The sequence below is a fragment of the Ovis aries genome, chromosome 7 (genome assembly GCF_016772045.2).
Source record: "Ovis aries strain OAR_USU_Benz2616 breed Rambouillet chromosome 7, ARS-UI_Ramb_v3.0, whole genome shotgun sequence".
NCBI lineage: Eukaryota > Metazoa > Chordata > Mammalia > Artiodactyla > Bovidae > Ovis > Ovis aries.
In genome coordinates this window covers 9,334,487-9,862,242 of record NC_056060.1, presented here as the reverse complement: position 1 = coordinate 9,862,242, position 527,756 = coordinate 9,334,487, and the positions used below count along the sequence as shown (strand labels likewise).

At 42.6% G+C, this 527,756-nt stretch overlaps 4 protein-coding genes and 2 long non-coding RNA genes across 24 annotated transcripts in view; 3 read left to right on the top strand and 3 right to left on the bottom strand.

The window, feature by feature from the left end:
• The first annotated feature begins 6,480 nt into the window (after positions 1–6,480).
• On the top strand, positions 6,481–34,682 carry LOC121819938 (uncharacterized). The gene is made up of 3 exons (XR_006060288.2): positions 6,481–6,585; positions 23,981–24,217; positions 28,439–34,682. It is a non-coding gene; the product is annotated as an uncharacterized LOC121819938 (long non-coding RNA).
• A 74,601-nt stretch (positions 34,683–109,283) lies between these two features.
• On the top strand, positions 109,284–279,112 carry LHFPL2 (LHFPL tetraspan subfamily member 2). Of its 15 annotated transcripts, XM_042252011.1 has the most exons (8): positions 109,284–109,361; positions 123,798–123,899; positions 176,977–177,140; positions 191,339–191,396; positions 206,854–206,956; positions 251,907–252,042; positions 254,477–255,091; positions 274,982–279,112. In XM_042252011.1, exons 7-8 carry the CDS (start codon positions 254,662–254,664, stop codon positions 275,236–275,238), a joined length of 687 nt encoding a protein of 228 aa, XP_042107945.1. In that variant the 5' UTR covers positions 109,284–109,361; positions 123,798–123,899; positions 176,977–177,140; positions 191,339–191,396; positions 206,854–206,956; positions 251,907–252,042; positions 254,477–254,661; the 3' UTR covers positions 275,239–279,112. The 15 variants fall into 15 exon arrangements, with proteins under 15 accessions (XP_042107945.1, XP_042107942.1, XP_060274750.1 ...); XM_042252008.1 differs by lacking the exon at positions 176,977–177,140; XM_060418767.1 differs by lacking the exon at positions 206,854–206,956.
• Positions 219,863–227,885, bottom strand: LOC121819937 (uncharacterized). The gene is made up of 3 exons (XR_006060287.2): positions 227,772–227,885; positions 221,267–223,043; positions 219,863–220,819 (listed from the first exon to the last, which is right to left on the bottom strand). It is a non-coding gene; the product is annotated as an uncharacterized LOC121819937 (long non-coding RNA).
• On the bottom strand, positions 260,871–409,260 carry SCAMP1 (secretory carrier membrane protein 1). 5 transcript variants are annotated; one of them, XM_027971482.2, is made up of 11 exons: positions 409,153–409,260; positions 370,073–370,150; positions 331,321–331,419; positions 330,236–330,344; positions 327,254–327,382; positions 322,448–322,607; positions 314,502–314,603; positions 311,786–311,903; positions 288,637–288,787; positions 282,005–282,103; positions 260,871–261,001 (listed from the first exon to the last, which is right to left on the bottom strand). In XM_027971482.2, the coding sequence occupies exons 1-10, from the start codon at positions 409,207–409,209 to the stop codon at positions 282,042–282,044; spliced, it is 1,065 nt and encodes a 354-aa protein (XP_027827283.1). In that variant the 5' UTR covers positions 409,210–409,260; the 3' UTR covers positions 260,871–261,001; positions 282,005–282,041. The 5 variants fall into 5 exon arrangements, with proteins under 5 accessions (XP_027827283.1, XP_060274747.1, XP_042107940.1 ...); XM_060418764.1 differs by lacking the exon at positions 288,637–288,787; XM_042252006.1 differs by lacking the exon at positions 370,073–370,150.
• An 11,672-nt stretch (positions 409,261–420,932) lies between these two features.
• On the bottom strand, positions 420,933–421,517 carry LOC101113072 (small ribosomal subunit protein eS10-like). The gene has a single exon (XM_042252005.1). It carries the CDS (start codon positions 421,475–421,477, stop codon positions 420,980–420,982), a length of 498 nt encoding a protein of 165 aa, XP_042107939.1. The 5' UTR covers positions 421,478–421,517; the 3' UTR covers positions 420,933–420,979.
• A 54,137-nt stretch (positions 421,518–475,654) lies between these two features.
• AP3B1 (adaptor related protein complex 3 subunit beta 1) overlaps positions 475,655–527,756 on the top strand; it is a 239,204-nt gene continuing 187,102 nt past the window's right edge. Inside the window, exons 1-3 of the mRNA XM_027971481.2 lie at positions 475,655–475,929; positions 503,636–503,711; positions 516,538–516,612. Of these exons, the coding sequence (XP_027827282.2) occupies positions 475,802–475,929; positions 503,636–503,711; positions 516,538–516,612 (279 nt within the window). The 5' untranslated portion in view covers positions 475,655–475,801. The remainder of the gene's footprint in view (positions 475,930–503,635; positions 503,712–516,537; positions 516,613–527,756) is intronic.

The following is a 527,756-nucleotide window of genomic DNA, read 5'->3' as shown; positions in this document are numbered from 1 at the left end:
CCAAAGACACACAATATCCTATTTTATCCTACAAAATTGGAGGAAGGTCAAGAGAGGGTAGGAGTAAATCTAAAGTGATAATAAGGGAATGTATTAGTTTTCTATTGCTGTATAATAAATTACCCCCAAATTTAACAGCTTAAAACAATGAAGATTTGTTATATTAAACATTGTATGAGAGTCAGAAGTTTAGGAGTGGTTTACCTGGGTGGTTCTGGCTCAGGGTCTCTCATGGAATCGTATTCAAGCAATTGTCTGGGGCGACATTCCTCTGAGTGGATCACAACAATCTGTGGAAAATTCTTGAAGAGGGGAATAACAGACCACCTTACCTGCCTCCTGAGAAACCTGTATGCAGGTCAAGAAGCAACAGTTAGAACCAGATATAGAACAACAGACTAGTTCAAAATTGGGAAAGGAGTACACCAAGACTATATTGTCCCCCTGCTTATTTAACTTCTATTCAGAGTACATCATGCAAAATGCCAGGCTGGATGAATCACAAGCTGGAATCAAGATTTCCAGGAGGAATATCAACAACCTCAGATATGCAGATGACACCACCCTAATGGCAGAAAGCAAAGAGGAACTAAAGAGCCTCTTGATAAGGGTGAAAGAGAAGAGTGAAAAAGCTGGCTTAAAACAGCATTCAGCAAACTAAGATCATAGCATCCAATCCCATCTCTTCATGGCAAATAGATGGGGGAAAAGTGAAAAAAATGACAGACTTTATTCTCTTGGGCTCCAAAATCACTGCAGATGGTAGCCATGAAATTAAAAGACGCTTGCTCCTTGGAAGAAAAGCTGTGACCAACACAGACAGCATATTAAAAAGCAGAGACATCACTTTGCTGACAAAGGTCTATATAGTCAGAGCTATGTTTCTTCCAGTAGTCATGTATGGATGTGAGAGTTGGGTCATATAGAAGGCTGAGTGCCGATAAATTGATGCTTTTGAACTGTGGTGCTGGAAAAGACTCTTGAGAGTCCCTTGGACAGCAAGGAGATCAAACCAATAAATCCTAAAGGAGATCAACCCTTTAGGATATTCATTTGAAGGAATGATGCTGAAGCTCCAATACTTTGGCCACCTGATGCAAAAAGCTACTTTGATGCTGGGAAAGACTGAAGACAGGAGGAGAAGGGGATGACAAAGGATGAGCTGTTTGGATGGGATCACTGACTCAATGGACAGGAATCTGAGCAAGTTCCAGGAGATGGTGAAGGACAGGGAAGTCTGGTGTGCTGCAGTCCGTGGGGGTCGCAAAGACTTGGACATGACTGAGCAACTGAGCAACAGTCCTCTGAAGGCTTGACTGGAGTTGGAGAACCCACTTCCAAGATGACACTCACAAGGCTCTTGGCTGGAGGCCTCAGTTCCCTGCTCTGTGGGCCTCTCCATGGGCTGAGTTATATTCTCACACATGGTAGCAAGCTTCCAGCAGAGCCAGAAATCCAAAGAGAGAAAGAGGGAGCTGCAGTACCTTTTATAACCTGGTCTCCAAAAGCGTGCACCATCTCCTCCACCTTTTTTCACTTCCTTAAAACCGAGTCACAAAGTCCAACCCATACACAGAGGAGAAGAATTAGGCTCTGCCTCTTAAAAGAAGTGTTCAATTTGGAAGTGGATACATTTGACACCACTACAGACAGCAGAGGAGAATGGGCACAGGTAACTTCCTGGGGAATAAAGTGTCGACCCAAGCCCACGTGCATTTAGCAAATGCTGCTATTTGAAGAGAAAGAGTAGAAAAAGCATCCAGCTTTGCTCTTTTGTGGCAGGATGACCATGGACCTTTTCTGTGCCTCACTTTTCCCTTGGTGACATGATGGGTTGGAGGAGATAATCCCTAACTTCTCTTACACCCCTAGCATTCAGAACCGTGCCTGGCACAGAGGAGATGTTCATTACATGTCAGCTGATTGACTCTCAACTGACTGAATTCTAATGCAAGGGTAAGAAATAATAGTGCTAAACATAGCCTGAAGCTGTGCTCAGTCTTTGAGAAAAGAACTGATCTGGTGATGGAAGGCAGCTCAGTGCTTTCCTTGTGGGGGAAGGATACTGACTAGGGAGGGAAACGCTGAAACTTACTAGGAATCAAAAAATTCTCTGTATCTTGATCTAGCGGTCTTTCCATGGGTGTATCCATATGTAAAAATGCACTGAGAGGTCTTGTATGCTTGATGCACTTTATGGTTTATATGTTACATGTAATTTAAGAGTGCTTTATAACAAAAATACCTGCCCTTAGAGCACAGAGCTCACTACCTACTTACCTACTAAGTCACCATAATGTACCTGGAACATACAAACATCTGTAAAAAACAAACAAACATTCTAAATAAGAAAATCTACTATTTAAAGAAGACTTTTGTGAATCCTTTTGGAAACACAAATTTAGGATTTTTTATTTACAAAACCTGAATACATCAATTTAGATTTCCTTGATGAAAGTGAAAGAGGAGAATGAAAAAGTTGGCTTAAAGCTCAACATTCAGAAAACTAAGACCAGGACATCTGGTCCCATCACTTCATGGGAAATAGATGGGGAAACAGTGGAAACAGTGTCAGACTTTATTTTTGGGGGCTCCAAAATCACTGCAGATGGTGATTACAGCTATGAAATTAAAAGATGCTTACTCCTTGGAAGGAAAGTTATGGCCAACCTAGATGGCATATTAAAAAGCAGAGACATTACTTTGCCAACAAAGGTCCGTCTAGTCGAGGCTATGGTTTTCCAGTAGTCGTGTATGGATGTGAGAGTTGGACTGTGAAGTAAGCTGAGTGCCGAAGAACTGATGCTTTTGAACTGTGGTGTTGGAGGAGACTCTTGAGGGTCCCTTGGACTGCAAGGAGATCCAACCAGTCCATCCTAAAGGAGATCAGTCCTGGGTGTTCTTTGGAAGGAATGATGCTAAAGCTGAAACTCCAGTACTTTGGCCACCTCATGCGAAGAGTTGACTCAATGGAAAAGGCTCCGATGCTGGGAGGGATTGGGGGCAGGAGGAAAAGGGGACGACAGAGGATGAGATGGCTGGATGGCATCACGGACTCGATGGACGTGAGTTTGAGTGAACTTCGGGAGTTGGTGATGGACAGGGAGGCCTGGCGTGCTGCGATTCATGAGGTTGCAAAGAGGTTGCAAAGAGTCGGACACGACTGAGTGACTGTACTGAACTGAACTGAAACTGACATTTGCTACCCTGAAGTCGTGACACCCTCGGATCGGTGCTGGGGGAGGCAGGTATAGAGTCTAGGAAATGGCACTAACTGAGGGTGTGGCTTGGGGCTTATTGTATTCTTTAGTACCAAGTTATTTCCAGCTCAACAATTTTTAAGAAAATTCCAGCCAACACTAAATGTATTCAAGTAGTAATTATCCTTCCCAATCACCACTTAAGCTTTAAAATCTATTTTTTGTCCAAGCGCAGAAGAGTTTTCACTTCGGTAGATTGGTTCATTTTCAGGCCGCTGAGAGACCAGTCTGCTCACTCTGTCTTCACCCCTTACTGATCACGGGAGCACGTGGGTTTGACTGACACGGATGTACCTGCCACATGCCTTTCATCTTTGCCCTGTTGCGGTGGGCACCACCCACCAGATGACACAAAGCAGCGGAGGAGAGCAGGGCTCACGCTGCCCTGGGCCTGATGTCAGGGCTCTGTGACCATCAGGAACCTGAAGAGACAGTTTCATTCCCAAACTAATTCACTCAGGGTAGCAATTGTTGAGCTTAAGATATTTCGTGTAATATCCTTTATTATTTTTCTGATAATAATCTTCATTTTAATCCCATTAGTGAAGAAGTATAGATGATCTCAGAATTGATATCCTAAAGGAGCATAACTTCCCCCCCAGCCCCACCCAGGTCTCAACAGAGGGCCTGGACGCAGAAGGGCTGGCGTGCTGTCAATCACATCACGAGGCAGCCACCAGCCTCTTATTCACACCAGGGTCTTGCAGAGCAGGGGGGATAAACATAAACACACATGTGCCACCCACGCCCCACCCGGGGTGAACAGGACTGACTGCAGTTTTATTTACATTAAATGAATCAAGTGAAAGCTTAGACTGCCCTTGCGCCAGGATGTTGTAGTTCTTGATGCTGGGCTCATTCACGTCCGCACCGTGACAGGTACTGGAGGCCGGGGCCAGGGCAGCTGATGGCAGCGGGGTGGTGCGGGGGCACTGAATCAGACCCCACTCCCAGGAAGCTCACCCGCCGGGGAGCCCAGGCGGAGCCCAGCAGACAGGAGGAGGACGGGGTCCTGGGCAGGCAGAAGGGAACTGGAGGGGCTCGCAGTCAGAGGTAGTGCTCCTCCGCGCCCGGCAAGGGAATTCATTTGACCTTAAATGTGAGCTGCTCATTTTTGTTCCACTAATGAGAGCAGTGAGTTTGCTCTATATAAATTATCTTTACATTTGATTAGAGGAGCCCCTGCTCTGCTAGGGAAAGCGCTGGTTTGGTATGAAAACATCATTGTGGGGGCTACACAAGAGGACCTCTGGGTTTTCCTGGTTCTTAAGCCAGGGCTTGAGTGAAAAGCTTTGGATTTAATGCATGCAAGTGATGGGCATATGCAGACTCCACATCCAGGAGGAGATGGGTCCTTTGCCGTGGGACCTGCCTGAGTTCTATTACCGAGGCCCAAAGGTACTCCTTCCCTGCAAAGACATGGCTCCCCGGCCAGCCAGAGCCAGGAGGGCGCACGCGGCACCTTGCGGTTCCCCTCAGATCTCTGTGGCCCCCATAGGCCCTTTCACTGCCGAATGTCTTAGCATGCTGCTGCCGCCGCCGCTGTTTCATCACTCCGTCGTGTCCAGATCTTTGTGGCCCCATGGACTGTAGCCCGCCAGGCTCCTCTGTCCCTGGGATTTCCCAGGCGAGAATACTGGAGTGGGGTGCCATTCCCTTCTCCAGGAGGTCCTCCCGACACAGGAATCAAAGCTGCATCTCCTGCTTGGCAGGCAGATCCTTCACCACTGAGCCACCTGGAAATACATGTCTTAACATGGTGCTTTTCCTGAAATTCACAAATCTTTACTAGAATAAATAATTTACAGGGATGCTTTTTTTTTTTTTTAACCAATGGGGTAAGGGGGAAACTAATGCAATGGGTTGTCATAAAAATACAATAATGCTCTTAATAAATACACACAGTAAGTACTCAGTAAATAAATAAATTGCTCTTAAATTAGCTCTCAGAACTGCTCCTGGCCTGGAAGGAAAGAGTATTGGAGAGTTACTAACTTTTGTAGCAAATGATTCCGTGTTACCCGTGCCAGGGCTGTGACTTTGGCAACCCTGGCCTGGAGACAAGGGAACTCCCCGAGGGCGGGCCCGCTGGTTCCCTGCGTGCCCAGGCCCCACAGGGGTGCTGGGCGACGCGCCACCTGACTGGTGACTACTGGTCCTCCCCGCCTGCCATTTCCTCCAAGAAGAATCACAGCTGCACACTTCTTCTCACAGTTTGTTTTGCTCGTGTGCCTGGAGACCCCAAAGCAAGGGAAGCATTCAAAACGAGATAAACGTATAAACACGAGAAGAAACCAACACACACATCCTCTGCAACACAGTTGGGAAATCACACGGGATCTGACCAAAGGAAGAAGCCAGGAAAGTCAATAAACAAGCTGGAGGAGACGCAGTGTACAGAGATGAAATGTTTAGAAGAAATAAACACTGAGAGGAGGGAAAAGAGGCAGCATGGAAGATCTCGCGTTAAAAAGTTTCCTAAGCCTCTATTTCCAGGATTGTATCTGAGGTCCCAGGGATCAGAAAGTCACCCTCCCAGGAGACTCTGTGTCACGAATGCCTCGAAATTTCTCCTCTCTGCCTCATAGCCCTCTCTCAGCCCCTCGGTGCCCACCTGGGCCTTGTTCTGGGTTGTGTAATTTTCAGGGATGCCATGTTTTTCTAGTTATTAAGGCAAGGCAGGGAATCAACCTTCCTTGAGGACACGCTGTATGCCAGACACCGTTTTTGACTTTTTACAATGGCTACCAAATTGCTCTCAGTAATATTTCATCGTGAGATAAATGGTTTTACTGAATTTGCATGAAGTCCCACAGCCAGTAGAGTTGGAACTGAAATCGAGTTTGCTTTTAAGAAGCCCCTACCCCCCTACTCTGTTTCTCTGTAACCTCTAGTCCCCAGGTTCCTTCCCGTCCCTGTGTCCTGTGCCTTTAAGGATCATTTGCAGACAGTCCTGTTCTGACTGTTTAGGGCTGAGGAGCCTCAGGTGAGTGACACTCAAAACTAGAGTCAGATGGTCAGCTCGGCACAGCGCTGGGATGCATGGAGGTCAGAGAAGGCTGTGAAGAGACAGGTACGGCAGTTCAGCAAGAGAGCTGTGAGAGTCAGAGGGTAAAAAGCTAACGGGAAGCTTAGAGAATAAAACACAGTTGAAAGGAATTGGAATTCCTCAGCCTGGAGAGGAAGTTTATTAATGTTTTTTCATATATTTTGCAGGAAAATCGCCTTCCCCCACGCAGGTCTCTGCGGCTGGTGACCGTCTTCCCAGTGAATGCACAGACAGAACCCACAGCACAGTGCCCAGAGGAGGAGAGGAGACCAACAGGTGGGTTCTCAAAACACCCTGAAGCTTCTGATGAGGGTGCTGGCTGGACCGTGGAATTTAACATCCTGTCTTGTTCTGTGACCAGCACTAGTTTCTGCATCAACTGGTCTCTAGTTACAGTCAGTTGCCATCTTGCTGAATGCTGGAAGGGGATGTGGTTCTCACTAGCAACCCTGAATACTGTCTTTTAAATAATGTTGGTAGAACCCCATTCCTTCTCTGTGTTTAGGGCTCTGAGATGAAGTATAACAAACACTTGGGAAACAGATACTCTGTAAAGTTCTGTTTGTAATGATTTCTCTTTGGGGTTTGGGATGAAAGAAGGTAATGCAGAGGTTAGCCTGTTTATGTGGACTTTCTTATGAGGAATATTGCTTTATGAGGATCTCGCCTTAAAAAGAGGAATGCAAATAATGACTGTGGTTCAGATGGTATATTTTGGTTTAAACTGTTACATAGAGAGCTCTGTGTTGGTCAGCAGGACCTGGTTAGAGACATGCTTTGATTTCTGTAGTTAATTAAACATTGTTGCCTTGAGTTAAAAGTTAAGTGGCTGAGCCATAGTAAATTATGCTCCCAACTCCTCTTACGGGCTGGGACGGAAAGATGTTCGTGAGAGGTCAATCTCTGCTTCTTATACAGCGGTGGGGGGCTGAAGGCAGGGTCTGGTCTGATGCTGAAGGAGGGCAGGGCTGCTGCGAGCTTTCAGGTCAAGTCATCGCACTGACCACCCCAGGGCATAGCCACCCCGTCACCACGCAGAGCCGAGTCAGGGTGTACTTAGTCCATCCCAGATGAGGAGGAAGGGCACTTTTGAGACAGGATGGCAGGGTGGAGTGAGCAGAGGTGCCATCACCCTCTTTTCCTTTGTCACTGATGTTTTACACAGAACACCAGTAGTGACTAGAGCTTGACCTTTTCCTAGTACTTAGTACCGTATGATTTCAAAATCCTCGCTGCTTTGACAGGCTTTAGAATGGTGCATTGTTTTGTCTTTCTTTCAGTGCCAGGAGATTGCACTTTCTCATATATTTATTGGTTCCTATGGCTCTTTTTTGAGTGGCCTGGTCTGGTCCCACTTCCTCCCCCCTCCAATTTCCCTGGCCCTGTCATGGGGGCGGAGAGGGGGGAGTGGGGTGGAACAGTAGCTCTAGCTGAGGTTCGTGCAAGGCAAAGCCAGCCTTTGGACCTGAACCATCATCTCAGCTGAAGCTGCCAGTCCTCCCGTTTCTAGGTGGTGAATTTCAAGTGGTCCTTGCTTTATCCTCTGTCTTTAGAACCATGTTAGGAGGCAGGTAAAAGAGGAGGAGAGGGGCAGGCAGGATCCTTTTCTTTTCTCATGGACAGAGCCAAACTGAGACTTGTGAGCACCCTCGGAAGGCTAATAATTTGGCGCTCTTCAAAGTGATGTTCTTTCAATATTGGAAATATTAATATTGGGATCGGAGCACTGGGGGAAGGGGCAGGGGGGTGCTGGAGAGGCAGGGTCACTGGCAGCTGCTCAGTCACGGCCCCTGTGACCCCAAACTCAGCAAGTCCAGCCCCAGTGGCATACCCCTCTTGGCAAAACCAAAGCCCTACAGGTGACTGGCTCTCCCTTCTCAGAGGCAGTTTAGCAACCCTTGGCTTCTTATAAAGCATACCACTTGGGGTGATCTCAACCCCCAAGGGCCATAGCCCACCCAACCCCACACAGAAGCAGATTCTGGCGACCACACCTGTCTTCCTGGCGACCAGGCTTTCATACCTTCGGACCCTCACCCAGGGGCTCGTCCATCCCTGAGTCTGGAGTTACTCTGACGGGAGCCCCGAAACCCCTTTCCTCCAAGCCAGCCTCAGCGGAGGAGGCCATGGCTCTCTGGATAAACAACTTACTATAACTGAAAACTCCCATTCCACTTTTAGCTTCTCCCTTTCCAGTATGAATAACCCCAGTGCCTTTCATCTGACTCTGCACTTCTGTCAGCTCTTCCAACCTGCCGGCACGCCCATGATTCCAGGCTTGACCCGGGCTGGTCTCCTGGCATCGTTCCCTCCCTCCTCTCTCTGCTCTTTGCTGGACTAGCTCATCTTTCAGGTGTAAACTTAAAGGTTTCATTCCCTGGGAAGGTGTTCCTCTCTGCTACACTGGAACTCTGTTCCGGACTTGCCCCTCTCCTGTGAAAGAGAACACCACACTTATTGCTATTCGTGTATAAATGTCTGTCTTCCCCACTAGGCGGACATCTCCTGTCTGGTTTGTTTCAGGGAACATCTTTGTCTTATCTAGCATGCTTGGCACTTAGACAGGACTCACTGAATGAATGTTCCGTTTGTTAAATTCAAAGGACATACCTTCTGATTTCAGGATGACCATGAAGTCCCTGACTTCAAAGAACAGCCCCCGTCCCCACCCCTCCCACCAACCTGCAGACCATGTTTACTCAGCCCGATGGCAGCCTCGCCCCACTGCCTGCTCCGAGGAAGCATGTGTCTGCAGCCTTGGCTATCTTCAAAGGGTTTTGTTTGGATCAGCTGGAAGGACTTCAGCACCTTCATCAAATCAGGATGAACATTACATTGTCCAGACTCCTCAGGCAGGTTTTGTTTACCCTGGGATCGCCTCCAAGATATCAGCTGATGGCTTCAAATGCTTTTTATGGCCTCACATTTGGACAGACTCAGATTTTCCTCCTTCATCTTTTAAACCTTCCCTAAGATTTTCTCCCTTCCTTTTTCAAGCTTTGTTGTAAATGCTTTTCCCCACGTGACTTTCCCTGCAGACCACTGGCTACGTAGCTTCCACCTAGTGCTGTGAAGTCCAGCGATGGCAGGGACTAGCTGCAAAGGGCAAGTGGCATGTTTGCTGATGCTCCTTAGTTATCCATCCATCTTTTCCCCGTTCACAGCGTGGAAGTTGGTGGTTTTTTGGTGCAGACACAGTGGAGGTAAACCAATGGTTTCCTGAAGGAAAGTGGAGTGGGAAATTTAATTTTAAGGTGGGGGTTGCGGTTAATAGAGATCCAAGTTCAGTCACCAAGTGCAGACTAGAATAGCATGAACCTCAGGGGAAAGTGTTAAGGCACACATATACTTAGGGGACTTCCCTGGAGGTCTAGTGGTTAAGACCCTGTGCTTCAGAAGGACACAGGTTCAATCCCTGGTCAGGTAACTAAGATTTTGCATGCTACTGGAAAACACACACACACAAGTATTTAAAATGCACACGTACATTTGATGGGCACCTACTATGTCTAGCATGTCTGGTAATGAAGATACATAAGCCATGGTCTTCACCCTCAAGAAGCCTACAGTGTTAAGACAGTGACAATGCCGAATGGTGAGTGCTGTGTGAAGGTACGGGAGGGTGGAGTCAAAGACAGGGAGAGTAGAACCATTTGGGTTGCATGCATGTCCCTGCCATGTGGCAATGGGACCTAGAAAGCCACTTTTAAAAAGCCTCAAGTCCCTGGGGCCCAAGGTCACAGGTATCTTCCTGGTTATCAAGATTGATTGGATAGCCTCATATTTTTCTCCCAGCTGGACTCAAACCAAGAGTCAGAAAACCACCCCCACACAATACCCCTGCCTCACATACTGATTACCTATTGCTGTGTAACAAATTACCACAAAATTACATGTAGAGAAAAAAAAAACTTACTATTTTAATACAAAGAATGTTGCCTATCATCCACTTATATAAAGATCAAGTCATTAGCACCGCGGTTGCTGATTGACAGTGTATACCACAAAAGAAATGCAGGATAAGGCACTTTGTGCTTTGGGGGAAAAGGCCCCTGAGAAAGTTAAATACGTCTCAGGAAAACTTGTTTTGTGAACCGGGATTCTTGCATCTTCCCATACTTAAAAGAGCATTGACATCATTAACTGAGATAACTCATTAGTAGCATCTGCTGAGATGTCTTCTTGATTGCATGTGCCCCTCAGCCAAAATCACAGAGAGACTGACCTTCCCCCGCTTCAGAGCAGCTCCTCAGAGCGATTGCAGAGGCCATCTCCCAGGCTATCTCCTCAGAAAGACTCAATTCACAGCTCTGACATGTTTTTAAAGTGGAATATAGTTGCTTTACAATGCTGTGTTTGTTCCTGCTGTACAACAAAGTTAATCGGCCACGTGTATACATATGTCCCCTCGTCCTTGGATTTCCATCCCGTTTAGGTCACCACTGAGCGTTGAGTAGAGTTCCCTGCGCTGTACAGTTACCTATTTTACACATGGTATATGTGTGCATGCTAGGTCGCTTCAGTCCTGTCAACTCTTTGCAACCCTATGGACTGTAGCCCGTCAGTTCCTCTGTCCATGGGGATTTTCCAGGCAAGGATACCAGAGTGGGTTGCCGTGCCCTCCTCCAAGAGATCTTCCCGACCCAGGGATCAAACCCACGTCTCTTGTGCCGCCTGCATTGGCGGGCAGGGTCTTTACCACTAGCACTACCTGGGAAGCCGAGTAGAGTATATATATGCCGATCCTGACCTCCCAGCCCATCCCAACCATCCCCCTCCTTGGCATCCATATCACAGCTCTTACATCGCTTCTTTACGTAGCCAACAATCCCCTCCCGTTTCTGAGGGTCAGGAATCTGGGTCCATCTTGCCCCAGGCCAAGGTTTCTCATGGGGTGGCCATCTTAATGAAGACGTGATTGAGCTGAGGAAGGAGAGTGGCAGGATTCAAGGGAGAGCTGAGGACCCACCTTAGACGCCATAATCTTTTACCACCTACTTTACCGGAAGTGACATCCATTACTTCCGCCACGTTCTGTGTGTTAGAAGTGAGTCACTAAATTCGGTCCATTCTCAAAAGGTGTGGTGCCAGGGGCAGGGATGCCGGGGGGCTATCTTTGAGGCTGCCCACTGTGCCCTCTCCCAGCCCTGTCTCCTCCCTTTTCTCGTTGCCACTTCCGGTTGTGGTGTGCTTATAGAAAGGACTGGTGGCTGCGTCCCTCTTTCCTCTGTGTCACCAAGAGTGGGGAATGGCCGTGCATCATGTCAGCGTGTCAGGTTGGATGTTGTGCTTGTACAGATGGGGGACCTAGAGGCCTTGGTGGGACTGGCAAAGCCTGCCTCACCAGAGGCCAACTACTGAATGGGAGGTGGAAAGTTTAGGAAGAGGTTGTTTCTGAATGTGTTTGGCTAGAGGAGAGTCATTTTTCAAATTATCACTTGACACCCCGATCTGTCCCTTGATGCTGCTAAGTCACCTACCGTATTATCAAGATCTACCATCCTGTGCCTCCTACCTCGAAGGCACAGGACTGAAGAGCTGACTTGCAGAAGAGTTCGGTTCCTCGTGCCATCTCAGGGCTAAGCCTTTCCCATGCGGTCACAGAGGCCAGACTGGCCTTGGTACCTTTCAGACCTTGTAAGCTCTGGCTCTGTGACGTGGCATAGTCCCTCTAGTGCCCAGTCATCCTTGTCTCCTATGAATTCCCTACCAGCTCAGTCTGTCCTTGTCACCATCTTGGCTGAGAAGCGCTTAAGTCACAGCTAATTCATGGGGGCAGGCATGCTTATCCTGGGGTTTGGTCTTTAAGCTCCATAGTTACAAGGTGCCATAGGGAACAACAGTTGTTATAACGCAATGGTGATTAATGAACTTACCCACCCCTCTTAAAAGGTGTCATGCAAATACCTCAACCCTAGTTAAACCAGCCTCCTTACTATGCAGCCGCTGCCTCCTCTTAGTCAGCAATCCTCCAGCTGATTTCCAGTGTGTTAAAAATGCCAAATAAGATGCAGATCAAATTCACTTTCATGAAGCTGGAGGGTAAACCCGCTAACAAAGGAGCTGGCAGAACTGGAGCCCATTAACAGCAGAGGGAAAATTGACAAGGATACTGACATAGACTCTTCAAAAGACGATGATTTGAATATCAAAGATGGGAGAAAGGCCCCAGGAAACTGATGAAACTCTGGAATATTTTTGCAAAAATATTCCTCTTTATCTTCCTGTCGTTGAATTTAAAATGAAGGAAGACATACTGCGTTATATAATTGTATCAAACAGTTAATGCCCAAGAAATACAACTCATTCTTTTGGTTAATCTAAGAATTAGTGCACAACTACACAAGTATATTTTATAAAATAGATAACATTTTGGTAATTTTTGGTTTTGTTCAAAGATGAAGTTCTAATCAAACCCGTTTCCTTACTATTTACTGTGACGTTTTAGGTAAGGTCAGTGACAGCAGTGATATGCGGCGGAAGGTAGAAAAGAAGAAAAAGGAATATTTTAAGCAGAGGCAACAGCTAACAGGATGTGGAATTGAACTTTTCCTGTTGTCTCAGGTGTTGGCTAGAGCTTCAAAGGTGAAGTCAATGTGTGGTAAGAATCCCCACATCTAAAATAGATGCTAAGGATATCCCGCAGGACTTGCAAAGAGGCAGCTAGAGGTTCCTAAGGAGTTCTTTGTCAGAGGAGCAAGCCGTGTTTTTTCCTTCCCTCCCCAGGGGAAAGGGGATCCAGCCACCCAAATCAAGCAAAGTGGGGAGACAAGGGAACCTCAGGGTTAGGGGTGCTTTGTAAGAAAGGGGGACAAACTTGCCTCTTCATTTCAGAGAAGCTTGTTGAGTGGTGAAAACACATCAACCTGCATAGTATTAACACTGCTACCAGAGGGGAGGGTGCTCAGGGTCGTGGGAGGGCTTGCCATGCGTCTCCTGGTGTTTGGGTATGAAGACTGACAAGCAGGAGGCTAGCTGGAGCTGGGTGGCAGGGTCATCCCCTCACCTTCACGGCTGTAGGGATAGCAAGATGCATCTTTGCCATTTGAAAGGCTAAGAGTAGAGGAATCCCATGCTTGCTTTAGTAATTAGAGGGCTACCGTCCAGGGAAGCGAGTGGGGGTGGGGGTTGAGCAGAGAGAGACTGAGAGAGAAGCTGGAGAATGCAGTGTGGCACGTCCACAGAGTGGCGGTGGGAGAAGGTATCTCGGAAGTCCCGTTAATATGCCCTGTGGAAGAGCTGGACTGAGGATGCAGGGACTCCAGACCCTCACACAAAGGCCGCACACAGTGCACACGTGAAACATGATGACCTCTGTCCCTTTGCTCTCATTTTTCCTCATCTGTTCAGCCCTGCTGCTGCTGCTGCTAAGTCACGTCAGTCGTGTCCAACTCTGTGCGACCCCATAGATGGCAGCCCACCAGGCTCCCCGTCCCTGGGATTCTCCAGGCAAGAACACTGGAGTGGGTTGCCATTTCCTTCTCCAATGCATGAAAGTGAAAAGTGAAAGGGAAGTCGCTCAGTCGTGTCTGACTCTTCGAGACCCCATGGACGGCAGCCTACCAGGCTCCTCTGTCCATGGGATTTTCCAGCAAGAGTACTGGAGTGGGATGCCACTGCCTTCTCCGCTGTTCAGCCCTAGAGGATCCCAAAGCGGGAGGGGGAGGGGGAGAGAGGAGAAGGATGAAGGAACAGGCCATGCACCCATCCCCACGGCAGAGTCTTTAACATTGCTATTGATTATTTTTGGCCGCCTGAGGTCTTCACTGTTGCATGCAGGCTTTCTCTGGCTGTGGTGCGTGGGGGCTACTCCCTTGTTGGGGTGCAGGGCCTTCTTATTGCGGTGGCTTCTCCTGTTGCGGCACATGGGCTCAGTTGCCTGGAAGCATGTGGAATCTTCCCATACCAGAGATCAAACCATTGTCCCCTGCATTGACAGGCAGACTCCCAACCAGTGGACCACTAGGGAAGTTCCTGACTGCAGTGTCTTAACCCCCATGTCAGACCCTAGCCAGAGGGAGGGAAAGTGAAAGTCTCTCAGTCCTTCTTTGCAACCCCCTGGAATTCCCCAGGCCAGAAGACTGGAGTGGGTAAACTTTCCCTCTTTTTCCAATGCAGGGATCAAACCCAGGTCTCCTGCATTGCGGGCAGGTTCTTTACCAGCTGAACCACAAGGGAAGCCCAAGAATACTGGAGTGGGTAGCCTATCCCTTTTCCAGCGGATCTTCCCGACCCAGGGATCAAACCAGGGTCTCTGGCATTGCAGGCGGCTTCTTTACCAACTGAGCTATCAGGGAAACCCAAAGAGGGAGGGAAGAAATGGTAAGGTGGAGGTGAGACTCAAGTTTGAGTGTATATCAGTGCTTTTAAGATTCTAAATTGGAACTGTTATGGTATCTGAAAGTGACTGAAGTTTTGAGATCCTCCTAGAGAAATCACCAAAAAACGAGAGAGTAGACACAGAGCTCACTTAAGGAGGGAAAAAAACACACACCCAAAAAACTGATGATGTGTTTGAGGAAGAGTAATATTCCAGTTTGCAACAGGGAAGTTTTTCTACTTCACAGATGTACTTACTCCTGGAATTTCATATCCAAGACAGCACTCCTCCTTGAAATAACACACTGTCTAGCAGGAAAACTGGAAAGAAAGCAAATGATTACAACTCATGTCATATGGGAATGTGCAGGGCACTATGTGAACACAGAGGAGGGCCACTAACCTGATCCTAGGGGCTAGGCAAGGTTTTTAATGAGGTGACAGCCTAGTTTTACAGAAAAGAAAGAGCTGAGCAGCAAAAGTGAGGAGTCTGGGGCGCAGAGAAAGATAGGTGGGGATGGGGGAGTGTTGAGTTGACTTTCAGTTGTGCTGGTCATGTGTCAACTGAGAAAAAGAATGCACAACCTAAAAATTGAGAATTATATAAGGCAGACTTTAAACTGGGAGGCAGCCTCTCAGAGAGCTCTGAGGGACTCCTCCAAAGAGATTAGGGAGGAGCCAAAATATTACAAACAAGGTCATCAGAATCAAATACTTACTGATAATGAAAGAAAAACTGAATATCCCAAGGAAATGAATTTAGCACTTTTCTGTATATGGGAAGATGCAGGAGTCTGGGCTGTTTGAAATCATTCCTGTGGTATGCACCGTAACCGTCTAGGCAGTATCCTGCTTTTCTCCTTGGTGAATCCCCCAAGGGTGCACAGCTGGGGGTGACTGAAGTGGCTGGTGGCTGCAACACCATCTGTTTACTGACACAGCAGGCAACATTTTTCACCCACGTGAGTGAATATGGAGCCCTGCCTGCGGACGACAGATGGTGATTTGGCAACTTCAGCCGAAAGCAGAGTTTGGAGTCCTGTGGGCGGGTCGCATGTTCCTAAACAAGCGCGGATAGAAAAGGCTGTGGATACAAGTTGGTCAGACTGGGGTGCACGTGAGAGTGTCTGCCCCCAGGACCTCAGCACCTCAATCCTGTTCTAGGACCCTGGGGCAGGTAGGGACCTGAAGACTATAGCCGAACAGGTGAATCCCCATGGAATGAATGTTCGAGGGCTTTAGCCCATGAACTCAAAAAGAGGACCCCTAGCCCAAGTGGCCTGGGCTTCAGTAATATGGCCACACAGACTCTCTGGACCACGATAGGCAGTTTTAAGGTTTAGATCCAACAGACTGAGTGCCCCCCTGTCTTCATCAGCTCTGGTGCAAGTCTTCATTCTGTCTTATCTCTTTCAGAGAGAGGCTAGGTGAACCCTAGAAAAGGCAGGCAGAAAAGATAAGGAAACAAAGAGAGGTTTATTCTGGTGCCTGGAGCATCGCTGATGAAAACTGAACCTTTATGGTGTGTGTTTTCCCAGCAGCAGGTGGCCTCTGGCTGACGCATTCCCCAGATATCCAGAAAGATAACCCTAAGAGGAGTCCAAGAGAAAGAAGGCACCAACTCCAAAGTGTGGGGCTCAAGAAAGGGTCTTGACTGTCACGTAACCGTGTGCCAAACAGTTTCCTTCTAAGAGTCAGAGAACTCCCAAGAGAGATCCCCAGTGTTTTGAGGAATGAACAGAGGAAGAAAAATGGGGCATGAAAGGGGAGAAAATGAAACAACAGGAGGGTGTGTTCCCATAGAAGTTGAGGGAAAGAGTTTAGAAAGTTGATGGATAGAAGAGCAGAAAAGTACCCATTGGATTTGGTGGTGTGGGGTGGTCACAGGCCACTGGGACAAAACCTGATCTAGGCCAGTGATGGATTCAGGAGCCCAAAGGCCCTGAGCTCAGGTCTGAATGAGATGTAAGGAGCTAGAGGGAAGGGGAAGCCCTTTCCTGAAGGCTGCCTATGAAGAAAAGGCACTGGTGTGAGAGACAAGTGCCCGTAGGACTGCAATGGCACGAAGGAGGGCTTTCTCTTTGGGAAATCTGAGAGCCCCTTTGAATGATGATGGGGAAGCGGGAAGGAAAGGTGGAAGAAACAAGTCGTGACTGACAAAACCAGCACTCAGGAAGCAAGGAGGGAGGGATCTAGAAGAGAACGGGTAATTAGTCCTAGATAACAACAGGGACAGCGTCTCACTAAGCTAGGGGAAGGGCAAAGGGCAGAGGAGATAGGGTGGGTATAGATAAATGATAACTGGAGGGCCAGAAAAGTTGGTGTTTGTTTGCTTTCCTGGTGGTGAATAACATATCAATGAAAGCACTTAATGCTTTCAAAATATTTGTGAAAATATTTCATTTAATCCTCCCTACAAACCAAACAAGCCCTCTGGTTGGTTCCAAATCTCGGTACACCCCCAGGGGTTCTATTACTCTTGGCTCTCACTTGGTGCTGTCTCCTCCCACATGGTGAGAACTCGCTCAGACTAATCCAACAATGTGGGGAAACCCAAACACTGGCCCTCTTACAGCTGCTGCCATTGAGGGACTCCAAACAACAATGGGTTCTTTTCTACCTTGCCTCTGTGCCACAAATTTCTTGCCATTCAGTGGCAACCTGCACCAGTGTGTTGGTGAACCAGCAGGCAGTTGGTATTCTGATCTGTTGCAAAAAAAAGCCTTGACAAAATCCAGATCTGTATTTGATGCGTGGTGCTACCTCTTGGCTATTCAATTCAGTCACTCAGTCGTGTCCAACTCTTTGCGACCCCATGAATTGCAGCACGCCAGGCCTCCCTGTCCATCACCAACTCCCGGAGTTCAGTCAGACTCACGCCCATCGAGTCAGTGATGCCATCCAGCCATCTTCTCCTCCGTTGTCCCCTTCTCCTCCTGCCCCAAATCCCTCCCCGCATCAGAGTCTTTTCCAATGAGTCAATTCTTCGCATGAGGTGGCCAAAGTACTGGAGCTTCAGCTTTAACATCATTCCTTCCAAAGAAATCCCAGGGTGGATCTCCTTCAGAATGGGCTGGTTGGATCTCCTTGCAGTCCAGGGGACTCTCAAGAGTCTTCTCCAACACCACAGTTCAAAAGCATTAATTCTTTGGTGCTCAGCCATCTTCACAGTCCAACTCTCACATCCATACATGACTACTGGAAAAACCATAGCCTTGACTAGACGGACCTTAGTTGGCAAAGTAATGTCTCTGCTTTTGAGGCTATAGTCAAGGAATATTCCGACTTAATGGGAGTTAAGACATGAGGTCTTAACTTGAAATGAGTTGAACTGAGGACACCTTGGTCAGTTACCCACTTCAGTTTCTTATAGCCTGTCAATGCTCAAAGAACCTGAGGCAGTAGCCATGCTCCATCAGTCTTACAGATTCCAAGCGGTTGTTAGGCCCACGGTCTTTATCCTGGACTTTCTCCCGGACTTTCTCCCATTCTCAGGCAGCACCGTTTCAACCATTTCTGCAGTCCCCTAGATATTCATGATGAGAAAGAGGGGAGAGGGGCAAAGTGAAAATTGCAAAGCAGGCGAAAGGCCGAGAATTGCATTGGATCAGAAGAGCGTCCCTGTGGCTATCAAGTCAGGTGACATCCATCTGCTTTTATGCCAGTGTTTTGTAGGCTACTCTGAAAGAGAAATTTTGAAAATGTTTTGAGCCATACTGGCATCATTTGACCAAAAAGTCACTTTTAAGACCAACGTTTATTGGAGTATGCTGCTAAGTCACGTCAGTCGTGTCCGACTCTGTGCGATCCCAAAGACGGCAGCCCACCAGGCTCCCCCGTCCCTGGGATTCTCCAGGCAAGAACACTGGAGTGGGTTGCCATTTCCTTCTCCAATGCATGAAAGTGAAAAGTGAAAGTGAAGTTGCTCAGTAGTGTCTGACTCTTCGCAACCCCATGGACTGCAGCCTGCCAGGCTTCTCCATCCATGGGAGTTTCCAGGCAAGAGTACTGGAGTGGGTCTCCAGTGCCTTCTCCGTTTTTGGAGTATATAGACATGTATTTGGGTTGTAGTTGTTATTTAGTTGCTAAGTTGTAGCTGACTCTCGTGGCCCCCTGGACTGTAACCAGCCAGGCTCCTTTGTGCCTGGAATTTCTCAGGCAAGAATACTGGAGTGCATTGCCGTTTCCTCCTCCAGGGGATCTTCCCAACCCAGGGATCAAACATGAGTCTCCTGTATTGCAGGCAGATTCTTTTACCACTGTGCCACCAGGGAAGCCCCACATTTGGGTTACACGTTCTGATACATTTGTTAAGAAGGTTCATTATTTTATGGTCATACTTTATGCAGTCTATCAAGCAGGACTCTGACTGTTAAAAATGAAGCTCTTCCAGCTGAGATGGAAAGATTTAATGTGGATTCAGTGTTCAACCTTGTGCCAAGTATCTTTACACTTTCCAGTCCAGAAGAAGATTGAGGCTTTTTGACATTATGAATCAACAGTGTGGTTAAAGGTCATAGGTTTAAATAATCTGACACAGTGTAGCTGTGATTTGTACATTCAAGAGGCAGATCCTTTTGACCCCAGAACATAGGTGAAACTGCTAATCCAGATATGGAAGCTCCAGAAAGCAAAATCACTCTGTTTTGAAGGTGGCTGTTTGCCTTTGTGGTGTGCTTTAATGTAAATCAAACAGGTTCACCATGTACCAACTAGGCAAGCAATAAAGCACAAGCTGGGACATTACACCTACTCAGGGAGACCGACCTGGTGATCCAGGGCAAGCAGCACAGGAGATCTTCCTGGCCTTCCCGCATCACCTCCTATCCTTTCTTTCACTCCCATCCATTTCGGCAGCCAACCTGGCAGTCTTTCGGCACTCATTCCAGGTGCCATGTTAAGCGCACTAGACCCAGACTTGAGCTCCTCCAGGCTTGGCCCTTAGGCGCAGTCCAGGCAGGATGGACACACTGCCTCTGGCCCTCTTACTCTTGGCTGTTTCAGGAACCACCTGTCAGTACCTCCACTGGACAAGGCGCAGTCTGTCTGGAAAATAGCCAATAACTGCAGTAGTCTGTAACTCCTGAGCGGAACTGTGGGCCCTGTGCAACAGGTGGGTTGTGGCAGAGAGCCAACAAAACACATTTCTCCAAAAATGTTGAGATCCTCAGCATCGTTGCTCTTTTATTTTAAGGAGATGTCTCCCCAAAGAGGCCCTTTTGAATGCTATCGTGTGGCTGGAGAAGTGCCTTTGTTCCCTGCCTTTTGCACTAAAAACCCACATAGGCTCATTTTACATTCATTAAGCTCCTGATATACGCACATCATCCCAAGTATGTCACTTGAAGTATGTCACTCTGATTCTCTCTGCTCCCTGAAAACCCTCCCCAGCTCCAGGGCAGAGCCGGTGCCACCCAGGCCCCATCTGCTTGGTGTCAAAAGCTCTTTCCCTCTCATGAAAACTTCACATGACCATAGGTTTGTGCTTTTTTCCTTCACTTTGGAAGAAGAGAAAAACATGCAGGGTAAGAACACTGTTGGGCTTCCCAAGTGGCTCAGTATTAAAAAAAAATCCACCTGCCAAGCAGGAGACGTGGGTTTGATCCCTGGGTCAGGAAGATCGCCTGGAGAAGGAAATGGCAACCCACTCCAGTATTCTTGCCTGGAAAATCCCCACGGACAAGAGGAGCCTGGTGGGCTATAGTCCATGGGGTTGCAAAGAGTTGGACACAACTAAAGAATAGGAGCAACAAAGGACACAGTTGTGTTGTCAGAGTGATTATTTGGCTTCTGGCTAACTCTTGATCTCATGGTGGGCAGAGAGAAGGCTTGGTAAAAATCAGCTGTGTTTCTCCTTTTTGTCAACTCAAGCTGGAAAAATGTAAACCAGCCAAGTCAGCAGAGCCTTTGCCCCCAAAGGAAGGCATTTATGGTATCGAAGAATATTTATTTGAGACATTTCAACCTGGATTTCCTGTGAATGAATTGGAAGCAAGTGAGTAGATAAGATCTGGATGGAACCAGACTCTCTCCATTCACACAGTTCATTAGAAACCAGTGCCCCTTTTTTGGAGGATGGGTCTGGGCCTTGGAAGAAACCCTGCACCAGAAACCCTTTGGGTGTGCCCTGGACTGAAATGCTGTTTCGCTGGTCTTCAGCCTTGGAGTGGGCATCAAGACTGGGTTAACACTTCAGAGTAGAGTCTGGCATAGCAAGGTTTTGTCCTCCAAAATTACGATGCTAATAATCCAAAGTAGACTGCGGTGGCAGCTCAGGCAGCCAGCCCTACCTTAACAACACAGAGACACAGAAACACATTTTATTTATAGTTTCTCTTGTGTTATATTTGATGGCCATTTCCTGTACAAAATAAAGACTGAGGCATACATCTTTTCATGCGTTTGTTAGCCATCAGTATGTCTTCTCTGGAGAAATGTCTATTTAGTTCTTTGGCCCCTTTTTTGATTGGGTCACTTATTTTTCTGGAATCGAGCTGCATGGGAACACATGTACACCTGTGGCGGATTCATGTCAATGTATGGCAAAACCAATACAGTATTGTAAAAAATAATAAATAAATAAAAATAAAGAGCAATAAAATAAACTACAAAAAAAATGAGGTACCATTTCATGCCAGTCAGAATGGCTGCTATCCAAAATGCTACAAGCAGTAAATGCTGGAGAAGGTGTGGAGAAAAGGGAACCAAACCCTCTTACACTGTTGGTGGGAATGCAAACTAGCACAGCCACTATGGAGAACAGTGCTAGGCATACACACTGAGGAAACCAGAATTGAAAGAGACATGTGTACCCCAATGTTCATCGCAGCACTGTTTATAACAGCCAGGACACGGAAGCAACCTAGATGTCCATCAGCAGACGAATGGATAAGAAAGCTGTGGTACATATACACAATGGAGTATTACTCAGCCATTAAAAAGAATACATTTGAATCAGTTCTAATGAGGTGGGTGAAACTGGAGCCTATTATACAGAGTGAAGTAAGTCAGAAAGAAAAACACCAATACAGCATACTAACACATATATATGGAATTTAGAAAGATGGTAACAATAACCCTGCAAAAGAGACACAGATGTATAGAACAGTCTTTTGGACTCTGTGGGAGAGGGTGAGGTGGGATGATTTGGGAGAATGGCATTAACGTGTACACCCATGGTGGATTCATGTTGATGTATGGCAAAACCAATACAATATTGTAAAGTAAAATAAATAAAAAGAATCAAATGGAAAAAAAAAAGACTGGGGCATAAACGTTTCTACTCATGATATGTGGTTCAAGACATGCTTAAAAGACTAAAGCTCATTTTGTTTGGACTCACACATCGATTACATTTCTAGCAGATGTAATATCCTGACTTTTCTCCATCTAAGTCAATCATACTTATGCATTTGGCACCTTCATGGAGGGCAGTGTTTCAGGTTGGCACGTGGAAGCCTTAGTTGGGCTCCTTGCTGTGGGGAAAGTTCATTAAGGAGACACAGAACTGTGTGATAAGTGCTGATGTCGGCAACTGACTTCAAAATGCATTTTTTAAAGCAGATGAATTGATAGGTAGACAGGATTTTTTAAAAAGTATTTGGTAACACATTTCTAGCAAAATGCTAATTGTGGAATCTACCTGATAGGTGTATGGGTGCTCACTGTACAATTTGCAACTTTTCTGTATGTTTGAAATTTTTTGTAATAAGACACTGGGGAGAAAAATCCATGTAGCTCTGGCCGCTGAAGAGAGCAAAGATGTTCTCTCAGCTCTCAGACTGGGAAGACCACAGGATATAATGATGTAGGTTTATTGAGTCCTCACTGCTCACTAAGCACTTTATGTGGACTATCTCATTTGCGCTCACAACCACCTATGAAGTACCATCCTCCTCACTTTATAGATGGGACAGCAAAAGCTCAGAAAGCATGAGATGCTTGTTTAGAGTCACATAGCTGGTAAGTATCAGGTTCAGGATTTGAACCCAGGTCTGCCTGCCTCCAGAACTCAAAGCTGTGATGAACGCACCACCCTTGAGCCCCAGATGTGAATGGCTGGTATGGTGCCTTGTGTTGGGAGGAAAGCATTTGATGCTTGGGGAAAGTGGGAGAAATGCCCCATGCTAGCCCTGCCTCCTCTTCTAATGGGTTTCAGATAGTTTTATTCTTTAATTGTCCTTTAATTAATAGACACCCAGACTGCCACCTGGGAATTTTATTCTGGCTTCATCTCTCTCACTTTTTTTTTTTTTTTCCTCACTTTAAGCAAGAAGTTGATTTAAACAACAAGTTGCTTGGCTTGAAAACTATATAGAATGCATTCCTTTTAGAGTAATTATCTCCAGTTGAGGACAGATTGTCCTACATATGACAGCTACAAACAAAAATGTTATCAAATTGCCTGTGGTTTTACAACAATAAGTGATAAAGTTCCACAACTGAACACACTGGGCAAGGACTTTTATTTCGTTTTTTGTTAAACAATGAAACAGCAAAAATAACTTACTGGAATATAAAGATAAGAGCTGAAGAAGCATGCTACTAATGCAAAAGGAGAATTTCCACAGAACTAGGAAGTCTTCCCCATCCCATCTCTGCTTGAAATTGATCAAAACCTACCATGGGCTATTCAATTTTTTAAAAATGCAGCGTGTTTATGCACATATGCCATTCCTAGATGTACAGTCAAAGAATAGGGAAAGGAAAATTAAATAGAGGAAATTGTTCTGCGGAAAGGATATGGTGGAAACAGATTGTGGTTTTCTAGTTGCGAACACACTCTTGGTCTGTAGGAACAAAGTTCTGGAGTCGAGTAGCAGGTTCCTTTTATTATTATTATTATTTTTTTTTTTTGGCTATGCTGGGTCTTGTTGCTGCTCGAGCTTTTCTCTAGTGCCCAGGCTTCTCATGACAGCGACTTCTCTCGCTGCGGAGCACGGGCACCGGGGCGCATGGGCTTTGGGAGTTGCGGCATACAGGCTCAGCAGCTGTGGCCCATGGGCTTGGAGGCTCCACCACACGTGGGATCCTCCTGAACAGGGGATTGAACCAGTGTCTCCTGCCTTGGCAGGTGGGTTCTTTACCACTGAGCCACAGAGAAGCCCAGAGTTTTCTTCTTAGTAGCCACCTCATTTGCATCTTCGCCCTCCATCTCCACCCGTGCAGGTGTGTCTGTTTCACTGACTGCTCATCAAATCAGAATCTGGTGTGTCTCCCCGAGAAAGCCTGGTGTTGACCACCAGCTTCCACTAGGTGGTATAAAAATGCCTCTTGACCTTAAACTGTGCCACAGAACCTGCCGCCTCCAGGTTAATGTCATCCTTGTGTTCAGTCTTCACTCTTTCCTTAGGCTTTTTATCCACCTTTGTGAGTGGCCGAGTCTCCTCGGCTGTCACTTCACGAGACGGGAGCAGAACCACGTTGAATGAGCACCATCTGCTTCTGTGCCCATGGCCCTCATGGAATTGCTTCCAGCTCTTTGTTGAAGAGATGAAATATGATGACACTCCCTGAATCGGATCCTTGCTGCAGTTTTCAGCTCTCTGGGCGTTCTCACTTCAAAGACCCTAAGCATCTCACGACTGAGGTATGAAGCCTTGCATGATGTCGAGGTAGGGGGTAGTGCCTGGCTGCCAGCCCTGGGTGCTGCTTCTCAGAGGGTCTGGGAATCCCTGCGCAGCCCTGGGGAGGCAGGAACACCAAGGCGAAGGAACTTAGGTCACACAAAATATGGTTGTCTTTCTCGGATTCCACTTGTTTGGGGAGTCTGTCCTCAATGTCCCCTTCCCTCTATCTTTTAAATGGAAGATATGAGGCTGCTTCCCAAAACCAGAGAAAAGGAATTCAAGACCATAGATGGCTTTCCCACTTGCACGCCAACAACTCTCTGAGCACCCCCACCACCCTGGAGTAGACAGCCAGAGAGAAGGTTTTAAAAACCAGCGCCAGGGAAAGCAGGGAAGGAATGTCTCGGGGCTGGGCCTCTGGGTCTTCCCTGAGCTTCTCCTCAGATAACCCCGAGGTCAGGCTGTCAAGGGAGCACTGCTGGGTTTTAATGCCCTCCAGGGACTCCGAGCCTAGGGTTCCAGCCAGCATTAGTGTTCTGATTTCTCAGGGAATGTATTTAGACTTCACTAGACTATTCAGTTTTAGGATGATGTGGGTAAGGCGTTGTGCACTTGGGGCTGAATACCAGCCTCTCTCATCCTGGCCTGAGATTCTCTGGCGGCATCTTCCCACCATTCTCCAAGGAAAGGTCAGGTCTAAGCCTGGCCCTTAGGCCCTTCGAAGTCGAAGCAATGGGGCATCAGACTGTAAAGGCTGTAAAAATGTTCAAAGGAATCTTAGACCATCTAACCCTCTCTGTCTTTTTTTAAACTGTAAAATATGCATGATGTAGAAGTTATCATTTGGCCATTTTGAAGTGTGCAATTCAGTCACACCAAATACATTCACAGTGTTCTTCAATCATCACCATTACTCATCTACAGAATTTGTTCAGCATCCCAAACTGGAACTCTGTACCCATTCAACAATACCCTCTTAAAAAAAGGAAATCAACCAAAGGAGCAGGGCTGACCAAATGTCATGCAGGTAGGACAAGGGTTTACAATATTGGGATCAAAAGCTCTGACACACCATCTGATTTCTTTCTTTTTGTTTTAAATTTGACTGCAGCAGGTCTTAGTTGCAGAATGTGGGATCTATTTTCCTGACCAGGGATCTAACCAGGCCTCCTGCATTGGGAGCAGAGTCTTAGCCACTGGACCACCAGGGATGTCCCCTGATTTCTTAAAACAGGATTTTATACACACACACATACACACACGCCTATATTCATCTAGCACTCAGTTCCTTGTTCAGGAAGCCACACTTCCGGAAGAATGCTGGCAAACAAGTATGTGTCCAAAAACAACAGACCGGATGATGGCAAGACACCTGGAAACCCCACCCCGTAGAGAGGAAAGGAGCTGGCAATGGGGGATTCAGGACAGTGATGGGTGTTGTCTTCAAAAGGGGGTTAACATGTGGTGTGGAAGAGGCTGGACTCACCTGGCTTCTGAGGGCAGGACCGGAGGAGCACACAGGGCAGCAGCTGGGCCATTTCTATGGAAACACCAAAGATCTCTCTAGTAATTCAGTCAGCTACGGCAGCAGGCAGCGGAGGCTGGGGGCCCCGGGTCACCTGCACCAACTCACTGGGGAGAGAATTTACGCAGCTGAGAAAGCATCCCTTCCAACTCAGACGTGTCATGCAGGAGTCGGATGATGGCATCTGAGCCCAGGGCCCGCGCTGGCACCCAGCCTAGCACCGTCCATGCTCTCCTGGGCCAGAGTCCTGAAACAAAGGCTTTGGAACCATTCTATAGAAGGTGTTCATAGTTTTAATTGATAACACAATCGGGCACAGCATAGAAGGTTTGGACTATGTACTCTTTGAACTATATGTAGCTTGTGACCTGTCATGAAATCAATATATTCAGCAATTTTTAAAAAATGAAATAGAATGAATAGAGTATATCAGAGTACAATACACAGGGTGGGATAAATATTAGGCATTTTTCTTTTTTTATTTGTTGTATTGAAGTATAATTGATTTACAATGCTGTGTTAGTTTCTGGTATACAGCAAAGTATTCAAAGCCTTCCGTTCAGCTTAGTTCAATTGCTCAGTCCTGTTGAACTCTTTGCGACCCCATGGATGGCAGCACTCCAGGTTTCCCTGTCCGTCACCAACTCCTGGACCTTACTCAAACTCATTTCCATCGCATCGGTGATGCCATCCAACCATCTCATCCTCTGTCGTCCCCTTCTCCTCCCGCCTTCAGTCTTTCCCAGCATCAGGGTCTTTTCCAATGAGTTGGTTCTTTGTATCAGGTGGCCAAAGTATTGGAGTTTCAGCTTCAGCATCAGTCCTTCAATGAATATTCAGGACTGATTTCCTTCAGGATTGACTGGTTGACTCTCAAAGCCTGCATATATATATACACATAGGTTTCCTCAATGACTCAGAGTGTAAAGAATCTGCCTGCAATGCAGGAGACACAAGTTTGATCCCTGCATCAGGAAGATCCCCTGGAGAAAGAAATGGCAACCCATTCCAGTATTCTTGCCTGAAAATTCCCAAGTACAGAGGATCCTGGTGGGTCCAAAGAGTCGCAAAGAGGTGAAAACAACTGAACACACAAACATATATATATATTCAGATTCTCTTCTATTGTAGATCATTACAAGATACTGAATATAATTCCCTGTGTAATACAGTAGAGCCTTGATGGATATCCATTCTACACATACTAGTTTGCATCTGCTGACTCCTGCCACCTTCCCCCCTTGGCAACCGCAAGTCTGCTCTTTATGTATGTAGGTCTGTTTTTCTCTTGTAGGTTAAGTTCATTTGTGTCACTTTTTAGATTCCACATATAAGTAATGTCATATGGTATCAGCATTTGTCTTTCTGATTTACTTCCCTTGGTATGATAATCTCTAAGTTCATCCATGTTGCTCCGAATGGCATCATTTCATACTTGTTTATGATTGAGGAGTATTCCATTGTATGTATGTATATATATGTATATACACATACATCACATCGTCTTTGTCCATCAGTAGTTTCCAAGAAATACTTTTGGTTATATTGTCTGTGAATGTGTGTGTATACAAGGTCAATGTAAAATCTATATTCTACCATACAGGTTTTGGCCACCTGATGCGAAGAACTGACTCATTGGGAAAGACCCTGATGCTGGGAAAGATTGAAGGCAGGAGGAGAAGGGGATGAGAGAGGATGAGATGGTTGGGTGGCATTACCGACTCAATGGACATGAGTTTGAGTAAGCTCCAGGAGTTGGTGATGGACAGGGAAGCCTGGCATACCGCAGGCCATGGGGTTGCAGAGAGTTGGACACAACTGAGCAACTGAACTGATCGACCATGGGTTTAATTTTCCCTAGTATAAAATTTTTAACTTAATGCAAAGCATAGAACAGATGTGCTAGAGTCTTAGAACTGGGTCACAAGTTGCTAGACAGGTCACACGCTAGATTAGAGAGGTAACAGTCTCCGCCAGGCAAGGCAGCTCTGACTGCTTGCTTTCTTGGCCCTGGACACAGTTACACTCATGTCTGTGGTCCTGCAGTTGGCCCCACAGGGTAACCAAGTGCTTGGCTGAGAGCAATCGAAAACCTCTGCACACCTGAGGAGCAGACAGAACAGCAGGTCTGACATTTTGTTAAAATCTTCCTTTCACACAAGGGACTAAAAATAAATTTTGATCCTCAGACAGTAATGAGAAGCAAACCCTGGAGACAGAAAACCAAGGGTTTTATGCAACCCTTCTTCCCCGTCTCCACAGAGATGCCCACACCTGTGTGCAATCGCTTTACTCTCTCTTCTCTTAAATCAGGGTCTTCTGTCTTCCTGGGACAGGACTGTGAGCACATATGCAGGGGGCTTTAATTAAAAGGGAACTGCCCAGAAAACAACAAAACTCTGTAAACCAATTATCCTTCAATAAAAATATAAATTAAAAAACGAGGGGAACTGCTAAGGACTCGAGAGGGTTTTGAATGGATAGGCATGTTATGGAGTGCAACATTTTGGACCACGATGCACAGGAGGATGTCTATGGTAAGACCAAGAGATATAATACACACACACACAATGTCTCCCAAACTAAAGGAAGCTGCTGCCAGATTTCCGCTGAATCCTTTCTGTAATGCAGACATGGTATAACAGATCTGTTTTTGTGTGTCCAACATCCCTTAACATATATGATTTCAGCATCCACCTTCCTCCACTTCCTACAGACAGTTGTTCCTGTCCTGCCGCCATTCCATGTGGTTGTCATGGGACTGCCTATCACAATGTCTTGCCCCATCTCTCTGGACTCGATGGCTGGTTCATGGAAAAGGCAACAGACCCAAGCTGGGCCAGTCAGGGGTTTTCCTTATATATTATAATAAAGCAGTAGGCAAGAACTCAGTTTTTCCCTATGGGAAAAGGAGAAGTTTTTTCCCATAGGGAGCTATAGGTTAGAGCTGCCTTTGGCCTCATTTTCCTCCAGCCGTGCAGAGGAAGACAGTGGACACAGTGATCTCTCAAGAACTCTGAGGACACTCTTGCTACTTTGGCCAGTTCTGCTGCCCAGCACCCAGCCTGCTTTACCTGCATGGACAGACAGATGGAGGAGCGGTGTGTGGTGGGGCAAGGGGTATTTGCTTGTTGCTTAGGCTAGTATGAGTTGCTTTCTGTAACTTACATCTGAAAGAGTTGCTTCAGCCTGCATATGATGACGCAGGTACAGGATTTAGAGTGACGACCTGTGTTTGAAGCTGAGAGCTGATTCTTCTTAACCGTGTTCAAGATATCTAACTTGTCCAGACCTCAGTCTCATCATCTGTACAGTATACAAGGTATTCATGAAGTTTAAATGAGCTAATTGTGTGAAAGTGCTTGTGTAATGAAAATGTCATCTGAATGTTAAAGTAATTACTAATCTAAGCGCCTTTCTCCAACAAACTAAAGGGGGGCTGGCAGTCTCCCTCATGACCCTCCCAGCCAATCCACTCTACCCGAAGGAACCACTGTTCTGACCCATGTCATTAGAGATTATCAGAAAACCTGTGTTTGAATACCAGTGCTGCTAATTAGTAACAGTATAACTAACTTCTTATCAGTATTATCATCAGTATTATCAACAGTATTATCATCAGTAAAATGGAGTTAATTTTAAAAGAAACACCTTTGGAGAGCAGTTGAAAAGTTTGCTAGGCTTTCTAATATAAGTTTTCCAACAAGGATCCTTATAATGTGGTCTGTTAAGGAATAAGTGGTTTATTTCTCTGCTATGAGACCATCGAGGGCAGGTGCTTGGGTTGGTGGGTGGCTTAGGCACCAGGTCTGATAGCGACTCGTGGATTTTAAGACCATTACAATCTGCATCAACTTAACCAACAGGAAAGGGGAGAAGAGCATGGAGGAGTTAGCTTCAGTTAAGTGTGGTTAACTGTTGCTCAGGGTCCATTAGTGGAGGCGTAGACATGTGAGCCCACCTGGCTCAAGGGAGGCTGGGAAATGTAGTCACAGGCTGGACAGCCATGTTCCAGCTACAACACTTGCCAGCCAAGAGGGGGAAAACGGATTTCAGAGGAGAGCTACTGCACAAGGAGTAAATAATTGCATTTAAGGTGTTTAGAATATTCCAGAACACAGGGTCATACCAAATATGAGCTGTTTAGCATTGTTAATTCTCATGCAGTAGAAAATTAAGAAAGTTTTTCCTCAAACTGCGCTACAAAATGGCTCTTTCTAGGAAAACTATTTCTCATCTCAAGATTATATTCCGCCAGGTTCTCTTGGCAGCTCTCGGCACATCACTCAACCCCTTCTCTCTAAGGGCCTCCATTTGTCTGCCCTGAAGAGCTTCTAAAATACTCCCTTGTGACAATCTTGAAAGAGCAGCTGTGGAGAAAGTCCAGCCTTGTCTGCTGGAAGGCCCCGTTTACTTATGGAATGAACTCAGACAAGCTGACAATTAATGATAAATGGATGTTAGACTTGTTACATTTCCCAGCCTAGTTTTAGCCAAATTATAAATTCATGCAAGCCAGTATGGAGATCCTGGGAACCTCTTTTGTTAACTTGGGCTCTGGCTACTCCTCTTCTGCTTGCAGACTTGTGGTGAAGAGGGGATGTGGTGGGCACCTGGCTATAAGAGGATGGCTGAGATTGATTGACAGTACGCTTTCTGATGTCGTAAATAATACAAGCCTCTGTCCCATTAGCCATGGAAATTTGCAGTAGGAAACTAATGAAGTCTTTAATTATCAAGTCCTAACTATTTAGTCTTCCAAGGAGACAGAGTTCCTAATAAATACTCTGGCAGAGGCCGTAAGCAGGGGGTGGGCTGTCTTGTGTAGCTGGATGTATGAGAGACCACCCACAAGGCTAGGAGGGCAGGCAGGCTGGAGTAGGGCTTGTTCATGACCTCAGCAGATGGGCTGCCAAGGAAACCAAACTCCCCCCAGCCCTTTACCCCACCCCCGGAACTGCCCAGACCCAGGGAGGAATTGGGTCTCGCTTGGGACAGCCCACCTGCACTTAGCTCATCCACAAACATTACCTGGTTCCTTAGCAACCTTGAGCATCTTTAGGAGTCATTCATTGGGCAGTTTCACCCATCAGCTGTGACTAGGACCTGACTTCTGCTTGTTACAGTTTCCAGCTGTGACCAAGCACAAGCATTGCTTGCAAAAGAAAAGAAAGGAGTGATTATCTCCCTTACTGGACTATAATGGAAGATGGGGGGAATCAGGAAGTGCTTCTTCCATCGAGCACTCTTATAAAAATGCCTGCAGGGTCGATATGTCTGGTTGGGGGATGGGGTGGGAGGAGGGACTGCCTGAAGCCACCACACGTACAGCGTCAAGTGGAGGCAATTCTCCTGATCATTTGGGCTAAAATTCTTTTACTGAAAGGTCCAGAAAGGTGCAGCTAGGTTACTTATCTTTATTTATTTCTAGGCTCACACTCCCACAAAATTACCTCAGTTTTCTGCTTCACTTCACTTGTCCAGCCAACCTACAGGGAAGTCAGTTAACTGCCTGGTTCCTTGTTCAGTCGCTAAGTCGTGTCTGACTCTTTGTGACCCTGAGGACTGCAGCATGCCAGGTTCATCTATCTCCCAGAGTTTGCTCAAATTCTTGTCCTTTGAGTTGGTGATGTCATCCAGCCATCTCATCTTCTGTCGACCCCTTCTTCTCCTGCCCTCAATCTTTCCCAGCACCAGGGTCTTTTCCAAAGTTCAAATCCCAAGTCTAAGAGCTGCTTCGAGAGGCAGCTACAGTGTTCAGGTCACCACAATGTCATCTTCCCTATCACGGAAGGGAGCAAGTGCCACCCAGGAGTAGGGGACCCCAAGAATGCGATATCGTCTGAGCACCAACAGCCAGATGGACACCACCTCAGATTTTCAAGGGAAGTACCAAAAGACAGAGGAAGCCCATACTAGAAGCTTCCAAAGCTGCTTCGGGTGGTATCCATAGAAACTGGAGAAAACAAAGGTAACAGTCAGCCCAACTTCAGGCTGTGGAGACAGTCCAGGGTGAGTCAGAGCTAATAAAAGTGCTCTGTAATGTCCCTGCACAAACTGTTGAGATGCTTGCAAGCCTCAGAGCATTTTCACTTTGGCCTGGAGCCCCAGAATCCATTCAGCTGGTGATTAATTGCAGGAAAGATCCTGGGAAATAGATCAGGAACTGAAAGTGGTTTGTATCAGTGTGATCATTAAAATTTGATCAAAAGCTGGACTTGGCTAGTTCCCTTTGGATGGCGTTTTCTGAAAGCAAGTTTGAAAAAGCCGTTCCCAGCCTTCCCACCATGAACTCTTCTTGAATTCCCAAGTCATATTTTGAGGCAACACTGTAGAGCAAAGCAGATGTGTGCGTCGGGAACTTTGTAGATGGCAATGTAGAAAGCAAAGAAATAAAAATAGTTTGAGTGTCAAAACAACCGGTAAAAATCAGAAGTCTTAGCAAAAATGCGTATGGTTGACTTATTTCTCTATATTAACAAGTAGTATAGAAGCAATGGTAAACTTATGGCCTTCCCAGATGGTTCAGTGGAAAAGAATTTGCATGCCAATATGGGAGATGTGGATTTGATCCCTGGGGGAAGATACCCTGAAGAAGGAAATGGCAACCCACTCCAGTATTCTTGCCTGGAAAATTCCATGGACAGGGGAACCTGGTGAGCTATATCCGTGGGGGTCTCAAAAGAGTCAGACAGGACTAAGTGACTAAACAGCAACAATGTTAACTTTGTTTCCTAGTTAGGTCTTTTAGAAGCTTGGACTTACAACATTTTCCCATAGTTACAGGGCCAAAGCTCCTTATGTTGTAGACAAGCTCCTTATATTGTAGACGTCATTACAGATGACAGTCACTCCAAAACCATCCCATCCATCCACCCTGAATCCACCCAATTTCACCTGATTGCACTGTTTTTGTTGCCCTTCTATCTATATCTGTGTCCTCTGATAGACTCCAACCAAGTTCATTTTGAGACAACTCTGGCTTTAGCTCAGCACTATGTCTTCAGTAGTGAAAGTGAAAGTCACTCAGTCATGTCAAACTCTTTGCAACACCATGGACTATAGTCCATGGAGTTCTCTAGGCCAGATTACTGGAGTGGGTAGCCTTTCCCTTCTCCAGGGGATCTTCCCAACCCAGGGATCAAACCCAGGTCTCCTGCATTGCAGGCAGATTCTTTACAAGTGAAGCCCAGGAATACTGGAGTGGGTAGCCTATCTCTTCTCCAGCAGATCTTCCTGACCCAGGAATCGAACCAGGGTCTCCTGCATTGTAGGCGGATTATTTACCAACTGAGCTATCAGGGAAGCCCATTCTATAAATACCTGTTTAAATAATGAAAAAAATGAATGGTCATTCAGTTTTTCAGCCCTTCCATAGGAATCTACACATTTAAACAGGAGAAAAATAAAACCCTAACTCCTGTTTTTATAGATATCTGTGTTCTCTTCTTCATGAATTTATCCCATGTTCTTCATAAAGCTATAGATTTCCACTGCTTCTGTTGGAAAATGCATTTTGGCTTCTAACCAGGATCTCAGGACACCCAAAACATGTTTATCCCACTCAAGGGTTCTTAATGAAGACAGTGGCTTTCTGCCTCCCCAACTGCTCTGGCAGACAGGATTCTTTCTTTCTTCTCTTTATATATGACCCCCTGCACTTAGTGCAAAAAAAAGGATGTCTCCTAGGGGGTCACAGAAGAAAGAAAGCCACCTACTCACATTCATAAGCACATGCTTGCATCCTGGGGAACATTCCTTAAGCGACAGATTCGTCTCCTAGGAACTGCTGCTTCCCTCCTTCCCTCTCCCCCTTTCCTTTCCTTTCCTTTCCTGTCTTTTCTCTTTTCTTCCTTCCCTCTTTCTTTTTCTTTTGTATGCCTTCAAATTGAAAATAAGGAAAATAAGACAGTTTTGAACTTTTCTCCTGTTCCAAAATCATTTAGAATGCTCAATTCCCAGTCTCTCCTACTCTGCACTCTGAGAGCCAAAAAGAAACAGGTATCACATCCACTTTGAGAGCACTGGTTTCTTTGCATTTTTTTTTTTTTTTCTTTCACACTGTTTCGTTTGTGTATTCCTGAGCTTTGCTCTTGCCATCTTGCAATATTGCAGAGACAGCTCTTTTCCATCTTGTGTTGCCATCAGGGAAGCTGCTGCCCTGGCAGTCTGGATTGTGGAGATGTGTAACTACTTAACTGTTAGGGGATGTTGGTGGCTAGCAGGAGGTTTGAAGATGGTAAAGGTAAGGGAAAGTCAGTTGGGGAGATAACAGGTAAAGACTGGTTTGCTTTGAAGGCAACACCTATTCATTTATATTATGTGAGAAATATTTAGCCAAAATAATATAAACAGTAAATATTAATTTAAACAAAGTATGCTATAACTATTTGGGAAGATGGGAGTAGAAAGAAAGGATATACTGGGAGTGGGGAGGGGAACATAAGAAGATTTTAGAATTGAATGTAGCTCCTCTATAATAGAAAGTCGATAGACAATGTCCAACATTTTAAAATCAAGAAATCTCCCCTCACTTTAATACATGACATTTTCATTCATTTCATGCAGTCCAAAATATTTGCTGATTTTTATTGTGACTTCTTCCTGGACACAGGGATTATTTAGAGGCATGTTTCTAAATTTCCACATATATGAAGGTTTTACAGTGTATTTTTGTTTCTGATTTCAGCTGCAATATTGTCAGAGAACATATGTTATATGACTTAAGTCCTTAAAAATTTGAGACTTGCTTTTTGACAGTATGTGATTGATCACCTTCTCCATACATGCTTGAAGGGAGGATGTACCCTGCAGTTGTTGAATACTCCATGTTGTTCATTAGATTATTTCTTAATCAAGTTGCCGCAGGCTTTTGTGTTCTTACTGATTTTTGTCTGCTTGTTCTATCAGTTACAAAGTATGCTTCTAAAACTTCCAGTAAAATAATATTTTTGACCATTCCTATTTAGTTCTGTCAGTTTTTGCTTTATATTTGGTCATATTCTTAAGGTGAATACAAATTTAGGGGTGTCCTATCTTTCTAACAAAATGTGCATTTTATCATTATTGTGTTCCCCTTATGGATATAGTTTACTATATCTGATATTAATAAAGCTATACCTACTTTCTTTTCATTGATATTTACATTATATTTCTTAATTCATCTTTTCCTTTCAACATTTCTGGATTTATATAGGTAATTCTTATAAACATAGTTTTTTAAAATAAGAGTTTAAGGATGTTTGACTATTGTCTCATTGCCTGATACACAGTTACTGCTATATTGGGGTTTGTTATTTTACTAAGTAATTTATTGTGGCTCTTATTTGGTCTACATTCTTTTTTCCCCCTCTTCTTTCTTTGTTTTTATTTTGAATTTTTCCCCAAGTTTTATTGAGAAATAATTGACATAAAGCACTGTGTAAGTTTAAGGTGTATGGCCTGATGGTTGATTTACAGATTTTGTGAAATGATTATAGGAGGTTTAGTTTACATTCACCATCTAATATAGATGCGTAAAGGAGGGAAATTTCTCTCTGTGATGAGAACTCTTAGCACTTAGTCTCTCAACAACATTCCTGTATTTGATACAACAGTGCTAACTATAGTTAAGTTGTACATAGCATCCCTAATACTTACATATCTTAAAACTGAAAGTTTATCCTTTTTGACCACCATCCTCCAATTCCTCCCTCCACTCACCCAACCAAAAATTGGACCCCTTTTTCTGTGCTAGGTATTTTATTTTTGTATTCCATATATAAAGGAGATCATACAATATTTGTCTTTCTCTATCAGCATTATTTCACTTAGTATGATGCCCTCAAGCTTCATCCCCGTTGTCACAAATGGCAGCACTTTAAAGATAATGCTCCCTTGTCTTTTGTTTTACATAACTTTATATTGCTGCTCTTAAACTCACTTGTCTGTCTCATTGTGGCACCTTGAGTGTTGCCTGTATTATAATCAGGATCAGTTTAAGATTTTTATCTTGTTTTACAAGTCTTACTATAATGTAACTAGGTGTGGTTTTCCTTTCTTTAAAAAATTATCTGATTGAGATCAGTAAGATGTGTTTAATATATGGCTTATTATCAGAGAAGGCAATGGCACCCCGACTCCAGCACTCTTGCCTGGAAAATCCATGGATGGAGGAGCCTGGTAGGCTGCAGTCCATGGGGTCGCGAAGAGTCAGACACAATTGAACGACTTCACTTTCACTTTTCACTTTCATGCGTTGGAGAAGGAAATGGCAACCCGCTCCAGTGTTCTTGCCTGGAGAATCCCAGGGATGGGGGAGCCTGGTGGGCTGCCATCTCTGGGGTCGCACAGAGTTGGACACGACTGAAGTGACTCAGCAGCAGTAGCAGCATGGCTTATTATCTGTCATCAGTTTTGAAAATTTCACATTATTTTCTCTAAATACTACATTTGCCTCATTTTCTCTCTCAATTTGTGATATCTTCTTATTGCATCTTTTATTTACCATTGTCTGTGTATTTACCATATGTCTGTGTACCATTAATTTATCTCTTCACAGTTCATTCTGCATTATTTGCCCTGACCTATCTGCCATTTCACTGATTGTCTCTCCATCTGTGTCGGAGCATTTGTTCAGTCCATCTACAGAGTTCTTCATTTCAGTTGCTAACTTTTTCCATTTTAAGATTTCCACTTGGTTCTTTCTTATAGTTTACAGCTCTTGACAAAAACTACTGGTCCATTCATTTGTCTCTCTGAACTTGGTGAACAGTTATATGAGGCTGATAATTGCCATATCTGAAGCTCCTGTGGGTCTGTTTCTTTGGTTTGTTGTTTCTGATTTTGTTTGTCTCAGGTTGTCTTATCATTGATTAGGCTATTTTTTTAAACTTTTTATCCTGTATTGGGGTATAGCTGATTAACAAACAATGTTGTGATAGTTTCAGGCAAACAGCAAAGGGAACCAGCCATGCACATACATGCGTCCACTCTCCACCAAACCTGCCGCCCACAGCTTTTTTTTTTTTTTTAATTAGGTGCCCAATGTTTTATTTGCCACATTGTCTGTGGAATATACTTTAGGTCTAGGGTGATACTTTCCTCTAGAGAGGCATGTCACCAACTGGTTTTACCTCCATCATTTTCAGAGATGAGCTCATTTGAAGTTGAGCTCCATTCCTTGTAAGGCGTTTCTGACTCCAGTTCACCCTTATTCCTAGAGTGTTCCCTTTGGGATCTTAATTTAGAATTCACCAGAGGTTCCCTTAGTGAGCATTAGGTTGGGCCCCTTAGTCCAATATGACTGTCAAAGAGTGACCTTCAGCCTTTCAGCCAGTTCCTTCAGAGTGGCCAAAGTCCCCAGCGCAAACCATCTCTGTGTGCTGGGTCATTCCTTGGCCTCTCCCCTCTAGCTAGGGAATTCTTTGCTGTCCTGATTCCTCTCAGGTGCCTCCAAGCAGACACTTGAAAATATTTACTTCTGCTCTTCTAATTTTCCTCAGTGGGTGTACTGGTTTAAATTGGTCTGTCCATCATTACCAGAATGTGAGCAATTAAAAAAGAAAAAAGAGTATAGAATCTACTTAATGATATCCTGTCATTATGTCACTGAGGTGTAAAAAGTATAGCTCAGTTCCAGGGTGGATTTATTCCATATCTACACCAACATTAGAGTATAAAAATTCTCTCTCTTGTATTAGAATCTAGGAAGAAAGCTGCCAAAATTAAAGTCACAATTTGGGAATTTCCAATTTTTTTCTTATGGTATGAAGTAAATGGATATAAGATCTCTCTCCTCTTTCAGTCTTCCACTCTAATTTTTAAACTTATTTAAGTATATCTCACAGAGTAATAATATGTAAATGTAGGCTTACATGAATTTTGGTTTGGCCTCTATTTTTTTTTTTTTTTTTAATTTGGCTGTGTTGGGTCTTTGTTGAGATACATGTGGCCTTTTGTTGCCATGCTCGAGCTCTGTAGTTGGAATCTTAGTTCCCCAACCAAGGCTTGAACCCACGTCTCCTGCACTGGAAAGTGGATTCTTAACCCCTGGACCACCAGAAAAGTCTCTTTGGCCTCTATTCTTTTAGGGAAAGTCTGAAAATGTTTTGATCCTTAAAAAACTCAAACTTCAAATTTTTTAATATCTTATGTTTCTGAGATTTCTCCTCCTTCCCATAGAGTAATGTATCTCCTTTCCCTCTGATGGCTTTCTTATGCCAGAATCCGAGGGAATCCTCACTTTAGAGGAACCAGCATCACGGTCATAAGAGCTGTAAAAGTGGAATTTAAAAAATTTAAAGCAGGCAGTGGTGTCTAAGGTCTGAGATGGCCAGAGTCCAATAAAACCATTGAGATTAACATGCACTGGAGCCGCTGGAATTTCTTGGGACTGAATAATTCCTAAGCTCAGTATCTTGTCAAAACAGATTGGAGAATGAATTTTGCTTGATGGACTTTCCAATTAAATAATCTTATGCACTATGCTTCCTCATAACTGCACCATTAGAATTGGATTAGAGCATCTGAGATTTCCTTTTTAAAGAACCAAGCCGTTTAGGGGCTTCCTAGCTGGCTCTGCCAATGGAGGAGACACAAGAGACACGGGTTCAGTCCCTGGGTTGGGAAGATCCCCTGGAGAAGGAAATGGTAACCCACTCCAGTATTCTTGCTTGGGACATCCCATGCACAGAGGAGTCTTGTAGTCTACAATCCATGGGGCCACAAAGAGTCAGACACGACCGACTCTTTGTGTACACACACACAAGCAAGATGTGTAGATTGAAAGATTTGGACTTGACAAGATTGCCCAATGAGATCTTGATACTCCCTTTACTGAGGTATGTACTGATAGATTAGAAGATCCTTCCAAGCAGATGATGGTTTCTTTCTATCATAGTAGATACCCCTAGTTAGGCGAGTGAGTAACTGACTGTAACTTCCTGAAGGAACTATTATTGGAATTAAAACATAACCATCCATACCGGAAATACTAGCTGACCACGTACAGAGATCAACGAATCCCAAAGTTGCCTATTCATTTTATTCATAAAACATTTATTGAGTACTTCCCATGTACCAGCTCTGGGAACAAAGCAGTAAAAAGTCAGACTTGGTCCTTGCCTAATGCGACTTATCGGAGAAGGCAATGGCACCCCACTCCAGTACTCTTGCCTGGAGAATCCCATGGACGGAGGAGCCTGGTGGGCTGCCGTCTATGGGGTCGCACAGAGTCGGACACGACTGAGCGACTTCACTTTCACTTTTCACTTTCATGCATTGGAGAAGGAAATGGCAACCCACTCCAGTGTTCTTGCCTGGAGAATCCCAGGGATGGGGGAGCCTGATAGAGTCAGACATGACTGAAGCAACTTAGCAGCAGCAGCAGCAATGGGACTTATGTTCTAATAGAAAAAATATGATAAGCACTTAACAGATAAGCAAAAGAATTGCATGGTGTGCTGTGTTATCAAAATAAATAAGCAGGGGGATATGAAAGAGAGTGTCCAGAGAGGCCACTTTAGATAAGAGGGTAGAGGAGAGTCTAAGGAAATCAATGGTGGCCTGAGGCATGAGATTGCACCCGTCATACAAGGATCTGGGGTAAAAGATGTCCAGGCAGAGGGAACAACCACTGGAAAAGGATTTGGAATAGTCTAGGCCCAGAAACGGAAAAGGCAATGGCACCCCACTCCAGTACTCTTGCCTGGAGAATCCCAGGGATGGGGGAGCCTGTTGGGCTGCCGTCTATGGAGTTGCACAGAGTCAGACACGACTGACGCGACTTAGCAGCAGCAGGCCCAGAAAGGAGGCCCCAGTAGAATGCAAGAAGACAGGAAAAAAATAAAGAGGTGTTGGAAAGATAGGCAGGAATTGGGTTTTTAGGGATCTAGAGATCTTTGTAAAGTTGTATATGAATCTGATTGTGAGTGAATATTTTCTCAATATGGATATGGATCCAATCAGTTCAGTTCAGTCACTCAGTTGTGTCTGACTCTGCAAGGCCATGGACTGCAGCACGCCAGGCTTCCCTCCGCATCACCAACTCCCGGAGTTTACTCAAACTCATGTCCATTGAGTCAGTGATGCCATCCAACCATCTCATCCTCTGTCATCCCCTTCTCCTCCTGCCTTCAATCTTTCCCAGCATCAGGATCTTTTCTAATGAGATCCTTCTTTGCATCGGGGGGCCAAAGTATTGGAGTTTCAGCTTCAACATCACTCCTTCCAATGAATATTCAGGACTGATTTCCCTTAAAATGGACTAGTTGGATCTCCTGGCAGTTCAAGGGACTCTCAAGAGTCTTCTCCAAAACCACAGATCAAAAGCATCCGTTCTTCAGTGCTCAGCTTTCTTTATAGTTCAACTCTCACATCCATACATGACTACTAGAAAAACCATAGCCTTGACTACATGGACCTTTGTTGGTAAAGTAATGTCTCTGCTTTTTAATATGCTGTCTAGGTTGGTCATAACTTTTCTTCCAAGGAGCAAGTGTCTTTTAATTTCATGGCTGTAGTCACCATCTGCACTGATTTTGGAGCCCCCAAAAATAAAGTCAGCCACTGTTTCCACTGTTTCCCCATCTATTTCCCATGAAGTGATGGGATAGATCCCATGATCTTAGTTTTCTGAATGTTGAGTTTTAAGCCAACTTTTTCACTCTTCTCTTTCACTTTCATCAAGAGGCTCTTTAGTTCTTCCTCACTTTCTGCCATCAGGGTGGTGTCATCTGCATTTCTGAGGTTATTGATATTTCTTCTGGCAGTCTTGATTCCAGCTTGTGTTTCATCCAGCCCAGCATTTCTCATGATGTACTCTGCATATAAGTTAAATAAGCAGGGTGACAATATACAGCCTTGATGTACTCCTTTTCCTATTTGGAACCAGTCTGTTGTTCCATGTCCAGTTCTAACAGTTGCTTCTTGACCTGCATATAGATTTCTCAAGAGGCAGGTCAGGTGGTCTGGTATTCCCATCTCTTTCAGAATTTTCCACAGTTTGTTGTGATGCACACAGTCAAAGGCTTTGGCATAGTCAATAAAGCAGAAATAGATGTTTTTCTGGAACTCTTGCTTTTTCGATGATCCAACAGATGTTGGCAATTTGATTTCTTGTTCCTCTGCCTTTTCTAAATCCAGCTTGAACATCTGGAAGTTCACAGTTCACATACTGTTGAAGCCTAGCTTGGAGAATTTTGAGCATTACTTTGCTAGCGTGTGAGATGAGTGCAGTTGTGCAGTAGTTTGAGCATTCTTTGGCATTGCCTTTCTTTGGGATTGGAATGAAAACTGACCTTTTCCAGTCCTGTGGCCACTGCTGAGTTTTCCAAATTTGCTGGCATATTGAGTGCAGCACTTTCACAGCATCATCTTTCAGGATTTGAAATAGCTCCACTGGAATTCCATCACCTCCACTAGCTTTGTTTGTAGTGATGCTTCCTAAGGCCCATCTGACTTCACATTCCAGGATGTCTGGCTCTAGGTGAGTGATCAAACCATCATGATTATCTGGGTCATGAAGATATTTTTTTGGTATAGTTCTGTGTATTTTTGCCACCTCTTCTTAATATCTTCTGCTTCTGTTAGGTCCCTACCATTATTGAGCCCATCTTTGCGTGAAATGTTCCCCTGGTATCTCTAATTTTCTTGAAGAGATCTCTAGTCTTTCCCATTCTATTGTTTTCCTCTATTTCTTTGCACTGATCACTGAGGAAGGCTTTCTTATCTCTCCTTGCTATTCTTTGGAACTTTGCATTCAAATGGGTCTATTTTTCCTTTTCTCCTTTGCCTTTTGCTTCTCTTCTTTTATCCTCCAGATAAGGCCAAGGAAATTTATCAGGATTGATCTTTCATAAACTGCCTAGAAGTCTGTATTCTATGTGAAAAGCACCAAATCACTAAACCCAAATTTAGGACACCTGGAGCACTGGCCTCAGCTGTGCTCTTCATAACAGGATCATGATGATGCCTGGCCAGTCCATTTCATGAAGCTCTTATCAAGTCTAGATGGACTGGCTCATATCAGAGCATGTCAACATGGAGAACTGCATGAATACATGCGGTTGTTCTTTTGATTCCTGGCACAATGTATCACCTGTAATGATCCTTTCAAAAAATGTCAGGGGCATAACAGGTCATCTGGGTGCTCTATCTTGGGTAAAGCAGAAAAGTCTGCCCACCTGCAGGGCTGCAGGAAGGATTAAATGGAGTCGCCTGCGTGTATGTGCTCCACGCAACACCCACCCTAGAGGCTGTGGCCTTCGCCTCCTACCTTTCTTGGTTCAGTGCCTTGGGTTCTCTTTTTATCTTTACTATGTCACTTCTGGTCCCCATGCCAAAAAGTACCTGTCTTTCCCTGATGAGTAGTGATTTGAGTATTATGTATCTTCTTTCGTAAAGTTTCTGTTCAAATAGTTTGCTTAGTTTCCCCCCTTCATTGGGTCATGTAGCATTTATTGTTGCTCTGTAAGATTTCTCTATATATTCTTGATATGGAGTTTGTTCTAATGCATGAAAGAAGTAATAAATAAAAGCTTGAAAGGCAAAAACAAAGCAAAACTTACCTGTTCCGTGACCCACGTTCTCATGATTCTTCTCTGTAAGGCAAAGAAGGATTCATTTATGATATTCCCACCAAATGATACCACTTAAATAAAATGCACTGGTTTCCAGAAAGACTAAACAATAACTTTAATTTGGAGACTATCAGGTACTGCAGACAGGGAAGGCAATAGCATCCCACTCCAGTACTCTTGCCTGGAAAATCCCATGGACAGAGGAGCCTGGTAGGCTGCCGTCCATGGGGTCACTACTACTCGGACATGACTGAGCGACTTCACTTTCCCTTTTCACTTTCATGCACTGGAGAAGGAAATGGCAACCCCCTCCAGTGTTCTTGCCTGGAGAATCCCAGGGACGGGGGAGCCTGGTGGGCTGCTATCTATGGGGTCGCACAGAGTTGGACACGACTAAAGTGACTCAGCAGCGGCAGCAGCAGCAGCAGGTACTGCAGAGAGGCTTCCCAGGTGGCTCAGTGGTAAAGAACTCACTTGCCAATGCAGGAAACACAAGAGACGTGGATTTGATCCCTGGGTTGGGAAGATCCCCTGGAGGAGGGCATGGCAACCCACTCCAGTATTCTTGCCTGGAGAATCCCATGGACAGAGGAGCCTGGTGGGCTACTGTTCGTAGGGCAGCAAAGAGTCAGGCACGACTGAAGCATCTTAGCACTCACAGCCTCACGCAGGTATTGCAGAAGTCATCAGTAAGACAGAGAGAGGGAGGATTCTGGATTTTCTGGACTCCCCAAATTATGTCCAATGTGCAGTTGTTGATTCTGACCATAAGTCCTGTTGAATTTCCCAGAATGTTAAACAAAATCGCCACAACATTGACTCTCTGTACATTTTCCCCCTCATTTGGGTCTTATTACCAATTCCAGGCCAGATTGCCCTCACTGACCTACTGCTCTAACACTCCCCACACCTCTTCCAACATTTTCAGCAGTTTTCCTCTTCCTTCCTGCCTCCCTCGAATACCTGTAACTAAGGTAACCATATATCCTAGGATGATCCTGGTTTCTACCTGTTTTTTCTGGCATAATTATCAATATACTGATCCTTCTTTTAAATGTGTGCTAGATTGGGAAGCAAATTACCTGGTAATCCTACCTGTAGCTGAATGAATTTGAGCGAAGCCTGCAGGCAAGTCTAGGGTGAGGAAAGAGAAAGAGCATGGCTAAAAAGCCAAGCTTAGAAGGCGCCAACCTGTGTCTACCCTGCAGCCCCATCCCTCATGCATTGGTGCCAGGCCAGCATTCACTGGCATCATACCAGGGATGAGACTAGCTCTCAGGAGAGATGTCTCAGAAGTAAACTAAAAGCAAGAGATTCCTAGAAATTAGAGGTAAAAAGATGCAAAAGACAATGGAGGATGGTTTTATGAGAGCGTCAAAAAGTTATCCACATCCCATGAGGATGCAGGAAGACAGGAATTGTGTTGCTTCAATTTTATCTCCATTACTGAGGGGGTGGTGAGGTGTACAACACCAGTGTCCTGGCTGATTCCTTTTGCTCTGTACCACTCAGGTGTTCCTGCTGAGGACCACAGAGGACTCGCCCTTACCAAGCAGGTTGCTTGGATTAGATTTGGTTGCCTGGACCAAAAGGCAGGCCCAGGGTCAGGTCCCATTTGTCACTTGGTGACCATGAGAATTATTTTGACTTTGATGGGCAAACTTTTCATCTGCAAAGTAAAGAGAGATAAACCAGATGGTCTCTAAGGCAATAGTTTAAAATATTTGTATATTGCTTAAAGAATTTGAAGAACTTTCTTCCTTAAGCAGTTTTACATTAATTTAAAATGTGAAAGTGAAAAGGCTGGCTTAAAACTCAACATTCAAAAAACTAAGATCATGGCATCTGGTCCTATCGATTCATGGCAAATAGATGGGAAAAAAGTGGAAACAGTGACAGACTTTATTTTCTTGGGCTCCAAAATTTCTGCAGATGGTGACTGCAGCCATGAAATTAAAAGATGCTTGCTCCTTGGAAGGAAATCAATGACAAGCCTAGACAGTGTATTGAAAAGCAGAGATATCACTTTACTGACAAAGGTCCATCTAGTCAAAACTAGGGTTTTTCCAGTAGTTATGTATGGATGTGAAAGTTGGACCATAAAGAAGCCTGAGCACCAAAGAATTGGTGCTTTTGAACTGTGAGGCTGGAGAAGACTCTTGAGAGTCCCTTGGACAGCAAGAAGATCAAACCAGTCAATCCTAGAGGAAATCAACCCTGAATATTCATTGGAAGGACTGAAGCTAAAGCTCCAGTACTTTGGCCACCTGATGTGAAGAACTGACTCACTGAAAAAGACCCTGATGCTGGGAAAGATTGAGGGCAGAAGAAGAAGGGGGAGACAGAGACTGAGATGGTTGGATGGCATCATTGACTCCATGGGCATGAATTTGGGCCAACTCCAGAAGTTAGTAAGGGACGGGGAAGCCTGATGTGCTGTACTTCATGGGGTTGCAAAGGGTTGGACACGACCAAGCAACTGAACAACAACAAAAATATTTCTTTAACACAAGATGTAATTTCCAACACATGATGGATATGGACATTTTATTAATAAAGGCCTTGTTACATTATTCTTTAAAATGTATCCAAATACCACAGCCATTTTATGCCCATATCATCTTTTTTGCCTCAAAAAATTATTATTTAATACATGGAAATTTTACATTGTCCCCGTTTCAATTTGAACTCATTTAAGTCTGTTTGTTGTTGTTTAGTCACTATGTTGCGTCTAATTCTTTGCAACCCCATGGATGGTAGGCCACCAGGCTCCTCTGTCCATGGGATTTCCCAGGCAAGAGCACTGGCGTGGTTTGCCGTTCCCTTCTCCAGACGATCTTGCCAACCCGGAGACTGAACCCACGTCTCCTGCATTGCAGGGGAATTCTCTCCCACTCAGCTATCTTAGAATACACTCATTTCGCTCCACTTCCCCAAAAGAATGTTACCCTTGGTATAATTATCTGTATGTTTGAAAGTTTTTTTAAAAAATCACACTATCACTCTTTGATGCAACAAAAGTATGTGAACACAATGAAAATTTTTAAATTTCCTGTGACTATAAATTTCAAAGGGTAAAAACAGTAAATTAACTCTAGATGGAGTTATCACTACAACTGTTTGACCGACTGAAATCATTAAACAAATAAGTAAAATTTTATTGGAAATGTTTCTCTTGGAAAGATGGATAGAGCTGCCTTAGGTTTTGAGCAAGTTATTTATGATTTAGTATAATTTATCAAATTAATTTTATTCCCCTCTCCCCTTTTTTTAAAGAAGTGCTGAGGAACATTCAGGCATGGCCTAAATCAAATCCCTTATGATTATACAGTGGAAGTGAGAAATAGATTTAAGACACTAGATCTGATATAGTGCCTGATAAACTATGGACGGAGTTCATGACATTGTACAGGAGACAGGGATCAAGACCAGCCCCAAGAAAATGAAATGCAAAAAAGCAAAATGGCTGTCTGAGGAGGCCTTACAAATAGCTGTGAAAAGACAGAAGCAAAAAGCAAAGGAGAAAAGGGAAGATATACCCATTTGAATTCAGAGTTCCAAAGAACAACAAGGAGAGATAAGAAAGCCTTCCTCAGTGATCAATGCAAAGAAGTAGAGGAAAACAATAGAATGGGAAAGACTAGAGAGCTATTCAAGAAAATTAGAGATATCAAGGGAACATTTCATGCAAAGATGGGCTCAGTAAAGGACAGAAATGCTATGGACCCAACAGAAGCAGAAGATATTAAGAAGAGGTGGCAAAAATACACAGAAGGTCTATACAAAAAAGATCTTCATGGCCAAGATAATCACGATGGTGTGATCACTCACCTAGAGCCAGACATCCTGGAATGTGAAGTCAAGTGGGCCTTAGGAAGCATCACTACAAACAAAGCTGTGGAGGTGATGGCATTCCAGTTGAGCTATTTCAACTCCTAAAAGATGATGCTGTGAAAGTGCTGCACTCAATATGCCAGCAAATTTGGAAAACTCAGCAGTGACCACAGGACTGGAAAAGGTCAGTTTTCATTCCAGTCCCAAAGAAAGGCAATGCCAAAGAATGCTCAAACTACCACACAATTGCACTCGTCTCACACGCTAGGAAAGTAATGCTCAAAATTCTCCAAGCCAAGCTTCAGCAATACATGAACCATGAACTTCCAGATGCTCAAGCTGGTTTTAGAAAAGGCAGAGGAACCAGAGATCAAATTGCCAACATCTGCTGGATCATGGAAAAAGCAAGAGAGTTCCAAAAAAGCATCTATTTCTGCTTTATTGACTATGCCGAAGCCTTTGACTGTGTTGATCACAATAAACTGTGGAAACCTCTGAAAGAGACAGGAATACCAGACCACCTGACCTGACTCTTGAGAAACTTGTATACAGGTCAGGAAGCACCAGTTAGAACTGGACATGGAACAACAGACTGGTTCCAAATAGGAAAAGGAGTACATCAAGGCTGTATGTTGTCACCCTGCTTATTTAACTTATATGCAGAGTACATCATGAGAAATGCTAGGCTGGACGAAGCACAAGCTGGAATCAAGACTGCCAGGAGAAATATCAATAACCTCAGATATGCAGATGACACCACCCTGATGGCAGAAAGTGAGGAAGAACTAAAGAGCCTCTTGATGAAAGTGAAAGAGTAGAGTGAAAAAGTTGGCTTAAAGCTCAACATTCAGAAAACGAAGATCATGGCATCTGGTCCCATCACTTCATGGGAAATAGATGGGAAACAGTGGAAACAGTGGCTGACTTTATTTTTGGGGGCTCCAAAATCAGTGCAGATGGTGACTGCAGCCATGAAATTAAAAGACACTTACTCCTTGGAAGGAAAGGTATGACCAACCTAGACAGCATATTAAAAAGCAGAGACATTACTTTGTCAACAAAGGTCTGTCTAGTCAAAGCTATGGTTTTTCCAGTAATCATATATGGATGTGAGAGTTGAACTTTAAAGAAATCTGAGCACCAAAGAATTGATGCTTTTGAACTGTGGTATTGGAGAAGACTCTTGAGAGTCCCTTGGACTGCAAGGAGATCCAACCAGTCCATTCTAAAGGAGATCAGTCCTGGGTGTTCATTGGAAGGACTGATGTTGAAGCTGAAACTCCAAATCTTTGGCCACCTGAGGCGAATAGCTGACTCATTGGAAAAGACCCTGATGCTGGGAAAGATTGAGGACAGGAGGAGAAGGGGACAAAAGAGGATGAGATAGTTGGATGGCATCACCGACTCAATGGACATGAGTTTGGGTGAACTCCAGGAGCTGGTGATGGACAGGGAGGCCTGGCTGCAGTTTATGGGGTTGCAAAGAGTCATACATGACTGAGCAACTGAACTGAACTGAGGAACATTATTTATATAAAAGCACTAGGAGGATTTTCCTTACGGCAATATCAGTCTTTGATTTGAAGTCCTGAATTATATGTAAAAAATAACCCTGTGATCCATTATTAAAAATAATTGTTAATGTTCTATCAGCTAACAACCCTATAGGTCATCTTTCAATTATTTTGAAAACAAATACTTGGAAAATACTTTTTACAAGAAATTAGACTTTCAAAAGTGTTTATTTCCTAACCTGTATTCACTTTCACATTCAGAAAACTAAGATCATGGCAACTGGTCCCATCACTTCATGCCAAATAGATAGGGAAACAGTGTCAGACTTTATATTTTTGGGCTCCAAAATCACTGCAGATTGTGACTGCAGCCATGAAAGTAAAAGACACTTGCTTACTCCTTGGAAGAAAAGTTATGAGCAACCTAGACAGCATATTGAAAAGCAGAGACATTACTTTGCCAACAAAGGTCCATCTACTCAAGGCTATGGTTTTTCTAGTAGTCATGTATGGATGTGAGAGTTGGACTGTGAAGAAAGCTGAGCACCGAAGAATTGATGGTTTTGAACTGTGGTGTTGGAGAAGACTCTTGAGAGTCCCTTGGACTGCAAGGAGATCCAACCAGTCCATTCTGAAGGAGATCAGTCCTGGGTGTTCTTTGGAAGGAATGATGCTAAAGCTGAAACTCCAGTACTTTGGCCACCTCATGCGAAGAGTTGACTCATTGGAAAAGGCTCTGATGCTGGGAGGGTTTGGGGGTGGGAGGAGAAGGGGACAACAGAGGATGAGATGGCTGAATGGCATCAGCGTCTCGATGGACGTGAGTGTGAGTAGACTCTGGGAGTTGGTGATGGACAGGGAGGCCTGGCATGCTGTGATTCATGGGGTCTCAAAGAGTTGGACACAACTGAGCGACTGAACTGAACTGATTCACTCTCTCAAAACCAACTCCGATATTTTGAATTGTTCTTTGGTTTGGTCTCCCAGGGGTCTTTCCTCTCTGGGGTAGCCCCCAGGATAAAATGCAGAACAGGTAAGAGTAACTTTTGTCAAGTGAGAACAGGACTGGGAGAAAAGAACTAAGAAAGTAGAGCCTGTCCAGCAAGGTACTTTCCCAGACAAATGAATTTTAGGCATGAGCTCTTGTATTCATTTTACATCTGGAAACTGATACCAACCTCCTAACCTGTGAATATAACCCGGAAAGAAAATCTTCCTGATCCTCAGGACCACATGCACCTCACTTTGAAGATCCAGTTCTAATATCTAAAGGTCTGGACAATGTTAAGTTCAATCAAAACAACTGAAAGAAAAAATGTTCAAGTTCATTTTATTTACTTATTTCTGATTAGGTAATGAGACATTGAGGCCTATACAGTAAATTTCCATATCCCACCCCCGCCCCCACCTGTCCGTCAGCCATCCATTCTTTTCTCCAAGCAATGGATGTCAAGCCGCCCTGTGTAATCTGTGGAGATGATCTCACATATTCATTCAGTTATGATCAGAGATAGTCTTTCCTTCCTCCTCTTTCACAATTGCTACTGTGCTCTACATACTGTCTGGTATCTTTTGTGTTGCTTTGCTTAGAAATTACACTGGAGATTTTTTTTTTTAATGTCATCGTATAAAAAATACCCTCATTCTTTACTGACTGAACAGTATTCCATTAAATGTTATAATTCACTTAAACAGGCCCTTATTGGTGTTCTTTTAGCTTGCTTCCAATATTATTTAAACAATACTGTGATAAATATATTGTACATACATTGCTTTGCATATGTGTGAATATATTCAATGAGGAACTTCTAAAACTGGAATGTCTGGTCCAGGGACCTGTGTATGTATTGATTTTAATTAGGCATTAGTAGTAAACTGCTCATCTCTGAGGAGGATGTGCCAATTTAATCTACCACCCGAAAGATGTGAGTGCCTGTCTTAGTTATCCCTAATTCTGTAACTATTCCTGTGACGAATCATCCCCAAACCTAGTGGCTTCCAACATCAGTAACCACTTCTTATCCTTTGTTTCTGCGGGTCTGGATGAGGTGTGACTTGGCTGGGTTGTCCTGGTTTGGGATCTCTTGGACGGTTGCATTCAGCTGGGAGCTGGGGTCATCTTGAAGACTTCCTCAGTCAAGCCTCTGGTGTGGGACTGAGGAGACATGAGCCCCAGGTGATGGGATCGTGGAGACCTCTCGTGTGTCTCCGTCCTTTGGGGTCTCTCTACATTGTCTCTCCCAATGTAGCCAGACTTCTTTCAGAAGCATCTGTCAGCGGACATTTGGTTGGTTTCCATGTCTTGCCGTCGTGGATAGTGCTGCTTTGAACATAGAGGTGCATGTATCTTTTTGAAATACAGTTTTGTCCAGATATATGCCCAGGAGTGGGATTGCTGGATCATACAACAACTCTATTTGTAATTTTTTGAAGATTATCCATACTGTTTTCATAGTGGTTACATCAACTTACATTGGTGACTTTTCCATGAAAAAATAATTTTATGTGTCTTTAATTAAATTTCACTTTTCTTTTAACCTTCTGGCTTTTTTGTCATATTTGGAAATTCTTCTCACTGTGAAACTAAGTGTCCCTTCCCGTGTTTTCTTCTGCTCTGTGTGTTTGTCTTGGCTTGGTTTCTACATTTTTACTTTTGATGCATTTAATATTAATTTTATTTTAAAGTGTGAAGTATGGACTAGAATGTCCTGCTTTCCAGTGGCTATCTAGTGCACTTGAAATGTTGCCCGTGTCGTGTTCATGAACTTTCCGTGTCGCCTCCTTCTGTCCCACTTGTTAGTGTGGGTCTTTATGTGATGGTCCTGCACTGTTTTAAATTTTATAGCCACATAATGTGTTTTAATATCTCATAGGACTACTTCCCCTTATTTATCATCTTCCTAATTATCTAGGCAATTCTTCCTAGTCTATTTTTCTGTGAAAACAATTTCTTAACTGCATGGTGATATTACCAGCCATGAAGCATGATTAGGCTGAGATATTTGGGATTTTTCTGCACATAAAAGAAGGAAATGGGAGGTAACTTGACATCTTAGGGGAAAAAAAAAAAAACAAAAAAAACAAAAACTGGCACTCAGAGAGACAATTTTGATCTCAAATCTGCAGAATAGCCTGTGGCCTTGCTCTAAGCCATGATGATACTTAAATAGGAATGACCCAGTGTGGTAAAGATTAATGAGGAAAAGAAAAATGCTAACCTTTTATAAGCTCACTTTCCTCTAGAGAATTTTAGTGTGCCAACTCTCAGGGTAACTGAATCTCTCTTAATGATTAGGAATCATGCAACATTTCTGATTGCTTGTCTGTGTTACTGTTTGGGTATAGTTTGCCAAAAAGCAAACTGTTCCTAAAAGCATGGTGAAGGGTAGTGTATGGTATTCAGTCTTTAGAGATTTTATTCACAAATATTGTGTTAGGTTTTCCGTATTTTTCAACAGACCAACGCATCTAATGAAAATGTCTTAGAAGTGCATTTTTGTTACTTTTCCGTTTCACTTTCAGGGTTGTAAACACTCACATTTCTGTGTTCTGACTAATGTACAACAACATTAAAAGCATAGAGCTTGGCTCTTATTGCAACTTTCTTACTGAAGGGATCAAAGGCACTTTGCTATTGTTCCTTCCTGTTCTCCTGGGATGCTGGGAGATGCTGCCGAGTCTCTTGCAGTGCACACTTGTAAAACGCCTTGGATTTGCAGAGGTTTTGCTATTATTATTTAACAATGGGTCTCAGGATTTCAGGATTTCTATCATGGGGGAAAAAAAAAAACAAAGCTCAAAAGTTCAAGAAAAGCACGAATAAAAAGCAAACAGAAACTGAAGATCTGAAAACCCTGTTGTATACTGAATTGCCTCTGTGCCTGTGTATGTGACCTTATTTGAAAAAGTAAGATCATTTTTAAGTTGTTTTTTTTTTAAATTGAGATGACTTGACATGTAACATTGTATAAGTGTAAGGTGTAAAACATGTTGATTTGATGCATGTATATATGGCAATGTGATTATCACTGTAGCTTCAGCTCATATCTCTATCACATTATATCATTATCATTTCTCTTTTGTAATGAGAACTTTGGAGATTTAGTCTCTTAGCGATTTTAAAGTATTTCATTCAGTACTATTGAATACTAGAAACAGGGTCATTGCAGATGTATTTTAAGTTTCTCAAGATGGCACCCCCCCTGGAGGAGGAAATGCAACCCACTCCAGTATTCTTGCTTGGAGAATTCTATGGACAGAGGAGCCTGGTGGGCTAAGGGGTCGCAAAGACTCGGACACAGCTGAGCGACAACAGCAAGATGACATCATCCTGCATTTAGAATGGACCCTAAATCCAACAACTGGTGTCCTGGTAAGAGAAAGGAGAGAAGGACTTAACACAGAGAGACACGGGAGAGAACGGTGTGGAGACAGAGGCAGAGGCTGGAATGGTGAGCTTATAAACCAAAAAATGCTAGCGACTTCTAGGCAGTGACCAAAAGCTAGAAGGCGGGCATGGACTGGGTCCTCCCTCAGGGCATCCAGAAAGAACCTGCGCTGCTGACGCCTTGATTCAGACTCCTGGTGTGCAGAACAGAATACGGTTCTATTATTTTAAGCCACCCAGCTTGTGGTAATTTGTTATTGGCTAAGAAAGGGAGTGGGGGGCAGACACAGGAAACCATATAGACCTTTCATCAAGAGAGGTTGAACAGAAAAGCTCAGGGTCTGTGAACTCAGTGAAACAGAAGAAACAGTCCGCAGTTTCCCCACCCCCCTCAGCTCCCCGCTATGCTCACCCCCAGAGCCCTGACTCTCTCTGCACACCTTAGATTTCCCCTCTGTGAGTCACTCTCCTCCAGGATCCTCTCTCTCTTCAAATTTTCCCCTGTGCCCAGACCTCCCCGTGGGCTCAGCTTACAGCAGAGCTTGCGAGCCTGTTCACAGCATGGTAGCAGGCAATAACATAGGGGTGTTGACCTTCTCAGGAATATTTGTATTCTTAAAGCGGTTAGACAGGGCTCGATCGAGAAGGAATTCTGTCTTCTGGAGGAATCTCTGGAATCACCGTGGGGCGGGGTGAATAATTTTGCAGAGGGTCTTCTCCCAGCCTCGGTCCTCCCTGCTTTCTCCCTGACACTGCTTCCCCAGGGATCCTGTTCTCTGTGGTTTCATCAGAGCAAATGAGGGACTCCAGCAAGTCCAGCTGGATGAATGCCCTTTTCAGGCCCAGCGCCCTGCAATGAGTGGAGGCCAGGGTGGGCCAGGCACAGTGACCCAAAGGTTAAGGCTTGTGGGGGGGGGGGTGCGCTGTGGAGAAACCGCTTTGAAGGAGGGGAGAACTTCCATGAGGGTCATGTGCGGGCAGAACTGGCTTCACAAAATTTTCAGGGCCCAGTACAAATTGAATGTAGGCCTGGGGTTCACACTCATTAAGGACGGCATGATGATGAGAGCTGAGCACTGAGCCGTGCAGGACCCTCTAAATGTGAGGCTCCACACATGCATGTGAGCTCACGAGGCTGACCCTGTGTGGCGGCCACCAAAAACTTTGAGTCAGAATTTGAAGGGCTGCGGTAACCTGGGTCACTGGGCATCTATTTGTGGACTCATTCCAGGAGCCATGTAGCACACAGAGATGCTGCCATCAGACACCAAAGACATGGGCTTGGCAAGGGGGCCTTGAGGAAGGCCCTCTGCAGGCTGCCCGGATGAGCTGGTATAGGTTACAGGGGAAAAGTAAAATAAACATGATCAGGTATTTAAAATCCTCCAGCAGGAAGGCCCCTGGTGACTGGGGGAGATCTTGTTTCTGGACCCTAGGGTTGTCTTGCCTCTGCAGGATACTCTTGCCTGACATGAGCTGGGGTGTGGGGGGTTGGGATGGGGAGTTTAGGGTGGGGGGAAGGTTAGGATGCTGATGCTGAGGGAGCTTACAAGGAAGGGGAGAGATTCGGCAGGAAAGAGATACATCTCAGGGAAGTGGAATTCTGTGTGGGTGATGTAAATACTCTGCTTCCACACCCCCTCCACCTGATGCCTACTCCACACCCTGGCAAATCTCCAGTAAAAGAATAGCTTCTCAGAAGTCTGTGGAGTGAGCTTTCTTTTGGGGGATAAAGAGAGGAGTTTAGTCCAGGTAAGAGTGGAGAGTTGAGGTGAGGGCTAGTGTAATTGTAGCCTTGTTAGCACAGAGGTAAGCTTCTGCAAAACTCACTGAATTGAAGGGGGGGCTCTGAGCTGAGCAGCCTTAGAACAATCACAGTGAAAAGATTTTGCCTTTCGTTTTGGTTCTTGAGCTTGGAAAACTCTGGAGGGGCGAACAAACGGCTGGGAGGCACAGTCTGGTTGGGGTGAGTTCAGCTCCTGGGAGGAGAAGAACGGGTACAGGACTGTTGACTTAGTTCTGGAAGACGGGGGAGGAGCTGGAAGAGAAGTGAAGTCTCAGGCTCCCTCCTGTCTGACACAGATAAGGCATTGAGAGTCCCTGGGGCTAAAGCCAGCCAATTTCTATCCTCCCACCGGACCAGCTTTGGGCTATTCCCTAACCAGATGCAAAATTGTTACACTGGCTCCTGGGTATTTTGCTGATGGGTATGACCTTATCATTTTCCTAGTCAATGAACCCTGGGAATTGACCTTTTAGTCTAGAAAGTGTTATCTCTGTAAAACTAGCTGTGGGTTGTGAGTACCTCTGATTTTAACTCACCTGCCCGACTGGTCTGAGGCCAGAGTACACGTTGTGGACTTTGTCAGTTCCAGAAATGAGCTCTAAGCCTATTTTCTTTCTCAAGTAGCACGAAAACTTTCTATTTGTCCAAGGGAAATGACCAACAATGTCCTACCTAAACAGGTTCTACAGATACCTCCAGATACAATGTGCCCCCTAAGCACCCCAAGAATGTGTCCACCAATGTTTAATTTCTATAAACAACACTGGTGTGAACAAAGGAGGATCCATGCTTGATGTTTGTCATTCTTGCGTGGGGTGGGGCAAGGTATTTCTAGTTACCTGCTTCACCTCTGAGCCGCCTTTCTGAGAAACACCACCCCTCTTACCGCTCTTCCAAACTAAAACCTTAGCTGACCTCAGCTCTGGTGAGATTCCCAGGCACGACCTACTTGCGCATGACAAAGAAAAAAAAAAGACACTTTTAACTCTTAGCTGGTAGTTTTCCCTCCTGTTCTCAAGCATAGAGTTAACTTAGGTATGTAATCTTCTGAAGCGATGACTTCAAATCTGCTATATGCACGTTGGTCTCCACTTACGGAATTGCTATTTATATTAATTTAAGCAGGTCAGAAAAATATTATAAACTCCTAAAATGTCATTTAGTACCAAAGTTTAAAATTATATGGTTTCCTTAAGCCACAAAAATAGAGCAATAGTAATACTTACTTTTAGGACTCTCTATTTTAAGTCAGGGTTGTATGTGGCATTTGATCTCTGGGAAGAGTTGTTAGTTGCTTCAAGTATTCTTTGCCTTTTTCATCCGTTAACACTTATCTCCCCATTCCAGCCCACCACTCCTGCTTGCCCCCCACCAAGAGCCAGCCTGCAGGAGGCCAGTGGTTTTATTCCATTGTTTAAAGAACTGAGTGAAATCAACCACTTGGGGACTCCATCCATCAAGTCCAGTGTTTGGGTTTGTTTTGTTTGGTAGATGAAAAAGCCCAAACTGGCTGTTTCCTGGTCCTTTATACATACCACTGTATGGAAACCAAGACCAAGCGTCCTCCCAAGAAATAACAGAAAATGGATAATTCTGTGAGCTAAGAAGGCTTCCCACTAAAGCCTGTTCTCCATCCTTCCCACCAAATTCTGCTCCAGTTCCATAGTCTCTAGCAGTGGAGGGCCAAGGAGCAGCCCCAGAAGCCAGGTCTGTTCATTCACTCATTCATTCTGACAAACATTTACCGAGCATCTACTATGTGCTGGGTCCTGTGGCTACAGATGTTGATGTGGAGGAAGAAAGTTCCAGAACTCACAAATCCTAGCACATGGATGTAAGGTCAATCCTGGAGAGAGAGAGTCTCAGAACCTTACGGCAAGGACACAGCCATTAACTGTCTCTGCTTCTACCCTCCAACCCACATCTATCCTGACAAGTGAATATGGCCAGTGGCGGAGGACTCTTCCTCATGCAAGACTATTCTTCCCGTCAGTCCCAGCTTTGGCCCCTAGAACTTCACAGAAGCACCATGCTACTTCTCCCCACAATCACCTTCTCCCGTTTGAAGGCAGCTGCCGTGTTGCTGGTGTTCCTCACACAATGTAAGGGTCAAAGATACTGGCCCACACTGCTGCGGCTGTGGCTGTCACGTCAGTCGTGTCCAACTCTGTGTGACCCCATAGACAGCAGCCCACCAGGCTCCTCTGTCCCTGGGATTCTCCAGGCAAGAACACTGGAGTGGGTTGCCATTGCCTTCTCCAATGCACACATGCATGCTAAGTCGCTTCAGTCGTGTCTGACTCTGTGCAACCCCATAGACGGCAGCCAACCAGGATCCCCCATCCCTGGGATTCTCCAGGCAAGAACACTGGAGTGGGTTGTCATTGCCTTCTCTAGGCCCATACTGAGACCAAGCTAATATACAGAAATGCCTGGGCTTTTCCAGAAACAGCTGGGGTGTCTCTACCCTAAGTCTGAATAAGACTGTGAAGATCCTATTAGGAATGAATTCACCCAAGGAGAGGAATAAGATTGAGGTGACCAATTTTACCCATCACCAAGGCTTGATCATTGAACAGCTCTGGGTCCTAAAACAGATTTTTAAAATACATAGGTGTTTGTGTGCACAAAAAAGGAATAAGACAAAATGGTGATTTTTTTTTTTTTCCTAGAGGTGGGATGATTTTTTATGTTTTCTCTATATTTTTAATTATTTTTAATTTTCTCTACAATAAATATATAAACCATACTAATAGAATAAAATTTTATTCAAAAAATAATGTAGAAACTAATTTTCCATAGTGATTGACTTATCTTCTCCTTTTCACTACAGAACAAAGGTCCTTTAGTTTATATAATAAATAACATTCATAAAATTCTGTTGATTAGCAAATATGCCTTGTAGAATTGTTTCTGTGTAATTTGTTGGTATTAGTCCTTACTCTCTCCATGTATATGACAGAAAACACCTAGCACCAGGTCCATAAAGATACTTTAAAAGACATTAATGACTTTCTTCAAACAAGCAGCCAGCAAATCTTCATTGGCATCTGTACAGTTTGAAAAAATAAACGTGTTAACCAGTCAGTCATGGCTGACTCTTTGCAACACCAGGGACTTTAGCCCATCAGGCTCCTCTATCCATGGGATTTCCCAGGCAAGAATACTGGAATGGGTTGCCATTTCCTTCTCCAGGGGATCTTCCCTACCCAGGGATTGAACATGGGTCTCCTGCATTGCAGGGAGATTCTTTACTGTCTGAGTCACCAGGGAAGCCCAGTTTGAAAACATAAAAGTAACCACCAATAAAAATCTATTTCTCCTAAAAGGTTGAAGAGGATCTCTTGGAGAAGGCCGGTGACCAAGACAAAATTAGGGCAAAATTTCTAGAGCAGTTAAGACTGCTTCTTAACACATAATCACATTCAACTAAAATTGCTTTTCAGAATTTTAAGAGATTTACAAAACTGATCAAAAACATTCACACGTGTGAAAATGACTGTCTAGAGAACTTGGGTTATAGTTACAGGACTTAAGGAAATAGTAACTCTATATTTTGCAACTGGTTATTGAATGCATGGGTTTCCTTGTAAGCGTCCTAATGCTTTCAAAACTGTGAATTCTGTTTTTCTTAATTCTGATGGTTTGATGGTCATCAGATTTTGTTGCTTTCTAATGTGATGGTAGTCACACAAACATGTGTGACATGTTTTCTATTCCACTACTGGGTTTAAGGTTACAGGGTGAAAACGGTCACAATAAGCCAGTCTTAAGGCTGGCCCACTTGAGATGCAGGTTTCCAGATGGGTCCTGGGATGGAATGGGGTCACCTTGGAAACCAGCGGCATTGAGAAGTTCAAAACAGAGAGGTTAGAAGTAAACCTGACTCACTGGCAGTTGATCAGTGGTCTTTGCTCTGGAAAATGCTCTTTAGCGTAACTGAAATAAATATTTCAAAACCGAGTAGAGTGAGGAAGACTGAAAAGGTTTAAGTTACTGCTCAAGGATTGTGATTTTATGGATCAGTTTTTCCTTTCTTCTCCAGCTCTAATTTAGTCTATATAATGATGGCCTTGTCACAGTTGCCATAGAAGTAACTAATTTAAATGGGACATGTTGAAGTGACTCTTGTGTTTTTGTGTGTTGTTGTTCAGTTGCTAAGTCCTGTCTAACTCTTTGCGACCCCCATGGCCTCCAGCACACCAGGCTTCCCTGTCTTCGTTATCTCCCGGAATTTGTTCAAACTCGTGTCCTTTGAGTCAGTGATGCTATCTAACCATCTCATCCTCTGCCGCCCCCTTCTCCTCCTGCCCTCAATCTTTCCCAGCTTCAGGGTCTTTTCCAGTGAGTCGGCCCTTTGCACCTGGTGGCCAAAGTATCGGAGCTTCAGCATCAGTCCTTCAAATGATTTCAAGCATCAAGTCCTTCAGGGTTGATTTCCTTATAGAAGAAAGTATAATATACATGAGGGATCCCTCTCACCTCAGGAGGAAGATGAGCTTAGGGAAAACAAACTTGGAAAGGCTGACTTTTTTGGCTTTGGGAAGACATGCTTGGGATCCTCCAAAATTAACTTGAAATGAAACCATGTTGTATTCTAGCTTGTGATGTCGTAGTTCACCCGCATGTTCATTTAAAGTCAATTCTCTGTTAGACACAAATTCTGCTGTGTGTTTCGGGGATCTTCTTGCTAGAAGCACAAGTTAGTGTCTAACACAATCTGAAATCAGACTGGCTTCAGATCCTAGCTTCATCACTTGCTAGCTGTGTGACCCTGAGAAAGTCAGTTAATCTCTCTATACTTTGGTTTTCCACAACTGTGAAAAGGAGATAATAAGAGTAGCTACCTCATACAACTGGTGTTAGGATGGACAGAATTAGGACACATGAAGCAGAGAGAAGAGTGCTCAGGGCACACCACGTAAAAACTTCTCTCCATGTTGTTGTTAAAATTAGCTCGCTCTTTCCAAAGTGTGTGAAACAATAAGAGTAACCACTGTTATTACTGTGACTTAGAGGAATGAATTCTTTATCAACTGCACTATCAGTTGGTAGCACAATTGATAGGGTCCTTATTTAACTTGTATGCAGAGGACATCATGGGAAATGCTGGGCTGGATGTAGCACAAGCTGGAATCAAGACTGCCGGGAGAAATATCAACCACCTCAGATATGCGTATGACACCACCCTTATGGCACAAAGTGAAGAGGAACTAAAAAGCCTCTTGATGAAAGTGAAAGAGGAGAATGAAAAAGTTGGCTTAAAGCTCAACATTCAGAAAACGAAGATCATGGCATCTGGTCCCATCACTTCATGGCAAATAGATGGGGAAACAGTGGAAATAGTGGCTGACTTTATTTTTCTGGGCTCCAAATTTACTACAGATGGTGACTGCAGCCATGAAATTAAAAGATGCTTACTCCTTGGAAGGAAAGCTATGACCAACCTAGATAGCATATTGAAAAGCAGAGACATTACTTTACCAACAAAGGTCTGTCTAGTCAAAGCTATCGTTTTTCCAGTAGTCATGTATGGATATGAGAGTTGGACTATAAGGAAAGCTGAGCACCAAAGAATTGATGCTTTTGAACTGTGGTGTTGGAGAAGAGTCTTGAGAGTCTCTTGGACTGCAAGGAGATCCAACCAGTCCATCCTAAAGAAAATTAGTCCTGAATATTCATTGGAAGGACTGATGTTGAAGCTGAAACTCCAATACTTTGGCCACCTGATGTGAAGAACTGACTCATTTGAAAAGACCTTGATGCTGGGAAAGATTGAGGGCAGGAGGAGAAGGGGACAACAGAGGATGAGGTGGTTGGATGGCATCACCAACTCAATGGACATGGGTTTGGGTGAACTCTGGGAGTTGGTGATGGACATTGAAGCTTGGTAGCTGTGGTTCATGGGGTCGCAAAGAGTCGGACATGACTGAGTGACTGAACTGAACTGAAAATCACTGCAGATGGTGACTGCAGCCATGAAATTAAAAGATGCTTACTCCTTGGAAGAAAAGTTATGACCTACCTAGACACCATATTAAAAAGTAGAGATGTTACTTTACCAACAAAGGTCCATCTAGTCAAAGCTATGGTTTTTCCAGTAGTCATGTATGGATGTGACAGTTGGACTATAAAGAAAGCTGAGTGCCAAAGAATTGATGCTTTTAAACTGTAGTGTTGAAGAAGAGTCTTGAGAGTCCCTTGGACTACAAGGAGATCTAACCAGTCCATCCTAAAGGAAATCAGTCCTGAATATTCATTGGAAGGACTGATGTTGAAGCTGAAACTCCAATACTTTGGCCACCTGATGTGAAGAACTGACTCATTCGAAAAGACCCTGATGCTGGGAAAAATTGAAGGCAAGAGGAGAAGGGGACAACAGAGGAGGAGATGGTTGGATGGCATCACCAACTCGATGGACATGAGTTTGAGTAAGCTCCAGGAGTTGGTGATTGACAGGGAAGCCTGGCATGCTGCAGTCTATGGGGTCGCAAAGAGTCAGACACAACTGAGCAACTGAACTGAACTGAAAGGGATGAATGGGCTTCCCTTTCATTGGTAAATGAATGGCTTTTTCATTGGTAAATTGGTGGCTCAGTGGTAAAGGATCCACCTGCCAATCCAGGAGATGAAGGTTTGATCCCTGGGTCAGAAAAATCCCCTGGAGGAGAAAATGGCATCCCACTCCAGTATTCTTGTCTGGGAAATCCCATGGACAGAGAAGCCTAGCAGGCTATAGTCCATGGAGTCAAAAAAGAATCAGACAAGACTTAGCAACTAAACAACAACAACAAAGGAATGAATATTCTTCCTGAAGTTTCTAATTTATTATCAAGTTGAAAATTTAGTGTTAGAGAGAATGTAACCCCATGTTTCTAAATTGTGAAGGTATTTGTTTCTCTACAGGTATCTTTTTCCTTTTATGTGGTTCATTTTAAATGTGACATATGTGACTTTTTAAATTTTTTTAAATTTTAATATTTCTTTCTGTTTATTTATGTACTTGACTGTGCTAGGTCTTAGTTGTCGCATGTGGGATCTAGTTCCCAGATAAGGGCTGGAACCCAGGCCCCCTGCACTGGGAGCAGGGAGTGGCTAAGACTCCACTGGACCACAAAGGAAGTCCCAATGTGACTTTTTTAAAGGGGCAATTGATGAATTCTTTACAGGGGAGAAAGGCTGGAAGCATATCAGTTTGTGTGTGTGTGTGTGTGTTTTTCTAAGACAATAAAACAGTGACTCTAAATGAGATTTTGATGTAAACCTTCTATAGCAATCACAGCACTTCCTATCATATTGTATTATCTTCCGGTTCACTCCAGTGTCCTGTGTACCAATTTTTCCTGCAGCTGTTTATTGGGTGTTGACACTGGAAAATCACCTACTCCCAGGAACCATTGGGTCTGCATTAAAATCTCTCTCTTCCCTGAGTGAGATGGTCTTATTTTTCTTTTGTTTGCTTTTATTCACTTTTCCTTTTATATTTTCATTTCCTTCAGGAGTTTCAGTGCAATTATTTTTTCCTCTTTCATTCCCTTTAACAGTTACTTGGTGTTTCCTACTTGTGGGCTACACTTACTGAATTGCGATGCTCTGCACCGCTTTGAAAGACCCGCATTTATTTTTCCTGTCCAGGTCATTTGTGCAAATCCTTAAAGTTAGAGAGTTAGTACTAATGACTGGTCAACTCTATTAATGCAGTCTCCCCTCTGCGAAAGTTTACTCTTCTGGTTCAAGGCCTTTTACTGCGAAGCTTGTTAAGAGCCTTTATTGCTTGAAGAAGGTGACTTTTGGAACCAAAAGATTTCCTGTTTATGCACAGAGCAGGGCCCAGTTGAACTCATGACAGTGCAGGCAGCTCCTGAGATTTGCCAAAGAGCTCTGAGTGGGATTCAAGAGGAACCATGACAGAGACTTAGAAGCTAGTGTCTGGAGTTGCCACGTCTCTGCTAGGAGTGTGAGAAAGCGCCCAGCTTAGAGTGGGGGACACTCAGTGCTGCCAATAGAGAAGGCTGCCCCAGCCTCAGGGTTCCAGCACGGCTGCTTTTGAGTCTGAAGGGGTGTTGGTTCTAGAAGAGGAAAAGTTACCCTCTTCAAAGTCTCCAGACTGTGTAGATTAAAAGCCAAGGACTGAGTTCCCGTAATTATGACTACAAAACAGACTTCCTGGGGCTTCCCTGGTGGCTCAGATGGTAAAGAATCTTCCTGCAATGCAGGAGACCTGGTTTCAATCCCTGGGTTGGGAAGATTCCCTGAAGGAGGGAAGGCATGGCAACCCACTCAGTATTGTTGCCTGGAAAATTCATTGACAGAGGAGCTTGGCGGGCTATGGCCCATGGGGTCACAGAGTTGGACATGACTGAGTGGCTAACATACCAGACAGACTATTGTTCTGAGCTCCTTTTCACACAAATAGTATTTATAGAAAATTCAGACTTCCGCAAATCCCTTCAGTGTCCACTAGGGTCTGGTGGGGTCCTAGCCTGTTCCTACTTAAGTGTGACACTTGTCACAGATCAGAGCAGGCCTGCAGGGACTCAAAGTTTTCTGTCCCCTGGTGAATTTTTAAACCCTATGCTATATCAAATGCTCCCTCTCTAAAGCTGTCTCTGTGGAATAACTGCTCACAATGCCAGCAAACTCTTGTCTCCAAGCAGGGGATCCCTTCCCGGGTTGGGGGGTGGGGTCCTAGAGGCTCAATTAACCACTGGAAGCTGCCTGATGAGGCAGAATCTCAGCAGGGAGGTCTGGAGAGGAGCCAGGACAAACCCAGCAGGCCTGGCCTCAGAGTGTCAAATTTCTGGGTCAGGAAGAACCAAACGAGGCAGTCACCCACACGGCCAAAGCAGCAGAACCAAGGAAAGAGTGTGCGTTTTCCATCATGCAGGAGGGAAGAAAGCCATGGGTTCATGACCAGCCCCCTGAAGGGGTCTCACTCAAGTCTTCAGAGGCATGTGACCCTGGAATGCCCACCCTCCTCCAGATTCTCCTAGAATGGCCCTGAATAAAGGTGGCATTGTCTGGCTTTTTGGTTCCCTGGCTCCACACCAGCCAGTCCCTTCCAATCAGCGCAGCCATTCCAGCTGGTAGGTGAGATATGGTGCTCTTCCAGTCTAGTCCTCCCAGGTTTGACACACGGGGTTAGTATGTGTTATTACTATTAAAGCCCACCACCAGTATTTTTACTGTCAACTGAAAAAACGCATGCAACCTAAAAGTTGAGAGTCATGTTTTTATCAGTGGAAATATTTAGGACTTCAAGCCCCAGAGGCAGCATCTCAAGTAACCCTGAAAGAACTGCTCCAGGAAGGTGAGGTGGGGAGCCAGGTTATATAGAAATTTTGCACAAAGGGAAGGTAGTCTGAATGTCAAAATATTATATATAGTAAATTAAAGAAAACCAGATATCTTAAGGAGTTTAGCATTTTTCCATGTGTGGGAGGATACGGGAGCCTGAGCTCACTGAAATCATTCCTTTGATATGCACCTCAGCTATCTGGGGCCAGTATCTTGTGCTTTCACATCCTACGTTTCCTCAGGACTCACCGTAGGGAGTGGCTGCAGTCGGACAGCTGTTACTTGGCAGGTGTTCTTTCCTTCCTGGGTTTCCTCAGAGCTCACCAGCTCATGTTGGAGGGCTGCAACCACTGATGACAGGGACATCCTTGCTTATTGATATGGCAGGAAATATTCCAGTTCTCACTTCTAACCAGACTCCAACTATACAATGATGGAGAAGAGCAAAAGACTCCATAAAGTTATCATGTCTTCCTCTTGTTAAAAGCCGTTTTCATCCTCATATGTTGACCTCACAATATTGCTTATCTCTTACCACAACATTTCTGCATAATGAATAATCACAAATCTCTATGACACATAAGGGTAACCAGTGTTTTGCCTGACTGTCCGGGGTGGTCAGTCAGTCATCTCTGGATGGGTGGCTCACACCTCTAAGAGTTGGCTAGCTTTGGCTGGGTGACTGAGCTGACTCAGTCCAGCAGGCTGGCCCATGCATGTTCTCATGGCGTGGAGGAGGAGCACAAGGGAAGGAGTGAAATCATGCAAGCCACTCTAACTTCTGTTTATGAGGCAATGCTATCATCCTACCAGCAAAATTAGTCCCCCACTCAAGCCCAGATTCAAGGAGCAGGGAAACACATTGCCCCTTTAGGGAGAGGGGCCACAAAGTAGCATGGCAAAAGGTGCTGGATGTAGGGAGGGTTTCAGATCCCACCACCATCCTGGTCTCAACTGATCTCAGCTATGATTCACTCCATAGAGAAGAAAAACTCCCACAATTGCAGCCCAACATGGTGATGAGTTACAGTCTACAAAGTCAAATCTTTGACCCCATGAATGATCTGGATAAAGATCACTTTGTTAGAGTGTTAATAAGAAATAGTTACCATAAAGTTGATTTTTTTTTTCCTTGTTTGTTTTGGATTTTTAGATGAGGGTTGGGAGGTAATTCTCCATGGATCTGTCTCATTTCTTCACGTCTTATGAGCAGGGCCACTAACTGCCATTTATTCCTAGTTGTATTTCCAAGTATGTGTCTATAGCGCAGAGCCTTGGAAGACAGAGTAGCTCCTGTGGAGCAGGGGGGCAGAGGGCAAATGTTTTCCTCTAGAGCAAAAGCCCGGCAGATCTCTTTATTGCCCATTATAAAATGTTCAAGCTCCCCTAGACCAGGATCTCTCAGTTATCACACAAACCACAGTATCTGCAGCGTTGCCCTGTTTCCCTCAACATTGCCCCTGTGGGATTTGGGGGTGGGGGTCTAGAGGTACCAGTGAGGATGTGAAGCTCACGCTGCTTGCAGTGCTATGACCCGACAGAATTCTTTGTCTCTGACTCAGGATTCTTCTGCCAGCATCTAGGAAACAAGCTACTTTGTTAGTTTGTAATTAGGGCGACACTCAGACACCTCATGATCCTTAACAAGTCAAGTAGAATCCTAACAGGCTGTTCCTGTATCTTGCTCCCAGGAACACCATGATCTACCAGCCACGGCTATGGAGCCCTCCCTATTGGCCAGAGCACCCTGACTGCTGCCTTGTTCTTGATGCCCACTATGGCAACGCTGCCTCCTTTGCTCTGATGGTTATCTGCCACCATCCCATCTGTTATTTCAGGATTCTGTCACTTCCATTGACACGAGGGAGCTCATTTCTATGACAGCATCTGCTACTATCGAGCCTGGTCCCTCCCAAGGACACCCCCCACCAAACTTCTCTAGGATGTCAGTGCTGCCCTCATCTGTACCCTTTATTGCTTAGTGAAGGGAACATTCCCTCAGCCTTCCTGAAGAATAGAACACACTGGTGGTTCCTATGGGCTTGCACAATAAATGCATTCTAACATTCCCACCAATCTGAACTTTCTGACCTCTTCATCAGCACAATGCCAAGGAAATTCAAACATTTCCGCCTCATTTCCTGTGGCCATTTTTGGATCCAAACTTCAAGGAGCTATCCCAGCCCTATATTAGGATCAGTCCTGGTTATCCTTTCCCAGGTTATGGGACAGGGCTCCTAAATCCATAAATTCTCCCCTCCAGCCTCATATTCTGTTCTTGCTACCAATTTTACCTCCTCCCTCCACCCCCATCTGATCCCTTTAAGATCCACCCCTTGTGTGATCCTTGGTTCCTCAGTTCATTTCAGTCGCTCAGTCGTGTCCGACTCTTTGCGACCCCATGAATCGCAGCACGCCAGGCCTGCCTGTCCACCACCAACTCCTGGAGTTCACCCAAACTCATGTCCATCGAGTCCGTGATGCCATCCAGCCATCTCATCCTCTGTCGTCCCCTTCTCCTCCTGCCCCAAATCCCTCCCAGCATCAGAGTCTTTTCTCGTGAGTCAACTCTTCGCATGAGGTGGCCAGAGTATTAATAACGGGGTCCTGCAATGTCTTTGGTGCGTAAGATTCTTACTCCTGGAGAAGGAGCTGTGTGTCTCAACTCACACTACGCTGGGACCTAATGTTCGTTATTGTTTGGAGACAGTGAAAGGAGGAGGGTAATCTTGAGGCACACAGATACCACGTGCATGTCTGTGCTCCTCTGCAGGCGGCGGGGCTTCAGAAGAGTGTAGTTCTCAGATCCCTGCTTCTCAGGCCCATCCATCCAAATCTCCCCAAACCAAATCTCAGGGTCTAACCTTTGTTTTCACCCTTGCATGACACACGAGATTTATTGAATCCCTGGATTAATTTCCTTTGCAGGTCTGTTCCTCTTATAACTATTTTGGGGCCAGTTTTGAGCACATTCTACCCAGCAACTTCTGGAGACCTTCTGGCCTTCATATCATACTTTTAGTTGATAGTTGGCTAATCTGAATCGCTTGTGTTGTTTTTTTGTGTGTGTGTGTGTGTGACTCCAGGAAGTTAAAATCAGGCCAGAGCCCTAATCTTTCTATTTCCATTACCCTCATTCCTGTCAAATGTTATAACTGCCATAGAACCCAGTGTTTGACCTTTTGCTTAGACCTATACAAGTAAGTCTTAGTGACCATGATGTGACCAAGTGTGAGGGGTTATCCCTGACACACTCCAAAATCCCATCTAGAGAGCCTGCTTTTTAGGACCACTGCTCCCAACTCTCTTAGCCATAGCTCCCTTAAAAGCAGAGTCTAAGCCAGTGAGTCAGCTGGATTTCTTGGGAGTGATCCCAAGGAGTAGGAGTGAGGAACGAGGGGAATAAAACTAGGAAGGAGGGAGAGAAAGCCAATAAAAGAATACAATGTATAACACTGTTCACCTCATCCCATTCCTATTAAACACTGTATAACATTCAATTGTTATGTCTTTAATATTTTGAGAAGAATATCCTTTCAGGTAATTTTGAATAGTTTTAATGAAGTTTCCATTTTTTGTCTTATTTAAAATTGCTATTCTGTTTGGGACTCTTTTTTCTTTCTATTTTTTGTTCACTTATTTTTAAGATCCAGAGTTGGTTTTTAAAAAATAGCTTCAACCATTTTCATAGTCATGCTTAAACATTACTAGTAGGATAAACACTGATACAACATTCCTAGAGAGCCTTTTGCAGTGTGTATTAGGAATTTAGAATGTTTCCATCTATTGAAATCTCTCTGAGACAAGCTGGACTTGGGGTCCTGGAACAGGGTAGGTTTCAGTGAGCCTGCCTGGCTTAGGGCTCTGGGTAATGTAGGATTGACTTTTCATGGCTGTGTGTGCTCAGGCGCTTTTCATGGCCAATTTCCCCTACTTTTTTTTTTTTTGTTAGTGATGTTTCAGGGCATTAGAAATTTTAAGCTTTTATCTGTTCAAACCTGTTGATTTTAGAAAGTCATTTTCCATCAGAAGTTAGAAAATTTCAACCATTTTTTTCTTCTAGTTTCCCCCACCCCCAAAGTTTTGATATTGTAAAACAATATAACTCCTGCACACATATAGAACCATATAAAAACCATATAAGAACCACATATTAAAACCTGGAATAATATCATGTGCTAGAGAGGTGGTGGAGAGACTGGACCTCTCATGGGCTACTGGTGGGAATGTGAGATGGTATGGGACCTCAGGAAAACAGGTTGTTAGTTTCTTAGATAACTGAAGATACAACCTGGCAATTGCATTCTTGGGCTTTATTCCAGAGAAATAAATTATGTTTACACAAAAACCTATATGCAGCTTTATTCATAATAGTGAAATACTGAAAGCAGCCCAAGTGTCATTCAGTCTGTGAGTAGGTGGACACACTGAGGTGCATCCATACATCAGAATAAATATTTTCAGCCATAGAAAGGAATAAACCATTGATGCCTACAACCAGATGGTCCTCACAGGCATCATTCTCAGGGGAAGGGACAATCCCTGGAGGTTGCCTGTGTAATCCTAACTCTGTATAACATTTTTGAGATGACAAAACTCTAAGACAGGGAACAGCCTAGTGCCTCTCAGGGGACAGGGATGGTGGTAGGCAGGGAGTAAAGGGTGTTGAGGAGCCTGGATGAGTAGAATGGTTGGGGATGAGCCAGAACATAGAGAGTTAACATGAAGGCGTTGTTTTGTGATGGTAGAGCAATTCTGTGCCTGGTTTATGGCGGTGCTTACATAATTCTATTCATGGGATAACAATGCATAGAAACACACACACAAAGGCAAGTTTAAAAAAATGGTGGAAACTAAGGATAGCCCATAGTCTGGTTTAACAGTAGCTTTTCATTATCAGTTTCCTGGTCTTAATCCTACAGCTATCAATGATGTCATAGGGAGAATCACTGGGAGAAGCTGGGTGAAAAGCTTCTACTCAGGGCTCTACTAATTTTGCAGCCTCCCATGAGTCTATAGTATTTTTCAAAATAAAAATTTGAAAAAGTAACACTTTAGTTAATCTGAAACTTATTTTATAAATGGTATGAGGTGAGACTCTGAATTGATTTATATCCACATGTTTGCCCAAGATACCACTAGTCTATCTTGACAAATACGTCCCTGCCCCAGTAATTCATGAAACCTCTTACAATTTTCACTAAACTCTTAAAAATACTGGAACCTCTTGCTAAGTTACCAAATCTCTGAATCTGTGTGTTCCTCATCCAAAGTCATACTGATTTAAGTGTTATGATTGTGTTTTAATAGCTGATAACACTCTTGATTCTTTCTCTCTCTAAGATGGTTTCTGAGTACTTACCATGATCCAGATATAGGACTAAGATCTTCACTTGGATTATAGCACTTAATCTTCCTGATACTCATATGAAGTAGGTTTTTTGAGAGGTTCAGGGAAATTTGGCCCTTACTCAGAATCACAGGCTAGTAAGCGGCAGAGCTAGGATTCAAGCCCAGCCCTGTAGGATTCCAAAGACTATTCTTTTAATTATTGTAACATACTGTTTCTTCTTTAAAAAAAAAATTGTTTCACTTGTTTATTCTTCTAGTTCAACTAGCAAAATCATACAGTCATGTTCTGAATAGAAACGGGTGTTTGGGTTGTGTATTCTCAAACGTCCTAATTTTGAGAAGAGTTGGACTGTGAAGAAGGCTGAGCGCCGAAGAATTGATGCTTTTGAACTGTGGTGTTGGAGAAGACTCTTGAGAGTCCCTTGGACTGCAAGGAGATCCAACCAGTCCATTCTGAAGGAGATCCACCCTGGGATTTCTTTGGAAGGAATGATGCTAAAGCTGAAACTCCAGTACTTTGGCCACTTCATGCGAAGAGTTGACTCACTGGAAAAGACTCTGATGTTGGGAGGGATTGGGGGCAGGAGGAGAAGGGGACGACAAAGGATAAGATGGCTGGATGGCATCACTGACTCAATGGGCGTGAATCTGAGTGAACTCCGGGAGTTGGTGATGGACAGGGAGGCCTGGGGTGCTGCGATTCATGGGGTCGCAAGGAGTCGGACACGACTGAGCAACTGAACTGAACTGAACTGAACTGAACATTTAGTCTTCCAGTGCAAGGTCATGACATTCAAATCTTACATCATTCAAAACAGCTTGATTTCAAAATTAAATATTTTTGAATAGGTAGTTCATGTTCAGGGTACAAATGTCAAAGGTACAAAAGGGTGCACAGTGACAGATAAGTCTCCATTCCCACCCCAACCCACTGTTACCAATCTCTTATTTGCCCTTCTAAAAATAAATTATGGAATTATAAGTGTACATGTGAACATAGTTTATACATACACACAGAATACTTTGCACCTTGATTTTTTTTTTCATTTAAAATATCTTAGACACTCTTCCAAACTAGTATATCGGGAGTTCCCTTATTCCTTCAATGCCTACATTGTTTTCCATTGACTGAGTACAATAAAATTTATTTCACCTGCCCTTCATTGATAGACATTAAGGCTTTCAGTTTTTTTCCTATTATAAATAATAAGAGCATCCTTGAACATACTTTATTTCACATATGTGCAAGAATGGCTGTATACTAAGGCCCTAAGAGTGAAATTTCTGGTTCAGTTATATGCAATTTGAATAGTGCTTTCCAATGCACTTTTAGAAACTTGAACAAATCTACATTACCACCAATAAGAGAGTGCCTGCTTTTCCAGAGCCCTTATCAAATTTTTTATCTTTGCCAATCTAAGTGAAAATAGTATTATAGTTTTAGTTTGCCATTCTTATAATACAAATAAGAGTGAGCCTCAGCTGTCAGTCATTTTCTTACTGATTTGTAAGAGCTTTTGTATATTAGAGGATTTTACCTTTTGCTTGTAATTTTAATTGCGTTTTCCCCTGTATTTTGTATTTTTTTTTTTACTTTTAAAATTTTGCTTTTGTAGAGGATTCACGATGCAGAAATTGTTTCTTCTCAAGTAGTCAAACCTGTCAATCTTGTTTTTCATGGTTTCAAAGCCTTGTGTCATATTTAGGCCTTCTGTACTCCTATATTATAAAATTAAAAGTCATCTATATTTCTTCTAGTAATTGTATGGTTCTTTTAACCCTTTCGTTTATCTAGAGTTTATTTTGTCTCTGTGTGGGTGACTACGCAGTTATTTCAACATCTTTTTTAAAGTGAGCCTGTTTTCTTTCCTGATTTGAAATGCCAACTGAGTCCCTTACACTAAATTTCTGTTTGTATTTGAGTCCATTTGTGGTCATGTTAATGGCTCACAGATGCGGTGATGGTGGAGAAATGGGCGGCTGCATACTTAGAGCTGGGGTGATGGCTCACTGGTTTGTGAACTGATTCACCTGCCAGTCAAGCAGGACTGTGTCCAGGACAATCGTTTGAAGGGAGAACGAAGAAATGGCTCACGAACACTCACCAGTTTCATCCCAGGCTGAGTCATCCTCGGTTCTTTCTTGCCTTGGATCCCCTGGATATTCAGGGAAGCAGGGGTCCTGTGTCTATCTAGAATTCAGAAGTCTTTCTGAGGTCATCTTATTCCTGATTTTCATGTGATGGGTCATTCTCGCATTGGTGAGCCTCTGTTTGTTGGGTCAGCTTTCTAGCCACACCTGTCCCTTCCTTGACCAGCCCAGCCCTGACTCCTCACATCCCACCCCTTACAGTAGTATGTGCAGTGGGGGTGGGCCGGCGGGGAGCAGAACAGGCATCCTTTCTCCCCTGGCTAAGCACATCTGCAGGCAGCCAGGGAGAGATCCTGCTTACACCACACCTCGGTTTTCCTTACCCAGCCCTCCTCCCTCTTAATGAAATGACTCACTCACATTTACTCTTGGTGGAGTATCTAGAATCTCATAACCTCCTAGCCTTCATTCCAGCTTGTTATCTTCCACAATGTTGCCTCACCCAATATTTGGAATAGAAAAACACAGGCAATGTGACAGCTTGGATATGAACTCGGTTCAGGGGAAAAAAACCAGTCATCTTTAATCTGATAAAAGATGTCTAACAGAATCCTACTGAGAATGGGGCAGGACATAATGGAATATTACCCAGCAATGAAAATAAGTGTATTACAGCTATGCAATAAAATAAGTAAGTCATTGAAACAATGTTGAGCAAATAAAATTCCCAGAACCTACATGTATAATAATATAGCAAATTTATAAAAATAGCTAAAATGAGCTAGATAGATATTTTATTAGTTGTTATTCAGTTGCTAAATCATGTCTGACCCTTTGCAACCCCATGAACTGCAGCACGCCAGTCTTCCCTGTCCTTCACTGTCTCCCATAATTTGCTCAAACTCATGTTTGAGTCGGTGATGCCATCCAAGCATCTCAGCCTTCTCCTCCTGCCTTCAGTCTTTCCCAGCATCAGGGTCTTTTCCAATGAATTGGCTCTTCACATCAGGTGGCCAAAGTATTGGAGCTTGAAGTATCTCCTTGAAGTCCAAGGGACTCTCAAGAGTCTTCTCCAGCATCACAGTTCAAAAGCATCGGTTCTTTGGCGCTCAGCCTAGTACATCTGTGTAAAATGTTATGTATGTTTATTCATTTCCTCTGGGTGTTGTAACAAATTACCACAAACTCGATGGCTTACAATAACAGATTAGCATTTTCTCACAGTCCTGGAGGCCAGAAGTCTGAAATTAGTCTCTCTGGTCTAAAATCAAGGTGTCAGCAGGCTATGCTTCCTCTAATGGCCCTAGGGAAAATATGGTTCCTTGCTTCCCCAGCTGCTTATGGCTGCCAGTATCCCTTAGCCACATCACTCCAATGCCTGCCTCCAAGCTCACACTGCTTTCTCCTCTCCTACAGTCAAAGCTCTAAGAGAGCTTTGCCTTCATTCTATCAGGACACTTGTGATTGTATCCAGGGCCAACCTGGATAATCCCAGCTGATCTCCCCATCTCAAGATCCTTAATTTAACCACATTGGGAAAGTCTTTACCATATAAGATAACAATCACAAGATTAGGATATCTTGGGGGTTCATTATTTAGCCTACCACTATTATATATACAATACATAATAATATTATATATTACATATGTGTGTACAGTTTCTTCCTAGAATGATAAATATTAAAACTACATTCAGGAAAGTGGTGCTGGGACAGGATTGTCCAGTCTGGTAAGAGCTGATTCTGTCCATCTCTTCCTAGCTCCACACTCAGTTACTCTAGCTTGGCATCTTGAAATCAGTCATGTGGAAGTATTTACATCCCAGAAATGAACAAGCGGTGTAGATGAGAGCTTTTCCCCCAGAGAACTGGTATATACTGTCAGGAGTATGATTACCCTCTTGGTGGGGAAGGCAAAGGAGTGAAGCTGGATACGGTAATGCTCCAGTTTTTAAGTTGGGTAGTGTGCTAACAGATGTTTGCCCTGTTGCCATGTTTTGAACATATATCTCTGTGTGTGTGTATGTGTACACACCCCTATGTAGAATATTGAATTTATAAATAAATTCAGGAGGAAAAAATGGAAGGTAGTAAGAAGTTTCTGATCTTTCAAAAAAAGAAAGAAACCTATACCAATTACTGGCAAAGAGGTGAAGATATTGGATTTTAGTGATTCCCATTACTAGTGGGAGTATAAAATAGTACAGCCAGTCTGGAAAATAGTATGGCAATTTCATAGAAAACTAAATACTCTCTTAGTATACAACCCAGCAATGGTGGTCCTGGAGATTTATCCCAAAGAAATGAAAATTTGTGTCCACATAAATTCTGGATGCAATGATCGTAGTAGCTTCATTGGAAATAGCTAAAATGGCCATTTCATACTCCAAAAAATCGGTAACAATCAAAATGCCCTTCAACAGGTTACTGGTTAAACATACTATTGTTTAATTATTGATAAATACAAAGACTTGGATGGACCTCAGAGCTATCGTGATGAGTGAAAAAAGAAATCCAATCATAAAATGTCACATATTGCGGCAGCCTGGGTGGAAGGGTTGTTGGGGAGAGCATGGATGCGCGTGTATGTGTGGCTGAGTCCCTGTGCTGTCCACCTGAAACTGTCACCACACTGTTAATCAGCTATACCCCAACACAAAATAAACAGGTTTTTAAAACATCACATATCGTAACAATCTATTTTATTCTCAAAATGACAAAGCATAGTGGTTGCAAGAGGTTAGGAACGGTAGGGAGAGACAGGTAGTGAGACTGTAACAGAGCAGGAGGAAGAGAAGAGGTGGGTAGCCAGAGGGAGACCTTTGCAGTAGTGGAATATTCAGTATCTCGATTGTTGGGATGGCCTCAGAAATCCATGTATATGTTACAATGGAATGAAGCTGTATATATATATATATATACATCTATGAGTGTGTGTTGTGCTAAGTCGCTTCAGTTGTGCCTGACTCTTTATGACCCCATCGACTGTAGCCCACCAGGCTTCTCTGTCCCTGGGATTCTCTAGGCAAGAATATTGGAAGGCGTTGCCATGCCCTCCTCCAGGGGATATATATCTATACACACACTTACACATAAACATATGCATTGTATTAATGTAATTTTCATGATTCTGCTACCATAATTACCTAAGATGTAGCCATTGAGAGAAACCAGGTGACAGAGACATGGAACCTCTTTTATTCTATCTTTGCAACCTCCTGTGAACCTGCAATTAAATTCATAAAAACTTACTAAAGGTAAAAGAAATGTAAATATTTTCAAAAGAAACAAGTGAAAAGTCGCCATTAATTTTATGCCTTCCCCAAAAAACTCAGCTCAAAACCTAACTTCTTTGCTAATATCTCCTTTGCTGTGTGCGTGCTAAGTCACGTCATGTCTGACTCTTTGTGACCCCGTGGACTGTAGCCCACCAGGCTCCTCCATCCATGGGATTCTCCAGACAAGAATACTGGAGTGGCTTGCCATTTCCTTCTCCAGGGGATCTTCCCGACCCCAGCAATTGAACATACATCTCTTGTGACTCCTGCATTGCAGGCAATTCTTTGCCACTGAGCCACTGGGGTTTTCCCCAAATCACCCTTCAGACTAGGGTGAGTTCCTAATTAGAGCATCCACCCCATGTCACCACTGAGCACCCCTCCTCCCTACGTGATCTCTTCTGAGAGCCATCATTTAAGATGCCTTTCATGTGTTTCTCCATCTCTCTGCTGTTTTTATATAACCTCTCTCTGGGTCCTTTTATCATGCCTTATCTTGAGCAAGCACCGCCACCCCTACCTCGGTCTCCCTAGGACAATCTGCTCATCAGCATGGGGAACAAACACAAAGGTTCTTCCTTATCCTGACCTGTGGGAAGTTTCCTTCTGCAGCCTGCTTTTAAGTGTCTGTCCCAGCCTGCCTCAACACCCTTCATCATACTGACCACTGGGGAGCAGGTTGAAAGTATTTTCTGACAAAAGTAGCTCACTGAGTTGTATTTCCTCCACTTTTATTATCACATTCTCGTTTTCCCTATCCAGCAGGTCAATAATTATTTTTTTCTCTTTTCTTGCAATAAATAAAAATTCCAGCCAGGATCAATAACATCCATGAATAGGCCAGGAAATTTCAACTTCGATAAACCAGGAGGTAGTTAACGGAGGAAGGACTTTCTGATCACAGGCTCTCAGCTTATAAAGAATCAGACTCTTGGAGGAGGAGAGCTTGCAACCGTCACACATCCTAGGGGGTGAGTCCTGGGACCAGGGAAACGTCAGCCTGCAATACTCCTGCCGCCATTTTCCCCTCAGTCATTTCTGCAGATTCCTGCTGGGAACAACAGCTATTGATGCGGTTTCAACTTCCTGCCGCCGAATCTTCTTTCTTTTTGTAAATTCATTTTTTGGTCTACATGCACAAAATTATATTGTATCACAAGATTTCAACAACACTCCTCCACTTTCCACTCCAGTCCCATTTCCCAAGGTGACAATTTTGAATTCTTTCAGTGTTTTTTCCTGATATTTGTCATACGTACACTGCTCTCATAGGCAAGTCAGTTTTAGACATACCCACATTATCTGTAGACTTTTTAACCAGTGGTAGAATGGGGATTGAACTTTCTTTCACTACCATCCCTCCTTCCCCTCCCCCAATACATTATAAAAATTTTTTTAATGTAATTGACATTTAGTTTGCAAACTTTTTAAAATTGGAGTATAATTGCTTTACAATGTATTAGTTTCTGCTGTGCAACAAAGTGAATCAGCTGTACGTGTGTGTATATATATCTCCCCTCCCTCTTGTGGGGAGCCTCCCGCTTCTCACATCACACCCTTCTAAGTCATCACAGAGCACCCTGTGCTATAGAGCAGCTTCCCACTATCTTTTTATACATGGTGGAATATATATGTCAATGCTACTCTCCCAGCTCATCCCACACTTTTCTTTCCCCATTGAGTCTACAAGTTCATTTTCTATGTCTGTGTCTCTATGCCTTCCCTGAAAATAGGGTCATCAGTACCATCTTTCTAGATGCCATATATATGCATTAATATATTTCTTTTTCTCTTTCTGACTTACTTTACTCTGTATCACAGACTCTAGCTCCACCCATACCACTACAGATGACCCAATTTTGTTCCTTTTCATGGATGAATAGTATTTCATTGTATATATGAACCATATCCCCTTTATCCATTCATCTGTTGATGGAGACATTTAGTTTTTATATTTTTACATTCTCAGCCAAGCTATGCAGTATAAGGTAATTATATTTCTTCTCTTTTATAATTTTTGTCTTATCTGTAGTTATTTGTCTCTCCTTTTTCTTAGTCTTGTAAATACGTCTCTGAATCTTTCTAGACTCTCCCACAAAACTGTCATAAATCCCTCTTAAAACAATTTTTCTCATGGTAAAGACAGGTTGTTCTAATCAGATTTTTTTTTTTTAAATCTGAAGATTTCCTTTTGGGAGCCTGAAGGGTTTCTCCCCTAAGATGGGCTGGCTGCTTTCTAGGCCTGATGAACAATCATTATTCTCAGACTGCCCTTCACTGCTCTCTTAACATTAGGTCCTGGACTAGCTGGATTCTTTGAGGAGAAGACTCTAAGACTGAGTTAAGTGATGTATTGAGGAGAGGGAAGAGTAGGGTGGAGAGGAGAGTGGTCTCATGGTGCTGTAGACCCAGCAGCGAGCCCACCAGCCCCTCAAGGAGCTGCGGTGCACTACCCCTTGAGAGGCCCCGTGGCAGCAGAAAGGCCGAGGTCCTGTCATTACCATCTTGCTCAGTCGGTGACCAGGGGCCACCTCAAGAAGAATGTAACCTTGGCTCAAAGCTGAAGCATAACCCAAAGGCTACTAGAGAGAGGCTGTCACCTAACCACCCTCCTTTCAGGCGAGCAGTAAGTCATTTCCTGAAGAGAGTCTGAGCAGCACATTTCCAGGTCTGCACTGATCCTGTTTTCTGAATCCCGTGCCTTCTCTTTCTCATTTCCCTCCCTCACTCATTTTGTTGGCGAACACTCTCATAGTTCCTCAGAACACTCAGAATGTAAAGTTTTTGAAAATTAGAATGTTTAAAATGTCATTGTCCTACCCTTGTACTTGATAATTTGGTTAGGTATGGAATTCCACATCTCTTTGCCTGATAATTCTGAAGTAAATGTAAGCTGATAACTGTTCTATTGACGTCTAGATTCTGATGTTGCTGTTGATAAATCTGATGCCCTTCTGTTTCCCACTTTCTGTAGTCTCACTTTTTTTTTTTTTTTACCAACTTTTTTTCTCTCTCTGGAAATTTTAGAATTTTTATTCCCAGCATAATTCCCACTGCAATTTAAAATGATGTGACTTGGTGAACCCTTTTTATTCATTAGGTTGATCACATAATGGGCATGTTGAATCTGGAGAATAATGCCATCATACACTGATATATTTTTAAAACTATTAAATAATTTTCTTTGCTTATTTTTTCCTCTTTTCTCTTCCTTGAGCATCTGTGAGTCAGAGGTAGAGCTTTCTGGATTTATCCTTTGTTTAAATCTTTTCTCTCTTACCACCTATCTTTTGTCTTTTTTCATCAACTCTCTAAAAGAGACTTTATCTTCCAATTTGTCCATTGAATTTTTAATTACAGCTGTCGTGGCTTTTATTTTCAAAGGTCTTTAAAAAAAAAAAAATCTAACTATTCCATTATAACATCCAGTTCCTGTTTCATAGACACAACATCTCCCATTTCTCTGAGGATGTTAGAGTTTTGTTTTGTTTCTTTTTAAAATTCTTGGTACTATCTCAACTTCCTCTAAGTTCCTTTCTCTCTTTTCCCCTCTTTGTCTGTTTCGTTCTCTTTCAGGTTGGAGGTTTTCCTCACGTATCTGATGGTCTTTAGTTATCTGATCAGGTTTAAGAGTGAGATCCTGTAGAGCTCATTGAAAGGTACAAACGTGGGGCTTGTTACATGTGAGGTTCCCCTCTGGGGAGACCAGGCGGCAAGCTGGTTGTGGCAGGCAGAATCTCCTAGCTATGGCATGTAGGAGCTAGTTCCCTGACTAGGAATAGAACCCAGGCCCTCTGAATTGGGAGCTTGGAGTCTTAGCCACTGGGCTACCAGGGAAGTCCCTGGACACCGATTTTTCTTCAGCCTCTGTTTTCAATAATACATCTCCCTCCCATTCCCCTAAGATCGAAGATGTGCTGGTATCCCAGAATGGGGAACTTCTTATGTTTACATTTTCCAGAGAATAAATATCTAGCTTCTAAACTAGAGGGTGGGAGTAAGAGGTAGTTGCCTACTGGGTGGGGGAGGGGAAGGGATGGGGCTTTATATTCTCTTTACACAGCTGTCAGCTAGTCCTGTTTTCATTTCCATTCTTAACTGACATCTTCTGTAATACCTAACACTCCAGTTCCGGAGACTTTCCACGGCTCTGCGGTATGAACGGGCCTGCTCCTCGCTGTGTCTCTCTCTGCCAGCACCTTCTTACATTTCCGCTTTCTCAGCTCTGCTATATCAGTCACTTCTATGTCCGCTTCTTCCAAAATTTTTATACCTTTAAGTGGCTGTCATCTTCTTTAATTTGGAATATATATATGTATTTGCTAAATATATCTTTACTAGTGCTTTTTCAGACAGAAGAGAGAAAAACGTGTGGATTTAATGTACCATGTTTAATTGAACACCCCTGACATGAGTTTCCAGTGGGTTTACAGGAAGACCACAGTAATTTCCCTTTAACTTTATTCCAATTCTTGCAGACGTTTGTGCATCCTTATGACACACTTAGGGGAAGCTGCAGTCCCAGTGTCCCATGACCATCTGATAATGTTGCTTCCTTGATCGTCCGGACATTACAGTTTGCTTCAAGCAGTGTGCGTGTCAGGCACAACCGTGGTTCAGTTATTTCCCCTGCTTTTTTGGAATGTACTTGGCCATGACTTTGTGATTTATTTTCAAGCTTTGGTATTAAGGGCGGAATGGGTGGAACAGGACTGAACACTGAAATATCATAACTTCCCTGTAGAAATTCACATCATAAGTCCCAGATTTTTAAACCCAAAAGCTGAAGGTTGGCTGCCTAGAGAGAGTAAATGTTTTCACAAAAGGAAAAGAATGATTATTTGCAAGCATAAAACTGTATGATTTACCTCTGCTAAGAGGCATAAAATTGCTCAGGGTGAAAAGGACATGAAACAGTGTCCAATCCAACCACTCGCACAGGGTTCAGAACCCCTCACACCCCACCATCCCTGTCAACCCGTAAAAGGAGGGTGGAGACTGTGCTGGAACTCTTCTGGTGGTGAAAATTGACTCTTCCTTTAGACAAACCTCGCACAGCTCTAACTGTTCTGACTTTTGCTATCTACCCCTTACTGAGCACCAATTATGAGCCTAGTTCTCTGCCATGAGCATTATGAATGTCTCATTTAATCCTCACCAGAGCCCTGGAAGTGTTATCATTCCCATTTTGCAGTTCAGAAAACTCAGGTAGACTGTTGGCCTAAGATCCCACAGCTAGTGAGTGGCAGGGCCAGCACAACAGTAGGCTCTCTGGTTGTAACTTCTCATTTTCCCTACTGGTTCTTCCTTTTGTCAAGCCCCAAATACCCACTCTCAATAGCTTTCACCCGCTGGGGCTATTTCTGTCCCTTGGGAGTGTAGAGGGAAAAACCTAACCTCTCTTCTGCATGAGCACTCTTCAGGTATTTCAAGATATTTATCTGATGTCCTTTCCACTCTAGGCTAAACCTTTCTCTAAAATAAAAAAAGAAGATGATGATGATTATAAGAAAGAGCAATATCTGTTTTAAAGGTATTAAATGTATTCTACCCTTTAGTTTCTGAGTTCTTTTCCTATTTGTGATGCTGAAGGGCTACTGGTTCATCCTCATAAGAAGGCATAAGTTGGATCTCTTCAGTGTGCAGTTGGAAAAGTTGCTCCTCAGAAAACAGCAATGACTCTTCCCCAAACTGATGGTTATAAAGGGCCATGATGGGCCTATAAATGCTGCATGCCTATGTGCTTAGCTGTGTCTGACTCTGCGACCCCCTGGAGCCCACGAGGCTCCTCTGTCCATAGAATTTCCCAGGCAAGAGTACTGGAATGGGTTGCCATTTACTTCTCCAAGGGATCTTCCCGACCCAGGGATCAAACCTGCATCTCTTGTATCTCCTGCATTGGCAGCTGGATTCTTTGCCACAGTGCCACCTGGGAAGCCCCCCACCCCCATATTAGCTGGAAACATCTAATACATCAGCCTCTGAAGTTGCACCAATCATAGCGGGATTCCCTCGGGAGGAGACCCAGATGAGTCTGGAGCAGTATTCATTGCTCATGAAAGGGGTTCTTAAATGGTTTTGTTGTGCACCCTAAAGTAACTTCAGATTGTAAACTGACATTGGACCCATGCCCGTATAAATTCCACCAGAGAGCCTGATTCCTTGGTTGCAAGTAGGATTGTTTTATGGTGCTGTTGCCCATATTTGCCTGATCATAAGTCCCTGGGGAGCTTATTTAAACTACAGAGTTCTGGACATCACCCCAGACCTCCCGAGTCAGAATCTGCAGGGGAAGGATCTGCAGTTTTAATAGGTCTTTCTAAGGGATCCTCATCATTACCAAGTTTGGAAAACGCTGTTCTGAGGAGCTCACTGCCTAAAATTCCATTCCTTGTCTTTAAAATTTGGCGAAGAAAAAGAGTTGAAAGAAAATTATGATGGTTAATTTTATGTGTTATATTGGCTGAGCCACCATGCCCAGATATGTGGTCCAACATTATTCTGGATGTTTCTGTGTGAGTGTTTTGGGATGAGATTAACATTTGGATCAGTTGACTTTGAGTAAAACAGAGTGCTCTCGATAACATAGGTAGGCCTCACCCAATCAGCCGAAGGCCTGAATAGAACAAAAACTGATTTCCCTACTGTGCATGCTAAGTCGCTTCAGTCATGTCCGACTCCTTGTGACCCTGTGGACTGTAGCCCACAAGGCTCCTCTGTCCATGGGATTCTCTAGGCCAGAATACTGGAGTGGGTTGACATTTCCTGCTCCAGGGGCTCTTCCCAACCCAGGGACCAAACCCGCATCTCTTCTGTGTCCTGCATTGGCAGGCGAATGCTTTGCTAGTGCCACCTGGGAAGCCTGGTCTCCCCAGAGCAAGAGTGAATTCTGCAGCAGATGGCCTTGAACTTGAAACTCAGGAAGGCTCTTCCCTGAGAGGGGCGGTAGACTACTTGAGAAGAGAAGAAATGAAGAGAGCTGTAGTATTCTTTGAAGCTGCAAGGGGAATTGAAAGGTAACTGTTGCTTAATGGGGGCTTCCCTGCTGGCTCAGTGGTAAAGAATCTGCCTGCAGTGCAGGAGATACAAGAGACACAAGTTTGATCCCTGGAGAAGGAAATGGCAACCCACCCCAGTATTCTTGCCTGGGAAATCCCATGGACAGAAGAGCCTGGTGGGCTACAGTATATGGGGTCGCAAGAGTCAGACATGACTTAGCGACTAAAACCATGTTGCTTTATGAGAGAACAGAAGAGCTGTAATAACCTGCTGTGATAACAACCGGTAACAAATACTTTTGGAAAGCAGCAGAAATAGAGACTAAGGCCTGTTTTTAATACTAGACTTGTTTTGACATCAAACTAACTGGAGGTATAATTTACACACAATAAAACTCATCCCTTTAAAGTAGAACATTGGACGGATTTTGATGAATGTATAAACTCATGCAAACACTATAAGAATCAAGATGCAGGATATTTCCATTAAACCTCGAGTTCCCTTCATCTCCTCTTTAGCCAGTTCCCTCTGCCAGCCGTGGCTCCTGGCAACAAGTGATTTATTTTCTGTTGGTATAGTTTTGTTTCTAGAATTCCATGTAAACAGAATCATATGGAATGTGGTTTTCTGTGTCTGGCTTCTTTTGTTTAGCATGATGCTTTCGAGATTCATCTAATCCTACCGTGTCTATCGATAGGTTTTCCTTTCTTTTGCTGTTCCATTGTATGGATATACCACAGTTTATCCATTCACCAGTTAATAGACATTTAGGTTGCTTCCAGTTTGGGGCTATTATGAATAATGCTGCTGTGAGTACTCCTACGGAGGTCTTGGTACAGACATGTGTTTTCATGTCTTTTGGGTAAATAGCCAGAGGTAAGATTGTGGTATTATATGTTAAGTGTAGATTTACCTTTACAGAAATTGACAAACTATTTTTCAATGGCTGTACTATTTTGCATTTGCAATTGCAGCGAGGTACTAAGGCTTTTTTGACAAAGACACGATGTAGACATGATATAAACAATCCGCTACAGACAGATCTACAAACACCTTTCTTTTGCTTCATCAGCAGAGACAAAGAATTCGCTTTGTAGAATGCACTGAACCTGGAATCAGACTGAGAGGGGTCAGTTACTGGATTCAACAATATTATTCCTCTAACTCTAGAAAAGTCACTCTATCTCCCTCATCTATAAAATAGAAACAATAATAGTTCCTTTCTGCTTAGGCATGTTGGAGGATTAAGCAAGAGAAAACACACGATGTACTTAATATAGAACCTGGTACATAAAAAGCAATTAGTACAGTTTTACTCTCATTATTCTCATATCTTCTTTGAAATAGTATTTGTTGCACCTAAGTTTAACTGTGTGAGAACATGGACTATGGATCTGACTTCTTTGGAGTTTCTTGTGGGTAATAATTTAGAATTCAAGAAAACCATAGGAAGCCAAAACAGATGTTTTGTCATTGAAAGAAGGTATTTTCCTGGCATGAAAAATGAACAAGTCTTTTTATATCCTGTCAAAACTTTCTGACTTCAGTTTCCCTAATCTGCAAAACGGGAATAATAATTCTTGCCCTGCCTCTCATGGGTTTGATGTGGAGATCAAAGTAAAAACTGAACATTAGAAAGTGTTAAGTGTCAAAGAAATATTTGCCACCAGTGATATTTTAGAAGAAAACTTTCGTAAGAGATGATTTAGTTAGAAATAGAGAATGGTGTCCTTTAAAAATGTTTCCTCTTTCCAATGTTACACTGGAAAAAATAAACTGTTAGTTGGGGGGAAACTGCAACAATAATGCCCTTATAGTGAAACTTGTAAGAAATTGGTACAAAGATCAAACTGCCCCATAGGTCCTAAGCTAGCACTGATGTCCCTCTGAAGAAAAAAGAACATCCTATACCTGACACCTTTCAAACTTACAGTAAGCTAATGAGCTGAATTCAACGTGGGCTTTTAGTGGCTACAGGAGAATGGTCTGTCTGTGTATCCAAACATCTGCTTTCAGTTGCTTGCTCAGATGACACATGAGTTTGAATATGCCGCTTGAAATCTTTTTTGGGAGACTATTAATTGCCTGAAAAAAAGCTGTTTACACAATGGTATTTTCTACAGTCAGAAAAGTTTTCATAGAAATAGAAATTATTTAATTTTCCATTAGAACTATGTGAGGACCAAAATATAAAGTACCAAGTTGCATTTGGGAACAGAGAGATAACCTGTATTCAGAATAGAAAAGAATTCATTGTGCCGTCCATAATTTATGAGCACCGCCAGGCAGTCAACCTAAGCATCTAAGTCCTGGTTTTTCTCTCAGGATCCAGATCTCAGGGTTTGGTGCTACCCGTCCTGCAGAGGAAGTCTAATTGCCCCTCATCTCCGCAACAGGAAGAGAGGAGAGAGGAAGGAACCTTTGACACAGCTGCCACTCAGCCTTATCTGGTGGATGTGGACTCTCAAATGCAAATACTTAGCATTTTTCATTCAATAAGGTGCTTTTTTTTCTTAACCAAAGTCAAAGCATTTATCATAAGTTATTATTAAAGCTCAGAGATAAGTGACATTGTACTTTTAATTGGTTAATGGATAAATATATTCAACCATTTTATTCCCCATATATTTTTAGTGTGGACCTTCTGATGTGGACATTCTGCTATTGTGTGGTCAGATATAGAACACATGGTTTACTCAGAAGTCAGCCTGAAATGATACCATTCAGAAGCATTCACTGAGTACCTATCTAACACAAAAATACTTAGAATTATCATGACAATGAAATATGATCATGTTTGTGAACATAACTAAATATATATATATGTCTTAATTTTATAGATGAGGAAACCAAGGCCCAGAAAAGTATCAATAAAATAACTTATCCAGCATCCCACAGCTAGTAAGCAGGACAAATAGAATTGAAAATCAGTTACTGTTATTTCGCTGCTGCCAAATAGTAGATATATAACCCAAATAACTCAGGGCATGAAAACTCTAGTAATACCATATTTTGACCTGTGACCACAAGAAAACTGCAGGAATACCTCAAGTGTTCTCCAAGAAAATCAACTTCAAAATTGGGACATGCATCTCAAATATCACTAGGTTCCTTAATATCCTAAATAGTTCTGTAATCTATAAACTTCTTTGTGAAAGTCACTCAGTCATGTCCTACTTTTTGTGACCCCATGGACTATAGTCCATGGAATTCTCCAGGACAGAAGAATGGAGTGGGTAGCCTTTCCCTTCTCCACGGGATCTTCCCAGGTCTTCCACATTGCAAGCAGATTCTTTACCAGCTGAGCCACAAGGGAAGCCCAAGAATATTGGAGGAGGTAGCCTACCCCTTCTCCAGTGGATCTTCCCAACCCAGGCATCAAACCAGGGTCTCCTGCATTGCAGGCGAATTCTTTACCAACTGAGCTATGAGGGAAGCCCATACAATTTTTTAATATTTCCTAAATTTATATCCTACTCCCAACCTAGAGTGTTCCTTGGAATAGGAAGTACCTTGTTTACTAGCAGTTGAGTTCTTCAGTATTCTTTTATATAAACCCAAAATATTTCTTTCACACTTGAGTGAATATTCCCCATTTCCAGTGTTCTGAATTTTGAGGCTCATATTATTTCCCTATCCACTCTTCCAGAATTTTGTAAAATGTGCTTGTATCTTCCTCCCTAATGAAGAATACTCGGGTTTTGAGTCTATATGAATCTTTCCTTCATAAGCAAGTCTCTTCCTTGTAGAAGTTGACTCTGAACATTCTGCAGATGAAAGAAAAGATAAAACCTGCCTACTTGCCCCCCTTTGCAGGCCTCCCCTTGTTGGACACGGGCTCCTTCCCTCTGTATCCTGCAGGTCTGCCTGAGGACGCCTGTTCCTCTCTCTTTTCACTCAAGAAATTTAAAACCAGTTAGAATTTAGAGTCTTTCTTGTCTTTCAGTGTTTCACACTGTTAACAGGGCAGAATATCCCCTACCTTTCTGATGAGTGCTAATATTTTAGCTTTAGAAAGATAGTACATTAAAAAAAAATTTTTTTTTTTTTCAGCAGAATCAAGCTAAGGATGTGAGAAAGAGAGAAAATGACCACTTTCTTCGGCAGTCAGAGGTTTTGTGCTACTGTATAGCACAGAGAACAATATTCAATATTCTATGATAAACCATAATGGAAAAGAATATTAAGAATATATACATTAATATATGTATAACTTTGCTGTACAGCAATAATTAATACTATAAATAAACTATACTTTAATTTTTTAAAACCTGAAAATACATAAAATTTTAAAAGAAAAAAGAATGTCCTATGGATCCCAAGTATGGCAGACATCAGAACCATCTGTAGATTCCTGGGTTCAGCCCCAGACCTAATGAATGAAGCTCTCTAGGCTAGAGTCCAGGAGTCTTCAGTTTAACTGGGCTCCCCCAGGACGATTCTGATGCAGGTGGTCAGAAGCCCTGCAGAGGTGTGATGCACTCAGAAAACCATTCTCTTCTGCAGAGAGGCAGTGCAGCTGATCTAAGACTAGCAGTATTCATGATCTCTCAATTGCGATAGAAAATTCCACTTAAAACTATGAGCAGTCTTAGGGGCTTTTGTTCTCCTGAATAGTCTAAAAACAAACTAGCAACAACAACAAGAAAAATAAAAACAAACCAGAAATATCTACCCACCGAATCTAATAAATGCAGCGGAAACAACAGCAACAGCTTCTTGCCCGCCCTTTGGAGAGAGTGGTTTAATAGAAAAAGAAATGGTTAGAGAGTGGGTTTCTCTTTCACGGGGCCTTTGGAAAACCTTTGGTTTTTGCCCTGAATGAGAAATGTTTAATGTCCACATGCACAATCAGTTAATTTCCAAAATGCCTTTCCCCTGGTCTAACTCAATTCAGATAACTGTGTTTGTCTGTGAGAAACCCTCAGGGAAAACATTCAGGCCAAATGATCTCATGCCTGGATTTTGCAAAACAATATGTGCACAAGAGCAGAATTTATATCATCATCGAATCCGTGCCATTCCCCAATCCAGCCCTGGGATATTCTTCAACAACGTGGCTTCTTTGCCATGTCTGAGTCACTTCCTAGGCCTGGATCCAGAACAGCCTGCAGACCCCTGGCCACCATGCAGGCCACATGAGGAAGCACTTCTGTACTATTTCTAGGAATAACATCTTTGAAAATTATTTAACACTTATCTCACGCATTTTGCTATCCCAGATGGTTTTAAGTGGGGGAGGAGGTTAGTGTGGCTGAACGTGGTATTTTATTTTTCCTCAAAATAATTTAAATTTTCTATTACATCTAACCGAGAGAAAAAACACAGGCGCACCATGGCAGTAATGACTATCCTTGGAGATCCTGGACTAGCCTCTTGGGGCAAAAATTCTGGAGATTTTGTTTACCACCTTGAGGGGATCAGCTGCCTCTGCATGAGTATCTCGGGGGACAAGTGGAATCCTTAGACTCTGCCTCTTTTCCAGGGAGATAGATGAAGCAGGAAATGTCGTCCTGGATAGAACCTCTGACCACAAACAATCGATATTAATACTCCTTGGCTTGGGTTTATCAGACTGCATCTTGGTGGTTGAACAATTTTGACATCATTTCCCTGGCTGTCGCCTCTGAAAGGACACATGGGTATATGTGGTCTATAGGTATATTGAAGACAGAAGTCAGGAAGAGTTACCCTATGCTCTGCCTCTGTGGAGGAGGCTACAGTTTCCAGACAGGCCTACTCAGAAGTGTCCTGGAGGCTGGTTTTGATCTCTGAAAGGAGGCACATCTAATCTGGGGACTGCAAGGTGAGACCTGTGAGCCCACACTTCCCCACACATTGCCTGTTCAAAGTACCTCTGTTGGCTTCGTAATAAGTTCTGAAAATTGAAAATTCATTTGAGTTGCTAGATCTCCTCTTGAAGAGGTTGAATAAGAATGAGTTGGGGCTAGCACCAACCTGATCCTATAACAATCAGGTATCAGCTCCTGCCGAAACCTCTTTCTGGTCACTGACCCTGCTTTGAGCCCTCATAGTCTAGGGCCATGCTGTCACCTCTGTTTGAGATCAGTGTTCTCTACCAGCCTCCCTGAAGGTAGGAACTGTGTGTCTTCACCAGGCGTGGCACATGGTCTTCACTCTATAATATCAACTGAATGAGCCCAGTTTCTTCCGTTATAACATGGGATTGATGGTGGTATTGCTGACCTTCTCACAGTGTCTGTGAGCATGAAGTGAGATAAGCCATGCCAAAATGTTGGTCAGCTATAAGGGACTGCACAAATGGAGGTCATTATAATAACTTGCAAGGAAGTGGGAGAGAAGTCCCAAAGAGGGACACACAAAGCTCACCATTTTGGATATTTTCCAGGGTCCTCTTCTCAGTGGTTACACTTTGAAGTCATTGCACACTGGGCTTTGTTCTGTCTTTATACCAAGATCTTTTGCTCTGTGTAAACCTGAAACGATTAACCCCATTGATGTTCCCAGAGCTCTTTTTTTTTAAATGAGTCACCAAAGGTAGGAAAATCAGATACTAATTTTCACAGAATCTGTTTGATAACTGCTTTGGTAGATGATTGCATTCATTGTTAAGGCTAAGAGCAAAAGGAAACTGAAGTGTCCTCATTATTCAAAAGGACCGAAATTGAGTGGGAGACAGTAACGCACTGTGTCATAGAAGAGATGCCAGTCACTTTTTCCCCATTCACAGCTGCTCAGTATGGAACGTGCCTCCCCTCCCAGCGCCATTCTCAGCTGTGTGGGCAGAGATGGAGAGCCATAGTTCAAACCTTCTCCCCTTAGAGAAGTAAAGGCATCATAGGGCTTTGCCATTTGCATTGTCAAGAACTGGAACGGAGACATCGAGGAAGTCTACCCTGGAAACGAAGGAGGAAGCCACGTTGTGCAGGCTTGAAGCGCTGGTGCCCGTCAAAGCAGAGAGAGGAGGGTGGGGGGCTTTGACCCTAATGCACCATTTTAGCAGGCCCTGGGTGTTTCCATTTCCATTGCCACCATGCCATGGTCCACTCTAAGAAAGGACCTGTCCTTCAAAAGGTAGCTGAAACATTATGAGCAGGAAGAGGATTAGAAAGCAACACACCTATGGTTAAAAAAGACAGAAAAAATAGAAAAAGAAATAGCACTTGTTTATGGTAAATGCTGAGCGTGCAACAATAAAGCAATAGAGATTTTTTGGGTATTCTGAATGGAATTTTTTGGCTGGTTTAAGTTCTTTAGAGACTAGTGATGCCGGTGCCTTATTATATTTGTTCAGTTTATGAAAAATAAATTGTCTGAGGTAAAAGCCAACCCCCTATGAATGGTAGAAAATGGAGGTGAAAAAAGGGCTCATGTCCATGATTAAAAGTGAGAAGATAAACAAAAGTGGTGACGAAGAAAAGGGGAAACGTTATTACCCAAGCTTGGCGTCTGTGCCGCTTCGTTTGTCCACACTCTGGAGTTGGTGGGAAGGATTTTGATGGGTGTGGGGTTGTCAGAGTTAGCTATGACATACACAGCTTTCTAAGTCATATTCATAATTGAGTTGTGCCTACTTAGAGATAATATTTCTCAAGAAAGAGTGATTCACAGGAAATCTGTATTGCTGTCCCAATGTGAATATAACACGTCAAGCTGGACTTACAAAACTTATATATGGTTTCTCTTTCTAGTCTAAGATTTCCCCAAGACCTTTGCTCTGCAGTAAAGTTTTCACTATTTTTGAAGATAAAGCTTCAAGGGTCCTCCTCTTTTATTCTAAGGTCCTCGAGTCTTTATTCATACTCATGCTTTCGTTTCCTTTGCTAGTCCTTAATCTTTTTTCTTCTGCTTCTTCCAAGTTTTGTATTATTTTTCACTTTTGCTTTTTTTGCTACCAACCTTCTTTTTGCTTTGTGGAAAATTTCTTTTTAGATTTTTTTTTCCGTTTAAAAAAAAAAAAAAAAAAAAGCCGGTCTTCTGTAAAGTGCAGTCAGGAAGAAAGAAGGTAATCTCCCTTCCTGTGTATCCACTTTGCTTGCTTTTCTGGCATAATCATCAAACTGTTGTGGTATTTCAGGCCCACCATGTATTAGAATAATAATGTGAAAAGTACAAAAGAACTGTAACCCCGAGGCCATTTGCAATGTGTTCATTCTGTAAGTACAAAGTCTAAGTGAGTTTGAATATCAGCTTATCTCAGATTCCCATTTGTTGTTCATTTAAGCAATAAATATATTCAATTTACTGCTCTAATCGTGTGCTGGCTGAACTCAATATCTGCCTGAACATTTGTGGTCCTTTTCCAAGTGTATTGCATTTCCATTCTCATGCTTCTTCATTGTGGTCCAAGGTTCTTCTTTACTTGCCAAACTGCATATTATGTGGGGAGATTGGTGGAGCTGGTGGTTTTCCTTTGGGCTACTTCTCTACTTTCATAAATAAAAAGTAAGCTGTGTAATACTCTCAGGCAGTAGGTAATCGAATCTATTTTTTTCTTTAATCAATTGCTCAGTGAGAGCCTACCCTGAGCCAGGCACTGTGCTTGATCCCGGGAATGCGGTGATCGCGATCACAGAAACAGTGACAACAGTGCCCCTGACCTCAGGATGCTCACAGTCTAGCAGGTGATCATGAAGAAAGCTGATGAGAAGGCTAGGGGGAAACTGCTAGAGGCCCGCTTCTACACCAACCCCAGAAAAGATGGCATTTTTCAGAAATTTACTTAGAAAATATTTTATTACATCTTCCTGAGGGTCATTCTGAACATAACTGTTAAATTTAAGATTATTTTTTTCTTGTTCTCAACAGCAGTGAAGACCCTTTGCTCAGCAGCCTCCTAAGGGGAACTCTCTCTGTTTTTTAGAGTAGCTATTAAGCTGCCTTCTTCTATTTTTCTATTATACCATTTATCTCTCAAAGGCCTTGTTTGTCAGGAGTTCTTACAGAGCTCATGGATATCGCCAAGCATCTCACTTGTCTCAAGGGGGTTTCCTTGACTCCAGAGAGAACAGAGCATTAAGCTATATCCTGAATAATAGCGGACAGCACTTTAAAAAGAGACTTTTTAAGGTGGGAAAGATGATGTTCTGGAAGTATAACATGCATTTTCGTTAAGATAATTCATTTGCGCCACTAGGTTAAAGGAGGTAAGAAGCCTTAAGTAATATATTTTTCATCAGAACTTCTACAGCCACAAATTATGCTAGGTTGTATGTAGCATTCAAAAGAAGTTTAATTCCTGACCTTATATAAACAAAAGGTATAATGATTATAAGCAGGGCTGTTGTTGCAGTCCTGTTATTAATGGCCTTTTGGAAACGTAATGGCTGACTCTATGTTTAAGCACTTAATACTACCTGGAATTTTATTGTTGTCTAGTCGCTAAATTGTGTATAACTCTTTTGAGACCTCATGGACTATAGCCTGCCAGGCTCTTCTGTCCATGGGATTTCCCAGGTAAGAACACTGGAGTGGATTGCCATTTCCTTCTCCAGGGGATCTTCCCAACCCAGGGATCAAACCTGCGTCTCCTGCACTGGCAAGTGGATTCTTTACCACTGAGCCATGAGGGAAGCCCAGTACCTGGAATCCTACAATGTTATATATGCCTTGGTTTCCACGATCTGTTTATACATTCACATCCCATCACCTCTTGAGGAAGCTTACCAATACATACAACAAGCCTAGTGCTTCTATTTGTTTGTGACACTCTTCAGGTTTTTCAAGGCAGCTTTTCTGCAAATCAGAAACCCCTTATTTTTCTTAAGAATTCCTTACATACTATCCTGGTTGCCTGCTTCCCAGTCCATTTTGACAATGAGTCCTGTGTTTCTTCCCTTGCTGTATCTCTTACATTGGTCCCTTCTTTCTTTCTCTTCCAACACCTTTACTTGTACTTCCATAAAAATTCACTACTACTCCCTAGACATGATCAGACAGTTGCAATTTGGGGAAACATAACAACATCAGGCTCATTTTTGTGAATGTCTTTTAGAGAACGTGGGATCAAAACAATGGGTGTCATCGCTGCCAATCATTCTGGGGCAGGATTCAACATGATATTTAGTTTTAGCTTCACCTGCAATTTGTGAAAGAGACACTTGTGGACACAGGAAAGTAACATACCTCTTCCAAGTCTAATTCTGTCAATTCTAGGCAGAGCAAGTGTATGCTGTAGAAACACTTCTATATTGCTTAGAACTTCTCCCTTCCTCAAAAAATCATCAGTGACATCCCCTCCTACCCCAATAGCATGAACTTCTAGGCTGTCTTTCAAGCACTAATATATACAGAAAATTAGTCTACATTTTTTCTTACCTGTCCTTCCAAGAATAAAAGCTCTGTGTTTTCCTCTTTGGTTAAAGCTGCTTCCTCCATCCAAAATGACTCCTGTCTTCTCTCTGCCTGGCAAACCCAATAATTCTCAACACTGATCACCTTATTCAATCACATGTGAAACTTTAAAAAAAAGGAAAAAGAAGACTTCGCCAAGTAGATCCCCACTTTGAGAGTAAAATCCAGCACATATATTTCTTTAAAATGCATTGAGCACCACTGCTGCTGCTGCTAAGTCACGTCAGTCGTGTCTGACTCTGTGCGAACCCATAGACGGCAGCCCACCAGGCTCCCCCGTCCCTGGGATTCTCCAGGCAAGAACACTGGAGTGGGTTGCCATTTCCTTCTCCAATGCATGAAAGTGAAACATGAAAGTGAAGTCGCTCAGTCGTGTCCGACTCCTTGCGACCCCATGGACTGCAGCCTACCAGGCTCCTCCGTCCATGGGATTGTCCAGGCAAGAGTACTAGAGTGGGGTGCCATTGCCTTCTCCTGAGAACCACTAGCCTGCCTAATTCATTAATATTCAGTTCAAATCCCACCTCTTCCGCGAAGACTTCCCTGACTATACCAGGGAATAAAGTCTTCTTGCTCGCCAGTTCATTAGATGGTATCTAACACAGCCTCACATGACCCTAAGTTAGCTCAGAAGCTTGTGGACCATGAAACCAAGTCTTACAACCTTCTATTCTCAGGCCACTAATGAAACTGAGTCCCTAAATCCAAGTTGCATTACTGAGTTTATGATTGATCTCTCTATTTGAAATTTTATTCCCTTTTGTGTCCCTCAGGATTGAGGAATATCAAAGAAAAGGAGTGGACTGAAACTGAGCTGGACCCTTTGGGGACTCACTGGGTACAAAAGCCCCCCATTTCTTGTTTGTAGGGGAAAGAAAGGCTTCAGTCTCCTAGGCCTTCTCCCAGTTCCACAGAGCAGACTCAGGCAGTTAATGATTAGAACACCAGAGTCATAGGACTCCTGGTTCCTCCTGAAGGAATATAGATAACAATCTCTGAATTGTTCGATAGAAGCTAGGACCCCACCCAAGTGGAGGATGATGACTGCATGGTGACCACAAGCACGTAGATCCCGGAGGGGCTGGAACCAGGAAGCTGAGATTCCGGAAACATCTCCCTGCTCCTGTAACAAAGAACAAAACTGACCCCATAGTGGATCTAGTCCTTCAGCCCTAACCCCTGAACCTTAATCATGCTTGGTCTGCACCTCTGTAAAGACTGTTGCCTCTAGCCTGAAATACACATAATAACCTATCCTCAAGGCTCTGACCTTTAAAGGTATAACACTCCCATTCATGTAGAGATAACAAGTTGCAGAACAGAGAATACTGTTTGTCTTGCTGGAGGCTTACAGAGCTATGTGGACAGCTACAAGAACCAAGAATTCCTGCACCAAGAACTTGGCCACATCCAGCCACACCCTCCTCCACTTTTAGTATAAAAGAAGCCTGAATTCTAACTCGGGCAAGAGAGTTCTTTGAAACATTAGTCCACCATCTTCCCAATCTGCTGGCTTTCCAAATGAAGTTGCAGTTCCTTGCCCCAGCACCTCATCTCTCAATTTATTGGCCTGTCCTATGGCATGAGCTTGGACTCAGCAATACTACCTCACTACCAACCAATCAGAAGAAGCTTCAAAGCTTTGATCCTCTCCCCTAACACCATATTTAGACACCCTTGCCTAAAGGTCACCAGAGAGTTCAGTTCTTTTGAGCATGAGCTGTCAGTTCTCTTTGCTTGACACCTTGCAAGTAAACTCTTATTTTGCTGTAGACACTCACTGAGCTTGGCTTTACGTGCTGCAGGCCCATGCACCCTTGCTTGGTAACACCAGCACAGCGTCTTACCACAGTCATCTCTGTAAATAGTTCCCAATTGTTTGCTACAGGCTGACGGCCATGTGTGACCATAAATACACATGGAGCATGTGTTGGAAGAAAATGAATGCTGGGGATCCAAGGCAGGGTGTGGGAGCAACAGGGAATTTTCTAACAACTTAATGTCCACAAACAAAGGCAAGCTGTATGCAAGTATGAGCTCAGTTTGGGCCTGGTGAGCCCAGAGTAGGGTCCTCAGAAGTGGGGTGAGGTGGAGAGAAAGTCCATGCAGAGTCTTAAAGAAACTGCAGTTTTGAGGTTTGGGGAGACAGCTTCCAACTGAAGAGAGGCTCCCCTCTGGCTCACACAAATAATTTTGTTACTAAATTAAGTCCTATGACCCTGCTCAGGCTCTAGCCCAGCTGAGGTTCTCTGCCTTGGCAGGGGAGGGTTTATTTTCCATTGGGGTTCAAGCAATCAGTAATGAAACTGAAGCTGAGATGGACAGAGCAACAAGATTTATTCACTGGCCAAAGCATGGAGAGGTGGGAACTAAGTTCACAGATCAACTTCTCACCCACCTGGTGAGACGAGTCTTTAAAGAGTAAAGACAGAGAAAGGAGTGAGGTCCATGATGGCAAGGGATATGCATAAGTCTATGCAGAAGAGGCGGAGCTTTTTCCAAAGGAGTGGGGTGCCACCCCCTTTTTATCCTTTATTTGGTCCTTAATGTCCAGTCATGGCTGCCAGGGGCTTCCCTCATAGCTCGACTGGTAAAGAATCTGCCTGCAATGAAGGAGACCCTGGTCTGATTTCTGGGTCAGGAAGATCTGCTGGAGAAGAGATAGGCTACCCACTCCAGTATTCTTGGGCTTCCCTTGTGGCTCAGCTGGTGAAGAATCCACCTGCAATGTGAGAGACCTGGGTTTGATCCCTGGGTTGGGAAGATCCCCTGGAGAAGGGAAAGACTACCCACTCCAGTATTCTGGCCTGGAGAATTTAATGGACTCTATAGTCCATTGGGTCACAAAGAGTCGGACGTGACCGAGCAACTTTCACCAACACTACCACCACCGTGGCTGGCAGTGGGTGTCATTTAATATGCTAATATTGTAAAATCAAGGCATAATGAAGCTCAGGGTCTGTTGGAGGTCATGTTTGTCACCGTCTTGGTCCCAGCTGGTTCCATCTGTTTGTTTGTGGCTTGCTCTCTTATCTCTGGACGCTTTAGCTTAAAGATTTATGTTAACTCCTGCTAAATGTGGGAGTTGGAGGATTTTGAGCAAAGACTTGGAGCAGCTCTGACAACAAGTTGAGTCTCCAGGGAGGGTTCAAAGATCTTAAAAGAGAGATTCCAGACTTGGATAGGGGGCTGGAAGGAAGGAGCAATACAGAAGAGGAGCTGTTTCAAGATGGAGCTGGAGGAGGATCCTGGGTGTAGGGGGAGAAGCAGGCCCGCCTCAGAGAGATGGGCCTTCTTGAGTTATGTTTTCACCATTCATGAGACAGTTGAAGTGCCAGACTCACATATTAATCGATTCCTTTCATCCCCTATCCTAGCTCCCAGGATAGTGAGGCATTTTAAAAATGGCAGAGCCAATATGCTTCAGTAAAGAAGCAGAGAGGGCCCACTGCGCGCGGGGTCCTGTCTGCTGGGAACCCCCTCTTTTCCAGCGGCTGTCCCCCACCCTGTGGACTTGCCCCAGGGAGGCCAGCCAGGCAGGAGCCTTTGGAAAGTTACCCAGAGAAAACTCTACAAAGAAACCTGTTTGGGAACGGCCTGGGGTGCCTGTTTCATCACCGACCCTTCCCTTCCTGTGATTCCACAAGTGATAGATAGTTTTTAAACAAAGAAACTAGATCTTTCCGACAACACATTCATCGAGACCTTCCCACCCTAGCACAGCTGGAGAAGTCCACCAGCCAGAACATTTGATTAGAAACAAATTAGGGAAACTCAATCTCCGGGCCCAAGGGTCCCTCTCGTTTCCACGGGTGGGTCTCAGGGTAGTAAGGATCCCTGAGGCCCCTCCACTCAGCCATCCAGAAGGAGGTCACCCAAATACCAGCATCTGTGCCTCCCTTCCTGCCCTGGAAATCCTCCATCTCCAGTCTTTTCCACTCGGTTCCCTGAACACTTGCTCTGCGGTGCTGGGGCAGCAGCTTCTAAAAGGAGACAGAGCCCACCACGTCCGGTGTGCCTGCTGGGAATGAGTCCTGAAGCTGCTCTGCATTGAGTTCATTTAAATGTCCATCCTCACAGCAACCCTGGGAGATGGGTGTTATAAGACCATCTTTAAAGGGTGAAAAACTCAAGCACTGAGAGGTTAAATACGATTCACCGCTGCTGTTCAGCCGCTCAGTCGTGTCCGACTCTTTGCAACCCCATGGACCGCAGCACGCCTGTCTTCTCTGTCCTTCACCATCTCCTGGAGCTTGCTCAAACTCATGTCCGTTGAGTCAGTGATGGCCATCCAACCATCGCATCCTTTGTTTTCCCCTTCTCCTCCTGCCTTCAATCCTTTCCAGCATCAGGGTCTTTTCTAGTGAGTCAGCTCTTTACATGTCCGCTGATATTTGGGAACAGGAAGAAAATGGGGGTTTCCAGCCCAAGGCTGTCTGGGTCGGATGAATGATATAACACTAGCTAAAATGTATCCAGCATTTATTACCTGCCAAACCTTGTTATAAGGCCTGGACATGTATCTCCTGGAGCTATTATCATTTCCTCTTTTCACCTAGGAAACTGAAGTACAAAGAGATTAACTAACTTGTCTAAGGTCACAGTTTTATGTGGCATGGCTGGGTTTGAACGTAGCCAAGTTGTCCAGGCGCCTCACTGCCGACAGGTCTGGGTCTTCCTTCCTCTGCTTGTCCCGTCTGCGCTTCCTCAGCCTGGTGGTAGAAGGTACTATGTATCAGCAATGCAGGACGTGTGGTGTGATAGGAAACTGAGGTGGTTTTTAAAGTGATTATTGAAATACATAGGGTCTTAACAGAGATGTTAAGAGATGTAAATCCATGAGGAGTCTCCAGTGGAACGTGCCCTCTGGGTTGATCACTAACAGACCTTACTTTGAGGAAGGGATTTAAAACTGGAATGAACAGAATTTTTACTATCAAGAGGAAATGCATAGGGAGTAGTGTGGTGGGGGCGGGGGGGTGGGGAGAAAGTGACAAGACTATCTCTATGGTCTAATTATATCTAAGGATGATCTCAATGATGTAGAATAATGCATAAAGGCAATGAAATAAATGAACTTGCAGTTTTCTTCTCAAAAAAGAGTTGCTGATTTTTTAAGTCAAGCAACAGGAAAGAAAAATCTTTCTTCTGATCTATGTTGTTGTCATTCCAAATAGTTCAGAGGATTTTTCAGCACCTGCTATCCCACTGACTCAGTGACCCAGGCGGCTGGGCTTTGTCCTGAGAAGTCTGCAGGCTGGTGCAGGCTGGCAGGGCTGTGAAGTCTTCCTCCACCACCTGGGAAAACAGCCTTAGCCCAGCCTGACTGGGCAAACTTTCAAAGTGGGCAGAGGTTTCTGTTGTAGAAAGGTTGGTAGGTAGAAAGTTTCACTTTCTACCATCTCCTTTCTGCATCCAGCTCCCATCACCCAGACAAATTTCTGGCCTATGGAAGGGATTTTCATGTTTGTAAAATAAAAGTACATCTCTCCCTGTCACTCAACACACAGGAGTCCTTAAAGGTGAACAACTCTATCACTAATCATTAATAAACTTACACATATTATTCATATCAAAATTAAATCAGTATCACATGCCTGCAAAGAAAAAAGTCTTACCACCTTCCAGTCTCACCTTTCTATTTTTTAACTTTTTCAAGATAAACTGATGGCTCTTAATATAGGAGTTGAATTGTCCGGTCCTGTCTTAACCCCACGTTTAACTTTTCGAGAAACTGCCAAACTGCATCATATTCCCATTCCAATCAGCAATGCCTGACAGTTTCTGTTCTCTAGGTCTTCACTAACGCTTATTTCCCCCTTTGCTTTTTATTGCCGTCATCCTAGTGGTATGAAGTGCTGTCTCATTATGGTTTTGATTTATATTTTCCTAATGATTAATGAGGGGCTTCCCTGGTGGCTCAAATGGTAAAGAATCTGCCTGCAATGTGGGAGACCTGGGTTTGATCCCTGAGTCAGGAAGATCCCCTGGAGAAGGTAATAGCAACCCACTCCAGCATTCTTACCTGAAGAATTCTATGGACAGAGGAGCCTGGTGGGTCCTGTAGTCCATGGGGTCGAAAAAAGTAGGACATGACTGAGTGACTAGCATTTTCACCTGAATGAATGATTAATGAGTTTGAGCATCCTTTTATGTGCTTCTTGGCCATTTGTCTGTCTTCTCGGGAGAAATGTCTATTCAGATCCTTCACGCATTTTTAATTGGGTTGTTTGTTGTTTTGCTATTGAGTTTTAAGAACTCTTTAAGGTTCTGGGTAGTAGACCTTTAAGCACAGAAGAGTTCATTTTTGATGAAATGTAACTTATCTGTTTTGCTTCTTTTGGCTGCCATATCTAATAAGCCATTGCAAATCCAAGCTCTGAAAGATTTACTCCCATGTTTTCTTCTAAGAATTTTATAGTTTTAACTCCTTATACTTAGGTCCTTGATCTATTTTGAATTCATTGTTTTACATGATGTGAAATACGGGTCCAACTCACCCTTCTACTCTGAGAAGTTACTGGAAATTGGTCATGAGACATTGAAGGGTAAGATTCAGGTCAGTAGACACTTGATCTCTTCTGTAACATCCCACTCAGCCAATCATTTCATCATCAGTTTGTCTCAATGGGGAATACAGTTTAACATAACTTCTTTCAAGACGTAAATAGAATGAAAACTAGAAATGGATCTTTTAAAAGCATTTCCCCTGATACATCCCCAGCAGCCAAGTGGTTAGGACTTTGCCTTCCAATGCAAGCGGCGCAGGTTCAATTCCGGGGCTGGAGAGCTAAGATCCCACATGCCTCACAGCCAGAAAACCAAACATAAAACAGAAAGAATATTGTAACAAATCCAATACTTTTAAAATGGTCCACATCAAAAAAAAAAAAAAAACTTAAAAAAATATTTCCTCACAATCCCATTCTAATATACATTGTTTGGTTAGGTTACTTTATTTGCAAAATGGTTTATAACTAAATCATGGTCCTGCTTAGGATTTTTAAAAGAAATTGTGAAATAAGAAACCAATGTTTGGTTTTCCCATTATACTACTATCTGAAATAGCTCAAGATAGTAACCGAACCATCACAGCTACATTTTGCACTTAGTAAAATGCTGTAAATTATTGTTAGTACTTTTCATAAAATTTCGTGAGATTTGAGGTTTAAAAAATATACTAAAACTTTGAGTTCATTAGAATTCAATGTATACATATATAAGCAAGCATTACTAAATGGCTTTATTTTACAGTATTGAGAACTCAGAGTGATTTCACAAGTCACTTCCTCGAAGAACACAGTAAACACACAATCTTTTAAATTAAAATGTTAGCAAGCTGCTGGCATTGCTACCTTCAAGCATTGGCAGATTTCCTTTCCTTACAATGTTGTGAGCTTGGAAGCTTTGGGAGGTGTTCTGAGCTGAGAGAAAGAGAAGCTATACTTCTGGACCACAGCCAGTTTCAAACAAAGAATAAGAAAGATTTAACAATTAGTTTTCTAAGTTTGAAATATTTCTCCTGCATTCCTTTTGTGTTATCAGTAAACATGGCAGTTGCTTTTGCTTTTGAGGTCTCCGAGCTTGAAATGCACTTTAAATAATTGTTTATTTTTGAACAGGCATATCATATTGTTTTTCTGTGCTGAAGTGGCTAGTTTCTATCAGGTCAAAGAAAGTTCAGGTTTCTAAGGATACTTTGCACTGACAGATAAAATCCCACATTAGAAGACACAGAGATGATGTCTGATGTAACTTTATTTTTAGAATATACTTATCGATTATTTTTTCATGTTAATTTTGATCCCATCAGCAGTCAATAAATGCATTAAGACTTGCACTGAAACTTTATTTTGAGAATCAATAATTCCATTAGGATTTGAGAGCCTTGTTTGGTTCACAAAATGAGGAAGGTTTCTAAAGTAGTATTTTGTATACGTGCAGAAGAACGACTCGGAAGATGGGAAATTTTCTTTTTACTTGTTATTAAGTTGTTGAATGAGTTTATAAGATGACGCCCATCAGGAATACTGATTTAGACCACTAGTAGATTTCACATGTCCCCATAATAAATGATGATGGTATTTGATTTCACCCAACCTGGATAAACTTCTAGAGAGAGTTTCCCAGCTTCTCTCAAACCCTGGATCGCAAAATCCCCTGGGAGAGTCTTTCCCACAGCCTGTTAGTTGACATTTTTCATTTGACTGGAAAGCACGCAGTACGCCAAGATTTATCAGCACTCTGCAATGTTACTGAGACAGAAACTGATCTCTTCTAGTGCCTGAAGGCTTATTCCTGGCTTGATTATCAAGGAAGGAAGAGCAGAGCCCAGCTTCAGCACCTGTTGGCAAAGGGAAGGTGTTGACACTGATCATTCGAGTTTCAGGAGGGAAGCTCTAGGGTTATCTGCGCTCTCCCACGCACAGGAAGGGTATGTCACATACACCACGCCTCCACTGTCGTCTGGGTGCTTGTCCCATGTGTGCCGCCTCTGTGCTGCACAGCCTGCCATGCATCCCCTCGCCTGAAGACCTGGAGGCCATCCTCGACTTCTTTTCCTTCACTGACCACCCAGTTGGTGCCGCAAGCCCGCTGCCATGTCAGACGTAGGTCTTCCTCCCTTCTCCTAAAAGATGGGTCTCTCCATTCCCGGTCTAGCTCTCATCCAATCCATCTCCTCACATGGAAGTCACAGCAAACTTTCTGGCCAAGATCCCAGCATTCCTGGGATTTAAAATCTGCAGTGGGTCCCTGGGGACGGCAGGTTGGACCTCGTACTATGACTCCTAGGATGTTAGTGGTCCCAGCGCCACCCGGCCTCTTCCCCCAGACAGCTTCTCACCCCTCCCTTTTCCTCTCTGAGAACCCTTAGTCGTGCACTCTCTGGGGCTTCAGAGCGCTTGGGCAGGCAGTATCCTCTGTCCCAAGTGGACTGCCTTCTGCCTTTCCCCCTGTGAACTCCTGCTCACTGGTGCAAACGAGGTCACGAGCCCCAGAGGATCTTCCATAACGCCCTCCCCTCTCCTCACCCGTTTCAGTGCGGCTGGGCTCCGTGGCAGCACTGTTTCTTGGTCCATGCATCAGCTGATGGATATTTGGGTTTCCACCTTTTGGCTACTATGAATAATACTGCTTGAACATTTGTATCCATGTTTTTTATGTGGACGTGTTTTTATTTCTCTCGGGTATGTAGCAAGAGGGAAATTTCTGGGTCATACGGTAATTCTATGTTCCGCCTTTTGAGAAACTATCAAACTGTTTCTCAACGTGGCTGCACCCCTCTGTGGAAGGCTGACAGTCTCCCCAGCAGCGTTTGAAAGTGTCACTCTCTCCATTTCCTGAGCACCACTTGTTAGCATCAGTCTTCTTTGCTATCCTGGCCTGTGTAGAGTGGTTTTCACTGGCATCTTCCCGATTACTAACAATATTGAGCATCTTTCTGGGTGCTTATTGGTCACTTGTATATATTCTTCACAAAAAATATCTATTTAGATTCTTTGCCCATTATTTTTATTATTGTCGACTTGTAAGCATTTCTATATATACTATGGATACTCACCCTGCGTCAGATACGTGTTTCGCAAAAATTTCAACCCAGTTCATGTTTGTTTCCTTTCTGCTTTCTTGATGTCTTCATTCACACAAAAGGTTTTAGTTATTATGAAGTACAACTTCTGTATTTTTTCTCTCTTGTTACTTGTGACGTTGGTGTCATATCTTAGAAGTTATTACCTAACCCAGGGTCATGAAGGTTTACTCCTATGTGTTCTTCTGGGAGTTTTATAGTTTTAGCTCTTACATTTAGGTGTATGATCCATTTTGAGCTAATATTTGGTATGGTGTGAGGTAGGGGTTCATAGTCATTGTTCATATTCATTGTATGTGGATATCCAGTTGTCCCAGCACCATTTTTAGAAAAGACTATCCTTTCCCTATTAAAATGTCTTCGCACTTTGTTGAAAATCAGTTCACCATAAATGTATTGCTGAACTTTCCAGTTTATTCCATTGCCTATATGCCTATCCTTATGGCAACGTTATAATGTTTTGATTTTCATGTCATTTTTATTTATTCTTAAGACCTCATTTATTTTTTTAATGAATTTATTTTTGGTTGTGCTGGTTCTCTGTTGCTGTGCAAGGACTTTCTCTGGTTGTGGTGAGTGGGGCTGCTTTTTGTTTGGGTGCACACACTTCTCACTGCAGTGAGAAGGAGCCTGCTCATCCTCTTAGCAAGGTGCACAGGCTCAGCAGTTGTGGAATGTGGACTTAGTTGCGCCACGGCATGTGGAATCTTCCTGCACCAGCGATAGAACCCACGTCCTCTGTCTTGGCAGGTGGATTCTTATCCACTGTACCACCAGGGAAGTCCTCATATTATTTTTAAAAAGCAGACTAGGAAAGCTATATATTGACAAGTTGGGAAGAGTGGTCTGAACTGGGAGAAGATTCTTTTTGCAGGAAAATCAATGTCAGAGGAGGAAATAAACATCTACGAAACTCCAGTACTTTGGCTACCTCGTGCGAAGAGTTGACTCATTGGAAAAGACTTTGATGCTGGGAGGGATTGGGGGCAGGAGAAGAAGGGGACGACAGAGGATGAGATGGCTGGATGGCATCACGGACTCAATGGATATGAGTCTGAGTGAACTCCGGGAGCTGGTGATGGACAGGGAGGCCTGGCGTGCTGCGATTCATGGGGTCACAAAGTCGGACACAACTGAGCGACTGAACTGAACTGAACTGAGCACTATTATGGGGCTTCTCTGGTGACTCAGATGGTAAAGAATCTGCCTGCAATGCAGGAGACCCAGGCTCAATCCCTGGGTTGGAAGATCCCCTAAGGAAGGGAATGGCACCCCACTCCAGTATTCTCGCCTGGAGAGTTCTATGGACAGAGGGGCTATTATAGGTTAGGCATTATAGTAGATACCTTACATACATTGTGATAACAATTGTGTAATTGTTGTAACATCCTCATACAATAGACAGTATCATCCTCATTTAAAGGCAAAGAAACTGAACTTTGAAGAGGTTTAGTAACTTGCTTAAATAATTTAGTAACTGGTGGAAGAAGTGGAATTTGTACACAGACGTCAAACCCATGGTCTTCTCATTATAAGCAGCTTTTCTTACCACACAGCTAGTGAACATAAAGCTGCATCTAAAGGCAGTGGAGGGACTTGAATTCATTAATATCAAACATTTTTCTCATGACACTCTAGGAAATTAAAGGAGTACTTGTAACTATTTTGAAACAGTTGTCTAACAGCTAAATTTCACAGGATATTTAAATAAATCACTCTTTGACTATAAAAATGAGCCTTGTGGTTTGCTTTAATTTATTCTCATTTATATGACTTCAAAAGTGTTGAACGTTATTTTGTATGATTAGCAGAGCACAATGCCATCCTATTGGAAAAAAAGTTAGAACTAATCTCAGCTATGTGGGTGGATTAGATTTGTCCTTAATTCTTGTTTTCATTGAAAACCTTCCCAAGGTTTTTCTGAAATGAACACAAGTCAGAGTTGTCAAATGAGTTCTGTATGAAATAATAGAAGAAAAAGAATTGAGAAAGATTTGTGAAGTCAATGAAGAAATGGCATTATTTTTTTGTATAATTCAGTTGATAGAGGGTCCTTTCTTTCTTTCTATTTTTATTTTCTTAAGCACAAGGAGTATCCTCTGGATCCCAGAGTCTGAGTAGAAGTTAAATTTAGACAATGCAGTCTCGGCCATGGCAGGAACACCATCCCGACAATGGTGACACCTCTTGTTAATTTCTGCCCTCTCTGCTCTGCAGGGCAAGAGCCTACTGCTTGCTCTCAGTGAAGATGCCACACCTGGATGTTAGACAGTTCAGTGTCACTGATGTAAGATTCCCAGGGCTCAATGCCTCTTAGAAGTTAGGGCCAGGAAAAAGTTTGTCTAAACTTAAGAACAACTATGATGCTTTTACCAGACCATGAGAACTATATTATTCATTGTACGTCATTCTTGTCTTGATCCTGGGAAGCCTAGAGCTAAATTTAATGTTCAACTATGGTAAATCAGAAGCAGCTTCCCTGGTGGCTCAGTGGTAAAGAATCTGCCTGCCAATGCAGGAGACGCAGGTTCAAAACCTGGGTCAGGAAGATCCCCTAGAAAAGGAAATGGCAACCCACTCCAGTATTCTTGCCTGGGAAATCCCATGGACAGAGGAGCCTCGTGGGCTACAGCCCATGGGGTCCCAAGAGAGTCGGACACAGCTTCATGACTAAACAACAATGGTAAACCAGGACCCTGGTAAGAGGATGTCCGACCTTCTTCTGTTGCTTTTAATAAGTTACTCCAGGGCCATGTACTCCAGAATACATGTTAGAAACCATAGTACTAAACATTTTTATTATCAATAGAAAATAATATATATTCTAACTCTAGCACTGTGTGAAAATAAAGTGCCCAACAGTCGGCTAGTTCTACAGGTACGCATGTTTGTTCTCCTTGTTTCCAGAAAGAGGATTTTAAAAGAAAGTAAAAGAAAAAACCTCTCTTATAGACCACGTTTTCAGATGGGAGATTAGCCGTTTTGGTCTGGGTTATATTAGGCACAAGTATTCTCTTCACAATGCAGAGAAACAGCAGTTGTTTCCTAAAATTCTCATTCTAGCTTAGTTATTAACTCATGATGGATATTTTCCAAATTTTATTGTAGGTACTAGTGATGGTAACAGTAAAACCTTACCTCTGAGAGGTTTTAAGAGCAACACATAATTCATAATCAAAAACATAAAGCTTCAGAAAGTACAAGTCAGCCACCAGATGCCCAGCATTGTTGTTAGAAAGGGCTACTGCATGCTTTTTCAGGGTGGTTTTATGCCATCATGAATACTGCAAGACAGCTAATCCCCCAAGCTTCTTTTTATTTTGTTCCTCGTCTGAGAAAGGTTTGTAATCCAGGAAAATGTCTGCAGGTGAAGATTCAGAGTGAATAAATGTTCAGTGAACTGAATTTGCCAGTTACCATGTTATTGAGCAGCTAAGAAGGTTGCAAGATTTGCATGCAACTTATCAAGTTCCATTGCAATAAAACGTTCTCAAATTTCCATATGGAAATTTCCACCTCACTTCAGGGGTAAGTTCAACTGGATGAGGGCCAGACGCATTTATTTATGACAGTGACGACATAATTGGAGGAAATAAACGAAGCACCTTTTTAGGTTAAGTTTTGCCAGAGTCACATGGAGTCTGGTTATGGAACTAGAAGCAGAAATTTTGGCTGTTATGTTAGCAGAAGTCAGCGGCAAATTAAAACTATTGCTTCATTTATAGAAGAAAGGAAGGCCTGGACGTAGATACTGTGGCCAGAAGATAAAACTGGCTGATAGCTCTTGGTTTTTACCAGAAGAGAGCAAAGGCCCAAAGATCTGTGTGTTTGCTTCTCTCATGCCTTCACTGTGGTGTATTTTCGGGGCCATGTTTCTCCTTGGCCTGAGTGTGGCTCCTTAACAGATGTGGGAGAGAAAAGGAAGACTTTTCTGCCGTTATTAGGATTTTCTCAGGAGCCCGATGGCCCTTTCTGTCTAACTTGGTCCCACTGGGAAACCCAGTATGTTCATCTGCATTTGTAATATTTGTTCTCAGTTGGAGACATTTTGCTATCCTCATTCAATAGATAGTCTAGCACCTTGATAAAGGGATTTCAGTAAAAAATAGGGATATTTCTCTTGTATTTACAGGCTTAATTTTTGCCCTTGACATAACGGCTAGTTGGAAGCAGAAACGGAAACATGACATTACTAAGTCCATTGGAGATTTTGGCTCTAGGTCATTCCTATGGCCCAAAAGATTGCTTCTGTCTGACATAAATCAGACAGCACTAATTTTAATTGACAGAGCCCTTTTAAGTTAGTAGAGATCCTCCAGATTGCCTTTTATCAATGTGTACTTGTCAAGGAAAATGGATTCTTAGAATTTCAGGTGGCTTCTCTGTATAATTAGATCTATGGAGTAAAAAGGCAGAAAGAAGATTAATTTTTCATTGGATCCCATGTTGGTAAACTCCAAGTTTGCTAGTTTCCTTGAAGATTCTCAGCTTATATTGTTTCATTTTTAATGTGATCTTCAAAAGACATGAGTTTCCAATTTTGTTTTGCACTGAAATCCTATGATCGCTACTATATGCTGTTTTAGGAAACAGCAAGCTCTTAGAATGGGGGTGGCGGTGGTGGTGGTGGTTTTGAGGGGTGGATTTTTATGGAGATGAATAGATGAACTTAATCAGTGTTCAGTGTGCTGACAACCATGAAAATATATCCAATATATCTGTCATAAATACATATTTTATTTACATCCCAAGCAGATTCATACACAGAAAAGGACAGGAAGTGTTCACACATGAAAAAAATCTAACTTTATGGATGCAAGTTACATTGAAAAAAGTGAAAACATTAGTCACTCAATAGTGTCCAAGTCTTTGTGACCCCATGGATAGCAGTCTACCAGGCTCCTCTGTCCATGGGATTCTCCAGGTAAGAATACTGGAGTGGGTAGCCATTCCGTTCTCCAGGGGATCTTCACGACCCAGGGGTTGAACTCAGGTCTCCTGTATTGCAGGCAGATTCTTTACCGTCTGAGCCACAAGGGTCAGATAAAATGTTTGGAGAAATGATCTGCACAGGCAAGTAAGTTCAGAATCACAACAATTCAGCCAGCACCAACTGAAATTTTACATTATGACCCAGTGGCTCATAATTATTTTCTTCCAAGGTCTCCTTGTCATGTGACCAAACATCGTAGATATTCTTTCATTTCTTATAATTTCCTGCTCCCTTATCTCCCAGTAAATATTTCTTTGGCTGAAGCGCATGATAGCAGCAGTATTCACAATAACCCAGTTCCTGCTATTGTTCTTTCCCCAGCTCTGCCTCTCCAGGGAACTTAGCAGGCACTTTCTTCTTGAACTGCACCTTTTTGTCTCTCTCTCCCTCTCTTTTCCCTCCCCTGCCTGTTCCTACTTTCTTGCTTCCTATTAAGCATAATTTATTTACTCTTCACATCCAAATGATCCTATCTATGGATACTTGCTTTGATTTTAGTCCAAGTGGCAACAAACATGGTTCTGAGAAAATCTTCTAGATTTCCCAGGTGGTTTTCCTGTGAATTCAACAACACAAGGTATAAAATAGGCGTAAACTCCCTTATTTACATGTTCCAGGAGATATTTGGAGAAGGTAATGATAACCCACTCCAGTGTTCTTGCCTGGAGAATCCCAGGGATGGAGGAGCCTGGTGGGCTGCCGTTTATGGGGTCGCACAGAGTCGGACACGATTGAAGCGACTTAGCAGCAGCAGCAGCAGCAGCAGCAGATATTTGCTGCATGAGACCCCGTGAAAGATACAAAGACTTGAGGCTCAACTCTAGCCTTCAAAGAGACTAAACTGTGCATGAGGCATCAGTTGAAGCACATACATATGAGACATAATACAACTCAATAAATGCAGGTCGTCCTGTGATGTCATGTTCAAGTGCTCACCATCCATGACAGTAAGTGTTTTTGTGGTTTTCTTTGTTCACTGATGCACTCACAGTGCTTGAAACAGTTGCTGGCATACAGTAAGTGCTCAACAGATGTGTGGAATGGAGTAGAATCTATCTTCTATGCATATAATTAAGTACAGTACAGTCTATTCCATTACCAGCATGTTTTATAATGAAAGCATATGTAATAGAAATTAACGCGTTCATGACTGTTAAGTAGGGAAAGGATGTTGGTACAATGGGGTGGTCATGTTGGTTCATATGCAATTGTTGCCAGCACCTTAGTATTTTGCACCATCAAGAAAGAGCAGCTACAGACAAAACATAGCAGAATTCCAGTTGTGGAGGACACACAGTGCTATGCCCGGTGCTCATTTGCTCTGTGTTCTCTCCCTTGAATTGGTTTGATCATGGGCTCTAACTTGGGAGGGTGAATTCACCTCTTATTTGTAGAACTTGTGCTTGTCTTCCTAACTCAGCAACCTCAAACAACTCTCCTTCCAATCTCTTCATTAGTTACCTCCATTGTTTTACAAAGTTCTGTATTAATGTTTACTGTAACATTTATTAGGACTAGAACAGGGCTCTTGAGTTCTGCTGGTATTTTTTGAGGGGGAGGGGAATGGGTTACTCTTTTTGTTAGCGCTCTGGTTGCAACCTTATATAGCTTCTGAGTTGTTTGTTTCTAATCCTATTTTGTTTATAAGCCTTGTTATCTCTAGTTTCAAAAATGGGAAGAACACACACATTTTAGAGAAGAAATGTGGTACTACACACTTCATTTTCAACAAAGATAAGTGGGATTTGGCTTTGGGAGAACATGAAAGACAGCATTCCAGTTCTGGCAAGAGTATCAGCAACTACTCCCACCTTCCATACAGTATGGAACCTTGGGGCACTGTCAGGGAGGATCTCCTTGCTTGTTAGAGTGCAAGGCTCCAAGGAGTGGATTGATGGGTGGTTTGAATGGAAAGTTTTTAAATAATTCAGAATTTTCTGTGCCAAAGTGCCCCTTAGAGCTTCTACAACAGGAAGTAGCCTGCCCAAATGTGCTGTGTGCTCAGTAATGTCTGACTCTGTGCGACCCCATGGATTGTAGGGTTGCACAGGATCCTCCGTCCATGGGGATTCTCCAGGTAAGAATACTGGAGGGGGTTGCCAGGCCCTCCTCCAGTGAATCTTCCCAACCCAGGGATTGAACCTGCGACTTTTGTGCCTCCTGTATTGGCAGGCAGATTCTAGGGCCACCTGGGCAGCCCAAAGCGGTGTTCTAGAACCATTAACCTGTAGCTAGAGGGGTGCATGTGGATGCCAGCACAAAGAAGGCCAGAGCAGGGAACTAGGGAGAAGACCACTGAAGCTATGAGGTCCCCAAACTGCAAGGATGAGGAAGGTGGCTGTGGACGTGGAAAGGACGTTAAAGGTGAAGAATCAATGGGAGTGGCTGTCGGCCATGGAGGAGCAAGGCCCCCAATTTACTTCTAGGGTCTGAATTCAGGCGACTAGTGGGTACCGATGACTCAGGTAAGAGGCTGAGGAGTTGACAGGAAAAAAAGACAAGAAGAGTTTGCCTGGCCAAATGCTCTGTGCCAAAGTCAAAATCACAAGGAATCTTGTCACCTTAATTTCTGACCATTTAACTCTGGGCTCTTTGCTCCCACTCTGGGGGCGTCAGTTCGTGAGTCCCCTCTCTGGACAAGGATGCCCTTCCAGACTACTAGATAAAGGGCCTTAGAAATTCACTCCGAAACCGTATTTTAAGTTCAGGGGAGGATGTTTCAGGATCTCAAGCAACCAATTGACGTATATTCTTTGTGGCTGTTTGCACTGAGTTTTCTGTCTTAGAAACTCACAGGGCAAGGAAATCGACGCGCGGATCCTCGGCTCCGGGAGGGGAAGGCGAGGATGGGGGGTCCAGGCACCCCCACCCCACCCTCCGACTTTGGATCCTCCAGGATCAGCGCACGGACAACCTTCCCACCTGGGGAACCGCTCCGGGAGCCCCAGGGCCAGCCGTCTCACCCCCGGCTCCGCGGTTCCCCGCCTCCCCCGGCCGGGCGGAGCGCGCTCTCCCGACTACTGGAGACGGCTTTCCGAAACCGCGCCGGGAGCTCCCCGGGCCCAGCCCGGGGGACCCTCGCCGGACTCGCCGTCGCCGCCCGACGGGCGCAGGGCCCGCTCCCAGGCCCCGGGGCCTCGCCCCGCCTGGCGGGGATCCCCTTGCGCCCACACCCCCCGGGGCCCCGCGGGACACCCCGCCCCGGAGGCCGGGCCTCGGCCGCCCGCCCCGCCCCACGCCGGGCGCGCCCCGGGCCCGACCCTCCCCGGACGCCGGCCGGGAGCGGGGCTCGGCGAGGGTGACTGGGCGGCGGCGCGCGGCCGGGCCCTGGGCGGCGAGGCGCGGCGGCCGCCTCCTCCCTCCGCCCCCGCCCCTCCGTCCCCTCCCAGCCTGCGAGCCCCGCGGCGGCCGAGGTCGGCGCTCTCGCCTCGCCGCCGCCGCCGCGCGCGCCCGGGACCCTCTCCCGCCCGCCCGCGCCCCCTGCGCCCGCCTCCTCCCTCCCCCCTGCGCCCGCCTCCTCCTCCTTCCCCGCGCGCCCGGCGGGGCCGGAGAGACCGAGAGGCGGCCGCGGGGACGCGTGGCGGGGAGCCGCGGCTCGGAGCCGAGGACGCCGAGCCGCGACCGGGTGAGTCGGGGCGGCGGGGCCCGCGCGGCGCCCGGCGCGGCGCCCGCCGAGCCCGCGCGGAGGGCGGCCCGGGGCCCGGGAGGCGCTGGCGGGACGGGTGCCGGACGCTGGGGAAGGAGGGAACGCCGCTTCGTCTCTGGCAGCCGCGACCGCCCGCCGCAGAAGTGGAAAAAAAGTTGTGCCTGGAAAGACGCTTTGCTGGGAAGTCGGCGCGAGCCCAGCGTTCTCGCCGCCGGCGGCGTGCGTCGGCCGGCGCGGGTCCCGGGTGCCGCTGACTGCGGACTCGGCGCCCGGGGCCGCCCGGTGGTCGCCCGCGCGGGCCTGGACTGCGGTGTGTGGGTCAAGCCGGCCGCAGACGTCAGCTGCTGCTCAGATCTGGGCTGCATTTTTGTGGGCAGCGCAGGGATCGGGGGTGAGGGCTGGAGGAGGGGGGAAGGAGGTGGGCGTGGAGGGGGAAGACCACGTCTGGGCGGGCTGGGCTGAGCTCAGGGATGGGGTAAAGGACCCGGGGAGACTCTTAGGGGTTTCTGGATGTTTTCAGGCACGAAGTTTGTGTGTACAATTCACCCCCTCCACCCCTTTCATTCAGCAGTGTAGGTCCTTTGAACTCAGAAGGGAGAAAGCGTTTCCTTCCGTCCTGTTCACCTTTTCTCTTGTTTCAGGAGGGTCATGAGTTTTATGAGAATCCTTCAGCTGGTTTCTTCAATGGGAGTAACTGAGAGGAAAGCCGAAGTCTTACCCCTCACCCCCATCCTCACTCCCAACCCGGGCCATTTCCTGTATTTTGCGGATCCTGTGATCCTGTGCGTGCATCTCGATTGCCATCAGTGACCCACATATAAAAGTAGACCTTCAGTCTGAAATCGCAAAGCGGCCTCTATAGACAAGTCTGTGTTGGAGCCAGAGCGGGCAGAGGTATGGGGGGCGGGGTGTGTTAGAGCCGGCCGGTGCGAGTTAAACCTGAGTAACCGAGTTGAGTTGCGAGAGACGTTTCTCTTCTGCACGTTGCTTTTGCTTCTCCCGTTGGCTTGAGCGCTCCACCGGCGCCAGGTTTGAGCGATGACGGATGCTAATTACCTCGGTATTGCTCTTTCCCGAGTATTCCTGACTCTTCGCTACGGGTCCTCTTTAAAAAAATGACTTCTCTCCTGCAAATATAAGAGATAGGAAACACATGCTGGTGGGTAGGGAGATGAAATGTTTTAAAGCTAGGGAAGAGAAAGAACAGCCAAGATTTTCATTTCATTTTGCTATCATACTGTGATAGACTTGTTATTAATCTTTGTCAGAGATCTGATTCTGAGAAAATAATGTTGGAGGAGTTTGAGGTAATACCGGATAAAATCCACTGTTACAATAATATTTTTCCTGAGTGGTCACACAGAGGACAGATCATGTGGGTTGTTGTGGTGTGTTTGCAAAGGGTGCAGCAAACATTTTACTCCAGGGAAAAAGACAGTGTGTCTTGCAGGATGGGAGTGGGGAGGGGAAATCGTTTATCTTCAGAGCAGTCCAATTAGGAAGAATAATTACACTGCAAATGAACATTCTTGAATCTAATATAATTTGCGTCAGGATACACAAACCAGTAATTTGTCTTTAGGAAGGAAAAAACGAATCTTTGTGGATTAGAACAAAACAAGTGCCTTCTGGAAAAAGTAATATATGCTGTGTATGCACATGGATGGGCCTCAGATGTGCCGATTGACTGACTGCAGAGATTTTACCCTCAGGCAGTGTTTAGGAAGGGCAGGGAGGAAAAGTCCAAGGTAGGAGAAGATAGAAAATATATAGAAAACGACCCATTTTTAATGCACAACATATACAGCTTCTTAACTTCTTTATTGGGCTTCCCAGGTGGTGCTAGTGGTAAAGAACAGGCTTGCCAATGCAGGAGACATAAGAGACACAGGTTCAATCCCTGGGTGGGGGAGATACCCTGAAGGAGGAAGTGGCAGCCGCTCCAGCGTTATTGCCTGGAGAATCCCCATGGATTGAGCAGCCTGGAGGGCTACAATCCATAGGCTTCAAAGAGTTGGACACAACTGAAACAACTAACAGAGACACACACTCACAAACACAACTTCTTTATTGCAAAGAAATTGACAAAATAGGAGACCAAAATATAGGAGATGCAGACTGGGACTGTTGGGTTCCCAGAGGTGTCACTTACTACCAGAACCCGGGACAAGTTATTTGATTTCTCTCAGCGTTGGTTTCTGTGTCTGTGAAATGATGATGATAAAGTTCAAGTCAAAGAATCACCTTGAAGTTTTAAATGTGATTATGTACTTTTATATAGAATCTAGGTAGGGTGGTGCATCACACTGAGTAAGTGCTTAGAAAATGTTTATGGTGTTTGTCTAGTACTTCAAATGCCCAGGAAAAAGCAGTGCCATTCAAAGAGGCAGGTTACCAGGATGCTTGATGGCTGGCCTCAGTTGAGGCTGTCCCTGTGCCCCCAGCAGCCCGCTGTCAGACACACTTGATCTTTCTAGAACGTACAGGCTGCATGCTCTTGGCCCCTCAGGTCAGCCTTTTCTGGGACTCCAGTTGTGAGGAGTGTATAGTGCAGGTTCGGTGTGGGTCTGAGGACCTGAGGCAGCTGTGGCCTGCAACTTCAGCCTCACTGCTCCCTTGCAAGGGCACCTTCTCAGGTCCCACCAAAGCAAATATAGACATTTATTTGAGGGGAAAAGGTGGACATGGTGTCTCTCTTGGGAATTCTAGAGCAATGTTTTCCTCAATGTTCATTGCTCTTAGAAAGATACAAATAGTAACCAAATACCTGATCTCAAGAATTTATTCCAAAAAGGACCTTCGAAGTATGTCTTGGGGTTAATAGTTCATTGCCCAGGTCTTCCTAAGGTTGTACCTAGTTGCTAAATGAACAAAAGACATTCTTAGCAAAACAGTAGTTTTGGAGCTGGGGAGCATATTGCTTTTCTAATTTGGGGGGAGGGGGGCGTGCCTGGTTGCTCATTCATCCGTTCTTTTATCCAGTCATTCGCAGATACCCAGTAAGCTCTCCGGTGGGCCAGGCTCTGTTCTGATGTCTGATAACAGAAACTAAGAGCAGGCCTCTCCACTCACAGAGCGCTCATGCGGGTTGGAGAAGCAGGCTCTGTGTGGGAAGGAGCTCTGGAAACTAGAGAAGCTCTCATTTTGTATCGGAGTGCCTGTGCTGGGCAAGCAGTGTGCTGGGCGCGCTACTCTTCCACAGGCCAGCCAGCTTGGAGGGAGGTGATCTGGCTGGGGATGGCGGCTGGTCTTACGGGTCCTCTACAGGGAGAAGGAAGAAAAGGGGGCCTGTTTCTTTCTGTGCTTTATAATAAGGTATGTGTCCTATTTGAGTAGAATCACCAGCCAGTATGCTAGGAGAACAAGTAGGGGTTTTACTCGGAAGTGAGACTTCACAGCCTTAAAAAGACAAAGAAGGAATCAAAGGTCCGATCTGATCATCAGCTTATAAAACCCAGATTGTGTTCAGGAGGAGCCTGGTCTGGTACTTAAATAGTTGACTCTGTATTGGCAGGCGGGTTGTTTAGCAGCACCTGGGAAGCTGACAGGAGGCAGGGCCGAGAGTAAAGGGAAGAGCGGATAGTTGGTCCCTCATGCACCTTCAAGGTTGCTTGTTTTCCCATTACTTTTAAGGTTACAGTAATACCTGGTACAATAAGAATGCATATGTCTGGAGTCTAAAGGCTTGACATGGTATAAGGTCATCAGGGCACTGAGAGTAGCTGCTTGGACTAGAGGCAAAGTTGTGTAGGGAAGTCCCTGCGGGCGTTGGATCTTGGATGCTGAGCTGAGGAGTCTGAGCTTCATCTTGAAAGCTGTATGGAAGATGGGGAATGAGCAGGTGAATTGACTTGTTGAAGCAGGTGATTGAAGTGATCAGACTGTGCGTTAGAAGGAACTCTAGGTGGGCTCGATGGCAAGAGGCCAGGGCTGGGAATAGCAGGTGAGCTGGAGGGCTCGTGTAGGAAACCTGGTGGGACTTGGTGAGGGAAGGTGGGAGAGGCCTGGAGAGGCGGACGACACTTCCTTACTAAGGGCTGGGCTCTTAGTAAGAGGGAGCCCAGGGTGACTGGACTGGGGCGTGGCGCCTTTCACTGAGGTGAGCAGCTATGGCGAGGAGGGATGAGTTCATTGACTCCACAGCTAGGCTGTGAGCCTTCTGGGGAGAGATGCCCACCAGAGCATTGGCTCCACAGGTAGGGAAGAGAAGTCTGGAAGTGGAGATGAAAGGTGGAGTCATTTTTACAGTAGTGGTCAGTGGTTGACTGGCCTCTTGAAGTTTACTGAACAGTGTTCAGGGTGAGAGTAATCTGTGTCCTTGTAACTGAATTTTTCTCTTTCATCCTTTCAGTTGGCCTAACAGGGGCTAATCAAGCCCTGACTTTGGCCTTCAGTGAGCAGACTCTTACTGGTGTTATTTTGCCGACTTGGTGAGATCTGTTTGTGTTGTTTTGAACCGAGATAGTCTAGAGGGATGTACATAGGAAGGCTCTGAGCGTATTTAGTAGCTAGGATGTACAGCTGATACATTTGATCATCCGTCACCCCCTGGACATCCACATATTCCAAATAGACTGTGTTCTTCCCAGAATTCCTCGGTCCAAACCCTGACGCCCATGGTGATGGTCTTTGGAGGCGGCATCTTGGGAAAGTAATGTGGTTTAGATGGGGTCATGAGGGTGGAGCCCCTGGGATGGGATTAGTGTCCTTCTTAAGAAGAGAGAGTCTGCAGGGAACTCAGGGGCTCTGTAACACACTGGAAGGGTGGGTGGGGAGGGAGATGGAAGGGAGGTTCGGGAGGCAGGGGACATGGGTGTAACTATGCCTGATTCTTGTTGATGTATGACAGAAAACCACAAGATTCTATAAAGCAATTATCCTTCAATTAAAAAATTTAAAAATAAAGAAGAAAAGAGTCTGGAACACACTCTTCCCACCGCAGTGGGACTGGTTATCTGCCAGGAGAAGGGTTTCTGTAGGCACCTTGAGACCTTGTATTGAATGCTTAGGGAGCTATTGTTTCCGTGTCTACCTGGGACAAGGCTTATCTGCCTCCTATTTTGAAGTTACCACGTGGCCCTAAGGGCTTCCTAGGTGGTTCTAGCGGTAAAGAACCTGCCTGCCAGTGCAGGAGACTCAAGAGATGTGGGTTTGAGCCCTGGATTGGAAAGATCCTCTGGAGTAGGAAATAGCAACCCAGTCCAATATTCTTGCCTGGAATATTCCATAGAGGAGCCTGGCGGGCTACAGTCTATGGGGTCACAAAGAGCTGGACAGGACTTAGCAGATACACAGTATGGCCCTCAAGAGGCTGTTAATTTGAATTTCATTTCATTTGTGTAATAAACATACATGTGCAAAGTAGGCCCCAGTGAAGACCTGTTAAAGGGCAGGCATGCTGTTGATTATTTAGCTGTTACTTCTCCTACTGGTGTGGGTTTAGGGTAGACTCAGTGGAATTATTAATCATCGTCAGTCTGATGACTGACATCATTCTGAAGGAGGTAGGCTAAAATTCTGATTATTTTGGACTCATGGAGTTACAGATGACTATTTTCTTTATTTTTCTGTTTTTCAGATTTATTAAAAAATAGCATGCTACCTTAAAAAAACCAGAACAAAACAGTTGTTGGTGTGTTTTTCTGTTCTTTGCGCAAAACAGCGTGTCGGCAGTTTTGGCCACAGCGCTGCATACCTCCTTACATCTGCGCTGTGTCCATGGCAAAGCCGGTCTGCATCTTTAAGAAGACTTGAAATTCCTATCTGTTGTAAATGTGGTTGTGGAGGGACATAACCAGGACTGTGTTAGGTGACCCAGGGCCAGAACGGGGCACCTTCCTCCCAATAGTAGGGAAGAACCCACTCCTTCCCGTCGGTTCCCTTTGTACGTTTCATAGACATGGTGAAGTGTGATCTGAGAGGCATTTCACTTCGATATCTAAATGTGTCTGATCGATATGTACCAAATTAAATATCTACCCGTATGTGTGTGTGTTAGTCACTCAGTTGTGTCCGACTCTTTGCGACCCCACGGACTGTAGCCCACCAGGCTCCTTTGTCCATGGGATTCTCCAGGCAGGAATACTGGAGTGGGTTGCCATTTCCTTCTCCAAAAAGGCTGATAAAAGTGTATAAAATCAAGATGATAGCCATACTTAGCAGCACAGTCGCAATAAAGCATCACTGAGATCTGAGGAAGTATTATCTTCTTAGGAGTTCTGCTTTGGACTGGGTTAGCTTGAGACAATGAATCACCCCAGTGTCCTAAGTCCATCAACAGGAACACAGATGCTCTATTTGTCATAAATATCTATTAAATCTTTTAAACTGACAGCTAGCCATGCCAAATTAAGAAGAATCTTGGCCCATGTTTTCCTTCTCTCCTGTTTTAATCAAGGCTGCTCAGGGCTAGCCCCCAGCCCGCCAGGCCTGTCTACCTATATATGTGTGTAAATATACTATACTGATGTGTGCATTTTGGTGTTTTTTTTTCTTTGTTTCTTTTTTCTTGTTTTCAGTTGTTTAGCAGAACTCAAGCCAGCAACGAGATCTTAAATATCCCTTTAGCATCAACCTCCTCACATTCCCGGGAAATTAAAGGGATTGTCCTTCCTCTACTGAGTCTATTGTTCAGCATTTTCTTTCTTTCCACACGGCGCTGTGTTGTCAAGGGCACCTGAAGTTCAAGCTTCCTTTCTCCCGAGGTGGGCTGCTGTTGGGCTGAATTTCACGTGTCGTTTTCTAATTTGGAGGCAGTTAGCCAGTTGTTTAAAGATGCCCATAAGTGCATAGACAGTAGTCTCTTTTAATCTTCAGATAAGCCGTGCACAATGCACTTATTACTCCAGACAAATTTACCTTTGAAAATTTTATAACTTTTTCTCACCCCTAGGAATCACATTTTCTGAAACTAGAAAGAATATGCTGGTCAATCTGGCAACTACAAACTTCCCAGTAGGCAGTGTTTCTGTGTGTATAAATGACTACCATTTGTATATGAAATAGACACTTAAGGAAAACACTGCTCACAACTTCAGAAACAGTCTAAAATCACATCCATCTTTTTTTTTTTTTTAACGGCTACCTGTGTATTTCTGGAGCTTCCCTGGTGGCTCAGGCAGTAGAGAATCTGCCTGCAGTACAAGAGACCACGTGCAGCGCAGGAGACCTGGGTTCGATCCCTGGGTTGGGAGGATCCCCGGGAGAAGGGAATGGTAACCCACGCCAGTAACTTGCCTGGAGAATCCCACAGACAGAGGAGCCTGGTGGGCTATAGTCCATTGGGTTGCAAGAGTTGGATGCTTACTGAGCAATGAAACCATCACACCATTCCTAGAAGAAGATTCTACACAGGGCAGTATGTCTAAACAGATGTTTACCCTGTCATTTGCTCATCCGTATAGTAGCCATTTTCAGGGCTTTTCTATACTGGAAGCTCATAATTTACTGACCTAATTACTGATCCTGCACAGATCCATGCTGTAATATGTACCCTGGTGTGCCTGCTTACACAGGTGACTGTAGGTCTTTTTGGAGTCAAATCCTTTTGGTAAACAGGTTGCTTAGGTTGTCTTTCTCTCTCTCTCTCTCTTTTTTTTTAAATGTGCTTTTCCCAGTTTGTGCTTGGATCTGTAGTTCTTTTCTTGATAAGTAAAGAAAGGGTGGCATCAAGCAGAGCTCAGCTGGTATGAGGGATATTTAAAACAGAAGCCAAAGCCATAAAGAGCGGTAGTCCGGTACAGAGGCCAGCCACGCTGAGAAGTAAGAACCCAAGAGGTGGCAGCCATGAAGTGTGACAGGTTGTGTATACACCTGTGTGGACAGGTGGCCGGGGGTCAGTTGAGGATAGTCCAGACACTATGCTACGCAGGGACCACTGCTCCCCTTGACCTATGGGCCCTATGTATGTTAGCTTTCTTAGCTACTCCATTAGTCAACAAAACTTGCGTTGAAAAAAAAATCTTTTATTTATTGAGCTGCATCGGGTCTTCATTGCAGTATGTCGGTGGGACCTAGAGAGCCCATGCTCCCTGACTAGGGATCGAACCTGGGCCTCCTGCATTGGGAGCGTGGAGTCTTAGCCACTGGACCACCAGGGAACTCCCCAACACTTGCATTAAAAAAAAAATTTTTTTTTAACCTTTTAAAATAGGAACTTAAAGTTTTTAAAATAAAACCTTTAAAATAAGAACGTAGATTTCCCCTAGCTTCCATACGTGTATTTGATTTTTAAAATCTTGACCGTAGGACTTCCCATTTCTTGTCAGCTTTCAGCTTTCTCATCCTGATGTGTTTGTTCAGCCTGCTCGATGATTCTGAGCTCTCGCCGGTCATCTGTCACGTCAGCCACCCCTCTGAGTTGAGTATCGTTCATTCAGGATGAATCCTCGATTCAGTCATTCCCCAGCCGTCCAAGGTTTTTGTGTCCTTTTCTGCCCCTGCTCTGTTCAGCCTCTCCTAGTCCTTCTCCTCGTAGTAACCAGGGGCGTGTTAGCCTTTGTAGGCAGCCAGAGGGCAGAGGGCTGGAGTCCGTGCCAAGATACAGAGGAAGCTAATCTGCTTGTGACCTCAACCTCATTAACATCGTGCTGGGACTGAGAGCCCGAGTTCCACAGTATTGTTTGACTTTGGCTTGTCTCTACTGACTTGCAGTCACGGGGTCCGTAGTCCTGCCTCTTCAGGGAGGCGGGCAGATGGAGGAGCCAGATGAGGATATAGGAGACGGTCAGTACTTGCCACCTCCTCAATGTTGGGCTTTGGATTGTCAGCTGTCACTGGGCTCTGCTGACAGTGATCTGGCCCTGAGACAAAGCGAGTCTGACAAGACTTGAGTAAGGATCGTGAGGAAGAAGGCCTCTTAGAGGCTGGAGCCCAAGTGGGTGGGCTGGTGAGCTGGGTATTCCCCAGGTGGGTGAAAGTCCCGATGGAGGCCCTCTCCAGGCTTTAAAGCAGGGCTTCTCAGACTTGAATGGACACAGGAAGAGCCTGGAATCTTGTTAGGTCTCAGATTCTGAGTAAGCAGGCCCAGGTGGGGCCTGGGATTCTGCTGGCATGATCCCGTCAGCCTGGCACTGCTGGTTCTGTGGAGCAGGTTTGGAGGAGCAAGGCCTCACATGAGACAGGGCCACAAGAAGGCTGCGGAATGGTCAGCTGGGGGCTGAGCCCTGTGAAGGCCCGAGCAGGAAGGCACGTGGGTCCTGATTGAGAGACTGATGCCTGCTTCTTTACTGGGACTGCCCTGAGGGCCCTCAGCCCTGTCTCTGCCAGTCTCTAACAGCCCCGAGCAGCTGTTCTGGGATTGCCTTCCACCCTCAGGGTGGGGAAGGAGGTTATGGATGGTCTTCCAGGTGGAATATGGTTAAGCTAAAAGAAGAGGTTTTAATTAAACTGATTTCCTCATTACTTGATTATGTTCCATAATTTTAAATACATAAAGAAGGCTCTAACTTCCTCCAATTAAGCCTGCCTTTTCTCACGGACCTTATCCCTTTGAATTTATATGACTACAATGTTTTAAAAAGTTACATATTGTTTGCTGTGGAATGTTACTTACGAAACTCACCTGACCCTCTGCTGGGTACCCCCTGGATGTGTTTCAGACCCCACCCTGGAGCTTTTAGTTGGTTGGTTTGGTACAGGTCCTTGGAATCTGAATTTTTTACAGACTCTCTGGATGGTTTTTATAATTGGGCAGGTTCTTGAAATCCCGCTTTCGAGGAACATCAGTGGAAACCTATCTATCTGAGCCTGTGTTATCAGCCATGTCTGGGGGCCTCCCTTACCTGCTCTTTTCTTGGCCTCTCAGATACTTGCTTGTGAAGGGCTGGCTTTTGTCCCACTGGACCCACTTCAGTTTTTATCTTGACACGTGTTACAGTAAGGCTCTTTCTAATCTTGGATAGGACCGAATCAGAGAGTCCTTTGTCAACAGTGTAAGAGTCTGTTCTGAAGCCGTTATTTTTAGGAAGGTGTTACAGATACTGATTATTAAATGCTTTGGGACATTCTTGGAGATACTGGGATATGCACTTCGGGCTTCTACAGAGAAAGGAATGTCCTGAGGCCGACTTCTCCCACACTCTCCCGTGCTTGGATTCAGACTCTGGAGATAATGTTAGCGTATTCCCTTCTTAAGTAAGCGCTGACCAGAAATGAATGGAGAAGGGTCCATCATCCTCCACAGAGTTTGGTTCTGACCCAGGCGAACTGACAGACTGAGGAGTTGGACTTTGCACATTATTGTGTTAATGTTAACCTCCATTTCTACCAAAGCAGGGTCTGTCTTCCCTCCACTGTAGGGGCAGGATCAGCTTATGAAACAAATGAAGTGGGAAATGGTCAGTGTGATGGGATTGGAGGAGTGTGGAAGGGGCTCTGTGTCCAAAAGCTGGAGTTCACTTACTGGCATACCTAGAATTTTACCATTAGAGGAATTTGGGTGAAATGGTTCTCTTTAAACATCCTATCCAACATGTAAGCATCCATAGAACAGGTACTACATTGATTACTTAGGCCTTAACAGGAAGTGAAGTGAATTGAAAGTCGCTCAGTTGTGTCTGACTCTTTGTAGCCGCTTGGAATTCTCCAGGCCAGAATACTGGAGTAGGTAGCTGTTCCCTCCTCCAGGGGCTCTTCCTGACTCAGGGATCGAACCCAGGTCTCCCACATTGCAGGCAGATTCTTTACCAGCTGAACCACCAGGGAAGCCCTGAACAGGAATAGTTTCATAAAATGCCAGCGAAGATAAGGGTGTGAAGAGAGTGGACTCTGATGGGGTGAACTGTGGGCACTGTGTGGGCGGAGCAGGGCTGGGACAGGGCTGTCAGGGGCGACTGGAGGGGCCATGCAGGGCAGCTCAGGTGTCCGGGGGAGCCCAGGATACCTGGGAGGGTGCTGGGCAGAAGTCATTCTCACTCACTCGATTTGTGTAAAATAGGGGCTTCACTGTCTCTGCACCTGGCACCCTTCTTTCTACCTAAGGTGGCCATGCCACATGCTCCTGACCAGTTGTAATGCAAACCAGATGATCCAGGCAGGAAAGTTAAGATTAAACACTGCAGTCGAGCCTGAGATTTTGTTGCACCCCGCCCCCCCTCCCCAGTCTATTAAATTTTGAGAGAGAAGTTCAGGTTATCAGGAGAACTTGGCCAGCAGCAGAAACCTTCCTGCCCCACCGAGGGCCGTTTGCCAGTCAGTTTTGAGGAGGGCTTGACTCTTCAGAGACCCCACGCCACCTGGAACGTACTTTAGGGTATAGTCTCTTGCTCTCATATCTGCAAACAATACTTACAGCTCCTGGCTGGCTAAAAGAAACTCTGAACCCAGCCCTTCTGGTGCCCAGCTGAAGCTTGTCTGAGTGGTTCGGATTTTCAGAACACAGTGGAGATGGCGGAGAGAGTCTTTTTCCCACACTGCTTGACCAACAGAGAAGTTACAAGTGTTGTTACATCCCAGGGACCAGAACTGTGGTAACGATGACGAAGACTGACCCGCTCCCCCACCGACAGCCATTTCCTGACGTTGCTACCCCCGGGGTCCCGTCCATATCCTCAGTTTGGGTATAGTGCGCCACATTTTAAGATTCACAAGATGGTCCTCTGTGTTTTGGGGCAGGAGCTCGAAAACACACAAAAATGAAGTTTTTCTTATCACAAATAAGATGCCTTGGTCTGCAAGGGATGATGGTTTACGGGTACCCAGCAAAGATGGGAACACAGCCTGTGGGTGTGAGAACGCACTGAGAAGCCTCTCCCAGCCGTTAGTTGCTCTGTGGCCTTGGGCAAGTCATTTCACTTGTTTGGGCAAGAGGAGGTGAGGGGATGAATCCAGGCCTGAAACTCTTATTCTGGTTGAGTCCATATGTTCATGTGGCCAGTCATTTATTTAACGCGCACTTAGTTGGCTACTTACAGAGCTTTACAGCCTTGGTGGGGAGATGGCGGAACAGTCGCTGTCTTCAGCGTGGCTGGCAGGGTGTGGAGGACAGGATGAACAGGCACGTGGGGCGTGTAAAAGGTCCTGACAGGTGCGGGCACCTGGTGGGCAGGGGCAAGTGAGGAGGTTGCCTCTCCCCGCCATCGCCACGCTGTTCTGAAAATCCGAACCACTCAGACAAGCTTCAGAAGGGCTGAGTTCAGAGTTTCTTTTAGCCAGCCAGGAGCTGTAAATATTGTTTGCAGATATGAGAAAGACTATATACCCTAAAGCACGTTCCAGGTGGCGTGGGGTCTCTGAAGAGTCAAGCCCTCCGCAACACTGATGGGAAATGGCCCTCAGAGGGGCAGGAAGGTTTCTGCTCTCCAAGTGAACCTGGAGAGCTGGAGTGTGCAGACGTGGGGTGCAGTCCCCAGGGAAGGCAGTGGGGATTTCTGCAGCGTTCCTTGTGTGCTGGGCGTGTGGGGTCTTTACTGGCCCCCGGACCACACTGGGTTCCTTGATCTGTTACAGGGCCCTGTGGCTTAGCCCCGTCTCTGTGGCCTTGCCCGGAGGGGCACCCCCCAGCAGCTGAGTGTAACTGAAGTGGGCAGCTCGTCCCCATGGTCTGGGTAGGCGTGAACATTGTTTTTATGTCTTGAACCCCATTTTTTGGCCTTTTATGAAGAAAAGTAAGGGCTATAGAAACATAAGGAAGCATGTGAGAATCTGCTTGCTCTTTACAGAAACTCTTTTTTTCTCTGGTGGGGAGGGGTTCATTTTTTTTCTTTCTTATAGAGAAGATAGATATTCAAAGAGAAAGGCAACAAATGGATCCCTTTTCAGCCTTGAATTATGTTATGGCTTGTAGGCCTGGGAGCTCTGTAACCACCGAGTTTGTTCCATACTCCAGAAAGAAACTCGACCCACGGGAGCTTTCTGGATAGCTTCACTGTTCCTTTTCTGGAGTGGTCAGATTCCCTGTCTGGAGGCTGGAGGAGAAACTTGTAGCTGGAGTTTCCTTTGCCTGAAACAAAGAAGGGCAGCAGAAGAGGGCCGGGCATCTCTCAGGGAAATGGAATTCTCCCAGAGCACCGGGTTCCCACCCGGAGGTGGGCCTGTGTGCTCCTCCCCTTGGTCCACAGGGCTAGGAACAGTTCTAAGCATCAGTAAAAGCCGCCTGTATATTTCCCTTTAAGCATAAATGGGCGTCACAGGCCCCGCAGAGTGCGAGGCCTTGCACATGGTGGCGCTGTTGAGGTAGCAGGCCAGGCCAGCTCTGTGCCCTGTGCTCTGGCCCCCCGGACGGGCACTGTCCCCCGCTTAGTGCTTGCTGCCTTGGGCAGAGCATCAGAATCACCTGGAGCCTGGTTAACCCACAGGGGCTGGGCCCCGCTTCCGGAGATGCGGAGTCTCTAGGTCTGGAGTCAGCGAGAGTTGGCTTTTCCGACATATCCCCAGGCGATACCGGAGCCACTGGCCTAAGGGCATGTCAAGAACCACTGGGACACCAGGCGTTCTTCCATTCCTGGAGGGTGTGTTGGGACAGGCAGATTGCGCCTGGCGGGGCGCCTGCCGGGTAGAGTCACCTAACCCTGGAGACGGCTGTAACTCAGCAGTGGTTCATGGAGGGAGCCCTGGCCCTGTCCTCTTGCCCCGGGGCCTTCTCTCCTGGTCAGCTCCGCAGCAGACCAGGGCCGTGGCATTTGTGATGTCTGAGGGGGGCATTCCTTACCTCCTTCCAGTTACTTCTCTCTGATGTTGCAGAGAGCTTTGACCATGCCACTCTGCAGGAGACCCTTCATGGGCTGCCCATTGGCCTTAAGAGCAAGTCCAACTCTGCTAAAGTGACCTCCATCTCCCTCTTGGGCTCTGCAATACTCCTTGTGCTTGTGAACTCCCTAGGTTCTCTTGCTTCTGGGCACCTCTTTTGCTGTTGGCTCTGCCTGGTATACTGTAGCCTGGTCAACTCTTGCTTATCAGACCTCAGCTTAGCCATCACCTGCTCCGGGGAGTGCCCTTTGACCTCTCTGGGATCAGCAGCTGCCTCTGCAAAGGCTGCACGTCATCTCCTATTCTCCGCACTTCAGCTCCTCTCAGCTGCATCAAGGTCCTGATTACTGCCCATTTACTTCCCCGACTCTGTGGCTTGTCAGCTCCCTGGGGGCAGGAGACCCACGCCATGGTCATTCATGTGACTCCAGGCTTGCCATGGTGCCCAGGCATTGAAGACCTTCTAGATCATTCTGTGAGATAGCCCTGGCCGGGGAGGAGACCAAGACACAACTGGGTTAGCGCCTGGCTTACCGTTACCCTCCCGCTGAGCTAAACACCAGGATTCTCACCCACTTCTCTGACCCGACCCCTTGGACTGGTGACGTTGGTCAGATTTTCTGCTCTGAGACCAAGGAGCCCTAGGCAGGGTCTGTGGGTCTTTACTGGGACTGTTCCAGGACTGGCGATTCCAAGGTAACGAAAAGGCCCTCTCCTGTTGTTTTTCAGGGAACCTGGGAAGCACACTTGAGTTCACAGCTGGCCTGTGGTTTTTACATCTCGTCAGGGACCACTCTCTTCACACCCTTATCTTCACTCCTCCCCATACAGGTAAGGGGTTGTTTCATTTTCAGGCTGCTTGTGGGAAAACTTGAGCCATGCCATGCACTCTGAGAACCACCCCATGCATTAAAAAGAAAACCCTTAAATATTTAAAGCAGCTCCCCTAAGAAAGGTATGAAGTGGTCACCGGCCCCATTGAGTTAGCTGGTGACAGTGTTGACTGACCTGCCTGGCTTTCTCCTGGGTGTTGCTGGCCACCCAGTACTCTTTGCTGGGCACCCTTCTCCTCTCCATTTGAGTTGGTAGTTTAGAACTCCTTTTCCTTGTTTAGAACTCAGCCCACATTCCACTTGTTATTATCAACTGTCTGAAGGAGAGGGTATTCGGAGCACAGTCCTTTCCAGCGGCCACCTCGCCGCCTCCCCTCACACAGCCCACAGCATGGGCCTGTGGGCAGCTCTGCTTTGCTTGTTTGAACACATCTTTTCCTCTGGTCTGTGAGTTCTTTTTGCTACCATTTCCCGTGGTTCCTGGCATGGAATAGACTTCTGGTGAATGAGTGAGTGTTCGTCTGAGAAGAAAAAATTGCCCTAGTAAACAAACCTGAGGCCCCAGCACCAAGAAGTGATACTGTATTCCCAAGCCAGTGAACTGAGGTGTAGAGTGCCTTTTTGGAGTCATTACATGGCTGTTTGCTCACATTACCACGGGTAATTGAGAATTTGTCATAATATGTTAAGTCAGCAGGAGTTTAGATTCTTAGCCCTGTTGAAAAGGATAAGAAGTCAGGAGTCTTTGTGTCAGTTGTCAGTAAGGTGTTAGCTGACAGCCTGGGGCCCTGAGCCGCAGTCCCCTTGGCTGCGGGAAGATTTCACCTGTCCTGCCCAGCAGCCTCTGGGAGCCCTGGGCAGCCTCGGGACTGAACCTGTAACTGATTTTATGGGCAGTAATGGGGGCAAACAATAGCTTTGACCAATTTACAACTCAGAGGAAATAAAAATATTTCTGAAGTGCAGTTTACATAATTTTGATAAAAAGTTTTAAATCCTGCATTTCCATGTCCCTCTTAGTACGCTGGGACCTTTGAGAGACACTCCAGTTGCCTGGAGGGGATTTTGCTTCACCATGCTGGTTGGGAGCAGCAACCCCCCCGGGCAGTGGTTCACTGCATCGGGAGCTGGAATGGGGCCTGGGTCCCTTCCAGAACTGACCAGTAGCTGAGTTCAGAGAAGCGAGGGTGGAGCTGGGCCGGGGGGAACCGAAATCTCACCAAAGACCACTTGCACGCATGTCTCAAGTGCTGGCTCCTGCCTGCTTATCCTGCCGCTGCATGAATGCTACTCACTGTCCCATCTTCCCAGTTGCTTGGTTTGGGTGTGTGCAGCGTGAACGCAAAGAGAAAGACATTGTCTTCTGGTTCCTGTGTGTGCTTTCCACAGCCTAGGAGAGGTGCGGGCCAACTAGCCCCATGCAGAAAAGCAGTCACGACACCGCGGTTTTTTCTACCTGGCGCTGAGCCCCATCCATATACAGCTGCCTGCGGGAGAGATCAGAGAAAGGCAAAGCAGTGCAGGGAGTTTGACTCTTACCTGAATCTGTTCATCGTCAAGGTTCTTAGGGCTTGAATAGAGGGAGGTTTCAGCTTTGCCCAGGGATCGCTCGTCTCCGTGGACTCCGGCTTGTCTGTTTTAACTTGAAAGATAAGTGAAGAAAACAATTACAGTTTAAAAGCCCAGATGTTAAAAATAAAAGCTGAGTATTAAAACATGAGTGAATGTTAGCTTTTTAGTAGGTTTTGGAATTTGAGATATTATCAACTGTTTGGTATTGCACTGTGCCTGCAGAAGCTGAGTGCAAGGTGGTGTGTGTGTCTCGGCTTCATGCTGCCAAACACATGGGGAGTGCTTATCAATTTATGGTAATAGCCACTCACTGAGTTTCATGGAGGTCTCTGATTCTCAGAGTGCCCCCTGTTTTCCGGTAACGATTCTAATTTGGCTAGAAAAACAAGTGAGGCAGATCAAGTCATCAGGCTACTGAGTTGGTCCCCTTCCACACACTGGTGTGGGTTCAGGCATGCTTCACAGAACTCTCTCATTGAATCTTTTTTTCTTTGGGGGGTAGGGGTGGGCGTGTCGCATATGGGATCCTAGTTCCCCAGCCAGGGATTGATCCCGACCGCCCCGCAGTGTGAGCGCAGGGTGTTAACCTCTGGATCACCAGAGAAGTCCCTCTCACTGAATCTTGACAACTCCACATCATCGTAATTTGAAAGTGCAAGTAGTAGTGATCGAGTTCCTGAATTTCCTTAGAGCATCTGAACTTTATGTTTCTTTCAATTCAGTGTTTACTCTTGGTCAAGTTTTGCTGAGGACTACTCGTGCCCCAGCAGGAGTACAGATTGCGTATCAGGACGCCTGCGTGCACGTGTGTTTAATGTAGCTGTTTTAGAGCTTGTCCTCGATCCAAAGACACTGTCCAGAGTGGGCCCCTTGTGTCCAGAGCAGACATTTGGGAGCAGTTGGAGCAAAGGCAGCTAGGGGACACAGCAACTGATCTGCTGGCCCCGGACTCCGCCCTCGTTAACCATGACCAGTGAGGTCCTTTGTTGCTGAAGAAAGTGCGAACCCAGACAGCGGCTGCTGACAGGCCCAGTCACACGACGGCACTTCCTCCCTTGGGTGTCTGATGTTTCCAGGTGAAGCCTTTAGCTTCAGGTGAGCCTTTATCTTATATTTTTCTAAAGAAGGAAAAATCTCTAAGATTAAGTTTCACTATAAATCTACAGCCAAGTTTTGACATCTCTGGGCAAGAGCTGGCTTTTTTCCCACTTCCAGTATATAACCGATGCATAATTTGGGAACCACTTTTTACTCTGATCAGAGCGCTTGTCAGCTGTGAGTTGTTAGCCCGTTTTATCTACCGTGGGAGTTCTGTTACTGATGTGAAAGGAAACTTATAAATACATGTTTCCCAGGAAACGCTGGTTTTAAAAGGGCTGGAGATGTTTTGATCACTCTCATGTCCTCCTCAGTTGTGAAATGACTGTTTTCTATTTCTTAGAGACTTTTTACAATGATGGATCTGAGTTGGAAGGAGGCCTTCCCATCAGTTCAGTTCAGTTCAGTTAGTCGAGTCCGACTTTTTGTGACTCCATGGATTGTGGCACATCAGTCTTCCCTGTCCATCTCCAACTCCTGGAGCTTGCTCAAACTCACATCCGTTGAATCAGTGATGCCATCCAACCATCTCATCCTTGGTCGTCCCCTTCTCCTCCTGCCTTCAGTCTTTCCCAGCATCGGGGTCTTTACTAGTGAGTCAGTTCTTTGCATAAGGTGGCCAAAGTATTGGAGTTTCAGCCTCAACATCAGTCCTTCCAATGAATACCCAGGACTGGTCTCCTTTAGGATGGACTGGTTGGATCTCCTTGCAGTCCAAGGGACTCTCAAGAGTCTTCTCCAACACCACAGTTCAAAAGCATCAATTTTTTGGTGCTCAGCTTTCTTCACAGTCCAACTCTCACATCATACATGCCTACTGGAAAATTATAGCCTTAACTAGACAGACCTTTGTTGGTAAAGTAATATCTGTGCTTTTTAATATGCTGTCTAAGTTGGTCACAGCTTTTCTTCCAAGGAGCGAGCATCTTTTAATTTCATGGCTGCAGTCACCATCTGCAGCGATTTTGGAGCCCCCCAAAACAAAGTCCGTCACTGTTTCCGTTGTTTCCCCATCTATTTGCCATGAAGTGATGGGACCGGATGCCATCATCGTAGTTTTCTGAATGTTGAGTTTTAAGCCAGCTTCTTCATTCTCCTCTTTCACTTTCAACAAGAGGCTGTTTAGTTCTTCGCTTTCTGCCATAATGGTGGTGTCCTCTGTGTATATGAGGTTATTGATATATCTCCCGGCAATCTTGATTCCAGCTTGTGCTTCATCCAGCCTGGCATTTCTCATGATGTACTCTGCATATAAATTAAATAAGCAGGGTGACAATATACAGCCTTGACGTACTCCTTTTCCTATTTGGAACTAGTCTGTTGTTCCATGTCCCTGACCTGTATACAGATTTCTCAGGAGGCAGGTCAGATGGTCTGGTATTCCCACCTCTTTCAGAATTTTTTCACAGTTTGTTGTGATCCACACAGGCAAAGGCTTTGGTGCAGTCAATAAAGCAGAAGTAGATGTTTTCCTGGAACTCTCTTACTTTCTGGATGATCCAATGGATGTTGGCAATTTGATCTCTGGTTCCTCTGCCTTTTCTAAATCCAGCTTGAACATCTGGAAGTTCATGGTTCATGTACTGTTGAAGCCTGGCTTAGAGAATTTTGAGCATTACTTTGCTAGTATGTGAGATGAGTACAATTGTGTGGTAGTTTGAACATTCTTTGGCATTGCCTTTCTTTGGGATTGGAATGAAAACTGACCTTTTCCAAAGTTCCAAAGAATAGCAAGGAGAGATAAGAAAGCCTTCCTCAGTGATCAATGCAAAGAAACAGAGGAAAACAATAGAATGAGAAAGACTAGAGATCTCTTCAAGAAAATTAGAGATACCAAGGGAACATTTCATGCAAAGATGGGCACAATGAAGGGCAGAGATGGTATAGGCCTAATAGAAGCAGAAGATATTAAGAAGAGGTGGCATGAATACACAGAACTATACAAAAAAAATCTTCATGACCCAGATAACCATGATGCAGGGATCACTCACCTGGAGCCAGACATCCTGGAATGCAAAGTCAAGTGGGCCTTAGGAAGCATCACCACAAACGAAGCTTTCACATAACTGGGTAATAAAAGTAACTTTTCCAGATAGGCAAAAGAGAGTGGAAAAGTTCTCAGCATTTTAAATGATTCTTCTCTGCAGCAGTCCCCGACATTTTTGGCCCCAGGGGCCAGTTTCACGGAGGACACGTTTCCCATGGACTAGGGACTGGGGGTGGGGTGGGTGTCAGGATGATTCAGGCACGTTACATTTACTGTGCACTTTATTTCTCTTATTACATCAGCTCCATCGCAGATCATCAGGCATTAGACCCTGGAGGTTTGGGACCCCTGCTACAGAGCACTTTTCGATGGAGCGGTTTCTGAGGCTTTCGGAATTCCCTTCTCTCAGATTCCTTCTTTAAAGCTAAAGGAAGCCGTGACTGGCTCCCTTTACACCAGAGACGTGGCACTGCTCTTTCCTCTCCTTTATTTCCTGGTGGGCAAGCCCTGCTGCTCACCTCGCCTGTGTTTTATCTGCCTGCCTGGGGTTGCTGCAGAGAAGTGCTGCTACCCTTTATGGCTACAATCTGAAAAAGAAAACAAACAGCCGAAGCTCCAGGAGTCCCAGCAGGCTGGTGGAAACCATTCTCATCCTCCTTGTTCCCGGGTTCAAAGTGCACTTCGCATTTTATGGGGGCGATCGGCCCTCCCACAGTGCTTGTTTAAGTGGGCCTGCCTTTGAGCCTGGTGGACAATTAACTGCACTGACCTCCTCTCACTTTAACCTTTCTGGCCAGGTTGCCCTTCCTGCTCTAGTGAGAAGCGGCTGCTGCCCCTTTGAGTGGAGCACCAGGCAGGGGTGGGGAAACATTTGATCCTCTTCAAAGGGGATGTCTCTGAAGCATGAAGATTGAACTGATTGTGACCCCACCGGACGGGGGAAGCAGAAGCGCCTTCTGGAGAACTGGCTGGGAGGAGGAAGCCGTCAATTACTAATCCCGTTGGCCGGTGGGGTCTTCAGGGTCTCATATCCGTTTGAAAGAGAATCAGGGTTGAAGGTAATAGAATAGGCCTTAAATTAGAGGAGCAGGGGGCCGTTTTTATCTAATTTTGTGGTTGTTACTGAGGGATAAAAGGCAGAGAAGATAATTTCATTAGCCCCTTTGAGATCTTTATCACGGGGCGGTGGCACTTGGGGATAGAGTTGAGCCTCACAGGGGCTGGCCAGTTCCCTCCTGGCCAACACAGAGCCCAATTTCCGTAGCACCGGCAGCCTTGGGGAAGCCCAGTGACCATTTAGGGCACCGTGGTCAGGAACAGTGTTTTCTGCTGCAAGTGAGCATGAGTGACTTCAGCTGACACAGGGCCCAGTGGACCATTTGACCCATCGCTGAGGCATGTGGTATTCACACTGAAAATACAGACATCTGCCCAACAAGGGAGCTTGTTCAGAGCTGGGATGGTGTCTTTAACTCTGAGGAAGGCTTGTCAGTTATCTGCTGTCGAGGTCGCTGCTTCAGAGCGTGACAGTGCTGGAGTTCCCACGGGCCGAGCAGTGTTTGGGTGCTGGGGGGTGAGCAGCACAGCAAGGCCGTGCCTTCTATTTGATGGGCCCTAGAGGCTGAAGCTCCAGTACTTTGGCCAGCTGACGTGAGCTGCCAACTCACTGGAAAAGACCCTGATGCTGGGAAGGATTGACGAGAAGGGGACGACGGAGGACAAGATGGTTGGATAGCCTCACTGACTCTTTAGTTAGCCCACTAAACTTGGGCAAACTCCGGGAGATGGTGAGGGACAGGGAAGCCTGGCATGCTGCAGTCCATGGGGGTGCAAAGAGCTGGACATGACTGAGTGACTGAACAACAGCACATTCTGTTCATGGTGTTCTTGCATTTCTACTGCTTCATAAAGGCCTTGCTGGGCAGGCAGGGATTTCTGTCCACGTTTCCAGACAGGAGCGAGGCAGGGAGGGGATGTGGATTTACCTTCATCTCTGGCAGGGAAGTGCAGGAACTGGGATTCTAGCCCTGGACCTCAGACGTTCAGATTAAGTCCTCCCTGACGGTAATGAGAAGAAATGGAAGAGGAGGAGGGGATGAATTATGCATCTTTGATTGCAATAGAGGGGAGAGAAAAGTGTGATGATCAGTAGATAGTTCTCTGCACCAACCACCAGCAGGCACCGTTCCCCCGGGCAGCCTGGCTTCTTTTTGAGGGTAAGCACAGGTGGACAGGGCAGAGAGGCTGGAGGGGGTGGGATAGGAAGGCTTTTTGTATGAAACAGTCCTAAGTAAAGTGTCCAGTAACATACGGAGACCCTGTGCATGTGATCAGAGAGGCCAGGACACCCATTGTTAGCATCACTGATTCGGGCTAATTTATTTCTGGGGCACAGCCTTTTCTGAGGGCTTCCCAGGTAGCTCAGCTGGTAAAGAATCTGCCTGCAATGCAGGGCACCCTGGTTTAATTCCTGGGTTGGGAAGTTCCCCTGGAGAAGTGATAGGTTACCCACTCCAGTGTTCTTGGACTTCCCTGGTGGCTCAGACGGTAGAGAATCTGCCTGCAATGTGGGAAACCTAGGTTCTATCCATGGGTTGGGAAGATCCCCTGGAGAAGGGAATGGTCTACTCACTCCAATATTCTGGCCTGGAGAATTTCAGGGAGAGGAGAGCCTGGCGGGCTACAGTCCACAGGGTCGCAAAGAGTCAGGCAGGACTGAGCAACTAAGCACAGCACAGCAGCCACATGCATCTTTATTTACACTCTTACTATCTTCAATCTGCTCACTTTCCGGTCTCCGGCTTCCCCTTCTCTACTGTAGACATTTCTGCTTAGTTTTGAACTTAGCTTGGAATAAAAAGAAAACTTCTATTAAGATGTGCTAATAAAAACCTTAACCACTAGTAAGCACCTTTAACCACACAGCTTCAGATTGTTTAATGGCTATAAAAATCTATCCCCACATTGATTGAAGAGCTGATATTTGCAAGTTGATCATGGAGACTGTGGATGCCTCCCTTTGTGGATGTGGTGCCCTTGGGAACTCCAGCCAATGTGTTCCTGAAATGTTATCTGAGGGGAATTCAGGGGGTGGGGGTGGGGTGAGGACAGAAGGTTTTCACTTGTTTCCCTAATGCTTCTCCGTATCCTATACAGATTATCTTTGCGCTGCAGTCCTCGGAGGCGGGAGCCCCCTCTCTTTGGCCATGCGCTCTTCCTTTCTTTCATTACTGTGGCTAATCAGAAGTTGGCCAGACTTTAGTGTCTCTTAAAATCCTTTCTCTCTGGCCGTGTCCAGGAAGTTGAAGTGCAGTGTCAGAAATGATACGAGTTGATGAAGAAGAAATAAACAGACCCAGGCAACACATGAAGAAGCCTTGGCCGCCCTGCTCCTGTTTTTCTATCGTTCTGATCTCAAGGAACCAGATTTCCTCCGCGTAGAAGGAACGCAGCCATGATCGCCCCTGTGCCAAGGAGCCTGAGCCGTGTCTGCCGTGGGTCTTCTAGATTAGGGCTGCACTCAGGCTCCTAAACTCTGGATGAAAATGCATCGTTTATGCTTGGCAGAGTGCGGAGAAGTCACACGTCTGCAGCCTGAGCTATATGAATATGGGGTAAAAATAGCATGTGTTCGGGGAAGCAGAACATTCCAGAATGCTTCGGTCCCCTCTTGGCACCAAAGGAGAGAATGGAGAATAGGAGAGCAGAGAGGGACTTGAAAGAGCTTCTTGTTCAAGCCTTTTAATTTCAGCTCAAGACACTGAATGGCTTGGCTAAACCTCTGTCCCTGCGTGTCTTGTTTGGACAGCTTCGTATCTTTGGTCCCCAGCATGTGATAGGTGCTTCACGGGCACTTGAGTGAATGATACATGTGAAGCTATGACTCCCAACTTCTAGTCTAGTGCTCCTTGAGATACTTTCATAGGCTGAAAAGTCTGTAAAAAATGGTGTCAAGTAGCTTGTACGTAGTTGAGACTTTCTTGAGATTACATGTAGAATAGAAAAGTGAGACGTAGCAAGATTAAACTGATTCCTTACAATCAGCAGTGCGGCGGAGGGGAAGACAGGCTTTCTCAGGCTCAGGGGTGGCTAGGAGGCAGGATGCCATGTGGTCGCCAGGGTGAGGGGGGCCCTGTGGAGGCTGTGGCCTCCCTGGCAGAGTCAGAACAGTGGTGGAAGTTGGGCTTGAAATCACCCCTCTACCCAAGAACAGTACTTGATGGCCAGAGCCCACCCTCCTTTTGTGGTTGTGTGGTTGTGTGTGTGTGTGTCTGTCTGTCTGTCTGTCTGTCTACATGGCACTGTGGGTGTGAGTGGAAGGTCCAGATACTTTGAGCGCTGCAGCCATAGGAGAAGCACTCAGTCTTCCACACTGATAGATGCCGTTGGCCAGTAAATCAGGCTGTCCACCACTCCCAGCCTTACTTTGAAAATTGCAGCCTTGCTGTCAGTGGCCCCAGCCAAGTAAACCAAACTGAGCAGTGTCACATGCCTAGAGACCCACGGTGGCAAGCATGCAGCTGCTCTCAGGCTTGTAATTCAAAGCATCATGATTCATTTATCTCCTTTGTTTAACGTCCCAGTTAAGTCACAGAGTTACCATTGGAAGGGGATTTTAAAATTTAGAGTAGTTTGTTGTTGATCAGTCACTAAGTCATGTCCAGCTCTGCAATCCCACGGACTGTAGCATGCTGGGCTCCCCTGTCCTTCAGCATCTCCCAGAGTTCGCTCAAACTCATGTCCATTGAATTGGTGATGCCGTCTAACCATCTCCCCTTCTGCCACCACCGTCTCTTCCTGCCCTCAATCCTTAGCAGGATCAGGATCTTTTCCAGGGTCTCTTCGCATCTGTTGGCCAAAGTATTGGAGCTTCAGCATCAGTCCTTGTGAAGAATATTCAGTGTTGATTTCCTTTAGGATTGACTGGTTTAATCTCCTTGCTGTCCAAGGGACTCTCAAGAGTCTTCTCCAACACCACAGTTCAAAAGCATCAATTCTTCAACACTCAGCCTTCTTTATGGTCCAACCCTCACACCCATACGTGACTACTGGAAAAACCATAGCTTTTGCTATATGCACCTTTGTTGGCCAAGTGATGTCTCTGCTTTTTAATATGCTGTCTAGCTTTGTCACAGCTTTCCTTCCAAGGAGCAAGTGTCTTTTAATTTCATGGCTGCAGTCACCATCTGCAGTGTTTTGGTTAATAGGAGATTAATTGAAGAAAAAAAGCTGCCAAAGAGAATTTTTAAGGTCAAGATATTTTGTTTGAATTCACGAACACTGGAGTGATGCTGTTGTTTACTGCTTGGTAAGTTTCATCCACACCTTCTGACACAGACTCCTGGTTTGGCTGGGTGTGTTTACACCTTTTTAAAATTGACCTCTAAGCTTCGTCGTGTGGCTTTGATACCAGGGGCAAGTGTGCTTCCTCTGAAACCCTTGGCACCTGACCAGTTCCACGTGGAATTTCTTTGCTGCCTCAGAGGGAGAGAGCACAGCTCCCTCTGAAAACCTGTTTCACCCAAAAGTTCCTTCACAGGCTCATGAGACGGGTATGAATGCTGGCTTCATGTGGCACCTCTTTGCTTCTGTTTAGGGAATGGGCTGCAGACATCCAGTCTCCTGGTGGGTCAGAAGACAAGGGGAGTCTAACCCTGATTGATGACTGCAGGAAGAATCTGCTGAGTTTTCAGCTTCTGCCCTGTTTTATAGATCACAGGGCTTATTGATCTAAAGCTGGCATGTGTTCTGCAGGCCAGAGGTGGGTCTGACTGGGTCTCCATAGCAGCAGGAAAAATGATGACCACTGGATAAGTTGTGTGGTCTTGAGTGAAAAGAGCAAATAATCTTGTACAGTGGCGTCAACCTTTACTTTGTTTTTTGGTGAAAGTCAGGCGTGAGGAAGTGATCTTGTGATAGTGCTGGCAGGATCTAGTGTTTGAACTTCTCGTGGAGGCTGTTCCTTGGCACTGGTACGGTTCTTTGTGATCTTGTTCTGCATTGTCCAATGTTAGCATAGCGCTTTGGCAGCGAACAGTAAATACTACACTCGAACCTGAAACATTCTATGTGAAAAACCATGCAAATTAAAAACAAATTCAATTCTTAAGAACACATATATGTTGATAAAAACAGTGTGTTTGGGACATCTGGTTTCTTGAATTCAGTTACATGTGGGGAAGCTTGATTATCCTCTGCAGGCTTCTTAAAAGTACACAGAAGAGCAAGATGAGAGTGCATGACTTCCTGGCTCTGAGCCTTGAGCTTTCATGAAGGGTCATTTAGAAAGCAAACCTTTTTGTAGAAAGGTGTTTTGGTACTGCCTATTGGTGAAGGCATACTTTTTGTTTATTTATTATTTTATTGCGTGTGACATTGTTTCAATTCAGTAGTTCTTTTTATCTTTCTTTTTTCCTTTTTCTTAGTAAGCAGTCTATGGGGATCTGTAACCACAATGACAAGAAAAGGACTGATGGAAGTTTATATAGTAGCATTCGTGTTTACAAAATTAAATGCTGAAATGCGATGGAATTCTGTATTCATAGGGTTCCAAATTGCTGTAAAAATTTAAAGTAATAAGATTGATTCATATTTGTGATTTTCTTATTGTAAAGTGAAACCATAGTATAGATACACTCATTAGTCACTCCCCAACTAGGTATAAATCATGTTAAGTGCAGTTTAATGGGGAGTAAGGGTGTAAGAAGCAAAGTTGGTAGTTCTTTTGCAAGCATCTTGCTTCTGTCTTTGTAACACAAATCAAATGGGTCTTTCATGAGCTCTTCTCTCTTTCTTCCATGTATGTGGCTGTTCAGTCTCCCAGTCATGTCTGACTCTTTGCGGCCCCATGGACTGCAGCATGCCAGGCCTCCCTGTCCCTCACCATCTCCCGGAGTTTGCCGAAGTTTATTATGTTCATTGCATTGGTGATGCCAGCCAGCCGTCTCATCCTCTGATGCCCTCTTCCATGTATACCTCTGTATTTTCTATAGGTTATTTCCTCTTCTGCCTTGCTGTCTCCTCAGAGCCAAGATTAAATCCCTGATCATCACTGCAGCTTCATTAGCCCCTGTTTATGAGGCCTCAACTGTAGGGTCTTCACGAGAGGACCAGGTTCTTCCTGAAGTTGGGCTGGGTTCCAGGGATGCCTGGGTCCATGTCTTTGAGTCCTTTCTGGATCCCAGTTGTACCTAGCAAGCAGCCTGGCTCACCTTGAATCACAAGGGCATGCATTTTCTGTAACCTAAACATGTTAATGATTAAACACACAGGATTAGATATTGTTTGGTGAGTGTGCAGCCCGTTTGAGGATTTTTACCAGTTTACAAGCACAAGAGAACTATATATCAGACTCTTTGGAGGCATGAGTGCTTGGGAGACAGCCCTTCTGAGCCCCAGGTTGCCCCAGGAGGAACGGGCTCTGTGTTTGGACAGGACCTGTGGTGGGGTGGGACCAGCCTTGAGTCAGGCAGGCCTGGGCTTCAGGCCCCATCTCCCACAGCCAGGATCTATGACCCCAGGCAAGTTACCGATCTCACCAGGCCTTAGTTTCCTTATCTGTGAAATGGAGATAATCATATGCTCACTGGGTAGAATTGTTATAATAATAAAGAAGGTAGCTTTCTGTAGGCAGAACTGGAACCCAGTAAGCAGTGGTTATCACCACTGTTGCTAATACAACAGGAACAAGTTTGACTTTAAGGGAATCCAAGAACTCTGGAAGTTTCTCCCAGATTGTTGGCCTCCTGTGTTGGTGCCCAAAACACTTGTGTAGCTGGCGTTTTAAGGCCCTTTCCACTCACCTCTGAGTTTCCTGGCGCTCCTTGTCTTGCTTGTCCAGCTTCTGTAAACCGGCCTCTCCCAGGGCCTCCTTTGCTTTAAGGATCAAAGGAGTTCTAGAGAATCTTGATGTGAGGTAGAATTAATGGTCATTTAAAAGCTGAGTTTGTCCTGTGGTCGGATTTGTTACTGGGTGTGTGTTCCTCTGGCGTGAGGCTCTTGCTCAGTGGCAATGTGTAGGACAGCTAAGGGTCTCCCTCCAGGAGGGGAAATCTTCATTGGAAAGGGGTTGCAGAATGCAAAAGTTTATAAAAAGTGTTTATGTTTGTCCTGGGAGAAGGGTAACACATCACAGGCCATTAACAGGCCTGGCTCACACTGCAGTGAGCACCAACCCAGCAATGTAATTTATTTCACTGAGGGAATTGTGGTTTTTCATGCCCTGGATAGGTATCACTGAAACCTTGTTTCAAGAGGAAAATAGCAATTAATGTTAGAAACAAGAACTACTAACCTTACAAATTTGTGGTGGAAGAGACCCAATAAAAATGACTATCAGAAGTTCCCCAAAGGTGAACATCAGCGTTTGTAAATAGTGTTTTCTCCCTGGTACGCTGACAGCTCTCGCTTTTTAAGTATAAACCAAAGTAGGACTGCCCCAAACAGAGCAGGGCGTGTGCGAATGTTCATGCAGGGAGGAAAGTCAGTCCAGGCTGTGGGCCGGGCAGGCAGGCATCTGTGCTGGCTTAGGGACAGGTGGCCGAGGACCGGCTGTGTTTGGTCAGATTAGGCCATGTCTATGTCACTGCTGCTATTGTTCCCCTGCTGGGAGATGGCAGATGGGAGAGGCCGTCCTGAAAGAGCGGCTCCTAATCTATAGCTCAGGGTTTGCTTGTACCCATGCATAAACATTTCAGCTCATTATTTTCAGAAACAAAAGACCAGAGCATATGGGAGCCCTTTGGTTCTGATTCATTTAAAGTTTGTTTTTTGGTTTGTCTGTCTGTAGTATTGCTGGGTCATCTAAATTAAAAGTGACTCTTAAAAATTAAGTGAAAAAAATGATTTCAAGATGAGAACTATGATTTTCCGACTTTGAAGAGAACTCTTTCCTTAAAATGACACTTTCCAGTGGAGCATGGCATCTGTGCATTTAGCTCATCGAAATTCAGCTTCCCATGCACAGTGCAAAAATAGGGGGGAGAGGAGTGATGATGAAAATGCCGCGGAGCTGCTAACAGTCTGCTCTGTTAGAGTAGGTGCTTTAGCGCAGCGGTCCCCAGCCTCCGGGATCTAAGGCCTGCCGATCTGAGGTGGAGCTGATTTAATAACAATAGAGGTGAGCTGTATGATAAATGCTGTGCACTTGAGTCATCCCCAGACCATCACCCCTGCCCACCACCAGTCCATGGAAAAAAATTGTCTTCCACGAAACTGGTCCCTGGTGCCGAAAAGATTGAGAGTTGCTGCTTTATAGATAGCAGGATTTCTCAGCCTCGCTGCCACGGGCACCTTTATGCTAAATCATTTCTTGGCTATGAGGCTGCCCTGTGTGTTGCAGGCTGTTTAGCATCATCCCCGGTCTCTGCCGACTAGAGGCTATCAGAACTCACTTCCCCTAGTTGTAAAGATCCAAACCATCTCCAGACATGGACCCTTGTCCTCTACGAGCCGGGAGCAGGAAGCGGGCAAAGGCAAGATCCTTTTGGCTGATAACCGATGCCTTGGAGTGAGAGTGTTAGAGATTGTTTTCCCTGTGTTGTTACCGAAGTGATCTGGGTTCCAGGTCCTCTGATGCATCATCTTGCCTTACTGGGTATGACTGGGTTAAAAGAAAATAAAAAGTGAGGCCTAATGAGTGTAAATTGCAAAGGGTAACTTGGAGAAACTGAGTTTACAGCATTAGGGATTGCATCTCAAGGGAGAGCAACCTCAGTGAAATCCAGAAGTTTCTGAAGGCCAAAACCTTATAAAGAAAAGCGATTGGTCCTTTTACAGAAATCCTTGCCTTGTCAGCTCAGAACTGACACTATTTCTTGGTAATAGTGGGGGCTCGTGGCCAATTTCTAACCCCAAGTCTGTTGATTGCATCTGGATAATGTCGCTGGGCTGTTTTTGACCGATTTTCTGAAAAACAGTCCTTCTGGTTCCTTTTTCTCAGGCTCAACATCCCCAAACAGGCAGTTCTGAAAGGATATGTTCAAGGCTCAGTGCCAACCACCTTTGTCAGAATCTTTGAATTATTTTTTTATACAAGTTCTGCCTTGTTGGTGGGAACACTGCTATTCAAGTCCTGAGCTGGCATGTAAGGGGTCTGCCCTGTGCAGAATGGCAGGTGCCCCAGAGGACAGTCCCAGCTAAACCCAGCCTTCCAGCCACCCCCGTCGACATGTAAATGAAGCAATATTGGACCCTCCAGACTAGCACATCCACCTGTTGCCTAAGGCCCCCGTTGCCATGTGGAATAGAAGCACCACATCAGCTGCTCCTTTCCCAGATTCCTGGCACAGAAAATGTGAGACACTATCAAAGTTGTTTAAATGACCCCTAAAAAATTAAACTGGGCTTCCCTGGTGGCTCAGCAGTAAAGAATCTACCTGGAGATGACTACCTTGGAATTCTTGCCACCATCCCCTCCTGGCTTTGTGATTTTTGTGCAAAATATCCTGGGAACCAATCCTTAGTCAGGATGGCTGCAAAGAAAACCTGAGAAAGGAGATTGGCATTTGCGAAGGGAATGGCAGAGTGGGGAAGAGAGGAATGGAGGGGAGCACGGAGGAGGAGGATGGGAGAGAGGTGGAGAGGTGACAGGCTGGAGGACGCTGTGACTGTTGGTCCCGGGAATCCACATCCCGACGCCAGCTGCACCAAGGGGAGTGCTCTCTGTCTCGCCATCTAGGGGAGCTACCTTCAGAGGGTCTTGCTGGCGTGTCACCCCACAACGTGGCAGAGGAGAGAAGGCAGGCTGAGGAAGGGGTTTGCTGGTTGTGTTTCTTGCTTATCCGTCGTTATGACTTCTCCGTTATTTGCATGTTTGGAACCAAGTGAGTGGTTCCCTATGTGTCAGAATATAGGTTCTTATAGGTTTTGAATCCAAATTGGATTTTTTTGTTTTGGGACAATCTGAGTTTTTTTGCATAAGGAAAGGGAAAAGGACTTCTCTTCTGTTGATTGGAGATTGTCTGGCAGGTCTTCATTTGAAATCTTGGGTTTAGAGTTTATGAAAGAACAGATTAAGAATGCCTACCATATATGGCTTTGTTTTTAGAAAACAGTGTTCTATTAGCTGCTGAGTCCTGATGACTTTTCAAACATTTGGGTTGGTCTTAGTCTAACTGCCAGTTTGACAGTGCAGCGTTGAGGCAGGAAAGGGAGGAAGTCTGGCACGTGTAGTCCTCTGGTCTCTCCTCCCTTTCTTCATCTGCCTTTGCTTTCTAACAGGTGTTTTTTGGTTTAAATTTCCTGATGTCCTTTTGATGTGCTTTTTCTGTATACTGAAATGGTTCTCAACTGAGTCAAACCTGAATGCTCTCCCCGTCCCCTCTCTATACCAGGGGTGTTTGGATCTGGAATGGGGATTTTAAGATCCCCACTTTCAGTAAATAGGGACCAGGAACCCTAAATATCTGCACTGGAATCCCTCCTGAAATGTTGATTAATACTGCCCGCATTGTACATGCAAGTCAAAGGCTCTTCCACAGTTTATGGTAGAGAAAGAATCTTGAACCTTGATTTATTAACTGACTAGCTAAGATAAAATAAGCTAGTGGGGTTTGAGTGGTTAAAAGGCAAGGCTTTGGAGCCAAATTGCCTAGATTTGAAACTAGCTCTAACATTTACCAGCTGGATGGTCTTTGGGAAGTTAACTGGCTCTAACATTTCCCAGCTGGGTGATCTTTGGGAAGTTAACCAGCTCTAATGTTTCCCAGCTGGGTGATCTTTGAGACACTAATTAAAGTCTCTGCTTCAATCCTCTCATCTGTAATTAGGGGGTTAATAATACTTCATAGGTTTTTGGGACAATTAAACAGGTTACAACAATACTTGGCATATTCTAAGTATTCAGTAGTTACTTCTTAAAACTCAGCATTCAAAACAGGAAGATCATGGCATCCAGTCCCATTACTTTATGGCAGATAGATGGAGAAAAGTGAAAACAGTGACAGATTTTATTTCTTGGGCTCCAAAATCACTCTGGACAGTGACTACAGCCACAAAATTAAAAGATGCTGCTCCTTGGAAGAAAAGCTGTGACAAACCTAGACAGCATATTAAAAAGCAGAGACATCACTTTACCAACAAAGGTCTGTATAGTCAAAGCTGTGGTTTTTCCTATAGTCAGGTACAGATGTAAGAGTTGGACCATAAGGAAGGCTGAGCACCAAAGAACTGATGCTTTCAAACTGTGGTGCTGAAGACACTTGAGAGTCCTGTGGACTGCAAGGAGATCAAAACAGTTAATCCTAAAGGAAGTCAACCCTGAATATTCATTAAAAGAGCTGATGCTGAAGCTCCAATACTTTGGCCACCTGATGCGAAGAGCCAACTCATTGGAAAAGACCCTGATGCTGGGAAAGATTGAGGGCAAGAAGAGAAGGGGGCAACAGAGAATGAGATGGTTGGATGGCATCACTGATTCAATTGACATGAGTTTGAGCAAGCTCCAGGAGATAGTGAAGAACAAGGAAGCCTGGCATGCTATAGTCCATGGGGTTGCAAAGAGTCCAACATGACTTAGCAACTGAACAACAATGACAGGTTACTTCTTTCTAATAGAAAACCATTCTAAATCATCTCAAGGCCTTCCCCCTATTCTTAAATCTTTTAGTCTGTTGTTTCCTTTTTCTAAATATGAGCTGTATTGATGTTCACATATTTATATTTGCAGAACCAATATGAATTTTACCACAATTTTAAGTTCAAATATAACAAACTGATTTAAGAGTATTTCTTAAAGACTTTTAATGAAATGGGTAGAGTCTTGCAATAGAAACAAAATTTGTATCCCAGATACCGTGGGAAGAACTTGTTCTAGATTTAGGATTGCTTTTCTAATTCTAGAGGTGGCGCTGGAGAGTACATTCTTTCTTCTTGAAATGAGTGGCTTTACCCAGAGCCTCAGATGTTCAGAGTATGGGCGTGTAATAATGAGCTTTCTTGACTTCCCCACCCTCCTGAGGAGATAAGAACCCTAGCCAGAGAAGATGGGTGGCTGTGAAAGTCGCTCAGCCTTTCCCTTCTCCAGGTGATCTTCCCAACCCAAGGATCGAACCCAGGTCTCCTGCATTGCAGGCGGATTCTTTACCAGCTGAGTCACAAGGGAAGCCCGAGAATTCTGAAGTGGGTAGCCTAATCCCTTCTCCAGCGGATCTGCCTAATCCAGGAATCACCAGGGCCTCCTGCATTGCAGGCGGGTTCTTTACCAGCTGAGCTATCAGGGAAGCCCAAAGGTGGGTAGCGCTGTTCTATAATGAGAGCATTTGTCTATTGGGCCTGCTTCCTTGGGAGTCCAGCTAGAAGTGGTGCCTGTGCACACCAGGCTGGTCTGCCCACAGCCTTGAGGGAGGGAGATGAGACGAGGCTCAGGCCAGGACTGTCCAGGCATAACTTACCCATGAAGGGTTCAAAAATTTAGAGCTAGACCCCGTCACCCACTGGTGTCTCTAGCATACCATTAGCAACCCAGTCGTCAGTCAGCAAGCTCTGTTTCTAGGTTCTGTTCTTCAGCTGTTGTAGAGCGCTCTCTGGCCACCTAAGAAAGAGGATGTTATTATTAAGTGGCATTTGCTTCATAGGCTCCGGGGAGGTTACTGACCCCAGGGCTCCCTTACAAAGGTAGCTGCTGACTCCTCCCAATTATTTCCCCAGTAACCCTTTAATTGTGATATTTAGTGCCTGTGATATTTAGCCCCATTTTGTACCTGATGAAACTGAGTCACAGGTTTGACAGCTCTCCCCCACAAGCTTCCTAAAAACTTCTTATGCCTAAACAGTTTTTCCTCACCCCAGACAATTCCATGCCCAAAAAGTTCCCCAAGACTGTATAACCGATAGTAGGAGAACTGGATTTTGGACCACATCTCTGCTTGATCCAAATCCTATTTAAAATCACTCCTTTGGTCTTTCTCTTAGTATGAAATAGATAGTCCAGTTACAAATGGATTAAGGAATTTGAAACTGAGAATAACCAGCAAGCACAGACAAATGGAAATCACTCAAGATAGGAGTGACTTTATGTAAACAGAAGACAGTAATAATTAGCATCTGTTTCGTGCCAGGTGCCACAACTTCCCTATGGAGTATTAGACCCATTTTATAGATGAGGCAATAGAGGCCCAGTGAGTATAAGTAGCCTGTGTAAATAACACAACCTGTAGGTGAAAAGAAGGGATATAAATTCTATTCTCACCACATGATACTGTGAAAAGGCTGGGAAGGTCTCATTGTCCCATCACTTCCGCTCCTAGAGTACATGGGAAAATCCTGGAATTCGTTCCCAGGAAAACCCAACATCTGTTCCAGGCTTTTCATTGTCATATGGAATCAACAGCCTTTACTTTGAATTCATTTTCCATCGGTGAAACTTACCCATGGCTAAAAAGAGAAATGTGGCTTCCCAGATGATGTTAGCGGTAAAGAACCCACCTACCAGTGCAGGAGACGTAAGAGACGCAGGTTCGATCCCTGGGTCAGGAAGATCCCCTGGAGAGGGAAATGGCAACCCACTCCAGTATTGTTGCCTGGGAAATCCCATGGATAGAGGAGCCCGGCTGACCACAGTCCGTGGGCTCGCAAAGAGTTGGACACAACTGAGGGTCTGAGCACAAAGAAAGAAATAGTCCACAAGGGGGAGGGAGAAGGCTGGCAAAGACGGCATGACCTCTAAGTTGTCGATTCCAGGAACTTGGCCTTGTTCCTCTGAAGAACCTGGAGAAGAGCCAGTGAGAATGGCGTTCTTTACACAGCAAATGCATCAGCTTCCGTGCATAGCTGCCTGTCCACTGAGCCACCCCATCCTTCTGGTACCTTATCTGCCCAGAGGGCCTGAGCATTGCCAGGCGTGCATGTGGTGGAGCTCACTGGGGAGGAGGAGCTGGGAGGTGTCTGTCTGTCCTCGAGCAGTTAGTGGGCCATCTGAGCATCATAAAGAATGGCCCTTTGCTCGGTCTAATTCATTAGGAAACCACTATCTCCCCAGCTCGTTTGGTGCCAGACTTGAGGGCGGTATAGACAGAAGACCAAGTGCTGCTATAAAATGGAGCCCAGTGCTTTTGATTCAGCCCTTGGCACCAGGCCTCTGAGCCATCATCATAGGAGCTGGTTTCATACAAGTAATTCTGGGTCCTGGGGCAAGGAATGAAATGGCAGCCTTTGTGTCGGGGAAATGTACCATGGGTAGGGAGTTGACTGCTTATTAGTTTACTCTTTCAGCCAAATTATTTTTGTTGCTGTTAAAAATTAATTTTAATAATTGCTTTTGGATCAAGCTGTTGAATAACTGAGCCAAGTTTTCACGCCCAATGAACTTTTATAGCAAACTCTCCTCTCTTTATGGGGTTATTATGAGGATGATATTTGTAAAGCACTTTAACTGCTTACCAGAAGGCTCTGGATAAATAGTGGTCATACTTTCAGAGTTTTGGAGGAATGGATCTCCAGTGGCATTCCAGTCCTAAAAGATGCAGATCCCCCTCTCCTACTAACCATTTGCTTTAGTGACGATTTTCCGATTCTTAACTTCTAAAGAGCCTTCTGTGCAAAAGACTGGGGTGATTTTTATATTTCCATAACTATATTCGACTGGTTTTTAAAAAATCTGTTGAAGAGGAAATGTTTTCAAAGTATCAAAGTTTGAATAGTAAGCAGATAGTTGGAAATGCTCCATTGTCAACGAACAGCCAACTTTGCATTAGTTTGTACAGAATGTCTAGTGAAAGCAGTGTCCATTACTTTAAAGGAATATATATTTTTTTCTTACTGTCCTCTTTTGCCTTTTGTCAGGAAAGACACCAAAACATAAAATTTGTTGACCTCTCGTACTGTGGGATTTTAAAGAATTAAGCACCTAGTGTGTGTATGTGTGTAAGGGTTTGTCTGTACCACATGTGGGGAGAACGGAATTAGAAAAAGACTCCTCTTTGTGGCCTTAGTACATTCTGAGTTTTAACAACAGATTTTTGTAAACCTCAAAGTTTGAGCTCCCACATGATCCATTATGCACACAGCAGCAGCTGTTAGGATTGTACAGAGTGAACCTTCGAGGGTATTCGTTCCCTGCTTAGAATCTTCCAGTCCTTTCCTACTGCATATAGGATGAAGTCCAAATTCATGAAGCAGCAATGTGATGGCTTTATGGTAGCCTGGGTAATAATCAATATGATGGCTTCATGGTAGCCTAGCCTATACACTAGTGAGTGAATCTTTATACAGTTTTTATGGCATATAGTATTATATTCATATTCACAATATAGTATTGGAAGCACTGTTACTTAAAAACATCTGTGATGATAGGCTGATATGCAGTTTCTCCATTTACGAGAGAGTCATGCTGTATTGTGATATAATTCTTTGAAAGCAAAGTTATAAATTGGTAAGAAAATAAACACATTATTAGTTTTATATTAAATATTACTCATCGTATACCTTTGTAAGTATAGACTAGAATCCACTTAAACGCATTCATGACCTACTTTACTGTTGCTGAATTTTTTTGATATTTCTGGGCTACATCGTTCATCTGAGTTTTTTAAATTGTCTCGAACCTCCAAAAAAGTTTCCAGTATGTTTCATTAAAAAAGAAAATCTGTATGTAGCTGAACCCATGCCGTTCAAACGCCTGTGCTGTTCAAGAGTCAACTGTGTTTGGTGGTGGGGGGGGGGGGGGTGCTCAGACAGCCTCCTCTCTGCTCTCTTCTTCTGCTACCTCCTGGTAAACCTTCATTGTAGCACCATCCCCTGCCTGGACGGGGCACATGCTGAGTACAGGGAACCCAGCTGGCATTTCCTGAACTAGGGCAGGAAGGTAGGCATTTGCTGGCAGGAGGCTGGTCTGGTGAGCTTGGGTGGGGCTGACCGGTGGTTGCTCTGCTCAGCCTCGGGTCCAGGCCCGTCTGGGATGATGACTGCAGCAGGGTGGGAGCTGCTAAGTCAGGGAGACGCTCCCGGGCCTGCAGGTCAGGCTGCGTCCATTCAGGGGACTTCTGATGTACGGTGGTGAATTTTCATCCTGTAAAAAAGGGTGACTGTTACCCTCTCCAGGAGAAAAGATTTTTTTTTTTGTATATTGATGACTTTTTATCACACACACCGCGCCCCCCCCCCCCCCCATGGAAGAAGCTTAATTTTCTGGTTTCTTTTCTGTTGTGTGTTTTTGTTTTTAAAGCTTAATGCAGAAAGTTCAAACAGTACATAAAAGTACAGGTAAAGGGCAAACCATGCCAAGTACTCACCTTATCAAGGTGATTATTGCCCATATTTCTTACGATTGTTAAACATAGGTACATACAACCTCAGATATATGAAACTATAAGGCATTGTTTCATTCTTTGCTTCACAATAAATTGTGGTAGTCTTGCCATGTCTATAAATTTAGCCACCTCCTTTTTAATATCTGAAGAATATTTTTTGTAATGAATGTGCTCTGGTTTATATATTAAGTCTCTTATAGATGGAATATTTTCCCTGTTATGAATAGTGCTCCATTAAACATCCTTGTACTCTCCTTCGCTGTCTCGCAGGGTGAATGGATTAAAACTACTGAGTCAAAGTATTTTGGGTTTTCATGTGGGTTAACTGACTACCATCAGAAAGGTTGAACCATTCTTTATTATCCCATAATGAAGGAAAGTCCTTGCTGACTTTCTTTGATGTTGTACATTAATGGATTTTATTAAATGACTGCATCATTTCCCAAACTTTTTAGCTACTTTTTTTTTCTTGGCAAATTTATTTGAGATAACCATTTAAGGAGAGATTTGTATGATGAAAATGAATGATTAATTCTGTAGCCTCAGTGGTTAAAAACCAAAAATGAATAGCCAGTGTACATTTGCCCTGATATTGTTTTCGTATGCAGTTATGTCTTTGGCTTGATATTAAGGAGTCTCTACATTGGAGGTTACGCAGTTAAAACAGTGCCCTTTTCCAGTCTTTAGTTTGGACAATCTGTCATGCTCCATATTTTCATGTTACTCCCAAAACTTTGCCAAAAAGACTGACAGTAGAAATAACAAATGCTATTTTGTAATTTGGTAGGGATTTTAAAAAGGAACTCTCAAGTTCTTCTTTGGAGGTATAATCTTCAGGTGAGTATTCTAGCATTTCTGCTAAGGAAGCACTGTGTTCATGATCGGCTCTGGTTTCTTCTTGAATGCTTTCTCTCTTCCTTTCCGCCTGTGAGTTTTCCCAGATCCGTGTGATTCATGACCTGTTGTTCTGCCTCTTTGAACTTTATCTCCTTGATCTCATTTGTCCATGCCCTGGTGTCACCTGAAACTTTTTACCAGTTCACTGATTAATTGCTTATCTTCTACACTTTCTTGAGTTCATCTAATGATAGGGATATCATGTATCTTCTTAAAAAGCTCTTTTTGGTGTGTGTTCTTTTACTGCCAGGAGTGATTTAACATTTGAAGTTCATTACGTGCTCCCTTCATCTGGGCCTTACACAGGTCCACAAACCACAGACTTTGGCCGTTGAGATTATTGCAACACCAGGGTGTAGGCACCTTTAGCTTAAGGGAAAAAACAATACCAACTTTGGTTGGTTGGACCCTTATTTGGAATTTGAACGGATGAGTTTTAAAGTGGTTTGAGAGAGGTTTTTTCCCTTAATGTCTTTTCTCCTCATTAGGTAAAGCCTTTCAAAGGAGCTAGACTTTTCATGTTGAATTTTGATGGCTAGTCTAGAATAAAATGGGAATGAGAGGTGGGAAACCAGAGGAAGGGAGTAACTTGGATGTACAAAAAAGACATTTTGGAGAAGGTCTTAGGAGCAAATATGGCAAATTTTATTGTAATTAAATGATCACTTATTTTTAAAGGTCTTTCTCATTAGAGTGGCAAGATATGAACCTATGGAAGCAGATGCCCAACAACTTTGGATGCAGATTCATAAAAGCTGTGGGTCTGTGATAGACTCAGTGGGGCTGCTGCCTTTTCACACCCAATGCTCAGGCTCCAGGGCAAATCAGGGTGCAGGGGACTTGCAGTGGAGCACACTGAATACATTGCTTGCGCGTCCATCTAACTAAATGACAGGGGTCTGGGCTGAAATTGACACTCTGACAGCTCATGTTGTTTTCCAGCAAACAGCTGGATTGCCCCAGTGTCTAAGCCTGCTCATGGTGAGCTGTATGAAAATGAATCTTTCAGGACACCAAGGTACTACCGAACCGTTCCTCCAGTGCTGTTTAATAACTCACACTCTTGGTGCAGTAAGTGGTAGTTAATTACCGAGTCTTTGATCCACTGGGGAACCATTTGGTAATTACTACTTCATTGCTGTTTAATAAACGTCTGTCTTGTGCATGAAGTAGCTCTGTGCAGTAATTCATGGCCTAGTCCCTAGTGGTGGGAAAAAGTCAATGCCTCTTCTAAGAATGCGCATCTGAAACCATCTCGGTCACTTCGGCATAAAGCAAGTAAATGTGCAGTAATATCTTTCAGTTGGTGCTATCTGTACTTTTGGATTTCATAAACTAGGTATTCTTTGAAACTGTTTCTGTTGTGGTGGTTGGTTGATTTTCAGTGTTTAGAGATATATTTAAGGTTGTTAAATTTTTGATTTTGTCCAAAAAAAAATTTTTTTTTTTTTTCCTGCTAAAGAAGCCTGAATTGAGAGCTTGTTGCCTAGGGCATTGTGGGTACTTGGCAAATACCTGTTGAGTTGAATGGAGTCATGCATTTTAGGACAGACTTTTTGCCGATGACTTTTTGCTGTTTATGTTTTTTTTTTCCTCTTTCATGAGAGCTCATACTGAAGATGGTAATTTTGTGAAATGTGTTCTTAAATGTCATTAACATTAAAGAAATTTCTCTTTATGTGGTGATGGTGAGGGTTAAATAGCAAATGTGAAAGCTTTGGAAGGGCCTCAAACCAGACCGTAAATGTAGGGTAATTAATATTGTCTCCTGACAATACTATGTAGAAATGATTGATCTTGGATTATTTGAAGTTCTGGAGAATTCTGAATTGTAGAGCTGATTAAAGATAACCCATCTGCAGGTTGTTGCATCTTGATTCCTGGGTAAAATTTATGATAGATCAAAGGAAGAAAATCTTGAAATAGATTTAATTAAAATTGATACTTTAAAAAAGGAACACAGTGGTTGCTGTTTTCTAGTGATGTTGCCCATCATAGAAGCCAGATATGTCATAAAATGACCCGTTTGAATTCTATTCAGTTTAGATTGTATTGTGGTCATGGTGGTGGAAATGGTGACATAAAAGATCCTGCAAATCCTGGTGAGTACTTTGAAGGATGGTGGAAGTAATAATTGACAGCTAGTGACATAGAGAAGTGGTCCATGAAACAGGTTCCAAGAATGGCTGATGCCCAGGTTGGAGCCATCTGTTTCCCAGATAGACGTCATCCTGTTTGGATACCGAGGGATACATCGGTGCATGTCTTGCTCCTAATGGCCACCCGCTTTTGAAGTTGCGTCGATTGCCTGGATGTCCTGTAGAATGTCTCGTTTTGTCAGCTAATCAACAGTTCATTGAAACACTTCATTAAACTCCTCTCTGTAATAATGTCTAAAACATAATTTAAACCCTAGGCAAACCAATGCTTCTGTCACCTGGCTTCAGAAGCCCATGAATGCAGGCAAAGCTGCGTTCTGCAGTGGGGCTGGAAAGGCTCTTCTTAGCCCAAAGATAATGGAAACTTCCCATCACATTTTCTGATAAAAGACATTTTAAGAGATGAGTTTTCAGATGCATTATTTTGTACAGGTTTGTTCAGCAAATTACTAATGTATGAATCTGTAAACACATTGATCAGATGTAAAATTAAGTACATTCTTGAGAAAATTCACCATGTCTTTAATCCTAGTGGTTTAGTGCTATGGTTTAAGTAAAGGGATTTAGAGAGTTCATAAGTGCAGGGAATAGAATAAACAAAAAGGATTGAAGGAGTGTGTCCTGAACAGCACTAAGGTAGAACCTCATTCCTCATGACTCTCCCCAGGGATTCTGTTGGCCTTATTGTGAAGCCAACCTTCAAGAAGCCACAGAGCAGAGATGTATTTTAATAAAACAAATTAAAAAATTAAATGGTCAGAGTGTACATGTGATGTTGGCATGAGTATAGGTTTCTTTGATCACATACTACTACTACTATTACTAAGTCGCTTCAGTCGTGTCTGACTCTGTGCGACCTCATGGACGGCAGCCCACCAGGCTCCCCCGTCCCTGGGATTCTCCAGGCAAGAACACTGCAGTGGGTTGCCATTTCCTTCTCCAATGTATGAAAGTGAAAAGTGAAAGTGAAGTTGCTCAGTCGTGTCCGACCTCAGCGACCCCATGGACTGCAGCCTTCCAGGCTCCTCTGTCCATGGGATTTTCCAGGCAAAAGTACTGGAGTGGGGTGCCATTGCCTTCTCCACTTTGATCACATAGCAACCTATTATTGGTCTCTGCTTTGACTTTCTGCAGTTTGTGTCTCTTCAGCAGCTTTATAGTCACTAGTCACCACCCTGCCACAGGTTGGATTCTCTCCTATCTGTCTCTGATTTCGATTCTGAGCTTCTGTTCACCTGAGATTGTTCTGTGGCTGGAAGTAGTGAGCAGGTACTACTGTATTTTAAATATGTAGCATTATTGTAATTTACATTCTGTATAGATGCACGGACCACGTTCAGCTCACTTTGAATAGCCCCTGTAAGAAGCTGACCCTTGAACAGTGAGGGAGGTAGGGGCACCAGTCCTCCATGCAATTGGGAATTTGAGTACAGTTGATAGCCCTCTGTGTCTCTGGTTCCTCCATATCTGCAGATTCAACCAATGAGGGATCATGTGGTACTGTGGTATTTACTACTGAAAAGCACTTCAAAATGCACTTCAAACCCGAGTTGTTCAGGGTCCAACCGTATTTCACCCTTTTGTGTCATAATCTGCTCCACTAGCCCATATTAGGGCATTGGAGTTCTTTTCAGTTTGAGGCTGGCATAAATAATTCTGCTGCAAACATTTTTCAGCAGATTGCCTTTCCCATTGGAGTCTGTTTTGAGGGATATTTCCCCAAGAGAAATGCCTCCTGGTAAAGGGTGTGGACTCATGTAGCTCTCCTGTGGCTTCCCATTTGCTTCAAGCACCCTCTGAGGAGATGTAATGAGAAAGAAAAAGATGACTGGAGGGAAAGGAGTTGTGTCTGAGGTTTGAAACCTTCGTATCTTGGTAAGAGCAGAGTTTTCAGATCTATGAATGGAGACTTTGCCTGCTGCCAACTGATTGATGAATTCGTTGGATGTAGCGGTTCAGAGCACAGGCTGTGGGTTCACCTGTTACCTCGCCCTCTGAGCCTCGGGTTTCCGTTTCATAAGCTGCATGTATGAACACCCACCTCCTTGTGGGTGGTGGTGAGGTTTAGATGAAGTGATGTGCTGTGAGGTGACTCGCTGGCAGAGGTCGGGCTCGTCCCCAGTGCTCAGTGAGTGAGAGCCGCTGTGCTGTGTCTGACTGCGGGCCTGGGGCAGCCGACCCCTGGGGTGGGGCTGATGGAGCATGCGCAGGTTGGTCCCGGAGTCCTTGGGCTCTCGGATTCTTCTTGGGTGTGTTCACTGAACTCCACGTCAGCTGCCTGGGCCAAGTCCTCATGCTGTGCCCCATTCTCAGGTTTGTGCATGAATGAACACAAGCGGGGAACGGTCTCTGTGGCTTTGAGCCCCCCACAGGGCTGACTCTAATAAGAGTATCAGCATCTCTATGTAGCCAACTTTTTATCACTCTTTTTTGGTACCATCATTTTTTGTTTGGTGAAAAAATGGGAAATTTGAGAAGGTTGAGTTCCTTTTAATCCTGCATTCTCTTAGCTCAAATGAAATGTCTTTAGAGAAGCTGGCAGATAAGAATTTTAAGTTCTAAGAAAATGTTGCACCTTTCTCTGTCTTGTGACATCTATAGGATTCTTTATACTTTAAAACCACCTAATTTTAAGTGTCCATGTCATTTGGGCCTTAATTTATCCCCCCCCCCCCCCCCCCCCCCGCCCACCCTCCTGTTTCCCTCGTTCATTGCCTTCAACATCCCCTCCAACCAACCATGGATGTCTTTTTGGATCAATGATTTGTCTTTCTTTCTGCGTGTCAGATACGCCTTCCTTTTCTGGATTTTAGTGGAATGTTTTTTAAATATGGTACCTTATTTCATTAATGTTTTGAGGGGAAGAGTCTAAACTAATGTGTTTTCTGCATGAATAAATTCTTTAGGAGCCGTTTTCAGCTTTTTGGTTTTAAGAGAGTTAAACCTCTCCACCCATTTCCTCCTTCACACTGAGGGTCCAGCTGCAACATTTACGTTCATTCAGAGGTGTTTAACTAGGGATGTGTGTTTCTCTACACCTGCGTTTCCACCAATGGAGAAACTGAAGCTCTGAGGAAAACGGCTTTAGCATGAGGAGGCTGAAAGCTGGGAAAGTGACCTCTGTCCCCTCCTCTGTGACGGCGTCCCTTCTTTCTCCAGCGAGTTAGCAAGGGCCATGGGGAGAACGCAGCCAACACAGGGGATTTCATCCTGGGTTGGTCTTCGCCCTGAGGAATATGTGTGAGGGGTTGGAAGACTTCTGTATCGTTTTCTTCTAAAACAGAGAATGAGATGGTTGGATGGTGTCACCGACTCAATGGACGTGAGTCCGAGCAACTCCCAGAAGATAGGACAGGGAAGGACAGGGAAGCCTGGCGTGCTGCAGTCCACGGGGTTGCAGAGTCAGACTCAACTTAGTGACTCAACAACAGCAACAGTCCTGTTGAATTCTTCGGTGGTGTGTGTTTGCTACACAGAGACGCTGATACTCTCATTAGCCTCAGTCACTCTCTGTCGGTTTTTGTTTAGTGTTTTGGCCATGCTGGCTCTTTGTGGCTGCGTGGGTTTCTCTCTAGTTGCGGTGCCCGGGCTTCTCACGGCAGCGGTGTCTCCTATTGCAGAACACAGGCTCTAGGCTTCAGTGGCTGTGGCTCCCAGGCTCTGGAACACAGGCTCGATAGCTGTGGTGCACGGGCCTAGTTGCTCCTTAGCATACGGGATCTTCCCAGACTGGGGATCGAACCCACACCTCCTGCATTGGCAGGCAGATTTTTACCACTGAGCCGCCAGGGAAGCCCCTCTCTGTTGGTTCTTAAGGAACTAACATCTGTCTCTTGGGGTTCTGCCTCCCTCACCAGGGCCCTTCACGGTGAGTCTTAATTCCTATACAGACCTGAGCAGAGGAATTCAGTGAGTGATCCACAACTCTGCACCCTCGGGACTGTCTGCTGTGGGAGCTGCCTTCTCTGCAGTTGTTTTGTAACCATGATAGACTCGTCTCAGCCTTGCACATCTCAGGGTAAAACAAATCGCCCGCTCAAGAGAAGGCATTTGACCTGTTACCTCACCCTCACAAAGGAGTCAAGGGTCCAAATATCTATCATCCTCACTGACACCTCGTCTCTCCTTTCATCACCAGACCAAATGGTAGGAGCTGTTCTACTTAATTGTGTTTTCACGGTTTTTCCTCCGAGGCTTCCCTGCTGCTGTTCTTGATCTCTCGGATGTGAGTGCCCTCCCAGCCTGCAGGGTCGGGCAAATGGCAGAACATGCTGGTCAAGTATTCAGCAGATTTAGCTGGGATTGCCTTTTACTTTTTGGTGTCTGGGAAGTTTCAGTTAATTTTTTTTTTCTTTTTTTAACAGCTAATTTAAGTTCAGACACTGGCTAAAATAGAATGTGGTCCTGGCCGCCTCCTAAGTTTATATTCCATTGTGGGAAGTATTTCCTCAGAACATTGACTTTAGTTACCAAGTTCCTAGTATTTTATTAGTAATCACTTTCTGAGGGAGTAAGTGTATTGTCTGCTTGAGTTCATTACTCATTTCTCTCTATGAAAGCTTTATGTTTGATTTTTGAAACTCATAGTAGAGAGGTTACTGGTTGACTTCGGTTGTAATTTTAACTTCTCATTTCCTAACCCGTCACCCCAAACTGAAGGACTTACTGATGAACTCTCACTCTGAGCTTGGATGTGATCATACATTGGGAGAAAAACATGAAGTAACAGTGTTTCTGTTACAGTTGGTATCTAGTTTGCTTACTTGACAAGAATATATCTAATTTTATTTGAAAGGCCTCACTTTTAAGTGAAAAACCTCACCTCGAAGTTTTCCAAACTCTTTGGAAATTTAGTAAGTGCAATGCTTTCAACTTTAGTCTTTCAGAATAATTTTCACATGTGGGAAAAGCTGCCTGTATTTTTTATCTCCTCTGTTTCCATAGGAAGCATCTCTTTCTGAAGAGTACCTTGCTTGTTCATTATTAATCTAATTAACTACTTAAAGTCACTATTAAGATTTGCTTGGCCACTTAACGTTTTCTTTTAGGCAGAGATTTGACTCTTGAGTAGTCACTTCAAAAATTCTGTCATTTCAGGCATTTGCTAAATAGAACTCCAGAAACTGCCAATAATTTGGGAGACAATTTGAAAAATCCCAGATTCAAGGACTAAGAAGCGTTAGAAAGGCTGAGGTGGTCACACATGCAGAAAGACATCTCATTTTCTGTGCCAGCTAACAAGCAGTCAAGATGCCAGAGCTAGGCAGTAAGCCTTGATGTTTCTTACCTATTTAACTGTTGGGTTGGCAGACAGAGCCTGTGTGGAGACATACGGCTTCTTCTTAATAAGTTCTCCCTGCTGTGAGGAGGGTTTTTCCCTAACATTTAATCTTGGGAAGTTTTTTAGCTTCCCTGGTGGCCCTGGTAGCTTACCAGATGGTAAAAGCGTCTGCTTGCAATGCGGGAGCCCCAGGTTCGATCTCTGGGTCGGGAAGATCCTCTGAAGAAGAAAATGGCAGCCCACTCCAGTATTCTTGCCTGGATAATTTCAGAGGAGCATCATAGTCTACAGTCCATGGGGTCGCAAAGAGTCAGACACGGCTGAGCGACTTCACTTTCACTTTTTTAATCTGTAGGGATCATGGAAGTCTCAAATAAAATCAATTTCTCAAAGCAGTTGAGAAAATAAAACTGTATCTGTAACCCTTGGGAGGGCAAGAGCACGGCCCTGTCAGAAAGGAGCCGCAGACCAGGATTGCCAGGCTGACAGACGCACCGACCGTTAGAGTGCGGCATTTCCTGTGACCTGTTGCTTGAAACACTAGGGATAACTGGACTTGGATTATGTAACAAGCTGGTTACTGAATTGACTGCATGTTCCAGTTTTGTGAATTGTGAGATTTCTTTCACGTTTGAGGGCTTTGCACAAATGTAATAATGCTAACCATGAAAACAAGATTCTTTTTTTTTTTTTTCTTTGACTTTGGAATATTATTTGAAATATAGAATACCTCATGAGATTCCTGGTTAAATGGTGGATAGACATTCATGGCTATCTTCTGTTTTCACTTGAGAATACTCAGGAGAGCACTATTCTAGTCGAACTCCACTAGAAAGCTTTCTCTACCAGAATGTGATGTGAGATAGATCTGTTTTGATCAAGTGATTCAATTGTTCTGCCGTGAAAATAAACTCATTGTGAGCATTGTGAGGCTGCCTTCACCCAGAAGTTCCCAAATTGTCTGTCTTCATGGTGCCCCAAGTGTCTTATTAATGTTTTCAAAAGAAATACCTAGCGGTTTTGTTTATTTAGTGGATAAGTACAAACAACCTAGTAAGTATTTATATCCTAACAACTTAGTTGCCATTTAAGAAAGTAATACAAATAAATTAGAAAAAATATATTTTTTTTTCTTTTTATAAAAGTTTTACATTTATTCTGTCTTAAATACCCACCATCATTCACTAGTGGGATGTACCACCCATTGGGCACTAAACCTTGGAATTAAATGGACACTCCTACCCTCATTTTTTATGCCCACTGATTTTCAGATATACTTGTTATCAAAGCAAAGCAATTGTTAAAAAAAAAAAAAAAACAGCCAATTTCACAGAGGGAATGTCATCAAAAGGAATACAGTACAATCTGTAAATTAACTTGAACTAGTCATTTCTACAGTGTCCAACATCTTACTGTGTTTTCTTTGAAAAATTGAAATACCCCTCCATCCTCCTGTGAATTCACTCTGGCTCACCAGTGCACCTTGGGACATACTGTGGGAAACCTGGTTTTAACCTGTATTTGTTCTCTACCACTAAGTTGGAGTTGCCTGAAAGAGCCTATGTATTTAACTTCATTATCCAAAAGTTGCTTTGCATTGTGTTTGTTGTCCGTTTTGGGTGAGCAACAAAAGCATTCCTAGACTTTGCCTCCTAGAAATTCTGATTCAGTATGTTTGGGATGAGTGGGTAGAACCCAGGTGTCTGTATTTTCAACAAGCTTGCCTGGCAATACTAACGCACATGAAATTTGGTAACCACAGAATTCTATTAGAAACCCTTTAAGTTCAGGGACCATGTTGCTTTTCACTTAAACCCCTTCTTATGCCTGCAATAGAGCACAATGTACCTTTGGCAAAACTTCATGGAATATATTTAACTTATTTATTGTCCGCTACTTCAGTTCTCTCTCCTTCCCAGCTTCCTTTGTTCCATGACCGCAGTTTTCCTTGTCTCCCCTGCCAGGTCCTTAGTCTCCCACACACATCCTTCCATCTTGTTGAATCAGTCACCTGTATCCTCTGAGATATACACTCAATGCATTTATCTCTATCCTTCCTTCCTTCCCTGGTAGCTCAGATGGTAAAGAATCTGCCTGCCAGTGCAGGAGACCCGGGATCCATCCCTGGGTCAGGAGGATCCTCTGGAGAAGGACATAGCAACCCACTCCAGTATTCGTGCCTGGAGAATCCCATGGACAGAGGAATCTGGTGGGCTACAGCCCATGGGGTCGCAAAGAGTCAGACACGATTGAGCAACTAACACTTCCTTACTTCTGTCCCACACCAAGAGATGTACATTTCCCAAAGTGGGGAAAACTCTGACTTTGGGAGAAAATTGAAAAATATTATATCTGTTGGGCTGGAAGAGAACTAACTAGATTATAATTTGGAAGCAAAAGTGCTTCTGTTTCAGAACTGAGGAAACACGGGGGAGAGATGTGAGGTACCCAAGGATATTCAGGGAGTGGAAAGCCACGCATGGGAAGGGCATCGTCTCCACACCAGGCCCACCTCATTTCCAGGGTGCTGCAGGAGCGTCTGTGAGTTTTCCAAGTCCCACTGAGAACTGGGCTTGGGAGTTTGTTTTGCTCAGACAGTTATCATGTTTAATATGTTAAACAATACCTTGTGATTTATTTATTTCAGTACTTACAAATTGAGTTTCCTTTTAAATATTTGAATTTTGATTTCATATGAGTTTTACAGACTGTGGAGTATGGACCACTTAGAGTCAATTTTAATGGGAAGAAAGCGGAGACTTGAACAGAAGAAACTACCCACAGTGTCAGAAAAAGAGGCCTCTGTCTTTTCTGGATGCTTAATTTATAAATTATATCCTAGCAGCCTCCGAATATGGGCTTTCCTGGTGGCTTAGCTGGTAAAGAATCTGCCCGCAATACGGGAGACCTGGGTTCGATCCCTGGCTTGGGAAGATCCCCTGGAGAAAGGAATGGCTACCCATTCCTCGTATTCTGGCCTAGAGAATTCCATGAACTGTACAGTCGGGGTCACAAACAGTTGGACACAACTGAGAGACTTTCACTTCACTTCACCTCACTTCGCTTGAGCATCCGTATATGGTTTGTTGACCAGCTAAGTGTTTTCCTGCTCAGAGGCTCTTTCTCCTTTGGATTCTTAGCTGAGGTCTGAATAGTCAGGCTCTGAGGGCCTAACTTCGGGACAGTTGAGACATGGCTATACTGGACATTTTTATGTTCCGAGCGACACCTTCACCCCTAGGCAGAATTGGGGTGCTTAGATAAGACTGTCAAGGATTGCCCAAGGAAGATCAGTGATTATACTATGTTTCTCTTGATTGCATTTCTGGTATATTTTAGAAGAGATAAGACCAACTCATGCGTAAAGGAAACTCTGGCACTGTGAAACTCATGAAAAATAGTCTTCAAACTTTTCATTTCCAGGGTTACTTCATTCAAATGTTAATCACTCATTCCTTGCATGCCTGCATGCTTCACTCTCTTACTCAGCAGCATCTAAATCTCTCTGAGAGGTCGTCTTTTGAGTGTTTCTCACCTCCTGTGAGATGATGCCAGCTCGGGCTTCCCTGGTGGCTCAGATGGTAAAGAATCTGCCTGCAATGTGGGAGACCTGGGTTCAATCCCTGGGTTGGGAAGATCCCATGGAGAAGGGAAAGGCTACCCACTCCAGTGTTCTTGCCTAGAGAATCCCATGGACAAAGGAGTCCGGTGCGCTACAGTCCATGGGGTCAAAAAGAGCTGGACACCAATAGGCGTCTAATGCACAGACACAGGTTATCTTAAGCTGGCCTGTGAGTCCTGGAAGCCCAGCCTTCTCTCTTGGGAAGTAATCTTGTAGCTGCGCATCTTTTCAATTCAATTTCAAATGCCTTCAAATGTAGACGTTATAATGATAGTGAAGGAAAAGCAGTATATAATTTGGGTGTCAAATGAAGTTGCTTGTAATTTATTATAATGCTCATGACCTGTTTCTTCAGCTCAGAATAGCTGGAGAATTGAGAATGCCATTAATTAATACCATGACTGGTAATTTACACCTGCCTTTCCTTCAGGCTACCCTTTCCCAGAGGTGCTTTTAAGGAAAAAATAATGTTACTTGATTTTGAGTGTCTTTTCCGGTTTTTCGTTGTCTGGAATCTCCTCCAAGGAAAGAGAGGCAATTTCAGAGAGAAGGAATGCCGTAGACTGTCCTGATGCCATCCTGAACGGCCAGGACTGCTCGGCATGCCTCTCGTTACTGAGACATCATCCATCACGATAGAAAGAGTGTGCAGATTCCAGACGGCAGAAATCCGTCCACTCGCTGCACTCGAGTTGCTTCAGGCACTGACGTGGCTTCAACTGCATTTGACCTGGTGCTTCGGATTCAAGCCAGTAGGTGACTCATTATTTCAGATGTTTGGTTTGTGTTCTTACAGTTGAAGCAGTCTGCAAGGAAAATAGAAAAGCCCGTTGTAAAAATAAGGTCTGTCTCCAGGAAGGAGAATCCCTGCGTCCTGACCAGGGGTGGGGTGTCCACACGGGACTCATCTGACTTGTTGTTTTACCTTAGATCCTGGTTTGAAGTGGTCCTGGCAGCTGTCCATTAGCGAGTGTGTTGGTGGCACTGCCGGCTGTGGTTACATTCTTTTCTAAACAGTATTTTTATGCCTTTATTTTTATTTTTGGCTGTGCTGAGTCTTTGTTGCTGCACACAGGCTTTTTGCTAGTTACAGCACACAAGCTTCTCTAGTTGGGGCTCCCAGGCTCTAGGTGCGGACTTCAGTAATCATGGCACGTGGGCTTAGCTGCCCGGTGGCACGTGGAATCTTCCTGGACCGGGCATCAGACTCTTGTCTCCTGAAGCCACAAGCAGATTCTTAACCACTGGACCACCAGTGAAGTCCTGGGGTTACACTCCTGATTGTGAGTTCAGAACGTGCTGGGTACCAAGGTGGCTATCTGGTGGCTGAGAAAGAGCCATTCACTCTGAGGATGGGCCAACCAGGTACCTGTGATCAGGCTCCACTCTAAGGGGGAACAGAGAGCTCATTCCAGTTCCAAGGGTTAACCTCATCAGATGGTTTCTCTCTGCACTTTGGGATATGATGTGCAATTACGTTCTTTCTTTGGTTATTGGAGGCTATCCATCTTCTATAGGTGATTTAGTAATTGTGGAATGTTAGCATCAAACTAAGACTTTTGTAAAATGTGGCTTTAAAAATTATCTTCAACCCTTGCATTTTGTTTTTAAATAAAACATTCGGCTAACTTATAAACTTGTCTTTTTTGTCTTGTCTTGGTTTTTAGCTGTCCCAGGGGAACACTTCAGAGAAATGATCAAATCTCTCCCCAGACAGTGTGGTATAGGAGCCGCTGTAGCACTGTAGCTATGAACTCACTGTTGCGTCCCATTGTAGACTTACAGCTTTTATTACTTTGTTACAGTGTTTTGGTTAATTTATTAGATGGTGACTGTGTGTCAGATGCTTGTTTTGAGAGCCTTCAGCTGGTCAAATAATAGCTTCTATCTATTGGTTATATGCCAGGAGCTTCATTTAATCCTCACAGGTACACTAGACAGCATAAATTATAGGTACAGTAAATAGCTTTTTCTCAGAGAGGTTAATTATGTCCAAGGTCACAGGCTAGTAAGTAAGAGCTATGAGTTAACATTTCACCCACACTGATGTGACTGGGAGTTTATCTCAACCAAAAGCTCTATTGCCTCTCCCCGTAAGAAAGAGGGGGCAGAGCTGCCACGCTGCCTCGTGTTGACCATCCACCAACCTCTCTCCTTGTCTTCTTGCAGAGGAGCAGGATAGCATAATGGTTAAGAGCAAGGACAGTGCCCGAGTCTCACACTGTCTAGCTCTTAACTCTTGGGCAAGCTCCCTAGCCTTTTTATGTCTTCCTTTCTCCATCAGTGGCTAAGATTGTGCCTGTGGTTCTGAGCCTCAAATAAATTAATGTCTATAAAGTGTTAACAGCTCACAGTAAGCAGTATGAGAGTATTTGCTATTCTTGTATATTATCCTGAGGTTCGGTTAGAATGAGAGATCATTCCCATCTCTCTTTTCCTGCCTCATCAAACACGTGGCCTTGGGCCAGTTCATGAGACTGCTTCAGAGCAGGGAGGATCGTGAATGGCCAGCTGCTGACGGACGCCCCCTCGACTGCAGTCCAGCCTTGACCTCCTGGGCCAGGTGTTCTCCCACGTTTTTCTGCTCATCCTTGGTCTGTCTGGTCTCTGGCGCGGTTGCCTGTTCTCCCCAAAACTGTGTGCGTCCTCAACCTCTACCGCACGTGCTATCAGCCCATCACGGCCCATCAACCACCGCGTGTCCCAGTCTGTCACCTGGACGTTTCAGCTCATGTGGACACCATGGCGTGTCATAAACTATGACCTCCTTGAGGTGAGGACCAAGTCTCAGAACCTTATAGAGCAGTTTTTTTAAAAGTATTTAATCATGGACGTGCTGTTGTTATGGGACCTCGGGGTAAAGGGAAAGGCGCCTGGGGGAGGCAGCATGTGGCCTTGAAGTCCCCGGGCCCGTCTTCCTCACCCGTGATGCTGCCAGGTAGAAGCGCATCACCAGGGTCCTAGGGCCTTGGGCTCTTGACTTCAGCTCTTCCCCCTTCCTTATTCAGGGAACCTGAGATCTTATTACCCACCGTGTTCAGGGCAGTGAAACAGTTATCGTCTGATTTCCACAAGGAAAGGAAGTGAGTCAGGCATTCCTGCTGCAGAAACTGTTTCTGGGAAAGGACTCCCTGGGAGGAGTGGTGGCCCAGCTCCTTGGATAGCTCCTTCAGCCCCACATAACTGCCAGAGGCTGGTGGGGACCTGGCACCACTGAGGAATGCCCCTCCCAGCCAGAAACCTTCAGTGATAGAAGGTGATACCACAAATGCCAAAACCAGCTGTGGAAACCTGGTTGTGTTGGTGTTTGCTTTAATTGTGGTAAAAAAAAAAAAAAAAAAAAGACATGTAACATAAAATTAACCATCTTAACATTTTTAAGTGGTATCATGTCCATCCTTTTTTTTTTTTTTTTTTTTTTTTGTTCAATAATCATCACCTTTGACTGCCAGTCCATTCTAAAGGAGATCAGCCCTGGGATTTCTTTGGAAGGAATGATGCTAAAGCTGAAACTCCAGTACTTTGGCCACCTCATGCGAAGAGTTGACTCACTGGAAAAGACTCTGATGCTGGGAGGGATTGGGGGCAGGAGGAGAAGGGGACGACAGAGGATGAGATGGCTGGATGGCATCACAGACTTGATGGACGTGAGTCTGAGTGAACTCCGGGAGATGGTGATGGACAGGGAGGCCTGGCGTGCTGCGATTCACGGGGTCACAGAGTCGGACACGGCTGAGCGACTGAACTGAACTGAATCATCACGACCAATCTCCAGAACTCATTCATCTGGTGAAACGGATACTCTGTACCCTTAAATGGGAGCCCCCCCATTCCTTGTCTCCCCAGCCCAAGCCAACCACCCTTCTGCTTTCTGTCTCTGTGATTGGACTACTCTAGAGACCTTGTATAAGAGGAATCTTATGGTATCCCCTTGTGACTTGCTTATTTCACTTAATAATGTCCTCATCAGTGCAGTTCAGTCACTCAGTCGTGTCCAACTCTTTTAGACCCCAGGAACTGCATGCCACACGCCAGGCTTCCCTGTTTATCACCAACTCCTGGAACTTACTTTGGCCTAAGTATTGGAGTTTTAGCTTCAGCATCAGTCCTCCAATGAATATTCAGTACTGATTTCTTTTAGGATTGACTGGTTGGATCTTCTTGCAGTCCAAGGGACTGTCAAGAGTCTTCTACAACACCACAGTTCAAAAGCATCAATTCTTCCGTGTTCAGCTTTCTTTATAGTCCAACTCTCACATCCATACATGACCACTGGAAAAACCATAGCCTTGACTAGACAGACCTTTGTTGGCAAAGTAACATTTCTGCTTTTTAATGTGCTGTCTAGGTTGGTCATAGCTTTTCTTCCAAGGAACAAGCGTCTTTTAATTTCATGGTTGCAGTCACCATCTGCAGTGATTTTGGAGCCCCCCAAAATAGTCTCTCACTGTTTCCATTGTTTCCCCATCTATTTGCCATGAAGTGATGGGACCAGATGCCATGATCTTAGTTTTCCGAATATTGAGCTTTAAGCCAACTTTTTCACTCTCCTCTTTCACTTTCATCAAGGGGCTCTCTAGTTCTTCTTCACTTTCTGCCATAAGGGTGGTGTCATCTGCATATCTGAGGTTATTGCTATTTCTCCCGGCAGTCTTGATTCCAGCTTGTGCTTCATCCAGCCCAGCATTTCTGATGATGTACTCTGCATATAAGTTAAATAAGCAGGGTGATAATATACAGCCTTGATGTATTCCTTTCCTGATTTGTAACCAGTCTGTTGTTCCATGTCCAGTTCTAACTGATGCTTCTTGACCTGCATACATATTTCTCAGGCATGTCAGATGGTCTGGTATTCCCATCTCTTTAAGAATTTTCCACAGTTTGTTGTGATCCACACAGTCAAGAGGCTTTGGTGTAGTCAATAAAGCAGAAGTAGATGTTTTTCTGGAACTCTCTTGCTTTTTCGATGATCCAGCGGATGTTGGCAATTTGATCTCTGGTTCCTCTGGCTTTTCTAAATCCAGCTTGAACATCTGGAAGTTCACGGTTCACATCCCCATAGTTCATCCATATTATAGCATATGTCAGAATTTCCTTCCTTTTTAAGGCTGAACAATATTCCATTGTGTGTATTGTATGTATGAACCACATTTTATTTATTCATTCATCTTTCCGTGGACTGTTGGATTGCCTGCACCTTTTGGCTATTGCAATGAATCTTGCTGTGAATATTGGTTCTTGTTCTGATAGAGCAGCAAGGACCCAGAAGTATATTCTGTTTTGACTGATTGTGTAAAGGAACCTCTGTTTATACAGCTTTGAATCTTTTTTGAAATTCAGAAAGAATAGCCACCCAGTTGTCAGGAGTAATCCGGCTAAGTGTGTGTTTCTGTGTACTTGGATTTTTCATTAAGTTGAGGGTTTAATGTAGATGAAATTAGAAGGGAAGAAGTGAAAGATGTTAAAAAAGAGAGGGCAGAGTCTCTTTGCCACACAACTGTGAAACTTTGTTAGAGAAAAAGGGGGAAAAGAGTCACTCCCCCCACAGAGCGGAGAATTCATGCTGTTTACCTGGAGAACTATTAACCACCCAGGAGATAAACCCTGGTTAGCTCTTCCTTTACAGAATTATTAGTGTGTCTTTAGTGAGGGGAATCCCCTCCACACAACTGGCTGCAGCTTGCAGAGGCTTCCTTCTGCCACATGAAGTGTTCATCCTCTCTCTCTCCTTGCTGGAGGTACGTCCCATCCTTCTTGAACTACTGGGACCGAATGCCTCACCATCTCTGGTTCTTCTGGTTTCTTCCAGAGTTCCCTGGCTGGAATGCTACCCCCGCAACGGCACCTTCCCTTTGGCCTCTAACTATAGGTCTGTGAAGTGAAGTCGCTCAGTCGTGTCTGACTCTTTGTGACCCCATGGACTGTAGCCTACCAGGCCCCTCTGTCCATGGGATTATCCAGGCAAGAATACTGGAGTGGGTTGCCATTTCCATCTCCAGGAAATCTTCCTTATCTCTCATTGCTATTCTTTGAAATTTTGCATTCAGTTGGGTATATTTTTCCCTTTCACCTTTGCCTGTGGCTTCTCTTCTTTTCTCAGCTATTTGTAAGGCCTCAGACAACCACCCTACTTTCTTGGATTTCTTTTTCTTGGGGATGGTTTTGGTCACAACCTCCTATACAATGTTAGGAACCTCCATCCAAGATCTAATCCCTTGAATCTATTCGTCACCTCCACTATTTGTTCTTTATATACTCACAAGACCAAGTCTTCACTACCTTATAAGCCCTTCACTTACCTTCCAAAGGACTTGGTTTTAACAATGCCAATTATTCCAAAAGAGTGTCTGTGTTTGACGCTTGTCAGAAAGAGCTTGTATAAGTGGGAGGGTAGAGATGATGATGGGAAGGATTATAGGGCCAAAAGGATTTGCAGGCATTTTGTTTGCATTGGTCTCAGAATTTCCATTGAACTGCAGGTTGTTATCCTGTTTCTATCCCAGCTCTTCAGCTCTGCCTTTCCCAGATGATTTCATTGAAAAGCAATGACGAATTATGACTTGTCTTTTCTGCTGGAGCCTTAACAGATAGTTTTTTCCCAACTGTAAACATTTTAGTCAGCGTTTTGTTTAGTGAGTCATTAATTCGATGAGGAAAATGTCCTAATAAAGATAAAGGAACTGTAAACTGTTTCAAAAGCTGCAGAGGGAAAAATGCTCAGGCCCTTGTAGGTCAACTGCTTCCTCTTGTTCCTTGCATTTTGTCTGTTGCTTGGTCATGGGAACAGACGGAGTTTTGGGGTTTATGTCCTCACTTGAATTCCCTTCTGTGAAGAACTTGGACATACATACCAAGTGTGGATGTCTGACTTCTGCAGAGTCTCTTTATGGACAGGGGCTGTATATGAGGTGATTGTTTTGAAAAATTGTTGTTTAGTTGCTGAGTTGTGTCTGACTCTTCGTGATCCCATGGACTGTAGCCTGCAAAGCTCCTCTGTTCATGGAATTTCCCATGCAAGAATACTGGAGTTGATTGCCATTTCCTTTTCAAGGGGATCTTCCCGACCCAGGGATCAAACCCACATCATTGGCTTTGGCAGGCATATTCTTACTGCTGAGCCAGCAGGGAATCCCCTTTATAAAAAACAGTCAATGAGATTTACCCCTTCCACCACAAACTAGCACATTAAATGTGTCACTAGGTTGGCATCGAGACATAATTGTTTCGGAGAAGGCAATGGCAAACCACCCCAGTACTCTTGTCTGGAAAATCCCATGGACGGGGGAGCCTGGTAGGCTGCAGTCCATGGGGTCGCAAAGAGTCAGACACAACTAAGCGACTTCACTTTCACTTTTCACTTTCATGCATTGGAGAAGGAAATGGCAACCCACTCCAGTGTTCTTGCCTGGAGAATCCCAGGGACAGGGGAGCCTGGTGGGCTGCCGTCTATGGAGTCGCACAGAGTCGGAGACTGAAGCGACTTAGCAGCAGCAACAGTACTCAGAAGTGTCATTAACTCCCAGGAATAGAGGGTCAGAGATCCTAAAATAGATCAAAGGCTAAAGAGACTAGGAAGCCTTCTCAGCTATAAACCTGAGATAGCATAAGGCAGAATCTGCATTCTTCATTTGTATGAAATTTTTCTGGGATTATTATGACCTTACATTCTTATAATGTTGGTAAGACTCAATATTCCAGCATGGATATAGCTATTTCTTGGTTTTATTTGAATGTTTAGTGAAGTGTAAACTTATTTCATGTGTTGTTTTTTTTTTTTTTTTACAGAAATGTATTGATCTTTATTAAATCCAAGGGTAAGCGTTATAGATGTTTAAAAAGCAACTATCCAGCAATGCTTCATTTAAATGTCAGGAGGCAGTTGTCTGTCTCTGTGACTCTCAGTCTTTCAGGAGGTAGACCCAATTGAAGACTGGAAAAGAAAAAATAACACACTCGAAACTTTCTTTGATAGAAAATTTGCTTGCAGTATTCATTAGTTGTAAAAATGTATGAAAAGGGAAAAATGAACTCTGTATAGTCAGTAAAAAATGAAAATCAAGAGGCACAGTAAATTGAGGGGCTAAGTACATTAGAAAGAACTTGGATTTTATTTTACTTATATAATCAGTTAATACCTTTATGTAAGTTCATATTTGCTGTCTTGCTAGGTACTTGTCAAAAGGAAACATGATGATCCAAAGATAACCTTTCATTACAACATACCTTTAAAAGTATTGCCCAATGTTTTGTTATCATTGACTGGGTCTTCCTGGACTATCCTTCTGCCCCCTGCCAAAAAAAATGTGGTACTAGGTATAATACCGCCATCTGTGTGAAGTTTGTGCATTTGTGTTCAGTTCAGTTCAGATGCTCAGTCGTGTCCGACTCTTTGCGACACCATAAATCGCAGCACAGATTGGTGCAAATGTGATTGTGGTTTCGGACGTTGAATTTTAAATTTTAAATCAATTTAAATTCAGCCTTCCAAGTCAATTCAGCCTTATAAATAGGCTGAAACGCATCTTTTTAAATCAAAATAAGAACGATGACAATCAACACGTTTTTGCCAACGAGAAATAAGTGTGTTCATTCCTCTGGCTTAAAAATTCATGTTTCGGGATTCAGTGAAATTTCGGAAAGCATCTTCTGCCTCCTGCTGGCTGCAGAAGAGTTTTTCCGTCAAAAAGTTCTTGAGATGCTTGAAAGAAGTAGTAGTCGGTTGGCAAGAGTTCAGGTGAATGTGGCGGGTGAGACGAAACTTCATAGCCCAGTTTGTTCAATTTCTGAAGCATCGGCTGTGTTAGCGTGGGGTTAGGGGTTGTTGTGGGGGAAAACCGGTGCCTTTCTGTTGACCACTGCTGGTTGCAGGCATTGTAGTTTCCTGTGAAGGAGTGAGTAAAAGTTGCCCGGTTGCATCCACTCTTTGCGACCCCATGGACTGTAGCCCCCCAGACTCCTCTGTCCGTAGGATTCCCCAGGCAAGAGTACTAGAGTGGGCAGCCATTCCCTTCTCCGTGCATCTCATCAGTGTGCTGAGCATACTTCTTAGATGTAATGGTTTCACTGGGATTCAGAAAGCTCTCAGGGATCAGACCAGCAGCAGATGACCGAACAGCAACCATGAGCTTCTTCTGATGCAAGCTTGGCTGTGAGAAGTGCTTTGGAGTTTCTTGGTTCAACCACTGAGCTGGTTATTGTATAAAATCCTATTTTTGTCGCGTGTCATAATCCAGTCAAGAAATGGTTTGCTGTTGTTGCATCTAGTAAGAGAATACTAGACACTGCAAAATGGTGATTTTTATGATTTTTGGTCAGCTCATGAGGCACCCACTTATCAAACTTTTTCACCTTTCTAATTTGCTTCCAAGGCTGAATGACTGTAATAGTCATTCACTGTAACAGTCAGCACTGAGTCTTTTGGCAGCTTCTTGTGTAGCTGTAAGAGAATCAGCTTTGATGATGGCTCTCAGTTGGTTGTTGTCAACTTCTGGTGGCCGGCCATTACACTCATCTTCAAGGTTCTCGTCTCCTTTGCAAAACTTCTTGAACCACCACTGCATTGTATGTTCATTAGCAGTTCCTGGGCCAAATGGTCGTTGATGTTGCGAGTTGTCTCTGCTGCTTTACAATCCATTTTGAACTCCAATAAGAAAATTGCTCAAATTTGCTTTTTGCCTAGCATCGTTTCCATAATCTAAAATACATATAAAATAAATAGCAAGTGATAAGTCATTAGCAAAACACATAAAGCAAGAAACAAGCTTTAAAATGATGTGTAACATAACCATATTTATTTAAGAATATATTCCAATATTAAATGGCAAATTTCAACAGTGCAGAATTGCAGATTACTTTTGCATCAGCCTAATATAATGCTGCAAGAGCATTTCATAGCAGACATGAGAAGCCAAATTTGATAACTGGTTAGCTGTCTTTCTAACTACATAGAATTATGAAATGCTCTTTGTGAGGTGTGATCTTGCAAACTACACAGGTTATATTCCGCCATGACACCCTGCAGGGGCTGGGTTTAATTCTGGACCCTTTTAACCCCTCATGATTGTCAAATAAACACATCTTTGGTATGACATGGGCTACACAGATGGCCAGGATTCCTGCATCCATTCAGCTGACAACTTTGTGTGCCGCTCCAGGCTGGCTGTCAGCTGGGTCCTTGGGCACGTGAGGTGAACTTGGAGAAGACAGGCAGGAGCCAGCAGGTGTGCTACCGCTGAGTCTACACAGGCTGGGCAGAGTGTGCCGCGGAGGTCTCCTCTCAGCACTCACCACTCCCTGCAGTAAAGGGGCTGGGAGGTGGGTCAGGACTAGGTACCAGCTGAGCTGGGCCTTGACTGCTGAAGTCCAAATCTAAAGCTGTTTTTCACTATAGCTTTTGAAACGTACTGCCCATATGAATTAGGTGACTTGGTCATTTTTTAGGAAACCTTTATTACACTCCCGCTTTGTATGCATATGGAAACAGTGCAGTGGAAAGCATAGTCAGGGCCTGACTTCGCATCCTGGTTGCCACCTAATAGCGACTTGACCTTTCTGGACTAAAGATGGAAAGGGATACTGAAATATGCGAGGTGTGTTGGTTCAGGGCATGAAATGAGGCGGCCGATGCAATGATCATTTTTAGTCGCTCTTCTTCCCTTAGCGCACCAAAGCTGAATACCTTAAAAAAGGTATTGTATTTTGAAAGGTGCCTGATGCAACCAAGAAAGAAGGCAAGGCTAATGACAGGATAATGAGAGTGACTCACCTTAGGCACCGTTTATTGTTTCTGGACTAAGTGCTTTCTTTACATTTCCCCATCTAATTCAGTAATTCAGACTTAGGCGCTGTTTCATCCCCACTTTACAGATGAGAAAAGTGAGGTGAGAGCAGTTCCATAACATGAATTAACTCTGCCAGTCTTGTTCCAGAGCTCTTAACTGTCAGAACGGAGCTTCCGAAGAGGACAGTGAGACGCTAATAACAGCACCTCATCCTTTAAGGAACACTTCTGTGTACCTTGTTATGTTTGTTCCTCATAAGGAAAAATAGGAGATGGCTAGAAGTGGGGTTTGGAGAAGGCGATGGCACCCCACTCCAGTACTCTTGCCTGGAGAATCCCATGGATGAAGGAGCCTGGTAGGCTGCAGTCCGTGGGGTCGCTGAGTCAGACACGACTGGGCGACTTCACTTTCACTTTTCACTTTCATGCACTGGAGAAGGAAATGGCTACCCACTCCAGTGTTCTTGCCTGGAGAATCCTGGGGACGGCGGAGCCTGGTGGGCTGCCGTCTATGGGGTCTCACGGAGTCGGACATGACTGAAGCGATTTAGCAGCAGTAGCAGCAGCAGCAGAAATGTGGTTAGAAGACTGATGGGAGGTGACTTGCTCAGTGTTACTGAATCCTTCCATGGCTGAATTGGTGCAAGAACGCTTCCTGCTTGATAATCTTGTGTTTACAGGATGAAGGTAGATCACTGCAGAAATCCTTTTAATAAGTGAATGCTGTTAAATGCTTCAAATACGGAACAGACTCAGGGAGGTTGCATGCATTGTTCAAAGTGTCACATGTCACTGTTGCCAGCATAATTAGAAAGGGCACGTCAGCCTCAGACCACACCGCTTCTGAGCAACCCAAGTGGAAGGGCTGGGAAGGACCAATGCAATCTGTCTTCCGGTCCCCTGGCTAGGGTGCCTCCTCAGGCCGCCTCCTGGCTTCCGAAGCTGTCATGGAAGAGCAGCCCTGGAGCAGGTTGCTGTGAGCACTTGCTGTGAGCCCCGGTTGCCTCCTGCTGCAACCAGAAGGGAGATGATAAGGGGCCTGTGTGGCGAGGATGGTACGGGCGGGCCGCCTTCTTCCCATGCTAATCATGCTTTCTGCAAATTGAAGGCTCAGCGCAATTTTAGAGAAAGCAAGAGAGAAAGGAAACCAAATATGGTTGGGCCAGGAGCCTTTTGGAATTATGTGGTGTTCTACCCTGTAGCTGGAGATTCAGTTTCAGATGCCTGTGATTATGGCCTTTGCAAACAGTTGTCAGAGAAATTCGTAAGACTTCCAAAGGCTGCGGAAGAGCAGATGTGGCATTAAATTTCAAGCGCAGTTACTCATAATAGCTTACATGTGGACCCGGAGTGTCCAGGATTCAGGCCTGAGTCCCTGTGACCAGGAGGTGTGGGATGTTGAGCAGAGGTGTCAGCATTTTCTGGTGGTCTTTTCCTGTTATGTCACTTATTCCCGGCCCACAGACCCTTACCAGTGGGAGAACTCTTCCATAACTGCTAGCTCACAGCGCCTAACACTGTCATCCCTTTGTCCTGTTTAATAAGAAGAGGCAACATGACTTCTTTGCCAACAGGCGTCAACCATGCCAGCAGATAGACTGTGGAAAGTGTGAGTCTCTGTGCTCAGTCGTGTCCAACTCTTTGCAACCCCAAGGACTATAGCCCACTAGGCTGCTCTGCCCATGGAATTTCCCAGGCAAGGATACTGGAGTGGGGAGCCATTTCCCACTCCAGGGGATCTTCCCAACCCAGGGATCAAACCTGCGGATTGGCAGGTGGATTCCTTACCGCTACTGCCACCTGAGCCTCTATCAGTTCAGTGCAGTCGCTCAGTCGTGTCTGACTCTTTGTGACCCCATGGACTGCAGCACGCCAGGCCTCCCTGTCCATCACCAACTCCCAGAGCCTGATGTCCATTGAGTTGATGATGCCATCCAACCATCTCTTCCTCTGTTGTCCCCTTCTCCTCCTGCCTTCAATCTTTCCCAGCATCAGGGTCTTTTCCAGTGAGTCAGGTCTTCGCATCAGGTGGCCAAAGTATTGGAGTTTCAACTTCAGCATCAGTCCTTCCAATGAATATTCAGGACTGATTTCCTTTAGGATGGACTGGTTGGATCTCCTTGCAGTCCAAGGGACTTTCAAGAGTCTTCTCCAACACCACAGTTCAAAAGCATCAATTCTTCGGTGCTCAGTGTTCTTTATGGTCCATCTCTGACATCTATACATGATTATTGGAAAACCCATAGCTTTAACTAGACAGACCTTTGTTGGCAAAGTAATGTCTCTGCTTTTTAATATGCTGTCTAGGTTGGTCACAGCTTTTCTTCCTAGGAGCAAGCATCTTTTAATTTCATGGCTGCAGTCACCATCTGCAGTGATTTTGGAGCCTAAGAAAGTCTGTCACTGTTTCCGTTGTTGCCCCATCTATTTGCCATGAAGTGATGGGACCAGATGCCATGATATTCATTTTCTGAATGTTGAGTTTTAAGCCAGCTTTTTTGCTCTCCTCTTTCACTTTCATCAGGAGGCTTCTCAGCTCTTCCTCACTTTCTGCCATGAGTCTCTATGGCCAACTTAAATTGGCTGTGCAACAGACATTGTCCCTTTGTTAGCAGAGTTTGAAGTATTCAGCCTTGCCTTGTTTAATATTTCTTTTCCACAGTTCAAATGGCAAGGACTTTAATGACTGTCGGAAATAACTTTATTTTATTATTAATAACGAAGGTCAAGATCAAAAGGATAAGGTGTAATTAGAATAAACCAGCAGTTGTTCTTTTTGAAGCAAAAGCTGCTAGATTTCTCCTTATCTCCAATAAAGAGGTAAGCTTACTGAGTTAAAAAATTTGAAGTGTTCATTAGGCAACAAAAACGATTAAAAAGAATATTCTAAGTCTTAGTATATATAAAAAGGATATTCTCATTCTTGTTATATTGAAACACCCTTCTCTAGAGCTTTTCAAATAGTAATTACTAGAAAACACAGTTTATCCTAGATTAAGTAAGTGGAGAACCCTAAACTGAGTGGTGGAATAGAATTTAAGGATCAACTCCTTTTTTTCCCCTATAAAACCTGGACATTTCTGCCATTGCTTTATTGAATGTGTCTGCCTGCTTTGTTGGGGATAGGAGCCGGGGAGGATGGGGCCTTGCACAGGCTCATGCCTGGAACACTTACACACTCCAAGTGGGAGTCTCTTTGCAGACTTGACTGCCCCAGTGCATCACTGTTTTGTGGTGACCGAGGAAGCAGAGACAGAGGCTGAGAGCCAGAAGCACACCAGCTCTGGGAAGCTCCGTGCACTGGGCTGCAGTTCCTGCGTTCAGACACTGCGGTTCCTCTGTACACTCGGCTTCTGCAAAACCAGATGGGGTGGCCCTCTTCTGTAAATGAGGCAGCAGGAAACCCAAGCGGATGACATGGAACAGCCGCCACCAGTACTTGCCTACTGCCTCATTGTTAGGAAACCGTCTCACTTAATCCTCACAGCTGCCCAGTGAGGTGGCATGTTGATGAGCCTGTGTTAGGAATAGCTGAGCTCTTAGAGGTTTGAGTCACTTGCCCCAGGAAAAGGAGACCGAAAGGGCAGCTTGTGACCACACGTGGTAATTATGTCCCCACACTGCAAGTAGTGAAGCCGGTACTTACCCCCAAGAGTCTGCCCTCCAGAGTTGATGCGGTTCCTTCTCCTTAGCTCCTTCAGAGAGGTACAGCCTTGGATGAAAATGGCCTTTCCATCCCTTCCACTTGAAGCTCTGACACTGGGAGCTTGTGTGAGAAGGGTCTGACCACAGGCCCCATCGGTAGCATGGAGTCAATAGCCTATCTCTGTGATTGTTGTAAGTGATCCAGGGAGACGAACGCAAGGGCTCAGTTCGTCCACGATGAGGAGGAGGAGGAGGTTTGTTGTAACTACTAAGGTCCTCAGTCCTCTTGAGGTTTGAGTTCTGGGAGATTCTGTCTCCCTTGATGAATGGCTGGGATGTTTCTACGCGGAACACTTATTTACTCCTGACCCTCTGGTACTGCACACACCCACAGTAGTTTCCTGGGGGCTAGTCTCCAGGGATCACAGCTTTAGAACCTCTTTCATCATCTGTTTCCTATTCATTCCACATACCCCCAGGTTCAAACTTTCAAGATTCTTCCACCTCGCCAAGCCATGGAGACAGCTGGGCCTCTGGTTCTTGCTCACCCTCATGGCTTTCTAAGGCCAGTGGGACTCATAGTCTCTGTCCAGAGCTAAGCTTTTAATTCATCCTTGAAAGATTTATGGAGCATTTTTGTCCCAAGCAGAACCAAATGCTTTATATCCCTGTGTGTCACTTAGCCAGGAGTGAACACATTATCCTCTTGTCTCATTTCCTAGAAACAGGTAGAGACAGGCCCACAGGAGGACCTAAGAGCTGAGGTCACACTGCTTCCCTCATTTGCATTGTCAACGAGAAGTACTTCCTGACAGATGCTGCTGTTCTTTTTAGCTTTCTCAAGAAGTTTTTCATCCTGGCTGTCTTTGCTTTCTCGTTTACTTATGGGAAGCTAAAAGAATATAGGAGGCTCTATCCCTAGTTTTTCAGTATTAATCTAAATTTTATGAAAATCCTAAACTGATCAGCTCCACCCTCCCCAACTGAAATCTCCTTGAGCTTAAAATGCCGTCTCCTTTTTCAAAGTCACCCTTCTTAACGGCTTGCCAAGAGTTCAGAATCATTTGGGCTGGATCATTTCAATATAAACTAAGACTAAAGATCTCTTATTTATCATCTAGAAGAAAAGCCATTTTTAAAACTGTCATTCCTTTCAGAAAAAAATGGAGAATGAAAAACTAAGCCATTGATATGACAGAAAAAATGAAAATTTGATGGAATGGGGAAAAATAAGTTGCCTTATTTTTAATTGTAGGGCTTCTGTTCATGCAAAGTGACCCAGGAATAAAGAAGTAGCCAGTTTGAGTTGAGCTAGATAAAGATGAACAGAAAAGTTGAAAACCATTGAGTTATTTGCCTTCTCATTTCCTTTTATTGCGAATGGAATGGGGCTTCTCAACCAGCATCTTCCTTCTGATTATTACAGATGAGGAAGCTTCAGGGACTTGCCTGATCTTTTACTTCACCTGAAGATCCCTGTTACAGTCGTTGATTAGATATGCTAAGCTGGAACATAAATAAAGTATTAAGTGAGATTCTAAGAGCAGTTTTTTAAGACTCCTACTAATCAGTCAGCCCCCTCAGTTAGCCAGTGTAAGTCACGCATCATGGTAGGCATTTCGACTTGGCTCGGTCCTGAAATCTGAAATTATTAACTGCGGCTCTAGTAGTTGCTCTGTTCTGACCCATGGTACAAGGAAATGGCCAGAGAGTAAAATGGCAAAATCCCTGAAGCTGGGACCCTTCATAAGCCTTTTTGCTTTGTTTGAGGCCAGTTTTCATCTTTTTTTTTTTTTTTTTTTTCAGTGTTAGCAGCTCAGTTGTGTCCAACTCTTTGTGACCTCATGGGCTGTATAGCCTGTCAGGCTCCTCTATCCATGGAATTCTTCAGACAAGAATACTGGAGTGGGTAGCCAGTCCCTTCTCCAGGGGATCTTCCCAACCCAGGGATCAAACCCAGTCTCCTGCTTTGCGGGCAGACTCTTTACCATCTGAGCGACTCAGATGCAAAAGGATGGAGGAAATAAATTACACTTTGGTACTGAGATTTGAGTTAATCTTTAGTATTATACCAAGTGTACCTTCTCAGAACGGTCTGCTTGAGACACAGCTTTCGTGAGTAAGCATTCTCCCAGATCATAGCATCTAGGTAGCAGAGAGCTGGCCCTGGAGTCTCTGAGCCCTCACAGTGCTCATGTATGTTATTAATGAATCTCATGATAATTTTGCCTTGTTAGAGGACCTGTGGGTAAGAAAAAGCATGATACCGGAAACCTAGCATGTAAGGCGGAGTGGAGAGTAATGGTGTCGGAAGCCTTGTACTAGGTGGTTCCCGGAGGAAATTGACAATGAAGTGAAGCTGTTCATATCACCCCTTGATCTCTTAGTGGAAGAAGGTACCCCAAGTGGAGGAAGAAGCCTCTGAAATATATATGACCCAAGCCATTCCCAAATGGGGATAAATGTTTCTATTTGAAATGGAACTGCCAAAAGCTCCATACCAGGAATCTTCTTTCTTACAAAAAAAATGAAATTATCAACTATTCCCTGGTTGTGGGCGATCAATTCCAAACCCTGCTAGAAAGAGTCTGAACTCAGCCTCATTTGGACTAGTTGGCAAAAGAGAAAAAAAAGGAGGTCTTTCTCCTCCTTCTTTCTGCCCCTTAGGTCATAGATTTTTCCTACTCTCTCATTGCTTTTGAAAAACTCCTTTTTCAAATAATAACATTTGAAATATTTGAAGTAATATTGCTTTTATTCTTTCTGTGATTGATGTCTTATCTTTGTCACAAAGGTTATGTGCTGGCATTCCTATCTTTACATTGATCCTGTAAAAAGGTGAAATGCAAACCGCCATGCCAGAGAAGCAACATAATTAATGTCTTTGTGATGCTGTCCAAGTTCTTGAGAAACTATTAGAACTGGATTATCTTGGTGTTTGCCAGTTGAGGTCAAGCCAACAACTCTACTTGTCTTTCTTTCCCAGAGGGCACGACAAGAAAAGACAGAAAAGTTCAAGGAATTAAAAACAGAGCTTTCATTAGGCTAGCATTTGAGGTCAGGTAAACATCTCTTTCGAGTTTCATTGAAAAATTCCAGGAGGCCAAGGGCAAAATCTCCAGAAGACTTGTTTCAAGGAGTATAGCTCAGTGGAATTTAAAATAATTTAGGAAATTTAGGAAACGTGAGTATGACATTTCTTAGGGGACATTTAGAAAAACAGAAGGAAAAGGACCCCAAACCCCCAAATTTCTTCTCATTTGAAAAGTGTGGAAGCCTGGGAATGATTTTCCAGGGTGACTAGGAGAGACCTCTTCATTGCACACGAGTTTCTTTCCAGAGCTCGCACAGTGTTCGTATATGTTATCGATGGATCGGGTGATAGTTTTGCCTGGTTATAGGACATATAGCTAAGAGGAAGCATGCTGAGATGGAGAGTAATCACGTCAGACACCTTGTACTGAATGATTCCTGGAAGGTGGTTCTTAAACTTGTGAATTTGAGTCATGAATGCAGACACCCGTGGAGCATATAGGGTCACCTGGGCAAAGAGAACAGCAAAACAACAAACCGCGCAGCCGTCCTTGTAACTCGGGCACACGTCCCGTGTGTGTGCTTTAGCCTATAGCAGAGTTCTTTGCGGTTCACTTTTGTGTTGTTCCAGTTACGCGTTTCAGGGTTCAGATGACATCTTTAACAAGAGCTAAGCTCTTGCTCAACTTTTTTTTATTAAGTTGAAAGCAACAGTCCCCTCTGACTCTGAAGGAAATATAAACCACAAGTCAGATGACCAGTGGAGATTGTGGAATTTCTGTCCCAGAGATCTTCAAAAGCAGAGCATGAAAGTTAGGTCACTTACCTAAGTCTGTTCGGGGGCTAACCAAGATGACACTTTGCAGAGTTCCAAGTTCATAAAACAACTCGTGTTAATATTCTTATGTCCGTAGAACACAAGGAAAATCAGTACTTAGTTCCATTATCTTTTTAAAGACTTATTTAAATTGTTGTGTGTAATACAGTTAACAACATTGTGTTAGTGTCAGGTGTACAGCAAAGTGACTCAGTTATGCATATACATGTATCCGCTCTTTTTTTCTTTTAGATTCTTTTCCTGTATAGGCCATTATAGAGTATTGAGTAAGTTCCGTGTGCTATACAGCAGGTTCTTAGTAGCTGTCTATTTTATTATATAGCAGTGTGTATATGTCAGCTCCAATCTCCCAATTTATCCTTCTGTTCCACTATCTTTTGGCTTCTTAAAAGTGTGTTGACTTTTCCATGCCCTGGAACGACTGTGTCTCTCATTTGTGTTGTAAGGCTAATGTTGCTTGTGGAAATTTGGGAGTGAGTAGGAGGGAGGAAGGAGGAAGTCCTTTTAGAAGATGACATTCGATCTTTTCAGAGAATGGCACTGGGAGGTCACTTGGCTTCTACAGAGCTGGCTTGCCTGAGCATATTAACAAACTCCCCAAAGAGCGGCGTTTAGCTTGAGGGCACTTCCTGTAAGGAACTGTTGCTTTACTAAATGATCAAGCTTGCTGGCTTTAAACAGTCTATAAAATGAGAAGAGGTTGGTTGGTTCATTGTCATTGGAAGCTGTTTAAACTCTACAAAGTTAAGAAGATAGTCGGAAACAAGATTTTTAAATCATCTAGCTCCACTGTGAGTCCATAATGACAAAAAAGAAAAAGTCAGAAAGTTGTCTTGTGGCATGCCAAACCACAGTGAGCATTGCTGTTGATGACTTGATGAATTCCCAGTGTCCCCGGGGCCCTCTGCTCTCTGCAGACTGCATCCAGCGCTAGCCTACCACGTGGTGATGAAGGAGCCTCCCTCCCGCCTACTCACCTTAAAGAGACACTGTTGAGCATCTGTAAAAAAAGAATTAGTTTCTTTAAAAATGGAAGAAGTTACAAGCCATTAAAGGTGCTGAGCAGACGGGAAAACAAAAGGTAAAATTGGAAGGATTTTGTGTGTGTGTGTGTGTGTGTGCCAGTAACTTGTGAAAACCTTTCATTCTCTTTTAGTGAAAATTTAACAATTTTAGGAAGGCTAATGTCCTGTGTGACTCTGTTTCTTAAAATTGTCCAGTCAGTGTAGCATGGATTTAATACATTCCTAGGGACCTAGGAACGAAAATATACTACCTTCCCTGTGTTTCACTTCTTTGTCTCTTTTGTTTGTCTTATTTTCTTGGATAGGCAAGAGTAAAGGAGAGAACGCTAAGTTATAACATTTGGTTTTAGTGCTGTTTTCTTGTTCCATTTTAAAAAGGACATATCCATTAAAGTAAGACCCTGTGTTTTGAGTTGTTTCTCTCTTTTAACTTTCCATTCATTTGAAGTTGGCTCTGCCTTGTGGTGGTTTTCCAGATGTTTGTTTATTTACAGTGAAACCCTTTCTTTCAAATGAAATCTTGTGTTTAACTAGAATATATGAAACAGAGAAAATATAGCTGTTCTTGGGGTCTCCCCTCAGCCTCCTCCCGTCTCCTGGTGCCTGAGGGTCCGGGTGGGCACCCCAGGGCCCGAGGAACCTGGTTTTTAATCCCCTGGCATGAGCACCGGTCTAGGAGAGAGTATGCAGTTTGCTGACCTCCAGCTTTGCCACCCAGACATTTTTTCCTCACTTCATTTCTCTAAGTTGCCTGCTTGGAAAAACAATGGCTTTGTATCCGAGCATCCCTGAGGTTCTTTCTGCCCTCCTAACAGCCAGCAGTTCTGAAGTGTACACAGAGCTCTGAGGCAGTGAAAAGGTCAGTGACTGAGGAATGCACACTCCGGAACGGGAGACCTGGCTCAAGGAAGGATTGTCCCGTGCCCGCGGGAAGGGTTCATGTAAAGGAGAGCACAGGAACCAGAAGTCAGGCAGCAGAAGAAATGTCTCTGAAGAGAGTGTTTTCTGGAGATTGCAGTGAGGCATCCTCTGACACACGGGCGTGGGAGCAGAGGGAGGGGTTTGGGCCAGGTGGGGGTTGCTGTTTAACCACTGACTGCAGTGGTAGGTCCTTGGCTATTAGAGCTTCCCAGGAAGCTAAGTGGTTAAGAATCCGCCTGCAAATGCGGAGATGCAGGTTCGATTCCTGCATCTTGGAAGATCCCCTAGAAGGGGAAATGGTGACCCACTCCAGTGTTCTTGCCTGGGAAATCCCATGGGCAGAGGAGCCTTGCGGGCTATGGTCCATGGGGTTGCAAAGAGTCAGACGCAACTGAGTGAGTAAGCACACATGCCCACACTAGGCTGTTGACAAATAAAATGATGTTCCCGCACTAGAGAAAATTCTGTCCTGTCACTGTGTGTGTGTGTGTTAGAAAATGCACTGAGGTCTAGTTAAAAAATCTGCAGCCAGTTAACACGTTTGGTTAAGAGAATGGGGATGGTGCGGCCAAGGTCAGGGTTCAGTCATTCGCTCGTGGGCCAGCTAACTGGGCAGGGCTCTGGAGCCAGACTGTACTTTTAACCCTGACCAGCTGCTCCTCACATGTGTGCCAGGGGTCACAGGGAGGGTCAGAGAGCCTGGAAGGATTTCTGAACTCAGCTTTTCCTCCCGGGACCTTGCAGGCAGGTCCTGGTCAGGGAGGGCTTGGTGTTTTATCTTGTGGGTAGGGGATGGGTTTGGGGGAGCACACAGTCTCCATCTTGAACAGCCTTGAAAATCTAAAATACTCTTTGTGAGCCAGGGTCTCAGTGAATTCTGACTGTGGGTCTTTCCAGTTTGAAGACAGAACTGTCAAGGCTAGGTTACAATAGAGATTACTGAAATAATGCTCTATAGTTCTTGTGACTGCCGGCCTCCTCCTCGTTTGGGAATTGGGAGAAGGGCTGGCATTAGAAAATAGATCTGTTTGTATTTTAACCCCTTGAAGCCCATTGTTCTCTGTAGCTGTTCTCATTTCTTCATTGAAACACCACTTTGTAATTAAAATTGAAGACACTTGGTTTTCATCTGTAAAAGAATAGCGTACAGGAATCTTATGCAAGTTGTTTTTAAAAATATGATTCCAGTGCTCACAGTTCCCCCAGAGAATGGTTCTGTATGAATAGATTTTACTACTAATTAAACACGGAACAGTTTCTCTTGTTTCTTAGCATAAATACAGTCACGTATGAAGCCTACATAGGATTTCATCTTTGCCGAGGGAAGCAGTTAGCTTCAACTGTCATTTGTTTTCTATGAAAGATAGAAAAAAACAAGTCATCTGAGCTAAAGTATCTCCAACACTTTTTTTGAGAAGAGACATGTTCATTTTTGTAAAAATTACAGAAATATAAACCTTGCTGCTGCTGCTGCTGCTAAGTCACTTCAGTCGTGTCCGACTCTGTGCGACCCCAGAGACGGCAGCCCACCAGGCTCCCCCGTCCCTAGGATTCTCCAGGCAAGAACACTGGAGTGGGTTGCCACTTCTCCGATACATGAAAGTGAAAAGTGAAAGTGAAGTCGCTCAGTCGTGTCCGACTCCTAGCAACCCCATGGACTGCAGCCCACCAGGCTCCTCCATCCATGGGATTTGCCAGGCAAGAGTACTGGAGTGGGGTGCCATTGCCTTCTCCAAGTATAAACCTTATGTACGTCTTAATCTCTGCACCAACCAGTCCTCACAGTAAATGGTCCTGCTCTCAAGCCAGTGGTGAAAATGCGTGTAAAAGTTATAATTTTAAGACATCTGTTGGTTTTTATCCCCAGAATTAATTTGTTTCAGGCCAGTGGCTTCCAAAGTGTTTGCTTTAATAGCGAGTGCTTTCAACAAACAAAATTTTCAGTGGAATTTTAACATTAAAAAATAAAAAGATAACCGCAGAGACACTGAGGTCCTGGCTGGGGACGCCCTCTTTCTCCTCCGCCCCGCCAGCGACACCCCAGGGCCCCGCGCCGAAGGACCCTCTGCAGCCGCGCTGGGGGCCGGCGCTTCACCCAGTGGCTTCAGGGGGTGTGTGTGTCGGTGTTGGGCCTCCCCCCGCCTCCTTGACTAACTCTTCTGAATGGCACACTCCTGGTGACGTCTGTGTCCCCAGCACCGACTCTGGGTGCTTATTTTTAGTTAAGCGACAGTTAGTCACAAACTTAAAAGCAAACCACCTAAACCAACCAGTGATTTTTTTTTTTCCTGTCCTGAAATTGGACCTTTCCACTTGACTCATCTTTTGAGTTTGGCTCAAATACCATATTTGTCACTCGTTTTTAGTCTGGGCCAGGAAGTTTTTTCTCCCAGTGAATTTACGTTCAAATCTGTAATAACAGTGCTTGTGGTAGGTTAGATGCTCACGTTCACCAACCTGGTAGGAATGAGCTTTTCGTCTTATGCCGCGTTCTGAGTAACTGTGTTCCTGCCTGCCTGCTTTCCGCTGTTAGAATAACATAATAATGCAGCACTAGTTCACACGGTGGGTAATGCTGGAGTATCTCTTAATCAGACTGATCAGACTGGAGTCACTCAGAATGCTACGCAAGGAAAAGAGCCCCCTCTAAATACACAGTTCTTGAATCAACGCTTTGAGAGTAGGGCGGCACTAAGGATTGTCGGTCTTAGTCTGACGAGTTGTTTGTATATTGCAAAGCATTTTTCGAGCGCCTTCTGTCTAGAGTAATTTGGCTAAGCCTGGAGGAGACAGACCAGCTATTTCACTTGTACTCACTCCCTTAGTATGCATCCCTGTAAGGTAGATGCTATTAATTTTATTTCTGTTTTAACTATACGATAGTCAGCTCTTCCCTTACCCTGGGATAACCTCACCCTTAACTATGACTTCAGTCACTCCTGATAATTTCCCAAATTCTGTGGACTGCTCTACACTCTTCAGTTCCTGCACTTTGCCTCCTGGCATCCCCCCTAATTGGCCACCGAACCAGTTACGGTTGGCCCTCCATACCCCTGTGTTTTGCATCCACAGATTCAACCAGCCTTGGGCTAAAACCTGCCAATACAGAGGGACAGCTATACTTCAGACTTGACAAGCCTCAAGGAGCAGATGGAGGCGACCCTCGTGTGATCTCCTTTTCCCCCTGAGTTTCTTGTCTTGATCCAGACATTACCATCTTCCTCTACGTGTGTCATCAACCGACACTAACTCACTCGGTCTCAGGTGCTAGTCCAGATATTAGGTGTCCATGTAGCACAGACTCAAGCTTTTTCAAGGTTTTGCTTTAATGGAGCTTGCACTTTAGTGGACAAACAACTAACTTAAAACAATAAAAAACTATATCTGTACCTATCTATCCGGAGAAACGTCAAGAACCTCAGATATGTGGCTGATACCACTCTAATGGCAGAAAGGAAAGAGGAACTAAAGAGTGAAAGAGCCAGCTTGAAACTAAATTTTAGAAAAACTAAGAGCATGGCATCCAGCCCCATTACTGCATGGCAGATAGAGGGGAAAAGGCGGAAGTAGGGGCAGATTTCCTCTCCTTGGGCTCTCAAATCACTGCAGATGGTGACTGCAGCCGTGAAATCAGAAGACAGTTGCTTCCTGGAAGGAAATCTATGACAAACCTAGACAGTGTTTTAAAAAGCAGAGACATTTCTCTGCCGACAAATGTCGTATAGTCAAGGCAGTGGTCTTCCCAGTGGTCACGTACAGTTGAGAGAGTTGGGCCATAAAGAAGGCAGAGCACCAAAGAATTGATGCCTTTGAACTGTGGTGCTGGAGAAGACTCCTGAAAGTCTCTTGGATAGCAAGGAGATCAAACCAGTCAATCTTAAGGGACATCAACCCTGAATACTCATTGGAAAGACTGATACTGAAGCTCAAAATCCAGTATTTTGGTCATCTGATGTGAATAGATGACTCATTGGAAAAGTCCCTGATGCTGGGAAAGATTGTGGGCAGAAGAAGAGGGCAATCAAAGGATGAGATGGCTGGATGGCATCACCAATAATTGGCATGAACTTGGTCAAACTTCAGAAGATCATGAGGGACAGAGAGGCGTGGCATGCTGCAGTCCATGGGGTCATAAGGGGTCGGACACGACCAGTCAACTGAACAGCAGCAATACCTATTTATCTAGACGTGTCTGTATCTACCCATTCATCCTTTTGTATGGATGGCTGTCAGGCAGTGGTGAGACACCTGGAGAGAAATACAGCAGGGTGAGGGTTTTGGAGACCACGGGATGTGTGTTGTACTCTTCAGCAAGCCTGGTCAGGGAAGGAGGTGGTATTTACACAGAGACTTGACTGAAGTGAGGGGATAAGCCATATGCGTATCTGTGATCCGGAGGCAGGCCTGACTCACCCTCTGTTAATCCTGGCTACTCAAGGACTGAGTCATAACCGTTTTTTTTAATGTTGCCCGAGCCGTAGCTTGTAACTGTTAGCCAGCAGATAGATGTACGTGGACCTGGGAACAGATAAGGAAATGATTATTACCCAGTGTGCTGGGTGTGGCACAGTCATGCCTAGAAGTCTGCATGGACTCTGAGAAGAAGCAGATGGGAAGAAGGCAAAGGCAAGAGTACGTTTAGAGTTGGTCTCGCAAAAGATTTACACTTGAGGTCGGTCTTGAGCGGAGTTCCACGTGTGGAGTTGGGGGATGGGGGCATATAGGGGTAAACAGGGACTGATTTGGAAGACATAGCATCAGATTTGGGGTCAAACCAGCCCACCAAGAAGGGGAGCACAGCACTGTGACTTGTGATGGGGAGTGGTCAGCAAACTTAGGACAGGTGACCTGGAAATAGGTGTGTGTTCTAAGAGGATAAATTCGTTAATCTGACCTTGAATGCTGTCCTTGGGAAAGAATAAAAGGGAGAAAGAATCTTGGGTTTTCCCCTTTCCCCCTTTCCCAGGTAACCCCGCACCAAGAATGTTCCTTCCCTATATCCCCCTTATCCGGTGTCCTTTTCTGATTTTTAAAGACAGCTTCAGCAAGCATTCGCTATCTGAGGCTATTGCAGAAGCCTCTGACAGCTTCACTGGAAGATCAGTCATTATGTGTTTTGGGAATAAACTCTGCTGTGTCGTGCCCCCAGGAAGGGACCTGGTGACGCCTGGAAGCTCGAGGGAAGGGAGGCGGGGCTGACCTTTGCTTCTGACCCAGGGTGAAGCTGTCTGGGAGGAAGGACAGGTTGTCTCTCTTAAGTGAAGGGACATGGGCTCTGGGGTCACCCTGGTCCTGGACACTCACTGGGAACGGGATGAATGTGCAGGGGGACCCTGCTGGAACGATCTGGTGTCTCCATATGCAGCTTTGGCATTATTTTGGTTTTACTGTGTTTGCCTTGCTTTGCTCTAATTTGTCAGGGCAGGTTTCCGCCACCTCCCACTTTAAGTTTTGTTTGGAAGACTTTATACAGTGATTCCATGACAAGAATTCTGGTGTATGTAATCGTTTTTATTCTTTATTACCAAATCTTTGCATTTCTCTGTGGCACGCAGGTTCGCCTGCTCAGGTAAGCAGAGCTGGTTGACGAGCTCAGATCGTCAGCATGCTTCCTTCCATCCCTCCCTGGAGTGCAGCTGCTGGGCTTCCTTCTTCCTTGGGGGCTGGTGGTTGTCATAAGCAGGCCTCGTTACATGGCTCCTCTGCCGAGGAGTGTTCAGTTCAGTCGCTCAGTCGTGTCCGACTCTTTGCGACCCCATGAATTGCAGCACGCCAGGCCTCCCTGTCCATCACCAACTCCCGGAGTTCACTCAGACTCACGTCCATCGAGTCAGTGATGCCATCCAGCCATCTCATCCTCTGTCGTCCCCTTCTCCTCCTGCCCCCAATCCCTCCCAGCATCAGAGTCTTTTCCAATGAGTCAACTCTTCGCATGAGGTGGCCAAAGTACTGGAGTTTCAGCTTTAGCATCATTCCTTCCAAAGAATACCCAGGGCTGATCAGTGTTAGGATTGACTTTTATTGATGTTATACTGTATGTTGCTGTGTGAGATTTAGTGCCATCATAAGCTTCCTAAAGAATATTTTATCAAAGGTTCATGTCCCCTTTGCTTTGTTGTGATATGGATTTTTACAGATTTCTCGAAATGTTTGTCCCTGAAACTGATGAAAGCTGTGTTGTACAGTTTTCATTCAGTTAATGTTTGAAGTGACTTTGTCCTCCAGCCTTCATTCAGAGGGGGTCCTCACTCCTGCCCTGGTGTCCCTGTCTGTGGGGTAAATGAAGATCCTTTTCATTGTCTCTGCACCACCAAAATCCCGTTACCTGCTCACTAAGGTCCAAGGTTTAGCAAAGCTCAAAGCCTTTGATTCTGAAGGCGGAAGCTTCAGGTACTAATGCCAGCAGTGACCCACGTACATTGTGGTGTAAGCCACAGTTCCCAGCCCTTCCTGCATTCAGGGTCTTGGGGGCGCACCAGCCCTTCCTGCAGGGTCTTGGGGGCACAGTGCCAGGGCATCTAGGCAGACGGTTACTAGCAGCACATGAGAGGAAGTCCTTTCCTGGAAAGTAGCAAATACAGCCTCGTTTTGGTCCCTTCAGTGCCTGGCAGATGCCTCCCCAGGTGCCCAGTAATTTCTGGGTGGAGAGTGGATAAAATAATGGACAGGTAAATGCTTCCGTGCACGTGTAAGATAATGAAAAGGGTAAGTATTTAAGCTGGGTTTTCAAAAGCAAACTATCCTATCAGTAGAGCTGTTTTGCTTAGAGACAGTCTCCTTTTCTCTGATTTCTTTCCTGTGTTTTTGGGTAATCACAAATCCTTTAAAGGAAAGGCATTTCCAGAATGGTGAGCTGGCCTGTTCTGATGGTGTATCAGCCCTACCCCTCAATGACCTTCACTTCTGTGATGGCGATGCCACGTGAGGATTTTCGAGAAGCATTCCTCGGGTCAAACAGGCTCATTCCTGGACTTCACAGGGTTTATCATTGAAGGCCAGCCTTGGAGCAGTGTCTTTACTTGCTGTACACATGCCTTGGCCTGTGTGAGTCCATATTACCCTCTTTGGAAAGCTTTTGAATGAGTAGACTTTCTTTATTTTGAGTTTAAATCTTGGCGTCTGTTTTTCAGAACACTAGTCTGTTATTACTTAAGGCTTATGCCCAGATTTGGAACGCAGGCTGCTAAGAAATGTCAAACAGAAAGGGCTTGTCAGCACTGATAGTCCAAGTTCGTCATGGGCTGCCTTTTGGCCTGGCATGTGCCCTGGGCGTGCTGTGCTCACCTGCCCACCTGTGATGACCTGGATCTGTCAGTCTGAAATGATCTGTTCTTGAGCAAGTGGTTGTTGGGGGTATTTGATGAGGTTTGCTCATTGCCAATGCCTGACTATATTCACAGCTGCTTTTCTCTTGCAAAATGATCATATGCCTATATGCAAGTTTAAAAATTAAACAAGAATATTAAGAGTAGTTGTCACTCAGAGGAGAGTTTTTCAGAATTAAGGGGCTCTTTAATTATGCACACCCTCCTCCACCACCTGTATTCTAAGGATATTCCAGGACAGAAGACATTCATGGAGGTTGGTCCAGACACTGATTTTTTTTTTTCTGCTTTTAATTGGAGGATAATTGCTTTAGAATATCTGTGTTGGTTTCTACCATACATTAACACAGATCGGCCGTAGGCGTTTGTCTGACCCCTCCCTCTTGAAACTCCCTCCCATCTCCCACCCCATCCCACCCCTCTGGGTTTTCACAGAGCACCTGATTGAGCTCCCTGCGTCACACAGCAAATTTCCACTGGCTGTCTAATTTTACGTATGGTAATGTATATGTTTCCGTGCCACCCTCTCAGTTCATCCCACCCTCTCCTTCCCTTCCTGTGTCCACAAGTCTGTATTCTATATCTGAGTCTCCATTGCTGCCCTGCAAAGATATATATGTATGTATATATATATATATATGTATATATATATATATATCTCCACATATATGCATTAATATATGATATTTGTCTTTCTCTTTCTTACTTCACTGTGTATAATAGACTCTAGGTTCATCCACCTCATTAGAACTGAGTCGAATGAATTCCTTTTAATGGCTGAGTAATACTCCATTGTGTACAGGTACCGCAACTTCTTTATCCATTCATCTGTCGATGGCCCTCTAGGTTGCTTCTGTGTCCTAGCTGTTGTAAACAGTGCTGCGATGCAGACAGCTGGTGTGTTGAGAATGTGCCCACCGAGGACCGCCCTGCGAGGCCAGTGTGACCATCACCCCCTGTTCTTCCATGCCCTCTGTGTCCTCTGGTGCCTCTGGGGCTTTCTCCACCTTCTGGAATCCTGCTGTCCCCTCTGCCTGATCACCTTCTCCATCCTATAAACCCAGTGTTCTGTCTTCCCCGTATCCTTTTTCTGATGATCTTTGGGACATTTTCCTAATGCAATCATCCATTGGTTTACACAGTAAACATTCCTGAAATGTGCCCCCTGCCTTGTGCTATGCTCAGTGTAGGAGATAAAATCCCAATAAGCTAGAGTTAATTTTATTCACAAGGTATGGTAGATTTATAACTGAATGTTGGGGAATGACCGACAGTCACGTGAATGGGCATAGCCTGGCTCTGCGTGCGTAGTAATAGCAGGCTTGGTGCGCAAACCTGTCGTGTTCAGAGGCAGTCTAATTGAGTCTCACTGGTTGCCGGCTCCTTGGTAGGCTATTTTGTGCTACCCAGATATTTTAAACCTTACCCTTTAAGAGCTTCATGTTGATGTCAGGACATTTGAATTGAGTCATTTCTCCTTCCTTAAGAGTAAAAGGAAGCTTCTGTGATGAACATTTGGCTTACAGTCTGTGAGGTCTTTGAAAACTTGAACTTCAGTCATTCCCTGTGTGGCTGAGTGATGGGGCAGGCATTGTAGAGGTTCAGGTTCCCAGCATTTCACATGATTTAACACAGTCCAGCCTTTGGCAATCTGCCACCCTCTCTACTTGGTAGACAGGTTATGAAATTTGACACTCTTACATCTTTCTTGGAAAACCTTGTAAGTTCAGCAGTCCTTCAACGGCTGACCCATTTCTGTTAAATTCCTGTTGTCAGACCCAAGTGTGAGGTTATCTCAGACCTGTTGTCAGAATAGTCAGTGCATTTCATTGACTTTTTTTAAAAAAAAACTATCAGCCTAGTCTTTGAGTGACAGTTTATACTTTGAACACAGAAACTGGACACTGCTCTTTGTGTTTACTATGCTGCCAGCAACTTTCCCTAAAATGTGAACCGAATTCCCCAAGCATGTATTATATCATCATAGCACAGTAAAGTAGGATTTAGACAATTCCTTTAGCTGACACATGGAAGCAGAGCCTCAGAGAAGTGTGTCTACCAAAAATACAGAGAACTTCTTTAGTGAGCTAGGAGGGGTGCTTTGTGAAATCGGTTGTTTAGACGGTAAAGTGTCTGCCTGCAATGCGGGAGACTGGGTTCGATTCCTGGGTCGGGAAGATCCCCTGGAGAAGGAAATGGCAATCCACTCCAGCACTCTTGCCTGGAAAATCCCATGGACGGAGGAGCCTGATAGGCTACGGTCCATGGGGTCGCAAAGAGTCGGACACGACTGAGCGGCTTCGCTTTAGCATATTTTGCTGTCAGTTAATCTGCTTTAGGATTCCCCTCCAGGCTTCACATCTTTGGGGCCATCATCGCCCCTGTCCTTGATAAATTAAGTATGAGGGTTGAAAAGCATCGTGTCTCGGTTGTTGCAATGCTTCTTGGTTGGAAAGACACTGGACTTGGCAGTCACAGGTCCTAGGTTGGAGCCCAGATTCTAGCGTTTACTGTGTGGTTCAACTTAAGTTGTTCAGATTCCTACTCTGTAAAGTGGGGATGATAAATAAGGTCTGCTCCCACCCCAACTCCAGCGACCTCTACTCCTACTGTGGATCAAGTGAGCAAATGAATTGCAAAGTGTCCTGTAACTTACGCAGTGCTCTGCTGTGGGAGCCCCGTTCTCGCCAAGGATGGGTTTTGTGAACTCCCGCAGGGTCCCTAAAATGCCTCTTTCTGCCAAGGACAGTTACTGAGGCTTTCCCTTCTATGGGTATCTGTGCTCACAAGCAGCTGCCTCTTCACCCACCCAGGGACAGCCTGGACCTCTCTGGGACAGCTGTTTCTGATGACATTGTTTCTTCAGTTAAGCTGAAACCCAGCCTCCTAACTTCCAAGATAATTTACACTTCTTGATTCTAGTTTTACAGAGTAACACGAAACAGTTCAAATCAGTGCACATGTCCAGTTGTAGAAATGTATAACTGAGAAGGGGTCTTAAACTCAGCTTCCTGTTTTTGGCAATTCAATTCAATAAATAAGAGCTGGGGCCTGTCACGTGGGTGCTGGCTCCAGCTCTGAAGGCAGCTATTGTTTCTCCTCCTGATCTCCGGAAGTGGAACCAAAGGGCAGGGGACCAAATGGGGATGAATGGGAAACAAGAGCTTTTAACTCCTTCATGTGCAAAAATATAGTGGTTTAATTTTTTCTTTCTTTGGAATTATTGCTAGAAGAATAATACCTGCATTTTTTGGGCTAGGAATAATTGAAATAGCTCAGTGGACTATTAATCTGCAAGTGGACTTACTGATGAGCAGTGTGACTTTGAGGAAGTCAGTCATTACTCTGCAGAATTAGTTTCCCTCAGGTTTAAAGTGGGACTAAAATTTTCTGCACTGCCTATATTATATTGCTGTTAGATATAATAATGTATGTGGATTCAAATATTCACTTCTATACGCCATGTAACTCTTGGAAAATTCTTTAAACTTCTCTTTGTCTGCTTCATCTTTTAAAAGAGCATTGGTTAGTATCTACTTTAGAGTTTTTGTGAGAAATAAATGAGTTAATTTCCATGAAGTACAATAGAGCAGTGCCTGACAGCTAATGTCTAACACATTAAATATTTTATGAACTTTTGAGGGCTCTGTGATATAACATTTTTTAGTCTACTGTGTTTTTTTTATAGCATCAAAAAATAAAAATAAACTGTAACATCTTGTTTACCAAGCAAATCTAGTAACAGAATTGGCATTGTTTATCTTTCTTATCACTTTGGTAATTTCACAAAATGTGACTTGGTTGTCAGAAAAGCCTTATCATGATATTGAAAGCTTACTCCCAAATACCTTACTTCTCTGGACCTCAGGCCAGATTTATGTATTACCGAAAAAGCCCTGATGCTGGGAATGATTGAAGGCGGGAGGAGAAGGGGGCAACAGAGGATGAGATGGTGGGATGGCATCACTAACTCGATGAGCATGAGTCTGAGTAAGCTCTGGGAGTTGGTGATGGACAGGGAGGCCTGGCGGGCTGCAGTCCCTGGGTTTGCAAAGAGTCGGACGCGACTGAGTGACTGAACTGAACTGATACATTACTGGAGGTGTTTTTTTCTTTGCGGTGTAAGTTTGGAAAACTTTAAGTGGGGATTGGGATGGTTTTAGGGGCGCTAGTAGTAAAAACCTTCCTACCAATGCAGGAGACGTAAGAGTCTCGGGTTCGACCTCTGGGTGGGGAAGATTGCCTCGAGGAGGGCCTGGCAACCCAGTCTAGAGTTCCTGCCCAGAGAATCCCCTTGGACAGAGGAGCCTGGTGGGCTACCTTCCAGGGTGTCATAAAGCGTCCGATGCGACTGAGCACGCAGGCTCAACTCTGCTTTCTCTGTGGCTGTTAGGGCCTCCAGAGTTCTGTCTTAACTGCCCAGAGCTTTGCTTGTGTAAAAATCTCTACAAAAGAGACTTTTAAATGTTATCTTTGATGGGAAAGTGTCCTAATTCAGGTATTTTTGTAACCCATTTCGCTTTTAGAGATAATGAAACATTGATCAAGAACTTCATTTCTAACAGACCCATTCATAATAATCCTAGTGGCTTATTTCACAGAAGCTATTTCCAGGTGAAAACACTGATCATGACTTCCCATGATGTTCCCTGAAGGGGTAAAATTAAACTGTGGGAAATGCTTGGAATTTAACTAGTAACTAACTTATAAAGAACCTTTTAAAGAAATCATAACTCCCCTAAGCTATTATATAACAAAAGACCTTATGAGTTCAGAATTCTTTTATGTGTGTATTTTTCTTAACTGAAACCCAAGGAGTATTATTAAGTATCTTCAAGTTTATAACTGAGCTAAAATGGTTTCTTTAGACTGAGGAGCCTTTGAGTCCCGTGCTGGCTCTCCAACCTCAGATCCAGTCTGGGTTAGTGTTGATGCTGCATCTGTTAACCTGTTATCTGGACGTGAGCTTTTACTCAGATGCTGTATTATGTTATAGTCCTACATGGCATGATTAGGGTAAACATTTTTAAACATACATAAAGCACAGGTTGGTTTTATCTGCTAGTCAGTTTCTTTTCCAGGCTTTTACATTAAGGTATGCCAGATTTCTATTTGGGGAGGTGATGAATAGACTACATAGAGAGAAGGGGTGCTTTCAAGGGACCACGTGGCAGAGGGAAAAGAGCGTGATTTGGAAGCCCTGCTTCTCTATGATACTAGGGAGACTTCTCTGCTGCTTTCATCATGTGTTAATGGACCTGCTCTCTGTCTGGAAAGGTTAGAATCTGGTGCCACACAGTCCTGGGTGTACAATAAATTCCCAACAAGTGGCAACTGTGACATTTTATGTTAGAAATTTGTTCCATTTATGTTTAATATTTCAAAGCAATGCTGAACGACATTTTGGTCTATTTTATGATCGTTCTAATGGGCTTATAATTTTCTAAGATTACCTAAAGACTTTGAGAACACCGAAAGGAATACTTGATTCTGAGATAAACTAATCATTAAAAATTCTTCTTCTATTTTCTGTGTTAGAGTTTTAATGACCCTTTTTCCATTTCTCCAGTCATTGACATCCTAGTGAATTTAGCTTTAAAAGAAGTTAGCAGAGTAAGCGAAAAGGATACAAAGTGCTGCCAGGATAGAGTCCTCAGTTATAATTTTCTGTGTCATCCTATAATTCATTTCTGGATTGTCTGGGCCTCTTGTGCTTGTTTATAAAATACCTTCAGCAGGTTGTGAAGGATGTCATAAAGCGTGTGTTCATGGACCTTCCTCACCGTCCTCTTAGCTTTTCTAGTTCTCCAGTGGTTTGGATCTTGTGTTAGCGCATCAGTGTTCTTAGGAAGGGGTGGCTTCTTTGTAATAACAAGCAAAACTTTATATGCATCCTGGGGACCTATATTTGAAACATCACATATTTTAATGAGATATAAAATTGCATGGTAAGTCTTCCTTGTGTGTTTAAAATAAAAAGTAATTCTGTGTTCGATTTGTTTCTCCAGGTGGCATTTTTCTGAAGTTGCTCATTGAGACTTCTCAGCATTTCTACAGATATAATAGGTGAGTCAATGAAATCAGATGCCCTTTCCAGGTGGGTAGCAACTTACTTCTTGAAAGAGGTACAGTGTTTCAAACTTTTGGGCCCTAGTTTTTTTTATTTTTGTTTTTTGCTAGATACACCACTTTGATGGACACACACGAATGTTGTAAAGGACTCTGTAAAGTTTCATAAATGCTATTAAGTTTAATGTTGTAAATTCCTTACTTCAGTCTGACATGGTTCGTTCTGTCACCATTTATAAACAAGTTTCAGGGCTCTTTATAATGGGAAAAGCTGGCTTTAGGTTGTCTTTCTTTTTGAGCTTCTCTGTGGACCATTCACCCTTTGTTATCATTTCTCTCTGAAAGGGGAAGAAGAGATGGCTAATTCAAATTACCCAATTGTATCACTTGAAGACAGCTTGGGTAGAGGATTTGCTTAAATAGAAGTTGAAAACAGTTGACTAACAATAAGTGATTTATTATTAACTCTATAGATTTTAACTTATAAACATCACTTTGAGAGAATATTAGTAACAATACTGAGGCTGAGTAACCTCCCACAAGATGCATTCAATGAAATCAAGACAGTGGAATAATAATCATCCTCAAAGACTTTGCTGTAGTCTGGTTCTCAGAGGGCAGATGCCTGTTCAACCTGGTCTACAGGGCAGGTCCCCGACCTCTGGGATCTAATGCCTGATGATCTGAGGTGGAGCTGATGCCATAATAATAGAAGAAAATGCACAGTAAATGTAATGCATTTGAATCATCCTGAAACTATTCCCACCCCCATACCTACCTTGGTGCATGGAAAAATTGTCTTCCATGAAACTGGTCCCTGGTGCCAGAAAGGTTGGAGACTGCTGCTCAAGGGTCCTTGCTCTTGTTATGAACTTCCGGGTGGGACTCAGGCCGAGGAGCCAGTGCTTGGTATGTATATGGGACTGACTGACACCCTGCCCAGGAGGGTCCACTGTGTGCAGGGGATTTGCGGAGTATTTTCACAGATATCATCTCATTTGTGGAAAGGTTATCTTTTTAGTTTTCTTGATTCTGGAGAAGGAAAAATTGCTGTTAATATCATGAATTGAAGTACTGATTTCTCAAATGTTCTTAAAACTGCCCTAAGGACTGCTGGTTGGGTTAGCTGGGGGAGCTTGGCTTGTTTTTCTGGTTCTTTGTTTCTTTAATGGAAACTGTAAGCTCTGATGAGTTACAGAATTATTTGAGAAAAGTTCCTGCTCATGGGAAAGCCAGGGCTGACCCAAGACAGGTGGGTGTCCTGTTGGCATTTTATCAAGCTGATAATCTTTAAATACCTGCTCTGTGTTTATTTGGTGGGGGTGGGAGAAACTGTCTATTAACAAAGACTACTAATGAAAAATACATACTTCTCCCTGAATGTTGAAAATAAGGGATTTATTACCTGTGCTGTTCTGAACCAGGTGTTCTGAAACCTGTTTAAAAGTTGGGTGATAGTAACTGTGTGCCATGCACCGCTCAGGTCCAGGTTTGCAGAGGCCTGCCAGCCAGGTGACATGGAGTTGGTGTGGGGCCTGCTTTTCCTCATGTGGCTCTGCGAGGGGAATATTCTCAGCAGAGACAGGCCTGTGCCGCTGAGGAGTGTTTATTTCCACTCAGAGGCACTGTCTCCTTGAGTGAAAACAGGTCTGGTTGCCATTTTGCCCATTATGTAAGGAGTCGAGTGTACCCCCAACTTAAGTGGCTCCGTGTTTCCGAGGTATTCCAATGATGATTTAAGACCCCTCTGTGAGTTGTCACTCTGGATCAGTGCCAGGCTGGCCTGTTCAGTCCAGCTCTGGGGAAAAGCCAATTCCATTCTGCCAGTGCCTTCAACAGCTAAGTTATGTATGCCCTTGAATTCCCCATCTCTGAAGATTTAACCAGATAAAACCAACCTGCTGTGTACCTCTCTTTTTGTTTTTTGAATTATGGATTCATCCTGTATAAATATATAAAATATTACCAAATCGGGGACATAAGAACAACCACTCTGATTAACAGCATCTGAATTACAAAGAAATCTGATCCTGCCTTCTGTTACCTATAATGACTCATGTTACATCAGCTTGGTGGAAGGTTCCTCTGAAGCAGAGAGAGTCTTTGTGGTTTGGGGAGAGCCTTGACATCAGGAGGCCCTAGGCTGAGACTCTACCTTGGCTGGACATAGATCTGGCTTAAAATTCCAACTGTGGTGCAAGCTGGCCATGTGACCGAAGACAGGCTTCTTTACCTGATGGAACTCTCATCTCTTCATGTGTGGAAGATTGAGCGCAGCAAAGATGGCAGTGTGTGTGGGTACACAGTAGATGGCAAGTACCCTGTGCCTGGCTCCTAATACCAGATGTCTTGGATGGAGGGTGGGGAGGTCAGCTCTGCCAGAGAGCTCCCGTGCCTCACTGGTAGAGTGAAAGCTGATCCCCACTCTCTTCTGCCCTGCCTACTCCAGGACAATTATGCAGAGCCTTTGTAAAGTAGGAACTCAGGGTATATGGTTGGAATGAGGGGGTTTCTAATGGCAGGCTTTTTTTTTTTTTTTTTTCAATCTAGTCAGAATTTCTGAGCTTGAATCCTAGATCTGCACTTTATCATTAGGTATATGACCTTGAATAAATTATTAACACCCTCTCTGGCTCTCATAGGACTGCTGTGAGATTAAATGATTGTGTGTAGAGCAGGATGTACGGAACGAGTACCTAGTGAATCTCAAGAAATGTGCCAATAACTTTGCCGGGATCCTTTTAGAAGGGAGGCAGCAAGGCCGACTCAGAAGACTACCCATGGTTTTAAAATGTCTCCAGTTTGAACCTCAGCTTCTTGGACTGCCTTTTCCATCATGCAAGGCTAGTCTAGACCAGGGAGGATCATCTTTGTCATGAATAGACTGAGAGTGACTGCATCCTGCCATGTGATACTCACTCGCTCAGAAGCAGGGAGCGTTGGGATTTGTTCTTCCTGGATTTTCTTCACAAGTAAACAGGTCTTTCCTCGTCCAGGGGAATTCTTACTAGAACTGACCAGATAAGCAAAGAGAAAGTTCTAGACCTGTATTGGCCAGTGTGGTGGCCGCATCTGGCTGTTGAGCCATTTGAAATATGGCTACTGTTGACTGAGGCACTGAATTTTTCATTTTATTTCATTTCCGTTCTTTTACTATTTAGAACTGATATTCAGTTATTGGTAAGCTTTTATGTATTTGTGGGAACAACTTGGGTGTCTGCTTTTCAACTGTGAATTTTACAAATCTAGATTAAGTGCTTCTGAGGAAAATTTAGTGCCTGAGCTGAGATGTGCTGTAAGTGCAAAATATATATTTTGAAGTATTAGAAAAAAATATGTCAGCATTTTAATACTTTTATATCGATTAGATATGAAAATGATAATATTTTGTTTATCTTGAGTTAATATTATTGCAGTTAATTCCTTTTTTTTTAACATTGCACCTAAAATTTCAAAATAATGTACGGCGTGCTCACATAATTCCATCGGACAACGCTGCTCCAGATGATCCTTGAAAGAACTGGATAATTTCTCATTTATTAAGTGAAGTACAGGGTTTTCCAATAGACTGCAGATTATGAAAGTGGCTTTTTTTTCTTCTTCTTCTTATTCTAAGATATTGTTTATAGTCTACCAAGTAACAAGCTTAGAGGAATTTTTTTAAATACTTAAAATTGGAAAGAAAAAACAAGGCGCCTAGCAGATGTGTTATCTGTACCTTATGTGATACAGGCTGAGGCTCTGTGTAGACGTCTTGGCTGTAGTCTTTCCCCTCCGCCTTCTTAAGAAATGAGGTAGGGAGACACAGCCACCTGCCAGAATATGAACCCAAACGCTGTTTTTCAGCTAAATATTCTCCTTCGTGGATGATTGTTGGCTCTACGCATGATGCTGATACCTTGTTCCCTGGGTCACATTTGGTCGTGCCCCAGGTCAGTTTAGGAACTGTCGTCCGGGAGGAGTCTGTGGCTTTCAGTTACCTGTAGCGAACAGCACTCTCTCCTCACTGCTGTCATTGAGTTGCTTGGTCGTGTCCAGCTCTTTGCGGCCCCATGGACCATAGACCACCAGGCTTCTCTGTCTGTGGGATTCTCTAGGCAAGAATACTGGAGTGGGTTCAATTCAGTTCAGTCACTCAGTCGTGTCCGACTCTTTGCAACCCCATGGACAGTGGACTGCAGCATGCCAGGCCTCCCTGTCCATCACCAACTCCTGGAGTCCACCCAAACTCATGTCCATTGAGTTGGTGATGCCATCCAACCATCTCATCCTCCGTTGTCCCCTTCTCCTCCTGCCCTCAATCTTTCCCAGCATCAGGGTCTTTTCAAATGAGCCAGCTCTTCACATCAGGTGGCCAGAGTATTGGAGTTTCAGCTTCAGCATCAGTCCTTCCAATGAACACCCAGGATTGATCTCCTTTAGGATGGACTGGTTGCATTTCCTTGCAGTCCAAGGGACTCTCAAGACTCTTCTCCAACACCACAGTTCAAAAGTATCAATTCTTCGGCGCTTAGATTTCTTTATAGTCCAGCTCTCACATCCATACATGACTACTGGAAAAACCATAGCCTTGACTAGATGGGCCTTTGTTGACAAAGTAATGTCTCTGCTTTTTATATGCTATCTAGATTGGTCATAATTTTCCTTCCAAAGAGTAAGCATCTTTCAATTTCATGGCTGCAGTCATCATCTGCAGTGATTTTGGAGCCCCCAAAAATAGTCTCTCACTGTTTCCACTGTTTCCCTGTCTATTTGCCATGAAGTGATGGGACCAGATGCCATGATCTTAGTTTCCTGAATGTTGAGCTTTAAGCCAACTTTTTCACTCTCCTCTTTCACTTTCATCAAGAGGCTCTTTAGTTATTCTTCACTTTCTGCCATAAGGGTGATGTCATCTGCCTATCTGAGGTTATTGACATTTCTCCTGGCAATCTTGATTCCAGCTTGTGCTTCATCCAGCCCAGCGTTTCTCATGATGTACTTTGCATATAAGTTAAATAAGCAGGGTGAAAATATATAGCTTTGACATACTCCTTTTCCTATTTGGAACCAGTCTGTTGTTCCATGACCAGATCTAACTGTTGCTTCCTGACCTGTATACAGGTTTCTCAAGAGGCAGGTCAGGTGGTCTGGAATTCCCAACTTTTTCAGAATTTTCCACATTTTATTGTGATCCACACAGTCAAAGGCTTTGGCATAGTCAATAGAGCAGAAATAGATGTTTTTCTGGAACTCTCTTGCTTTTTCGATGATCCAGCGGATGTTGGCAATTTGATCTCTGGTTCCTCTGCCTTTTCTAAAACCAGCTTGAACATCTGGAATTTCCTGGTTTACGTATTGCTGAAGCCTGGCTTGGAGAATTTTGAGCATTACTTTACTAGCGTGTGAGATGAGTGCAAGTGGAGTGGGTAGCCATTTCCTTTTCCAGGGGGTCTTCCCAATCCATGGATCGAACCTGAGTCTCCTGCTTGGCAGGCAGATTCTTTACCACTGAGCCCCCTGGGAAGCCCTGAAACATTCTAAATAAGCAGATAAAGTGATTGCCTCACTTACTGGACATCTCTAAACCTGAATGTTTAATTCTGTTTCTGTACCAGTTTAAGAGGTTTCTAAAAGGCATTTTTCTCGCTTATTCAATAAAGTAATAGACATAAATAGGAATTTGAAAGAAATGAATGAAAGCATTCCAACACAAACGTTAGATAGTTTCAACAAACATTTAGCCAGGAACTATGTCAGAAGCTTAACTGTCCTGGTCCTGTAGCACCAGAAATAGAAAGGGAGTGAGTGCTGGCTTGAAGTTTAGTTGTACTAGTTTTGCATGAAACATGAGAAGATAGTGCCATTAAAGTGATCAATACTCTGTCTCACGTTTATGCTCTTGGTGACACTGAAGTGTATTCTAAGAGGCGGGGGAGGAGGGTGTTAGATTCAGAGTCGTACTGGTCCGGGTTTGAGCCCCGGCTGTGTCACAGTGGGACAGGACTGGGGTTTCCAAACTTCCCTGATCATGTCCCTGTGTAGTCAGTGCCGACGACACCAGCCACTTTGCTTGTTAAAGTCTTTCCATTGTATTTACTTGATCTGTGACGCCAGCACCCGTCTGGTTAATACACACAGCGAGTACCTTGCTGTCTTCATACTTTGCCAGACTAAAGAAGTGAAGGAGAGTTTACTGTCCAGTACTGTAAACTCTCTCCAAGAATTAAGCAGGATTGATATTTATATATTAGATAGAAACCATTATCAAATTTTGTGAAGAATTGTCAGCTAAAGAAAGGTAGCTTTTCCTTGCAGAGGTTAACTGTTATGACATTGAGGTTTTTAAATTCCAATATTAGAATATATTAAGAGAATGCATTTCTGCCAGCAGCTCACAAACAGTTAATAGACAAGGAAAAGACTTAGTGAGAGAGGCTATAATAAGCCTTCTCTTCTTACTGAGGGTAGATTGGACATAATGTATGCTTTCTGAATAGAAAGTGATAAAGTATAAATAGACACTGGTTTGCAAGATTTAACAAAAGTAAATCAAAGTAATTAAATGCACTGAAGACTTAAACTGAGTGAAGTTCTTTCTCTATTTCTGTTACTCGCATGTTGACAAATTGTCTTTTTTTTTCCGGTAAGAAGTCTGGCTGTAGACAGCATGTGTGTCTGAAGAAGAGTCCTAAGCATTCTTCCCAGCAGGAAAGAATTCTTCCCTTTCTATGAAAAGCGGCTTCGCTGGGTAGACTATGAACCTCCTGAGGGCTAGTCTGAGTCTTTCATTGCTCTCTCTGTGCCCAGTACAATGTCTGATGCATGCTAGGTGCCAAGTGAGTGTTTGTTGGATGGGTGGAGGATAAATGATGGTTAGACTGTAGCGCTGATTCTGTGACATTCTCTGAAGGGAACTCTACTTCAGTACATTAGAGATGGCCCAGCACAGTGCCTGACACATGTTATGTACACAGTAAATGTTGGTGAAATGGAGGTATAATTGTGGGCCTAAGTATAGCTTCTAGTTTATAAAGGACTTTTGGAATATGACCTGTGTTTTTAAATATGTTTGTTTAATAATATGCTCATTACACAAAGTAGGGAATAATCCTTACTCTAGAAACAAAGAGTATAAATCACATAGGAAACAATAACTTTGACTACATTAAAAATGATGAACTTTATCAAAAGGCTATACAGAGAGTGAAAAGATAAAATATCTAACCCACTCATAAATTTACAAAGGAGACTATGTAAGGAAAGCCTGTGAATTAATAAGGAGGATAGGCTGACAAATGAAACAAAAATCCAGGAGTAGAGAAGGATGGTGAAATACTTCAACAGACACTTCATGAAGAGGAACCACAAGAAACCAGTAAAATGAAAATTTGCTCAACCTCGTGAGGAGTGCGAATACAAACCCCTCCATGAGACACAAACTCACTACCTGATAAGCAAAAAATTTTAAGTCTGATAATGGCAAGTCCTGATGAGCGTGTGGAACACCATGAACTCTCAGATACCAGTGGTGAGAATCAAATTATATTCACCCACTTTGTTGTTTGACTTTTACTGTTCTTTTTTTTTTTTAACTGAAAAAAAGTTGGCGTGCAGTATCTTGTTAGTTTCATGTAAACATCATGGTGGACCGCATTTTAAATACATTATGAGATGATCACCATGGCAAGTTCAGTAACCATCTGAATATAACCCATTTATGATTTGGGGAGCCAGGAAAGTTCTTTTAAGCAGAGAGGTGAGGTTGAACATTGAGAAGGCACCATGAGGGACTTCCTTGCTGGTCCACTGGTTAAGAATCCCCTTTGCAATGCAGGGGATCCCTGATGGGGGAACTAAGATCTCACATGCTGAGGAGCAACTAAGCCAGCTGTAGCTAAGTGATGAAGCACAGTCTGGAGGGTTGCGGGGGTGGAGGGAAGGGGAATGAGATTAGCTCTGGGCAGAGACTAGGCAACTCTGTGGCACAGAGAGGGTGGGGCTGCCATGGCTAAGAATGAAGTATTTACATGGAATAGATGTTAAGAGAATTCTCACAGGGTGGCTTCAGTTCTTTTGAGAAGTAGGAAGTTCATCTGCCCTGAGGAGAGGAGGTGAAGCCAGGGGTTAAAAGGAAGTGGAAAGGAACTCTTCTCTGTGCTGATGTGGCCGTCTTCCTGTGAATTCTGGTTCTTTGTCTGATGGATTATTCTACAGGGAATTCTGGTTCTCCACCTGATGGAACTGGTCCACAAGGACAATAAAGGTCTCACGTTAGTAGACATACAGTTTTTTTAAAACTTTTTATTTTATATTGGAGTATAGTTGGTAAATAATGTGATATTTTCAGGCAGACAGCAGAGGGACTCAGCCATACAATATAAACATAGAGTTTTGTTGATCAAGTGTCTAAGTCTATGAAAAAGGCTATTTGCAAATCCTCTAGTAAGTTGTTTTAGTTCCAACAGTACCTCTCTTGTCTGTTCTGTATCCAAGAAGAAATATCCCATCCTTATGCAGAAAGCTTTTCTACTTTAATGATCCACTCTTTAAATTGTTCCTTGAAAGGAAGGAGATGAACTGGCCTCAGGTGAATGAACATACTCTGGGATAGTGCAGACGCGTCTTCCTCATTGTCACTGTAAAATATTATGCAGCTTGTTAATACAGGTAAATAGTAGCCACACGCATTTTATGTATTTATTTTTATCATTTCCCATGTTAAGCCACAGCAGTCCATTCTTCCCACTGAAGAATGCAGTAACACAGCTCTGAAGTTCCAAGATGCTGCTCCCATAAGCACCCTCTCCACTCTCTGAAATTTTGTCATGATTTTCTCACAAAAGCTGACTTCTTCTGAATTAAATATTGATTTAATCTACAGTTCATTTTGGGTTGATTCAGTAACCAAAGCCAAGTGTTTGTGCTCTTTTTTCTCTCTTGGGCTCGCATGCTATTGGGGACTGCTAGTCATCCAGTGGACCTGTCCTTAGAGACACCAGCATCTCCTGAGCCACGGGCAGCATGTCACCAGATGGCATAGGGCCGGGGGGCCAGGCAACCTGGAAAGGTGGGACTGGCCCCGATCTCTGTATCTCGTGTTACCAGCCCAGGGCAGCCTGTGAAAAAGTCTTCATTGGCAACCTCAGGTGGACTTGGAAATGTACCTGATTTGGGTCCAAATTATACTATTTGCACAGCCAAGTTGTGTTAGGAAATGGACACTTCCTGTCATTAACTCACAGGTCATGAAGGCAAATATGACTGCAAATCCACTTTGGAAATCTAGTGTGGCTAATCTGAAAGAGCCGACTTCTCTCTTGTTGGTGCAGTGCCTCGTTTCTCTCTCCTTGCTTCTTTCTCAAGCTACATTTCCTATTCAGTTGACAGTCCATTCAGTCCATTTTTCTTCTACTATTCATGGAGTGACTGTGGGTTGGAAAGACACAGACCACTGGTGTGATGACCAACTGCGGTCACGGACTCCTCGTCACTGTTCAAGGTCAGCGTAGCCCATTTAGTGGCCGCTTATACCCCACATCGGGCTTCCCCGGTGGCTCAGTGGTAAAGAATCTGTCTGCCAGTGCAGGAGATATGAGAGATTCAGGTTTGATCCTCTGGAGAAGGAAACCCGCTCCAGTATTCTTGCCTGGGAAATCTCTTGGACAGAGGAGCCTGGCAGGCTATAGTCCATGGGGTTGCAAAGAGTTGCACACAACTGAGCAAATAACACGCCTTCCCTGGTGGCTCAGCTGGCAAAGAATCCGCCTGCAATGCGGGAGACCTGGGTTTGATCCCTGGGGTGGGAAGGTCCCCTGGTGAAGGGAACGGCTACCCACTCCAGTATTGTGGCCTGGAGAATTCCATGGACTGTATAGTCCATGGGTTCACACAGAGTCGGACATGAGCGACTAATACTTGGTACAGAGAAAGTCACTTGGGCAAAATGAGTTACATTTTTACCTAGCTGCTCTGATAGTCTGTTTTATGCTTGTATTAATATGTTTATATCATATGCACAACTCAAAGCAAAGATGGGTTTTATCTGCTTGAAGGTCACATCCCAGTCTTTCTTGTGCTTTTGAACACTGGTGTACTCTTGAAGCCAAGCAATAGCCTTAATATACATAACTCTTTTTTTTTTTTAAAGGGAAACTTTGTATTTTATATTGGAGTATAGCCAGTTAACAGTATTGTGATATTAATAGTTTCAGGTGGACAGCCAAGGGACTCAGCCATCTTATGCCCTTGTGGTTGGACTAGAATTGCCAGAGAATGTTTATATGTGTTTTTCTCCTGATTATCAGAATAATCCACATTCATACAGCAAAGTATAAGCAAGAAGGGAAAAAACCCCAGTTCCCCTGGGTGTCTCCACTGCCAGTGTAAAGGCCAAGTTTTCTTTTTGTGCATTCTTTTCTTCACATAACTGAACACTTACTCTGCATACAACTTTATATTCAGTTACTTTTTTGTTTAATATTATGAGCATTTCCCCATATCATAAAAAGTTTGTCTACAATTTCAATGGTTGAATATTCTGTCTTAGGGTATATATTTAAATCATTTTAATCTTTTGTTTTTGACAATCAAGGCATTTTCTGTTTTTTGAAGGTGTTGATTATCCTTTTAGAGACATAAGTTCAGTTTGTAAAATCTATCCAGGAAAGTTGGGCTCTCATTGGCATTATAAGAGAGTAATTACCTTGGCACACCCTAGAGGTGATCAGATCTTTAAATCTTGCCGCTTTGGGAATTGAGAATGGTATGTCATTTCAAATTTTACTGTTTTTACTACCAATAAAATTGATTGTTTTTCGTAAGTAGAAGAGTTTTTTTTCTCTCTCTCTGCCTTTTGTGATTGTTCACTTATGGTTCTTTTCAGGTCAAATTGTCATTTATGACAGTTGGGACATCTGTAATTTTTTTCCATTTTCCTAGAAGGATATATTGGAATGCGTAACTTTGAGTCTAGTGTCTTCTCACTAATAGTGTTAGCTGCTTAAGTCGTGTCCAACTCTTTGAGATCCTGTGGACTATAGCCTGCCAGGTTCTTCTGCCCATGGGATTTCCCAGACAAGAATACTGGAATGAGTAGCCATTCCCTTCTCCAGAAGATCTTCCCAACCCAGCGATCAAACCCAAATCTCTTACATTGCAGGCAGACTCTGCAGGCAGACTCTTTACCCTCTGAGACACCAGGGAAGCCTGTTAACTGCACACAAAATTGGCCATATTTGAGGGGAAATCAAGTGTGGAAGTGTCAAAGAGAGTACACTCCGGGGTAGTGATGTGGCTTGTCAGTTGTGACAGTCAGCATCCGGAAGCAGCTCTACGTAGTGAGCACGTGTCTCCCCCAGCCCCCAGGCCTGTGGCCACCACACTGCGCCCAGTCCAGGCAGCCCTGGAATAATGCCTGTTGACAGAGCAATAATGAACACACAGTATGTTGGCCCATGAGGCTTACCTGCTCTGTGTCTGCTCATGCTGCTTCTCAGGCTCTTTGACTGACTTTTCCTGCTTGCTCCTTAGGTCTGTTTGCAGGCAGTCTTTGACCCCTTTCTCTCCTGCATCTTCCTGCAGTCTCCAAATTCTCTAGCCTGCTCCATGCCTTTAGCCACAGTCCACAGGCCAAACCTCCCCAGTCCAAACCCCTCTTCCAGGCTGCAGACCCATGTAGCCTCCTGCCTGTGGGGGGTCTCCCCCTGGTGTGAGTTTCCTCTGTAAATTGAGGGATAATTGCTTTACAGTTTTGTGTTAGTTTCTGTTGTTCAACAGTATGAATCAGCTTTAAGTATGCATATATCCCCCCCCCTCCCCACTCCTTTGAGCCTCCTTCCCACCCTCTCCTATCCTCCCCTCTCGGTTGTCGCAGAGCACCAGGCTGAGCTCCCTGTGTTAAGACAGCAGGTTCCCATTAGCTATCTATTTTATAAATGATAGTCTGTATATGTCCATTCAAAGTCACTCAGTCGTGTCTGACTCTTTGCACCCCCATGGACTGTATAGTTCCTGGAATTCTCCAGGCCAGAATGCTGGAGTGGGTGGCCTTTCTCTTCTCCAGGGGATCTTCCCAACCCAGGGATCGAATCTAGGTCTCCCACATTGCAGGCAGATTCTTTACCAGCTGAGCCACAAGGGAAGCTCTACAATACTGGAGTGGGTAGCCTATCCCTTCTCCAGCGGATCTTCCCAACTCAGGAATCGAACCGGGGTCTCCTGCATTGCAGGGGGATTCTTTACCCACTGAGCTACCAGGGAAGAAGCTCCTGTATTTGTCCACGCTACTGTCAATTCATCCTGCCCTCTCCTTCCCCCACTGCATCCACAAGCTCACTCTCTGCACCTGTATCTGTATCCCTTTCCTGCATCAGGACCATGTTAGGAACCCTGCTGCTTCACTGGCACTTCTAATGCAGTGTGCCCCCAAGTGGACCTGTTCCCTTTCCCTGACTGGCCCTATCCCTGGATTCTCTCTTTGGGTACAAAGACCTCCACTTCATCCCCCATGCCAGACACCTGGGAGCATCTTGAGACCCTGCTTTTCCCTCACTGACAACACTCCATGGGTTACATGAGATTCCAATTCCTGCTGCCTCCTCCCTATCCTTCTTCTGGACCCCTCTTACCCTGCCCTAGCTGAGATTTCATGCTGTGAATGAATGATATATGCTTTCTCAGTTAGAGACAGTCTTTAAAAATAAATAAGTCAGGTTTTTAAAAAAATAAGATTGATGTTTTTCAGGGCATAGCATTGTAACAGAATATTTACTCTTTGTATGAAGTAAATCATCCTCCATTAATTTATCTTTTATAGAAATGTGAATTCTTCACCTACCTGCTTGGCTTAAAGCAAACTACACTTTGAATAATGTCTAACACATATTAGTCAAGTGAGAGGCCCTGGGCATTATTCTCTAAATAAAGTGTTTTTGACTTGAGGGTTTGACATTTTTTCTTTGGGTCTTAATTATTTCCATATTCCATGTGTATTATTTTCCTGTAATATTGGAATTATCCTTTTTAGCTAGCTTTTCGACTTCACCTCCCAGGCAAGAAATACAGTTATTTTAATAAGATTCTTTGAGGGAGTAAAATTAATATTTTGGAGAATGAAAATAATGGTGAGTTATCTCCCAAAGATTGAAAGACTGTTACAATAGCAAAATATCCTTACCCAGGGGTAGTTTTTTTTTTCAGGGTTTATTGAAAATATGGTGCTGGGAAGAATAAAAGGAAATTTAATACCATGGAATCTGGAAACAACCACTGAAATCCAATCTTTTGAACACATATGATACACTAATTCCCAGAGATTTAAGACAGCTCCATTTGCTTCCCGAGGCTGTCAGGCTCCTTATGACCAAGACACGGAAATGTTCTTCAGCACGAATATGCCATGATGATATTTTATTTACTGTGAATATTGACCATACATGAATATGGGATGTCCTGGGGTTCTGCCTTCCCTTGTCAATATCAGGTTGCCTCCTTGTTGGTACTTTTCCTTAGGTCTGGTTCCCCCAGTACAGATCCTGAGACAAAGATTTAAACACAAGTAGGCTACCTTGGAGCTTATCCTGAAAAGCATTTTTAGTGGACTAGGCACATGAGGCGGGGAGAAGAAAGCCAAGAAGAGGGTGCTCTTGAGCACGTTGCTCAATCCCTGGTGAATTCTAAGAAACAGTCTTCAGAAACTCCCATCTGCGGGGCCGGAACACTGGCATATGTCTCCTCCAGCCCACAGGCGTCCTTGCGAGCTGCTCCCAAGGCCAGAGCTTAAGGTCCGCTTCTTGCAGGGGTCAGAGGAAAACCATCGGGGGAAGGTCCCGAGTCCTTGCTGTTTGCACGTGTGGGAGAGGGTGCTGAGGCGGGTACGACTAGGGCACCAACAGTGTGTGCTGATTTAACCTCCTTTTTGTTGTTGTTGTTGAAATAAAATTCCAGGTTCTTAGTGGGCAACGTTGTTTCATGGATGGACGAGGTTGCTTGAGACGGTCATAGACAAAGCACAGGCGGAGACTGTCAGCAGAAAGCACTTAAGTCATGTCAGTGCCTGATCGATGTCAGGGTGGATTTGAAAAATACCGGAAATTAGCTACTGTTTTTGAAATGGGGAAGGGAAGATGTAGAGGGAATCTCTGCAAGGTATCTAGATGTTGTTCCTAAAATAACATATCATGCCTTAGTCACAAAGGTTGTGATAAGCCGTTAACGGGAACAAATGGAACAGATGGATTGTCCAGGCTCCTCAGAGGGTCGTGGTTTCCTCAGTGCTAATCAGCCTACAGAATTATAGTTAGGCCCATAGGAAATTACAGTATTTTTTCCATGCACTCAGATCTGGAAGAAAACAAAACTCTGACGGAAATCTGTGGCCAGCCAAGCGTGAACGAGGCCACCTTCATTACTTGGGGAAATTCCTGGGGAAAAAAAAAGGTGGAATCCAGCGCTTAGTGGACCTTAAAAAGAATCCTCTGCTTCGTGTCCGTCTGTCCTGTTCTGTTACACAGCAGTATTGGTGGCACATCCTAACATGGAAAGTAGGTCCTAGCAGCTTCCTGGCTGTTCCGTTGGTGTCATCCAGGGGATGCAGGCACAAGGTCTTGATACCACGAGGTATCTGATTACTTAGACCTGTTTGGTGATGGTGGAGTAGCAGCGTATTCCTGCCCTGAAAGACCCCACCCCCCACCCCCACCAGTGTAGCCGTGCAACCAGCAGAGAAGTAGCTGACAAAGGAAGGAGCACTTAATCCTGCTGCTTAGGGAGGCCTCCCAGAGCCGTGGCTTTGGACTTGGCCTTAGAGATGACTCGGTTTCACCCAGGGATGTAGGAGGAGAAGGACAGCCCAGGTGGAGACCATGAGGGCGAAGGCACGGAGCCTGAAGGTGCAGAACGTGGTCAGGCAGCCAGGACTGGTTGCTGAGTGCCGTTCTGTAGGCAGGCAGAAGTCAGCCTGTGAGCATCCGTTCTGCAGGCAGGCAGAAGTCAGCCTGTGAGCATCCGTCCCCCCTGCCAGTGCCATCTCCCCTCACCAGTGTCAACAGGTGTCCCCCACGCAGTCACACCATTTCTGTCGGCCCATGTGCATGTCCCCGTCAAACATCCTGCTCTTGTGGAAGCAGCTTAGGTGCAGGATGATGGATGGAGCTTATAGAACCTGTGCGAGGTCCAAAATGCCATCAGTGCAGCCTCCTGGCAGTGAAACCTACATCTTGTGCTAAGCGGCTGGTTAGTGATCCTTGTAAGGCCTGTGAATGCCTTGTTGAAGGGGAAATTGACATGCTTCATGCAGGTGGTCAATATTATCCATAAAATATGCTGTTTATCCTTTCTTTGCCACGTCTTCTCTGTCAGCCCATCCAGCCCCAAGTGTGCCACATTTCCGAGTTCTAAACATCTAGCTATATTTACCAGTATATGGAATTAGTGGTGCTTATTTTTTCCCTGATTTCTTCCCTTTTCTCTACAGGTTGTCTCACGGGCATTAGCATGTCGGTGCTTTGGGGTATGCTCCAGGGGCACACTTGCTCTTAGAATCCTTTAGTATGTGGATTGAGGAAAGGAACAAAACAGTAAGTTGGCCTCAGGTTGTCCCTCTTATTACATTTAACAGTTTAATCCAATTAGTTGTCATTTTTGTCTCATTTCCAATGGAGTAGCTACCTGGTTGAGGGGAAAAGAACTCAATGTGGTGTCCAGGCTCTGGGGACATTTCTCAGGGTGAATTAGGAGCAAGAGCTGAAAATGATTCCCAAACACTTCACTAGGAGCCCCAGGGAAAGTCTATTGAAGACCATCCCACCGATTCTAGACTGACTGACCTCTGGCTGCTCAAGTTAAAAATTACATACAGTTCAGCCACTCTCAAAAAGGCTCTTTAAGTGGCTTTTCTACAGAATTGCCCTAAACAGTCACCTTGTTTATTTCTTAAACTGATGAGTGTCCTCATGATTCTTTTCCCTTAGGAATTTCCACTTCCTCTTTTATCACTCATAGAATGTTTTTTCCCATGGAATTCCCCATTCCTCTGTAGATTCACTTTTATTCCATCCTTTGAAACTGCATTCAGGCTTCCAGGCGATGTTTCCCTGATGATTTCAGAGCATAAGATGAAGATTTAAAAGTGTTTGATGCCAAAGAGAGAAATGTTAGGGCCTCTAGAGTCTGATTTAGTAAATTGGGCCCCGGCTGCCATGTATCTTTGGGTGAGTCATTGTCCTTTAGTGAATGAATGTTACAAGAATCGAATGTAAGAAGTGGACCTAGCAGCCAGACACACAAATCCTTCTCTCTACCCCTTGTCCATCCATATCCCCAGCACAAGAGAAAAAGCAAAATTAAATAGGATGTGTGTTCAGTCTTGTACTTAGCATCCAGTTTGCAGCATGCCTTCACTGTGCCCTGGCACGCTTCTCCTTGTGCGGGGACTGGGATGGGTCCAGTCATTGAATCTGGGGAGATTGCTCTTGTCATTTCCAAGCTGGTAAGCGCTGTCAACCTACCAGCTCTAAATCTTGATTTGACCTGGCCTTGCCTGTATAAATCTCACCCACTGTTGAGATCATCATAGTCTAATGGCCAACAGATTCATTGTTTCCATACCATAACCATCAAAAGCTGCCAAGTTTTGAGGATGGATGAGCTTTTCTTTCTGCTGGAGTAGAAAACTCTATGGGAGGGTACAGATCAGGGGCTGTACATAAGTAGAGTAGTTCTTGAGTGGTTCATTAGTTCCTTGTGGAAGACTATTGGTTATGCTGTTTTCACTGAGTTTTAGGGTTGTGGAAGTTAAGCAGCATGAACCCCAACATCCATTCTGTAGGAATCCGGGCTTTTGTCGATGCTCGAAAATACTATATCTGAAGGTGAAGACCCCAAACCTTTGTGCATCAACTTTGAGAAAAACTGTTTAGGATTAATCAAAATGATTTTGAGTGGAAGTTTCTCCATGGTTAATGACCTGAAAGATAATTGTGGTGACCTTCAGAGTTATGACCTCAACTCAGGGCTTGAGGTACTATGTGCCCCTTCCACATATTAGAGAGTATTTTGGACATGTGCCGTTTCTGGGATGTTTCAAAAGACATCAAGACAAAGTACGTTGGGCTTAATCCACCTGCCAGTGCAGGAGACATGGGTTCGATCCCTGAGCCGGGAAGATCCCTGTGCCGTGGAGCAACGAGGTCTGTGTGCCACGACTGCTGAGCCTGTACTGCAGAGCCCAGGAGCCACAGGCGCTGAGCCCTCGTGCTGCACCTCCTGGAGCCTGTGGTCATCTACAGAGGAAGCCGCTGCACCGAGAGGTCCACGTTCTGTGACTAGAGAGAGCCCAGGCAGCAGTGAAGACCCAGCACAGTCAAATAAATAAATACATAATTTTTATTTATTATTATTATTTTTAATAAATAGATAATTTTTAAAAGGCTAGTTACGCTCAACTAAAACTGTTCCCCAAATCCAGGATTCATGACCACACTTTCCAAAATGGTGTTCTAGGTTCCTTTGCTTCTGTAAATGTGTTTGTTCATTGTCAATCAACGTTAAACGGGATTTATTCTTATTGTGGGACCTCTCAGAGACTTTACCGGGTTAATGGGTACTGTGGCGTGTGGGAGAAGGTGATGGCACCCCACTCCAGTACTCTTGCCTGGAAAATCCCTTGGACGGAGGAGCATAGTAGGGTGCAGTCCATGGGGTCGCTAAGAGTCGGACACGACTGAGCGACTTCACTTTCAGTTTTCACTTTCATGCATTGGAGAAGGAAATGGCAACCCACTCCGGTGTTCTTGCCTGGAGAATCCCAGGGACAGGGGAGCCTGGTGGGCTGCCGTCTCTGGGGTCGCACAGAGTCGGATACAACTGAAGTGACTTAGCAGTAGCAAGCAGCAGTGGCGTCTCAGGGGTGGCATACAGCATTCGGCATTTGTCCTGGGGCCCCTTTGATCTGCAAGCACCTGCAGACCGCCTCCCAGAACTCACACCACTGTGACACGGTGGGGGAGACGCTGACGTGTGGTAGATGGGCTCAGATTTCTCTAGCTCTCCCATCCAGAACTGGAGCCGTTTCCCTACCCCTTGAGTCTGAGATGGCCTTCTGACTTGCCAGGAGTGACAGCCGCACCCCAAGTGTGGTGTGAGTCCCAGAGTCCAGATCTCTAGAAGCCCTGCCGCCTCACGTTTGCCCTCTTGGGGCTTCGCCCTGAAACCTCCACATGAGGAAGCTGGTCTGACCTGCAAGAGGAGGAGAGGCTAGTCAGGGGAGAGCTGAGGTGTCCCCATTACCTGCCAGCTGTGTGACTGGAGCCTCTCAGACCTTTGGCACAGCTGACCCAACTGAGAACAGTGCGTGAGTGAGGCTAGGCAACTCATGGGGTCGTGAGAAGCGTTACGTCATTGTTGTTTTAAGCCACTAAATGTTGAGGCGCTTTGTTACACACCCACAGTCAACAGACACACCAACATAAGCAGTAGCACCCAATAAAACCTTTGAAACAAGACCGAAAAGATACGGTTGTTTATCTAATCAGATACTTCCTAAGAAAGTTTTACAGCTTCAAACTAAATTTCTGGACAGGGATTTTCCAGAAGCCCGAGTCACGTGAACAGTTAACAAGAACCTAATGTGCGTGGCATGTGAGTCACGGCACCAGGAAGTGGTACCTAATCAGAGAAGGCACGGCCTCAGGAAGGTTAGAGGGGCTGACGGCCGGTGGAGCCCCCACCCAACGCTCTGCCGACGGCTGGGCCGACAGCTCTCTCTGAAGGTGACTGGTGTCACTGAGGGCTCGATTTTCCAGCTTAGTGATTAGATTCCAGCAGACATCTGCTCCGCCCGCCGACCAGCTGTGGGGATGTGAGACCTTGCCAGCATTCCCAGCATCGAGCGGGTGTAATTATTCCTGGCTCCGCGGAGCAAATGTGATTAGCAGATGTCGAAGGGGCCCGTTTTTGGCAGGCCCTGGTGAGGTGTGGAAATGGACGCGGCCTGGGTGCTGCCGCCTGCCGTGGCCTGACTGCAGAGGGCCCGGGCCTGGTGGCGCCGGGTCCTGGGCCGTCACCGCCACCGTCCTCTCAGCGCCCCAAGGCCAGGTCGGGCCGTGGACAGGGTGGTCTGGGGCTGCAGGCCTCGCACCCTGCAGCAGGGGGCCGCAGGCAGAGCCATGTCCATCTTAAGACGCTCCAGCTGGAGGACCGTGACAGTTGCACCAAGGCCGTGCTGGCCGCAGTGAGCTGGGGAGAAGCAGAAGGACGCGAGAGCCACGGGAGGCTGGGGCTGGAGAAGCCTGTCCCTTCGTCACGGCCAGATGGCTCCCCGGGAAGCTCCGGAGCGCTTTGTAAAATCTGCTTCCGCGTGACTCAGGCTGGGAGTCTTGCAGCCTTTCCCTAGGGAGAAGGGCTGGCTTCTTCGGTGGAGGAAGGACATGCCTCACAATTGGCTGGGACCTCTCGCTGGTTGGCTGCAGCCTCATCCCTCCTGGCCAGTTCCCCTCAGACCACCCTGGACTAGTCCCCTCTCCCCGCTGCCTTCCCACAGTTATGTGTCTGCTGGCTTCCGCTGAGCAGCCATGCAGCGGAGGGGGAGGCGGGGGGGACTGCCTCCCAGTCTTGAGTTTCTAAAGCCATGACTTTCTCCAGCGGCTTCAGTATTCTCATCCCCTGCGCAGACTCTCTCTCTCATCTCTCGTCCCCATTGCACGGCATATGTATGAACGTTGTGCTGGGAACTCATAGGCACTGTGAGGAGTATATATTCCACCATGGCCATGTCATTTTCATTGAAAGTTCTGTGTAGTTTTTGTTACATTCGATTGACCCTGGTTTATATGTCATGCCCTGTGTGTGTGTGTTCGTCGCTTGGTCGTGTCTGACTCTTCGCGACCCCATGGACTGTAGCCCGCCAGGCTCCTCTGTTCGTGGGATTCTCCAGGCAAGAATACTGGAGCGGGTTGCCATTGCCTCCTCCAGGAGATCTTCCCGACCCAGGGACCGAACCCGGGTCTGCTGCATTGCAGGTAGATTCTTTACCATCTGGTCAACCAGGGAAGCCTGTCACGGCCTAATGGGTACAAAAAACTCCAAGTGGAAGTTGGCTCCGCAGAAGCTGGTTCCCTAGTTTCCGTGTGGACATGGTGGTCCCAGTGCCCTTCTTTCAGTGATTGATGTGTCTCAGGTGTAAGTCAGCAAAACAGAAAATCAGGCCGCGTGCCTCGCAGACCATCACCACATTAGGGACAGTGGGTAGGCGAGGGATCGTGGTTGTGTGCGTCTCTGACTTTGCTGTCACTGATAAGGCTGGGAGGAGAGAAGCTGGAGCTCCGCCTTGAGATTCTTCAAGGTCAGGCCATGTGGTGTTTGAAGGCCGTGAGGAGAGTTGCCAGAGCAATTTAGATCCGAGTTTTTCTGAGCATGTGCCAGAGTGCGGCAGTTCCTGGGAGCATTTTAGGGGCTCCCTGGAGGTAATGGTCGTGATGGGAGCAAGGTGGCCCTAGTCAGCCTCTTACTTTTTAATCAACATGCTCTGCTTTGATCTGTCTCATACACAGAACTAGAGTTGCTTGTCAGATTCCTTTTGATAAATCATGTTCTGTGGTCAGAAGAAAGTTTGCAAACCGCAGGTTCAGAGGACTGACTTCTAGTAAAAACAAACACAGAGAGAAGCCTCTTTAGCCAAGCAAGTGATGATTACATTTCTGGGATCTGCATAGATCAATCCACAGACATTTGGAAGCAGCGAAAAAGCAAAGAACTAAACAAATACATGTTTCTGGGTAACTACTATGTCACCAGGAAACTTAGTCAATATAAACAGAGCGTGCAGACTGTGACCTCTAAATGGCAAGGGGAACAGGAGGCCAATTCTAGTCATCAGTCATCATCATCTAGTCATCAGGTGACTCTGCCAGGTTGTCATTCTTGAGTAAACCCCGGTGAGTCCAGGGCTGAAGCTTAGGAAGAGTCATGTGATAAAAGCAACCATTATTGAGAGCTTTCCACTGGCTGAGCGCTGTGCCTTGGATACAGGTCTGTGCCACTAAATGTAGGTTCTATTCTCCCCATTCCACATATGGGTAAACTGAGGCTCGGAGACTGAGTTGTTTCCCCAAGGTCACATAGCTGATAAAGTAATGGAGCTGGGGACAGGGCCCTTTGGCGGGAGTTATGTCCGTCGGTGTTCTGCTGTATTGCTTCTCTCTGTTAGTCCCTTTTTTAATTTTTATGTTTGTGTGGGTTTTCCACCCTAATGGTTTTGCTAAGTAGAGTACCTAAGGATACCTAGTTTGAAAAATGTCTTTCTTGTCATACTTACTATACAACTACATGATCAACCCTCTCCAAGTTTGCTGCATATAAAGTTGACATGTGGTGTTGCATATACATGCCCCTCACTGGGAAAAATAAAAGAATGTAGAGGAAAGGAGCCAAAGGGCTAACCTTCCCTGTGTGTACTAACGCTAAGCAGGCATGTGCAGCCCTGGAAGTGTGTGTTTGTGCCTGAATTTGACGGCTCACAGTCACCCACAGTTTTATCGGTGCAGGAGAAATTAGAATTCTTGTAGCCACAGCAGCAGGTAGCGTTGCTAAGGCAGATGGGAAACTTTTGCACAAGTTTTAAGTTCTTAAATGTCGGATGTTTCTCTCGAATGGCAGTGTGCTTCTCCAGCTCCTCTTCTGTATCATGGCCTTAGCAAAGGCTGGGGAAGGATAGTCTTTGGGAGGGTATGTTCTTCTCTCACTTGGTGCCCTTCCAAACGTGCACGAACCTATTCCTTATTCCTCCCAGGAACCAGATGCTTCCAGTGAGAGGGCTAGGTTCTGCTGAAACTTCTCTCCCGTCCCTTGACTCTGTTGGAGCGAGGTAGGTCCCCTAAAGAGTGAATTTAACAGGCATTTAGTTTTATTTTTATAGGTGCATTTGGGAAAGCTGGAACTGTTTGAGAAACTATTTTACAGCACATCCAGGTGGCTTGCACACTCGGCCCTATGCATCACACCAGAACAAGACTGAAGCTTGTCCTGCATTTCTCTTGGAGAGCCAGCGAGGCACCCCCACCTCGGGAGAAACATGAGCTCGTGTGGGTGCTAGGACGTATTGAGCAACAACTCTCTCAAGCCACCAGGGCCCCATTTGCCTAGCAGAAATTTATGAGCAGGTCCTAGTGGCTCACAGAAGTTCGTTTTTCTTTCCCAAGTGCCTCATGCACTTCCTGAAAGTCATGTTTTCATCGAAAGATTTGCTGTACTGGATTGTTCCAGAGACACACCTGAGAAGTCCCACTCTTGATGCCGTAGCAGATGAGGATGACTTTGCTGAGATAAGGCCTCAGATGTGGCCTCCTGATGGGGAATGTGTTGGTTAAAGGGGATGTGGAGAAAAAATTGCTACATAACAGGTATCTGGCTGATCTAACAGAACCTAAGGTCTTGCAGATGGTGGTAGAGCTGGGCGTGGGGAGCCAGCACAGCTTGGACCTGAATGGTTGTGAGAGTTCCTCACAGTGACGGGCAGCTTGTCAGTGGTTTCCAAAACATCTGTCTCAAAGAGGGCGGTTGAAATTCCTACTGGGGAGTGTTTCCAGTCATTGTCCATGAGAAACGAGAGTGACTGGGAGTAATTGAAACACAGATCAAGAGGAAATGAGTCTGTGCTCCACTTGGGATTACAATGCAGATGAATTCCATATTTTGGTTAGGGAATGTTTTAAAAGGGAAGACGAGAAAAAAAGCTTCGAGTCTGACCAGGTTACTAAAAAGCAGACGGAGACGAAATTTAATGTTGGCTGAAGCAGCCACTTCAGTTTGCTGTTCTTGTGTTCCAGGTGTATGTGTGTATGTTCTGGGGTGTGTGTGGTGTGCGTGTGTTCTGGGGTGTGTGCGTGTTTGCAAGAAAATGGCCCAGGACTTACTGGCGTGCTTTTTCCGCCCTTGGCCCTACAGCCCCACCAAGATGCCCTGACCTCACCCACACGAACAGTTTTAAAACTGCTGTAGTCAGCAGAGCTGTGGCTCTTCTCTGCTTCTGCCCAAGTCAGTGACTTGAAGATTCAAACGAATGCCGTAGCCCCCCTTATCCACGGGGACATGTTCCAAGACTGCCTGTGGATCCCTGAAGCCTCGGGCTATACCAGGCCTGATATGTTCTGTGTTTTTCCCACACAAGCATGCACGATAAAGTTTAATTCACAAATTAGGCATGGTAAGAGATTAACAGCAATAATTAATAATAAAATAGAGCACTTATTAATAATATACTGTAATAAAAGTCATGGGAACGTGGTTTCTTTCTGTCAGAATACCTTCTTGTACAGAGTTAATGATTTTTCCATCTTAACTAAGCACTCATCATGAGCTGTGTCTGCAACTTTTGCAGTTTGAGGCGCTGCAGCAAACCTAGCACAGACTTCTTTTTCCTTCATGACTTCGTGGCTAGAAGGTTCATTCTTACTGAATATTAGCAACCACAGCATATGCATTTTTCTCTTAATGAGAACTTTCATCTTTTCACTTAAAGAAGTCTTTCCCGGCTTTTCTTTGGTGGATCCGAATTGGCAGAATCCCTGTTCTTCCCTGTGGGGCCACAGCTTAGTGATATAGGAGGGTGACTTGAGCACAAACACTGAGGTGCGTCTGACAGTCACAGCAAGGCCACTACGTGACCAATGGGCGGGACAGGCTGGACTAGACAGTGATGTGTGTCCCGGGAGGGATGGAGGAAGACTGTGCCAGATTCCGTCACATGGCCCAGGGGCAGAATTGAAAGCTTGTGAACTGTTTATTTCTGAAATTTTTCATTTAATATTTTCAGACCACGGTTGACTGTGGGTAGCAAACCACAAAAAAATGAAACCATGGGTAAGAGGGACTACTATCATATGTATTCATCCTATTGACAGAAATCACAACTCAGATTTTCCTGAGTTAACTATCAGAAAATGTCTATTGATTTTGATTTAGAGATTTTCTTTCTCTACTCTGTCCTCTCTGTATCAGCCATGGACTGGAAGTGCCAATTTACTCTGTAAATTCACTCTGTTCACGATGTGCAACTTCCGATGATTCCAAACCAAAGGCCTGAGCTCTGTTTTGCCCACTGAGGAGTCATCCGACAGGTGGTCATGAGATACGAGCTGCGTGTACCAAATGCCATGCGAGGATGGAATAGTGAGCAGGGGAGACGCACGCTGCCCCTGCCTTCCTGGAGGGCACGGTCTGCAGCCTCTCACAGCCTGGGGTCTGGGCACTAAGGAAACCGTGCACCCAGAAGAGAGCCACGCAGGGAGCCGGGCGGGGCTGAGGACCTGGAGCCCCTTTTTTGGGTGTCTCCTCATGGCTCCCCTGGTGCTGATGGGTGGTGGTCAGTGATTTTCCAAATCCCCCCTCCTCAGGCCCCTCCGGCTCCCCAGTCAGTGGGCAGTGGTGTCAGCCCCTCAGGACCACCAGGGACGGGGAGGGCTCGCCACCCGTCCCTCCCACGGCCTGGGCCTGCCTCCAGCTACAAAGGCCACCTCCAGAGTCACCTCCTCTGGCCTCTGTTCACCGACAACCAAGCCGCCGGGGCTTGCTGCATCCTCCTGCGTCTTGTCCTGGTTGTCACTGTGCGGCTCTCCCTGCCACCTCCTCTTCCAGCTGTGTGGACCCGAAGGTGACCTGACGGCTGAGGGAGGGTTCGCTCTTGGTGGCCTCCCTGCCGCATCGCAAGGCCAGGGTAGGGCTGCAGAAAGAGCTGCACCTGCTCCTAGCCCTGTGCCCCCATGCCCAGGAGGCCAGGCCTGGCAGCCGGCAGTCTCTTGTGGACAGGGCCGAGGGCAGGGCCATCCCGCCCCACTCTTTCTCAGAGGGGCAGTGAGATGGGTGGGAAGTCCGGAGCGCACAGGCGGAAGGAGCTGAGACCAGGGTCCCGGCACCTGCCCCGGCCCCTGCATGTGGGACAGCGCTGTAGGGAGGCGCTGGGGTGTGGGCTGAGCAGACCCTGCGTGCACGGCCCCGTGCAGTGTGACGCTGAGTCAGATGAGGATGCAGAGGTAATGTGCAGACGGGCCAGTAAGGGAGAAAAACTGCTCTTCCATCAGCCTGCCCTGGAAAGTGCAGTGCGTCCAAAGGACTCCAGTCAGGCCTGGGCCCCTCGGTGCAGGAAACAGGCTAAAGAGAAAGGCTTCCTGGAGGAGAGGGCATTCGAGGTAGACCTAGAACCACAGCTGGGAGGGGGATGCTCGGAGACGAAGGGTCAGGAGATGACAGCGTCCAGCGGAGTGCAGGCGGGAACCCCGCCCCAAGGGGCGATTCCTGGAAGGTCCCGGGACACAGTTTACAGTTTACAAGTGGCCTTTGCCAGTAGACTTCACACTCCACAAAGGGACGGGGGCCAGGGGGTCGGCAGCTCTGAAAAAATGGGTGTGTTTGTTCCCCATTCAGAAACCCAAGCCTCTCAAGGGACCATGCTGGAGGAAGTGTGCTCTGGGTTAACGTGAGGCCCCGACGAGATTGTTAGCTTTTCTTTCCCTGATGGCCAGTCAGAGCCATCACACAATGCTGGAGGATTTATTTCCAAAGGATATGGAGGTAGTTGGACAAAAGCCTAACTACAATGGGTTTTGTTTTTTTTTTTTAAACATCCAAGGTCACAGCTATTAAATTTCTGTAACTTAAGGATTCTGGAATTACAAATGGCTTGCCTCCTAAAATGGGCCCTTGTCATAATTCAAACTCAGAGCATTCCTATGTTGTTTCTTCTACAGAAATACAGTTTTTAATGCGGGGGAGCTGCTATTTTTTTGTTTTCTTGAGCTAAGCTTGGTGGCTCTAGTTCTCGCCGTCGGTCGGCTCGGTGGACACAAGGCAGAGACTGCCCTCACTGCAGGAAGTTTGCGTGTTCTCAGCAGCTCTCTTTAATTATGTCCATTTTCCTGCCGTGCACGTCTGAACTGTGAGTTCTCTTTTCTCTGGGGTTTGCAGCACGGTTTACTTTTTATGTTTTTCCCCCTTTTGAGTGTTACTCGATCCCCAGTCCCCAGAAGGCCAAGACCTGTTTTAGTAACTGATTGATCAGGTGCTAGGCCGGTGACCCTGCGGGAGTTTATGGACAGGACCCCTGGCTCCTTTCCCAGGGACTCTGTGACTGGCCCAGCCATGCGCGCGACACAGAGTGTTCTCCATGTGGCGGTAAAGGGGGCTTAATCCGTGGGGGCTCTGGGACCTCCCCTAGTGGCTCTTGTGTCTCAGGCCTGCACTCAGGGGCCACTTGGGAGGAGTGTGAAAAGTCAAAGAAAACAGCCCTCGGCCTCTGGTCAGAGTGTTCATAGTTTGTCATCAATGAATACTTGAGAGGCACTCGCCCCTCTCTCTCTAGTTCCCCCAAAGCTTTCTCTCTCCCATCTTCACTGCTGGCCAGTGGAGAAGTCCTGTTAGACGGTTTCTTTCAGAGCAGCTGATTTAGAGTCTGTCCTGTGAGCCACTGCCTCCGGGACGGATCTGGGCTGAAGTGGAGGTGATGGATGGCTGGGGAGGTGAGGGCCTCGACTCCCTGGAGAAGTGGGGGTGGTAGATGGCTGGGACGTGGGAGCCCAGACTCCTTGGCGATACCTCAAGCAGTTAATCAAGAGATGTACTTCCTCTCAGTAGGGGTTCAGGGATTTTCTGTTCCCTTGTTATTTTTTTCTTTTCTAATGTTTTTTTTTTTTTAATTTGGTAAAAGTCACATAATATAAAACATAGTAATATTGTAAAGTAATTAGCCTCCAATTAAAATAAAAAACCACAGTATTTTAACCATATTTACCTCTATGTTTCAGGGGCACTAAGTACATTCACACTGTTACGCAACTCTCACCATCATTCATCTCCTGAAATTTTTTATCTTCCTAAACAGAATCTCTGTCCCCATTAGACACTACGTCCACACTCTCCCACCCCCACCCCTGTCATCTACGGTTTACTTTCTGTCTCCATGAATTTTATTCTAGGTGCCTCCTATAAGTGGACTCAAATAATATCTGTCTGCACCTAATGTATATTGTAATGCATTTTTAATGCTAACTCAGTATATGTCCTACAAACAGATTGTATCTTCTTTTCTTTCCCCCTATGTATACTGTGGTTTCTCATTAGTTATCCACTTAATACACAGTAATGTATATACGTCAATCCCAATCTCCCGATTTATCCCACCCGTCCCTTCTTCCCTTGGTATCCTTTTTTGTTCTCTACATATGTGTCTCTCTGCTTTGCATATAGATTCACCTATACAATTTTGTATAGGTAATTCTGCATATGTGTAATTCCACATATGTGCATTACTATACCATCTTTGATCTGCAAGGAGATCAAGCCAGTTCATCCTAAAGGAAATCAGTCCTGAATATTCACTGGAAGGACTGATGCTGAAGCTGAAGCTCCAGTCCTTTGGCCACCTGATGCAAAGAACTGACTCACTGGAAAAGACCCTGATTCTGGGAAAGATTGAAGGCATGAGGAGAAGGGGACGATGGCATCACCGACTCGATGGACGTGAGTTTGAGCAAGCTCCGGGAGTTGGTGATGGACAGGGAAGCCTGGCGTGCATGCAGTCTCAGAGTCGGACACAAAACTGAGTGACTGAACTGAACTGATACCATGTTTGTTTTTCTCTGTCTGACTTATTTCACTTTCTATGACAGTCTCTAGGTCCATCCATGTTCCTTTGTTTTTAATGCTAACATTCAGGCCATTTTCCCTCATTGACACCTCAGGTAGGCTCAGAAAGGCTTCCGTGATTCCCTCTGGTGAGGCTAGGGGTCAGCACTGTTCCCTCACCAGAGACACAGGGAAGTCACAGTCCTTTTGGGTCTTCCTTGTTGCTGAAGGCCAAGGATGTGGGACATCCTCCCTGGTCCCCATAGTAAGGTAGCGGCTGCCTTCCAGGCCTGCATGGTTTGTTCAGACAAGTAGACTATTCCAAATCAGTCCCAGAGAGCCACTTCAAAAAGATCACCGTCTGCCCCACGGAGGAAGAGCTTGTTGTCAAGGGCTGCTGTTAAAACAGTGAATTTGGGAGCTGCTTTAATGTGCCACTTAGCAGTCAAGGCTGGTTATGTAGCAACAGCAGCAGCAGCAGCAGTGGGTGTTTGAATAAGTGCCGTGACCACAGGTGCCAGGAATGATCCCAGGCACCTCTGTTTCCTCCCCATCTTAAGGAGACTAAAAATGGCCAGGGCGGTTCTCTTCCCAGCCAGTTCCCACTGGTGACCACCAGGCCCTCTGCCTCCTACAGGCTGTGAGTGAGAGGCCACTTGTGGTTCCTGAAAAGAATGGCTGAGGCCAAGGTCTGTGGCCTGTTGTGACTGATATTTTAGAACTGAAAAGAGGAACTTGCATGGGAGCTTGCATTGCTTTTGGAAAGACACATGTTTCTTCCATCAGTTTTGCTGTGTTGGCAGACAGAATGTTGCAAACTCAGAGATCATCGTCAGTCCCTTTTTAAGGAAACAAACAAGACCATGACCCAATTCAGTCCCTTTTCATTTATCTTACAGTGTATGGCTCAAACATTACCAAAGAAAGCTGGACGGGCTCCATTTCATAGTTCAGTTAACATGAAACATGTCTCTTAGCACACAAGGGGCCAGTTACGGATGGGCATGGTGTGTATTATGTTTGCTATGTGCCTAGCACTTCACTGGTGCAAAACAAATGCCAAGAAAGGTCTGTTTTTCCTGAAACAAGGAAACTGTTGTGTATGAATATATGTGTAGGTGCAGGTACTTTTAAAAGCACCTTCTGTTTGCGACACAGTGTGCTAATCCCTTTAGAGGCCACGTCGTTTCTCTATATGCAACATGGAGAGAGCCTTAACTGCTGAGCTGTGTGGTCCTCACCAAGTGCAGTGTAAGATCAGGGCAGAGAGAGCTTTGTGTGGATTGGAATGGAATTTTAAAATATACCTTATTAACTTCAAAGGCAGACATATGGAAATGCTAATAACTTTTTTAAAAAGCAAAATGTTTGGCTGGTGTGTGTAGAAGCTGTGAGTGGGGGTGCGGAAAGTGCTGGGTGTGGCTGTGTGGTTTTAGGGCTCCATTCCACAGGCCCACATCCTCTGCCCCTGATGTGGGCCGCCTGTCCCGACGCCAACCCCCAGGGGCTGCAGCCCCTCTTTTCCTCCCTTAGGTGTCACTGCAGAGGGTGCAAAAGCTGAGCCTTCTCTGGGGAGTGGGATGGTCAGAGGTGGTGGCGGTGGTGTTTGGTCGCACAGCCGTGTCTGACTCTTTGCGACCCCAGGTACTGCAGCCTGCCAGGCTCCTCTGTCCATGGGATTTCTCAGAGAAGAATGCTGGAGTGGGTTGCCATTTCTTACTTCAGGGGACCTTCCCAACCGAGGGCTAGAATCCACGTCTCCTGTCTCCTGAAGGCTGGTTCTTTACTGCTGAGCGGTGTTGGGTCAGCAAATCTTTATTGAGTGCCAACTGTGTATAATGAAGGGGAATAGCCACTTTTATTAAGTGCTTGGGTATGCAGAGTCCTGTATGAAGCCTTGTGCACACAAATGTTAACTGCCCACGATAACTCGGTGGAGTGCTGAGGTAAGTGCTCCTCAGTTCAGGAGAGAGAGTGGCTTGCCTAGGGTCATCACACTGCCACTGAATGGCAGGGCTAGCCTTTGGACTAGGTTACAGACAGGATTGTGTCTCCTGGTGAGATGGTGCCGGGCACCAAACAACGCAGGATTCACGGCGTGTGGTCACAGACCTCAGCAATCTGTGGATCTTGAACAGGAACCCTGTGAAAATCACGCTGCACATGCCCCTCTCCCCAGGCATATGGAGAAGGGGAAACTGTGTCACCACCGGGATCATATGAAGAAAGGGAAATAAGGAAAAGGGCAAACTGCCAATACGGGCGGGGTGGCTTACCTTCAGAATGAGTCCAGAGAGTTGAATGTGAAGATGGGCGCCGTGGGCAATGGTTCTGGTTGATTTTGGAAACATAGTCACGCAGTCAGGTAGGCAGCTGAAGGAGTGAAACGGGCTGCTGTACCATGAGGCAGTACGGACTGGTAGAGACTGGGGGAAACTGGGGAATCTGTGCCCTGTCTAAAGAGAACAGCCACTACCCAGCTCCAGTGATCTGTTGTCCTGCGGAAATGTAAGTCCAGTATTGCCAGTGTACTGATCTTCTCCCCCGAAAGAAAAGCCAAAAATTTGAATTTTTACCTTGTCTTTCAACTTTGAATGTTTGCTGCTACTTTTTAAACATTTAATGGGTTGGCTGTTGTATGTAAGCCTCCAGTTTTTGAACTCTATGAGAGAACAGGAATAGAAGTGGGGGTGTGGACGTTGGGAGTCCCAAGACAGCAGACCAGGAGTAGCAGGTGCATCTCACCTCAGGCCCACCTGGCCCCAGTGTTTCTCACACTCGAGTGTGCATGCGAGTCCCCTAGGGTCCTGGTCAAGTGTGCATCCTGGCTTAGGAATACAGGGGTTGGGGTGGGGGGGGGTCTGTTGAAAAGATTCTAGGCTTAGTGGGGAAAGGCACTGTGATAAATGAATGCCTTCTACTCTGAGCAAAGGAAAGGGAAATGACTTGACATACTTTCCATCCCTGTAATACAACAAGGTGATAAAGTCAGTTGTGTGTTTCTGGTCATTTCCAGGGTTCCCCTAAAAAGTCAGAATTTGAGAACACAGCTCAGTCAGAAGCTTTTGAATTTTACACCCTTCCTTACTTGCATAGAGTCCTCCATGTAAGAACTTGGATTCATCTCTCTGTCTTCTGGGAAACTGGGATAAGACTATCAGACTTGCAACTGGGTGGGATACAAAGAGACTTAACTGATTGGCCCTCTCTTCCTTGTGCTGCATTTTGAGGATAAAGGCTGTGTCTTGCATGTGTTGGTGTTCTGTTACTTCCACATGGCCTTGGCGTCCCTTCAGCATGGGGTCCATGGTGGGAGGAAAGGGTGGGTGCCGAGGAAATTGCTTTGAGCAGAAATCATCTTGTTTCCATTCACTTAGAGCTGTTCTTGGAGCCCTCGTTAGGTCCCCTGCCTGCGTTCAGTGCCCTTGGAATTGCATGCCAGGAAACAAGATGCTCTTTCTAATTGGGCAAGTGGGAGGAGAGGGACTGGGTGAGCCAGGATGGGCTGGCAGTTGACACCTAAAAATAGATCTTTTTCCTCATGAATAAACATGTTTGAGGGGCAAAATGCCGTGCATATTTCTAGCCATCCCAGACAGGTCAGCAAAGGAGGCCAACAGGCCCAAGGTACAGCCAGCCAGGTGGGTGGAATGCCAGCCAGAATGAGGTTGCCATGACAACAGGGCCCCTTGGAGAAAGCTTCAGAGGCCTCCAGGGAGTGCAGGCCGGCCTCAGATCTGAAGCCAAAGTGTGTGTGCAAGTGGGATGTGAGAGTGTGAGGGTGGGAGGGGACAGGGCTTGGCCAGCGCGTCTTAGACTTTACGCGCCTGTGAATGTCAGTGTGGATTCTGATTCAGGACTTCTGGCTGGGGTCTGAGGTTCCTCAGGTCTAACACGCTCCCAGGGGCTGCTGAGGATGCTGGTCAAGAGAGCACACTTTGAGGGTCAGAGGATTCCAATCCACCGTGGTCTTCAGGACTCTGAGGCAGGGCGAAGGCACACAGGCAGGGGAGTTACCCCACTCCATTTGTATCCTCTTATGTTTGGCCTGAGCTAAAAAAAAAAAAAAAAAAAAAAAAGCAAGTGCTTTGACAGCTGTTTCTCATCATACTGAGATGTTTTCCTTGCCTGGTGATGGTGGTGACACTTTAGAGTAACAACAAAATTGAGTGTGTGTATTATACTTTTGCTGGTTGAAATGCATATGGTTGGGCAGACTCTAAATATTGTCTGTGTAACAATTCAGTAAAATGCAGCCTGTGTTAGTTGGTGTATCTCTGAGCCTCTTCTGAAATAATGGAGCAGATTTTAGCAACATTTTAAGAGCCAAAGAAGAGCTCAGGCATTAGATCTGGGAGATGAAAAGTCATTTTGATAATTTAAAACCTTGGATGAGAATGTAGGTCACTTGCCCTATGCAGGGGAACACAGCCATTCCTTGGGAGGCCGGGGTCCTTATCGCATCTCTCGGAGAACGAGCGTGATGGCTGTGTGTGGAAGTGGCGGCACTGTCTGTTGGCAAGACCGTGGCCAAGTTGTGCCTGAATAATAAGTAGCATCCTTCCCCGCACCCTGTGTGTTGGTCCCATGTCCTCTCAGTCTTCCAGTGATCCAGTTTGCTCCCCTTGCCTGTTTTCAGGCTATGACATGAGTCTGTTACTGGCATGGGCTCCTCGTGAACTGTAGCAAAGTCTGGCTGTGGAAGCCGACACGGGGCGACCTTCATAGAAGGAAGCCCAGCAAGCGCCCTCTTCGTGGGTCTTTTGATCCACTTCCGCTTCCCTCAAGGGAGGATGCTGAAGTCCCTTCCCAGGGTATCAGCAGTCTGTCTGGTAATTACAACTCTGAGGCTGCAGGGCTCCAGCTTTGATCTTGATTGTGTTCCAGAGATGATTATCTCTCTGTGTCAGGATCCAGAGCCCGTTGTCTTGGGGAAATGCTGTGATCAGGCCCACCCACCAAAGGAGCCGATAGCCTGCCTGCCCCTAGGGATGAAATCCAGTGGGCAGTAGCCACGATGTGTCCGTGGTGACCCATAGACACCCCCAGCCAGGCTTGGCAGGGGAGCGAGGGCTCGGCCTTCCCAGTTCCTGCCTGGGGGCCCCAGGCTGGACGGCCGGGGCAGGGGGGGCTGTGGGCTGGCAGCGGGGTGGACGGGCGCGAGCTCTGTGTGTGATTTCCTCTCCTGATCCCATCAGGTTCCCGTGGCTCTGGGAAGCTCTGGTGGGGACCCCAGGGCTTTGTGCATCTCCACCCTTCCCCACCAGTCCTGCCGGCCGCTGTAGACAGTCCCCGCCATGCTTTTGGGAACATGAGACTCGCAGGAGCAGGGACTAAGATGGGGTCTCAGCACCAGAGGGGTCCAGAGTGGGCTTTCTGAGGGTCATCTTCACCTCGGTTCCCCCCACTGTCATGTGCTCAGGGTGTAAGTTAAGTGGGAGGCCAGGCTCCGTGCATGTGGGTACCAAGTGTCCCACTTCAGCTCAGGACCGTCTCTGTGATTCCTTGGCAGAACTGCCTTCTCTGCGACCCCATGCTTTTATGTCTGACCCTCTGCTGTGTCCCAGGACTCAGAAGAAGCCTCGTTTCACTTTGTGGGATACAGAGAACTATCATGTAATGGGACGGGGGTGGGGGGCAGCAGTCCTGGGATGCTAGAAAAATGTGTTGTTTTTTTCTTTCCCTTTCACTCCTGTGAAGTTGATGGCTTTTCTTACCACATTCCAGCACACTTGTTACACTTGAAACTAAAATGCCATGAAAGCTTTTAAGTTTTTGCCATGAACTTAGAGTACAGGGTGAAAAACAATATTCTGAGATTTGAAAAGCTTAAGTCGAGGCGGCTGTGTGATTTTGGCAGTGTTTCCTTACATGAACTCCCTGCACCTCATCTCAGCCTCTACCTCCCCCGTCATGGTTTGGCAGAAACGGCAAGTTTTTGCCAGAGTGGAGGGGCATGGCCAAGGCCTACTTGGGCAGAGGGGGCCCTGGGGCCCAAGCTTAGGCCCTACGGATCTGCACCCATTTTAGTAACATGGGAAGTAGGGAAGATGGACCCTACATCTGGTTCTGCCTTTGTGTTCCTATTTTTCTTTGAATCCAAAGGATGGCCGGGAAAGAACAGCCAGCAGTCACACCGTGTGTGAGTCAGTACGGGGGGGATGGGTGAGGAGAGCGACGGGGAATCACTGAGTCATGGGCACTGGAGCTGCAAGAGTCCTCCCCCCGCAACAGCTCCTTCGTAACCGCCTCACTTATGGAGGCGCCACGGAGCCCCTGGAAGAGCAGAGGACCCGCCCAGGGACACACCTGACCGGAGACAGGTGCTGGAGGAGGAGCAGATTCCCGGACTCACAGTCCAGTGCTCCAGCGTGATTCCCAGGATCCGCTCACTTGCCTGTCTGGCCTGTGTCCCCGAGCACGCTGCTGGTTCCAGACCTGGGCCACTGCCCTTGCCTGCTCTCCCAGCCTCTGACCCCTAGACAGCCTCTCTGCTTTCCCTCCAGGAGGGTCTGCAGGGTAACATAATGATGGGGCTCTGGTTCCTGGAGAGGCCCCACTGGGAGCCTCTGGGGCAGACTGACCAGCGTCCTCGTCTTGCCCTCCTCTCCCTCCACCAGCATCCAGCGTCAGGCAGTGGTTTGGCTGCAGCCGCCCAGCTTCTGCCTCCTAGGATGCCCCCGAGCAGTGCGGGATACTGCTGCCCCGCACTGAGGCTGGGTGAGGAGCAGCCCCGCCAAGGCTCACAGTGGGGGCCGTGGGGTCTGTATCCCCGGCCAGGCTGCACCGGTCTCGGGGCCTCCACTCATTTCTTGCTCTGAGAGCCTCTCTGGCCTTTTTTCCCCTCCCTTTCTTTCTTAGAACAATGGCTTAAAATCTAAGGCAGTGACTGCAGGTTTGGAAGGGAATGGTGGACCTGGGGCTTAAAAAATTTAATAAAACAGCCTTAGTTCTGGGAATGAAAAGAAACAATTTAAGGTGTTGATAAATGCTTGGCAGAGTTCTTTTCCTCTTTTCAGAGCTGATCCTGCAGATTAGGGTTTTGGCACATGGCTTATTACTTAACAACCCACACAAGCAGAGAGAAATGTGAATGATGCCCTTTTTTTCTTTTCTTCTGCTGAAAAGGGGGCTCTGACCTTGGAATACGAGCCTTTAGTTTAAGCACTGACATCTTTCCAGCCAGAGTGGGCTTTTTCCTCTTATTTCCTTTGTTGGAGGAGATTGAAAAGTTAACGCTTTTACTTACCTTTCCCAGGGTGTCCCACACCTCCCAGCTCCCACACTCTCATAATGTTAACAGTACATTTACAAACTAATACTTATATTGTTCATTCTGATTTATTCTCATATACATTTTTCACATGTCTTCTAAGATATGTCACAGGCCAACACTTTGTTCATTTGGTTTGAATTACTCTCGTACCTGATGGCGCAAAGTGTCATTTGTTTAAAAATGATTCAATCACTCAGTCATGTCCGACTCTTTGCTACCCCGTGGACTGTAGCTCGCCAGCCTCCTCTGTCCATGGAACTTTCCAGGCAAGGATACTGGGGCAGGTTGCCATTTCCTTCTCCAGGGGACCTTCCCAGCCCAGGAATCGAACCTGCATCTCTTGCACTGGCAGGAGAATTCTTTGCCACTGAGCCACCAGGGAAGCCAGCTCATGGTCAGTGTGCCCCGGGGTATCTTCATATACAAATGTGCCTCTTGTGGGGGAATGTGAAAGAAGTCTTCTCAGACCTTGGTTTTTGAAAGGATGAACTGCACTGAGTTAGACCTAAGTTAATTTTCCCTGTAGTTGACTGGTGAATGCCTGAACATCCAAGGAAGGACAGAATTTGTCTCCTGGACCCCATTGGTAAGGGTGTATGTGGCCTCAGTGAAGGAGAGAACAGGAGATGAGCCTCTGAAGTCAGCTGAGGTGCGGCCCAGGCTACACAGCACCGGGTCTACACCGAAACAGAGCTCATTTAGCACCCTTGGCCTAACTCAGAGCGTCTGCTTGTCAGCACACAAGCAAGTCTGCTGTCGTCCTGCTCACTATCAGGGGAAATACTACTAGTCCACGTCTTTCCCTGAATATTCGCCTCTGTAATTACTTGGAAAACCAGTGAAATGGTCCTCACCGTAGTAGACTGACCCTAGAGTCATTTGGATGGAAACTCTGGTGTTTTGGTTTAAAAGATGCAAAGAGAGAGATCTAACTGAGGTGGTGGTGGTACCTCCCAAAACAGCCTCTTCTAACTGGTTTTCTCATTGGGTTTAGCTGTTTTGTTTAGGTTTTTCTCCCTTTTTTTCTATGTATTCCTAGTGTAATTGAACTTGTAACAACATGGGCTTGAGCTGCGTGTGGATATTTTTCAGTAGTAAGACTGTAGTATTGCAGAGTCCCCAGTAGGTTGAATCCTTGGATGTGCGGGGACCATGAATACACAGGGCTGACTTTAACACAGGTGTGTGGTTCAAGGGTTGAGAACTGCACTCGTCAGGTAGTTGAGACGCACTGCATGCTTTAATCTAAGAGCTTTGCTGTTTCCAGGTGATAAGCAGGTCCTGAGACAGGTGGGTCAGGTGGTGTGTGTGTGTGCGTGCGTGCGTGCTTTGCTCAGCTGTGTCTGACTCTTTTGCAACCCACTGAACTGTAACCAGGCTCCTCTGTCCATGGGATGTTCCAGGCAAGAATACTGGAGTGGGTTGCCATTTCCTCCTCCAGGGAATCCTCCCAACCCAGAGATTAAGCCCACTTCTGTCTCCTGCGTCGCAGGAGGATTCTTTACCCGCTAAGCCATCAGATGTTAGCTTCATGATGCTGTCCGGGACCCAGGCTCCTTCTGCGCCACTCTCTCTAGCACAGCACTGTTCATTCTTGAAGTCCCCATCAGAACCTTTCTGGTCACATTCCCCAGCCAGAGAGGAACCTGTGCCAAAGCTGAGTCAGGTCCTTTGTTTTTTTTTTCAGGATTTTTTTTTTTTGGTTTTGGTTTCTTCAGGGTTTGTGTTTTTTTTTTTTTTTTTTTTTTAGGTATAATTAACAAGTGAAGTTCTAATAATATATTTAAGGTTGCAGTGTGATGATTTCATATACATTTTTCATTGTGAAAGGATTCTCACTATTAACACATTCATCACCTCACAAAGTTTTTTGTTTTGCCTTTTGGGGGGGGGTTAAAAATGTTTTTGATAAGAGAGCCAGATCCTTTTTAATACCTTTTCCAGAAAATGTTCCCCATTTTGTCCACTTAAATCTCATTGGCTACTCCATCTGCAAAAAGAGGCTGAGAAATGTGGATTTTTTTTTTTTTTAGCTAGGCACATTGCCAACTCCCACCCCACCCCTACCCCATGCCGTAGTGTTTCTTTCAGGGTTAGGAATCAGGTGAGGCAAATTAAGCATTTTCTGTCAGTGTAAAATGTAAGGAAGTACCAAAAACCTCAGTAATCAAGGTAAATGATGTCTTAATGCAATGTTACAGTACCATATTAGAGCCTGAGGCAAAAGAAAAAATTGATCATGCTGATCCAATCTTTATTTAAAATTTTTATGTTTTTTCATTTGTTGTTGTTCAGTTGCTCACTCATGCCCAACTGTTTGCGACCCCATAGACTGCAGCTCGCCAGGCTTCCCTGTCCTTCCCCAACTCCTGGAGCGTGCTCAAACTCATGTCCATTGAGTCGGTGTTGTCATCCAACCATCTCATCCTCTGTGCCTCCCCTTCTCCTCCTGCCTTCAATGTTTCCCAGCATCAGGGTCTTTTCTAATGAGTCGGCTCTTCCCATCAGGCGGCCAAAGTATTGGAGCTTCAGCTTCAGCATCAGTCCTTCCAATGAATATTCAGGACTGATCTCCTTTAGGATGGACTGGTTGGATCTCCTTGCAGTCCAAGGGACCCTCAAGAGTCTTCTCCAACACCTCAGTTCAAAAGCATCAATTCTTTGGCTCTCAGCCTTCTTTATGGTCCAACGCTCACATCCATACAATATTTTACATTGTTGCTTATTAAAATATTCATCAAGATTAATAAGTTTTTTGGCATCCCCTTTAATTTTGTGCTCAAGTGTCTTGCTCTCCTCACCCCAGTCCCAGCCAGTTTTCTTAGTGAAGAAGAGGAGAATAGATACTGGGTAGGAACCAGTCCCTGCCAAGGAGAGACCCCATTGCTCAACTATATCCTTACCTCCTTCCCCACTGCTGACGGAGTGAGTGAACTCATGCTGGGGGAGCATTGTTGGCAGGGCTGCAGGGAGCCATATTCCCACAACCCAAGAACTGCTGACAAACACCCCAGTCTTTTGGGAGTAGACTTATAGTAGCACTTGTATATCTGTAGGTAGAATTCTCAGATGAGTATAGATGCCATTGCTGACCAAGAATGAGTGTGTGTGATCAGAGGGGTCACTTTGGGATCCATGTGGCAATAATGACCTCATAAAGGATGGGCCCTCACTGGGAGAGAAATTAATAAACACATCACATCAGAGGAGAACTGTCCAGCTCCTCACTATGTGGTCACACCTCTCAGAATCAATGAATCTGGTTCAACTTGATTTCATGTTGATATACTGCTTTCTACAAGGAGTATTGGAGAAGGGTAACCTCCCTTGTGGCTCAGCTGGCAAAGAATCCATCTGCAATGTGGGAGAGCTGGGTTCTATCCCTGGCTTGGGAAGATCCCCTGAAGGAGGAAATGGCAACCCACTCCATTATTCTGGCCTAGAAAATCCTATGGACAGAGGAGCCTGGTGGGCTACAGTCCATGGGGTCGCAAAGAGTCAGATGTGACTGAATGACTAACGCTACTACTGCTAGCCAAGGTCACAGTCGGCCGTAGGTTGACTCCGCGATGTGGAACCCTGGATACAGAGGAACTGAGGACATGGAGGTTTGGCCACAAGTTATACTTGGATTTTCTGACCGTGCAGAGGAAAACCTCCTGTGTTGTTGAAGTGTAAACTGCAATTTGATTATTAGTTTAGAATTTTAAAAATAATTTTAAACAATCATCTAGAATTTCAGAGAAGCTCATTTTAAATTTCATGACAAAATCATTTGTAGTTTTAGAAGAGCTCTACTGATAGAATTTAGTTATGAATTGGAATGCCCTTGAATACGTATATCAAAAATGAAATGTCTAGTAAAAATAAAAGCCATAAGTGGATCTTATGGCTTAATGTGATATAGTCAGGAAAAATAGGATGATACTCTCCCTTTTTGGTAATGCTTCTGCCTTAGACAAAATGGCATGCAAAAATGTACTGTATGGGGATTGAAACCACTTTATTTCTTTCCCCCTTTCTTCTAGCTTCCAGAAACTTCAGGTAGATTTTTAAAAATTATTTTTACAAATTGTTAAATGAATAAGTACCTAAAACAGACAAGTGCTTTGGGAAGTGTTGCTGCCTTCACAGGACTGATTTTTACAGGGATATTAAAAAAAACATTTTGTGGCTCTGATTCATACCCTGATGCTCATATAAATTCTTGCATTGCAGAAATGTGTGATTCAGTCTGTCAGATGATTCCCCTTCCTGAGACTGTAGTCTTGTGAAAATTCAGCAATTTGTTTCACAAATCCTTTCATCTGCCTCCTTGTGTAATGCTTTCTGTTTTTAAAGCTGTGAGCATCTTATCACCCAGCCCCACACCGGCCTTGCTGCATGGCCTGGCTCCATCCTACACTAAGCCCTGTTGCCCGCAGACTGTAAAACGCTTTTCAGAGGCGCTCTGTGGCTTCACGCTTCAGGGAAAGCACTCTACTTTGTCAGTTCTTTTCAACCTTTCACAGGAATGCTGTGACAGTGAAATGGAGACATCAGGAAAAGTACTTTTCAGTTCTTAAGAAGACACCTGCTGTAGGAGTCCGGGTGTTGGCAAAGGCAGACAGTTAATTTTAAGGTATGAAGGGGTTGTCTTTGATAGGACTCTGCCAATTAACATTTGGTTGTCTGTGTCCAGTTGAAGAATGAATTGCTAAAACACAATTTTTCAAATTGTGTTAGCATTAGACTGGTTACTTTAGAAGTGTCTTTGTTGTTAGTATTTATTAGCTCTTCCAAGTGTGAACACTGTGTCTTGGACCTTGGAGGGGATGCTCTGTATTTATTGGTTCGATTAAATGGCCCATGCCACAGTTTCTCCTTCCATGAAGCAGGATCCTAGTGCTTAGCTGAAAGCTGAGGGAGGAAGATGAGCTGCAGTGCGTGTGTGGTCCTTGATTAGCCCCGCAACTGCTGCTTTATAAAGCCCACGAATGGCACCATGACTTTGAGTTCCTGCTGCCTGAACATGTTCTGCACCAAATACACAGACATGGCAGTGAGTTGCAAAGAATGTGGTAAAGGACGGTGAGAGCGTGAAGCAGGGAGCATGCAAGCAGGGCTGAGTTAGGACCATTGTATCGATTTTGTACTCTGCCACACCAGATACAGTTCTGAGGCTGAATGCCTACTTGAAAAAATGTGCGGGGTTAAACCTGTCAGGATTTTCTGTTTCTGGGAGCGCAGTTACACTAAAGAGCCACCCGACTGTAGAAGATGGTGGTGTTTCAGAGATCAGCTGTCATCGTAAAAGGTCCTGGCAGCTGTCAGGTTCAGAAAATAAAGAAAGAGGGTTATCAGAACTGAAAAACAAGAGAAATGGAAAGCAGAGATTGATGATACTGGGTGTTGCAGTTCCTATCCATGCTTCCTGTCTTCAGGACTTGGGACAGGAAATGTTGGTGACACTTCACATTCTCTTCCACGCAGTTCACCCAACATCATGGATCTGAATAAATAAAGCTGGCGGGGGAGGGAGGGAAGGTAGATGGAGTGAAATAGATGATTTTTCCAGTTGAATGACATTGGTCAATTTCTCTTTTGATGAGACTAAAAACTGTTGCAATAATCAAATTCAAAAATGTTACCACCTTTTTTCTTTCCTTTCTATGTGACTGAAGTAAACTCTAAAATCCTTCATTCCTCAGCGCTGCTCGAAGTACAGTGAGGCTGGCCATCCTTACTCATTTTTAGGCAGAGGACTTTTTGTATCAAATTTGGGAACACAAAAAGGGTCAGGTAAAAATCACATGGTGGGAAGCTGATCCAAATTTTGATCCTTTTTGAATTAAAAATTGTCCTGAGCACGGAGAGCGGACTGCACCTCCTGGAGGGCAGTCAGAAAGTCACATTGCCATTTCGCAGCCTTCCTCATGGCTGAGCTCTCCTGGACTTCTCACGTGAACTTTCGAAAAGTCTCAGCATTAAGAGCTTCCCTGAAGCTGATCTTGAGCATCTTGCATCCTGATTTCCAGACAGATCTGAGTTAAAAACATGGTAACGGACTCCGTTTGTTTTCCTGTCTCCAAGGTGTTTGGCCCCATGTTCCTCCTCCCAGCCCCAGTGGGAGGGGAACACTTTAGTTACTCACTGACAGGAATGAGCTCTGGAAACTTGACCAAATGTTGGCCGGGGAAGCCCAGTTCCCCCTCAAGCAGGACTAAATGTTTCCCAAATTAATTCTGACAAAGTGAGTTTAGAGTCAGCTTTCTGGAGTTTCTCACAATGATTTAGGGTATTTTAAGTCAACAGTGTGTTGGCTCTTTTTCCAGGGTCTAACCCCTACTACCTGTTGGGAGCTTCATTAGTGTCAAATACTTTTCTTTCTAAGCTGGCTGTGGGAGGTTTTATCATGTAAAAATTTCCCTGGAATGTAAATGCCCTATGATGTCTTTGGTTTGATGTTGGGGTCAAATGCAGGCCACTGTGTGACCTTCCTTCTGCAAAGAATGGAGGCTTGTTTTGCTTTGCTCATTTGGTTCTCAGCATGCATTCAACCGGCAATAACACAATAGTGTATAGCGGTAAAAATCACTTGCCTCCATGGGGTTTTTGGGTGGACAAGACTTGGGATCAGAAGATTATGGATGTGTGGGCGCGTGGTCTCATGTTAATGTGTGTAGCCGTCAACGCTGGGCACAAGCCTACTACTATTCTGGGTTATTTATTTTACTTTAATGAGTGCACTTGAATGACATAATAATAGACAACTGCATGTTCTTGAGTTATAAGTAAATCATGGTCAGAAAAAGACAGTGAAGAGGGTGTCTCACTAAATATTTCCAGGCTTTGTCTCGCAAAGGCTTGGTGGTGTTTCGGAGTGGCTAATTAGGAGATAGATCCAATTTCGTGCTGCCTTCTCTGTGACTCAGATGACCGATGGAAATAGCTTATTTCAGACTTCGGCTACCGGATACAGTCACTGGCTATTTCCAAACCCAAGATGTTTGGATACTGATTGAGTCACAGTGTTTGCGTTCTGACTGTTCCATCAAACCCAGGCCTTGTGGGAAGCGCCGATGACATGGGCTGGGTTGGAGAGGCGACGGTCTGTTCCTGGCCACTGAGCCAGCCCCGGGGCTGAGGGGGGCTGCTGTCCCAGTGGCGCTGTTCTCGCCCAGCAGTGTGAGGTCTGCCTGTCCCACTGAGGGGGCCAGGGCACAGTTGGTGGGAGACATCCTGGTCTGAAGCTCCTGATCCCTCCTCTCAAGGGCAGGGGCCTCGGGGCAGCCCTGGGGCGCTGTCACCTTTCTCAGCAGGCTTGGCGGTGTTGCCCAAATGAGCTGAACAACAGCTTCTGGCAGAGAACAAGGCTCCAGTGCTCGCCTCTCCCCACTTCCTCAGCATCTGCTCCTGTTACTTTGCCTTGCTGCTTCAACTTAGGACTGTCTCTCCCCTCCCAGTGACTAGCTATCACTATTTAGGTACTGACTGCAAGGAGATCCAACCAGTCCATTCTAAAGGAGATCAGTCCCGGGTGTTCATTGGAAGGACTGATGCTGAAGCTGAAACTCCAATACTTTGGCCACCTCATGCGAAGAGTTGACTCATTGGAAAAGACTCTGATGCTGGGAGGGATTGGGGGCAGGAGGAGAAGGGGACGACAGAGGATGAGATGACTGGATGGCATCACCGACTCGATGCACATGAGTCTGAGTGAACTCCAGGAGTTGGTGATGGACAGGGAGGCCTGGCATGCTGTGATTCATGGGGTCGCAAAGAGTCGGACACAACTGAGTGACTGAACTGAACTGAACTGAGCTCTTACCATGGGACACCCCTCCCCACCCCACCCCCCCAGATTCATCATCGTTTGTGGCCTAAGTTGGTTTCTAAAGGTGTGAATTTTCACCTTTCCCCCTTTGTGTCAGGATGTTTCCCTTTGGTCTGTAGCTATTTTTTTCATTTCTTTTCTTTTCCCTTGATACCTACCCCCCTTTCATCCCCACAGGGATTAAAGCAACTGGATTTCCATCAAGGTTAGTATCGTGGTGGTTGTGTTCCTAACATTCTAGCCCTAAGTGCCCTTGGAAAGACTGTTCAGATGTGGGCAGTTTGTTCTTACCCAGTTGTCAAATGACCTGCTCAGTTCTGTCTTCCAAGGTCAAGGGAGTACAACTCTCGTTTTTAACAATATTGCTGCCATTTCCTAAAAGCTTATTGTGTGTCAGGCTCTGTGCCAAATATTTAACATTTATTTTCCCATTTAATCTTCATATCAATCTTATGAAGTAGATAGTGTCAATTTTAAAAAAATGCACAATGTAAGAGTTTCAAGTTAAATTTTATTTGGGGCAAAATGAGGACTGCAGCCTGGGAGACAGCACCTCAGAGAGCTGAGAGACTGCTCCAAAGAGACAGAGGGAAAGGTCAGTATATAAATTATTCTGGTAAAGCGGGGAGTACATGTGATCAAGCACATTTGTTATTAGGAGGTTTCTACTACTCTTGTGAAGCTTCTGCTAGTCACAAGCAACAGTCATCACCATGAAGGATTTTAGTGCTTCTGTGGACCTCATGTCCACATGCAAGAACTGGGCTCATAAAATCAGCTCCTGAGAATATGCAACTCTCTGAAGACCTGTCCTGCCAGTTTTCCCAGAGCACAGATGCCTCACTGCTGCTCTCCACCCTGAACTCCTTCAGGGGGTGTTGAGGTCAGCCGCTGCAGCAGCACATGACTTAATCCTTGCAGAGGTGAAAGGCAAGCAACCAAGTGCCAGTTTGTAGTTGACAGTATTATTGTCTGCATTTTGCAGCTGGAGAAATTAAGGCACAGGAAAGTTGGTTATTTGCCCAGCTTCATTCTGCTAGTATGTGCCATTCGCCAGGACTTGGATCTCATCTCAGTCTAGACCTATGCCTTAACCACCTTCCAGGGCCAAATTGTCTTCCAGGGCATACGTCAGAATCTAAAGATAGTTTATATTGTCCCAACCAGGAGGATGCTACTGGCATATAGTGGGAAGAGGTTAATGCTTGGGTGCTCGGTCACTCAGTCCTGTCCCACCCTTTGTGACTCCATGGACTGTAGTCAGCCAGGCTCCTCTGTCTGTGGGATTCTCCAGGCAAGAATACTGGAGTGGGTTGCCATTTCCTCCTCCAGGGCATCTCCCCAATCCAGGGATCAGATACGTGTCTCCTGTGTCTCCTGCATTGGCAGGCAGGCAGGCGGGTTCTTTACCACTGAGGCTAGGGATACAGCTAAACATCCTCCAGCCTATAAGACAAAGAATTCTGTAGCACCAAATGTCAGAAGTGCCGAGGTTGAGAAACCCTGTTATAGACAGAGCAGACCATTTGTGTTGAACAGTTAAGGGGAACCATCCAGGTGATATTCTGAAACTTCAGTTATTTCAGGAAATATTCCTTGTTTGCATAGTTTTAAGAACTATTTTTAAATTGCTCCATGGGCAGAAAATATATGTAACTGTTTACAGGGAGAAAAGACTTCATGAAATTCCCAACTTTTGAAATGCAGAGGAGGTCTACAAATTTCTTTATCTCTGCTGTGATTTGGTTATTGGAATCGAGCGTGCCGTTTGGTAATTACATCAGACAGTTTGACTTTGGTACCCACTTAGAGGTGTTATACACATAAATTCTCTGCTAGATGTCAGCAGGAAGTTTGAAAATTGTGAATTGTGGTATCGTGGCCTCTTTTGGGTCTCACGAATGGGTGAGGCTCCTGTGGTCCTACAGGCCACGTGCACAAAGCCCCACAGAGCAGGCGGGGAGGGCGCCAGCTGGCGAGGCAGGGTCCGCAGGCTGCCTGCACATTCCGTGTGGAGCGGTCCTCCCAGCGTTAATCACGGCCTTCTGTCTCTGTGTTCCAGTCACGTGCTTGGCCCCTCTGCTCAGCAGGCAAAACCAAGAGTTCCCAGTTGGAGAAGTTTAAGGTCTTCCTGTTTGTCTGATACTCCTGGCAGAGAAAACGTCCACATCTGTGCATTGTCCACCCGTTTCCTTCCCCGAGCCCCGCTCCGCACGCCCCCAGCAGCCTCGAAGCGCCGTATTGTTCCCATTCTTCCTCATCTTGACCTTGTGCTAACTGCCTATTTATTGTAATGACTCCTCAGATAAGGTACTTCTTGGGACTTTTTTTTAGTAAATGCTTACTAGGGCCAGGAAATTGAGGAGCTAGCTAAAACGCAGTGCACAGCACTTTGAAGTGCATCTCAGACCACAGTGAAACGGACCAGCGCCCGCTCAGCTGTCTCTTTACCTCTTTTCTAGGTTTGTGTGTGTGTTTCCTGGGTCGTGAACACCCCTTTGGGCGTTGGTCTCTGCAGATGACGGCCACCTGTGACCAGCTCCCTCCACCTTGCCCTCCAGGACACATGGTCACCTCGTTCTTCCCCCTTGGCCTGGCCCTCCATCCCTTTTGCAATTTTTTCGTGTCCCCGGGGCCTTGCTCCACACCATCACTCAGGAGGCCTCATCCAGACCCCTGACATCCCTGGTGCCCCAGGTGCCCCAGGGCCTGGTGCACGCCCTGGTGAGGTCCGCAGAGACCACTAGTGCTCCTCCGCCCGGGCTAGACTTGTGATCTCGCCCAGCCTGTCCCTCCTCCCAGATTCTGGCTCCAGGGAATGGAAACGTTCGAGCAGTTGTACAGAAATCTGGGAGTGCTCCTTGACTCCTCTTCCCAGCAACCTCCAGGGCCAGTTAGTCTCTTGAGTCTTACTGTCTTTTTGAACATTTTCTCAAAACCACCCTCTCCAATGCAGTAGTTCTCTGGCCCGTTCCCTTCTTGCTTGGACCCCTGCCAGGGCTTCCCACTGGCCATCCTGGCTCTGCACAGGTGTGGCCCTTCCACATCGCTGGCAGCAGTCTGCTGGATGGGGTGGGGGGCAGTGGCCCCCATTGCACAGACCTGTGGGTCCTTGGCTCCCGCTGAGCCTGTGTGCAAGCTCTGTGTGCAAGGGGCACGTGCTTATCCCTGCCTTTCCTTGCCTGCCCCTCACAGGGGTCCATGGAAATTATCGCTAAGTAGCCTATAATAGAAACGGGGACAAGTTTTACTTGAGCCACACTGAGGATGACAGCCCCGTGGTTGCTCAGATAACCAAGGAGCTGTCCTAGAGAAGCATGATTTTCAGCACGGGGTCATAACTTGTCATAGCAAAGAACGTCAAACAACTCAGAGGTGCAATCCTTCAAGGTTTAAAAGAACAGGTCAGCATGCACACAGCAAGTCAGCATGGCCTTGCCACTGAGAATCCCTTAGAAAGGGATTCTTATCATTGAAGGAGAACCAGCACTGGCGTCCTAGGAAGAGAGGCATTTCATCTTTATTTTTAACATGGACATGCTTTTCTCTTGGTCATGGGATCCTTTCCTTTAATAATTAAAGCAGATGTATGATGTGTGTTTGACGGGCCACCAGCAGGCTGTTTTAGTTAGCATAGAATTTGAGTGAAATCATGTGTAAGCCAGAACAACTTCCCCATATCCAGTATGTGAACATTTCTTCCTCACAGGGGTCCTAGAGATGAGTTCTCTAAAATGCAAGCCGGATAGTGTTACTTTTTTGGCTGAAAACACTGTAGGGGCACCTCACTGTAGCGGACAACACGGAGTGCAGAGTCCCAAGCGTAACTCATCCGGTCCCTCTCGGGATGATTCCTGCTCACTCCTCCTGCCGCGTTCCTGCCTGTCCTTCCCACCCCCACCCCAGGCTTCGGCTTCAAGGGATGACCCTGATCCTGGCAGACCCTGTGCTTGACATTTGCCCCCAGCGGGCTTCTCTCCTCCAGGTAGAACTGGGTGCCCCTCTTTGCTGCTTCAGTGGCACCAAGGGCTCTGTGCTGGGCCCACCTGCCGACTTCCCTGTTGCCCTGCTGGCCTGGGACCCCTCTGAGGATGGAGAGCCATCATTTTGGTGTCCAAGCACTGGTCCCAAACCAGGCACATGGACGTACTTCAGAAGCCACCGTCGTTGGTATGTGAATGGGATCTGTCTTTCAGACCTGAGAGCATGTGGTTTCTGAGAAATGAACACTACCAGCCAGGCTACTTCAACTTTGCCTTCTTTCTGATGGGGCAGTTAGGGGACCCGTAGACACCGAATGTCTTACCTAAGATGAAAAACTTGTCTTTTGTTTTAACTGGAGGACAGTTGCTTGGCAATGTTGTGGTCTCTGCCTGACATCAGCGCGGATCAGTCACACTTCTTAACCGCATCCGTTGGAGCCCCTTCCTTCCTCTCCTAAAAAAGTCCCATGTGGTCAGGAGTGGAGAGAGAATTTAGTGGGAGGGGATAGCTCGAAAAAAAAGGTTGCAAATTCCTTTTGGGACCACACTTTGTACCCTCAGACTCTTCCCCTGGTGTGGTCATTTAATTTTTTCCTGAGCCAAATTGATACATATTTATCCGGTACAGACTTTGAGTGATAATGACTTCTATCAACAGTGGTTTTTCCTTTTTTTTATGCAAAAGAGAATATCATGCTCTGGAAGCGGCAAGGGGCAAAGCAGACCCACCAGTATCACCCCACTAGCCTCCTAAAACCGTCCTGGCTTGATGTCAGTGTTTATCTCTGACACGTTTTTCTCTTACAACTGCCAGAACTCCATGTGTCCCAAGGGTTTCTTTCTTGATCGAATTTGGATCAGAAAGCCACACTCACTTAACAGTCATCCTAGTTCCTTGAAATCATTATAAAAATTTACAAATAACCCTGTAAGTTAAAAAGTGAATTTGAATGGATAAGGGGGCTGTTAGAGCATAAAGTTAATTTTCATTCTTCTGTTTAAAATTCATCATGCTAAATAGCTAGCAGATATGCCTGAATTAACAAGCATTCACCCTTTCAGCCATCAGTTCTACGTAAATGTACAAAAAAAAAAAAAAAAAGAGGATTATCAGCTACTTCTGTTTCGCTCAGGACATAAGCAGTGTCGGCATGATCTAGCCCTTTAGTTTTCTTTTAAGAAGTGTTTTTAATGCCAGCATCCAGGGTTGTCCAACAGAAGCAGAAAAATTCTAGCCTTTCTCCACCCCAACTGTGACCCTCCCTTTTGAACTAATGATGGGTTTACTTTGCAGTTATTATAGTCCTGATAAAAACCTTATCATGGTTTCCTCACGGTTCTCCCTGATCTGGTGCTGCCCCACCCACCAGAGCACTCCTCTGTGGTGAGTCCCATTCCTTTTGGCCTTGGTCTTTCTTAATGTCTCTGTGTTTCCTGATTCCAACTTTAATGACATTTCCATGAGGCCAGTAGGAGTATCTTTGTGTCTCCTCCCAACCCAACCTCCCAGCCTCCTTTCCCTGCCTGTTCCCTGCACACCTTGGACTGTCAGATCTTGGACAAGGACACCTGCCTGGTCTTACCTCTTTAGAGCTTCAGCGCTTAGTTCAATGCAAGTTAGCAGTTGCTAATCGCCGTGATAACGCACAGTAACAGGAGTTCTCCAGGCTGGGAAGACCACAGTATGCGACTCCTTTTTAAGCGCTTTCGTTCCAGCAGATGTTTAATGAGCATTATTTTCAAAAAAGAATGGGGAGTAATGACGTAAGAACAGAGGAAAAATCCAGAAATCAAATATTCTGGGTCCTGGGAAAATAGCTATTTTTGCAGTACTGGGTGCAGTTTCACCGAGTGCCTCAGCCATTCGTTGCTTCTGTTCCTTGAAGCCTCTGGGCCCTTGGCTTCTTGGCAGGTGGGTTAGGGTGGTGGGGCGGGTGGTGTGTCTGAGCTCGCACACAGCCATCAGCTCGTCACCCACCCACGCAGAGTGGCCTTAGAAGGGCTGCACTTTTCTTCCTGCTCCATCACAGAGGCCGAATCCATGAAGCTCAGCCCTCGCTTTTGAGAATGGCCACCTCCGCTAAAGGGCAGCTTGGAATAAAGGTCAGGAAGTTAGGAGGAGTGAAACTGGACATGTTTATGAGGGTTACTCTTGTTGACATAGCTTTCTTCTCACAGTCTTCCTCTGCAATTTAGGATGTGTGTGGTTGACTGCCAAATAATTTCTTACCAGAACCTCCCTGTAATGAGACCAGTTTTACCAAATCTTGGTAAAATATTGCCTTTGACAGCACTGAGACCAAAATTTTAAAAAGAAAATTTAATCCATCCATGATCTCATTGACAGTACCAAGTAAAATTGAAAATCACTTTAAATTAATGTCAGCGCAGCAGCTTCATCTCCAGGCTGTTGGGTTGGAGTGCTGAATTTTTAAATATCATTTGAATCATTTCAAATGATCCTAACAAAACAAGACATTTTATTAGATCATTAATAAGAATACTTACCAGAAGTAAGTGCCCCTTGGATGGATGTAAATCAGCCTTCTGGGGCTGTTTATAACTGATGAGAGAATTGCACTGCTTGACTTTAATAATTCACCCAGGAACAGAGAATAAACAGCAGCAAACAGTAATTTTATGGGACAGTTTTGTACGGTTCATGTTTTGAAATAAAAGGGCTATGACTTGACTCCTGCCTGAAACCAAAGCAGTTAGAAAGGACTCCCTCATGCTGTTGGCATCTCCAAGTGGGGAACTTGTTCTCAGATGCATTTGTTAATCAGTTGGCACCCTTCTTGCCATAAATAAGGAGCCAAAATATAAACACTTTAAATAGTGACTACAGCTTTGTGTTCTATCATGTCCTTTGGCATATGGCTATGAAATTCTTTATAACCAATCATCTTACTTGTCTAGAACAGAAGCCGCAGTATCTGAGAAAGGAAGGAGCCTGTATGTGACTGTGATTTTTCTAAACCGAGTACAGGTTCTTTCATTGCTGGCTCCATGTCTGCAGCTAAGGGTAGCGAGGGCCTCGTTTTCAGCTGGTAGCCTAAAGACTGGAGTGGAGACTGCCCTGATGTTGACCAAATATGATAATAGTAATAATTCCTACCACCTACTGAATATTTAAAATCATACTTGCTTTATATGCACGTATTTTTAATCCTTATAACACCCTTTGAGGTATATCCTTTGAACACCCACACTTCATTGCTGAAAGACACAGAGCTACAGGTACAGACAGGGTGATAGTATTGAAACAGATCTTTTGTGCCCTTTTTATACCCGTTTGTATCCTTTATGCTATAGAACACTTCTTACATGGAGAAAATTGGTGTTTGATGGTGAAACTACTTACCCCCAGGCCAGGTGGGCCCTAAGGAATATCTAATCGGGGAAAGGAGTGCCCTCCCTGACCTCACAGGTGGCCATGCTGGTGTGGGGTGTGGGGGTGGGGAGGCCGGGTCCTGCTCCAGGAAGTCTACCGCACCTGCCCGGCGCGCTTTCCTTTTGCCAAGCACTTTTTAAGTTTATTACTTCCTTGGTTGCCTTCACAACAAGCCTGTGTGGTAGGTTCTATTAGTACCCTCAGTTTACAGACCCAGGAACTGAGGTACAGTGCCACCGCTGGGCCCAAGGTCACTGCCTAGCAAGTGCCAGAACTGGGATTCAAGTCCAGACAGTCTGGCTCCAGATGGAATCACTCCCCAAGGTGCCTTTCTGGATGAGCTCACTGGCTGGAAGGGTGGGGCAGCGGGTTTGGTAGCAGTCTTGGGAGAGTGACTGTCGAGTCCACGCTCATCCTGTACATGAGCCTGAGAGACCTCCCCCCAGTTCCTGCCCACATTTTCTGCCGGGACCCAGAGCGGTCAGCCACCCTGCTCATGCGGGCCTGGCACGTGTGACGAGGAGAAAGGGACTTTCTCCACCCCATCTGGGTGTCGTCTCACGAGGCCGGAGGTCATCAGAGCCGTGGGAAACGTTTGATGTGAGGAAGCCTGTTAGCTGTAAACACTTCGGAGAAACACGTGTCAGCACCCAGGGGTGCTCCTTTTTCTAACCTAACCAGAACTCGGTCTTCTTTTTCCCTCCTCCAATTGCCTGGAGCTCCCTTGCCAAGCACCTTTCTGTTTCTGAGCCACGTGGGTTTAAAAGGGAGGCACCCACTCCAGCCTGGCACACTGGGGAGGCTGGGGCAGGAGTCCCTGGCAGCCTCCAGAGTCCAGGGCACTGGACACGTGCGTCATCCAGGACCGGCTTCCTCTCTGCCCACCTTCCTTAGCAGCCCTTCCAGGTGAGCATCTGGGGTTGGGGTGTCTCAGGGACGTGAAGCTAAAGCCCTTTGTGTTCCCAGCCTCTCCAGCACTTTCATTTTTGTTCTGAAATGGCTTGGTCCTCTGACCTGTACTGTCTTCTTCTGAGTTCATTTCTGTTTATGAGGCTGCACTGCTGTTAGAAGCTATGACAATAAGTCCCTGTTCCCAGAAAGAGTACTGCATCTCATGAACAAGGACAAGGGTTCAGCCTGGCAGAACGGGGTTTTCTGTGACCAGCTTGAACTTTGATCTTCACTGACTTCATCTGGGCCGCTGTGAGCAGAGCTCGCTGGGCCGCCGCCCCCCGCCTGGCACGTTCCTGCGTCCTCAGGCCAAGCCAGTTTCGCCTGCCTTTGAGGGTGTTTCTGAATGTACGAGGATCTGAAGCTGCTGGCAGCTTTATGTTGAACTTGCTTTTTCTCGAAGAGTGTGGCATCCCTTTGGGAGCTACACTTAAGCTCGTCTGTTTTCAAAACACCGTCTGAATCCTAAATGTCTGGGGAATTCCTCTAGTTAATAAATGAAGGAAGCTTAAACTGGTCTACGGTTTTGAATTTGACATTCTCAGGGGAAGTTGAAAAATGCTGTGTGGCTTGATCTCTGGCTGTGAAGTCACTGAGACAGACAGTGTGGGATGAACTGGGTGCGGATGCAATGCACAAATCTATCTTGCTGACTTTTTAGATGTTAAAAAAATCTGACCTTACAAATGTGTGTGAATGTGTATCTATATGGGTGTGTCTGTGTATGTGTACATTCCTCATCACACAGTATTTCATGGGTCTTAAACATTTGAGAGAAGTAAGGCACTAGAGAGGGGAGCTTTTGATATGTAAGTAAAGAGCCATGTGTGTGAATATCCTCTTGTATGTGTGTGTGTGTGTTTTAATTGCAGATGCATTCAGCACATAAACAGTGAGTTTGAACATTTGAGTGATACTCTTAGAAATATGAACATAGCCTGCAATAGCCTTTGACTCTACTTTAAGTCACTCAGAAAGTTTCTAAAATTCATGAACAGTGTTGGTTAGAAGCAGAAGTAACCTCAGTGAGAATATAAAAGATTTTCTGTTTGTTTTTAAGGTGAGCAGTGGCTAGCATTGTCTTAGTCCCTGGGTAAATCGCAAATTAGATCTTGGTTTTTAAGGATACAGGTTATTTTACATCGTTAGGCCCAGTTCACTGATAATGAACTTCAGTGGGTAATTAGAAACGTGTCATTCTGCTGAGAGCTTTGCCAATAAACCCAATGACAGCTGCAAGGCTTGCAGTGTTTGCATTGATGGGCTTCTGGGTGAAGGTCGCTGCCATTGCGAGTTGCTCCTGCCCTGTGCCCCTGAGAAGTTCTGGGCTGTCGGCCTTTGGGCTGGCAGCCCTGTCTGTGCATCGTGCAGCTGGCCGGTCCCCTGGGCCACGCCGGGATGAGGTTTCCGCTGCCCTTGTGCTCACACCCATCACCTCCTTAACGGCTGCTTGGAACCCTGGCACTGAGGCCCAGCTTGAACATTAACCGCCGCCGTTGCTTCTGTCAGTAGCACTCACGGGTCAGGTTTTCAGGGCCAGTGGAGGTGCAAGGAAAGAAAACCATTTCTGCCATTCTTTAACCACCTGTGGCTATTTCCAGATTAACAGTTTTGTCTACTACTAGTTTCTGAGCTTGTAAGATGATGCCACGTATGTATGTGTGTGTATCTCTATATATACATGGTTCAAAAAGAGGTGATGCCTAACTCAAAACAGCTGTATCTTTAAAGGGACAGGCGTGCTCACTGTTAGCTGATGCTCACCTTCCTCATAGAAGCTACCAGTGTTTTACCCCTAATGCTCCACGGTCTTTCCCCCCATCTCCGAAATGACTGTATTCCTAGAGGGACTATTTGGAGTCTCACGATGGAGATGGCCTGAAACCAGTTAAAACTGTGGTCAAGGCCACTTCTCTCCTGCGAGCCGCTCCTTCTGCCTCGCGCCCTGTGGGCTGAGCTTTTCACTCTCCGCACTGCCTGCCCGGCCACTGTTCCTTCCTGTTCCCAGCCAGAGGCCCAGGCTGTCGGCCATCCCCACTGCTCTCCTCTGGTCTCTCGCCCCTCGGTTCATGGATACCTCACTCCGGCCGCACGCACTCCCTTCCCAGGAAAGACCTCTGTCCCGGGCCGACGCCTGGTACCAGCGGGCCCTGGAGGTGTCTCCTGAGCTGCCAGCCTGGCCAAGCCTCCTGCAGGCGGAGCTCAGAGCTCTCTTCTTGTGCCTGTTAGAAGCACACTTCCGAGCTGCCATCCTAGCTGGCAGCTGCACAAGGTGACTGGACCCACCCCAGGATGCAAGAAATAGGAGCAGAGAAGGAAAGGGAGGCAGCGTGAGCGAGTCAGGACTCTCTGGTCAGAGGCTCGGAGAAGCGCCTGGTGGGGAAAGTGGTTCTTGCAGCTGTGGCGCTCAGGGTCCCTTCTCATTGACCTCATTTGCTCAGTAGGGGTTGTTTCTTCTTTCTTGGTACTTCCATGCATTAACCCTAAGATAAATATATGAAGAAAGTAAACTTTTTATTGAGGCAGTCTGCCTTGTTTAATTGTACAGTGAAGGCTGCTGAGATAGTTGCCCGTCTTTAATGGGGCTTCCCTGGTGCCTCAGTGGTTGGGAATCCGCCTGCCAATGCAGGAGATGCAGGTTGGATCCCTGGGTCAGAAGATCCCATGGAGGAGGGCGTGGCAGCCCACTCCAGTATTCTTGTCTGGAGAATCTCCATGGACAGAGGAGCCTGGCGGGCTACAGGCCGTGGGGTCGCAGAGTCGGACACGACTGAGTGACTAACACACACGCAATGCGGGTCACGAGATGACTTTTATTGCTGTCCAACTGCAAACTTCTTTGCCGTGTCTATCATAGAGGACGGTGGAGTTGAATGTATCTCGACAACAAAGACAGAATGGATGGGCCCTGGCTCTGCCAGGAGCTCGGCCCTCGGAGGAAGTTGGGTTGTGTGTGACCTTAAAATCTCAGCATTGGCAAGCACAGGGGTTTGGTTTTTTTCAGCCACGCCACTTGTCCGCCAAGGGTCAGCTGTTCCTCTGCTTCATGTTGTCAGGGACTCAGGCTGTCAGAGAGGTCTCATCTGGGATTGTTCTTATTTCATGAGAGAGAGAAGCGAGCTGGACAACAGAGCACCCCCTCCCCCAAGCCCTTCTGCACAGAAGTGGTATGTGTCTCTTCTACCCACGCTACATTGGCTGAACGAGTCCCATGATCTGGTCTCATGCCAGTGGGGTCGGGAAATATTATCTTCCTCCAAGAAGAGACATGATATTTGAAAGAATAATACATCCTTTCACAAGAGCTTTCCCGGAAGCTTCCAGTCAGGAGGCGACTCTTGTTCTACTTGATTCTTGAGTTTACTTGGTGTTTTATGGGTTTGTGTGAGAGGCTCAGAGGTAACCGACCACATAATCCTCTTCGTTGATTGTGTTTGGGTTTTCGTAAGCTGCTGGAAGGGAACCTGGCTGATGGCCGTGTGTCTTGTGAACAATCAGCTATTCTTTCTGCCTCTGTGCAGAGGAGACGGGAAAGCCTGCTGTTGCTGTCTGAATGAACATCCAAACTCCCTGATGCTGGGGCCACTGCCCAGCTGTCACTTAGATGAGCCAGAAGCCCATCCTCTAAGGGTTATTGATTCTCAGGGTTGGGTCACGGGGGCAGAGGACTTGGCAGTCTCCCTTCTATTGACACCAGAGAGTTCATGAAGCAGGAAGTATCTTGATTTTATATGTAAGTTCTTATAAGCTTTTTGGTTTTCACCCTTTGTTACTTTGTCCATTAAAACTCTCTGCTTTCTTTTATTTTTTTATTTTTATTTTTTAAAAAGGGGGGTGGAGTCTCCATTGCAGGATGCAGGCGTTCTCTAGCTGCAGCATGTGGGGACTGCTCCCTAGATGCAGTGTGCAGGCTTCTCCTGTTGCAGAGCATGAGCTCTCGAGCGTGCGGGCTTCAGTGGTTGCAACACACCAGCTTCAGGAATTGTGGCACACGGGCTTAGTTGCCCTGCAGCACGTGGGATCTTAGTTCCCTGATCAGGGATCGAACCTCCATCCCCTGCATTAAAAGGTGGGTTCTTAACTACTGGACCACCAGGAAAGTCCCCAAACTCTGTGCTTTCTTATTGATCCTGAAAATATGGGTGAGGCTCACTTAAGGGCTCATATTTTTCCAGAATTCATTATGATATGAAAAACACTTTCTGTTTAAACTTATATATAACAGGGACATTGAAAGGAAGCTCTTGAAGCTCAAGTTCTGATTCCACTTAAACCTGAAGCCTTTAACATCCCACAGTGCGTGCAGGGCATAAGCCCCCGGCTAGTAGGATCTTGACTGAATCGCACCTTAGAGTCTACTGTGGAAGTTGGTTCTCCAGTCACTCCTGCTGGACAGAAACAGAAAGCAGGCTAAAGGAAGAGTATCACATTTTCTGAAAGGTCTCCTCAACCTCCTAGAGGTTTTTAGATGCTGATATTTGTGGAAAGAAAAAAAGTTATGAAATGTCTAAGTGGGCTTGAAAAATCTTAAAGAACAGATCATTTAGAAACTGGGACCGGATAGGTGGACCTGTTGACCTTGGTTGCTGACGCCTCAGGACAGAGTATAAAAATGACTCCTCCAGAAACCTGTGCTCAGAAAGCAGATTGACTGGGTACAGAGGAGTTGAAGTGGGCATTAAGGAAGAAATATCTGACTGGCCCGGAATGGGGGATTAAAAAACAAACTTGACTTGAGCAACTCCTCACCAAGTGCTCCAGACCCAGATAAAAAGAGGCTTGCTGAGGTGTTCTGGAGAGTGGAGTCTCCGCTTCTCCGGGGGGCTGGGGCGGGGCACCAAGCAGCTGAAACCACCACTGGGATCAGCAGGAGAGAGAACCACCTACAGAGGGGAGCTGAGCTGGGGTCAGTAAGACCTGGAATGCCTAAGATTACTTAGGTCCACTTGGTAGGTTCCTTGAGATTCCCTGACATTTGCTGCGGGCACAGCCACCTGAGCATGTCCTGAGTGGCCAGCCCAAGTCTAGAGGAGGAGAGTTCGAGAGGAAACCATGTGGCCAAGCGAAGTTTCGAGAAGCCCCATTTTGCCATTTGTAGAGATTACTGAAAACAAAGACTGGTTTCCACGTGTGGTCCAGAGAAACTGCCAGGACCCCAGGAGAGGCAGGGTCAAGGTTTTGTCGATGCTGGCCAGTTGGAGTCCGTGTCCTGTCAGCCTGACACCTTGGACAGCCTGATACAGATCAGCTTGGACCTTTAACAAACTTTAGAAAAACAAGTGAAAGTGTACTTAATTTAGTGAAGGCTATGCATGACCATCCAGATGATAGAACTTGACTTACTCTTCAGAGCGGATGTTTCTAAAGTATGAGGGTTTAGAGCTCTGTTCTTAAGTTGCACCTGCAAATATGAAAACTGCAGGAAGCTCCCCACGTGGGCTCTCACCATCCACGCCACTGACTGGCTCTGGCAAGGGGAGAGGCCTGTGATACTGGCCTCCTTGACCTCTGCCCGCTAGATACCAGTAGCACCCCTCCCCACCCCAAGCTGTGATAACCAACAATGTCTCTAGACATTGCCAAAGTTCCCTGCAAGGCAGGGAGGGCATAGTCGCCCCCCCCCACCCCAAGTTGAGAGATTGCCCACAGAGTCAGAGGTGGGATGTGGGGGCTAGTTATCCCTGAGGAAAGGGTGTTGGCGGCCAGGAGGAGGTGTGAGCCTGTTGAGACCGTAACTTAAGAAACGGTGTAATTTCTAGGGTAGTTGGACCCTCTTCTTCAATAGAGTCAAGGCGTCTGCATCTCCATAGTGTATATTAGGGAGTAACCAGGGCAAGTGAGAGTTTGCAGACTTCTTTGGTAGCTGATTTAAAACAAAAAAAAACCATGCAAGGTGCTGAGCTGTTCACACCAGCACTGTCCCATCAGCTCTCACTCTGCTTTGTGCTCTGAAGAGGAGGTACTGATGGATGGGGGCCCCTTGCCACAGGAGGGTTCCTGGACAGCCTGTGAGCAAGGGGCTGGAGGTCGAGGGGACAGCTGGCTGCCCTGCAGAATCTCTCGTTCCTGCCCTCGTGTGGCTTCGTGAGCTGTGCAGGGGATGCACGTCTGCCTCTGCCCTGGTGCGCTGGGCCATGCACGTCCTCACCCTTCTCCGCGGCCTCAGCAGCCCTGCCCCATCCAGACCCCAGCCCAGCACCACGCAGACTCTCGTGCAGGCGGACCTCACCGCGTCTGAGACCTTCCAGCTGACTGACTCTCAGAATTCAGTGTGTAAAGAATCTCCTGGGGGCTTGTTAGAGACGCAGTTCTGGCAGCCCCTCCAGAAAGTTTGGTTCAGTGTGTGGGAGCTGGGAACTTATGCACTTTGAAACAGGTGGCCCATATCCCCCTCTGGGGGGGGCCGGGGACCACACTCTTCGAATCAGCGCTCTAGAGGGTCTTTCTAACTTTTGGAAGGCAACAGCACATAAATTCTACTTTCCTAATTCTCTTATCCTTCCAGAAGATACTGGGCGGGAGGCCACGGTGCTGAGCCTCTGTGGGACTCGTATATCTGAGGGAGGTGGTAATAATGAACGTGGACATTGGCCAAGAATCTACCAGCGATGTGGGAGTAAAATACAGCCTGCTCCAAAGTTGTATTGATTATTTGGGCCACATGGGTCAGTGTAGTAAATTTATTATTAATCATAGGAGCTCATATTTTTTTAGTACTTACTGAACCACAGATACTGTGTAAAGTTCCTTTGGTAAAGAATTTGTTTAGCTTCCAGGATGGCAGCCCTCAAAACAGAGCTTCTTAACTGTGACATCAGAACCACCTCCCCCCACACACCATCCCAGGAGCTCTTGAAAAAAGAGGGTCCTAATGGGGTGGGGGGGTGGAGGAGATTCAAGACGGAGGGGACACGTGCACACTTCGGCTGACGCATGTTGCTGTAAGGCAGAAACCAACACCACACTGTAAAGCAATCATCCTCCAATCAAGATTAAATTCAAAAAAAACAAAGTTAAGAAATATTCAAAACTCAAAAGAAAAAGAAACTAGAGTTCTGGACTTCCTTGCTGGGCAAGGGATTAAGAAGCCACCTGCCTATCCGGGAGCCACAGGTTCGATCCCTGGTCCGGGAAGATTCCACCTGCCTCAGAGCAACTAAGCCCAGGAGCCGCGACTACTGAGCCTGAGCTCTAGAGCCCGTAAGGCACAACTGATGAGCCTGTGAGCCTCAACTAGAGGCTCTCCAAGAAGAGGAACCGCTGCAGTGCGAAGCCCGCCCACCGCAGCTAGAGTAGCCCCTGCTCACCGCAGCTAGAGAAGGCAGCAACGGAGACCCAGCACAGCCATAAACGAACAACAATAACAAAGAGAGTCCTACCCAGAGCAGCTTTCTGCTCACTTCCTCACCAAAATCTGGATCTTACGAGGCCTGGAGAGGACCGGACAGTCTGTCCTGTTTTTGTCTCTTTCTGTGCACACGCACATAACACTTACACGTGTGTATACACAGATGTGTGTGTCAAGTTCCTCTGATTCTGAGGTGTAGCCTCACTCATATTCCTCCCAAATGGGATGCAGCAGGAATTACACAGCATCACCTGTGAAGGATTCTTGCCAAAAATGTTTAAGCTGAATCTAAACGAGCCTTTAGATTTAATTTCCTTTTTCTCTGTGATAGAGGATAGAGGCATCATGAGGAAACAGACAGATCAGATTGCTGGGTATCCTGTAAGACAATTGGCCTGGTATCTTCCAATAAGTCAGCATCAAGGGAAAAAAAAAATAAAGGCAGGACAGGGTAGGTTAGGGATGTAAGGAATGACTATTTTTTGACTAAAAACAATTAAAGACATAATTAAGAGTGATGCATGAGCCTTGATTGCGTCATGGTTTTAAGAAAACAGCTATAAAAATTGGGGCAGAGTAGGGAAATTTGAGTCTGGACCGGGCTTACGGATATAAGGAAATTATTGGCAGTTTTCTTGGGTGTGTTAATTTTATTGTAGTTATGTAGGAGAATGTCCTCATTTTTAGGAGGTCTATGTAGAAGTGTTTAGGGGTGAAGCATCAGGGCATCTGTAACTCGTTTTCCAACGGTCCAGGGGGAAAATGTGTGTGTGTGAGTGTGTGTACTGTCGGTGGAACAGACAGGGCAGCGTGTAAACCAGTGTTCAGCCCACAGCGCTCGCTGTCCACTTTCTTCACCTTCTGTCTACGCTGGCAGATTGTCTTAATGAAGTTGAAACGCAGCACCCAGGTAAGTGAGGCGGTGCTGTTCTCCAAAGCGTGGTTTGCATGGCCCCCTTCTTGGGCATCACTGCTGGCGTGACGGTGGAGAGTGTGGGCATGCCAGGCAGCTGCGGATGCCAGCTCTGCTCCCCACTGTCCCACCGAGGCAGCATTGATGCCAGGCTACTCGGTCTGCCCCACCTTTCTAGAGGCTCTGGCCTTTGCTCCCAAGCTTCCAGACTGTAATCTCTTAGGGCAGTTCTGCCCGAACGCACTCTCTTCCCTTCTCACTGACAGCAGGAAGCTGCCAAGGAAAGGACCCCGTTCAGCTCTGCTGATACCGCCCCCTTCCTTTGAATGGTAGGGATCTGTGGAGAGGTGTGCCGACACCCGTGGACCAACCATCTGTCACTCCTCTTGGTTCTGTTTTCTGACTGTGGTATATTACTCTAGGTTGCTGCCAAAGTCTCATTTATTTAGGGTTGTTGTTTTTTGTTTGTTTGTTTGTTTGTTTTTTATCCTTTGCTAAGAGGCTCTTCTCTGTGGACTAGCATAATTTTCCGAAAGTCGGAGGGCTGTCCACGTTATCCACAAACAGCAGGGATGTGGTAGTAAGCCAAGCATCCTGGAGGGGACGTGTGTTTAGTGGCCGGTAGAGAGAAGATGTTTACATGGAAGCTCAGCAAGGGTCTGGTCTCATTATGTGATCTTTGGAGGAGTGGGAGTCGCAGTGAACAGCAGGGAGGGCTTTGAAGGAGCGCTGTGCCGAATCCCGGGGTTACCGAGATCTGTATCCTGGATCCTGTTCCCCGTTGCTGTCGCTGTTATCTCAGTGCACGCCTTCCCCGCGGGGGCATTTTACAGAGCACGGAGCACTGTAGAAGCCCCTTAGTGCCCTTCCCCTGACCCAAGGACTTTTCTTGGATCCTCAGGAAAGCCAGCTTTTGTCAGCCTTGGATATCATGGCTATTCCTGTAAAGTAGTCATTAGCAGACTTGCTGAGGAGACCAAAGCATCTTATCTCCCTTTTCCAAACAGAAAAGTGAAGGCCTCATTGCAGCCACTCTGGTGTGGCTGCAACAATCTGGTATGGTGGAGGGGGACTTGTTTTAGCACAGATGGACAGGGAACTGAATTTTCTGAATTTACACACAGGGCTCCTTGAATAATTCTGCCTTAAATTTGGCAAGAACCATTGCTAAGAACCGTGCTAAGCCTAAATGTGCCTTCTCCCCTTTCCTGAAGTTTCACATCCTTTCTTTTTAGAAGTTGCAGCCTAATCCCACCCCTGGCTCGAAGCTGACTTTGCTGAGCAGGACATTGCACATCTGGCATCTTCATTAAGATCCCAGTCACCTGAGAGGCTGAAGCAGAGTCTGAGGTTCTACAGGAGGACAAATATGTAAAGGTTTTATTTTCACATTGAAGAAGCGCCACCAAACAGTAGAGGGCAGGGATTGACAACTGGGGGCCAGTAAACTGGCTTCCTGTTCAAATGGGGAGCTTCCCAGGTGGCGCTAGTGGTAAGAACCCACCTGCCAATGCAGGACACACGAGAGATGTGGATTTGACCCCTGGAGGATCTCTGGAGGAGAGCGTCGCAACCCCTCCAGTATCCTTGCCTGGAGAATCCCACAGGGGGCTGCAGTCCATGGGGTCGCAACAGGGCTGGACACAGCTGAGCAGGCCAGAGAATCAAATGGGAAAGCTGCATAGAGCTTCTTTTTCTAACAAGCAGACTCTCCGCCTGTGAATTAGAGGTGTTTGTAAGCCTGGTGGGTGGGAACTGTTTGGATGAAGTGGGGCTTCCTCGTGGGAGTCATCCTAGCTTGTTTTCTTGTTCTCTTTTGAAATGATCGCTTTCATTATACACAGATCTCCTCCAGAGCTCTTTTGCGTTGGTAACTTCTTACTCAAAAGCCATTTCTATTCGGTAATACGGGATGAGAGGGTAAGAATGACCGAATGAGAATAGATTATACTTCTGGCCTCATGCTAAGTTATTTTCCCCAGCTGAGTTTGTCAGCTGTGTTAGGCAGTAGGGAAACAGGAAGTAAGACCCAGGACCTCACCCTCAAAGCCCACCAGGGAAGCCTGGACACCAGGAGTGACCTCATCCATCTCTAAATAGCCTGGGCTTCATCTTCCTCTATGTGTAAGCGCCAAGCTTCAGTTACCACTGAGCACTTCCACTGGCTAAACCATTGTCTGTCCAGTCTCAGCCCTGTTAGGGGAAAAACTGTTGAGGCAAAGGCGTTGATGTTTACTGAGCAGTTACTGTGCCAGGCACTTTCACTGTTCTCGCTTCATTCTCACAACGGTGCCATCAGGCAGGGGCCCCTCTCTTTCTCCACGTGGTCCATGAGGGAGCTGACAGCAAAGGTTCCGAGAAGTTAGATGCCGTGTGTCCAGGAACCTTTGTGGTGCAACACACCATCTCTCCCTTCCCCAGTGCGATAAACACACCTGCACACACTTGCACATGTGACAGTTAAGTTCCTCTGTTCCTAGCTTTGCACTAGCTAATTTCTCAAAACAGCATCTTGCGTAAGTGTTAAATCCACTGTTTTATAAGTCATCACCGCTCACTAGGCTGTGAGCCAGCATGGTGGTGAAGCTTTGACACCCACTCCCTTCTTCCCCCACTTCCTCTCTCCTCCATAACTCCCTGCCCAGCCATGGCCCACATGCCGCCAGGCTCTCTGTAATTCTTAGGGAGTTGACGTGACCTGGGTTAATAAGTAATCATTCAGAATAGAGCCATGCGCCCAGATGTCCATTGCAAGCTGTGGGATTTTCCTGACCTCAGGGGAGGGGGGGCCATGGGGAGAGGCAGGAAGATGGGGCTGTGAGGAGCCCTGCGGCCCATTTCAGGGTTCAGGCCTCCCTGAAGGAGGTTTGAGCTGTTAGAGCAGGGCCCTCTGGTAATGAAGCCAGCCGTTTGTCCTTGGGAACAGAATGAGGCCTTGTGAGATCAGAAACAATGGGCATGTTGAGTTTCAGACCTGGTGTGAACCGAAGCTCGGGCAGAGGCCCTGTGATGGACTGGGACAGTTCAAGGGACGCATTCTTCACTAGCAAGGCTCTGTTGTCAACACGTCCCCTAAGTAATGATACTTAGTCAACGGTCATTAATGCCCCGTTTCAAATAATTCCCGCAAGTGAGTAAGTCAACAGTTCTTGGAGTTTTGTTTTTTTTTCTTCCTCTTCTTCACATTTTAACTTCTGTAGTTTGTCTAAAAATCACCCCATGAGAAATGCATGAAAAATAAGTTTGCGTGGCAAAGTTTTATTATTTATCATGGCATTATTTTCCTTTTAAATTCTCCATTACCTCTGAAGCAAACACTTCCTCCTGTGTTTCTGATAGTACGTTGATTCCCAGACAGTAAAATCGGGAGTTGCAAAAGCTGCTAATAAGTACAAGCTTTTCATACAAATTTGGCAAATTCGGCTCATCTAGTACCAAGTCCTGTAAACTTCTAAATCGCGGCTCGTCCGTGGACACAGCTCCCTAGCAGCCCATTTTGATCCGTCCGAATGCAGCCTGTGCAGCTGGACTTTTTCTAGTAAGATGAGACGGAGCAGGAGCGGCGTCCCAAGAGCACACAACCCCGGCCGGAGCCTGGCGCGGGTGGGTGAGCAGTGCAGCCTAGAGATAAGGGGCACCGCAGACGCTTCTGGGAGCGCCCTGGAAACAGACCGGCCAGCTCGCGGGGCCGGGGCAGCGTGTTGGCGGGCGCGGCGCCCCTGGGGTCCCGAGCCGCCAGGGGGCGGGCGGCCGGGGGGCAGGGCGGGGCTGGCGCGGCTCACCGCCCTCCTCTGTCTCTCCGCAGGTGAGGCTGCGGCCGCCGAGCCGCGACATGGCAGCATGACAGCCCCGGAGCGCGCTGCCCGAGGACGCCGGGACGAGGGAGCCCCCGCCTGAGCCGCCTTCCCGCGCCCTCCCCGCTGCCGCGGCGCGGCTCGCTGCGCTTGCTCACCCCTGGGACGCCCGCCTCCCTCCGCCTTGAGCATCAATATGTGTCATGTCATTGTCACCTGTCGCTCGATGCTCTGGACCCTCCTGAGTATTGTGGTGGCGTTCGCCGAGCTCATCGCCTTCATGAGCGCAGACTGGCTGATCGGGAAAGCCAAGCCCCGCAGCGGCGCCGAGCCGGGCGAGCAGGGCGCGGGCACCCCGGAGCCCTACCACCCCACGCTGGGCATCTACGCCCGCTGCATCCGGAACCCCGGCGTGCAGCACCTCCCGCGCGAGACGCTGTGCGGGCCCTACGCTGAGAGCTTCGGCGAGATCGCCAGCGGCTTCTGGCAGGCCACCGCTATTTTCTTAGCCGTGGGCATCTTCATTCTGTGCACTGTGGCCCTGGTGTCTGTCTTCACCATGTGTGTGCAGAGCATCATGAAGAAAAGCATCTTCAACGTCTGTGGGCTGCTGCAAGGAATCGCAGGTAAGCGTGCGCGGAGGGGAGGGGCCCTGGGAGTGGCCCTAGGGTGCCACTGCGTGTGGGCGGCATGCCCACGGCTGACTCCTTTGCTGCGTGCGTCTTTAGGAGCGCGGTCTTCTCTCCGGGGCTAGGCAGCAGCCACGCGCTGCCCTCATCGCTCCCTTTGCCCTGTATCACTCCCCTAAAGCAAAGGCAAGGCTGTTTGTTCTCTGCTCTCCCCTGCTCATCCTCTTAGCCTGTATCCCCTGGTTCTAGTTGCTGGGTTTTGTTTGAGAAAGCTGCCATGGGGCTTGGCTTTCCCGATCAGCCAGTCTGCGCGCATAAGGCAATGAGCTCTGCAAACAAATGAGCTCCTACTTTTTGCTTTTCCCACTAAATTAAAAGCATGCTTTCTGCCCTCGGGCGTCCAGGGAGGAATTGCGGTGAAGGAAGCCCCCTGCAGTGGACTGTGTCCCGGGACCACTGTAAGGGAGGGGCAGTCATTCCCAGGCAGTGAGCCGGGCGCTGCCACCCACCCCGCCCCCACCTCCCCCATCCCCGCGCGGGATGATTTCAGCTTTGGGCGGGGAGGACGCCAGCCGGGAGGGAATTAGTATCCGCTGCTCTGTGTTTAATAACGGTTCTGGTTTAAACTGACTGTCTCCTGGAGCCTGACAGAATGTTCTGTGCACTGGGATCAGAAATTACACACTAACTCTGCCACTTTCTGGGAGTTTCTCACTAATGAGCTTGTTAGAAGTGGGTGGAAAGAGAAGTGTGAGCGCCTTGCAGAGATCCCAGAGGGCAGGCTGTGAGCACCCAGGAGACTCCCATGGCCACCAGCATTTTCAGACTGTCCCGTGCGGGGTTAAAAAGTGAATCTGAAAAAAAAAAAGTGAATCTGGAACCAAGAAGGTTATCGGTCTGTCCACACTCAAGGGACTTGTTCTGGGTGGCAGACACACTACACCCCCACACACCAGAGTTTGAAGACATCCTCAGGAAGCAGAGGAATAGATTCTTGCTTTGATTCTCAAGAGAAAAATCCACTTTTTAAACACTGCAACCAAAGTATTTCTTAATCTGAAGCCTGACGGGAGAAACAGCAGGCCACCCCCACCTGTCATTGAAGGGCTCATCCTGCAGCTGTGAGCCGGGGCTGCAGATGGTGCGGATAAGCACTGGGCCTGGCGCGAGGCCTGTGAAGAAGCAGACCCTGAAGGAAGCAGCTCTCCCCTGCTTTATGGCGAACTCTTGAGCTCAGCAGGGCAGGCTTCCAAACAAACGGGTCCAACAACTGTTTTTCCCCAAACCCAGCTGATAAGGTGTTTTCCTTGCCCAGACCTTAGGAGCCCTATGTGTGCATGTTGGGGAGAGGGGAGAGGGCCCGGAGGAATGATGGAGGACCTGCGCCACACTCCTGCTGCTTTTGTGTGGGGGATACACTCGTGACCGGTCTCAGGACCCCCATCTCTTTCTCTGCCAGGACCAGCCGTACCATGGGAGACCCAGGCACTCACAGGCACTCAGGGAATTTGGGAGGCCAGGATTCTGATTTTCAGCTTTGCTACTGACTTGCACTTTCACTCGAGATAAATGCACCCACTTCTCTGGATGTTGGCATTCCTCTTCTTAAAGATCAAGAGATTGGAAAATATAATCTGATGTTGGAGTTTTGCTTCTGTGAAACTCATTGTCCTCCTTTTGATTGACTTCTCAGATCTGACATTCATCCCCTTTGGCTTGGCGTTTCACCTTCCAAAAATGTTCAGTAAGCTCAGTTTCCATACTGGATCATCTTTGTCTTGTCAGAGAAATGTCCCTGCTTTATTCCCCGAGGCACACAGAGCCTCAGGGGTGTGCGTGTGTGTGTGTGTGTGTGTGTGTGTGTGTGTTAAAACTTTTGCTGAGGAGTGTTACCAAAGTGCTACCAAAGCTTTTTGAAAAGTCAAAATAAACAGGTAGATGAAGGGAAGCCAATTTACACAAAGTATCAATCCTGTTGAAGCGCCTTCGTTGACCAGAGTTGTTGTTTCTGCTCAGTTTGCACGACTGTGGTGTATTTGCTCATCTCCTGTGACTTCATGACTTTATTATGAGTTTTATCAATATGCTGGAATGCAGATACGACTTCTGGTTTGTCATCCCTAGAGAAACTCACTGCCTTTCACCCAAGGGATAGCCATTTATAGTAGGGTGGGACATCTTGGGAGGCACCATCACAATCAGTCTTTTGCAATCAGTTTGCAGATTATAGATATCCTTCAGTCTCAGAGACTGTTTACCTGCAGTTTTTAATAAGGTGTTGTTCCAGTAAACTTTAGTCTCTAAGAATGTGGATTACTCCACCAAGGCTTTGGTGCTCTTGTTTGCTATTTCACATAAATGGCAAGAGTGTTCATCTTGGCACAGAGATGAGTACATATTTTAGGTATTATTCATACACTCCAATGAGTTATTCTTGACGTTTCTCTTTCTCTCCGTATCAGGCCTCTAGGAAGAAGGGCTGGGGAGAAGGGAGTACCAACCCAAGACACTGGTCTACTGGTCACCTGTCTCGCAGGAGTCTTGATTCTCTAAAAGCTTGCTCCTCATTTCTTTCACTCATGTTCCCCATGCACACATGAGGCATCTCAGAATGCCTGAAATTGCCAACAACTGGCTGAAGGCAAAGATTCCTGTACAGTTAGGTCCTGCCTCTCTAGGGACCACTGGTCTAAGGCTAAGAAAAGGGGTTTCTCTTCACCACCCAGCCCAGCAGCACCCCTCTGAGAAGAAATCAAGGGAAAGATGAACCGAACGTTTGCTGGTCAGCTGGCTCCCTCGTGGTGGGCGGGGGCCACATCTGTTAGGGAGTTCCAGTGGTCTCTTTCTCCTCTAATAAGAGGTCCCCACCAGACAGTGCAAGCCAACGTCAATGGCAGATGTGGCCCTTGAATCTGTGGCTCAGAGAGTTGCCCCCGAGTGTCTGAAGCAGCCCACTGGCTTTCTGTCCTCTTGGCCGGTCTGTAAGGGGATCTGGTCAGGCCCCGGCCTCAGCCAAGGACTTGCTACAGCTGTGAGCATCAGTCTCGCCTCTCCCTACATGCCCTCTCTCAACCCTGCATCTGTTCAACATTGAAACCAATGGTGAGACAGGAGGCTGGTGCCAGAGCAACCAAAGGATTCTTTAGAAATATACTCAGACTGTGTTTGTTCTTACAACTTGCATTTTGGCAAAAAGGACATTTTATTTTGTAAAATGTAACTGGGTGAAAAATTATATGCTATCATATATTAGGAGATCAAACCAGCCAATCCTAAAGAATATCAACCCTGAATATTCAATGGGAGGACTGATGCTGAAGCTCCAATAATCTGGCCACCTGATGTGAAGAGCTGACTCATTGGAAAAGACCCTGATGCTAGGAAAGATTAAAGGCAGGAGGAAAAGGGGGTGGCAGAGGATGAGATGGCTGGATGGCATCACCGACTCAATGGACATGAGTTTGAGCAAACTCCGGGAGATAGTTGAAGGACAGGGAAGCCTAGCGTGCTGCAGTCCATGGGGTCGCAAAGAGTCGGGCATGACTGAGCAACTGAACAACAACAATATATTCCTTTACTATGCCTAATCTTAAAGGCCAAAGGCTTGCAGAGCTGTCACTGTTCAGAGTGTAACATAAGTCATCAAAATCTTAGTATTTTGATTTTAGAACTTGGGTGTAAAAGAATATACCTCGGTGAAAAATCTCAAAATCTGAGTTACTTAAAAAAAGCTATTGACTATTAAGCTAATCCAGATGGCAGGATTTGCCCTTACGGCCTCATCTCGGGGTGACACCCAGCCGACACTTCCAAAATGCTCATGCACAAATGCCCTGGCTGTTCAGAGTTTTCTCTCTGCAGCAGTTGGAACTCAAGCCTCTCCTGGCCCTGGATCAGCCCTGACCTCACCTTGAAGTGTCTGTGAAATGTTGACCAGTTTTCTCACTTGGAAAATGGATTTAGCAGTAGAACCTATCTCAGGGTTGTTTTGAGGATTAAATCAGATCATATATGAGAGAGGCTTTTAAGCACAGTGTTTGGCACATGGTAAATAGTAAGTGGTAGCTACATGATGATTATAAAAGTATTTATGCTTTCTTGGCAGGTTTTTAGTATGTTTTTCTGTGTTCCTTAAAAGTTGCTGCATTCTAAGAAATAGAGGTGTCTTTAGAATTGGCCTGGTTCTGTTGAAACCCAGTGTGACCGCATCGTCTCAAGTCATTCCCTGGCCCTTTGTTGGCTGCCTCTGGGAACTGAAGAGCCCAGAGCAGCCCTGTGACTCTCCCATCCCTCTGGTGTCCTCAGGCCGGTTTCTGAAAGCTGAATTGATAGGACAACACAGAACTTCCTCCTCTCACTCCTCTTCCCCTGACAAGAACATTCTCCCCATCCTTCCTTTCTGGAGGCAGCTTCTAGCCGTTGAGTCCTGGTTGCAGGAGGCTTCTCAGGCTCCCCTTGCAGGATAAATCACAGGCTGCCTGGTCTTCACTGGGTGAGGGCTCGCCTGGAACTTGGCAGAGCCACCAGCACACGTCAGTCCATAGCCCTCTGGGATTCATTACAAAAGCTGGGGAATCGGCCAGCAGGGTCGTTTTCGCCAGCTGCCTTCCTTAGGCTGTGACCTGGATGTGGTCCACAGCAAAAGCGTAGAATGCAAAGATCCAAGTTTTCCATGACCGCATCAAGCAGTGTGGGTTTGGAAATACACGTAGGGCCCTCTTAGCAGCCTGTGGAATCCCCAGTGACTCAGGTTTGGGATGGAGCCACGACGATGAGCTCAGGAGCGGGCCCGCTGGCCCCGGCCTGGGCTGTTCCCCTGGGGTGGCCACAAGGCGTGACTAGCGCGGGAGCTGCTGGCCGGGCTGCCTGCTGGCTTCAGGTTCCCTTCACAGACTCTGTGCCACTTCGTGTCTTGTTGGCTCTCCCGCTTTGCAGTCCCTGTAGCCCTCTGCCTGCACCCATTTCAGCCCAGCAGGATGGCTCCAGCAAGCTGCCCACCCACTGGCTGGCTGGATGGCTGTGGGACCATGCACGCAGGCACCGCTCCCTGCCGTGGGAGCTCCAGGCCTGCTGCGCGGGTTCAGTTTCCTTGGAGGTGAGCCATGATTGAGGGGGAAGGAGGACAATGTGAAAAAAGATGGGAAAGGAGTAAAAGAAGAATCTCAGAAGACAAGCGGAGGGTTTTGTCCGTGCTGACTGGAGAGTGGCTTTGGAGTAGTCCGGGCCGCGTAAGGAGGTCGGGGTTGTCATGTGAGATCCGCCGTGATTGCTGTCTGGGGCTTGGCATTCTCACTGCGGTTTTTCACAGGGTGAAAGCTAACCTTAGCATCAGGAAGATAACCATGACTCAGCCTGACTGCAGCATCCATTCTGATGTATACCCTGCCCTACCTGTTCACTCCCAGTGACCAAGTCAGTCACTGGCAAGGAGAGAGATAAGAACAAGGGTTTGGGAAGCATGGGGAAGAGGGGAAGAGATCCCTGACTGTCTCAGAGCCACTTTTCACCTGCTTTTCTCCGAGAAGGTAGTGTGACCTTGATTGCCTGACTTCAAGACATCTTCACAGAAAAGGCAGGAGGGAAGTCAAGGGGGCACCCCCTGCTTCTCCTGAGAACGAGGCCCCAGTAGACCTGGCTGTCAGAGGCGGCTCTGAATTGCTGGCTCTCCAGTCAGAATGCCTCCACCGGAAGTGGGGTCTAACCCTTCTATATCTGAGTCATTTTAAGAGGACCACATGTAATGATTCATCCACCTTGAGGAAAAGGCAGGCCAGAATTAAATTTCAATTCAAGGATCTTTTATTTAATGCCTGCTAAATACAAAGACCCCTAGACTCAGGTCTACAATTTCTTGAGTTTCTCTGCTCCCAAGCCATATTAGAGAGTCATTGCTTCAGAAGCTGAACCCTAGAAAAGCAAACAAAAAATATCATCACATATAAAGGGAAGAAAAGAGTTCAGCTGTATCGTTAGAGGAAAAACTACTGCCTAAGAGCAAGTGGACCAAACAGGTATTAATTTGAAAAATCAGTTGGAAACACTAGAAGAAAATCGCAAACTCTCTTTAAATTCAGATAGAATATGCAGTTGATACACAAATGAAGTATTTTGCTATGGTAACCACTTAATTGTAGACAAATAATCTTGGGAGCCATGGTGATCTGTGTTCCAATTCCAGTAACAAATCATCACTTAAGTATGACTCTGAATATTTACACAGGTGGTTCAGGCACTGTTCTAAAAGCTTGATGCAGCCGTGGGGGTGTTCTAAGTTCTGATGTCACTTCAGAAGTAGTCTGCATCTCCTCTGAAGACTTCTCTGTGCTCAAGCACAGCACAGTTATGAGTTTGGATGTTGCATAGAGGCTTCCTGGTGGTTTTACTAATTAGCTCACAATCCACAATCTCTTTTTTTTTTTTTCAAAGATAGCCACTAGTACAGATGAAACCTAAACCACACACATTGAGAAACAAAGTCAATATTAAAAACTTCAAACCAAAATACTTAGTGGTTATATGTGTTCAGAGTTTAGAGGGCAACATCAGGGCCGTGGTGTTGAAAAGATGGCACCTGCTTGGTTGCAGGGATTATTTAACATTATCTGGACCCCCCAAAATCTTTAGTAGACATGAAATTTAAATTACTGTCCTGAAAATTTCAGAGCTCAATAACTACATTTTTATAGTCTCTTGTATTCTGCTATAAACTGCATTTTATTTTTTGTGGCAGCTTAAGTTGTAAGTGTATTCTGGTTATAGTCAAATAGCAGCTCTTTCTAATCCTACATGTTGGATGAATAATTTATCAAGAAATATTTTATGAACTTCTCCCAGTTGCACAGACACAGTTTAGGAAACACCTCACTTGGAATGCAAGGTAAAGTATTATCACTAACTCATGGGAAGGAATAATCTCACTAAATTACTTTGCTGGGCTGCATTTAAACAGTAAAAGTTAAAGCTTTAGAAACTACCAATGAAGTAATTTGCATAGAAGCGCGAATCATTGCTGAGGAAGGCTTAGGGAGGCTTCAGTGTGGGAGAAACTCATCTTTCTCATGGGTTGTTTCACCACATATTCTAGGGGCATCTGACAACTCTTAATTGATGGTCATTAATTTTGAGTAATTATAGAAGAAACTTCCTCTGGGGGGCTTGGCTGCAAGGTCTTGGTATGACAGCTACGCTCTGATTGTCTTCCAGAGAATTCTCTTTATTGCTCTGTCATCCGTTCTCCAGCCCCCACACTGGAAGAATATTTTTCTTGCCAATTATAATTCCATGGAAGTGTTTTTAGTAGAAAACACGTGCCCTACTAGACTCCTGCAGGGAGATGGTGTAAGCATTAGCAGAAGCTTTAAGTAAAAAATTACCCACACCCTATCCTTCACTTGTTCTCTCCTTCCCATCAGAAAACCTTGTTGGTTAAAAGCCTCTAATGTTATTGATCATATACTAAAATAACATGTCGGTATCATCTACTCTAAGACACTGGTTATCAGCTGAAAACGCTTTTCATTACCAGTGAACCCTCTGACCTCTTATTTCTGATCTGGCCTTCAGAGCAGAGTTTTTAAATGTCAAAGTTGGGTCCAGTCTAGTTTATCCATAAACCCTTGAAACTTTAAAATGAGATGCAGTGAAAACAGATTTATATTCTGAATGCCAAAGCGATGGAATTCAGAGCCTCTTTACACTCTACCTTTTTATTTGTGCAGTCAACAAACGGGCTTTTCAGAGAGGTGTCCCCATCCTAACTCAGACCTGCCTCTCTCTCTTTCTCAAACACACACACACACACACACCGCCCCCCCCCCCCCACCCCCGCCCCCCAGCAGCCTCTCACTGCCTTGGAACCAATACCAGTCCACTCCGCTAAGGTTTTGTCAGTTAAAAAGAAAAACAATGCACAGTGTGAGTTAAGTTTATTTGTGGTAAAATGAGGACTGCAGCCTGGGAGACAGCACCTCAGACAGCTCTGAGGAACTGCTCCGCAGAGGTAGGGGAGGGCCAGTATTCGTGACTTTGGTGAAGTGGGATGTATGCGGGCCAGCACGCATTTTTGCACAAGGTTGCTGCTAGTCTGGTGAAGGTTGCCGCTAGTCATGAGGAACAGATGTCTCTGTTAGTGAATTTATTGCTTTTCTAGATAAGAGATACAGGAATCGGGGCCCATAAAATCTCCTGAAAATGTCACAGAGTGCTTCGTTCCCAGTCTCCACCCTGAACTCCTGTCAGAGGGTGGTGACGGCTGGCAGCTGCAGTGGCTTAGTGACTTCATCCTTGTAGAGTCAGACGGCAGATGACAGTTTTTAGTTTCCACTAGTCATCAACAAAAATGAGAAAACTAAGGACAGTGTTGTAAGATTTCATGGTGCTATATGTGTTCAACTTAAAGACCTGTCCTTTATTCTTAGGTTGCATCCTTTACCCTTTTTTGTTAAAATGCCCTTTTTCATGAAATGATAGTAAGAGGAGATAGTGGTGTTTTTAGTGTCCATGTTCGCAACAGAAGAAATACTGACTCCCAGTAACTTTCATGGCTCTTGTGTTACTGTCCGAGGTCCTAAAGTGTGGGAACGACTCTTCTAGAATATGAGCAAGGAATGAGGCCTGCTGCATACACATGAGATGCTCAATAACTGTTGTCCACTGACAGAAACAGAGTCTGTTCTGTGTTCACTAATCTGTGCTAGAAACTATGAGTTTCTTGGGATTTTGAAAGAGTAAAGGTTGTGGTAAATGCTGCGAAGTCTCAATCCTAGCATGAACTCTGCCCTCCTAGACAGCTAGAGCATAAATAGTAATTAATGCAGTCATCATCCAAAGAACCAGTAAGAATCATTTCAGAGCTGGCTGTCACTAAAACCAAGTTCTGTTTGGGCTTTATAGAATAAGTTGTCATTGAAAAATTGAAAAACCTTAGTGGGCAATGTGATTTCAAAAGTAGAGATTCACCCAAGGGGGCATTCATGGGCAGAAGCCCTTGATTTGTGGGATGGCTAACGCTTTGTTGTGTTATACTGGTGTATGAATGCTGCTTGGAGAGCCCTGGCTCTGAATGGCCAAGAGGCACTTTGGTGCGGAGGACAGTGTCCGGGCACCTGGAGAAGTCATGCAGGCCGGGGTAGCATTGCTAACTTAGTGCTGGGGCTTGGGAGGCAAGGACCTGAGTTCTCCTTGGGTGGCAGACCCCAGGGGGCCCATCCTGGTGTATGTAGTTGTCGTAAGCAAGATTTCATGAGAGTCTGATGCGTTAGATTGAGAGCAGCACTCCCTGAATGCAGACACTGGCAGAAAGCAGGTCTCTTGTTAACAGAGGATTAACTGAACCTGATGCGTGCAGGTAGTGGTGCAAGGGTTCAGGGTTAGGTGGTCAAGACAGAGCTCCTCAGCTCTGTTCCGTGAATTAAGAAGGGCTGCTTGGAGGAGGGGAGATGGTTAAACCCGCTTGCACGAGCAAGGATGTGATTTGGAGGCTGTCTGACCATGCTCTTGGTGCTCGACTTTGTGTAATCAGCTGTAAGTGTCTCTCCTGGAAGGTTCGTAGGACATGGTTTTCTGTGGATCATTTTGTGGATGGCGTTAGTATCCCAGGCGGATGTGCAGTTTCAGATGGCTCCCAAGCACACAGACTCTAAGAGCAAAGACTGAAATGTAAGCAGGTTATACAGCTTACATTTTCTCCCTCTCGTCCGATGGGTTTTGTGCTTTATTTCCAGTTTTCTGCTCACACAGATTCTGCAGGAGGGCATCATAGCGAACACTGTGCTGCTTCGACCTTTTCATCGGTTTTCTTTCTAGAATTTTTTTTTTTTTGGCCAATGACAGCCATTCCAAGGTGGCATCTGTACTGCAGTAAGGAGGCTGATGACACTCAGATTGCAATGTAAGACAAGGTGTGGATGCACATCCTTTATCTGGTTGCCATCTTGCTGTAGGGTTGTCAGGTCAGCCTGCCTGACGCTAGGCAAGCCTTCCCCTCCTCGTCATACCTCGACAGCAGGCCTGTGGTGTTTCCACTTGATAAGCGCTTGTCACATGCTCCTGAATGTCTCACAGGTGTAAGCAAGCCGGCTTTTGAGGATTCAGCAACCTCCCCTCCTCAGTTGGACAGGGTTCGCAGTAAAGCAGCAGCCAAGGGTGATGGCTCCGGAGTGGGCCACGGAGCACTGCCGCCTGGATGTGAGTCCCAGCTCCACCATCGATTAGTGGTGTAACCTTACCTAATCCCTCTCTGTGCCTTGGTTTCCTTATCTGTCAAATGATGAGATTAATAGTACCCACCTTAGTTCTCTCAAGGACTGAATGAGTTCTATGTAAGGGGCTCGGCTGGTGCCTGGCACCTTGTAGTGCTTAGTGAGTGTTAACTGCTGCCATAGTCACTACGGTGGTAACAGTTGCATAGCTTCCCTGGTGGCTCAGAGGGTAAAGCATCTGCCTGCAATGCGGGAGACCCGGGTTCAATCCCTGGGTAGGGAAGATCCCCTGGAGAAGGAAATGGCAGCCCACTCTGGTACTCTTGCCTGGAAAATCCCATGGACAAAGAAGCCTGGTAGGCTACAGTCCATGGGGTCGCAAAGAGTCGGGCACAACTGAGCGACTTCACTTTCACTTCACTTTCTTTCATAATTACTGTAACAATTATCATTCCGATCATTAAGGGGTTCTAATCACCTGTATAAACCTCCACCTTTCAAGTATTAGTTGCAAATGTGGAAAATAGAGGGAGGGTGTTTACAGCTTAAACTCCATGTCATCTTTGTTTGGAATCTACCATTTTTACCATAGCAGATCTTTCCAAAAGGTTCTTCCAAATATGAGACTAGGAAGGAAATGGGAATCACAAATGACCTGTGAAGTCGGTCAGCAGCATAGCATGTGCAAGGGGCTGTGTCATAGGCACTGAGTGTGAGTTTGAAGTGGATGTGGAGACAGAAGCCAAGAAGCAGAACACTCCTCCCTGCTCTCCGGTTTACAGTCCAGCGGGAGTTCATCTCAGCCAAAAGTATGTACTTGGAGGCATCCGAGAGACCTTGGAACCAGTGCTCCTCTTTTATGGGACAAATGCATGTTATGTCACAGTAAGAGTCCTGGTTTTTCTTTCGGTGTCCAGGTAGTTGGTAACCATTTCCTTGTTTTTATTTAAACATTTTACGCACGAAATTGAGCTGCCGCTCTTAAAGCAGAGTGTAAGGGGCCTAGTTCAGCCTTGCCTCGGCAACTGTGGAAGCATGACTACAGGGAGTGTGCAGAGTCCTTGCACGTGGGGAGCAGGCCCTTTCAGGCGGCCCTCTCTGGGAAGGGAAGGGCTAGATGGCAAGCTCGGTGGGTGGACAGCCGGGTGGGCTGACAGTGCCCCCCTCCAAGCAGTCTTAGTTCCGGACAGTGTGCCCTGGGGTGTGATGCAAGTGAAAAGATCCCCAGCTAACAACAGTGGGTGACTTTCCAATAGCTATTAGTGACTGCCAAAATGACTTCCAGCTTTGGAAAAAATGAAAATGTAGGCAGAAAGGAGAGGTAAGCGCACAGATCAAAGTTAGCTGTTAACTAGCAGGCCTAGGGCTTGTCGCGTGTCACTCCAGCGTCAACTGTTGGACCGCATGATGGTCCCGGATTTAGAGTTACGTGAGCACGTGTGTTACCCTCGCAGGGGCAGGGCATCATCTCTCCTCCCTTGCCCCACTGGCCCCCTCCATCGGAGGCTGATCTGCGGCACTGCCCTCAGGGCCAGGGGGTTGTCCCTGGGCCGTGGGCGGGTCCCCCTCCCTGCCTTCGGTGCCAGCACTCTCTGCTGGCCTCTCCACTCCCCGGGCTCGTGCTGCTGGCCACTACCTCACGGCTTCTGCGAGCTGAGTGCTCCACCGCCCTCATCTCCCCTCACCCCCACCGCCACCTGCCGTCTCGCCGAACTTCTCCAGGTTCACCCCTGCGCTGCTCCTCTGCTCCCTGCTGGCCCCCTGGGCAGTGCCCACGTCAGCCTCAGCGCATCTTTACAGGTGTCGTGGCTGCAGCCAAGCATAGTTGGAAACAGTTTCAGAGTCTTGAGGCTAAATGATCTCTAGATTAATGAAGACTCATCACACTTAATTGACTTAATGCGGTTTTTTTTTTTCACGTGATCTCTCAATAGAGATCTATTTTTTGTAGCCAGAAGGGAGATTTTCAACACTTGCAGTCTCATGATTTGGTCCCTTCACATGTTTCATTAGTAAATGTGGCTGGTGTGCTGTTGGCCAGAATTGCCAACCCCTAGGATTCATGTTATTGAATGAAGCTTTTCCTGCAACCATTTTAAAAGCTTGGCAAGAACTTAAAATGGCTTCATTTTAAAATGTAACAAATCTACATCACAGCACTCTATCTTTTCGTTCATCCAACAAATATTTACTGAATGCCTATTACATGTCAGACACTGCTCCAGGCAATTGGGACACATAAAGAATAAACTGCACAAAGTTCTCTGTCCTCCTGGGCTTTACATTCAAGCTGGTGGCGACAGGCAACAAACCAAATAATTATATAGTACGTTAAAAAGCGACGGGTGCTATGGAAGGAACGAACAAAAAGCCAGGGCAAGACAGGCTGGGTGTGCTGGAGTGAAGGGGGGCGGGTAAACTGCAGTATTAAATAGGGTCTCAGGGCAGGATTCAGTGAGAGGAGATTCAACCCAAGACCTTTAAGGAGATGCAGGAGTTAGCCATGTGGGCAGTCAAGAAGTGCTCTCCTGGCCAAGGAACAGCTAGAATGGAGGCCAGTGGGCTCTGCCAGTGGAGGAAAGTGGGCTCGAGGAGAAGGGCTGGTGTCAGAGATGATTCGAAGATTTCTGACCTGAGCAGCTCTGGAATGGGACTCCCGTTTACTGAGATGAAGCCCATGGGACAAAGACCGGGTTTTGAAGTGGGGAGCAGGAATCAGGAGTTAGGTTTGGACATAGTTTTCAAGCACCGTGTTAGCATCCAAGTGGGCATCAAGTGGGCAGTTGCATATGCAACTCTGGCGCTAACATTAAGATCAGGGTTCAGGAGATGGCAGCCCAGAGGCGGCACCTAAAGCTGTGGGATCGAGTGTGATCAACAAGGAGAATGCAGAAGACTGGGCCTTGGGCCCTCCAGTGTTCAGAGACTGGAAAGGGGAGGAGGAACCGAGACGGGACAGTCAGCAGGCCTTCCCACCTTGGGTTTCCTTTAATCCAGTGTTGTCAGAACTTGTGGACTGAAGCTGTCACCCCCAATAAGCCTGGAATGCTCTCTGAGCTGTGTCTCAGAGTGGGGCTGGGACGCCGGGAACCAGTCATTCTCCTGTCTGATTGGTCTTGTTATAGAGATGCCAGCCTGGGCACGAGGTGAAGGGGCAGGGGCTGCCTCCTGGCAATGTGCGCAGTGCGAGAAGCTCGCTCAACAGACTGGCGTTTAGCTAGAGTCACAGGGCAGGCCTGGTAGGGATAAACATAACCAGGTGGAGTTTGGGGGTTTTTTTGAGCTATGTTGAATGGGAAATCAATGTTTGATAGTTAGATGGTTTCCTGCTAGGTTCTTAAATGAGTCAGTGGCTGTTTGAAAGCCAGAAATAAATTGAACTCTTGACCTCTGTTACCCAAGGTTAACTGTGACACACCCATCAGAGGTTTATGGTAAATGCAGAGATAAAATTGTGGCAGAAATCCAGAAAGAGCCAGCCTTTCTGCCCTCATGGGGCTCAGAGTCCTGCTAGGGCACTGCTCTGTCCCAGGGCTGAGAATAAAGCCTGCTACTTACTAGGCAGCTCAGTAAATTGAGTTGAATAAGTACACAAAAGAAACACAATGAAGAGCTGAAGAAGGGTGTGCAAGGGGCAGTGGGAACACAGAGAAGACCATTCTGGCAGGAAGTGGTGACAGATGTCACACAGGTAACATGAGAGCCAGGGTGTAGGGTGGGGGGTGGGTATTTCCAGGGGGATGAGTGCCCAAGGGGTCAGCATGAGTGACACCCCTTGTTTGGGGAGTGGGCACTCCCCAGGATGACCTAGTTGGAGCCCACATCTATTGAATGAAGCTATGTCTGCTAGGCCCTGTCTGCTGTGAGCTCTCCAGAGATACTAGGTTATTTCAGAGCTTTAGAATGAACATGTTACAATCTAGTGGTGGCTGAGTGGGCATCCTTTCCTGGGGGCTTCTCCACACTGCCGGTGGCAGTAACAGATGGCCATCTTTCCTTCCTGTCCTTAGAAAATTTTCTCCGCGAACTGAGGTCTAGTCGGTCTTTTCTATTTGGTCTGGAAGCCTGCCTGAGGAGGAAGCAGGAATATGATGGCCAAAGGCGCACTTGCTATTCCGCACAATAACGAGCGCGTTAGTGCTGGTTCTCCCTGCCGGGCCAGGGAAGAGGGCCTCCTTCTCAACAGGCAGCGGGTGACCACAAAAGGCAGGCTGCCTGGAGCCCGTCCCTCGGCCAGCAGGTGTGAAAGGGGGTGGTGGTCCCGTGACAGAGCCGCGGGAGGGCTGGCACTGACGCGGCAGGGAGACTGGGAGGCCTTCCCCACGCTTCCCCCACAGGCCGTGGGCAGCGTCGCAGACTCGGCTCCCCCGTTCCAATAGCATCCCCTGCTCTTAACGCTGGAGGTGGCCATCTTCAGACCAAGTAAAACATTTTTATTTTATTGTATTCAGCAGCTCCTGGTCTTTCCAAAACTGGGGGCTTGGCAGGATTATGGAGGTTTTCCCCCCTACCTAAGGGATTTGATTTCAGGGCAGCAGTAAGAAAATTCCCTAAGATATATAATTTTGTGGCTGGTCTAATCATAGCCAGTGCTGACTGTTGATCAGGACGACTATGGCTTCACTTTTCCCAGCGTGCTTCATTCATTTTCTTTTTAGCACCTTCTTTGTTTTAGGCACTGGAAACTCAGCCAGGAGAACCAGCTCCTACCCTCTCCTTTTTAGAGCTCATGAAGTCTAATTATTTAAGTTAAACCAGAGCCATGTGTGTATGTTGCCCACAGACTAGAAATTTCTCTGTAGCAGGCTAGAACTGCTGGGTATCCAGGTTGAGTCTGAAAGCTCCTTCTAGGTCAGGGAAACTATTACTAAAATGCCACAGGGACACGGTGGATGTTGCATTGTGGCTGCTGGTACCCATGACAGCCAGCATCCTATGGCAGGCTTCAGTAATCTGTCAGGGCTGTCTCTAACCTGGGCTGGGGTAGCATCTGCAAGGTAGTCCAAGTGACTGACCATCATTTCCGTTAATGTCTTTCTTCCCCAGATAAGGCTGAGTCACCCCCCAGTGACCCCACGGTGAGCAGTCTGGCACCTTCTAGTCCTCCTGGCACAAGGAACTGAGAGGCTGTTAGAGAAAAGACGGGCTGCAAGGGGGAGGGTCTCCAGGTTGGGGAGAATCGTGCCTACTTGGGTACCATCCCCCGAGTGGGGCTGCTGCAGGGGATACCACCTCTCTGAACTGCTAGGTTGCCTGTAGCCATGGGAGTTGTCTTGAGCAGTTGTCCAGCATCATCCTCGATGCCTTTCCTCCCCCTCCCAGCTGGGCCTGCTGCAGCTCAGCCAGGCCCCAGGAAGAGAGGCCAGTCAGAAGAAAAGCAGACGCCCACTCGCCTAGTCCCGTTTTCTCTGTCACCCTCCAAACCCACGCACACACTGAAGGTGTGATGCGGTAAAAAGCAAGGGCATGGAAAGGCCCCCGAGACGGGCTGGCCTCGCTGCAGGAGCTGCTGTTTCTTAATACTTCCAAGGGGGAGAGACCAGTTCCTGGCGTGGCTCTTATGTGAAACTCAGTCCAGAGCACACCTCGCCGGGGGTCCCTGGGGCACTCCAGAGCGAGGATGAGGGGAGCCACGCCACATCTGCCGCAGACTTGGTGTATGTCTTACGGCGTGTCTTGCCTGTGGTCTGATGTGCCCATTCTGTCTCCGTAGCTGGTGTCATCAACCCTATTTGCACTCTGAGGCACATGTCTACGTCTAGCCCCTGGGGTTCACAGGCCTTGGACGGGCAGTGTGACAGGGGAAGCCAACCCACCAGGATTCTGCATCTCTTTTCCTGCTGGGGTGGTTCATGCTTGTTGACTGGCATCTGCCAGAGTTACGGTACTCTTTCTCCTCCAGGGCACTGTGGTTCGGAAAAACTCTACTGCAGAACAAGCTGCCCTGACATTAGTAATATTTTATTAAGAGTCTACTCTATGGCAGGCTTCCCTGGTGGTACAGAGGTTAAAGCGTCTGCCTGCAATGTGGGAGACCCAGGACCGATCCCTGGGTTGGGAAGATCCCCTGGAGAAGGAAATGGCAACCCACTGCAGTATTCTTTCCTGGAGAATCCCGTGGATGGAGGAGCTTGGTGGGCTACAGTCCACAGGTCACAAAGAGTCGGACACGACTGAGCGACTTCACTTCACTATGGCAGGCACTGTGCTGAACCCTGGCTTTCTAGTAGTAAATCAGATGTTCAAAAATCCCTGCCCTTGTGGAGTTTAGTTTAGAATGGAGATGGAATAACAGTCAAAATAAGTTGAAATATCAGGTTGAGCCACAAGAAACCACCATTTTTGTAGGTTAAAAAAAAATTTTGACAAATAGTTTCATGTGACTCAAGGTAATAGATTGTTACTAAGAAATGCTAAGGAAAACTACCAAAGCAGGGAACAGGGATAGCAAGTCAGGGGAAGGGAAGCGGTTGAAACTGTGAGTAGGTGGGACCTGAAGACAAGGAGGCGTCATCCGAGGGGAGTATGGCGAGAGCAAAGGCTGGAGCAGGCAGCGGGGGTGAGAGGTGGGCGACAGAGAGCCGACACAGAGGACCGCAGGGCTATGGAGTTTACTCAGAGCTGGGGAACCGTTACGGGCTTCTCGAGAATTTTACTCGGAGGCAAGAGAACCTGCTGGCCTGATGGCTGTGAGTAGGGGACACTTGTTAGCACCTGGGGACCGGTGCCCCAGGAGCAGTGGGGAGTCAGGACCTTGGGAAGTGAGAAGCCTATGTAGCCACCTGAATCACGAAGCTTTCTGGAATTCCTCTGGTAGAAGAGTCTTTTCTAAATACCTAGAGGGATGACAAACGTCTCTTCTCACTCACCTGAGGGCCGGTGGTTTTCTCTCGCACTCAGACAGTCGTGTCTGTTCACGGCACTGATCATGCTCCGTTCGGCCCTGTTGTGTGCAAGGAGCAGAATCCTCGCAGCCAGGCCGCCCAGGTTGGGACACACGTCATGTGCACTGGGGGGCTCACAGATGTACCAGAGCCACTTCCTGTCATCCACCTGGGGGGAACTGCCCTGTGGGCTTATAATCAAGCTGAGGCTTTCAAAAGACTCTTAAGCATGGCACCCTTTTATGACAGTCTCCCTGCTGCTCACAGATGGATTGGCCAATAGCAACCACAGGGTTTTGAGTAGGCCTGAAGCACTTGAGGAACCTCACCTGAGCTACCAGTAAGGGAACAGCTCAGGAGAAGTACAGGGGTAAATGTACTTGACTGTGCTGAAAAAAAAAAAGGGGGTCCGATGATACTAGAAGAAGAATTATTTATCTTAAAACTTCCCAGAAGGATGTGCGATAGCCACATGACTGTGCATCCTACAAAGAGGCAGACACAACTGAGCAACTGAACAAGCCAGAGCCCAGCACAGGGTAGCAGAGCTGCTAGGTGACAGCAGATCCTGCTTGCCCCAGCCCCTTCATATTAACATGCATTCATTTACTAATTGGACTTAAGCCACGTAATACAAATGATGAGTGCAGTTAATAATTGGAGCCACAATTCAAATACACACACTGGCCTTTTAAACGAAAGAGCAGGTAATGCTCCCTTGCCCCCGGCTGCATGCCTCTGCGTCCTGATACAGTCCCAGTGAGGGGGGACTCCTGTTCCCAAGGCAGTAACTCAGGACCTGAGGGAGGAGACTTCCCAGGTTCCCTGTGCCTGGGGTAAGGTTTCCTAGGGAACAAGGTGGGGATTAATCAGGATTTCTTATAGGCCTTAGAGATACAAAGGGCTTCCCTGGTGGCTCAGAGGTTAAAGCGTCTGCCTGCAATGCAGGAGACCTGGGTTGGATCCCTGGGTCGGGACGATCCCCTGGAGAAGGAAATGGCAACCACTCCAGTATTCTTGCCTCGAGAATCCCATGGACGGAGGAGCCTGGTGGGCTACAGTCCACGGGGTCACAAAGAGTTGGACACGCTGAGCGACTTCACATAGAGACACAAAAGAATTAGCTCAGTCATCCTACATTCCCCCAGCTGGGTTACATCTGTTCAGATGGAGAGTCCTTTATTCTTTCAAGGGTATTATTTTGTAGCCTGGCCTTTCCCCTGACTATTAAGTTAGTTGCTTGGTCACGTCCCCATGGATGCCATGCGACCCCATGGACTGTAGCCCACCAGGTTCCTCTGTCCATGGGATTCTCCAGGCAAGAATACTGGAATGGGTTGCCGTTTCCTTCTCCAGGTCAGTAAAGGTAGGGAAAGAGAATTGAAAGTCAAGCTTAAATTAGGATACAACTGCTATTCCAGTGTATCTAAAACACAGGTCTTTTTGTCTATGAATTAATAATCTTGGTTATATAGATATCATTTGTCAAAGAAAACTGTCTTTTCTTGCTGCATATAGCATAGGCCAAAAAGTTCGTTTGGGTTTTCATACCATCAAACGGGAAAACACGAATGAGCTTTTTGGCCAACCCAACAGAATAAAGCCATCATCTTCTTGCAGCATCCTTTCTGCCAAGAAAGTGTTGCTGGGTACGCTTTGGGGTCCCTCAGTTTTCTTTGTCATCTTGGGGCCTGGACTTCCCTATAAACAGCTTCTGCTGTGTGAGGGGGAAGCAGGCAAGGCACCCTGCCCCACCGCGGCCCCGGGCTGGCAGGGGAGGTGACTCTTGGTTACACAGTGAGCAGTAAAGCTGCAGGGACAGAAAAATAGTGGACCCTTAGTGTGTCAGTGTGGTGGGATCAGCAGAATGGAAACAGCTTCTTAGTGTCTACTCAAAGCTGCACTTACTTAAAAGCAATCAGACAAAAAATTCTCATCAAGTTTGCATGTGGTTTCAGAATGTCTATGTAAATATAGAAATCACTGTCCTAGGTATGAGGTTGGTTGCTGGCGAATGCCAACAAACTGACCCCTCGTGGGCTTATCTTTAAAGCATGACAGCCAAGTTAAGATCTGGTCTCTTGCATTTAACTCTTGTTCTCTGTGAATTCTCTTAGAATTCACATATTTTCTGCCTAAAGCCAGACAGTAAACATTTTAGATTTTTGCAGGCCGCAGGGCCTATGCCGCCCCCCTCACTGTGCTGTTCCTGCACTGCCACGGGCAGTCCATAAATGAACAGGCATAGCTGTGTGTCAGTAAAACTTTACTTATAAAAACAAGGCCCCACTTGACCTTAGTTTGCCAACCTCTGCCTTACGGCAAGACGAGCCCTATGAGAGAAAGTAGTAACAGAGTCACCTGCTTTCCTAGAAGAGAAATTACTAGTGGGTTCACAGTCTGACATGTACATACGAGGCTAAAGTGAAAGTCACTTATCGTGTCCGACTCTCTTTGCAACTGCATGGACTACACAGTCCATGGAATTCTCCAGGCCAGAATACTGGATCTTTCCAACCCAGGGATCGAACCCAGGTCTCCAGCCTTGCAGGTGGATTTTTTACTAGCTTCCATAAAGGAAGCCCCGAGGCTAAAAGTATTCCCAATAAAGTGACTGTCTTGGTCAGGCCAGGTGAGTTGCACAGAACAGTACTGACACTCGCTGAGTCTGGCCCTGGAAGCAGACTCAGTATCGTTCCACTACTGCAGCCCGGACCCCAGAGCGGGCACATCAAATAGCCAGCACACAGCACCGCCACTCACTCGCCACGGGGATTTCATCTGCTCTCTCTTCTGCCCTGCAGGCCTCTTCCTCATCCTGGGCCTGATACTCTACCCCGCTGGCTGGGGCTGTCAGAAGGCCATAGGCTACTGCGGACACTACGCATCGGCCTACAAACCCGGAGACTGCTCGCTGGGCTGGGCCTTCTACACCGCCATCGGGGGCACGGTGCTCACCTTCATCTGCGCTGTCTTCTCTGCCCAAGCGGAGATCGCCACCTCCAGTGACAAAGTACAGGAAGAAATCGAAGAGGGGAAGAACCTCATCTGCCTCCTTTAGTTTGGAAGAGACATCAACGCCGTTTTCTTGCTCGCCGTAACCTTGTGAAACACTTCACCTCTGGTTCCGTCATTTGGGTCAAGTGAAGAACTAGCCTTTACCTACCGAAGCCACATTCCACAGCCTCCCAGGACCGACGGCAGGCTGCGTCCAGCCACGCCGAGCACTGCACGTGAGGGCCACAGTGCAAACTGTAAGAGATGGAACGAGGAAACCGCACACAAGCCCTGGCGTGGAGTTGCGTTCCGTCGGACCCCATCTCCCCACCAAAGCTCAATGAAGGATGACGATCGGAACCAGGAAAGCAACAGGTCTCTGGTGACAGAAGAGGCCGCAGGCCGGGTCTGCGGGCGGTTTTAGACGTGTTCCTGCACAGGCTGCACGCCTGCGGGCATCTCTGCCTCAGAGTGAGGCTGGGGGTGGAGGGGCTTTGTTTCCTCTGGTTCCTTCACACTGTCTCCTCTGGGGTCCACAGTGAAGACCGTACATTTACCGGGGACATGACGTGCACTACAGGGCACACACCAAGACACTGCCTCTTGCTTAGCTGACCTGAGTGGTCAGCAGGGACAGTGTGGAATTCTACTGTGGGACTTACTCTAGACTGAACTCCAGAGTCAGGTGGGTCTGCTGAACTGTCACTCTGAGAGTCTAGAAATTTGAGGAGAGAAAGGATGAGGACCTGTCCCACTGTGAGAATAAGACAGAATCCCATTAGTAGAGACAGTCACTCCACTTCCCAGGCATAGCATCAGTACTGGCCCAGTCTCCTCTGCCACCAGAAATCCCGAGTCGTTCCCCAAGGGCTAGGACTGCGCTTTAACTGCCGGGGGAAACCTCACTGTTTCCTCCTTCCAGGGACCCAGGTCTCCAGGCTGCTGCGGCTCACTCAGAGTGTGTGTCCGAATCTCAGCCCTTGCAGGGAGACCTTTCCCCACCGTGCAGTAACCAAGCAGCACTCAGCTGTGTTCCCGCCCCCGGCAGCAGCAGATGACAAGGGACTGGTCACAGGAGTTACGCTCCTCTAGTTCCTGGTGTGGGTCCTGGACGCAGACTCAGATAACATTAAATTGCTCTAACCAGTGAGTTTACAGCAAAGGCTTCATTCTCAGGAAAGCATAGAGTAGAAGGTTCATGCAAAAATGAGAGCTCAACCAAGCTCCCAGCGCCTGCCTACAACTGTTTACAGAAAGAATGAACACCACTATTAAAAAGGATCCAGGGCTTTTAATCTAGTTTCCATAAGTCACCAATATGACTGATCCAGGAAGATGGCATTAGCCATCACTTCAGCCTTACCCTGGAATGATCAAAGGGGCCGAAAGGAACCTAGTCGGGTATCACCCTGAACTTCAAAATTGCAGGCTGCTACAGAAGCACTTCCTTACAGCTTAAGCAAATGGGATGGATCTACCAAATTTCTGGAAGGATTAAAAGTATGGGTCGCTATAGGCTTATGAATCTGCTTACTTGAGGGCTTGCTTTGTTTTGAAAATTTAACAAACAACTAATGAACCTTGTTTGGGCGAGGTATTGTGTGCTAAGTGCCACCAGGCATAGAAGAATCCTGATTCAGATTTTAAAACCGTGCCCTGAGTGAATCATCTTAAAGCTGGGTGAGTCTGAAAACCATGCCTTGCTGCAGAACGAGTAATTGCTTTATATTAACACATAGATGGGATGGAGAACTAAAGTTTTATTCCAGGCTGGCCGTCGGCCTGTTCCAGAAACCATCTTATCTCACAGATTACGACCTAGAGGGCAGGAGAGTATGGGTGGGGAACCGGCCTTTAATGAGTTCACCACTCTTAGACCAAAACTCAGAATGAGCCAAGTATACATCTGTGGCTCTTTCGAAAAGCAAAGGGGTGCATATGTGTGCTCACGGCAGCCTGCCATCCGGACTCGGGAAACGAGACCCGTGTCCGACATCACACAGAAGTAGGTGATGGTGGCCACCGGACAGGGCTCCTGTCCCTGTCGGATAGGGACGCACAAAGTCCTGATACCAGCATACGCATCCCTTTTTAACACTAGGAGATTAATTCTTTTTAAAAATTGTAAAAATAAAGTTCCCTCCACCAGGCAAATAATCTTGATTAAAAATAATACACATTTTTTTCCCCACAAGATTCACTTTTCCTTCTATACAACATAGAGAATCTATGTTATAATGCTGAGTTTACACTCTCACTCTCCTCTCAGAAGAGTCATAAGCCTAGAGGATCCCCTGAGCAGGTCCATCATCTTTACTGCCCAATTGCTTTTCCACTAAGATGGGGGTGGAGATACATCCCTAGATCACTCTAATAACAAGTCATAAGTGAAAACGTGCCCACTCTTGGCCAGAAGAAAGTCAGCTGACAGTGTTTACTTCATTGGTCTGAATGTCGCAGAAGACAAAAACAGTACATGCACACATACACAAAACCCCGCACCACTAAAAACTGCTTCAAACACTGATTTGTCAGGCAGAGCACAGATGCAGTCTCTCTAGGAGAGAAAGAGTGAACAGGTAAACGTGGGCCTTTTGAACCTGCAAGTCCCTTTAGCCAGGCTTCAGTTGGGATAAATGGAATATCAAAATCTTGCTAGCCTAGATGAAAACTGCATGGCTGTTTAAAAACCACTGAATGGGAGGAATGTGTTAGATTGAAAACAATCAGACAATCGACCTACATCTATTTTTCTAATAAATTTCTATCAATCACATAATTGCCTCCGTCTAAAAATCTAATATACCTGGACCATCACTACTACCAGAAAAAGTCGTATTTATTTTTCGCTGCATTTGTGCTTCAAGTTTTGTGATGGGGCTGGGCTTCTCAATGAACTCCAAGAAGGCAGAAATGTTTGCTTTGGATTCTGTGGATTCTTTAAACCTGTGTGCTAATTCAACAATTTACATGAATTGTGTAAGCGTTTTTGTATACTTATCAAACATCTGTGGTGTAATGATCTTTGTTAAACATGTATTCTGTAAAGTGCCATAGTCCTTTTTTTTAAATGTGTGTAGCATATTTAAAATATATATATATATTATACATACACGAGTCTGTGTGAGAGATGTGCAATAACAAAGGTGTATGTATGTTCTGATTTTTTGGGAACTGGACAGGAGTCAGGACAGAGACTGTTTCTGTTTTGGCAAAGGAGAGTTAAAACATTTTGCCTTCATGGCCTAGTCATTAACCCAGAACAATTCTGATGCTACACAGACCTATGTGAAGAAAAGACTGGTATGAACTCATCTTTCCCTGGGCCTACATTAAAATAATCATTAGAGGTATGTGAAAAGGTAAGCCAGCAAGCCAGGCCCAGGTGATGCTGGTCTGTCATGTGAAATGTGAAGCTGCCATGTTGCCTTTTCTCTTAGCGTGATAACTAGTAGCTGGTACATAATCACTAAGGAGCTATTTCTTAACCTGCTTTGATAGACCAAGTTAATGCTAGACCACTATTTAAGGGCTAATCTCACACCTTAGCCATAAGGGTCTGCTTAGAACAGACCTCTCTGTGCAATAACATATGGCCCCTGGAAATCCCAGGCCTGCATTTGTACTGGGGCAGCACAAGAAAGGCACAACTGGGATTTCTTCTGAGACTGTGGTGAAACGCCTTCCAAGGTTGGGGGGGGTCATGAGGTGCTCCGGAGGAACTTGGCACCACTTGATATTATTCAACAGCCACTTGAGCCAAATGTAAAACTGTGTTACCGCTGACGGACTCAATCAGAGCCTTCGAATTTCCGGTCATCCTGTTGTAAACTAATACATTATTTGTCTAGCATTGATTAGGTTCCTGTGCATATGTATTTTCACCACATGCTCCCTACCCTCCCCAGATATGAATTAAACCAGATTTTGCAAACTTATTCTGATTCTCTCAGTCTCATTATACTGTTTAAATATGATGTGTATAATCTGATCAAGAAAATATCTACCAAATTTTAAACATTAACATATGTGATACTGGTGATAAGATATTCAAGTATTTTAACTCTGCCATTCACTAATAACATATATACACCTACCTGATGTTAGCTTTAACTTGAAGTATATATTTCTTCCCCTGAGAAGCACTGATGTAATTATAAATAGGAAAAAAAAATTTAAAACCCTCTCATATGCTATATAGTTATCTAAGTTTTGAAGAAACATGGAAATACTTCAAAGCATTGTGACTATAATGTAAAGAAATGTGTGAAGTGAAGTCACTCAGTCGTGTCCGGGTCTTTGCGACCCCATGGACTGTATGTAGCCCACCAGGCTCCTCCCTCCATGGGATTCTCCAGGCAAGAGTACTGGAGTGGGTTGCCATTTCCTTCTCCAGGGGATCTTCCCGACCCAGGGATCAAACCCAGGTCTCCAGCATTCCAGGCAGATGCTTTAACCTCTACAACAAGGGAAAAGTCAACTGAAGGACACATTCTCCTCTTCCAACAAGAATACCACAATTAAAGGCCAATCATGGAGCAATACACCTCCACATTTCCTGAAGGTAATCCTGCCCATAAAAAGCTTCATCTAGAAACAGGACTCCACTTCATAAACTCAAGACCCGAACAACCCTTTTCATAAACTCTTATTCAACTCTCCGTATCATGTGAAGAACTTAGAACATAAAAAAATAGCTTTATTTTCTTGATCTAGGGCCTGTGACAGCTGGACCTACTGTATGCTTTGGCTTCTAGGCATTCGAGACATTTTAACATTCCTGACATGTGCCAGACTTCTAATAGGAATCAACATTAAAAGCTGACAAAATTACCCAAATCAATAAAGGCAAGTTTTTTTCAAACAAATTACAATCTAAATAATCCAAGTGAAATTGGACATTTTCAGTTGCTTTCTCAGCTGTTATTACATCTTTTTCAAAAATTAATCCATAAGAGAAAGGACCCTGACTTTAAATTTCAGCATAGGCTGGGCAACCCATACCTGCGCTTTGCATTTCACACTGAGTTTTTGCCTAGCAGTTTTGCTACCAGCTTGATCTTCCGTGTCTTGATCCTCCTGGAACACACTGCATTCAACTCACTCCTAGCTCTCCTTAGAAATCTCTGCTTAACATAATAACAGTCTTGACTATCCTGGACATTTCCTTTAAGGGAGCTATTTCAGCAGTTTCCAATAATTCAGTACCTTTTTTTAACTCCCAAATACTAAAGGGTAAGAGCCGCAAAGCAGGTTTCTAGCCTCCTCTCCAAAGCAGCCAGTACCTGTCTTCATCTCAGGACCCCACTGGTTGCCTAGTCACACAGTTGTGGCCTCTGCAGGTGCCCCTGCTATCTTCACTGCAGCTTCCTCCTCACCCTGGAGAGTTCTCCAAGATAAGTCTTTAAGACATGACCTGCTCACTTTGCTTAGACACACAGGATGTAAACAAAAGCATAAATGAATAAGAGGAAGTAGTAAAACCACATGGAAAAGAAAAATTAATCAAATAACTTGTGGCTCTTAGTAGCTCTTTGACTTTTTATAGTCAAATATCCTGAAAAATCTAGTATCTATAAAGCAGTCCACCAAGGGCATATGTTTGGGAGAAACCACTAAACTTTATCCTTAAGAGAAGGAAGCCCGAATGAAGGCAGGAGATAGTGAAGACAATGAAGAGACCGTTAGGGAGAAAGAAGCAACAGCTTGGGGACTGATTAGAAGCAGTTCGGGGAGTAGGGGAAGGAGTCTAAGATGGCTTCCACTGGGCAGAACGCGGTGCCTTCACCTAGATCAGGAATCCAGCAGGGACTGGGACAGTGAAGGCATGAAGGTTCAGCCTAGGCTGCCAACGTGAAGTCCCATGTGCAGCTAGAAATACACGGTGGAGAGAAGACCAGCTGGGTGGCAGAGACTTGGGAGTCTTCAACATGGACAGGCAGTAAGAATTTTTAACCTTTATACATGTTTTATGGGCTGGTACTGTGCTAAGCACTTCTTTTTAATTCATTTATTCATTAAAACCGTATGAGTAGAAACTAATATCCTCATTTTATAGATATATTAACTTTCACCCAAGTAACAACTGAGGTTAAGTAATTTATCCCACATGAAAAAGCTGGTAAGCGGCAAAGCCCAAGTTCAAATACAGGTTTGACACCAAAGACTACATTCTCCAACAGCTGTAGTTTCTTTCTACCCATAAGAGAGTGAGAAAACAAATACAAACCCCAAGAAGACAGCAACATCTCTGCATACTAAACTCTTAGAAAAACTTCCAAATTTAACTCCAAAAAAGCCACACCATAAGATGACAACTGATGGAAACACTGCTCCCTTTCAGAGAAAAACCTGGTAACCCTTCATACTTTCCAAGGTGACAACATGTATCTCAATTTGCCCCATCTAGAGAACAGCGTTGAAAATTCATCAAGTATACGACAGCGACAAAGAATGATAGTTTTATTATAAACAATCTGTATCTAGCACAGGGAACTATAGTCAATATCCTGGGATAAACCATATGGGAAAAGAATATTTTTTTAAAATGTGTGTAACTGAGTCACTTTGCTGTACAGCAGAAATAAAAACAAAATTGTACTTTTCAACTATACTTCCATTAAAAAATTTATAAATAATCTCTCATCCAGAATAAGCAGCCATTATGATTACATAAGGGGCCTATTTTCTTCATAGCTAATATGACAGTTAAATAAGGATTTGTTTTCAACTTAAGTTTCTCCAAACACACACACACCCCACCACACACACATGCCAAGGACCACTGAGGAAGCCAGCACTGCTGTGAGGAGCAGGCAGCAGGTACTTACCCACATGCTGTGGAGGCAGGCCTTGGTCTGGAGATTTTCAAAAATACACGCTGTACTTTTTTTCTTGATTACTGAATTGTTTTCTAGAGTCCACTGTCCCTAAAGGATGGATATGAGTTACTGGAAATGTGAAAGATGCAAAGGAGAGAACTGGCACCAGGAGAGAGGTGGCACCAGGTAGTAGTAGCAACCCCACACTTGGCACGAGTCGGGGCCCGCGCCTGGCTGCCTCTCCCCTGCCACCACCACCGCTCACTGAGTGACTGGGGTAATTTCCTATTCCTCTATAACAGGGCCCAGTAACAAATTCCAGCACAGGCTTGGTGTAAGGATTAAGTAACCGACTTAAGTGAAGCATTTAGTATAGTTTCTGATATATAAAAAGTCCCCAGTGGTATGTTATTTTTACAAAAAAGTTAAAAGAATCTTCTGTCCAGACTAATATCATTTAGAGTTGATCTTTAAAATGAAGTGTTGTCCTAGAAATTGTGAAGAATAACATAACCTGTTGTTAAACCCAATCTAGTTTTTACCTAGAGAGCCTCAATGGATTGGCTACCTTGGCCAGCAATTTTTTTTCCATCCTGTACTAGTCATCTTTAGCTTAGGGCTTCCAGCAAGTGGAAGATTCCTCTGTAGAAACAAGATACATGGCCACTCCTATTTATAAACAAGGAGTATCCGCTGAGCCCATCATCTGTGGGAAACCAGAATGCTCAGAAAACCTTCTGACTATTTGTTAAAGCCTACTGATGGCAAAGCCTTCTTAGAAAAGGAACATCCAATCACAGGACAGTGTAAATAAAGATGGAGTTGGAGGCATAAATTGATACAATTTTCTGGAGAGCAATTTGGCAATGCACATCAAAGATCATAAAAATCTATACTTATGCTTTGACCAAGCATACTGTCCTAAGGAAAGAACACAGGCTTGGGTCCGCAATTTAGCAATAATACATTCCTTGGTAAGTTATTTATAATAAAAAAAAAAAAAAAGTGAAATTCAGAACCTAAAACAGTAACAGGACTTTGAAAACTAACATGTGATACACGCATATAGAGCCGCTGTTACAGAGCTAATTCATCAACAGGAATATAAATATTCAACATATTTATACCAGAATTGGAAAAAAAGATTACAAACCATTGTGCAAGTTAAAATTCTCAAGTAAAAAGTCTCAGGAAATCGACTCAAGGTAGCTCAGAGAGAAAAGGCTAAGAATGTTACTTGGAGAATGTAATATCCAGCTAACCAAATAGGGGTGACCAGTAAGGCTCACAAGGGACACAGAAAGCTGTCGAGGCCTTTTCTAGGTCCTTCATCCTACTTCTTTTGTGCGTCTGCCTCCTTCTCCGCTTTCATCACACATCAGTTTTCTAGTAACTCAAAGTCTTGGCAGAATATGATTATCCACATGGCCCAACTCTGAAACAGCATGATTCTAGACAAACCTACTTTCAGAGTAAAAATTTAATGAGCCATATATGAGTCCACTATGGCCAGGTGACATCCGGTGCCAATGTGGTCTTCAGGGGTCCAAAGAAATGGGGTTTGTGAAAGCTAGACAGACATCCTTAAAAGACCAATTACAGGCTGTAGAGGGAAATCTTATTTCTTAATATTAGGGGAAAAAGTGGTCTTCCTGGAAAATTAACGGAAAGAAATGAACCAAATTTTAACAGTACCTATTTGTGGGTATAAAATTATGAACCACTGTAACTCCTTTTGCTGTAAATATTTTTTTTATTTATATGAAATGTAATTTTAATTTTATAAGTAAGTTAAACTAGCAGGTCATTATGATATAATACCGAGTGAGGGAAAAACAGGATAAAAATTCCCATTATTTATATCCCTTAACTGTATAAAATATGTATGTATACAAAAAGAATGGAAAAAATACAGTAAACATTAACAGTGGTATCTCTAGATGATAAAAATTACGTATTTTTATTTTCTCACTTACTTTCCATATTTTTCAGTAGTCCTACAACAGATACATATTTCTCTCATACTAGAAAAAAATTAGTTGGAGGGATGTGTATGCCCAGGGGGCTCAGTTTTTGTGTAGGAGACAATAATGTGGTAGGAACTTCTGTAACCACCAGAAGAAAAACAGTTATTTGGGGCATTTTCTTCCTAGCTCCCAAACACCTGAATAATAATATAAACTGTCACGGTAACAACTACTCATGACCATGATTTATCTTGAGAATTACTGGCCCACAAAATGTTTTAAGAGTTCTGGAGGAATTCTAGGATTAAAGCTAAGTACTATAAAACAAAGAATTAAATAAAACGTGCATTCTATGGTTCTACAAATTCAACTGTTTAAATGTACAAACGATAATAGTCAACAGATGAAACACTATAAGGCAGAAGAGGATTAACGACTTTCTATCTCCAGTGAAGATGGAATGGGTTTAGTGGCAGAAGAATTTTAACTGCACCATCAGCCATGCCAACTCCAGAAAGTTATGAGCTGAAAAATAAATGAAGATTTAGATAAAATTTAACACTCACTGCGCTGTTACATGCTGACTCCTATGTCCCTTGCCATTTGAAAACATAAACAGTGCCGATGAAAATTCTCTAAGTTGAAGCCTTTGTCTTATCAAAACCACATAGTTAAACTATAAATATGAAGCCCATAAGAAGGCTAAGAACACTAGAGGGGAGCCTTTCCCTATTTTGCTAGAATCTTCTAATCAAGGACATCTATTGTATTTGTCTAGGATAGATTAGAGGCAACATCTGGCTGGCTTAGAAATTTTTTACAGATTCCTTTCTATCTTTCTATAGATTGTGATAAATCTTAAATTTTAAAAATACTCATTCTTACAAAAAGCATGCTGTTGTATAAAATGTACCCTAAAATTCTGGTAGAAATACTTCACTTTCCATAATATTTAACCACTGAGATACAACCTCTTAGTTTAATAAACAAGTATTAGAAACAATGCTAGTGTTTTAAAACATACGGTTCTACTCTAAATAAATTTATACTATGGTACTTGAAAAATCTACCAAAGTACAGATTTTTAAACGTCCTCGATTATTTTTACATTAACCGCTTTTATTTCACCTCCAAAGTTCTTAATCACAAGGAATCAGCAAGTTCCTTTAAACACTTAGCTTAAGGGAAAAATGAAAGAAGATACAGTGAAGTGGCGAGTGACAGCACAACTCTAATAAGGGAAAACGGCGCAAAAAGGTAACAGGCTCTGTATATAAATAATGTCGGTTTTTACCAATAAAAATACAAAATTAGGTGCTAATGCCAGTGTTTTCAGAAAAAGATAAAGCAACAACTATAAAAAGCATTATGTACTACAAATGATTTACAGAAACTAAAACTTAATTAAACATAAACTCCCTCTAAAATGCAAACCATACGTTATATCAACATGATTTACAAAAGGCCTATATCCAATGAAAATCCAAAGTCACTTTTAGGTAACACCCAGAAAACTGAAAATGCTGTTCCTATTTTAATTTAACGTGAATTTCTCAAATAAGGTTCACCATGAACACTTTTTTTTAGACTATATTTTTTATATTCTCTTTAGATAATCAAATGAAAAATCCAACAATACACAAATTGGTACTTTCATCAGTACATAAAACAACAGGTAGTGAGGTTAGGGAACAGAAAACAAGTCCAATCAAGTCAACACAATACTAGTACAGAGGCGTCCATGAGAACCCGCAAGGAGAGGTCTGGGCCACAACACAGGTTTTCTATTTTGAATCTAGCTTCTAGTCTGTGTATTTTGACCTTAAAGTGGTCAAGCTATTTAGTGAATCTCATGTTCCACTACCTACAAAGGTCTAAAGCAACAGAAAAACTGTCATGTCATTTAAAAACATCAAATGTGGTATTTCTATATACATTGAGCCCTCTGTATAATTACTGCCTCTGAAGTGCTAATACAGTATTTAAAATTACACAAACAAACATCCAGTAAAGAGCATTTTATTTTATGACACTCTGTGTTAATACAATAAATATACAAAACTTCCAAACCACTGAAAACATGCAACATTAGAGGGACAGATGGAGGGCATTTATATAGGACCATGACAATCACCATGATGGCAGCGCAATATCACTCGTTGACAAAATATACACACATCCTTAAATAATCCGAGTTCCAAATTAAAACCACTGAGCAATGATTTTCCAGTGTTCAAACTTTCGTTTGAAATAAAATAGCCAAAACAGTACTACAAACTGAAAGCTGACGTGGCTCCTTACACTGTGAAGACCATTTCATGATTGCGATACTGGGTAATGCTAACATTAAATATGAACCACTAACAAATGCCAATCTTTTACTGAGTGCAAATGTGACTATTTACTAATAATCGTTAAGAGAATAGAGATTATAAGAATTAAAAACCCCTCTACCTTATCAAACTGTTAGCAATGCTATCTTTTTAATGCACATTTATGTTTTTAAAAAACATTTTTCTCTTTATAAGCTTGTATTAACCCAAATAACTGGAATTTAAAACAACACTTCCGCCATCCAAACAAAAAAAGGTACTGTTGGTTGTAATTATTCTTTGCTACTTAGCAATAGAGGATTTCTACAGAACTGAGAGAAGCATTCATAATTCTTGAAGAAAAGTATTGATATCTCAGTATTCTTCAAAAGTCTCTATGATAAAGTTTTCATCTGTAGTTTAAGGAGAAACAAAAGGAACTTGAAAGATAATGACAGACCTAAGTGCTTTTGTTGTATTTTGTGGTTAATGTTTTGAATATTTGTAAAATCCACACTCAACAAAGCATACTGATAAAACATTTTTCAGTAAGATTATAGGCTCTAAAAAACTTGAATGGGCTTATTTAGTTGAGAAAGTAGAGATTATCACTGATCAGAAATATTCATAAAAACAGCTTTAAATTCATACTCTGAATCCTATCTTCATCAGAATAAAAGAAATATCTTCCAAGTATATTACTTCAATAAAGTCCCAAATAAATCAAACGTAAACACCATCAGGATGAATCTGAGTTATATCTAGCATCACACAAAGCTTCTTTCATAAATAGGAGAATTTACCATCCCACCTCTAGGATGAAACTCATTTTAACTCTAAATTTGGGGGGAAGAATAAAAATAATTTAACCACTTACACCCATCTGATTTTTTAGCATCAAATAATATAATCCAACCAACTACCTTTCCTTAAAATCAAATTGCATAAAACATACTCATTATTCTGCAATCTGTGGTTTGCTGATGACTTCCAAAACAACAGTACCATGACTTTACAAGTTGTCTTCGAGGCATTTAATCAGTTATTTAAAAATGATTCAAAGTTTCAACCCAAGTATACTATAAGAATGAAGTCCTGTGCTGCACAGTAACAATTTTAACATGATTATGCTCATAATTAATGCATTCAACTATATCTGTATTTTCTTGTTTGGTTCAAGTTAAATGTTTTATTTTTTTCTATTGCTACAGATTTTAGTGTGTTCAGTGTGTCTCAAAAATTCAAAGACTGAGGTGCATTAGGGATTCAAGTCTAGTGAAGTACCGGGGTCTTTTTAATGACAACCAGACATGAGAGGCTAAAAAAAAAGTATCTTAAATACTGTTATGTTCTTTTAGGACATGGAGTTAGGCTAGACTTTAACACCTCTGTTAAAAAGTACACAAGCATACCCCAAAAGAGAGCTGCCAAACACAAGCTCAGTTCAATTAAAAAGAGTAGCCACAAGAATATACCAAAGTTTCCAAACAGTAATATTTTACTATGGCATGAACACTGAAAATTAAAAACAAAAAGGTATTATCATCACTACATCCTATTCCACCAATTATCTACTTTTTGGATAATGCACTGCATATTATATTATGTCCTCATACTACATCCCAGAACATTTTTATTGAAAAGAAAGTATTATAGAAAATCATTTCTATGATTCTATAAACAACTCCCCAATCCTACAACCCTAAGCAGTGCATAACCCAAAATACTAATTCTTTTAAGAAACATGGTATCCATGCAAGATCAGAGATTGAATATCAAAATATCAACTACTCTAAATAAAGAAAATAAAAAGATAAAATTTACATTATCTGCTTTGAAACACACACAGGCTCTTCACTGGTGACTGAAACTGCTAAAAAGCAAGCCAATTTAAAAGTCCCTAAATCTCTGATGTCCTATTTCTTTCAATATAAATAAGGAAAAGGAATGAAGCATTGCTTTACTGCTCAAATGTGTAATTTTTATGTCTAAGATTCTTGAAAGAAGAACTGCAGCAAGTACTAAGTGCATTTTTTAATAAGTGCCATTTTAATTTCAGTGTGTCACCACTGAAATAATTCGCTGAATATTCATCCCCCAAAAAATATGGAGAATATTTATTTTGTATGTAATATTTTTTCTGCAAGGGGCATTGAACTATTGAGAAACTGTCAGGTAAATAATAAGACGAGGAAGTTTTTCTGGTTTTAGCCCATGCACAAGAGATTAGGAAATACACGTGCTGTGTGTACTGTGTGTTTGGAACAACAACAACAAAAATTTATAGAATACAGTAACTAGAGAAAAAAGTACAATCAAAAGGTAACAGTGCATTGTCGGAAGACTCTCTAAATTTGGTTACCCTTGAACGCATTCTGAGCTGCACTGCTTGCTGCAGTTGAAGCTGCATTTGCGGCTGCAGTCTGGACAGTTTTGTTGGACATCACACCTGTTGCAAACTCTTGCTGGGCCTTCTCAAAACTAGCACCTGTTGTGCGATACAGTCCATGCACCTAGGGAGGCACAAAAAGTGGGAGAAGATGAGCGGTGACCGTACGTGTTCACTTTCAACAGCTCTTCAGTCACTCTCAACGTGACTCGGAGATACACAGACTGGATGTGAGGCAGGACTCCTAAGATCAAGGGCATCAGCCCCAACACTGGAACACAACACTGCATGTAAATATTTTCTTAAAACAGATTTTCCCTTTTTATCCACAATGCAGAAGAGATAATTATGTCTATGCCAAAGCAAGAATAATTAAAAAAAAAAAACAAACAGCTTAACCAAAAGTAAAAAGCTATGCTTTCCACTGTACCAAGTTATGATATTTACAGTCTTAAAAAGACTGGTTTAAACAAAACAAATCCCTTAGGACTATACAGTGGAAATGGCAAATCGATTCAAGGGATTAGATCTGATAAGAGTACCTGAAGAACTATAGATGGAGGTTGTATAGCAATGATGAAAACCATCCCCAAGAAAAAGAAATTAAAAAGACGAAGTGGTTGTCTGAGAAGGCCTTACAAACAGCTATGAAAAGAAGAGAAGCGAAAGGCAAAAGAGAAAAGGAAAGGTATACACTTCCAAATGCAGTTACAAAGAACAGTAAGGAGAGATAGGAAAGCAGTCCTAAGTCAACAATGCAAAGAAATAGAGGAAAACAATAGAATGGGAAACACTAGCGATCTCTTCAAGAAAGTTAGAAATACCAAGGGAACTTTTCATGCAAAGATGGGCACAATAAAGGACAGAAATGATAATAACAAAAGCAGAAGATATTAATAAGAGGTGGAAAGAATACACAGAAGAACTATATGAAAAAGATCTTAATGACCCAGATAACCACGATGGTGTGATCACTCACCTAGAGCCAGATATCCTGGAGTGTGAAGTCAAACAGGCCTTATGAAGCATCACTACAAACAAAGCTAGTGGAGGTGATGGAATTCCAGTTAAGCTATTTTAAATCCTAAAAGACGATGCTGTGAAAGTGTTGCACTCAATATGCCAATAAATTTGGAAAACTCAGCAGTGGCCATAGGACTGGAAAAGGTCAGTTTTCATTTCAATACCAAAGAAGGGCAATGTCAAAGAATGTCCAAACTACTGCACCACTGCACTCATTTCACATGCTAGCAAGGTCATGCTGAAAATCCTTCAAGTTCAGTGCACTTCAGTTGCTCAGTTGTGTCTGACTCTGCAACCCCATGACTGCAGCACACCAGGCCTCCCTGTCCATCACCAACTCCTGGAGTTCACTCAAACTCATGTCCACTGAGTCAGCGATGCCATCCAACCATCTCATCCTCTGTCATTCCATTATCCTCCCGCCTTCAATCTTTCCCAGCATCAGGGTCTTTTCCAATGAGTCAGTTCTTCACATCATATAGCCAAGGTATTGGAGTTTCAGCTTCAGCATCAGTTCTTCTGATGAATATTCAGGACTGAGTTCCTTTAGGATGGACTGGTTGGATCTCCTTGCTGTCCAAGGGACTCTCAAGAGTTTTTCCAACACCACAGTTCAAAAGCATCAATTCTTCAGTGCTCAAGTTTCTTTATAGTCCAACTCTCACATCCAAACATGACTACTGGAAAAATCATAGCTTTGACTGGATGGACCTCTGTTGACAAAGAATTGTCTCTGCTTTTTAATAAGCTGTCAAGGTTAGTCATAACTTTTCTTGCAAGGAACAAGCATCTTTTAATTTCATGGCTGTAGTCACCATCTGCAGTGAGTTTGGAGCCCCCAAAAATAAAGTCTCTCACTGTTTCCACCATTTCCCATCTATTTCCCATGAAGTGATGGGATGGATGCCATGATGATAGTTTTCTGAATGTTGAGTTTTAAGCCAGCTTTTTTGCTCTCCTCTTTCAGTTTCATCATGAGGCTCTTTAGTTCTTCTTCTCTTTCTGCCATAAGGGTGGTGTCATCTGCATAGCTGAAGTTATTGATATTTCCCCCGGCAATCTTGATTCCAGCTTGTGCTTCATCCAGTCCAGCATTTCTCTTAATGTACTCTGCATATAAGCTAAAGAAGCAGGGTGACAACAGCCTTGACATACTCCTTTCCAGATCTGGAACCAGTCTGTTGTTCCATGTCCAGTTCTAACTGTTTTTTCCTGACCAGCATACAGATTTCACAGAAGGCAGGTCAGGTGGTCTGGTATTCCCATCTCCTGAAGAATTTTCCACACTATGTTGTAATCCACACAGTCAAAGGCTTTGGCATAGTTAATAAAGCAGAAGCAGATATTTTTCTAGAACTCTCTCGCTTTTTCAGTGATCCAACAGATGCTGGCAATTTGATCTCTGGTTCCGCTGCCTTTTCTAAAACCAGCTTGAACATCTGGAAGCTCACAGTTCATGTTGAACTGCTGAAGCCTGCCTTGGAGAACTTTGAGCATTACTCTGCTAGCGTGTGAGATGAGTGCAATCATCATCTGAGCATTCTTTGGCACTGCCTTTCTTTGGGATTGGAATGAAAACTGACCTTTTCCAGTCCTGTGGCCACTGCTTAGTTTTCCAAATTTGCTGACATATTAGTGCAACACTTTCACAGCATCATCTTTTAGGATTTGAAACAGCTCAACTGGAATTCCATCACCTCCACTAGCTTTGTTCATAGCAATGCTTCCTAAGGCCCACTTGATTTTACATTCCAAGATGTCTGGCTCTAGGTGAGTGATCACACTATCGTGGTTATCTGGGTCATTACGATCTTTTTTGTATAGTTCTTCTGTGGATTCTATCCACCTCTTCTTAATATCTTCTGCTTTTGTTAGTATCATTTCTGTCCTTTATTGTGCCCATCTTTGCATGAAAAGTTCTCTTGGTATTTCTAACTTTCTTGATGAGATCTCTAGTGTTTCCCATTCTATTATTTTCCTCTATTTCTTCACAATGATCACTGAGGAAGGCTTTCTTATCTCTCCTTGCTATTCTCTGGAATTCTGCATTCATTATGGTATACCTTTCCTTTTCTCCTTTGTCTTTCACTTCTGTTCTTTTCATAGTTGTTTGTAAGGCCTCCTCAGACAACCATTTTGCCTTTTTGCATTTCTTTTTCTTGGGAATGGTCTTGATCACTGCCTCCTGTACAATGTCACAAACTTCTGTCCATGGTTCTTCAGGCTCTCTATGAGATCTAATCCCTTGAATCTGTTTATCAATCCACTGTAAAGTTGGAAGGGATTTGATTTAGGTCATACCTGAATGGCCTAGTGGTTTTCCCTACTTTCTTCAATTTAAGTCTGAATTTGGCAATAAGAAGTTCATGATCTGAGCCACATTCAGCTCCCAGACTGTTTTTGCTGACTGTATAGTTTCTCCATCTTTTGCTGCAAAGAATATAATCAATCTGATTTTGGTACTGACCATCTGGTGATGTTCATGTGTAGAGTCTTCCCTTGTGTTATTGGAAGAAGGTGTTTGCTATGACCAGTGCATTGTCTTGGTAAAACTCTGCTAACCTTTGCCCTGTTTCATTCTGTACTCTAAGGTCAAACTTGCCAATTACTCCAGGAGAAGGCAATGGCACCCTACTCCAGTACTCTTGCCTGGAAAATCCTATGGAAGGAGGAGCCTGGTAGGCTGCAGTCCATGGGGTCGCTAAGAGTCAGATACGACTAAGTGACTTCACTTTCACTTTTCACTTTCATGCATTGAAGAAGGAAATGGCAACCCACTCCAGTGTTCTTGCCTGAAGAATCCCAGGGACGGGGGAGCCTGGTGGGCTGCCGTCTATGGGGTCGCACAGAGTCGGACACGACTGAAGTGACTTAGCAGCAGCAGCCAGGTATTTCTTGACTTCCTGTTTTGCATTCCAGTCCCTTATAATGAAAAGGACATCTTTTGGGGGTGTTAGTTCTAGAAGACCTTGTAGGTCTTCATAGAACCATTCAACTTCAGCTTCTTCAGCATTACTGGTCTGGGCATAGACTTGGATTACTGTGATACTGAATGGCTTGCCTTGGAAACCAAGAGAGATCATTCTGTCATTTTTGAGACTGCATCCAAGTACTGCATTTTGGACTCTTTTGTTGACTATGACTATCCATTTCTTCTAAGGGATTCTTGCCCACAGTGGTAGATATAATGGTCATCTGAGTTTCATTCACCCATTCCAGTCCCTCTTTGGTCACTGATTCCTAAAATGTGTACGTTCACCCTTGCCATCTCCTGTTTGACCACTTCCAATTTGCCTTGATTCATGGACCTAACATTCCAGGTTCCTATGCTATTGCTCTTAACAGCATCAGACTTTACTTCCATCACCACACATCTACAACTGGGTGTATTTTTTCCTTTGGCTCCATCTCTTCATTCTTTCTGGAGGTAGTTCTCCACTGATCTCCAGATGCACCTACCAACCTATGGAGTTCATCTTTCAGTGTCCTATCTTTTTGCCTTTTTATACTGTTCATGGGGTTTTCAAGGCAAGAATAGTGACCCTTCTCCAGTGGACCACATTTTGTCAGAACTTTCCACCATGACCCATCTATCTTGGGTGGCCCTAAACTGCATGGCTCATAGTTTCATTGAGTTAGACAAGGCTGCTATCCATGTGATCAGATTGGTTAGTTTTCCATGACTGTAGTTTTCAGTCTGTCTTCTGCAAAATTGCGTTTAGAACCAAACCCCATACTCACCAGAGATGCTTGGAGGGTTCAAACATAACTTGTGTGCACCAGGACCCAGAGACCCCACAGAGACTGAGACAGAACTGCGTTTGGGTATCTCCTGAGGAGGTACGAGTTGGGAGTGGACTGCTGCAGGGGCAGGGGCCCTGGGTGCAGTAGACCTGGGTGTGGCATAAGCCCTCCTGGAGGAGGTCGCCACTAACCCACCATAGAGCCGCCAGAACTTACACAGGACTGGGGAAACAGACTCTTGGAGGGCACAAACAGAACCCTGTGTGCACCAGGACCCAGGAGAAGGGAGCAGTGACCCCACAAGAGACTGCCCCAGACCTGCCCGTGAGGGTCCAGGAGTCCCTGGCGGAGGCGTGGGTGGGCGGTGGCCGGCTGCAGGGCTGGGGGCCCTGAGTGCAGCAGTGCGTGCATGGGGCCTTCTGAAGGAGGCCGCCACTATCTTCACTACCTCCACCAGAGTTTGGCCTCAGGTCAAATAACAGGGAGGGAACACAGCCCTTCCCTTCAACAGAAAATGGATTAAAGATTTATTGAACATGGCCCCGCCCATCAGAACAAGACTCAGTTTCCCACTCAGTCAGTCACTCCTATCAGAAAGCTTCCATAAGCCTCTTATCCTTCTCCATTGGAGGGCAGACAGACTGAAAACCACAATCACAGAAAACTAACCAATCCTTCAAGTTAGGCTTCAACAGTACGTGAACTGAAAACTTCCAGATGTACAAGCTGGATTTAGAAAAGGCAGAGGAACCAGAGATCAAATTGCCAACATTCGCTGGATAATAGAAAAAGCAAGAGAATTCCAGAAAAACATCCACTTTTGATTTATTGACTACAGTAAAGCCTTTGACTGTGTAGAATGCAACAAACTGTGGAAAATTCTTTAAGAGATGGGAATACCACACCACCTTACCTGCCTCCTGAGAAACCTATATGCAGGTCAAGAAGCAACAGTTAAAACCGAACATGGAACAACAGACTGGTTCAAAATTAGGAAAGAAGTTTGTCAAGGCTGTATATTGTCACCCCATTTATTTAACTTATATGCAGAGTACATCATGTGAAATGCCATGCTGGATGAATCACAAGCTGAAATCAAGATTGTCAGGAAACATATCAATAACCTCAGACATGTGGATGACACCACTCTTATGGCAGAAAGTGAAGAGGAACTAAAGAGTCTCTTAATGAGGATAAAAGAGGAGAGTGGAAATGCTGGCTTAAAATTCAACATTCAAAAAACTAAGATCATGGCATCACTTCATGGCAAATAGATGGGGAAACAATGGAAACAGTGACAGACTATACTTTCTCGGGCTCCAAAATCCCTATGGGCTGTGACTGTAGCCATGAAATTCAAAGATGCTTGCTCCTTGGAAGCAAAGTTAAGACAAACCTAGGTAAAAAGCAGAGACATTACTTCACCAGCAAAGGTCTATACAGTCAAAGCTACGGTTTTTCCAGTAGTCACGTATGGATGTGAGAGTTGGACTATAAAGAAAGCTGAATGCCGAAGAATTGATGGTTTTGAACTGTGGTGTTGGAGAAGACTCTTGAGAGTCCCTTGGACTGCAAGGAGATCCAACCAGTCCATCCTAAAGGAAATCAGTCCTGAATATTCATTGGAAGGACTGATGCTGAAGCTCCAATACTTTGGCCACATGATGCAAAGAACTGACACATTGGAAAAGACCCTGATGCTGGGAAAGATTGAAGGCGGGAGAGGGGGACAACAGAGGATGAGATGGTTGGATGGCATCACCGACTCAATGGACATGAGTTTGAGCTAACTCCAAGAGATAGGGAAGGACAGGGAAGTCTGGCATGCTGTAGTCCATGAGGTCACAAAGGGTCAGACACGACTGCGCAACTGAACAACAAAAAACATAACGAGACATTCTGACTTCAATACATTAACTTACTACCCAAGACTATGCCAAGAAAATAATACCTTACCTATTCCTATGTTGTCTACATATACACCACTGACCCTATATATCAAATTGTATCATTTTATCATTTAATGTACCATGCAATATGTATATCCTTAAAGATACTTCTGCTATTCACTCTGTACACTATTAAACATTTTTGTGTATGGTCAGGTCTTAAAGGATTTAAAAAGAAATACTTCTGAGAACTATCTGTCCATAGTGATTCTTCACTCAAATCTTAGATTCTTACAAGCAGGGTTCAAAAATACTCTATTAGCATCTCTTTCTAAGATGCATAAACTATGAAGCACATCAATCCATAACATCAGCCACTCAATCTAACACAAATTTGAGAAAGGAAATAACAACAGAACGTATTGGGACAAATGTTTATTTATTACATGGCTACAAACCCGGGGGGAAGAAAGATGAGACAGAAAAGTGGACTTGTAATTACACTGCCTTGTGATTAAGGCCTAAGTTAGAAGCCTGACTAGAACGTCATCAGAGCAGGCTTGGAGGATGGGGGCAGTGCACCCAGCCCTTTCTCCAAGCTCAGAGACACAGCAACTGGTAATTGTGGCCAAGTGCAGAGTGAGGGAAAGGAGGAGGAGTCAAATGCTTTCAAGTTAAGCTTAGACACCGAGACACTGTTTCAAGAGAATAGAGAGGACAGGTTGTTTTAGTAGGGAGAGCAGACACTAAGTTCTAAGCATTCAGCCACTGCACAAATGTTTACTGAATACCTACTATAAGACTGCCATGACAGACAGGTGAAAATTTGGTTGGAAGCTAGACAGAAATGGACTAGAGACAGGGACTTGGAAACCAATGGCACATAAGTGGTAGCTGCAACTCTGACGTCAGCTAACTGCGCATGGTGAGAGAACACAGGACGCAGAAACGAAAGGAAATCAAGGACTGAAGCCTGTTACCGCACCTATACTGAAGACAGACTCCTAACAACAAGAAATGACTAGGAGAGGAATGAGAAAAGCCAGGGATCTTTCCACAGACGCCAAGGGAAGAACGCAGTTAAGGAATGGAGAGCTGTTAGGGGAATAAAGGGGTAAAAGCCCCCAGGTCTTCTGATACAGTAGCGGAAGCAAATGCCATATTACTATGGATCAAAGTACTAAAGACTCGGAGAAAAAGAGCACTGACAAATACCTATACGGTGAATCTTAAAATTCTTTTAGTACCAAGGCAGTGTCATAAATATGGCACTATTTTTATTCCTTTCCAAACCAAGTTTTTTTATAAAAAAAAATAAATGTACAGATAAATCACTACACCTATGTTCAAGAAATTTATCTCATAATGAATACGTATAATTACATCCTACAAATTAAATGTATTACAGAAATCTAATAAACCTTTTTCACTTATCTGTCTTTCCCCTTTATCCTCCCCCTGCCCTCAATTTATGGGCATGTAATTAACAAACATTTGTTCTAACTTGCTTATTCCTTTTTTCAAATTTATATTAAATTGAGTGGCTGATATTACATCCTAGTGGACTTTATGGTTTAATTACTTAAAATGTAACTCATAGCCCCACAGAGCAGAGCGGGAAAAGAGAGGTAGGAATAACACATTTCTCAAGGATCTGTATTTGTACAGACCCAGGGAGCCACCTAGAGGGAAAACAGTACCTACGTTTCGCGCACAATGCTCAAATACTGCATTAAATCCACGATATCCATGTGAAGGGGTGTTTCCTCATTTCAGTGTCCCAGCAAGATGATGGGCTACTTATAAGGTTCAACATCTCAAAAAGCTCACCATTTCCCTGTTATGTTTCAGTGAAACCTATTAATAACATACTCCTTAAGAAGTCGGGAACACAACTTTAAGATAAAGCAATGTAATTAAAAACAAAAACTGAACAACTGAAATACTTGCTATTTCTTCTGCTTATGAGAACTGCACTACCCTACATATTTAGTCCTAGGAATATCACAGAAAAGACACTAGATTTTATACCTACTGATTCTACTACTTTCTACAGGGCTGGACACCACTGAAAACATCAAGTTTACTTCCAATACAACAAAGAATACTTCTTATCTCTCAGAGCTTTCCTGAGGATCAAATGAGAACATGCTAGACGAGTAAAACGCAAAATGAACTTCGAAATGTCTGCCAAAGTGTCACATTCATGCCGAGTCGCTTCGGTCGTGTCCGACTCTTTTTGGACTGTAGCCTGCCAAGCGCCTCTCTCTGTCCACGGCATTCTCTGGAGTGGGTTGCCATGCCCTCCTCCAGGGAACCTTCCCGACCCAGGGATCAAACTCGCGTCTCTTATGTCTCCTGCTTTGGCAGGTGGGTTCTTGACCACTAGTGCCACCTGAGAAGTGCAACATGTGAGACATAGCTCCAGAAAGAATTCTGCATCCCTCACTTCAAAAATGTCTTAGTGTACAACGTGGCTGAATGACACACAAAGTATTATATACTGCTGAAATTTTAAAAATCATGGTACTTTGTTTAAACAAAACAATTCACATGTATTATTTCTGGAACACCATGTCAAGAAACTATCTTCTTGGGTGGCAGAGAAGGAAAATGCTGAGCTCATCTTCTCCCACAGGCGAACCCAACTTAGAGCTACTACTCATGAGAAATACCTGAAGACTAGCAGAAAAGATCTATCAAAACTAAAGATACAAAGAAGGAGGCAAATGAAGACGGGTAATAGAGGCACAGATGCAGTACAGTCAAGGCCTAAAACCCTGGGTGGGTGACCTGTAAACGGGAGGATAATTAGAATCACAGAGATTCTCCCTGAGAAGTGAGGTGGTCCAGTCCCACACTGGGTTCCTGAACAGGGAAGTTGAGCCCCCAGAACTTTGGGCTTTGAAGGCCAGCAAGGCTTGCTTTCTGAGGAGCCAGAGGGCTGCAGGAAACGGAGCTGCTGATGTTGTTCAGTCGCTCAGTCGTGTCCGACTCTTTGTGACCCCATGCTTCCCTGTCCTTCACTATCCTATCTTCTGGAATTTGTTCCAATTCAGGTCCACCAAATCACTGACGTTATCTAACCATCTCATCCTCTGCCTCTCCCTTCTTCTTTTGCCTTCAATCTTTCCAAGCATCAGGGTCTTCTCCAATGAGTCAGCTCTTTGCATCAGGTGGCCAAGGTACTGGAGCTTTAGCTTCAGGATCAGTCCTTCCAATGAATATTCAGGGTTGATTTCCTTTAGGATTGATTGGTTTGATCTCCTTGCTGTCCAAAGGACTCTCAAACGTCTTCTCCAGCACCACAATTTGAAAGCATCCATTCTTCGGTGCTCAGCCTTCTTTATGGTCCAACTCTCACATCCATACATGACTACTGGAAAAACCGAAACTTTGACTACACACACCTTTGTTAGCAAAGTAACGTCTCTGCTTTTTAATAAGCTGTCTAGGTTGGTCATAGCTTTTCTTCCAAGGGGCAAGCATCTGAATTTCATGGCTGAAGTCACCATCTGCAGTGATTTTGGAGTTCAAGAAAAGAAAATCTCTTACAGCTTTCACTTCTTCCCCTTCTATTTGCCATGAAGTGATGGGACTGGATGCCATGATCTTAGTTTTCTGAATGTTGAATTTTAAGCCAGCTTTTTCACTCTCCTCTTTCATCCTCATTAAGAGGCTCTTTCGTTCCCTTTCACTTTCTGCCTTTAGAGTAGTAACATCTGCATATCTGAGGTTGTTGATAGCTCTCCCAGCAAAGAGACTTCACTCTTAAAAAGCTCACACAAAACGCCACCTGGTTTGAGACCCAGGGCAGAAGAAGTAATCTGAAAAGAGCCTGCGTGGGACCCACTTGGAGAGCCTCCTGGAGACACAGGAGGCAACTGGAACTCACCCTGGGGACACAGACACTGGTGGCAGCCAATTTGGGGAACTTGTGCCACCACGAGGACACTGGTAATAGAAAATGCCAGTTTGGAATCTTCCTTCTTGCTTATCAGGGCTGGGACCTGACCCCACCCACCAATCTGTCAGCACCAGAACGAGGGCACCTCAGGCCAAACTTCTAAGAGGTGGACCCAGCCTAATGCACCACCAGGCCAGAAGCCACAGACTCCTCTGAGCCCCCAGGTAACTCAGGACCCAGGCCCACAAACCACTGATTGACATTGTTAGGTAGGTAGAATAGGGAAAAGGAGTCCAAAATGGCAGTGGCTAAAAGACAAGGAAGGGAAAAGCCCACGAAAATAGAACAAAAGAAGGTCCGAGGACCAGAGTGAAGACTTCAGGCAGAACAAACAGCACTCTTGGCTAAGCCCAATTTGCAAAAAGGAGGAGCCAAAGCGCTTTCTCTCTCCCTCTCCCGTGTGCGTGTGCTCTCTCTCTTTCTCTCTCTCTCCCGTCCTCCCCAACGTGCTCCTCCACTCTCTTCTCTTCAAGTCTTTGGGTTGGCATGCCCTCACACTTCGAGGATGGATTCTCCTGCTATCTTCTAAATAAAATAGAGGTGTAACACTGATTTGTCTGAGAGCTATAACACGGTTTGTCCAAGACCCGAGAGCTGTGACGCGCCGAGGGCTTTAATGTCCGTCACTCCAAATCTTTGTTGTGACGAGACAAAGAACCGAGGAACATACACTCGCGTGACAACATCAACCCCCAGATCTCCACAGCCATGCAGTCAAAGACACCAGAGCTTAAGTCCATCCTCCACTGACACAGCGCTAGCCTGTGGGACCCCCTGTATCCTGGCCCCATCCACAAAACAGGCTGACTCTAGGTTTAGGATGCCCTTGTTCTGCAAAGACCTAGGACCCACCTACATTCACCAGTGGTCCAGCACCAGCCCCAAGACTCAGACTCATGCAGCAAAGGGCAGTCACCAGACCTGGGACTCCTTGGGCTCCAACCCCACCCAAAAGAGGGCCAACACCAGCTTCTGAAAACTATGCACCTGGCAAACAGCTATGTCAGAAACTGGCCCCATCCACCAGAAGGCCAACATGGGATCTCGGACACCCAGCATACAAACCAGCCACCATGACACACACCTCTACCCAACAGAGGGCCAGCACTAGCCCTGAGACCCCCGGGGCTTCGTAATGGCCCACCAGTGGCTGACAGCCTCGACACAAGGCAAGGCACAGCAACCAACCAGACTGAGGGCCGGCCGTGTCTACCAGACTGCCCACAGTAGTCAGTATACAACAATGAAAGGGCCCGTGCGACCCACATAGAGGGCCACCCCCGATCACACAGCCCTGGTGATCAGTGGGGAGTGCCCTGCCGGGGCAGGTAGGATCTTTCCTACACAACACCACTTCTCTAAGATCAGGAAATGTAACACACCTACCAACCTACCAAATACAGAGAAAGGAAGACAGATGTTAGCCAAAGCAAGGTGATGGAGGAATGTGTTTCAACAGTATGATAAAACCTCAAAGGAAGAAATAAGCAAAGTGGAGAAAGGCAATCTCCACAAAAAATAACTTAAGGTAATGATCACAATAAAGAATGTAGGGCAGTGATAAGATTAACAAAGAGTTAGAAAGTACAAAGAGTAATCAAACAGAGCTGGAGATACAGTAACTGAAATTAAAGCTACACTACAAGGAATGAGCAGTGGGTTAGATGATGAGGGGACAAATCAGAGAACATGAAGAGAGAGCAGTGGAATCCCTCATACAGAACAGAAAAAAAAAAAGAATTTTAAAAAATGAGGACAGTTAAAAGATCTTGAAATCAACATCAAACACACTAACATTCACTTCATAGAGGTCCCTTTCACAGATGGTAAAAAGAAAAAAGGGGGCAGAGAACATATTTGAAGACATAATAGCTGAAAACTTCCCTTCTCTGGAAAAGGAAACAGACATCTGGGTCAAAGTACAGAGAGCCAGATAGGCCTAAAGAGGACTAGGAAGACACACTGTAATTAAAATAGCGAAAGTCAAGATAAAACAGTATTAAAAGCAACAAGGGAAAAGAAACAAGTTACATACAAGGAAACGCCCATAAGGCTATCAGCTTCCTTTTTAAGAGAAACTCTACAGTGGAGGGAACAGCACAACACGTTGGAAGTGATGAATGGGACAAACGCAACCAAGACTGCTCACCAAGGGTTTCCTCCCCATTTGAAGGAGAGACCAAACATTTTACAGACACGCAAAAGCTGAAAGAATTCAACACCACAAAACCAGATTTATAAGAAATGTCAGAGACTTCTCAAAGCAGAAAAGGCCACTACTAGAAATACAAAAATTACCAAAGGAAAAATCTCACTGGCAAAGACAAGCATAAAGGTTAACCATAAATTAACCACTTATACAGCCAGTAAAGCTTAAAAGACAAAAGCAGAAAAATTATCCATATCCACAATCATTAGCTAAGGAATATGAGAAATAAGATGTAAAATATGATGTAAATGTGATGGATTGGGAGAGTAAAATTTCAGAGTTGTTAAAATGTGTTCAAACTTATATAGATTGCTATATATAAACCTCTTAGTAACAACAAACCAAAAGTGTATAATTGATACACCCAAGAAAGAGAGAAAGGAATTAAAACATAACACTAAAGATAGTCATTAAATCACAAAGGAAGAGAGCAAAGGAAAGAAATTACAAAAATTATTCAGAAAAACAATTAACACAATGCCAGTAAGAACATACCTATCAGTAATTATTTTAAACATAAACAGACTAAATGGTCCAATCGAAAGACAAAGCAGCTGACTGAACACAAAAATAAGACTCATATATATTCCGTCTACAAGAGATTCACTTTAGACCTAAGTAACACACATGGGCTGAAAGTGAGGAGATGGAAAAAGGCATTCCTTGCAAACAAAAGTGGAAAAGCTGGAGGAGCAATACTTGTATCAGAACAGATGTTAAAACAAACAGTAACAAAAGACAAAAAAGGACATTACATAAGGATCAAGAGTTCAATCCAGAAACAGATGTAACAGTTGGAAATATATATGCACCCAACATAGGAGCCTAAATATGCAAAGTATTACAACATGAGAGACCTGGGTTCGATCCCTGGGTTGGGAAGATTCCCTGGAGAAGGAAATGGCAATCCACTCCAGTACTCTTGCCTTGAAAATCCCATGGATAGAGGAGCTTGGTGCAGGCTACTATCCATGGGGTCGCAAAGAGTCGGGCACGACTGAGCAACTTCACTTTCACTTTCACATACAGCACTAACACACATAAAGAGAAATTTGACATCAACCCAATATTAGGAGCAAACTTTACCACCCTACTTACATCAACGGACAGAAAATCAGTAAGGTAACACTGGCCTTAACACAATAGACCAAATGAAGTTAATAAATATATAGAAAGGATTCTATCCAAAGTAGCAGAATCACATTCTTTTCAAATGCACTAGGGACATTCTCCAGGATAGTTCACATGTTAGGCTATAAAGCAAGTCACAGTAAACTTGAGAAAGCTGGAATCATATCAAACATCTCTTCTGACCACAATGCTGTAAGACTAGACATCAGCTACAAGGATAAAATGCAAAGACCACAAACACACGGAGACTAAACAACATGCTACTAACCAAGCAATGGGCCACTGAAGAAATCACAGAGGAAATTAAAAAACAGCTGAAGAAACAGGAAACCACTATGATTCAAAATTTATAGAAAGCAGCAAAAGAAGTTTTGAACAGTGGAATTCATAGTGATAAAAGTCTTATACAGAAAACTGGTGATATCAAGGGAATATTTCATGCAAGGATGGCACAATACAGGGCAGAAAGAGTAAGGACCCAACAGAAGCAGAAGAGAAGAAGAAGAGGTGGCAAGAACACAAAAGAACTGTACAGAAAAAGGTCTTATTGACCAGATAACCACAGTGGTGTGGTCACTCACCTAGAGCCAGACATCCTGGAATACGAAGTCAAGTGGGCCTTAGAAAGGTTTACTACGAACAAAACTAGTGGAGGTGATGGAATTCCAGTTGAGCTATTTCAAATCCTGAAAGATGATGCTGTGAGAGTACTGCACTCAATACGCTAGCAAATTTGGAAAACTCAGCAGTGGCCACAGGACTGGAAAAGGTCAGTTTTCATTTGAATCCCAAAGAAGGGCAATGCCAGAGAATGTATAAACTACCATACAGTTGCTCTCATTTCACATGCTAGCAAGGTAATGCTCAAAATCCTTCAAGCTAGGCTTCAGCAGAATGTGAACTGAGAACTTCCAGCTGTTCAAGCTGGATTTAGAAAAGGCAGAGAACCCAGAGATCAAATCGCCAACATTCGCTGGATCATAGAAAAAGCAAGAGAATTCCAGAAAAACAGCCACTTCTGCATTACACACTACGCTAAAGCTTTTGAGTATGTGGGTCACAATAAACGCTGGAAAATTCTTTAAGAAATGGGAATACCAGACCACCTTATTGAGAAACCTGTAAGTGGGTCAAGAAGCAACAGTTAGAACAGGACATGGTTCCAAACTGGGAAAGGAGTATCACAAAGATATATATTTCATCCTGTTTGTTTATCGTATATGCAGAGTTCAGTTCAGTTCAGTCACTCAGTCATGTCTGACTCTTTGAGACCCCGTGGCGTCCCTGTCCATCACCAACTCCCAGCGCTTGCTCAAACTCATGTCCACTGAGTCAGTGATGCCATCCAACCAACTCATCCTTTGTCATCCCCTTCTCCTCCTGCCTTCAATCCTTCCCAGCATCAGGCTCTTTTCCAGTGAGTCAGTTCTTCACATCAGGTGACCAAAGTATTGGAGCTTCAGCTTCAGCATCAGTCCTTCCAATGAATATTCAGGACTGATTTCCTTTAGGATGGACTGGTTGGATCTCCCTGCAGTCCAAGGGACTCTCAAGAGCCTTCTCCAACACCACAGTTCAAAAGTATCAATTTTTCAGTGCTCATACATGCAAAGTACATCAGGCAAAATACAAGGCTAGATGATTCACAAGATAAAATCAAGACTGCCAGAAGAAATATCAACAACCTCAGATATACAGATAATACCACTCTAATGGCAGAAAGTGAAGAGGAACAAAAGAGCCTCTTGATGAAAGTGAAAAGAGGAGAGTGAAAAACCTGGCTTGAAACTTAACATTCAAAAAACTAAGATCGTGGCATCCAGAACCATCACTTTGTGGCAAACAGATGGGGGAAAAAGTGGAAGCAGTGACAGATTTTATTTTCTTGGACTCCAAAATCACTGCAGATGGTGACTGCTATGGCAAACCGAGACAGCTTATTAGAAAGCTGAGACATCTCTTTGCTGACAAAAGTCCCTACAGTCAAAGCTATGATTTTTCCAGCAGTCAGGTACAGATGTGAGTTGGACCATAAAGAAGGACGGGCACCACAGAATTGATGCTTTCAAACTGTGTTGCTGGAGAAGGCTCTTGAGAGTCCCTTGGACTGCAAGGAGATCAAACCAGTCAACGCTAAAGGAAATCAACCCTGAATATTCACTGGAAGGACGGATGCTAAAGCTAAAGCGCTAATACTTCGGCCACCTGATGCAGAGCTGACTCACTGGAAAAGACCCTGATGCTGGGAAAAACTGAAGGCAGAAGGAAAAGGGGGTGGCAGAGGATGAGATGGTTAATAGCACCACTGACTCAATGGACATGAATTTGCACATACTCCTGGAGACAGTGGAGGATAGAGGAGCCTGGTGGGCTGCAGTCAATGGGGTCGCAAAGAGTTGGACACAACTTAGTAACTGAACAACAACAAACAACAGAAAATAAAAGAGTATTTGCAAAACAGACATTTTTGTATAGAAAAAAAATTAAATGCTTTAAAACTTATTTTTCAAAGAAATGAAATAACCTTTTCTAAAATTCTTCTGAAGTACAAAAAGTCACTATTAACAATCATTTTATTAATATGGATGAGGTACATTAACAATTGAAGAAATAACCATTCAAAACTAGGGCCCAAAGGAAATACAAGTTATGTTTTATGTATTTATCTCTTCCACACTAAATTATTCTAGCTTTTATATCAATTAAAGGAAAGGGGAAATTTTGTATTCCCTTAATATACAATCTCCTATGACTCATCCATTTGTTATTTGACCCATAATTAGTATTTAATTCTTTGAATAGTCTACTCTAAAAACATGAGCCTATAAAAAAATACTGCTTGGGAATAACCTAAAAGAAACTGTTCCTTTATCTATAAAGAGGTACAAGAGAAGATATTCTTGCATTTCAATTATTTTATATTTAGATTAAAAGATGACACTACAGGGAAAACAAAGATCCCACAGTGCTCATGCTTGGCACTTTAGACACGAGTGATTATAGCTAACTCCAAATAATGTGAGATTTCAGAGTACCAACAAAAGTTATAAAAATTGTATTCATTGTCAATGAAATGAAAATATACCACAGATCACGGTTCACCTGGTGCTGGAGACACAGAATAGCCTAATAAAAAGAAACTAACTCTTCTAGAGCCAAAACTGTGCATAGATAACTTTTAGAGGGCATTAACTGCTTATGAAAAGCCTGACCCCTAGTGGTTATAAACTATGGCCACATACCCCCTCAAAGGACTTTTTTTTTTAAAGATACAGTGTCTAGTACAGCCATTATGGAGAACAGTGTGGAGATTCCTTAAAAAAACTGAAAACAGATCTGCCATATGACCCAGCAATCCCACTTCTGGGCATATACACCGAGGAAACCAGAATTGAAAGAGACACGTGTACCCCAATGTTCATCGCAGCACTGTTTATAATAGCCAAGACATGGAAGCAACCTAGATGTCCATCAGCAGACGAATGGATACGAAAGCTGTGGTACATATACACAATGGAGTATTACTCAGCCATTAAAAAGAATACATTTGAATCAGTTCTAATGAGGTGGATGAAATGAGCCTATTATACAGAGTAAAGTAAGCCAGAAAGAAAAACACCAATACAGTATACTAACACATATATATGGAATTTAGAAAGATGGTAACAATAACCCTGTATGCGAGACAGCAAAAGAGACACAGATGTATGGAACAGACTTTTGGACTCTGTGGGAGAGGGAGAGGGTGGGATGGTTTGGGAGAATGGCATTGAAACATGTATACTATCATGTAAGAAACAAATCACCAGTCCAGGTTCAATGCAGGATACAGCATGCTTGGGGCTGGTGCACTGGGATGACCCAGAGAGATGGTGTGAGGAGGAACGGAGGGGGGTTCAGGATTGGGAACTCATGTATACCCATGGCGGATTCATGTTGATGTATGGCAAAACCAATACAGTATTGTAAAGTAAAATAAAGTAAAATTTTAAAAAATAACAATAAAAAATAAAGCAGTAAAAAAAGATACAGTGTGGGGAATGCAGTCAATAATAAACTGTCTTTGTATCATGAGAGACGGCAGTTAGACTTCTTACGATGATCATTTCGACACATACAGAAATAACGGATCACCATGTTGTACACCAGAAACACACACAGTGCTACAGGTCAATTATACTTCAAAACAAACTCACTCATAGAAAAAGATGTCAAATTTGAGGTTATATGAGCAGGGCTGGGGTTGGGGGGGGGGCTGGATGATTCAATCTCCCCTTCAAAAGGTACCGATTTCAAGATATAACATACGTAAGTACTAGAGATGCAATGTACAACATGGAAAATATAACGTCAAGGCTGTATATTGTCACCCTGCTTATTCAACTTATATGCAGAGCACATCATGAAAAACGCTGGGCTGGAAGAAACACAAGCTGGAATCAAGATCGCTGGGAGAAACATCAATAACCTCAGATAAACAGACGGCACAACCCTTACGGCAGAAAGTGAAGAGGAGCTAAAAAGCCTCTTGATGAAAGTGAAAGAGGAGAGTGAAAAAGTTGACTTAAAGCTCAACATTCAGAAAACGAAGATCATGGCATCCACTTCCTTTACTTCTTGGCAGATAGATGGGGAAACAGTGGAAACAGTGGCTGACTTTGTTTTGGGGGACTCCAAAATCACTGCAGATGGTGATTGCAGCCATGAAATTAAAAGATGCTTACTCCTTCGAAGGAAAGTTATGACCAACCTAGACAGCTTATTAAAAAGCAGAGACACTACTTTGTCAACAAAAGTCCATCAATGGTTTTTCCAGTAATCATGTATGGATGCCAGAGTGGGACAATAAAGAAAGCTGAGCACCAAAGAAATGATGCTTTTGAACTGTGGTGTTGGAGAAGACTCTTGAGAGTCCCTTGGACTGCAAGAAGATCCAACCAGTCCATCCTAAAGGAGATCAGTCCGTGCTGTTCACTGGAAGGACTGATGTTGAAGCTGAAACTCCAATCCTTTGGCCACCTGATGCGAAGAGCTGACACATTTGAAAACTCCCTGATGCTGGGAAAGATTGAGGACAAGAGGAGAAGGGGATGACAGAGGATGAGATGGTTGGATGGCATCACCAACTCGATGGACATGAGTTTGGGTAAATTCCGGGAGTTGATGATAGACAGGGAGGCCTGGTGTGCTGCATGCGGTTCATGGGGTTGCAAAGAGTCGGACGCAACTGAGCAACTGAACCAAACTGTATATTATACATGAAAACTGTCAAGAGTAAATCCTAAGAGCTCTCATCACAAGGGAAAATCTTTAAAGCTTTTTATTTTGTACTTATATAAGATGATGGATGTTTGCTATACTTATTGAATCACTTCATGATATATGTAAGTGTGCTGTACCATGCTTACATATATGCATATATATGTATATGTAAGTGTACAAACCATTATGCTGCACACCTTAAACTGACATAAAGCTGTATGTCATTTATATCTCAATGAAACTGAAAGGGAAGGAAAAAACAGCAAGTTTTGAGCAAGCATGGAAAAGAAAATAAAAAGAAAAATCAGGTGCTTTCATTGGATCTCAACTGCTATTAAATTAAGAGAAATTCTTGCCATTACAAATAAGAAATCTGGCCAAACTATAATTATCTCCATTTATTATACTTCATAAAATCATCTCAATTTAAATTCCTTATTTTACAAAGAATACGAAACTGGAACCAGGTCTTGCAAGAGTGCTTGTAAGTCTTCGATTGACAGAGCAGCCCAGAGGTCAAGGATGCCATGCACAAAACTGAGACAAAGGAGTGTCCAGGACGGGCTGAAGAAGCCAAGCAGCACACCGCAAGTGGAGTAGAAAGTCCAGCTCCAGCAGCGCTGTGAAAGGCCACCCCAGCCCCACGACCACAACCACCACCTCATTTCCCAGCATGAGGTTCACTTTCAAAAAGCTTCAAAGTGCTGGGTTTGTTTGGGATTATTTTTGTTTTATAGATTAATATAGTAACTATACAAAAAGTGGACTGAAGGAAGTGGGGTATGAGTTATTTGTAAAAACCATTTCTGGGTTAGCTGAGGTTGGAAATGGAAAAGAAGAGAGAATGATGGAGCAGACACCAAGACAGTGTCTAAGACAGTGACTAAAAGGTCATGGAAGCACTGACAAGCACCGCCGTAAGTGTTAAACGCAATCACATGAGAAAGTACTCAGAATCTCCCATTCACAACTGGCACTCAATAAATTTTCTTTTTAAAACACTGCTTGAGATAAATTCTGCATACTATACAATTCAGCCTTGTAAAGTATACCATTCAATGGTTTTTAGTATATTCAGTGTTGTGAATATATGTGTGTATACATACAATCTAATTTTAGAACATTTTCATCACCTCCAAAAAGGAAATTCTATAACCGTCTGAGGGTCAGGGAAGCCTGGCGTGCTGCAGTCCGTGGGGTTGCGAGGAGCCAGACACAACTTGGCGACTGAGCAATACCTGTTTGCAGTCACCCTCCAGCCCAGCCCTAGACATTTCACGTAAATGGAATCATGCAATATGTGGCACTAACAAATGTTTCTTTGAATATGAACTGGAATTTCTGGAAGTTCTGCTAGTTCTGAAAAGAGGATGAGTTTATGGTGCATTACTGTGAGACAATGGCACCAATCAACCAGAGCAGGGCACAGTCACCTGAAGGTGCCACTAAACGGCTGGGTAAAGCACTCTTTCACCTCCAAGACCCTAGGCCACGCGGGTGGGGAGAGACTGAAACAACGCAGAAGGCTGAAGTCCCCAAGGGAAAAGAGCCTGCACAGCAAAAGCACAGAGCGCAGAGAACTGACTGCCCTGGAGACGACTTTTACTTATGAGCGGAACGAAGAAATGGAGGCGGAAGACTAGTCTCAGAGGCAGGAGAATCAGGACATAATTAAGACAGCTGAGGAAGAGGGGCCACCTGCCACCCAGAAGGCTTCCGAGTCCGAGGAGGAGGAAAACGGAATTAGTAACTTCAGAAAGCAGAGTTTCAATAGTTATGCATATGTATGTCTAAAAGGGAGTAAAAGCTTAAATGTAGGAAAATATGGACAGGAAGAATATAGCCTAAGTTTCACAGTTTTGAGAAGGATTAAAGGCAAACATACAAGCCAAATATTTCAAGAATGCAGTTTTCCTAAATAAAAGGTACAGTTATTTCTATGCAATCCTTGTATACATTCTAAGTTACTAGAGAGTAAATTAAAGGAAAAACAATGTTATTTTAATGTGAGACACATCAAAAAGTATCATTTTAAAACAGAGGTGTTATTCACAAGGTTTCTATACCATGTTGGAACATGTGGGATCTAGGAAAATGGTACAGATGAACCAATTTCCAGGGTGGGACTAGAGACGCAGACAGACAGAAGGGGCGTGTGGACACAGCAGGGGAAGGGGAGAGTGTGACAAACCGGGAGATTGGGAGTGACACACACACACTACCACGTGTACGACACACACGTGGGAAGCTGGCGCACAGCACAGGGGTCTCAGCTTGGTGCTGTGACGACCTAGAGGGGCGGAGGGAGGCCAAGAGCGAGGGGACGTATGTGCACACAGAGCTGATTCACTTCCCTGTACACCAGAAACTAGCACAGCATTGTAAAGCAGTTATACATCCATAAAGTAGAAATGTATATTAATATATGTCTAATGTATTAGATGATGTAATAATATAGCAAGGAGATCCAACCAGTCCATCCTAAGGGAAATCAGTCCTGAATATTCTTTGGAAGGACTGATGCTGAAGCTGAAACTCTAATACTCTGGCCACCTGATGCAAAGAACTGACTCATTGGTAAAGACCCTGATGCTGGGAAAGATTGAAGGCAGGAGGAGAAGAAGGGGATGACAGAGGATGAGATGGTTGGATGGCATCACCAACTTGATGGACCTGAGTTTGAGTAAGCTCCAGGAGTTGCTGATGGACAGGGAAGCCTGGCGGCTGCAGTCCATGGGATCAAAAAGAGTCAGACACTACTAAGCAACTGAACTGAACTGAACTACATATCTAAAACACAGTAAAACTTCATATAAAATAAAAACAATTATTTTTTTCCCCTACCCTATGTAATCATTTTTTAAGGCAATAAAAACAGCCATGGGAATTCTATAGGAGGAAAGTCATCCTTCAGTATTTGTGGGGTATTGGTTCCATGATATCCCTTACCCTCACACAAAAGGGTACCAAAAATCTAAGGATGTTCTCAAGTCCCCTATACGAAGTGGGGCAGTATTTGCATATAACCTATGTACATCCTCCCTGTATGTATACTTGAAATCACCTCTAGATTACTTATATACTCTAATACAATGTAAACAGTTATTAAGCCAATTAGGTAGTATCTAAATAGTTGCCGATGTGGAGCAAATTCAAGTTTTGCTTTTTGGAACTTTCTGGAATTTTTTCCTCTAATATTTTCAATTTACAGTTACTCAAATTAGAGGATATGGAACCTGTGGCTATAGAGGGCCAACTGTATAGCTAACTGGGATTTTTACTAAAACCAAAATTCAATCTGTATTACAGCCTGAATCTGTTACCAGCTCACTTTATACTCTTAGGTAAAATAATTTAGCATTTTCAAATTTTAAATACAAATAAAACGTATGCACTACACACAGAATGGTTACTTCTATTTATTAACTGAGCTACTATGCCACGTTCAAAAAAAGAAATCAGAATATACAGAAAGATAACAAGTTTTTTAAATGAGGTTGATTCTTTAATCAATACAAGAAGGTTTCGGTTAATAAAAGTTTAAAATACTCCTTTTTTACAGGAAGTTTAAAATGTGATGCAATTTTCTAAAATTTATCTATGTATAACCCTTTTTTTTTGGGGGGGGGGGGCCTCACCATTCAGCATACAGGATCTTCCTCAACCAGGGATTGAACCCACGCCCCCTGCGCTAGGAGCAGTCTTAACCACTGGACCACCAGGGACGCCCATTCTATACATAACTTTTAATTGTGAAAAGTAATCTTCGGAGAGCAAACTTGCATAAGAACAACAATAAAATGACTTGAGGTTACACTAAATTAACAAGATGGGAAAATGAGAACTGAATATCAGGTTCACTAAAAAAATTTACAGACATAATGAAACTTCACTTACCTTTTTAAACATAACTAGTGAGATGACTGCTGATGCTGTGAAAAGTGCTGCTATAATTATCATCATGATTCCAACAGGAATACTTTTGTTGAGACCAGTAAGGGATGAAATCCAACCACTATAAAATTTTTAAAAAGTACAATTAGGCAAATAAGTTAACACACAATTTTAAAAACAATCACATAATAACTAACACATATTCAGCACTTATGAGCCAGGCAACATTTTAGTTCTCTGTATGCATTAACTCATTTAATTCTCACAACCCCTTATGATATATGTTATATTTAATCCCTATTTCACAGATGAGAAACTGAGTCACCAAGATTATCCAGTGACTTGCCCAAGGCCACACAGCTAATAAAAACAGCACAGTCTGAATTCAAACCTAAGCACCAAAATCCAGAGCCTTAAATATGAACACAAGATTTTACATTTTTTAAAACTGAGTTCATTATAATTTTTTTAAGTTTATTTTAAATTCTGTTTAATTATGTAAGAAAATATTTGAGAACCACATATTCAACAAAGAGCTAGCATTCAAAATATATAAAGTAAAGTTGTGTCTGACTCTTTGCGACCACATGGACTGTAGCCCACCAAGCTCCTCCATCCATGGGATTTTCCAGGCAAGAATGCCGGAGTGGATTGCCATTCCCTTCTCCAGGGGATCTTCAAGAACCTTCAAATCTCAACCTTAAAAGTAAATCTTTAAAATTAAAAAAATTTCAATTAGAAAGTAGAAGAGACAGTTCACCAAGAGGATATAAAGATGGCAAACAAGCACAAAAAAGATAAAACATAAGACATTAGAGAAATAAATATTAAAACCGCAGTGTGACATCACTACACAGCTATCAGAATGGCTTGGAAAAAAAAATGAGTGACAACACCAGAGTCTGGTGAAGATGTGGCGCTGAAGCACTCCTATGTTGTTGCTGGAACTGTAAAATGGTGCAGCTATTCTGGTGAACACTGTCTGGAAAATAGTTTTTTAAAAACACTAAACACGGAACTCCCTGGCAGTGCAGTGGTTAGGACTCTGCACTCTCACTGGTTTAATCCCTTGTTAGGGAACAGCCCCAGGGGGGTAAAAATCATTTTCAAATAAATAAATACAAATAAAAAACATGCAACTTCTATATGAACCAGCAATTTCACTCTTCTTCTTGGGTACTTATCACAGAGAAATGAAAATTTATGTTCACACAAAAGCTTGTTCATGAATGTTTATAGCAGAATAGCCCCAAACTAGGAACAATCCAAGGTCCTTCAACTGGAGAATGGTTAAACAAACTGTGGTCTATCCATACCATATGCTCTTCAGCAATGAAAAGGGATAACTACTCATAGACACAACAACCTGGATGGATCTCCAGAGTATTATGCTTAGTGAAGAAAACTAAAGGCTACATACTGTATGCATCCATTCGTATAACATACTTGAGGGGTCAAGCAGATCAGTGACTGCTAGTGTTAAGGAGGGAAGTGAGTGTGGCAATAAACAGCAGAATAAAGGATCTTTTGGTGATGAAAATATCCTCTGTCTTTACTGTATCAATGTCAAGATCTTGATTTTGATACTATACCATAGCTTTACAATTATGTTACCACTGGGGAAAACTGAATAAAGGATACTTGGGGATCTCTCATTATTTCTTACAGAGTCTGTGACTCAACAATTATCTCAGAATAAACAGCTTAATTTTTTAACGTCTGCTGAATTACATGAGATCTATCTTATAACAGGTCACCTTGTATGCAACCTCAGTAGCAGATTCCTGTGCGCTATTTGGTCACCTCACATGCCTCTATGCTCAGTTTTAACACTTCTTCCTAAGTCTGTACTAAAAAGCAAAAGAAATTATTTTGGCTTCATTATAAATAAAAAAGCACTGTTAACATAAACAGTGTGTTTCTTAATTAAACATTTAAAACATCTCCTTTCCGTCAAATGCTAAAGACTAAAAATTTTTAAATGATAATGAACACTACTTTTTCTGACTTAAAATGCCCTAATAAATTATATGCATGTATATGTGCTCGTTAGATCTGCAAAGCTATCAACAGCTGTCTGACCTTCAGTGTCTACTCTAATTCAGTAGTCACATACTACATTCAAGTCTTCAAATACACTCTAGTTACATGATCAGTTTGTAGCAAAGTTGCTTTGTATATGCTTTTAGCTTACAAAAATTCAACTGTATGCAACAGTTATGAGAAAGAGAGGGATGATTTTATAAATATGTATTCTTCTATGTACCATTTCACCCAAAGAACGTTGGCTCCAGAGTATCTGAAGAGAGACATAAAATTGATTACCTTCTAACTGGGGTCTAAACAGTCTCAGTTCCTGAGGGGCCCCCACTGAGCGAGCATTTCGCCATACTAAGAATGAGCCTATTGTTTAAAGACAGATCCTAAGCAAGCATGCAGTGACTCTACTTCTCAGACATGTGCGTGTGTGTTTGCAGGTATGTGTCTAGGAAAATGCATGTTTACATACCTAAAATAGCACTTTACACAGAACAAGTACTCTTTTCTTAAATTCCTTCAAAGGTTAGTCCTTAGGAAATTTTTTAATTGCTTTTTTAAATATTTGTTTACTTTAGCTAATCTGGTTTTTCTATGTCAAATACTTTTTAGGAATTCAAAAATTATATGAAGATATTAGAAGATGAGATTATAACTAGAGTAATTAAAGTAAATGACTTACCAGTTACCCCAATTATGAAATCCTGCAGCCTGGAGTACATGTACAGCAAACTGACAAATATAGACGAAAAAGAATACAAAGAATCTGAATGAACTGTCACTCCTGTTTTTAAAAACAAAGGGGGAAAGAAGGGGAGTAGGGAGAAAAAGAAAGGGAAAATGTCATCATTTTTCTCAATATTTTTACATTCACATGTAGACTGACATAAAAAATTAAAAAAACATTTTAAAAAGTATCAGTGGCAACTACCTGAACTGTCTACCCAAATGCTAGACAATGTTATTATTCTCACCAATTTCCAACTGCACCACAAAATATCTTGGCAAAAGAAAAATTATTTTGTTTTCATTTTTTATTAAATAGCTTCACTGAATTATAATTAACATATAATAAACTGCAAGTGTTTAAAATATACACTTCTGAAAGGTTTGACTTAAGTATATAACCATGAACATTTTCTAATCAAAACAGTGAACATAGTCCAAAGTTTTGTGTACCTGGTTAATTCCTCCCTCCCCACCCACTGCTTTCTGTCACAACAGTTACATATTTTAAGAGTTCCATTTAAATGGGATCATATAGTATATATTTTTTCCTTGTCTGCCTGCTTTCATTCAGCACAGTTATTTTCCAATTCACTCATGCTGTTGCCATGTAACGAAAGTCCGTTCCTCTTCACTGCTGAGTAGTATTCCACTGCACAGTATGCTAGTTAACCTATTCATTCATCTGCTGGTGGACAGTTAGACTGTTCATGGTTTCTCCTTCTACAAATAAAGCTGCCATGGACATTCATGTATATGTCCACATACGAACACTTATTTTTTTTCCTGGTAAATAATTACCTAGAAGTGGAATGGCTAGAACCCACGTTAGAGATAAGTTTAACTTTTTAAGAAACTGTAAAATTGTTTTTCAAAGTTGTTGTTCTACTTCATATTCTCAATGGGAGTATATGAGAATTCCAGTACCTCCACATTAAGACTTCACACAATCAATTCCTTAAATTTTAGCCATTCTAAGAGTTATACAGCGGTAACTCAATTTAAATTTGCATTTCCCTAATAACTAATGTTGAGCACATTTTCATCCACATTTTCGTCATCATACATCTCCTGTGGCGAACTATCAAAATATTTTTACAAGGTTTTAATTTCCTTTTTCCCCTTACTGTTGAGTTTTGTGAGTTTGAATATACAGGTCTTTTTATCAGATAAATGCTTTGCAGAATTTTCTCCCAGATTGTGCCTTTTTATTCTCTTAAGGATGCCTTTTAAAGAACAAAGTTTTATCTTTTTATGGACTCAAATTTATCAATTTGCCCTTTTATGAACCTTGATTTTATTGTTTTATCTAAGAAATCTGTGCCAAAGATACAAAGATTTTTTTCTTGTTTTCTCAAGAAGTTTTATATTTGTTGGTTTAACATTATGTCCCCTTTTTGAGTTAAGCTTTAAGATAAAGTATGAGGGATGGATTAAAGTTCTTTTATTACACATATAAATGCAATTATTCCAGTATCATTTCTTAAAAAGACTGTTCTTTCTGCACTACATTACCTTTGTACCTTTCTTAAAAAAATCACTTATCTATATATGGGTGGGTTTATTTCTGGACACTCTGTCTCATTCTTCTATTTGTCAACCTTTATGTCAGTATCACACCATCATGATTGCTTAAGTTTTCTAGAATGTCTTCAAATTAGGTATGTTAATCCTCCAGTTTTGCTTTTCAAAGTCTTTTTTCGAAGTTGTTTTGGCTATGCTAGGCTATTACATTTCTATATATCTTTTAGAATCACCTGGTTCATTTCTATAAAACAACCTAACGGGATTTTTATAGGGACTGCACTGAGTCTATAGATCCATTTGGGGAGAATTCACACCATATAATAATGCTGAGTCTTCCAATCCATTAACAAGGTGTATCTCTCATTTACATTTTCTACATAGATGATTACATCATCTGTGAATAAAGTCAGTTTACTCCTTCCTTTCTACTGTGAGGCTTCTTACTTGGTTTTCTGACCTGTTTATACTGGTGAGAACCTCTACTACAAAGTTTAAAGTAAGTGGTGAGAATAAACATCTTTATCTTGTTCTTGATCTTAAACAGAAAGCTTTTAGTCCTTCACCATTAAGTATGATGTTAAATGTTAGTTTTTCATAGATGCCCTTTATCAAGTTGAGACAGTTACCTTTTATTCTAACTTTGAGTGTTTTTATCATGAAAGTGAAGCTTTTTGGATTTTGTCAAATGTTTCTTTCGCATCAATTAAGATGATCATATGGTGAATTCCGATACCTAATTTTCTAATCTTAAACCGATCTTGAATTCCTAGAATTAGCTACTCACTTGATTGCAACACAATATCTTTAAACATACACAACATCTTTAAATACAGAAGTTGATTCTTTGGCAAGATTTTCAACTGTCCAAAGTTTACTCCATTTCTGCTCATCCCAGTGACTATTCCAACCCCAAAACACATTTTTGGAAGTCTTCATTAGGGAAGATTTGTCCCTTCTGCTTCATTTATTTAACAATCATTTATTTATATTAATATGAGCATGGCTCATACATATATAAGTTCTTTCTTCTTATTAATGTTTTTGCTTTGTTACCTGTGTACCAAGAAACCAGAGTATCAGACTGGTTAAAATGATATATGTAACATATACTCTGAAGAGAGTTTCATAAATAGAATAATGTCCAAAGGCATCACAACAGCTACTTCAGTTACCTAACAGGGATCTTTCTAGTTAGTTCCAAACTCACAGATAAATTCTAGAAGCTGAATCTACCTAATAAAACCTCTAAGAAATTTTTACAAGGTACAGAATATGTTTTAAAAAGTAAGCCTCTTCAATAGGTGGTGCTGGGAAAACTGAAAAAGCTACAAGTGAAAGAATGAAAAGAGAGCACTTCCTAACATCATAAACAAAAATAAACTCAAAATGGATTAAAGACTTAAATGTAAGGCAGAAACTATAAAGCTCTCATAGAGGAAAATAAAGGAAGTACACTCTTCAACATGCATCATAAGATCCTCTTTGAAATAAAAATAAACAAATGGGACTTAAGCTTAAAAGTTTCACAGCAAAGCAAACTATAAATAAGATTAAAAGACAACCCTCAGAGTAGAAGAAAATAATAGCAAACAAAACAACCAACAAAGGATTAATCTCCAGAATATATAAGCAGTTCATACAGATCACATCAGGAAAACAAAGAGCCCAATCAAAAAATGGGCAAAAGACTTAAACAGACATTTCTCCAAAGAAGACATACAGATGGCTAATAAGCACACAAAAAGATGTTCAACATCGTCCAGCGTTAGAGAAATGCAAATCAAAACTACACTGAAGAATCACCTCACACCAGTCAGAATGGCCATCATCAAAAAATCTACAAACAACAAATGCTGGAGAGGGTGTGGAGAAAAGGGAACCCTCTTGCACCACTGGTGGGAATGTAAATCAATACAGCCACTATGGAAGACAGTATGGAGATTTCTTTAAAAAACAGGAATAAAACTACCATATGACGCAACAATCCTACTACAGGGCATATACCCTGAGGAAACCATTAACTGAAAAAGACATATGTATCCCAATGTAAAATGCAGCACTATTTACAACAGCAAAGACACAGAAGCAACCTGATGTCCACTGACGAATGAATGGATAAAGAAGCCGCGGTATATTTATACAATGGAATATTACTCAGCCATAAAAGGAATGCATTTGAGTCAGTTCTAATGAGGTGGATGAACCTGGTGCCTATCATACAGAGTGAAGTCAGAAAAACAAGTATCATATTTTAATGCATAATCCAGAAAGACGGCATTGATGAGCCTATTTGCAGGGCAGCAATGAGACACAGACATAGAGAAAAGACTTCCGGACACGGGAGGGGGAAGGAGAGGGTGGGGCAAATGGAGAGAGTAACATAGAAACATATGCACTACCATACACAAAATAGATAGCCAGTGAGAATTTGCTATCATGATGCAGGAGCTCAAACCTGGTACTCTGTGACAACTTGCGGGAGTTGGGGGGGGGGGGGTAGGAGGAGGGAAGGAGGTTCAAGAGGGAGGGGACATATGTATACCTGTGGCTAATTCATGTTGATGCATGGCAGAAACCAACACAATACTGTAGAGCAATTATCCTTCGATTAAAAATAAATTTAAAAAATATAAACATTAAGCTGTCCTAATAAAAGGAAAGTATTTCTAAAATATTGCTCTCAAATAGTCATGAAGGAATGTAAAGACTGGTTCGCCTTCCTTCTTTATGCGTAAGCTGCTGCTGTTGCTGTTTAGTCACTAAGTCCTGTCCAACTCTCTTTGCGACCCCATGAACCGTAGCCTGCCAGGCTTCTCTGTTCATGGGATTTCCCAAGCAAGAATAGTGGGGTCGGTTGCATTTCCTCCTCCAGGGGATACTACAACCAAGGGATTGAACCTGTGTCTCCTGCACTGGCAGGTAGATTCTTCACCGCTGAGCTACCAAGGAAGCTCCCATATGTATAGCTCAGTTCAGTTCAGTTGCTCAGTTGTGTTCAACTCTTTGCGACCCCATGAATTGCAGCACGCCAGGCCTCCCTATCCATCACCAACTTCCGGAGTTCACTCAGATTCATGTCCACCGAGTCCGTGATGCCATCCAGCCATCTCAGCCTCGGTCGTCCCCTTCTTCTCCTGCCCTCAATCCCTCCCAGCATCAGAGTCTTTCCCAATGAGTCAACTCTTCGCATGAGGTGGCCAGAGTACTGGAGTTTCAGCTTTAGCATCATTCCATCCAAAGAAATCCCAGGACTGATCTCCTTCAGAATGGACTGGTTGGATCTCCTTGCAGTCCAAGGGACTCTCAAGAGTCTTCTCCAACACCACAGTTCAAAAGCATCAATTCTTTGGCGCTCAGCCTTCTTCACAGTCCAACTCTCACATCCATACATGACTACTGGAAAAACCATAGCCTTGACTAGATGGACCTTAGTTGGCAAAGTAATGTCTCTGCTTTTGAATATGCTATCTAGGATGGTCATAACTTTTCTTCCAAGGAATAAGTGTCTTTTAATTTCATGGCTGCAGTCACCATCTGCAGTGATTTTGGAGCCCAAAAAAATAAAGTCTGACACTGTTTCCACTGTTTCCCCATCTATTTCCCATGCAGTGATGGGACCGGATGCCATGATCTTCGTTTTCTGAATGTTGAGCTTTAAGTCAACTTTTTCACTCTCCTCTTTCACTTTCATCAAGAGGCTTTTTAGTTCCTCTTTACTTTCTGCCATAAGGGTGGTGTCATCTGCATATCTGAGGTTATTGATATTTCTCCCAGCAATCTTGATTCCAGCTTGTGCTTCTTTCAGTCCAGTGTTTCTCTCTCTCTTTCTACATAGAAGTTAAATAAGCAGGGTGACAATATACAACCTTGATGTACTCCTTTTCCTATTTGGAACCAGTCTATTGTTCCATGTCCAGTTCTAACTGTTGCTTCCTGACCTGCATACAGGTTTCTCAAGAGGCAGGTCAGCTGGTCTGATATTCCCATCTCTTTCAGAATTTTCCACAGTTTATTGTGATCCACACAAATGCTTTGGCATAGTCAATAAAGCAGAAATAAATGTTTTTCTAGAACTCTCTTGCTTTTTTGATGATCCAGCGAATGTTGGCAATTTGATCTCTGGTTCTTCTGCCTTTTCTAAAACCAGCTTGAACATCAGGAAGTTCACGGTTCACGTATTGCTGAAGCCTGGCTTGGAGAATTTTGAGCGTTACTTTACTAGCATGTGAGATGAGTGCAATTGTGCGGTAGTTTGAGCATTCTTTGGCATTGCCTTTCTTTGGGATTGAAATGAAAACTGACCTTTTCCAGTCCTGCGGCCACTCCTGAGTTTTCCAAATTTGCTGGCATATTGAGTGCAGCACTTTCATAGCATCATCTTTCAGGATTTTAAATATATGTATAGTTAGTTCATATAAAAGCACAGCTATGAAATGAGTTTTACTATCTTCTTGTCCAGAAAGAAAAAAGTTGGTTGATCAAATGAGGCAGACAAATTCTATAGAGAAATATGTTTAGCCTCCTTAAATAGTAAAAGTAGAAAGATGCACAGCTAGTATACTACATTGATGAAACAGAAACCTCAGAGTCTGTCGTTTTTTCTACTTTTACTATTTAAGGAAGCTAAACATATTTTTTAATAGACTTTGTTTCTTTCATTTGATCGACCCATCTTTCTGTTTCTGGACAACAAGACAGTAAAATTAATCTCATATACACTTACTACACTAATATAAATGAGTATTTTTAAATCACTTCAATTTATAGCACTTAGAGAGCTATAAATTCCACATGCCAGCACTTACTGAACTATCTGGACTTTAACTTCCAAGAGTGTACAAATCTTCCTCTATGTAATCTATCCAAATTATTACAAAGGTAAAATCAGTCTAATTCTAATTTTCAAACAGTTGTTCTGTTTTTAACTATACAAAGAGTTACTTAAAATATACTTCCTCACTTCAAAACAATATAGAAAAGTGATTCTGACTTCCCCGTGAAAACAATTTTACAATACTAGTTGCAATTCCCTGCCAAAAGCCTAAAATTTATTAAAGACCTGTATGCTAAAAAACTGAGGTAGTTTTTGACAACCAATCTGTTATTTTCCATTAGATCCAAAGATTCCTTCCTTCCGCCCATATATTTTTTTCCCTTCATTCCATTTCTAACCAATTTAGTTTTCTGTTGCACGACACTTTTTTCTCCAAATTCCCTAATCTTCCCCATTTCCTTCCTTTTCATTTTCGGTTTCCATGTTTTCATTTCTAATTCCATTTGGCAAGAGTTTGGGGGACTGAGAAGAGCAGAGGTGGGGGAGGCGGTGATACACATTCTGGATAATCAACGATAGTTTTTGTTGAAAAGGAAAATAAGTTAAACAACTGAATGTAGCCCTCTAATTTCTCTAATACATCGTCTGCACAATACACGCCTATTTCATAGTAATGTTGCTCCATGTGCATGCGAGCTGAAAAAGGTTTGTCATTCATAAACGAGTTTACTCAAATAAAAAGTAAGCCGATCGACAACTGAATGCATGGACTCATCTAAGGCTAGCATCTAAATCAGCATTCCCCAATGTTTATTTTCTGAAGCAATAAAAGATACCTCACATACAGACACATATAATGGTTTCACGGTTACACCACAAAGCACACTAAGCTCTTAAAGAAACCTAAGAAATTCTGAAATGAAGAAACTTATTTAGTTTTATTATCCCACTTAACTTCCCAAACTTAAGCTAATGAGCATTTTTTCCTACAACACTTAGTAACAGCCCATAGAACACGCACTTAGGAAATGTTTATCCTACCCATTCATTAAAATATATCATGCAAAATAGTATACTTAATCTTACAGTCTAAATGGTTTTAAAATGTCACTGCCTTTTGAAAAATCAAAAATGAATTTACACAGAAAATAATTACCAAGTTGCTAGGTAAAGTGACTCACTTTAAATATTACCTTAGCTAGGTTACCCAGATCCATTTAAAAAATTAGGATTAATCACCACTTTTGACTTTTTTTTGAAGGCAAAAATAGGAATAAAATATTCTTATGGAAAAGAATCTTTCACAAATATTAAGACTTAAGTTTGTTCTCATTTTCCCCTCATTCATTTTCATGTTTGGTCTTTTTTCTCAAGTGGGAGAAAAGAACAGGATATTGTTAGTTACAAGGTCGAATGAACATACAGCAAGTTAGAGATGGGCTTAATACACAGAGACGTTATATATGGACTTTTCTGAAGGTATACTGTACAATAATAAAAAGCTTGAAACATGAACATATGTCACTTTTACCTTTAAGGTGTACTACAAATTATTTACTTCACAGGTTTAAAGAGCACATGATAAAGTACACACATTTTACCTGAAAGCTCCGTAAAGTGGTCTGTACCAACAGACAAATGAACAAGGAGTAAAAAGTAAGAACCACAGGATACTCAATCCAAAATCAACCCCTCTTGGAGGATCAACACAAAACCAAGCCAAGCATCCGAAGATATTTAGAAACAGTGTTACAGCATGGACTGTGGAATTAAAAAACAAAACAGAAAAGAAATGTTTATGTTCAATGTATGTATTCATTTAACAGAAACTATCATTGAAAAAAGACTTCCTAAAAGCACATATAGTCTACCCCATTTCCATTTAGTATTTTTCAAAACATTGCTGTTTTTTACACGTTTGATTTGAAAACAGAGTATTCACAGGAAAAGGAGTTCTAATACATGCACTGTTTGGCAAAAATTCTTTTGGCCCTTTCCTAATGGGCAATTACACTGCTAAACCAGAGAAGCACGACCTCAAGGGCTTCTTCCCTAAGAAGGAAACATGTGATGTATCTCTTGATCCAAGGCCCAAGCAGGAAAGTAGTGGCTGCCAGGAAAAGAACCAGGACTTGAGAAGAAAAAGATCCTACACTTAGAACTATAATTTTTATAGCACAGGGCTGCAGGCTCCTCCCAGCATGAATTACACAAGAGAATACTAGAGAAGTGCCCTGTGCAATCTCATTGTAACATTTTTAAGCAATAAAATTAATTAGAATGACTGGACTGAAACTACTACTACAGTAGAAACTTCCAGTGACTACACAGTCAATCTATAAGGATTATTAACTCATTTTCATAAAGTTGCCCATTTTCTAAAGTCCTGGCATTAAAAACAGTGTTTTGGTAAGGGATTACATTTATTTCAAAAAAAGTAAAGTTTACAATGATGCACTTGACCTACTTTGGCAGATCATTCTTTTTGTTAATACAAATAGACCTTGGCAAACTCTTCCTATAATCTTAATAATTACTTTGCCTGACAGACCAAAACCCAAAAATCTGAGTAACATCTAAGAACACTATTATCCTAAAGAATATTGACCCATTATAACTAGTAACTTTTTTAAAGGATTTTTTTAAAATTTATTCACAGGCTGAATTTTTCAATAAGAAATAAACCATTTCAAAAGTTAAAGTACTGTTTAATGTAAATTATCAGTACAGTAAAAATATGTTAACAAACTACTACCTTAATTAAAAACAACAAATGGTAAACCTAGTGAATATAAATTTAAAAAATACATTTTCAACATACATTAAAAAAGCTTTAAAATTTCTTTAAATTATTAATCAAAAAATTGATAGTTAATGAAGTAAGATATACACAAATTCCAGGGTGCCTCTAAATTTGCCTTTATCTAACAACCAGATAAATACACAAATGCTAGGGAAGGAGAGCAAGCCCCAGAGGAAGAATGAAAATACATGGGTTTGAGTGACATATACTGAGCTAAGCAACCTCCGTGCATTTCAGGTTTTCAACTGAAGAAGGGCACAAGCCCTTCCAACTTTAAAATTCCATCCCATTCTACCACACAGGAAAGACTCTTACTTATTCCCATTAGGATTCCTAAGTCATGAAAACTAGCTTATAATAAATTTACTCAAAATCCTTGGCCTCAAAATAAAAGTAGTTCTGTTAAGGGCTTAAAAACAGAATTTGAGATATTGTGTGATATTATTCTGTAATATTAAATGGAATCCAACTGCCTAAAACCATTATAAATGTTCAGAACATTAAGTCAAATTTCAACCTCTAAAGAAGTAACTTTTTAAGGTTTATCCCCTAATCTGTTTAAGAAAAAAAGACAGAATATACGGGTATGTGTATTTTAAAGCTCACAAAAATTCTTTTCAGAATAGATTAAAATGTCAATTAAATTTTGTGTAATCTATTAAAATTTTTTCTATATGTTTTCATAGTAACCAGCAACTATGATCATTTGTATCCCAATGAAGAGTAAAACATGTAGGTCTACTTACTAAACAATCAGTCCTCTTACACAGAGACCAAAAAAAAACACACAGAAGGTCTAGGTAAAGTGAAATGCACGATTCTATGTTGTTAATTTCAATCCAACTTCAGTCCACTTGATGGATTTCAATTGTGGGTAAAATACTTAAGAAATTTTAGGCCGTTTTGTTTATATTATTCGCAAGTTGAATGATCCTCCTTCTTATAAAATTTCTATTTGCTTTATTAAGCACTCAAATCTGGTATTAGTGGACCTAAATTTGCAACCATCATTGGAATAGTCTTCTTGCTAAGTCCTGCATTACAATATAAGATACCTAAAATAAACAATTTTAGGACAGTATATTATCTTTTTCAATAAATGGTCTTTAACGTAGCTGATGTTTTTAAATTTTCTTTTTCTTTTCTTCTTTAAATTCAAGAGTATAGTCAAAAAGAGGTTGAGATTAATTTCATATTGGTATTTCTAATTGCTTCAGTTCCTTTATAGAGATTACTTGCCTTAAGAAAAGTACCATTGAAAGCATATCTTCATCATATTTGAGTTTAAAATGTAAATTACTTCTTTATTTTGGTACCTTGTAGGTGGCATAACATGGGAATCTAAACTCTGGGATCTAGAATCAAGCCATCTGAATCCAACTTTACTTGCTGAGTAATCTTGGGCAAGTTAGTCAGATTCTCTAAGCTTTAGTTTCTCAAACTATAAAGCTAGATAATATAATACCTGCTTCATAGTGTGGTTTTAAGATTTAATAATGTAATATATATACAGTGATTAGCTCTGTGCTTCGCACAAAGTAAATCCTGGATAAATGTTATCTTTTGTTAGAATTATTATTACAGTGTGATAATATTCTCCAGGCCAGAATACTGGAGTGGGTAGCCTTTCCCTTCTCCAGGGTATCTTCTCAACCCAGGGATCAAACTCACATCTCCTGCATTGCAGGCGGATTCTTTACCAACTAAGCTATCAGGGAAGCCCATTACATTGTGAAAGCATTAGTCAACTCCAAAATCAGTAACAAGCTAGACTTCTTGAAAATAACTTACTAAAACAGCCTATATCTTATGAAATTGAGAGACATTACTAAGCTAGCACTAGATCGTACTTTGTTGCAGATAGTTTTTTCAAATCAGAACCTTAAATGGATGGAATACAGATCTACCAACTGAACAGGGTTGGGAAAAACTATAGCCAACTATGTTATTCGTAAGAACCTCACAAAGTTATATGTAACTAGGACAAAACAGACCTATTTTGAAACAATCAGCACTGGTAAGTGAAAGGGAAGTGAAGTCACTCAGTCGTGTCCGACTCTTTGCGACCCGTGGACTGTAGCCCACCAAGCTCCTCTGTCCATGGGATTCTCCAGGCAAGAATACTGGAGTGGGTTGCCATTTCCTTCTCCAGCACTGGTAAAGCAGTTAACTATTCGGTTAAAATTCATCATCTTCCCCATTCAATCTATATTTACCAAATTCCCTATAGAATTTTCTTCCAACACCCATCTCCCCTATCTAAAACAGATTTTTTCACTAATAAGTCGAAGAACTTATACTTAAAACGCTAGGCCAATGTGCTGTGCTTAGTCGCTCAGTCGTGTCTGACTCTTTGAGACCCCATGCACTGTACCCCGCCAGGCTCCTCTGTCCATGAGGATTCTCCAGGCAAGAATACTGGAGTGGGTTGCCATGTCCTCCTCCAGGGGATCTTCCCAACCCAGAGATCAATCCCACACTGCAAACGGATTCTTTACCATCTGAGCCACCAGGGAAGCCCAATTATTTTAATCTGCATATATTTAATGATATATTGATCAAATAAAATATGAGTTGTTAGTATGGACAGATATGGAATCAAAACCTTTAATAAAAATTTGTAGCACTACTGACAGGATTAACCAAAGAAGTCAGATTGACAACATAATCTCAAAAGAAACTAAAAACAAGAGTTAAACATGTACTATCCATAAGGGGTCACTTCTCACATTCCAAAGCAACCTCGCAATGCTGCTGAAAGATTTTTAGGAAAATGATCTCATATATTTGGTGGAGAGAGGCTCCTTAATCATACAGTAAGAACACACAAATTTTCTCCAACAAGAATGTACTCCACAATGCATTTATTAACTCAGCAGTTGTGCAAGTAAGAAGTCATGGCAGCTACCTCTCCTACCAAAACAATGATGTCAAATGGGGCTAAGACTGCTGTTTGGAATAAAAATAAAACAATAAGTGGGAATTCTGTGTACATACAAAAACTGGTAACAGTTTGACATTTAGTTTTAATATTCCATGTGCTGTAATTATATCCAAAGTATTGTGAACATCACATCCTAAAATGTATGTCCTACTGTTCTATTTAATGAAATATCCAGTGTCAATTCAGCACTTTCAATAATAAAAGTGTTCCTCTCCACTTGAAAGTGAACAGTAAATAGTGCTCAAAGCTCGAAGAGAAATAATTTATAATATTTCAACAGTTTAAGCCCTTTTATAAGATAGTCTAATGCTTTACAGCTTTCATTTGCATAAAATCCTACAAATAATTATTTCAAAGGATTATTACCTAGATAAGATTTTTCAGAGAAAAAGGATCACTGCAAAATTCCACCATATGATAGGGAAGTCCCTTCCTCAAAAGAATGCCAGTTCTCAGTACACAGACCTTCCTCAGATAAGAACTTAGACCGCCACATACTGCACAATTCTGAAGTAACTAAACGTCTGTGTCACTCAAATTTAAAATATCCATAGGAAAGGACCAATTAATGATGCGACCTTAATATATGAGTTTAAGGTAGATTTTTGACAATAAAATATAAACACTTTCAAACAAATATATAATTTATTCTATACTCACACATCCATAAGTAGTACATAATCTTTACTGTTTTTTGGAATTCTACAGGGATATCTACAGAAAAATCCTGATAAAAACAAGGGCCAACAGGAAAATTGTCAGGAAGAGGTGGCCAATTGTTTTTTCTGCCTGCAAAAAAAAAAAAAAGAAAGTTATTTATATAAGTACAAATATTGCTATTCTTTTTGCATGTAATTATTCGTTTCATAATAAAGACTATTATCTATTCTTTTAACAGTTTAAAAATATAACACTGTAATATCTACATTCCTACAACTCTGAAAACCAAGCTTTCTATTTTTAAAATTTTTCCCAGAATATCAATTAGATGGTAAAATAATTTTCCAGTGTCATACCACTTATGTAAGTTGAAACAACAAAAGAAAAAAAGGGCATAGGGACATATGCTATGACTCTTCCCTAAAAAGAGAGTTATTTCAAAGTCCTAAGACTCTGGCTCTCACATGAAACCCATGCAGATTTTAAGTCTCTACCATTTCCTCCTCAGTATCTACGATCTTTAAATATAATTCCTAACCCACATAAAGAGGCAAAATCTGCTTTTAAACTTTTCAGTTTTCTTCTGTTAACTCCATGAAGAAACACAAGCTAACTAATACCAAAGAACCAAATTTGGAAATCTCCAAGTCTGGAAAGAATGTCAAAAGGAGAGATGTAAGAAAAGCATAAAAATATGTGAAAACTACATGAAGCAATCATGAGAAAGAAGTTAAGGAATTACAGCACCTTCAAAACCCAGAGAAAAAAATTCCAATTGTAAGGAGAAAAAATGTGTCTATATACAGAAATTAGACCGAAAATAGGGCTTGGGAAGTGGCAGAGAGACTGGGGAGATAAAAAACTAAAGAAGTCAAAACATTGAAAACAAAGAGTAAAAACAGCACCTAAAGGCCATTTTCTCATTTTACATATCATATCCCACACTCATAAATTCGATTTTACATACTTTTTCATAGATGAGGAAAATTTTCATAGTGGGAAAAAAGCATCCTCTATTTCTGATTCTTCCCAACATGCCTCCACTGTTTTATCACTCCTTTCAAACTTTATATAGTTCACACATCTCTCAGACAAGTCTCACACTACTTGAGAAGCTGAGAACCGGAGTAAAGAACAGAGGCTCTGAAACTAGAAGTACTTACACATCCATTGTCTAGGAGACCTTGAACAACTTATTCAACCTCCTGAAGACTCTGTTTCTACACTCATAAAGTGAGAACAACTTACCACCCTTCCTATATTGTACTGAGGATGAAATGAGTTAACAGATGAAAAGTACTTAAATGTATAACCTACAGCAATTCCCTTAATTTCTCACACTTCATTACTATTTCATTTACTAAAACATCTCTCATAGAAGCAATCTGTATTAGTCAAAGTTAAGGGAACAGGACAGATTTTTGTTACATGAATTTTAGAAACACTGATCTCAATTAAACTTTTAGTTCCTCCTTTCACAGATGCTGTCTCTGATGTTGCAAGCAAGAAATGGCCCAGGATAAATGTGTCCTCCTGAGGCCCTTGTTGTTGTTCAGTCACTCAGTCGTGTCCAACTCTGCAACTCCATGGGCTGTGGCATGCCAGGCTTCCCTGTCCTTCACCATCTCCCAGAGCTTGCTCAAACTCATGTCCATTGAGTCAGTGATGCCATCCAACCATCTCGTCCTCTGTCGTCCCCTTCTCCTCCTGCCTTCCATCTTTCCCAGCATCAGGGTCTTTCCTAAAGAGACAGCTCTTCACATCAGGTGTATCGGAGCTTTAGCATCAGTCCTTCCAAGGAATATTCAGGGTTGATTTCCTTTAGGATTAACTGGCTGGATCTCTGTGCAGAGTCTCCTCCAACACCACAGTTTAAAAGCATCAATTCTTTGGTGCTCAGCCTTCTTTATGGTCCAACTCTCACATCCATGCACAACTACTGGGAAAACCATAGCTTTGACTGGATAGACCTTTGTTGGCAAAGTAATGTCTCTGCTTTTTAATTGTCATAGCCTTTTTAGTATGAAAAGGCAAAGAAATATGACATGAGGCCCTAGACTTATAGTCTAAGATAAGGAAAAAACAAGCAGTATATTATCACTCTCCTAATACTGTCAATGCCATAACTATCCAGACATGTTCACAGTAATTTGTCTAGCTCTCTCATCCCTTCGTATCAGAGACTTTCTAGCTCTCCCTAAGCTCTCCTTTGAACTGACTGACCTTGGCAGTCACAGCCTGAATGGATTTCACATCAAATAATCAATTCGCCTCTTAGTTATTTCTTTGTTGTTGCTGTGTCTGCTAAGTTGTGTCCGACTCATTTGAGATCTGATGAACTATAGCCCACCAGGCTCCTCTGTCCATGGGATTCTCCAGGCAATAATACTGGCGCGGGTTGCCATTTCCTTCTCCAGGGGATCTTCCTGACCCAGGAATCAAACCCACATCTCCTGCACTGGCACACAGATTCTTTACCACTGAACCACCAGGGAAGTTACTTATTTGGCACCATCAAAATACCCAGGCTTCCTAGAGTCACCATAGGTGTTATTTTTTAAACCCGGTTTTGACATATATAGATATACTTGTGAGGATAGGGGCAGATTAACTTGCAATTGGTCTGAATAAACCAGAAGTTACCAGCTAAATGCAGTCAAACATAGGGTACACTCCCATGTACGCACAAAGCTTCAGTAGACCCAGCTGAAGGTCCAAGTGCAGAATGAAAGGCTCCTGATTTACAATAAAGTAAAACCATATTTTCATTCACTTGTGAAGAGTCTAACACTGTTCTAATCTATTAAAATACTGCAAATCAGCCGAGATCAGAGAACTACAGAGTATCAAGCAGGAAGTCTGCCATATCTGATCTCCTTGATAGAATAACAGGGCAGAGTTTTATCTACGGACCGAATGACCTACGGCTGGTGCAGGCCTGTTAAGGAGGTTATTTTTATTTCAAACATCTTTGGACACTACCATGTTGACTGAGGTTCTGCATTTCTCGTTCTCGACGGTCTAACTCTGCCGCTTTTCTTTCTAGTTCTTCCTGGCGCTTAAGAAGCTCAGCTTGGGCCAAGGCATGTTCCTAAACAGAAAATAAGGGAACACCTTGTCAGAAGTGGAAAATACAGTAATATTTCTCCTTCTACTATACTCCTACTTCTCTACTATGCTAGAAACTTAATTCAACTACTATTCCACAATAGAGGAATTCACTGAAGATTACAGTTTCAAAAAATATTATGGAACTATTTGGCCCATTTTGGCCTTCTGGTTATGAAAATAACCCTCAATAGGAATGTTGGGCCCATTAGGACAAGAAAAAATTCTCTCAGTAAGAGAAGTTATAATCCTAAGGTAATTGGGAAAATGAAATTAAGGGGAACCGTGGCTAAATCAGAACGAGGGACAGAGACAGAACAGTTGAGGAAAAGGGACGAATAGAGAAAAGGCCAACTGAATTTAGCTCTTACGACTTGGATTAGATGGTACCTAAGGTTCCCAGTGCAGGAATACTATATAATTCCTTATATTTTACAAGATAATGAGGTACAAGGAAGATATGGTTAAGAAATTCAGGTTTATAAATCCATCTGCCTTTATGTAATACCAGGCATCTTATTCATCTCCTCTTTTCTTGGTATTTTTGCCACCTTCTATTGACTACCAATATACTTTGCTTAGCCATCCTAACTTTCTTCCAATAATATCTATCTGATCTTATCATTGTTACTGTAATGGAATTGTGTATTAAAAAGTGAGACCAAAAGCAATAAAAATTTCACTACACAAGTTATACACCAAGATGACAGGAATTCAATAGCTGCTAATAATGGAGCAAAGCAAATCAATACTTTGAAAATGAGGTATGAGTATTATAGGGCTGAGAAACTACTAGCCCAGCTTCAAAAGTGAGTTAAAAATTAAACAAGAAGGATCAGTCAACTATACTCCAATAAAATTAATAAGGAACACTATATAAAGAAGTATTTTGCTCTAAAAGCAAATGTTATTGATATTATAATTTCCCATATGAATTAACACATGTAACATGAACTAACCTTTGCAATCTGTGTATAAGCTGGATGTTCCTCTGTTGGCTTCATTATTGCTGGCTGTGTACTGGGTACATTAGGCATTTTCACATTACCCGGTGGAGGCTAGGAAGATTAAGGACAAATTAAATAACATAGAAACCCAACTTCAACTTCTTTCAAAAAGTATATCAATAAAAACCAAAATGCCGAGAACTGCCTCACTTGCTCCCCTAACTTCTTATAATCAAGTGTGTGGTAATGAGCTACTTAAGAGTTTCATCTCCATTTTCTCAAATTTGTTCATTTCTTAACTCTTCAGTTTGGCTGCTACTTCCAGCACTACACCACTGGCACTCTCCTCCAGGACACTGTACATTAAAAACAAAATGAAAACAAAAATCCTGCAAGTATGTCTTTTTAGTAAGATACAGATAGCACCAAACTGAAGAATTCATCCCAAGGTTAACTGTTCACTAGGTTAACTGTCCACTCTTTCCATCTAATAAAGTTATGTTCCAGTGACCCTAAAAAGTAAATAGGAACAGTATTGGCAGAACCCCAGTAATACTCCTTGAAAAGAATCAGAGGGAAGACATTAGGGAGATGGAACATACACTGCACAGCTCCACTCTGCCAATGAGGACCAACAGTATGTGAAAGTAGCTACAACTTCAAAAAGTAGGTAGATATCTACAAGTAGGGAATTGGTTACATTACTGTATACACATACAATGCAGTCATCAAAAGGAATGAGTTAGCTCTACAGAAGAATGCCCTTTAAATACTAAATGAAATAAAGCCAACTACAGACCAGCTTGCATAGGACCAATTTTTTTTCTTTTATGAAAACAGTTGTATATGTCCAACTTTTTTATGAACACAGTTATATATGTCCAGAAAAATATCTAGAATGTCCCAGCAACCTATCAAAGAGATTTGTACCTTTTGCTTTATACATTCTCTATTAATTGCCTTCTCTCACTATACTACTTTTTCATCAGTCAAAAAATAATTGTAGATATTTTATAAAACAGCCACAAGAAAAAGAGGACAAGAAAGAGAAGAAGAAAAAAAGAAAACAAAACATACAAGCAAGCAGCTGCAGAGAGAAGTTCAATGATCAGAAGAACTATTAAACTTGAAGACACCACCCATGCAGCTTAATTTTACTCTGACACAGCAAACAGCAGCCCTAAAAAGGAAGCCAGACACAACCAAAGATATAAATGGAATACATCTGACTCTAAAATTCCTATGGAAATGTCAAGAGCTAAGAATAGGTCAAACAATTCTGAAGATGATGAAGGTAGGCAGACCTGTAATATCAAGACTTAATATAGAGAGGAGACAAGATAGCAGAAGAGCAGGTGGACAGGGAGTACATCCTTCTCCATGGACACATCAAGAAAACACATTCAGATACAGAAGATCTTGCAGAACACCAGCTAAGAGCTGGCAGGAGCCCCTGACCACCAGAAAGGAAATATAAATCCAAGCAAAACTCAGCAGAATGAAGGAAGGTGGGGAAAAAGAGAAGAGTAAGCAGGACTGGACCTGCACCCAAGGGGTGGGGGAACTGGAGCAGGGGTCAGATTGATACATTAGAGCAACTGTTTAGGACACAAGGGTAGCATTTGAGGCCGTTGGAAGAGTGCAGCAGCTGACCTGTGACCGTCTGAATGGAGTGAGATCCACAAAGCCAATCCTCGCCACAGTCCTACATACCCTGGAAAGGGACAGAAGTCCCCTGGAATGCATGGTGGCTGAGAGCAGGAGCTTATGGGTTGGAGAGGAATCTCACGGCAAAGTATACTGTTGACTGCAAGGAGATGGCCCAAGGGGACATGAGGGAGAAGACTGCAGTGGTCAATGCCTTTGGAAGAAACCTAGGCAATGATGGAGTCAAGGCAATACTTCTGAGTCACTCACAGGGGGTGGAGCCATCACCAGAGCCTCTCTCCCTCCATATTCCAGCACATGCAGCTGACCAAAAAAGACCCCAGAGAGGGTGGCCCTTTAAGTGCCTGACGCAGTAAGCAACAGAGAAGGACCTTTGAATACCAGATGCCAGGGGCTAGAAAAAGACTCTACTAGAGCCATAGTTCCTGCACCTAAGGCTGCTGGCGCCCCTACACACCTGGCACTGCCAGACTCCCCACAGCCCAAGCAGCTGTGCCACCTCCATGCTCAATCCTTACTGGGCCAGAGTTTCCAGAGGCTAGAAAAAATCCTAAGGGTCCCACATCTCCTGTGCCTGTGGTTACCAGATCCCCTCTGTACTTGGCCCTACCAGGGTCCCTGCTATCCAAGCATTTGGGTCACCTCCATACCTGGTACTCAGTGGGCAGACCCAAGTCCTCCAGGGCAAACTCCTGTGGATAAGCCACATGCGGCTGTTGTTCAGCTGCTAAGTTGTGTCTGACTCTTTGCAACCCCATGAAGAACAGCATGCCTTTACTATCTCCCGAGGTTTGCTCAAACTCATGTTCATTGAGTCAATGATGCCATCTACCTATGTCATCCTCTGTAGCCCCATTCTCCTCTAGCACTCAGTCTTTCACAACATCAGGGTCTTTTCCAATGAGTCAGCTCTTCACACAACATAACCAAAGTATTCCTTGGAGCTTCAGGGTCAGCATCAGTCCTTCCAATGAATATTCAATGTTGGTTTCCTTTAGGAATGACTGGTTTGATCTCTCTGCTGTCCAAGGGACTCTAAAGAGTCTTCTCCAGCACCACAGTTTCAAAGCATCAAAAATTAAGGAATCAATCCCATTTACCATTGCAACAGAAAGAACAAAGTACTTGGGAATAAACCTACTTAAGGAGACAAAAGAGCTGTATACAAAAAAATGATAAGACACTGATGAAAGAAATCAAAGACAACAAAAACAGATGGAGAGATATTCCATGTTCCTGGGTTGGAAGAATCAATATTGTGAAAATGAAGAGACTACCAAAAGCAATCTCCAGACTCAATGCAATTGCTCTCAAATTACCAATGGCATTTTTCACAGAGCTAGAACAAAAAACTTCACAATTCGTATGGAAACACAAGAGACCCCCTAATAGCCCAAGTAATCTTGAGAAAGAAGAATGGAGCTGGAGGAATCAATCTTCCTGACTTTAGACTATACTACAAAGCTACAGTCATCGAGACAGTATGGTACAGGGACAAAAATCAGAAATATATATCTATGCAACAAGATAGAAAGGCCAAAGATAAACGCACACACTTATGGGCACCTTATCCTTGACAAAGGAGGCAAGAATATACAAAGGCAAAAATACAGTCTCTTCAGTAAGTAGTACTGGGAAAATTGGACAGCTATGTGTAAAAAAAATGAAATTAGACTATTTCCTAACAACATACACAGACAAACTCAAAATGGATTAAAGATTTATATCTAAGACCACAAACTATAAACTCTTAGAGGAAAACATAGGCAGAACACTCTATGACATAAATCACAGCAAGATCCTCTACTACCCACCTTCCGGGGTAATGGAAAAAAAAATTAACAAATGAGACCTAATTAAACTTGAAAGTTTTTGCATGGGAAAGGAAACTGCAAACAAAGTGAAAAGACAACCCTCAGAATGGAAGAAAATAATGGCAAATGAAATAACTGACAAAGGATTAATCTCCAAACTTTACAAGCAGCTCATGCAGCTCAATACGAGAAACAAACAGCCCAATCGAAAAGTGGGCAGAAGACCTAAACAAACATTTCTCCAAAGAAGACAAACAGATGGCTAATAAACACATGAAAAGATGCTCAACATCACTCATCATTAGTGAAATGCAAATCAAAACTACAATGAGGTATCTCCTCACATCAGTCAGAATGGCCATCATCAAAAAAAAATCTATGAACAATAAATGCTGGAGAGCATGTGGAGAAAAGGGAACCCTCTTGCACTCTTGGTGGGAATGTAACTATACAGCCACTATAGAGTCCTTACAAAATTAAGACTGAAACTACCATGTGACCTAACAATCCTACCACCGGGCACATACCCTGAGAACCCATAGAAAAAGACACAGGTATCCCAATGTTTACCTCAACACTATCTACAACAGCTAGGACATGGAAGCAGTCCAGATGCCCACCACAGATGAACAGAAGCTGTGGAACAGATATATAGAGGAATATTACTCAACCAAAAGAAGAATGCATCTGAGTGGGTTCTAATAAAGTAGATGAACCTAGAGCCTATTATACAGAGTGAAGTAAGTCAGAAAAATAAATATCACAAATTAATGCATATATATGGAATCTAGAAAGATGGTGCTGATGAACTCATTTGTACAGCAGCAATGGAGATGCAGACACAGGAACAGACTTGTGGACACGGGCAGGGTGGAAGGAGGGAGGGGGATGAATGAAGAGTACCATGAAAACATATACACTACCACACGTAAAACAGACAGCCACTGGGGATTTGCTGGATGTTCAGGGAGCTCAAACCAGTGCTCTGAGACAATCTAGAGGGGTGGGATGGGGTGGGAGGTGAGAGGGAGGTTCAAGAGGGAGAGGACATATGTATGTATACCTGTGGCTGATTCATGCTGATGCACAGCAGAAACCAGCATAATCTTATAAAGCAACTATCCTTCAATTAAAAATAAATTTAAAAAAAAAACGACTTAACGTAGAGACATCCCTAGTGATCCAATGGTTGAGAATCTGCCTGCTGTTTTGAGGGACATGGGCTCAATTCCAGGTCCAGGAGGATCCCACATGTCACATGGCAACTAAGCCTGTGCACCACAACCACTGAAGCCTGTGTGCCTGAGAGCCCATGCTCCTCAACAAAAGCAGCCTCCAAAATGAAAATCCCAAGCACTGCAACTAGAGAGCAGCTGCCACGCCAACTAGAGAAAGCCCATGAGCAGCAACGAAGATCCAGTGCAACCAAAAAAATAGTAATTTTTTTTTTAAAGAAAAAGATTCAATATGGTAATAAACAGTGTGGTACAGATGCCAAAGACATAGAAAACACCAATATACAGCAGGGAAACAGAAATAAATCCTGTAAAACTTGATACCTAATAGAAGTCATACCACAAAACAGTGGAGAAATAATGTATTAGTCACTAACGAGCTGAGACAACTAGTTAACCAGATGGAATAATTAAACTAGATTTCCACTTGATATCACATACAAATACATAAAAAGCAGAGATTTTGCTGACAAAGGTTCATCTAGTCAAAGCTATCATTTTTTCATAGTCAGGTGTGGATGTGAGAGTTGGACCATGAAGAAGGCCGAGCACGGAAGAATTGATGCTTTTGAATTGCGGTGCTGGAGAAGACTCTTGAGAGTCCCTTGGACTGCAAGGAGATCCAAGCAGTCAGTCCTAAAGGAAATCAATCCTGAATAGTCATTGGAAGGACTGATGCTAAAGCTCCAATACTCTGGCCACCTGATGTGAAGAGTCGACTCATTAGGAAAGACCCTGATACTGGGAAAGATCAAAGCCAGGAGAAGGGGATGACAGAGGACGAGATGGTTGGATGGCATCACTGACTCAATGGACATGAGCTTGAGCAAGCTCTGGGAGATGGTGAAAGACAGGGAAGTCTGGCATGCTGCAGTCCATGGGGTCACCAAGAGTCGGACATGACTAAGCAATTGAACAACAATCACAAACAAAAATAAATTCTATGTGGATCAATTACGTAAAGGTGAAAAAACAAAATTTAAACACTTTTAGGAGGGAATGCAAACCACTCCAGTATACTTGCCATGAGAACCCCATGAGCTGCATAAAAAAGCAAAAATATGTAATACCAAAAAATGAATCCCCCAGGTCGGAATGTGTCCAATATACTATTGGGTAAGAGGGGAGGACAACTACTAACAGCTCCAGAATGAAGAGGCTGGGCCAAAGTGAAGATGATGCTCAGCTGCAGATGTGTCTGGTGATGAAAGTTAAAATCCAGTGTTCCACAGGAACCTGGAATGTTAAATCCATGAATCAAGGTAAATTGGACATGGTCAAGCAGGAGATAGCAAGAGTAAACATAGACATCCTAGGAGTCAGTGATCTAAAATGGATGGGAATGAGTGAATTTAAATCAGATAACCATTATGTCTACTCTGTGGGCAGGAATCCCTCAGAAGAAATGGGGTAGCCATCATGGTCAACAGAAGAGTCTGAAATGCAGTACCTGGATGCAGTCTCAAAAACAACAGAATAATCTCAGTTCATTTCCAAGGCAAACCATTCAATATCACAGTAATTCAAGCCTATGCTGAAGAAGCTGATCAGTTCTATGAAGACCTAGAAGACCTCCTAGAACTAATACCAAAACAAAAATATGTCCTTTTCATTATAGGGGACTGGAATGCCAAAGCAGGACGTCAAGAGATACCTGGAGTAACAGGCAAGTTTGGCCTTGGGGTACAAAATGAAGTAGGTCAAAAGCTAACAGAATACTGCCAAGAGAATGCAGTGGTCATAGCAAACACCCACTTTCAACAACAAAAGAGATGACTTTACACATGAACAGCATCAAATGGTTAACATCAAAGTCAGATTGATTACATTCGTTGTAGCCAAAGATGGAGAAGCTGTTCTACAGACAGCAGAAACAGAGCTGGAGCTGACTGAGGCTCAGATCATCAGCTTCTCATAGCAAAATTCAGGCTTAAACTAAAGAAAGTGGGGAAAACCACAAGGCTAGCCAGGTACAACTTAAATCAAATCCCCTATGAATATATAGTAGAAGTGACAAAGAGAGTCAAGGGATTAGAGCTAGTAAACAGAGTGCCTGAAGAACAAAGGTCCATAGTATTGTACAGGAGGCAGTGAACAAAACCATCCCAAAGGAAAACCAAAGTGAGAAGGCAAAACTGTTGTCTGAGGAGGCTTTACAAATAGCTGAAGAGAGAAGAGAAGTGAAAAAGCAACAGAGAAAGGTGAAGGTAGACCAACTAAGTTCCAGAGAACAGCAAGGAGAGACAAGAAGGCCTTCTTCAATAGCGCAAAGAAATAGAGGAGAACCACAGAACGGGAGAAGACCAGCGATCTCTTCAAGAAAACTGCAACTATCAAAGGAACATTTCATTCAAAGATGGACACAATAAAGGACAGAAGCAGTAAAGACCTAATAGACGAGATCAGGAGATGGAAAGAATGCACAGAAGAACAGTATGGAAAATATCTTAATGACCCAGATAACAATGTTGGTGTGGTCACTTACCCAGAGCCAGACATTAATGAAGTCAAGTGGGCCTTAGGAAGCACTGCTATCAATAAAGTTAGTGGAGGCTGTGATGGATTTCCAGCAGAGCTATTTAAAATTTTAAAAAGATGGTGCCACTGAAGTGCTACACTCAATATCCAAAGTGCTACCAAATTTGGAAAACCTAGCAGTGGCCACAGGACTGAAAAAGGTCAATCCTCATCCCAGTTCCCAAGAAGGGCAGTATGAAAGAATGTTCAAACCATTGGACAACTACACTCATCTCCCACGCTAGTGAGGTTATGCTCAAAATCCTGCACAATGGGCTTCAGCATTATTTGAATTGAGAACTTCCAGACGTTCAAGTGGAGCGTTGAAAAGGCAGAGGAAACAGAGATCAAACTGCCAACATTTGCTGGATCAGAGACAAAGCAAGGGAATTCCAGAAAAACATCCACCTCTGTTTCATTGACTTTACTAAAGCCTTTGAATATGTGGATCATAACAAACTGTAGAAAACTCTTAAAGAGATGGAAATACCACACCATCGTACCTGTACCTGCATTTGGGTCAAGATGAAACAGTTAGAACCCTGTATGGAAAAACTGACTGGTTCAGGATTGAGAAAGGAGTGTGATGACAAGGTTACTTATGGTCACCCTGCTTACTGAACTTATAGGCAGAGCATGTAAGAAACACCAGGATGGATGAGTTACAAGCTGGAATCAAGACTGCCGAGAAAAATACCAACAATCTCAGATATGTGGATGATACCACTCTAATGGAAGAAAATGAAGAGGAAATAAAGAACATCTCAATGAGATAGAGGACAGAGAGTGAAAAAGCTGGCATAAAACTCAATATTAAAAAAAACTAAGATCATGGCATCTGGTTCTATCACTTCATGGCAAACAGAAGGGAAAAAGGTGGAAGTAGTGACAGATTTCCTCTTCTTGGATTTGGAAAGCACTGTAGATGGTGACTGGAGCCATGAAATTAGAAGACAATTGCTTCTTGGCAGGAAAGCTATGAAAAGCTGAACGCTGTGTTAAACATATCACTTTGCCAACAAAGGTCCCTATAGTCAAGGTTATGGTCTTTCCAGTAGTCACATATGGTTGTGAGAGCTGGACCATAAAGAAGGCAAAGAGCTGAAGAATAGATGATTTCGAACTGTAATGCTGGAGAAGACTCTTGAGAGCTCCGTGGAAAGCAAGGAGATGAAACCAGTGAACCCTAAAGGTAATCAACCCTGAATACTCATTGGAAGGACTGATGCTGAAGCTGAAGCTCTAATACTTTGGCCACCTGATGTGAACAGTTGACTCACTGGAAAAGACCTTGATGCTAGAGAATACTGAGGGCAGGAGAATGGGACAACAAAGTTCAGATGGTTGGATGGCACCACCAATACAATCAACATGAACTTGGGCAAACGCTGGGAGACAGTAAGGGACCAGGAAGCCTGGAATGCTGCCGTCCATGAGGTCACAAAGAGTCAGAAAAGATTTGGCAAATGAAAAACAAAAAGCAAAAAAATATACATGAATATTTTCATGAATTCAAAGCATGTAGAGCTTCTGAAATATATAAGCTATAGAAATTTTTGTGTATCCTGTCTATGATGTATTGAAAGTGAGTAAAGCAGCCTGATCACTCACCTAGAGCCAGACACCCTGGAATGTGAAGTCAAGTGGGCCTTAGAAAGCATCACTATGAACAAAGCTAGTGGAGGTGATGGAATTCCAGTTGAGCTATTTCAAATACTGAAAGATGATGCTGTGAAAGTGCTGTACTCAATATGCCAGCAAATTTGGAAAACTCAGCAGTGGCCACAGGACTGGAAAAGGTCAGTTTTCATTCCAATCCCAAAGAAAGGCAATGCCAAAGAATGCTCAAACGACTGCACAATTGCACTCAACTCACATGCTAGTAAAGTAATGTTCAAAATTCTCCAAGCCAGGCTTCAGCAATACGTGAACCGTGAAATTCCAGATGTTCAAGCTGGTTTTAGAAAGGCAGAGGAACCAGAGATCAAATTGCCAACATCTGCTGAATCATGGAAAAAGCAAGAGAGTTCCAGAAAAACATCTATTTCTGCTTTATTGACTATGCCAAAGCCTTTGACTGTGTAGATCACAACAAACTGTGGAAAATTCTGAAAGAGAGGGGAATACCAGACCACCTGACCTGTCTCTTAAGAAACCTTCTTGAGAAGCAACAGTTAGAACTGGACATGGAACAACAGACTGGTTCCAAATAGGAAAAGGAGTACGTCAAGGCTGTATATTGTCACCCTGCTTATTTAACTTATATGCAGAGTACATCATGAGAAACGCTGGGCTGGAAGAAGCACAAGCTGGAATCAAGTCTGCTGGGAGAAATATCAATAACCTCAGATATGCAGATGACACCACCCTTATGGCAGAAAGTGAAGAGGAACTAAAGAGCCTCTTGATGAAAGTGAAAGAGGAGAGTGAAAAAGTTGGCTTAAAGCTCAACATTCAGAAAACGAAGATCATGGCATCTGGCCCCATCACTTCATGGGAAATAGATGGGGAAACAGGGGAAATAGTGTCAGATTTTATTTTTCTGGGCTCCAAAATTACTGCAGATGGTGATTGCAGCCATGAAATTAAAAGACGCTTACTCTTTGAAAGGAAAGTTATGTTCAACCTAGACAGCATATTAGAAAGTACAGACATTACTTTGCTGACTAAGGTCCATCTAGTCAAGGCTATGGTTTTTCCTGTGGTCATGTAGGGATGTGAGAGTTTGACTGTGAAGAAAGCTGAGCACCGAAGAATTGATGCTTTTGAACTGTGGTGTTGGAGAAGACTCTTGAGAGTCCCTTGGACTGCAAGGAGATCCAACCAGTCCATTCTAAAGGAGATTAGTCCTGGGTGTTCACTGGAAGGACTGATGCTAAAGCTGCAACTCCAATACTTTGGCCATCTCATGCAAAGAGTTGACTCATTGGAAAAGACCCTGAAGCTGGGAGGGACTGGGGGCAGGAGGAGATGGGGATGACAGAGGATGAGATGGCTGGATGGCATCACCGACTCAATGGACATGAGTTTGAGTGAACTCAGGGAGTTGGTGATGGACAGGGAGGCCTGGAGTGCCATGATTCATGGTGTCACAAAGAGTCAGACACGACTGAGTGACTGAACTGGAACTGGACTGGACTGGAAAGCAGCCTAGAACTCATAAATGATCAATGAGTATTTGTAAAATTAAGGTGGTAGCTGTTCAGTAGCTCAATCATGTCCGACTCTTTGCAACCCCATGGACTACAGCACGCCAGGCTTCCTTGTCCATCACTATCTCCCAGGGCTTGCTCAAACTCATGACCATTGAGTCAGTGATGCCACCCAATCATCTCATTCTCTGTCATCCCCTTCTCCTCCTGCCTCCAATCTTTCACAACATCAGGGTCTTTTCTAATGAATCGGCTCTTCAAATCAGTGGCCAAAGTAGTTCTTCCAATGAATATTCAGGATTGATTTCCTTTAGGATTGACTGGTTGAGCTCCTTATAGTTGAAGGACTTTCAAGAGTCTTCTCCAACACCACAGTTCAAAAGCCGATCAATTGTTCGGCTTTTAGACAAAGAATAAGGTTAGCAAATACATAAACCATAAAGTTAATATTAACAAATTCAGCTATACTGAAATACAGTAACAAGGCGAAAAGTCAATCACAAACTGGGAAAAACTGGTTACAACAGACTTCACCAAAAATACCTGCTGCTCAGAATACAGGAAGAACTGTTACAAATCCATAAAGATACAAACTACTAACAGAAAAATAGGCAAAATATGCGAACAGACAATACCAAGAAGAGAAAACAGGAATGGCCAATAAAACTATGAACTAACGGTTTAACATCACTAGTAATCAAGAAATATAAAAACAGTGACATACCATTCCAAAACCATGAGATAGGAAAATGTAAAGCCTGAAGTACCAAACTTTGTAATTACAGTGTATACACAGTGGTATAAAAATTAAAGCATATGATAGAGAAGCTTTCCAAATCAGTGGGAAAGAAAAGATACTGATAAATGGCGCTAGGATAATTATTTAAATATTTGGGAGAAAAAAAATCAGATCCATACCCCACCAGAATAAATTCCAAATGAATTCAAGTTCAATGTAAAAAGGAAAAAAAGAAACTATAAAGATACTAGAAATAGTACAAGTACATAGAATATAGATGACCACCTGATCTTGGCTTGGAGAAAAGCCACAGAGTAAAGATTCGTGAGAAATCACAATGAAAAGAAAATACACCTGACAACATAAAAATTTAGAGCTCCGATGATATAAAGCATTTCACAGATGAGTTTAAGACAAGATCTAAATGATACACAACTATAGACAATTAGTTAATATTTTTCATTATGTACAAATCAGTACAAAATAGAGGAGCATGTTATGGGGGGAAATGCATTTTAAATATCCTTAACCAGGCTGCTTACACAAAAGAAATACAAAGAGAAAATAAATATATTCAAAATGTCAACCTCATTAATAATCAAAAAAATGCAAATTTCACCAAACATTTTTTACATGATTATTACCATAAGACTATCAACATATTTTGGAAAAGATGTGACAAAATGGATATTTCTCACACCCTGATATTGGGAATATAAACTAGCTCATAAAATAATCCCGGAGACAATTTGATATTATGTTTAAGAGCCACTGAAGTATTTATACCCTAGGACCCATAAACAGCTACTACTAAAAAACAGTATACAGAAATAAAACAAGGTATGCACAAATACATGTATGCCAAAATGCTCCCTACAGCATTATTTATAAAAGCAAAAAAGTCAGAAATATACCCAAATGTCCAATAATATATAAAATGTAGATAAATTGATAAATTATGATCCATTCATAGGACAGTATATTATGAAGCTATTTAAAAATTCTGAAAGAATAATGAAATGAGGAAAGCTTCTACACGGAAGTCATAAAACAAAACTGTATATGCAGTATAATCTCAATTTCTGATTTTAAAATGCATCAGTATACCAACAGTGATAATTTCTGACTAGTGGAATTTAAAGTTTTCTTGTAATTTTTTATCTCCATTATAATTTTTATCACAAGATATGTATTCTCTAGTCTAGCTGCCTATTCCCTGACTCCAATATTTCATATTAGTAGGCAGAAAAACTGACACTGATCAATCCTGACTGTTCAACTAGAAAATCAGAGCCCTGAAGCATCACCCTCTTGGTTTAATGAGTAGCAACAACGAAACAGTGACCAAATAAAATGCCTGACAAAGTTAGTTTGGCAGCTCAATTCAGAAAAATCATACAAGAAATTATTAAAGAATTCACCCTGGTGAAACTACAGTATAAATTCTTTTTTAAAAAATTAATTATTTTTTATTGAAGGATAATTGCTTTACAGAATTTTGCTGTTTTCTGTCAAACCTAAACATGAATCAGCCATAGGTATCCATATATCTCCTCCCTTTTGAACCTCCCTCCCATCTTCCTCCCTACCCCACCCCTCTAGGTTGATACAGAGCCCCTGTTTAAGTTTCCCAAGACATACAGCAAATTCCCTTGGCTAGCTATTTTACAGTGATGGACAGAGAGGCCTGGGGTGCTGTGATTCATGGGGTCGAAAAGAGTTGGACATGACCGAGAGACTAAACTGAACTGAATGTAAGTTCAGTTACTCTTTGCATGTTACTCTTTGCATACATCTAACCCGCTCCTTCCCTCTCCCCATGTCAAGAAGTCTATTCTCTATGCTTCTCTACTGTTGCCCTGTAAATAAATTCTTTAGTACCATTTTTCTAGATTCTGTACATATGTGTTAGAAAACAGTATTTATCTTTCTCTTTCTGACCCACTTCACTCTGTATAATAGGTTCTAGGTTGATCCACCTCATTAGAACTGACTCAAATGTGTCCCTTTTTATGGCTGAGTAATATTCCATTGTGTATATATACAACTTCTTCATCCATTCATTTGTCGATGGACATCTAAGTGGCTTCCATACTCTAGCTATTATAAATAGTGCTGCAATGAACAATGGGATACATGTGTCTCTTTCAATTTTGGTTTCCCCAGGGTATATGCCTAGGAGTGGAATTGCTGGGTCATATGGTGGTTTTATTCCCAGTTTCTTAAGGAATCTCCATACCGTCTTCCATAGCAGGTTTATCAATTTACATTCCCACCAACAGTGCAAGAGTGTTCCCTTTTCTCCACACCCTCTCTAGCGTTTATTGTTTGTAGACTTTTTGATGAGTGCCATTCTGACCAGTGTGAGGTGATATCTCATGAAACTACAGAATAAATTCTTTACTGCTTTAAGTAACAAATGAAGTATTAAGTATAATGAAGGTAAAAATGAAGGCTGGTTTAGAGATCAGTTCAGTTCAGTCACTCAGTCGTGTCCAACTCTTTGCAACCCTATGAATCGCAGCACGCGATTCCAGCTTGTGCTTCTTCCAGTCCAGCGTTTCTCATGACGTACTCTGCATAGAAGTTAAATAAGCAGGTGACAATATATAGCCTTGACGTATTCCTTTTCCTATTTGGAACCAGTCTGTTGTTCCATGTCCAGTTCTAACTGGTGCTTCCTGACCTGCATACAGATTTCTCAAGAGGCAGGTCAGGTGGTCTGGTATTCCCATCTCTTTCAGAATTTTTCAGTTTGTTGTGATCCACACAGTCAAAGGCTTTGGCATAGTCAATAAAGCAGAAATAAATGTTTTTCTGGAACTCTCTTGCTTTTTCCATGATCCAGCGGATGTTGGCAATTTGATCTCTGGTTCCTCTGCCTTTTCTAAAACCAGCTTGAACATCTGGAATTTCACGGTTCACGTATTGCTGAAGCCTGGCTTGGAGAATTTTGAGCATTACTTCACTAGCGTGTGAGATGAGTGCAATTGTGTGGTAGTTTGAGCATTCTTTGGCATTGCCTTTCTTTGGGACTGGAATGAAAACTGACCTTTTCCAGTCCTGTGGCCACTGCTGAGTTTTCCAAATTTGCTGGCATATTGAGTACAGCACTTTCATAGCATCATCTTTCAGGATTTGAAAGAGCTCTACTGGAATTCCATCAACTCCACTAGCTTTGTTCGTAGTGATGCTTTCTAAGGCCCACTTGACTTCACATTCCAGGATGTCTGGCTCTAGATGAGTGATCACACCATTGTGATTATCCGGGTCGTGAAGATCCTTTTTGTACAGTTCTTCTGTGTATTCTTGCCATCTCTTTTTAATATCTTCTGCTTCTGTTAGGTCCATACCATTTCTGTCCTTTATCAAGCCCATCTTTGCATGAAATGTTCCCTTGGTTTCTCTAATTTTCTTGAAGAGATCTCTAGTCTTTCTCATTCTCTTGTTTTCCTCTATTTCTTTGCACTGATCACTGAAGAAGGCTTTCTTATCTCTTCTTGCTATTCTTTGAAACTCTGCATTCAGATGCTTGTATCTTTCCTTTTCTCCTTTGCTTTTTGCCTCTCTCCTTTTCACAGCTATTTGTAAGGCTTCCCCAGACAGCCACTTTGCTTTTTTGCATTTCTTTTCCATGGGGATGGTCTTGATCCCTGTCTCCTGTACAATGTCACGAACCTCATTCCATAGTTCATCAGGCATTCTATCTATCAGATCTAGGCCCTTGAAGCTATTTCTCACTTCCACTGTATAATCATAAGGGATTTGATTGAGGTCATACCTGAATGGTCTAGCGGTTTTCCCTATTTTCTTCAATTTGAGTCTGAATTTGGTAATAAGGAGTTCATGATCTGAGCCACAGTCAGCTCCTGGTCTTGTTTTTGTTGCCTGTATAGAGCTTCTCCATCTTTTGCTGCAGAGAATATAATCAATCTGATTTCAGTGTTGACCATCTGGTGATGTCCATGTGTAGAGTCTTCTCTTGTGTTGTTGGAAGAGGGTGTTTGCTATGACCAGTGCATTTTCTTGACAAAACTCTATTAGTCTTTGCCCTGCTTCATTCCACATTCCAAGGCCAAATTTGCCTGTTACCCCAGGTGTTTCTTGACTTCCTACTTTTGCATTCCAGTCCCCTATAATGAAAAGGACATCTTTTTTGAGTGTTCATTCTAAAAGGTCTTGTAGGTCTTCATAGAACCTTTCAACTTCAGCTTCTTCAGCATTACTGGTTGGGGCATAGACTTGAATTACTGTGATACTGAATGGTTTGCCTTGGAAACGAACAGAGATCATTCTGTCGTTTTTGAGATTGCATCCAAGTACTGCATTTCGGACTCTTCTGTTGACCATGATGGCTACTCCATTTCTTCTAAGGGATTCTTGCCCACAGTATTAGATGTAATGGTCATCTTAGTTACATTCACCCATTCCAGTCCATTTTAGTTCACTGATTCCTAGAATGGCGACATTCACTCTTGCCATCTCCTGTTTGACCACTTCCAATTTGCCTTGATTCATGGACCTGACATTCCAGGTTCCTATACAATATTGCTCTTTACAGCATCAGACCTTGCTTCTATCACCAGTCATATCCACAGCTGGGTATTGTTTTTGCTTTGGCTCCAACCCTTCATTCTTTCTGGAGTTATTTCTCCACTGACCTCCAATAGCATATTGGGCACCTACTGACCTGGGGAGTACCTCTTTCAGTATCCTATCATTTTGCCTTTTCATACTGTTCATGGAGTTCTCAAGGCAAGAATACTGAAGTGGTTTGCCATTCCCTTCTCCAGTGGACCACAATCTGTCAGACCTCTCCACCATGACCCACCCGTCTTGGGTTGCCCCATGGGCATGGCTTAGTTTCATTGAGTTAGACAAGGCTGTGGTCCTAGTGTGATTAGATTGACTAGTTTTCTGTGAGTATCTTTCAGTGTGTCTGCCCTCTGATGCCCTCTTGCAACACCTACTATCTTACTTGAATTTCTCTTACCTTGAGCGTGGGGTATCTCTTCACGGCTGCTCCAGCAAAGCACAGCCACTGCTCCTTACCTTGGATGAGGGGTATCTCCTCCCGCCGCCCTTCCTGACCTTCACCGTGGGATGGCTCCTCTAGGCCCTCCTGTGCCCCCACAGCCACCACTCCTTGGATGTGGGGTTGCCCCTCCCGGCCGCTGCCCCTAGCCTTAGGCGTGGGGTTGCTGCTCCCGGTCACTGCCCTGGCCTTGGGCATGGGGTTGCTCCTTCCTGCTACCACCCTTGGCCTCGGGCGCCAACCCTCCCTTGGGCGTGGGGTTGCCCCTCCCGGCCATCGCCCCCGACCTCGGATGCGGGGTAGCCCCTCTTGGCCGCCACCCCTGACCTCGGACACCGGGTAGCTCCTCTTTGCCGTTCCTGCGCCGTCGCTGCCTGGCACTCTAGGCCACCCCCTGACCTCAGACGTGGGGTAGCTCTTGGCCACGCTTAGTGCACCGGCCCGCCGCCGCCACCTGCGCTTAGTGTTTAGAGCTAGTATTTTATATATCTGAGGTAATAGTTGCTGAGGGTATAGCAATGATGAGAAGTGCTGGAGAAGCACAAATCTCTAATAATACTAACATTAACCTGATGTATCCCAATAATTTCTTCAAATTTGTCAATGCTAGCTAAATCTCTACCCAGCTCTGGAACCAGTATTTTCATCAGCCACAATATGCGTGATTAGCCACCTCAAGCTGAGTATAGCTCTTGTCATTATTAACAACCTGCTCTGATAATGGCTCCAAATTCTTTTCCAACTTTTCACATCTGCACATATGAATAAAAAGAAAAGTAAAACAATCCACTCAACATTTTCATTTACAGCCAACACAGCAGAACGCATTTGTAGAGACACCTCTGATTTGCAATACCTAAAAATACTGTTCAAAATTGGGAAGGGAGTGCATCAAGGCTGCATATTACCACCCTGCTTACTTAACTTATATGCAGAGTACATCATGAGAAATGCTGGGCTGGATGAATCACCAGATGGAATCAAGCTTCCTGGGAGAAATATCAATAACTTCAGATATGTAGACCTTATGGCAGAAAGTGAAGAAGAACTAAAGTGCCTCTTGATGAAAGTGAAAGAAAAGAGTGAAAAAGCTGGCTTAAAACTCAACATTCCAGCTATACTACAAAGTAACAGTCACCAAGACAGTATGGTACTGGCACAAAGACAGAAATATAGATCAATGGAACAAAATAGAAAGCCCAGAGATAAATCCATGCACCTATGGACACCTTATCTTTGACAAAGGAGCCAAGGATATACAGTGGAGAAAAGACAATCTCTTTAACAAGTGGTGCTGGGAAAACTGGTCAACCACTTGTAAAAGAATGAAACTAGAACACTTTCTAACACCATACACAAAAATAAACTCAAAATGCATTAAAGATCTAAATCTAAGACCAGGAACTATAAAATTCCTAGAGGAAAACAAAGGTAAAACACTCTGACGTAAATCACAGCAGGATCCTCTATGACCCACCTCCCAGAATAATGGAAATAAAAGCAAAAATAAACAAATGGGACCTAATTAAACTTAAAACCTTTTGCACAACAAAGGAAACTATAAGCAAGGTGAAAAGACAGCCTTCAGAATGGGAGAAAATAATAGCAAATGAAGCAACTGGCAAAGAATTAATCTCAAAAATATACAAGCAGCTTGTACAGCTCAATACCAGAAAAAGAAATGACCCAATCAAAAAATGGGCCAAAGAATTAAACAGACATTTCTCCAAAGAAGTCATACAGATGGCTAACAAAAACATGAAAAGATGCTCAACATCACTCATTATCAGAGAAATGCAAATCAAAACCACAATGAGGTGCCATCTCACGCCAGTCAGAATGGATGCTATCAAAAAGTCTAAAAACAATAAATGCTGGAGAGGATTGGAGAAAAAGGAACCCTCTTACATTGTTGGTGGGAATGCGAACTAACACAGCCACTATGGAGAACAGTGTAGAGATTCCTTTAAAAACTGGAAAAAGAATTGCCATACAACCCAGCAATACCACTGCTGGGCAAACATACCGAGGAAATCAGAATTGAAAGAGACACATGTACCCCATGTTCATTGCAGCACTGTTTACAATACCCAGGACATGGAAGCAACCTAGATATCCATCGGCAGACGAATGGGTAAGAAAGCTGTGGTACATATACATAATGGAATATTACTCAACCATTTAAACGAATGTATTCGATCAGTTCTAATGAGGTGGATGAAACTGGAGCCTATTATACAGAGTGAAGTAAGTCAGAAAGAAAAACACCAATACAGTATATTAACACATATATATGGAATTTAGAAAGATGGCAATGATGACCCTATATGCGAGACAGCAAAAGAGACACAGATGTAAAGAACAGACTTTTGGACTCTGTGGGAGAAGGTGAGGGTGGGATGATTTGAGAGAATAGCATTGAAACATGTATATTATCATATGTGAAACAGATCACCAGTCCAGGTTCAATCCATGAGGCAGGGTGCTCAGGGCTGGTGTGCTGGGATGACCCTGAGGGATGGGATGGGGAGGGAGGTAGGAGGGTGGGTCAGGATGGGGAACACATGTACACCCATGGCTGATTCATGTGAATGTATGGCAAAAACCACCACAATACTGTAAAGTAATTAGCCTCCAATTAATATAAATTAAAAAAAAAAACCCTCAACATTCCAAAAACTAAGATGGCATCCAGTCCCATCACTTCATGGCTAACAGATGGGGGAAAAAATGGAAACAGTGACAGACTATTCTCTTGGGCTCCAAAATCACTGAGGATAGTGATTACAGCCAGGAAATTAAAAGATGCTTGCTCCTTGGAAGAAAAGCTATGACAAACCTAGACAGCATATTAAAAAGCAGATTGATCACTTTGCCAACAAAGGTCTGTATAGTCAAAACTACAGTTTTTCCAATAGTGATGTACAGATGTGAAAGCTGGACCATAAAGAAAGCTGAGTGCCAAAGCACTGATGCTTTTGAATTGTGGTGCTGGAGAAGATGTGGGAGTTTCTTGGGCTGCAGGGAGATCAAACCAGTCAATCCTAAAGGAAATCAACCCTGAATATTCACTGATGAAGGACTGATGCTAAAGCTGAATCTCCAATAATTTGGCCACCTGATGTGAACAACCAACTCATTGGAAAAGACCCTGAAGCTGGGAAAAACTCAGATCAGGAGAAGGGGGTGACACAGAATGAGATGGTTGGATGGTATCATCAACTCAATGGACATGAATCTGAGCAAACTTCAGGAGACAGTGAAGGACAGGGAAGACTGGCATGTTGCAGTCCATGGGTTGCAAAGAGTTGGACACGACTGAGCAACTGAACAGGAATAACAAAAATCCTGAATCAAATTTCATTTAAATAATATTATAAATACCTGACTAAGCTAACACGAAATCCTGAGAGGCCAGAAAGTAGATAAAACTGTGAATCCAAACAAAGAAGAGCCTTGATGTCATCTCATTAACAAAATCACTAGAATTCAATAAACTAGAGACAAAGCTTGGGAGTCCATGCAAGGTAAAAATCAATCTGAGATCACTACGTAAAGCCAGGACTTCTAAAAAGCCAACATTCTCAGTGGACAAGCAAAAGAGCAGCTTCACAAAAAAGAAACGGTATAAATACTTGCCTCTCTTGCTCTTGACTCTGCATAGGAAAGGAAAAAATAAAAATAAAAATCTTCCTCAAGAACTAGTAATCCTAAACTGCCACGCTGAAAACTTGAGGCCATGTTTCACACTACAGACAAAATATTCCAAGTTGAAATTTTCATTTCAAGATAATCTAGGTTTGCAAGTATCTGGCAAAAGTAGAGGAACACACTTTAGAACTAAGCTTCAAAGAATTTTCACAGCTCAACCTCCAAGTAACTTTGACTCCTTATTTAAATACAGAAGGAAGCAAGTCATCATGAGCAAAGATCTACAGATCCACAAACTAAAAAGTAAGACGAGAGATACTGGAATAATACAAATGGAACTTACAGAAATGAAAACTATAATAATTAAAATTATAAATTTAATAGACAAAAATGAAACAGCAGACTACACAAAGATGAAGTGATAATTAGGGAAATGGAACTGGGTCTAAAGAAACTGCACAGAATGTAGTAGAAAGACAAGGGGGCAAAGGAAAATGTGAAACATTAGGAGAAATGAGAAGAGAGTGGGAAGATGTGATCAAGAGTTCCACAGGAAGCGAACAGAGAAAATGAGGGAGAATCAGTGTTCAAAGGAATCGTGAGGACACTAATACTTGGACTCCAAACTCCAAAATCTACACCAGGTTTTTTAAAAGCTAAGAGCTAGACACGCTAGAGTGGAAGAGCAAACCGGAAGAGACCTTAAAACCACAAAAACCACGGAGGTGTGACCAAGACGAGAGAGGAGGACGACCTTCAGCTCACCTCCTCCCATGAGCACCGCCAAAGTGGCAACTATCTACACACCAGCTCTTGAAGAAACGACCTGAAGGCCAGCAGAGACCTTCTGCAACTAAAGATACAGAGATGGACCACAACAAAACATGGAGAAGGGGCGGAGCTGCGGTATAGTCAAGACCCACAACCCTGCGTAGGCAACCCACAAACAGAAGGACAAGCACAACTGCAGAGGTTCTTCCCAAGGAGTGAGGTGACCCAGCCCCACCTCAGGTGCCCCACCGTGAGGGTCCTGCACTGGGAGGACAAGCCCCAAGAACATTCGGGGCCAGCAGGGCTCACTTTCAGGACAGGCAGAGGGCCGCAGCAAACAGACTCCTCTCTCAAAGGACTCACACAAAATGTCACCTGCTCCAAGACCCAGGGCAGAAGCAGCAACCTGAAAGCCAGAGAGTTAATTCCTAGGCTGGTTGATAAGAAGTCCGGGGGCCCACCCCCACGCGGAGGAGGAGAAATGGGTCCAGGGCTCTTGAGGAGGAGAAAAAGACAACTTTTTCTCCTACAGTGCTTTGTTACTTTTCTTTAAGCTCAGAGCTAATGATTACAACAAAACAACTCATCCTAGGGTCTGTTTCTCCTTAAGCTCTGCACCAATGACTAGTATAACAACAATGTATCTTGCTTGAGGACATGTTTCTCCTTCTTAACAAGAACCTTCTGTCTTAATCCTATCTTAAGACGGTATGTTGTGGGAGTGGGTCTGGTAAGACCTTTCTACTGTTAGTTCTAATCTTGTTAATTTAAGATGTGTGTTGTGGTCTGGTAAAAGTATATAAGGCCTTGATAAAGACTGGGGAGTGGGGGCATTCTCTGCCCCCTTCTGATGTCTATGTCAGAAGCTTTCTCTGTCCTTTCTCACTGTAATAAAACTTCTAACACACAAGAGCTCTGAGGATTCAAGCCTGGTCCCTGGTCCCAAAGCTAAATCTTCTTCAGAGATCAAGAATCCAACATCGTTCACTATAAGCTATCAAAAGGAGACTGGGTCAGACCCACTTACTCCTAGAAGAGCCTTCCAGAGTGAGGGGAGGCAACTGGGCCTCACCCTGGGGATACAGATGCTGATGGCAGCCGTTTGGGGGAACGCACTGTATGGTTTCCCAGTGGTCATGTATGGATGTGAGAGCTGGACTATAAAGAAAGCTGAGCGCTGAAGAATTGATGCTTTTGAACTGTGGTGCTAGAGTAGACTCTTGAAAGTCTTGGACTACAAGGAGATCCAACCAGTCCATCCTAAAGGAAATCAGTCCTGGGTGTTCATTGGAAGGACTGATGTTGAAGCTGAAATTCCAATACTTTGGCCACCTGATGTGAAGAGCTGTCTCATTTGAGAAGATCCTGATGCTGGGAAAGATTGAGGGCACGAGGAGAAGGGGGTGACAGAGGATGAGATGGTTGGATAGCATCACCGACTCGATGGACATGGGTTTGGATGAACTCCGGGAGTTGGTGATGGACAGGGAGGCCTGGCGTGCTGCGATTCATGGAGTCTCAAAGAGCTGGACATGACTGAGCAACTGAACTGAACTATATCATCCTATCACGAGGACACTGGTGCTGGCAAGCACCATATCTCTGGCTGCTTAGTGTCAGCACCTGGACCTGCCCACCAGCAGGCCAGCTGCCCTAGGGCCCCCGCAGTCCCAGCTGCCATGGGACACAGACAAGTTCACCATAAGGCCCAGAAACATCAGCAGATGAATGGATAAAGAAGATGTGGTACATAAAACCATGGAATATTACTTGGTCATAAAAAAGAATGCAATCTTGCCATCTGCGACATGGACAGACCTAGAGGCTGTTGTGCTAAGTGAAACAAGTCAGTCAGAGAAAGATAAATACTGTGTGAGTTCACTTGTATGTGGAATCTCAAAAATGAAACAACTGAACATACAAAATAAAATCGAAACAGACTCATAAATACAGAGAACAGGTAGCTGCCAGAGAGGAGAGGGGAAAGACAAAAATAGGTCAGGGAGATTAAGAGGCATGAACTTCCAGTTACAAAGAATAAGGGTCAGGGTATAAAACGTAGAGTGGGGCAGCCAGTCAATAACTATGCAATAACTTCATGCGGTGACAGATGTTAACTAGACCTACTGTGGTGAACATTTAATACTGAACCACTACACTGTATAATAGGAACTAAAGTAGTGTTGTAGGTCCAATGTATTTCAAAAACAAACTCATAAAAAAGAGATCAGATTTGTGGTTGCCAGTAAAGGGGGGTGGTGAGGAACTGGATAAAAGTAGTTTAAAGGTACAAACTTCCAGTTACAAATAAGTACAAGGGATGTTATGTACAACACGATAAACATAAGTAACACTGCCGCAGGCTATAGATGAAAGCTGCTAGAGTAAATCCCAAGAATTCTCTTCATAAGGAAAAAAATATTTTTTCTATTTCTTTCACTTGGCATCTATTTGAGATGAATGTTTACTAAATTTGATGTGTTAATCACTGCATGATATGTCTTTTTTTTTTTGGCTGCACCACATGCAGGATCTTAGTTCCCCAACTAGGGATTGAACCCTGCATTGGCAGCACAGAGTCCTAACCACTGGACCACCAGGGAACTCCTATAAGTCAAATCATGCTGTACAGTGTCATAAGTCAAAGTGAAACAAAGAGTTAGTCATGCAGTCGTGCGACTCTTTGCGACCCCATGGAATGTAGCCCACAAGGCTCCTCTGTCCATGGGATTCTCCATGCAAGAATACTGGAGTGGGGTGCCACTTCCTCCTCCAAGGGATCTTCCCACCCCAGGAGTGAACTCGGGTCTCTCGCATTGCAGGCAGACTCTTTATCGACTGAGCCACCAAGGAAGCCATATGCCAACTGTATCTCAATAAAACTGGAAGAAGAAGGAGGGGGAAAAACAAGAAAGACACAATGCCTGCACAAAGGGATGCCAGTAAGAGCGCACCATTTCTCAATAGCAACAAGGGGAGCCCAGGTAGAAGGTGCCAAGTTGATGAGAGGAAGTAACTGTCAATGTCAACCTCCAAATCCACTGAAATTAGCTTCTGAGAACCAATGTGAAATAATAAATAGTTATAAATATTAAAAGAGCTTCTACTGTTAGGTAGGAAGTTTGGCATGAGCAATGAGGGATGGCCTAGCGGAAAAGGAGGCTAGCTGATCTCTAAACCCAGACTCTGCCCAGGACAGCCCACAGTGGATACAAACTAACCACAGGGGCTTCCTCAAGTGACCTTAGGCAGCTAGGAGCCCATTAACTTCATATTCTAGACATATATACATCTGATTATAACAGACTGAATTATAAGAAGACATGCACAGCAGAGTCTGCTGTTAGGTAACTTGGAACTGTCAATCGGCCTTGAGTGTATGCCCATTTGCATTCCCTTTCTTGATTGGTGGTGGGTACAAGTCCTATTTTGCACAGGGCACAACCAAAGGAGGAGACAGGAAGTATAAAAAAAGGGAAGCTGAACCGGATTGTGATGAGGACTCCTTTGGGGTTGGCCTGCTTCTATGTCTTCAGAGTGTTTGTTTAATAAAAGATCTATCTGCTTGAGCTATAACTGAACTGTAACTTGTCTGTTGTTTTAAAACCTTTTAGCCTGTTCTTCCAAATTTTTGTTGCAATGAGACAAGAACCAAGGGAGAGAAATAAACGAACCTGACACTACCAACAGACCCTCACTAAAGGAACTCCTATTTTTAGGAATAGGAAAACTAGTACCAGAAGGAATATTTGAGATGCAGGAAGTAGCATCTTTCTGCCTCACTGGACACTTCTGAGTATATCATCTTCATTTTATACGCATCAAAACTGAAGATACAGAAGGAAAGTCAACCTATCTGTAGAAAAAAAAAAAATCCTCTAGTGCGCCTGGACACGGTAACCTCTTCTCCTGAAACTGTGTCACTGCTGCAGCAGCCTCTAGGAAAGCCTGAAGTGTTGGGAAAAGTGCAGCAGGTCCAAAGATGGAGAGAAAGAAAGAACTTTAGAGAAGCCAGAGAACAGGAGAGTCATGTTGGGTGCAGAGCTCTGGCCAGAGCAAGGCCATACACCCTTCTCCCATGGAGGATGAAATTCCACATAGTAAGAATAAACTAGGTTTCTTAAATCTTTGTAAAAGTTATAATTCTCTTATAATTTATATGGTTGTTGTTTCATATTTTAACACAAATTACACATCTACATTTGCCTATCGTGTGGCTTTGGAGATCTCAACCAGGACCAACAGATAAAAATTATAGAAAGACATATTTTCAGTAAGTAGAATTAAGAACATTATGATGATCACAGAACTACAACTTTGGAGAGACTTTTCTGTTATACAGTGAGCTCTTTGCATCAGAAATTCCAAAGGTGTTTCATTATTAAATAAATGAGTATATAAGATCCCTTTAAGGCATGGGAGGCCTACAAGCTGTCCTTATCATGCATAAAAAAATAATGCTCATTTTTTTGGTTTCTTTCCAGTGTTTGAAACATTTATTCAAGAAAATTTCTCCTTCCTTTTTCTGGCTCTTTCTCTTCCATCTGTGAGCCAATAACATTTCTAAGTATACTCATATCTAAAGCAATGTTTCTTTACATGTTCATAGATCTCCTGCATCAGAAAGCCCCAGTGCTCACTGAAAATGCAAACTCTAGGCCCCAGTATAGTAGACAGCTTGATTCAAAAACTCAGGGGTTGAAGAGATGGGGTTTGTGTTTTCAAGGTGCTCACATTTAACGTGAGCTCTCCATGATGATCCTTATACCCCCTGAAATTTGAGAAATCCTCTCTGAGGGAACAAAAGTTTACCAGTTCTGTAAACCACTGTCTATTCTTTCACCTAATGGAGAGAATGCCAAAAGAAACCTAAAACTGTGCAGCCTCCTCTGATTTTATCAGTCTCTGACGGAGCAGACAGAACTGACTGAGGCATGCCCAACACAGATTCTCTTGTTATTATGGGAGGTGAAAATTAAACATGCCAATGTCAGAATCAGAATAAGTAGAAATCATTTTTTCACAATATATGACCATTTTAAAACAAGGTTTTTAAAGATTAGAGTAACTGAGGGAGGTGGTATTATAATAGGAGAAAAGAAGGGATATACAAGAATGAGAGCTTTCAAAGAGAGAAAGGCACATAAAAGAAGAGAGGTGTGGCGAGACATATTCATTCATCAAACATTCACTGATCAATTACAACGTGCCACAAACAATTACAGACACTTGGGAGACATTAATGAACGTAACAGGCAAACATCCCTACCATCAGGAGCCTACATGCTAGCAATGGAAGATAAACAACACATATGAATACGTATGTATAAAATTAAATACATTATAGAGTATTTTAGAAGGCAGTAAATTTTACGGAACAAAAACTGAATAGGATAAAGGGGTCATGGAAAGTTGAGTAGGGATAATTTTACAAAGGTGGCTGCTGCTGCTGCTAAGTCGCTTCAGTCGTGTCCAACTCTCTGGGGAAGCCAATATGCAAGCAAAGACTTTATGGAAGTGAAGAAGTCAGCTCTGCAGATACCTGGGGGAAGACCATTTAAGGCAGAAGGAACAGCCAATACAAAGTCAGGAGAAGGACTAAGGCAGGCCAGAGTGCTGGGAAAGAATATCCAGGGAAGGGGTGAGAGATGCTACAGACTAGGTCATACGCTATGTTAAGGGTATCTGGTTTTACTTTGAAGAAAATCGAAAGCTAGTGAAGAACTTGAAGCAGGAGTCTGAAATGATCAACTTTTTCCCAAGGGATCTCACTGGCTACTGAACCAGAAACAGATTAAAGGTGGAAGGAGGGAGACTAGTCAAGAAACCACCATTGTAGCAATCCAGGCAAGGAAAGATGGCAGCTCAAGCCAAGTAGTGGCTATGGAAACCAGGCATCAGATCTGTATGTATCTGAAAGAGAGAGCCAACAGGATTCCTGGACAGAAATGTGACGTGTAAGGAAACGGAAATAATGAAATACCACCAAGGTATTCACCTAAGTAACTAACAGGATAGAAATAAGAAAGACTGAAAATGAGCAGGATTCCAGTGAGGGGGCTCAGTTCAGTACTGGATAAGTTGAATTTGCAATTTCTAAGACAGCCATGGCAGACGTATCTAGTACACAGCTGAATACATGAATGTGGGGTTCAGAACAGAGGTCTGTGCATTTACAGATGTAAATTTGGGAGTCATCAACACAAAGATGGTATTTAAAGCTATAAGATTTGATGAAATAACGATCTGAATGATCAAAGAGAAGAGAAGCAAAGTCTGGCACACTTCAATACTGGGGCACACTTCAATACTGCGGGTAAAGGATCAGGGAAAGGCGAGAAATTAGCAAAGGAGACAGAGAATGAAAAACAAGTGTTCTGAAAGCCACAGGAAGAAAGTTTACTAAGAATGAGATAGTGATCAGTTGTCAGAGCTGTTGATAGATGGGGAATAAGGGTGAAAATTCACCACCGGATTTAGCAATGTGGAAGTCACTGGCTACTTTGACAAATGCGTTTCGGTGGAGTGTAGGGAGCAAAAGCCTTACTGAAATATTTTTAGGAGAAGGGCTTGCAGGATGAAAAAAAAAGAAAGCAGACAACTTTTTAGAGGAGTTTTGCAGCAAATGGGAGCAGGAAAAGTTTTTCAGGAACAGAGATGTGAGAATTAGACTTGAAAAGGAAACGAAATCAAGGTAAAGTTTTGTTACAAAGTTACAGTAATCAAGAGAGTGTGAGACTGGTATAAGGACAGACACAGAAAATTAAATTGAATTTACAGTCCCCAAATATGCTCTTATATTGACAATCAATTGATGCTCATCAAGAGGGTCAAAATAATCCAATGGGGAAGAAAAGTCTTTTCAACAAATGGTGCCAGAACAAGTGGACAGCGACAGGCAAAAGAAAGAAGCTGGCGATCTATCTCATACCATCCACGAAAATTAATTCAAAACGGACCATAAACCTAAATGTAGGCACTAAAACTATACAACTCTTAGAAGGGATCTGAGAGTAACCTTCATGACCTTCAGTTAGGCAATGGCTTCTTACATATGACAACAAAAACAGAAGCAACGAAACAGAAAATAGACAAATCTCACATGAAAATTTAAAACTTGTGTGTGTCAAAGAACACTGTCAAAAAAATGAAAAAAGGGACTTCCCTGGCTGTCCAGTGCTTAACACTCTAATTACGAAGCGGGGGTTGTGGGTTCCATCCCCCATAAACAAACCTAGACGGCGCTTTAAAAAGCAGAGACATTACTTTGCCGACAAAAGTCCGTATAGTCAAAGCTATGGTTTTTCCAGGGGTCATGTATGAATGTGAGAGTTGGACCATAAAGGCTGAGTGTGGAATTGATGCTTTCAAACTGTGGTACTGGAGAAGACTTGAGAGTCTCCCTTGGGCTGCAAGAAACCAAATCAGCAAATCCTAAAGGAAATCAACCCTGAATATTCACTAAAAAGAATGATGATGAAGTTGAAGCTCGAATACTTTGGCCACCTGATGTGAAGAGCCAACTCATTGGAAAAGACATTGATGCTCGGAAAGATGGAGGGCAAGAGGAGAAGGGGACAACAGAGGCCAAAATGGTTGGACGGCATCACCAACTCAATGAACGTAAGTTTGAGCAAACTTTGGGAGATGGTGACGGACAGGGAAGCCTGGCATGCTGAAGTCCACAGGGTTGCAAAGAGCCAGACATGACTGAGCAAATGAACAACAACAAGCTCCATGTCTGCTACGCCTGTGGGCACTAGCTCCTGTGCATGCCTGGTGCTGCCAGGGTCCCGGGCCATCCAAGCAGCTGCACCACTTCCAGACCAAGTCCTCCAGGGCAGCCTCGGGAGCAGAGTCTATGGACGACTCACATACAGAGGTGGGGAAAACCACAACTGAACTCCAGGGGCAGTGTGGCTAAGGAAGAGGATCAACATTTCCATGAGCTGTACAAGCTGCGGATTAAACCCACATGGTCAATTTGGCAAACTCTTTGTCCATCTCAGTCTTAGTTCAGTCGCTCAGTCAGATCCAACTCTGCGACCCCATGGACTGCAGCACATCAGGCTTCCCTGTCCATCACCAACTCCCAGAGCTTGCTCAGACTCATTTCCATCGAATCTTTAATGCTATCCAACCATCTCATCCTCTGTCATCCCTTTCTCCTCCTGCCTTCAATCTTTCCCAGCATCAGGGTCTTTTCCAATGAGTCAGTCCTTCGCATTAGGTGGCCAAAGTACTGGAGCTTCAGCTTCAGCATCAGTCCTTCCAATGAATATTCAGCATTGATTTCCTTTAGGATTGACTGGTTTGATTATCCTCGCAGTCCAAGGGACTCTCAAGAGTTTTCTCCAACACTACAGTTCAAAAGCATCAATTCTTTGGCACTCAGCTTTCCTTATGGTCCAGCTCTCACATCCATACACGACTACTAGAAAAACCATGCTTTGACTACATGGACCTTTGGTGACAAAGTAATGTCTCTGCTTCCTAATATGCTGTCTAGGTTGATCATAGCTTTTCTTCCAAGAGGCAAGCGTCTTTGAATTTCATGGCTGCAGTCACCATCTGCAGTGATTTTGGGGCCCCCAAAAATAAAATCTCTCACTGTTTCCATTATTTCCCCATCTATTTGCCATGAAGTGATGGGATCAGATGCCATGATCTTAGTTTTCTGAATACTGAGATTTAAGCCAGCTTTTTCACTCTCCTCTTTCACTTTCATCTTTAGTTCCTCTTCACTTTCTGCCATAAGGGTGGTGTCATCTGCATATCTGAGGTTACTGATATTTCTCCCGGCAATCTTGATTTCAGCTTGTACTTCCTCCAGCCCAGCATTTCTCATGATGTACTCTGCATATAAATTAAATAAGCAGGGTGACAATATACAGCCTTGATGTACTCCTTTCCCAATTTGGAACCAGTCCATTGTTTTATGTCTGGTTCTAACTGCTTCTTGGCCTGCAACCAGATTTCTCAGGAGGCAGGTAAGGTGATCTGGTATTCCCACCTGTTGAAGAAATTTCCACAGTTTGTTGTGATCCACACAGTCAAAGGCTTTGGCATAATCAATAAAGCAGAAGTAGATGTTTTTCTGTAACTCTCTTGCTTTTTCTATCTGTGCCTATGGAATACATAGAAGGACAATCAAAGTTCCCACGAAAGGAAAACACCCTAGCTCTGGCCGCTGTGGTCTTTGGAGGCAAGAACACACAAGCGTAGGGCCAGATTAGAGTCTGAGCTGTCCTCACAGCACTGCAGAGGCCAGCCCAGTAGTGGAGGGCATCCTAGGGAGGCAGAGGTGAACTGCCCTTCATGGCAAGGGCAAGGAAACTGCAGCTGAGATCCGAGAAAAACATTTATTATTATTCTTATATTTTGATTTGTTCTGTAATTGGTTCTGGATTTTTTCTTCTTTTTTCCTCTGATGCTGTGGTTGTTGATTTCATTATTAACCGTATTTAAGCTTTGGAGAACTTTTTTAAACCACATTTTTTATTTCCTTTATATTCTTCTAACTCTAGTTTGGCTCTCTGCAGTCCTGTGGGTTTTTTTCTTTTTCCTTTTTAAAATTTTTGTTTTTCTACGATACATAGAAAACCCTAAATATACTATCAGAAAATTACTAGAGATAATCAATAAATTTAATAAAGTTGTATGATCAATATCAACAAAATCAACACACAGAAATCACTTTTATACAGAATATATAGAAATCACATTTCTATACTTTAACAAACAAAAATCATAAAGAGAAATTAAGGAATCAATCCCTTTTGCCATTGCAACCAAAAGAATAAAATACCTAGGAATAAACCTACCTAAGGAGACAAAAGAACTGTATACAGAAAACCGTAGGACACTCATGAAAGAAATCAAAGATGACATCAACAGATGGAGAGCGATTCTATTTTCCTGGGTTGGAAGGATCAATATAGTGAAAATGACTAGACTACGAAAAGCAATCTACAGATTCAATACAATCCCTATCAAATTAGCAACGACATCTGTCACAGAACTAGAACAAAAAATTTCACAATTTATATGGAAAGACAAGAGACTCTGAATAACCAAAGCAATCTTGAGAAAGAAGAACAGAGCTGGAGGAATCAACCTTCCTGACTTCAGAATACACTACAAAGCTACAGTCATCAAGACAGTATGGTACAGGCACAAAAACAGAAATATACACCAATGCAACAACATAGAAAGCCCTGAGATAAACCCACACACCAATGGGCACCTTATCCTTAACAAAGGAGGCAAGAATATACAATGGAGAAAAGAGAGTCTCTTCAGTAAGTAGTGCTGGTAAAACTGGACAGCTACATGTAAAAGAAGGAAATTAAAACACTTCACAACACCATACAAAAAGATAAACTCGAAAATAAGTGTAAAATCAGAAACCATAAAACTCTTAGAGGAAAACGTAAGCATAACATTCTATGACATAAATCACAGCAAGATCCTCTATGAACCACCTCCAAGAGTAGTGGGGAAAAAAAAAAAAACAAGTGGGACCTAATTAAATCTAAAAGTTTTTGCACAGCAAAGGAAACTATAAACAAGGTGAAAAGACAGTCCTCAGAATGGGAGAAAATAATAGCAAATGAAACAACTGACAAAAAATTAATCTCCAAAATATACAAGCAGCTCAGGCAGCTCAATATAAAACAAACAAACAACCCAATTAAAGAGTGGACAGAAGATCTAAGCATACATTTCTCCAAAGAAGACATACAGATGGCTAATAAACACATGAAAAGATGTTCAAAATTGCGCAGGATTAGAGAAATGCAAGTCAAAACTACAATGAGATATCACCTCACACTGCTCAGAATAGCCATTATCAAAACAATAAATACAATGAAAACAATAAATACAAACAATAAACAATAAATGCTAGAGAGGGTGTGGAGAAGACAGAACTCTTGCACTGCTTGTGGGAATGCAAATTAAATGTAAAATGTAAGTAAATGTAAACCACTATGGAGGACAGTACAGAGATTCTTAATAAACTAGAAATAAAAGTACCACATAACCCAACAATCCCACTACTGGGCATACACCCTGAGAGAACCATAACTGAAAAAGACACATTATCCCAATGTTCATTGCAGCACTATTTACAAGAGCAAGGACATGGAAGCAACCTAAGGGTCCATCAACAGATGAATGGATAATGAAGCTATGGTACATATACACAATGGAATATTACTGAGCCATAAAAAAGGAACGCATCTGAGTCAGTCCTAATGAGCTGGATGAACCTATCTGCAGGGCAGCAATGGAGATGCAGACATAGAGAACAGACTTTCAAACACAGAGTCAGGGAAAGAGAGAGTGGAACAAATGGAGAGAGCAGCATGGAAACATATACACTACTATGCGTAAACAGAGAGCCAGTGAGAATTTGCTGTGTGACTCCGGGAGCTCGACCCAGTGCTCTGTGACAACGCAGAGGGTGAGATGGGGGGGAGGCGGGAGGGTGGTTCCAAAAGGAGGGGACATATGTTTACCTGTGACTGATTCGTGTTGGTGTACGCAGAAACCAACACAATACTGTAAAGCAACTATCCATCAATTAAAAATAAAAAATTTTTTAAATTACAAAATACAAACAGCATTAGAAAGAGTAATAGTGAACCAAGAAGGAAACTTAAGAAAATGAAAAAAAAAAAATAGAGAAATAAGAGGCAATAATTCAGGGAGCAGTAGATGACACGCACAATAAGTCCTGGGACCCAATTATAATCTAATGACATGAGATTCAAATGATGACATGGAATATTTTTCATAGAAAGGAGGAAGACTGTCTAGAAGTAGCAACTAGAAATCAAGACAACACATACCCAAATTTTATGCCAGCTGTCTGAGAATAGTGAGAGAAGAAGCAGCTGGTTTTTGAGAAGGTTACAGGGGAAGCAGTGTCCTCATAGAAAGGCCAGGGCAAAGGATGAAACATTTGGAGAAAAACATAAAGATATAGGGGATTTTGGTGAAGTTGGACTCTGACTTCCAGAGAGCACAAGTAAAGTTTCAGGAATTAAGGAAACAGAAGGGTTCAGAATCAGTAATGTACAAAAGCATCATGAGGATTAAAATCCAAGAGATGAGAAAGAGTCTAGGGCCTCCTGTAGAGAATGACATAAATGAGAATCAAGGACATAGTGAGACTGGTCCTGATAAACTTAGAGTAGTCAAGTGTGGAGGGCAGGCAGGGATAAGTGTTCTGAAGGCTCCTTCTAAATGGGCATGAAGAGATATGAAGTCATACAGTCTTAACCCTAATGTGCCATCTTATTCCCAAGTGTGGCATACAAAACCTAAGATGAACCTCAGTGATTCTCCCCTCCTCATGTTCATGTCTTAATATAATACCCTCTCCTTGAGTGTATGCATGACCTGTGATATGCTTCTAATCAACAGAGTATGGTAACAATGACAGGTACCATTCCCTTGATTACATTATATAATAGAGGTACTCTATTTTAGTGTAACAGTGTGAGAAACTCTGCAGACTCTCTGAAATGAGTGGCCACGGTGGGGAAGCCCCTGTGGCAAGAAACCATGCAGCCTCTAGGAACTGTGGACAGCATCAAGGGCCTGGGGGTGGTCTCCAGCTGATAGCCAGCCAACAGCCAGGGCCCGTAGCCATAGAACCACAAGGATATTAATTCTGCCAACAACCTGAGTGAGCATGGAAACGATCTTTCCCGTCAAGCCTTTGGATGAGAATGGAGCCCAGACAACACCTTGATCACAATCTTGTGAAACCCTGAACAAATGACCCAGTTAAGCTGTGTCCAAACTCCCGACCTATAGAAACGATAAAATAATAAATGTGTGCTTTTTCAAGCTGCTAAGTCTGTAGTAATTTGTTACATAACAGTAGAAAATGAATATATCTACTATGAGAGATTCATCTTGACCCATTAAAGGAGGTGAGGATAGTCTAGGGGAGCCAGGCTTATGACCACACAGTACCTCTTTACTCCATTAGGTCTAGGGGAGGTCATCTCAATGGGGTTGTGAGTCAGAAAGTAAATGACTTTAGCTGGAGCAAACAGCACATTGGAAGATAAGATTTAAAAGACAGTCAAGGGGAGAAGTCTGATGAGACTTTCTACTTTCTGCTCAATTTTTCTACAAACCTAAAACTGCTCTAAAAAGTAAACTAATAAAATTTTTTTTAAAAAAAGATACTGTGCTTAGTCGCTCAGTGGTTTCCAACTCTTTGAGATTCCATGGACTGCAGACCACCAGGCTCCTCTGTCCATGGGAATTCTCCAGGCAAGAATACTGGAATGGGTTGCCATGCCCTCCTCTTCTTCACAACCAAGGGATCGAACCCAGATCTCCCACATTGCAGGTGGATTCTTTAACATCTGAGCCACCAGCAAAGCCCAAGAATACTGGAGTTGGTAGTGTATCCCTTCTCCAGGGGATCTTCCCAACCTAGGAACTGATCCAGGGTCTCCTGCATTGCAAGCAGATTCTTTACCAGCTGAGCTACCAGGGAAGCAAAAAATGTACTTGGCATTCGTTATTCTTAACCCCATGAAATGTAGCCTGCCAGGCTCCTCTGTCCATGTAATTTTCCAGGGAAGAATACTGGAGTGGGTAGCCGTTCCCTTCTCCAGGGGATCTTCCCAACCCAGGGATCAAACCTGGGTCTCCCGTATGACACATTTCTAAGGAGTGAAGACCTAATCTGAACTCGGCCTTAAAAAAAAATAATTCTAGTCACAGCCAAAAAAAAAAAAAAAGAAAAGATTTGAAGAGAAACTAGAGACAGGTAAGTAGATAGGCCATTGTATTATCTCACATGAGTACCTGAATTAGGACAGTTTAGTAGGAACGAAAAGGACAGACACATAATCTCTCCTGCAGGTATAAATGACAGGATGTGGCTACTGATTAGATGTAGGATAAGAAGCAGTTTGAGACAAAGACTCAGGTGCTTCCAGCCAATGACACTAGAAGGCAATAGTTATCATTAAATGAGACTAGAAACAAAGAAGGTTCCAGAAGGGACAGATTATGAGCTCCAAAAAAGAAGCAAAGGAGAAAGAAAAAAAAATTTACAGAAATGTATGCCAAAAGAAAATTAAAAGTTATTACAGTATAAAAATTGCTTTTGCAGTATTAAAAATAGGTAAACTACTATATACTATCGAGTCAGTTCCTAGAGCTAAAATTTTAATCCATTATCAGAAGAAAAGTTGACATTAGAAATTATTTAACTCAAATCTTCCTCTCTAGTTCCACTGTTACACATTTGGGGGGAAAAGAATGCACAAACAGATAGCTAAAGGGAAGTTGTGTATAGAGCAGGGAGCTCAACCTGGTATTCTGCAACAAGCAAGAGCGGTGGGATCTGGTGGGAGGTAGGAGGGAGGTTCTAGGCCAAGAGGGAGGGGACATGTGGATATCTATGGCCGAGTCATGTAGATGTATGGCAGAAACCAACACAACACTGTAAAGCAATTATCATTCAATTAAAAATAAATTTAAAAAAAAAAAAGCCCAAAGAGGTTAGATGGCTTCCTAAAGGTAGCAACTAATTAGTGGCAGGGACTAGATTAGAATCCAGGTCTTATGATTCTCAGTCTATTCCATGTCCTGAATTGACTTAGTAAGAAGCAGTTCCTACTTACATAAATCAATTACCTATGTCCTTTATGGTCAGAAATGACCACCTGAGCATGCCAGTACTTGGAATTTTCTTCTCTTGGTTCTGCTGCAGATCTTGCTGCTTTATGTGACAGAAATCATAAATACCAACAACTAGCAGAACAGGAAGGAACCAAACAGCCTATCCCTGAAGGAAAACAGCATGACGGTAAACGAGGCCGTGAGAAACGGCACTGAGGATTTTACCAACAGTGCCCCACTCCCTCCACACACAGATAGCGCTGTCTCCACACCCACACTTCAATGCGCGCCAGAAGAAATCCTGTCTGAAGCCATGAATGCCGCCACCGGTGGGTGAAGCTAGCTGAGGATCAAGTGGCAACAGGCATTTTAAACTGTTGCCTAATTTAAAAGGAAAACATTCCCCCTAAATATGTAACAATTCTCAAGGATGAACTAATTCTTCTAGTAATTTATATATTAAGTTTTAGAGGGTAAGCCAGGGAACCCATCATACTCAACATAATACCAGAGGTAAACTGCATTTTGAGTTCAAACAAAAAAAATTATTTCATAACCAAAGACTACCCTCCACTTCATAGCACATCTCAATTCAGACTACCACATTTACAGTATACTGCCAACCCTCAGTCTAAAAACCACATGGTATTTTATGAGGACCCCTTTCTCTGAAATTATATACAGCATGAATACAATACAAATTATTTAAATATTTATTACTTTCCTTAAAGTTTCCATTCAAACAGAAAACTAACTAAATATAAAAGGAAACCTAAAAAGAAAAATAAGAAAGACAGGAACTTTCCAAAGTCTTAACAAAGCTATACACTAATTCTGCTAAAGGATCTTCCTACTTGGCCTCAAGTAGTTCACCACACCCTTATGCAACAATCTAGAAGATTGCTTCACTTTCACAAATATTTTTCTATGACAAATATGGATAACAACAATCCACTAAAATAGTATTTGGAGTTCTAAAATATCACTTAAACCAATTATCCAAGTACACCTGCTCTGTCTTAGAAAATAGTCCCAGCTGCAGAAAAGGAGGGGAAACAAATTTCTAAAATCATACATTATGAAACAAAAGAATTCTGAAATTTTAAATTATTTCACCTGTGTTTTCCACAGTGTAAAAAGTTCAGTGCAAAATGCATCAGTGCTCTAACATCAATAATTTTCTTGGTTCTGACACTATATCATTGCTCATCAAATCTAAGAGAAGTTTCATTGTAAGCTGGCTGTTCTTCATTGCCTAGCTATTCTTCCAGAAAATCTTTCCTTGACTGTAAAGTCTTAAACATTTAAAATCATAATTTACATTTTTTTTCCTGGATTTATCTTCTTTGTGTAATTTTTAAAAATCCCAATTAGGTGAGAAAATTTCCATGACCAAGACTATACCTGCTATTTCTTAGGCATCTGCCTCTAAAGACAGCACTAGCAAAATGGAAAAGGCAAAAGCTTTAAAAAAAAAAAAAAAAAAAGATGAGTTATGTAAACCAGTTCTGCCACTTACTAGCTAGATGACTTGTGTGTGTGCTTCAGTTTCTTTATCAGTGAAAGGAAACAGAAAATATCCATGTTCAATGCTGTCATAAGAATTCGATAACATGGGTAAAAGCACAGGGCACCAAGTAGACAACTTGTTGAAGAACACTACTATTAACATTACCACAGAGAATAATCTAAAACGGCTACTGTAAAACGGTGACACATATTTTTTGCTAGTAAAGTCTTCCCAAAAAGTATATAAAAATCTCTCTTTATTCATCCCCAGCAAATTTTAACAGTCATTCAAATCTCTACCCTCCAGAAATCATGTTAGAAGAATTACATACAGTGGAATAAAATATACCAGGCTCTTTTTCTTCCTTTCAACTGCTACCAAGTTGCAATCTTGTACTTTTTCACAGTTTTGTATAAGGTTGTGTCATATGACATTGCTATATTTACATGTCAACACTGGTCAACTGATTGGTCATTTCACAGGGTTCAATACGAAACTGACAGGCTCAATGAAAATTTAATGATCTCAGCCTGGGCTGCAGTTGCTACACAAAAACAGAGGCTGTTAAAATAAATGAGGACTTTGAAATAAAGTGAAATTTAAAAGTTCATCCTCCTTTTAGGGCTTTTATCTTGCACAAAGTTCTTCCTAAAACTAAAAAGTTAATACACCATGAAGATATTTCCAAGCAAAACCCTATATGATCTTCCAGAATTATTTTCTAGATTATGAAAAATATGATCTTCAGGAAGAGATGATGAAGTAAGGCTCTTTATGCTGACATGTAAATGCAAGCACGGAACTGAAGAACTTCAATACCTTTAACAGGATGACTAAAATTTCAGGAGCTAACAACGTTTAAAACTAAGGGCTTCATGAGTGTGATATTTAAGCTAAAGGCTCAAATACAGGAGACAAAATTATTTGCCAGAGAATTTTTGAAAGAGAATTCTCAACCTATCTTCTGCTGCTGCTACTGCTGCTAAGTCGCTTCAGTCATGTCCGATCTGTGCAACCCCACAGACAGAAGCCCACCAGGCTCCCCCATCCCTGGGATTCTCCAGGCAAGAACACTGGAGTGGGTTGCCATTTCCTTCTCCAGTGCATGAAAGTGAAAAATGAAAGGGAAGTCGCTCAGTCATGTCCGACTCTTCGCGACCCCATGGACTGCAGCCTACCAGGCTCCTCCATCCATGGAATTTTCCAGGCGAGAGTACTTCAGTAGTCCTCATAACTGGCTCACAATAAAAGTATCTAAAGGATGAAAGGGAAAACAAAAAACTGCCTTATGAGGGATTAGGGCCCTAACAGACACTGTAATAAAGTTGCCCAGCTGCTTCTAACATGCATTCAAGGTAGAGAACCCTGTCCTGAGGGTTTTTTCCATACTCCTTCATTTTATAAACCAAGACTTCATTTTAAGAAGATTAGGTTTCTAGGCCGGTTAAAGTTCCAGAGATTCTAGTCTACCAGAGGAGAAGGCTAGTCTTATTCAGAATCACCTAATTCAGATGACAATCATACAAATATTAACGGTACTGTTTTGTACAAACATCTCTGTAAGAAAATATCACCCTGTATTACCATGAAAACAACATGTATAGCAAAAAATCTCCCCTGTTAAAAAAACTGTAGCAATACTAACATATTAGAGGGTTTATTGGAGAAGGCAATGGCAACCCACTCCAGTACTCTTGCCTGGAAAATCCCATGGACGGAGGAGCCTGGTAGGCTGCCATCCATGAGGTCGCAAAGAGTCGGACACGACTGAAGCAACTTAGCAGCAGCAGAGGGTTTATTAGAAATTTGTAGAACCATCATGGTATTTTCAATTACTTGGAATATTCCTTTTTTTTTTTTTTTTAAAGAACTTGCTAAATTCTAAATAAAACACTAATAGCTTGTTTTATATAAATTAAACAATCAACTTAAAAGAAACCATAACTGAGCTATAAATCCCATTTAATTTCATTTTAATATTTAAAAGTAGTCCAATTAAGAATAGTCTTACTGTTCTAGAATCTGAGAATGGATTGTATTCATCAAGTCCTGGTGGGACATTTCTTGTCACTTGTGTAACTGATGGGTCCTGGAATAAAATTCAAAGGAGAAAAAAAGGTTACTTATCCTTTAAGACACATTTATATTTACAAAGCATTTGCTTTATCTGTACGTTTGGTCACCCCGTTAAGCTAACAGAGGAAAATAAAGAAGATTATCAGATTTACTCAGTTCCATTTCCACAAAGTTGAAATTTAAACCCACAGCCCTCACACCGTCAAAGAAAAAGAAATGAAAACTATGTTAGATGCAAATCAACTGCTAGCTATTACTGAAAGAACGAAAATAAACCACTTCTTAACAGCTGTGTGGAACCAAGTGCATGTTAGCAAATCTTGAGTAAATCCATCCCTTCCTTTGGGCTCCACAAAGAGTTCATGTCCCCTTTTTCTTGAAAAGAATATCTTCAGTTTTCCCTACTGCAGATCTAGGTACCACAGTACAAATCAGTGTCACATACAGGCACCACCTAGAGTGTTCAAGATTAAGCCTCTCTTACTCGTTTTATTCTACAAAACGCTTCTCTACGACTGTAGCTTATACTGAGCCACGTGATCCTGGACTGTCTCCCTTTTCCAAGTGTTACCACCACAGTCTCCCAGCTTTTCAAACCTTAATACTAGGCTTTCATATAAATAATTGAATCACAAAATCCTAGTTGTTCTATTTCTCTTGACTGTGAAATGTAAGACACTAATATAATGAACATCTCAACAAAACTGACTACAAAATTAATATGAAAGGCAAGTGCAAACCATAATGTTCAGCCTCATCAGCCTTTGCGCATGTTAGTCACAAGCGTTTGCATTCATCAGAATCAAACGAAACACACACTGCTGCACCCTACTCCCAGAGTTTCCGACTCAGTATGTCTGGGCTGGGACCTGAGAATCTGCAGTTCTAACAAATTCCCAGGTGATGCTGCTGGTGGTCCCCACTGCTCCCTTGCCTACACTGTTCCTTCTCTAATCCATCGTCCTCAACAATGCCAAAATTACCTTTCAAAAATGTAAAGCTGATCTTCTCCTCCCCCTCCTCCAATCCCTCCGCTCTGCCCCTTATCCATTTCAGATTCTTAGAGACTCTCAACTATAAAATACAGCTTCCTCAAAATGAGACACAAGGCTTCTGACTATCTGAACTAGCCCTTGCCTACCTTCCAGCTTTATCAACTCTTATAACCATCCTCACCTTGCCAATCCTTCTCCCTTAACCAAACAAAGCAAGCTACTGTATAAAAAGCCTCACACTTGACAATAACCAAGTGGTAAAGATAAATTAAAAGTACAGCACAAATGAAAAAGGCTTTAGGTTTGCTCAACAATAAAATGGGAAGGAGGGGATGAAATCACTCTACTTCTCAGGGTTTCCCTCCCAAGTTTATTTAAAAATGACTAGAAAGATTATCAAGAGTGGATGTGTGCTTCAGGGGGAAAATTAAGAAAAAAGGAAACGAGTATTTTGATAAAATTTTTGATCAAGTTGACATTGCTGTGCTTAAAATTTGGAAGTGGGTTCAGGGTCAAAGAGTGGAGACCTAGCAAATCTGGATGGTCCAGCTGCAGTCATGATGCCCAGCCCACCACCATCCACCACAAAACCAGGTGACCTGAGTCCTCAGACACCATGTGCTTCCTCAGCACTGCGTCCTCAGGCAGTAGTACTCTTCCAGGCACAGTCAGCCTGGCAATCTCCTCCTCTTCCTTAAACACTCAACCCGAAGACTATCTCATATGCTAACCAGTAATCTTCCTGATACCTGCCTGATAACCCAGTCACTCCGTCGCAATCTCAGTGTTTCCATAGAACTTGGCATTTACTTCCATTAGCATTGATTTCACTGAACCATGACGAGCTTCATGCAAGTCTTTTTTCCCCAAATTAGACTGTGACATCTTTGAATACAAGAAATTGGTAAATAGGTGTTTATGATGCTGTGAAAGTGCTGCACTCAATATGTCAGCAAATTTGGAAAACTCAGCAGTGGCCACAGGACTGGAAAAGGTCAGTTTTCATTCCAATCCCAAAGAAAGGCAATGCCAAAGAATGCTCAAGCTACCGCACAATTGCACTTATCTCACACACTAGTAAAGTAATGCTCAAAATTCTCCAAGCCAGGCTTCAGCAATACGTGAACCATGAACTTCCAGATGTTCAAGCTGGTTTTAGTAAAGGCAGAGGAACCAGAGATCAAATTGCCAACATCCACTGGATCATCGAAAAAGCAAGAGAGTTCCAGAAAAACATCTATTTCTGCTTTATTGACTATGCCCATGCCTTTGACTGTGTGGATCACAATAAACTGGAGAATTCTGAAAGAGATGGGAATACCAGACCACCTAACCTGCCTCTTGAGAAACCTGTATGCAGATCAGGAAGCAACAATTAGAACTGGACATGGAACAACAGACTGGTTCCAAATAGGAAAAGGAGTACGTCAAGGCTGTATATTGTCACCCTGCTTATTTAACTTCTATGCAAAGTACATCATGAGAAACGATGGGCTGGAAGAAGCACAAGCTGGAATCAAGACTGCCGGGAGAAATATCAATAACCTCAGATATGCAGATGACACCACCCTTATGGCAGAAAGTGAGGAAGAACTAGAGAGCCTCCTGAAAGTGAAAGAGGAGAGTGAAAAAGTTGGCTTAAAGCTCAACATTCAGAAAACTAAGATCATGGCATCCAGTCCCATCACTTCATGGCAAATAGATGGAGAAACAGTGGAAACAGTGGCTGACTTTATTTGGGGGGGGGGGGAACCTCCAAAATCACTGCAGATGGTGACTGCAGCCATGAAATTAAAAGACACTTACTCCTTGGAAGGCAAGTTATGACCAATCTAGACAGCATGTTCCTCAGTATTAAAAAGCAGAGACATTACTTTGCTAACAAAGGTCTGTCTATTCAAGGCTATGGTTTTTCCAGTAGTCATGTATGGATGTGAGAGTTGGAGTATAAAGAAAGCTGAGCACCAAAGAATTGATGCTTTTGAACTGTGGTGCTGGAGAAGACTCTTGAGAGTCCCTTAGACTGCAAGGAGATCTAACCAGTCAGTCCTAAAGGAGATCAGTCCTGGGTGTTCATTGGAAGGACTGATAATGAAGCTGAAACTCCAATACGTTGGCCCCCTGATATGAAGAATCAACTCATTGGAAAAGACCCTGATGCTGGCAAAGACTGAAGGCAGGAGGAGAAGGGGACGACAGAGGATGAGATGGTTGGATGGCATCACTGACATGATGGAGATGAGTTTGAGTAGGCTCTGGGAGTTGCTAATGGACAGGGATGCCTGGTGGGCTGCAGTCCATGGAGTCGCAAAGAGTCGGTCAGACACAACTGAGTGACTGAACTGACTGGGGGAGTGCACCTTCACTGAATTTCAACTGATTCCCTCCATCATGCTTCATGTTGGACCTTCTCAATCACTGCCACATATAACCTCACAGGAAGATCAAAACCTGGCAAGAAATTACTTTCACCTTCAGCTAGACATAGGGACATTAATTCAGCAACAGTTTCTTTGGGACCTCCCTAGTGGTAAGACTCCACACTTTCACCACAGGGGGTACCGGTTCAATCCCTGGTTGTGGAAAAAGATCCCACATGCCACATGGTATGGCCGAAAATAATGGGAATAGTTTCTTCAATAAACATTTTTTGTGAATAATCAACCTCAGTGTCTTCTCAGTATATATATCATCCTCAAGCTAAATAATAGTCTAAAAACACAAAAGACTCCATGGATGATTATGTATAACGTACATTATGTATGTACTTACTATATCTGCTAACACTTAATAAGTTTGGGTTTCCTGATTAACATTCAAAAGTTTCTGTATCTTAGGTGCTTGTTCAAAAGCAGAAAGAGGACTCGTCTAGGAATTGGAAACTCAGTTCACTGGAAATGACTAGCCTCTGCAACCTTAAGCAAGTCACCTAAACTCTCGTCTCATAAGTAAAATAGGAGAAATATGATATATGATCACCCTGGTCAGTTGAAGCTCTGAAATGTTATGCTAGACTTTAAGTCTTCATTGTTCGGAAAGCTAACTGCCTGTATTTAAGCCTCCCCACCGTACTAGTAAAAAGAGGTAAACACTAAACAAGGCATTTCATATTTCTACGTGACTCAGTTTTTTCATCAGTAAGATATCACATAGTTCACGAACCACTGCATGTAAAATGACTGGTACAGTTCCTGCACACGGACAACACTTGAGTGACAGCTTAGGCTGTTATCATTATTACCAACAAGAAAAGAAGAGTCAAACAAAATAAGCGGTCCATCTTCTATTAACTGTGGTATCAAGAAAGGATAGAGCACCCTACGTAATGAACAGGCCAAAAACCGTCCACAGCCACCCTCTGAGGAAAGCAGTGACCGGAGTCCTCCACCCAGTCACTGTGCCATGTGCCCCAGCAGCTCAGCGGCATGCCAAAGGGGGAAGAATTGGCCTCTGTGCCAACGGCAGCCATTTTTAGAACCGGACATGAGGGAGCCCGGCAGACCCCTACACAAGTGGCTCTGCCTGGATACTACTCATCAATTCAATGAGGGCTTGTTCATTGAGGCACTTGAATGAGACATAAAGACGGTACTGCAGTTAGCAGCAGAAGCTGCCACTAGTCACAGTACAGAGAGACAGAAGTGAAGTCATAAGAAGGTGGCCAGAAAAGGCTAAGGGGAATGGCATTTACCAGAGTTGCCAAGGAGCCACTCAAGCAAAAACGTGGCCCACAGAGCTGCTCTTCTTCTGGCTGACGGGGAACGACTGGTGTTAGAGAAGTCTTCACACATTCCTACAGACCCCCAGGAAGACCACAGGAAGGAGAGAAAAGGAAGACACGTCAGAGGGGCAGAAGAGGCAAAAAAGTCTGGAGAGGTCAGCCCCCTAGCCTTCACTCAAGTCAGTGAAGCTCAATTCTCCTATGTCTTTTAACTACAGATTTCGTGTGAAAAGGGTTTCCACGGGTTGGCAGGAGGGAGGTCAAGGGCAGGGACTGAGGAGACACCATGTGAGCTCCCAGAAACTGTCTCATCCCAACAGCAGACACTGACTGTGTTGGGCTTCCTTCCCTCCCCAGAATCCAAAGAAAAATCCTCCATCACCTGAGGTAACCTGAGCATGTCTCCATGCCTTAAAACCAGCACAGGCGGAACCAATGCTCTTGGCCATTTTGTGTTCTATTAAAACTTTACATAAGAACAGTTTACTTTCATTAAGATTTTATATTTAAATAAAATCTTCTGAGTGAGAAAGATTTTAATAAGTATTACCATTTACTGATGCCAAGTATACATTCTGGTCTCAGACATACTTACTGATCCAAACTGCTGCTAAATCACTTTTTTTAACTGAAGTTGATTTACAATGTTGTGTCAACTTCTGTAGAGCAAAGTGCTCTAGTTACACACACACATGTATATTCTTTTCCACTATGGTTTAGCACAGGATTTAGTTTCCAGTACTATACAGTAGAATCTTGTTGTTTATCCATTCCATACTTAATAGAAAAGACCCCAATGCTGGAAAAGACTGGAAGCAAAAGAGAAGAGGGTGGCAGAGGATGAGATGGTTAGATAGCATTACTGGCTCAGCAGACACGACTTTGAGCAAACTCTGGCAGATACTGAAGGACAGGGGAGCCTGGCTGTGCTGCAATCCACAGAGTCATAAACAGTTGGGCACAACTTACCGATTGAACAACAAATATAACAGCTTACATCCGCTAACCCCAACCTCCCACTCCATCCCTCTCCCAACCCCCACCCCCTTGGCAACCACAAGTCAGCTCTCTATCACTTCTTAATTGAATTCTACTTTCACCTTTTCTCTCCCTTCTAAGGAGATGGAGGAGGATACAACTCTAGTCTTTATTTTCTTTTCTTAGTGACAGATATGTCCCACAGTTGTAAAGTTCAAGGCAACTTGACAAAACCTATGCAAAAAAAAAAAATCTCTTTATATACAAGTTTCATCTCTTCCTGTCTTTTCTCTGGATTACCCTATCAGTTATCCTTTTCTCTTATATGTTCATCTTCTTCTTCTCAACAGGACACCTCACATCTACACTTTAAGTCTCAATCATCTTTAAAATGCACACAAGCACAGAAAAACAAAACCATTCCTTCAATCACCCTCAAGCTACAACTATAAAGCCCCCTTCTTTCTATGCACTTCTCATCTCCCACCCACACACCCTCCCATCGGGGGCTGTATTTTTCCAGTGTAAACTGCAATAGCCTTCCCACTATCTCTCCGCCCTGTGACACCTTCCCCAGTCTATTATTCACAGTGAACCAAGAAGAGCTTCTCAAAATACAAACTTGCTCATGTCACACCTACAGATCTGATGAATGTGAAGAGAACAAATGTATACTAAATTTGGTTTACTCTCTCAATCATCTAAGAGCATATCTTAGACCTATGAAAACTTACAAGTCTTTGGGAATGAAAAATGAATAGTGAAATAATTTATGGGATAGAGATTGCAAATATGGGTAAATTTTCATCATCCACATAAGTGACTGCTACAGCATGAAGAGAAGCTTTAAACCAGCGATAACTACTGCCGTTCTTCTATCACACACAGCTAAAGCCCACTATTGTTCTAATACTACATTTTACTTACCTAGACCTATGTCATATAATGCAGTGGCCACTAGCCACATGTAGCTCTTGAAATGTATCTAGTCCAAACTGAAATGTGCGCAGAGTATAAAACACATGATATTTCTGATTTTGAAGCACAAAACAATGTAAAATATCATTAACAATTGTTAGGTCGATTATATGTTGAAAGAGAGTTTGTACATATGAAGTTAAATAAAATGTATTATTAAAATTAATTTCACCTGATTTCTTCTCATATACCTTCTACAAAATTTTAATTTACACATGTGGCACAAATAATATTCCAACTGAATGGTGCTGATCTAGCCATTATAATTTACTCAAGAATGGCTAAAATTTCACTTTCATTCATTTGGGAAAATTCAATTATGTCACAAAAAGGAAAGCAATACACTCAGATTTAAAACTAAATTTCCTTAAAGTTTTTCAAAATTATAAAAAATGGTAAGAGACCTAATCAGACCTAATCTCAAGCCAATGTTTTTATACAACACAGTAGCAGACTTCCAATATGCTTTTCCACTGTCCTCACATTTCATGAGATACCAGAAGATAATGATTTGAATATTTTTAATAATTTTGAAAAAATTAATAGTTACAATTCTATCAAGGAAACCTATGGGAAACTGAAGAAGGCTAAAGCAAAGACAGACCAAAGGAGAGAGAAAAAATTCATCTAGTTTAGCACAGTACTAGACTCTTTAATTATCTCGTGTAATCCTCAGAACACAACCCTATGACTTTCACTCTATATCCTTTCTTTCACTGCTGAGAACACTAGCTCAGAGATACTTAAGCAATTTGCCCAAAATCATACGGCTAACAAGTGATGAGGTCAAGGATTCAATTTCAAATCTCACTCCAAAGACCAAGTTTTTAGAAGAAAAGCTAATAAAGGATACAAATTGGTGTTTCAAATATGTCCTCAAAAGAAAAGGGCTGAATTAAATACTGCATTGCTCCGCAAAACTCTGCCTAATCCAATCAATATTACACACTGGACTAGGCAACTTGATTAAGAAATGCCCAAGCTAAGAGCTGTAAGAGGTGCTACCTTCAGAGAGTAAAAATTTTTTTTTCCTACTCTATACCTCTCAGAGCTACTAGAATCATACGAATTTAAAAGACACTGAGAGCGAGGAGGAAGAATTATCGTTAGGTACTACAAGAGAAGTCATTAAAAATCTCAGCAAAACTCTGAAACAACATTTAGCAAAACTTTTATAACTCATTATAAGGAGTGCTTAATAATCACTGGGAATTATTCAATAAATCATGATAGTGAAAAGTTAATATTCATTTTCACTGTCAGTCATGAAAATCTTAAACTTGAGATTCAAAACTCATTTTTATAGACCAAGTCACTCCTCAATAAATTAGAAACAATTGAAGCAAACACATCCAAGCAAATATACCTCATAAATGCAAATTAAAAGTTAAAAACCCAAACCTTAAACTGCACTTTTTGTCCATGTTAACACTAGCATTAAGTGCCAAAAATATCATTTCATTTCTAGCCCCTCTGTATGCTAAAGGAAGAATGCTTTGGAAACACTATTTCTGAATATACTGTTCGCTGTGTAGTCACTCAGTCATGGTCCTCTTTGCAGCTCCATGGACTGCAGCATGCCAGGCTTCCCTGAACTTCACTATCTCCTGAGTCATATAATTTAGTGAAAATTTCATCTGGATAATTAATGATGTATGGAAACAATGAAATGGTTGAATGGCATCATTGACTCAATGGACATGAATCTGAGCAGACTCTGGGAGATCGTGAAGGACAGGGACCCTGACCTACTGCAGTCTATGGGGTCACAAAGAGTCAGACATGACTGAGCAACTGAACAAAAAGGGACTTAAATAATCTAGAATGCAAGAAACTATTTCTTAATCCAGAACTATTTCTCAATCCACATGTGCATGCTAAGTCAATTTGTGACCCCATTTACTGTAGCCCATCAGGTTCCTCTATCCATGGGATTCTCCAGGCAAGAACACTGGAGTAGGTTGCCATGCCCTTTTTCAAGAGATCTTCCCAACCCAGGGATTGAACCCATGTCTCTTCCAACTCCTGCACTGGCAGGCAGGTTCTCTACTGCTGGCACTACCTGAGAAGTCCACAGTCAAAATGAAATTAAGAGATGTGTTCTCTCTTTGTTCTATTTTATACTGTCAACAACATTCTGAGCAGGAACTAACAGAAACCTCACATTATCCTTCTTAAAGCCATTAGGGGAACAGTGTTCATCAAATTCTTTAATTCCTAACTAAACTTAAAACTACAGAATGGGAAAGACTAGAGATCTCTTCAAGAGAATCAGAGATACAAAGATGGGCACAATAAAAGACAGAAATGGTATGGACCTAACAAAAGCAGAAGATATTAAGAAGAGGTGGCAAGAATACGCAGAACTGTACAAAAAAGATCTTCATGACCCAGATAACCACAATGGTATGATCACTCACCTAGAGCCAGATCCTAGAATGTGAAGTCAAGTGGGCCTTAGGAAGCAGCACTATGAACAAAGCTAGCAGAGGTGATGGAATTCCAGCTGAGCTATTTCAAATCCTGAAAGATGATGCTGTGAAAGTGCTGCACTCAATATGCCAGCAAATATGGAAAACTCAGCAGTGGCCACAGGACTGGAAAAGGTCACTTTTCATTCCAATCCCAAGATTGGAAAAGCAGTGCCAAAGAATGCTCAGACTACCACACAACTGCACTCATCTCTGTGTCTGAATTTTCCCATCTACAAGATGAGGGAGTAACATCTAAGCCTTACGCCTCAGACTCTGCACTTAGGGGAACAGAGGCTACAATACTGACCAATCCCTCTTTTTCCTTCAAAGCATTTAGTTGCACATGATGTCTCCCAACTCAAGCGTGGCTCCTTGACATGAGTGATTGCTCCATCTTTGCGTCCCTGGTAACTAGCACAGGATCTACTGCAGTGCCTGATTCCTTTCAGCACTCCATGTATTTTTGGCTAATAATCCACTCTTATTCCATCTTCAATGTAAAAATCTCTTGAAAACAACTGAATTTAAAACACTTTATTCTCTAATACAGTCACAGCAATTACATAAAAACTTTAGGTAACTATAAAGACCTGATCAAACTGGCAAATGCTACAGTTTAAATATAATGGTTGGGGTACACGTGTCTCTTTCAATTCTGGTTTCCTCGGTGTGTATGCCCAGAAGTGGGATTGCTGGGTCATAAGGCAGTTCTAGTTCCAGTTTTTTAAGGAATCTCCACACTGTTCTCCATAGTGGCTGTACTAATTTGCATTCCCACCAACAGTGTAAGAGGGTTCCCTATTCTCCACACCCTCTCCAGCATTTACTGCTTGTAGACTTTTGGATCGCAGCCATTCTGACTGGTGTGAGATGGTACCTCATTGTGGTCTTGATTTGCATTTCTCTGATAATGAGTGATGTTGAGCATCTTTTCATGTGTTTGTTAGCCATCCATATGTCTTCTTTGGGGAAATGTCTATTTAGTTCTTTAGCCCATTTTTTGATTGGGCCATTTATTTTTCTGGAATTGAGCTGCAGGAGTTGCTTGTATATTTTTGAGATTAGTTGTTTGTCAGTTGCTTCATTTGCTATTATTTTCTCTCATTCCGAAGGCTGTCTTTTCACCTTGCTTATAGTTTCCTTTGTTGTGCAGAAGCTTTTAATTTTAATTAGATCCCATTTGTTTATTTTTGCTTTTATTTCCAGTATTCTGGGAGGTGGATCATAGAGGATCCTGCTGTGATTTATGTCAGAGAGTGTTTTGCTTATGTTCTCCTCTAGGAGTTTTATAGTTTCTGGTCTTACACTGGAGCCGATTATACAGAGTGAAGTAAGCCAGAAAGAAAAACACCAATACAGTATATGAACACATATATATGGAATTTAGAAAGATGGTAATGATAACCCTATATGCGAGACAGCAAAAGAGACACAGATGTATAGAAAAGAATTTTGGACTCTGTGGGAGAGGGAGAGAGTGGGATGATTTGGGAGAATGGCATTGAAACATGTATACTATCATGTAAGAAACGAATCGCTAGTCTAGGTTCGATACAGGATACAGGATGCTTGGGGCTGGTGCACGGGGATGACCCAGAGAGATGATATGGGGAGGGTGGTGGGAGGGGGGTTCAGGGTTGGGAACTCATGTACACCTGTGGTGGATTCATGTCAATGTATGGCAAAACCAATACAGTATTGTAAAGTAAAAAAATAAAAATTTTTTTAAAAAAAGAGAGAAAGGAAACAATTTAAAAAAGCAAGTTTAAAAATGAGAATTAAAAAAAATAAAAATTAAAAAAACAGAAAAACATAAATAAATAAATATACTGGTTGTTAAAGACTGAGATAATGTATGCGTATGTCTGAGTCCCTTCTCTGTTCACCTGAAACCAGCACAATACTGTTGACTGGCTCTTCCGTGAAACAAAATTTTCAGTGTTAAAAAAAAAAAAAGACTGAGAATATGTTTGGCTTGTTTTTAAAATTATGCCATTGGATCCACTCAGTCACATGAACCATCTAACCAAAATCATAGAAAATAATCCACTGGCAAAAGAATTAGATGCTTTATTGACAAATGCTATGAGATATCTCTCAAGTAAAGGGTCCTCAAACTCCAAATTCCATATTTATTATGTGGCATCATATTTGAGCTACATGAACTATATGAAAGCTCGTCAAAAGAAGACAGAATGTCTAAAGATAGAGCAGTGGTAAGAAACCTAAACAAATGACTTTTTAGACCACAGTAAAGCACTGAACACTTAGAGCATATCAAAGTATTCTACATCTATAATAAATCCCTAAGAGTTAAAAAAGTTAAGTAACTTTAAGTAACTGATACCTTTAACTATACACAAAAATTAACTTAAAATGAACCAAAGCCTAAATACATACACTAAAATTATAAAACTCTTAGAAGAAAACACAGAAGAGAATCTTCATGACCTTGGATTAGACAATGGTTTCTGAGATATAACACCAAAACCACAAGCAACAACAAAAAAATATACAATTGAGCTTCATCAAGATTTAAAACTTTCCTGCTGAAAAGTAAACCAAGAAAGTTTAAGAAAAAAACTACAAAATGGAACAAAATTTTCACATATTATGTATTTGAGAAGTAATTTGTATCTAGAATATATTTTAAAAACTTTCTCTCAAAAAGACAATTTTTAAATGGGCAAAGGATCCAAATAGACATTTTTCTAAAGAAACTATACAAATGGCCACTAAGTACAGGAAAAGTCACTCAACATTACTAATAGGGAAATGCAAATCGTAATGAGATACCACTTCACACTACTAGAATGACTACAATAAAAAAGAAAGTATTGGCAAGGATGTTTTAAAAAAGGAAGTTAAAGGGAAAATAAAAAAAGAAACTAGAATCCTCATACTCCACAGTAAGAATGTAAAATGGTACAGCCTTTTAGTAAAATAGCTTGGCAATTAGCAAATGACCAGGTAATTTGACTCCTAGGTACATATCCATCAGTTCAGTTTAGTCCCTGAGTCACGTCCAACTCTTCACACCCCACAGACAGCAGCATGCCAGGCCTCCCTGTCCATCACCTACTCCCGGAGCTTGCTCACACTCATGTCCATCAAGGTGGTGATGCCATCCGACCACCTCGTCCTCTGTCATCCCTCTCTTTTCCTGCCTTCAATCTTTCCCAGCATCAGGGTCTCTTCAAATGAGACAGTTCTTCACATCAAGTGGCCAAAGTATTGGAGCTTCAGCTTCAGCATCAGCCCTTCCAATGAATATTTAGGACTGATTTCCTTTAGGATGGACTGGTTTGATCTCGAAGTCCAAGGGACTCTCAAGAGTCTTCTCCAACACCACAGTTCAAATGTATCAGTTCTTTGGCACCGAGGTCCCTGGTGTCTCAGATGGTAAAGAATCAGTCTGCAGTACGGAAGACCTGGGTTCAGTCCTTGAGTTGGGAGGATCCCCTGGAGGAAGGCATGGCAACCCACTCCAATAGTCTTGCCCAGAGAACCCTGATGGACAGAGGAGTCTGGTGGCCCACAGTCCATGTGTGTCAGACTCGCAAAGAGTCCAACACGACTGAGCGACTGAACACAGCACAGCTTTCTTTATAGTCCAACATCCATACATGACTACTAGAAAAACCACAGCTTTGACTAGATGGACCTTTGTTGGCAAAGTAATGTCACTGCTTTTTAATATGCTCTCTAGGTTGATCATAGCTTTTCTTCCAAGGAACAGTTGTCTTTTAATTTCACGGCTACAGTCAACCATCTGAAGTGATTTTGGAGCGTGAGAAAATAAAGTCTATCACTGTTTCCCCATCTATTTGCCATGAAGTGATGGGACTGGATGCTGTGATCTTAGTTTTTTGAATGCTGAGTTTTAAGCCAACTTTTTCACTCTCCTCTTTCACTTTCATCAAGAGGCTCTTTAGTTCCTCTTTGCTTTCTGCCATAAGATTAGTGTTATCTGCAATATCTGAGGTTACTGATATTTCTTCCGGCAATCTTGATTCCAGCTTGTGCTTCATCCAGGCCGGCATTTTGCATGATGTACTTTGCATGTAAGTTAAATAAGCAGGATGACAATATATAGCCTTGCCATACTCCTTACCCGATTTGGAACCAGTCTGTTGTTCCATGTCCAGTCCTAACTGTTGTTTCTTGTCTTGCATACAGATTTCTCAGGAGGCAGGTAAGGTGGTCTGGTATTCCCATCTCTTGAAGAATTTTCCACAATCTGTTGTAATCCATACAGTCAAAGGAAGCAGATGTAGATGAAGCAATGTAGAAGCCAATGAAGCAGAAGTAGATGTTTTTCTGGAATTCTCTTACTTCTTCTATGATCCGATGTATGTTGGCAATTTGATCTCTAGTTCCTCTGTCTTTTCTAAATCCAGCTTGAATGTCTGCAAGTTTCTCAGTTCACATACTACTGAAGCCTAGCTTGGAGAATTTTGAGCATTACTTTGCTAGTGTGTGAAATGAGTGTAATTGTGCGGTAGTCTGAACATTCTTTGACACTACCTTTCTCTGGGATTGGAATGAAAACTGACCTTTTTCAGTCCTGTGGCTACTGCTGAGTTTTCCAAATTTGCTGGCATATTGAGTGCAGCACTTTCACAGCATCATCTTTGAGGATTTTAAATGGCTCAACTGGAATTCCATCACTTCCACTAGCTTTGTTCATAGTGATGCTTCCTAAGGGCCACTTAGACTTCACACTCCAAGATGCCTGGCTATAGGTGAGTGATCACACCATTGTGGTTATCTGAGTCACGAAGATCTCTTTTGTATAGTTCTTCTGTGTATTTGTATTCTTGCCATCTCTTCTTAACATCTCTGCTTCTGTTAGGTCAATACCATTTCTGTCCTTTATTGTGCCCATCTCTGCATGAAATGTTTCCTTTGTATCTCTAATTTTCTTGAAGAGATCTCTAGTCTTTCCCATTCCATTGTTTTCCTCTATTTCTTTGCACTGTTGACTTAGGAAGGCTTTCTTATCTCTCCTTGCTATTCTTTGGAACACATATCCATATATCCACATAAAAACTTGTACAAATATTCACAGCAGCATGATTCCTACCAGCCAAAAGTGGAAACAAGCCAAACTTATATCAACTGATGAATGTACAAACAAAATGTAGCATATCCATGCAATGGAATTATAATTTGACAATAAAAAGAAATGAATTTCTGATATGTGCTATAATATGAATGAAACTTAAACACATGATACTGTCAGTCATAAAAGACTACATTTTTTACAATTCCATTTATATGAAATGTCCAGAGAGAATATCAGTGGCTGCCTAGTGCTGGAGAAGTTGGGAGGGAAATGGGTAATGACTATGAAAGGTCATGAGATTTCTTTTCAGAGTGATAAAAACGTTCTAAAATTGATAGTGATGACACACAACTGTGAATACACTAAAAATCACTAAATTGTACCCATTAAATTGCTTAACAGTATGATACAGCTTCCCTGGTGGCTCAGAGGTTAAAGCATCTGCCTGCAATGTGGGAGACCTGGGTTCAATCCCTGGGTCAGGAAGATCCCCTGGAGAAGGAAATGGCAACCCACTCCAGTGTTCTTGCCTGGAGAATCCCATGGATGGGGGAGCCTGGTGGGCTGCAGTCCACAGGGTTGCAAAGAGTCGGACACAACTGAATGACTTCACTTCACTTCTTCATAGTACATTAATTATATCTTAAAGTTGTTTTTAAAAAGATAATCAGTTGTAACATTTCTTGGAAGAAACGTCGCCAACCAGCTATAGATCCACATGCAGGGCTTTCCTGGTGGTCTAGTGGTTAAAAATCCACCGAGCAATGCAGGGGACATGGGTTTAATCCCTGGTCCGGGAAGATCCCACAAGCTGTGGGGCAATCAAGTCCTTGCACCATAACTACTGAGTCCACACACTGCAACTACTGAAGCCCACATGTCCTAGGGCCCGTTCTCAGCATCACAAGAGATGCCACTGAAACGAGAGGGCACGTACCACAATGAAGAGAAGCTCCAGATCACTGCAACTAGACAATGCACACATGGCAAAGAAGACCCACCACGGCCATAAATAAGAAACAAGCCTTTTTTAAAAAACCCACGTCTTCAAAATCTAAATACCAAATCACTCAGCACCCTTATTAACTACAGAACACTCATTAGGAAAGAAGTGAAAAAGAGATTGAGAGGAGATCTGGCTCTCAGAGACTACAATGATCCCAGAGTTTGCGTACTTACAAACTGGATACTTTATTTTAGCATCCTACTCTTTGGAATCATGAAAATTTCTTATGAAATTTGAGAAACTGGGTAGCTAAAAGAGCTAGATGCCCATCAAAAATGCACTGAAGTATACAGACATAAAAAGAAAAAGGACAATGGCAAAAAACAGGAAAATATTTGATCATATTTGTTCAACTGACTTGTGGGCTCAAATGACTACTAATGAATGAGCCACTGAACTAATATCCTAAGGATGGGATGACATCCCTTATTTTCAATAAACTCTCAAGAGATTTTTGAACCAAAAAAAGTTTGTTTTGTCATATATACTGGTTCTGCACCAAGATTAATGAGTTTTCTGTCATTCATATTAAATACTGAAATAGCAACACAATTACCACTAAATGTGGCCAGCAAATACCCACAAACAAATTTTTAAATGTCTTAGTAGTTTGGTCATATTACAGGCAGTCTTTGAGAAGGAAATGGCAACCTACTCCAGTATTTTTGCCTGGAGATTCCCATGGACAGAGGAAGCTGGTGGGCTACAGTCCGTGGCGTCCATGGGGTCACATAGTCAGACACAACTTAGCAACTGAGCACACACACATAGGCAGTCAACTTTCAAATGTAGCTTTTCCACCTCAAATATATGTTGTAAGGAACATTTTCTTAAGAAATGAGTTCTGGCTAAATAAATAACCTACTCTTGCTAACTTAGTGGTTAGGCTCTTCAGACCAGCAAATCCAAATCTACAACAATATATCCACGGGGAGAAAATGTTCAGCATTCCAACTGTTACACCAGAGATTCATCCTGCCAGCTTCCCACGACTTCAAAAGGTAATCATAAGCACAACTTTAGAAACTATTTAGCCTCTAATATAATTTTAAAAAAAAATTAGATAGCCTTTTAAAAAATCAACATTAAACAACCAAGTTTACAACTTTTCACCATTTAAACAAAGTTTGCACCACAAGGTAATTTGTCATAAAAATAAAATGAACTCTCATTATTATTCTCAGGTCAAGTTGTGATATATAATAGCTTCTAAAATTTCCATGCTTTGTAAGACAACCAGTAATTTCTATGTTTTGTTTTTGTTGCTATTTCTGTTAATACCAAAAGTTTCAGTTCAGTTCAGTCGCTCGTGTCCAGCTCTTTGTGACCCCATGAATCGCGGCACGCCAGGCCTCCCTGTCCATCACCAACTCCCAGAGTTCACTCAAACTCATGTCCATCGAGTTGGTGATGCCATCCAGCCATCTCAGCCTCTGTCGTCCCCTTCTCCTCCTGCCCCCAATCCCTCCCAGCATCACAGTCTTTTCCAATGAGTCAACTCTTCGCATGAGGTGGCCAAAGTACTGGAGCTTCAGCTTTAGCATCATTCCTTCCAAAGAACAGCCAGGGCTGATCTCCTTTAGAATGGACTGGTTGGATCTCCTTGCAGTCCAAGGGACACTCAAGAGTCTTCTCCAACAAAAGTTTTAAAGTTAATAAAAATTAGAGTCTGCCTTAGAAAATATAGGCAATTTAGGGATAAAATAAAGGAGAAGAATAAGTAATCACATGTTGTAACCAAAGAGAAATTTGCACCATTATTTATTTCCTTTATCTGTTATTTTAAGAGCTTATCTTTGTCTTAATTCAAAAGCAAAATCCTGTAACTATAAGAAGTGTAAAAAAAAAAAATCAAGTAAATATGGAAAGCAGAAAAATTAAGCAATTTTCCTAAGGTCACCTAGCTAGGAGGTGGACAAGCAAATTTAGGCTGCCTGGCTCCAATGCCACCCTTTTACCTACTCCCCTGGACCACCTCTGTAGGTTTCACTAACTCTTTCCTCTAAGCCCCCAGCACTGGGGTAAGAACACATAAATATTTGCCTGCAATACATACAGTTCACGGAACATTTTCTTACGAACTCAACTCTAAATGGTGGTTAAGCTCCCCTGAGATTCAAATATAAACATTTCCATACTTTTTTTTAATCAAGTAGAGAAAGCATGTAACACTCTTTTGAAGTTTAGGAAATACATTAATTACACTTTTATAATATGCCCCTTACTTGTAAGCAATTCACTAAAGTTTATGACTACTTGAGATGCCAAAAATTAGGCATGGGCCATAAATAAAACCACAAGACTGGCTAAATCAAGCTAAAACAAGCATAAACTACTTTGGGAAAATAGTAAAATTACGCTAGTAAATTTACACAAGTATGCCAGCCCCAGCCATGACTGGCCCGTATTCTTGATCTTCTTTTCCTATCACCTACCACCTCCCACATATATCCCACATCACTATATGAGAATTCTAACCACCACTGGAGGATTCTTGCAGACAAAATGACTGCCAGCAGCATATACACAACTCTATCTTTGCTTATTTCTCTTGAACAAAGAAACATCCAATACTTGTTGAGTATATACTGTTCGTATGATATGCACTGTTCTGTCTGATAAGCAAAAATCTTTAACAGCTACATATACTGAATTATTGCTTTCAAATGTCTAATTTACTTTTCTTCAATTAACAATCAAGTTAAAATGATCAATATATACTTATCACAAATCCTTTCTTCCTAGTTTGATCTCAACAAAAGTCAGTGTTTGATCTCAGCAATACTCAAAATGCACAACATATTTATAATTTACACTTATTCCTTGCTTTATTCTTTTAAGAGGTTCTAACAGTTTTGCTGATATAAAAAACATTTCAGTAATTCATCTGTACTCTAACAGAAGTCTCTTATAAAGAAAAAAATGTATCAAGTTGGTAATATTGATATATTCATAATTACATTCTAAAAACAAGTGTAAAACTCATTATTATACTTTTTTTAAGTTTTGAAACAAGCAGAGATTAGAAACAGTTGTAACACTAGTTCTATTGATTTGGGAAGATTAGCAAGCTAATAGATAGATACACACACACACACACACATACACACACACTCACTCTAGGGACTTCAGCAGGTTCTTGGGAGCCATTCTGCATGAAATATGAAGGGCTTTTTAACAAAAATACTTCATTTCTTTTGCAAAAACATAGACTATGAATAAAGTTTTACAACAAGGGTGACAAGATCATTCAAAGGGGAAAGAACAGCCTGTTCAACAAATGATGTTGGAACAACTGGATATCCACATTCAAAACAACGAAGTTGGACCTTACTTCACACCCAACACAAAAATTAACACAAAATCAATCATAAAGCTAAACGTAAGAGCTAAAACTATAAAACTTCTTGAAGAAAACTGGGATAAATGTTCACGACCTGAGGTCTGACAAAGGACTCTTAGATACAATATCAAAGCAAAGAATCTAAATATAGATAATTTGGGGGGATGGTCCTAAGATGGCAGAGGAATAGGTCGGGGAGACCACTTTCTCCCCCACAAATTCATCAAAGAACATTTAAACGCTGAGTAAATTCCACAAAACAACTTCTGAATGCCAGCAGAGGACACAGGGACCCAGAAAAGCAACCCACTGTCTTCGAAAGGAGGTAGGGAAAATATAAAAGACCAAAAAAGAGACCAAAGAGGTAGGGAGGGAGCTCCGTCCCGGGAAGGGAGTCTTAAAAAGAGAAGTTTCCAAACACCAGGAAACACTCTCACTGCCGAGTCTGTGGCGAGCCTTGGAAGCACAGAGGGCAACATAACAGGGAGGAAAAATAATTAAAACCCACAGATTATGAGCCCAATGGTAACTCCTCCAGCAGAGAAGCAGCGCAGATGCCTGCATCCGCCACTAGCAAGCGGGGGCTGGGCAGGGAGGCTCGGGCTGCATTGCTTAGAGTAAGGATCTGGCCTGAATGTCCCAAGGGCAATCTGAGCGAACTAACTTGGGCTAGCAAACCACACTGTGAAATAGCTACCACGGGAAAAGCCCAAAGACACTGCAAGGCCCACGCACAGAACAAAGGACTGAACAGAACTAGCCGGCTGCAGACCATCCCCCTCCAGTGACAGGCAGCCAGCACCAGAAGGGGGCAACTGCAGCCCCAGAGAGACATTATCTACCAAACTGCAAGCAGGCATCTTTGCTAAGAATTCTTGGGGTTCTGGACAGTCAACATCTGCCTGAGAAGGTGTGCCGGTTGTACACCCAGAAAACCATGCGGCAGGGACGGGGGAAGCGATAAGTCACAGCAACCGCGCTCGCCAAACACCTCATCACCTGAGCTGCTCGGACCTGGGAAGGGCACGATACGCAGGCCCAACCGAGTCTGCGCCTCTGAGGACTTCCCGAGTGCCTGAACCTGAGTGGCTTAGACCTGGGAGGTGCATGCAGCCCAGGGCTGGCCTCAGACGGTTCCCGGAGGAGCAACCTGGAGCCTGAGCGGTGTGGGTAGGAAGGGTACACGCGCTGTGAGCGGGGGCAGGCCCAGTGTGGCTGAGGCACTGCGAGCACACGCCAGTGCTATTTGTTTGCAGCGTCCCTCCCTCCCCACAGCGGGACTGAACACGTGAGCCTAAAAAAAGTGTCCACCAGCACCCCCTTTGTGTCAGTCAGGGCAGAAATCAGTCACTGAAGAGACCAGCAAACAGAAGAAGCTAAAACAGAGGGAACCGCCTTGGAAGTGGCAGGTGCAATAGATTAAAACCCTGTCGTTAGTACCAACAGCATAGAAAGAGGCCTACAGATCTTGAGAAATATAAGCCGGACCAAGGAACTATCTGAAAATGAACTGACCCCACAATACCCACAACACCACCAGAGAAAGTCCTAGATATATTTTTACTATCTTTATGATCATTCTTTTTAAATTTTTAAAAAATTTTAAGTCCTCTATTACTCCTTTAATTTTCACTTTTATAACCTACTATTACTTTGCAAAAAAAAAAAAAAGACCCTATTTTTTAAAGCAAACTTCATATATATATATTTAATAATTTTTGTGACTTTGGTTTTTTTTCTCTTTCTTTTTTTCCTTCTTTTCTTTAATATTGTATTTCTGAAATTCCGAACTCTACTCTAGATTTTAACCTTTGCTTTTTGGTATTTGTTATCAATTTTGTACCTTTAAGAACCCAATCTTTAGTACCCATTTTTACTTGGGAGTGAGATTACTGGCTTGACTGCTCTCTCCCCCTTTGGACTCTCCTTTTTCTCCACCAGATCGCCTGTGTCTCCTCCCTATCCCCTCTCTTCTCTACCCAACTCTGAATTTCTGTGTTCCACACGGTGGAGAACACTTAGGGAACTGATTACTGGCTGGATCTGTCTCTCTCCTTTTGATTCCCCCCTTTTATGCTCCTGGCCACCTCTATCGCCTTCCTCCCTCTTCTCTGTATAACTCCGTGAACATCTCTGAGCAGTCCAGTTGTGAAGTGCACATAAGGAAGCAATTACTGGCTAGCTTGCTTTCTCCTCTACTGATTCCACCTCATCTCATTCAGGTCAACTCTAACTCCCTCCTCCCTCTTCTCTTCTCCATGTAACTCTGTGAACCTCTCTGGGTGTCCCTCACTGTGGAGAAACTTTTTCATCTTTAACCTAGATGTTTTATCAACGGTGCTGTATAGATGGAGATGTCTTGAGACTACCGTAAAAATAAGACTGAAAACCAGAGGCAGGAGGCTTAAAACACTGAGAACACCAGAGAACTCCTGAATCCAGGGAACATTAATTGACAGGAGCTCATCAAACGCCTCCATACCTACACTGAAACCAAGCACCACCCAAGGGCCAACAAGTTCCAGAGCAAGACATACCACACAAATTCTCCAGCAACACAGGAACACAGCCCTGAGCTCCAAAATACAGGCTGCCCAAAGTTACTCCAAAACCACTGACATCTCGTAACTCATTACTGGACACTTTATTGCACTCCAGAGAGAAGAAATCCAGCTCCACCCAACAGAACACCAACACAAGCTTCCCTAACCAAGAAACTTTGACAAGCCACCTGTACAACCCCACCCACAGCAAGGAAACTCCACAATAAAGAGAACTCCACAAACCGCCAGAATACAGAAAGGACACCCCAAACTCAGCAATATAAACAAGATAAAGAGACAGAGGAATACCCAGCAGGTAAAGGAACAGGATAAATGACCACAAATGACCACCAAACCAAACAAAAGAGGAAGAGATCGGGAATCTACCTGAGAAAGAATTCCAAATAATGATAGTGAAAATTATCCAAAATCTTCAAATCAAAATGGAATCACAGATAAATACCCTGGAGACAAGGATTGAGAAGATGCAAGAAAGGTTTAACAAGGACCTAGAAGAAATAAAAAGGAGTCAATATATAATGAATAATGCAATAGATGAGATCAGAAACACTCTGGAGACAACAAATAGTAGAATAACAGAGGCAGAAGATAGGATTAGTAAATTAGAAGACAGAATGGTAGAAATAAATGAATCAGAGAGGAAACAAGAAAAACGAATTAAAAGAAATGAGGACAATCTCAGAGACCTCCAGGACAGTGTTAAATGCCCCAACATTCAAATCATAGGAGTCCCAGAAGAAGAAGACAAAAAGAAAGACCATGAGAAAATACTTGAGGAGATAATAGTCGAAAACTTCCCTAAAATGGGGAAGGAAATAATCACCCAAGTCCAAGAAACCCAGAGAGTCCCAAACAGGATAAACCCAAGGCGAAACACCCCAAGACACATATTAATCAAATTAACAAGATCAAACACAAAGAGCAAATATTAAAAGCAGCAAGGGAAAAACAACAAATAACACACAAGGGGATTCCCATAAGGATAACAGCTGATCTTTCAATAGAAACTCTTCAAGCCAGGAGGAAATGGCAAGACATACTTAAAGTGATGAAAGAAAATAACCTACAGCCCAGATCACTGTACCCAGCAAGGATCTCATTCAAATACGAAGGAGAAATCAAAAGCTTTACAGACAAGCAAAAGCTGAGAGAATTCACCACCACCAAACCAGCCCTCCAACAAATGCTAAAGGATATCCTCTAGACAGGAAACACAAAACAGGTGTATAAACTCAAACCCAAAACAATAAAGTAAATGGCAACAGGATCATCCTTATCAATAATTACCTTAAACGTAAATGGGTTGAATGCCCCAACCAAAAGACAAAGACTGGCTGAATGGATACAAAACAAGACCCCTATATATGCCGTCTACAAGAGACCCACCTCAAAACAGGTGACACACACAGACTGAAAGTGAAGGGCTGGAAAAAGATTTTCCATGCAAATAGAGACCAAAAGAAAGCAGGAGTAGCAATACTCATATCAGATAAAATAGACTTTAAAACAAAGGCTGTGAAAAGAGACAAAGAAGGACACTACATAATGATCAAAGGATTAATCCAAGAAGAAAATATAACAATTATAAATATATATGCACCCAACATAGGAGCACCACAATATGTAAGACAAATGCTAACAAGTATGAAAGGGGAAATTAATAATAACACAATAATAGTGGGAGACTTTAATACCCTACTCACACCTATGGACAAATCAACTAAACAGAAATTAACAAGGAAACACAAACTTTAAACGATACAATAGACCAGTTATACCTAATTGATATCTATAGGACATTTCACCCCAAAACAATTAATTTCACCGTTTTCTCAAGCGCACATGGAACCTTCTCCAGGATAGATCACATCCTGGGCCATAAATCTAGCCTTGGTAAATTCAAAAAAATTGAAATCATTCCAAGCATCTTTTCTGACCACAATGCAGTAAGATTAGATCTCAATTACAGGAGAAAAACTATTAAAAATGCCAACATATGGAGGCTGAACAACACATTTCTGAATAACCAACAAATCACAGAAGAAATAAAAAAAGAAATCGAAATATGCATAGAAATGAATGAAAATAAAAACACAACAACCCCAAACCTGTGGGACACTGTAAAAGCAGTGCTAAGAGGAAAGTTCATAGCAATACAGGCATACCTCAAGAAACAAGGAAAAAGGTCAAATAAATAACCTAACTCGGCACCTAAAGCAACTAGAAAAGGAAGAAATGGAGAACCCCAGGGTTAGTAGAAGGAAAGAAATCTTAAAAATTGGGGCAGAAATAAATACAAAAGAAACAAAAGAGACCACAAAGCCAAAAGCTGGTTCTTTGAAAGGATAAATAAAATTGATAAACCATTAGCCAGACTCATCAAAAATCAAAGGGAGAAAAACCAAATCAATAAAATTAGAAATGAAAATGCAGAGATCACAACAGACAACACAGAAATACAAAGGATCATAAGAGACTACTATCAGCAATTATATGCCAATAAAATGGACAACGTGGAAGAAATGGACAAATTCTTAGAAAAGTACAACTTTCCAAAACTGAACCAGGAAGAAATAGAAAATCTTAACAGACCCATCACAAGCACGGAAATTGAAACTGTAATCAGAAATCTTCCAGCAAACAAAAGCTCAGGTCCAGACAGCTTCACAGCTGAATTCTACCAAAAATTTCGAGAAGAGCTAACACCTATCCTACTCAAACTCTTCCAGAAATTGCAGAGGAAGGTAAACTTCCAAACTCATTCTATGAGGCCACCATCACCCTAATACCAAAACCTGACAAAGATGCCACAAAAAAAGAAAACTACAGGCCAATATCACTGATGAACATGGATGCCAAAATCCTCAACAAAATTCTAGCAATCAGAATCCAACAACACATTAAAAAGATCATACACCATGACCAAGTGGGCTTTATCCCAGGGATGCAAGGATTCTTCAATATCCACAAATCAATCAATGTAATACACCACATTAACAAAATTGAAAAATAAAAGCCATATGATTATCTCAATAGATGCAGAGAAGGCCTTTGACAAAATTCAACATCCATTTACGATAAAAACTCTCCAGAGAGCAGGAATAGAAGGAACATACCTCAACATAATAAAAGCTATATATGACAAACCCACAGCAAACATTATCCTCAATGGTGAAAAATTGAAAGCATTTCCCCTAAAGTCAGGAATAAGACAAGGGTGCCCACTTTCACCGCTACTATTCAACATAGTTCTGGAAGTTTTGGCCACAGCAATCAGAGCAGAAAAAGAAATAAAAGGAATCCAAATTGGAAAAGAAGAAGTAAAACTCTCACTGTTTGCAGATGACATGATCCTCTACATAGAAAACCCTAAAGACTCCACCAGAAAATTACTAGAGCTACTCAATGAATATAGTAAAGTTGCAGGATATAAAATCAACATTCAGAAATCCCTTGCATTCCTATACACTAATAATGAGAAAGTAGAAAAAGAAATTAAGGAAACAATTCTATTCACCATTGCAATGAAAATAATAAAATACTTAGGAATATATCTACCTAAAGAAACAAAAGACCTATATATAGAAAACTAGAAAACACTGGTGAAAGAAATCAAAGAGGACAGTAATAGATGGAGAAATATACCATGTTCAGGGATCAGAAGAATCAATATAGTGAAAATGAGTATACTACCCAAAGCAATTTATAGATTCAGTGCAATCCCTATCAAGCTACCAATGGTATTTTTCACAGAGCTAGAACAAATAATTTCACGATTTGTATGGAAATACAAAAAACCTTGAATAGCCAAAGCAATCTTGAGAAAGAAGAATGGAACTGGAGGAATCAACCTGCCTGACTTCAGGCTCTACTACGAAGCCACAGTCATCAAGACAGTATGGTAGTGGCACAAAGACAGAAATATAGATCAATGGAACAAAATAGAAAGCCCAGAGATAAATCCACACACCTATGGACACCGTATCTTCGACAAAGGAGGCAAGAATATACAATGGATTAAAGACAATGTCTTTAACAAGTGGTGCTGGGAAAACTGGTCAACCACTTGTAAAAGAATGAAACTAGAACACTTTCTAACACCACACACAAAAATACACTCAAAATGGATTAAAGATCTAAATGTAAGAATCTATAAAACTATAAACTATAGTTTATATAAACTATAAAACTCCTAGAGAACATAGGCAAAACACTCTCAGACATATATCACAGCAGGATCCTCCATGACCCACCTCCCAGAATATTGGAAATAAAAGCAAAAATAAACAAATGGGATCTAATTAAAATTAAAAGCTTCCACACAACAAAGGAAACTATAAGCAAGGTGAAAAGACAGCCTTCGGAATGAGAGAAAATAATAGCAAATGAAGCAACTGACAAACAACTAATCTCAAAAATATACAAGCAACTCCTGCAGCTCAAGTCCAGAAAAATAAATGACCCAATCAAAAAATGGGCTAAAGAACTAAATAGACATTTCCCCAAAGAAGACATACGGATGGCTAACAAACACATGAGAAGATGCTCAACATCACTCATTATCAGAAAAATGCAAATCAAGACCACAATGAGGTACCATTTCACACCAGTCTGAATGGCTGCGATCCAGAAGTTTACAGCAATAAATGCTGGAGAGGGTGTGGAGAAAAGGGAACCCTCTTACACTGTTGGTGGGAATGCAAACTAGTACAACCACTATGCAAAACAGTGTGGAGATTCCTTAAAAACTGGAAACAGAACTGCCTTATGACCCAGCAATCCCACTGCTGGGCGTACACACCAAGGAAACCAGAATTGAAAGAGACACGTGCACCCTAATGTTCATCGCAGCACTGTTTATAATAGCCAAGACATGGAAGCAACCTAGATGTCCATCAGCAGATGAATGGATAAGAAAGCTGTGGTACATATACACAATGGAGTATTACTCAGCCATTAAAAAGAATACATTTGAATCAGTTCTAATGAGGTGGATGAAACTGGAGCCTATTATACAGAGTGAAGTAAGCCAGAAAGAAAAATACCAATACAGTATACTAATACTTATATATGTAATCTAGAAAGATGGCAACGATAACCCTGTATGAGAGACAGCAAAAGAGACACAGAGGTATAGAACAGTCTTTTGGACTCTGTGGGAGAGGGAGAGGGTGGGATGACTTGGGATAATGGCATTGAAACATGTATAATATCATGTATGAAATGAATCGCCAGTCCAGGTTTGATGCATGATACTGGATGCTTGGGGCTGGTGCACTGAGACGACCCAGAGGGATGGTACAGGGAGGGAGGAGGGAGCAGGGTTCAGGATGGGGAACACGTGTATACCTGTGGCGGATTCATGTTGATGTATGGCAAAACCAATACAGTATTGTAAAGTAATTAACCTCAAAATAAAATAAATTTATATTTTAAAAGTAATTTAAAAATAGATATAGATAATTTGGACTTAATCAGAATTTAGAATTTTTGTGCCTCAAAGAACATTAACAAAAAAGTAACCAACAAAATGGGAGAAAACACTTGTAAATCATTTATCTGCATAAAGAACTTAAATCCAGAATATATTTTTTAAAAGTCTCTTACAATTCAATGAAAGACAACCAAATTTTGAAATAGGCAAAGGATATGAACAGACATTTCTCCAAAGATAATATACAAATGGCCGATAAGCACATAAAAATACATTGAACATGATATGACAACATGCAAGCCAAAACCAAAATGAGATTCTTCACATTCACTAGGATGGCGAGAATTATTAACAGGTAACAAGCGTTGATTAGGACGTAGGGAAAGTGGAATCCTCATACACTGCCGGCAGGAATATATACGAAATGGTGCAGCCACTTTGAAAAACTGTCTGGCTATTCCTCAAAGGATTCAATATATTTACCACAAGCCCCAGAGATTCTACTCCCAGGTATACACTCAAGAAAATTAATACAAATGTTCAAACAAAAACTTGTACATGGATGTTTATAGCAGCATTATTCATAATACTCAAAAGGTAGAAACAACTCAAATATCCATCAGCTGATGAACTGGCATTACTAATTCATACAAGTACCCAAATCCAAACACCAGAAAGATTACTGGATTGCTCTCTGCACACGTTTATGAGGACTTCTTGTGGCATTTCTTGCACGGGGAAGGGGATTTGGTACAAAGTCAAATCCAGCCAACCTCCACATTGTCTTTTATGTTCCACACCTATGAAACATTGGGAAATTTCCTTCTTGTGATTTAAAAACACCTCATAGTGTCTGAATTTTCATTACCACCAAAAACTGAGTACAACCTTAACTGTATCATGACAACCTATATTCTATCATTTATATCTGTATTCAGTCTAGATACAGGCTTAATTCAATCATGATTTTGGTTAGATGTTACTTTGCATTTACCTGAAAGCAATTCTGCTTGAAAGAAACGGACTCTGCATACAAAGAAAGATTCCATGTTTCACAAAGGCTGGAATTCTTCAAAACATGGCAATATCTCTTGTAGTTCAAGAGCAGCTCTAATAAGGACTGGGGTTCTATAAAATTACCTCAGAAGCCCTGGTCATATGATTCCTACTCCGATGCTTCATGATTAAGATAATTTGGCTCTCTTCTCATGTCTTTCCATAGTTATCCCCACTACTTTATTGCTGTAACTTTTTCTCTGTGCTCTCAGTTCATGTTCTTAAGAGAAAAAGCTCAGTTAACTATCACTGTTCTTGCTGGGGCAAAATCTTTAGACCAAGAGCTCTTATCTGTTCCTGATCAGCCCAAAAACCTGCTTCTGCTGAGCCTTTGATAAGATCAGTCAGCTAGAGCCAGCATGGCAAGCATCATGCAATAAAGGAGATGACCGCCTCGGGGGAAGCAGTCACTTCAGGCTGCTCCCTCGGTAGATGCTGGGACACAGAGCATAACAACATCCTAGAACATAAACCCTCTTCTCTGAGATGACCAGACTCAAGTCCAATATCCGATATATTAAAACATGAAAGAATTTATGCATTCACAAATGGTCCATAAGTGTATAAAAATGTAACAGAGACTTTTAAAATGAGGGGGGAAAAACTTGAAACACGAAAATCTCTGCCTTAGCACCTGTGATAAGTCGTTCAAATTCTGCAAGAATTCCTTAAAGTGCTCAGGAACTCCATACCTAAAAAGCATTGTCAGACTATTCTAATACATTTTTTTTTTACATCTTTCAGTTCAGTTCAGGTCAGTTGCTCAGTTGTGTCCGCCTCTTTGCGACCCCATGAATCCCAGCACACCAGGCCTCCCTGTCCTTCACCAACTCCCGGAGTTCACTCAGACTCACGTCCATCAAGTCAGTGATGCCATCCAGACATCTCAGCCTCTGTTGTCCCCTTCTCCTCCTGCCCCCAATCCCTCCCAGCATCACAGTCTTTTCCAATGAGTCAACTCTTCGCATGAGGTGGCCAAAGTATTGGAGTTTCAGCTTTAGCATCAATCCTTCCAAAGAACACCCAGGGCTGATCTCCTTCAGAATGGACTGGTTGGATCTCCTTGCAATCCAAGGGACTCTCAAGAGTCTTTTCCAACACCACAGTTCAGAAGCATCAATTCTTTGGTGCTCAACCTTCTTCACAGTCCAACTCTCACATCCATACATGACTACTGGAAAACCATAGCCTTGACTAGATGGACCTTAGTCGGCAAAGTAATGTCTCTGCTTTTGAATATGCTATCTAGGTTGGTCATAACTTTTCTTCCAAGGAGTAAGCGTCTTTTAATTTCATGGCTGCAATTACCATCTGCAGTGATTTTGGAGCCCAAAAAAATAAAGTCTGACACTGTTTCCACTGTTTCCTCATCTATTTCCCAAGGAGTGATGGGACGGGATGCCATGATCTTCGTTTTCTGAATGTTGAGCTTTAAGCCAACTTTTCACTCTCCTCTTTCACTTTCATCAAGAGGCTTTTTCATTCCTCTTCACTTTCTGCCATAAGGGTGGTGCCATCTGCATATCTAAGGCTATTGATATTTCTCCCGGCAATCTTGATTCCAGCTTGTGTTTCTTCCAGCCCAGCGTTTCTCATGATGTACTCTGCATATAAGTTAAATAAGCAGGGTGACAATATACAGCCTTGACGCACTCCTTTTCCTATTTGGAACCAGTCTGTTGTTCTATGTCCAGTTCTAACTGTTGCTTTCTGACCTGCATACAGATTTCTCAAGAGGCAGGTCAGGTGGTCTGGTATTCCCATCTCTCTCAGAATTTTCCACAATTTATTGTGATCCACACAGTCAAAGGCTTTGCCATAGTCAATAAAGCAGAAATAGATGTTTTTCTGGAACTCTCTTGCTTTTTCCATGATCCAGCAGATGTTGGCAATTTGATCTCTGGTTCCTCTGCCTTTTCTAAATCCAGCTTGAACATCAGAAGTTCACGGTTCATATATTGTTGAACCCTGGCTTGGATAATTTTGACTTTACTAGCGTGTGAGATGAGTGCAATTGTTTGGTAGTTTGAGCATTCTTTAGGTTAGGACTAAATCTATTTTCACATAAACTCTGGCATTTGGCCTTTTTTCTGAAGCAAGAACAAATTTATTCGCTCAACCAACTAAGAATCCTTCAAGTGTCTATATATCGCAAATTTCCCTTTAGCCTTCTGTAGACTAAACCCATTGAATAAACTTACATTATCCTTCCGAGGACTTGATTCCAGACGCATGATCATTCTGACTTCCTCCTAGGCACAACCTATCTTGCTCAACCACTCTTTAAATATGTACTTGAAACTGAAAGCAATACTCATTGGATGGACAAAAACGAACACTGTAGGCTCACTTTTAAGAACTGGTAACTAACTACATTAATCCAATATATGTCGGGAGCCGCATCAGGCATTACTGACAAAATGGAGGCACGGCCCCAACCCCCTCTCTTTGTCCCACAGGCACGGACCCAGGATGAAGGAGTTGTGATTCCACAAGGAGTTAGTCCTTGTGATTCTGACTTGTTTTTTCCTTTCCTCAGCTGAGCTGACTGAAAAGGAATATTAAGGTGCTTATTTTTCTTGAGAGGAGCATGAGAAGGCACAAAGCCTTCTGCAGCTGTGCTCAGAAAATAATTCATAAAGTTAGTCATTGACATTTGTTCAAGGACTTTTACAAAAGAGGGTTCCAGGATGAGCACATAGGCCGCAGCTTGAGGCCACGGGAGGGATTGCTATCTGAAGCCTATTTATGAGGAAAATGTTTATGGCAAAGGAGTTTACTCAATTTAAGGCTCAGAAATTAAAATAGTTAGAACTTGAAGATTTAAGGAATGTTGTAATGTTAGCATATTTTACTATAGCTTATAGAGGTTAGGAATTTTAGAGATACTATAGCTAGAATCCTTTTTAAGAGAGAGTGAGCTCAGGATGTTAGGGGCAAACAGGATTTGGAAAGATAAGAAATAAACTGAGGAATGTAGCATGAGTTACAATGTAATCACAAGTTAACTATAGTACACATAGGAAGTAAATAGTAGATGGTAAAGCTGATTCCCAGAGATTCGCTGAAGCAGGAACTCTGTTTGAAGAGCAACAATGATTTATGAAGATAATAAATCTGGGTGAGGGGGAACTGAAAATGTCAAAGTGAAGTCGCTCAGTCATGTCCGACTCTTTGCGACCCCATGGACTGTAGAGGCTCCTCCGTCCATGGGATTCTCCAGGCAAGAGTGCTGGAGTGGATTGCCATTTCCTTCTTCAGGGGATCTTCCCGACCCAGGAATTGAACCCGGGTCTCCTGCATTGCAGGCAGACGCTTTACCATCTGAGCCACCAATGAAGCCCTCTGACCTAATGCTTTTGTAAAAGTATACAAGAAAATCTTAAAGTTGAAATAAATAGGCAGTCCAGGAAAACTGAGAGGCTGTCTCGTTACTCGCCGACACGGTTCCTCCCTTCAGGTTGAACCCCTGGCTGCTGGAGCTGGACTCTGGCAAATACATATTTTTCAAGAACCACTTAACACTGTGATTCATATAAAGAAAATACCCAGTAAATTTCCTGGATCTTCATTCAACACTACTAAAACATTAAATACACTCCAAAAGACCTTTTGGTGGGAGGCAACATCAGCAGAAGAACAGTTTATATTTAAAAATTCTCACAATCACATTTTCTGTTACAACTATTGTTAAAAGCAAGGACCAAAATATTACAAAACACTAGTTTCGTCATTTAGTTATTGTGAGAGATGCCCCACCCACCCTAACCGCCTGAAAGCTTTCACTGGCCGTAGGAGACACTCACTCTAGATAAAAGGTTTCCACATATCTTTAGAGTATTGATCATAGCACCCTGACACTCTACCCTAAATAAAGAAGACTGTCTCAAAAAGAATTATGGATGTGTTTTACAGGATAGTTTGAATCTGCATAAGATGAACAAGAGACTAGATCTGATATACAGAGTGCCTGAAGAACTATCACCAGAGGTTGGTAAAACTGTACAGCAGACAGTAATCAAAACCATTCCCAAGAAAAACCAATGAAAAAGGCAAACTGGTTGTCTGAGGAGGACTTACAAATAGTTGAGAAAAGAAGAGAAGTTAGAGGCAAAGGAGAAAAGAAAAGATATACCTATCTGAATGCAGAGTTCCAAAGAATAGCAAGGAGAGATAAGAAAGACTTCCTAAGTCAACAATGAAAAGAAATATAGGAAAACAATAGAATGGGAAAGACAAGCGATCTCTTTAAGAAAATAAGAGATACCAAGGGAACATTTTATGTAAATATGTGCACAATAAAGAACAGAAACAGTAGGGACCTAACAAAAGCAGAAGATATTAAGAAGAGGTGACAAGAATACACAGAAGAACTATATAAAAAAGATCTTCATGACCCAAATAACCACGATGGTGTGATCACTCACCTAGAGCCAGACATCCTGGAGTGTGAAGTTAAGGGGGCCTTAGGAAGCACTTCCCTGGTGGCTCAGATGGTAAAGCATCTGTCTACAATGTGGGAGACCCTGGTTTGATCCCTGGGTTAGGAAGATTCCCTGGAGAAGGAAATGGCAATCTACTCCAGGACTATTGCCTGGAAAATCCCACGGACAGAGGAGCCTGGTAGTCTACAGCCCATGGGGTCGCAAAGAGTCGGACACGACTGAGCGACTTCACTTCACTTCTTAGGAAGCATTATTACCAACAAAGCTAGTGGAGGTGATAGAATTCCAACTGAGCTATTTCAAATCCTCAAAGATAATGCTGTGAAAGTGCTGCACTCAATATGCCAGCAAATTTGGAAAACTCAGCAGTAGCCACAGGACTGAAAAAGGTCAATCCAATCCCAAAGAAAGGTAGTGTCAAAGAATGCTCAAACTTCCGCACAATTGCGCTCATTTCACACACTAGCAAAGTAATGCTCAAAATTCTCCAAGCCAGACTTCAACAGTACATGAACCAAGAAATTCCAGATGTTCAAGGTGGATTTAGAAAAGGCAGAGGAAACAGAGATCAAATTGCCAGCACCCAATGGATCATCAAAAAAGCAAGAGAATTCCAGAAAAACTTGTAATTCTCCTTCATTGACTTAGACTTTGTGCGGACCACAACAAACTGTGGAAAATTCTTCAAGAGATAGAAATACCAGACCACCTTTTCTGCCTCCTGAGAAATCTGTATGCAGGTCAAGAAGCAACAGTTAAAATCGGATATGGAACAACTAACTGGTTCCAAATTGGGAAAGGAGTATGTCAGGCTGTATATTGTCACCCTGCTTATTTAATTTATATGCAGAGTACATCATGAGAAATGCTGGGCTGGAGAAAGTACAAGCTGAAATCAAGATTGCTGGGAGAAATATCAATAACCTCAGATATGCAGATGACACCACCCTTATGGCAGAAAGTGAAGAGGAACTAAAGAGCCTCTTGATGAAAGTGAAAGAGGAGAGTGAAAAAGCTGACTTAAAAATCAACATTCAAAAAAATAAGATCATGGCATCTGGTCCCATCACTTCATGGGAAATAGATGGGAAATAATGGAAACAGTGACAGACTTTTTTCTCTTGGGCCCCAAAATCACTTCAGATAGTGACTGCAGCCATGAAATTAAAAGACGCTTGCTCCTTGAAGAAAAGCTATGACCAACCTAGACAGCATATTAAAAAGCAGAGACATTACTTTGCCGACAAAGGTCCATATAGTCAAAGTTATGATTTTTTCGGTAGTCATGTATGGATGTGGGAGTTGGACCATAAAGGAGGCTGAGCACTGAAGAATGGATGCTTTTTAACTGTGGTGCTAGTGAACACTTTTGAAAGTCCCTTAAACTACAAGGAGATCAAATCAGTCCATTCTAAAGGAAATCAATCCTGAATATTCATCAGAAGGACTGATGAAGAAGCTGAAGTTCCAATACTTTTGGCCACCTGATGCAAAGGGCCAACTCATTAGAAAAGACCCTGATGCTGGGAAAGATTGAAGGCAGGAGAAGAAGGGGACAACAGAGGATAAGATGGTTGGATGGCATCACTGACTCAATGGACATGAGTTTGACCAGGCTCCAGGAGATGATGAAGGACACTGAGGCCTGGCATGTTGCAGTCCATGGGGTTGCAGTCACAGAGTTGGACACAACTGAGCAAATGAACAACAAGATGAACAAAATTGTCAACAGAGTTGTACCAGCGTGGACTAAAAGAAACAATTTCAAATTGAAGAGAGTTTTTTGGACTCCTAATTGTCATTGAGAAGGAAGCAGATTGAAAAATACTACTCAGTCACAAATGGATAATTCACAGAAAAGAAGGGCTTCTTAAAGGGTAAAGCCAAAAGCAGAAGAAGATTAAAGATTAGGAAATATTTCCAAGGTAATAGAAATGGGCCCTAATCAAAGAACGTGCATTGCCCCCAAAGCAGGGGACCCCAACTAATGAGCCTAGCTCGATTTTATACTTGCTATTCACACCAGGGGGCTTCAAAGATGGCTCAGTGCTAAAGAATCTGCCTGCTAATGGAGGAGGCACAGGTTGGATCCCTGATAGGGAAGATCCCCTGGAGAAGGCAATGGCAACCCACTCCAGTACTCTTGCCTGGGAAATCCCATGGACAGAGGAGCCTGGTAGGCTACAGTCCACGGGGTCACAAAGAGTCAGACATGACTGAGCATGCACACACATCTTACCAGAGCCTGCGATGTGCCTCCCACTCCTCCTCCATATGGTGGGAGTTCTACTGATGTTATTCTGTACGTGTCTCACCATTTTACACTGGGTTTATCTTTTCAGTTCCCAGGTCTATATCAAGAGGGACACAGTTCCTTTCATCAAGAAGTGAAGTCTCATCCTCCCAACTCCTTTTTTTAATCTGGACTGTTTTGTGGCTTGTTTTCTAGCAGAAGTGAAATGACTCAAGAAGCCTTGTGGCTTTCACTCTTTTCCTCTTGAAACACTGCTGCTACCATGAAAAGAGGCCAGACTACTCCTAGCAGAGGCCACATGAAAGAGAACCTATTTTGCGCCCACTATAGCCCCAGGTAACCGCAAAGACATCTTATACTACCCAACCCTAGCCAAGCTGCCAGATGACTGAAGGCACATGAGTGACTCTAGACAATAACATTTAAAAACAAACTGCCCAGCTGAATCTAACTCAACAAAATACTGAACACATAAATGTTGTTTTAAGCCACTACATTTTGGGATTACAGGCAATCATCCCTTAGTACAGAAGCAGGGATTGGTTTCAGGAGCCCCTTTGGATACTAAAATCCACAGATGTCAAGTCCCTTATTTAAGCTAGTGTTATGCAGTTGGCCTCCAAATTCAAGGATTTTGCATGTACTGAATATTTGCTACACAGCAATAAATAACTGCTGCTGCTGCTAAGTTGCTTCAGTCGTGTCTGACCCTGTGTGACCCCACAGACTGCAGCCCACCAGGCTCCCCTGTCCCTGGGATTCTCCAGGCAAGAATACTGGAGTGGGTTGCCATTTCCTTCTCCAATGCATGAAAGTGAAGTTGCTCAGTCATGTCCGGCTCTTTAGTGACCCCATGGACTGCAGCCTACCAGGCTCCTCCATCCATGGGATTTTCCAGGCAAGAGTACTGGAGTGGGCTGCCATTGCTTTCTCCATAGATAACTGAGAGAGGTAAATAAAATAATGATGCATCTTTATTTGATGAAATATAATCAGCAGCTCAATGGAAGCTTTTTAAAAAATACCGACCTTAGGAAAACAGTGGGAACTCATGCAGTTGACATGAACATAAAATACCATAAACCATAAATTACTACCAATATGTCTCTGATTAATGCTGAAAGATAATGTTTCCAGTTAGACTACCACAGAAAAATTCCTTACAGTCCTTTTCTAGTGCGATCCAGTCTTAACATTTTAAATGGATAAAAGTGCTATCCACTTACTTTAAATGACAACAAAATGGGTAACATTCGTGAATTATGGGCCTCTTTTTAAGACAAGGTTTTCGATTTCCAACTTCAAATAAACTCTTAGGATACCACTGGTATTACTGAAACTAAAAAGACAAATAAGAACATTGAATTGTAGGTCGTTTTAAATAGATTATTTCAATAGAGTAGAATTAATTTTTGAGGTTAAAATAAAGTGGACAGTTGCTCAATTTTATAACAGAGATATTTTTATTGGGGAGGAAGCATGTGTAGTGACAAAGCACTAGAATTCAGACAACCTGCGTCTGATCTAGTAGAACGAAGCAAAGCAAATATTTTTGACTTTGATTCCTCAGTCATGACCCACCAAACAGCTTCTAACAGCATTCTAGGAGACTCAAAGGGAATATGAATTTCACAAAATTAATAAGCAAAAATAAAATGGTTAACTATAAATACAGTCCCTTGAATTACTATTAATACTAATTATTATCTAATTAAAGCCACCTTGCTTTGAGTAGTTATAACTCACTAAATGTATGTTCACTTAATCCTATTAACAATCTTATGAAGAAGGTACTATTACTATATTCTACCTAACAGTAAACTAAGGTATAGAGGCTAAGCAACTTTCCAAGGTTTTGCAGCTGGCCTGTCGGAGACAAAGCCAGAATCAAACACAGTGTTTTTGTTTTTAACTCTCTAGCCAAAATTTTTAAATACAACATGAGACCCTCAAGTTCCAGCACCAAACACAACACAACAATTCTGATGTCAGAACTGTAAACAAGCAAGATTATATAGTGCCATCAGCAACAGGGCAAGAGTCAGGTGATCTAAATTCGAATGCCAATTCCGCACTACCCACACATGGATGTAAGACAATGGGCAACTTAGCAATTTAGCAGTGGAAATCAAGTAGTTTTAAATCAAGAAGAAATTAGGATGGCTGACAAATGTGAAATACATATATTTTTCAAATATTAACTTTATTTTTGAATACTAAAATATTTCAAATATCGAAAATAAGAACAGGTTTGTAAGGAAAGTTGATGATAAGGTAACACAAAAATGAATCTGGGAATGTTTTATATTTAAGTAGTGAGAGTCACTCAGTCGTGTCCGACTCTCTGTGACCCCATGGACTATACAGCCCGTGGAATTCTCCAGACCAGAATACTGGAGTGGGTAGCCTTTCCCTTCTCCAGGGGATCTTCCCAACCCAGGGATCGAACCCAGGTCTCCCAAATTGCAGGCATATTTTTTACCAGCTGAGGCAAATGCTATTTCAAAAATCAGCATTTACATGAAAGGAAACCAACAGTAGCAAGAAAAAAAGAATATGCTATAAACGTAAACTTTTACTTTGAAAAGAAAAAGGGCAGCTTAAATGGAAAGATAAAAGGTCAGGTACACAATGACGAAACAGTCAACGAAAATAGATAAAGGTGTACTACCAAGTCCCCTTTACGCCTGAATTGATGTATCCTTTGAAGAATTTTATGAACCTAAATAATCATTGTCCTCTGAATGCATCCACTTATAAAGAACATGAATGGTTTATAATTTTATGCCACAACGAATGAGTATTTAAAGCTACTTTTGGGTTTAGAATTGCTACAGCAACCTTAAGTACTGCAGAAGAGGAAAGTGTCATGGAAACATTAATGTGACGAAAAAGTAGTCTATACTCACTGCCCTGTGGTGACCTAAATAGGAAGGAAATACAAAAAAGAATATATGTATGCATATAGCTGATTTACTTTGCTACACAGCAGAAACTAACACTGTAAAGCAACTATAGTCCAGTGAAGATTAGTAATTAAAAAAAAGCAGTCTGGGCTAAAAAGGCAACATTGTCTTGCCCTAACAAGAGAATCAGCTACCTAATAAAAGCCAGGAAACGGAACAGAATAATAGAAAATAGCAAAATGGTCAGATGCTAAATAAACAGCATCAATGAATTGTCTGAATAAGGAAGAGCTGACAGGTTCTCTGTGTTATACCTCAAAATATTCTAAAATACCCATTTGGCAAGTTATGAGATGTCACTTCAGAATGCCTATGATTAAACAATAATCTCATTTTCCACAACATGGAATGATGGAATACTAAATACTAATTTCTAGGGGGAAAAAAAAATTCTCCTCAAAGTACAACCATATTATCTCTAAAACCTGAAAGTTTCAGGCTAGGTGTATAGAATTTTCTTAGGTGATATTAGAGGCAAAGAATAGCTGACTAAGTCCATTCTACATTTCTACAGAGTAAGTCAAACTGTCGATGACAACCAGAATCATTTATTTAAGATAATCCTCCATGAAATTATCAGGCGATCATCAGGGAAGGAGTGTTTCTCCTTTTCTAGAATTCTTAATAAAACCAGGAGTAAAAAGAAAAGATGTCAACTCAACAAGCCAGAAAAGTGATCCTTGTATGACCACAAATTGTTACTGCTGTATTGATACATATGCAGGAAAATTAAAGAACCAACTTCAAGAAATAGTCAGAAACAAATTACACGTGCTAAACAAATGCGATCACTAAGAAACCTGGAGTGGTACTTTTCAGAAAGATAGTTCCTTTGACGCTGCATTAATTCAGGCGCAGATAATGAACGTCTTAGCCACCTTCCTTTACCCTAAGCCAAGCCCTTGGGAAGCTGGAATCCACAAGGCAGACTCCAAGAAGGAAAGAAGCTCACGGTGGAAATGCTATCCTCACAGAGCCCAGAAAACAGCTGACGCCCCAGGAGCTTGGAAAATATCCCGTTTACCTTACTAAGAGCGCTTAGAAAGGAAGACGATCGTCCACGTGCACTATTGTTTTCCAGGTGTGTTTATTTATCTGTAACTTAGGCTTTGATATCAGTACCTCGAACCTCAGGCAAACGGTGGGGAGGAGGAATGGCAGCGCCGCGTGTGGTACCCGTGCGCAACACAAGTTTAGAAAATAAAAACAAAACCCTTTTTAAAAATTACATTGTACTCGGTGCCCTCACCTCTCCTCCACAGCACTGCCATCACCCCCACGCAGCTCCCCGCGGCCGCCGCCTCGGGTCCCCATGACAACCCCTCCCGAGGGCGAGCCCCCTTCTGCTGCGGCGTGCTGGCCCTCGGCCCGGCCCGGCCGCGCCGGCCTGGCAGGTGACAAGCCCACCGGCCTGGCAGGTGACAAGTCCACCTGCTCCGGGCGCTCGCCCGCCCGGCTCCCGGGAGGCGGGCCGGGAACCCCGCAGCCTCGGGAGCCCCCACTCCCGGGCCAGGGCACGACCCTCTCCGGTCGGGGGCCAGGGGCAGTCCGGCCGCATGGAGAGCTCGGGAGGTCCCACTCTGACCCCCACACGAGTGACACGGGGGCCGCAGCGGCCCCGCGCCTCGGGCTCCCGGGCTGAGTAGCGGGCGCCGCGGGCGCGAAGGAAACTTGTCGGTTTACACAAACAACGACGCGTCACGGCGGCGGGAGATGCTGGGGACGACGCTCACCTTGAAAGGGTTGTTGAGGTCCGGGTCGGCAAACGGGTTACTGTCGAAGTCCGACATCTCGCGCTCGGCGTCACCCACCCGACCCAGGCGGCGAGAGAGAGATGGGGCGAGGCCGCCGCCCCCTGCGCGCTCACGTCGCCGCCGCCGCCGCGCAGATCCGGGGGCGGTTCGCGAGGCCGCCCGGCAGGCCGCGCCACTGAGCATGCCCGGTGCGGCGGGCCGCCGGCGCCGCGCCGCCTTCGCGGCCCCGGTCCTCCCGGCCGCGTCCCGCGATCCGGGCTTTCGCGGCGGCCTAGTAGCGACGAGGGGCTGGGGGGCGGGGCGCGAGCCGAGGTGCTCGGGGCTAAGCGCCCTGCCGAGGCACGGCGTTTGAATGAGCGGGGCGTCTCTCTGGACAGGGTTGTATTACTGGTTTAAAATCGGCCCCTGAGGCCGAGCGTAACTTAGGGGAGAGGTCGCACGTAGCGGGTAAGAAAAAGATACACTGAGCTCACGTCTCCAGGCTAGAAAGGCAGCTCGGGACGCAGGCTACACACCTCGGGAAGGAGTGGCTACTTCATGGGCGCAGAGGAGCGGGGGAACCTGTCTCCAAAGACAACTCCCCGTGACGCCCAGTCCTCGCTGATGAATTTCACACACCCTTGACCCCACCTGGGAATCCCAGCCTTCAGGTTTCTCCGCCCCTGGGTTGCTGCCAAGTTACGGAGACCAGCCTCGATGCCACCGATCTGGACTGGCTCGGCGGAGGTTTGAGGACGAGTCAATACCAGGGTCTGGCCCTTTCTACCATCCTCCAGAATCTGCAAAATGGCTACGTCTCCGGAAATGATCGCTGGGTGGCACAGGTCCAGAGATCAAGGCCTTCAAGTTCATCTACTAGATGACAAACAGATGCTGTCTTTGTTTTCATTCAGACCTTTGGGGGCAAAATATACACCTCTGATTTCCTAGTCACTACCCAACACCAGTGGAGAAGGGCATGGCAACTCGCTCCAGTATTCTTACCTGAAGAATCCCATGGACAGAGGAGCCTTGTGGGTTAGAGTCCACGGGGTCCGAAGCGACTTAGCACGTACGCACACACCCAACACCAGAGATTACAAAAAATGAGTATGATATGAAATTTATTTGTATCATGTGTTGTCTCACCCCTGAACTTAATGAAAGGGCATCTCTGCGTTATTCCCTTCTCACCTTCCTTTTGCTCTAACAGCAAAACACTTGGCAGACCAAGCTGGAAAAAGCCAAAATTATTTCACTTGGAAGGAACTAGAGTTGGTTTTCTCGGTCTTCCTGCACTATTCAAAGTCAGGTAAGAAATGGCTTCTCCCCACTGTGAAAATACTAGCTAGTGACAATAAACAAAAAACACATTTGCTGTAATCTCTTTGTTGGGATCCAGGTTGGGATACTCCAGTGTTCTTGCCTGGAGAATCCAAGGGATGGGGGTGCCTGGTGGGCTGCCATCTCTGGGGTCGCAGAGTCGGACACAACTGAAGCGACTTAGCAGCAGCAGCAGCAGCAGGTTGGGATATATGACAAGCTTCTCGACAGCAAACTAGGACTGTCAACTGGTAAGTGACAACAGACCAGAATGATCATGGCAGAACTGCAAGACTGTGGGCATGGGAGACAGCATGCAATCTATTGTACTTGGACTCATCCTCAGCAGCTCCCAGGAGTCTATAGCTCAGTGCTCAAAACATGTGGAGTTCAAATCCCAATTTTAATACTACTTGTGCTACACACTTCACCTCTCTGAGTTTGTAAAGGGTTATTTAAGACTTATTTAAAATAAGATAGAGAACAGTTCAGTTCAGTCACTCAGTCGTGTCCGACTCTTTGCGACCCATGAATCGCAGCACACCAGGCCTCCCTGTCCATCACCAACTCCCGGAGTTCACTCAGACTCACGTCCATCGAGTCAGTGATGCCATCCAACCATCTCAGCCTCTGTCGTCCCCTTCTCCTCCTGCCCCCAATCCCTCCCAGCATCAGAGTCTTTTCCAGTGAGTCAACTCTTCACATGAGGTGGCCAAAGTACTGGAGTTTCAGCTTTAGCATCGTTCCTTCCAAAGAAATCCCAGGGTTGATCTCCTTCAGAATGGACTGGCTGGATCTCCTTGCAGTCCAAGGGACTCTCAAGAGTCTTCTCCAACACCACAGTTCAAAAGCATCAATTCTTCTTCGCTCAGCCTTCTTCACAGTCCACCTCTCACATTCATATATGACCACTGGAAAAACCATAGCCTTGACTAGACGGACCTTTGTTGGCAAAGTAATGTCTCTGCTTTTAAATATGCTGTCTAGGTTGGTGCCTAACAAATACTGTTGAATGTGTGAAAATGCTAAGGGGACCCAGTCCATCTTTCTTAAATACTTTTCCTCATCATGCCTGAGCATGGATTGACTTCTCTCACCACGTTGGCCCTCACTCCCTTCACCTGTCCTTCAAATGACTCAAGTAATCAGCAGCTGTTTATGATGCATCTACTATGTTCCAAGATGAAGGAGATCAGCTGAGTCTGCATTTCTGGATGGAAATTTCCAACTATGCTGTGTTTACACCTGATGATATTAGCACTTAATGCAAAATTTTACAGATTTCACTGGTACAGAATCACTTGGAATATTTGTTAATGATACAGACTCCCACCTCTCTGTATCACCTATGCCTAAGATTGGCTTTACAATAGGGGCCATGGATCCGCATTTTTAAAAACTTAACTGTAGGGAAAATTGCTCTACAATGTTGTGTTGCTTTCTGCCTTACAGTGCAAACCAGCCGTAGTTATACATATATCACCTCCCTCTTGGGCTTCCCTGGTGGCTCAGACTGTAAAGAATCTGCCTACAGTGCGGGAGATCTGGGTTCCATTCCTGGGTTGGGAAGAGTCCTTGGAGGAGAGCATGGCAATCCACGCCAGTATTCTTGCCTGGAAATCCCCATGGACAGAGGAGCCTGGTGGGCTGCAGTCCATCGGGTCACAAAGAGTCGGACACAACTGAGAGACTAAAAACAGCACAGCACCTCCCTCTTGACCTTCCCTCCCTTCCGCCTATCCTACCCCTCTCAGGCATCACAAAGCACCAGACTGGGCCTCCCTGTGTTATATAGCAACTTCTCACCAGCTATCTATTTTACACATGGTAGTATATATATATCGATGCTACTTTTTCCATTCATCCCACTCTTACATATTTATTCTATTTTTAAATGCCTTTACATATGACTATATTCTTTTGCATAAATACATAAATGGGTTCATAGCATACTCACTAATGTTTTTAACCTTTTTAAAATTTTTTTCTCTTTTGTTTTCCTTCCTCTCTATTCTCATAATACTGTGTATCTACAAGCACACAATGTAACTCACATAATCATATGCAAACATAATACATATTCATACAGGTATGCTTATACATAATCATACAGAATTTTGGTATTGTCTTGAAAAAAAGGATCTTTTTTTTTTTTTTTTTTGCGAATAGTTTTTCTCACTCAACAGTAGTTTTTCAGTGAGATGGGCATTGACAAAGAGACAATCTATGGTTTCTTACCCCAGTACACCACATAAATATTTGTCTCTTTTTATGTGTACTATGAAGGTGAAAAGTGCTGGGAAGCATGCTGCTGCTGCTGCTGCTAAGTCACTTCAGTCGTGTCCAACTCTGTGCGACCCCATAGATGGCCTCCCACCAGGCTCCCCCATCCCTGGGATTCTCCAGGCAAGAACACTGGAGTGGGTTGCCAGTTTCTTCTCCAATGCATGAAGGTGGAAAGTGAAAGTGAAGTCACTCAGTCGTGTCTGACTCTTAGCGACCCCATGGACTGCAGCCTACCAGGCTCCTCCATCTACGGGATTTTCCAGGCAAGAGTACTAGAGTGGGTTGCCATCGCCTTCTCCAGCTGGGAAGCATAGCTTAATGGAAATACCTCCAAATCAACAAGTATACATCTATTTATTCTTCCTAACAGTTACAAAATCAGTATAAAGGACCCCAGGTGATTCTGTTAGAGGTGATACAATGACCATACTTCAAGGACAATGATAAAAAGATATTCAGACATATGGTCCACAGGTGAGCGTGTTAGTACCTTTCATGAAATTTAGAATCACAGGCTATGAGAACTGAAAGAACCTTTAGCCCCTCTCAAGACCAAAGAAGAAATTCAGTTTGAACATTTAAGTCATTTGCCTCAGTTACAAAGGAAGTGAATGGAAGAACTAGAAACAGAGGTCAAATCTATCAAATCACATTTCAGACATTAAATGGATAGATTTGGTTGGTACTGTTTCATAGAGGAAGAAGAATGCTATGTGCAAGGTAGAGAGAAAGCATACAGGAGGCTTTATTTGTTGGAGTAGTTCATTTTCTAGGAAGGATGGACAGGTGCTTACACACACTCAGTTGTGCTCGACACTGGAGCCCCACCAGGCTTCTCTGTCCATAGAATTTTCCAGGCAAAAATACTGGAGTGGGTTGCCATTTCCTTCTCCCGGGAATCTTCCCAACCCAGGGATCGAATCTCCCTCTCTTGTGCTTCCTGCACTGCAAGAAGATTCTTTATACCACGGCCCCACCTGATAGAGCAAATGAAGAGTCCGACTAGTTGCTCTGGCATAAATCAGCTCTGTGACCTTGATCATATCAGTTCACTTCTCTGACCTGAGTTTCCACGCTAGTCAACAAGTACTTACTGAGCACCTACTGAGTGGTGAATATTGTATTAGATAGTGGAGATAAAGCAGTGAACAAGTTGTAAGGATAGGGAGGTCTATTCCCAAGAAACTTTGTAAACCTAGAAGGCCCAGAATAGGGCTAAATGATATCTCAGGTCCTTTTATTTTTCCCCCCAAACCTGTGCTCCCAGCGTTGGAAGCACAGAGTCAACCAATGGACCACCAGAAAAGTCCCTCGTGTCCTTTAAACAGCTCTAACATCCTATTAAGGGGCTTCCCAGAGGCTCAATGGTAAAGAATCTGCCTGCCAATGCAGGAGACAGGAGATGCGGGTTCAGTTCCTGGGTCTGGAATGTCCCCTGAAGAAGGAAGTGGAAATCCACTCCAGTATTCTTGCCTGGGAAATCCCATAGACAAAGGAGTCTGGCAGGCTATAGTCCATAGGGTTGCAAAGCATTGGACATGGCTAAGCACACACACAACATTCTGCTAATCAGTATTCTTTTAATTTCTGTCCATGACCCTTTAATTTCTGTCCATTCGTTTAGTTTCTGTCATACTGCGTCATCATACCGCTTCTCCCTTAGCCTGACACATTTAACCTGTGAATCCTTTGGACAAGGACTTAGTCTGAATTCCATGTTTCCTGTACTGACACCTGGAGAGTATTGAGAAGACAGGTTGGAAACTTGTATTTCCAACCTCAAAAGTTTCACTGGACTCTCAGTTCACAAATGGGTTAGAATTGAAACCCATCATCTCTTGCAGAAGACTCAGTCTCCAGCCGCGCTGCTGGGTCCCCTGCTACTAACACCAACCACACACCCACAGGAGCATACGTGGCCTCTGTTCAGCCACCAGCTATACTTCAAGAAGGTATCAAAGGAGGTGAAGGTGCTGTGTGGTAGGCCTGATAATAGTCCCTCAAAGATGTTAACATTCTACTCATTGTCACTTTCCATGGCAAAAGGGACTTTACAGATACATTTAAGGTTAAGGACTTGAGATGGGGAGATTATACTGCAATATCCAGGCAGACCCAATGGAATCACATGAGTCCTTAAAAGTGGAAGAGGAAAGCAGGAAAATTGTCAGTTTTGAAGATGGAGAAAGGAGGTCATGAGCCAAGGCATGTGAATGGCCTCTAGCAGCTGGGGACAGCTCTCAGCTAACAGCCAAGGAAATGGAGACATCCATCCTAAAACCATGAGGATAAATTCTATCAACAACCTTAGCGAGCAAGGAGATGATTCTTCCTGAGAGTGTCCAAAAAGGGATTCAGCCTCAACAACACCTTGAATTATAGCCTCATGAGACCCATAGACGTATTCATTCACATCACCATCCATTTTCTATCTTACAGCCTTCTAAGCTCACCACCTAAGCTAAATTCATCCCAATCAGCTCTCTCCTATCACCATTTCTGTGATTCAACAGGCTGAATGGTCTGAGTATCCTTAAGATAATTATATCATAGTGGCATTCTCTTACGATTTATTGCATCAAGTATTGTATAATATGGGAACACAATAAACTTAGCAAAAACAAATGTATGCTTTGAGTCTCCATTTACCTATGACTACATGCACATACAGTCCTGGGTACTAAGAATGTCCATTTCCCACTCAGTTCTCGCCTGTCAAAGTCCAACCAATCCTTCATGGTCAATCTCAAATACCATGCCCTGAACAAATCTTTACTGGCTATCCCCAATCCAGACTTGTTTCTACCTTCCCATAGTATCTAAACAATTGTGTATCTGTTTCACAACTCACCATATACCATCTCCTATAGGTATAAAGTTAGTATTGATACATGCCCAGCATATATGGTAGTTATTGATATTTGGATCACATGAATATATCTGTCTCTCTCCATGATGTGAGCTTCTGAATGCAGGGAGAAATTCCATCTTTATATTATGTACAGAGTCAAGCACAGCATCTTGTTCAAAGAAGATACTCAAGAAATAATTGTGGGTTTACTGCTAAAATGTCTTAGCTTATAAAGGAGATTGCCACCTAATATCTTTGGTCAGAGTAAGTCCAAATATAAAATTAAGAGTAAGCATTTTAGTAGTCAGTACAAACAGAATAGTGCAGCTACTGTGATAAAGTCTTCTGGACTGAAAATCTGAACTCTAAACAATGACTTCATAGAAAGACTATGGAATCATTTCAACCAGTATGGACCAAAGAGATGCAAGAACTAACTGTGGTGCTCATCTTATTACCTAAAATAGTCTAAATAAGAACAGTATTGTGAAAATTATTCTCATTTTGCAAGAAAGAAAGATAGAATTGCATATATGTATACATTATGTAAGGCCTCCTCAGACAGCCATTTTGCTTTTTTGCATTTCTTTTCCATAGGGATGGTCTTGATTCCTGTCTCCTGTACAATGTCACAAACCTCCGTCCATAGTGATCCAGTCCCTTAAATCTATTTCTCACTTCCACCGTATAATCATAAGGGATTTGATTTAGGTCATACCTGAATCGTCTAGTGGTTTTCCCCACATTCTTCAATTTAAGTCTGAATTTGGCAATAAGGAGTTCATGATCTGAGCCACAGTCAGCTCCTGGTCTTGTTTTTGTTGACTGTATAGAGCTTCTCCATCTTTGGCTGCAAAGAATATAATCAATCTGCTTTCAGTGTTGACCATCTGGTGATGTCCATGTGTACAGTCTTCTCTTGTGTTGTTGGAAGAGAGTGTTTGCTATGACCAGTGTGTTCTCTTGGCAAAAACTCTGTTAGCCTTTGCCCTGCTGCATTCTGTACTCCAAAGCCAAATTTGCCTGTTATTCCAGGTGTTTCTTTACTTCCTACTTTTGCATTCCAGTCCCCTATAATGAAAAGGACATCTTTTTTGGGTGTTAGTTCTAAAAGGTCTTGTAGGTCTTCATAGAATGGAGGCCTCACAAATAGCTGTGAAAAGAAGAGAAGCGAAAAGCAAAGGAGAAAAGGAAAGATATAAGCATCTGAGTGCAGAGTTTCAAAGAATAGCGAGGAGAGATAAGAAAGCTTTCCTCAGTGATCAATGCAAAGAAATAGAGGAAAACAACAGAATGGGAAAGACTAGAGATCTCTTCAAGAAAATTAGAGATACCAAGGGAACATTTCATGCAAAGATGGGCTCGATAAAGGACAGAAATGGGATGGACCTAACAGAAGCAGAAGATATTAAGAAGAGGTGGCAAGAATACACAGGAGAACTGTACAAAAAAGAGCTCATGACCCAGATAATCATGATGGTGTGATCACTCACCTAGAGCAAGACATCCTGGAATGGGAAGTCAAGTGGGCCTCCACTATGAACAAAGCTAATGGAGGTGATGGCATTCCAGTTGAGCTATTTCAAATCCTGAAAGATGATGCTGTGAAAGTGCTGCACTCAATATGCCAGCAAATATGGAAAACTCAGCAGTGGCCACAGGACTGGAAAAGGTCAGTTTTCATTCCAGTCCCAAAGAAAGGCAATGCCAAAGAATGCTCAAACTACCACACAATTGCACTCATCTCACATGCTAGTAAAGTAATGCTCAAAATTCTCCAAGCCAGGCTTCAGCAATACATGAACCGTGAACTTCCAGATGTTCAAGCTGGTTTTAGAAAAGGCAGAGGAACCAGAGATCAAATTGCCAACATCCAATGGATCATCGAAAAAGCAAAAGAGTTCCAGAGAAACATCTATTTCTGCTTTATTGACTATGCCAAAGCCTTTGACTGTGTGGATCACAACAAACTGTGGAAAATTCTGAAAGAGATGGGAATAACAGACCACCTGACCTGCCTCTTGAGAAACCTATATGCAGGTTAGGAAGCAACAGTTAGAACTGGACATGGAACAACAGACTGGTTCCAAATAGGAAAAGGAGTACATCAAGGCTGTATATTGTCACCCTGCTTATTTAACTTCTATGCAGAGTACATCATGAGAAACGCTGGGCTGGAAGAAACACAAGCTGGAATCAAGATCGCCGGGAGAAATATCAATAACCTCAGAAATGCAGAGGACACCACCCTTACGGCAGAAAGTGAAGAGGAACTAAATAGCCTCTTGATGAAAGAGAAGAGTGAAAACGTTGGCTTAAAGCTCAACATTCAGGAAACTTAGATCATGGCATCTAGTCCAATCACTTCATAGGCAATAGTTGGGGAAACAGTGGAAACAGTGTCAGACTTTATTTTGGGGGGCTCCAAAATCACTGCAGATGGTGATTGCAGCCATGAAATTAAAAGACTCTTACTCCTTGGAAGGAAAGTTATGACCAACCTAGATAGCATATTAAAAAGCAGAGATATTATCTTGCCAACAAAGGTCCATCTAGTCAAGGCTATGGTTTTTCCTGTGGTCATGTATGGATGTGAGAGTTTGACTGTGAAGAAAGCTGAGTGCCAAAGAATTGATGCTTTTGAACTGTGGTGTTGGAGAAGACTCTTTGAGAGTCCCTTGGACTGCAAGGAGACCCAACCAGTCCATTCTAAAGGAGATCAGTCCTAGGTGTTCTTTGGAAGGACTGATGCTAAAGCTGAAACTCCAATACTTTGGCCACCTGATGGGAAGAGTTGACTCATTGAAAAAGACCCTGATGCTGGGAGGGATTGGGGCAGGAGGAGAAGGGGACGACAGAGGCTGAGATGGCTGGATGGCATCACTGCCTCGATGGACATGAGTCTGAGTGAACTCTGGGAGTTGGTGATGGACTGGATGGCCTGGCGTGCTGCGATTCATGGGGTCGCAAAGAGACGGACAGGACTGAGAGACTGAACTGAACTGATACGTTACGTAACATACAATGTATGTGTGCGTGTGCACATGTGCTCGTTCATGTCTGACTCTTTGCAACCCTATAAACAAAAGCCCGCCAGGTTGCTCTGTCCATGGGAGTCTGCAGACGAGAAAATCTGAGTGGGTTGCCATTTCCTACTCCAGGGGATCTTCCCCAACCACCGATCGAACCCATACCTCTTGCATCTCCTGCATTGGCAGGCAGGTTATTTATTATTAGTGCCACCTGGGAAGCCCAAAGAACACATATTTATATAACTAAATAGTAAGGAGGCATTTACCGATAATCATATTTAAAATACTATTTTTAAAAAGGAAAATAGTCTTATAGTGAAATACATAAACTATACAGTAAATTATATTCTATATAGTGTATAGTATAATATATATAGTAAATTATATAGTAATAGTAAAATATATGCATGTATACCAATACATAGTTATGTATAATAATATGTAGTAATATATATAGTAACATATAAATATAGTAAAACAGTAAAGGAAGTATTACAGTCCTGTGACTTCTTTGGACATTTGATTTGTTCTTGTGTGAACAGACAAATTTATCTAGGTACATTTTCAGAAAACTGATTTTTTTCCATGAACCATGAATTGTATAATCGTACTTGATATGACCTAAAGTCTATGCAATTACATAAAAGTCTTCAAAGCAAGGACAGTTTATAATTCTTAGACTGCAAATTAGGCATAGATTTTCAGGAGGAAATAAAAGAGGAAATAATCAGAGCAATCTAACACATTTTCTGATCTCCTGAAAGAAATACCCCAATCTGATTATTAGGCCTTTAAGGCAAGAATAGTTGCTCTCAGGTTCTCCCTATATCTAATGCTGAGAATTTTAAGAAATCAGATTTATTTGAAATGGCTATTTTCTTCCTTGTCTCATGAGTAGAGAGGGTAGAGACAGCTAAAATTTCTTAAATGCCTGGTCTATGTCAAGCACTGAGACACTGGAGGCTCAACAGACATTTTCTCATATGCAACATGTCTTTGGGAGGTAAGTGTTATTATTTCCATTTTACAAATGAGAAAATGAAAACTCAGAGAGGCGAGTGGATCTGAAACTTCTCTGAAGAATTATGTTGAGAACTAGAGGCTTCCTATCTGGGAGTTTTTCTTTCTTGTCCTCACATGCTGCGTTAAGCTTTATCGTATTATGCAAATGAAGAAGTCCGTGTTGGCGCTTTTTTTTTTTTTTTTTTTTTAAGAAGTGGCATAATCTTGTTGGTTCATTAAACAGGCCATCGTAACTCATGCTTTCCAGTATCCAACTACCAGATGACCAGGGGCAGGGACACAATGGCAGGGGTATGGATAACCATAGTCACAGTGTCTGAGTCCAAGAACCTGCACTTTCACCCAACCCCCACTGGGTAACTTCCTTCATCTGCCCAATTGATGGGGCACCTGCCATGGTTGGCCTCTCCCGTTTGCGGCCTCAGGAATTTTGATGCTCTGCCTGCCTCTTGGAATGGTTTTAGGCTCTAGAGCTGAGAAAATACAGCAGTTAATGTTGTTCTTGCCATTAACGCAGGCCTCTAATATTCTCCAGATGCCTTGGTCAAAGCACTGGGTTTTCCTGGAGAATGGGCCTTCCAGGAAGTCTCTCCTAATCTTAGAGTTTTGTTTTTTCTTTTTACAATGATTTGACAAATCACGGCTTTTTCCTCTGACCCTCTCTTTAAATTTTCACAGTCCTTCTCTCATGGAACCTGGCGCACATTCTCCGAGGAGCTTGGTTACAAAACAGTAGAAAACCACACACAGTGTTGCAAGCAAACTGTCCTTTTATCCATGACCGCAACTATTATCTCTAGACCTTCTCCTACCTTGAAGTATCCTCTCTGATCCAGGGTTGGTTTCAAAGGTCAAAGCATAGCACTCTTCCTATTCTTAGTTCTGAAATCTTCTTAGTCTGAGAGCTGAGTATTAGCTCCAACTTCTCATCATTCACTCCTCTAAAAAGTCCAGAAAGGCTCAGACAAGTAAAAGTCGTGCACATAACAGGAGATATGCAAAGTACCTCTATTATATCATCCCAGAACTATCTCATACTGAGCTATAGTTAAAGACATTGGAAACACTTATCTTTTAACTATCAATTTCTAATTTCTCCCTTTCCTTGGCTCCTGCAATAGTCTCTCCTGGAAACTCCTACCCAGGGTGTTAATTACCCCATCCTCTGCAAAACAAGAGAACTCTGTGTATATCTTCATCATCTACAGATATTAGATGCTTTAAGATGCTACAGAAAAACCCCATGAACTTTTTTTTTTTTTAACTTTTTCTGTTTACAGGTTTATTCAACATAAAACAACCCCTTTCAACTTTACTGAGGTGGCTGACCACGTCCACGACCAAATCCGCCTCTAAACTGGAATTCAGTTGCTGACCCAGCTCCGGCCTCGGCTTTCTTGTCGGCACCAGGGGGCACGGCGCTTCGTCTGTAGGTGTCTCCGTCGGCTTCCCCTCGCGTGAGTCTTGCAGGTCGCTCTCCCTCCAGACCTTTGGGCCGTGGCCGGCCAGTCTCAGGACGGCTGCGGCGCAGGGTGGCGGGCACGATCTCAGGGGGCAGGTGGAGGTAATCACGGAGATACTGGATGCCCTCGTTGGTGAGGTACCAGTAGAAACGTCTCCAGGCAAACTGTTCCTTCACATAGCCTCGTGACTTGAGAGACTGCATGGCTTTCATGATGTGAAGATTGGGCACATTCTCGTCTGCCAGCTCCGGGTGCTTGGGCATGTGGACATCCTTCTTGGCCACCATCACCCCCTCCTTAAAAAGGAGTTCATAAATGGCAATCCTGTTCTTCTTGGGCATCAACATCGCGACGGTTGCTGTGTCCGGGGCCGGCGCTGGAAAGGCCCCATGAACTTTTTGGCCAACTCGATATTACTGACTCAATGGACATGAGTTTGACCAAACTCTAGGAGATGATGATCAGAGAAGCCTGGCATGCTGCAGTCCATGGGATCTCAAAGAATCACACATGACTTAGCAACTGGACAGCAACAAAAATATTACTTTGTACTGGTACTACCAGAATCGGGTTCTATCAAAATCGGAATCTGTGAGTACATGTAGCCTGTTGGTATTCCCAGGAAGCCAGAGTGAGAGAGAGGAACAATGAGACAGACAAAGAGAGAAAGTCAGGTGAGGTGAGGTGAAGTCGCTCAGTCGTGTCCGACTCTTTGCGACCCTGTGGACTGTAACCTACTAGGCTTCTCCGTCCATGGGATTCTCCAGGCAAGAATACTGGAGTGGATTGCCATTTCCTTCTCCAGGGGATCTTCCCAACCCAGGGATCAAACCCAGGTCTCCCGCATTGGAGGCAGATGCTTTAACCTCTGAGCCACCAGGGAAGGCAGTAAAGGAAGAATCATTATGCAGTTTACAACTGTGGGTAACTGGGGCTGAATTCCAGTGGGAATTGGTTGGGATTTTCTGTGGGGCATTCAACACACACACACACACACACACACACCATATGCATTCAAGTAGCTTTAAAACTGAGACAGTGGTGAGGAGCCTTTAACATGCTTGGTTACTGTCTACCACAGCTCAAGTCAGAGGTGGCCAAAGGAATATGACCTGGGCATCAACCATCTCTGTAAGACCTGACACATCGTTGTCTTTTTTTTAGATTATATATCCCTCCGGGGCACACACCACATCTTGATCATTCACAGCCTTGATACCCAGAACAGTATCTGGTATAATCTGAAAACTAAATGATTGCATGAATAGATGTATAAATAGGGTTAAAAAAGAAATTTCGCTCACGTGAGGTTGGCACTCACCTAACAGCTTTTCTGATCTCTTTGTATCACTTGGCTTGTTAATAACAGTTTTTACCATACCTGCTGAAGCTTTGCCATAGCTGCTACATTTTATCATAGTACATAAAAACTGTAGGGAAAATTTCTAAAGAGATTTGTTTAAGAACAATGAAATTTCTAGATAAAAATTTTTTTTAATTATTTCTCTTCTTATTGCCTGCTTTGTCACCCACTTTTCACTGTAAAGGGCAACAGGAAAAAGTGGTCATGAAATAAAAACAGAAAACGTCTACTCGGTTAGGCAAGATTCCAAAGAAACTAATCATGTTTTCACAAGGGTATTAAACCAGTTTCCTGATTAAATTGTAGTTTGGTACACAAATGAATTTGAAAACTAAACTCAATGGAGATTTAGTGATGTGAGATTGTAATCAAGTCCAGTAATTTCTAAACCAGTGGAGTGAGGGTCCCAGAGCATTAGCTCAAGTTGAGAAGTTGAGAACTCAGACAGGTCTCAACACGTCAGGGTGGCCTGTAGATGGGCTCACCAGAGCACAGCTTTAAGAGGACTGAAGGAACATCTTGGGAAGAATAGTGGGAGATGTTGACAGCCAGCCCCTGGGCCTGAGGCCCTGACCCCACTGGGGAGCAGAAAGTATTCCTTTATCCTCTGACAGGCAATGTACTTGGTGGGGAAAGTGTTCTGCCCAGGGGAGGGGATGGGAGAACCCACGGCTGAGGTCTGAGAAGGAGGACAAATCTGGATACAGCAGGAGACAGAGCACTTGATTGCCTTCCCATGCAGCCCTCAGAAACTCATGCTCAATTCCTAGGGAGAGAAAATCTGTAATAGAGAGGAAACTAAATAAAGAGCTATTATCACTAGAAATGCAGCAAGATACTGAGAAGAGATAGCTCTGTGTCACATGAGGAAAGAAAGAAGCTCACTTCAGAACCAAGAACCTTGCCAATATTGGAGGAATGGAGAGAAGGGATCAGGCTGAGCAACAGGAAGGCAACGTCATGGACTTCTTAGCAGAAGAAGAGGGAGGTCAGGATGGAATGAACTACAGAGAAAAGTAGTAACATCAAGATGAGAGGGTGGAAGCCTTCAGGCCATCAGTAGGAGGCAGAGCTGATATTAAAACCACACCTTCTGACTTCTGGGTGGCAGAATCATAAAGGAGCTCTTCCCATCCTCTATCCCTGTGACTATTCACCTCAGGCCAAACCGCACTGCCCGAGACCATCACTGCTTACTAGACAACACTGATTTCTTTTTCCTTATGTGGAAATCTTCTGGAAACTCACTTTGATTAAACATACAAATAAGACATAGTAATAAATATTTCGTAGTAATTGTCAGTTCAGTTCAGTTCAGTTCAGTCGCTCAGTCGTGTCCGACTCTGCGACCCCATGAATCGCAGCACGCCAGGCCTCCCTGTCCATCACCAACTCCCGGAGTTCACTCAGACTCAAAGTAAAGAAAAATTTAAGCAATAGAGCTTATTTGACTTGATTATTAAATTTAATTCATATGTAAATGCGTTTCTGTGTTAAGTCACTTCAGTTGTGTCTGACTCTTTGTAACTCCATGAACTGTAGCCCGCCAGGCTCCCCTGTCCTTGGGATTCTCCAGGCAAGAATACTGGAGTGGGTTGCCATGCTCTCCTCCAGGGTATTTTCCTGACCTGGGGATTGAATCTGTGTCTCTTATGTCTCCTGCCCTGGGAGGCAGGTTCTTTACCACTAGCACCACCTGGGAAGCCCTCATATGTAAATACATATCTTTAATTATATAAGCAATTGATATTTATTAGAAGAAAAGTTCTGAATTACCCTATCTGCTTGCATAGATTAAAAAAAATAAATTTGAAGTGACATTATGGTTCATTATCCCACCAAGAAATAAAAATATTATTTGAGAACACAGAAATGAAGTGGTTTAGCATGCATGCATTTAAAACTGAAGATAAATGGTTAAATCAACAATGTTAAATCCATGCAAGGACTATTACATAACCATCAAAATGTTTTCTTTAAATGTGTAATAACATGGAAAAACAAGTATAATAATGAGTGGGGGAAAGCTGAGATATTATTGAATATAAACTGTAGAGATACAACTTCATTTTTACAACCTAAAATTGAAAGATAGATGAGACATGGACTATTTCTTCCTTTACTTTACTTTCTATTTATTCAATAACTATCCATTATGTTGCTAACTTGAAAACAGGTTCAGGAGAAAGAACATGACTTCAGTTCAGTTCAGTCGCTCAGTCGTATCCTACTCTTTGCGACCCCATGAACCACAGCACACTAGGCCTCCCTGTCCATCACCAACTCCCAGAGTTCACCCAAACCCATGTCCATTGAGTCGGTGATGCCATCCAACCATCTCCTCCTCTGTCGTCCCCTTCTCCTCCTGCCCTCAATCTTTCAAATGAGTCAGCTCTTCACATCAGGTGGCCAAAGTACTGGAGTTTCAGCCTCAACATCAGTCTTTGCAACGAATATTCAGGACTGAGTTCCTTTAGGATGGACTGGTTGTACATCCTTGCAGTCCAAGGGACTCTCAAGAGTCTGCTCCAACACCCCAGTTCAAAAGCATCAATTCTTTGGCACTCAGCTTTCTTCACAGTCAAACTCTCACATCCATACATGACCACAGGAAAAACCATAGCCTTGACTAGATGGACCTTTGCTGGCAAAGTAATGTCTCTGCTTTTCAATATGCTATCTAGGTTGGTCATAACTTTCCTTCCAAGGAGTAAGAGTCTTTTAATTTCATGGCTGCAATCACCATCTGCAGTGATTTTGGAGACCCCAAAATAAAGTCTGACACTGTTTCCACTGTTTCCCCATCTATTTCCTATGAAGTGATATGACCAGATGCCATGATCTAAGTTTTCTGAATGTTGAGCTTTAAGCCAACTTTTTCACTCTCCTCTTTCACTTTCATCAAGAGGCTCTTTAGTTCTTCACTTTCTGCCATAAGGGTGGTGTCCTCTGCATATCTGAGGTTATTGATATTTCTCCTGGCAATCTTGATTCCAGCTTGTGCTTCTTCCAGCCCAGCGTTTCTCATGATGTACTCTGCATAGAAGTTAAATAAGCAGGGTGACAATATACAGCCTTGATGTACTCCTTTTCCTATTTGGAACCAGTCTGTTGTTCCATGTCCAGTTCTAACTGTTGCTTCCTAACCTGCATATAGGTTTCTCAAGGGGCAGATCAGGTGGTCTGGTATTCCCATCTCTTTCAATTTTCTACAGTTTATTGTGATCCACACAGTCAAAGGCTTTGGCCTAGTCAATAAAGCAGAAATAGATGTTTCTCTGGAACTCTTTTGCTTTTTCGATGATCCATTGGATGTTGGCAATTTGATCTCTGGTTCCTCTGCCTTTTCTAAAACCAGCTTGAACATCTGGAAGTTCATGGTTCACATATTGCTGAAGCCTGGCTTGGAGAATTTTGAGCATTACTTTACTAGCGTGTGAGATGAGTGCAATTGTGTGGTAGTTTGAGCATTCTTTGGCATTGCCCTTCTTTGGGATTGGAATGAAAACTGACCTTTTCCAGTCCTGTGGCCACTGCTGAGTTTTCCATATTTGCTGGCATATTGAGTGTAGCACTTTCACAGCATCATCTTTCAGGATTTGAAATAGCTCAACTGGAATGCCATCACCTCCACTAGCTTTGTTCGTAGTGATGCTTTCTAAGGCCCACTTGATTTCCCATTCCAGGATGTCTGGCTCTAGGTGAGTAATTATGCCATCATGATTATCTTGGTCATGAAGATCTTTTCTGTACAGTTCTCCTGTGTATTCTTGCCACCTCTTCTTAATATCTTCTGCTTCTGGTTGGTCCATACCATTTCTGTCCTTTATCAAGCCCATCTTTGCATGAAATGTTCCCTTGGTCTCTCTAATTTTCTTGAAGAGATCTCTAGTCTTTCCCATTCTGTTGTTTTCCTCTATCTTTGCATTGATCACTGAGGAAGGTTTTCATATCTCTCCTTGCTATTCTTTGAAACTCTGCATTCAAATGCTTAAGTGTGTAAAAAATCCCAAATCTTCACAGGGCCCAGATTTGAAAAAATTACTTTACAGATCTGGAATAAACTGTTTTGAATAAATAACTTTCTGCCTTAGTTTGAAAATCACTTTTTTCCCCCCTGCATTTTCTGGAACAAATATGTGAAAGATTGGAGCACATGTGTGCCTGGCAGTTATCTTGTTGAAAGGAGGCCCTCAATAAACATTTATTGATGGCATGCGAAGTCCCTACTACCTACTCTTTCCCAAAACTTAATCACTCTACTCTGTGTGAAGCAAAACAATGTTCAGAAGTTTAATCCGTCTTAGCAAAGAGACTCCCTATGTATCATCCCTTTTCTTACCAGTATTATTTGCCTGTGAATATCTTAGGACCAGACATTGATACTGGCATTCATTATATTTTAAGTTTTTAGTTAATTTTTTGTCAATAGATACAAAAAGTCTTCTGGAAAGTGACCTACATCATAACCAATAGGACTGTCTTTGTTTAGGGGCAAGCTGGCCATATCAGAGAGATCAGCCATGTGATTTGAGTCACACAGTATCCATTGACCTGGAGACTGAGTTCAACCACAGAAGCAAAAAATCAATCAATTATGCCTATGGAATAAAGTTCCAGTAAAACTCTGGACACCAAAACGCAAGCAATCTTCCCCGGCAGTACTCCCTGCATATTGTCAGATGTCAGTGCTGGGAGGTTAATGAGTCATCACTCCAGGGGACAGCACAACAAGAGCTTTGTGTCTGGAGCTCTTCCAAACTGTGCCTATGAATCTCTTCCTTTTGCTGGTTTTTATCTGTGTCATTTCCCTGTAATAAACCATAATCATGAGTATAATAAGTTTCAGTGAGTTCTATGAATTGTTCTAAGGAGTGATCAAACCCGAGGATGATTTTAGGAACCCCCTCAGACTTTCAGTTGGCGTCAGAACTGAGCACAGTCTTAAGGACTGTGCCCCGAAACTTTACCACTTCGGCAACTCCAGGCATGTGGGTAATATGCAAACAAATGGGCGTGACTGGGCTTGGCCCTCGGGTTGGCCAACCCCCCATTAAAATATCTGGACAACATAAGTTCTGCACATGTGTTTTGCTGTAAGGCATGTATAATGTATGTATGTGTTGAGTCGCTCAGTCATGTCTGACTCCCCATGACCCCATGCACTGCAGCCCACCAGGTCTCCCTGTCCATGGGATTCTCCAGGCAAGAATACTGGAGTGGGTTGCCATTTTCTTCTCTGTGTATAATATATAATTGTGTCCAAACAAGTACAATCTTCTACCAAGCAAAGTAAAATCTGTAATTGTCAAATTTGCTAGATATTTTATGTATACACAGAGTAACTGAACTGCAACATTTTTGTGACAGAACTCATGCTGAAAACAAAATTATATATATACATATGTATATATATAAGTATGTGTGTTTCCCTCTTTCCTACCCATCTCCAATTAGATTTTTTTAATGTTTGTGCTTTTGAAGAATTATAATGCTTTGTAAATCAAACCAAGTTTCCCACGGTGCTATTGTAGTAGGGAAATAACCCCCTCAGCATGTGTTTAGAAGAGCACAATAGGAATCCTGACGTGCAAAAAAAGCACAGAAAACAGTGGGTTCGTAACAGTCTTCACTGTTCTAGAATTTTCCTGGGAAACAGGAAGAATTTGTACCTTTGGTCCATAAACAAAGAGATGCCAAACAACATCTGTTTTTAACATACAAACATTTGTCTCCATGCCTTGGTCAAATATCCCTTCATTCTAGTCAAGGAAAAAAAAATCCTATGGGAAACAGACCACATTCATTTTTAAATTGGTTTTCTTTTGGCATGTGCCATCCCTGAGAGCTCAGTTGGTAAAGAATCTGCCTGCAATACAGGGGACCTGGGTTCAATTCCTGGGTCAGGAAGATCCCCTGGAGAAGGGAAAGGCTACCCACTCGAGTATTCTGGCCTGTAGAAGTTGCAAAGGGTCAGACACGACTGAGCAACTTTCACTTCCTTTAGCATAATTCAACTATCTCTTCTTGTCATATTCTTTCTCAATATTAGACATTTTTGAGAAGATAATAAGCTCATTATTTTATTATTAATAATTAACCATGAATAATAGGAAAAGACCCTGATGCTGGGAAAGACTGAAGGCAAAAGGAGAAGGGGGTGACAGAGGATGAAATGGTTAGATAGTATCACCAATTCAAAGGACATGAATTTGTCCTCTACAAACTCGGGGAGATAGTAGAGGACAGAGGAGCCTGGTGTGCCAAAGTCCATCGGGTCATAAAGAGCTGCACACAACTTAGTGCCTGAACCACACAGCAACAAAACTTGGTTTTTCATTGAATTTTCTGTGGTTAGTATTTAGTACCAAACTAGTACAACTTATATTAAAAAGCAGAGATATTACTCTGCCAACAAAGGTCAGTCTAGTCAAGGCTATGGTTTTTCCAGTGGCCATGTACGGATGTGAGAGTTGGACTGTGAAGAAAGCTGAATGCCAAAGATTGATGGTTTTGAACTGTGGTGTTGGAGAAGACTCTTGAGAGTCCCTTGGACTGCAAGGAGATCCAACCAGTCCATCCTAAAGGAGATCAGTCCTCAATCAAATGTTCATTGGAAGGACTGATGCTAAAGCTGAAACTCCAATACTTTGGCCACCTGATGCGAAGAGCTGACTCATTGGAAAAGACCCTGATGCTGGGAGAGACTGGGGGCAGGAGGAGAAGGGGACAACAGAGGATGAGATGGCTGGATGGCATCACCAACTCGATGCACATGAGTTTGGGTGAACTCCGGGAGTTAGTGATGGATAGGGAGGCCTGGCGTGCTGTGAGTCATGGGGTCACAGAGTCGGACACAACTGAGCCACTGAACTGAACTGAACTGAGTACAATTTAATTGCCGAGATATCCTACTGGCTTGACTGACTCTATGAGATGGATCTGCTGTAACTAAAATGTCTACTGGCTAGATAATCAGTCTCATCTGTATGATGTCAGAATATCTCCCAACACTGACCAATTTCATCCTTTTGGGATATTGGCAGGGAAGATGTCTCACATTGGCAATATAGTGTCCATTTACACTCAGCTCTTGTCTGGTGTATAACAAATACTCTCTACCTAGCCAAGATGTCCATTCAATTTTCTGGCAACTACCACCAAGCTGACTTCAGAGAAGAGGACGCACTAGGGGAGGACTCACATTCCTCCACCACTCTGTTGCAACAGTGAACACAGGCTTATTCCTAATATCTCACAACATGATTTCCTGTGAGGAAATAACTGAATAAAAAGGCACTCACCTCTCAGAAACAATTCTTTTTGAATTAGTAGAGAGTTTCCCCCTTAACTCTGTAGTGGCCTCATCCTAGAAAGACAACTCAATTTAGTTGCTAAGTTGCTAACTTAGCAGTCATGTCCAACTTTGTTTAGATTGCTAACTAAAAATTAATATCTAAAATCAGAAATATCTGCATTTGATTCAGTGTGCCCTTAGGAACATGGCTAGGAACTTATCTACAGTAAAGTTATTTTAAAAATTCATCAAAGTAGCCACAACCAGGACAAAGAAGAGAGAGGTTCCAAGTTCAAGGACAAATGCCAGTGGTCAAGAATGTAGAGACTACTCACCACTATCACAAATGGTTTTCCAGTTTCAACAATTTCCCTAAGGCACCACGTACACTGGTGTGTGATTGTAATCTGGCTCAGTCTTGACTGGTTGAATTCTCTGGTGGTTTAGTTTATCAGTAAGTTATACAGAGTCCAAAGTCCAGAAACCCCAGTTACAGTGAAGAACATGTATATGCTCTTTGATTTCAAACAGTACTTCTTTTCTAACAATGTATTATCTATTAATAATTTATTCTGCTATAGAAATGTTCATAAACATACCTCCACCATAGAGATGGATGAAAATACAGATACACTGATATTGTATGGCTTATTCCAACAACATGTGTGTGAATGAAACAGAAATGTTGTGAAGTATAAGCTACTGACTATTAAGCATTGTATTAGGAGAGCTATCACAGTAGTGGCCTATGTAAAGCCCTAGATGTGGCCTAGTTTATCTACGAAAGAGTGACTTTCACCAAAATATGTCTATTTTACTAGTATTTATAAAGAACAAGCTTAAAGACCAAAAACACATGACTTTTGTAAACAGAATTTACATATTGTTTTTCTTTTTTCTAATTTATTGTCTATGTTTTTCATTAATTCTATTTTTTACATTTACCTTTCAACTTCTTCCTAGATTCTTGGGATGAATGCCTATTTATCTTTAAAAAAACTGTTAATGATATATCTACAAATTGGCCTCTAAATGTAGGAACCACTCTGATGTGTTTTAAGTGTATTATTGTCATTATCATTAATATCCAAATGATCTGTAGATATCCCTTGCACATGCATTGGAAGAATTAATGTACACCACAGCAAATATAATCAATAATATTTTAATAACTTTGTATGGTAACTAGACTTATCATGGTGATCATTTTATAATATATAAAAATATTGAATCACTGTGTTGTATGCTTGAAACTAATATAATTTTGTAAGCAGGTCCTACTTTATTAGAAGAAAAATGAACAGATCCTAAAAGATCTTTAGGACTTCATAAAGCATACCAACATATGCATAAGGAAAGTCTCAGAAGGAGAGGAAAGAGGCAGAGAGAATGAAAAAGCAAAAACAAGCCAAATGTGATGATAGCATTAATCCACCCTTTCAAGATGTGCAATGGATTCCATGTAGGACAAATTTGAAGTGATCTGAACCTAGATACATCATAGGCAAACTGTCAAAAGACAAAGAGAGAATCCTGAAAACAGCAAGAGAAAAATGACTCACAAGTACAAGGGATACACAGTAAAATTTATAGCTGACTTCTCATCAGAAACTATGGCGGCCAGAAAGCAGTAGAATAACAGAGTCGAAGTGATGAAAGAAAGATTGTCAACCAAGAATTCCATATCCAAGGAGAAATTTAAAAATAAAGAGAAATTCAAACATTGCCAACTTAAAAAAATGCAAAATAGCAAATTTCTCATTAGCAAACCTGCCCTACAAATCAAACTACAGAGGGGTCCATGCTGAAATGAAAGGATACTGACAGGCATGTGTGTGTGTATGTGCTCGGTCATGTCTGACTCTTTGCTACCCCATGGACTGTAGCCCACCAGGCTCTTCTGTCTGTGGAATTTTCCAGGCAAAGAATACTGGAGTAGGTTGCCATTTCCTCCTCCAGGGGATCTTCCCAACCCAGGGATCGAACCTGCATCTCCTGCTTTGGCAGGCAGATTCTTTACCACTACACCACCTGAGAAGCCCAAGGACACTGGACGGTAACACAAATTTACTCCAAAAAATCAAGAGCACTAATAATAGTTATTACATAAGTAAATATTAAAGATTATATATATTGTTTTTGTTTATAGCTTTTTTCTCTCCTTAATCAAAAGACAGTTGCATAAAGCGATAATTATAAAATTATATTCATAGGCTTATAATGTATAAATATGTATACACACATATTGTATAACAATAATAGCACAAAGGAGCTATACTGAAACAAAGTTTTTGTATATTACTAAAATTAAGTTGCTATTGATCTAAACTTAATTGGTACAAGTTAGTATACTAATTGTAATTTCCTGGGCAAACACTAAGAAAGTAACTCAAAAAAAGATATGGTAAGAGAAACAGTAAGACAAAGGCATGAGATGATGCTCATCTTTAGTCATTCAGTTCAGTTCAGTTCAGTCGCTCAGTCGTGTCCGACTCTTTGCAACCCCATGAACTGCAGCACGCCAGGCCTCCCATCACCAACTCCCATAGTTTACCCAAACTTATGTCCATTGAGTCGGTAATGCCATCTAACCATCTCATCCTCTGTCGTCCCCTTCTCCTCCTGCCCTCAATCTTTCCAACATCGGAGTCTTTTCAAATGAGTCAGCTCTTTGCATCAGGTGACCAAAATATTGGAGTTTCATTTTCAACATCAGTCCTTCCAGTGAACTCCCAGGACTGATTTCCTTTAGGATGGACTGGTTGGATCTCCTTGCAGTCCAACGGGCTCTCAAGAGTCTTCTCCAACACCACAGTTCAAAAGTATCAATTCTTCTGCACTCAACTTTCTTTATAGCCCAACTCTCACATCCACACATGACCACTGGAGAAACCATAGCCTTGGCTCTTCAGTCATTAGGGAAATACAAATCAAAACCACAATGAGATCCTGCTCCAGACACACTAATATGGTTCTAATTTTAAAAATGGACAATAATCAGTAATGATGAGGATGTGGAGAAATTGGAACCTTCATATATTGCTGGTGGGATTATAAAATGGTACAGCTTCCTTAGAAAAAATTTTGGCAGTTCTTCAAAGGACTAAACCTGGAGTTACTATAAAAGCCAGAAATTTCACTCATAGGTATAAAGCATGATTATGGAAAACATAGATGCATGCAAAAACTTGTACATGAATGTTCATAGCAGCCTGGTGTGCTGCAGTACATGGGGTCACAGAGTCAGACATGACTTAGCAACTGAACAACAACAGAAACAAGGAAATAAAATTGAAGGAAATAAAATAGAATAAAGAGTTAGCGAATGGAAGATGCAGAAACCAGAAGGTAAGAGGTAGAATGGAAGAAAGCAGACTAGAAGATGAAAGATCACTAGAGGGGTGGTAAGTGAAGAAATGGAGGAGAACAAAAAAGATGCCCAGATGTTTCTTTATCATGATGTCAGTGTCCCACAGTCTTTTTTCCCCTCCCCTAAGAGATATTTCTACATATGAAAAGTGGAAACAGAATAAAAATGATGAAACTAACATGCTCAATAGCTCTGCAGCTGTTCTTATTCCATTCTGGTGTTAACTTATATGAGATATATTATCAGTTTTTTATTTCTGTTTAAATAAAAACTCTGACTATGACAGGTATGAAGATTCTCTGTCCAGATCACCCTTCAAAAAAGGACTTTTTACCTGGCAGTGGGGAGTATAGTTAGCAGGTGGCCTCTAGCCAGGAGCTTTTTCCTGAGTGCTGCTTTCCTGAAGCCTCCGGTTTCCTTAGGGCAGCCTGCATATGATGACTGACTGAAGTAGGGAATATAAAGTCTTCACCATTGGGGGTCCTAGTCTCCCAGAGTTCCATACCAGGTAGGATGAAGTTTTTGGACCTATATAATATAGTTCTCTGCTTTTTTCCTTCCAAGGAGTAAGCGTCTTTTAATTTCATGGCTGCAGTCACCATCTGCAGTGATTTTGCAGCCCCCCAAAAATAAAGTCTGACACTGCTTCCACTGTTTCCCCATCTATTTCCCATGCAGTGATGGGACCAGATGCCATGATCTTCGTTTTCTGAATGTTGAGCTTTAAGCCTACTTTTTCACTCTCCTCTTTCACTTTCCTCAAGAGGCTTTTTAGTTCCTCTTCACTTTCTGCCATAAGGGTAGTGTCACTGAGCGACTCAGCTGAACTGGATATAGTTCTCCTCTCTCTGTCCTGTCTTGTGTCCTTCCTTGCTTTTCACAAATATTGCACCTAATAAAACAAATTGCTTCCAAAGTTCTGCCTCATTATTTGCTCCTAGAGAACCTTACTTGTGATAGAGTCATTTTGTTTTACATCGGTGCATGAGAGAAAAGAGAGAAGGCCCTAAATCCTCTGTTCAACAAAGAAAATACACAAGTATTTATGTATTCTTGAAACCAGGGATGGCACTTTAAGTATTTATTACTAGGCAACACATTATTAATAAGACAACCAGTTTATAATCTGTTAAGGATTGCTTTCACAGGCCATAGAAACAATCTTGACTCCAGATATCTAACAGGAATTGGCAGCTAAGGAATTCAGAAAACCACTGCCCAGTCCAGCTTCCTGTTTTTGTAAATAAAGTTTTATTGGAACACAGTTACATCCATTCATTTGGCTGTTTTCATGAGCAGAATTGAGTAGTCACAACAATGACCATGTGACCTGGAAATGTCAAATATTAACTATCTGGACCTTTAAGAAAATATTCTTTTGATGGAAATAACTTCTAAAAGGATGATTTTACAGGTAAGATACTATCTGCTTTTCTCTTCAGCTGCAGAAGGTGGGAGTAGTTACAAATGCCTCCAGGTTTTTAAAGGCAACACCTAGGATTCCACTAATTGGCACTGAGGAGAAAAAGGAAACCTCAAGAAGCCCTCAAGAAGCCCAAAACAATATGGAGAGAACAGGGCCAAATAGGATTATTAACAAATGAAACAAGGAGTGTATACTGTTTTGAAGCTACACTGATCAGAAGCTGAAAGCATGAAAGGGGTTTTAGGTGTCTCAGGGCCAAGTCTGAGAAGATTGGGTTTGGAAATAGAATGACAAAAAGGAAATCAGTGGACTGTGATTTGATCTGTCATAAATTTTACCAAAAATCAAAGTGAGTGGGGAGGAGCAACGTAGGGTAGAAAGTTAAGAGGTGCAAACTAGTAGGTTTCAGATAAGCTACAAGGATATATTGTACAACACGGGGAATGCAGCCAATAACTATGAATGGAGTATAACATCTAAAATGGTAAACCGCAATATTGTACACCTGTAACTTGGGTAGTATTGTATATCAACTGTACTTCAAAAAAGCTAACAAGCAAAACAAGCTGAAAGGAAAGGGGAACAGCCCAAACAAAAGATGTGACTGAGTGAGCAAGACCTTCTGGTGACTTCTTTCAGATCCTCTTTGGGATGGGTGAAGGCGAAGACACAGGGTAAGGACTTCTCTGGGTCCAGGGGTTCCCTGATAAAGGAACCCTAGGGAAAGTTCCCTGCTCCTTCCCATCAGTACCTGGAAACAGGCTACAGTTCACCCAGACTCTACTCCACGTCTGAGCTCCCCAGGTTCTGAGATTCTTGCTGCTCCATATTTACCAAGTCCTTCCCTGTTCTGCTCTTTAGCACAGGGCCTATGAATTTTCAGTGTATAGCCCACTTAGGCTCTTTACCAGGGCCATGTTTAATTGGAAGAGAAACTCAGGGCATGCAGCGTGTTCTGAAATCTCTTTCCCAGCCTCTGTTTCTTTCACTTAATTGCTCTTCTTTTTAGGTCTCCTGGGCTCCCTTCTTACCTTAGAGCCTAAGTCATTCTGTACTCCCTCAATTGCTCTTTGTAGAAACAAGCAAAAAATAGATGCATCATTCATTTATTAATTTTCTTCAACTAATAGTTATTGCAAGCCAGTTACAGCTTGACCATTGATACAAGACCACTGAATATTTTAAAGCCATATACATAGCTGTTCCTACCAGCTTTCTTGTGTCTTCCAGAAACAACTGAGCTTTTATTCTGGGCAAAACAGATTACCAAATACCAGTCTTAAAGGCATGTGTTTTCCGTGAAAAGGGTTTTAGAAACTGTGTGTAGTCATCAATTTGACATGTGATCTGTGTCTCTTCAGTCACATGTCACATTTCCCTGGCATTGTTCCCTTTTGCTCTTTATGAAAGTGCTTATTTCCTGTTTATAATGCTCTCACTTTTTAATGTTATACCTTCTCTTTCCAAAACCTATTTATATACCACTAAATCAAGCTGTGATAAGACAGCACTTTTCATTTGATTCCAATTCTACATAATAATTTCTTATTCGAAACAACAATTATTTTATCAGGAAGAAGCAGCTGCAAACACAGCAATTCCTCTGAACTGCCATTAACAGAATGTTTCCTGCTGTCAAGCCAGGTGTTTAGCTCTAAATGCCGAGCTTTCTGGACCTGAGACTGGCCGCTCTCCTCTGAGATGGAGGTGCAGCCCCTCTGCCAGGCTTGCTAACCCTGGAGACAGGGTACTCTTCCCCTCACTCCTTGCCTTTTGACCCTATTCTCCCGGGCCCTCCTGCCCCCACTCCCTCAGGAAGTTCTCAGAAGCCAGTTGTATTATCTGAGTTCAGCGGTTCACATCTGTCGTTCCAGAGAATTCAGTCTTACAAAAAGTCATAGAGACACAAATGACCTCATCTATAAAACAGAAACAGACATAGAGAACAGACTTGTGCTTGCCAAGGGAGGCGGGGGTGGGGGAGGGAAGGATTAGAGTTTGGAATTAGCAGATACGAAACCATTATATATTGAATGGATGAGCAACAAGGTCCTACTCTGTTGCACAGGGAGCCATATTCAATATCCTGTGATAAACCATAATGGAAAAGAATACTTAAAAGACTGTATTCATATACAGAACTGAATCACACAGCTATGCAGCAGAAACTACCAGCACTGTAAATCAACGATACATCCAAAAACTTTTAAATCATAGAGGGTTAAGCTCATAGTGCACAAGTGTCCACAGCTTCTTTCTCTCCACAAGCTAAATAGAATTCTGGAGCTGTTCATTCTCTAGGCATTTTTCCACTTACCTTTCTCTCGGGCCTATTAGAAAGATGGAGGCAGGGAAGGACATTCAGAGCTGCTGACATGGGGTCCTGGTGGAAGGTCTTGGTTGGGAGTTGGGAGTGCAGGGGACAGAGTTTTCTGGGCCAGCTGCTTGAGAATGACAGAGGTATACACAGAGGATTTTTTCAGTACACTGGCTGTGCCTGCTCAAAGCTGAGAATTATGGCTATACGATAGAAGGCAAATGTCTTGAACTCGGGCAGGACACAGAGATGAATGGGAGCGTGAAAATGCTCTCATCTTTTAGAGAGTCATTGAAGATCCATCCAACTGAAATGTGTGTCTGTTTTTCTTTCTTAAAGCACACTGGATCTATTCTAAGTATTTTGGAATATTTAGAATCCTTTAGAAAATCATATCCCTGGAGAAGGGCATGGCAACCCAGTATTCTTACCTGGAGAATCCCCATGGACAGAAGAGCCTGACGGGCTACAGATCATGGGGTCACAAAGAGTTGGACACGACTGAGCAACTACTCACAGCATAGCACAGAAAATAATATACCTTGTGACAGAGAAATATTTATTGGAAGCTCAACAATTCCTTTAATTTCTCTTTTTCTTTTGTTAGATTCAATTAGATTAAGTTTAATAAGTTAAAATTAAGTTTAATATGAGTGATTTTTGAACTTTAATCTCTGTGCAATACTATTATGTGAATTCCTACAGTAAGTGTGAAGATAAACTAATTTTTCTTTTAAAATGTGAGAAAAATGCCTATATGATAATAATGTTTAGTTCTGGAAGGCAGGAATATGGTGGATTATTATTTTGTCTTTGTGCTTGTCTCAGTCCATTTGGGCTGCTATCACAAGACACCACAGATTGGTAGCTTATAAACAATAGATATTTATTTTTTGCAGTCCTGGGGTCTAAAAGTCCAAGATTAAGGCATCAGTATGGCCACCTTCTGATAGGAACACTCTGGTTCACACCTTCTGGCTGTGTCCTCACTTGGTGAAAGAAGCTAGGGATCTCTCCAGTGTCTCTTTTATAAGGACACTAATCCTATTCCTTTTTTTAAAAATTGAAGTGTAATTGATTTACAATGTTGTGTTAATTTCTGCTATAAAGCAAAGTAGTTCAGTTATATATATATGTACATACATATATGTACACACACTTTGTTTTAAAAAAGTATTCTTTTCCATTATGGTTTGTCTCAGAATACTGAACATAGTTCCCTGGGCTGTTCAGTAGAACCTTGCTATTTATCCATTCCATACATAGTAACTTACATCTGCTTACATCCACTAACCCCAAACTCCCACTGCATGCCACCCACAACCCACTCTCCTTTGGCAACCACAAATCTCTTCTCTATGTTTGTGAGTCATTTATAGATAGGTTCACTTGTCTCATATTTTAGATTCTACATATAAGTAATGCTGCTGCTGTTAAGTCACTTCAGTCGTGTCCGACTCTGTGTAACCCCATAGACAGCAGCCCACCAGGCTCCCCGTCCCTGGGATTCTCCAGGCAAGAACACTGGAGTGGGTTGTCACTTCCTTCTCCAATGCATGAAAGTGAAAAGTGAAAGTGAAGTCGCTCAGTCGTGTCCGACTCTTAGCGACCCCATGGACTGCAGCCTACCAGGCTCCTACACCCATGGGATTTTCCAGGCAAGAGTACTGGAGTGGGGTGCCATTGCTTTCTCCAACATATATCATATGATATTTGTCTTTATCTTTCTGATTTGGTTCACTTAGCATAGTAATCTCTAGTTGCACAGACACTAATCCTGTTGGAATCTACACTGTCATGGTCTAAACATCACCCTAAGGCCTCACCTCTTAACACCTCGCTCAAGCATCAGGATTTCAACATATGAATTTTGGGGGAGGACACAAACATTCAGGCCATACCAGTGCTTCTATATATTTTCTAAATTTCAAAAAATTAAATTAATCAATTAAAATGACAGGAATACCCAACATTACTATTGTACATTCCTTCTCTGTTAATATTTTGTTTATTTATTCCATGGCATTTTTATGATGGTAATAGCAAAGCATTATGTTTTGACACAGAACTCTTCAATCAAAGATGGTTTTTACAGACATACATTTAAAAAGTGTCACTGATTCCAAAATAAATATTTATTCATGTAAAGACTGGCATATACAAATATAAAGATAGAGCACCAATAATTGTATCTAAGAAATAGACTCTGAGGAGTGCAACCTCAGTCCAGGATAAAGGGAACTGAAATGTCAAGGGATTTCAGAACTCCTATGAAAAATACCCCAGCAATCAAATAAATGACTAATAGTAAATAACAGAATCAAATATCTAACTAATAACATATACAAGCAAATTTTTCATGCCTCAGGACTCCACTGTATAAACTAGAGATAGTGATTTCCTTTTTTCAGCTAAATAACATCAGGAGGTAAAGACAGTGCTGCCTGGCAAAATTCTGGTTCTCAAAGAGAACTCAACAACAATGCAGGGGTGGGCGGGGGGTGGAGGTTACCAGCACCATCACTTTGAGATTTGTATCAAATGTGGTTCAGAATCTACCCTCTTCCATGAATTAATGATCTAAAATTTCAATATATTACTTTCAAGACATAAAGTTAATGAATGTAAAAGGCAATGTAAAAAACATAAAAATTAACCCGCTTAGTTTTTCTTTCATATCCTCATCCAGCCACCTTTTACTTTTTCTTTCCCTCTTCCTTTAAAAAAAAAAAGGTTTCTCTTATTCTTCCATTTTTTTCCTTGTATACTCATTTATTCTTGACTTTTCTCAACTCTTCTCCCTCTCTTAAGTAAGGGTACACTTTTTTTTTTTTTCTGATTTTCTTTTAACTATTCATCTCTGTAGAAAACTATACTGAAATTACACTGAACTAGTTTAAATGGAACCGCTCTGTAACTTTTTTTTTTTTTTTGCGACAGTAGACGTTTCCTGGAAAACCATTCACATCAAAACTCTTGATGGAAAACTGATTCTCGTGTCGGCTTCCCCGTTCCCCCTCCTCATAGATGACGTGCAGGTGGAACCATGGCTTGTCCTCCTCACCCCTCTGCAGACTCGGTACCTCTGGTCAGCCTGTCCGCCCCCCCACCTCCAGACCGGCACGCTGCTCTCTCTCCGTGAGCCACTCTAGCTCTCTCGGCTTACTCTCGGCTTACTCTCGTTCAGTCTCTGCTTTCACTTCCTTCCATTCTTCACAGCCGAAAGCTATGGCCCTTTGCAGCTCTGTTGACAGCACTTCAGTAGCTCCCCATTGTGTGAAACGTTGAAGTTCAAATACCTAACCTTCTATAAGCCTCGTTTTTCTTGAAGTCATGGTCTGATCCCCTATACGAAGCAATTTCAGCCCCCCGAAACTGATACTGTGCGATTAATAGATGTATGCCTTTGTTTACACTTTGCCCTCTGCTGGACACTGATTCATCTTTTAAGATTAGGTTTAAAAGAATACATTTTTAAAATGTCTAATCTAACCAGAAGCTGGGGAAGTGAAAACTTTATTTTTTGCCTGCGCCACCTAGCATGTGGAGTATTTGTCTCCTGACCAGGGATCCAACCCACACCCTCTGCAGCAGAAACTCAGGAGTCCCACACTGAACCACCAGGGAAGTCTCTGAAATTTAAAAAAAAATAGATCTTTCCCTTATTTGACAATCAAAATACTCCAAGATTTTAAATATTCTACTTCTGGTTACCAGCTCTGTATGTAAGGAACTTGGAAGTTGCTGCTCCATCCTAAGAACAAATAAAAAGTCTGAACTGGCTGAAAAATCCACAGTCCTCTTTGGATCTATAAAAGAATAGGACACAGAGAATACCAGAGCCCCCAAGATTGGAGAGACAGACAGGAAAATACAGAAAATGGTGGCTTACCAGAGTAGAGACTCATAAGTAGAAACTGCCAGGGGGACTAGTGCCAGCGTCAGTTCAGTTCAGTTCAGTCACTCAATTGTGTCCAACTCTACGACCCCATGGACTACAGCACACCTGGCCTCCCTGTCCATCACCAGCTCCCAGAGCCTACTCAGACTCATGTCCATCAAGTCAATGATGTCATCCAACCACCTCATCCTCTACTGTCCCCTTCTCCTCCCACCTTCAATCTTTCCCAGCATCAGGGTCTTTTCCAATGAGTCAGTTCTTCGCATCAGGTGGCCAAAGTATTGGAGTTTCAGCTTCAACATCAGTCCTTTTAAAGAACACCCAGGACTGATCTCTTTAGGATGGACTGGTTGGATTTCCTTGCAGTCCAAGGGACTCTCAAGAGTCTTCTCCAACACCACAGTTCAAAAGCATCAATTCTTCAGCGCTCAGCTTTCTTCACAGTCCGACTCTCACATCCATACATGATTACTGGAAAAACCATAGCTTTAACTAGATGGACCTTTGTCGGCAAAGTAATGTCCCTGCTTTTTAATATGCTGTCAAGGTTTGTCATAGCTTTCCTTCCAAGGATCAAGTGTCTTAACTTCATGGCTGCAGTCACCATCTGCAGCGATTTTGGAGCCCAAAAAAAAAAAAATCTGTCAATGTTTCCATTGTTTCCCCGCCTATTTGCCATGAAGTGATGGAACTGGATGCCATGATCCAACTTTTCTGAATATTGAGTTTTAAGCCAACTTTTTCACTCTTCTCTTTCACTTTCATCAAGAGGCTCTTTAGTTCTTCGCTTTCTGCCATAAGGGTGGTGTCATCTGTTTATCTGAGGTTGTTGATATTTCTCCCAGTAATCTTGATTCCAGCTTGTGCTTCCTCCAGCCAGCATTTTGCATGATGTACTCTGCATAGAAGTTAAATAACAGAGTGACAATATACAGCCTTGATGTACTCCTGTCCCGATTTGGAACCAGTCTGTTCTTCCATGTCCAGTTCTAACTTGCTTCTTGACCTGCATACAAATTTCTCAGGAGGCAGGTAACCTGGTCTGGTATTCCTGTCTCTTGAAGAATTTTCCACAGTTTGTTGTGACCCACGCAGTCAAAGGCTTTGGCATAGTCAATAAAGCAGATGTTTTTCTGGAATTCTCTTGCTTTTTCAATGATCCAGTGGATGCTGGCAATTTGATATCTGGTTCCACCACCTTTCTATATCCAGCTTGAACATCTAGAAGCTCATGGTTCACGTACTGTTGAAGCCTGCCTTGGAGAATTTTGAGCATTACTTTGCTAGCATGTGAGATGAGTACAATTGTGCAATAGTTTGAACATTCTTTGGCATTGCCTTTCTTTGGGATTGGAATGAAAACTGACCTTTTCCAGCCCTGTGGCCACTGCTGAGTTTTCCAAATTTGCTGGCATATTGAGTGCAGCACTTTCACAGCATCATCTTTCAGAATTTGAAATAGCTCAACTGGAATGCCATGGTAGTGATGCTTCCTAAGGCCTGCTTGACTTCACATTCCAGGATGTCTGGCTCCAGGTGAGTGATCACACCATCATGATTATCTGGGTCATGAAGATCTTTTTTGTATAGTTCTGTGTGTTCTTGCCACCTCTTCTTAATATCTTCTACTTCTGTTAGATCCATACTATTTCTGTCCTTTATTATGCCCATCTTTGCATGAAATGTTCCTTTGGTATCTCTAATTTTCTTGAAGAGATCTCTAGTCTTTTCCATTCTATTGTTTTCCTCTATTTCTTTGCATTGATCACTGAGGAAGGCTTTCTTATCTCTCCTTGCTATTTTTTGGAACTCTGGATTCAGATGGGTATATCTTTCCTTTTCTCCTTTGCCTTTCACTTCTCTTCTTTTCTCAGCTATTTGTAAGGCCTCCTCAGACAACCATTTTACCTTTTTGTGTTTCTTTTTCTTGGGGATGGTCTTGATCACTGCCTCCTGTACGGTGTCACAAACACTCAGTAGACACCTTGGACTACAGTGTCCATAGTTCTTCAGGCACTCCGTCTATCAGATCTAATCCCTTGAATCTCTTTCTCACTTCCACTGTATAACCGTAAGAGATTTGATATAGATCATACCTGGATGGTCTAGTGGTTTTCCCTACTTTCTTCAATTTAAGCCTGAATATAGAGTTCATGATCTGAGCCCCAATCAGCTCCCAGTCTTGTTTTTGCTTACTGTATAGAGTTTCTCCACCTTTGGCTGCAAAGAATATAATCAATCTGATTTTGGTATTGACCATCTGGTGATGTCCACGTGTAGAGTTTTCTCTTGTGTTGTTGGAAGAAGGTGTTTGCTATGACCAGTGCATTCTCTTGGCAAAACTCTGCTAACCTTTGCCCTGTTTCATTCTGTACTCTAAGGCCAATTTGCCAATTACTCCAGGTATTTCTTGACTTCCTACTTTTGCATTCCAGTCCCCTATAAGGAAAAGGCCATCTTTTTTGGGTGTTAGTTCTAGAAGGTCTTGTAGGTCTTCATAGAACTGTTCAGCTTCTTCAGCATTACTGGTCTGGGCATAGACTTGGATTACTGTGATATTGAATGGCTCACCTTGGAAACCAACTGAGATCATTCTGTCATTTTTGAGATTGCATCCAAGTACTGGATTTTGGACTCTTTTGTTGACCATGATGGCTACTCCATTTCTTCTAAGGGATTCTTGCCCACAATATTAGATGTAATGGTCGTCTGAGTTACATTCACCCATTCCAGTCCATATTTGTTCACTGATTCCTAAAATGTCGATGTTCACTCTTGCCATCTTCTGTTTGACCACTTCCAATTTGCCTTGATTCATGGACCTAACATTCCAAGTTCCTATGCAATATTGCTCTTTACAGCGTCAGGCTTTACTTCCATCACCAGTCACATCCACAACTGGGTACTGTTTTTGCTTTGGCTCTGTCTCTTCATTCTTTCTGGAGTTATTTCTCCATTGATCTCCAGAAGCAATTGGGCACCTACTGACCTGGGTAGTTCATCTTTCAGTATTCAGTATTCTTGCCTTGAGAACTCCATGAACAGTGCCAGTGTAGGAAAATCTGAATGTAATTAACAAATTGCTGAAGACACAAAGAGGACGAGTCTGAGAGTTAAAAACTCCAGAATGACCCAGGCGTTGTGGAGCCTCCATACTTTTCCCTCTAAGAGCTCGATGAGGTAGATTCTCACAATGATTATCAGAGAAAAATCCCCTCGTACTTTTGGCAGAGGAGAGGGAAAAGAATCAGTTTGTAATGCCAGAGAACTCTGTTCTTAACAAGGTCTGTCCTCAAGAGAAACTAACTACAGCCTATCCCAATGGGGTTGCAAAGACTCATAGGACGAAACAACAAAAACCTGATGATATTATCAGAGCCCAACTGACCTGGAAAAAGGGATATCGCCAGCTCCAACCCACTTTCACCATTTTGTTCCATTTAAAAGGGAAGAAAAAGACTGAGAAACACTTGTGAAGCTCACAGTCCAAAGATACCTGCTCAATAAAAGACTGAGCTTCCCAGTTGACGCTAGTGATAAAGAACCCTCCTGCCAATGCAGGAGACATAAGAAATGCAGGTTCAATCCCTGGCTCAGGAAGATCCCCTGGAAAAGGGAATGACTACCACTCCAGTATTCTTGCCTGGAGAATTTCATGGACAGAGGAGCCTGGTGGGCTACAGTTTATGGAGTCACAAAGAATCCAAACCGACTGAAGCAACTGAGCACACACAATCGTAGGAATGAACACAGAACGCTCCTCCTCTCCTACATTTCACCACCACATCACTAAAGGCCTCCTTACATGTCATGCTCAGTTATCAAGAATAAAAAAATTCAAGGCATATCAAAAGGCAAAAAACACAATTTAAAGACATTAGAACAAAATCAAAGTGAGACATGGCAAAGATGTTGGGGTTATTAGAACAGGAATTTAGAAAAACTGTACGTTAAGGGCCCTTAATTTTAACATGTAAGAACAGATTAGCAAAGTAAGCAGAGAGATGAAACTCCTAAGAAAGAACCAAACAGAAATGTTAAAGGTGAAAAACACTGCAACAAAAATGAAGACTGCCTTTGATGAATTTATTTGTAGACTGGACCCAGATGAGGAAAGAATCTCTGAGTTTGAGGATATCTTCAACAGAAACCTCCGAAATTGAAAAGCAAACAGAGAAGAGACTGATAAAGCAGAACAGAACATCTAAGGGCTGCGGGACAACAGATGCAACATACACTCAGCAGCAACACCAGAAGGGGAGGAAGAGAGAAGTAGAAGAAATATTCGAAGAAACGATGACTGAGAATTTCCCCCAAATTAACGTCAGACAACAAACCACACATCTGAGAACCTCAGAGAATACCAAGCAGGATAAATGCCTCAAAAACTATATATATGCATGTCAGTCACAGTCAAATCGCAAAGAATACTTGAACTCAGTAATAAGAAAACAGACATCTAGACAATGGGAAGTTACTCAGCACTAAAAAGAAATGAGCTTTCAAGTCATCAGAAGAAATGGAGGAACCTTAAATGCATATCACTAAGTGAAAGAAACCAGTCTGAAAGGGCTGCATATGGTATGATTCCATCTACAGTCCACGGGGCCTACAAAGGGTCGGACACAACTGAGCGATTGAGCACATATCCTCTAAATTGGGCTTCCCTGGTGGCTCAGCAGTAAAGAATCTGCCTGCAATGCAAGAGACGCAGGTTCGATCCCTGGGTGGGGAAGATCCCCTGGAGAAGGAAATGGCAACTCACTCCAGTATTCTTGCCTGGAGAGTTCCTGGGCTGTAGTCCACTGGTGGGCAACTGTCCATGGAGTTGCAAAGTCAGACATGACTGAGTGACTAAACAGCAACAAATCCTCTAAATTACACTCACATGTTCTCAGAGCTATTCTGAAATTGTAATAAAAATAGCTTACTATTAAACATCTGAAGCTTTATTTTCTTAAAGTATTTATTGCTCAATTAGTTTAACTGCTGGAGCTAATCACCACTTGATTTTCATTGTAATCTGGTTAATTGTTGTCCTGAAGTTTTCCTCCCAGGGGCATGACTTTTGCTAGTTTCATTATTTATTTCTCAATACCCCTGGAAATAAATTAACCAATGATTTACATCTGGAAATCCTAATGTTCTCTTTGACAAATGATAGTTTCCTCACTGCTAAACCGCAGAGAAACTCACCTCAGAAAGATCTTTACTTGCTGCTACGCTCTCTCTGTTACTCCCTGCTTCTCTAAAAGCTCTTGTCACTGTGATGGAGCAAGTTTATTTAGTATGCTATTCCATACCAAATATAGGCATAGAATACAGGCAAACACAGGCACAGAATCTGAACTGTTAAGGTTGGGTGCTGTAGGCGAGTTAAGTCAGCCTGTGTTATGGGTTTGGGTTCCTGCGGTTTATGGGGCAACTGAGAATCTAGGTATGGCCCGGCCTCTCATCTTGACATTTTATTCAGGAGTATTCAGCCACTGGGAAGACTGGATTCAAATGCTATTTGTTCCACATGAGAATTATTTCTCTTGAAAGCTTGTTCACTGATCTTGAATTTAGATTTTTTTTTTTTTTCAGGAATTACTTTTGGGAAATTTCCTGTGGGGTCTGTTCCAGGAGAAACATAAGATGGAGTAGGGTGGGGGCAGCTAGTCAGCTCTAGACTGTTCTAAAGGGGGCTCAGGACCCAACTATACTGTGTGTGAATACAAATCCCCCGGGAAGAGTCTTATCTGATTGTCCCTTTGGGGCAAAGAGAGATGGGAAAAAATGTGTTTACTCCAGGCTGGAGAAACTAACTCTTGGCATGGCAACAATGAGCAGCTCAAATCTCCCTTCTTCAGTAAGGTTTATTCTAATTATAGTCTGTCTTCTTTATTTCCTTTTTCTTAAATTTTTTATGTATGTTATTCTTCTGGCCGCTGGGTCTTCGTTGCTGTACAAGGGCTTTCTCTGGTTACAGTGGGCGGGGTCTACTCTTCCTGGCTTTACACCGGCCTCTCGATGCCGGGCTCCTCTTGCTGTGGAGCACACCTGTGGGTGTGCAGACTTCAGTAGTTGCGCTGTGTGGGCTCCAGAGCACAGGCTAAGCCTCTGTGGTGCCTGGGCTTAGTGGTGCTGTGGCCTGTGGAACCCTCCCGGATCAGGGATTGAACCCATGGCCCCTGCGTTGGCAGGCAGATTCTCATCCACTGTGCCATCAGGGAAGGCCTCTTTACTTCTTCAAATGCAAAGCAGTGTTGTCTAATACAATGTTCTGCCTTTAGGACTTGCTTCATAATTTCCCGCTGAAAAATGAAAATGTAGGGCCATTTGCTTTAAAAGGGCTTCCCTGATAACTCAGTTGGTAAAGAATCTGCCTGCAAGGCAGGAAACACCTGTTCAGTTCCTGTTTCGGGAAGATCCTCTGGAGAAGAGATAGGCTACCCACTCCAGTATTCTTGGGCTTCCCTTGTGGCTCAGCTGGTAAAGAATCCGCCTGCAATGCAGGAGACCTGGGTTCGATCCCTGGGTTAGGAAGATCCCCTGGAGAAGGGAAAGGCTACCTACTCCAGTATTCTGACCTGGAGAATTCCATGGACTGTATAGTCCATGGGCTTGCAAAGAGTTGGACGCAGAAGAAAAGTTATGACCAACCTAGATAGCATATTGAAAAGCAGAGACATCACTTTGCCAGCAAAAGTCCGCCTAGTCAAGGCCATGGTTTTTCCAGTGGTCATGTATGGATGTGAGAGTTGGACTGCAAAGAAAGCTGAGCGCCGAATAATTGATGCTTTTGAACTGTGGTGTTGGAGAAGACTCTTGAGAGTCCCTTGGACTGCAAGAAGATCCAACCAGTCCATTCTGAAGGAGATCAGCCCTGGGATTTCTTTGGAAGGAATGATACTGAAGCTGAAGCTCCAGTACTTTGGCCACCTCATGCGAAGAGTTGACTCATTGGAAAAGACTCTGATGCTGGGAGGGAGTGGGGGCAGGAGGAGAAGGGGACGACAGAGGATGAGATGGCTGGATGGCATCACTGACTCGATGGATGTGAGTCTGAGTGAACTCCGGGAGTTGGTGATGGACAGGGAGGACTGGTGTGCTGCGATTCACGGGGTAGCAAAGAGTCGGACACGACTGAGCGACTGAACTGAACTGAACTAAACTGAGTGACTTTCACTGTGCTTTAAAATTATTAAGAATTTCAAAACAGCAACAGCAAAGCATTAAACCAAACATGGGCCCTTCAAAGCTTGGGGCCCTGTGCAAGCCCATGAAGCTGGTCCCATCTGTCACGATGGAACCGTTGAATATGGTAGCCATGGGCCATATATGGCCTTTATAATGTAATATTGCTAATGCAACTGTGGAGCTGAATTAAAGCTAAAACTTTAATTAACTGTAGTTTAAATAACCACATGTGTCTCATGGGTACCATGTTTGATAGCACAACACCTAATAGATTATAAATTATTTGGGGAAAATTACTTAATCCCATTGCTATTTAAGTTTTGTCACCTGTAAAATTGATGTAATAATATTACCTACCTCACAGGTTTATTTTGAGAATTAAGTAAGTTAATTCATCTAGAGCTCTTACAAAAGTGTATGGCATGTAATAACTATTAGCTTTAACAATATTTACTATTATTAACTTATCCAATATATATTTCAAAGTGTTGCCTTGTTCAGTCCCTGAGTCATGTCTGAATCTTTGCAACCCCATAAACTGCAGCACACCAGGCTCCTCTGTCCTCCACTGTCTCCTGCAGTTTGCTCAAATTCATGTTCATTGAGTTAGTGATGCTGTCTAACCATCTCATTCTCTGCTGCCCCCTTCTCCTTTTGCCTTCAATCTTTCCCGGCATTAGGATCTTTTCCAATGAATCAACTCTTCAAGAATGTGGCCGAAGTATTTCCTAACCTAGAGTAAATCCAATAAATCACAGTCATCCTATTACCCTTGGCTAAGACTGGTTCAGCGCTGGCTGTAAACTGAGGTCTGCTGGGTGTTTGGGGAAAGGTAGTTGTAAATAAATAAATTATAGTTGGTAAATATATCAAATGATATAGAACTCAAAAGAGTAGTTGTAAATAAAGAGGTGGTTGTAAATAAATGTAAATGATAGGTAGTTGTAAATAAGTCAAATGATACAGAATTTGACAGAGTAAGAACTAAAAGCTCCCCAAAACGCACAGTTAACACTTTACCTTCTAATATGTGTTAGAGTGCTAGATAAAATACAGGCTGTCCCATTAAGTTTGAATTTCAGATAAACAATGAATAATCTTTTCATATAAATATGTCACAAATATTGCATGAAATATACTAAAAAGTTGTTCATTTATGATCTGAAATTCAATTTTAATCCCATGTCTGTATTTTTATTTGCTAAATTTCCCAAGCTTAGATATACAGATTCCCAAACTAATTATATTGTCATTTCTCTGAACTCAGCCAGGCTGGGTTAATTTATAATCCATGTAAGATTTGACAGAGAAATTGTCTCACTCTCTCTTATGGGTGTTGTTCCAAGAACAAGGGGTTGGAGTTCAAGCTCAAGGCATTTCACCTCTCGGGCCTCAGGCGGTTTGCTTCAAAAATGATTGTCTTGATCCAACAGGTTGCCCTGGAGGTTTTAAATAGTACAGAGGTGGCTCAGTGGTAAAGAATCTGCCTGCCAATGCAGGAGATGTGAGTTCGATCCCTGGCTTGGGAAGATCCCCTGGAGGAAGAAATGGCAACCCACTCCAGTATACTTGCCTGGAGAATCCCACGGACAGAGGAGCCTGGCCGGCTACAGTCTGTGGGGTCACAAAGAGTCGGACAAGACTGAGTGACTGAGTATAGCACAGCACAGAGATTACAGCAGGAGCAACAGAATCAGACCTTCTAGATGGGAATCATCAGGGTTACCAGCGAGGTGAGCTTTAGAAAGTTGCTTAACCGCCAGGTGCTTTGATTTCTCCATCTGTAAGAAGAGGAAATAATTAAAACCCATATCTCTTAGGCTGCTGTGAAAATTAAATCAGTTAACGTTAAAGTTCTAGGAACTTTAAGTATGACACATAGGAAGTGCTCCATAAACGTAACCTCTCACTGCTATTCCAGCTCCGGTTTTCATCATCTCTTCAATCTTTAACAAGCATCCCAAGGCTCAGAGACTTACAACGTCAGATCTGGTTAGGGAAAAACGCTACCTAGAGGAACACTGGGTATGAAATAACTTTCATATCTGCTTAGAAATGAATTTACTAATAGTATTTCAGATTACATTAAAAGTATTTGTTTTGACATCATAGATTCTAAAGTATTGCTACTGAAAATTGGAATAGGTTATACTTTTTTTTTTCAAAGTCTCTCAGTTGTGAGGGACTCTTTGGGACTCCATGGACTATACAGTCTGTAGAACTCTCCAGGCCAGAATACTGGCATGGGTAGCCGTTCCCATTTCCAGTGCATCTTCCCAACCCAGGGATTGAACCTAGGTCTCCTGCATTGCAGGTAGAGTCTTTACCAGCTGAGCCACAAGGGAAGCCCAAGAATACTGGAGTGGGTAGCCTATCCCTTCTCCAGTGGATCTTCCCAACCCAGGAATAGAACTGGGGTCTCTTCCATTGCAGGCAGATTCTTTACCAACTGAGCTGTCAGGGAAGCCCAGGTTATACTTTACAGGCATGCAAACTTGCCATTGGCCTTAATAAGGGAATTCTCATCAGAATCTGTTTTTTTACCCAGAAAATGGGCACATTTTGCAATGCAAGTTACTACAGAGAAGACTGAGTCTTCAGTGATGAAAGAATTATGTAAATAAATGTATTTAAGGAATGAACAGTGTTTATATGTTTATTTTTCTAGTTAGAAGAGCTACAATTCATTTATTTAACCTTGGGAAAAATCAGATATCAGGACTCAAAAATTTTTGTATAATCAGTAGTTTAGAAAGGCTGAAGCCTTTTGTTTGCTTTTCAATAGTTCAGATTTCAAGGTTATAAATTCAGCTTTCATTTTCCTTTTATTGGAGTTGGTTCATTTTCTGTAGAGGTTTAATTTGTTGCCAGAGCATCATCACAAATTTGAATAATTATGTACTGAATGGTAGGGTAGAACTGAAATTGGGGTTGATTGAGAGGGTTGGAAACAGAGCAAACTTTTTCCTGCCATAGGAATTACAGATCCCTATGCAGCAAAACACTGCTCAGCACAAGCAAGCATTTTCAGTGAATTTAATCTGCTTTGTGAGAAACAGGAAAAAAAAAAAAAACTCCAACAGTGACTCAACTTCACTTATAATTGAGGGTAGCAAACAAAAACTACACCAAGACACCATTTTAAAAAATCTATCAGGGCTTCCCTGGTGGTCCAGTGGATAAGAATCCTCCTGCCAGTGCAGGGGACACAGGTTCAGTCCCTGGCCCGGGAAGATCCCACATGCTGCAGAGCAATTAAACCTGTGCTCCACAGCTACTGAGCCCACGCCTCAGAGCCTGGGAGCCGCAGCTGTTTCAGTGACACACCTAGAGCCTGCACTCCACAAGAGACGCCACCACAGTGAGAAGCCCAAGCCGTGCAATGAAGAGTAGCCCCTGCTCGCTTCAATTAGAGAAAGCCCCCAAGCAGCAGCAAAGGCCCAGTGCAACCAAAAAGAGACAAACAAATAATCACCCAAAATTAAAAACATAAGAGATAGACAAACAATCTGCTAGAGTGATAAAACTCTAAATATTTGACAGCATATTCCATTGGCAAGGCTATGGGGAAACAAACCCTCTCGTACACAATGATGGGAGAATAAACTGTCATACACATGATGGGAGAAAAATTCAGCAACACGTATGAAAATTACAAGTCAGAAGTGCATATGACATTTGACCCACCAATTCTACTTCTGGGATTTTATCCTACAGGAAGACCTACACGCACATAAAATGAGAAGTGCAAAGTTACATTTCAAATTGAAATATAGTTCACATGCCCTAAAATTCACTATTTTAAAATGTATAATTCAGTGATTTCTAGTGTATTCCCAAGTTTACACAATCAGTGCCATTGTCTAATTCCAGAACATTCTCATTAGTCCTAAAATATCCTTGCACCCATTAGCAGCCGCTTTCCATTCCCCCCACCCACAGCCCTCAGCAACCACTAATGCACCTCCTGTCTTTATGGCTTTTCCTACTCTGAACATTTCATAGAAATGGAATCATACAATATGTGGCCTTTTGTGTCTGGCTTCTTTGATTTAGCGTCATGTTTGCAAGATTCATCCATGTTATACTATTATTTTTATGGCTGAACAGTATTCCATTATATGAGTGTGCCACATGTTGTTTATCCACTCATCAGTTGATGATATTTAGGTTGTTTCCACTTTTTTACCATTATGAATAATGTCTCTCTTGACATTTATGTACAAGTTTTCATGTGAATGTATACTATTGAGTGTGTGCGTGGGAGTAGAATTGCTAGATCACATGTCAACTCTTACATTTAACTACAGTGTTATCTGTAATAGCAAAAACGTGTTGGAACAACCAGTGTGTTCATGGATAGAGGACTAGTTAAATAAACCAGGTCACATCCACACAGCGGAATGCTGTGCATTTTTAAAAACAAGAAAACAGTCTCTATGCACTGATATGGAAGGATTCTGAAGACATGTTAACTTGAATAAAACAAGGTGCCAAAGAGTTTGTGCTCTAGCTTTAGCTTTGGTATAAGACAAACATATAAACGAACCTTGAAAAGGTGCACAAAAACCTGAGAGAATTAAGGGCAAGAAGTGAGGGCATTACTTCTAATACACTTTCTAATGGTTTCCCTAGTGGCTCAGCAGTAAAAAATCTGCCTGCAATGCAGGAGCCTCAGGAGACGCGAGTTCAGTCCCTGGGTCAGGGAGATCCCATGGAGAGGGAATGGCAACCCACTCCAGTATTTTTGCCTGGAGAACCCCATTTTTGCCTGGAGAACAGAGGAGCCCGGCGGGCTACAGTCCACAGGGTCACAAAGAATCGGACACGACTGAAGCAACTTAGCGTGTATACCTTTTAATATTGCTTTCGGTTTTAAACCAGAACATAAAATCTACTCAAAATAGACTTTTAAAAGAAATTCTGTAGAACATACAGTGAGGAAAGTCACCATTTGGGGTGTCTCCAAATGACCAATCCAGGAGCAAGTTCTTTTCCAGTAAGGAAGAGGGAGAGAATGGACCTTTGGTAGGTGAAAACAACTCCTGCCACAAGCTTTGTAGGGAGTGTAGCATAGTCGGCAAGAGTTCTGGATGGGGTAACAGAAGCCACACTTTGAATCCAGGCCCGACAGCTTACTAGTTATGTGACCTTGGAAACTAAAACTCCCTAAGCATCAGATTTCTCATCTGTAAATGAAAATGCAGTTAATGACAGAAAATTATGCTTATAAAGCACCTGGCACAGAAGAGGGGCTCAATGAATCACTGTCATTTTACCTGTGATTTGTGAGAGATTTAGTAATTTTTAAAAAAGATTTTTTTTCCTGCTGTTCGTTAGCAAGATGTATTGGAGAAAGAAAAAAAATATATCACTGATAAAAGCTCATGAGATTATAAATTTATTTTTCAGTTTCATTCATATACAAGGAATACAGTGGTCAGTAATATTGTTTTCAAATGTGAAATGAAATAGAGCTGTATTATAGTATTTACTTTTTCTGCAACACCTTTGTTATGTGGACTGAAGAATTTAACAGGTGTTAAATCAAACCCCATTCCTTCTCAATTCACCTGCCCAAATAAAGTAGAAATGGACATATTCCCCACAGGTTTGAGAGTGAGATTTCTAAGATTTGGTCTTTTGAGAAGCCATAAAACAAGTCTTGAGGGATCACAACATTCTAGATTAAAATAAATGTGGGAAAGGGGGGATTTCTAATTTTTTTGATGGAAGTGAGGGCAAATAGCAGAGTTGCCAATAATGTGAATTCTACTTTTCCTATTAGGAAGTTTAAAAAGGAGGAAAAACTGAGATATGTGATAAATTCAGGTTATACTGAGTTTTCACACTCGTCTCAACCCAATGAGTTTACTAGTCAAATGACTTGCCTTTTCTGTGATATTTTCACCTCTACCGCTCTCCTTTATAGATTTACTTCATATGAATTCATTTCTGAAAATGAAAGAGGACAGAATAAAAAGTGAAAGTTAAAGTAATGACAAAATTTTGGTATTTTCATTGGATTTTAACTTATCATAAGCCAGGTTTAATTTTCTCTTCTGAGACAGTGATGACTACCGTGGTTATTTTTATTAAAGTCAGAATTACTCTTAGGTATTCCAAACTAGAGTAGACTCAGATGCTTGAGACTTCCAGTGCTTGAAATCATCTTCACACGGTTACCCTCTCCCGTCTTTCCACCTCCCTCACCCCTGGCCCATGACCACCGACTTCAAGTGCCGGTACATTCACTCTATCAAGAAAAGCCAGTCCTTCTAAGGCAGCCAGGAAACGTATCTATCAGATGGGTCTCTTCCACTCTCAAAGTGCCACACACTAATCCGAATTCTCTACTGTAGTCATGCAGAAAAAGCTTAATCCTTTTTCTTCCTGGAAGCCTTTTAAATTATTTAGAGACATACAGTTATTACGTCACCCAATGCCTTATCTCCTGTAGACCAAACATACCTAGTCCCTTTAAATAATTTTTTTTTAAGTTTTCAATTGGAAAAAAAAAAGGTTATGCTATGTTTAAAAACCACTGTTGCAGTGTGAGTGTGTGTGTGTGTGTGTGTGTGTGTGTGTGTGTGTGTGTGTGGTGTGTGGTGTATTACTCTGATGACCAAAATCTTTATTCTTCAATGGCTTCTCCAAGAAATCAGAATTTTTGATGGTCGTTGGCCTAAGCTGCCTAGCAAGTTTACTAGAGCCTCACCAAATTGAGTTGCCTGTGGACTGGAAGTCTGGCACCAATGTTAATCATTCCATGGGCAATTAAAGCAAGAGGGTCATGCAGCAAAGGCATCTTACTTACAAAAAAAAGAAGCCTCAGCCTTCATGCCCCTATCCTCAGCCTTGTCAAGAGAACGAAATATTGCTTGTCAGTCAGACCTGTCTAATGTCTTAGCAACACAGAAAGAACCCAGGAAAGCCAAATACTGCCATTTGATTTTTCGTGATTTGATTGAAACCATGATTCAGTAAATTACTTTTTTGAGGGTTCTTCTCTTCTGGTTTGTTTAAAGCTGAGGACTAAATGTAGCAATAAAAATTTAAATTACTTTGGCTCTTGCCTGAAATGCTCAATATTCCAATCTCAGTGCTTCACTGTGGTGCCAGGGAGAGGAGCAGAGATAGTCGACAATGATTCTGCATTACTGATTCACTCTACTCATTAGATTATATTGAAATGTTACGACTTTCTGGGTTCAGCGAGTTATTCCACTTTTGCCTCCAGCCATTTCAAGTAATATTTTGCTACTACATAGCAAAATACAAAATTATTTGGAGAAAGACTTTCTCATTGGATATAATAATTTTTAGATAGGAAATTAAGCCCTTTACTAAGTAATGTTAAATCATCAAAATTACATTTTCATGACTAATTAATCAATATCACTGCAGCTGTTTAACTATTTTAGTATTGCTGAACTCTAGTAATTGATAGGTTTAATTGTTTTCCCTTGAGTTCAGCAGAAAAAAATTAAATGGAGTCATACATTTTTACTGTAAAATATTATCTTGTTAGGAAAAAATTCACCAAATAAAAATACATCTGGGAATATGTTTTTAATAAACATATTCCCAAATGTTATAGTTATGTTAGTACTTGCTACCTCAGTTTTGTACAATTCATTTACTTTAATCAAGACAAAACAAAGGCTTTCTCCAGTACAGCCCATTATAGATCTCATGTCATATATATCAGGGATTTTTCTCCTTTTGTTTTTAAGTGAGCGCATGGTCAATGTAACAGACACCAGTTTTTGGCTGAATTATTTATTTGTCTCCTCTATTAAATAAAGAGGTTAAAACAATGGGCTTTTCTTACTGATTTGACTAAGGTTTCAAACATGTGAAGATAGCACATGCTCGTAGCTACCTGAATGTAATAAAAATGCTACAGTTCATCGTGAATATGATAAAAACAAACACAGCCTAGTAGAAGAGGGCATTATCACCATCTCTTGATTCTTTGGCAGTGTCTTCAAATGATTTTTACCGTACTTAAAATGATCAAATTTACTTATTCTCTCTCAGGAATTTGCCCAATTTCCCACATATCAGAAAAATGAAATACGTTAAATTGCTATTCATCCTATTTCTGTCTTTGCTCTCCAGGTACCGCCTAGATTATTCTTTTAAACATTTGTGTACTTTTCTGGGTTTATAGCTCCAAATTTTTTTAACGCGTGAACTTTATGAAAGCAGGCTACTCAGTGAGAAATGAGCCTTGGGTTGTCGGGATTCTTGGCGCGATAATAGGGGTTGAGGAGTAAGGGCAGCAGAGGGAAAAGAAAACAATTAATCAGAAAAAGATTGTTCAATAGAGAAGCTTTAAAATCAAAATCTTAATAGTCGCGTCTAGAATTATCACTGGCGTCAGCCTAGTGTTATCATTTATGTTACACATACTTCCCTGTGGTCCAGAACGCCAATTTGGTAGGTGTGCTGCTGGGAGACACTCAAAAGGAAAAGCACTAATATTGATTGAGCACCTATAGATGACAGGCACTGCATGGATGCTTTCACATTCCATACCTCATTTGATCACCACGATGATCCACTAACGTTGGTGTGATTATCCTCATTTTACTATTGGAGATATTGAAGGTGAGAGTAATTAAATAACTCACCCAGAGTTCCACTCATCATGCAGTAAATAAAACTAATTGCTCTGGCAGCAACATTAGTCGGGGAGAAAGAAGGAACCAAATAAGTCAACATGAATTTGGTCTTGTCCTTTTAAATATTGACAGTAGAGTCTCATCTCGGGACTCAACAGCCCTAAGATGGTCACATGAGAGGATCTGAAATCAAATGGTTTCCAGAGGTGAATGTCTCATGTTCATTATCCGCAGCTCTTGCTCTAAACCTCTTATACTAGAGGAGACATCTGTTCATTTTTATTTTTCCCATGCCACCTTCCCATGTACATCGTGATTATTTAGTAAATATTTGTTAAATTTGATTTAAAATCTTCTTACAGGAGCAACAGGAAACAGTCATTTTATAATAGTGATATAATTACAGTAGTGTCCACCCTGGGATATTTATGCTTGTCAGAGTAATTGAGGACCCAATTAGAAAGTTAAACACTGAGTAAACAAAAAAGAATTGATAATGTTTACCTAGAGCAAAACATACTTTCTAAAGAAAGGGCAAAAGGAGAGAGAGGGGGAATTATAAGGCTTAAGATCAATAATTATAAGATTTTAATATTTGAAATTATAATTAGAAGAGAAACTTAAGTGTGAGCAATTAGTATCTCATGTTTTCTGTGAAAACAACTACCTCTGCTGCCTACAGCTGGAATTGCCACTTATCCCAGACAAGAGCTTCTTTTACTAATTGGGTCAGATTATATTTTTAGTGCAATTTTATTCTAATGAATGTGGGCCCTTCCTATTAACCTTAACAGTCAAGAAACATGAAACAATGGGAGAATATATCAGCTGGGACTTCAAAGTAACTGTATATGCTAATGTGACAGGAATGACTGCTTGAGGACAATTTTATTATATCGATTGCAATTATGAAGGGAAAATAAAATCTTCTCAAGTATTCTTCACTCTCTCTGAGTTAATTAAATTTTATAACCTTTGCTAAACTCTTCAAACAATAGAATCTTACTAAGGCGATAGCAAATGATGGTTAAGAACTTCATTATCATCCAAAAATTCTGCTGGGTTGATAGATTTAGCATGTTTCTTTATTTTCATTGCAAGCATGATCACTAATAGCATTTATTGAAACTGTAGGGCACTCTGCTAGGTAGACAGAGACACCAAGATATATAAAATATGGTCCTTGCCCTTGAGAAATTTATAGCCTAAATGGAGCTGTTTAGATTGGTTAAAGTTGGCCCATAACAATTTATTTAATCCTCTGCATTATTATATAAAGTGTTTTAGACCAATAGTCATTCATCAGGGAGGCATATGGGTAACATTGGACTCCTGCCTTAAGTTATCTTAAGATAAATTCTACCTCCTACCTTTGCTGAGATATAAAAATTTGTTTTGAAAGATAATGCAGATGTCATTAGTCACCTTTTTTTTTTTTCAAAGAGAATGAAGTCCATTGATCCCAAGAAACTAAAATACTAATCCTCTGAGTATTTTAATTGGGTGACTTGGAAAAACAGTTCGAGTCCCATCTCTGCAACTAATTGGCGGTGTGACTATTACTTGTAGCTCTTTCTTACTCCAGCTGCTGTGCTAAAGGATGGGCTTTCCAAGTCTGTGACTTGAAAGAAGTCCTTTATCATTGAATACAATGGCATGCTTGCATCAGTAAACTATAGTCTCACCTCCCTCTCTTCTTAAAGAAGCTAGCCAACAAATAATGCTGAAATTGTAATGCGCTCTATGCCTGATTAAAAAAGCTTTCTGTATGAAAAAGAAATGTTACTTAAAATTTCCATGAAATAAACATCATGTGTCAAAAGAGATCAAGTTTTTCTAATACAGAAGTAATCATCACATGTTAATATAAAGAAAAGTTTTTAGTATCATGAGATGTTTTACCTTGATTTTCAACACGACTACGAGAAAGGTGAAGGAACAGAATCTTTTTCCTTTGCAAATTGGACATATGGAAATAAGTAATGGGGATAATTGGGTAAGTATATTTCCTGGAAAAATGTTCTAAGTGTATCTTTCTGGTTTACTTCGTTTACTCGGTAATCAGGCCCTACATGATTGTCAAATTTCCTTTGTGATCACATTTAACTTTAAGTTAATGATCCATTTCCTTTATCAGTGGTATTAGTGGATGACTCTTCCAACGGAACACACAGTCACGCAGACCAGCAGTTTCTGCGGGTGAAGCAGATCCCTGAGGCTTTCCAATTCATGCTGTAGTCTATCCTCAATTAGGTACTTTGAAGAAGTTGTATATAACTTTAAGAACTTTTACAACTTTGACATCCTAGATATCTGTGCTTTCTCTTTATTCCTTTTTTCATAGAAAAGTTGAAAGAAGAAAACAATAAATACATCAGTACTCTTCACCTAGTTCACCAAATATTTACATTTTGTCACATTTTTCTTTCGATACATATATACTGTTTTTTTTTTTTAAGTTTTTATTTTTATTTTTTCCTTCAGTTTTATTGAGATATACTGACATGCAGCAAGACTCTGCCCTCCCAGTGCAGGGAGTCGGGTTCAATTCCTGGTCAAGGAACTATATCCCACCTGCTGCAACTAAGACCCGGCACAGCCAAATAAATAGCGAAAAAAGACCTTCATGAATATTAATACAAAAGCCTTGCTGAAAACTATACAAATAGAATGTAGCAATGCATAAAACCATTGTATATCATAATCAACCAAGGATGCTAGGCTCCTTCAATATTTAAACATCAGTCCAAATACAAACATACTTTTGAAAAGACTTTTTTCGCCCAATCCACTTGAAAATAAGTTGCAGATATCATGACATTTTGCCCATAGGTGTTTCATCATACATCTCTGGGAAAAAGTAGGACTTTATCGCACCTATCTAAAATACAATTATGATACCTAAAAAGGTGACATTAGTGCAATAATATCATCTAGTGGACAGAGTCCATACCCTCATTCCACTAATTGTCCACAAGATATCTCTTATGTTGTTGCTTTTTGAATGCAGGATCCAATGCTGTTTTGCACTTTGCATTTGGCTTTTGCGTCTCTAATATTTTTTATCCTAAAGTAGTTCCCCTACGCATAACAGAATATTTAAAATGTACAGGTCTATGTGTTCTGTTTTAATCTAAAAAATTATGGAGAAAAGAGTAAAGATAAATGGACCACATGTTACTTTTTCTCTTGCCAGGGCCTGAGAAGAAGCCTAACTACTGGGCCTAACTTCTTTAGCTTGGCAACTTGACTTATTTTATATCAAAAATGTTGATAAAAAGGAGAAATCCTCTAATGTTTCTGTAATAACAAGAAACTGGGAATGCTAGGATTTAAAACTAGCCATGAGCACATAGATCATTAAGATTTCCCTGAATCTGCTTAACTATTAAAGACAGCATTTGAATATTCGAGCTGGAAGAAACACAGACGCAAATTAAGTAGCTAAATTCCTTATTTAGCACTAAGGGAAGTGAATCTCAAAAAGTCTGTAATTTGTCAAGGTTACACCACCAGTTAATTGTAAAAGTGGGACTAGAAATAAGACGTCTTGATTTCCAATATCCTCATGTCCCTGATTCTCTCATCATCTTCTCTGCCATCATCTTCCATCCCTTTTCTCTCCTTTCTTTTCTAATTCTTCCTTTCCTCTTTTTCCATTCTTCTTTCTATCGAGCAAACAACAACAGATCTTTTTTAAAAACAAACTAAAAAAACAAAACCAAATCACTTCTGGGAGTTTCCTGGTGGTCTAGAGGCTGAGATTCCTGCTCCCCTCCCCGCAGGGAGCCCAGGTTCCATCCCTGGTCAGGGAAGTAGATCCCCCATGCCTCACCGAGGATCCCACATGGCACAGTTAAGACTTGGCACAGTCAAATAAAAAAACAAACAAACAAAACCCAATTCACTTTTGTTACAGTTCAGCCAGATTCTCTCAATAGCAGCCCCATTGACACCTTGGGCCGGGTGTTTCTTTGTGATGGAGCACTGACCAGGACATTGTAGGATATTTAGCAGCATCACTGGAGTCTATCCATTTGGGGCGAATAGCACTCCTTTCTTTGTAACAATCAAACATGTCAGATATTCGAGGGTTCAGGGGACCGGGTTGTGGGGACAGAATTATCCCTGGTTGAGAGCTACTGCCAAGTGCTTCTTACTTTGGCAGTAGTTCTTGTTGTATTTATCAACTCTGCTTTCACTACAGGCCAATATGAGTTCAAAATTTTATGGAGCTGTGATCATAGCATCAGTTCAGTTCAGTTGCTCAGTCATATCCGACTTTTTGCGACCCCATGAATCGCAGCACGCCAGGTCTCCCTGTCCATCACCAACTCCCGGAGTTCACCCAAACTCACGTCCATCGAGTTGGTGATGCCATCCAGCCATCACATCCTCTATCATCCCCTTTTCCTCCTGCCCCCATAGATGCAATGTTTATTCTATTTTTTCCACTTGGTTTGTAGTAAGTATTTTCACTGTTGCTGTATGACACAGACCTTTGTTGTTTTTATCTACCCTGCTCCCTCTTCCAGCAACAGCACCCCTTTGTCTGTGGTGGAATCGTATCTCCTCTAGTCTCGTCACTTGATTCTAGGGTCCTCCCCCCAGGCACAAGTGAATTGAGCCTGACCAGTCATAACAATCCTTTTCCAAAGCCACATGGTCAGTCTCAGTGACAGGCATATCACCCAAACTGGGCCAGTCAAAGCCTTTTCCTGTGAATTTGCTGCTGCTGCTAAGTCTCTTCAGTCGTGTCCGACCCTGTGCGACCCGCATAGACGGCACCCCACCAGACTCCTCCATCGCCGGGATTCTCCAGGCAAGAACACTGGGGTGGGTTGCCATTTCCTTCTCCAATGCATGAAAGTGAAAACTGAAAGTGAAGTCTAGAAGACTCTATTTCATTTGGGTTACCAAAACTGTGACTTTGTAACATTGAAGCTCCCAGCAGCTATGTCATCAGCTTATCTGCAGCTCAAGAGAATGAAGCCAACACAGACAGAAAGCAGGGCTGAAAGACGGGAGAGAAAATCCTGATGGTATCATTCGAGTCTCTATATCCATTCACATCGAAGGGCAGTGAAGTCCTCGTCAATAAATCTCTCCCACTTCAACCCCCGCTTTTCTTTTCATTCTTTTACTAAGATGGTTTGACAGGGATTCCTTCGCTTGCAACAACAACAACAAAAAGTCCTGATTAAGAAAATAGTATTCAAGTTGTGGTGCCATGATTTCCCTAACTGTTCTGCTAACATTGAACTTTAAAGTGATTTGAGATATTTTTCCATTATAAATATACAGTGTTCTTTTTCAGTGCCTTTTGAATGACTTCTAGTAAATTTTCCATTAGTTTCCTCAAACATGGGCCCTTGGTTTGAATTCTGAGCTACAAAGATTTAAAATTGAATGATTTACCATCTAATTTAAGGCCATTTGGTTTTGCTTTATTCTTTTTCGCTTTTATACTTCTATTACAATCATTCCATCTGTGATTATACCAACTGTTGTGGCAGTATCTGCTCCAGCTGTATGGGCACATTTGAATGCAGTAGTGTGCTACGTCAGTGGTTTAGGAAATTTTTTATGGTACTGTGAAGATTTATTTCTGACTCTTGTAGGACCTGCTTTATGATTTCTTTTAACTATTAACTGCAAGGCTAATATTGCTCAATTTTAAGTTTTCAAACTTCTACAGTCACTTAAGGTACAATACTATTCTATTATCCTAATGTCTGTGAAAAATGTCTGACTGTTTCACTCCTATGAAGTCTATACGTACCTGATTTACCTGCATAAATTAGCTTTTCCACATCTTAAAGTCTAGCAGAAATGTTAGTGCCTTCTATGCGATTTCTTTTACCATTTTCTCCAATTTATTTCCACCTCTCATTAGTAAATTTACCTTCTACCTAGGACAGTTGATGCAATAATGGGGGTAGTGCCAATTTATGTAGTCAAGTATACCTTGATTGTAATAATCATAGATTTGCCTTGCAGAGAATAGTAGGTAGCAATATACTACACTACAAAATATATTACCATCAAATTTATGGACGCATAATTTACAATACCAACAATTTAGGAGCCAATCAATGTTCAATATTAGGGGGCTAATTTAATGAAGTATGATATAGCCATATGGAATACTATGGAGTTAGAAAAAAAGAACAAATAAGTTTTATAAACACTGATACATTTGCAAGATATATTATGAAGTATCTTAAGAGATGGTATAATAGAGTAAAAATTTTGGACCTGAAGTCTGGTCTATGTTCAAAGACCGGCTCTGCTATTTATTAGTTGTACAAACGTGGACAAATTTCTTAAGCCTAGTTCCTCAGTCTTTTCACCTGTGAAATGAGGATGCTAATGGTAGCTATGGTTTTTCCAGTAGTCACGTATGGATGTGAGAGTTGGACTATAAAGAACGCTGAGTGCTGAAGAATTGATGCTTTTGAACTGTGGTGTTGGAGAAGACTCTTGAGAGTCCCTTGGACTGCAAGATCCAACCAGTCAATCCTAAAGGAAGTCAATCCTGAATATTCTTTGGAAGGACTGATGCTGAAGCTGCAACTCCAATACTTTGGCCACCTGATGTGAAGAACTGACTCACTGGAAAAACACCCTGATGCTGGGAAAGATTGAAGGTGGGAGGAGAAGGGGACGACAGAGGATGAGATGGTTGGATGGCATCACTGACGTGATGGACATGAGTGTGAACAAGCTCCAGGAGTTGGTGATGGACAGGGAAGCCTGGCATGCTTGCAGTCCATGGGGTTGTAAACAGTCAGACTGAGTAACTGAGCTGAACTGAACTGAATGATAACTGCATCACAGAATTGTATGTTAATATATGCCAAGCACCTAGAAGAGTGTCTGTCATTGTTGTTGCTGTTTAGTTGCTAAGGCGTGTCTGACTCTTTTGTGAGTCCATGAACTGTAGCCCGCCAGGCTCCTCTGTCCATGGGATTTCCCAGGCAAGAATACCTGAGTGGGTTGCCATTTCCTTCTCCAAGGGATCCTCCCAACCCAGGGATTGAACCCACATCTCCTGCATTAGCAGGTGGGTTCTTTACTGCTGAGCCACCAGGGAAGCCCAGAGAGTGTCTGGCTTATAGTAAAACAGTAGAACTATAACAATAGGGTGTGAATGAATGGTTTTGAATTATTTAATATAACTAATAAAGTAAAAATTAATCTTTTAATATACTGCAATAATTTGAATATATTCATCTTTTAAAATATATGACATATTTTCAACACTACTACCTTGTGTATTACACATATTCATGTAGAGGGTTATCTCATCTTATTAAGATGTCTTTGAGGAGAAGGCTTGGCTCTTCCTCAATTTTGTGCCTAACATGATCTCTAGCACATGCCATATGCAAGGCAAGTTCCATGTGTATATATTGACTACATTAACAAAACATTCAGATTGCTCTCTGCGTATAAAAACTTCAGAGCTTTCACACTTTAAGGAGTTTAAGAAGATATCTAAGGGAGCTGATTCTATAATTTCAACATTTAGGAACAAGCCCAGAGATTTTGTTAACAAAGAAGTTAGAAAGTTTATTTATACCTGGAGGAGCAGTGTTCTGAAAGTATTTTCTTTTTCTTTAAAAAAAACAGTTTTATTTTTAAATGAGGAAAAGAGCTAATACTTTTTAGGAACTTTGGGTCTGAGAAAGATCAAAACTTGCCTGACTTTGTACATCTAGCTAGTGACAGAGTCAGGGTTCAAACCCAGATCTAGTTAATTGTTCTTTCTGCTGCAAGAGGGAGGCAGAAAGAGGAGGCTACGCTCACTGACTTTGTAAGTAAACCTCAGAGAAAAGAAATGAGGAAGAGGTTCTCACTAGATTTTTACTTCAACTAAACTTCACTTTGCTGAGCACATGCCCTAGGTATCTAAACTTCTTTCAAAACATAGGACTAAATAAAAATACTCAATATATTAAGAATATGAGGAAAAATACAGCAATAAAATCATTTTGTATAACTTAACCCTTTGCCTCTGAGATTAAGTCCCTCTGAAATTCTTAAACAAGAGAATGATAAGTGGCCTAAAGGTTCCCCTTGTGATATTTAGTGATAATAGTTTCTCTCTAGTCTTCTAACGTCATTTCAAATAAATATTAGTCATTGTCTAGAGTCCGGCTTATCACATTGCATTTTCCAGAGCAATTTCATTATAAAATATAATAATGAAATCATGGCATTTTCAAAGCATAAATTTCCAAATGTGTACCATTTTAGAAAACCTGAAATGTGAAAATCCCCAAATGCTTGGTACATTAGAGAATTGCATAAATTCAATTACAGAAGGGTTCTTCATGTTTCCAAATAATTGATCATGGGATTTCTTTAAACAGGAGGGCATTATATCTCATATTCATTTGGCAAAAGAAACTGTACTCTATTGAAAAAAACTGTCCTCTTTAACCCAATGCAAAGCCTTCAGAGAGGTTTGTGTTGCAGAGAGAGACACAGATAACTAAAAGACTCAGCTGTCCCAGACAGTTCTGTTACTAATGGGAGTAAGAATAGGAGGCAAGAGCACTGTTAGGGTGGATGGACAGGGAAGACCTCTGCTTGGCTGATATTTGAGTGAACAGCTGAATAGACTGAAGCCTGAATAAAGCTGAAGGAATCAGTCTTTTGAAGACCCAGTGAAACAATGTTCTTTTTTTCACTGAGTAAGTAAGGTCTCCCGGGTCAGAACGAACTTGCTGGATCAAGAGACAAAACACCGACTGTCTGGAGTGCAGTAAACTAGGGGGAGTGGCTCACAATGAAGTCTTTAGATATGAGTGAGGATCATGCAGAACCACAGTAAGCACATGGAGCTAATTTCAATCCTGCATTGTTTTTTCCAAGTTCACTTTTATTTTTATTACACACCACAGACATGTACACTAACCAGAGAGTAGGATGATTCTTTGTACTCTAAAACCACAGGAAATACATTTCCATCTAATCTCTTTTTTTCTGATATTGGAGTGGCATTTCAGATTACCATCTTGCAACTGGTTTAGGGCAAAGTAAAAGAAACCATGGAAGGCAATGGATGCATATTCGTATAATCATGAAGCTATTTTTGGATGTTAGTGGTAACAGGCTGACTGAGAATAGCAGGGCTGTGCAGTATTCAAAATCTTATTACTCAGGTATTTATTTTGTTGTTGTTGTTGTTCAGTCGCTAAGATGTGTCCAACTCTTTTGAGACCCCAAGGTCTATAGCCCATCATGCTCCTCTGTCCATGGGATTTCCCAGGCAGCAATACTGGAGCGGATTGCCATTTCCTTCTCTAGGATTCTGAAATTTCTAAAGAGCTCAATAAATGGAAAATCTTTGCTATTAGAGAACAAATTATTATTTCCTTCATAATTCGAATTTAAATGTTTTCTGAAGTGGGAGCACTTAGAACAATGCTTGTGAAATTTGAGTCTTCACTAACCCTGTGAAATTTGAATTCTGCTAAAAACCAGAAGAGAGTCACTTTCTAATTATAAAGGCTGCTAAAACTATTTATGTAAATTTACTTACTGTTTCTAGTCTAGAGTTAGAAAGTCTTTTTTACCGAGAGTCTTTTTTACCCCAATTCTTAACCATCCTCAATCCTGAAAATATTTTCCGAAAATTTACTCGTCTTGTGGTTTATTTTTCAGCAATCTGAAATTTATTTTTAGATAGTGTGAGTCAGAGATTGTGGTAGGGTGAGTGATAACCCTTAAATATATTCAAATCCTAATTTCTAGAAACTATGAATGTTACCTTATAGGGCAGTAATGACTTTGCAGACATGATTAAAGTTTTTGAGATGAGGAGATTAGCCTGGATTATCTTGTTGTTTAGTTGCTAAATCATGTCTGACTCTTGCAACCCCATGGACTGTAACCCGCCAGGATCTCTTTCCATGGGATTTCCCAGGCAAGAAGGCTGGAATGTCCACTTCTTCTCCAGGGGATCTTCCTGACCCAAGGAGCAAACCCACGTCTCCTGCATTGAGACATGGTAAAGATGGATTCTTTACCACTGAGCCACCAGGGAAGCCCCTAAATTACCTAGGTAGGTCCTAAATATTGGGTTGGCTAAAAGTTCATTTGGGTTTTGTATAAGATGTTATGGAAACACTTGAACCTACATAACTTGAACGAATTTTTGGCCAACCGAATATAATCACAAATGTCCATGTAGGAGTGAGGCCGAGGGAGTTTGTCATAGATTGGAAGAAGGCAAAGTAAAGTCAGAGCAGAGAGTTTTGAAGATGTTATGCTTCTGGCCTTGAAGATTAAAGAAGGGGCCAAGAGCCAAGGAATGAAAGGAATGCAATCTAGCTGCTAGAAAAGGCAAAGAAGGTCTTAGGTCTTATCCCTGGAGCTCTGGAGGAGTGGCCCTGCCCATACTTGAGAATGTATCCCTTCATTTCTGGTGGCACTAGTCGTAAAGAACCTGCCTGCCAATGCAGGAGATGCAAGAGACGTGGGTTTGATCCCTGGGTTCGATCCCTGGGTTGGGAAGATCCCCTGGAGGAGGTAATGGCAAACCTCCCCAGTATTCTTGCTTGGAAAATTCCATGGACAGAGGAGCCTGGTGGGCTACAGTCCACGGGATCACAAGGGCTACAGTCCATGGGATTGCAAAGAGTCAGACATGACTGAGCAACTAACTACTGCTACTACCTTGATTTCAATCTTCTGAGCTCCAGAACTGCAAGAGATTAAACTTATGTTGGTTTAAGCTGCTAGATTTGTGGTAATTTGTTACAGCAGTCATCAGAAATGAATACAGAAATCTAACTTAATTTTTCCACCCTATAGCTAACTAATTAATTGTCCCAGTACCATTTATTGAATAATACATTATTTCATAAGTGTTCTGAAATGTTACCTTTATCATAATGTCAATACTCACTCAGAGTTAGTCTATTTCTATTCTATCAATCAGTCTATTGATTCTTGAGACACTACCAAACTTTTACTTTATTTTATTTTTGACAAAGCAAGAGATTTTATTGGGAAAGGGCCAAACTTTTAAATTGCAACAACTTTATAGTAAATTTATGTGAGTAGGAGGGTAATTCCTTCATCATGCTGTACTCCTCCTAACGCTCATCTCCAGTTTCTTTCTTCAAGCTGTGTTTATTCGTCCGGATAAACTTTAGGTTTAGTTTGTTTGGTAAAAAAGTTTGAATTTTGATGGTAATTGTGTTAAATATTATAGGTCCATTTTCCTATCCAGAATCATAGACTCTCTTCTCAGGTGTTTTCCCCACTGTCCACCCTTTGGTAAAATGTTATAGTTTTTCTTCACTTATGTCTTGTAAACTTCTCAGGCTTATTTGTTGCTACTGTGGAAGAGGGTCTTTTAAAATTACATTTTATAAGTGGATATTGGTGTGTAGGATTGCTATTGGATTTTGAATCTGGCCACTCTGCTGAATCAACATAAAGGTCTATTACTTTTCTCTTAGATTTTCCAGCAAGATAATCATATTATCTATAAATATTATAATTTTTCTTTTCCACTATCTATTTTTGTTTATCTTTCTTATTGTATTAGCTAGAATTGATAGTATTAAATGGTAATGCTGTTATTAGGTATATCTATTCTTTTTCTGACTGTAGTTAGAATACTTTTGTGTTTCACTATTAAATAGTAATGTGTTTTACTCTGTATGTTTGTGGAAATATTTTAACATAATCTATACATACGACATTTATGTAGTAGTACTTCCTTATCTGGGCTTCCCAGATGGTGCTAGTGGTAAAGAACCTGCCTGTCAATTCAGGAGATGTAAGAGATGATGGCTCCATCCCTGAGTCGAGAAGATCCCCTGGAGGAGGGTATGGCAACCCACTCCAGTATTCTTGCCTGGAGAATCCCATGACAGAGGACCCTGGTGGGCAATAGTCCATGGGGTTGCAAACAGTTGGTCACAACTGAAGTGACTTAGTGCGCACTCCCTTGTCTACCATGGATATGTTAAAAAAAAAAAACAACCAGTGGATGCCTAATAACATGAGTAGTACTAAACCCTATATTATGTTTTCTTCTATGCATACATAACAATGATAACATTTAATTTAGGCACAGTAAGAGAATATCCAAATTGCCAGCAACATTACTCCTGCACTGTGTGTCCATTATTCAGAACAATAAGGTTTACTTAAAAACAAGCCCTGTGATACTGATAACCAAGATTGCTACTAAGCGACCAATGAGCAGGTAGTGTATATAGCGTGGAAATGCTGGACAAACAGATAATTCATGTCCTGAGCAAAACAGAGTGGGACAGCACAAGATTTCATCATGTCACTCAGACTAGCATGCAATTTCAAATGCATGGCTGTTTATCGCTGGAATTCTTCATTCAATATTTTTGGATTGTGGTTGACTGCAGGTAACTGAAACCATGGAAAGCAAACAGTGGATAAATGGGGACTTCCGTATATGCACAATAATGGTAACACTACTTCTTTCCATTTCCTGGGCTACCAAGCATTTCTTTAAGTCAGAAAAACTGATTCAACATTATTAAATCCATTTCTAACATCTATTAATATATATACTGCATTTACTAAGTATACTCAGTTTTTTAATGTTTAAGGTTCTTTTATTAAACATAAAACCTACTGGGTAGTTTTAGGTTTTCCTTTAATATTAGTTTAGCATATTACTTAGAAAGTCTGTATGTCTCCTTATTTGGTATTAAAAAATCAGGCTTGGATATTAGTAATACTAGTCTTACAAAATGGATTTGAAAGTGCTTTGTCTTTTTCTTTTTAAAAATTTAGTAATAGTTTAATGTAACAGACACTATCTATAATGTGCCTACAAATAAAAAAGACCTATACCTCATTTGAAAATAAGCAAATGTCAACTCTACATAATTAAAAGAAAAAAATTCATTTAATGTATGCTTTAACTCCATCACATTTGGAGTAATTATATAGTCCTGTTTCCCTGGGAAAGGCCTGGTTTATATGGGTTCTTTCAGTAAAATTATGACTAGTTCATAAAAAGTCTTAAAAGTTTGAAATTTGGACAATGCATTCTTATATGGACATCACCAACTCAATGGACATGAATTTGAGTAAAACTCCGGGAGATGGTGGAGGAGGGATGAGTCTGGCGTCCTGCAGTCCTGCAAAGAGTCAGACATGACTTAGCAACTGAACAACAACAATTAAAATAAAATTTAAATAATAATGAGGCTCTTATTATTTATACTTTGCCAATGAGATTAACAAATGTTAAAAATATTTACAGGATTCATTGCTAGAAGGGGTATGATGAAACAGAGGAATATCTGTAGAAGAGAAAATTGGAATCCTCCTTTTGGCTTATAAATTTGGCACTATCAAAATTTTTATGTGTGTACATCACTGGACCTAGCTATTGGACTTCTGGGATCTTACTTTATGGAAAAACTGATGCTAGTGTACAAATACATGTATGGGCAATGTTATTGTATAGGCTACTGACTAAATAAAAGTGTATCCATAGAATGAAATATTACATATATGTTTTAAAAAATGAGGCAGCCATATAAATTGGCACTGAAAGATTTCCATAATACATTAAAAAAAATAAGATGCAGACTGATAATACAGTTTTAACTGACATTTGGTAAAATATACACATGTATAATTTGTTTTTCTATGCTTAGAAAATAAGTTCGAAAATACGTATATACCAAATTTAACATCTATTATCATGGGGATTCAAATGAACAGAAACTGAAATTAGAATTCAATACAGATTTTATTAAAATGTTAGGGAAAAAAACATTTTGAAAAAACAGCATGGTTAACAATGATCCTGAGATTCTATATATGTCAATAGGAGACAGAAAAAATTGGTTTGGGCTTGGTAACAGAGATCAAAGAATAATTTGGTTCTATTAGAGCTGAAGTTTCTTCTGGATAGAAGCATGACATTTCTCCTATGAGAAAATATCACAACTATATGTAAGATTTTTGAATTCTGAAGGAATGTGAGAGCTTGACCTCAACCAATGTAGTTACTATTTTTATGTATTTTTGTACATTTCTGTAAGAATACTTCTGTAACAGTCTTAGAATCTTAAGGCATAAAGGAATTCACGTCTTCTCTTGTCAATTCTTTAGCATCTTTTCAGTGATAAAGTTTCATCTGTTTTTGAAAGGAATATTTATTTTGCATCCTGTACATATGAATCCAGAGAAAAATTACCCAACAAGTATTTTGAGGAATATATAATCATAATACTCACACCATTTAAGGACAATGTAAAAAATTGTAGCTCAATTTCCGATACTAGTCTGCGTGAAAAAATTAAAATATTACCAAATAAAATCAAGCAGTGAATTAAACATAACAGACTCAAGAATAAAGAACTTAAAATCCATAATAAAAGCAAACTACTTAATGTAAAATCAAATAAGTGTGTTCATGTGCAATTCTCAGAAAACAAAATGCAAATGGAACAATAATTTTAAAAGGTACTCAGATTCATTATATGAAAATGAATATGAAGTATAATAAAACAATATTCATACCTATCATATTGATGATGATGAAAACTTTTAAGAAAGTGTTAGTGAGAATGTGAGGAAAGAAGATCTCTCATGCATTGCTGTGGGAATGTAAACTGTTAAAATTATATGCTAGCTGCTCAATCGTGTCCGACTCTTTGTGACCCCATGGTCTGGCCATGGGATTTCCCAGGCAAGAATACTGGAGTGGGTTTCCATTCTCTTCTCCAGGGAATCTTCCCAACGCAGGATTCAAACCTGGGTCTCCTGCATTGCAGGCAGACTCTTTACAGTCTGAGCTACCAAGGATAGCTCTGGTACAATTATATTGGAGAACAACTGAGGATATTCAGTAAAGGTACATACAATGTACAACCAAGACATTCTGTGCCAAGAAATATATGCCAAAGATTCTCTAGGATATGCAATTATCAGTGTCCTCATTTCACGGATAAGTTTCTTTTACTATTAAATGAACTAACATACGTAAGTCATTTCTATGCCTGGTACATATTAAGTGTTTTTTAAATAATTTCATTTATTTATTCATTTTTGGCTGTGCTGGGTCTTTGTTGCTGCACAGGCTTTTCTCTCGTTGTGGCAAATGGGGACTGCTCTCTAGTTGCAGTGCATGGTGTTGGAGATTACGAGTGAAATGACATAAAACAAGACACACACAAAGGACAGACGACATGTACACACTCCGGCTGGAGGAACAGAACAGAACTGCCCAAACTATTTGGGCTTTATTATTATAAAGCCCCCCTAGGCAGAATTCCAGACTGCATGAATAAGCCTTTTCAGTACAGCGCAGGTGCATACATGTTATCATACAGCAAAGGGGAGTGAAATTCCGGCCTTCTGCAGAGTCTGTCCAGAGCCCTTATCACAAGAAGGGAATGTTCCCTTATTTGCAAGGGACCATCAATCTCAAGGCTGTGTCCGTCTCCTTGGCAGAACATCTTGTTTGCAAGCAGCACATCTCCACTTTCCTTATTGTGGCCGCATTAACCCTTCAGCATGGGTTTCTCATTTCAGTGGGGCAGGGGCTCCAGGGTGTGCAGGCTTCAGTCGCTGTGGCATGTGGCTTGGAAGCTGCGACTTGCGGGCTCTGGCGCACAGGATCATTGTGGCCCACGGGTTGGTTTCTCTGCAGCATATGGGATCTACCCAGATTAGAGACTGAACCCGTGTCTCCTGTATTGGCGGGCGGATTCTTTACCACGGAGCCACCAGGGAAGCCCGAAGCCATCTATTAAGCATATACCATCATCATCAACATTATCATCATTATCATCATGAATAATCAGCTGTAGATTAAACTCCATAGATCGATCAATATCATCATTATTGACAACAACACATTTTAAGTGCTTCATTGTCTCATCCCTGGAGGAATATTCAAACATGAATAAAAAACCTGCCACGTTTTGATCAGAATATGAAATACGGAGGGCATTCTTCTCTCTCCACTAGAGGACCTAGAACTGCAGTCATGCTTGTTACCAATGTTAACAGTGTGGCTTTTCTTTTTAAAATTAAACTCTTAATTTTTGTTAAAACTTTATTTCTTAGAAGTTTTAGGTTCACAGCAAAATTGAGAGGAAAGTATAGAGATTTCCCATATATGCCCTGCCCTTATACATGCACTGCTGCTGCTGCTAAGTCACTTCAGTCGTGTCCAACTCTGTGCGACCCCATAGACGGCAGCCCACCAGGCTCCACCATCCCTGGGATTCTCCAGGCAAGAACACTGGAGTGGGTTGCCATTTCCTTCTCCAGTGCATGAAAGTGAAAAGTGAAAGTGAAGTCGCTCAGTTGTGTCTGACTCTTTGCGACCCCATGGACTGCAGCCCACCAGGCTCCTCCATCCATGGGATTTTCCAGGCAGGAGTACTAGAGTGGGGTGCCATGCACAGCCTCCTCATCACCGCCTCTTCATTAGAGTGGTCATTTGTTACAACTGATGAACTTTTACTGACCCATCATTATCACCCAAAGTTCACAGTGTCTATAAGGTTCACCTCTGGTGTTATTCATTCTGTGGGTTTAGAGAAATGTATTCTGATACATATTCATCATCATGGTATACAGCGTATTCTCAATGCCCTAAAAATCCTCTCTTCTCTGCCTATTCATCCCTCCTCTCCCCAAATGAATCCTTGGCACCCACTGATGCTTTTACTGTCTTATAGTTTGGCATTTTCCAGATGCCATATAGTTGGAATCACAGAATATGTAACCTTTTCAGATTGACTTCTTTCACTGGGATGCATGCTCAGTTGGTAAGTTATGTCCAACTCTTTGTACCCTATGGATTGTAACCCGCCAGGCTCCTCTGTCTATAGGTTTTCCCAGACAAGAATACTGGAGTAGGTTGTCATTTCTTTCTCCAGGGGAATCTTCTCGATCCAGGGATTGAACCTGTATCTCCAGCATCTTCTTGTATTGACAGGCGGATTCTTTACCACTGAGCCACCTGGGAAACCCCTCTTTCACTTAGTAATGTGTATTTAAGATTCCTCCACATCTTTTCATGGCTTGATATCTCCTCTCTTTTTAGTGCTGAATAATATTCCACTGTCTGGATGTGCCACATTTTAGTTACACAATTACCCACCGAAGATACATCTTGATTGCTTTCCATTTTGGTGATTATGAATACAGATGCTAGAAACACCTGTGCATGTTTTTGCATGGACATGTTTTCAACTCCTTTGGATAAATATGAAGGAGCACAATTGGTGGATTATATGGTAAAAGTATGTTTAATTTTGTAAGAAACTGCCAAACTATCTTCCAATGTGGCTGTACCATTTTGCATTCCCACCAGCAACAAATGAGAGTTTCTTGTGCTCTATATCCCCACCAGCGTTTGGTGTTGTTAGTGTTGTGGACTTCGGTGATTTTAGTAGTAGTAGGTATGTGCTGTTGTTTAGTCAGTAAGTCGTGTCCTACTCTTTTTTGAGATTCCATGGCCTGTAGCCTGCCAGGCTCCTCTGTCCCTGAGATTTTCCAGGCAAGAATATTGGAATGGGTTGCTATTTCTTTCTCCAGGGGATCTTCCCCACCCAGGGATTGAACCTGGGTCTCCTACATTGTAGGCTTTACTGCTGAGCCACCGGGGAAGATGTGTAGTGATATCTGATTATTGTTTTCACTGTGGCCATTAGAGGATGTGAAGACCACATTCTGATCCTTATACACTTCGGACCCGCCCCACGCACTGGCCCTATGGGTTGTGTTTTACTGTGTGTGTGTGTGTGTGAGCCGCTCAGTTTGACTCTTTGCGACCCCATAGATGGCAGCCCACCAGGCTCCCCCGTCCCTGGGATTCTCTAGGCAAGAACACTGAAGTGGGTTGCCATTTCCTTCTCCAATGCATGAAAGTGAAAAGTGAAAGTGAAGTTGCTCAGTCGTGTCCGACTCTTCGCGACCCCATGAACTGCAGCCTACCAGGCTCCTCCGTCCATGGGATTTTCCAGGCAAAAGTATTGGAGTGGGGTGCCATTGCCTCCTCCCGAGAATACTGGAGTGCATAGGTATTCCCTTCTCCAGGTGAACTTCCGGTCCCAGGGATGGAACCCAGGTCTCGCGTGTTGCAGGGGGATTCTTTACCTTCTGAACCACGAGGGAAGCCCTGTGTTTCACTAGTCCCCTTACAGTTTCTAACTTCCAGGCTCTAGGTTTCGGAGCTTGCCTAAACCGGAAGCAGTGGAAATAGTGCGCAGCATGCTCTGAAATCCACCCGAAATATCAGGTGTGAGGGGGGCAAGTTACTCCTGAAAAAGTTTCTCACGTGCTACTCTGGAGCCAGGCAACTTTCTGCCTGACTCCCCTTAAAACTTTAGTAAGTGCTACCACAAGAAGAACAAAAAGAGGTGCCCAGATAATGGGCTACTTCTGGTGTTCGGGACAGCTCTATTTTTTTGTTTTTAAACGCCAGTAGGAAGCACGCCGTTAGCTCCTTGGAACCAATGGCCCCAGGATTTTCCTTTGAAACTACAATGATCCCATCTTGGCGGTGGCAGATCCCAGAAAGACAGGGTTTTAGAAACTTCCTTAAAACTCAGAGCTCTGCATAAAGATTGCCTGGGGCAGAAGTAACAGCAAGACTCAGCAGGCTGGAGGGAAAGCATTAGAAACCAGCCTAAACAGGAAAAGCAGTCCTAATTAAGTTTAGCAAAGTTGATCTGGTGTGTTAAATGGTGTTTCAGGAGAAATCTGAAAACTTCTGGTTTACAACAAGAATCCAAAAAAAGAGGTGTCCGGCCCGGGGAATCTCCTAAGGGACCAAAATGGATACGTGGGTATCTGTCTCCAAAAAAAACCCCCACCTCTAAAAAGAGCTTAGTCTTTAGCCCGCTGAGGGCCTGCCTAGCGCAGAGGCTGGGTTCGAGCCGCTCGGCTACCTCAAAAGCCCGGAGGCGGGAACTCCAGTCCGGCCCGGGAGTGGCCGGGGGGTGGGCTCTGGCCGCACGCACACTGGGCATGCGCAGGGGGTGGCCCGCCGGGTCGGCTTGGGAGCCGTGACGAGTCCGGAAGCGCCTGCGCGCGCCCCTCTGCACGAGAACTAGTTTTGTTTCCAGTCGCTGGGACCGGAGCCCGTCAGAGAGAACCCCGGGCAGGACCAGCTCGACACCCGGCGACCCCGCGGCGATGTCCAGCAACAGCTTCGCTTACAATGAGCAGTCGGGAGGAGGGGAGGCGACGGAGCTGGGTCAGGAGGCGACCTCAACCATTTCCCCCTCCGGCGCCTTCGGCCTTTTTAGCAGCGATATGAAGAAGTGAGGAGAAAGGTTTGGGGTGTGGGGACGGGACTGAGGGGCTGGGGCTCCCGGGACAGGGGCAGGGTCGCCCTGAGACCGTCCGGGAGCGGAGCGGGCGTTTCCTGCCGCGCTATCGCTTGGGAGTGGTGGGAGTTGTTGGGAGTGTGGGTTGAGTGTGTGGAGGGGTTCTCTAGGAGTTTTCAGACTTTAGTGAAAAAGAACCATTGGGACCGCTTAGGTGCCATCCCCAAAGACCCCGACTGGTCTGGGGCCCAGGAGTCTGAATTTTGAGCAAACACTTCAAGCTAGTTTAAAGTTTGCTTGATGCCACCTGGAGAAATTCTCTCTCTAGGGTGGAAGGATTCAAGTTTGGGGAGCTGAGAGGGAAAGTTAGATTGTGTCTTATGGGAACCTGTTCTGTGACTCTTGAGTGTAGAAGCAAGGAGGTGTTTTAGGCGCTTTATGAATGAACAAGCTGGTTTATTCAGGCACCAGTGTTCCCGGAAAATGTCTTTTGCATTACAGACCAAAAAAGAAAAAACAAAACCCCCCACCAAAAGTATAAGACAACCCCCAAACCAAAAAACAAAGCTAGGAAACAGTAAGAAGCGTATGAGGAGAATATTTAGAGTGTGGGCAAGTGGCACAATTTTGCAAATAATGTGGATTTTAAAAATGAACCCTAAATAATGTATACGTGTGTGTGTTTTTAAAGTTATTACGAGTATTTTAAGTACCACCGAAAAAGGGAAAGAAAACACCCCGCTCATTGTTTTTTGTGTGTGTGGTGAGGGAGAGAGAGTGATTTTAAACTTACAGAATTCTGGTAACTTTGCATTTTTTGGTAATAATTTTTACATTTTTTCTTATTTTTGATCTCTCAGTACTTAGTGAACATAATAGGCTAACACTAGATTTATGCTGAACTTAAGGTAAAGTAGCTATGCTGGTGGCCTTGCGGTGTCAGAAAGATAAATTAAAATTCATTTTATTTAATTAAATAATTTATTTGATTAAAATTTAATGTAATTAAAAAATTATTTTAAAAGGCATTCTGGAAATTGCTAGTAGTTGAAGTTGAGGTTACATTTTGACTGTATTAAGCTAACTGAAACCTGTGTGGAGTGTGTGGAATAGAGTTTTTTGTTTATTTCCTTATTCTCAGGTTAGCAAAGTTTATAAGTAATGTAACTTCAGTAATTTTTCATTTTTCCTTCTATGCATTTAGATGATGGATTATTCCAACAAGAAGCTTGTTGCAGTTCTGTTGTTCTATTAGCAGAAATTTCAACTGTTAAATTAATGTTTAAGTCTGTAGAGTCTGTTTTACATGTGATATGCTTACAGTTGATCTACTTTTATGGATTGTGAACTTCTAAGGTGTTTTCCTCTTAGAGCCTTTCATTTCCTATTTTGTCAGATTTGGGTCTAATATTGAAAAAAATGTGTGGTTTTGACTGTGACCAGTGTTACTGAGGTGACTGAGCATGTTGGAGTTGAAATGAAAATAGCTGACTTTGAGTACTTCTGCACACTACTTTACATTGATTATCTCATTTGGTCCTCCTGACCATTTGGTCTGGCTGAGTGAGTATGACTTACGGAAAATTATTCTGTAACTTTGAGGTGCCACAGAGGATATAGAGCAACCCAAAAATACTTTGATTCCACTTTGCAGATGAGAAAATTGGAGCACAAATGGTTAATTTGCCTAAGATAACAGAACTAGAACACTGAGCTGCCTGAGTTTGAGCTCACAGTCTCATCTCAGAGCCCATTCTCTTGAGTATTTGGATATGCTGCTTGACAACGTTTATTGTACCTTGGTCTTCCCTTGTATTGCAGTTAGTAAAGAATCTGCCTGCAATGTAGGAGACCTGGGTTTGATTCCTGGGTGGGGAAGATCCCCTGGAGAAGGAAATAATTATATCTTATTAGAGAATGCAATCAAATCATTAAAACTTTACTAGTCGTAGAGAGTGTATGACCTTGAGGCTTTCAGGAATTAGAAACATTTTGGCCATTGAATTGCAAACTAGTGCAGTTGTACAGAAACAGGGACCTGTGTTCTGGAAGTGGTCACTTAACCTCTCTTGAGCTTACATTCTCTCATTTATAAAAATGTGATATTTCTTGCCTTTTTAAAAAACCCAAATGACAAAATTTATGTAAAAAACTTCAAGCTTACCCTAATCCTGTACTCTGATTTTTTTAATCAAAGTATAATTGACATCAACATGTTAATTTCAGATATACACCATAATGTTCAGTAGATTTTTTTATGTATTGAGAAATTATCACCACAGCAAGTCTGGTTAACATCTGTCACCATACTTACAGTTTGGTTCCCCCCTCCCCTCGAATGAGGACTTTGAAGATTCGCTTTTAGTGATTTTCAAATATGTAATACAATATTATTAACTGTAGTTACCATGGTGTACATTATATCCTCCTGACTTATTTGCTTTATAGCTGGAACTTTGTGCCTTGGACTTTCTTCACCCATTTCTCCCACAACCTCTGGTCTCATTTTTGATGATTTACTTTGAATGATTTTGAGTTTGCAAAAAAGTTGCAAGAATAATAGAGAACTACTCTTGATGTAGGCTCAGTTTTTAAAAAATCACTACATTGCTTTATTTCTCTTTCTTTCTCCATCCACACACAGACATACACACATTCGTATTATCTCTTATCCATTGGAGAATAGGTTGAGTAAGGCCGGACCCCGGGGGCCATGATGGGCCGCCCCTCCTCTCCCTGCCACCGGCAGGGGAAGTCCCTAATGGAAGGAGCCTCCCAGATCCCTGGGACCAATGACAGCACACTTCACCAGCTAAAGCCGCCCCACCCCAGCCACATAGAAGGACCTGTCAGCCCGCGATGCCTCGGCCTGGCGACCTGTCCGAATCCCGGTCCATCTAGCCTGACCATCCCTCGCAACCAACGTATAAAAACCACCCCCAACATGGTCTGGGCGCGGACTTCCTCGACGTGCCTCGTTGGGGTCCGGGAACCCCGCCCGGGAGCGCTTCACCATTAAAAAGCCTGTTAGACACTCTTTTGGTGTCCTGGTCTTTTACCTAACAGGTTGTATACACCATGTCCCTTTATCCTCATACCTTAGCATGTATTTTTTAAGAACAAGGATATTCTCATTCACAACTGCAGCACTGTTAGGGTTAGGAAGTTTATCATTATTACAATTTACAGTCTATAATCCTGTGTTGTCATTTGTCCCAATAAATACTTCTAATTTTTTTTAGCATTTTTTTTCTCTAGTGTAGAATCCAGTCCAAGATTATATAGTTTACTTAGTTCTCATATCTCTTTAATCTCCTTTAAACTGGAATAGTTACTTAGCCTTTGTCTTTCACTGCCTTGATATTTTTGAAGAACACAAGCCAATTACTTTATAGCATGTTAATCAGTTTGCCTTTGCTGGTGTTTCCTCACGTTTTGACTCTTGTTAAATATCCCAGGCTGCATTGCTACCTTCTTAGACTTTTGTGTCAGGAGGCATAGGGTGCCCACCTTTATAATGTTAATTTTCCCCGTTATAGGATTTTTTTCTAGTTACCTGTGGGGGGACACTTTGAGATCATACAGGTGTTCTGCTCTTCATTTGATCCACCATCCCCTGTACTTAGCCACTGTGTGTGAATCTCCTGCACCAGTCTTTACTACAATGTCTGCAGTGGTGATGTTTTTACTGGAGGATAATTGCTTTACAGTTTTGAGGTGGTCCCTGCCACACATCAGCACGAATCAGTCATAATTATATATGTGTGTGTGTGTGTTTGTATTCCCTCCCTCTGGAGCCTCCCCCTCTCAACCCCCAGTTCTATCCCTCTAAGTCATCACAGAGCACCAGGCTGGGCTCCCTTTGTTATATAGCAGCTTCCTGACAGTTGTTAACTTATTTTACAAATGATAGTATATATAAATGTCAATGCTACTACTTTCTCAATTTCTCCTAGCCTCTCTTTCCAGCAGTGTCCAGAAGTCTGTTCTCTACCTCTGTGTCTCCATGTCTTCTCTGTAAATAGGTTCACTGTTTTCCTAGATTCCATATATATGTGTTGAAAGAAAAGTGAAGGTGTTAGTTGCTCAGTCATATTCGACTCTTTGCAACCCTGTGGACTGTAGTCTGCCAGGCTCTTCTATCCATGGGATTCTCCAGGTAAGAATACTGGAGTGGGTTGCCATTCCTTTCTCCAGGGGATCTTCCTGATCCAGGGATTGAACCTAGGTCTCCTGCATTGCAGGCAGATTCTTTACCGACTGAGCCACTAGGTGTTAATACATGTTTGTTTTCCTCTTTTTGACTTATTTCATTCAGTATAACAGATTCTAGGTTCATCCACCTCACTACAACTGACTCAAATTTGTTTCTTTTTATGGCTGAATAATATTCCTATATATAAATATAATACACACACATCCCACCCCCCCACCCCCAACCCCACCCCCCGGCCACCCCTACAACTTCTGTATTGACATCTAGGTTGCTTCCATGTCCTGGCTGTGATAAATAGTGCTGCAGTGAACATCGGGGTACATGTCCCTTTTAGAATTGTGATTTTCTCAGGGTGTATGCCCACTAGTGGGATTGCTGGGTCATATGGTAGTTTTATTCCTCGTTTGTTAAGGAGTCCGTGCTGTTCTCCATATTGGCTGTACCAGTTTACATTCCTGCTCCCAGTGCAGTAGAGTCCCCTTTTCTCCACATTCTCTCCAACATTTATTATTTGTAGTTTTCTTTTTTATGATGGCTGTTCTGATTGGTGTGAGATGTTTTCTTTTGTCTTGAATGCTTATTTTAACCAGTTTGGCTGTGTGTGTATAATTTAAAATAGTAATTATTAATAATTTGTTTTTGGATTAAACATTTAATTAGAAATTAATTTCTAGAAACAGACAATACTAATTAGTTTTTTAAACAATGGTAAAACTACTGAATTTCTGAATCTCTCTTTTTTTTTTGAGAACATCACAGTGTATTAGAAAGAGTATTGGACCTAGAGTGAGAAGACCTGGGTTTAAGTTGATGTTTCTGCTTGTAGTAATGTTTCTTTGTTCAAGTTGCTTGATCTCTTCAGACTTCAGTGCCTTTATTTCTAGGGAGGGTATGATAATACTTGTCTATTTTGTGAGTTTTTCACAAGATGGTATAGTGGAAATGACTTCTGAACTAGAAGAGTGACTAACACTATTTGGAAACGGTCTTGAAAGCTTCACTGAGGTGGTAATATATTAGGTCATAAAGCCTGAGAAGATTTTTGCCTGTTGGAGAGTAGGGGGAGTTCTTCAGGCAAAGTATATAGAAACCAGGAGAGTTGCAAAAGAAAATGCATGTTTAGATGAAATATAGATTCAAGCATCAGCATTTAGAATTGTGGGCAATAATTAAAGTATGAGAATGGATGAAATCGCCCAGGGAAAACTTTTCTTTTTAGGAGAAGAGGCAGTTTAGACAAAACTGTAGGGAGCATCAATATTTAAGGTGTGAATGAATGAACAACTAGGGAAGGAGACAGTGCTCAGAGGGCTAGGAAACCAGAGGAAAGTTTAAAAAAAAAGGCAAGCTGAAAGGAGCAAGGAAGTGGTTAACTATGTTAGGAGTTGCTGAGAGAAGGCAGATGGAATGAGGGCTGAAAAGTGGCCATTGGATTTAACAATTCAAAGGTAACCAACGGAGCATTTTTTCAGTCCTTGCTGAAATTGGGGTGGTCTTTTCATTTGTTAGATTTGCAGAGCTGATGTAGCCCCAAAGGACTGCGCGCTTTTCTGTTGTCTTACTATATCGTGTAGTCCGATGTAATCAATATGTCAGTGTTTTTGTATTGCCTATGATAAAGCCTAGCTTACTTTTTTAACTTAAATTTTATTTATTGTCAGCTTTATATTATCCATGAAAATTACACTGCATATAACTCTTTAACCTTTACTATCAGTGTTTCTCAGTGGAGTCTACTAGGAATTTTACATGGGTCTCTGGTGTGTGTACATTATGGTAGGGTACAGTCCAAAGGGTCGCAAAGAGTTGGATATGGCTGAGTGGCTGGGCACACAACAGACAACACATTTAGCTCTATCCACACTGTTTTTTCTCACTTTCAAGGGGCGTATAGAAATGTGTGTGAATGAGAGTAACCTTTTTATAGGGATGTTCTCGAGTTAACCTTATTGAAAGTAAAGATGAACCAGTCCTATCGACCAAGAAAATGCAGAGGGCTACAAATAAAATAGTTTATTTGGGGTCTTAAGATTTGCAGTTCGAGATTGTACAGTGGAAAAGAGTCCAGAGTCTCATAAAGATGAAAGCCACAAAGTCATTACCTGGCAAGAACTATGGTTGACCACTATGCAAGGAAGTATTTGCTGTTAATGAATAGGCTGTCATGAGTTACTTCAGAGTAAGGGTTGGATAAATATTTTGAGTTTCTGGAACATTGGGCATATACTGTGGATACCTCTGTTAAGATAGTGGTTGAAGTTCAGATTCCATCTGGGCCGTTGGTTGTTAAATCACACTTAATCAGTGGCCTCCCGGCTCTGTTTTCGAGAGCTCTCTAGCCACTGCTGACTTCATTTTATTTTCTTTTTACAGCCCCAGATGTCAGTGCCTTGTTGATAGTAACACACTGTTTTATTTTTTGTTTTTGTATTCCAGTTTTGTTGAGATATAATTGATATACAGCACTGTATGAGCTTAAGGTATACAACATAATGATTTGACTTACATATATCATGAAATTATTACCACAGTAAATTTAATGAACATCCATCATCTCATATAAATGTAACATTAAAGAAATAGAAAATAATTTTTTCCCTTGTGATGAGAACTCTTAGGATTTACTTAATAATTTTCACTTATAAAGTATAGCAATATTAGTTATATTATCATATTGTATAGTACATTCCCAGTTGTGAGATAAAGTACTTAAAACTGGAAATCTGTACCTTTTGACTGTCTTTATCCAATTCCCCCACTCCCCAATCTCCCTCCTTCTGGTAACTGCGAATCTGATCTCTTTTTCTGTTAAGTTTGTATGTTTGTTTTTTGGTGAGTAATTGACCTGTCACACACTACGTTAGTTCTTGGTACATAGCACAGTGGTTCAATGTTTCTATACATTTCCAAATGATCACTATGATAAGTCTAGCTGGTATCTCTTGCCATACAAAGGTACTTCATATTTATTGACTGTATTCTCCAGACTGTGCATTTCATTGCCCGTGACTCATTTATTTTGTAACTGAATTTTGTACACTGATTCCTTCTTCCCCCCAAACCATCTGTTTTGTTCTTTGTATCTGTGATTCTATTTCTGTTTAGTTATGTTTGTTCATTTGATTTTCCCGATTCTTTGTCTGTCTTTCCCTGTCTGACTTGTTGCTCTTAGCATAATACCCTTTGGTCGTTACATCTTGTAGAAAACGGCAAGATTTCATTGTTTTTTATGGGTGGGTGTTCTTTGGAGGGAATGATGCTAAAGCTGAAGCTCTAGTACTTTGGCCACCTCATGTGAAGAGTTGACTCATTGGAAAAGACTCTAATGCTGGGAGGGATTGTGGGCAGGAGGAGAAGGGGACGACCGAGGATGAGATGGCTGGATGGCATCGCTGACTCGATGGACGTGAGTCTGAGTGAACTCCGGGAGTTGGTGATGGACAGGGAGGCCTGGCGTGCTGCGATTCATGGGGTCGCAAAGAGTCGGACACGACTGAGCGCCTGAACTGAACTGAACTGAATATCCCACTGTGTTCTGTGTGTTGTCTCTGTGTGTGTGTATATACACCATGTGTTCTTTGACCATTCATCTATCAGTGGACACTTAGATCGCTTTCATATCTTGGCTATTTAAATAATGCTGCAGTGAACTTTTATGGTGCATACATCTTTTCAAATTACTGTTTTTGTTTTCTTTGAATAAATACCGAGGAGTGGAATTGCTAAATCATATGATAGCTGCTTTTGATTTTTTGAGGAACCTCCATACCCTTATGGCTGCGGCAATTTACAGTGCCATCAACAGTGTCCCTTTTTCCCCCACATCTTTGCCATCTTTTATGGAGTTATGTGGTTTTTCTGATACTGACTTGTATGAGCTGTTTATATATTTTGGACGTTAATCCCTGGTCACTAATATCATTTGCCGATATTTTCTCCCATTCCATAGGTTGTCTCTTTCTTTTGTTGATTGTTTCCTTTGCTGTGAAAACACTTTTAATTAGATCCACTTACCTATTTTTGCTTTTATCTCTTTTGTCTTAGGAGACAGGTCCAAAAAAAATAGTTATGATTTATGTCAATATTCCGCCTCTCTTTTTCTAGACGTTTTAGGGTTTCAGGTCTTACATGTAGGTCTTCAATCCATTTTGAGTTTATTTTTATATATGCTGTGAGGTAATGTTCTAACCTCAGCTTTTACATGCAGCTTGTCGAAGAGACTGTCTTTTCTACATTGTACCTTAAACTCTTGGTTGGTGTTGGCCTGTAGGTAGGGGGAGCAGGCCCAGGGGGTCCTGGAGCTGGTGCCAGACTGCTGGTGGGTGGGTGTGTCCAACCCACTGGCTGGAGGGCCTTGTTTGTGCCAGGTCTGGTGCCCCAGCTCTGGTGGATGAGGCTGGGCCCAGGACTAGTGCTGGCCTGCTGGCAGGTGGGGAGGGTGGGATCGATGGGCTGCTGGACCCAGGGCTCTTGCTCATGCATTGGTGGGTGGGCTGTGTCCTGAGCCTTCTGGTAGACAGGGCGGGTCCTGGGGTCCCTGAGGGCCCGGGGGGTCCTATGGCAGCTAGCCCGTTTGTGGGTGGGACTAGGTCCCCCCAGCTACTCTTTGGTCTAGAGTGTTCCAGGACTGGTGCCTGTGGGCTGGTGGGTGGGCTGGGTCCTGACACTAGTTAACTAGAAGAGAATTCCTAAATGACACTTGCCAGGCACCAGTATCCCTGTGAGCCACCAACGAATCCCTTAACTAGATAGTGTAGTTTATATGAAGATGCCTAGCAAAGTGTTTGGCTCATAATTTTGCATAATAAATATTTTAGATCTTTTACTTAATGCCTGATCATTGAATGATTCAGATTCTACTAATATTTATTGTCTCTTTAGCCAGGACCTCCCTGGTGGCTCAGACGGTAAAGCATCAGTCTACAATGCAGGAGACCTGGGTTCGAGCCCTAGGTTGGGAAGATCCCCTGGAGAAGGAAATGGCAATCCACTCCAGTACTATTGCCTGGAAAATCCTATGGACAAAGGAGCCTGGTAGGCTACAGTCTCTGGGGTCACAAAGAGGCGGACACGACTGAGCGAGTTCACTTCACTTAGCCAGTGTAGTTAAAAATAAACACGACCAGATTCTGTGGCCCTTATACAGAAGGAAAACCCTAACCTGCTATCCCTATTGATGTATCATTGCATTACCGTGAAGGCCCCAAACAGCCGTTTTCTCTATGCCATTGCTTCAGGTTTTGTTGTGGTCAGGATTAATTGACTTAGGATTGTCATGTAGGTGGGTGTTGAATGAATTTTATAATCAAGATTTTGAAGTCTATACCATTCTTCAAAAAGCATTTTTATTTGCAAATGTGGGGTTATACCGTAAGGATAATTAATTCTTATGTGTTTTCAGCAGATAAGGTTTTAGCTTACCTTTAAGAATATATTTGGTGAGATAAGGCTAATGTGAACTAATACGAATAGTACAAATATATAGTGTTAAATTGTGCAGTAATTCTCAAGTTTTCAGTGTGATAAATGACTTATTATAAGCCTTTATTTTTTTTTCCCCTGAATGAATAGTGCATTTTAATGTGAACTTGGCCCACTGAGGTTTTTTTTTTTAAACTTTTTATTTTGTATTAGGGTGTAGTCAATTAACAGGGCTTCCCTGATAGCTCCATTGGTAAAGAATCCGCCTGCAATGCAGGAGATCCCAGTTCAATTCCTGGGTTGGGAAGATCTGCTGGAGCAGAGAGAGGCTACCCACTCCAGTATTCTTGGGCTTCCCTTGTGGCTCAGCTGGTAAAGACTCTGCCCACAGTGCGGGAGACCTAGGTTTGATCCCTGGGTTGGGAAGATCCCCTGGAGAAGGGAAAGGCTATCCACTCCAATATTCTGGCCTGGAGAATTCACAAAGAGTTGGACACACTGAGCCGCTTTCACTTTCATAGCAGATTAACAAACAATGTTGTGATAATTTCAGGTGAACAGCAAAGGGACTCAGCCATACATACACATGTGTCTGTAAGCCTTTATTTTTGTAAACAGTGATTTACTGAAGAAAATGGACATGCTGGAATTTTGAAATGTCAAAACACATTTTAGTTTGAGATGCTGAAAATGCTGGAGCTCTGAGTTGTTAGCATATTATGAAGGGGCACAGGCTCTTCATTGTGAATTCCTTTCTCTTGTGTTTAGGAATTCGGTGCTGCTGGTATGAAAATATACTCCATTAATGATTTCTGTAGCATATTTTTGTCCTTGTCATCATCTTCAATTTCTGAAGATTTAATTCCTTTGAGTTCTGATAACTCCAGTTTTGATAACTGCTCATCTTGTTAATTCTGCTTAGCTTGTTGGAATTTATGGCCACTTAATCTAGTTATAGTGATGTTAACAGCGTCGTTGCCATGCTGTATATGTAAATTGGGCCCTAATGTTTTTATTTACAAGGAACATATGAAATATAAGGCAGTTTAAGTGCTTATTTCATTTTGGCCGCACTGTGTGGCTTGTGGGATATTAGTTCCCTGCCCAGGGATTGAATCCTGGCCGTGACAGTGAGAGCACTGAGTCCTAGCTACTGGGCCACTAGGCAACTCCCAATTTCAGTGTTTTTATTGCTCTTTTACGAAGTAAATGTTGTTTCTTCCAATATGGCTGTTAACAAAAGAAGCAGCTATATAATGATATCTGCAGTTCATTTCTGGATAGATGAATGAGTTGTTTTTGTCTTCATGGAAGTAAGACTGTCAGCTCTACAGAGGGCTAGCTATTCGGGTTAAGGATTGTCACTTTTAGTGTTGCAGTAGGGTTCCTATAATTTAATTCTTGAAATGTTCTTCAAATCAAATAAGATTTTACCACATTGAACAAAAAAGGTGATGAAACACTGCAGAGTCCTGCTTTGCAATAGATTATAACTGTTCTATTTTATTTGCTTAGCTTGCATTTCTTCTGGGAGAAGATTCAGTTCTGATTTTACAGTTTATCTTAAATACTCAACCAAGAAAATACAGAATATGTTATTTTAAGAACATTGATTTTGTGAAATCTAAGGAGAAAATCTAGAATATTTAAAATCAAGCCTTACTATTATAAATCCCAGGATGTGAGATATTATTTCTAAAAATATTTAGAATTTGAGGTAACATTGCTAGAACTGAATGAGTAAAACCGAAAAGATCAGACAGATGGTGGGTTGAAATGTTCTTTTTTTACTGCAGAAAAGTTACAAATGCTCATGGAATGACAAATGTTTTATAGTGAAATAATTTGACAGTATTGCAATTGTGAATATAAATGAGCTACCGACAAAAACAAATTGCCTGCAGTCCAAATTCAAAATTTAAAGTGAAGAGCCCAAAGTAGAATAATCAAGAAGGAAATGATTTTCCTATGTTTCACATTATTATGAATAACATTCTTTGGGTTATGTGCTTAGGGAAGACTTATTTAACATGTCAGCTGGAAAGAGTTCATAGATCTACAAAAGTGGACAGTTTATAGTCAATGTCTGTTTATTGATGGGCCGATTACTTGTATTGCTGATAGGGACTGACCTAATTAGAAGGCCAGTGTCTTTAATCTGGCAGCTGAGTGAGGTGGCATGCCAGCTGAATAAGCGAGAGGCTTATGAGTAAGGCTGGTCCCAAGATCATGGGTTGGCAGAGCTTTACTCTAGGAATAGGTTACTTAAAATTTCTTAAAGCCTAGGTTAAGGATGTAGTCATAAAGAATGAGGGGGAGATTTAGTGCTATGGGGGTGGGAAGGTAGGGGGAGGAGTAGAAGGTTGGGGGTCAGATTGTGTAGGGCCTTGTAAGGACTTTGGATTTTACTCTTGAGTGTGAAGAGAAGCCATTGGAAGGTTTTGAACAGAATGGGCATTTAGAAGTCAGTCAGTCATTATTAAGTGCCTATTGTGTGCCAGATGTATTTCTTTTTTCAAAGAGGTTATGGTCTGTAAAATACTTGAGACCATTTTTTTATTCATTTCTAATGTTTCTTTCTATAACCTAAATAATATAGAAGCAACTTAACATTTAACAAGTATGAGTGCCTTCTTATGCTTGGTACTCTTAATGCTGGGGATTTCAATCAGTGGGCAAAATGCCTGCTTTCATGGAGTATATTCCAATCTGAAGAATATAAGCAATAAAATAAATCAGTATATGGTCAGTCATTTGATAACAGGGAGCTATATAGAGAAAAATAAGGCAGGGAAAGGATAGAGAATTAAGATGGAGGTTGGGTTGAGTTTGAAATAGCAGGGTGAAGAAAAGATGCTTGTGAATACCTGAAGTAGGTGAGGGATTGACTTGCAGATGTCTGGGGAGAAAGAAGTCTTCAGTCAGAGGAATTGTGTGTGCTCAGGCTCTGAGGCAGAATTTCTGACCTGGGAGCGTAGCAAAGAGGCCAGTGTGTCTGCACAGAGTGAATGAAGGAAGAGGGGGAAGAAAGACTTCTGTGTGAGAAGGAAGCCATTGGAGGGTTTTGAACTGAAGAGTGAGATGACCCAGCTTATGTTTTTAATATATCGTTTTGTCTCCTGAACTAGGAATAGACTGCAGATCTGAGGCAGGGACCAGCAAGGACACCCTACGGTAATCCAGGCAAGAAAAGGTGATGCCTTGGTCCGATCGGTGATAGTGGGGAGCAGTGATTGGATTCTGGATATATTTTGAAAGTAGATCCAGTGAGATTGGCTGATGGTTTGGATGATGGTGTGTGAGAGAAAAAGATATCAAGGACGGACACAAGCTTTTTGCCTAAACAACTGGAAGTTTGGGATTGGTATCAACTGAAATGAAGAAGACTGTATATAGAGGAACTTTTTAAAGAGGGGAGATGTTCAGGAGCTTGAGCACATTAAGTGTGAGACACCTATTAGGCATCCGAGTAGAGATAATAAATAGACAGTTGGTTACATGAGTCAAGCTTAGGGAAGACTTAGGCTAGAGACAGAGTTGGGGAGCCATAAGATGATACAAATGCTGTGGTCAGTTACAAGTAAATTAGAGACTTCTCTGGAGAAGGCAATGACACTCCACTCCAATACTCTTGCCTGGAAAATCCCATGGACGGAGGAGCCTGGTGGGCTGCAGTCCACGGGGTCGCTAAGAGTCAGACGCGACTGAGCGACTTCCCTTTCACTTTTCACTTTCATGCATTGGAGAAGGCAATGGCAACCCACTCCAGTGTTCTTGCCTGGAGAATCCCAGGGACGGTGGAGCTTGGTGGGCTTCCATCTATGAGGTTGCACAGAGTCGGACATGACTGAAGCGACTTAGCAGCGTCAGCAGAGACTTCCCTGGCAGTCTGGTGGTTAAGATTTTAGCTTCCAATGCTGGGGGTGCAAGTGCGACCCCTGGTCAGGGAGTTATGCTCCCACATGGCTTGTGGCCAAAAAACCAAAACATAAGACAGCAATAATAGTGTAACAAATTCAGTAAAAACTTTAAAAATGGTCTACATAAAAAAAAAAATCTCAAAAAATAGTAAGTAAAGTGAAAAATAGACAGTTCTTAAATTTTCTGCCTGTCTGACAGTATCAATGGTTACAAAATAACAGATTGGATTTCTCAAGGTGATTGGATCCTTGAACATTTCTTTAAAAAGAAAATGTAGTTAAATTTCTGAAAGTCAGAGATAGATTTTGTTTACCCACACAGATAAACACACACACACAGAGCCATTTTTCTTGGTACCTTATATAGTACTTAACAAATGATTTTGGATAATAGTGATTACAAATGATTCCCCCCCCCTTTTTTTTAGCATTTTTAGTATTTTAAAACTTTTCATTAATATGGTACAAATTATAAAAATTTTCAGTTTTATTTGGTCAATATCGTGTTTTATATTTAAAAAATTTAAAATACATGTGGAAATAAATCTTTTGAAAATTAACAATAGTTTTTTCCAGCAGAATGCAGAATTTAAAATAAACATGTAAAGCTCAGTGATTTGCATTTTCAGATTTTTTTTCCTGTCGTAGGAAATTGTAGGACTTTTTTTCTGTTTCTAGGCCTACATGGCCTTTATCGGGAAACTTGACAGGGCTGTGTGACTTTTTAAAAAAATTGTGATTAAAAATACATAACATAAAATTTACCATCTTAACGATTTTTAAGTATATAATCCATTAGTGTTAAGTATACTCACATTGTTGTTCAACAGATCTCAGAACTGTTTCATTTTGAGAACAGTGCCAAGTGATTTTTTCAAAACTGAATTTTTTACTGAGATTTTCAAGTGCTTCAGGGACAAAGCTTATCTAAGGTAGAGATTGCATGTTGGTTTCCTCAATTCCCTAAACAGAAGGCTAATCCAAACTCATCAGATGGAAAACTTGCCTTCTGTGGCCTTGGAAAGTTGATTTTTTTTCTTTTTAAGGATTTAAAAATTAATCTAGCTTTGAGTCGGCATGTCTTATGAGCATAGTAGAAAACTTAGATTTATTTTACTGTAGTTTATGAATTTCTTGGAGGAAAATCTAATAATAATACTCATACTTGATGCACACACTGACTCTTTGGCATGTCTGTGTTTATGCCCATCTGCTCCTATGGCACCATGCCCATTGTTACAGTGGCATGCCAGTATCATTGGGGCATGTGAGCCAACAAAGATGAATTGTTTGGATGGAATACACTATTCTGTAATACTAATTAATTTTGAGCTGATGAATCTACATGAGATAATGTTAACCAAATATAGTCAAAGTAATGTCAGTGAAAATAAAATTTATTTTGACTTAGACAGAAGTGTATCACAGATGCTTTAGACTACTACTGAGAATAGTTAGAATTAGTGTTTATTATGGTTCCAGTGATCAATTTTCTTTTCACAAAATTTTGAATTTAAAATGAAAAAAACAGCAACAGTTTTCTTGTGGTTGATTATAAAAATTAGGGAAGTATTGTGGTACCATAGGTTATGGATTTTATACTTATTCTATAATTCTTGAAATGTTTTCTTAGTAAATGGGAAGAATGTTGGATTTCAAAACAAGACTCAAGTTTAATTCTTTGCTGTTCTCTAATCTGTGGTGGTATACTTGAAAATTATGTTTAGAATTTCTTACATGTGTAATTTTTTACTTGCATGTTATCCTTATATTCTCTGAGCTTCAGTTTCCTTATTAATTAAATAGTGAATAACTCCACATGCTTCCTAGAGACTCTGTGATACTAAAATAAATAAATAAATAATGCTTTAAGTTCTAGAAAACAATACCACTTTCAGATGACTAAATAAGTTAATTATAGGTTATCAGTGTGAGGCATATTAGTAATAGAGAAAATGTATCACTTCCCCTGTCCCCCCCTGAGATAATCACAATGAAAAAGTTCTTGTGTATCCTTCTAGAAAAAAAAATGTGTAAGCCAAATGATCATATATATGTATAATATTACCAAATGATAATGTATATAATAACATTTTAAAATGTTATTACACCAAATCTTTATAATTGTTAGTGCATTACATCTTCTCCCTCATATTTGTTGGTTTTATTTTCTCAGTGAAATACCTTATATGTCCTTTGTCCATTTCCCTGTTGGATCGACTTTTGATTAGTTAAGGGTCTTTTGTATTCTAAGGAAATTAGCTCTCTTATGAGTTAAATTCCAAATTCACTTACTCTTAGTGCAAAAATTTTTAAACTTTCTGTGTTTATATTTATCAAATTTAAATGACTTTTGAGACTCCATGAGCCTTTTTAATCTTTTATTGAAGGTGGCAACTTTGGTTTATGGTGCTGTTAAATAGAAAAAAGAATTTTAGCTTGTTCCTAAGTAGCTGAATGACTCTGTGATATTTCCTTTAAAACTTTAATGTAGTCACATTCTAGAAAGTATTCCTTATATCCTGAGCAAAAGTAAAATCTACTTCCTGCTGCCGGCCAACAGAATAGTAGCTGAGGACTTTGGTAAAGGGTTTGGCAAATATGGAGACTTTCTGTGATGTATATGTGACATCATGATTTTTAAAACATGCACATGTAGAATGTATACATGGAAGATGTATGCTTAGTTTTTAACTTTTATTCGGGTCGTGGACTATTTTGAGAATCCAGTGAAACCTTAAGAGTTTTCCTGTATTCCTCTAAGGAACACGGTTAGCATGTAGCTTATGTTCATTTATTCTTTCAGCTAATGTTTATTGTGTGTTTAGTGTATTTGAGAAAACAACCTTTGTGTACATTTATAGATCCTTTGTAGACCTTCTTTTGGTCTTTATTATCTGTGTTTATTCCTGCCATGTATCTTTGCAAAATTCCTGTGGTTGGCTCCTTGTCTTTTGAGATCTCAGCTTCATTGATCACTTCTACCTATAGAGATCTTTTATGATTGCCCAGTCTTACTTTAATTTTATTACCCTATTTTAATTATTTGAATAGTACTTATTCTGTTTATATTTGTTTCCCTTCCCTTTCCCTCTCTCTTTCCCTCCCTCCCTCTTCTGTCATTTCTGTCATTCCCCCTCACCCCTACCCCACTCCCCTGCATTCTCACTTAGAATGTGAGTCCCAGTACTTAGAACAGTTCCTGGAACCTAGTACATACCGAATAAATGAATGTGCTAGGCCCGGTGGTAAGTGCTTTACAATGATCTCATTAAGATTCTTAACAACCTGTGTGAAAGATATGTTTAGTTTTGTTGATTTTTATCTGTTATGGTTTCTTTCTATTGTATTGAATTCTCCCCTTATTCTTTATTTCTTTACTTGTTCTTTGAGTTTAACTTGCTGTTCTTCTTCTAGTTTCCTGAAATGGAAGCCTGCTGCTGCTAAGTCGCTTCAGTCGTGTCCGACTCTGTGTGACCCCATAGACGGCAGCCCACCAGGCTCCCCCGTCCCTGGGATTCTCCAGGCAAGAACACTGGAGTGGGTTGCCATTTCCTTCTCCAATGCAGGAAAGTGAAAAGTGAAAGTGAAGTCGCTCAGTCGTGTCCTACTCCCAGTGACCCCATGGACTGCAGCCTTTCAGGCTCCTCCGTCTGTGGGATTTTCCAGGCAAGAGTACTGGAGTGGGGTGCCATTGCCTTCTCCCAAAATGGAAGCCTAGAATATTGATATTCAGTCTTTCTTCTTTTATATTGCATTTCAGTTCAGTTCGGTTGCTTAGTCGTGTCCAGCTCTTTGCAACCCCATGAAGCGCAGCCCGCCAGGTCTCCCTGCCCAACACCAACTGCCAGAGTTCACCCAGACTCATGTCCATTGAGTTGGTGGGGCCATCCAGCCATCTCATCCTCTGTCGTCCCCTTCTCCTCCTGCCCCCAATCCCTCCCAGCATCAGGGTCTTCTCCAGTGAGTCAGTTCTTCGGATCAGGTGGCCAAAGTATTGGAGTTTCAGCTTCTGCATCAGTCCTTCCAATTAGAAATACAAATTTACTTCCAAGTGCTGCTTTTGCTGTCTATCATGCGTTGTGAGATGTTGCAATTTTGTTGGTCAGTTCAAAATATTTTCTAATATCCCTGATGATTTTTTCTTTGACCCATAGGTTATTTAAAGTGTGTTGTTTATCTTTCCAAACATCTGAGCATTTTCTAGCTCTTTTTTCTTTTATGGATTTTTAGTTAGATTCCATGTACCCTAAATGATTTTAGATCTTTGAAATTTGTGAAGATCTTATCCAGCATAGAATTTTATTTTGGTAAGTAGTGTTCTGTGTGCACTTGAAAAGAATGTTTATTCTGCAGTTGTTGGATATACTGTTCTGTGCATGTCAGGTTGAGCTGGTTATTTGTGTTCATATTTTCTACATCTTTATTGAATTTTTTAATCTACTTGTTCTCAGAGAGGTGTGTTAAAAGTGCCAGTTACGCTCGTGGATATATGTCTTTCTTCTATTAGTTCTGCTTTATAGATGGAAGTTTTCCTTTACAGATGAAAGGTATAAATTTAGAATAAATCCCATGTAAATTTAGAGTTGTCTTCCTTTTGAAATAATATCCTTTTATATCCTGGCAGCAGATCCTCAGCAGTTATTGGTCTGAAAATTACTTTTTTTCACCTTCAGCTTTGAAGCATATTTTCTTTCAGTGGGTATAGAATTGTTTGTTGGCCTTATTTCTTTCAGCTTTTTGAAGATGTCATTTGATTGTCTTCTGACGTCTGTAGATTCTTTTGAAAAGTTGGCTCTCAGTATTATTGTTGGTCCTTTTAAAACAAGGGTTAATAAACTATGGCCTGTGCATTTGTGCATGCTTGCTGAGTCGCTTAGTAGTATCTGATTGTATGTGAACATATGGACTGGAGCCTGGCAGGCTTCTCTGTGGAATTTTCCAGATGAGAATACAGGAGTGGGGAAAAAAAAAAAAGAGAGAATACAGGAGTGGGTTGCCATTTCCTGCTTCAGGAGATCTTCCCAACCCAGGGATCAAACCCGTGTCTCTTGGGTCTCCTGCAATGGCAGGTGGATTCTTTACCACTGTGCCACCTGGAAATCCTCATATGTATAAAGTTTTATTAGAACACAGCCAGCCCATTTATTTATGTATTGTTTTAACAGTCATCAGAGCTGGTATGGCATGTAATGCCTAAAATATTTGGCCCTTTATTGACAAGTTTTGTTGACCCTTTCCTTAAGGAAATGCCTTTTTTTTTTTTTTGCATACATTAAAGATTTTTCTCATTATCTTTTGATTTTCAGCTGTTTGACTATTCTAGACCGTGTGTGTGTGTGTGTGTCTGTCTGTCTCCGTGTGTATGGCTTTATGTTTTTTCTTTTTTTTTTAGGTTTTAAAATACATAGTAAGTTTACGTCTTTCATCAGTTTAGAAAAATTCTTAGTCATTAGCTTTTGAAATATTGCTTTTGTCCCGTTCTTTTGGGGGTTTCCCTGATAGCTCAGTTGGTAAAGAATCTGGGTCTGGAAGATCTGCTGGAGAAGGGATAGGCTACCCACTTTAGTGTTCTTGAGCTTTCCTTGTGGCTCAGCTGGTAAAAAATCCGCCTGCAATGCGAGAGACCTGGGTTCAATCCCTGGGTTAGGGAGAGCCCTTGGAGAAGGGAAAGGCTACCCACTCCAGTATTCTGGCCTGGAGAATTCCATGGACTGTATAGTCCATGGGGTCACAAGGAGTTGGACACAACTGAGCGACTTTCATTTCACTTCACTTGTCTCTCCTCCCTCTTTTTAGGTATGTTATATTCTACTTATATTATACATGTCTCTGATGTGCTATTCAATGTTTTCCATTCTTGTATTTCTTGGTGCTTCAGATTGTGTATTTTCTCTTGACCTGCCTTTACTTTCAATAGTCCTATTATCTTCTGCTATTTTCAGTCTGCTCTTAAACCTATCTAGTGAGTGCTTCATTTCATAAATTATACTTTTAATTTCTGAATGTTCATTTGATTATTTTGTATAGATTTTACTCCTTTATTGACATTCTCTATTATTTTGTATATTAACTGTAGTGGTTTAAAAGTCCCTGTTTGATAACTAGTTTGTGAGTTACCCTGGATCTCTTTCAATTCCGTTTTGTCTTTTCTCTCCCTTCTCTCCTTCCCTCTTTCCTTCCACCCTTCCTCTCTCTTTCCTGTCATTTGTTCCTGTTTTTAGTGTGTCTCTTAAGTTTTGATCAGATGCTAGGTAATCAGGAACATAGATGGGTCTCTGAATGATGTCTTCCAAAGAGGACTGTGTTTTTTTTTTTCTTTCTTTCTGACAGTACAGTGCTAGCAGAGCACTTTGGTCTTGTTTAAGTTCAGTTTAGGCTTTTAAAGGTTTTGTCTATTTCAGTTTTTCTTTTTTTTTAAGTTTTGTGATTCTTTTTTTTTTTTTTTTTACTTTATTTTACTTTACAATACTGTACTGGTTTTGCCATACATCAACATTTTCTTATACACCTAAGAAGTATCCTTACTTTTCAATTATGCCCCTCCTGTGGTCTCAACTGAAAGGCCAGGGTATTTACCAACACCTCCCTGGAGAAGGAAATGGCACCCCATTCCAGTATTTTTGCCTGGGAAATCCCATGGACAGAGGAGCCTGGTGGGCATACAGTTCATGGGATCACAAGACAGTTAGACACGACTGAGGAACCAGACCACCACCACATCTCCTTGGGAGACTTGGTTTCCAGCTGCTCTTCCCTGCAGTGTGTGGTTGCTGAACTCTGATCAGGTATTAATATTTAACCTCCCAGCACTGTTCTTTTCTGCTGGATTTCCCACATTCTTAACTCTGTGAAAACGTAGCCAACTATTGAAGGGAGTTTGTACACAGATTTTTGTGTACCTTTTGGCTGGTTCCCTCCTCCGTAGTTTCACCCTTCGAGTTCCAGTTCCTTTGGTAGCCACAAACATTAACGTTTGTCTCTTTAGTCTTTTAAAACTGTCATTTTTATCCTTGGATTCTATTCTCCCAGATAGTGATTTGAGAAATGCAGCCGGGAAAAAAGCTGATGTGAATGAAAAGCCCACTTTATGTGCTTCCATTCCTTGCATGATCTTGGCCCCTTAAGTTCTGCCTGGATGACTTGAGAAAGTTGCCTTACTTGTTTTTTCCGGTTTTTGTAGTCATTTTCTGCGGCAGGTTTAGTGTCTCACAAATCAGAGCAGCGTGGGCAGATTTGGAAGCACCTGCAGTGTCTTCCAAACGTAACGGCCAGAGTGATTCTGTTTGTGTATCAGACTATGACTTCTCTATTCATCACCTTCCTATGGTTCCCAACTTCATTCAGGGTGAGCACCAAAGCCTTTAGCATTCTCTACCTTCCTTCATCTGCTCTGCCTACAGGCTCTGCCTGGAGTGCTCTTTCTCTCTGTCCCTCTCCTCCAGTACCAGTACCACTGACTCCCTCACTTGGCAAATGTTTGTTCAGATATTTCCTTATTTAGCCTATTCTGACCACCCTATTTAAAATTGCCTCTTCCTTTCCCTTCTGCATTCTCTCTCCCTTTGCTCTGTTTTTCCCTCATATCATCTCATGATTTTAAAATTTATTCTTTTATTATGTTTGATTTTTGTCTCTTATTAAAATGAAAACTCTACAAGGGCAGGGATTTTCATCATTTTTGTTCATTGGTATGTCACAAATGCAAATTCGAACCAGATGCGAATGGGGAATTACAGAATCTAAGGGAAGAAGGAATTTAGAGATAGAAGAGAAGTAGTCAGTTATGTCAAATATCAAATAATCTAAAAGTATTCATGAGATTTCTGCATTGGATTTTTAAAGAAGGAGGTTATTCCTGACTTTTCTGAAAGAACTTTTAATAGAAGAGCAGAGAGAAAATGAAGATTACCAAAGAATGAGGCTGTTGTGACAGCAATTGTAGACTATTCTTTTTTAGTTTCGTGGAGAGTATAGTAGAAAAAGTTCATATTTACTTGGATAATTTATGGTTTCTCCTTTTAGACAGTTAATAAATGGATTATTCGGTAGTTGGAATTTTCTGGTTTTACTCACTTTTGTTTTTATTAATTAATACTTTGTGCCCAAAACTACATAAAGTTTTGAGTGTCATCCAAGGGAGAGTTACTGAGGTTTCACCTTGTGCGTGGAAACTAATTACGAAGTGCAGTACCTTTAGCTGCACAGTGCTAGAAAAAAGTAAATTTTGACTCTTGTTCCCAGCCTTTTTTTTCCTGCATACCTATTCTACATACCTATTCATGTATACCGGAGAAGGAATTGGCAGCCCACTCCGGTGTTCTTGCCTGGAGAGCCCCATGGACAGAGGAGCCTGGTGGCTGCAGTCCATGGGGTCACAAAGAGTCAGACACACTTGAGCGACTGGGTAGCAGCATTCGTGTATACAGTGGACCTTTTGGAGTTGAAGCATCTTTCACTTGAGTAGTTTACAAAGTATGAAGAGGTGCCCATGATTTAGAATTTTTTGATGGGGCTTGAGAAAGTTTCGTACTGTTCATGGGGTTCTCAAGGCAAGCATACCGAAGTGGTTTGCCATTCTTTTCTCCAGTAGACCACATTCTGTCAGACCTCTCCACCATGACCCGCCCATCTTGGGTGGCCCCACATGGCATGGCTTAGTTTCATTGAGTTAGACAGGGCTGTGGTCCGTGTGATCAGATTGACCTGTTATCTGTACTTGTGGTTTCAGTCTCTCTGCCCTCTGATGCCCTCTGTCAGTGCCTACCTCTTACTTGGGTTTCTCTTACCTTGGACGTGGGGTCTCTCTTCACGACTGCTCCAGCAAGGCGCAGCCGCCGCTCCTTACCTCAGACGTGGGGTAGTTCCTCCCGGCCACTGCCCATGACCTTGGGTGTGGGTAGCTCCTCTCGGCCACCACCAAGAATCAGGGTTGCCAGGAGAAATATCAGTAACCTCAGATATGCAGATGACACCACCCTTATGGCAGAAAGTGAAGACGAACTAGAGCCTCTTGAGGAAGGTGAAAGAGGAGAGTGAAAAAATTGGCTTAAAGCTCAACATTCAGAAAACTAAGATCATGGCATCTGGTCCAATACTTCATGGCAAATAGATGGGGAAATAGTGGAAACAGTGGCTGACTTTATTTTTGTGAGCCCCAAAATCACTGCAGATGGTGATTGCAGCCATGAAATTAAAAGACACTTGCTCCTTGGAAGGAAAGTTATGACCAACCTAGACAACATATTTAAAGCAGAGACATTACTTTGTCAATAAAGGTCCGTCTAGTCAAGGCTATGGTTTTTCCAGTAGTCATGTATGGATGTGAGAGTTGGACTATAAAGAAATCTGAGTGCTGAAGAATTGATGCTTTTGAACTGTGGAGAAGACTCTTGAGAGTCCCTTGGACTGCAAGGAGATCCAACCAGTCCATCTTAAAGGAAATCAGTCCTTGGTGTTCATTGGAAGGACTGATGTTGAAGCTAAAACTCCAGTACTTTGGCCACCTGATGCGAAGAGCTGACTCATTTGAAAAGACCCTGATGCTGGGAAAGATTGAGGGCAGGAGAAGGGGATGACAGAGGATGAGGTGGTTGGATGGCATCACCAACTCAATGAACATGGGTTTGGGTGGACTCCGGGAGTTGGTGATGGACAGGGAGGCCTGGCATGCTGCGGTTCATGGGGTTGCAAAGAGTCAAACACGACTGAGTGACTGGACTGAGCTGAGAAAGTTTCAGTCCTCCCCTCTCAAAGATTTTTGATGCGTCCTTTTTTTTTTTTTTTTTTTGATGCGTCCTTTTGAGGATGTACTTTTACTGCCGATTGGAAATCACTATTCATCACTTTTCCCAATCCGTCATTCCTAGATTTAAAATTCAAGTGTTACTTTCTATAGTACCCAAATTTTTGTGATTCTTTCAAGAGAAAAGGAAGTAATTATGTAGCACAGTGCTCTCAAACAGGTGAAGGGCCCTTTTTTTTTCTTTTAAATTTCCAGTCCATTATGGATAGATACTTCTGTAAAATACAACAAAAAATGAATTGCTGGAAAAAGCATGCAAAATGCTAGCCCTGGTTTTTACATTCAAAAATATAACACTACACTGTTGAAGGGCCCTAAGTATAGTCTCTCGGCCTCTGTTTCTGTCTCCTATGGATTAGTGGCAAGAATTTGGTAATGGCTCTCGGGCCGGTCCTTCTCTGATCGGATCAGGAGAAGCGCCGAGGCGGTGTGCAGTGCTGCGCTGTTAGTTTCCTCTTAATCTACACAGTCTTTCAAAGGAGTAGGAGGTTTTAATGAGTTATGGATTGCAGGTTTTTTAAAAAGAGGTAATTTATACACTGTAAAAGCTTTGCTACTTAAGTTCTGAAAGAGTAACTCTTAAAATTTTGCTTTTTGAATAGTTGCTCCTTTACACAGTGCTGAAGTAAAAGTGACTTCTTGGTAACAGTAAGATTTTGTTTAACTTTCCAGTTACTTATTTTTCTTCGGTCCTTGAACCTATAAAAACAAGCATATTTTCAACATGAAAGGAAAAGTTATACCGCTTCACACCACAAGATGTCACTTATGTAAAAATAAAGTTTTATTTTAATACTCAAAAGCTGAAAAGCTACAGGTAAGTAGATAAAAGAAGAACTAGGTAAATTAAAAAAGCAGTATTTGGATTGGTTTTTGGTAGAATCAATGAAAAATGTTACTAATTCAGCATTGTTTTGAATCAACTCTTGATGTTTCACACAAAGAATTTCTTTTTGTTCCTTATTTAGATTTTTCAAAATTATAAAACTAAATTCTTAAGATTAATATAGTAGTACGTGTTAATCGGCCGTATTTGAATCTGTATAATGAAGGGGGTAGACCTAAAATGGCTCAATACAAGGGAACGTATTTTGAGAGTAAACGAGGTGTTTTGGTATTTACCTTCCCATATCTTTACTGTTTTGGTGACAAACGAAGAGGAATTTGGGTAGAGATATGTAATTTATATTAGAATTTTCAAAAGGACTTTATGACATATCTGAGTAGTTGAATATTACATAAGGTTGAAGCAGTGCCTAGGAGTTTTCTTGTTTCTTTTCTCTGAACCTCAAAGTTACTAGCTTTCTACCCATGTTAACACTGAAGATAGTTATATTTGTTATTGAAGACCATCTTTTCTGTTAGGCATGAAGAACAGAACCTTTGACTTTAATATTGGGTTCCTGTTTTCTTATTTTTAGTTTAAGAGAGTGGATCAGGACATGAAGGTGTTTGGGAGGGGAACTGTCCTGAAAATTGACACTTCGTTATTCTTCATTGCTCATTTTTCTCTCCAGATAACACTTGTAGAGAAGATCGGTAGAATACTCGTGGGGGAAAAAGGGATCAGACGTGAGAAAATGAATTTTTTTTTTTGACGTGTACATGTGTGGTCACACTTTCTTTCTGTTTACTTATCTAATTACTTTACCTTTTTTCAAGTTCTTATTTCCAAAAAGTTTTAAAAGGTTTCTTTTAGTGTTTTTAAAATATAAAAGTCCACATGGTCAGTAAGTAAAACAGGAAAATAGCAAAAAGTAGAAGGGGGAAAAACCTGATTTGTGGGTCCTGCCACAAAAAATTTCAACAAAAGGAATTTTTGTTCCTTTTCAGTTAACAGTGCATTGTGAAAGAACAGGGAATTTTAAGAAGGAATTCTGAATTCATTGAAGTGAGCAATTGGGAGTATTTTATATTTGGTTGTTATATATCCTCAGATGTGGTTCTTATATGTTGTTTTCTTACTATTTTTTTGATTAGCTCTATTTTTAATTAGAGAAAAGTCATTATTGTGATTGTTTATTGTGTCTTGCTAGTGGTCAGCGTTGTATTTAATTTTATGAGCTGCTTGGAAAGGAAGAGTGACTTTCATAATAAATCTCATTGCCTTTATTTATTTTTCCTGCAATGACAGTTTGTAACATTTCACTCCAACGTTAGTTTGCTAGGACTGCCGTAACAAAATACTCCAGATGCAGTGGCCTGATGACACATTTCTTTCCCTGGATCCTGGAGGGTAGAAATTGCAGATCAGAGTTTTGGCAGATTTGGTTTCCGTGGAAGCCTCTCTCCCTGGCTTGCGACGGCTGCCTACTTGCTGTGCCCTCACATGGCCATCTTTTGGTCTTTTGAATCAGTCCTAACCTGCTCTTCTTATAAAGAATCACTTATATTGGATGAGGGCCCACCCATGGTGACCTATTTTAATTTAATTAACCTCTTCAATGATTCTTCAAATACATCATACTCTGTGGTATTGAGGGTTAGGATTTTAACGTAGGAACTTTGGAAGGGACACAACTCAGCTCATAACAACGCGTGATCAATCATTTATTCTTGATATGTGCTTACTGCCTGTATTAGGCCTAAATTTGTAAAATGTAAAGTACTTTTGTCAAGGCTGTCTATTTAGAGTAGTTAAGGAAGCTCTTCTCACCTACTTTTAAGCTTAAGCTGAGATCAGAGAGCTTCTGATACTTTGTCTGGGTCCACACATGTATATGAGCACCTTGAACCATATTGCATGAAGCTGTGTGGAGTACATTTTTTAAATCTCTTTTCTGGAGAGTTCGTTGTAGAAACTATTAAAAATTGCTAATCATAAACTGATAACGAGTACAAAGTGATTAGTTATAGTTTGTAATACTACAATCTGTATAGTCATTTAAGAGGATTTTTCAGTGCTGTCCTAAAATAAGGTTCAGTGGTTTAAATTCTTGAGTAAGCTTGAGACTTAAGTGTGACACTCTTAATTTCAGAGTATGTATAAGGATGGCTTATCAGAACCGTAATAATGTATTTCTCAGAAACGGATAAATGTCTTTTAATCTTTTGGAGTATTTATATCTTATTCACAAATGTGAATAAAACACTACAGAAACTTATTAATATCATTTTAATGGAGGTATAATTCTCATACACCAAATTACCCAATTTTAGATTATAATTAGATGAGTTTTTGACAGATGTATATACCTGTGAAATCACTACCACAATTAAGAAGATACACAACATTTCCATCTTCTTATGGAAGAAATTTCTAATGTCCCTTTGTCCATTTCTCCTTCTACTTATGAATCCACTACCTTGGTTCTGTCCCTACAGATTGCATTTTATAGAACTTTAAATTAATTCAGTTGTGGTCTTTTGTGTCTGGTGTCTTTCAGTCACAATAATTTTGAGACTTCATCCATATTATAGCATGTATCAGTGGTTAGTTCTTTTCCTTTGTGAGTAATATTCCAGTGTATGGCTAAATCCCATTTTGCTGATGGACATTTAGATTGTTTCTGTTTTTTTTTTTTTTTGCTATGGATAAAGCTGCTATGCATATTCTTTAAGTTATTCTGTAGAATTATGTTTTTCTGTCTCTGAAAGTGGAATGAATGGATCACATAGTAGGTTTATGTTTAAATTTGGAAGGAACTCCCAATTTTCCAAAGTGATTGCACTCTTTTACATTCCTGCCAGCAGTGTATGAGAGTTCTAGTTGCTCCATAGCCTTGGCAACGTTTGTTATTGTCGTTGTCTTAATTTCATCTATTCTCAAGGATGTGTAATGGTTTCTCATTAAATTTGGACTTTTGATAGTTAATGGCCTTAAGTATTTGACAGTATTCCTAATCTTTTTGTGTGTGTGTGAAATGCCTGTTCAGGTTTTTTGACCATTAAAAAAAATCGGTGTGTCATCTTACAAATGAGTTGTAATTGTTATATAACTTTTTTATAATTAAACTTTTGATTTTGAAATAATTGTATATTCATATGCAGGTATAAAAAGTAATACAGAGAGATTCTGTGTGCCCTTTACCCAGTTTCCTTCAATGATAAACTATAGTACAATATCACAGCCAAGATGTTGACATTGATGTACTTCATGAGTCTTGTTCTGATTTTCCTACTTTTATTTGTACTTAACTTCTAGATGTCTTTGTTAGGGTAGTGTACTATTCCATTTAACCACCTTGATATTATTTTGTAGGGTTAGATGAGAAACGTATTTAATTATAAATAAGAAAAATAAATTGGTAATAATGTACATCATGTTATTAAAATTACATGTTTTAATGCCTGTGTCATATAAAATCTAAATATGAAATTTTTCTTTTTTGTGTATAGAAATGAAGATCTAAAGCAAATGTTAGAGAGCAACAAAGATTCTGCTAAATTGGATGCTATGAAACGGATTGTTGGGGTAGGTAAAGTAATTAGATCATTTTGACTTTTGAATAAATGACAAGTAGTGATATGCTAAAAATATATGTTACAGAATATGTTAAATACCAAATCAAGCATTCCCATCTACCCTTTATTATTAACTTAAAATTTCCTGTCTAAAATGTTTTGGAAGAAGTAATGAAGTGACAAAATTCAGAAACTTGAGTTCTGATTCTGTCTTTTCTGTTTCTCAAATATTTCTTTTGTCAAATAGAGTGCTAATCAGTTTGAAGAGAAAGTAACATTATATACTACAGTATTTTGACTTCCTACAAAGAGGGATACTAATGAGCTAAAAGATTAGCTAAAGGTCATTCTATGACCTAAAAATTGTGAGCATCCTTTCTTCTGATCTTCAAATTTCTTTACTACCAATACAAATGGTTTATTCAGTTTATCAGCATAGAACTTCTAATGAATATTAATAGATGTAAAAACATTCTCTACTTTTCCATTGTAATAGAAAATTCAGATAATAGTCTAATATATTATTATGTAAGGGGTTCTACTGTCAGAATTAAAAATATAATGCAATTTCTGATTATATAATAAGTTTAAAAATATTTTTGCAGTTTGTGTGGGTCTTGCTCTTTTTTTTTTTTGATTGTTTATATTGACAGTGAAAAAACTGGCTTAATTCAGTGACTATCTGTTAAAGAGTCTGCTTGTCTCAGTGGAATTAAATTTGTCAGACCTTGTCTTTCTTACTAGTACTTTGCTTTTTTCACCACCATTGCTGATTTTGTTTTCCAGAACTTTTTGTATCAGGTCAAAATATAGTAAATTCATGTAATTGCACAAATAAACTCTACTGTAGTAGGATGTAAACACAGCTGGAACAGTGCTGTTTTCCAGGAGACAGTGCCACGATATGAGAGTCTGAAATCTCTATTCTAAAATCCAAATCCCATTTATGAAGGATGATTATAGATATGAATTTACTGTGTTCAAAAGTTTGTTGTTGTGAAAACCCAATGTGTAAAAGTCAAGGACTAATTATACCTGTAGATCTTGCTTGATTCTTTTATTTAGATTTATGTCATTTGGTAATGAAGGCAAATGATGAAGAGTTTTTGGTAAATTTTTGATTTGTTCATGTTAAACCAAGGCTTCCCTAGTGGCTCTGCAGATAAAGAATCCATCTGCAGTGCAGAAGACACAGGAGACACAGGTTTGGCCCCTGGGTCAGGGAGATCCCCTGAAGTTGGTAATGGCAACCCACTCCAGTATTCTTTCCTGAAAAATCCCATGGACAGAGGAATTTGGCAGACTTCAGTCTGTGGGGCCACAAATAGCTGGACACGACTGAAGGAGTGAGCACACACGCAGTGTTATACTGTATAATAATAGTATTTATGGAGAGGTAGTTCTTTGCTTTACATGGCTTTGGTATTTGAATTTCAGTCACCGCAGCTTAGTTAAATAACACCAGTCTCCTCACAATAGGTTCATATTTCAGTTAGCCTGGCATATTGACTTAGTAATTGCACACTGCACAAGTTTCATCACTAACTTCAGTCCTCAACTCACTGTACATATAACAAATACACGTAGGTCGGGTCACTTCGTCTTCTTTTTTTGTTGTTGTTGTTGTCATGTCACTTCCTTCAAAGTTATTTTTAGCAGTTGGTCACTGTGTGTTGCTCAGTTGTGTACAGACTGCAAAGCATGCAGTGGTGATCCCTCCTTGTTTACCTGTGAGAAGCCCACTTGACATTTTACCAAAATGGATTATGAAAAACAGGATTTGATCAACAAAGATAAAAATGCAGGAAGGAAATGAAAAGTGATGACACTAGAAATGAAATTCAGGTAGAATGTAATTGGAGTTGTGGAGAAATTGCTGACTGTGGGAATGCTGATGCTGCCACTTTTGGAGAGACTCTAAATCCTGCCTGGGAAATCCCATGGACAGAGGAGCCTGCGGGCTGTTAGAGTCCATGGGATTGCAGAGTGTCAGACACGACTGAGCACACACAAACATGTAGCTAGAGGCACTTCAGTAAGGCAGGCTTTTCAACATAAATGAGGAAAATGGTTGTGATGAAAAGGCTGAAGATATGCCCCGAGGAAGTGATGCTGCCAAAAGCTTCATATTAGAGGAACTCTAGGAGATAATTCACAACGTTAGAAGTACAAAGGACACAATCTTGGAAGCTGATCCAGACTTAGAATTAATTTATCAAGGAATATGCAAGATGCTTGCATGCATGCATGCTCAGTCGCTTCAGCTGTGTCCGGCTCTTTGTGGCCACATAGACGTTAGCCCACCAGGCTCCTCTGACCGTGGCATTCTCCAGGCAAGAATACTGGAGTGTGTTGCCATACCCTCCTCCAGGGGATTTTCCCAACCCAGGAACTGAATCTAAGTCTCTTATGTCTCTTTCATTGGAGGGCGCGTTCTTTACCACTAGCGCTACGTGGGAAGCCCTTAAAGATGCTTGCTTGATACTTCAAATGATGAGAATAAGGCAGGTCCATTCAGACTACTCCTGATCAGTTAATTCTCAATGATTCTAATGTTATAAGGTATCCGGTCCCATCACTTCATGGGAAATAGATGGGAAAACAGTGGAAACAGTGTCAGACTGTATTTTTGGGGGCTCCAAAATCACTGCAGATGGTGACTGCAGCCATGAAATTAAAAGACGTTTACTCCTTGGAAGAAAAGTTATGACCAACCTAGATAGCATATTCAAAAGCAGAGACATTACTTTGCCGACTAAGGTCCGTCTAGTCAAGGCTGTGGTTTTTCTAGTAGTCATGTATGGATGTGAGATTTGGACTGTGAAGAAAGCTGAGCGCTGAAGAATTGATGCTTTTGAACTGTGGTGTTGGAGAAGACTCTTGAGAGTCGCTTGGACTGAAAGGAGATCCAACTAGTCCATTCTGAAGGAGATCAGTCCTGGGATTTCTTTGGAAGGAATGATGCTAAAGCTGAAACTCCAGTACTTTGGCCACCTCATGCGAAGAGTTGACTCATTGGAAAAGACTCTGATGCTGGGAGGGATTGTGGGCAGGAGGAGAAGGGGACGACAGAGGCTGAGATGGCTGGATGGCATCATGGACTTGATGGACGTGAGTCTGAGTGAACTCTGGGAGTTGGTGATGGACAAGGAGGCCTGGCGTGCTGCGATTCATGGGGTTGCAAAGAGTCAGACATGACTGAGCAACTGAACTGAACTGATATTAAATAAATGTTAATTTTATCTTGCTTCATTTTCCTACCTGTATATTTCTGATAGTAATAGAGAGTATGAAATGTTTTTTATAAAATTCTTATAAGTTATAGATCCAGTTGTCAGATTACCTTACACTGCCTTCAGCTTGCAGACCTGCAGGATACAGTCCTGCAGTGCCGTATAAAGCAGGCAGTACTCTTAATCATTTCACTGAATTTTGGTTTTACATCCCACTAAGGTAAATTATTTCACTAAGTCTGAGGATGCTATTGAAATTCCTAAATATGAAAATGAGATACTTGGTAGTTTTTTCTATATTCCTCTTTCAAACTGATAAAGAAATAAAATGGATATTCTCACAGTCTAGACTACTTGAATGTTATAAATGTAATTTACATGTAAATAGACATCATAAAGAAGTGTAAATATAGCTATGGTAGGAGTTAGTCTGGTAGTTACAGACTTTCTCATTAGGAAGTTTGTATAAATGTAAACTTGGAACTTGATCATTAAACTGTAGGAAAATGATTCTTAATTAAAAATTATTCCTTCACTTTGTATGATGTCCTCAGGATTTATCCATATTGTTACAAATGTCAGAATTTCTTCCTTTCTCATGGCTGAATAATATCCCATTTTATATACAGCACAGACACATATGTATGTATGTGTGTGTGTGTATAAGAAAGATGTAAGTATATCTCACATTACCAACAGTGCACAGTGTTTCCCTTTGTCCACATCCTCACAAACACCTGTTATGTCTTGTCTTTTTGTTCATAGCAGTTCTCAGAGGTTTGAGGTGATAACCTCATTGTAGATTTGATGTACATTTCCTTGATACTGACTGATGTTGAACAACATCTTTTTCATGTACCTGTTGGCACCTTTAATTTACATAGTATTCTATGTCAATTATATCTCCGTAGATCTGGAAAAAAATTATTAGACAAGTGACACAAATATGTATTTGTAAATTTTCAAATCATATTGAGATATAAAAAGTAAAAATTTCAGCTTCCAGGTATACTTTAGGATTAAATTGTCAAATTCTGTTAAAAATTGTTTTTGGATTTTGATTAGGGTAATACGGAATTTGTGTATTTCCATCTCCACTCTTTTCCTGTCTTTCAGTAGCAGTATATTCATATTTCATAGTTTTTAATCGTAAGAAATCTTGAACATTCCTTGCTAGATTCATTCCTGTGTACTTTTCAGTTTCGTTTGCCATTATGAATGGTCCCTTTCGTTATATTTTCAAAATTAATTATTACTAATGTATAGGAGAACAAATGACTTTTCTGTTCTTGTATTTGACCTTCTCAGCAAACTCTTCGTAAATCTGATAGTTTTTTGGTTTCTTTGCTTGATTTTTGGATAGTTAACTGTGTTATCCAGAAGTCATGACAGATCTATATTTTATTTTCAAATATTTTTAGCTCTTACTCGTTTTTCTTCTCTCTTTGCATGGATTAAGTTACACTATGATGTTGAGTAGTAGGCATGATAGAAGACAACACTGTGTTGTTTCTGATTTTAATGGAAATATTTGTAATATTTAACTCTTGTGGAATTCAAGTAGATATGTATCTATATATTTAAGTGAAGTTGTAGATTCAGAGCATGAGTTATTATTTAAGCCATCTTGGCCTGCTCCATTATTGCAAAGATCTCCCCTCTCACTTTTAGCCTTTATGTATGAGTCTGCGATCTAGTTTGCATTATTTCTTATGTATAATGTGAGATTAAGAGATGAATGTTTTTTAACACATGTATATCTAATTTGCCTCTATTTTTATTAAATATTTCAATGTTTGTTATTAAAAAACTATCCTTTCCCAACCAGATTTCAACCTCAAATGACACTCCGTTTACTGTGAACTTGTGGACCCACTTCTTAACTCTTCTGGTTCATGGGTCTTTGTGGCCTCAGTTTACCAATACCTCATCCTTGATTTCTGTAGCTTTAAAATGAAGTACTATAAGTCTTCCTTAAAAAAAGAAAAAAGCTTTGTTTGTGCTATATCCTTTGCATTTCCATGTAAATTTTGAAAGGTTGTCAGTTTCTACCAAAAAAAAGCTTCAGTTCAGTTCATTCGCTCAGTTGTGTCTGACTCTTTGCGACCCCATGTATTGCAGCACCAGGCCTTCCTGTCCATCACCAACTCCCGGAGTTCACTCAAACTCATGACCATCAAGTCCGTGATGCCATCCAGCCATCTCATCGTCTGTTGTCCCCTTCTCCTCCTGCCCCCAATCCCTCCCAGCATCAGAGTCTTTTCCAATGAGTCAACTCTTCGCATGAGGTGGCCAAAGTACTGAGTTTCAGCTTCAGCATCAGTCCTTCCAGTGAACACCCAGGAGTGATCTCCTTTAGGATGGACTGGTTGGATCTCCTTGCAGTCCAAGGGACTCTCAAGAGTCTTCTCCACACCACCATTCAAAAGCATCGGTTCTTTGGCGCTCAGCTTTCTTATGGTCCAACTCTCACATCCATTCATGACTACTGGAAAAACCAAAGTTTAAACTAGATGGACCTATGTTGGCAAAGTAATGTCTCTGCTTTTTAATATACTGTCTAGGTTGGTGATAACTTCTCTTCCAAGGAACAAGTGTCTTTTAATTTCATGGCTGCAGTCACCATTTGCAGTGAATTTCGAGCCCCCCAAATCTGTCACTGTTTCCATATCTATTTGCCATGAAGTGATGGGACCAGATGCCATGATCTTAATTTTCTGAATGTTGAGTTTTAAGCCAATATTTTTACTCTCCTCTTTCACTTTCATCAAGAGGCTTTTTAGTTCTTTGCTTTCTGCCATAAGTGTGGTGTCAGAAGTAGATATAAAGCAGAAGTAGTTTTTTTCTGGAACTCTCTGCATATCTGAAATTATTGATATTTCTCCTGGCAATCTTGATTCCAGATGCTTCATCCAGCCCAGCATTTCTCATGGTGTACTCTGCATATAAGTTAAATAAGCAAGGTGACAGTGTACAGGCTTAACATACTCCTTTCCTGATTTGGAACCAGTCTGTTGTTCCATGTCCAGTTCTAACTGTTGCTTCTTGACTGCATACAGATTTATGAAGAGGCAGATCAGGTGGTCTAGTATTCCCATCTCTTGAAGAATTTAAAACAGTTTGTTGTGATCCACACAGTCAAAGTCTTGGCGTAGTCAGTAAAGCAGAAGTAGATGTTTTTCTGGAGCTTTCGCTTTTTTGATGATCCGTATTCATTTACAGTAAAATAACTTCTCATTTGGCAGTAATGTCATACAAGTGAATTTGCTGATGACTAGGAAAATTACAAAGTGAACCCAAGGCCACTTAATCAAGAGTCATAGCAGCATAGAAACCCTAGGAATGAAGGTCAAGGCAGTAGGTTGCAGCTGGCCAGATACGATACTATTTGCCCCAGTTTTCGTTTAGGAATTTGCTACAAGAAATAAAAGGACTTCCTTTGTGGCTCAGAGGGTTAACAATATGACTGCCATGTGGGAGACCTGGTTCGATCCCTGGGTCAGGAAGATCCCCTGGAAAAGGGAAAGGCTACCCACTCCAGTATTCTTGCCTGGAGAATTCCATGGACACAGGAGCCTGGCGAGTTATAGTCCATGGGGTTACAAAGAGTCAGACACAACTGAATGACTAAACAAATAAAAAAAGTTATCTCTTCTTAGTAATTAGAAAAAATAAAATGACAGGTATTACCTATCACTTTTCTTTAGCCATGAAATTAAAATATTTCCTGAGTGTTTGGTTAAAAGAAAAAAAGCCTTTAAAAAGAATATTAATTATTCTTATATGTTCACAATAGAAACTCCATGTCTGGATTTAAGACACTAGTAGTAGTAGTAGTAATAGTTAAAACACTAGTAGTAGTAGTAGTTAAAACACTAGTAGTAGTAGTAATAGTAGTAGTGGTGGTGGTGTGTACTAGTTTAAGAAACACATTTGGGCAGTATGGCTTTTAACATATTAAAGTTCTATGGGGAAAGACATCTTTTAATTTTGTTTTAATATCAAACTAACAGAAAATTAAAAATTCAGTAAGAGCATGGGTTGGTCTGATTCAAGAAGTGCTTCCAAAATTAATTCCCCTAGCTTCTTTTCAGGAGAAATTGTTCATCTCCACAGATCTTTTCTAACTTACCTTTTGGAGAAGAAAACAGAAAGTCAAAGCCACAGCACAGTAGCTCTGCCAGATATTTCCCTTGTATTTCACTCTTAAACTCGCAATTATTGGTTGCTAATTTTTTCTTTTATTATATAACTAGTAATTGTTTTTCTTGAAAATTTTTCCACTGTGTGTTATAACAATCATTTTTTTACCTTTACTTTTGTCCAGTTTTTAGTGTGATTTCTAGTTAGCACCATGTTTCTTTGTGGAAGCTTTACAAATCATCTTAAAATGTTATGTTCATGTATGCACATTTATGCATCATTTCAAAACATCTGTTGGTTGGAAGTAGTTTGCTAGAGGCCAATTAGTAGAGTATTATATTAGCTTCAAATTTTCTTTATTTTTTAAATGTAATTTTCAATATTTACATTTCTCTACATAATTTGGATTTTATGAGCCCTGAATATGGGGTTTTATCACCTCATATAATTGTATACAGGGTAGTTTTAAGACCTTAGTTTTATAGTTGTTAAAAACCTTTAGACATTTCTAAATTTTAATTTGCCAAAATTTTAAATGTTATGTTTTTGTTTTACATTACTTTCTAATATATATCAAAATGCTGGCAGTGCACATCTGACTATCTTTCAGTTGGTAGCCCTGCAGTTCAACAGAGAATCTCATGAGTAGTATCTACCAGCAAGAAACCGTAATGACAGTTTCAGTTCATTTTATTATCTTTCTTTGGTAATACCTGAGGCTTATTTAGAATCATGGGGAAATGTTTCCAGTGGTTCATATGTTGAATAAAGTCTCACGTATGCCAAAGCATGCTTAGGGAAGGAAAGCTACCTACTTCAAAATCTTGTGGTTGCTTATTACACTGCAGGACTCTAGTTGAAACATACATATGTTATTTTTCTTGATATTTTTGAAAAATGTATGTCTAATGTTTAAAGCACATATTCATATTTTATCTTGGTTTGATGAAATGTGAACTAAGAATTTGAAATGTATTGCTTCATGTAGTGAACTTGTAATAAGTTTTTTAGATAAAATACTGATGAGTTGATTATTCCGAGTCCTTGAAGGAATGGAATATTTCAGTGTATCGCCATCTTTGATGTATTTTCTTTTAGTAAGTGTTGGATGTTAGAGGTCTTTTTCAGATTAGTTTACATGTCTTTTTGGGATAATGAGCAAATATGAACCTTCTTTTGGTGGTTAAATTCTTCAAATTTCTAATTAGAGTTATTGATATAAATTACTTCTTAGCCATACATGTTACATGGTATTCGGTTGGACTTTAACAGAACAAAGGGGAAAAAATAAGATTTTTAATTGATACAGAAAAAGCATTTGATAGAATTCAGTACCCTTTGATGATAAATCACTCAACAAACTAGGAATTGAAAAAACTACCTTGGTGTTTTAAAGAAAAATTCACAGCTAACTTCATACTCAGTGGTAAGAGACTGAAACCTTTCCCTCTAAGATCAGGAATAAAACAAGGCTGCCTACTTTCCCCACTTCTGTTCAACATAGTAATGGAAGTTTTAGCCATGACAATTAGGCATGAAAAAGAAATAAAAGATATCCAAATTGGAAAAGAAGCAAAATTATCTTTGTTTGTAGACAACATGATTTTATATTTAGAAAACCTAAAGATGCCACAAAATATCTTTTTGAACTAATAAGCAAATTCAACAAAGTTGCAGGATAGAAAATTAATTAATAAAAATTAGTTGTGTTTCCGTACAGTAACAATCACCAGTCCTAAAAAGAAATTATGAAGGCAGTCTTATTTATGGTAGTATCAAAATGAGTAAAATACTTAGGAATAGACTTACCCAAGGAAACAAAATATTTGTACCTTGAAAACTAAAACATTGCTAAAAGAAATTAAGACACAGAAAAATGGAAAAATATCCCATGTTCATATATTGGAATACTTGCTGAAATACCAATATTCCCAAAGTTATCTGCATACTCAGTGCAGTTCATATCAAACTCCCAGGGATTTTTTTGCGAAAAAAAGCTTGTGCACACGCACACGCACGCACACGCACACACGTGCATATTTATTTTACTGCGTGGGGTCTTAGTTGCGTCATGTGGGATCTTCCTTTGTGAAACATGGAGTCTCTTTTGTGGTTTGCAGTTTAGTTGCTCCTCAGTATGTGGGATCTTAATTCCCTGGCCAGGGACAAACTCATGTCCCCTTCACTGCACAGCGGATTCTTAACCACTAGACCACCAGGGAAGTCCTTGGCCAAAACAGTCTTGAAAAAGAAGAACAAAGTTTAGAAGTCTCACACTTTCTGATTTCAAAACTTAACTACAGAGCTACAGTAATCAAAATGTGTGGTACTGACACTGCTGTATTTAAAATAAATAACCGACAAGGTCCTGCTGTACAGCACAGGGAACCCTGCTCAGTGTTATATGGCAGTCTGGATGGAGGGGAGTTTGGAAGAGAATGTATACGTGTATAGCTGAGTCCGTTTGCTGTGCACCTGAAATCATCACAACATTGTTAATCAGCCAGACTCCAATATAAATTAAAAAGTTTTTTTTTAAAGTCACTAGGTCTAGCCCATATTCAATAAGAGTAGTTAATGCGAGTGTGTATACTGTGGGTAGGGATGACTGGAAACTGTCTGAAGCTGCCTGCCATAGAGTCTGAGAGGCTTTTACATGATGTTTTGATCGTGTTATTATCCTTTTTAGTTAAAGTGTAGTAAAGAAAATGTAAGAAGTAAAAAAAAAACAAAAATAAGTGCTGTCTTTTGTGAACTGTAACATACTGTATAAATCAGGATAAAACTGAATGAAAACCATTCATAAATGTATAGCAGTTAAACTGGAAAAAATTTAGAAAGTACTTGGAAAAAAAAATACATTGCATACCAAGGGAACAGCAATTTGAACAACTCCATATATCTCGTCAAAAACCATGGGAGCTAGAAGTCAGTGAAACATTTTTAAAGAAATTCTAATATTTTGGATATATAAGGTTAAATAAAATATATTGTCAAATTTTAAAAAATGTGTGGTACCAGCTTAAAGGCAGATATATATATAAATGTGTTTATTTATTTATATATATACACACACATAGAGAGGGTGCCTTAAAAGAAAAACTTCATGTATGTGGCCATATTATTTTCAACAAGGGTGCAAGACCATTCAGTGGGGGTAGAATTTCCCCAAATAGTGTTTGGAAACTGAAAACCCACATGTAAGAGAATGAATTTAGACCCCCTACTTAATACCATATATAGAATAAGTTAAAAAATGAGTCAAAGACCTCAATATAAGAGCTAAAACACAGGGTATGACATGAGATTTGTCAGAGGATTCTTGGATATGACATCAAAAGGTGAGGGAAAAAAAGAAAAAATTGATAGTTTAGACTATATCAAAATGTAAAACTGTGTGCATCAAATGACAGTATCAGCCACATAAAGTATTTTTAATCGTATCTGATGTAGACTTTGCAGAGTATATAAAGAACTCATATAACCTAATAACTTATAAAATATAAACTCTAAGATGACTGTAGAAGGTTTGACATATCTTGACTTATCTATGTATCTGTAAACTGTTTGTGCATCTTTGTAATTATCTCATAATTTCTAGAAGAACCAATAAAAATTACACAAAAAGTTAAAGCCAAATAATCAATATAAAAATAAAAATATAAGTTAAGTTATTGAATACTAAAAAAAATTTCTAAATCATGAGCGTAATGGCAGTCAGAACAAAAAAACACAGGGAATAAGGAAACTGATTAATAAAGTGACAGAGCTGAATCTAATGGCATCAGTACTGATCTAATGTCACCAACTAAAAAAGACCGTCATATTGGATGAAAATGTCAAGATGCAACTATATGTTCTCTAGGAAAAATCCACTTTTAATGTAAAGATAAAGAATATAAAGAAGGAAAAATATATACCATGCAAAAACTAACCAAAACATAAAAGAACAACTCCCACTCCTAACCCTAGCACTTCCCGTCTCCTGCAGCACTTTAACTTTCTCCATAGCACTGGTTCCTCACATTGTTCGTTGTCCCTCCCCCGCATTAGAAGTAAGCTCAGATGGGTGAGGGGCTTCCCTGGTGACTGAGAGGTAAAGAATCCGCCTGCCATCCAGGAGGTGTGGGTTCAATCCCTGGATCAGGGAGATCCCCTGGAAGAGCAAATGGCTACCCACTCCAGTATTCTTGCCTGCAAAATCCCATGAACAGAGGAGCCTGGCAGACTACAGTCCATGGGGTCGCATAGAGACAGACACAGCTGAGCACGCATGAACAATCCAATGGGTAAAGACTTTGTATTGTTCACGGTTTTATCCCCAAGGCCTAGAAGAGTTCCTGACATGTACTATCCTCTTGGCCAATATTTGTGGAATGAACTTGACTCTAGGATTTTTTTTCTCCTTCATGTAGTAACATCTTTTTGAATAGCATTCTGTAGACTAAAGTTAGGGAAGCCTTGGAATAGGGTATCATAGCACAGGGTATCTGACTTAGGTAATTATTGAATGACTGAAAGAGGGGACCCTAGAGAACATGAATCCCTCTCTCCACATTTTACAGATGAGAAAATTGTAAAAATCACATGGAAATACTTTAACTGTACCACTTAATGAACCTTCTTTAATCCTCGGAAGGTTTCACAAAACAAAAAAGATCACAGGTAAAGAAATAGAAAATGAAGATTAGCTTACATTAGAGTTTTCTAAAGCTGTCATGTAGAAAATCTTCTGAGAGATTATTAACTGAGATTATTATTGTTTAAAATGTCACATAGGATTTATAAAACATTTTTGTAAATTTATAAAACTAAGCACCTTACATCTTTTTAAGATAATTTCTTAGATATGGTATATAGCAAAGATCTTTCTAAAAAATTAGAAGTTAACACAGGAGGGTGAATTGAATCTTGTTTTTTCTCTTAGAAAATATGGTGTTACACCTAACTTTAGTGAGGAAAGGAAGAGGACCTCGTGAAGGGAGCTTTGAAGAAAATGGTTGGAGAAGTAGGGGAATCTTTTTAAAAAAACAAAAAAAAGGGAGAAAGAATAACTGTAGTTTGTTTAGAATAACATTTATTCTCTACCCCCACCCCATTGCAAATGTATTATATCTTTAATGTAAGAACTTGTTAAATAGAGTACAAATATTTGAAAATGTTTATAATGCCATTAGCCATAGAAATCTGTTATAAATAGTGCATGTCTTAAATTTTACTGTGTTTCTTCCCTAATATGTCTATGTATTTGTGTATTTATATTGATTCACAAGAGATTGTTCTTTGCTGCAGATAGTTGGGCCAAGATGACTCAGAAAGAGTTAAGTTTGTTAATTCTATAGCTTACTTGTTTCTGTAGCTTATCTTCTAACTATTATATGAATGTAGAATTTATGTTTTGTTTTCAAATGACTAATTTTTTAACAGTTTGAGCTCTTATATTCTACTTTTATTCCTCAGATGATTGCAAAAGGGAAAAATGCATCTGAACTATTTCCTGCTGTTGTGAAGAATGTGGCCAGTAAAAATATTGAGGTACTGTTCTGATTCACAATTTTCATGATTCCTTTTGGTGTGATAGAATCATATACTTTTCAATTGCTTTGAAACACAGCATAAGATATTTAAGTGTCACTAGACTTTTGATACAAACAAAATGTCCATAATCTTAATAGGTGGAATTGAATACAAAGTAGACATAATCTTAGCTTGGAATTTTCCTGGAGGATGTGAAAAGTAAAATTGAGATTACTTCACCTTGGTTAAGGATAGTAACTTTCTATGTATTCGTAGAAGCTAGTTTTGTTGAAGTTCTGCCCTTGGGACTTGATTTTAAAGTACTATATGTCCCGTGAAACAGGCCTAATCAGGGCAGAGACTGAATCCAGGTGTTAGGACTCCAAATCTAGTGCTTTTCCTGGAGCATCTTAGTTCTGGGAGACCCTTTCTCAGTGTAGCAGGAGGTGAGCAGAAGGCAGGATGTAGTGGGAGCCTTTAATTATTGGTCTCTCTGTGTAACTGTCGAGAGATTCACAGAGCTTTGAGGCCAAGGTAATTAATATTAGATCAGATGGACTAACATGAGAATGGACTACTATGAAATGGACTAATGACTTCTGATAGAGTGTAAAGGAAAAACAGAATGAGCCCACGTCAAAACTGTTGAGAAAGATGAGTAGGATTGAGAAGTTCAATGAAGAGAAAGAGAGATTGATCTGAGCAAATGGTGTTTTCTTAAAAATTTATTTATTTTTGGCTGTGCTAGTTCTTTGTTGCTTGTGTGGGCTTTCTCTAGTTGCCTTAGTTGGGCTATTCTCTAGTTGAGGCGTGTGGGCTTTTCATTGCCGTGGGTTTCCTTGTTGCAGAGCGCAGGCTGTAGGGCGCATGGGCTTCAGTATTATAGATGTGGTGCACAAGTCTAGTTGCCCTGTGGCATGCGGAATCTTCCCAGACCAGAGATGGAACCCATGTCCTCTGCACTGGCAGGTGGATTCTTAGCCACTGGAGCACCAGGGGAGTTCCATCTCTGTTTTGTAATTGGAGTGTTTATGTTGCTAGCACTTGATGTATTTATTGATGTTGTTGAATTTGAGTGTACTGTTATACCATTTCTTTTTTTTTTGGTTTCCTTTGTCTTTTTTGGTCCTCTCTTCTTCTTTTCCTCTTTTTTAATGGAAGAAATCACACTTAAATTTTTCTTGTTTTTATTTTTAACCCGTACTTTGTAATTTTTTTTCTTAGTTGTTGGCTGTATCCACTTAACTTTTCACAGTCCAGTTATGTTTAATGTTGCACTTCTTCACATAAAGTATAGAAATTTTGCAGCTGTATATCCCTGTTGTCTTTTATGTTTTAGTTATTAACTTATCAGATTTATATAAATTAACATCATAAGACAGTACAGTTTTTCCTTTAAATACTTATGTGATATAAAGGAATTAAAAGAAAAAACAGAAAAAAAGTATTTATCATCTATTCAGATATTTATCATATCCAGTGTTCTCTTTGAGTTCTAGGAATTCAGATTTCTGTTAGTATCAAGATCATCCTGCCTGAAGAATTTCTGTTGGCTTTTTCTGTAGTGGAGGTCTGCTGGCAATGAATTCTCTTACTTTTATCTGAAAATGTTTGCATTTTGCCTTCATTCCTGAAGAATCGTTTCACTGGTTGTAGACTTCTGGGTTAATAGTTTCTTTTTGTTTCAACACTTAAAGATGCTTTGAAGATTCTTTTGCCGTCCATAATTTCTTATGTAAAGTTTCTGATGACTGGATCATTCATCTTCCTGTATGATGTGTAACTTTTCTCTTGATGCTTTCATGTTTTACTCTCTGTCTTTGGCTTTGAGTAATCTGACTGTACTGTACCTCGGTGTCATCTTATTCATGTTCATTTGGTTTGGTGTGTGTTGAGCATCTTAGTCCTGTAAGTTCCTGTCTTTGATCAAAAGTGGAAAATTTGGGGCGATTATTTCTTCAGGTAATATTTGCCCCCTTCTTTTTTCTCTTTCTGGTATTAAAATTGCATATATGTTATGTTGTTTAATTTTTATCTGAGAATGTATGAAACTTTGTTGGTTTTTTTAGATGTTTTTCTTATTCTTTATATTATGTCGTTTTACTCATCTATTTTTGAGTTTGCTTACTCATTCTTCTGTTCAGTCCATTTAATTAAGTACATTCCTTTTACTTTAGAAATTAAGATAGTAAAAGTATTAAAACTGTCTTTTCATTTTAGAATTTCAGTTTAAGCCCTTCATATCCTTTGTTTCCTTGCTGTGATTTCCTATATCCTATATTAATGGAGAGCACGTTTTCTTTTTCTTAAGAATAAGTGCAACACCAGCTCTAAAATCCTTGTCTGCTAGTTCCAGTATCCTTATTTCCTCAGGCTTGTATTTGTTGATTTCCTTTTCTTGTGTGTTTATGTTCCATGTTTTACTTTTTCTTATGTTGGGTAATTTAGGTTTGTTTCTTTTGAAATAATGAATACTAAATTATGTAGATTCTGCATCCTTTTATATTCTATAGGTGATGTTTTTGTTTTAGAAGGCAGTTATGTTGCCTTGATTCAGATTTCAAATTCTGTTGCATAGGCAGCAACTTAATCTCATATTTTTTGTCTTTTGCTGAGCTGCTTTGGGTCTGTTCTGAGCTTGCATGGTTCAGAAGTCAGTCGGAGATGTGGCTGGAGACTGCCTGAGGAGCCCATCTCCGGGCTCTCCTTTGTGGATTCCCCTGTTTTCTTCAGTGGCCGTGGTGTCGCTGTGTTCACTTTTGGGTTCTGTCAGAGACTGGTTTGTCCGTCAGTGCCTCCACCTGTACTCCATTCCCTGCTCACTTAGCCTCAGCAGAAAACCATGGAAATGGGGAAGGCAGTTCATGCAGCTCTTTTTCTTACCGTCTCTGCACATACTCTCTATACCAGAAGAATCTGTCTGTTTCTGTTTCATTGCCAGGGACTTCAGTGCTTTTTGTGTTATGTCTAGGTTTTTTAATTGTATGTGGGAGATTGTTCTACTGCGGTTTTATTCCAAAATTACCACGAAGTCCATATATCTATTAAAAAGATTTAAAAATGAGCTCCCCTCCCCACCCCTCAAAGTCTTTTATCTGTCCTTCAGTGTTTACCATTCATGTCCCTTTTGATTCCTTCATGTAGTCCATGAATGAATGAATTTTTTTCCCTAAATGACTAGAGGAATTTCTTTAATGTTTCTCGTTTTGCTGGTGATGAGTTTTCCCAGCTTTTGTTTAAAAAGGTCTTTTTCTTGTTTTGTCTACAATTTGAAAACATCTTTGCTGAGTAAAATGTATATTTCTATATTCTTTGCTGTCTTTTTCTTTTAGTATTTAAAAAATATTTTTTTGTTTTCTGGCCTACGTGGCTTCTTATGCCAAGTATCTTGTCATTCTTATCTCTCTGTGTAAGCTATCTTTTCTTTCCTCTGTTGATTTTAAGATTTTCTCTTTACCACTGGTTTTCAGTTTTACTGTGGTATACCTTGACATATTTTTCTTCATGCTTATTCTGCTTGGGGTTTGTTGAGCTTCTAACTCATGTGGGTTTATAGTTTTCTTAAAATTGGTAAACATTTCAGACATTAGTTTTTCAAAAATATGTCTTTTCTGTCTTCTTTCCTTCTGGTATTTCAAGCAGACATACAGTACACTAATTGCTGTTGTTGCACAGGTCACTTTTTCAGTCTTCTCTCTCTGTGCTTCACTTGAGAAGTGCTCAGGCTAACCCATCTTTGCTTTTGTAGTGTCTAGCTGTTGTGACTCCCCTGCAGCATAGTTATCTTACCAGCTACTGTATTTTTCATCTCTGCATGTTTAATGAGATCATTTTTATATCCTCCAATTATCCCTTCAGCATATTTATATTTTTGCCTACCTTGTTGGACATATGGAGCATATCTATAATAGTTGTAACATCCCCCTGCTAGTTCTGTCATTCCTGTCATTTTAAGTCTTTTTCTGGAGACTGATTTTTCTCACAGTTATGATTCATACTGTCCTGACTTTTGTTTAAATTGTGTTGGGTTTTCTTGTGATGCACAATTAAGTTTATATGGATCATTTGATTATTTCAAAGCATACTTGTTTTAGATATTTTATACTGTTTTATTTTAACTGTTTTAGAAACTCTGAGAAACAGTCAGTGGCTGTATCAGATCTCCACGCTAGTCCACTAAATACGAATTTCTTACCACCTTATCCTTTCTTTTTTTTTTTGGAATTTTGAATTTTTAATTGGAGGATACTTGTTAAAGCATACTTTCAATGTGTACTAAAAGATACAGAAACACCTTTAGTCTAGACTAATGTAAGCCCGCTACTAAAGCAGTACCTCAGGATTCTGCTCAGTCATACATATATTTATGAGATATTTTCTCCCTGGCTGGTGAGAACATGAACTTTTCCTTGCTTTTTGTGATCTTTGCTGTCTGTTCTGCCTGCTTCTTCCCTGTGTTTTTCTGGTCTGGCTTCAGGTAGTTTCATCGTATGTGCAAGACCGTGCTAGCCCACAGTTTGATGTTGTTCCTCTCCAGAGTGCGTTCTTTCTCTCTCTCTGAAGTTCCCTCCTCTTTGGTACTCTGCTTTGCAAACTCAGGCACCCTTGGCCTTTGTGAACTTTGATCATTGTGTCCTCGGCACTGTGAGTCTTCTGGATTCTGTTTGAGTTGCTCCCTTGACTTTTTCCCCTTTCTCAGGGTTCACAGTAATGTACTGCCTGGTGTCCAACATATGAAAACTTTTGTTTCATTTTTTTCCCCCTGATTTTCTGTGTGGTTAAGTTAGGGAGGGTAAATAAGATCTCTCAGTTATTATTTCTAAGTTACAGCTTTATATCATAATCTGGAAATATTTTTAAAACCCTAAAATATATGGAAAGTTATCAGTCAAATGAAAACATTACTCTCAAATTTTCCTACTTACCATGAAGAATTTTCAATTTATAACTGGTTTACATGCTTGAAAATTCTCTTTCTCTTTTCCATCCTTTATATCACAGTTCTGTAACGGGGTTTTACAAAATATATTAAGTAAGCTGCATATCATTAGCAGTTTTATAGTCAGTACTTAATTACTTCTAGTTTGGAAAACAAGGCATTTTCTAATGAAAAGATTGCATTTGGTACAAGAAAAATAGAGTGCAGAAAATAATCATGACCTGAGAATGATGATTAGAGTTTTTTGCTTAAGTGAAACAAACAGATCAGCCAGGTCACATTTCATTTGTGTTATACAAACACGATGTTGATATGATGTAGACCCTTAGCTGTTATTTGAATACTATGTAATAGATTGGGTGTTAATCTCTCATATAAGAGAAACTAGTAGTTTAAATAATTTACATTTGCATGTTCAAAATCTGGAAAAGTGTGGTAGAGTATATGTTAATACAATTTCAAGAGTATATATTTCAAAAAAAAAAAGAGTATATATTTCAGTATTAAAATATTTTCTTGCCATCTTAAATTTTTTAATAGGATAATTTATATTATAGAATTTTAAAGATTCTATAAAAATTTTAAACCTGCTTTTTAGATACATTTTGAAGTAATTTCATTTTCTATTAGATAGTAAGTACAATACATATTTCAGATAGATGAATTTTATGCACAAATAAATAGGCGTCATAGAGTGAACTTGACTAACTTGAGTAAATTAAAATCGAAACACTTGTATACTTGTTGCCAACTTAAGAACCAGGATAAATTAATATTGGACTTAAGTTGATGAACTGTTCTTTCTCAGATTCTAATTAATGGGATAAATCTAGACTGAGCATGTGATCTTACAGTATTTTCAAAGTTTACTTATGATTAGTTTAGTAGATACTTATTAAGTACAATTTATGAGGTTGTTACGATGTATAATTCTGAATTGATAATTCAGTTAAAACTGTTCTTGCAGTATGACAATGCCATCTGAGCTGTCTGAGCTCCTAGTTGGATATGTACATTAGTTTTATGATTTCTGGTATAAGAAAGTTTAAGTAGCTGGGGAAAAAAATCAAGATTTCACTTAGAAAAGTTGGGAGCTGTGGGTAAAGCTTGTCTTAGTGCCTTACATATAACAACTCAGTTTATGCTCAGAAACAGCCCTGTGAAGCTGGTTTTTTCATTTTCCATGTTTTTATTATGAGGACAGAGTAGCAGAGAGATTAGGTGACGTGAGCAAGGTCACACACTAGTGTGTGGCAGTCAGAATCCAGAACCAGGCAGCTTGGCTTCAGAAACCATTTTAGGTCATTCCCCTTTTAAAGCCATCCTTCCTGTTTGACTCCTTCCTCCTTTTTCTTTAGTTTCTTTGACCTTTATCATCATCTGGTGTTAGCTGTCCTTTGGGAGGTATCTGGCGTTGGTATAAATTTGTTTTAACTTTATTGAAGGAGAGTTGATTTACCCTGCTGTATCAGTTTCTGCTGTACAGCAAAGTGATTGAGTTATATGTATACATTGTTTTGTATATTCTTCTCCATTATGGTTTTTCACAGGATGGTGAATGTAGTTCTCTGTGTGCTGCAGCAGGACCCTGTTACTTATCCATTCTGTATAACAGTTTGTATCTCTAACCCTTTCCCCAACCCCCTCTCCCCCTTGGCAACCTCAGGGCTGTGTCTCTGTCTGTGACTCTCTGTTCCACGGATGAGTCATTTGTGTCCCATTTTAGATTGCACACATAAGTGATATCATACGATATCGGTCTTTTTTCTGACTTGCTCCACTGAGTGTGATGATTGCCAGGTCCGTCCATGTTGCTGTGAATGCTGCTGTTGTCATCGTTCAGTTGCTAAGTTGTGTCTTACTCTCTGCAGCTGCACGAACTACAGCAAGTCAGGCCTCCCTGTCCTTCACCATCTGCTGGAGTTCGCTGAAAGTTCATGTCCATTGAATCAGTAAATGGTATTATCTCATTCTTAGGAATTATCTGATACTTAAGGAGTAGTATTCCATTGTGAAAGCAGTGACAGATTTTATTTTCTTGGACTCCCCAAATTACTGGTGATGGTGGATTCACTGGATGGTGAATGCAGGGACAATATTAAAAGATGCTTGCTCTTTGTAAGGAAAGTTCTGATAAACCGAGACAGCATATTAAAAAGCAGAGACATCATTTGCTGACAAAGGTCCGTATAGTCATAGCTGTTGTTTTTCCAGTAGTTATGTATCGGTGTGAGAGTTTGACCATGAAGAAGGTGGAACCCTGAAGAATTGATGTTTTTGAACTGTGGTGCTGGTGAAGATTCTTGAGAGTCCCTTGGACAGGAAGGAGATCAAACCAGTCCATCCTAAAGGAAATCAACCCTGAATATTCATTGGAAGGACTGATGCTGAGGCTGAAGCCCCAGTACTTTGGCCACGTGATGCACAGAGCTGACTCATTGGAAAAGACCCCTATAGCTGGGAAAGATTGAAGGCAAAAGAAGAGGGCAGCAGAGGATGAGATTGTTAGATAGCATCACTGACTCAATGGACATGAATCTGAGCACACTCTGGAGATAGTGAAAGACAGGGAAGCCTGGAGTGCTGCAGTCCATGGGGTCGCAAAGAGTTGGACACAACTTAGCAGCTGAACAGCAACAAGTATTCCATTGTATATATGTACCACATCTTGTTTGTTCATTCATTTGTTGATGGACATTTAGGTGGTTTCCATGTTTTGGCTATTGGGAATCGTGCTACTGAAAACATAGGGATGCGTGTATCTTTTCAAATGACAGTTTTGTCTGGGTATACGCCTGGGAGTGCGATTTCTTCGTAATATGGCAACTGTTTTTTAGTGTTTTGAGGAACCTTTGTACTGTTTTCCATAGTGGTTGCACCAATTTACATTCCCACCAGCAGTGTAAGAGGGTTCCCTTTCCTCCATATACTCTCCAGCATTTGTTATTTGCAGATTTTTTTGTTAAGTGATGGCTACTCCGATCAGAGTGAGGTAATACCTCATTGTAGTTTTGATTTTCATTTCTCTAATGTTTAGTGATGTTGAACACTCTTCTGTGCGCCCGTTGACCAGCTGTATGTCTTCTTTGGAGAAGTGTCTGTTTAGGTCTTGGGCCCATTTGGGTATATAAATTTTTTATGTTTTAGATATGGCTAGAAATGACCAAGTCCTTAGATATTGGTAATAAGTTATGCTGTAACTAGTTCCTTCTGGACTTCCAGGCTTCTTGTTTTAAATAGAAAATTCTGTACTGTTAGCTGTTTGTAATGTTCAGTTATCAATAGTAGAACTTTTCTATTCATTTTTACCCTTTACAATCAGATTCTGATATGCTGTCTAATATTTGTAACAAATGTCCCTATAAATATAATTCTGCCTCTCCCCCATGATTTCACTTTCCATGATTTCAGTTACCCATGGTTAGCTGCAGTCCAAAAATATTAAATGGAAAATTCTAGAAATAAACAGTTCATAAGTTTTAAACTGCTCACTGTAACACATAGTAGGATGAAATTTTGTGCCATTCTCTCTGGGGTCCCCAACCATTGATGACACCTGCTCCTGACATCTAACCACCAACATTGTCGTGCTCGGTGACCCCAGGATCACCCATAGCGGATGATCCTCTTTCTGCTGTAACATCAGAAGGTCAGTAGCAGCCTGACCCTGTATCACAGTGCTAGCTTCATTCACCTGACTTCATCTTACACATAGTTATTTCCTCATCTCCCATCACCACAAAAAGGAGAAGGATAGGTGCAGTCCAGTAAGTGAGAGGGATCAGATTCACACAACTTCCATTACAATATATTGTTATGGCTGTTCCCTTTATTATTAGTTATTGATAGCCTCATACTGTGGCTAATTTATAAATTAAACTTTGTTATAAGTATGTGTGTGTAGGAAGAAACATAGTATGTATGGAATTTAGTACTATCTATAGTTCCAGGCATCTACTGGGGGTCTTGGAACGTACCCCTCACAGATAGAGGGGCACTACTGTATTGATCTGTTTGTTCTAGGTTTGTTTTGCTCTTAAAATGCTGTTAGTTTTTGGAAACAGGCTTAATCCTCTAATGTGGAAAAACTGACCTAAGCTGCTTAAAATTTATGTTCAGAAAATGGATATTTCATTGCTGTCAAGTACAAAATTTCATTTTTACAAGTACATGCTGCCTTAGACACACAGTTGAGCTGTACGTCATAAGCCATTCGATGTCAAATGATACCAAAAGTGACCTAGTAAGCAATCAGTGGTTATAGTACAAAAATAATCAAAGGTTTAGTCAATAACTCATGAAGTTTGATGCACTAGTATTGATAAGCTAATTAAACAGATCTGCCTGTGTCCTTCCAGCCTACTGGGGCTCTGCTGTGATTAGCTTTACAGCAAGGAGTATTGTAACATTGAATGAAAGTAACTGATCAGAGAATGGTTTAGTCACGAAGCTTTAAGTACTCCCATTTCTGGTCACAGAATGGTTTCAGGGAAAGTAGGCTTTCTCTGCACACCTGCAGCCAGTCAGTACATAGGCCTCTTGTGGTCAATATTGATTGATTCTTATAACAGAACTTGAACAAATTTAGTGTTTTGCAACCTTCTGTGATTTAATATTGTTATGCTTTTTGCTATAACAGTCATAAAAATCCTTCTCCAATGGTGAGTAATTATAGCAATGCCTGCTAGCTCAGCTGTGGTTTGAACGTTTCAGTGTTGCCAGTATATATACTAGATATATTTTGGAGTTCATAATTCAGCTTTAAGAGCTGGCTTACAGTTAGGTAAATAAAAGATGTTGCTGAGAAATAAATCCCAAGAAGATGAAGAGGTGGGTGTGGACCCAACCCATTCTTGTTTCCACGCTTTGCTGAGAACTGTAGACTGAGATCTGAATATAACTGGTGAAGAGAAAGAGTATTTTAAATGATTACTTTTCTTTAAAAAACCCACAAGTTAAAGACTTTGGAGACAATCTTCTTAATACCTGTTGTTTACTAACAGTGTGTTGATGTCCTTTTAAACATCTGTTTCATGAATTATAACAATTGGTGGTAAGTTAGATATAGCAATCTAATAGGAAATGTCCCCCCCCCCTGCCCCCGTCTCTCATTGGGCTGTGATGTTTCATTTGGCTGATTATTACTGGGCTCCTACTGTGTGCCAGGCTATCGTGCCTGTACTAAATAACCTCACTTTCATTCCAAGGTGGATTTGAAAAATATCTTTAAAATCTTGTGTTGATTTGATATGTTTAAATTGGTCCAGATCAGTCAACCAGCAAATGTTGGCTCCTTTTTGGTGCTGTTGTAATCTTAGGAACTTTAAAATCTGGTTGGGGAGAAAATGATAAGTACTTCTTAAACTGGGATTTAAGAATTTAAAGATTTTATATATCCATTTAAATATAATCTAAAGCATTGGGTATATTTGGATCATTTGATTACCATCTTGTATACTAGTTATCACTTAATTTTGGAACCCATTTTTTGTATTCTTATGTGAGATCACATTATTCAATGATCATTTGAAGGTTTCATGGACTTGAAGGGGCCTGAGTGGGTTGGTATCATCTGTGGATGAGTGGGCATTTGGGTGAGATCTGCTTTTGATTGATTGACACGCCAGGGTGTGGTTTTTTTTTTGGAGTGAATTTGTTCCTGATTGGCTAATGTTCAACAGCAAGGGGCTGTCACAGTTCGGTTGACTTGCAAAAACTTGTTGATTTAGCTGAGTTTTTGTCTGTTGAACTCATTTGAAATAGTTCTGGTGGCTGCACGTTGCCAATGCTATAGAAAAAGCCATCTTAAAAGGAGTGTGGGAACTTAAAAAGCTACGTTGTTTCAGATTGTTTATAATGAACACTTCAGATACTTTTAAAATCCGAGAAAGTACTGTTATTTTGGGGTTGGAGGTTGTCTGGAAAGATGAGATCACCCCTGAAGTGAAAATGTCTCTTGGTTTATGAGTATAAACTTAATATTCATTGTGAAAAAATTAAATAATATAGAAAGATGTAAAGAGTGAAGGTCACTGGTTAATACCATTACCCAAAGACAGTCACTGTTAACACTTTACTGTGTAATGTTTTTTAACTTTTATGCTCAACTGCTTTGAATCTTGGTTCTTTGTTTAATAGATTTCCATGTTGCTCAAGTTACTTAGCTTCTCTGTGCTTCAGTTGCTTCACCTGTAAAATAGAAATGATAATGTCTATTCATTGA

What these genes read in the sequence shown, in the direction of transcription:
- LHFPL2 (XM_042252012.1), top strand. Translation starts at nt 254,662, where the DNA reads ATGTGTCATGTCATTGTCACCTGTCGCTCGATGCTCTGGACCCTCCTG. An exon ending in GCTGCTGCAAGGAATCGCAG is followed by an intron (nt 255,092 to 274,981) that starts GTAAGCGTGCGC and finishes TCTGCCCTGCAG; the next exon opens with GCCTCTTCCTCATCCTGGGC.
- SCAMP1 (XM_027971482.2), bottom strand. Translation starts at nt 409,209, where the DNA reads ATGTCGGACTTCGACAGTAACCCGTTTGCCGACCCGGACCTCAACAAC. An exon ending in ACCTCAACAACCCTTTCAAG is followed by an intron (nt 370,151 to 409,152) that starts GTGAGCGTCGTC and finishes ATTTTATTCCAG; the next exon opens with GACCCATCAGTTACACAAGT. An exon ending in TATGTACTACTTATGGATGT is followed by an intron (nt 322,608 to 327,253) that starts GTGAGTATAGAA and finishes TTAATTCCACAG; the next exon opens with TCCATGCTGTAACACTGTTT.
- LOC101113072 (XM_042252005.1), bottom strand. Translation starts at nt 421,477, where the DNA reads ATGTTGATGCCCAAGAAGAACAGGATTGCCATTTATGAACTCCTTTTT.